Genomic DNA, 573,871 nt, shown 5'->3' on the forward strand with positions numbered 1-573,871 from the left:
TCTCTCCCCTACTCTAAACTGGTACAACTCCACTGCCTGCAGTGGAAACTACTGGTTTCTATAACCGGGGCACTGGCTGTAGAAGTCAGGATAGGTGCTCATCGGAATCCCCACCTTTTATTTTCAAACACTGGGCTAGCGATGACTGATCTTCTCATCTTCTCGTTAGTAGCTTTATGTAAAGTGGATGCTTCCAGGATTTTCTAGCTTTGAAACTTTCCCTTACAGCTAGCAATATATCATCAAGGCTATAAAACCTCTTTGAAGAGTAGCAGTACTCTTGCTCAGGATTTAGAATTCCACCAGGTCAGTCAGACTTTAGTTTAGGAAGCTTAACAGAACAAATATTAGTTATTAATGAATTTTACCCTTGAGAACCCCACTGCAAATCTGATACAAGTGCCTGGATGGATCATTAATCAGGCATCTTCATTTAAACACTGTTTGAAAACTACTGCTAGAGTGGAAACACAGAAAAAGAGATATGCAGAGCATCATTCCTCACTTTCAACAACATTATTTACCAGCCCGTTATGCCACCAAAACACCATCCAGATGTTACTGCAGCTCTTTCAGATCTTTATACATATGTCTCAATGCAGAGAAACTCAAGCTGAATACGTAACAGCAATTACAAGACACATCTGCAGCTCTCCTTATTCCATTTGAAAATTCTTCAGCTATTCTGTCTTGGGTTTTTTTCATGTTCTTTAAGCATGATTTGGCAAAATAATTACAATCAGAGATCAGATCAACGCTCTTTGTCAAAATGCACTGTCTTATTTATTTGAAGGTATATATTGCTCCTGCTTCAGTGGATTTCATTTCCGTCTTAGTGCTTGGGGTATTCATTCAAATCTTGTACTTCACATCTTAGTATTAATCTTTATTTCTTCTGTCCTCAATCAGGAATCCCAGAGGTAGAAGATTCTCTAATCTCACCGGCACAGTCTCCTCGCGCTTGTCATATGTATTAGACTGATATCTGAGAAATACCAAATGCTCCTCCCCAGGAGAAGGCTGATGGTGAAGTTACTTCTCCCTTCTGCTCATCACTAGGGCTTTTCTCAGGAGAGAGGAACTCCTTCGGTACGTATTCAAACATACTTTGTAGATTTGAATCTCATTCCTACTCCTGGAATAAATATCAAAGCAATCCTTTGGGTCGAAGACACACAGCAACACAGGGTCCCCTCCCGCGGAGCCAGGAGGCAGCTGTGATATCCCACTGCTTCCCAGGGGACAGCTGGCAGCACTGAAGTGATGCTCCCCGTGTGCTGGAGTTTCACAGGCGTCCACAACCCAGCGAGAGCAACGGCGTAAACACAGCCCACTCCTCCATCCAACACCAGCCCGGCACAGTCAGCTCTCCGGGGACCTGTGCACACTGTTACTCAATACTGTTTATTGGGATAAAAGCAAGGGATACACAATAGGCTAGACAGAAGGCAGCTGAGTTCAGATGGAGAACTACACTGAATCTGGCTTCAGACATCAAGTAGAGGAGGTAACACTCTGGTGATGAAGTTAATGAAAAGACACAAATTCCTCTTCTTTCAATAGGATACTGCACAGTCTATTTGCTATACTCCAAAATGGGCTGCAAACTTTTTGACACACCAAGGGCTTAATTGATAACATAAAATACTCCTGAACAAGGTAAACGGAGACTTGTCTGCCTTAGATGGATGCTGGGGAGAATCTAATTGCAGAAGAGAATCATAACACAGTCAGTGAGAAGAGGTAGGCTACTGCACCAAATTTTAATCTGAGTTCAGATTTCCGAGCCCTCAGGTAGCACTGAGAAGGGGCCTTAGCAGAATTTAACTTAAAATGAACCCTAACACCCTTGCCTTAAGAGAGGCAAGTTAGGATGCCTTCTCGTCCTTTCACTGGAATCACAAATCTGTAGGGCATCCCTTAATGTTGATGGAGGGATCATTGAACATATGGCTGTATGAGAAGATGCTAATGTACGCAGAAATCAAAGAACAGAGCCCTCAACTAGAATGAGTCCTAAAATAGTCTCTAAAAAAAGACCCTTATAGTCTACATTTTGAGGATAGCGATACCCTTCCCTTCTCCAGTCTCTTCATTACCCTTTACCTGTGACTTGGTACCCTGGTCGCAGGTACACAGATACGTCAGGTTGGGTTTGTCCTCCCCCGCATTCTTCCATTTGGAACTGTGACATTTGACATTTTAGAGGACTAGAAACAGAATTAAAAACAACAACAACTTGGTCTAAATGCAACAGTGGAAACGACACAGAGCAAACAATCATGACTGCTGTAGCCAGCCTAAGCGAATTCCTGTCTTTCCAGCAGCCCTCCAACCTACATGCCGGTGATTAGGTTTCATCTGCTTCCTAGTAGCACCCTCTGCTCCAGCAGTTTCTTAGATGCTCGTTGTTCCCTTTTCCCCCCACCTAAACTCTTCCATTTGCAGTTGTGAACTCAACAACAAACCACAGCTTAGTCAGAGCTCACCCTTGCAGAGGAACAAACCCCTTTTACTGCAGAACAGGGGATTTGCTGATTGTGTCTTCAGCATAACGTGCGAACAGCACGGCTGTCGTTCTGAAAAGAGCCTGGTAACAAATCAACAGGCAGAGCATGCAGTGTTACAGGCAGCTCCACAAACTTGATTAAGTCTCTAAAAGCTTATAGTCTAACACAAACACCTACCTGATACATCGTTCTTGATGTCCGGTTTTCAAAACATCATCTTTGGGAAAGTCAGTGGAGAATAATAAGAAGTGAAAAGAAGCCATTACCCATCCAAACCTTTCCAAAAGCAGGCAGTTTGTCAGTATTGAAAGCATCTGCAGGTATTTTCAGGTGCTCTTGGGTGTGTTTGTGGTGCTAGGGCTCATGTGCTGTAAATCACAAAATAAGATTAGCTAATTAGAATGAGATTAGCTAACATATATTTTCTTTACAAGCACAGGGCTATGGAAGTACTCAGTGCCTCTGTGGCCCAAAGTCCTGCAAAAAATCATAGCCTGTAGGGACTTACTTTTCAGTAAGCATGTAGAATAATTGCTTTGTACACAGAATCTCTGATTTGAAAATGAGTTTTTCTTCTCATTTCATCATTCCTTTTATTAAGACACACACTAATCCTTGTCCCGGCAGGCAAAATCATGCATTCACCAGAGGTGACCTTCTGAGAGTGACCACATTTACTTAATCTGTCTGACGTACAGGATATAAGAACTGGGGAGCCTGCCCTGCTGTTTTACAGAAAATAGCATTCGTCATTCAAAAGAGAGTCTTACTGCACTTATATTAGACTATGTTGATAGCACCTAAACGGGGGGAACTGAGATAGCAGATAATGTCCTCAGCTGAAAGCTGGGGAGCTGAACCTGACTGCAACCTGATCACTCGTAGGGTGAAACTTTACCATTGAAACACACAACTTGAGTGACTTGGCTCTCAGGACAAGCAGCAACATATCTTTATGCTGTCTAGTCGTTTTGACCATAATGACAAGTGAATGACATTATCTGGTGATGATCACACTTTCTTCTAGACAAATCTGAGCACTCGGATGAACATTAAGCTAATTTGATACACATTGATTGAGAAGCAGGCCAGAGACAGTCATCTAGCTTCTCTGCGCTTCAGCTTCCCATTTGTAAAATGGATATAATATTACTTCAGGGGTGATGCAAGGACAAGTGAGTTCAATTTTGCAAAGGTCTTCATAACTGTTACTGATGGGGAACAGGAACAACTCTGATACAGCTGTGATCTTGATCGGGACAGCACACACCACATGCAGTGTGCTTTCAAGTGCTCTGTGCCAATGGGGTAGGCTACAACCCCTTAAGCTCCACCAAAGAATATATATCTAAGAGTTCTTTATATATTATTCTCATTTTTTCTTAATGCTGTATATACAACTATACCTGAGAGCTACAGATGTAGGTAACTCCAAAAAACACAGCCACGTTTGTTGTATAGCACAAAGTGATCTTGAATTTAATCTCCTGCGCTACCTTAATCCAGCAAATCATCACAGCTCACATCATTGCACGTTGGGGTTCTCCATCTAGATAGGTTTTCAGATTAAAAATAGACACCATTCCTAGCTAGGAATCTCTGTTATTAGGTCAGTGCTAACCTACCGACTGCAGAGTATTTTCATGGTACATGAAGACCCTTAACTTACACTTAGATCTGCACAGAGTGAATCAAGAATTAATTCCTACAAGTAATACAGGAACTATTTGGGTGATGTTAGTAGAGCCATCGTGAGCTGCACCAGCTGATGCATCAATGCACTGCAGTTACGGCTGTAAAACTGCTGAATAAAAGGCTCCAGAGAAAAACGTCCCAGAGCATTACTCAATTATTTCAAAAGTTCCAGTATAAACCAGCACGGCTATTTACACTGGATTTTTGACTGACCAGGTTCTTATCTTTTTGTTAGTTCATTAATGCCAGGGAACAGCTTGGGTGTGACTACCCTGTGTACGCACTACGCTGTTTGGAAAAGCATCTTATGTGCTGCAGATAATGTTGCTCTGTAGCTAGGCTTACTAATAACCAGTTTTGCTTTGTAAAGATATATGAGAACTATAAACAATGATAATACCTGCAGGTTCATATTTTGTTATTTTTCTTACATAGCAAAGCAAACTCAAGCATACGAGTGTATACAAGAGCCAACAAAAAAATGAGGAGCAGAATACAGGAGGCTGCTATGAATCAAATTAATAAATTCATGTAAATCTACACCTACACTGTTGTGCTGATGTATGCAGATTTCTTTTGTTCATTTATGATGCCACCAGGTTACTTGTTGGTATCCACACTAGGGTATCACCCCCAGCAGCATTATCGATTTGATCGCATAGGTGTCGCAATCTAAACACAGGCCGTGGCAGCCATGCTCTGGTTGCACAGACTCCCTTTTGAACTCCTGTCCCAACAATGTCTCCTCATCACAGCACTCTCCCCTTGGATGTTATGACCAGTGCCACCTCCAAGCGTGCCAGCAGCAGAGGCAAGATTCAGCTCTGCCTTGGTGGCAGGAAGGGAATGGCGGGGGGTGTGTGGGGTGAGGTGTCTTGCTGGGAGACCCACAATTTTCAAAGAGTCCGGTCGGAGAGAAGTCGGGATGTGACAGTGGGGATGAGCAAGGGAAGCAAGTGTCGGTGGCGAGGCTGGGAAGGGAGATGCCAGTGGGGATAGGAAGCTGTTGAGAAAGAAGGGCTGGGGGGGGTGAGTGTGATTTTTGAGGGGGGTTGTTGAAGAGTTTGGAAACGAGCAAGGCATAGCCCTTCCCTGTTTCCAGATCCTCTCTTCCTTCCCTACTGTCCTTCCCCCGGCCAGGCAGCGTCTGCCGGCACCTTCTGCGTTGAGGCTGGGTGAAAGGACACAGCCAGGAGGGGACAAAAACCAGAGACTTCTGTTCCTGCTGCCAGGGAGGATGGGGAAAAGGATGAAGCCAGTGCTGCCGGTGCTGGTGCTCCCTGCTCCCCTGGCAGAGGACTGTGGGATCTGGGAGCAGGGCTGAGCTCTTCCCACCCCTCCCTACAGCCCATTCCCCTTAGCCCAAGACGAGGAGAGGTGTCCCCTGCAGCCTGCCAGGCCCGGCTCCTGTTCCTTTGCCCGAGCTTTGGACCAGCTCTGTTCTCAGTTCAATCTCGAAATATTATATTCAGAATTACATAACTGAATTCATGTCTAATTTAGCCTAACCTCATCAATGATTAAACAATTAAACTTATTATTGCTCTTCTATGCAATCCAGGAGGCATCGTAATGAAATAGCGCGTCTGGAAAAAATGGAAACAATTGAGCAGTTGCAGACAGAGGTCCAGGGGAAGGATGAAAACCCAACAAGGGCATTTAATGAGTGTCTGGGTAACCACTTCAAAGAGCTTCACTCTTTCAGGCTTCTCGGCTCCCTTGGCATCTTGCAGACAAGATCATTATTATCACTTACCAAACGCTGGTTGTAAGCGTGAAGTACAAATCAGTGCAAATCTATCAGAGAAGCTGAGGTACTGGATCCTTCCCGTCTGCAGGTAACGGCCACCCCAAAGCTCTGAACTGATGGTGATTTGGGACCTGGGTAGCAGAGAGATGGCCTTTCCTCCAGAGCAGCTCAGCTGTGACCCAACGAAGTCAGTGGAAGGATTCAGCTCTGGGGAGCCACCAGAGCACACCTACATCGCGGCCATCGAGATCTGTACGGGAGCTGAGAATATTCAGTCATAAGGAATTACCAGTGAAAACTTCACCTATGGAGAATGCTTTCCTCCTTTTTCTGCCAGGTTTTCTTGGCGTGCTGTAACTCCCGTCGTTTCTCTCAGGCATTTTGGAGAGTTGGTCATTTAAGGACAAGGAGGAAAAAGCAGTAATGTGCTACTTTGGCAAGGCTCTGAAGCTCACCTTCACTTAAAACCTGCCGATAGTCCAACCAAATACAAGAAAGTTTTCATGAAAATATTGCCAAAATACAAATTGTTGTTTTAAAAGAGCATATCCATGTTAAAAAAAAAAAAGAAAAGATTCAGAATTGCCAATGAAATGTCTACATGAAAGGTAAAACTAACATGTCTTTATCAAATATTGTAGAAATCTGGAGGATGTTGAATTAAAATTCCTGGACCAAAATCCCTCTCTAAATCTGTTAGTCTGGGTAGCATTCAAACCGCAGGCTCTTATCACCAGCTATGATTAGATGCAGCCCAGGCAACAAATATTATTTGCATAGTTGGCATCAACAAAACCTGAACCTTTTCCTCTAGCTCATAGTTAATGCCATCTAAAGCTACTGCAGAGCATAAGGCTACTTCCTCTACACATCTGGTTTGTTTTGGTTAAGTTTCATCCTATTATTTCCCACAGTCACATAGTATAATTATCTGATCTATAATTTACGCTATTATTCGGAGCAGTATAAATAGTTTATTGCTGCAGGAGCACAGTATGTCCAGATAATAGCAATATTTTATTTATCTCTGTTTACGTATGTATTTGGTTATCTAGGTGCTTATTTAGTGTGGAATTATTATAATAGCTGAGAATAAATAGCAACTGAAAAGAAGCAAAAATAAGACTGAAACAAACCACATCCACAATGGTGTCTGCTTTTTCTCTCCCTCTCCTGCCTGCCAAGTACCTTAAAAAGAGAACGTTTTCAGGGCATTTCCAAGCAGCCGTACCCACCTCCACCCTATGAGAGAGCAGACGCGTTGTTCTCATTAGTGGTGTCTCTCACACTTCCAGAAACTGTAACGACTTTGTCTTAACTGGCAGGTCTGAATTGAACCACTTGTATTTTCAGGGTTCTTAAAAGCAAATGAGATCCTTAAGGGTGTCGTTTTTAATCACCAATTTAAATTTCATCATCTTGACAGTGATAAAAAGTGACACCCGAAATTCGAGCAAGAGAGATGGCTTGACAGGTTCCCTTGAGTTAAAAGGAGTTTCATGCAAATAGACGTGTTTACAAGAAGTGAAACAACTTCCTAATTTATTAAAAAGTAACGCGGGTAATTAAACAAAAATTGGAAAATTCTGTTTTGGCTCAGTTTTATCTTAACACAGCAAGAGCATTAACAACCCAGTCTTCTGACACATTATATAGTGGTGGCAGCTTATAAAGCATTTAGCTTTTAATGCAGATTCCAAGTTAAGTGGACTAAATATATGCAGAAAGTAGCAGAAAATTTCAGAAAATTTATGAGACTGATCCTGCATTGCTTGTGCATCATGAGCTTGAGCAGATTCAATTCTGTGTGCAAACATATTATATGAATTGTTCAATCATATTTACTTCGGACTGTATAGAAGGAAAAAGAAAGATTATTCTCTGATAGATGGGAGAAGGAAGACTTAATCAGCACTGATAACTTGCTGTTCGGTTTTCTCATCAACACAAAAAATTAAAATATGTGAATATAAAAATATCTTATTAAAATATTACTGAAAATATTAAAATATGCAGAATATAAACATAATCATAAACACACGATTATGTTACAATCATATAATTTTGCTCAAAAATCACATAACTTTTTCCTTTTACATACGGAAATACTTTCTGAAACCTAATGATACTCATATAGTATATAATGATATTTATAGTAGATAGTAGATATACACACTCATATATATACAGTGTACATATATACTCATGTAATATATAAAGATACTCATATAGCGATGGGTGATTTCAACAAAACTCTTACCCTGCAGCTGCTCAAATTTTGTCAAGTTTTAAGAGAGAGTCTACAGGGTTTTTTTACTTTTACAGTAAAGGAGGAAAAGATCCAACATTTAATGGCAAAGTGTACTGAACATTTTGGAGTTGCTTGCTTAGCCATGGAGTTGGCTGAAATTTTGAGAGATCAACTTATTTTGAAAAAAATCTAAATAGCCAGTAAAGAAATAAAAAAAAAAAAATCATCTCTTTTAAAATCATTTTTCGCTGGGTCTTTTCCCTTCCACATCATTTTCACAAGCTTCCCAAAAAACAATTCACTTGTCTAGCTCTCCAGGTGCTGTAATACATTGTCACAGCTGTAACGGTACCTCATCTTTCATGCCACTATACAACCACCATAAAGATAGCATCCCTTAGTGGGACTGCTGTCATGATGTGATATAAATGATTATAAGGGTTGTTCAGAAAGGAAATTTCAACTCTCACCTTCTCTTCAAGAAAGAAGATAGTTCTGAAAAATGGACTAATATGATTTATGTGCAATTTTATGCATTTGAGTTTCTTTTTTGCATTTCCCTCTGATTTTTCTAATATTAAATTGTGGTGTTACTATAGCCTATGTAATATAAGGTACTTAAAGAACAAATGAGTACCAAAGGGAGCAGTTTTCTGGGACATATATATAGACTTGTGCGGGTAGCCCATCATTACTACAGTTAGCATTACACCGTTCCCATCCCACTAGAATATTCAAGTACAAAGTACTGTAGGCAGCAAAATAGCCGCCCTGCCAGCAGGCCATTAGTTAGCTCATGCCAGACACTACATACATTATTTGTGGCAGGCTTCTACTTTAAGAATGATGATAAAAAAGCTCGTAATGAGAATAAGCCCCAAATGGTCCATCACTAGGAACTGCATGGCTTTTGCAAATACTTTGGTCAGCCAGACTGACGTGCTGGATTAAACCTGACATCAGCTGGACAAAATACTGAGGTCTCGGGCAAAATAACATGATTTATTTAAAGAAAAATAATGTTCAACTTCTCTAATGTCAGAAAGCTTCCGAGCAGAGGACCTCTTTGAACCCAAGGTTGAGAGACTTCACCCCTACGAGCTGCACCTTGGTCTGTGAGTGGATAATTCAAATTGTTCTTACCTGTAGCCTGGGCATACCCAGGAGCCCCAGCCATGAGCAAATCCTTTGTGCAGTAGGTTCTACAGAAATACACAGAGGGCAGAGGGACCCGAGTCAGTTCTGCCTGGATTCACCCAAAAAACCAGAAATGTTGGTGCAAAACCATCACAGTAAAAATGAATTATTTAGCTTGGGAAGTTGTCTGATTGCATCCATAAAGTCACACACACATATGCACTGTGCACAAAAATGCACAAGCACACATGTTGAAACCCAAAATCTAAAATTGTCAATATAGAAGATGGGGCAGGGAAGTGAATTATAGGCTCTTAAAATGGTTACGGGGACATGTTCTATTATAGAAAACTGAGCATGTGTAGAAAAGCAAAACCTGAGCTTCACACTTAAAAGATTTTTTCAGTTGCTTGAGCTGAGCTCAGCCCCTGCACAGAACAATGGTGTTCAGACTGCAGCAACAACTGCCACACAATTGATGGGCTCAAGAATAACAAGCTGACGAGCGGATTTGGCATCCCCACAGCTGGAGCCCGAAGATTTATTGCGCTGGAGTGGTGCACGTCAGTTGTCTTTATCACTGGAGTCCCACAGCAGATTTATACATGATGACGTTAATTGAAAAGGAATAAAGCCGCACATTCTCCTAACGACTGGGGCTCACTCAGCATCTCACTGGCCGGCTGACTGGCAGCCCAGCAGCCACCCCTCTCTCATCGGGGGCAAGCACCTGGCAATAAGAATAGCCCTACAGAGAAAGGGGGTCACAGCTGGGCTCTTTGGTGAAGGATGCTCTAACCCAAATAGCCAGCTATTTCCAAGGAATCTATTAATCTTCCAGAGCTCTAACGCAGAGTCATTAAACGCATCCCTGTCCTTGCTTCTTGTGACCCAAATGGTTAATAATGTCTTCTTTATACGCCTAAGAGAAGATGGGCTTCTTCCTTGTAATTCAGACTAATGTTTACTCTTTAGAGAAATAGGAGAGCCCTTCCCCTGCTTTACAGCAGTCCTTTTTTCTGTAACATAACCTGGCTCTGGTCCGGTTGTTTGAGCCTTCCCACTGCCATTTCCATCACTATCAGTGAGCCACTCCATGCGTTTTATTTTCTGGCTCGTTTGCTAAGTTTGTGGTAGGCACTGACTGCTAGAAAGAAAACCCTAAACCCAAGCAGAGTAGAGTAAATAACCAGCAAACTTTTCTTTGTCCTGCATGTTCAAGAATAAGCGGGAACTGTGCTTGATGATCTTTCACAAAGGCCAGGGCTTCAGCAGGATCACATAAAATCAGCATAAAATACAATTTCAGCCTTGGAAATGGGCGAAAACTTTGGTCTGTGCTCTGTCATTGAGTTAATCCTGTCCTTAACTAGGGACTCCAGCAAGGCGACATTAGGAAGCATCTCTGCAGAGGTGGCCCCAAAGGAGGGCTCTGGGTTCCTGTTCCCCCCACACCACCACTGCCTGGCCAGGGAAGCAGGTCCCCGGGGTGGGACACGCCGGCCTCACTCTGTTCCCTTCGAAGCTGCAGAGATTCGTCTGGCAGCAGAGTCAAGGCAGCTCCGTCACTGCTGAAAATCCCACCGGAAAGCCCCGGTTCGGGACCTGTCTGGCTCAGGGGTGGGCTCACAGGCTCTCCTGGAAGAAGCTGCTTTCCTGAACTCCTCTGCAAATTCATGACTTCAAGGGTAAGCAGCTGCTCACAGCTTCTGAGAGGTTTTTCAGGGTTATTGTGTCCTGATGGACACCTGCAAGTCCTGCCACTGACTCAGCCTTCCTCCCCCGGCGCTGGGACGGGCTCCCCGCAGAGAGGAACAGCAAACGCCATCCCAGGCAAAGGTAGTTTTATTAAAGAGAGAAACCTTATTTCTTCTCCAGATCTTACTGGCTTTTTGTTGTTTCCATTAACTTTTATGAGTTTAATAAACATGCCCGATTTTAAAAAATAAAGTATTTTCCCGGCCTTGGAAATTGGATTTTCCATCTAGTCCAAATGCAGCAGCCGTTTTTAAACTGCTCACCAAGAGAATTCACTGAAACAACACTTTGGAGTATTTTGTATTATTTCACTGTAACACATAGATAACCTGGAATATAGCCATTAAGTTAATTGTGTTCATTGTTGTATAAACCCGGTGAAAGAGCGAAAATAGCAGAGTAAAAACATCTTTCCCTGTGTGATGACTTTACTTAAAGTCTTTTCTGCCCAGATGCTCATTGGCCAAATCTTAAACATAGTGACTCCATTTGTTAATGCATTAAATCTCTTTTGTGATGGTAAAAGTCAGACTTAAAAATTGCAAGACTAATGCAGTGACTTGATGAGTCTTTACATAAAATCAGCTGGAAGCGTTAATGGCGCCCCTGTCTCAGAAACATGGAAATGATGGCAAAGAAAAGATTTCATGCCCAGATATAATCTAGTTTCCCTTCCAGTTTTCCTTCAGAGCTCACCAATCTCACAATTACTGGAGCACAGTAGTAGTTCAAAGTCACCTTTGTTAAACCAGCCAAGCTTCAATATACGCATGTCCCTGCAGCCCCAGTTCTGCACCAACGTCTGGCCGAATTAAAATAGGCGTGAACCCTTCCGAAAACTTGAAAGGTCTTTGCAAGGACTAAAAGTGTTACTGGATTACGAGTAAGATGGCAGTTGAGAAAAATATCAAGCTAATTTAAGGATTGCAGGACCTGAAAGGCAGTCCACTTGTCCAGAGGGCTCTAGAAAATGAGGTCAGATACAGCACATTGAATAATTACTCACGCTGGGGTAAATGAAGACATGAATATTGGGTCACTATTAAAAGGCAACTTCACTGACTTTTAATAGGTCCAGAAGTGAAATAGGAAGTTACTAAAAACCTGCATTCCCTTTTGCAAATGCAGTACATATTTAAATACCTTTCCAGTAATCCCAGAATTATCATTTAGGAATACCTGGATTTTTATTTAGCCTCTGTGAAATCCTACTTTATCCAGCCTATTCCAAAACAAACCTATTCATTTTACAGCTACTGCAAGCCCCAAGAAAAATAACACCGAGTCTTTGATAGAAATTGAGCTGCCTTTGCCAACGATTCCCATACTGCTGCACTGGGGTAAGTTGTAATGAGACATGGGCAGTGAGATGAAGGCCTTCCCCTCACCTCAGCTCATGTTCAAATTATTATTATTATAAAATCATTTTCCAGCAAAACCATATTTATTTGGCCCAGGCCCTAGGGCAAAAATTCTCTATCTGATGTTTAAATAATGACAACCAATTTGCAGGATACTGGTAATCTTAGATCAATTGCCCACAAGCTGTTTAAAAAAATATTAAAAACCCTTCCCTGCACACTACTCAGCAGAATGTGAGCGGGCTGCAAAGCAGCGGGAAAACTGCAGAGCAGGGAGAAAATGGAGAATCAGACCAACAGGCTTTATGACATTGTGCTGCAATCCAGAAGAAAAAGCTATTTTAAAGTCTACTTCCAATGAAAACATTTGTCTTTACACCTGTAAGCTGTACACAGTAACTAGCTTTCTCCCGCTATATTCTTCCTTTGTTTTTTTTTTCTCTTCTGGATGAAATGTTCGGGTTTCAGCTCAGCAGGAACACATCTCCCTTCAATCCAATTCTTCAGTAAAACAGGGCACGGAGTGGGAAAAGTGGCTCTGAAGAGGACTCCCTTTGAGGCAACGGGATCAGCAACAGCCATACCTCCAGTGATCAGGCCAAGGCAGCACCGGTAGGTCTGTGAGGTGGGACACGATTGACTGCATAGGAGACGATCCTGCACAAGACAAAAAAAAAAACCCCAGGAGGTCAAGAGATGCTGCTCCGAGTCCCGGCTGCACCCACCCAGAGTGGCCAACCTCCACCTGCCCCGCAGGTGCTGCCTCCCACAGGGAGGGAGGACCTCAGCTCTGCCCTGCGCACGCCCAACAGCGGGCAGCACCAGCAGCACCTGAAGCTCTTGAAGAAATAACAGTAATCTTTTCCCAGAACTGTAAAACTGTCCGTCAGAGTTCTACCGCAGAGACAAAATTCCCCATAAAAATCTATACGGCACCCAAGTCATCTCTACAGAGCCCTCTTCTCTTCAAGCTCATTCCGGTTTACAGGCTGTGTACTTACAGATGAAAAAAAAAAAAGAGCACAGTAATTTGGTTTTGCCTCATAAGCAAGAGTTAGTTACAGAAATACTTGGTATTTTTAGTACAATTTGGGATATTGTAACTGGGCTCCACAAAATATCACATTTTCTAACTTCTGTTTCTCAGTGTTAAGATTAACTCTGTCCTTCACACTTGCTGTACGTTTCTGTGGCCTTTCTGAATCCTTTGGAAACTGGAAACTTTGGGGTATTTCTTTCTTATCACGCCCAATCAACTTAAGGTTCTGAATTTCAAAATATTCTGGTAACAAACACATCACACCTTATTCTCAATAGGTGAAGACAAGCGGCATTATACAACTGCTCTTGCTGTCACCTGCCTACACACCGGGCTCACAAGAGCCTTCTATCATAAACCCACCTTTAAAGGACTTGATCAGACCTCAGCTGCAAGGAAGAAAATTCGAAACAAAGCCGCTGACTTCAGTGATATTTCAGTGACTGAGCGTGAGCAAGATGCGAGTGTGGAGCCGCCTCCTTTTGATGGCCCACAGCTTCCTTCCATCACTAGCAAGTACGACATGGGCAAGGTGGCCTCTGCAAAGCTTTTTTTCTTCCCGCTGCACATCCCAGCCGAAGTCGGACGTTTTACTTGGGGAATATGAAAGCCCCAAGCACAGAACTGCAGGGTCCCTTCCAGCAATAATTCAGCCTCGCTGGAGACAGCCAACTTAATGCAATCTTAATGTGATAAACTGCCAACTTGATTGGATTCAATGAGATGTAAATTATTAGATTCAATAAGTACACAGAGACCATTTCACCTTACATTCTGCTCAGGAGGATTCTGCCTCCAGTCTCTTCATCATTCCTGTTAATTACATGCAATGCATCACAGAGATGGGAACGGTTTGGGACTTAAGTTGTCCTCTGACTCCTCACAAGGCACCACAGCGTTCCCTTCTGCACTGACATGTCTTTTATTGACAAAGAACTTTCTTCAGAATAGCTGCAGTCACTAATGGACACAGGTTGGTCTTCAGCATGGTCAAATTTGAACTAAAAAAGCTATTCATCCAGATTTCTGCAAAATTCCCATATGCTTAAGCCAGAGAATGTCTTCTCATATGGATTCATTTTTAGTAACTAAAAACTTTGCGGCAACAAGTAGGCCTTTATAGCTTCTCATTCACTGAAAGCTCCTTTAAAATCTGTTATGCTGAACACAGAAATCAGTGCTACCATCCCAAAAAAATGGGGAAAAAATATGGGACGCTATGAAAATATGTACAAAGATATTCACAAAAATATGAGTCCAAACCAGTGTCTCTGAGCTTGTAAAACTCAAGTGGGATTTGCATTCCCCTGTGGTTTGTAAACATTTCAAAAAGATCTTTTCTTATAACCTTTTTCAGATTCTGACTCAGACAAGTGATGTTTCTTAATTTTATTTAGCTGCTGTATTTCTAATCAGAAAAAAGCACTGGTCTACACTTTGTGCACTCTGCGACGCTCACCTTCTCTTCACCTTAAATTTCCCCTGTCTGACAGTTGGCAGGTTTTTTACCACCCAACCTCCTCACACAGTATTTTCAGACGTTTCCAATTTAACATGACGTAATTCATAACTACCACCCTCTTTGACAATTAATCTTTGCTGTGATGAAGACACACTTCCACTTTACAGATGTTGCTTTTTTTCATGGAATAAGTTCCACAGGCTTTCTTCTGTGATATATAGTCCTTCATTTTAAAAGCCTTTGAGAAAATAACTTGAAATATGTAACGCATAATCTCTTAGTCCTATCATGAACATCATACTGTACTGCTTAGCAGAGGCTGGAGGTATTCTTCCACTTCAGGCATCTCTGGAAGGAATTCTTTAAGCAAAACACTCCTACTTGAATTTGCTCAACAGTCTTATACTGAATAGTGCTCTGTCAAAATCAAAATTCGGATTGTTTTCAAAGGATTTGTTTAAGAGTTCAAAACCAAATCAGAACAGTTAATTTCAGACTCCCCATCTCATGTTGAATTTTTCATTTTGCCTTAGAGGAGTGTTTCAGTTCCTTACAGGATCCAATCCTAAGCGATGTTAAGAAACGTTCCCTTAAATTCCCCAAACAGAGCCACTCACTATGACATTCTTTATGTCCTCTATGATGTTATTACATTTCTACGACAAATGGTAACCAAAGAATTACCTAGGCGGAACACATCTCCTGGGAGAACATCTAGTGAACAGAGCAAGGGATTTCCAGTTCACCTATAACTCCAGAGCTCTCAGAGAAGCAGCGCAAAGCCGAAGCAAGCCCTGCTGCTAGCCTGCAGCCACCAGCCCCCTTGCGCCGATATTAGAGCTCCTCATTTTCCTAGGTTAATTTTCTCCTGGCTCGGCGAGGATCAGAGCTGGTCAGGGGCTGCCATCACTGAAGCCAGTTTGTCAGAGCCCAGCTGACACCACACCAGGGACTACAACAGCATCACAGCTGCCATGGACTAGCCCTGCAAACGTTTCCCAGCCTGCTGAGAAGGTGGATTTGTCTCTTCCATCTGCTAAGAATCCAGTTTAGGTGCGAGAGGTGGCTGCTGGGTTGATCATCTGGCCCTAGATGACTGGAGTATCACATATGGGCCTTCTCATGGGGTCTTCAAATTTAAGGCACTGATGCCTCACACTTTGAAGTTACCATCTCTTTTTCTCCTCTTTCAACTTAACACTGAGTTTTTGGACATTTTAATGTGCAGTTGCTAAGCAGTGGCATGGCTAAGAAGTCAGTAATATCAACGGTACCTTTAAAATGACACTTCTGAGCACGTAAGAGCTTCTCACGCTGCTCTTTCTGCTCAGGTAGAACTGAGTTTCACACTCCCTGAAATTCTCAAAAAAGGCAACCTGCTGGCTGGCTGGCTTCGTCGGCATTCGTCATCTCATTTATTTTCTTGTACTCACACAGACAGGTGAGTTATTTTGAGCTTATTACCAATAAATAATGAGCTATTGCATCCCAGATTAGAAAATCCCTTTGGGATCCAAAGCCACAAATGCTGCGGTATGGACATACAGATAATTAGGGACTTGCTCAATGCAAAATCCACTGAAATCAACAGACGAGAGAGGAGGAGGTATAATGAGTAATTGCTGCCCAAGAATACAGGTGCAACTTCTGCAGGGAACTCGTTGAAGTGCCTCTAAAATATTTGTGGTATTGGATTTGGGAAAAGAAGGCACAAAACCAAGGAAGAGATTGGGAAATGTCTTCAGCTCTCAACCAGGACCTCTACAGTCATCATCTCATCCGATGGTGAAAGAGAATGTGAACCTCTTGAGGACAACCTGGTTTGGGGAAGGGGTAGGGAGCATTTTGGGGTGTGAGGTAGCTTCAGAGAGAAGTAAAGCCTGAGTGGGCCTTTAGCAGGCAGTATCTTTACAGGTTTTGCTTCCAGAAAATTAAATTCTTCTCCCGCGCTGTGTATTTCCTTCCTGACTCCATGCTGCCATGTGCTATTCCAAAAGGTCAGGTAGAAGCATTAGAGCATCGTTTTCGCACAAATTGTCAATAGTCGGTCTTAGAAACCCAAAAGGAAGGCATAAAGCTCATTCTGCTACATTAATACGAATAGGGACTTTTATTTCCCATTGACTTATGTGTACTTAGCCGTATTATCACCCGGTGTCAATGCGTAGCCCAAAGGATAAGATTTGAGCCCGGCTTTAATTAGTTTACTATAATGAGGTAAACCACATTTCACCTTTCCGAGGAAGTCATTATTTGCACTCTTCCTGCTTTTCAGTACTTGCATCACCTTCTTCATTTGCAGTGGGGGTGAAGCTACTGCCTAGTTTATTCAGAAACACAGCAGAACCAGCATATACAGAAAGGATGAGGAAACGCTCCTGAAAACGACACGACGGACCACAGGTAAGCAAAGGTTCAAATCCAGTGACAAGACAAACTGCTTTTAAGACATGTCACCTCATTAGTGTCCAGCTTTAGCAGTGAAGAGGCCAGTCAGCTGTTCTCTGATCCTTCAGCCGTGGCCTCCTGTGTCCCTGATGCACTCTGCATATTGAACTCGACATAACCGCTTCCAGCCCAGGCGACACAAGCCCCGGCACAGCGAGCTCTGCGCCACACGGAGAGGCTGGTGGGGATGCTCCTGGGGCAGAGCTCATCCAGCTCCGCGCTGCAAGGATGCAGCACCCCGGGGACGGGGCTCAGGTGGACGGGACCAGATTAACACCGGAGCTCTACTGGCCTGGGAGGAACGCAGCCGGGCTGGAAGGAAGAGTGAAACGGGTCTACGGTAGAGCTGGTGAAAACTAAATTAACAAAAATATTGCCTTTGAAGTTGTTTCCACTTCACAGCGGAATGAGACAGGGCAGTTTCCCATACCCAGGAATTCTTCACCAAGCTGTTTTTTACAGTAGGATCCAGAGTACAGGAATATGTTCCCTCTTGTGAATGCAATAACATGAAGAATCCTCAGGCTGGGGCTCCTCCCCATCTCTTTCCCTTAACTCAGCTTACAGAATTTAAAACCAAAATAAAATAATAAACTCATACCTTCAAAAAATATTTGTATATCAATTAATATAGGACATTCAAGGGAGCTAGGGATGAAGTCTGCTAAGGAGAAGTTTGCAGTTTCACAGAAGAACAGGCAAATAAAATATTTATTTTTAAAAAGGAAGCATCTCTTTTTCAAAGTGGTTTAGACCTTGCTTTCACGCAATGCTAGTCCCTGCAGGTGCTAAAACGGAGCAGCTCCTGCTCTCAGGGGAGCAAAGAGACCGTGGCTGCTTTATTAATTGGGATTTTTGTCTCCATATGAAATAAGGGTCCATTTTCAGAAAGTATTCATGGGGGACTATTGCCTAAGTGATTCTGAAAATCCCAGTTGTCAGTCTCCTCTATGGACACCTAAATATCTTTGAAAATTTTCCTCTAAGCAAAAGTTGAGTAAGATCCCCTCTGGCTCAGTATACTCTAAATAAGCTGTTCGTGGAGATTTGCATATTATTTTTTTTTTAGAAAATGTATTGCTGCTGCAAAAATTTATCTCAGGTATTAAAACCACCTCAGCTATAAAAAAGGATAATATTAAACAAGAAAGAGTCATGAAATAAGAATGATCAAATACTTCCAAGCCTTATCATCAATAAAACTGTAAAGTTAGCCACACCAGTTCACTTCAGGGCATCCGCTCACATTTAATTGAATGATTGTTTTAATTTTTCATTGTTTAAAACCACTCAACCACTTATCAAAAGCCAGTGCTGCTCTTAGAGCCGAACATAAAATCTTCTCGCTCAGCTCCACTGAAAAGTCCGCATTTTTTTAGGAATCCTGGACCCTGTGAGAGCTGCAGGAATACAACGGTCAGCCCAGACCCTGAGGTCTCCCAGGCAGAATTCCCTAAGGGGGATCAGGTCCTCAGACACCTCCTTGGGACCACTGCTTGCTTTTATCAGAGGAGAGCAGGGTGCTAGTTCCTCACCCAAACTTTCAAGAGGCTGTTTTCCTCTCAGGCCTTTTCCTCCTTTAAGGAATCTCAGAGGTTCAACTTTTCATGAAATAATGTAGACAAAGGATAGGTGTCCTTCTCCAAACAGCTTTGCTACATGGATCATTTTCTCTGGGGTCAGATGTTTCTGGAAAGCCTGGGATAACAGTTAAAGCAACATGTGCCACTATTGGTACTGGAAACATACCCACTATCTCGTTAATACAAATGATGCCACCACTCGACACCTATGAGGTCTGAAGTCCTCGGCTCATACTGGGCACTCTACAAAGAGAAAACTGACCATCCCTGGCCCAAAGACCTTCCACTCCATAAAATCGTAGCAAAAAGGAAAAGAAAAGCTTTTCCTACACACAACTAATACCACAGATGTCCCCTCTTCTACTAGCTGGCCAGATTAGGCAAGGTAGATGCCATCACAGAGGAGCTGTCAGAGCCACACAGCGCCGTGGTCTCTCCCCTGCCACAAAGCGAGGAGCTCCGGCTGGGCTGCAGGAAGGGGGCACAGTCCTGCTCCCCGCCCCTGTCCCCCAACTCTCAATATAACCCTGGCTAAAGCCTGCAGGGGCTGACAGCCCACGGGACACCACAGGAGGAGCAGCAAGAAACAGCAGTTGGAAGAGGAGTCGGATACTCAAATCAGCATCGCTGGGCTTAACAAAGTGATTCAATGTAACCTCAAAACTTTGTTTGAACCAAGGCTTAGAGGTGTATTTTAATGCCCTGCTGATCATGCCCAGGACGGTGAGGCGTGCAGGTGAGCTCAGTTTGTGGCAAGACAAGAAAGCCAAAGGAAAGGAAGTCCATAACATTTGTACACGTGCCAAAAAAAGCTTCTGCTGTCTTTAAAAAAGAGGCGGCGAGATTCTGAGGAGCACTGGATTTTTCTCCATTGGTACTAGGGCACAAACCAGTGTAGCATGTTTAGGGTCCAGCCTCAATTTATTTTTCCAGGGCAGCTTTGCCTGCAGCATTCATCCCCAACAGACCAAAAGCTTGCCAGCCAGATCTCCAAATTAAGAGTTGTGCATATAATGGGTGGATAATTTGTCAAATCAAAATGTCTGCACCTTCCAATTTTTTTTAATCACCCCCTATTGATTCGTTTATCTTCTCTGTTTAATTTACTTTTTTTAATAACAGCTCAATTCTGGAATGTAAACACCATGTCAAAGCAAAAGCTAGAATGCTTGAGAAAAATAATTCAGCTTCTCCAAAGCAAACGTCTCCAGTTTCCCTCCTGAAGTATTTGCTGAATATCATCTGAATTCACAGGAAGCTTCAGATCTGCTGAAACGGCCATTGCTGGGTTTGGGTCTTTTTTTAAATAATAAAACTTAGCATTCACTGAAAGCAACTTCCCATTATGAGATTGGCTCTGTTGTGAGATGGATTCTAAAATAATGAGATGTTAAACAACAGACGTTGGACTCTCTAGTTGGCTGGACTGTGAGCCTTTCCTAGTCCCTCAGCTCATCTGTGCAAGCTAATCTTTGCAGCTCTGCAGTACAGAAACTTATTTTTCCTTTTAAATGAAACTGAGAATCTTACGTAATTGAATGACTCCAGCATCAAATATTGTGATACAATCTCAATTTGGAAGACTTGCAATTGCAGATGTCTTAGGGCTAAAACCCGTCATTTCCCTGAGTCTGGGCTGAATGTGTAGAATTACTGTGGGCTTTCCTCGGTACAGCAGATGGTGCAGGCTCCAGAGAATCAGTTCCAGGCCCCTGATTCTCCTTCCTATCCATGCCCTGTACTACATTTAATAGTCCGCTATTTCGCCACTGGCAAGGAAACTACCAAGGATATATAGAGAGGAAATGGATTCTCTCATGCCACGTTCCCATGCATGAAACTCACCTTATACTCAGCAAAGACATGAGCAGAAATGCAAGGGCCACATTCTGATGGAGATACTCCCCGCAGCCGTCCTTCTATCACAGAAACGTGCTAGGGTCAAAAAATTAGACGCTTGCCCTTCCCCATCCCTGTATGGCACAGACATATTGGAATCGCGGGCGACAGCCCACCTGAGATGACAGCAGGGGCGGAGAGGCCCCCAAATTACACCAGACGGATGGCAAAATTGAGGCGAGCTGCAAATTCATAAAATTATGAAATCCCTAGGGCCCAGTGCAAGGCTAATTGTCTACATTAAGTCTTCGAGTGCAATTACCAGCACTAATGGTTGCAGGGACAGATTCCAAAAAAATGCTATTTAAAACTTTCAGAACTAGAGGGTTTGGGATAATGCTAAAGCCAAGTAGATATTCTCTAGAAAAGAAGAAAACAAAATTGTGATTACGACTGGCCATGCTCACTTGGTATTTTAAATTAAGTGAATGTTATACCAGGACACGCAACCTTGAGAAGGAACAATCTGGATTTTTTTTGCAAATGCTGTTGGTGGTTGATATCCAGACATTGGTCATTAGATCTAGTTTTATTGCAGCCATAAAAGAAGTGAGTCAACAGCTTAGTCACATCAGGCAGGATATGCTTCAAGCACAGCCTGAATGAAAGAATAAAGTTAAACACTGAGAAATACAAGGTAATTAAAAAAAAGAACCCTAACATCTTCCCCCCTAAAACAGCAAGAGGTAATATACAGGATAGTATTCGAGTAAGTCTGCACAGCACACTGGGAGGGAGCGGGGCATGGATTTAAAGGAAATAAACTGGACATATCAGCATGTATATCAGGATGGCAGTTTGTAAGCTATCGCTACCAACAGGACTTCTGGCTTTCCAGAGTATCGGGTATCTTCACCTTGTAAAAGAAGTGCAAAGAAAGATATGGAATCTGGTTCTTGTCCTACATCAGCATAAGATCGGCTGCCTGTTGACTCCATTTGTGCACGTTATTAATTACTCAAGGCAGACACTGACGGTGTGAAGGCTGTAGGATGAATAAAAGAAACAGGTCAGCAGGCTCTGCTAACTTCAACATACCACGTGAGTATGGAGTGACCTTTCAAGAGGGATCCAGAAGAGAGTCTGATGGATGCCTCAGAGCATTACTTATTTATTTTAAATTGAACAAGTAGCTGCTAAACACTGTGCCCGCAGAAAGAGAAAAGAAAGATACGGTGGGTGGGATGGGGAGAGAGCAAGGAAGGAAATCTTTGCAGGTAAGTCAAAAAGATTGTGTCACTGCAGGACTAGAAGTAAGTCTCTCACAGACAGCACGGCAGATTTATGCCCCTCTAGGCTTGGCTCCAGGAGGCTGGAAAGTTGGAGTGAGCTTTTTAGAAGGTCATTTTATTTCAATGTGGGTACATGGCTAAGACTCAACACTGAAGGAGCTTAATGGCACTATATTCTTGAGGGAAACATTAAATATATAGACACAGTCACATATGCCCTCCTATCTGATGGCAAGAACTAGCATTTTCTATTCCAATAGAAAATGTGAATGGGATTAGTGTTTTGTGAGTAATACATTGAGGAGCACCTCCCACGGTAGGTAGGGAGGGAGCCAGGAGACACTGGGTCTACTCTTGAACCCCTGAGGGCCACCGAAGGTATGGACATTGCCGACGTTACTGTAGGCAACTAACAAGATCTCTGCACATCTGGTTTGTGCCGCATGCAAATAATGACATTAATTTATCCTTTGGGATCCACAGATGAAAGGGATGATATATTTGTACGTGAGAAGGATTAATATGAGGAAAAGTGAATATGACACCAGAGGGCAGTGAATGAAATGGGCTGGGTTTTGTTTGTAAGAAACAAGTTACAAGGACACAACAACTAAACCAGCTACACACGTGTGCTTACAGACACATCCCATGGCCTGACTCACTGATGGTTTATATCAGTTTGGTGCTGGAATGGCTTGGTGAGAGTGAGCAGAGCTGAGCTGATATAAAATTGCTTTAAGGAAGTGCCTAGTCGGGGCTGTTGTGTTGGGAACTGAAGACACGTGAGACCTAGGGGAGAAGCCTTCACCTAAACACACACAAAGCCAAAAGCTTCCAGCAGAGGGAAAGCCTCCTCAGATACCCACTACACGATACCTCAGTCATCTAGCCAGGGACCCATGTGAAACAGTCTTAATTCTCACAGATCCTTGGCCAAACTCAGAGGACAACCATCTCCCCCCAGGGCCAGAGGCATTCCCTTGGCCTGCCCTGCTGGGACAGACCATCACCAAGCTTGTCCCTCTGCAAGGGAGGAGCAGGCAGGGCTGTGGGACACACCGTCATCAACCCCAATGGCTGTTCTGCATCTGGATTCTGTTTGTGTCTGTGGGGCACAATGACTACAATCACTGCTCCACCTCTCCAGTCCTCCCCTGCTGTCAAAGCATCCTCCATCCAAGGGAATATCCTTCCTATGGACTGGGAGAAGGTGGGGGCTGCTGCTGCAGCTCTGCTGCATTACTCTGCTTTGTCCTCAGAGTGCAACTACCCGAAACATAGAGTCATAAGACACAATTTACAATCCCTGCAGCTTTTCGGCATCCCAGTGTATTGGCTTACAGATAGAATTCGTAGTAGGATGCCGCAGACAGGCAGAGCACTCTAATTACAGATTTACATTAAGAGGAAGGTTTAAAAGCTAATAGGACATCATTAGAATAATGATCCCTAGATGTTCTTCCAGCTGAACATCTGCCATTACTAATTAAAAACAAGTTAAATTCAACCTGTTTAAAAAGAAATCAATATTTACAGAAACTAGATACTACCCTAATGTTAGACGTAGGGCCGACCTACAAGAATCTTCCCACGTGCCATACCAAATCAAGGACTTCAAAAAGCACATTGGTTATAAATTGGTGCCTGCACAAAAACCGCCTTTGTAAAACCTAGTGAGAAATTTGACTCATGTACAGTTTCTTTGTCTCTTTCATTAGTCAGCTGCCCAGCAGTTTTAAATGACTGCCACATAAAACAATAAGTTGCCCACTTTCTGAGACCGGGGTGTCATTTTTTCCAAAAGCAGGTTAGAAATTACATTTCGAGTGGCAGATGAAAACAATCTTCTTGCAGCCTCTGTCTCCTCTGTCTGCATCCCTGATTGCTATTGAACAGAGTGTCATTTTGTGGAAGTGCACAGAATCTGCATCAATCTAACTACATGGGAATGTAAGAGTAAATCCTGGAAGTGAAGGCATACAGTTACAGAGAGAAAACAATTAGGCAAAAAATCACAATAGCAAATAGCTTTGAAATCCATTAGCTACCTCAAACTGAAAAACAACTGCTTATTTCATCAGTCATTGTACAACCATCACAAAACAGAACAAACCCCTGACAATGAGGAAACGCTTGGCTGTCTGATCCAAGGCATCTTTTAAGATCTACCACCAGTATCGTGCAAGAGAAGTAAAGTTCAGAAATGCGCAGATTCATTCAAAGACTAAAAGGAGAGTACGCAAGCCACGGCTGTAGGCAACTCGTTGCTAGCATGGTACTCCATCAATGCTTGCATGTATCCACAGGAATTTAACAAAATTAACAGGGGAGTCACCTGCATCATCTGGCCCAGGAGCAGTGGCTGGTACAAAGAGAGGAAAAGGAAAGGGATGAAGTCCTCCTGATGGCTTGCCTTTCCCCTCTCACCCAAATCTACCGAAAAAATTTAAAGCCAAGTCTGACTCTAGAATTTAATTCTGCCATTGATCCGACAAAGCCCTTACGTATCAACCATCAGGAGCAAGCATGCGACTATTAACTTCAGGCTTCTAATTGGAAATGTTGACCACTAACAGCTTCCCCCGCTTCCAGGTGAAGATCAGTGGCCCCTTTGGAAAATACCCTTCTGTTTGTGACGTATCTGGAAGAAAAGCTCTGTAGCCTAGTACGTGCTCTAGCGTTCCCAGGCCAACAGCAGTGGAAGAGAAGAGTCAATGGCAGAGGAGTCTCTGCCTTTATAGCAGTGCCCAAGTTGGACTTCAGGGGCCAATAGCAAGCACTGTGTGACCTTGCGTTTGTGATTTCCATAGGCTGTATTATTAGAGACTTCAGTTTGGTGTATGTTTTTGCAGTGTGGGAGCAATAAAGAGCAAAGGCAAGAAATAAAGAGCCTCCGGGTGCTGACATAAAATTAAATCCTGACTTCTCTTTCAAGTTCAAGGTAGGAAAATCACAGCCGTATGTCTTTGTCAAAAGTGTGCCCAAGTACTAATATCATCAAGGACAGCCACTTTTGCCATGTAATCTTACCACAGTCTCTATATCATCCAGAGCCTTTGTGGATCTGGGTGTAAAATAAACTACTAGCCCTCTTTAAAACACGCTGGCAAGCAGGATTTGGCCCCATGTAAGTAACTTTAGATTACCGCTGCCTGATCTACGGGGAGACCAAAGCTCCCTTCAGGGCAACATCTGATTAGAGGAGAAACAGTTGTCGGCCTCTAGGAAACTGCAAATCATTTTTTGTTCAAACCCACAGGGATTTTTGCAAGGCCTGCTGAGCCAATTTAAACAGGGAAAAAACCCCAAGAACCCTGCAATAATATTCTCTGCAGTTTTCTAAAAGCCAAATCCTGCTCATCCTGCTCAGTGAAGCAATCCTACTGAAGTTAATGAAACCGGTCCCCACCTAGAAGACAGGCTTACCGCAGCTCTGACGCTGCACAGAGAATTGCTCCATTGTCTCTGTTGAGTTGAACCGCATCAGAGAGTTTGCGGTTACATCCCTCTCCCCGCTAATACTGACAACTTCAATTTTCAGCTTGTTTTCTTTCTATTTTTCTTTTATTTTTTTTTCTTTCTTCAGCGATGTGTTCCAACATCTTTTCCTCCTGCCATAGACAGAGCTAGGTGAGCTGCGGAATAAACATAAGGATATCAGAGCGCTGCACCTGCCTGTAAAATGACATGAATTTAATCAAAACCATTCCTAGTCTCGGGGCTCAGACACACGACTGGTCTTGTTGCTCTTCCCCTAGGCAACTGCTTGTTGTGCCTCTAGCGTAGGCTTGGACATATGTTTGATATCACCAGCAAGCGACTAAGCGGAGATGTAGGGAGACTGCATTATTTGATTTCTGATTATGTAGAGCTTCCTTCTTTTTGTGCTCTCATTGGCCTTATGGATTACAGTAAAGCTGTGGCTAACCTGAGCCGGATCCTGCTTATGCCTCACTTATGCCAAGGTAAATCAAGAGAAATGGTGGCGCAGTCAGTGGAACTACATGAGCGTAAGACTGGGTACAGAGCTCATTAACATTTTTAATGGCACTACTTTTTGAATAAGCGCTACCTCTTTTTATCTAGAACAATAACAAGAACAACAAAGACAAGCTCGAAGCAGGAAAATACATGTCCACTGACAGACAAATTACTCTTGCTGAAAATTCAAAGTAAAAATATTTACATCAAGGAAATAAAGCCAGAGGGACAGTGGGTTTTATGGCACTTACAACATCCACCTGCAGCAAGGTATTTTTGCTGTGTCTGCTAAGTACGGTACCTAAAAATACTCACAATACCTAGAAAGTGAGAAAAAATAGTCTTTTGCTTCTGATACGTTTCATAATGGTTACATCTAATTCAAAGCATATCAGACAAGAAAAGAGAAGTTCAAGGAAGCCAGAACCTTTAATCTAGTTAATTAATAGGGGGGGTAGCATGTGAAAGCCTAATGTTAAATGAGAAAGTAATCTTATTCTGCTCAGGCTGGCTGCTCATTTGGTAGACGGGCAGAAGTTAACAAGGGGCCTTGAAATCTATTTAATTGGCCACAAGATCAGAGCCTGCATCCGCCTTTCGTCCATGGAGCCACACTCCTTCATGCCTCCTGTCCCTCCCCACGGAAAAGGAAGGTGATGCTGCAAGACCCCAGCTCTACCCAGCTGTCAGAAACAAGCCGCGTACAAGTCGGTGGAAAAGCTGCCTCCAGCGCTTGGGCTCCCGCAGCTGCAGGGGTGGCCGCTGTGCTTGCCCGTGACAAGCACGCCAATGGCAGAGCCACCATCTCTGACAAGACGCTCTCTGTGGGCACCTCGTCACCAGCCAGTGACGACCGCTCCGTACCCAGCTCTCATGAAGAGGCGCATTGATTTTGCTGGCACTCGTTACGTTCCAGTAATGCAAAGGCATCAACAAGTAAATATGGGGAAGGATTATGCATTTTCTTAAAGTGAAGAAAAGCTCCAAATCTAAATGAAAATCATGTAGCTTTATCTTGAGATACACAGGGAGGATTTAGCCAAACCAGCTAAACACGGCACTTGCATGGGAAACCCTAAACTACAGAACAAAGTACAGAACAAAGTACACAACTTTGTGACTTGATCCTGGAATGAGGGTTAGCATGACGAATATGAATGCATTGTTATGTTGTAATGATAATATTTTTGGCAATAATTGGTACAATGATTTTAAAATAAGATATAATCTAACCTGTTTCCACCCTTTTTCTTGGCATTCATAGGCTGGACTTGATTTCTGCTCAGAGTAAAGAAGTTTCACCTCCATTTGTCAGCATTCCACTGTGAGGCCTGGGCACACCCTACCTTTTCTACAGTTAAACCACGTGGAATTTCCAGCCCAAGTGAAAACTTAAATATTTAAGTACCTTATTATTCAACTTTAAAAAATCCCAGTAGAGGAAATGCAGAAAATCAGTGTGACATGAATCTCATGTGCTTTCTTTTTGCCTTGGGGAGAGGATAAATTAGCCTCCGTCTTTAGAAGTATTTGTCAAGTAGTTACATTTTAATCCTAATTTATTTATGCCTGAATCCTGCAAAGCACTTAAGCATATGCTTATGCTAAACATATGAATTAGCCCATTAACTCTACAGTTAAGCATCATACAAGCACATCATACAAGCTCTGATGGAATCTCTTCACTTCCTTATCCTGCAGCAAGAGTTTAATTTCTACTGTGAGCAGTGGATTAATTTTATCTGAAATACCTTCTATATGCTGACTCTTGCAAAAATAGTACAAAATTGTCATAACCACTGCAAACTGGACAGGTCAAATGAGTTTATCTCAACGCACGTTTCTGCCACGTGTTTTCAATGCAACCTGAAAAGAGTACCATGGAAAATCAGGTGTATCACCTACCAGTTAAAGGCAAACAAAACACGGTTTACCCTCCTTTGTTTTGAAAAGCTTCTTTAAAACAACAGATGCTAGGTTAAATCTCATGTTCAGGCATTTATCACACCTGTTTTCTGTTCCCTTGGAAAATATACTCACAATAGCGCTCAAATGAATTACAATGAGATTTGTTGGTTGAAAACTAAAAGAGAGTTCAGGGAATAAACATTTAATTTTAGGAGGAAGAAAACCAGGTGTTTAAAAGCTTTAAACGTGTTTTCAGATGGTTCAATTAGGCAAAGCTCCATTACAGCCACCGGTTGAGACCCATCATAACCCTGATGAGGTCTCCAAGTAGATACGAGGCCAAAGGAAGAAGAGATGAAGAGAAGTCTATGGGGGTGCGGAGCCTGAGGGTGCAGGCCACGAACCTGCAGCAGAAGCTGGAGGAGCCACGACCCATGGGCATTCTGGCCCCGCAGCCTTCTCCAGCAATCACCACCAGCACAAGAAAAACTTCTCACCTTAAAAATGAATAAATCTTCGCTGTTCTCTTGCAAAACTGGAGGCTGCCTATTCAGAGGTACTGAGGAGGCTCCAGTAAAGAACTTTCATAATCACATTTTTTTCCTAACAGCTTTTATAAGAATGCAGAATGATTTCCTTCCCCTTGCAAGCCTGGAGAGACCTACAGAATGGTATTGACAAAGACAGTCTTTTAACTCAGAAGGAGTAGGATTTGACTCAATTATTCTGCAGGCTAACAGTAAGGAAAGATAAAAATATTGCTTTGAAGAGAAAGGTTTCATTGCAGCAAAATTATATACAAGAATCTAATAAAGTATAATCTAAGACTTATCATTCTTACAGGTGTCATTTTCTGTGCAGCAGCTCTGAGATGAATACCTCTGGCTCTGCTACACAGGTAAGAGTAAGACAACCTTGATCAGACTAGAAACCAGTTCTCTTGCCGATGTCCCTTGCCTCTTCCAACTATTAACCCCCTTTTCTTGGCCAAACCATATTTCTTCCTTTGAGAGGCTTCTCCACCTTTCACGCTGCCTCTCCTAATCCCTCACACACGCTCCACGCACTTAGTCTTCCAGTTTCTTTGCTGTCTTCCAGGCGCGTTACTCATGCCAGTGTCGTGCAACAACACAACATTGAGTTCTTCCAGACTCCTTGAGCCAATGCCGCTTTTCTCTTGAAGTCACCATTGTTTTGCTCCACAGCCCGAGCGGATGGGGCTGTATGTGACTAACATGTCTCTCGATCTTCTTTCCCCGAAGATCACTGCCTAGCAGTTTATAGGAAGGCTCAGTTCCTGTGAAAAACAGCTAACCAAGTTCAAGTGGCTCTGGAATTTTAAAAGCAAAGTACACCCACCTCTTATGTAGCATATCATACAAAGAATAAACTGCTCTTCGGAAAAGAATAAATGTCATTCACTGTCTGAGCGTGCGGCTGTTTATGAGATGAGATTCAGAAACCATCCTCCTCAAGGCTCCAGAGGCATTCTGCCTTCTTCAGGACAAGACCAGTGCTCTTCTCACTGCGGGCCTGACGTTATGCGTCATCTCTTTAGAAAGGAGATAGAAAATAACAAGAAGTTTAAAAATATATAGCTTTAAGCAGAGGCAAGCATTGTGGTTAGTTTTGAATTGGCTTTATTGAAATTTCTTTATGCCTAAAGTTCTGCACAATTCAGAGAGCGGAATAACCAAATTCATTTCATTTAGGCCAAAATCTCGTTTGAAGGACAAAACCCCCTCAAAACATGTTTTACACACGGAACGCAAGAGCCATCTTCACATTTACCTTGAGCCTTTAATGTTGCTATGTTAACAAGTATTTCATTAATTTGACTTCAGTGAAGCAAAAGCAAATCACACCTGAAAACCTGGTCTCCTGGCATGCCAAATAATGTGTCTGTTTCTGCGTAGAGTTGCATGTGGTGAGGCAGAAAAGTTCCTCTACAAGCTTTTAACAAGCCAGCCGGGAGCAGATTCATTTTCTCTCCATTTGCAGGGCAGGCCAGAGGAAGTGTTAGTGAACGTGACCGAATTTTCCAGTTTTTCCCCTCGTCCGACAGGAACACATCAGAGGCAGCAGAACCTCTTGCAGCGGCGAGGCTCCAGTGAGAGCTCCAGGTGGGAAGATGGGAAAAGGTTCTTTCTCTTACGACCGACAGCTCTTCTCAGCACAGGAGCAGCTACCTGAACTGTGCCCTGGAGACAACTCCAACTCCGAGGAAACGAATGCTGCTATTATAGAAACCTCTCCAGGGAAGTCCTATTGCTCAGGATGTTTAAAACTAGGCCAGACAGAACAGTGGCAGCAGCACAACAGAAAATGGATGGCGGAGGCACTTCCGTAGCCTCCAGCTTCTGCAGAATTTCACTGCTGTTAATCGGGAAGTTGAGAGACCCGTGGTGCTGCAAACTGGATGTGAGGCTTTTTAACCATTGCTTGCCAAGCCACTGCTCCGCTGCCGTCTCTTTCTTTTGCGCGTTGCTTTGCTGATAAACTTCACTTAGCTTCGAAACAGCGAGTCATGCCTTCAGCCCTGCTGATGCATTTACTCCGCTCAAGGCAAGGTTCCAGGAATTACCACTTCTCTTTTGGAAGGCAATAAAAGACCTCTTTCCTCATCAGCTCTGTTACAGGAACACAAGAAGAAATTACACTTTTTAAAATAACAAGAAGAAAACCCTGTAGGTTAAAAAACAGGCAGGGTTGAATTCACAGGGCTTTGTACTGTATAATCGCACACACCCCACTGCTTTATCCAATTCTCTTGGTTATTTGAATGAACGGTTTCAAAAGATTTCGCTTTAAAAGGAACACGTTCACTTAAAGTTTGTACTAGCAGACTCTAACCATCTTTATGGCTACATTCACAAAGACATCAGTTGAAAAAGCACAGGAAAAATGCATATTTTTTCCAGCATGTTTAACCTGGGAAGCTTGACAGCAGTTTCAGTACAGTTCAAACAGACCTCTTCTATTAAACGTTTAAGCATGTGAATAATTTCACTGAGTCTCCCAGCAAAGGAACCTACTCAAGCCCTTGCAGGGCCAGAGCCTCACTCGCTCCTTCTTGTGTTCCCAAACAGAAGCTAAGCTATTTTTCAAACCAGATCACGAAAACCCAAAGATATGGATGTCCTTGCTTAGTAACCTGATGGTCTGTTACAGCACTTGCCCTAAGGGTGCCTTCCTACCCGTAACACGCTTTTTATGCTGTGTTATTACCATGCTAAACGGTCGGGTGTTTTTGGAGAGCAAGGACCACATCTTTGCTTAGTTTTGTAACCCACCCCTTGTATTCTCGTGCGTATCCCAACAGACTTGTCTCATTGATCAACCTCATGTGTTTCGCACACGTACGTCCTCCTTGGCCTGCTCTGGCAGTCCCAGAATTCCAGGGGATTCTTCCCACACACAGTGCCGGGCTTTGGGCTCAACCCTACACGCTTCTGGTGAAATAAAGTCCTCTTTTCTGCTCAGTGGAAGGGTACTGTAACCAAACATCTATTTTATCACTAAACTGCGGCCCTCCTGAACATATCAATAGTCTGTTGTCTGTCCAGCTCACTGATCAGTAGCACATGGCTCCACCACCTTAATGTAGCAAGCCTAATTCTAAATCATGTAGTAGTTACACCTGAGACTATGCACTGAAACACACAAACGTTAAGGAATAGGTAGAGAAGGTTGTTGAAACCCCAATTTCCCTTTCCATCACGGGGATTACAGGCACGCCTGTCTGTCGTGGATGGGGAGCACTGCGTACGTCACCACTGGCCACCCGCTTGCTCGCCCCGCAGTGTTGTGGGGAGGAGAGTGATGACAGTGTAACTAACCCCCTTAATGGTGTTTCAATTTTTTTGTGTTTCAGTTCTGCAGATATAAACTCTCATACATACGCTTACTACTTTCTCCCCAGCCCGTTTCAAGGGCTAACCCAGGGCTGACAAGCAGGCACACCGCTAACACACCCTGCCTCTGCGTCTTTGTTATCTTGCGGACTCGGGTGCCAACTTGGAGAAAAATTCCCTCTTCCTGCCCTTGGCTGCGGGAAGAGCCGGCCGGGAAGGCGGCGGTTCACCCGTGGAGCTGCTTCACCCGTGGACTTTCGCTCCCGCCGGCTCCACGGCCTGGGGGGGGCGCAGCGGGGGGTCGAGCCGGGCACTCCGGTGCCGCGCCGAGCTGAGGGCAGGCGAGAGGGTCCTGGGGGGCGCCGGGTGTCCTCTGTCCCTTCCCCGCCGGGCGTCCCCTCCGGGCACCGGGGGGTCCCAGGGCAGCCGCCATCACGGGAGGGGCGGCGGGTGCCGGCACCCCGGCTCGGGCTGAGGCTCGGGCTGAGGCGGGGGCCGCTCCGCCCCGCCGGGGGGAGCCGTGCTGGTCCCGCCCCGCCGCGCCGGGGGCCGCGCCATGTGCCGCCGCCCGCCGCGGGGGCCGCGCCGCGCTCGCCGCCGCCGCTGCTGAGCGTGCGAGGGGCGGCGCGGCCGGTGCGGCGGAGCCGGCAGCGGGGAGAGCGGGTCCATGGAGCACAACCACCTCCACCTCCACAACGGCTCCCTCCTGGCGCACCACCGCTATGGCTGCGGCTTGGGATACGCACCCGTCGTCTACTACAGCCTGCTGCTCTGCCTGGGGCTGCCCGGTGAGTGCCGCGCCCGGGGAGCCGGCGGGGACGGGGCGCCGTGCCCGGGTCGCCCCGGGGAGCCGCCGCGGCGGGGAGGGGGGAATGGGGGTCCCGCAGAGCCGCCGGGGCGTCTCCTGCCCTGCGGTGTCCCCGGGCTGCCAAAGGCACCGGGGACGCGTCCTTTGGCGTAGTCGGTGGGGATTATCGCGGGCGGTTCTTAGACAGCATCCTCGCCGCCTGGCACGCTGCCGGCCCTGCCGCTTCTCTGTCGCCGGGGTCTGTCCCTGCCTGCTCTCGCACCGCTGCGGGCGCTTTTCCCCACCCGGGCTCGGGCGCTCTGACTTTGAACTCGGTTTACAAAGTCTCAGCCCGTCGGGAAGTTTCTGCCCTCATCAGTTTGGCCAACTGAAGACAAAGCGGTACCGAGGACAGCCGGGTCTGTCCCCTGTCAATCGCCTGGCGGGCCGGCAGCAGTCAAAAGTGTAGCTGTCGAGTTTTTCTGGTGCAAATCCTGGGGCAGGGTCGGCTTTAGGAGCAACGTGCCACCAGTAAGGAACTGGGCTGGGGAAGGAGCACGCTATCAGAAGTTGTCTTATTCAGGAGCCTGTCCCCGTGGCTGATGGAGAAGGACAGTATCTAGAAAGTCCAGTCTTGGGCTCAGTGCCCTGCAAAGGCAATGGCAATGCTGACACTGAGATCCCTGAGTGCAGGTACAGGGTTCGGAAGAAAGTCCCAGCTCACAGGCACCAGCCTCCAGACTGTATAACCCTCAGCAAAATTTCCTACTTAAAAAGGGGACAAAGACAATATAGAGACACTGGGGATGCGAAAAGCAAGGGAGACCCCAAATGGGGAAGGAAAGGATGTTTCAGACTCGGGTGTGATCACCTGTGAGGCACCATTTCCAGCACACAGGTATCCACAGCTCAAAACACGCAGGTGGTACATGAGCATCACATCAGTATTACTGTCTCAGACGAGACAGAGGAAGGAGCAGGTTTTTCCTCCCGGAGTGGGCTGTCTGAGGCTGTCAGCGAGACACCTTGGCACGCAGGACCGCAGGGAGCTGCTTGTGCAGCACCACTTCTGCAGTTAGAGACTGGGCTTCGGCAGGCAGAGCTGCCATCCCAGCACAGCCTGGGTGGGCAAACATCACGGCTTGCTCTCTGGCTCAACACCTTCAGCCTCAGAGTAGCTTACAGCGATCCCAAGGACAGGCGGAATGAGTCGGGGAAAAGTTAGATGCACCAAGGTGAATCAGTATTTTAAGGGTGCAATACAAGAGAGTTTGGTTGTGTCTGTGTACAGTGCCATGTAAAATGGCAAACAGCAATAATAGTTAATAGTCTACAATTTCTAGATGTTTTGTTCACCTTAATTCCTTCTTCAAGCAATGAATTCATAGAAATTTTTTTTAATCAGACATGAAGAGAAGCCTGCCTCTGAACAGCACACATGCAATTACCACTCTGCATATAAATTGATGTTGTGTTGTTAGTTTGTTGTTTTTTTTTTTTTTCCCCTCCCTGGCTTGTAATTAAAATTTGAAGATTGGCTAATAGTTCAGAGAACTGGAAAGTTAAGCCCTGTATTTACCCACAGAGGATGCAGGGCATAGGCAAGTGTCTCTGTTCCACAGCACTGATGAGTCTCAGCCCTGAACTGAAGAGACCCAGCCGGCAGGGATGAGGAGGTAGTTTCCTCTTCATTAATTCCTTAGGGGCTGCTTAGATCTCCACAGTAATGACAAGTTCTGATTTCAACACCTGTCCCCTAGGAACTGACCAAGACCCTCTCAAGATTATCAGGTGAAGAAGTTTTTATGAAGCAGTCTGTGGCTAAGCTTGTATTTGTATGTCTCTGAAATGAGGGAAAAGTCTTACGTGCACAGACAAGAAAAATCACTGAGTAAGTGCTCTGCACATACTTGCACCAGCTGCCTAAGGATACTACATTGTAATTACAGACCTGTCGCTGTCATTCTAAGAAAATGGTTAAAAATTGGTGCACGATCCAAATTAGCAACGGCAACACACATTTCTCAAGAGATCTGCCATCGGTTGATTAGAGCAGTGGCATCAGTGACAGTGCTTAACAGAACGAGCCAAAGCGTTTGGTGGTGCAGCACTGCTGGGTCCGGTGGGCTTGCATCGGATACGAATGTGTCAGCCTGAGGACAACATTGGCACTAACACCTGAAAACACTGCACAGGTACAGCGTGCTGAGTGAATGCACAGTGTGCTGAGGGCAGGAGAAACTTATGATTCTCGCCCTGAGACTGCACAGAGATGAGAACAAGGATAAGTTTAGGGAAAGACCCACATGGCCAAGCTTCATTGAGGATGTGGTCTGGGGCAACAGCAGCACTAAAAAGAGCTTTCCATGTTTTAATTTGAAGCTGCTCTTCAGTTTTCTAACATCAGAAAACTGTAAATGTACTACACTTTATGTAAAGTGTGCTACACTTATTACTTGTCAGAAGAAGGATCCTGCAGCCTGTGGGATCTGAGTAATTAGCTTTGCATGGTGCCAAGAATTTAAGAGAAACGCTGACTAGGATCTGTCCTTAAATACAGCACTAGTGCCTTGTGTTGCTGAAATGGAAACGGTTAACTCCTTGCCACAAATCCTGGAGAAGGACTGATGAGAGGAGAAACCAGTTAACTGCTTCTGCCTTTCCTGCTCTAGTGTCTGAAGGAATTTTCACTAACTCAACAACTCCACTTCGAGGCCAAGCGATGCCAGGCCTGATTGTGCGTGCGGAGAAAGCATCCTTTCCCCTCCCCTCTATCACCCAGCCATCTCAGCAGCTCCCGTTCCCAGCAGCAGCTCTTTCTCCCTCCCTGTTCAACCAGGCACCAGAAAGTCTGAAAAAGGCAGAGGTGAGAGAGAGAGCAAAGTGAACTCCCTTCACCCCTGCTCTGGCAGCAGCACAGAGGGGCAAGTGCCCTGCAAAAAGGGGCAACCAGAGAGGCCCCATCGCGCGCAGAGATGGCTACAGCTCTGCCAGAGGTGACTGCGCCTTCCATCAGCTGAGACGGGAGGTTTCTTCTTTTGCCTCTAAGCAGAGGTTGGCAAGACAGAGACTTGCTGGGGAGCAACAAGTTTTCCGAAACTTGTTTTGAGTGCAGATGTGCAAGGCGTCCCACCAGCGTGCAGTCCCGCTGGCAGGAGCAGGGGTGCCCCAGGAGAGGCTGCGTGGGACAGGGAGAGACTGCTGCTGCAAGGGTGGGGAGCAGAGCGGGGCAGCAGCACTGGGAACAGGGTCATGCTCCCATTTAGAGGGGGTGAAGTATAATTTACAGAGACGTTCCGCAGCCCCTGCTCTGTCATCCCTGCGCTCCCCTTGTCTCTCAGTTGGAGAGGATCTCTGAAGCACCTCCAGCTCGCGGGGAGGCAAGAGAGGGGCTGCAGGGTGGCTTAATGGAAGTGTTTCTTGCCTTAGTGAGAGAAAATGCCAGAGAAGAGGTGTTGTTGGATGTGGGGGTGGGAAGAAATTGCTCTGATTCAATCCAGGGAGGGGCTGGTAGGGTGAGGAAGCAGAGAGCTACAGGTACCAACTCTCCGCCTGTCCCTTTGGCAGGGAGAGCTGCACAAAGCAGCTACACCAAAGAGCTCCTGCTATGGCAGTGCCACCAAACACGACCAGGAGAGTCAGGCACAGAGGCAGCTATGCTGGCTGTAGATACCTGGCTTTGACCTGATTCCTGCTCCATCAGAAGGTACAGCAGCAACTGAGTTGCCTTCCCTACCAGTCACCTTCCCCCGTTGGGATATAGTGTGCTGCTGCTGAAAGGACAAAGTGGCAGCACTTCCTAGACTGGGGCCTGGCCTGATCCACGCTTCCAGGGGTCTCCTCCCCTGACAGTGCAGAGGGGCAGAGTAAAACTGGCTTCTTATTGCATGATTGCGCTGGTTCCGCTTTGCTCCCTGGCCAGTCACGTACCTGGGGAGCAACTCAGCTTCAGGGATCATCACATGCCAGTGACACCAAGTACAGGCACGTACCCGGCACCCTTACAGCATCCCCAGGAAGTACCAGACCCACACCGATGCCCCAGGGAAACGCCACTCCAGACTTCTGAGAGCCTGGTCTAGAAACGTTTGTTTTATTCATGCTTTAGGCTTCTGCTTAAAACCCATCACATCGATGTAAACACAGATTCAGGACTTTGCAAGCTTGGGAAAGCAGCCTGGACACACTTGGGAGCTCCCAGCTGGAGGGTGTGAACAGGTAGCTTTCGTGTCAGACCTGCTGCTGAACAAGGTGTCATGGAGATGGGGACAACCCAGGTCATTCAAAGCCCAGCTATGGACAGAGTGCACTCGGCAGGCTCCACGCAGAGGGAGAGAAGCTGCAGTCCTGACCTAGAGGAACGTGTAAGCTCAGCAGGGATGCCTAACCTTTCTAACACACTCTCAAGAGAGTGCTACGTGTTATGGACCTTCCCCTGACAGATGACAGACCGGCTGTCTTCGCACAGCACGCCAGATGCTTCCTAGGGTGCTGGATTGACACACAGGTGCGTAACGTTTGCACTGCGCCCGTGCAAACTGCAGTACAGTCACAGGCAAACTAAGGCCATGGAGAACTGCTCCTTCTGGAGCCTTCTCCCCTCCTGCAGCTTGGCATGAGGAGGCTAATTTGGGAGGCATGCAGGCCAGGGTCATCGTCCTGGCAAAGCAGGTACTGCCAGTGGGCTGTGGGCTGAGCATCCCTGATCTAAGAGACCACCACCACGCAACAGCCCAGCTGTGCTCCCTCCGCTCCCCGGCAGCGTAGGGGGAGCGAGACCTTAAGAGCATTGCCACCTCTGCTTACAGCCGCCACCTGGTTAGTAGCATGAGTAGGAAGGGGGACAGGTAGCAATGTTTGTTGATGACTCACATGGCACGTAATACCCAGTAAATACCAAAGCAGGCAGAAGGTAGGTGTACGTACAGCACACAGCAGTACAGAAGTGTGTCTGACCCGTTTTGGATTCCTGCCATCTCTTGCCTAGTATATTCTTCTGCAATCTCAGTACAGCCTTCTGATTAAAGAGAGCATTTCCAACACCTGAATAAATAGCCTTTCTCATAACAGCATACCTGAACAATAGAAGCGCTAAAGGAAGGCCTGAAAATATGAGTGGGAGAATTGTTACATGCAGAGTTATGACCTTGAAAAAACAGCACTCTTCAGCTGTCGCTCATTAGATAGAGTTCACACAATGAATAAGAACTGAACCCTCCTGAGGCCTGATTCAACCCCCCTTTTATTCAAAGACCATGCTTTCTCTGACTTAAAATCTGAATTGGACGCAAAGACAGTACATTGCATCCTGCTTAAAGGAGGACAAATAAATTGGCAGAACTTTAGCTCAGCTATTGAAGCAACTGAAGGGCACTGCAGCACATTACAGTAGCACGACTGGACAGAGGGGAACAAAACTGCTGCTAACATGCTTGAAATGAGTCACTTTCTGTTGTAAAATGAGTGCTTTTTCTTTAAGGAAAGACAAATCATTATGAAAAAGAATAGCTTCATCACAGTGTCCCTGCAGAGAGCTGGTGACAGCAAGGTGTGCAGATGGGAGCGATTTAGTTTGGTCAGTAAGTCTGGAGGTTGTGGCCACTAAAGCCTTGCAGCTTGAAAGGCAGCACGTGTCTGAATCCACACTAATGCAGAAGAGGACTTGTTTGCACATCTCCAAACGCCACCACGGAGTACAACTGCTAACTGTGGTTTTCTTCTGCCACATCAGTAGGAAACAACGCTGTCGGGGCTGTAAGGATAACGAGGTGCAATATTTGGGAGGCTCAGTAGACTATGAAGTGCACAACCTTGCATGGTAGGCTGCTAAAATGGATTGGGAAGGAAAAACTCCAAAGGAGATTTTTTCTTGAAATGACAACGACACAAAAGAGAGAGCACAGCCAGTTTTCACGGTAGGTGGGTAATGTAGAGCCCCCAGTTGTTAAGAAGTCAAGCCATTCAGAAGCACTAGGCAGTCTAATATCCCGCTGTTCTTCATCCACCCTCATACTTAGTTCTCTCCTCCTCCTCTTTCTGCTCCCCTCCGTAAAATGGGTGTGAATCAGCAGAAACGAGCCAGCAGGAGAAGGCCTTCATCCGCATACGTCAAAACAAATTGCTGTAGGCAAACAAACAACACCGAGATGTCCTGACGTGGCACGAGCTCGGCTTTCACACGCCAAGTGCAAAGCAATCCCTGGCCACAAAAGCTTTCACCTTCTGTTTCAGGTGGTCTTTTTGAGCCTTTAATCTCTCTTTCCATTAACCTTGAGAAACCAGAAGAGGAAACAGCCAAAATTAACCCCTTGAGCACAGGAGACCTCGCACACAATTCTGTTTTCATTATGCAGAATAAAGATACGTATGTAAGGATCCTAAACCCCAATATCTGGAGCACTTTTGGTGCCGTTCTGGGGGTGACCCGAAGGGAGAAGATGGTGTTGGATTGCCTCCCAGGACACCAGTATGGTTGTGCAGAGGGAATGAAGTAGAGGCAACCAAGACAGACCAGAATTAGCGGTACTGAAGATGACCAAAAGGAATTTTATCCCTTTATCCATGGAAGAGGAGAGAAGCCTGCCTATTAGAACACATTTTTTCACTGAAGTTGTTCTTTTCTACCACCTGAAACAGAGAGTCCAGGGAACATACAGTCATTTAACTTCTCCATCTTTTCAATCATATGGTGCATTGCCCGCGTGGATAGGTGCACCAAAGGTTGCTTTTGGTTTCCAGACAAATTACCTGTCAGTCAGTTACATCAGACTCTGATATTTCACAGACATTTGTTTAGTCCAAGTGTGTTTTCTTCACTGCCCAGACTAGCACACCGAAGAGTGATACATCTAGTGTGGATGCAGTATATTCTCCATAGGGGAAATAAAGCCAAACTGTGATGGTTTTACATAGTCTGTAATTTCCTGCATATTGTGTAAAATTGGCATAGTGTCTGAGAAAGCTTGGCCATGGGGTTTGCAAGCATGAGCTCCTATTGCATTAGCTAATGCTTTAGGAAGACATAAAGACTTTGTTTTTTTTTAGCAAAACCACAATCAAAGGTAAAATCCTCTTAATTATTCATATTCAGTAAAGAATTCATGCCAGTGCCCTTATGAAATTACGTCCTCCCTCCATCCTAGTCATCCCATGAAATACTTTTGGCACCCACCTCAGTGCTTTGGCGTTCAGTATCAAAAGGGTAGAATGGTTTTGTCATCCTCGAGCTGAAGTTACTCAGCTTGAGACCTCTTAAACTTCATTGACAGCCCACATTTAGAAGCCACAGACACCTGCCAAATGAGACACCCAAATTGCCCTGAAAATCTCCGTCTCTCCAGATACGTTGCATGAATAACCAAATTTCTCTTATGATTTCTGCATTATTTTGCAGATTGCTTTTTCTCCTCCCTGCACCGATTTCCATTAGAAAGCTTTACTGCTCTGGTAACAAGATACAAGGGTAGATTTTGAGATGTGAGTTTTAGACGTTTTTATCCTCGTGTGGGCGCCTCTAAGAAAGGCTTTGGGGGGAGAAATGTCCAAGAGTCATTCTTCACTGTAGGTCCAGCTCAGGAAAGATGGATGAGGAGGGTGAAGACAGCAAGAAGAGAACCAGATCCCTGTCACCAGTGAGCACATACCAGGCCTTCTCGCATCTTAGCCTAGTGTTACTTCTGGGCTGTTCTCATATTGCAGAAACAGCCCTATTTTACAAAGATTAGGGGAAAAAAAAGCCTACTCCAAGGGTCTAGGAAAGCCAAAAGCGATGCAATGTAGTTGTACCTGTCTGCCAGACAAGTTACTGCTCTTAAGCCTGAGCAGTTGGCAAGGCTCCAAGTGAATAGTGGCCATTGGCATCTCCACACCATTACCACATCTGTGCCCTCCAACAGCGAGGAAGTGCTTTTGGCTGGATTAAAGTCCTTCTCTGGCCTCCATGAGCCACTGACGGCTGGTGCCAGCCGTAGAGTACCCCATTCACTGCATCCTTGCCCAGAGCTGCCTCAGCTAATAAATGATGTCCGTCAGAAAAATGGCCCTCTAACGCTAATTCTTTAATTCACTCGTGACTTGTAAGTGCAAGGCCATGCCATGTTTTCTCTGACAGTCACTAACCAGTCTCCTGCCATATGGAAGGGAGTCTGGGTTGTCCTGGGCTGGAGCTTGATCATCCTCTACCACCAGGTTCACTTTCTGGTTCGATTCCCTCAGACCTGGCGTGGTCTCTCCCCCCACGTGGGATTTCTAAGCACAAACCACACGAGAGCCTTCCTACAAGGTGTGAAACCTCCTCCCCTGGCAGTCCAGCATCCGTGCCTTCCATAGCTTTTGTGATGCTCATTTTTTTGGCTTAGATCCCTCTCCATCCCCTGGGAGATGGTACAGGCAGCAGCAGAGGGGACTGACGGCTCTTTCCCCTCCGAGGCTGAGTGGGTGCATGCTGTTCCGTGGCACTCAGACAACTGAACAACAAATAAATCAATTTATTTTAAAAATTAATCCTCACAGGAACTCTCAGGGAAGGAAAAACTTTCATTACACTAATTATATTCTATAAAGTATCTCTTTACACTTCACAGCGGTTTAAGGAGGGATCTCAGGATACGATAATAAAAGAGAAGAAAATATTATGTTAGCCATGAGCAGGCACCATTCACAGAGGTTGTCCCCACCCACTGTAGTGTTGAGTTCGACCCATACCGTCTGGAAGAGGAAAACATGAAACTGTTCTATCTTTTTTTAAGAGGCAAACAGCATCCAGGGGTCATTTTAAAAGACCACATAACCAGCTATAGCCAACATCAGTAATAAACATGTGTTTACATTGCCACAGCATTTTTTAAAAAATAATTCCTGTTATGTGGCCCCCATCAGAAATCAACCATTGTCATCATCTTCTCCAGAGAGCTCCCACACGAATTAAGGGCTGAATGCCATCCTCGTCTCTAATCTGGTAACTATTGGCAAATGACTGTTAGTAAGCACGGTCAGATCTGGCTGCTGGACTCGGTACCTGTTTACATTTTAATATTGCCTCCTAGCTTAGCGGAGGCATCAAGCCAAAACATCACTTTTTTTCACCATATATATATTTGTAGCATATTGTATTTACAGTCTCCGAATTTCTAAATCTAAGGAGGTGTTACTAACGTATTTTCTAAAGCAATTTAGAATTTGCTGTTCGTCAACCGCCTCTCTCTGTGCCAGTCAGGTGACTAATGCAAGGCCTGCAGAGTAGTTTCATACATTGCACAATAATTTGTAGGGATCCTAGCAACAACTGTATTCGGTAAAAGGTGTCCATTATATTCAGTGACCTAATGTTTATCACGCTCGGTAAGCGTCACTCATGGCTACTTCATTCAGGTAGTTTATGATGCTGAACTGCTGAACCACACAGCAGGCCCTATTCCCAACACAGCGGCGCTGCCACTTGTGTTGTAAAGGCTATTTCACTGCACAGGCTGCTGTGTACATGCAAAATGCTCTCAGTAAGAGAAAAAACCAAAGCCCAGAAACACACCTGTTTCTTCTTTAGATAGATACAATTGCTCCTGCTTAAGCTCACACGCAGTGATAATAGTCAATAGAAGGACCTCTGCGAATCCCCCACAAAGGCCATGGTTAGATGCTATTTGAGCTCTAACTGTAATCCATGAAACAAGAACTGTACCTTTAGGTCACTCTGAGGAGGCACAGAAGACTGCACGGGCTCTGCAGGTGAGGCAGCATGGCTTTGGGACAGGAAGCAAACCCAAACCCACATGAGAACCAAGGTTACTTCTAAAGGATGGTCCCTCTCAGACATGTAGGGCCTCCAATGGCATGAATTTCAGTGCTACAATTTGTACTTGGAAGCTGATAAAGCCAGAGGAGAGATGTGAGTGGCCCATGACGAAGCCTGGCTGAGTTAGAAGGTTGCTGTATTTTGATCAGCGTGGATGGATGGTGTTTGCACACCAGAGACCTTCAGATGCTGTGTCTCAAAGGCATCCTCGTGACTGAAGGGATAGAATTGAGACTGCCGTTTCTTACAGTTGCTTCTCAGCATCTGCTAGTGGCATCTCAAAGCTTCAGCCAGCTAGTCCCTAATCAAGCCCTGGTTCTCAACCAGATATTTATAAATTCAGAATACTGCACTGCAGCAAGCGACACTGGCATAAATTCCCATCTGTCATCCTCTAATCAACTCCCAGCACAGTGATCAATCTCTTTCAAATTCAGATGATCTTAACTACTTAGTATGTAGAAAAAACACTGCAAGAAATGGGCAGTATACCATCCAGGACAATTTAGGGACACTGACCTATCCATCAGCTTTAGCTCCACATACATTACAAAAATCTCTGCCTCTACTGTATCTCCATCATCTCCTCTACCATAGTCCTCATCACTGACTACAATATTAGTGCTGGAATTAGGGTAAACAAGGTTAAAAATATGGTTGCAAATACTCTTCTGTCACCTTTCACCTGCAATAGGTAATTTTTGCCCACAGGAGCACTTGTGGGGCACTGAGTAGGCACCCAAGAGTCACCGAGATGCTGGCACAAGGACACAGTTGGTCACACAGAGCGGTGTTCTCACCTGTTTCCTATTTTACTGAGCTTTAGATAGTGTTTGAGGACACACCAAGGACCAGCTTAACACTGGGTAGGAAATGAGTAAAGGACGGAGATTATCCATAGCTCATCTTTGCTCTCCCTATACCGTATGCAGCAGGAAAAATACTCCTAGACCCTGTGCTAAGACACTGTCACACTGGCAACTTTCTGCTGCACCCCCGTATATATCTGTTTTCGCAAAGTAAATGATAGTACTTTATTTCATATCATTCAGACAGAAAAACCCTAATGTGATCCCAGGGAAAGCATTTCCAATACAAGATACCATAACCTTTGCAGAAAAACTGCATAGAGCTTGCACGTACTTTATCAGATCAATTTTCTAATATCTGTCTCACCAAGCAAAGCTCGCTGGCGTTAAAATGAATAACTTGCATTTCAGTACATGCTGTTACTGCCGTTGCTGGGAACCCTGAGAAAGGCAGGGGAGAGGGTACAGGGGAAAGGACTGCTCATAAATCTGCTCCTGTAGGAAAATGGGAGCGGGGTTAGAACCAACAGCAGGACCCCCGCAATGGGCAGGAGGGGTGGGGAGCAGGGCTGCTGTGCCTGGACACGGCCTGGCTTTAGCATCCCTGCAGGACCTCCTCTGGCAGTCCGGCCAGAGCTACCAGCAGGAACCAACATCCTCAAGCGTCCCCCTTGCTGCACGCTGGCTCCAGCTGCTGCTGCTGGAGTGAGTCAAATCCAGAGGATTTAAAGAGAAGATGAACCCCATGGGTCACATCCAGTATCTGTGCAGCCGAGCTGCTCAGCCTGTCTGGCCAAAACCAACAGGGGCTGCAGAATCATGATAAAACACTCGTAACTTGAGGATTTCCTTGACAGTGCATCACTCACTGTACTCTAGGGCTCATCAGCAGGCACAACAGTGGCATTTTGTAAGCAAGTAAATGAAAAATGACACAGCAATTCTGACTATATCGTCCCCCATCTCCCACGTCTGCTCTGAGCTGAAATCAATGCAGTTGCATTCATGTTAAAGGAGGGCAGACTTGGGAAAATTCCCCTGAAGGTGATTTGAGACAATAGTGTTGGACAGATCATGCAGGTGTTTTTATTTAGGGAAGGAGTCGGTTGATTGTCATGTTTGGTTTAGTTTTGTTCCAAGATACAGAATTAATATATTAATACAAAAATAGGTGACACTTATGAGGGCTGTTACTCAAGATCATTCACTCTGCTGCAGTTCATTTCCCCAGTGGCAGAAGTCTGCTCCCAGATAGCAGGCTTAGAAGCATTTACAGAGGAGGAAGTTTTCTCCAGTACCAAGTAAAACTATTAAAAAAAAAAAAAAAAGAAAACGAGAATTTTCAGTTGTAGGATATATGTCCTAGGTCATCATTACCTTAATGTCAGCAACTTCCTTTCTCTGTGATTTAAAGGAATCCTTACAATTATTGTTGATTTGGGAAATCCATCAAAGCTGGCAGAAACGTTTGAAGCACTGAATGCACAAAAGTGATGATTTACAGAACACTTATGAAAATGTCAAATACAAACATTTGGCAGTCTCTCATACAGTAAACCAGATCTCTGATTTTTAAGCACTGCTTCAGGTATTCTAGCCAAGTGATATAAACTTCTGACGGGAGCAATCTCACCTGTCTCAGTCCAGCCATACAGCTAGTAAGAATAATAGGATATTCCCCCCCCCCGCTCCCCGATTCAAGACTACACAGTAAGTTCTAGCAAACATGAGCAAGCAGTTAAAGTTTGGCTACACCTCAGTGCTCCAGGAAAGCTCTCAGGGGCTGTTTGTATCGATGGTGGGGAGCTCTGCCTGGCCAGGGGCTGTAGCACTGAGCCCTTATAGCCCTTATAGCACTGGCTCAGGCAGTCACTAAAGCCTATCTTTAAGTTGAATCTCACCTTTAGAAGGCTGAAGCAAACCAGACAGGGAAACAGCAGAGACAAGACACTTGAGCGCTTCACCACGATATTTAAGTGTCATGCAATACGTCTAGGTGTGGTTTAGGTGACGGGTCTGCTTTGTGGTCAAAGAGTTGCAAGCAGATGTTTTTTCAGGAAAACTCAGGGACGTTTACACTTGGGCTGAATCGGAACATCCATCACCTCTGATGTGGCCATCAGGATTTCCTCCAAGGCTCAACTGTATCACTCCAGAGGAAAAATGCCTTGCAATTGGAGAAGGACTTCTAAAGAGCAGCAAGGAGGTCTTTCTGGAGCAGATTGTTTCAGTGGTGGGAAGGGAGACGTTTCCCCAGAGCCCAGCTGTAGGAGTGCGGGTCAGATAGACAGGACTGAATTACAGGAGACTCATCCTGAGCAGAGCTGGAAACTTCAAGTGCTGCAAAGCACCTCCAGCTCTCAGGTGGAGCTGAGGACATGTGTTTCCCTGAAGTCCTCTCAATTGGGACCCCACTTAGTCAAGAGAAAATCACCTAATCCAGGTGGCTTTGATTTCAGCTCTTTTTAGATTGAGTTCAGAACTAAAACAGGCAGGCACCACAAGCTGGGAATGAGGAACAAAATGAGGTCTCCCTCCAAAGCCCACACCACCCTTCTTATTTGTCACTTGTAAAAAAAGGAAAGGAGCAAGGGGGGAAATAAGAGTGTGTGTGAGATACTTTTTATTCTCCTGCTGCTCCATCCTGCTACCCCTGCCTCCTTGCACATAGGCAACAGGCTGTGCAACAGAGCCAGGACCATAACTCTACATCTACTCCAAGGAGGTAGCAAAGGGCTGCTAGATACCACCTAACCCTATGTCTGGAGTGAAGGTCCCGACTATCTCTGTCCCTCATATCCTGGTCTGCTGTGACACCGAGTGTCAGTGTATCCCACAGCTGGGAGCAGGGACACGTGCTCCTCTCATTGCAACAGCTTCTCTGAGGGACCCAACTGTAGCATTTCCCTTTTAGTTTCTTGAACTTTAGTAAAGGCGGTCGTGTTGCCAAGTGCTTGAAAAGAGCTACTGCTCCAAGCAAGTGCTCAGAAAAGCTAATGTTACATCTTAGTAGCCTAACTCTATGTTTCTGTCTCCACAGCAAACATCTTGACAGTCATCATCCTTTCCCAGCTCGTGGCTCGCAGGCAGAAGTCCTCCTATAACTATCTTCTAGCTCTAGCTGCTGCTGACATCCTGGTTCTCTTCTTCATCGTCTTTGTGGACTTCCTCATGGAAGACTTCATCTTAAACAAACAGATGCCTCAGGTACTGGACAAAATAATTGAGGTCTTGGAATTTTCTTCCATCCACACCTCCATATGGATTACGGTTCCACTAACCATCGATAGGTATATAGCTGTGTGCCATCCTCTGAAGTATCACACAGTCTCCTACCCTGCTCGTACTCGAAAAGTCATTGTAAGTGTCTATATCACCTGCTTTTTGACCAGCATCCCCTACTACTGGTGGCCCAACATTTGGATCGAAGACTACATAAGCACATCAATGCATCATGTCCTCATCTGGATCCACTGCTTTACTGTTTACTTAGTGCCCTGCTCCATCTTCTTCATACTGAATTCCATCATCGTGTACAAGCTGCGGCGAAAGAGCAATTTCCGACTGCGAGGGTACTCCACGGGGAAAACAACAGCCATTTTGTTTACTATAACTTCTATATTTGCTATACTTTGGGCACCAAGAATAATCATGATTTTGTATCACCTCTACGTATCGCCTATAAACAACAGCTGGGTGGTACATATTGTGTCGGACATCGCCAATATGCTAGCACTGCTGAACACTGCAATTAATTTCTTCCTCTACTGTTTTATTAGCAAAAGATTTCGCACAATGGCAGCTGCCACACTGAAAGCCTTCTTTAAGTGTCAGAAGCAACCTGTGCAATTCTATACAAACCATAACTTTTCCATAACAAGCAGCCCTTGGATTTCCCCAGCCAACTCTCACTGCATCAAAATGCTTGTTTACCAGTATGATAAGAATGGAAAGCCTATAAAAATATCACCGTGAAAAGGGCAACAGTTGGAGTTTCTGGGTGCAAGTTCTTTTCAAGCGGTTACATCTTCAGGATGTAATTTGCTGAAATGGCTGTTTTGAAGAGTGGTCATTTGATTTCATTTCCCTGGGAGACCGAGGGCAGATCAGACTGTTAGGAGGGAACAGGAGCACTTGATTTTAGGAGCAGAAGTGAGAAGGCAAACGCCTCTGTCTCTTACATAGCATTTTGAATATGCGTCAGAGTTCAAGTCCTAGTGTTCAGTCGCACTCAAACGATTTGCATCCCTGGACCAGTGCAGTCCAAAGTCATTGGAGGGGAGAAGCCACAACAGTGTTTAATTACAACCTTTTAAAAAACAACAACAAAACCTTACTTGACCACGCAGTTCACTATCGACGGATGCTTTCATGTACTGTGGAAGGTGCCATTTCTGGTGTGTGCACTTGCCAAAAATGATGTGTTGTTTCTGACGTGAAATGCCACCACAGTCTTGCTGTCAAGACCTTGTTGCAGGAGGCAGCCTCTGAGACACGAACTGTGACAAGCCCATTTTGGCTCATTTGAGCAAGGCTCAAGGACCAGCATAGTACCTATTGCAGGTACTACAGGAAGCAATCCTGCAAGCTGCCGATATTCGTATGTTTAAAGTTGTTATTTTAAAGAATGTGACCAAGACAGGGGAGCTGGAGGGAGGGAGGGAGGGAGGTTTCTAGAGCCAAGAACAAAAGCAGCATCTTTTCCCAGCTATTTCAGTTATGGTGTCTAAAGGCTTTGAAGTGTGAGGCCAAGTCCTGCCTGATGCAGGGCTCCCACCAAAGCTGCTCCTGTGAGATTTGGAGTGATCACAGCCTTCAGGTTCCTTCTTAATCAATAAAAATTCTCAGTTATCCCCCGCATTCGGTTATTTAGGGATTAACATATAAAAACCTTCAGCCTGAGATTTCCTCCTGACAGATTATGCCATCCTATTGCAAATTTGCCATTTAATTAAAAAAAAAACTATTTGTGAAAGAAATCCATTAAATACCCAATAGCAGTAAAAACATAGTTCAGCTTGGACTAAGGCTTTTAAATATTTACCTAATTTAAAGTAGCTTAACTGCTCTTCCTTCACACTCAAAAACCAGCATCCCATCAATGCTGAGTGTAGAAAATGAGAAGAGATTTACAGGAAGGCAGAAAATGCAGTTCTTTTAATTTCTCTCCTTTTCAGACCTTGGCATGTGGTCTCTCAGAGCCACATACCGCAACCTTTTTACTTCTGTGTTGGACACTTAATGCAGCCTTACTGATCGTGAGAGCAGACTTCCTTGCATGGTGAACACAAGCACAATGTGGTCACAGCAGCTTCTCAGTAACTGCAAACAAGCAGCAGCCTGGTGCTAGCATTGCGTTTGTGCCTGTGCCCGTCTCCATCGCCAGTGGGGAGCTCGTGGTGACCTAACACAGTGAGGTCACCTGAGAAGGGATCCAGTCAATCCCACTTTGGTGGGATCTGAGGGCTGAAATCGTCTCTCTAAAACCCACGGATGGCTCAGCTTTGGTGCATTTCCCCTAAGAACCACCAAGACTTCCAAAGTCCTGCTGAGGACAACAACCTGGTCCCCTTCTGCCACAAAGGTTGCATTACTGACTCATACTGCCCATACTGGTGTCCTGCAAGAGCAAAACCCATGCCAAACCTGAGCATGCCTTCCTCAGGAGGGAATGGCAGCAGAAGGGACAAGCCATGAAGACCAGGACCCCAGGCAAAGGCTGGCTCATGCGTGGGGGGCTTTCTCAGGAGAGATTGAGGCTACTCAGGTCAGTCAGGAGCACAGAGACAGGATGCCCAGCGCCTCGGGGACCATGCGCCACCCCATCCCCTTCCCACAGGCAGATCAGCTAGGAGAGCTGCAAGGTGCTGGAGTCCCCCAGGGACCGTGCTGGTTAGAGCAAGGAGAGGGGCATGCCTGGGGAAAGGGGGAGCTGAGAGCAAAAGCTGACCCTCCCCACCCAAGGGATGCTACGCACCTAAATCTCCCCAGATTCAAAGGGAAGCGAAGAGCCCCCTCATCCTGTAGGCCCTTTGTCCCTGTGATCTCAACAAAACTTCACACTTACTTGCAATAATAAAGCATGAGGGATGCTCGGCCTTGCTGTGTTTGTCACAGCAAGGTTAACATTATTGCTCCCTTTACCAGTGTTTCACAGAAATTCAATTTTGTGGCCATGCCTTCTACCCTCCTCTTAGAAACCTCTCTCTGGTCTTTGTCAGTTGATAGTAACCAAAGTTACCTTATGAAAAAGGTACTGTATGTTTCATTTTGGGAAAACACTGTATTTATAACTTATTTTTATTCTAGATTTGTTATGAGGAATGCTTGTCTGAGTTACATGTGAATGAGTCTGAAGTGCAATATCTCTGTAGATAAGTGGTTCATTTTTGAGAATGTATCTATTGAAAAAAATTATTTATACAAGAAATTCACTATTTACTTAATATAATAGTAACCTTACAGAAAATAGTGAATATTTAGGGCTTTTATTTATTAAAAAAATTTCAATTAAGTGCATGGCATACGCTGCCATTCACATGGTGTGATTTATCAGTTTTTGTAACATAATGTTTATCCTGCAAACTAGCAGTGTCATCTGATTTTTCCTGTCCTGATGATGTATTTTTGTAAGTTACCATATTTAAAAACAAAATCTTTCTGCGTGAATATTTCATTTCCCACTAAAAATAACCCATTAAGTTGTTGTAACTTCGTTGGAAAAGAACTCACAACCCTTTGCCATATCCTTTTAGAAATGACAAGGTGCAATTTTCATGTACAGTGAATGGGTCATTTCATTTCTGATAATTTAGGGCTTGAAGAGCTTACTTCCAAAGCCCCTTGAAGTCAAAGGGAAGGTTGGTTGTGGTTTTTGTGGTTGGTTTTTCCAATCCGCATCAATTTAGGAGGGCTTTGGATCAAGCAGTATCTTGTTAACAGACATTTGAAGCCTTCTTAGAGTCCAGTTTGGATAATAAAGCCTTGACTTTTTAGTCTGCCATATGGGAGCTGCTGTTGATAATACTTGCCTTATTTTTGGTTGTGTGAAGCATTCTGCAATGACTGTTGCTAACTAGCCAATGTCTTGCTGTATTATTCGTACCTCCTCATTTTCCAGTAGTAAAAACTTAACCAAGCACATATAGTGTCACTATTTAGGGGAAAAGTATCCTGGAGACAAAACCATCTTTGTTGTGAAGATGGTCTTTTGTACTCTATTTAATTTATATCTCAGATATCTACAATTAGAAACAATAAGCTGTGAATGGACAGTTTTACAATTACTTATAGGTATATGTCCTTGAAGACCACAGCTAGGAACAAAATACTTTTTAGATGAGTTGCTGGTATGTAAAAGTATGGGACCTATCACCTATTTAAATTGTGAATATTGATATTTTCATAAGTAGACAATATATTGTGTTTGACAAACTTGTTTGTACTATAATAAATTATGAGATGGTGCATAACTTAGTACTGCATTTGGAGCTATTGTTTGATTTTAGATTCTTATGATATACTTTTGATTTATAGGTACTTATGACATACTACAAATAAGACCAGACCTTGGCAACCGTTACTCAGTAAAATGCAGCCTTGGATTATGGGTGTTCATTCATTTGTTGGAAAAAAATATCTGATATAAGATGTATAAATTATTACTGGCCCAATTCATTTTGAAGCAAAGTCTCAACTGTTTTAAGTTAAGTTTAGCTGTTAAAGTCAACAAATCCCTATCCCTAATACCAGTGGAAAGTCGAACCTGAGACCATTTAAACCTGTCCAAAGCAGGTGTGATGCCAGGAAATCAAGCTGATGCCCCCGGCCATCACAAGTGATGACTTACCCAGAGAGTCAGGCCCAGGAGAGCAAAACACACAACCCTAATTCCCATCATCAATCAATGACAGAATTAATGGCCTAAGCTTCCCCACAAATAGGCTCTACTCAGTCACAGGAGCCGGGGCAAATGGCAGTTTGGTTCAAACTTAAGAAAACGGGGCATTAAACAAGAAATCTTCCCAATCCTCTCTCCCTGTGCATGCACAGAGTCTACGTGTTTTACAGGCTGGTCCCCTCTGTCTTTGCAAGTCCTCTCATTTTGCAGAGACAGAAAGGGGCCAGAATTCCGACAGAATGCTTGTCTGGAGATGAGCATCCAGAGCTCCTGCTCCATCAGCTGGTCGCAAACATTTTGTATTTCGTATGCTACTGTAGGGTATTCCGGTCATGGAATCTTCATGGTTGGAAAGGACCTTTGAGATCGAGTCCAACCATACACACACAAAAAAACCCAACACCACAACCTACAATCTCTGCCACTAGACCATGGCCTGCAGTGCCAAATCTAGACGTTTCTTAAATACCTCTAGGGATGGTGACTCAAACACCTCCCTGGGCAGGCTGTTCCAGGGCCTGACGACTCTTTCAGTAAAGTAATTCTTCCTAATATCTAATCTAAACCTCCCCTGCCACAGCTTCAGACCATTTCCTCTGGTCCTGTCATTATTCACCTGGGAGAAGAGGCCAACACCCACCTCTCTACAACATCCTTTCAGGTAGTTGTAGAGGGCAATGAGGTCTCCCCTCAGCCTCCTCTTCTCCAAGCTAAACATGCCCAGCTCCCTCAGCCTCTCCTCATATGACCTGGTCTCCAGACCCCTCACCAGCCTGGTAGCTCTCCTCTGGACACGCTCCCTCTTGTGCAGAGGGGCCCAGAACTGTTGCAGAGATAAGGATCCCTCATGAAACAGCGCACTTAGAGATCTATATATTGTTAAAATATCTGAACATGATAAATATATTATACCTGTTGCCAGAAATAGAAAGTGCAAAACCCATGCCCTATGTTGAGAAAATACAAAATACTAGAGACAGAGTGTGGATTCAGGACCTCAGGGGACTGCATGTGGAAGAAGCCCAACATTTCTTCAAATGAAAAACACTAACACTATGCAGAATTCATACCCCGGTTGAATGTAAAACTTCGCAGTATCAAGCTCGCAGCTTCTCTGGAGAAGTAATGGGACATTAAAAGAATATTTTTAAAATGCTAAAAGTAAGCAGAGTGTGGAATAGAGAAGGAACTGAACAGAAAAGTCCACTGTCTTAGCGATCAAGAAATGTAGGGTTAAATGCACAAGAGGAGAGGGCAATCCAGGTAATGCCAGACCTGCTCATCGGATCTCCCTGCTGCGAAAGGCTTGGGAACAGATTTTTAAAGGACAGTATCAGAGAGACATAAACAAGAGGAAAAGGGGACTGCTGAAAGGGGCAGTGTCAGATTTGATGGAGCTTATCAGAGCTGTTCCTTATGGAGGGAGCCTGGGATCTGCCCGTCTCTCTACTTTCATTAACGGCCGCAGCATGAGAAGTACTGATGAAATGTACAGATTATTAAAAAAGGCACTGTACTGCTGGTGGAGGACTGAAGGAAAGGTATTTCATGTAAGAACCAGATGACCTTGAAGATTCCAGTGATAAAAACGGGATGAATTCAATAGTAATAAACACAAGTCTCTCCACTGATCTGCCTGTAACAATACAGTTGCTATAAAACCTCAGTAGTCAGAAACAACCAAGAACCCAGTTGTGCCAGCTGGGCTTGAATGATGATGAGTCACCAACAGAAAGCAGCTGAGAAAAATCCCAGAATTTAATCACAGTTCTAAAGATACAGCATAGTATTAATTACATTTTGGAAGACTTCATGTGCCATATGCATATACATCTCAAGGGATAAATAGCAATAGGTAGAGAAGAACTTGATAAAGAAACAGAGCTGGAACAAGAATAAATGGTTATGAACTTTCCTCAGGTAAATGTACCCTTATAAGACAGTCTCTACCAAAGCACGGAGGCTCAGCAAAAGCCTTTCCAACAGCCCAGATCTCCCCCAGCAGTTTTAAACTTAGCTCAGGACGTTGACAACCAGGATTATGAGATAAGGCAGGCAGCAGGATGGACTGGGACCATGCATCCTCGGAGCTGGCAGGCCCATGACTCTAACCTGCTCCGGACCCCCGCACCTCCTAGGCGGCTCAGCAGGTCCCCAGCTCAGCTCAAAGGGCAGCAGAGGTGTCCCCCAAGCCCATTCATCCCACCAGGGCTGCTTCGAGGGAGATGGCCAGCACAAGAGCCATGAGAGGCCCTGGCTGTTCAAAGCGATTCCCGCACACAGCCACGATGAACTTGGCAGCACTCGCGGAGGACGCTGCAGACAGGGGACCACTGCTAATGCATTCCCCATTGAACTCACACTGACTTCTGCTCCAGCTGTTCAGTTCTTTGAAAACCTCTTTAAAGCCACCAAGCAGAGTAGAATAAAAAGCAGCCTCACACAGTCTTGAACTGTTAAATAATAATCCCACTATTAGCAGGCTGGGGCAGATTTGTGAGATCTGCCTTTCCGACAGCATGCAATTAATCCCCAGGAGTTGCCAGACACAACAAGGGGGTTGAAAGGCTCCAGCCTTTTGTAATAAATAGGCATCACAAATGAATTTACTATTAGCTTGCTACAGTGGACCGAAGACACATAAATATTTATTACAATTACAAAATTGTGTCCAAAAAAACATTAAAGGCTTATGTTTTCCTGCCTTACCAACAGGCTAGAAACCCTGCTCCGCCTATTCCTCACTCAGCACCTTCTTTTAGCGGACTAAAACAGACAAGATGAACCACAGGCAGAAGTATGATATTGAATATTATAGTCAGAAGATTAATTTGCTGTAACACAGCAGTACCAAAGACCTTCAGCTGAGTGTGTCACCCCACACTGGCTGGTGTGTACAGCAGCATAATGAAGCAGCACCTGGCCTGAGGATGTCACAGGGACATGCAGCGTTCAGGCAAACAGCCCGCTGCTCCAGGAGGTCCATGGAAACTTTCAGCCTTGGAAACTGATCATGGGAAAGGCAACAAAATGACCTGGAACAAACAGAAAGAGGCATCCTATGATGCTGTCCTTGTCATGGTGAGGAGAGAGACCCCACGATGAGTCCTGCTGCTAAAGCCCAACTCCTGATGAGGCTGTGACCCCCAGGTACGGGCACAGCGCTGCAGATGAACAATGGCCTTCACACGTCCCCAGACAAAAAGCATCAAAGGGTTAGTGCCACAGGATGGATCAGCTTCTGAACATCAGTGGCTCCCACCCTCGCAGTGTCACAGCACAGCAAGGCAGGCCAGCCACAGGAGACATGCCAGGTCCTCTCGCCATCCCCGCAGATCTGCCTTACAGGTGGGGCTCACCTCGCAAGATGGAGATGCTTGTCATGTAGACAGGTCCCCATCAGCCACTCATCCTGACCAGCAGGGAGATATTCATCTCAGCTGCTGGAAGTGCCCAAAGCGCAGCAGAGAAGTGACACATGGCCACACGCCATGGTCCTGAGTCACTGCCTTCATTGTACAAGTGAGGGCAAAGCCCTGTGTCCCTCAGCCACGCTGCCCACTTGGAAGAGGGCTTAGAAAAATGGCACAGAATTTAAATGAGTCAAGACTTTTCCCTGCTGGATTTTATAAAGGAGTTTGCAGCCCAGCCTCAGGACTGCCAGGCTTTCCAACAACAGGATGAAAAACATTCTCAACCTTGTGAATCAAATATCGCTATAAACCTGGTGACGGGCAGTGGTTTCCAGCAGTACATTCCTAGTCATTTGTCACAGTCATCTCTGTAAATGTAACTGATTCTGCTGGACTGAGCTCCCTCAGGTTCTGTCCTGCAGGTACAGACCTTCAGTGTTGCTGTGTTTCTGGGATTAAAAAAAAAAAGTAAAATAAAAGTCCAAATCTAAGATGTGTTTGTGAGGAAACCCACCAGAGCATTTGACTACCACACATCTCAGGTGTTGGAGTACTCGGGACCACACAGGACACACTTAAATTGCACGGGGATGCAGCCAAACCAGATTGTGCATTTTAGCAAACATTGCTTAAAGTGGCCTTTAGCAGAGATCGCTTTCCCTGATTTTCCTATATGCTTTTAAGGGGGCCCCTCTCCCCCAAATCCTCTAATGAAGGAAAAGAGCATGCACTGTGGAGTTTTTTTTCCTCCTTTTTTTTTTTTTCTTTTATCTACCTAGGAGTTCCACAAAAAGCTACCTAATTGAACCGCAGTTTCAAGGCAGGGATAATTATGCCCAATAACAGAGGAGCGGTAGCAGAGGGACCACTCGCATTACCTCATCTTTTAGCTCTGTCACTGGGGGGGGCTTAAACAGAAACAACCCAACCCCCCATGTCATCCTGTGAATCCCAAACAGGTCTTAGTGAACGTGGGTCAAACAATATTAGATAACGCTTTGTTTGTGCTTAAGACGAGGCCACATTGTTGGTGGTAAACCATAACATGCGAAATGCCCCGTCTCCCCCAGCAGCTCCTGCTCTCTCTGAGCTACCAGCCCTGCCCCTGCCCTGGGCTGGCCCTTGGGCTCGTCCACGGCCACCTGCTCTCCAGTCTCCTTCCCTGCACAGCCCCAGCGCCCCCCGCTTGCACCCCCTTCCCACCCCGTCCTCCTGCTGGGAGCCAGGTAGGGCTGCTCCATCGGTGCACAGCACGTCCCCCCCGTCCCGCCACCGCCTGGCAGGGACACTGCATGAGTTTGCTCATGGCATGTTTTCATGTCAGGGAAATTGGGAAGTTTAGGGAGGCGCTGCTATGAGCAACCCCTTGTCACTAAACTGGACACTATACAGAGCCCCAGGGTGCAGAAACCAAGACCAGGAGATGCTACTATTCTTATTTTGAACTGTGGATGTCAAATGAATCACGGTGTCTATATCTTTCCAATCTGATCAAATAGTCTGTTTAAAAGAGCAGCTGTTGTTATTTATCACGAGTATTAATAGAGGTTATGTGGGGAAAAGTTAGCTGAAAGCTGCTTTAGAGATTACAGCCGACTCAGGTTAGAAGAGTACAGACTAAGAGAACCAAGGTACTCATAGTTTCTGCTCCTTATATATCCCAGTAGATAAAAGCGTCTGAAATGAGAGTCGCCCTCAGTGCCCAGCGCAGCCCATGCACATCAAGGGAACCAGAGCTGGTTCCTCCCCTTCTGATGCTCCGCACACCAGCGGCGTGAACAGCAGGCAGCCCTGCACGCTGGCGAGAAGCACTGTGCCCGATCGTGATTAAAAAATACCTCGAGTCCAACTGAAACGACAAACAGGCTCAACTACAAGTCACCCAAAACATCTTTTAAAGCTGCATGCATCCCAGAGGATCTCTGGTAGACATCTGGGCACAGCTGGCTGCTAAAATCAGCTGCCTGCAGGAAGAGCCAAATGCATAATAAACCAATTTTCATTTAAGCCAGTATTGCACTGGTGTGACCTTTTCCAGGAGCACATATGTGTAAACTCCAGCAATCAACAGTGCTAAAGCTCAGCAGCTGCATGCAGGAAGGCTCATGCCTGACAATTTACCACTCACAGCCGAGCCCGGCGTACACCGAAGAGGAGAACGGCACTTTGTGTCTGTGAGCACCGAGAGGGTAGCAGCGCTGGCGGGGTGAAGATGAGGATACACATCTGCAGACTAGCTGAAGAAGAGACCTGCTTAACATGCAAGAACCACCACGCTCTGTGTGAGCAACTGCACCAGTGATTCAGAGAGGAGAATGAATAGGAAAGGGATGAAATTTGCAGTGTAATTAGACTACTAGGAATTATCAAAGCGGGGAAAATGGAGAAAAAGCACAGGAGAATCCACAGGCAGAAGGTAGTGGCCATTTTGCTAGGCTGTCACCTAATACAGGAGTACATTAGTATAAATGAAAAATCTAAATGTCAAAAGCATCAGTAGGTCTCTAGAAGGAGAAATCCAGAAAGCACAAAGGTAAGAATCAGGTCACCATAGAATCATTTAGGTTGGAAAAGACCCTTAATATCATTAACTCCAGCCACAGTGACAGAATCACAGAATGGCAGGGGTTGGAAGGGACCTCTGGAGATCATCTAGTCCAACCCCTGCCAGAGCAGGGTCACCCAGAGCAGGTTGCACAGGAACGCGTCCAGGCGGGTTTTGAATGTCTCCAGACACAGAGACTCCACCACCTCCCTGGGCAGCCTGTGCCAGGGCTCTGCCACCCTCAGGGTAAAGAAGTTCCTCCTCATGTTTATACTTCCTATGCTCAAGTTTGTGCCTGTTGCCTCTTGTCCTGTCCCCTGGCACCACTGAAAAGAGCCTGGCCCCATCCCCCTGACACCCACCCTTTAAGTATTTATAAGCATTGATAAGGTCCCCCCTCAGCCGTCTTTTTTCCAGACTGAAGAGACCCAAATCCTTCAGCCTTTCTTCATAAAAGAGGTGTTCCAATCCCCTCATCATCTTGGTAGCCCTTTGCTGTACCCTCTCCAGCAGTCCAGAGCAGAAGGGCCAGCGTTCCTCCAGATCCACAACTCTCAGGCGTTCTACCAGATCCCCACAGAGACCAAGGGCAATGCAGACCACACAGAAGGAGGTCTTCTTCAGGGGCTGCCCCATAACCTGCCTCAGCCAGAGAGGGACTTGGACAGTCTTAATCAGGGCCAGAGCAGGTAGGAGAAAAGCACAACAAAGGAAAGTGCTGCTTCCATGTGCATCCGCACAACACCTGAAGGCACCTCAGCAGCTTCCATCCCTCCCCAAGCTGGGCCCTGTGAGCCACCGGGAAGCGACAGTGCTCAGCAGGGCCCTGCCTCTGCACTGAGGCAGTTACCTGCACTACTGCAGGTTGGTAGCTATAGCAATGAATGAGTTGAAGAATCAATAGGTGTAATTATAATGAATAAAACTGCTGGAGTTAACCAGACAGTCCTGAGATTGGAGTCTGGTATTTGCTGCTGTTGTTCCTTTTGCTGCTTGTCAAAGCAGGTGTCCTTTTCATTTGTTTATTTATTCCATCTTTATTCTGACTTCAGCATCCTTTACTTTCCTTCTGTCTGAACCCAGGCTCCCCAGACTCCAGGTATACATGGGCATGGCCAGTCTCTGGTTTGGACAACACTGGGAATAAGTCACATCATCAGTTATCAAGTAAATATCCTTGCACTAGTCAAGTTTTTAAGCTCTCATTTTACAGGCCTCCCAGGGCTACCATGGGATTCCTGCGCCGTGTTCACCACTATGCACCTTCCACATTGCCCCTTCCAATCCGCCAGCTCTGACCCCGCAAAGGGCCACCAACACTTGGTCACCTCACTGCAGCCCACCTGGGCCAAAGTCCTCTGGTCCATCCTGGGCTGGCAGAGCGTCAGCCCATTAAGTGCCCAAGACCCAAAGGCCCAACACAAATGCATCAGAAAACCTGAAGAACAGGTAAAGCACCTCACTGGGAGCTCTGGAAAGTGAGCTATGGTCAGCACTCACAACCCATGGTCTTTCACTACCTGATCAGCCCCTTTCTCAGCATCCTCTGCATAGGAGTCTTGTCTGGACTGAATTTTTGGCAGCTTTCCCTTGGGAACAGCCCTACAACCAGCAACAGCACGGCAGCTTCTAGCAACGGCCACAAAACCTGTCCTGCCCAGGAAAGGCTGGCTGTTCAACAGGCCTCGGACCAGGCCATCAGTCAGGTATGCGTTTGGGTGCAGTATCTGCTGGAATAAACACTGAGTGAACCGCCCCAGCATCCGGCCAAAAAGGGGGAAATCAATGTAAAACTCTCCTCAGCTCTGCTGTCCTGGCCTGGGACCTCCACAGCAATGCTGGGTGCTGCAGCCGCTCAGGCAGCTGGAGCTCAGGGAAGCCACTGAGATACATATCTGCTATTGCTGTCCAGCAAAACCCGCCCTGTTGCAGGGTAACCTGCAGCCAACGGCTCAAAGGAGCCCTTTCTTCCCTCATATTTTCAGTGTTTCACTATTCTGTTTTATTAACCATAAAAAAGAGAAATAACCTGAACTGAAACAAGTGCCAAAAAGAAAATGTTGGGGCCAAATACCCATAATTCTCCCTGAAGCGACAACCAGCGGGAGATGTGCCAGAAGAGGCTTTACTCATCTCCAGGCCCAAAGAAACCTGAGGAAGGGACAGCAGTTCTGGAGACCAACATAACAAAGTGATGCACGTGAGCATGCCTTGATGCCTGAGGGTCTCCATGCCCACAAAACCAGCACTGAACAAAAGCAGCCCAAGCCTGCGCACACATCAGCACCGCTACCTCCGTCTGTGGGGAGCGAGAGGAGGAACGGGCACATCTCCTCCCTCTGCGCCCACCAAAGCCCACAGCCACCCACCAGTATAGCCTCCCATGGTCACGGCCATCCTCCGGGCTCCTCTCCCAATACGGAGGGAGCTGCTCACGCAGCACACCACCTCCCGTGAGAAAAGCGCACTGTCACATTAACATTAGGGCTCTGTGTATAATCAGACCTTAACTGCATCACTTAATAAGGAGAGAGAAACTAGCACTCACTCAGTGTCCACCCCACGTCTGCCAAATGGTACAATTACTGCGTCGCACCAAGCTGACACGCTGCAAGGTACCCCCCGCGCACGGATTCGTCCACAATCTAGCAGGTAAAGGCAATGGCAGAGATGACAACTAATCAGTGCTGCTAATGTACATTAAACAAAAACAAGCCATTCACCACTCCGGCCTCTCTGCGCTAGTTATCCACTTGGACTCCATAAAGCATCAAAGGAGAAACATCAGATAGACTCCTCCCCCCACCTTTTCTTTTTTTCTTTTACAGCTAAGTTTGTCATCATCTTTACCTGTCTGTTAAAGTCTTGGGGACAAATAAGTTTGAGGACAACTTATTTTTCTCTGCAGCGAGTCATCCCTAGTCACATCCACCTAGAGTTCTTTGATTTCTATCAGGGAGAGAAAGCCCCAGGTGGTGGAGGATGCTGCCCACCAGCACCCCCACTGTGCCCCACATCAGCAACACAGGACCTGCCTGCAGGGACCCAGGATCAGGTTTCTGAATACCAGGAAATCCCTGGGCTCTGCTCCCATCAGAGCCCATGGGTAAACTCCAGCAGAGCCACAGCTGTAGCAGAGGTTCCACCAGGCAAAGTGGTGCACTTAACACTCACCACAAAGGCAAGCCCAGAACAAGATATGTTTGCTCTCCACTTCAAGCGCAAATTGAAAAATCTTGGCATCTTCCTCCAAGCAAGTCTTACTTAGGAACATCAGTAGAAGGTTTGATCTGCACCATGTGTTCAGGGCTTGTCAAGGAAAACCCCCAAACTGGGTGACATTCCCACCTCTCAGGTTCACAGAATGGTAGGGGTTGGAAGGGACCTCTGGAGATCATCTAGTCCAACCCCCTGCCAGAGCAGGGTCACAGGAACATGTCCAGGCGGGTTTTGAATGTCTCCAGAGACGGAGACTCCACCACCTCTCTGGGCAGCCTGTGCCAGGGCTCTGCCACCCTCAAAGGAAAGAAGTTCCCCCTCATGTTTAGGTGGAACTTCCTCTGTTCAAGTTTGTGCCCATTGCCTCTTGTCCTTTCACTAGGCACCACTGAAAAGAGCCTGGCCCCATCCTCCCGACACCCACCTTTTAAGTATTTATAAGCATTGATAAGGTCCCCCCTCAGTCATCTTTTTTCCAGACTGAAGAGACCCAAATCCTTCAGCCTTTCTTCATAAAAGAGGTGTTCCAATCCCCTCATCATCTTGGTAGCCCTTTGCTGCACCCTCTCCAGCAGTTCCCTGTCCTTCTTGAACCAGGGAGCCCAGAACTGGACACAGTAATCCAGGTGCGGCCTCACCAGGGCAGAGCAGAGGGGGAGGATGACCTCCCTCGACCTGCTGGCCACACTCTTCTTGATGCACCCCAGGATGCCCTTGGCCTTCTCGGCCACGAGGGCACATTGCTGGCTCATGGGCATCCTGTTGTCCACCAGGACTGCCAGGTCTCTTTCAGCTGAGCTGCTCTCCAGCAGGTCAGCCCCCAACCTGTACTGGTGCCTGGGGGTTATTCCTCCCCAGGTGCAGCACCCTACACTTGCCCTTGTTGAATTTCATAAGACATCAATACAAGACCTTGCAGGAAAAAAATTTAGACAAACCATCCTTCACTTTCCCTGTGAAAGGGCTCAGTGTTTACACCAATTATTATTTTAATGTCTGCTAACACCTGGGATTCTATGCTTACAAGGGAGCCAGGGCTGTATTGAATTATCACTAAGAAAAGATCTTTCTCCTTTTCTATGTTGAATGCATCCAGGTGAATAACTCCTTTCCAAAGATGAATTGCAAGTTGGGCTTGAAAATAAAGCAGTTTTCCGTCTTCTGTCCTAGCATTTCCAATGTCTGATACCAGGTTTTAAAGCTTTAAACGTTCCAGGAGATGAAAGAATTAACTACTAAATGGATTCAATAAAACTCATCTTCACATGCTCACAAGAGACTGAGCATTTAAAATTCACATTACACACATTCTCTAGTAATTTTCTGTAAAACAAACTAATAGATTCTGAGTTAAAGGACTTTGCCTTTGTCTAACAGGCAAAGCTCAGTGTGCAGCTAGTTTCTACCATATATTCCTCCCGTGTCTGTGGCTATCGTTCCTCCTCCCCAGGCCATTGCACTTCCCTTCTCAGTTCATGAGCCACACACCTACCCACAGCCAGGCTGGGACCACAGCATGTTCCCTCCACGTCCATTTCTCCAATGCAGCAGTGGTTCACAAAGAGGAGCACAAACCCCTTTCTTGTTAATCAGTCACTTATGGCAGTAGGGATTAGATATGGAAAATCCAGCTTTTCCATTCTTACAGAAGATATTCTGACCTTGTCCTTAAGAGCCGATTTGCACATCCAGCGCTCCCACAAGCAGCTACCACCCTTAGCAGGAGCCACACCAGCCTTTTGGAGGAAATTGTTCAACTGACTCAACAGGAATCTCACAGGCCATGAGAATTTGGCAGCTGCAAACCCAGCTCTCGCATTATGGCAAAAGCAAGTGGAGAAATGAATGCTGCTGTGGGTTCTCAAGCCGGCGTACTGGCCTCTTGCCGGTTACAAGCGCCACCACCCCGACCTCGCCTCCTGGCAAAGCCGTTTCCTGCACCTGCAAAGCCCCATCTCCTCAGTCAGCACTAGCACATTCCCACCGGCCATGCGACGCACGATGATGAAGTTTGTGACGCAGCTCCATCACACAGGGGTTTGGAAATGCGAGCTGGTTATGTCCAGTGAGCTCCCAGCTAAGCAATAGATGATTGGAATATCTACCCATCAAAATGCTATTTCAGAAGCAGCTCATCTGGATGAGACTTTTGAATCACATCGTCCTCGCCAAGACATCTCAATTTTACAATTCCTAAACCCAACCTTTCCTTCCCATAAACCAACAAGCAGGAGCTGAAGGCTGCATTAGTACAGACCCAGACAAAGGGCACGCCAATGTCTGCAGGCACGCTAACGCTTTGTGAATAGTTTATTATGAACTGTGCACACTATTAGGGTGTCACTGGCCAGGCTGACCTCTCAGCAGGTATGGAGATCTGCTTCCAGACCTGGGGACAGGAGAGACAGCTGCTTTCCAGGACTGTCTGGATACTCCCCAGGAGCACTGCCTTGATTTTATTTTTTTTTTTTTTGTAAATACTTCTCTTTGGGAACTGCACTGATGTAGAAAATCTGCTGCAAGGATTGCTGTAAATAGATGATCCAACATTTAACATCCACTTCAAAGCCAATGCACGATTTCCAGAAAAACCCCTGCCCTCCATCAGGACACCACATCAGGGACAGCCATGCTAAAGCCAGCGTCATCTGACAAAGCTGTACCAAGCCGAACGTGGCTCCGTCAATACCAAATGCAGCTAGCACCGTGTCTGGTCACTCAGGACAAGTTTCTGTGGCAAACGCACTTGACTTTCATAGCTTAACTATAGAGGAAAAGCTGGTTTTTTTGGTTAGGTCTTTTTTTTTAATGGTTTAAAGATTCAGGAACAAGAAATCTGCATATTTACAGGGAATGCCTACCGACATCCAGGTCAGCAATTTAGGTCGCACTGGCCTTCTTACGTTGCTGTCTTCTGCTCTGAAACCAGCAGCCAGCTCCAGAGGACAGGGCCTTCATATGCATCAAACCAGGTCACTAACAGGGAGAGGCCAAGAACTTCATACTACACCAACTGCACTGAGAACGCACGTGAAAGATGAATATGAAACACTGAAAGAAGTTACAAATGGACAGAAGGCTACTGTGAAAATGGAGCCAGGGCTGTAAAATCCAGGAGTCCAGGACACAGCGTACTTTTCCAAGATGGCTATTAACACATTCTAGCAGTTTCTACCATCTTGAAATCACTGGGGATATGGTGGGGGAGAACAACCTTGCAAGTCCTGAGCAAACATAACATTCAAGCACAACAATAAGGTCTACAATCACTCGCCATCTTAAAACATCATTATGCTTATAAGGAAAACCAAGGAAACCAACTACAGTTTCAAATGTCAATAGGGTAATTATAAGTTGTCACACATTAAAGAGGAGTGCATGAGCTTTGTCTCATATCAAATAAGAGCTGTAGTCCCCCTCTGCTGCTGCACCCCGACAGAGGTGACTGGTAAAAATGGAAGACCAGTTGCCCTCAGGGGACCATCTACCATCAAAAAACAGGTGACTGAGTATTCAATTCCCACTTTATTTTGGAAAAAAACAACAACCACCCAACCTCTGTTTCTGGGCACAACATAAGTTGGTTCAATTCCAAGAACCAGTGCTTCACCCTAGTGTAATTACACCGTGTGAACAACTCACGTTGAGAAAAGCTGCTTTTTGCATCGAGTTTTGCAGGTGTCAGTAACTGGAGCAAATTCCTCGTAGCCTTGCTACACGTAAAATGATGAAGGAATACCAGCTTAAAGGTGCCAATGAGGATTTCAGTCTCTAGTCACAGTTCCCAGCTCTGCCACTGACTTCTCAGATAACCCTGAACATTTCCCTTGAGCTCTTTCCCTCCACAGAAGCTTTTCAGGACACTACAGTTTTCTTCACACACAAGTCTTTCACTTCTGAGAGGCAAGTGCCCTAGACATGAAAAAGAGGCAGGAAATTATGATGAATTAAGTCTCTCAATCATCAGTGACTTTGCTTTCTGTCTTCTGAGGACCTTTAAAGGCAATCCAGTGCTGTTACTTACCACTGACATTCCTGGCTGTGTTTTCTCAGCAGATTTCCCCATAAGTTATACTATTTTGATGACCTACCTATGGAGCAGTGTGCTTCCCAACACGGGAACTCATTGACTGACTGCTGATTAGATACACACAGATATCCAAAAATTGCTTCTACAAGTGTTTCAGCAAACACATGCTGGAAATTCTTCTCCTGGGCAAATACAGTCTTAATTTTCATTACACGCTTCTCTGAAACCACTGCCAGGCTATTATTTGGAAATACTTTAATGCCTGCTGAAATGAACCTGATCATTCCCAAAAAATAAGTGGCCTAAAACCAGAGGGATGGACTTGCAGTTTAAGTACTCAGGAGTTACAGCAACAGGAGAAGCAGAAACAGGAGAGGTCAGACCAGCCCAGAAACAGAGGACAGCATGGTGGTTCCCACCATCATCTGGGACCAAACACTCCTGGATTAGCACTGGATGCCTCTTGTTTAAGGCATCAGTTGGGATTTCTAAGCCTCCACTAAGACTTCTGCATGTCCCTTCACCACATTTGACGTATATTTTATCAAAAATGAGTTTTCAGTCCCAAGAAGAGACTGTGCCAGTATGTCTTGCAGCCAGCACAAGGTGGAAAATCCACAAGCAAGCATGGGACATCTCAGACACCCAGCAGCAGAGCTGTGACACCGATGGCAGCTTTCAGCCTGGACCATGTCCCAGACTTGGCACCTCACCCAGCTCTTGGGACACAGGCAGTCAGATAATCCAGTAATCACACACAACCAGAAGTTAGGATAACTCTGCTGTCCTGGGAGTAGCCACAGCTAGAGCAGATATTCCCCCACATCTGCATTTGTTAGCTACCTGCCTGCAGTATGTTGCACATGCAGAAGTTCCCACTATGCTTTATGTATGTATATGTGCATATATACACGTATGTGCTTGTGTGTGTACATATACATTTGGAAAAGTTGTGTTGCCAAGTGCACTGTCAGTGACTGATACAGTAATGAAGTCAAATATGAGACAGTCACATTGCGGATCTGATCCTCCACAGGGCCGTTGGAGCCGAGCGCTCCGGAGAGCCTCCAGATGGTACTTCTGGCACTGCTTTATTTTATTTGCCAAGGCCACCCCAGAAAACAGTATGCAGGCATCAAGTTAATAAAACTAGCTGCTAGGCATGAAGGGTTAACAGTTCATCTAGAAAGATTAATTTATGCTCAAAACCCATTCTGTTGTCACTTACCGAGAGAAAAGAAGTTAAGCACTGTAAAATGGGCAGCAATAATTGCATTTCCTTAAGGACGTGTCTGGCAAGAGTTCCAAGTTCCATGAAGTACGTGACCATGATACTGTCATTTTGACAGCATCAATGTATGTAGCCATTAATCTTACAAGTTAAAAACCCATAAATCTCTGTTAAACCCACTGTCATTGATTGGGAATTACATTACCACAATACACAGAAGCCTTTTAATTTTGTTTTTCCTCCAAAATGAATAAACAGGTCTGTTCAGTTTATCTTCTCCTATGCTGGAGTGATAAAGGGCAAAGCCATTTCATGGCTATGCATCATTGTTTTGGAACAAAATCATACCTAAGAAGCTTGGGAGAGGGGGGAGTGAAGAAGAAAAATAGGTTTCCAGGGATGTAATTTAGCCCAACTACTTGCTATCACTTTTCAAGAGTATTAACACTGAGGCAGAATTTGTCAAGCCTTGAATCTTGCAAATTTGGTTGATATAAACCCAGTGAATAATCCAGCAGGTCTCCTTATGAGAAAGACAAGCACATTTCTGTTGCATCTTTATCTGCTTGCCTATTTTTTTTTAATGCTCCTAGCTATTGGAAATATTCCAGATTGATCAGTTATCCAGTGAATCAACCTTCCAAGGCAACATAGATAATTACTCCTCATTACAGTAATGACTCAATAATTCACACAAATGACTAGGAAATCCACTGCTTTCTACTGAATTTTGACATCTGGGTGTTGCTCTAAAGTGTAAAAGCAGATGTGAGCTTCAGCATACAGATAATTCCATTAGGCTCAGGGATCGACGTGCTGATAGTTCAACACACAAATGCTCTACTAGACCAGCCTGACTCAAATCTTCACTACAAAACCCTTCTAGTTTTGGTGTGATCAGGTCACCACTTCGTCTTCAAGTATTGGATGAGTGTGGGTAAAGGGAGGGAAGCAAAGCAAGGTCTTTTTGATAGTTAACTATAAAATTGGGAAATACTGTTCAGAATTAACCATATGTCAATTTTATTCTTGGGAGGGTACGTATAAAAGAAAGCTTCTGAGAAGAAGGACTCATTGACAAGAGGTTTCTGGATTATGTTTTTGTGAACAGCCAGTGGGTACAAGAATGGGAGAGCGAGCACCCATGTGTACACTCCCAAAGCAAAACCAACATCCCAGCTGCATTCTAGTAGTTCCAGCAGAAAATAAAAAGGGCTAAAGGACCAAAACTTGTTCAACTCTTCTACCTTCTTCACTCATCTCTTTTCACACTGCCCTTCTCCTTTAACTACCCATTACTTCAAACAAGGGGAAAAGAAACTCAACCAGCTTGTCAGAGTTTGGATACAAGCACCTCAATGGAGGGTAATTAAATATAGCATATGTTCTCTTTTAGTAGTTGTTTACAGCTGGAAGATCAAATGGTTTTCTCAGACTTTGATCTTGATGCTTCTCCTTGAAAAAAACCACACAGACAAGTTCAATGGACCCTAGTTGCAACTTCTTAGGGATGATGTTGATTGGATGCAGTTCCCCTTAAGAGCTGCACATCTTCAGGATGGGGAAACAAAGTCGGTTTTTCAAGTCTGAAAGGGAAACACACTACCAGTTAAATTAAAAGGGAGTGAAAGTTCAGGGTGCAAACCCCAAAAAGGCAGCTTAGGAGCAGAAGTTAAAGCAACAGCCATTCAGTGTCTCATCCAAACCTCAGGGCTCTTCTCACTGGTGTGCTGAGAACTGCTTCCTCCTGGTTCCTGCTCTGAAGCGCTGGCTGACCTGAGAAAGGATCAACCACACCATCGTGACTACATCGTGACTAAGTGCAGGAGCACTTTCTTTTTTTCAATAAGAGAGGACAGATGTTTTGTGTAGGAAATCTTCAATTGGCACAAATGAGCCTTATGTAAGAATTTTGCAATGGTTTTATATAGTTACCATCAGGAAGTTTTTCCTGATTTTCTGGCTAAGCTCTAGCTCTAAGGACACAAGGCAGGTTGTGTAACTTAAGTAGTCCCCAGGACCCAGCCCAGCCAAAGAAAGCTATGGGGGACTGACAATAGTCAACAATTTAATGTGCCTGAGGGCTAGAAAGTCAGAGAGTACTACAAGACCTCTGAACACCAAGTGGCCTTAATAAATAGCCCCCTTCAGAATCATTACAGCTGAATCTTGCTTTTCACTGTATTACACAGACACCAGGAGTCACTTAGGAGCTTGCCAGCTCTCAAATTGGCCAGCAAACCAAAGTCAATCCAATTGGAATTGGAATAGAAACATTTGCCAGAGTGAAGTGGACCACACAAGATCAATACTATAGATCCTGGGACAAGGGAAAATTACTGCCTGAAGAAGGAAACAAATGAGAAAAAAGTCCCAAATCAATTATTGTCAGGATCTGGGGAAAAATTAAGTAGAACGTGGAATAGCAAAACAGTAGCTATGTGTGAAATGAGTAGACAAGGGGAAAAATATATATTTACTATTTACATGCAGAAGACTAACTCCTGCTCGGCGTTCGCATAGCTCCTTCCATGGCTGTACCTGTGTGTACAGAGAACACATGCATTGGATTCAAAGGGAATACAGTAAAAACCATGCTAAAAGATGGGAAGGTGCACCTTTCCACAGAGCACAGAATGAGTAGCCTGAGAAATCACCATTGGGCTTTGAATAGAAACTACCTCCATTTGCTGAGTCTGCTTCCAATGCTAAGTACAGGATTTGACAACCCATTCCTTGCAAAAAGATACAGACAACAGGTAACAAAAGCAACAGCTACAGACTCTTAACCACCTACTAGCCAGTGGCAAAAACAGGTTGCCAAAAGTGTATTTCTGGTATGGTTCAATACAGTAATCAATATAAAAATGGGATATGAATAAAAATTGCAACTCCATCATGAGGCCAAGTATTCAGGGATATACACACACATTTAAGACAAACCCTTAATCATCCAGCTATGATTTATAGCGCTTAAGGTCGTAGTTACTGTCATGGATTCAAGTCTACAGCACCAAATTTCAATAGTTTGCCTTTCAAATCACCTAATGAGGACACGTCTCAGATGCCAGAGGAGAACAGGGGAGGGAAATACCATTTTTAACACTGTTCAGTTTAGACCACAAAAGAACTATGCATTTTATGGCTTATTGCAATGGGTTCAGAAATTTTTCTGTAGGTATCATCTGAGAGAGACCAGCCCTTCCAGTTACAGCAACAAGCAAAAAGGCTTCATTCGCTCTCTCCATGTGCTTGAATTAAACTTACTGAAGCGATGGGGTATCTTATCAAAGATTGCAATATGGTTTGGAAGGGACCCTGGCAAACTAATGTTTTGCCAATGACTAAAGCCAGAGTTTCTTTCTGTTTGTGGATTAGTCAGCTGCTAAAGATAATTCCTCTACAAAGTTTAGCTTGCCAAGGACCCCATCATTTGTAAGGCACCAGACTAATCTTGCTATTTTTCCATAGCCAGATCTCTAATGATTGCGATTTCGAGAAATCCTGTGAACAATCTCTTTCTATTCAGACAATTCCCAGATCACCTGTGTGCCAAATTCAAGTCTTCTCAGTTTTGCTGACATTGGAGTACAGATTACAAGCCAACAGCTATCCGCTGGCACAGCCTGCACTGCATACGGTGCACTCCTCCTATTTTCCTGTACATGTTCACTGAGGTAACAGGATTAATGGAGGCTTTCCCCACACCAAATATGATTTCCATGCACAAGGCGCATGTTTAGCAAGCATTCTGGTAATGCCTATTCATCATTGGTACTGTCAGTGCAGAGACAAGCGTCCTCCTTCAAACACACTCACGGGAACCAGGCCGACATCAGCAAGACTGCATGGGTTTGTCCCTAGCCATGTGTTGAGTTCCGAACTTCATTTACATAAAGTTCAAAAATTTGGTAGTGTGGATTTAATTTAAAACAAAACCATCCTGTGCATCTCAACACCCCATCCTCCCAAATACTGAGCCTGAAAGCCCTCAGCCCCTCTCCCCCTCAGGGCTCCTTCCTCGCCCTGCAGACCCACACCACCTTGGGAGTCTCTCAGCCAGCACAGTCTGCAGCACACATTTTACCATGACATGCTTCTGCTCTAGTCCTGACTTATGCTAATGTTGTTCCAGGATTGATTATTAGGACAAACTGCTTGTTGGTGTCCCTCCAAATCAATATTTCACTGCCTTCAAACCACCCAGTTGTCCTTCCCCAGAGCAAAAGCCCACGTGAAGTGCCTGGTAACTTCAGCAGGATTTTGGTGAAGCCCAGCAGTGCACATCCTCTGACAGTCAGTTAATAAGTCTTTATGGATTTCAGTGGAGTTGCACTGATTTGCGCTAGCTGAAGATTTGGACCAGCATGTTTCCCCAGTAGGAGCCTAAGGAAGCTTTTATATTATTTTCAAGTCACCTATAAAGTGACATCTGCACCAAACAGATCTGCAGTGGTTCATTCCAAGTAGTTAACAGCCCAGACAGTAGAAAATCACCACTAACATCTGGTTCTCACACCACACAGGGCTGTAAAATGCACCTCTTGAGAGTTGCATTCAGAAATGCTGCAGTTGGGACTTGAGCCATGTCCATAGAGGTCAACTCAATATTGCCTCCAAATCCTCCTTCGCCTCCCCTTCGAGATTCTCCTTTGGAGCAGAAGTCGGTGTCCCTTCTTAGCTCGGGGGCTGCAGTGGTGGCGGTAGCCACACAGGCAGGACAGGAGAGTATTTCCCACCTCCATGTGTGGAGTGGAAAGCCAGTGGCTTTATAGGTATTTCCACGCCTGGGATGAGCAGGAGATACTGAGCAGTTCTGGGTCTCCTGCATCCCTGTGCCATCACACAGATCAGAAAAAAACCCCATAACTCTGCCTTTACCGCTCACTCTTTAAAACATGTGTAGAGGAGAATCTCTTGTCTGCTCAAAACAGATATTTGTGGGGTTGAATAAAAAGGTTAAACAATGACCTAAAGGTAATTTTGATAGAAAAAATAGAAAAGGCAGAAGGACATTATATTTCTTTTGCTCTGGCAAGTCTTGTCTTCTAGTGGTTACCCTGGCAGACAGCACATAAGACCTCTGTCATGGCCAGATGATTTCCAGCAAATTGGACCTTGGCTCTTTGAACTTTAAGCTCAGAATACGTGTATCATTTCTCCACTGCAGCTCTCCGTGGATTTTATAGCTCTGTGGAGACTGGTTGAGAAAGTGTGAGCTTCTGCTAGCAGCTCTGATGCATTTAATTCTTTTTTTCAATCTCTCAAGCCAAGTTGAGTGAGCATTTTGGGAAACGGGCACAGTTATTCCTTCCTATCCAAAAGAAAACAGCTATGGGAAAGCCAAGCACCCTTGTCAGAGCTAGCAATGGGCAATCAAGAGCCAGCCTGCACAAGTCCTGCAGTCACTGCTGTCACCCACTCTGTGCACCACCCACTTCCACCTGTGACTACATCACACAGTCAGACCATGGGACACCTTCCCTGCACACCATGTCACCTCACTACTGATCTCCAGCAGCTCTGACAGGTCTGTCTTCAAAGGAGACCATCCATCCCATTGCCCACACAGCGGTTTAAAGACAGCCTAAGCACCCCACAGAAGAGGAAAACTGAAATTTAGAGAGACTTTACACCATTAAAGAGCCATTATACCCTTCTGCATCACCTTAAGCTTTTTCCAGCTACTCCAACACTCCGCAAAAGGGCTGTTTGTCCCCAAGACACAAACATTTCACAGGCTTTTTCATAGACAAAGCAATAGCGCATCTACAGGTGGTCCCTCCTGGCCAACAACTCCACCCAAAGGTGGAGCGGGGACAGCCAGCCCTGCTAGGCCAGTTTAATGTATAGGAGTAATATTCAGTCACTGTAAGTCAAAACTTCTGTCCTTCATCACAGTCCTGTCTGGCTGAAGCATTATTCTACAGTCTGAGCATTCGTCATGGCTAAAAAAAACGAACCTCTCCCCAACAGAAGTGCAGAAGGAGCTGTATTCTCTGGTGGAAGTTTGCAACCAGGCAGATTTTTAATTAAGTGGAAAGGGCAGAATCCACAAAATGATTAAACATCTGCCAGGTGCTCCCCCACTTGCCTGCAATTCCCTGCAGATGGCCAGCTTTTAACCACAGCTCGCTCTGAAGGCAGGGATCAGCTTTGTCTCTTCAGCTGACACTTAAAAGACATTACTGAGACACACTCGAGCTTGTTTCCTCTCCCACTATGCATCATTAGATATCCTTATGAGCATTCATACTTTAAGAAGTTAATTGCAAAACGGACGTCTACACTGGAAGACGACAGCGGTACCCAGCTGCAGCACCAGCCGCGCCTGGCTTTGCTGTGGGTGCCCATGGGTGCAGGTCCCAGCTCAAACCCTCAGATCTAGACTGTCACCTGGCTGTGCCCAAATAACAAATTTGTCCCTCACCTCATTAAAAAAACCAGCACATTTTAGGACAAACTAACCTGTGCACATGCTGAACACCAATGCATTGCAGGTCAGAGCCAGGGCCCCATTTTAACTTGCTCGCAGCCATGGAGGAAGCAGCAGGAGCTCCCTGACATGGCAGTTCTGGCCGCTGTGCAGCCAGAAACAACACATTGCTGCACCCAGGATAAGTCTTTCACCCTGACGTAGGTACCAGCAGAGCAAATCAAAGGTTCAGGCTGCATCCCCTTCACACTTACCCAGCACCCCAGCCAAATCCACACAGCACTGGGCAGCAGGGCTGGATTCAAGTTCAGGGACCTCCGAGGATTGCACAATGCTTTTGAGCATAATAAATACTGGGAACATCCCCACTTCAGGGCAGCACACCAATAGGTTTATTCTTCTCTATTTGTCCAAGTCACTTATCTGCCCTGTCTCCAAAATACCAGGAGGTATTGCAGACCCTCCGCAGGTCTGTTTGCTCCGAAGCACAGACTGTACCAGAGCACTCCTTGTACCGCGTTAACGCTCATCACAATATTTGCCTTTAGCACCCTAGCCTGTCTTAAACCACCCTGGCTGTGCCTCTGTCTGCCAAGCTGTCTCGTTACACATTATTCTGTTTACACACAAGCTGTTAGTTCTTCGTGCTGCTCAGTGCTGTCTTTGCAGAGCCTCTTCCCTGGGGATTGAGGCATACCGTATGAACTGCTTTTGGTTTATATCGCCTCTCCTTTTTGCATTCAGTATCATGCGCTGCGCTATCATCTGCCAAGAAGGGACTTATTCAGGCCAGGATGCTCTTATCTCACCAGCTGTACACCAACACAGCAGCATTTACCACTCTTGGTTTGCACCAGACCCAAGGTTTTAACTTCAGGCAAAACCACCACAACAGGAACTCGGAAAGAGGGTCCAAAAGGATGATCCTGAAGTGACCCTACTGCATCGACAGATGAGGGGTGACTGCTGGAGGCAGGGAGACAGCCTGGCTCTCCTGTCTTTGCCAAGGCTGGCACAAGCTTCACAGCTGGCTCTTTAGATGACTGCCACACCTCCCCCCAGAAATGGGAATCGCCAGTGGAGACCTGGTTCTACACTGAAACCTTGTTTCCTCCCAATACTACATTCCTCATATCAGAGCTTTTCAAGGTGATGAGAATTTAGCACCAAATACCCATTTAAACATGAAGCCTTTTAAACATCCAAGGGCTCCTCTGCATTTCAGTTTTTAATCCCAATTTCTCATTCTGCAGCTGACAAAAGCAATGTGATTTGCTGCCCAAGCACACTGCACATCACCACTTACCCGAAGGGTTGGGACAAAGGGTGGTGAAGGAGGAAAGCAGCATTTCTGGGTTTAGCTGTGGTTAGTACGTTCCCCTCCCTCTGCTCCCAAGACACAAAAAAAGCCCTAACTTATGTGTCCCTGCAGGGTGGCCAGCCTTGACAAAGGATGGCAACTTCTCCCTAGTTTTTGTGCTCTGAGTCTGAACACTTACTGTCCCTAAATGGGATTGATTCATTCATTCTCCCCCTTCACCAAGCAAAGGGATAAGAGCACTGGTCAGTGTCAAGTGCTCCTAAATAACAAACACGGCTGGCATTGGGATTGCTAAGGCTAGTAAAGAAGAATTTGTTCACTCGGAAAATATATTCTCAATCAGCACAGGTCAAGCACTGGAAAACACATTTCCAAAAGGGAATGCTTTTACTGTTGAAGCCTTATTATTTCTTCACACAGAGATAGCCAGAGGATCCCATCAAGAGGCTTCAAACACATAGAAGAGGCTCTTAAGCAGCGTTCTTTGCTATTTGCTTTAGAAGGGAAAGCAATAATTGAAGTTTCTCCCAGAGATGCTCTAAGCCTCAGAAGGTGAGCTGTAAGAAATGTGCTGTCAGAGACCATGGGTCTGCTGAGCACCCCGTCCCCCCCTGGCAGGGCCGCGCAGCAGGACCTCACCCTCCAAACCGCTGCTCGGCTCACACGGGGGACAGAGAGCCAGCACATCTGTGCCACAGCTAAGACCTGGGTGCTCTCTCATCAGTGTCAGCCTGTCCCCAAGGTTTGGAAGAGATGGGAAGCAAGAAAGCATTGAGAAAGAGCCAAGCGCTATGCAGCACCAGGGATCCCTTTGCCAGGCTCTGCTACCTCAAGCCCATACACACAGCTAGAGCCTTTGAAGGAAGTCTGTTGGGCAACTGAACAGCTCTGGAAACAGTCAGCACATTTTACACGTCGCTCTCAGCCAGGAAAATATTCCAGTGAAAACAAATGTTGTTGTGAGCCCCATGGAATTTATACATATCCCTTGAAAGCCCATGGTTGTTTTGGATTTCCCCAGTCAGCGTAAGACATGGCCCTCTCCTTTCTGAGGGACTTTGGTTGGAAGCTGCACCCTAAAACTGTTACTGAAGAGAGAGGATAGAGCCTGTGTATTGCAGAGAAGGACTCTGCTGCTTGTTTTATTGGCTTTAATTCGGTAAAGTCAGCTCTATTCAGTAAAGCACATAGACATGCACCTAAATACTTTTCCAGTTCAGGCCATTATAAAGAATGCGAAGGTCTCTTCCAACCAAAACGATTCTACAATTCACAGACCTAAACATGAGTGAGTTGTGTTCAAGGCTCTGTCCTGCCCAACGTACGCAGAAGGTGCTTAGGTGCAGGTCCTACGGCAAGCTTACTTCTCCCACACACGATGTGGCTGGTCCTGAAACCAACGACTTTAGTGCATATATCACACTAACGCTTAGGTCAGAAGCAGTCGAGTTAAACAAATTCAAGCTCCATTTGAATTTTTAGTCTTTATTGTGGTTGTATATTTGCCTTAAAAGAAGTCTGGTTCTCAGAAAGTCCCAGGCACCAACTCAATAAATTGGGGCACTGAGTCTCAAGCTGAGCGCTCAAAAAAGTGAGAAGGAAGCCATGAGCACTGCTGCTGATCCAAGGTCTGGTAAAACAAATGCTTCCCAGCTCCCAAACTGCAGAGAATTTGGGTAGAGTTCCTTATTTTGCAAAAGTTAATTTGTTTTAATTAAAAATCATTTGGCATGATTTCAGCTATACACAGTGTTCATGTTATATGCCCCGCTTAAATTATTTAGACCAAACTAGTAAATCTGATAATTCAGGACTGGATATAACCAATTATATTTACTGTATGATAACACCATAATCTGATCAAGCAGTCTCAAAGGATTTGACTTGTTAGCATTTCAAAAGCATAGGAGGTTTTTGAATAATGTATTACGTTTCTTTCAAGCTCATATTTGTTAATTCATTATGTAAAGATAAAGCAGATGTTTTACAGAGACTTGTGGCATATCTATTTTACCTTGTATTAGCCTGTTTCCAAAGACCCACCCTTTGACAAACAGCTCAGCTGAAAAGTAACAGGTGCTGAAAAAGCTTTAGGAGGAGCTGAGGGTTGTGGCTTCCAAACTTCAGTCCAGAGATACAAGGATTTCCCTCCCACCCTCCGCTTTGAGAAATAAGTTCTTCTCATTTACTTCTCCCTGGTTTCCTGTCTCTGGCCTCCCTACCAAGTTTAGGTTGAACACATCCACTCATGCTTCTGCTAGAAAATACAGCAACATTTCTTGCATCAGAATCTCTGGCAATCGATGAGCTTGGTTAAACAAATCTACCCAACCACAGTTCCACCTGATGCAGCCATTTCTTACGCTGCCCACTAAGGTGACTTGCAAGCTGGCATTTGCTCGCCCTGTTAAATACCAGACAGTGCGACCTCCTTTGCTACAAGGGCAATTGTTCCCCAGGAGGTGGCTTGCTCCCTCTCCCGCATCCCGGGAGGACACCTCCTTCCCCAGGTTATTTTTGCTTTGTTCTCCTTCTGCCCAGGAATGAGTTATTCACCAGAGGGTTGAATCCCCATGAACAAACTCTGAGTTCATTTGGAAAAGGGCACACATTCATTAGTTGATCTCTTCTCCGGAGCTCAAGGCAGAAGAGTAACCCCCAAGGGTTGCAAAACCACATCTTCCAGCACACATCCCTCTTCATTGTGAGCTGAGCAACGGCACCGGAGTGGCCCCGTGCCCAAAGGTACAGGGATGCAAAATTGAAGCATAACCTTCTCTTCCTTCACTAACTTTCACAACCCACATAAATCCGACCACTCACTGTAAAAAATTTGTACCTAGATTTCTTTTGCAGCTTAAGCCAGATACAAAGGGCATTTTTGTCTCACTAAACTGTTATTAAGCATTCTTACCCGAAATGTAACTGCATTTTTGGTAAATAGATTATTTCTTTTTCTAACGACCTTTCTCCAGGAGAATGTGCCCATAGTATCACCTCCACGTACATCTGCACTATAACTCCCTACATATTGTTCTTCTATATGCTGCTATTCTGAGTTTACTCCAAAGAACCTCCTGCCTTGGGTAGTACAGCAGGTGCTGCACACACTGAGACTGGCCATAAAGTACGTCTCGGCACAGAAAAGGAGGTCATCACCAGGAACCAACCCAATGCAGCTCACAGCGTGCTCCTCGGCGGGAGGCACTGTGCCCCACACAGCCAACCGACATTACTCGGTACATGAAAGGAGGACGAAGAGTCAAATATACTTGTATCAGGAAATAGATACGAGCATCCTTCTGAAACACCTGTTCTACCTGAAGAAAAGCTTCCAATAGCAAATTCAGAAACATTTCTCATGCTAGGAGCCCACTTCAGTCTTAGGGATTTCCTGATGAGCTAAGCTGACAATCCCCAAAGTAAACGTGCAGAGTCACTCTGAAAATGCAGAGCTCCAATTGTCAAGACAGACTCTAACAAGCAGCCTGCTTTCAAGGACGTCTGAAGAGTCCTATCTATCTAGAGTGCTTCTGCATGTTTCCTTACTGCCAGTGCTAGAAGAGACATGATATTCCTCAGCTGCACCAAGAGAGGATTTGTCTCCCAGTAACAAGCACTTCATGACAAAAACACCCAAATCTCCTAACAGCAGGTTTCCTCACCTTTGTTGGCTGACACAGAGTAACAGAGAACAGGTAACACAGGGTTTCTGTTCCCATCCCTCTACCCCCACAAAGAAAGGCATCATTATGTTCTGACATAAACTCAAAGCTCCCCACTGTAACATATTAACCAAAATAGAGCCAAGTTATTTAATATTTATGTTTAGATACCAACTGGTTGGAGTCACGTATAAGTAGCAAATAGTTATCACAGTCCAAGCAAGCAGCTGCAGTTCAGATACTTCCCTTGGGATAGGATGGAGCTGGAGCTGTTTCTCTCTACACTCCTTCTATAGCCAGGAGACAGCTATCCTAAACTGATCAGATGTCTAAACTTAGGGTGACATGAAACCCACTGTTCTTCAGTTAGAACAGTGACTAAATGCTACACATTTACACTGCAAATAACCCTATGATGTATGCAAAGCAAGATTACAGTCTTGCCCGTGGGGACAAAAAGGGAAAGAAGAAATTACTTGGAGATTTCCTTGAAGAGAGAAAAGATGTCCAAGTATGCCATGTCAAGAGATTTAGACACAACTTGAAGAGAAGTTTGCTGGAACTGAAGGCTACTTGAAAGCAAAATTGTATTAGCAAAAGCTACAGACATGTAAGTGAGAACACTGTGACCCAGCAAGGATACTTCATGAATAAGCATTACTTCTTGAAGTGAGGGTTGGGTCCATCTGAGGAAGTTCCTGATGTTTCCTGTTCAATACTGTGCTACCCAACAATCTCCCACAGGAAAACAGCTATTTAAGCATCCTTCAAACCAAGGCTGATAGCATTTCCTACCACAGGTCGTGCCAAAAGTCTTTGGTAGTTTTTGAGGGTCAGCAGTTAAAGATCGGCAAGACTACATGGTGAGCATCAGCACCAGGCAGAAAAATTTTGTACTCAGGCACATAAGATGGAATCATAGCACATAGCAGTGGCAGGGCTCATGCGCAATATTGATCTGAAAAGAAACCCAATGGTAAAGCTGGAATAATCCCAACATTTAATACTATTCCTTTAGTAATCTAGAGTATTTTTTTGGAAACAATAATGAGCTTTGAATTAACTCATTAACTAGATAGCAAATTCTGATCCAGGAAGTTGTATTTTATCTTGATTCCATTTTCAAAACCATCTGGACATAAATCACACAGATAAACCAGTGTCAAAAATACGTGGCTATTACTAATTATGGTATGCTGTGCCGTTCCTCCCACCACCTGCTAATGATGACACAACATTACTCAAGAATAAAGCCTGATAAGCTCGATGAATATTTTTTAGACTATTTTCTTCAGCTTGCAAATGATCTCTGAGCAGATTTTCCTCCTCCCCTATCTAACTTGTTATTTAAAATTAGTCACAATGGTTTTGGTGACTAATTTCTGATCTGTAACTTGTTTATGAGCACTGTGTTACAAGTGTTTGAGATTTGAAATTCAAATCTTTGGTGCACAGTTTAGAGTTGACATGTAACTCAATAGCAGTTTACTCCCTGACTAGATAACACCACAATCACCATCTCAGGATCAATATTTGCATTTTTAGACTCAAAACTCAGTTTCTACCAACTTGTAACGGTTGCTTACGGTTTGCTGCACCTTCACAGACCATTCAAAGAACGCAGAAACGTTGCAAACACTAAGGAATTTTGCAGTCACAGGTGGGAGGAAAGGGTGGAAGAGGTAAGGAATTGCCTGAGATTACAGGAGTATTTTCAAAACTGGCAGTAAAGCCAAAACCAGTGTCAGCTACTCCAAGCAGTCCTTCCAAACAATATGTTCACCACTGGATCGACACAATATGAGCCTTCATGAGCACCAGCAGACAAAGGCAGGTTGTTCTGAAAACAACCCTTCTCAGCACTGTTCATCTCTGCCATCTTTCTGCACAGGTAAGAATGGCCTTGTCAAGAGCACTGATCCCGTAGGTAGTCACACCGATGCACTGCGCACTGGATGGGGGCTTCAGCTTCCTCACATCTGCCATCTTTTAACCTCCATGACACGCACCAGTTTCATTTTGAAGATGGACGTATTTGAAAGCATGACATATATATGCAAGGCACATTCCACGGGAGACAGCCCAAAGTGAAGCAAGCTGTATTCAGACCCACACTTTTGGGTCAGACATTTTGGGAGATGGGTTATTGCACTGTAGGTCGAAAGAGACAACACGTCCCCCCTCCTCTGTAAGCCCCTTCCGGTACAGCATGAGATGTCTCCCAGTTTCCACCCCCCTCTCTGTTCCATCCAGCCCTGTGCAACCAGAACTACAGCCCTCACCTCCTGAGTTTCTAGACATCCTAAGATTGATCTTTTTTCTTTTGGTTTATCTTTTCTTAAAAAGACATTTGCTTCCTCCCAGTCAGGCTCCCATGGAAGACCTTCAAGTCAGCACAGTCAGGAGAGCAGAGACCACTACAACTTCTGCAGTTTCAGAATCATGCCTTGGCTAGCTGACCAAATCCCTAACCCATGTTTTTGGGATAGCATGCTCTGTGCCAAGGAGCAGCCAGCACAGGGCTGCTCCCTAAGGGAAGGATGAGCTGGGAGCCGCAGGTGACCTCTTGGCAGCAGTGCCCTCACCCACCATCATGGAGTCGCCACCGGCTTCAAACACAGCAGCAGAACCAGGTGCTGGTATCAGCATCCATCAGCAGTCCCAGGCAGAGGGCAGCCATCAAATACATCTCACTGTCACTGGTATCAGTCAGCCCAACTATGCATCATCAGACCTTTGGAGCAGAGGCCTTAGAAATAGAAGTTACCATCTTCTAAATGATTTTCCCTTCCAGGCCACCAGCTTTGCCCACGGGCTTCCCATCCATCCTCAGCCTGCACTGCAGAACTTGGGTCATTGTAACATCAAGTGCTACAGGTCTGCTTGTAACTTCTGGGCACCCATCAGCTTTGGGTACACCTTCACACGCTCCTCTTGTTCCCCAGTTCCATTCTGGAGGAAGTTTAAACACACGACAGGCACTCCCAGGAGAATTACTTTCAACCTATCCACGTGGAACAGAAAGCTGGGAGAAATAAGTGCTCTGCCTGGGATCAGGGAGCTGAGCATTGAGAAGAAGCACAGCCACTGCAAACCACACGGGATCACACCTGCTGCCACTCAGCCTCCACAGGCAGTGACACTATCTTGCAATCAAATATTTGTGGAAACTAGCCTGTAGCTCAAGGTGGGTAAAAAAAAATAATTACCAGACAGCCTATATTCTGCAGTGCTCTAAAGGGACAATAAATTAAACTTATTAGAAATAGCATGCACTTTTAATACAAACCAGATTGGCTGAACCATAGAAGAAATAGCTCGTGAAGCAGCTGTAGCACCAGACTGCTGACTACACCTTGTGTAACACCGCGCTGCACCTGAACGCTCCATGCCATGTTACTCCTCAGTCCACTGCTTATAGGACAGGTTATTTACACAGGAGGGCACAAGCTGATCCTAACAGTCCCTCCGGCCTAAAGTTTGTGAATGTGTCATCATAGAAGTTTCTAGAACTGCTGTTATCCTGACTGCCCTGCCACAGGTACTTCGGAGCATGCAAGGATGTGCCATAACCAATATTAAACTTAATTATTAATTAAAACTCCAGAGAAGAGTTAAAGTTCAGTTTTAATTTTGTCCTATTAATTATGACTAAAGTATTCTCACAACTTGCTAGTAGCATTTTCTTCATTAATGCAGTAATTTCACTCATTAGTTTTCATCTGCAAGTCAGCCTCGCTTACACACCAGCACTTGGGCTTGCCTTGTGAAAATAGATGAGTACAAAAGAGCAACCAAAGCCATCCTTTCAATGAAGAGTTATCTTGTGATTCTACTCAGGAGGTTAAGTCAGCCATATGGTCCCAATTTGCAGTTCTGTTCTAGGGAGACAAAATGCATGGTCAAATTTCTTACAAGTTTAATTCAATAAGATAGGACCACATTGGTGGAAGATTTGACTGAAAGAGGGGGAAACCCCTAAAAGACAGCTTACTACAGTGGTTGCTTCAAATTTACTCACATGTTCTGCCTGTTCCCCAACTATGGAAAATAGCCGTGCACTTGCAAGTTGCTTGGGAAAAAAATGCAGAAAATCTTTTGTCCTAGTGTTCCTGGGGTGAAGTTCTCAGGTTTCCACCTTCATGGTGATGTTTCCCAGCAGTGCAGTAGCTCTTTAGCTGTCAGGGGACTCCCATTTAGACTTCTGGAGCCCACCTCTCCCAAACCAGGGAAGCTTTCAGGATGGCAGGTTCAAGGCAAAATTATCCATCCCATCTGTTGACCGGCTCAAAAGACCTGGCAGAGACAGCTGAGCACAGTACAGAGAATACAGCTAAGAGTCCTCCAGGCTCATCTCATTAAACCCAAAGTTTAGAGTGGGGGAAATACTCCAGATCAACAAAAACTAGCTCAAGAGAAGATGTTGATCTGATGTTCAGGCAAGAGAACAAGGGAACAGAGGACTTACTGAGACTGACTGCTAATCCCATAATGGCCCAGCAGGAATAGAGAGCACTGGGCTAGCTTCTGTTGGATGTTACTCACCAGCAAACTCAAAACTTCTGCCTTCCTTTGTACAACATCTTCATCCCCAGATCATAATTTATTGTCCTCCTTACCAGGGAAAAAGTGCGTTTAATGGAGAATAAACCAAACTAGGTTTCAAAATAAGTTTGGAAATAAATTGCTACATGTGGCACTGACAGCATGCATTTTACTGGCAGTAGCAAGTGGCTAAAGCAAGGATAACAAATGGGAAGGGATAAAACCCAAAAGGTGGAGGAAGGACCTTGAGACTAGGTCCACAGGCTGTGAATGTGTTTCCTGTTGCTGTGTTTAACCCCAAGAGAAAGGTGAAATTGAAGAATTGGGGCTTGGGTGACTCTGTGTACTGGGAATAGGACACAAACTTTGCCTTCCGACACCAGGGCAGCAGTCACAGGTTTTACTCCACGCAGTGCTGGGGGAATAGAAGTCGTGGGGCATTTCTGGTCCCAGCTCAGTTTCTTGCTTACAGACCTGTCACTAACACCGATGCTGTAAGGGGTTACTGAGACCTGCTCTGCACCTTCCCAAACAGTCCTCGACACCTACTGCCTGTCCGCAGGGGAATGAGGACCCAGGCATCAGCACCATTAACTGCTGTAAATAAACACTGCATTAGTTTAAACCATTAGGGAAAGGCTGGGTTTCAATTGCTTTTTGATTTCCTTTCCTACTTGTCCCTGACACCCCATTTAGATGTTTGGTTTTTTCCCTTCCATTTTGCTCTCATGCTGGTATGAAACATGTTTTATCATCTCATTTGCTAGTTTCCATTTCTCTGGGAAAACTGAATGTTGTGCTGGAATATCTCCCCGTTCTCATGGTCTGTTTCATACAGTAAAAGCAGCCAGATGACGAAGCGCATGGGGTACCATACATCTTGGGCAAAGACATCCTCATGAGACACAAGGTGAAAGGCTCTGGTCTTCACTATAAATTGAAAACTACTGTAAAAGGGCCTGAGGGGGCGGGAAGGAAAGAGAAGGAGAAACTCATCTAATATGTTAGACCTCTGCCACAGCTGCCTAACTGTTATTGCATCAGGAAATTACTGTCAACACACCCAGCTCTCCAGCCAAACTCATTCACTGATGTTACTCCTACTCAGTGTTTCTCAGAGCTCAGGAAGAAAATCTGTGCTCAGACCACTGTGCCACATACCTGCCACCAACATCTGGCCTGCAAGAAAGACTGGTTACCTTCAGCAAGCTAAAGGCAGAGCAGAGTATCATTGACTATCAGCACAAAAAAGTTACCAAGTGACTGGCTTAAAGAGAAATCCTCTGCCATCCAGAGCTCAACAGTAATAAGAGCCTGAAGGAGATGCTGCAGTTCCAGCACAGTCTAGGCAAGAGCAGCACAGGGCACATTAGTGCAGGAGGTCAGACTAGGTGCCCCTTCTGTTCTCAGCAGAGCAAGGATCCACCAAGAGACAGAACAGGACCCAATCTTTGTGCGACACCATCTTCAGCTCCATAAATTCCTCCTTTCTTGTTGGCCATTAAAGTGCACAAGCCCCCTGCAGCTTATCCTCTGCCCACAGACCCTACCACCGGTTAGTCTTAACCTGCAGAGCCACTGAAATGGATGGGAAGACAGTCCCATGCAAGGGGGCAAGCCCGGGACAAAAAAATTAAAAATCAGTTCTTAAAGTACTTTGTCTCAAATTGCCAGAGCAACAAAAGCCCACTTCTTCACAAAGTAGCTTTGGGAATTGAGTTGAAAGCCAGGAGAGAAGGGAAAGTAAAAAGCTGCAGATAACTGCAATTCAGTTTGGAAAAGTCAGATGAGAATTCGGGTCTTTGACAAAGGAGGTCTCAGCTTATCCCTGCATGAGCCAGTTCCTGCTGATGGCCTAAAAAACACGTCTATTGGAGAGAGGAGGGAATGGGAGGAGTAGGAGGCAACAGGTCACACAACAGAAAGCCTTACTGGGTCCAGAAGCCTTGTTGATGCCCCCAGCTTCAAGGGCAACTAACACACAGGACAGGAAATATTACAGAGATACCTGCAGACCTGCCCACCGACATTCACTCTCTGCTTCTCCCCTCCCATTACCTGTCTCTCTCCAAGCTGAAAATGGCCACTTTAACGAGCTGACACACACCAACACGCTAGATTGAGTATCTACAATGTTTTCCATGTGATGGTGAACTAGGAGTCACATACAAGATGCATGCTCTTATGTTGTGCACGGAACAGATACAATACACCACAAAAAGTTACCTGTCTGTTTTACCTGCGCATCACATACCTTAAACTGTATGAAAATTGTCCTGAACCAGAGACACCAACTGATCACTTGCATGTCAAGGGTACAGAAACAGGGTCTTTCCCTCAAAAGCACATGCTCACAAACAACCTAAAGCGTCTCATTTGCAAAGCAGTTGGGTCCCCACACACACCTTTAAATATGAAGCTGGACTTCTCCAGGGCTTTACACACAGAGGGCTTCTGAAGTGCCAGAAAGTCATCAGAACAATTTGTTCTTGGGGAGGACAGTCCTCACACCATAGGAGCACCCAGATTTCATTAGTGCTCTTAACTGAATGGGAGCTGTGCCACTGACCACCAATCTATAAACCACACACCCGTGTTCTAAAGACAGTAACAAAGCTCGTAGCGCTTACAAGCCACAAACATTAACTTATATGTTATTGTTTATTTAAAAGCATCACAAGGTTCTCATTTGTGCGATTAACTACCTGCTCAGTGCTATAATCAAATGAAAAGCCTGGATCTCTGCTGACCCCAAAACACTTAAAACAATCAGTAACAGCTAAGTAAGAACTGTGCTCCATTTCACTTTCCGTTTTACTTTCCCATATAGCTTTCGCCCCTACACAGCCCCCAGCGCCCCAGCAAGATGACATAAGTCTTTCCAGGTCCTTAAAACCATTTTCACAGACCTATTTTTAAGTCTACTGAAGTCACCTTGTTAATTGTGTCTTCTTGGCTTCCTCAGATGACCGCTGCCGAGGATGACTTCACTTCAGGCAGGATTTGACTGTTTATGTGGATATCCACACAGCACAGAAAAGATTAGCAGAACAAACATCTCACAGTCGACTCCTGATGGTTTATTACACACGGTGTTAACACCAGCAAGGATGTGTTTTGGGGTTTAGGAATCAGTGAGCACCCGTGTTGATAAGGAAGGCTAAATAAACTGCACATGCTCAAGGTGACATTGCAAACATGGCATTTTAACCTCCGTACCATCTTCCCTAGCAGCCAGGGAAATGCTATGCACAACTCAGGTGTAAGAGTCAAGCACTGTACCTGAGTTAATCTTAAAATACCTTGAGCTGGAATTAATACAAACCAGCCCGAGCAGCAGGGAGCCCGGCTGGCAAAGCCCACCTGGGGAGCAGGGTCCGGACCTGACAAGTTCCCTTATGCTGGTCCCTGCTGCAGGCAATAAATCAGTTGTCCCAGACAGAGCCTGCTCAGGGAGGACAGCACAAGCCGCACTCGCTCCCCCGCAGGTCCCGCGATGGCTCTGTTTCTTAGCCACCCTCAGACCCACCGTCCTGATTCATCCTGTCAGCTCTCCATTCATCATGGCAGCAGGACAGAACAACATATTAGCTCTGTTTGCACGCTCTCATCTCTACCTACTCCTCTGGGAAAGTTTCAAGCCTCCTAACTCTTGCTGTCAGCTGTCAAGATAATTAGAGTTATTGTTTATTGCAGCAAAGCACTTTGATTGACATCCTTGTAAGCGTGCAGAGCTACTGTCCTGTAGCAGAACTGGAGAAAAGCATGTTAGTGCCATTAGTTTCGAGGAAGGTAGAGAAGAGCAAGGATGTTATTCCTCCTTCAGCTTCCTCTTTACAGTTTTTATTTAACAGATGACAATGCATGTTCTTGGGTTTAGCTTTACCTTAAGTGGGTCAGACAGTTGGTGATCTCTTTCTTGATGTGATGTTACATCCAGAGAGGGAAGAACAAAGCCAAGCAGAGCTTGGTAGGAAGATGCATTTAGCACATCCTTACAAAGGGCCCCAGCAGCAGTTTTGGGAAGTGTCACCAGAACTTTTCTGACTCCAGCCACAGGAGTTTTGCTAGGTCATTGCTTCTCAGTCATACGTATTACAAAGCAAGAACAGATATGAATGGCTTAAAAATACCTTCCCATGGGTCACTATTGCTCCTTCTTCCAGGTTACATCAGAGCTTTCCTGTTCTTTATCTGTACAATCTACTCCCCAGCTAATGTTTTGCTGTGGCACAAAACCCTCAAGAATAAAATAAGAACATGTCTGCAATAATGAGGACAGACCTCCTTACATAAGAAAATGCAAGAGAACAAAACTTTCTTTTTCAGCTAAGAAAATAACATTCTTGAATACCATGTTTGGAACCAAAGCTGCAGTACCTGCTCTAGTTTCAAGAATGCTTAAGGTGATGTGATATACCATCAGGTGGTTGTGTTCATCCAGGACAGGCATGATTTTACTTTAATCTCAGTTTTTTCTCCTCCATGCAGAAAATTATTACCTTTCCCAAAGTGCAATGGTGACATGGAAAGTTTCACCTGAAATGGCTCAGCTTTTATAAAGTTACAATGAACCCAAACCCTACCCAATAAAACAGTGAGTGTTTGGTAACCCCATAGAGTTCCGTTTTTCCACAGATGTCACGGCACACAACATCTGACCCCGGAGGCCAGGATCAGGCTCTGACAAAGACACCCATATCCTGAAAAAGTCACAACCCTGCTGTCCACTATATTTCCAATATGCATTAACAGGAAAACAATGCACAGCATCTGACCTCTCCAGATAAATTGTTCTAATTTGAATGCACCATAAATCTCCAGCCTGGATGCATTTAGCCTAAAGGCCCGTCTTAAACAGCTGCTCTTTGCCATCTTTTCTCCGACCCACTTAGTACAAGGCTGATGGAGGCAAAAACGGATCTCGTTTTAAGAAGCATCCTCATCAGCAACAAAAATATCTACGTTCAATGGATATTTACTGTTTATAAAAAAAAATAATTGGCTGGTCTGTGTTGTGCAGATTACAGATTTTTTTCAAAGGTTTAAAACTGAAGCTGGCACAAGCCCAAAGGCACTGTAGTTATTAAAATTCTTCCTACTTCTTGCCTTTTAACTAACAAAGGCACACTGGTCTATTCCCAATTAACAACATGATGGGGTTCACACTACTGCAGGGTGTGTGAATAGTGTGAACACAATATTAGTAGTAAATAAGTATTTATATTTCGTGTTTACGCTGAGGGTCAGCATAGAAAAGCATACCCAGAAAACACAAAGGGAACACCAGAGTTCACTGATGGTCCGGCAATTTTTGCACTCCCCATTTTCTCCTATTCATCTGCAAGGTAACCCAGACCTCTGATGTGGCACCATCAGCCGTAAGCTCTGCACCTCCCCAGGGTTTCAGGAGGACCGGCAGCACAGAGCTGAACTTCTGCCTGGCAGCTCTGCAAGTGGCCTACTTCCAATCACAGCCCCAGAAGCATCCGAGCCCTCTCTACGTTCACACCCAACTCTTTCTATAATAAAAAAAATTAAAATGAGACATCACAGCTGGCGACAGCCAAAGCTCCTCCAGCACTTTTCGCTAAGCAAGGACAAGGGGGATGCAGAAATCTGTGAAATAGTGAATAGCTGCTGAATAGTGAAAGCTGCTTAATTGCATCTCCGTGCTGTAGTGACCTGCCATGCCCTGCCCGTGTTGAAGGCAGTGGGGTGGCTTGATCCCTTAAAAGATATCATCTCTCAGTGCAAGATGAGCATCTGCAATTAGCAGCACATATCAGTTTCATCTGTCTCCAGTGCCCAGGGGAGCCAACTGTCAGAATAGCTCCAGCTGTTTTAATAAAGCTCAAACCTGCTCTCTAAAGGTTAGTCCCCTTCTAAACACTTCAGGTGGCCTGGCTTTGTGGGCCACTTGCACAAAGGACTCAGCTTCTCTTGTCCCTTTGTGATTTGGTGGCACAAAATGAACAGAGAAAGAGGCAGAGCTGGTGGGGGCAGTCCTGCAGCCCACCAAGGGGGGTGGCTCAGCAGCAAGGAGCACCACCACCCAAAAGCCCTCCAGCAGCCTGGAAACACGCATGGTAAGTGCTCAGAGCCAGGGTACAGAGCAGGATTGGTAACACACTGAAGGGCAGATTACAGGCTGCAGAGGGAGGTGGAGACATGAAGGAGGTGACCTGCACGCAATAGTGAAAGCTGCTGAACACCTCCACACACCTCCTGTGGAGTGGAGAGTGTCTGTACAGGCCACCTTCCCTCTGCCTTCCTCCCGAGCAGCTCCCATGTCCCTCTCAGTCCTCCAGCTCCATGGTACAACATCCATGGACCATGGGGCAATGACTTGCAGCAGGGCCAGCAGTTTTATTGCCATGAGTCTGTCCCACCTACTCAGGACCAACTGCCCATTTGGCTCTTCCATTCGTGACTAAGCAGAGAAGCAAAAAAGGAGAGTTACGGGTCTGTGTAGGTAAGCTAGACCTGGCCTGGAGAGCTCAGAGCAAGGGACTGAGACTCCATTCCTAGAGCTAAGTCACCTACTGTCTTTGGTGTGTCTGTCTGCAGGAGGTCAGGTCAGGGCAGCGCAGGCAGTAGTCATCCTTCCCTTTACATAAGGCAGCAGTTTCTTGTTCTATCAAGAAACTTCATTAGCAGTACATTGTGCCGCTTCATTAATGTATGCTTTAATGCCATTAAAAATCACCCTGCCCTCCTGCACACAGTCTCCTCAACAGAATCCTTTGCCGTCCTCCCTCTAGATATTTCCTTACCACTCTTCTAGTTATTGTCATCTTTAAGTTTATAATTTGTTACTAGCCCTGAATAAAACACCCACCTGAATGAAGCCTGAAGAAGACACCCATGCTAGGTATGTAAAGGAAGGCCCATCAGGCTGCAACAGCCATGATTCATCCTCTGGAAGCATTTCACAGCAGCGCAGGGTAACCCTTGGAGCACCACACTCAGCCCTGGATTTGTAGAAGCATGGCAGGTGAGCACAGCTGCGGGGAAGGCTGAGCTGGGAAGGCCATTTGCACTTGCTAATTATTGACCCAGTATCACAGCAGGAAGAGAGTACAGACACCTGAGGCTGCCACTCTCTGTACTGGGACCAAGCCCAGCAGGATCGAAAACTGCTCTCATCCAGGATATTTCTTGCATATATACATTGGCTTGGGGCAGCAAAGCTTCCACTGACTTCTGAGTACAGGGTCAGGGCTGAATTTTAAGAAGCACAATCAAATCACTTGCACTGTAGCATCCTACAAAGAGTATCTCAGTGGATAAAAAAATGAGAAAACAATACTGCAGTTAATACTAATCTAATGATGGACTGTACAACACAGAACAACACTTAGCAAATTGGTGTGCACTGTCACAATGGAAAGTTTAACTGAGTTAGATTAGAAGGGAAGGGGGGTGCCAATTGTAAGACAATAACTGAATTAGGTGCAGCCTCTCAATGAAGCACCGTGTCCCAAAAATGGGCCACCTGTCTCACATGTCAAGCACGGAGCATTCGTCCTAGTTCAGACCAGACTGACAGGTCCTTAGTGCAGCATTTATACTTCTCAAGGTCTTTTCACCCATTTCCCATCTTTCTCATCTGAAAACAGGCGCTATTCAAAAGAAAAGGACGTAAAAATGGGACAGCATCTTAATACAGAGAATGGGGAACATTTGCATAAAATGAGATTGGAGAGGCTTTCAGCAGCACAGGCTGTTTCTGGGTAGATCAGGGTGGCTGCTTGATTTCAGTGCATCAGAGCCTAAATGGAGCAAGACTGGATGTTTTTGAGACAGTGGCCTTGACAAGATCATTATTTCTTTTTTCTTTATCCTGAGACACAGGGACATACGTGCTGTGCAACATCCTGCTGAGGCTAATGCAGCTGCCAGACACCAACATCAGCACTCCATGGGGAAGCTGAGCCATTTGTGCTCTCCGTGGAGCCTCCATTGCCACACTGGGATAAGCACCTAGTGTTTTCCATGGTTTTGGTAAAGTACCACCCCCGTCAAACCTGCCACCCTTAAGCAAGTCCCCAGAGCCTTCAGGATCAGCTTGTTTAACTCGAGCCGCTTCTGTACAGAGCGCTGCAGTGCACCTCTCCAGTAACTAACCAGTGTCCACCACCGTATGCTGGCTTCTTAAGAGTGACATTCAAGAACAGTACCTTCTACATACTCCACGCCTCACCACACTAAAAGATCACCTTCCACTCTGTGATGAAGGCTGAGGTGAGGCGATACATTTCCTCAGTCTACAGACCATCCTTTGGCTCACCCTGCTTCTCCGAAAACACAGCAACAAGGAAGTATTCCCGAGTGACAGACTTTCCTCGGGGTCTCATTTGGGCACCGCCTGCCCTGAAGCTAAGGTTCATGCCTAGCAATGCATTTGTAAAGAAAGGAACTGCACAGCAGACAGGCGAGCTCGGACAGGGAGGCAACACCCAGCAAGATGAAATTCCCATGGAAAGAAAGCAGCATGAGGATCACAGACTGCGCAGCCAGCTTCGCTGACACCAGGCAGTGCTAAACACTGCCATCAACATGCACAGAGTCCTGATTTCAGTGCCTCTTCTGTGCTTTTTAGATGAAATAACCTCTTGGTACAAAGATGGGTCAGTCTAATCAATTAGGGGTTGGGCAAAGAGCAAAACAGGAGGAAAGGATGAACAAATACTGCCAATTATTTTTTCAGCTCGTTTCAGATTCTCTCCATCTCCCCCCCAGTCTCTAGCTCTACCCCTTGCAGCTCCTAGCTTTTTTCCCCGCCATCATGCATCACTTCTATCAGTCCCAACATTTGGCTTCTCAAGTCCTCCTCGTCTGATCAGTGAAAACTTTACCCATGTCTCCCCAAAATGAAGCCCCAGTGAACTATTTCAGAAGAGACGCCAAGAGCATATCTTTCTGCTGACAGGCGAAGTCTGAGAAACTGCCAAATCACGGTCCTGATACCCTCTACGACAGTCTATTCAATGCATTAACTGATACTTTATGGCATTAAAGAGATAACATAAGTTTTTAAAAAAGCTCCTGATGCCAGATCTCAGGCGACATCTTTAACTCCAACTGCCAGAACTTGTGCTTACTCATCCATTGTTATTCCCTGTCACATGTTTTCTGAATGGGAAGTCAAAATGCTGAACACATTTTAACCTAAATAATCATGCGCCGACAGCAGCAGCAGCAACTGCTCTAAATCACTGACATGCTTTATATTTTAGGGGAAAATAAGATTTTTTTTTTCCCCACTGTATCTCAGCTGTTGCGCTTCCCGGGGAGAGGAAGCAGGATGGGAGTCAGGCAAGGCTGGGGTTGGTGCTGGGCAGGCAGGAGCAGGCAGACCAGGAGGGAAGAGCTCGGAGTGATTTTCCATAGAGGAACAAGCTTGAATCAGAGTTAGAAAAACCTACCTAAGTGTATAATGACATATTATCAGTATATACTTACAGTGTTATAATGGATAATGTATTTATATAATAAATATAATAACCACCTAAGCTTTGAGTAATATATTAGCAGTAACTATAGGGTTTTCCACCACATTCTCTGAGTCAGCCCAAGGTCCTCCCCAGGCAGCTCTGGGGCTAGTCCAGCTCGGGCTGCACCCAGCAGCATAGATGGGGAAGATGCACAGGGTCTCCCTTCAGGCCACCTTGGGTTTCCCAGCTTGATGACCACTCAGCACTGCTGCAAAGTATCTACGGGGGCAGCTAGGCACAAACACAGACTACTAGATCCATCAGGGAAATACCTAATCCTGCCATCGCCACACTCCTGTCTGCCACATGGCCTCAGCGGGTCCCTTTTGCCAGAGCCTCTCCCATCACCAGGACACCAGGAGCAGCTAGCACACTCCCCAAGGTTTAGAAACTGGATGCCAGCACTTCATATTGGACACCATGCTCTTCTAGGTGGAGCACACCATACAGATCACCAGCAATCCTTGTTGAAACACAGCCGCGTGAGGGAAGATTTGATTCTCATCCAAACCAGAATATCAACTTGGACAAACCCAGACAGTGGGAAAAGCGCAGCCTTGAACCTTGCAGCTCATTTCCACCTGGGCTGTCAATGTAGAGCTCCTCTGCACTCCAGGGGCACTCACGTGCTCACTAGCTGAGAGGCCACCACTTACCTTTGCGTCAGCCCACGAGCACTCCCAAGCTTGAATGCAAACAGCAGCAGAGCAGGACAGACTCACTGGCTGTTAGCCCCCGCGCAAGCTGCCTGCTTTCCCACCCTTCTGAGGCTGGGATTATATATCCAGGCCTAGAAAGCTGTTCTTAGTTTCCACCAGTACAAATCAGAGGATGCTGAGCTCCCACCACTTGACAGGACCCTCAGCCAGCACTGAAGAGCAGCATTTTTTAAGATGCGTACAGCAACAAAAGCTGCAGCTGGCTCCCAAATAAGGATGCTCATCAATGTGCAGAGCTGCAAGGCCGCCCCCAGCACTCACTGCAGGCTGCGTGTATTTCCTGAAGGAGCCACAACTGATCCTACCCCCTGGAGCAGCATCCTCCAGGAACAGGAGCCCTGTTCCCCTCCGGCAGCAGGCCAGCACAGCCCTGCTCTGCTGGGTTTGCTCCCGATCACTGCAGTGCTAGCACGGAGGAACAAGTGGGCAACAATAGAATGCTTTACGTACGTTTGTTCTCACAACATAATAGCAAATTTTAATCGCTATTCAGGTATAGCAACTTATTTTAATTGGTTTTGATAATTAGTCTCAAATTTTCTGTACATAGTCTATTATCCCTTCCTACTCCCAGCACTATTTTTCCATTACTTTATACATGGGTTCTACAGCAGAAGTGTGACATTAAATATTTACAACCAAAATACCCCCAGAAAGTATTGGTTTCCAATTTCAAAAACTAGATGTTGCAGTGAATGCTTTAATTAAGATTATATTTTAATAAAAATCTTGTATGAAGAAAAAAGTCTTTTTGGACTGGCTCTTCATGCAGTTATTACTTGTGTCACTGTCAGTATGCCCAAAGTAAGTTCTTTGGGTACGAGTTGGCTTTGAGCAGAGCAGTAGTTTATAGCAAAGACCCTGTAATGCTGGATGAGAACGAGATAAAAGGGCAAAAATGGAAATATGATAATGGAAAGATGATAAAGTAAAACAGGAGAAAAGAAAAACCTCTCCTTCCCACCACCACAAATTGCCAGCAGAAAGGCTAATTACACAGCAAGACCGCAGTGCTGGTGGGGGATGAAGAGGCAGCAGTGATATTCAGCAGTTGTGTTTTATTCCCTCTCAGAGGAACCCACAGCTCCTCCAGCTATGCTGGGACCTGCCCCCACATTGCTCAGCGGGGAAGAGGAGAAGCTTCAAGGGATAACAGCACGGGGAGGCCAGGCTGAAAGGCAGCTCTGGTGTCCTATTGTTCTGAGCGTGAGGGGTGCACGTAGCCTCAGTGCTAGGAAAAGACACACGGACTAAAGCTGTGGCAGAAAATACCCCTGAGCAGCTCTCCCTCTCCCTGGGTCCCTTGGGAGACAATTGCTGGCTCCTGAGTCCTGCATGTCCCAATCTCCTCGCTCCTAATTCAATGGTGCCACCTAGTGCCACCAGCTCTGGGACAGCCCAGGTCTTGCTGCAAAGTGATGCTTCACTCGCATCCTCTTGGGCAAACTGGCTTCTCCCTGTGGTCCAGCCCAGGCGAGTTAGCATGGTTCTTCTGCAGACAGCCTGTGGTGGGATGGGGTTTATCACCCACTGTCACACTGGTGAAGGCGGTGCTCAAGTAAAGGAGCCATCAGGAGCAAAAATACTGAGCTTTGAGGTCCAGGGTCTCGGGGACATGCTCTGGAGAGTGCAGCTGTGGAGGTGCTCCTGCTCCCTGGAAAGGGACTGGAACCTGACTTCCTATCACCTGCCTTCACCATGCTTTTCCCAGGGGAGGAGAAAGGGATCATGTCCCATCACCACAACTCAGCCAAGCTTCCTCCCCGCAGACCCCAGCGCTCCCAGGAGGGTCAGCCACCACTCTCAGCCCTCCAGGAGGGCTGAAACTCAGGGGTAGCCAGAAATCAGATCAGACACAAGCAGCAGGCTAAAAATCCTACCGTACAGGCCTGAAAACCTGCAGAATGTAGTTTAGCTACCAGACCTCTGTGAATCAGAGGTTTAACGACTCTAACAGGGGCTGCAGGGCTGGAATGACAGGGCCAGTGCACACATGTTGGGTCAAAAGGAGGCAAGTTCATGGTGACACCAGCAGAGATAAGAATCTCAAGGGGCCCATGCGTGGGAGGTCCGTGTGTGACAGTCAGTCATCCACTCAGATGACTGCAGCAGCAGAGCCACATGAATAATGACGCAGTTGCTCCGGGATTGCAAACAACTTCGATCCCAGATGCATTAGCCAAGATCCCCACCACCGAAGCCTGCACAGAGCACCAGGTGAGCGAGCAAGCCCCAAAGCTTTAGTGCTTTATGTGAGCGAGACCCCGCGCAGAGACCCGCCAGATTTCAGTGTTTCCCTGCGCAGGCTGGGGACAAATCCCAAAAACCCAGAGGCAGAGAGAAACCCCAGCCCCACCAAGACCAGAGCCATGGCCCACTGATGCTGCTGTAAGGGCAGGAGGCAAGAAACAAGGTGAGGCAGCCTGCTTGTCCTGAAAGCTGTGGTATGTGCCGAAGGCTGGCTTAGGCATAAGTTACTGCTCTATACCCCACCGAGCAGGTATTTTCCTCTGGTCTCATTGTGCTATGAGCTGGAGCTCAAAGGCCAAAGGCAGATGAACAGAAGAAAGGAGCCTGGCTGCCTTGCTGAGCTTTTCACCTGCCACACAGAGGTACGATAAAACCATCACCGCTACCAGGGCTCTCCCTCCAGGATGGTACTTCAGCCCAAGAAATTAAGGGTAATTTTAACAGACATTTGTTTAAAGGGATACAGCATTCAAAAGTCTTTTTTTTTTTTCCTGAATGTAATGAGACTGTATTCACTGGGAAAATATTCATGTGAGAATACAGCCAAAATGTTCTTACTATTCCAAAGTGTGACCACACATACATCCAGGTAATTTCAACTGAATTAGGGTGAATTGATCTCTGCATCATTTCCTCTACATGGAGGTGGGGATCAAATTTTACTGTCAGCATTAATTAGGGGAACCGGTCACTTGATTGTGCGTTTATTCAAGGGGTCCTTTGGCTTTCTGGAAAATCAGCTGAGTCTCTGCTTTTCAGGGGTGCACATGACCTGAAAATAAATCAGTTTCATAGCCTTAAGACACAAAAGGGCAATTTCAGGTTTCAGCAAGAGAATGAAGTTGGATCTGAAAGATGGGGTGTTCATTTAGATCAAAGCCCTGGCCAAACAGCACAGTGTTGTCAGCTCACAGATCGATGCCCAGGATGCTTTTTGGATCTCTTGATAATTGGATTTGATCGATGCTTTGCGAGGCTGTTCATGGCTCCAGCACACCTCATCTCAGCAACGTTTCCTGGTGACAGGAGCCACACAGGCTTTGCAAAGGGCTGCGTAGTGACAGGATGAACTACTGTAAAGTGAACTTGAATATTCAGTTCTTTATTTAGATGCATTTTCATATTTTTCCTATTGTTTTCTTTAAGCACTGTTACAATTCAGCAACAGCACACTCATCTTGCAGCGCAGGCAGACTGCAAGGACACACCGCCCAGATAAATGGGCACGCCGTGAGCACGGGGAAGCCATGTGAGCAGGCTGGAGTGTTTGTGCAGGTCCTCACTCAGGCAAACAGCAACCTGAGCAAGGCAGAAAACAGCCCTCTGCTGCTGCTCCCAGCGCCACCCCCTTAACACCCCTGCCACATCTGCTGTCTCTGTGTTACCACCTCTCCAGGATTAATGTCACCGTAACTCAGCATCACACCACACCAAGACACTCACGACATGTGTTTGGGGCTAGAGGGGGGGGAACAGACCTGTCAATCCCACCCATGGAAGGACCATGAATATTTCTAGGGACACGTGGATGTCACAGCACAGCGTGCCACAGCAGACCCCTGGCCAGCAGCTCCTGACCTGGCTGGACACAGGCTTTGCCCAAATCACACCCAGCCTGTCTGCAGTGTGCTCCCTGGGCAGACACCTTCCTCTCCGCCTCCCTGAGGCATCGTCAGGCTGCGGATGCTCCTGAGCAAGGCTGTACCAAAAGCAGGCGTGATTTCAGTGTGCAGGGAGAAAGGTGTCCCCTTCTCTCCCAGCCCAGGCTGAAGGGCGCAGGGACAGGAAGGTCCAGGCACCCCTTCCTAGACCAAAGCCAGCTTCACCTGGCCATGCCACAGTTTAAGTGTTAAACAGAACGTGACTGTATATTCCCCAGGATGTAGCCATTTACTCGCACTCGAAGACACGCTGTCCCCTCCGCCACCGAGGCCAAGTGCCACCAGGTGGCACCCACCGCCCTCTCCAGCCTGCCGTCCTCGCCCTGCACCCACAGCAGCTTCTTGCTGCAGACTTCACGGCAAAGCCACCCTTATCGCTTAAAGTTCACCGACTTCTTCTGTTATTTAAGTGTCTCTTCCTCTTTAGAGACCGAGCCCTCTGGAGCTGCTAACCCTGCTCCCGTGCAGGATCGCTTTCCCCGCACCCTTCCGCAGCCAAGGCATGACATCGGGGCTGGTGGGATACGGAGCGTTTATAACTTTTCACACAACTACACGTCTCTTAAGTGCAAGTGCACAGGCTCTGTGCAAGACTGGGGGATTAAGGGGTACCTACTTGCTTACACTAGAGCCAGCAGCAACTCTCAGTGCAGCCACAAAGCTCCTGCTAGGAAAAGCCGTAGAGATATTACACAGCAGTGTTAAAGCACTGCTGGCTCTACCTGTGCACACGCTGAGACCAAGAAGCAGAGTCTCCAGCCCTTATCAAAAAAGCTCAGTTTCTGTTCAGTTTCCCAGGGCCATTCTTTGGCAGCCCCTATAGATTACTTGATTTGTTTGTGAAGTGCTCTGAAAGTACCAAATCTTTCAGAGGTAGGGGAATGAAAGAAGGATATCAGTTTTGAATGAAGATAAGAAGTAAATTTACATATGTTGACCCCAACAGTCTTTCAAAAATCAGGAACAGCTGATGTTACACCAAAGCTTTCATGTGGGGCCCAGCAACCGCCTGGTGCAACACTGAGTGCTCAGGCAAGAGCACATCCCTGAAGCCATTCCCCCACTGCCAAGGGGTAAGCTCTCCACCTCTCACAAGTTCTCCCTGAGCTTTGCTCCCTGGCAAAAATTTGTCAGATCATATCAGAGGGAAACTAAGTTTCTAAAGTTAGGAGTTTTTAAAGCTCCTAAACAGGAGCAGGTTCAGAGAGGGGCAGCAGATGAGCACCCTGCACCTCCATTGAGGCCAACAGCAAGGAGACACAAAGCCGCTCAAGCACAGCTCCCATGAGTAACAATGGCAGGGAGCGGGCAGGGAAGCACTAACAGCACACACATGGATGTGCTTTTCTTCCCTTCTCCAAGCACCGATGAAACCAAACCACCTCCTGCCCACACAAATAGTTTTTTCCCGTGCCTGAAGCATTTGCAGCATCTCTTGGGTTCAGAAATAGAGCACAAGCAGTGTCAAGGCACAGTGAGGGCCAGCTGCACCCTCAGGACCAAGCACAATAAGAGCCACCAGGGCAGAGGGACCACCCAGCGGTACCTGAGCGTGGTGAGCAGGGCAGGCGCAGAGACCATGGCTGGGTTCCGGCAAGAGTCACGATCACCAGGCGAGTTCACAACAATGAAGCAGCTCCTTAGCCAGGTAAGGCATAGCTGTGGCTGAGCTGGAGACCACCACCCTTACAACATAGCTCAGGAAGGGGCTAAGTCCCCTGGGCTGAGCTTAAATAGAGCTCCTAGCCCACAGCTGGAGGAAGGGGAGGTCCCAGGTGAGGCTGGTCAGGGCCAATTAAGACCTATTAGTGTGTTCAGGCCCTGACAAGCAGCTGGCAGGGGAGGTAGCCTTCCCTCAGGCTGCAGGTGGTGTGTGACTTTTATTTTTTCCCCAGTGGCTGCAGAACTAGAGAAATGTTTCGTGGGGAAGGTCCACACAACAGGATCTTACAAATCCTCCAGTATGAGCAGATGGGCAGATTTAGAGGAGTCAGGAGAGAAAAGCTAGGATGCAAGAAACACCTCTCCATGAGCCAAACCATCTAGGCAAGGATGGCTCCCTTGCCAACATAACTAACTCCTCGTCGCAGCTTGATATGAAGACCCCACTGCTGTCAACCCTAAAACCCATGAGTCTTCAAAGCCCTGGGACGTTAAAAGCCCTGCCGCTATCTCAAGAAAGAAAAGACTCAACGACATAAATAACATTTAGACAGAAGGAGGGGTGGCAATGCCAAGACACAGCCATGCAATGTGGCAAGGGGCTGGCTGAAGCCTCCATGCTGACGGCACGTGGCATAGCTGGATGTGGACTGCAGCAGTGACGTCCACGTCAAGCTCGATGTAAGTCTATGGTGGGTCACACCTTGTCTGTGAAAGGGGGTGGATGAAATGGAGTGACCAGAAAGGTGGGAGAGCTGCAGACTGGCTCCTGCTAGGCAGTGTCCTGTTGGGCTGTTAGGGATAAACAAGGAAAGTCTGTGCAGATTGTTGTGGGGAAAGCAAAAACACTGCAACTCAACTGGGAGACCATAGGGGAAAGCATGGGGAGCAGGGAACCGTCTCTAAAACCTGTCCTTCATGCATGCATTTAGCTTTCAGTGGCATCGCAGCACCATCTGTTGGAAATGCGTTAAAATTGGCCAGGTTGCACTTCACGTTCTCAGCTGATGCTGAGACAGACACAGACCGTGTCATGCTTACGTGCAGGAGCAGGCAGTTAGGGGACAGAAGCCCCGATGCCCCAGTTCACCCCAGTGGTTACCAACCACAAGCTGGTAAACGTGTGTTTCACCAGGGAAGGCAACCTCCTGAAGCCTCACCAAATCTGACGTCCACCCCACAACTGGGTGCTCCTTCCTGCTGCTGAACCTGGTGACTGCATCAACATGGAGACATAAACGTGGTCCTCAGCAGTGAACTGCGAAACTAAGGAGTCTCATGAAGAAGAGCTGTGTCACAGACAGGTCACTACGCCCCGAAGCCCATGCTGCAAGCTGCAGAGACAGCATGGCTCATTGGAAACTGCACTGCAGACAATGATATATTCGCTCTAGGGACAAAATTCATCCGTTTCTGACCCTTTGGTTGGTCATGGTGCTGGAATTTACACCTGGAAATGTTGACATCGGTTAAAACACACAAAGTATATATGTATTATGGCTTTCTCATGGGAGATCTCTGATTTCTTGCCTGCGATACAGTAGGACGGGCCAAGTGGCACAAACATCCACCCTCTCTCCCTTCCCGCCAGCAGGCACAGTGCCATTACACCAGTGAGGCAGCGGTGGTGCCAGAGCAAGTGTCACCTACAGAGAAAAGTGAGCATGCTCTAGTGGTGAAGCCCTCCTTGCATGCTGAGTAAAGTCCACGTTTGGATTTGGGCTGATCGCCTACTGCCTGCCCAGGCAAGTCTGAACTTCATTTTCACTGAGAAAAACCTTTCTCAATCCCACGTGCCAGCTTCAGGGATTTCAGAGCTGTGGATCCTACCCTGGGGGCTGAGCTCCTGCAGACGGAGCATATGCTTCACTGGGCATTCCTGCGTGTCCTCTCTGGGCTGAGCACACGCTGCATCATTGAACCAGCACTCGTACTTCTCCCCCCTCCGACCGCTGCAGTGGCAGAACTGGCCGTGCCGTGTGTCCTGCAGCTCAGTGAAGACCTTTCTGTTAAAAATGTAACGAAAGAAACAGCTTTCCAAAGATTGCATCTTATTAACTGGGATGCTTCGTGGCCTCATTCCTCCCCAGTGCTTGCAGAGGCATTACCATATGGTTGCCGATGGCCACCCGACGCAGGGGCTGCAGCAGGAGGGTCCCCGCTTCGCTTGCTTGGAGTCACAGCACCTGGGGATTACTGGACAGGCAGAACCACCATGAACCTGGTGACCCTCCTTCGGCTTCATTCCCATCACCTGCGGTGATGCAGGCTCTATTGCCACAAATGTGTTCCTTCCCTGCATTCATTTACTGCCTTCCTTTCCACTATTACCATTTTATGTAATTGGCCATGTCAAAAGAGCCCTTATATAACCACAGCCCCCCCCAGGCACATGTCCCCACACACACGCGCCTCCCCTCCCTGTCAATGGCGATCTTTTGCACATGGATGGATTCAGCCCTTCTCCAGGAACTACTAAAAATAAAGAAAACACACTTGCAAGCGTCAGGGGCTCACTGAGCTTAGCATAACAGTTTTTCATGTCTCTCTCAGACAGTATCTGTATACTGCAACATAAACAGACCTGAGACAACATATGCCGGTGGGAAAATAATAACTTGCTTTACTCACAGTCACCTTTCCTGCATTCAAGCAGAGCAACCTCTCCTAATGAAAAAGTTTTTTTTTTAATCTTTGCAAGCGCACAGATCTGTGCACCAGCCATCCATACAGGCCAGGGACCTGTGCAGAGGCTAGAAATGCTTTGGACAAAGTAATTTTAATCATCTAAGTGATTCCATTGATTTTCCTGGACTACTTGCAGATCTACATGAATCTGAACATTTGCATGACTTCTGTTCAAAAGTTTACTGGCTAAAAGCGTTGGCACAGTGAGTTCCCGTGAGATGGGCTGTATCACTGGCACGGGGAACCACACCGACCTGCTTGCCACCCTGCTCACACGGACCGTTTGCAAGGGCCGGAGTATCACTCACGGACTAAAGAGGCTGGAGACTGTTGTGCAACGGTGAAGTCAAGGAACACTTTGGCACTGACTTCAGGAAAAGCAAGATCAGGGCACAGGTAAGTAAGGTCATGATTTGTTTGCAAAGCAAAGAGACATTTATTCCACCTGATGAGTCATTGCAACCTTACTTCACTCTGACAGCAAGACTTTGTAGTTTATTTTTCTCTTCATCTCCTTACTGCGCTGCCACTTCCCATGCGTCCTAGGCAGGCGTCCCTTCTCACCCCTGCCATCAGCAACTGCAAAGCTACTAACTCCAGGTACATGCTAAAAGGAACCAGGATCTGATCACATCTGTTAAGCTGATTTGGCTTCATACATGTTCCTGAACGCTGAAGGCAACCATTTTCCTGGTTTTTATAGTCAGCATTTTGTTTTACAAGGCTCTTTACGATAGCTCTTCCATGCCCACACAGACTACTAAAGTGATGTCTGGCCTGAAAATCTTCCTAATTTATGAGATGATGTCAAAGCCTTGGAGTTGCGAGGCTGGGCTGACATCAGTCCAGATAATGATGGTCTTTTTGGAAGGAAATTGTTTTACTTTTCTCTTGGGCTATGATCACAAATTGTGTTAGGGTTATTGATGGTGACCATGGAGTCACAAGATAGAGGCCAATCGTTCACTGATCATTTACTTACGGGAATGACTTTTCCAGCCCAGCAACTCAGCTGGCAGAGAAATGACAGTGGCTTTCTCCTGCCCGGATCTGGGTAGAGCTGGGCTTTGGCCAGGCTTGGACATCAGCTCGGTGTCAGCCCCTGAGGCACGAGTCCCGCTCGGCCAGCAGCAAGACTGCAGTGCCCAGCAGGTCACACCACCCGGGCCAGTGGAGACACCCGGCACTCACACCAGCAGAAGGGCCAGGAGAGCGAGGAATTTGGAGACAGGAGATGCATTGTTCTGTGCAAAGGTATTTTGTTTCACTATTTTTACCTTTTAAACAAAAGAATGTGATTTGAGTAGGAATAAGTCAAAACATTTAATTTAGATTGTCCACGCTAGAAAAGTCACCACATTTGTGCAAAACTGTTGTGTTCCTGGTGGAAGAATTCAGCCAACCATGGCTGAATTCAGTTCAACATCCTACCTCAAACACACAGATACCTGGGTCGGCACCTGTGGCTGATCCCTGGCTCCCGACCATGCAGACACGACAAGAATCCACTTCTTTGGGGTAATAAATGGCTAAGAGGAGGAATGCCTAACTCCAGCCCTGGCTCTGAGAGAAGCCACACCAGTCAGTATTTCGCCAGAAAGTTTTCAGCCAGCTCTAATGGAAAATCAGAAATCCCCACGAGCCGCACTTGGCTGTCATTTCCCCACCCCCTCACAGCTTTTTTTCTCAGGAGAGCTCACTGTCTTACAACCATTACTTAATTAAGCTTCTCACACACATCCAGTGCTTGCTGTGAGGTAAGTAAGAGATTTCTGGATCACTTCACTCACGGCGGAAGCGCAGTCACCCGTCCGGAGAGGAGTGCGGTGGCCGCTCACCAGCTGCAGAACTGCTCCTGGCAGGAGGTGGCCATCAGGGACCGTCTGCTCCTGCTGCAGCAGCCTGAAACACCTTGCTGAAGCCATGGCAGTCACACCAGCAGGAATGATGGGAAAATGTGGGTCTGCACCCAAGGAATTTGGAGACAGGGGATGCAGCCGTGAGGGTGTGCATAAGTCCAATACCGTCCTCCCATTCAGAAAAGTGGAGATCACTGCAACATGTCGGTGGTCTAAGATGAGAACTTTGCTGGAAACTTTAGAAGCTTATTGCTCAGGCCCAGCAGTAAGTTTGTCTGATGGTATAATTCTGACAAAGTTATTTCACTTAAAAAGTTAAACTCTCTGTAGAGAGTTGCTCATTCTGAAGGACTAGCAGGCTAAGCACTGATCTAAGCATTTTCTTCTACTGTTAACATTGAGAGAAAATTTTCTTTTACATTTTTCAAAAGACATAATTGGCTCACACTAGGTCTTGGTTAAAGCAAAGCAAACACTGGGCAGGGCTCAGGAAATGCAACAGAGTGCACACAAAGCAAATCTCGACACAAACTAAATCCTGCTTCTTTCAGAAAGTCTCCTGACTTCCCGCAAGTCCTCCACATCTCTGCTCCCAATTGCACAGCACTGCCACAGGAATAAACGCATGAAGACTGAACGTGCTGAAATGCAGTGGTAGGTAGGACCATGCAAGCAGAGCCAATGCCTTGCTGTATTTACGTTTTCTATTTTGCATAGAATTGCTCATGCGAGAGAAAGCTGGGCTCGTTTAGTTTCAAATAGCAGGTGAGTGAGTTGATCTCCCACTCCATCCTGAGGCACAAGGACCTTGCCTCCCAGGCACGAGCTGCAAGTGCTGGTCTCAAACCCGAGTCCCTCTTCAGAGAGGAGCTGTCTGCACAGGGCAGCTCCACCAGCACACATCCCTGGAGACAGCCACCCAGCTCTAAATCCTCCCCGGGGACATCTGGTGACATATAAGCACAGTAAAGCACCGAAACTCTTTTTCTACCAGAGAGGGGACTCCTTGCAGAGGGGATGCTCTTTAAGAGATTTATTCATTTCTGACCCCATCACAAAAGGAGTTCCTAGCCAACTGAATAATTCTTACAACGTAATCTGGCTCATGTAGAACCTTTTCTACTGAAGTTTATAAAAAACAGATTAAGGCTCACAAACAGCTCTGGTGGGGAACAGCATTAATCTCATTTCACAAAGGACAGGCAAGGAGCAGAGGTGCAAAGTGCCTTGTGCTTGTGTGTTTCAGTATGAAAAAGTCTCTTCGGGTTGAACAAAAAGCCCCAACAAACTAACCATCTTTTGTGGACAGGCACCAGCTTCCCCATTTACCCTACAAACCCCACCTGGTTACTCAACCCTGCTCTTAAATGTTGCTGTGGGATCTTTAAGTCTGCAGTTGGGCATGTTATTTTTATATCTTTATTTCCCACCTTCCTTTCCTTTCTCATGTAATCGATATCATTAGATCAAAGCATTGTGATGCTTTGTGGAGCTGCACTTTTGTGAAATCAAAAGCCAGCTGACTTGAAGTCTTCCTCAGCAAGCTTTGTCACCTTCCCCAATTCTGGGAAAGAAAAGCTGGGTCAAGCCAACAGCACAGCTTGTTACAGCACAAAGCATCCATCTCCGAGGATAAACAAGTTATTTGCATGCCTTTTCACTCTTACAGCATCATGCTCTCCAGCCAAAAGTAACACTGTAAATAGTAAAACAAAGCAACGCTTCATCCCGCTGGCTAAAGACCTTTATCTTCTGAGATTACAATGACAAACAACAGGGGACTGAAAATACCCTCCCAAACCCAAACAAAATAATGGTTAAACCCAGATGTTGTTTTTTTCTATGTGGGTATACAAATCCACCTGCCAGATTAGAAAAGTATAAATATTATGCCTGTACATAGCTGCCTGCAGCACCTGGAGCTGTATTTGCAGCACAGGTCCAGCTGGAGGCCCCTTGCTCAACATCAGGAGTGGGACTCTTCAGTTTACCAGGATGTAAAGTCAGATTCTGAAGATACTTGAAGTGCCATGACACCTAAGGGACTTGCTAACTAAACACCATGCTAGTTCTATAAATATTTGCAAAATCAAGATATCTTAAACATACTTAAAGATTCTGACCTAGTGGTTTGTGGCGGCCCAGGTCCTGCCCTGCTGCAGAGCTCCCGGTCCTGCCCAGAGCTGAAAGCAGTCTGAGTTTGGGGTAAACGGGCCAACGAATGCCCCCTTCCAGGGATGCTACAGAGACAGCCTGTGTGCACACACCCGATTCAAACCAGAGACTTACTACATGTGCAACACCTATTTGGTTATCATTCTTTAAGACCAAGGAGTTCATGAAACTCTACTAAGTTTATAATTTTCTTCCTGCTCAGTTCCTTCGTCTTACATCCTAAAGATGGAAAGGGCTTTTTATTCTTCCCTACTGCAACATAAAACCCAAAGCAGGTGAGAAACCAGAAGGAACCTGCAGGAATGCGGCCCTCTATGGCCAGGACTCTTAGAAACATCAGATGTCCTCCAAAGCCCCTTTGCGTGTTAGCCAGATTTGCAGCCTGAACCTGAACCTTAAGAAAATATAATTCCTCTGTACCACATACAAGGAACACCAAGGAACACCAAAGGGAGCGGGAGGAAAAGAAAAAGGCCTCATTTTCACAGCTGTATTTGACAGGTAGCCTTGCTAATAATAATTTAATAAATAGCCTCACCGGATTGGCCATGTCTGGTGGTACAAAGTGACCCTTCAGAAGCTGCTGTCTTCTGGAAGGTCTCAGACTCTTCACTTTTCCGACTGGCTGCAGCAGAGGACAACCTGCCCTACCACAACTCCAGGGAAGGCAGAGGAAGGACCACAAAGTCCTGCCCAGGAGGCAGGAGGGAGCACTCTTGGGCCGCCTCTTGTCAGTGGGGCTGGGGCTCCTATAAAGACATCCTGCCAAATTAATGTCCCTGGCCTTTCACTGCCTCCCAGAGTGTGACAGCAGTGGCATCCTGCACCAAAAAAAAGGGGGCAGAAGGTCCAGGGCTTTGAATTAGGTACGCCTGAACCTCTCCCTCGTGGTGTGCTCCCTGAAGAAGATCAAAAAGCTTCTGACCTCGAACAGCCAGGCTTTACCTGAAAAAAATAATAATCAAGAAACTTAACTTTCTAAAGAAATTCAAAGTCAAACTATCAGTGACTGAACACGCAGCTCTCTGCCTACCCTATTTCAAGGCTTGGCTGCAAGTCAGTAGCCTTTTGGGCTGCAGCCAGCTGTGCCTGTCCAAGTGGATCCCTGGGGAGCCCTGAGCCCGGCTGCCTTCTGCCCACTGCTCTGCAGTGTCTAGATCTCTGTGCCCAAGCTGTTCCTGCTCCTGGGCTGTGTTCCCTGCCTTCAGTCCCCTGCCCAGGTCTCACATCTTCCCCCTGAACGTGCTCGGTAGGGAGCACCCCAGGGAAAGGGCAGCCTACCTCTGCTTCCAGAGACACCACCTGATCCAGTCCCTGCATTAAGGAACAAAATGTAACTGCAAGAAAAAAAAACCAGAAAAAAAAAGATAACTGTTTGTGATAAAAGGCATGAAAGATCCTCCTCTGAATCTCGTGACTTGTGCACTAAACTGCAGCCTGGTGCCACTCATCATGTGAGATGGAGGTGACTTCTAACGATGGGCTGGATGCCTTGCTGCACATTCCTAGGCATGGCTGATTCTGCCCAGCAGACAGCACCTTCTTCCAGGCTGCACAGCTCTGCTTGTGTGGTTCCCCCTCTCCTCCCCAGCCCAAGGAAACACTTCTAAGGACATCTGCGAAGGGACCACCCTGCAGAGGTGCTGCCATAACACAAGAGCTTCTCCCTCCTTCTTCAGCAACCTCAGTCAAAAATGCTTTGCCTTGACCAAGTCCCAACAAGAACTGTGTCAGCCCCAAGCCGTGGGCAAATGTTCATCATCCCCACAACGCTGAAATGCGAGACCCATGCAGGAGTCCTGTTAACTCCAGGACTGCTTTTTGAGGGGAGGGACAAAAGCAGGATCTGCTTTTCTCACTGTGGTGGACCTGTCACCAGAAATACCACTGAGCCCGGACGAGCTTCATGTGATGAAAACTCTAACACAGCACAAGGAATTTCTTTTTGACCTTCAATTCTCCCTTTTGCTGAGATACATCTTTGCGTTTTCACAGCTTGAGCGGTCTCTCTCTTTGCTGGATCCATTTGAGACACATAATGTTTTTGCCCAAACTCCATTTCCTTCCTTCCAAAGCAGTAAGATCTGCTTATGACTCAGCCTTCAATAAAACACACAGCAAGGACCATTAAAATAAATGCGCAGTGCAGGGATAAAATTCATACGCTACATTTTTTAGGCTAGAATCTTCATTGCCCTTTGTTTACCCTCAAAAACAATATTAACTCGTGTTGTGTCTTGGTGCAAAGTAAATCTACCAGCAAAAGAGCAGTTTTAAAGTGAATCTTTCTCCAGTGGGGAGAAAATATTTCCATGTGATAAATAGAGCGATAGATGGGACTGAAGAGGCTGCGTGATGGCTCCCAGAGAGCCCACGCTCCCAAGCCTCCACGGTACTTACAGAGACAACACTCCCCAACCATCTTCTGCCTGAATGAAGATCCCACCAGCTCCAAGGAAATGACTTACTGAGAAGCGTGGGCAGACAGCAGAGAGGGAAGCCAGGGGGGATTTTTTCTAGTTTTGCATTCACAAATTTGAGGAGAGAGCATTTCAGGCAAAGGCTGGTATTCTCAATGAGATTGGCGAGGCTGTGGTCTTTCCCCATAGATGTTTGCGAGAGGTGGCCCCAGGGTCTGCCTGGCTGAGAGCCAGAGGTTTCCAAGCCCTCTTAACACCAAATGCCTCTGAAATGTTTCACTCTTCTCCAACAGTGCACAAGAAGTGAGTAGCGAGGTTACCTATACGGGAGGTAAATAGCATTATCTTCTTCTACAGCAGGGGGGACTGAGACTCTGCACCCCATATTAGTCCACCACTCCAAAGCCTCTCATGAAATGCATTTGAAATCTGATTTTAAATTCTTTGACATGACCCTTTTCACTGAATTTAGTGGAAATTCACGCAGACACTAATCTCACTGGTTTTCTTGTTAACCAGCCATTTGCCCTCAAAAGAGAGACATCCAGGTACCCAGAGTTCTCAGGCAACAATTAAAGCTTGTAAGTGTCCAAGCACAGGAATGAAGTGAAGGGAAATAAAGAGAAATAATGCGCACGTTTCACAGAAAAATCTAGTAAGAAATAAAAATATGGCCACTTTGCACAAATTCAGTGCTAGGGATTTACTCCAGACATGGTGAAAAAGTATTTCTAAAGTACATGAGATCTATTTTGTACAGATATGAACTAAGAGGCATATGAAAAACATCCAGAAAAAAAATATCTCCTCTTTAAAGTTTCAGTACAACATAGGGCAGAGAGCTTGAGGGTTACTTCAGATGTGCTTTCAGGCAGCAATACCCTTGTGTAACACCAAGTGAGCTGAGGATACTTGTCATGAAACAGCCTTTCTGGTACCAGCCTTCCTTTCCTATCAGCAGTCCTGCAGAATGCCAGTAATACTGCTCAATTACATATAAGAAAAAATACAGATTTTAGGAGAGCTATACAGAGTGACGCTGCATCAGAATAACTGGTAAAGATGCAGTTTTGCAGTTCGGCACCTGTTGTCCATCTTAGCAACTCATTTCTGTGTCTTAAACAGAAAAAATCCCAGCTGAACAGTGCATTTCAGGCAGCACATTATCCTGCGCTCAGGTCTGGGGAGGAACAAGGGAGGCCACTCCTTGAAATGGGGAGAATAAACCACCCCACAGCTCCATATTCTAGCTATGAATTCAGACTCTCTTGTTTACACCAGTTGAGGTTCTGGCCCAAAAAGTGGCAGAAAATGAGCTAGCAGTGACAACAGATGCAAGCAGGACAAGGACAGGGCTAAAAGAGCTTTTTAGAGCAATCCTTCTCCTTTCCTGTAAAAGCTGTAGTGTAGATCTTCAGTAAAGGTCCTTTGATTCCTGTCGAGCTCTGCCGGTCAATACTAAGATGTGGCTCTTTAAGGTTGTCTTGTATCCACGGTCTAATACGATGCAAGTCCACCAGAGACAGAATAGATGGTCCTTTTTTTCTTTTGCCTTTCCCTTGAGCATTGGTTACGGATTAATTTGCTCCCATTACTTTTACTGGAACTGGCATTTTACCCCATATCCACTGTGATGAGATCCTGGTTTCCTTTGCATTAAAACTCCATGAATCCAGGCATTTTGTAAATGAAGAAGCTTTCTAGATTCTCTGTCGAGACAGTTAGATAAAACAGGAACATCTCGGTGGTTTAATTTCTAAAGGCAAAGCTGCATATTTAATTCATCACTTTGTTCCCGAGATCCCGGTGAGCTGCTCCGTGGCCAGTAGGTGACAGTCTCAGCAACAGAAAAACCTGGGCAATTCACAAAAAGGGGGTTTGTTCAATATTCTGCCAGGATGTAAACGTTACTTATTTGTTGTTAGACACATAGACGGTCCACAACAGGGGGCAATATTTTTTACCAAACATGTTAATAAAGAGGAAGCCCAGCAAATTTCCTGAGTGTGGTGTCCTACCTCCCCGGAGGAGATATTACAGATGAGCACATTAATGACGCTCAAGAGGTACCAGCAGGGTTCTTAGCAGCATTCAGAAATAAAACCTTTACATCTCAGTGTAGGTGTGAAACTGGCAGATACAAATAAAAGCACTTATAAATCAAGCCCATCTGAAACATAAGTGCATTCAAGCGTGACACGGTTACCCTGGCTGATACCTTTAACATTTCGAGGCGGGAACAGGATGCAGAAAATCTCTATGTGCATTTTAGGTGATTGCAATGTTTTCCCTGCAGCCGCCCTAGCCAGGGCTGTGGGCACAGCCTGGAGCACAGTCGCCTCCTGTGTGCTTCCAGCACCACTGCTCGGGATGGCCACGGTGACCTTTGTAGCAAAAGCTAAGAAAACATTTCCTTTGTTCATCCAGATGCACACGTTACTTACTGGAATGGCTGCATCTTGTTTAAAATCTAAAGGAATACAAGAAATGCTCGAGTGGATCAATCGGAACCGGGATGTGTGATTTAAGGGAAAAATGAGAACCCATAGAGGGCAGAGGGAGGTTTTCTACTCCATGACCATTACGTGTTATTCCCTGCTGTAGAGCTGTCCCTGAGAAACCTCACTGCACCCACCGTCATCCACAGCTACTCACTAGAAAGAAGCTCTGGGTTCTCAAGCAGAAGTTACCAGTTTTGGCCAGGGTCTCCAGCCAGTTGTAAGGAAACATTCTCATGCCAGGAACAGAAAGCCACAAATCATTTGCCCCAGCTGAGACTTTGCCTGAGCAAAGGTCAAGTATAAACTTTTTAAATTGAAGTGGTTTGGCCAGTTTGAGAGGTATCTAGCTAGCTAGAGCCTCAGAGAGAGTATAACAGTAATTCAATAAACCAAAGATATGCTGATTTAAATATCTGTCTCTGGCAGTTTTCCTTGTGAAATGAGGATTTGAAGGTGTGAAAATTCCCAGTCATAAGAATTTTAATCACATATGGCTGGTGTCATAGACCATCTTGATCCAAATTGCATTTAAATTGAATTCTACCAGATGCACTAGATCTGAAAACTTGTCCATGTGTCTCTACTGTTTAAAGTAAGCATTTCTGCGTTACTGGTGTGATACAGAAATGTGTTGAGATGACTGCATTGTGAATCTTCCCCGCGCTGCTACTCCCAACACCAAGTCCTGGTGTTGAGCACAGTGACTGACGAGTGGAGAGGACTCGCTGCGTTTCCACACGGCGTGTGTCAAGACAAGCGATGGGGTGAACCGCAGGACAGGTTGTACTTATTACCAAACAGTCAAAGAGTGATTAGTAGGTGCAATGCTACAAAAGGTGTGTTCTTACCCTGGTTTGTCTAATCCAAGTTGAAAAACAGGTATAATTTGGATCTGCACATGGATATGACATCCGACACTATGGCCTTTTACCCATGCTATCCATCCTGAGAGCACCTTTCTTTTGTGCCATGGATATTGGTAGTTCTTCTGGATTACATTTCTCCTAAATGTTTCAATAATTCTTTCGTTCTCTCTCCTCCATGTATCCATCTCCTTTTTGCCATCCATCTTTTGCTTTATATTGATTTCCAGACTCTTTCCTTCTTCCATTTCCCCTTCTCCCTTTCTCCTCGCTAACCACATTTGGCCACTCAGACCCATTTAACAGAGAATTGTGGAGAGTGGACTCTGCCTTTGGCAGTGCAAGGAGCAACGTGTGACACCCTCTGCAGCTCCAGAGAAATCATCTTGCAGTGGTCACACAAATCTCGCTGCCTCCTTGATGCTGCCAACCAATGGGAGCACCAGGATTTGTATCCTGCCCTGAGAAAAAGCAGGGCAAGTATTAGGCAAACTAATCACGCCGCAGGGATTTGTGTAATGAAAAGCACCTCTGCTTGTGGGTCAGAAACAGTGTAAATCAACCGCACACCATTGGTTGGGGCAAATCCATCCAGCAGCTCTTTATTCTCTTCTGTCGCGTTCGTCATCAGGACACCTGAATACGTAAGGAAGAGATACCACAGCCCGGTCACACTCTGACTAAGGGTCTCGGGGTATTCTGTCAGAGAGCCTGGAAAGCAAACTGGTTTACAGAGCACACTGCACGCAGGAGGGCTGGCTTCATCTCGCACGGTGCAGTCCCGTCTCTGCCCGGGGCCTCTACGTGCTCCCTAATGCAAACAATAGTAATGCAGACTTAATGATCGCCGTCATTTCCATGTGCCTACCGCTGATCTCTTAATGAAATATTCTATTTAAGTTGCGCTGGCACAAGCACAGTTCCATGCTGGCAGGAACCGCAAAATCAGTCTACCAAGTGAAAAGGTTCTGCAGGACCTGCCGTACAATGGGAAAGCTGTTGGTGAAATACTGTCTGACAGCTTTTCTGCCTGCTCCTGCAGCAAGCATGACACCTTCCTGGCATCCTGAAGGGAAAGAAGAGAACAGAGGATGGAAATCGCCTTTGTCTCGGCTTGAGATACAGAAGAAATTCTGAAATGAGGATGACAGTCTGTGGCAATATGGATTTGGCGCTCGTTGATGGGTGAGTGCTAGCCGCTCAGCGCTGCTCTAACACGCTCGCTCTCTGCTGTCAAATCCTGCTAGGAGCGCCGCTGCAGAAGAGAAAAAACTGGGGACATGCAGCCTCACAAAGACTCTTTGTTTACCTGTTGTCATAAGCAGGAAGGCAAATATTGAAAATAAAAGCTAAAAGTCTTTTAAATGACCAAATGTGTGTTGTAGGAAATAGGAGGAATAAAATTGCTGAGAAGTGGTGGGTTTTTAAATTTGACCATACTATATACTCAGTCTAAAATAAAGACAAATAGATAACATATGTATTCTTCACTATTTCAGAGATGAACAAAAGCACTGAGCTTACATCTTTTTAAGTCATCAGCTGTGGGAAGTATTGCACGGCATAAGCAGAGTTCTCTAAATTTCACCTTTTTGGCCTTGCACACCTCGCTCCTTCCCCAGTCTCCCCCGAGCAGCGCTCAGGTGCAGGCGGTTGCTGGATCGCAGGAGGTGGTGTAGGACTTGGGAGCACCACGTAAAATCACCCGGTCCGCCTGGGTCATAGCGCCTACTCCATCCTCCTACCAGCTCTCTTGAGGCGAGGAAATGCTGAAGTCGCTGTGAGTTACTGGTTGGTTGGCTGATGGAAATGCTTTTCCCCATAATAAAAGCATATTTTCATAACATATTTTCAAAGTTAACTACTAAGAAAAGCAATACAACGGAAGCTGTAATTTAGTCCAGTTACTCTACAAAGTCCTCCTGTAATTTCCTTGATGATTCTGTGTTCTGTCTTATATATCTTCATGGTAGCTAACACTAAAAACCGCTTCAGGAGGACAGAAATCAGCCTTATTCGCTAATGATCCACTAGTAATGGTTGAGAGGGGCATTATCTTCCCTGCTCTATCAGTAAAAGGCAAATGGGGAAGGCCATTTCCTTTACTGGTACCACGGGTTGTGTTAGAGACGCACAGAGAGAAGGGAACAATGACCAAGATTTGCATTTGCTGAAGGGCTCAGTACATTGCTCCCTTGTGAGCGGGCCAAGACCTTCAGCACATGAATTCTTGTGATTCATCCTTTCCCCTGGTCCACCTCTCTGTATCCAGCACGGTACAGAGAACTCTATGTGTTTATTTATACACAAAAAGGTCTTTGCTTGTTACTGTAGTATTTGGGTGCTTGGCGCAGGCTCCCAAGCCGGCGGGGGGGTACAGACTGATCTGGTGAATCAGTATTTTTCACTCTGCTGCCAGGCTGCAGAGTGACCTTGGGCAGTTTACAGCTGCTTCACCTCTCACCACCTCAGTTTCTGTAAAATTATCCTGTTTTACTTTGAATAGCACGTAGATATCGACTGATGCAAGGGCAGGGTATTATTGCTTACGTGTGACTCAAATAAAGCCAATGCCTAAAATCCAGAATCAGCAAGGCAGAGAAATTGAGAGAGAAAAGAGCAGAAATGTGGAATTATTCCTTTGCTTCAGCTGTTCTCCCCCCAGCGCCCTGCCTAATCACAGGCAATTACAGCCCAACTGCACCATCCGATTTACTCCATGTCAGCCACGCTGAGAAGTTCAGGTAACCTCCCAAGGCATAATAAGTGACATCTAAATAAACCCACGCAGGTTAGGAAGAATCGGTTTAAAGGTTACAGTTCTTCTGTGCCGAGGAATGCATGTTTCAGAGCAGACGTTTCCCTTTGGAATGCTCTGGATACGGAAACCTGGCAAGAAGGGTGGCGCATGGCCCGCCTTCGGGAAGGGCAGGAGTCAGTCGCTCCCCGGCAATAATGCCATGTCAACCGTAACTCCCCAGTTTCTTGTTAACGGTTTAAATGAAAGCATAAAACCACGGATGCACGATACAGCATGGCTGCCGGTCACAGAGGCGTCACACAAACATACTCTAACCAGCTGAAAAGGCAAGTTTTTGCTGTTGATGAACATCATAGGCTGAAGCTGCTGCAAATAACTCCTCCTGAAGTTTGTTGGAAGCCCTGTCCTGTGCATAAAGGTTACAACTGTCTCAGAACTGAACTGTGGGGAAGCTGGAAAGTGGGAGAATAGCTAGCTGCATGTTGGGAGGTGGGACACAGATACCGAACGGTTCCCAGCATCATTGCCCTTGCAGGGCCTCATGCGCTCACAGGGCCAGCTCCCGACTGTTGCTGCACAAGCAGACCGTAACATGTCACTCACACAATAAAGAGGCACTTAACATTTTTCCCTTCCAAACGTTTAGCTGCTGTCTAAGGTAGCCGCAGGTTGGACGCGTGCCTTCGGGGCAGATTTGGTGAGCAGTACCCAGCCCATTGCAAAATCCCCACCGCCACAGCACTGCAGAACGCCCCACCTCTGAAATCCCCAAACTGGCCATAGGTGCGCAGACGTGGCTAACGTGCCAGGGAGGTGTTTTCCTCGCCCCCGCTGCCCGCGTTTCTCTCGCACTCATTCGTGCTGGAACCCCCGCGTCCGTGTGTGCGGGCTCACGCCTCTCCCTGTCTCCTGCCTTCCCCCCGCGCCTTGTCGGAGCACGTAGAGCTGCGACCATCCGTGTGTCCCACTCTGCAGCTCGACGCTCCCACAGGCGCATACGTGCCGGGCTGCACAGGCGGCGCTGGGCGCGCACCCCCAAGCCGGGCGGATGCCCCTCTCCCCGGGGGTGCGGTGCCGGGACGCCCCGGTGCCGCGGGGGGTGCGCTGCCCCCGGGGTTAACCGTGCGGTGCCGAGCCCGGCTCCGCCGAGCCGAGGCGGGGCGGGGCGGTGGGAGGGGGCTGGCGGCGCGGCCGGAGCGCGGCGGGCGCAGAGCGCGGCGGGCAGCGCACCGCACCGCACCGCACCGGGGACCGGCGCTCCATGAGCCGCCGCGGTGGGGCTCGGCGCTGCGCTCGCTCCCCGCCGGTGCCGGGATGTGACTTGCGGCGAGCTGGCGGACAGAGCTGCCCCGGGTGAGTGAGCGAGTGAACGGCCGGGCTGGGGTGGGGTGGGGTGGGGTGGGGGGGGACCGGGGCCCCTCCGCGGGACTGCCCCGGAGCCGCGGGGTTCCCGGGGGGCGAGGGGGCACGGGGGCACACAATGGAGGCGGTCGTCCGGCTCTGCCCGCAGAATTAGCCCGGTGGCCGGCAGCAGACAACAGGCTGGCTGCAGGAGTCCGGGAGGGGGATTAGACGGGATATAGGGCAGGACGGGGGGGGCTGGAGCAGGGGAGAAGGCTGGCCGAGAGGGTAGAGGAGTTCGGAGACAGGATGGGGAAGGAGCGGGGACAGGCGGGGGAGGGAGAGACTGGAAAAAGAAACCGGAGAGAGAAATGAGCGAAGGGACAAAAGAGAGGAGGCTGGAGCGGGATAGACATCGTACGGGAGGAGGAGGAGGAGGAGGCGGCTGCAGGCGGATTAAGCGGAGAGGAGGCAGCTGCAAGGAGGAGGGCTGCCGGGCTCCGCAACCCGCGCTCCTCCGCGGGGTAGTTGCAGCAAAGCCGGGCCCCGCTGCGCTGTTCCCCGGCTCACCCGGGTGCGGGAGCTCAAGGGCAGCGGTAACGGGATCTGGGCGAGGGGGCAGAGCCGGTTGTTGGCCCCTCGCCGGGGCCGGCGGGAGCCCAGCCGGGGCTGCGGGCGCGGAGCTGCCCCGCGGAAGGGCCGCGCAGCGTCAGCGGTTTTCTCCGTAGTTAATAAAAAGCCCCGTCTCTATATTACCTCTCCCCAAAGCCAAGCAGCGATGGGATTTAGCACTTAGGTGAACCCTTTGTTTACACCTGACCTAATGTTTATCCCGAGGCTAACAGGATTTCCTGCCCGCTGAACCCAAACACCGGGGATGGTTATCACCGCCACGGCACCGGGTACCTATTTGTCAGCGATACGCTTGGTACTTACTGGCAGCGAGCGTGGGTGCCGAGGTGTTCTCTCGCTGCATCAGGAGAAAGCAGGTGAAGGGAAACCCATCTGTCATCGGGCTGTGACATGAATCGAACCGGTCTGAGAATTAGCAAAGAAAAGAAAATCATTGTTTGCTCTCAGTAGTATAATGAACATCAGGCGTTATAGTCGGAAGTACCTTGGCACAGGCGATATACAGAACCCGGCCGAAGGGAATTGTGAGCACCTAGAACATTAGAACGATCATTTCATATTATATTCAGCATTGCAAAGGATTTCTAAATGAAAACAGTACTTTTTCTATGTGTCCCTTTTGGAGTGGGGTCTTGCTTTCTGTAACTGGGAGGCTGTGTATTGTACAGCATGGTGTGTGTTATTCTAATGCAGAGGATGTCTAAATCACTGCTGTATTTTTGCATACAAAGCACAATTGCACTATTAATCATTATTCTGGAAATACGTCTCCTCAGTAGTCAGATCTCGGCTTGGCTGTTGCTGCTCTGTTATCAGTCCTGAAGCTTATTCTTCAGATCTGATCGAAAGGAGCTGGCAGAGATCCCGTGCTGTGATTAATTCCTCACTCACTAGCATCTCTCCACAACACTTCGCGGTGGGGGCGGCTTTCTCTCGGAAATTGTACAGTGAACCAGTCTTCTGCCTATGTGTGGCAGAGCAGGTTACTATTTGTGCTACTATTGCTTTTATTTACTGGATTGTTTTTCTTTGCCGTGATTGGATGCATCTTCCTGTATCAGTTGATTAACATTAGGAGTCTAAAAGGGGGAACAGATAATACACCTAACCATGAATAGCCTAGCCCTAGATCTTTGCATGGTCACATTTATTTATTCTTTATATGTATTTATTCTCTAGCAGCATACAGCAGTATCTTTTTGACCAGATATTTGCAGTCTTTGGTCAGAAGACTTTAGTTATTGAAAGCCTCATTGATTTTTAACTGTGACAACTTTTTGATGACAGCTGTGAGATTTTCTGTTTCTGCTTAGTTGCTTGTAATTGTACTTCGTACCCGCTGGGGCAGCTTTGTGTCTGCCATTCTGTGGTGATTCTACACCAGATAATGTAGGGGACTTCACTCTGAAAACAGCGGAGTTAGTACTTTTGTCATTGACAGCAGATTTTGGACCAAAAATTGAAGACTGGATTTGCAAGCTGTCCTGTTATTTTTTTTGCTGCTTTTGCCTGAAATATGTAAGGCTTCTTTTTTTTTTTTTTTTTTTTTTAAGTGCTCGTGATTGCTCTGGGTTCAGGTTATGTTGGCTTAACAGTTTTAATGAAATATAATTTTGGAGGGGGGATCTGGGGAAAAAAAAAATATCTCAAGTTGATTTCCTTCTGTATGAAGGGTTCCATTCAGCTGTGCGGGGGATACTATATCTGTGCTGGAGTGTTTCTGTGCCGTTTCTATATTACTATTGCTGTAGCTCTCTGGTAATAGAAGTGAAGTGCCAGTCAAAGGGTGTTATTGTTACTACTGTGAGGTTGCATAACTTTGCTGAGAGCTAAGCTAGACATAGAGAGGTAAAAATACTATTCCTCTGCAGTAACTGATTTAGGTAATTACTGGAGATAACGTGCAGACAGAAAATTTTACTACAAAATCTCGAGAGACACAGGACTCTGCCATTCTACCCACAGCACAGGCTTGAGGAAGACGCTATTTTGATGAAAAAACCCATATTGATATACTTCTCCTTTCCAAAACAACTTTTCTGGCAAAAAGACTGTCTAGTTTTCCCTTAAATTTATTGAATACATGGTTTCAGCTAAAGTTGTGGTGTTCCCTTGCCAAACTTGTTATGTTCTAATGCAGTATTTTCCCTTGTCTGTACAGCTGAGCTCAGTGCTGAGTACCAGTGCTAGAAAGAGGATTTTGGCTGGGAGCGTCACAGGGGTTGATTATTAACGTTGCCAGTTATTACCTAGTGAGGCAGAAATACATAGCAAACAGGCTGTAAACACAGCTATATTGATAGCAGCAGTGGCGAAAAGATTCCTCGTTTGGAGATTTCAAGCCGTGCTTGCAAGCTTAGGTGTGGACGGGATCCACTGTTTAGTGAGGCTTACCGGCATTTGGTCGGAATATGATTTCACGCCAAGAATACCTGTCAGCAGTCCTAGAGACTTCTGGGTCAATACTATAGCTGTCTAGCAGCTTTCTAAGAGAACCACTGTTTATCTCCATCAGCTCTCCCAAAAGTAATTTCACAAATGGAAGTAACTTGGGAAAACTCCTCTGGAGTTGAACATCTCTGCATTTCCGAATATACATTTTGCCTGAATTCTCAATATATTTTGTCACAGATTAATTCCCCCTTTCCAAAAGAAACTACTTATTCGTGGAGGGGGAAATACTCAAAATTTATTAACCCTCCCCTCCCCCCTCCTAAACACTTCCAAATAGGAAGAGGAAACAAATGATGGGCTGACAATATGACTGCTTACCCATGCAGCACCATCTCCATGGAAACAGACTGTCCTAGAATAGCTCAATCACATGAGGGTTACATGACATGAATAAAGTAACCAGAAAACTGGAAAAAAAATCTTAGAACTGGAGATACTTGCACTTAATTCATTACCCCCCAGGTCTTTGGAGAGTAGCTAATAAACAAAGCTAGTATTGAAACCAATTTAGTACATGCATATCGTAATTTGTAAGGGATAGGGGAGTGGAAAATCAACATGATCCTCACTTAAGGGCTGTTTATTGTTTCCAGTTTGGGAGACGTAAAATGAATTTGGAATAATTTTCCATGTGACCTCCTGCTTCTTGAAATTGGTACCAGTGGTTTGCTGCCTTGCCTTGGTAGATCCTAGTGGATTTCCTCCCTTTGTATCAGCAGGCACCAACCGTTTCACACTTTTTAGGATGTTCTGGGTATTCTAAAGAGTAAATGCACTAGTTGAAGTAGGAACCGCCTGTGCATAGAAGGAGTTGCAAAATTACCTTCAGAATGTTTCCTTCTAGTTAATTATGTACTCATAGGGCAAGGAGCTTTATTGAGCGTAACCATATTCAATACAAAAATGAATATATTTCACTGATGATTAGTTTTCTGACTGTAAAGTCAGTGTTCTTAACGTGAACGTTGTGACAGAGTCATTGAGAAACCTGTTATACAAATCCGATATAAACAAGTAAATATTCTACCAATTCACCGTAAATTACAGCTAGGTAGGAAAAAACCCATTAGTCATTAGCTGCAGGTCATTGCATTGTTAGAACATTGTAGCCCTTTCAACAGTGCAAGGATACTCTAATTTCCATGGGCAGGCAAAGATCATCAATTACCCTTTTCCTGTTTGTCCAGTCCCAAATCACATTATTTGTCACAGCTGCCACTTCTGCGATGAAGTTTTGTAATAAGCTTTTGTGTCTCTTGTATGAATGAAGACCATAAAATCATTACCCATTTAGACTAGCACACTTGCTGTCTTGATGCCTCTAATAGGAAATAGCAGAATTCCCATCATCTGTCTCCTGGCAGAGGCTGAAAATGGGCATTGGTCATTACTCAGTGAAAGGGGAATGAACATTAGTTTGAAGATTGAGGTCCTCAAGATTTAACTTTGATCATTACACGACCGTAATGCACAAGAAGAAAACCATCGTTCTCAGCTGTAAGAGACTCTACTGTTTTGGACAGTCTATGTAAATAGTTTTTGTATTGGTTATGACTGATCATGTTCACGACAACAACATTGCATTGTTCCAACCCTCGCTAAACTCTTTGATGTTTTCATTAAATGCATTTCTGGTTTATGAAATATCTTTAGATGGGTAATCATTTAGGGCTGTTTGTCTAACTTACAAGAGCTACTGATGCTTTCTCTGCTTCTCACTTTCTATCTTAAACACGTTACGTGAGGTATATGACTAACATTATTGCCTGCTTATATGGTGCTTTTCTTCCGTATGGTCATGCCATACAAATGGAAGTCTTACTCTGAACGTTTTCATGCAAGTGAAGGTTAACAGCATCGGGTTTCATAGCTGGTACGTGCAGTGTTTACTTCAGTCTGCCCTTACAGGGCAGCTATCGCTGGGGCAGACTGTTCATTTAAAGGTTACTTTTTTAACAACCTCCTCAGCCCTGCTTTGCTTAATAAAAGCAAATGCCGTAACATACATCTCTGTAAAGCACCTAACCTGTGTTCTTCCTAAAACTTAAGTTGGGATTTGTCCAGGGTTTTGGTCTTGACGGTGGCGTGGGATGTGTTGTGTTCCTAGAGTCTGCCATTGTTCACTGTCTGGATAGGGGAAAGTGATGCTCTGGTTTTGGTTGTTTGTTTCCTTTGAATGGCTTTCGACTTGCTAAGGAGCACAATGAGTCATTCATTTTTGATTAGTTGATTGATGACACTGCGTGTGTGCACCATTGTCACAGAATATGGGATTTCTCTAGCCAACTGCTCCCATTTGGAAGTGCAATGTAATACCTGGGCTTTGGAAGAGGATCAAAGGAGTGAATATTGTAACTGCCTATTGACAGAGATGAAAGCAAAATTTTCCTTAAAAAAAAAAAAAGGCAAAAAAAAGCACAATGTTTATCTTCCTGGGATTGCTCTAACCTTTAAAAAAGAAAGGGGGGTGGTGGTGGAAAAGACGACTCTGCCTTTATTCCAGTAAGAGGAGCAAGGCAGTGAAACAGTCTAACTCTGATACACTTGCATCAGCCCCAGTGCAATTTACACATTCGTTGGGCACCTGAATTTGAACAATAAAGTACTGTAGATAATGTATTCCTTTGTAACAGGATACACAATTTTTTCTGGTTGTGTTTTAGGATATTTGCAGGGTCAGTGTTTGGAAATGTTGTTTCCAATCCGTGCAAAGGCAGGAATGAGTCAGTTTGCATTCTGAGTACAACAGGCTAAAGCAGCTTTCTGGGAGGGCAGCAAAGGGGACCGGGGGTGGGCTGTGCCAGCTGCAAATCCACTGCAAAAAAACCCAACAGTAAACATGGGCCATTGAAACAAGCTGTACTTCCAATTGCTGCGAAATCCTCCAAAGCGAACTGTAGCTAAACAAACAAATATTTTGTTGTCTCAGACAGAAAAATGAAAACCTACCCAGCCATTGGTTTCTTCCTCCTCTTCGTGATCAGCTATGGCTCTTCCGAAAACTCAAGTACGTCTAGAGGGTGCGGACTGGATCTTCTCCCCCAGTACGTTTACCTGTGCGACCTGGATGCCATTTGGGGAATAGTTGTGGAGGCAGTTGCAGGGGCAGGGGTGCTCACCACGCTGTTGCTGATGCTGATTTTGCTGGTGAGGCTGCCCTTCATCAAGGACAAGGAGAAGAAAAGCCCCCTGGGAATGCACTTCCTCTTTCTTTTTGGGACTCTCGGACTGTTTGGGCTGACGTTTGCTTTCATCATACAAGAAGACGAAACGGTGTGCTCTGCCCGAAGGTTCCTATGGGGAGTTATCTTTGCTTTGTGCTTCTCGTGCTTGCTAGCTCAAGCCTGGAGACTTCGTAGACTAGTTCGACATGGGAAGAGTCCATCTGGCTGGCATCTAGCTGGTGTGGCAATCTGCCTGATGCTCGTTCAGGTCATTATTGCAACCGAGTGGTTAGTACTGACAATTGTCAGAGATAACAAGTTGGCCTGCAGCTACGAACCCATGGATTTTGCTATGGCTTTGATTTACGTTATGTTCCTGATGGTATTTACCATGGGATTTTCTCTTTTCACTCTCTGTGGGAAGTTTAAGAAATGGAAGAAAAATGGAGTATGCCTCATTATAACACTTTTTTTTTCCATTCTGATTTGGGTAGCCTGGATGACTATGTACCTCTTTGGTAACGCTGAGCTAAAGAGAAGAGACAAATGGAGTGATCCCACTCTGGCTATTGCACTGGTGTCCAGTGGTTGGGTGTTTGTTATTTTTCATGCCATCCCAGAGGTCCACTGTACCATCCTTCCATCGCAGCAGGAAAACACTCCCAATTATTTTGATACTTCACAGCCAAGGATGCGTGAAACTGCTTTTGAGGAAGATATACAGCTTCCTCGGAGCTACATGGAAAATAAAGCCTTTTCAATGGACGAGCATAATGCAGGTAAGAATTTACTATAGAGGAGTACATTTTTCTGTAGTAGCCAAGAAAATAATCTGTTTGAGACATTTTTCAGGTGTTCAAAACAAGGGTCATCACAAATGCCATATTCTTCACACTACACATTGTTCCCTTTTACAGTTTTCTTTAAGGTATCAGTGGGGGGGGGGGAATGAAAAAATGCAATACAGAAAATACGTCTTTGGTTAAAATTATTCTTCTGCATGTTGTTCTTTCATTGAAAAAGCAAAAAAAAATTCACTGTGGAAAAAATACCCTCTATTTTAAAATAGTTTAAATGATTTTTGTTGTCATTATCAGTTGACAACATTTAATATAAATATTTTCCAAAAACACAATAAAAAAAAAAATCAAATAAGTGCTCTATTTTACAAAATGTTCAGCCTCTTCAGCAACAAAATAATTATTATTAATTATGTTTCCATTATAATGGAATTTAGTGCCACTTTGTGACAGTGTGGGGGAAAAAATGCAAAGTGGCACATAGACACATTCAAAGACAGCCTTTGTTCTGACAGCTTTAACATCTGAACAGAGTATGCAGAGACAGAGGTTTCAAGGTAAGGGTTGCTTTCCTTGTCATAGCTGTTTGGTGACATAGAAGAACGTATGATGATATATCATTAAAATCTGCAATGAAAATGTTTTTGAGCAATTACTGACAGGGCCGGCAACAACTGTCAGCTTCAGAGACCCAAATCATTGCTAACATTTAACCCACATCAGAAAATACACAGGGATGCTTATCTGGCCGGCGATGGGAAGCAGGAGCCCGACGGTGTTCTGTAGTGCAGGTGGTGGTCTGGTGCTGTCCCACAGTTGGATAAAGGATTTCAGTACTGCTCAAACTGCTTTTTATTCACTGTAGTTGAGAAGAGGACTTTGCTATCCCAGCCAATAGTTGCCACGTTGCTTTGGCAGCCCCCAAAAGGCAGCTGGGGGCATGTTGTCCAGGCACTTCACCTTCCTATTCATCTCTCTGTATCTTTGAGCTCCTTTGGATGTAGACGGCACTTGGAGGAAGCCAGCACTCTTGTTTGGCACAGCGTTGGGTCAGGAAGGCATTTTCCCTCTAAGTGTTTTAGCAGAAAATGTAAAGGTCTCCTACTATGAAAGCTTTGAACAGAAAGGACTGAAGATCCTCTGAGTGTCTACCAAGTACGGTGGTAAAACAAACAAAAAAGTCGCATAGATAAAAGAATGGTTGTTTATTACTAATGTTCAGAGCAGCAGAGGCAACTTCACAATGGACTGTAAAAGCACTTTTTTTTTTTTACTGTCCTCCATCCCCCGTTAAATTAATTTTGAAGTAAGGTAACTGCGGTGGCTTCAGTGGAGCTATTTCTGACTGAGGCAGATCTAAGAACAAAATTGGATCTTTCACTCTGTGTTATTTCCATTCATGCATATGTTTTATAAAAAGAACTGGAAGTTCCTTTTTGATCTAATCAAACAGTGATTAAGTTTTTAGTGAAATGGATAGACATATGATAGCTATAAAATCATTACAGTATCTATTATAATGCAATTTGTGTTCTGTTTTAATCTATCTGAATCTTACGCAGTACAATACAAAATAGATTTCCTTATCTGATGCCCTTATTAATATTCATCATAATAAATGCACGTCATTCCTATTCCTATGGCATGTGGGAGAAAGATACATGCATTTTTAATAAATCAAAACAGATTCATTTTTCCTTTGCAGTGGTTCTTTAGGTACAGACTTATCACACCAGAGTTTGGAGACAAAACTTACAGGTACGGTAGAGACTTAAAGTGAATACAGGGAATAATAATGAGCCCACGTATGGCTGCTGAAGTGTTAATGTACATCAGATCACTGTGCTGGTGCTTGGCTGTGGCTGAGCACCTGGAATCTATTAGCAATTGGCTCTCTGCAGGTATGTAGAGTATGTTCTCTTCTTTTATTCATTTAATTAACCTCAGTTCAAGAATTCATCATGAAGAGTTTAGAAATTAAAGGAAGGGTACTTTCTTCAATTATACTTAAGAATAATGTTTAAGAATATAAGATCTACTACTTGTAAAATTTTGGAAGACATGATAACCAGAAAACACCTCTTAGGTCCTCGACTGTAATACTTGTTTCAGTAAGTTACTAAAGTAAGTAGTTACCGTTAAATAGAAAACATGCTTGGATAAACATATTTCCATTAATTCTTGTTATTTCCATTAGTACTACTTGTATAAAGTAATTTAGTAATTTTGCTCTTTTTTCTTTTTTTAGAAGATTTTAAGAAGCATTTTCAGAATCTGTACAACCTTTCAAGTACGGGTTCAAACAAACATGTTCTCCTGGTTTCTCTCTTTCCTAGCAAAATGTAGCTCCAAGTTATACGTAACAACAAGGGCTGTTCTATTCCAGGAATACCATTACACATTAATAAAGCAAAAATATTTTCAAGTCAGTTACTTAAACATCATTTAAACAACATACTAATCTGGGATTTTAATATTCACATGATAGATAAGTTGAAATATCTACTTAACAGATAACAGAGTTATTTCATACCCGTGTCTTGTAAAAATGTTAGTGAAATACTTAGAAACCCTGGAAAAAGGCAACTTGAGTGAGTTCTCGGTGCTCTCTGGAAATGCAGTGCACACGAGTAGGGCAACTTCTGTAAGGCAAAGAGAATTTGCCTTATATGTGAAAAATCTGGATGTGGAACATAGAGAAGCTCAAGCCTAAGCAGGTCTGGTACTGCCGGTACCACTGAATACTCTGGTACTCGCTGAATTTCATTTAATAACTTTTAGTACTACAAGTCACCCTTGGAGCCAATGCCTAAACCCAAAGTTAACAAAATGTAAAATATGTGTTAAAAAGAGAGTTTGATGTGACATTTGCTCAGATCTTCTTGGCAATATTTTTTTTTTTTCTTTTACCTATACATCCTCTACGCAAGTAGACGTATTTAACAGTAATGGGAAAAACACAAGGAAAAATGGTAAAACTGGTATGAGGGGAAAAAAAAAATCCCAAATGAGTATTTTGTCCATAAGCTTTGTCTCTGATTCTCATGTTAAAAGAATTTTAGACTTATTGCAATAATAGGGAAGGAACATTTAGCAATATGCAATTGAATTCACTGTCTCTTTAAGATAACTTTGAAATGACCATGGAAATTTTGTGTAAGTATTTTGTGTAAACGTGTAAATATTTTAAGGATAATATGCATTATAAAGAGATTTTTTCTTTATGTGCACTAGCAAATTCCAGTGCAATCATTTGCGTTTAACACACAACAAGAAGCCAAACTGCAAAGAAAGAATACTACTGACCCTGAGATGGTTAAACGTAAAATAAAAATCACGTAATTCTAGTTTAGGCATTTGCATCTTTTGTTCTGCCAGTGTTTGCAAAAATACCCGATTTTAAAATGTAGAGCAAGTGAGGGTCTGTGTGTACCTGAAGTCAACAACTGAGCATTTGCAGGACTGCATTTCTCAATTTCTGGGCTAAATCAATATTGTTCTTCATCTGTGTGCCCCACTCCCAAAGAGAGGAGTAGCACTGGAGAGAGGACAGCACATGGCAGTAGGATCCATTTAAATCTTGTTCCACACAATGCATCTCTATTAAATCCTGGCCTCATTAAAGTCTGTGCTGTAATTCTTGTAAACTTCAGCTCGTTCACTATTTCAGCCAGCGAGCGTAGAATTGTAACTTGAATTAAATCTAAGAGAAATTCTTGCCCCAGGTGCCTGAACTAGGCGGGTTTCTATTTACCAGCTCACATGAGAGTATTGCCCGTTGTAACCACGCAAGTCGCACGGATAAACGAGCTCTGTTCCCTCGCTACATCTGAATGCAGTGGAGCCGCTATTTACCCCTGAAGTAAAAAGAGAGTTTGCATGTGCCAATGCCCACGCTGGTTTAGAGAGAAAGCAGCATATCCCTAACTGTGGATATGTCTCATTCAGAATACACATCTTGAATCCAAACTTGTGCTAAAATTAATGGTGAGGCTAATGTACTTCTGGTATAAACATTCAGAGGGACAATCAGTATCTTCTCTTTTGCTTCAGTCCTTTGCCATGTTTAAGCTATTTGAAAGCAATATGTATTTCATATTTCTAGTTTCTCAGAGTAATTATAATCTGAAACATCTGGAAAATCCTTATACGCTAGTCATGCTGAAGTAATGCTCAGGGGGGTTGTGAGCTTGCTTACTGGCTCGAGCAATGTTTTGGATCCCTGTCCTCTGAATTTGATAGAAAGCAAAATGTAATATCAGTTTACTTAACCCCACAGTATCCAGACCGATACAGTAAGCACTTTGCAAAATATGTTGTGCAAGACACATGAAAGCCTTGGTGATTGAAGACATTTAGCTCTTACTGAAATGGGACTAAGCAAACTTCCAAAATTTGGTTCCAATAATTGTTTTCCCATTCTACAGCAAACAGCTAATTTTATGTAAAACTGATTCTTCTGAGATCCATCCCCAACTATATAAGAAAAACTGCTGTTCAAAAGCAATATGAAAACTGGTATGGCAGCATGAAAGTTAAAATCAATGGCAAAGTTCCCAATAACTAAACTGGAAGCAAGATACTTTTATGATTTCAGAGGACACGCACAGCATTAACTGTGTTCCTAAGAACGATCTCTCTTTTCCAAACACAGCGCTAAGAACGGCAGGATTCCGAAATGGCAGTTTGGGAAGCCGACCTAGTGCTCCTTTTAGAAGCAATGTGTATCAGCCAACTGAGATGGCAGTTGTGCTAAATGGTGGGACTGTAAGTATCAAAATGTGATGATTTAAGAAAGCTTTGATATGCACTGATACAGACAACCACTACTAATTGAAAAACCTGCTTTTAGCTTATTCGCAGCAGGGGGAAAAGCTATAAATGAGAATTTGAGCAGCAAGTATGCATGTAATGCTTCCCTTCCCTCTAGAAAAGATGTAATTACAAAGTATTTTGCATTTCTTCGCCTGGCCGTTCACATTTTGCAGTGTAGCTTGAGTGAACCAAGTTCTTTGGTGACACTACATATTCAGTGGCCCTTTCAAATTAAATTTATGTTAAGGTATTTAGCATAACTATTAAGTGACACAATTTCTAACCTGATTATTTTTCAAGATGATGTGAGTCGCACAAATGTTTACAGGCCAGTACATTACTTTAAATAAGAATCACTGTTGCAGACCAGACAGTGGTGGTTTCTCGCATATCTTCCAATTTCTTTTAAAATGTACGTAATTCTTTGTAAGTTACAGATGCGTACATCTCTGGGAAAGGGATGCATAAAAGAGGACTACAGAATATTTTAATGTTAATAGCACTGATTTTTCTTTCTTAGGCACTAGTTTGGCGTGCCATTCTTTGAAAGACCTGTTTTTCTGCAGCCTGGCTGTTGTATGAGTGGCTTAGTGATCTGATGCCAAACAGACTTTCTAAATGTTTTTCACATGATGTGTAATTTGCACTTGAAGACATTTAATATAGCAGGCATATTGCTGAAAAAGAAGAATTTTCATCCCCATATTTTTCATGCATACCTACATGCTTCTTAAAAAGCTACCCATGAGCCAGTTTATACTCATGTGAGTTGGGTTTTCTTTATTTTGAATCATGAGCTGGTTCCATAACTCAACCTCTACATTTAAAACCAAGCAACGTGAACTGATTGCAGGTGTCTTTTTTTTTTTCTGTTTTTTTTTTTTTTTTTTTTGAATAAGTAAGGTTTTGGTTCATTTTTAGTGAACAAGAGGGACTAGATACAAGGATTCTCCTGTGTGGGTAAGACAGTGGGAAATGTATCAACGTGAATGAAATGAAAAGGCTTGTGCTGTGCTGTCAGTAACGAATAGCATCTTCCTGATGCTTGGATCCATCTGTGCCTATGTTTTCTGATACAAGAATATGCAGCTCAGGAAAAGGCAATTTAAGGATGAGGAGCTAGAGAATTTGGTTTGGGTTTTGGTTTGTTTTGTTTGTTTTGCTTTGTTTTGAGGCAGATACAAAGCTTAATGGAGAACATCAGATAGTAAAATGAGAGATTAATGTGTATGTATAGTCATGGTTTATTACAGAGAGGTAAATGGGTGGAAGATGAGTTTCTTTGTACCGTTTTGCTCTGGAACTACTGTCTGGAAGGCTGTTATGTACATGTAGCATGATAATGCTAATTTTTGAACAGACTAGATCTCTCAGTCATGAGTTTATTATCCTTATTTCCAGATACCAACTGCTCCGCCAAGTTACACTGGACGACACCTCTGGTGAAAGGCTGTAGGCTGTAGAGAATAAGAATCCTTGTTGCAGATGTTGTTCCCTGGCAGTGTGTCTTTGAGGGAGGAATCCGTAACAGTACCAGAACAAAGCAACAAAACATCCAGGAGCTTTCGAAATCCTACAGAGGATTTTGTCTAAATGTGAACACCGTGGAACTGATAACTGCAAAAACAAAATTGTAAAACTGAAGTTGAATCTAATTTAAAACAGAAGTAGGCACACCTTAAATTGGAAGAGGGGGAATATTGTATTCTGAAATGTAAGATATTCTCTTGTCTGTAACTAGTGTGCGAGGCAAGCCTGTTTTTGTTGGTTGCCAGTTGCTTGCAAAATACCCTCCTCTCACCTAAACTTAATTCACGTTGCCACAAGAGGTTGCCACTACAGTGTGAAAACATGCAGGATTTCTTTCCGTTTTGCTCTTTTTCCCTTCATTTCAAACATCATGAAAAGTACTGTTTGCTTCATTACTGAGCTGTACTGTAGAGTCACGTAGCATCATGTGTAGTCCGGCATCATCGCGCCGTGGCAACTAAATTTCCATTACACTGTAGGCTGATACTCTTCTCTTCAAAAGCTGGTGTAGGAAATGCAGTTGTGGAGGGATGAAGGGTCTATGTATGTTTCATGTGAGTTATGGAGCTTCTCGAGGCAGAGCCAAAGCTCAGGTCCAGCAGAGAGGCAGCTCTCCTCGGCCGCCTGGCATCGATTCCCCGTTATTCCAGCCTCCCCCAGGCGCGAGCAAAGAGCCGCGTGCTCTCCTGTCTCCTACAGGCAAAGCCATTCAGTGAAACTCTGGAGGGATGTAATTTTGCGAAGACTTATCTGGGGAGAGAGCGTGCCTCGAGTTTGCCAGGAGTTTGTTGTGATAGTGGATGAATGGCAACGCGCTGTACTGCCCGCGCCAGCCCGGCTGGTGGGCTGACCTGGCCAAGCAGGAAAGCGGTGGGAGGTGGGAAGTGCTGACCACCCTTCAGGAGAAACGCGGCAGCAGACAGGGTCAAGACCTCCCTTTCCAGTCCCTGTTCATACGAGTAGTCCCCTTGACTGCAGTTGTTTGTGCATTTAAATGTGGTTGTGCATTTTAGTGCCTAGCTAGTAGAATCTCCGTGCTGGAGGTGGTTTGTTGTTGTTTTTGTTTTTTAAAGGTGGTTTCTTCCCTACTCCTCCTCCCCTCCACTTTTTTGAGTTGATATAAGGCAGACTTTCTCAAAGCTTTTTATCTTTGTTTTCTCCAGGTTATTTAAAAGGTTCCCATTGCCCATTGTTTGTGCCATGGTTTTTCATTATGTTTAAGCAATCATTCCTTTATTTAACATTTAATACATATCGGACATTGAAAACATCATTGTATCCTCACTGTTTGGCCAATGTTAATCTTAGCTTTCCTCGATACTAAAAGCTAATTGTTTTTACTTGAGGGCATAGGAAACTTATAACAATTAAACTTTGCATATGCTGTAATAAAAATATATATTTTCAAACTAAAAAAAATATAATGTACAAATAACTGAATAGCTTAGTAGCTTCACAGAAGGAAGTTACTTGCTGTATACTGCAAAAGAAAGACAAGCTTTTTATTTTTCAAGAGTCTTCCTGATTCTTCATGTACCTCCATTTCTACTGAATTAGGAACGTAGTCCTGCAGACCTGTACTCCCACGAGTAGCCCCATCAACACCAGTAGGTCTACATACAGGTACAGAGGCTGCAAGACCGGTCCTTAAGTGTTGCACACAGATATATATGCATATATATATATATATATGGAAAAAATAGATATTGCCATTCTTGCCATGATCATCTTATAGGATTTTATTTCAAAGCCCTTCCCTTACAGAAGCAATGTTTTTCTGTCATGCATGAGTGAAGGAGCATGTTAGCTCCCCCCTGCCCTTTCCTCCTCGAGGCAAAGGAAGCATGTGCTTGTTTTAGGGATTGCTTATTTTATTTTGTAAGTAACTAGATGGCCTTAGCAACCAAGTAGGGTAGGGGTGGATATTGCATGCTGTCCAGTGACTTAGAAATACATTTTGCTTGTTTTAAGCAAAGCTTTGATCAAATTAGATAGTATTTAAGGTAATGATAGTTACCCAGAAGATGCCTCATTTGGAACAATAAAAAAAACCTATTATCATCACTTGCCTGCAGAATTTTGCTTTTAAAAACCAATTTAAAAAATACTTCATGAAACTCTACTGTAAAAACATATAAGATGACCATGGCATAAATGGTAGGACAGCTTTCTTTTGAAAAGTTTATCATGCTACAACCGAGATTTATGAATTATAATACACATTTTACAGACCTTGGACAAAATCTGTACAAGATATGGTTCTCTTAAGAAACGTTTTTTTTCTTTTTCTAGATGTGACTGAATTGATAAATAGAGTTCCCAATCCTGCTCTTGATGAAGTTGTTTGGAATTTGAGTCCTTATGCAAAGATACGGCCAGATCCTCCAAACTGCTACTCACATGACTGGTCTCATTGGGTTAGTCATGTGGGCTATTCACAAACCTAAAAATTAGCAGGATTGGGTTTAATTTGTGGTGGTGAAGGTGTGGCAATAGATTAGGAGGGTCTTTATTTTCCAACTTTATACAATTACTAATAAGCAACTCTTTTTTGTAAGTCACTAGTCTGTGATGTAAAACGCCCCAGATAAAACTGTAATTGAAGAAAGGCGCCTTTATGTTAACTTCTTTTTTGTTACAGTAAACAAATTGTTTACTTTTGCCTTTTATGACAATTATCTAGAATGTAGAGCATCTGTGAACAACGTAATAAGTAAGCACAAGCCTTTCACAGTTCAGTTAATTATAATTAGCTTTTATACTATAAAAGCTACTGTGTTGTCCCTTGCTGGTTATGTGCGCATGGCGTTCCCATGCAGAAAAATGAGATCGTAAAGCATCTGAAAAAACTATTACCAAAACGAGATTTATAAAAACTGACTTTTGATCAATGGCTGGAAAAAAGTTGAAAGCCATACTTTACAGATCCTGTCCTGCTTTCAGATGTGTTGAGGGTGTTTTGACACTTGCCAGAAAATATGTAGCTTCTTCAGAAGAACACTCTCAATACATACAGTTGTTTTGATAAACAAGGTACATGAAGTACTATAGAAGTAGATGTTTCTGGTTTTAGTTTAAATCTAAACACAGGCATCTTGGTTGGCTTTGTTTGAACTTGATGCCTTGGGTCTAACCAAAGGCCATGCAAAAGGGAGCATTGTAGCTTTTATAATAAAACAATTGGACTATTCTACCAACTTACAGGAATACAAAGCAGGTGCTTTTTATTAATTGATGAGAGCTAAAGCTCATTTTTGATAGATAATATATATTTATTAAATGTATTAATGTGTGTTTTATAATGTACCCTTTTTTCCGCTGATTGTTGCGTACTGGTATCTTATTAAGTACATCTTTAAAGGATTTTCAAGACAATCAATGTGTACCATGATGACTGTACATAAGTATACAAAACTACAAAGGTTGTAAAGCATGGGCAAATGTTTTATTTTCAAAATGCTGTTCTTAACAAGAATAAAGGCTTTACTATTTACTTACAATGTTTGCGTTAACTTGATGTTAAAATCCACTTAAAATTTTTCCATTACAGTAAGCTAATGGTGCTACAGACAGCATTGTCCTGTGGTGATACCGTGGGTGCAACTCTGCAATAGGAGTTGAATTAAAGGAAACCGGCTCCTAGAGTTCAGGGCCACATTCCCGCATTTACTCTTAGCTCTGGCACCTATCAAACACAGGGTGAGCCAGTCTAGGAGCTGAGCAGCCAAACTCTTAACACAAGTGATACTTTTTTTTCTTTTTCCAGCTGGCTCAGCAGTTCCCTGTACTGGCTCAAGTGCTAGTGCTTGTGAAAAGGAGGGGAATGACATCACACAGCTGGGGTTGAAGAATGCAGGTTGAGAGCTTTCTCTTCAAATGTTTTGGTTTTCCTGATCTGGTGCAACAGCCAGTATCACCAAGGAGAAAATAAAAGAGGGGTGGGTACTGGTATAAGAGCGAAGACAAAGTCTGTGTGAGTGATGGAAGAAATCCATGTTGAACCACAGCGACAGCTAGAGAGTATCTGCGTTTTATCGTGCTTTCATTCAAAATGACTAGACCTTGGTTTGACTTGTATGGAATTAGTAGTAGAACTGCAAATATATTCTCTAATTGTGAAATTATAAAGGCCTAAATAGGACTATGCTCGACAAGACTGAACTAAAAAGTATAATGAGGGCTCCCTAGCAGGGGGCCCAATCTGATTTTTATTCTGCTTGCACCTCACGTAAGTAAGTACACATACAGAAGATCACTGAAAATGCTATCACTGTGATCTTAATTTTACATTTTCTCAGCACATGTGCTAAGTGGTAACAAAAGGGCCTTTGACTTTTTTCCCCTGCAGAAATGCAGAGCAACCCTATCTCTCATCGCCTTCAGTTGGAATTGCAGAGGCACAGCATTTCTGAAAATTAGCCCATTATGAACAGAGCTTGGATTTGTGTAAATTGTCACAGTTCTGCAAAAGTCAGTGAAGCTACTCCAGTTTATACTAAACGAAGATTTTTACCTTAGTTCTAACATTTGCCTACATGTGGGTGTAACCCCATTTATTTCATCCAGAGTTTTGTCCTTATCAGAAAAGCTTGCAAGTGAGCATTCAAAAACACAAGATAAACACAGACTCAAAATTTTTGGCTAAATGTGCACAATTCCATCTGTTTTAACAGAATTGTGCTCACTTACAGTAGGACTGAATTTTGTCTTGGCATGCTGGGTCCTTACATAATCTCCCTTTGATTTACAACACCTCACATGTAACTCTAAAACTGTAATGCTAAGAGTGTTTCTAAATCGGCACCACAAAGTTTAGTCCATGAGTTCTGTGTTTTTTGATATTGGTGAGAAAACTAAAATTGAGATGTTGAATGACTTTGAATATGTTCTTCTGAGTCTTCCAATTTGCTTCCCACTGCAACCATACAAAATAAAACATTAAATACTTATCTTTTCAAAAAATCCACAGAAACAAAAAAGCAAACATCCATACTTCCACAGCAAATATTCTGCCGTTCAAGAAATAAATAGAAATCCCCCACCCAACCCAAAAGACATATTTCTTCTATGCATGGCATTTTTTTGTTTTGACACAGCTTGAGCACTCAGATAGCTGTACGCAGTTCCCAGTGCCATCTGTGGGAGTTGTGCATGTCTAGCTGAGGGCAGAGTTGTTCGCTAGTGAGAAGTTACTGGGTTGTTAAAAAAAAAAATGAAAGCAGTTCTTTGAGGTTTGTGCTTTGAAGAATTTTCAATTAAAAGTCAGTGATGAAGTCATACAGTTCACCTAGTACACAAATATATTTTTGTCATTTAAGACAACAAGCAAGGTCAATAAAGAATAGTTTTGCTATGTCTCAGTGGAAAGAAGAATGTTATCCATGTGATAGCAAAGGGTCTGCCAAATGGAAAAAATCAGTCAAACAAAGAGCACAGGGTTGCTTGCTGGAGTAAACAATTCTAAATGAACAAAAGCTCTACATAAAAGTAAAATGTCCCACCCCCTAGTGAAAGCTGTTTTCAAAGCTCTGTATTCTTTCAGAGTGCTGTAATGCAGATTAACCTAATGTTTTTCTTCTGCTGATACAACAGTCTGGTTCCTCAGTCTACTTCTGTGATTTCAGCTGTCATATTCTGTTCTCAATATTTTCATATTTTACAAACTGTCTTTTAATTTATAAAAATAAAAATCTCTTTTTCTACTCTCTACACTTCAGAAGATTCATCTGTACTGTACACTTTTCACATCAAGCAAGGCTGTTGGGAGATTTATATATAAAAGTTGTGCTGGAGGCAAAAAAGGCCAAATAAGCCCAAAAGATCCCCTTCTGTACATACAGTTTCATGAGAGCTGAAACTGAGCCTTCCAAGGCACGCAACTGAAAACCACCAAACAAAATTCTTTCGGTACATACCCAGAATACCCATGGGCTGCAACAGGCCCATGTGCTAATTTAAGGTGTTACCAAGCTGGAAGATCTCGGCTCATAGAAAACATACAGGAAAAGGGATGTATCATGGTGAGGAACACAGACAATACCTTAGAAACCCAAAATATGGCTGCAGTGGCAGGACATGCCCTATGTTCTACAATGGCCAAGGCAATCTGTACCCAGTGCCTTGCTGGCAGGAGACCCTTTTGGATTTTAGGGGTTTTGTTTGTACAGCGGCTAACGAGCAAAAATCAGAGTGGATTAAATGTCCCACGTGACTATGAATGTCCCATATACAAAGTACTATTGCATTGAATTTTATCTAGTATTCCTTGATGTGATGAGGCTGGCCTTTGCAAATACTTCATAAAAATTGCAACAATTTCAAAAACCCCAGGGCTCACACGCACTGCTTCACATTAAAATGAGCAGGTGTTTTAGGTAGCTGCTAGCAGTGCTTTTAGTCAGGAGCATCCATGTCTTATCATAACCTGTGTTACTTAAGCAGAACAATTTCAAATCACATCACACTAACCAGGAAGCACAGGTTGTCAGCATGAATCTGGATTTCAGGCAGTTATTTAAATAGTTTTCGACACATACTTGCTTCCTATGCAGATAGGAAAGTAAGATGTCCTCAGGATTCACATAAACTGGAAAGATGGGGAAAGAAGCTGCCTGGCTAAGTCTTTTACTAGAAATTTCCATTGGAAAAATTTACTTTTCAGGCTGTGACACCTCAAACTGAACTAACTTACTAAAATATTGTGGAACGCCTAAGGAAAATGTTTAGTTCATATATTAGCATAGCTCACGTGAAGTTTAGGACAACTTATACTAGCTGACAGTTCAGCCCATTTCTTTCAGACAACATATATCTAAAAGCAATGAACAGTGTAAATATCAGTATGAACAACTACCTTACAAACATTCGTATGATGAATTTTAACCACTTCAGTCTTGGGATTCCTATAATTCGTTCAACAGAGCAAGAGAAAGACCCATTTCTATTTTCAGTTGCATTTAAAAAAAACCAAAAACAAGTTGAACTTTAACAGCACAGTTCCTATTTTATCCCTCTGGCAGATTCCTGCCGTTGCAGAACTGTGGTTCTAATGCAATAGAGACCATCTCTTTTCTTTACAGAGATTTCCTGCGTGCTGGGGAAAGGCGTATGGACATAACCGGGCAGAACAAACTGCCTGAGGATGCCAGTTATGCAGTGGCAATTGCAACTGTGCACTACTGCCAGCCTCAGGGCAGTGGCAAGAAAACCATTCTCACAGGAGGCTGGATTCAGCTCCCATGAAAATTACAAACACTTTATAACTCCCGAGATGTTTGTGTGACAGAATATGTGAAAATTATCTCCAGAGAATGCATAATCACTAATTTAAGGAGGTGCAACATAAGATCTAAATAAAAGTAAAACATCATGATCGTTGGTAGCATGATGACAGCTCCTGTTTTAAGTCCTAAGACATAGAGCAACTGAGACCTTTAAGTGCTACGACAGTGTTCAGTTAAAAAAAAAACACCTCACATCTCACTTATTTCCAGTATTATGATTTCTATCTGTATGGGTCATATGGTTTCTGCCGTCAGGAAAGATGAATTTGTTAGCACTATGCTTTAGTCTCATTACTCTTTAATACAGAGCAAGCCTCATTAAACTACGTTTTATTCACGTGCATGTTCTAAGTCATAGGACACTAAACGCATAGGACCTGTTGGAGCAAGTCCAGAGGGCCATGGAGATGATCCGAGGAGCAGCTCTGCTGTGAGGACAGGCTGAGAGAGTTAGGGGTGTTCAGCCTGGAGAAGAGAAGGCTCCGGGGAGACCTTAGAGCCCCTTCCAGTACCTAAAGGGGCTACAGGAGAGATGGGGAGGGACTCGTTATCAGGGACTGGAGCGATAGGACAAGGGGGAACAGTTTTAAACTGAAAGAGGGGACATTTAGATTAGATATTAGGAAAAAAAATTTCACTGTGAGGGTGGTGAGACACTGGCCCAGGTTGCCCAGGGAGGTGTGGCTGCCCCATCCCTGGAGGTGTTCAAGGCCAGGGTGGATGGAGCTTTGAGCAACCTGGTCGAGCGGGAGGCGTCCCTGCCCAGTGCAGCGGGGTGGGACTGGATGATCTTTGAGGTCCCTTCCAACCCAAACCATTCTATGATAACCATCACTGCAATAATAAGCACTAGTGGAGATGGTGATTAGTTTCCTTGGAAGTGAGGTGGGGGTTGCTCTGAAGAGGTTAGCACAACTGTTAACTGTTATTTTTGACTTGCTACTCCTACTATAATAAATTTATCTATTCATTTGTCTGCCACATTCCTTGGAAATGCAGCTCATTTGACACAGTTAATCATGTATGTGTTGCAATGTTGCGGCACAGATGATGGCTCAAGGAAGCGCTGGCTTTGAATGTATTTGGATTTACTGTTTTGGTCAGCTCCTGGGAGTGGAATACTCAAAAATCTGCAAAACTCCTATTACACATCTGAGGATTGGCCGTTGTCCTATTTATATATGCATTAAGTTCAAACATCTTTACCATCTATTTTGGGTAACAGAGGCAATTTTCCCTCATCTTAATGCACCAATACAGAATCGGGGCTGCCGTTCTGGTTTGAGACTTGGTTGTTTCAGCATAACAGCGAACAAACTATGACCTACTTTATACACCACTGTATAATACAGTTTGTGACAGCAGGTTATGAAAGGTTTATACACCCACACTCTTTATTTTGTTTAAATCAAAAGAACTATGAGAATTACATTTAGTAATTTAAACAGTTGAAAACAGTAATGAAAAATACCATAGACTCAGACTATAAGAAGATGAAAATCCATTAAAGAAAATCTATTGGAATAACTTATTAGCAGGGGCTTAGAGTAAAATATATATATAGAAAGGAGTTTCACCCTAGCCTCCCAATGAAATGCCAAAGAAGCCTGAACATGAAATTGGAGCCACCAGCAATCTGTCTGAAATAAGACCTGACTTTTAAAGAGACAATTCTTTATAAAGTGTGTATAATTTTAGCCTCTTATTATTGGAAGTCAACATGTATGCAATTATTAGTGAAACCTTTAACTTCAGGAAATCCTCAGTCACTAGCAACAGGAAAATGATGTATGGAAAAAAGATATGTTAAATAAACAAACAAAAAGTAAACTAGAAATTATGCGCATAGACGTGCCTGCTATCCATGAATCTGAAATGGAACTGTCAGAGGATCACTCATCAGAAGGGGCTTCTGCAAAATGGATATATAAGAGTGACAGGACAAACCTAATTCTCCAAATCAGCAGTGGCGTTTGTGAAATGCTTAGTCTTGCCTCCATGAATTTACACAACAAACAATTTCAGGGCATATTTTAGATTCACTTAGGACTAGATTAGGGAAGCAAGAGCTGACATAAAGGAGACACCCAAACAGCAACATCCAGTCATGGAGATGGGAAAACAGGGCTGAAAGGTCTCTAGAATTTGTTTGTGCAAGGCACCATGCTTTCCTAGTATTTCGACGGAAAGATTAAGAATTCATTTGGCTATATCTGGGTGGCATTTCTACAATTCAAGGTGTACAAAGAGAAAAGAAATATTGGAAGAGACGAGCATTAGCCTAGATGAACAACTGACATGATCATCTGCGTTTAGGAGAGAACAAACTACCCAGAATTAGATATACTGGAGACTGTACTGCTACTAATTATCCAAGTGTCCTCCAAATCATTCAGTCACCAGAGGTTCATGAAGGGACTGCCACAGAAACACAACAGTTTAGAGAAGATGACACTGGACTGAAAGAAAAATCCAGAATGAAGGCAACCAGCGCATCTTCAATGCGTCTGATTAATGCAGTTTTTTCCATGTAAATAGTCAAGATAGAAAAAGTAGTTAGTGAAAATAGAAAGAACGGCCCAGAAATGGAGAGAAATAATTTTGGAGTGTCAGGTCCCCAGCAAAAAGCATTTGGGGATTTACAGGCAGAAAACCTGAATGCCAGATTTGCCAGGCAGCTTCATGAAAACTGCACTTACGCCCATTAGCACCTCTTATTTTGGAAATGTTTCCTCCTTGCAAAATATGAAATTGCCAAATTTAAACTCTTACACAGACTAAAACAAATGATCAGGTAAAAAAAAAAAAAGTTACATCGAAAAAGACATGCAAAGTGACTAAGAGCGCAGCCTGGGTTTAAAGGGAAGTCTGGGGCAATTAGCTCCTACATTCTGCAGTCTGTCACCCACTCCTTTGCTAATCACTGAATCATGTTTTAAGACTCCATTGACAGTTCGTGGTCTTTCTTTCTCTGCCTTCCCCCTCCCCGCCCCCCCCCCGTGTTTTTTTTTAACCAAAAGAGTCTCAAGTCTAGTTTTGCTGCAGGACTATTTTGAGGTTTTACTTTTTAACTGGTGGCAGCCTTATTCTCCAGGCTTTTAATGCATCTCATAGTTATGAACAGAAATTTTCATTTCGCATATCTAAATGACTAACAAAACACAGCAACCGAAATGTCAATAAAAATGCTCCCAATTTTTTCACTGTTATCTTGCAAAACCCATGAAGAATTTCTCCTCTCCTTTGAAACAGAAAAACAAACAAAAAAAAATTTACGTTTATATAACCGCGGAAAACCCCACCAAATTGCAATTGTCTTTTTCCATTACAAATCATTATTAACAACTGCAGAGTGATGGGTAAAAATACAGCTTTGGTGCTGGAGGATTAGTTCAGACTTGTGCAAGCAGATAGACTGCTGTGCCTGTCTACGCACAGTTCAGAAGATCACGTATTTTGTAGCTTATCTAAATTATCATCTTTCCTTCCCCCCCCCCAAACATTCCCAACGTAGTTTCAGAAATTAAATGTTACTGTAATCTTTGTAACTTTTCAAAGATGTCTGAGTCTGGGGCGTGGACCAATAAAGCGGAATCTGCATCATGAGTCTTATGACTTTTATCACTACATTCTCAGCTGTTAGTGCCAAGATTAAACTTTCAGAAACATCTCAAGCATCTTGAATTAGGCTTGATGAAAACCACCACATACTCAGCTATCGGCACTGCTTTGTTCTTGGATTTTCTTTTTTTTTTTTTAGAAAAAAAAGTAAATTTTAAGGTCTTTTGTGTAAATGAAACCTTATACATGTGCTTTTAAATCAAAAGCATTCACATATATGAATCCATTTTAAACCATTTCTTCTGCAGCACTTTTGTTTTCAGAAAGAAACAACCAACTACCTGTAAATACAGTATCGTTTAAAAAAAATAAAAGCAGAGTCAAACTATTTTAATTGCAGCGTTCTACTGACAGCAAGTAGCCTTCCACTTCAAACCTGTTTATACATCTCAGTTTGAAACAAAATAATTTGAGGAAATACCTTCAGCATGTCAGATCTTAACATATATGTGTATATATAGATGTCATATAATATAACATATATTAAAAGTGTAAAACCATGGAATATGGGGAGGTAGCCACTTACAAGAGCTCCATAATGAGATTAGTTAAAGAATTACAGCTACAGTAATAGGAGAGCAGATGAAATTAGAAAGAAATGATTTTGTTTAAAGTCTTCCTAAAACATGACTACATTTCAACCCCCTTCAGTGAAAGTGCGGGGAAAAAAACAGAAAGAAAGAAACTCTCACATAAAACTGATGAATTCCTTACAGTTTACTGAGCTGAATTTTCCTAAGTAAACCACAGAGGTGTAGTCTTTAAGAAATCCATGAGCTATTCAGACCATGTCTTTCCTAATCCAGCATTATTACCTACATTTTAAATATTTTTTTAAGCCTAGTGTAAGACGTTCCATTTATATATATCCCATTTTCAGTATTTTGCTTGGGAAACTACTCAGTCCTGCAAACATGCATGTGATTGTAACTTCATTTATGGCCCCATTAATAAGGATCCATTAGAGCACATGACTATACTCATATGTTACTTGTTTATGGAATGAATTCCAAGAAGTTTCACAGTGTAGCCATTTTTTTCCTGGTACTGAATTTAACATTTTTCTCTTCCTCAATTCATTCTGCTTTGATGCGATATGATTATTTACTTTGATATGATTACATACAGCCATCCATCCAAAGCATGCAGACTGGACTCCCCTTGTTCAACTGAACTTGGTCAGCATATTTAGCTTTCAAATCCTTCCTCATAATTCAGGTAAAGACACATCACAGCTGTGTAAGGAGTGACTGACTGCATTTCCTCGCTTCTTGACAGTACGCGTCTGTTCCTGCTCTAGCGCTCCGAAAATATGCAGCCTGTTCTCCCCTTTATCTGCAATCTCATTCATATTTTCAAGGATTTTCCACTGACAGAACGCCTACATTCTGAGTTCTTCAGCATGTTGCTGGTTGCATCTTCCCAAGGGAAAAGATTCTTTCTATGAAGGAAGTATTTTTAAGATCTCTCAGTATAGGTGAGTAATAACTTCTACTGCCAAAGAAGAAATACAGCTTGAAAATTGAACGGAATGCAAAGGAATATTCCTGCCTGTATCTGGAAATCAACCCCCTCACCTGCTGTGAAGATTACTTTCTGTCTCAGGTCAGTTTAACTAGATTTTCCACACACTCTGTACATTCAGTGTTACAGAAGTACTTTCCAAAGCCAAGGCTATGGTTGATCTGTAAGAACTGCTAGCTAATAGGGTCACAATCGTTTCGGTCATAAAACCAGGAATATTTTTTTCTTTTACTGTTTTCCCTAAGAACAATGCTTTGTAAACATAAAATTTTACAAATTTTATGCAGGTAAGAAGAAGAAAAGAAAGCCCTTAGGAAATAAAATAGCTGAAAGTACTAGACAGTGTGTACAGAACCAATTGTCTTTCCAACAGCACACCAGCAGAGCAATAACCATTGTAACCGACAGTCTCAGTGGAGTGCTTTGTTCACATAAGTGATGAATGAAGATGTAAGTATTTTCATTAAAAAGGTCAAATATTGTCAAATCCCTTTCATTGTAGGACAGGTACATTTTCATTTCCAGTGATGTCTCATCAGTACTGCATCTGCATAACGCACTGCTCAGATGGGGTTTGTCCCCTGCATGGAGGCACAAATCAAATTAACAAGGTTGTTAACCAAAAAGCAAAGGCGTATTTCTTCTTGGAAACATTAGAGCAAAAACACGACTGGAGCTACGTGGGATAGCTAGAAAACAAGAAGATGCAGCGTATTACGTCCAGTTTCAAATGGCTACAGATACTGAAGAAATTGATGGTAATTGCACGCTGGGAACGGGAGTTCTCCTAAACAATCATCAGCCTCATGAAAGCAAAAGCAGGCCTTGCTATGTGTGTGTGTGCCACTGTGTCACATCCTGCTAAACGTGACCTTAAATAACATGCAGATAATTAAATCACCTATTTAAATGCATTTACATTAAAGTCATTTCAGCAAATTGGAATAATAAAATCAGAAAGGACATCATCTTCACAAGAAAAACCCCAAACCTCTAGCTCATCTGGTATTTATTCACATCCTCTGGAGGTTGCATTTTTATTAGCCATATTTTCTGTAGAAGGTAATATTTTTTTAAAAAGTTCTCTAAAATATTCTGGAACAAATTTATCCCATCAGCTGTGCTATACTGGGGAGAATTATCTTTCTCCCTGCAAGTCTAAAGCTGTGAGCCACTAAACTGAGTCTTAAGCACTATGCTTCTCTCTACATTTTCAGTCTGAAAGTAGAAACTATTAAGAGTAAGGACTATCACACCTTAAATATAGATCATTTTGTGAAATGTAATGTGGAGCAGTACAGCAAACAAAATGTCAGCTAAGAATGCTGCAGCTTTATGATCCTAGGTAAAGGTGGAAAGAAACACACCTTTTTCTTTACACTCAAAAAGAAAATTTAGAAGCCATATGCATTAAAGAAGTCAACAGTTCTCCAGGATGCTATTAAACTGTAAAGTAATTTTCATGCAAAGTTTTCACACTGTCTATCCCAGAACACTTTTCAAAACTAGTAATAAATAGTATAAAAGACATAGTGAAAGAAGAATAAAGAATTATAAACAAAGGGGAAAAAAAGAGACGCTGTAAATGTGCTGTGAAGCAGGGGGAGAACGCCTGGTTTACATGAGGCTACATTACACCCTGCCCTACCAAACCCCGCAGACCTCCCACCCAGGGGGTGGTTTCACGTGACACAGCAGGCACAGGACAGATGAGCTGATCTAAAAGCAAGCAGCCATCACAAATGGGCAGTTTTCCTTCCCTCTATTACTGTTGCACCATTTCCCTTATATTGGATGTAAGGACTGTGTCATTACCAGGCAAGGCAGTTTATCGGGCTGATCCAGCCGAAAACTAACCCGAGGGGCAGTGGAAGAGAGCTGAAGGGCAGTTCTTTGTCAGCCCTGGCAGCTGAACCAACTCACCATGAGGCCGAAGCCGTGATTGCTCGAGCCAAGGAAAGGAAAGGATGGCAGAAACCTTGGCTGAGGAAAGGCAGCACTGCCTTTTTAATGGGGAAGTTGTTGGATCACCTCAGCTGCCCCACAGAAATCATACTTTTGGTCCCTACTTGGAAAAAAAAAAACAAACACCTCGAAGTGTTTTGTTCTGGTTACGTTCTAATGAAATCAAAACTTCACTACTTGTTTCAATAATAACAAACATGTTTTAACACACTTTCTGAAACTAGAAAAATAAATTAAGAATGCCTTTGGATTTTTTCATTACAATTGGTTTACATTTCTAACTTCCTCTTAGTATCCTTTTTTAAATATTGCAGTGGTCAAGATTATACAAACATACTTTCATGAAATTATACATCTTTGCCTGAAACATACCCATGAAATAAGGTATACATAGCGTTGTGCTGAAAGCCGCAACAAAGCAGAATCTGACTGTTAGCTCACATTATCTGAGTCTTTGGCTGATATTTTCATGGAAGGTATGTTGATCTTTCTAGTAGTGTCAGTAGAATCACATTACTGCTCGAGTCAGCATTTTCTAAAAGCTATTTGGCAGCTCACCATTCATCCCCTACAGTTAGATTCAACACTCTTTACAGCATCTAATAAACAGGGTTAGTCATACACAAATTTAAGAGATACTTCATTGTTATTCTTAATGTAGTTAACTTTGTAATAAATGGCTGTATCTATTTAAAAATGTTTTTCTTCTTTTTCTTTTGATCAAGAATCTTAATGCTTTATTTGTGACAGCAGAGTTTTTAGTAACAATAAATGCTTTGTCCTGCTTGATGCGAAGCGCTCAGTGGTTTAATTAAAGGGGATTAATTGAATTAACTGAATGAATTAACTCAGTTAAACCAAACCACAGAAAGACCAGGTTAAGCAGTAGTTGCATTATGCTATTCATTATTACGTGAGTGCTTACAATCCACTTCAGCACAACGTCAGCTGGGTTAGATTGAAACACTGGTAAAAGCAGTTTAAGCTAACCTTCCTGACTTTGCAGTGAAATCGAGTTTAACGACATTAATAAACAGCAGAATAATAACAGCAGAAATAAGAGCAGCTGGAGCACTAACAAAATTAATTATGGCATCACAGCTGAGATTGATAATGAAAACCCCTGGACAGTAACTCCTCAAACTAGTACAGCTGTTTCCAAATAGCCATCTGTCTGGGGCCCAAGGCTATTTTATGTATGGATACTCTTAAATTAACTTAGCAGGGCTCAGTTAAGGAATTACAGAAACAACGCGATAATATTGAAAGCTAATGTGATATAAGCAATACGAACTTGCACTGGTTTAAGAAAAAAAATTGAAAAGGGGGAATTTTACAGTTTTCTTTGAAGTGGTGAAACAGCTGTCTGTCCTAGAGTCCTAAAATAATTGATTTGATGACAGGAAAGCTCTATGAGAGTGATTAAAAGGAAATTTGTTTTTCCTTTTGAAACAATTGGCAAAGGCGGCAAAGGAAATCTTATCATTACATTACTCTCCAAAACAAGGTAAATATAGTTTATAGAAAGATTGAATTTCTTCAGACACAGGCATTTTTTTAATCAATTCAACTGCCAAATGACACAGTCCACTCCACCCTTAGCCCCTACTTGTCTTAGTTGCAACATTTTGAAACTGGTTTCATCTTGTCTTCTGAAAATGCACTTGTAATTTTCACCGTTAAGATTTTACGTGCATGAAGACTGTAAACTATGATTGTATAATCATCTAATATCATATACATCCTTTTTCACAGTGGTATGTTGTAAACATATAGGTTTACTTAGAAATAAGTGGAAATGTATCCATTTGTAACTCTTACTGGTATTGTAGGCAATGGAACGTGTGAAAAAACATGCCTTGATGAGATGATGTAAATACTAACAAATTGAAAACAGAGTCCAAAACACAAACGTTAAACTGCAATTGTTTAAAATGAATTAGCAAGCCTGCTAGGTCAAATTCTGTCATCACCTACAGGAATGCTATTTTTCAACAATTAACACTGACAGAATTAAACATCCAAAGAGGAGAATTTGTCTTTTATTTTTTAAATTTACAATGAGATGAATTTTATCATAGTAAATTTGAAGCCACTGGATTCAGATCTTTAATACCAGATCTATTTATGTCTTCTTTAAAAAAAAAAATGCCCATTTTTTCCCCAAAGTAAACTCTTAATAAACCATAGTAAATAGGCTATGAAACCTTGGCTGCTCAGCTAAAGTTTTCTTTACATTTCAGTCAGGTCGTCTGGAAGACAACCTATTTCGCATGGACTTTATTTCTCATAATTTTTGTATACTGTTACTAGTTACTGTTTTGTTTAATCTTTTAGCTCTAAGCTGCTAAAGCCAAGAATTATACTTCACTTATGCATACAAACACCCCCTATATATACACACATATAAATGCAGTTTGTCCCTGTTGTGATGTATGATTTTGCTCCTCAGAATGAATTCTTTCCAGCTATAAAATATCCCTTAAGGGATTGCATGGGTTGGTAAATAAAACCTGACCTTTTGTGAATTGCAGCACAAATATGAATAAATGTTTAGAAAATCTATGGAGCCCTTGTAACAAACCGCTATCACGAAAAAAAATCGTGAGCGTCTTCTGGTTTCAGTATTTGTACTAAAACGTATACTGCACTGAAGAAAATTCTTCTTGTTATGAACATTTCTTAATGAAGTGAAGCAGCGATCAAAAGGTCCTGCACGTGTAACAGTGCAGACAGAGAAACGTGTGTCAGCTCATAACACCTTGCAATATAGAATACCGTAACAGCAAGGCAACTGAAGCGGCTATGATACATAAAGGAAGGTTTTGAAAAAAATGCCTTTTGAAAAATTACTCTTTCATGACAGCTTTGATATCAGCTGATACTTAACTGTCTTTATGATTTAAAAAATTCTACCCTGAGACTTCTGCAGACTGAATTCACACTTAAGGCTTCACAGCTGAAATACAACCTGCAGGGGCAGCTTTCATTGCGGTCCTGCTGTTGGTGTAGGCAGGCAGAACCGCTTTTGAGGTTGCCATTCACTACTGTCTTTGCTAATTATAAGCCTGCCTCTCAATGTATCTAAATATCTACTCAGCGAAGTCTATTGCTATCTGTATTGATATCAGTACCGGTATCAATGCAGACTCCTCCTTATGATAAGGACTCTTAACACTGGGAAGAAACACTGCAAGAACATGAAGCATTTTGAAGTGCACGCAAAACACCAACTAATTCTACAATTGGAATTGGAAAAGTAGATTTCTCCAGTGGATATTTTCTAATGAACTCAGGGTGTAACACATATAGTATAAATCCTACAATATTAAAATACAAGCAGATATTGCTGGACACATTTTATTAAATAGCATGATACAACTGAAGGTACCCTGCAGGAGCTTCAATCCAGCTCACACATTTTCAGCCTGATCTACTTGTAACTAATGATAGATAGAATGGATGCACAATAAAAAGTGAAAAAATAATTGCAGTGCATCAGGTTAATGACCTGACTGCTGTTAATTCCTTTGGCATTTACAGAGCATGGACTATTTTATAATTAAAATACTTCATAGGGAAGTTTCAGTTGTATAACCTATTAAAAATCAGGACAGTATTGAAATTAACAATAGCCGCAAAAGATTTGATGACTAGGAGTTACTGAAGAATTGCAAGCTCTACTCACAACAAGCTCCGATTGCTACAGCAGCGATGTTACTAATTACCATTTATGTACGGACGGTCTTACTGTAGTTTCTAAAATAAAGCGTACTGTGAGGATGTCACACACTTGATTCCAGAATACTCTATTTCATATGAGTACAATAATTCCATTTAATTAAAAAGAACAGTCAAGCTGCATAGAGAATAAGGAAAAAAAAAACATTTGAGTGAAGACCCAGCAGGACATATTCAATGTCTCAGCTTAGACTTCAAATACATAGAAATTGGGCACCTGAAGGTGATCCAATGAAACAATGGCATGGTCTATAGAGGCAGCAACGACAAAGAGCTCCAAATGGTGAGCCACAGACGTTCAATGCTGAGTGAAAAGCTGCCCTGGTCATTAGGCAACGCAGAGAACAGAGGCCTCCCATTATAATGAAGCTGCCGAATTCCAGATTGCACATCAGCAATTTTCTGTCACTTGAAATCCAGAGTTGTAGATTTTTTCTGGATAGCAGGTATCTAACTGACCAGGACTCAGCGTTTTAAAACCTTTCACAGAAACCTGATTCTAAACTCCCTCACCCTGCGGGGATTCCTTTTACAGTGAAGTCCCACGAAAACCAGGCTCAGAATAAGGGCATTGACAGATGTGCTTTTGTGTACTGAGCTGAACAGGTCTAAGCCATGACTTGCCCCTGGGTTTTAACTCCTGCCACACATCACCTGGAGACTGGCACTTCCTTAGCCACGAACAGTAACCAGGTATGAGAATATCATCTCATATTCCGCCTAATTTAACCAGCTTGTGGGCTGCTGAAAGTCATTATCCCCCTGTCTCCCCAGTTCACTTTCTGATTTCTGTTAGATACAGCAATTGCGTGGCAACAGTGTTGTGGAAGACCAACCTGCCCCATATCAAAACCCCTCACCGATCCCAACCCATGGTGCAGTTACACAATCACGAAAATTGATGCAAGAGCTGCAGAGCAAGACCAACCCTCTTGGCAGCTCCCAGTTTGAATTTTCCCTCTCCAACACACGAAAAACATAGCTGAACAACCTCTTCTCGCTACACTGGCGTGCAGTTCACATCCCTGTGTATCACATTTAAGTCCAGCCCCTGGAGACTGACAAAATGTTGACTGGTTGAGGAGCTCGCGAATCCTCCTGCATTAGTAGACAAAGAGGCTGGGCGCATCATCATAATCACACCACTGTGCCAGAGTGCGTGAATGGTAACTTTGGCTCTGTCAGTAAAGCCTTGTCCACAATCAGGGCAAAAAGTAAACATATTACAGTGTCGGTTCTTAAAGCAATCCGGCCTCATTTCCCTTGGCAATTATGTTGGGTTGTTTGGGTTTGTTTTCTTTTTTTAGAACTGTACAGGCCAACTTCTGCTATAAATAACTACAGGAAAATGCCAGTAGAACATTTACCAGATAGAAATCCCACAGTTCAGAAAAACTGTACAACAACCCGGCTGGTAAAAATCAGTATTTACATGTTGCGTAGCTGGTAGAGGTCTGATCCTGCGCTAAGAAATATTGTGCCAGCACATTGTCATTGTCATTTTTAATTGCCACTTTCAGCTCTACAGACTTAGAGCAAGTAGTGACTGTAAAGAAACAGCCAGGCATTTCCAACAGGCATTGCCTTCTCTTCTCACTCGTGATTCATGTCTTACTGTGTGCCCTATTTCTTAATACAAGTTGAAATACAAAAATTAAACACTTACTGTAAAAAGAAAAATCATTAAAATATACAATTTAATTCACCCACCTTTGGCTTCCTGCTTATTCCAGAATTCTTCCACTCTTTTAAAAATGTTTTTGTCCTCTCTCAACTGCTTTTGCCACTGACGTAGCTCTTGTATTTCACTATCGCAGCGGACCTGGGAAAGGGAAAACAGAAAATGCAAGTAAGATTATATTCGTCCATGTTACCCAAGACGACGAGACCATTTTTTTTCACAGGGCTGTGGCTGCGCAAATACGTGACATCCATCCTTTTTGCAGGGCCTGATATAAAAGCACAATCCCAGAGGCTTACAGTTTTCAACTTATACAGAAATAAACCCCACATAATCGACAAACCCCATTGAAAACATAAATATGCCAATTAGGGGATCATTTTGATTACCAAGGACTCCTGAGGATGTGACTGCAGTGAGACGCTTATTCTTCGAGTTAATTAAAATTTAAAGCAGTACGCTGAAGGGTATTAGTGCCTTTAGAAAACCACAACACTATAAAGCCAGGCCATTGACCAACATAATAGAGCAGAAGAGGAGCATGAAGGGTCATACAGCAGGAAATTTATTCCAGCAAACTGATTCACACCTGCTACCAGCTGCAAATAGGCTTACTGACAATCCCAGCCACACAATTTTCACAAACAGGAGAGCCATTAATCTGTTATTTAAAGTAATTCGAATGCATTACATGATATCTATTCTTTGTCAGTCAATCACCCCTATGAAAGGCGTAATTCTGCTTCCTCATAAAATGACAATAGTCACAGGCCTTGACTCCATTTAATATTTAAGTTGAATTATTCTGTTATTGCTTTTGCACTGGTGTGGATCCTACTAATATAAGAAAGAGCTAGATTTGCATCAACAGCTTTTACCATTCTGCTACTTAAACTTGTTCTAAGCAGGATTTGATTAATTAGCAGTGTGTTGCCAGTTGTCTACCTTGGCATTCACACAATTACTACCAGTGCTAGAGCAAAAATCCAAAATAGATACTGTTATGACAATAGTGGGAAGGGGACATACTAGTATTCGTTTAGACATTGGTAAGTGATTATTCTCTTAGTGTCATTTTCAAACGATAATAGAATTATTAAAAATGCACTTTCTGTTTTTTTCTAAATATTACATATATAAAATGTCATTATGCTTTAGGACTTAATGTCCTAGTAATTCAGGCTGAAGTTGAATAACATGGTAGAAACAAGCAGCAATAAGCTTGGTTTCTACTGTCACATTTTTTCTTTCAGGAAGCCGACTACTTAGTCTTCTAGAAAATTTCTTATATTTATTTCATTCTTACATGATATGGTAATGAGTTTGCTCTGTGATTTGAACTCTATTACTCTAATCCATTACACTCTGGTTTTCTCCCACTTCCCTGAGACACATACAGAGCAAAAGAGCCGGACTTAGTTTTCCACTGGTTAAAAAAAAAACCAAGCAACTTACTTAAAGAAAACAATATAAATTATTTATCAAAAGCATTCTTTCCACACAGAATTTCTCCTTTGGGGTTCAGCTAAGAATGCAATAGACAGGAGTTGAACTCCCACAGCACTTCTCAATCCACTCAGGAGAAGGTAACTTGCTATATTTCAGACAGTGCACTTGCAGAGCGGAAATACAATGCAAGGTTACATGATCAATAAAGACAGGCAAGACTTTTACTCAGTGACTTGACATCAGATACTTCTCAGACGTCTAATAATATGCCATTATACTAATATAGTTCTGTAATATCTCCTATAAAATTTATATGAAGTTCTTACAAGGTTGATATGAAATTTTTAAAATGAAAAACAAAAAGTTACTGTTACAAGTAATCTTTTCAGATATACAAAAAAAATTAAAATAATCAAAACCATTTCCTATTAATCAAATACTATTTCAAAAAATATAGTATAATCCCAAACATGGGATAGTTTCTTTAGACTTGCAAGAGACGTTTTTTCTTTTATACTGTCAAGCATGCTTTTATAGAATCCATAATTCTCTATAACATGAAGTCAGTTTATCTGCACAAGAAAGGGTTAAGGGAATGTTTATGGGACCCATAAATGACAGAAGCAGAAAAGAGGCAGGAAGATAGAGAAATTACTACCTCTATTTCTAACTATAAAATTTTTGAAAATGATGAAGTGTCCATTTATAACTGCAGCAAGGTAAGACCTGTATTTTGGCCCATGACAGGGACACAGTGATCTCTGTATACTGAAAACGAAGACAATAACTCTTAACAGTTAAAAGATAAAAGGCAAGTGTAGTAGATTCTGTATACTCTCCCTAGGTAAACATAACAGTGAAATACATAGCAAAATTCAGGGCTCTGAGATAAAGGCATGGTCAGACACACTCAAATACTCCAAAGTCCAACATTAAATCCAAGCAGTGAACATGAGCTCCCAGAACAAAGTGTTTTTTTAGAAAAGTGAAAGAAAAGAGAAAGGAACACAGATACATCACCTGCAGTAACAGGAACTTCAGAAAATACTATCAACATATTCCAAATATGGTAAATAGATGATAATTTAGCATAGTTGTGATAACTTCTTACAAAGTAGTCTGTATTTTGTAATCGGAATGCAATTCCACCATGATTAAAAAGCCATGACTCATCAGCAATATCTCCAGGCAAATAATCAAAGGGTCAAAGTCTTGTCCAAATAACTGCTGTGGATCTCCTGCAGACTAGCAATGCACGAAGCACGGAAGGAGTCTTAACTTTGAGGTGGGAGCTGACTCCTACCCAAGTCACTTGGATTGATTGAATCTGCACTCACTGCAAAGAACAGTGAATATTTGTGTGACCTTCTGGGTTTGAGCCTTTGCTACTAGCCACAACTTGCTGAAAAGGAATATAAACTGTGATAGCAAACACAGAACAACACTTTGTAAGAGATAAAGGTAAGCCTGCTTCAATTCTGATTTAACTTCTGCTCAAACAATATTTATGTATAAAATAGCACTGAATATTTACATAATGCTGTCCAATTTAACTCCATGATATTACAAGATTTAGTCAAAATAAACTGCTTTCAAAGCTAGGTGAGAACATGTTGCACAACAGCGGAAGGATAATATTAAGCTTTGACCAGAGACATCAGAGGACATTGTATCAATGAAAAATCCCTTCAGACTACAATAGTTATGTAAATTGTAAAGATTAAAAAGACCCCAGACAACAAATGGCACTAAGCACAGATTCTGCAGTATAGGGGTGAAGAAATATATATTATTTTATTGGAAAAGTGCCTGGAAAATTTGATACCTACCAATCAAGGGCTTTCATCGGATACTGAATACTGCCTTGGCCCATGACAGATGAATGAAACCTCAATAGAAGAGGATGGTGAGAAGTGAAGAGAAAGAATTCTGATGACAGAGCTGTCTCAAGCCTTATTTGGGTGCTCCTCTTGCCCTCAGAGAGACCCCTCAAGATGACATCTTCCTTTCTGATCTCCTTAGAGTACTCAGCAGTTGTAGCTTCCACTGCTGTTTGCTCTGGAATTTAATTCTCAATTAAACTTGAAATAATTTTCAGGGTACTCATCAATTTCTTTGTATGAAAGACTCTAGCAAAGACTTTGAGAGTTTGTTGATGACAGCCATTAATTATTACTACCAAAACAAGTATTTTCCTGAAATTTGCTTCAGATAAGGATGAATGTACTGCTTTGATCATGCTCTATTATCAAAAAGTTCTCGATATTCTGTACCTTTGCTTTTTTTTTTCCCCCCCTTTACATAGAAAAATCTTTACTGCTTGATTGATTTTTTTGCTGATTGCCCATTTGATACTGGCACACTGGGACAGGTAGGAAAGAAACAAGTGACATACGGTGAGAAGAAAGGATGCTCAGTCAGTTATATACCAGGTAAACTCCACTGCCTGCATCAATACGGGTAACAAAATATCACAAAATGGTCTGAGGCCATAGAAGATGTGTCTGAGAAAAATGCTGTGGTTTCTTACACTTTATCTGACATTGTCTGAGAATAAAAAACTTACAAGGTTCACATTTTGGATAGCGTTGTTAAAGACAAAACTATTCTGCCCACATTTCCGAGCCTTTTACTTTTCCTGAAGTCCAACAAGTGTGTCCAGAATCCTTCTCCATCCATCTTTCAAACAAGTACCCCTGGCATGTGATTTTATGTCCTTTAAAGTGTATCTTGAGAAGACCAATGATGAGGTACACTGTTCCTTTACCACAGTGCCATGTAAAATATGTTTGTGTCCTTGTGTTTGATTATTCAATGTTATCACTATGTCTAAATTTTTATTTCAATAGTAGTGTTTAAAATTTCCAAATTCTGTGAATTGTAAAGCAAGTTTTAATGAAAAATATCAGAAAAGAGTTTAAAATATTGACACAATAATATCCTTAGAATGCAAAAGGGCATTATTTGTAAGCGTTCAGTTATTATCACAATAAATAAGTGTTAGCTAATGGATCTATTTATTTTAAAAGCAAATAATCTGAACACTGGTAAATTTTCATAATATACTTTATCATTAATGTGATGAAATCCCATTTATGCTTAGTGTTCTCTTAATATACAAGCCCGAGGATAACACACTGCCCTACAGGGTAACTTGTAACTAATGATTTTTATTTTATATTCTGATTTTAATTTTAATTTTTTAAACCCCAAGTTCTTTCAACTCCAATAAGGTAAAACAAGTAACAGCTAATTTTATAGCCTGAATTATTTTTGATGTCTCCTACTTTTTATAGCTACAGTTTCTCTCTCATTTCTGGGAACTGGTCTAGAATGCTAAATACTACTAGGAAAATTTTAAAAGTTAATACACATGGCAAGGAAGGATAGTGCCCTTCAGAAGTTTTGGTAGAAGCACAAGGTATCTGAGCAATCTTGCACTGTTCAGCAAACTGTTATTCGATAACAGTTGCCTTTGCAATACTCCACTGTAAGGATGCCTGCAGTGATATTGTCAGCGCTAATTAATGTTAGTGTCAATGCCATCTCTGTTTAAAAAAAGAAAAGTGAAAACGAACAAGCAGAAAGCATCACAAAAATCTACAAGCCAAGAAGATCATTTCAAGGCATTTCATAATCTTCGGCTGCATGGCACATTATAGCAGGCACACATATATTCATGTTTGTTAAAGTGGTAAAGAAGAGAGGATTTTATACTGATTGTTATTTAAACACTACCTGATGTACAGACAGAGATGTCTCACTGTCCATCACAATGAAATTACTGTTATATCTGGAGGCTATTTATAAGCTTAAATTTTGATAAAGCCAGTCAAAGACATTTCTTTCTCACCAAAGTCACCTGAATTTCAAGTCCCTTTTTTTCCAAGGCATGAAGGTGTTAGAGCCTTTCAAACAAATCCTGGACAGAATCTGTTCAGGATTTTCGAAATAATTTATTTCATACCATAGGCTTAGCATGGCTGTTACCCTCCAAAATAACAGTATCAGACAATTTTTTTTGTATTTATTTTATGCCCCTTGCTTTTCCCCCTTAAATTAGAGATTGAGTTAGTGCTGTATTACTAGTATGGCTTGCAACATCTGCTTGCCATTTTGCTTTCCCGTTCCTTGAATAACGGCCTTCGTGCCTCTCCTCCATCTCCTGTCTCAACCTCGGTCTCAATTTTTTCTTTGTTTCTGTATGCTTTTATTTTGTAATAGACCTCATCGATGCTCCTTGTGCCTCTCCACACTCACTCACATATCCCTGCATGAAGCAAAATAATACTTCAACCTTTAGCAACTAGGCAAAGATCAACTAAAAAAAATTAAAATTCTTCAGTGTTAACTGTACTTTTGAAAATTGCATTTCTGCAGATTTTCTGTTATTGAGGAAAACAGTTGAGATTACATCAGTGTAAATGCCTGTGAAATAATTGTAGTCACTAGGCATAAGGCAGAGCAACATCCAAAGCCAATGAACCATGGGGGTCTCAGCAGCTATTTATAGTATCTCCTACTTAAAATTTATGTAAGGATTTTCCCTGGGGCCTTCACAGTCCTACGGCTTTCAACATCAAGCAAAATAATTATAGATTACTCTTACCCGATAACCTCTCCAGAAGGACTGAATTATTATGCTTGCTTCTTCTTCTGATAGAAGGAGAGATAGAGGAATTGGTGGCCTAGGACTTAAGAAAATAAATGTTTTGTAATCAGACAGCCTATAAATGTAAAATACTTTCTTCCCTAACATACTTTATATATTTTATAAAAAAGAGAAAGGTTGTTCAGGAGCTTGAAAAAACCACTTTTCTTATTGCTCCAAACATAAAATGTGCAAAGAATATGTCCTTTAAAAATACATTCTGTGCTATGTATACTACAATCAGTTGTTCTTTAAAACAATAATATACAAATGGCACATCAAGCGCAGTTATGTTTCTTATTTTTCGACACAGATTTCAGATTCCTCCTATTATAATAAGGTTTGAGATGGTGGTGAGAGAGGGGCAAGAGAAGTAGGCCTGCCATTTGTAAAGCAGAGGAGGTTTTAGTGTGCATGCAGCAATGAACAGACTTATAAACGTTTATAACAATTATTAAATACATTTTTTTGGTATGTTACATTTCTAAATCTGAAATTATTTACAGAACATAAAAATATTTTAGTACATTAATTTACATTATGATTTCACTTAAAATTAAGACGTACTGAAAAAGTTAATGATTATCATATCTGCATAAGCACGGATCCACATTCAGAAATGTCTATACAAGTTCTTAAAATGCCGAAATTTTACTTTTGATAGCATATACATGTTGTTTGGTGATAAACAAAAATAACAAATATGTGAAGTCAACAATTTTCAGCCAAAACGTACAGTAATTTGAAAGCATGTTTGGTGATTCTGTTGCTAACAATTTTAATGGGAAACACTCTGAACTATAATTACAATTCAGCCATCGTTAACAAAAACTCAAAACCACTATATCAAATCTTGCTTCCCAAAAGCCACTTCCCAAGACCATATTTCTCACACATAATGATCAGAAAGCATCCATTGGAAAGAGAAAGGACAAGACAAAATTCATTTATATAGTTTCTTTTATAATAAATGTAAGTTAAAGCTAATGAACGATTCTATGATAGGACAGTAATGCTGCAACTGATGAAAATACCAGTTATAAAGAGCAGACGTGGCGCAGTGTTAGAATGGCTGCTAAGAGCCGCTCTCCTGGGTGGGACACAGACTGAACACAGCTTTGACGTGGAAGACGACAACATTACGAACTTGGATGCAACAATCATTGACAGACACGTGCAGCCCATGCAGGAGCACTGTTCAGAGTATTTATACTATTAAGACACATATACTGCAAAGACCATCACTTAACAAGCTATTTATGCAGTCTTACATTTTCTGGCTAAAACATTATTTCTGCCATTTCTTTTGCAAATTTATTTTACAGTATATTACAGCTCAAGCTAGGAGGCTTGACAGCTTACGTTTTCCTTTCACTTAATTTCACTCACATTAGTCTCTGCCCCAGTAAGCTTCCTGTGCTGACATCTTTCTCTTAGGGCTTGTCTGAAGGAGCATCTCAACTTGGAGCACAATCCGAACTATTACCTAACGCTACACTGACTACACCGTTTGAGACTGTGTGCTCAGCTAAATCAGTCTCCTCATCATCTCAGCTGGGTTTTGGCCTACATTTATTTTAATGTCAAAGAAAACCTTGGTCTTTTTGGAAGAGTAGAAATAAGACAAAAAGAAATAAGACAAAAAGTAATCTAACCCTTAAGCTAAAGGGTTTTAGCTCTGTGAACATTAATTAGCATTTGTACTGCTCAAGGGACATGGCAAGTGCTGGACAAGCAAGGCTTCCTGAGCTAACTCCTTCTTATCATCAGATTTAAAAATATGAAGTTGGGCTGTGCTGGTTTGGCTGATAGGCTTTCATCTGCTGTTCTATTTTTGATCTTTTTGAAACCCAAAACTTAGAGTGGGAAAATCACAGAAAGACCTACATATTTTACAGTGGTTATATCAAAGACATTGAACTTTCTCTAAGAATGAGTACATCTCTGAAGAACAAACTGAGATTTCTCCTAAACTGCAAGGCTGGCTCTCGCATTAATTTGCTTTCATTTTCAAATTGTAAAAATGTCTAGTTTGCAATCCAACACTCAATTTGAGAAACCAATATAAAATGAAGCAAGAAAGAGGACTTAATTTTCAGTATGACAGTCACTGGCAAATATCAATCATTACAGCAGGGCAGCTATAAAGAACAGAAGTCATGCCAGGTCCAGTTTTGTCTAAGTGAATGTACGCAATTGGCTTCGGGTCAAATAAAAATAGAATCTGAGCAGAGGCAATCACCCCTTAGCAGTGAGCTAGGAAAAGAGGAAATGTGTCATTTGTGGCAGAAGACAGCTGTATGCCTCGAAGAAGATTAAAACTGACAGTAAAATGCACACTAACTATATTCTGCTTATTTAGTCTTTGTTTATGCACAATCTTAAAAGCCCACACATTAAACATATTGATATCTATTTTGATATATAGATTAAATATATTAACATAAGTCGCACTTGTAAAAGAGCATCAGTAAAATGATTTTTTTAAGTACTTTATTTTACCAAATCTGAATAAAGCAGACACTGACCAGAGGAAAGTTAAATTCCAGAAACAAGTTTCTTGTGTTTTGAGCAAACTCGTACAGATCCTGATTATGTCAGATACTTACTAATTATATTACATTATGCAGGTGGAATTTGGCACTCATAAGATAAAAAGTAGACTTGCATTAAATAAATGTAGGAGGTATTGAAAAAGGTTCTTACTGAAGACATGTATCTCATTTCCTCGCGGAGAGACGCTAGGTTTCTCAATGAACCCCCAAGAATGGGGGAAAAAAGGTCCTCCATTACCTTGTCACCAAAATAGATAAGGTAACCTATAGGGGTTCATAGTTACTCTGACGGACACTGTATACAGTCAGTATTTTTAGACAGTAATGTCCAGAAACCCCAATTGTCATTAAGTTCCCAATCTGTCCTACAAATAGAAGGTCTGATTCCTTCCTTGAAAAGGAAATATAAGAAAAAATTTAATCAAGCAAAATTTTCACTATGTATAATTCAGGATCTTGGAATTGCTCTTTTTATTCAAATCTGTTCCCTAAGAGTAACGGACGACCACCCAATTTAACCATCAGCCTCGCAGCCAGCTGCCTGCCGGACCACTGAGCTAGCGCCGGAGCACACCAGTGCCGAGGGCAGATGGTGTGCAGGTGGCAGTGGAATATCCAGGTGCAGTCAAGGAATGATCAGGGTTTCTCTCTGGTTTTTGAAAGCTCCTCTCTAGAAATATTGAAGCAACCCTAACAACAAGAGTCAGGCCTTCTGGAGGCCCGTAAGTTTCAATACGACGGCCACTGCCATATTCAACAGCCACAACCACTTCGCCTTTAATTTAACTGTGATGGTTATTGTTCTTGAATATTTATATTATGTATGAACACAGGCAATGACAGAGTCACTGCAAAATTCATAATCTAAAAGACAAAAGAACAGACCAAAGAATAGGGATAAATACAAGACATGCAAGTAAATGACCATGGTGATCTGTGTAACTCTTTAAAAAAAGGATTCTGTGAAAGTCTTTGGTTTGAAAAGTACTCCAAAAATTCAGATGCTGGTCTGAACAACCAAAAAAATTGTTCTGGAAATTTATCACAGTAGTTTTCTTTTATACTTGCAGAATTTCTTATTCCTACTCAGAGAATCTAGAAATACTACAGTGGCACCTGCCTTCATTAAGTCCTCTTTCTTACAGGCTTATCCAGAGTTGCAAAAGTGTGCAACAATGAAAAAGTATTGTTTTGATTCAAAATAACCATCTCAAAAATCTCCACTTATAGATACGATTAAGATCCTTTACACAAAAACCAGGAAAAAAACCCATTGTTTATAAACAATCAGACACTCAAGTACTGATTTACCTGACCTAGTATTTAAAACTAATTAGATATATTAATGCCACATTACACTATCACTGTATGAGCCTCACAGGTTTACAGGGAAATATTCACACACACACTTCACAAAAATACCCTGGAGCTTTTTCACAGGTCAAACCGAGCGTGAACTGAGACCTTTCTTTGTAATGCTGTAAGTATTAATACAACTATTGAAGAGTCAGAAAGAAATTACTGGCTACCGGTTTTCTTTTGCACTAATCTAAATGCATTACAATAAGAGAAAAGTATTTGGAGAAAAAAAAAATCCTTACAATAAGAAAACATTTCTGTGCATTATATGGAGGGTACATTTTTCAAGGACTGTGAAAGTGGGAATAACCAAATTTAATCTTCTGAAGAAAGGAAGTGCAAACGAGCAGACATTTTGAAGTGTGACTCCTGCTAGCTGCCTGAACTCTTCTTATCACCTTCTCCAAATAAAAGCTCCTTGATACTCTCAATAGTTAAATGAAGAATAAAAAAAATTGTACTTTGACCCCTTTTGCCCCCCTCCCTTCTCTGCATCTTCCACTGCTTTGCTGGTCTTTTGAATACACTTTTGTATTTTGAATATCCTCAAATATAAAGGCTATAGGTTGTGAACAAACAAAAAAATTTCAATTTAAAGTTTCCTGTTTCATTTCTGTCTCAGCCACAATTCTAACAAAATACACCCCCACACACACACAAAAAAGATGCAAAATATCACCATGTAATAAAACTATAAAACTACACTCAGAAGTTTTATCAAAGTGGTCATAGCCATGATACGCACACAACTGTTAACATATACAAACTATTTATGTACTTATTTACCTATTTATAATGAAGAAAAAACATGGTGAAAGAAAAGATAGTCTGGAACTACCGTGAGAAAGTCCATAAGTGGGGAGGCAGAGTCATGTAACGGGCAGCAGAAAGAGGCCGAACAGGTGAATGGTAACAAGAACACGAGAGGAACTAGAGGAAGCACAGCAAGAAGCCTTAGTAGTGAGAACATGCCAAACAATAAAAGACCAGCTATCTTTTGTCTTCAGTTCTGTCTGAAAATCATAGTGGCAACCTTCCCCCCTAGTATGCTCTCTACCTGGGGAGGACCTAACCGTTTTATTGATAAAACTCAGTCCTCCTTCTGTGCTTGCATACTTGCTACGTATTTTGCAAGTCACAGTGTGTTGCCTCAGTTTTCTCTTTTGTAGGACCAATATTTATGTAGTCTGTAAGACTGTTTATGGTCCTGGAGTGAAGGAAACCAAACACGGACCTATGCCAAGGTCCACTCGTGTCAAAGGGGAAATTTCCATCTATGTTTGTGTACTTTAGATCAGACCCCGTATCCTGTAAACATGAAAAATGAACAGCAGCAAAAATAATCTCCAGTTAGGGCTCTAACAGCAACATTAGGAAGATGTCACAAACCACTAATACATTTTCAATTTTCTCATTGCTGTTTTGACAACCTTTATATAAATTAAGGCAAGTTTCAACACTTGCATCAGGACTTGTAGCCATAAAACCTCAACCTCATAAAACACCATCACACAATATAAATATTTTGTAGAGAAACTTTGTAGTGAAAATTTTCCAACACACAGTTGTAGTTTTTTAAGCCAAAATTTTCTCCTTTGTTAACTTGAATTCTGCCACATTACTGGAATGGCAATTCTTTACTTGGATCCACACAGAATAACATCCATATAGACATATTTGTTGGACTTTTCTGTTATTATAATTGTGCTGCTCATCATATCCCCTCAAAAAAATTTAAAGCTCAAATTACTAAAGAACATTAAAGAAAAAACATAATAGAAATCAAATATACGCTAAACATGGCTGGTTTTGAGACAAACGAGTGAAATATAGCAGTGTGCAGAAAGCAAAGCCTGTAGAACTGGGCACATTACAGAAAAAAAGAAATCAGCCACCCATGCAAAATTAGCCCTGTTGGCCATCTGAGAACTGACAATGAAGTCAACTGTAAAGGCAGCTGAGACCAGCAGACTTCACCTAATTAAAATATTGGGGGGGAGGGAGAAAAAAATAAAATCGATGTATATATATGCATATACAGACATTTGGCAGAAAGCTACCACTTCAGATTTAGTAATCATGTATAGACATATATATCTATCTATCTTAGCTATCCACTTCATTAAAGCCATGATAAATTTATTTTCTCTGTATGTGCACATTTGTTTTGGTACACACAGACAGATTAAACCAGGAAATGTGTCCTTCTGAGCTGAGGATCAAATAAATAGCTCTATATAGAAAATAAGAAAATGCAGATAAATAAATTATTGTGAATGAATGCTTATTTATAAAATACACCTTCAGTTCCTGTAACCCCTGTAAAATATGCATACAAAGACTAATCCTCAACAGCCAGGAAAATACTTATGCTTATTCCTAACCTAGATCCATATACCATTCTCTTTCATTGAGCATAAGGATTGAAGGTGAACTTGAGCAATACTGTCATATTATTAAATTCAAGTGACAGTAGACTTTTACAATATCAGTATTTTTCAGAGCCGTGGAACTTTTTTTTATTGTTTTCTTCATAGTTCTTTCATTAACGTGCTAAAGAAGGTTGGGTAATGATACTCCCATGATACTCAGAGTAAAGACTCAGCCCGTTCTATGCCAGAAAAGTAAAATTTAAGGGGGATCAGGGCAAAACCACAGATCACTCTCTTCCCCTGTCCCTGATTCAGTACGTAGAGCTTGGTTACTTGTGATCGAGCTTCACTGCTATTCAACCAGAAACACCACTGGAAAATGCTGACAAAAGGCAACGGTGTTGCTCATTAGCATATTTATAGGAGTACAAAACATTCAAGGCTCTATTTCTATTTATTTTACTTGGCTATTTCAGCAGTGTTGAATGTAGAAATGGGGACATCAGTATGTATCTCAGCAAGTTTCCAAAAACTTTTGTTAGTTTCTTGATAAAACTCTAGTTCCCTGTCCTCTGAAAGGTACAGCTGTCCTTTAAGACAACAGAAATGTTTTGTGTTCTCCTGGACGTGAAATGTAGATTACCAGTCGGAGTTGAGACTGCTCCTTCTCTTGCTTTGAAATCTGCTCCGGGAATCAAGGATTCCCAAGGGATATAATATTTTGACAGTGCCACTGGTAGTATACAGAACCCAGTGGAAGACAAGGTAACTATACTGAGGCTTTTATTTACTGATGTCGTAGCAATTACTAGAAATACTAAAGCTGGAAACAAATTCAAATTTTACAAGCTCCTTCACTTACAGTAACCAGCTTTTGAAGGTACAATGTTTGCATTTAAAATTCTGGAAACCAATGCAGCGTTTGTGTCTCCTTACAAAGGAAAAGTAGGCTGCAAGATCTCATTTAGAAACAGATCATAGAGAGAGTGAGGATCATAAGACTGTGGCCTTGACTATTCTGAAAAAAAAATTGAGCTTCAAAGAAAAAACTGGAGGCGCTGGAGGAGAGCCAAAGAAGTCATACTCAGGTATGGAATATATTAAAAAAAGCTGGATCTCTGATGGAACAAAAAAATTATCCCTCTGGGTTTTTTGGTTTTGGCTTTTTTTTTTTTTTTTTTTTTTTTAGCATGAGGACTGCTTTGCATTGATAAACCCCATTTTAACACACTATAGAAATGTATTTCTATTTAACAGACCTTTCGGAATGCTTCCCATATTTAGACAACTGAAAAAGCAACACAGGAGTTTACTCCTTAAATTTGCAGCAACTTCTTTTTCTTTATTATACCACCTAAACAGTTGGGATAAGGATGTTTCCCATCAAAATCTGACCAGCACTTTTTAGCATATTATCTCTTATATATTCATAAATCCTGTTAAAAAAAGAAAACTCCTTTACAAATAAAAACGGAAATTGCAATAAAAAGCATAGAATCAATTACATTTTAAATGTGATATCTGGAAGGATATAATAATAAACTATTTATGACATATCCAGAAGGACACAATAATAAATTCTCTCATTTTCATTCTTATTTAATATTCCAATCTTTCACTTTGCTCTAATAATGCTTACTTCATAAGCAATATTTGTTAAGAAATCTTTAATTTCAAGGTAAGTTCACAAAAAGCTGGGTTTTAATAATAATTTGAATAATAATTATTTTTTAAAGGCCTACTTGTTTAGAGGATTTAAGATCAAGCGTGTATCAATTTAAGTAGGACTTTGACACTTCAGTGTCCTTGTGGAGCTGTCACTACGTTATTTAGGAGCACAAGTACTAGCAGAAGCTATGAGTCATTCAGGCTGTGATTCCACAGTGTATTTCTCTTGTTGGCAAAGCTGACTTAAGCAGTTCCTGCCACCACCTCTATATCTTACCAGCTCATTTGTTTTCTTCACCTTGCCCTGAGCCCTTCATTTTAATCCCTCGTCCACAAGTAGGTTGGGATGAAGAACAGGAGAGAGCAGGGAGCCATTTATGTTGGCTTTACTTCCAAGAGAAACGTTTGTAAAACGGTGATCTTAGATATTTATCTTGGGTACAAATATCCATCCTCACAATTCAGTGGTATCAAAATTGCCTTACTAAACGATGCCTCTTCGGTATGCTCGAGTATGACAACCTCACTGCAGTTCATAATCAGTTTCCAAACTACAAAATTCACTGCCTTAAATGGGAATCTTGCTGGCAAGACCTAGCGATCTACAGAAGGAAACTGTGGGAAGTGTCCTACCAGTGGTAGGTTTGAACAACAACGGCTGGACAGTATGATGCAGTAGCAGGTAACTGAAGGTATCGAAGTTGAGATGAAATGGGTCACTCTCCAAAGGTGTCCATCTCTTACTGCAGAAACATCCCACACAACTTTGACCTCATGACTACTTCTAAGACAGTCAAAGTTAACTGTTCATGCCACAATCACCAGCTTATCTCCAAAGCACCTGTCAAGGAGCTTTCCTCTTGCTGGATCAATGACTCAAGGTTCCAAGTTCCACAAGACAAGAGTTCAAGAAAGCTCAATTTTCACTTACATAATGTGATGAAGTAAACATATCCACAAAGATATTAATCTCTAAGTTTTCACTGACCACCAACCCACCCTCCAATTAAGTTTTCAAGTTGAAAATTTTCTTTAAAATCTGACCTCTGTAATTTTCTTATTCTCTCAATGTGGACTATTACTTCACTTTTTTTCTTATCTCATACAACAGCCACATTTTAAAACAAAATGCATTCTCAAGGACAGCAGCATTTCTTTCAAAACTACTGTGTAGCTTGGTTCTACAGGAATGAGGAATATATGATTGAGGCTGCAAAAACAAGTGTTCATTTCTCAGATGCAAAGTCATAAATGTCTGCAGAAATGCATCCTGATGCCAAGAATCATTACAGGTATTTTTAAAACAGCTGCTTACAGTTAGAGGAAGAATTTCTAGACTGTATATATATCCTCAAAGATTTCCATAGTAGGAAGCAGCATTGAAAACACTGCTTTGCTCCTTAGGACAAAGATATTCATAATACTGTCAGACTATTCGAATGCACTGCACTCTACAATTAAAATGCTTAAGAATTCTAAACTAATTTCTCTGTGAATAATTCTGCTACAAAATACCTTGTAACTAATACACTACCAAGTTAGAAAGCATCACATAGTTCTTTGTTGCACGCAGTAAAGGCCATTTAGAGGGCACAATTGTAACGCATTGAAGCTCTATTACTTTTTTGGAATAGCAGGGGAAAAAGAATAAAAGGAAAAAAGGTTACTCTGAGTACTGCAATAACTTACTGGTCCTTTAGCCAGTCGTTAACAAAAGGAATGGAAAAGAATTCTGTGAATGATTCATCTTTCCTCTTTGGGTTCTTGCTGATAACAAAAAAACAAACAAACAAACAAAAAAAAGAAAATAACTCCTATTAATTTAAATTGTAGTTATTCAAATGCCTTGATTCAGGCAAATGCCAAGGATTCAAATGCCTTTGAATCATTGAGCATAATTAATAGTAAAAGTCACAATTAACTAATTAACTTACTTGTATAACCACTCAGTTAGGAAGTCACAGGCAATAAATTTGGTCCTTTTTTTCTAAAGATAGAAGATAGGTTCAAATTATTTATTAGCTTTGGATTGGTCACATGTTTTTACTACTGCAGAGGAACAGAAGCTAAATTGAATGCTTTTATTAAATAAAATATACAGTACATTACTCTGTCTACTTTAATATTGCTACTGCCAACAGCCAGTGGCTCGAGCCAAAATTTTAGAAATTTTGTGGAATGCTTTCAAGTCAAGTAAAAAATGAGTGAGAAAATTCTACATATACTATCTTGATATTTGCTGCAGCATGGCTACAACAAGTACCTCTGAATGGTGTTCTTTCTACATGGCAATCTCATTGCAAAGAAATTAACAGAACTCATTTATGAAAGTATGGTGTAAATTACTCGCCATTTTGTTCAAAGTTCTATTATCATACTTAAAATATTTCATTGCTTCCAAGGCACAGAAGGAACTGTGTTCCACACAGTTGAATATTCCACAATATTCACTGGTGGAATATTGTTTCCTCCTGCATGGAACCAGCTTGAAGGCGCTGTGAATACTTAAGACCCACAGACAGCGGAGTATTGCATGGCTGCTCAGACAAAATCATCTGTTGGGGAGTCCAGAAAGGAAGGCAGAAACAAGGCACATGTGTATCCACAAAACAGATACCATGGACATTACAGAGAATCAGTTAAAAAGTTCAAAGCCTGGAGCTTTGGCACAAAACGTTTGTGCTCTTTGCTCCTGGTTCTAAGACTACTTCACCACCAAAGAGAATTCTGCAAAATGCTTTGCCACTGGTTATCCTTAGTGACTCATGCTGCCAGTACCTGTTTACCTGGACAGCACTGCATGCTGTAAAATACTTCTTGAGCTCAAAATTCAAAGCATGAATTTCAGTCAATACAGAATTGATTAGGGCCTTCCTTTTCTTAGAGATTTCCTTTCCACGTTCCATCTTTACAGATTTAATGTATAAATGAGTACAGGTGCTTATTCTGCTTATCACAAACCAGCGTAACCATGGTGTGGAGAATATAACGTAGACTTCTGGTCGGAATAACAGAAGAGCTTGACTAGTATCTGAACCTCTCACATGAGGTGTGCTATGGATGTACACAGCCAGAGAGCAAACACTAAAAGCCATTAAGCCCCTGCAGAACAGAAACACTGAGTGCTTTATCAAAATAGCAGCCATTTAGCTGGAAACGTAATGCATGACAAATTACTTTATTCTATGCATTATCCTCATGATCTGTGTTTCTCCCTGTGCTACAAGAATATGATGCAAAAAGGACTGGGGGATGTGAACAGAGAGGCAGAAAAAATGTGCTCCACGTGGTGTAATTTGAAAGAATTTGGGATATTAGCACATGGCATAATTTGGGGGTCAGTGTATTACTTCAGCCTCAGGTGAAGCGGAACATTATGTGAGGTGCTGACTGCACAGCGAAGAATCCTGGGTAGTCATGTAGGTAGGGGATGACAAACGTGAAGTTTGGAGCTAGACTGCACAGCACTCCTAGATGATACCCAGGAAAGCTTTTGCTTTTCTAAGTGAATCTTATCCTTGGCAGACATACTGTCTGACTCCCACAGAAAAGAGAGTGAACTTCTTTTCAAAAAAAGCAGAACAGAAAAAGAGAATAACACAAAGCAATTATCAGTGCTGAACCTCATGTGCCTTTATGGTCGGTTTCATGACAACAAAAGCATTGGGGTTCACATTAGAGTGCTGGGCTGCCAAGAAACACATCTCTTTAAGGAATTTTCACACTTGTCATGCTAATACCAGACACTGTTTCAAGAAGCCAAACACCTAAGCTTTAAGAGACCAACACCTTCACTGGAGAGCTTTCTACAGGTCATTTCAAATGTTAAATGGACAAATTTTGACTTGAACAGAATCTGAAAACAAATAGCAGAGTCTGATTGTCTTTGTACAGCTATTCTCAATCACAGTATGAAATTGGGTTCTATTACTTAGTGAATTGTTTCAGAGAATAAATTCTATACTTTGACAACAAAATTCAATTTAATCTAGCAGTTGTAATTTAATCTGTTTTAAGTAAATTGCTTTTCCTTTGCAACAGGAAAAAACAATCAGAACAGTGTTGTCAAAACAGTCATGACCAAAGGAATCAAATTCATCTTGCTTTATCCTTGTTAGATCCAGTGAAGTTACCAGGGAGGAATTCGGTCAAACTGAATATTTTTTTAACTTCGTTATTTTTTTGCCAGGAAACAGTTCACTTTGCTGGTGAATTAAATCATTAGTTGCACAGCAGTCAACATTTATAGAAAGGAAAAAATGACATAAATTGACCTGCCTTTGACACATTCCTCCTATGCTACATGAATCAGGATAATCACAGGAAATATCTGCACAATGTGCATTGTTAACCTGCAGATGTGTTTATAAACTACTCAGAATTCATTTTCCATTTTTCAGTTTAAATATGATGCGCTTGGTAATAATAATACAAAAATACTGATGAGCAAGAGATGGCAAAGTCATTCGGAAACCTTCTTCCATTCACTTTCCCTGATCTATCATACTTGTAAATACAATATATTCCATTACAGAATCTGATACAGAATCCTCTTTCTGTGATTGCTAACTAGAAAGAAAAGTCAAAGTTATGTTAATAAAAACATTTAAACATTGTTCAGTTTTAATGCTGAAAAATGAATGCATTAGTCAGTACTCATGAGAGAAAAGATTTAAGAAAATAGTCTTTCCCCTGGAGACATCTGACAGCAGATAGGACAAAGCACAGGAGAACTTATGGTAGGGGAAAAAAAATCAGCAAGGGAATACACTGGGCAACCTAATAGGTTTTTTTCATCTCTAATTTAAAAATGAAGCTTCTGCAGACTGTTCTCATACGAGTTTGAAGTTTGCAAATATATCTAGCAGCTGGTGCTTTTTCTACGTTTTTGCTTTTCAGACTTTTCATGTGGACTACATAACGCAAGAGAGACTATCTTAAATGAAATGTTTAAATTGTATGTTTCTGTATCACCTTCCAAATAAGATCTTGCAGATTTCTTTCCTACACAAATGTCCACTTTCAGCATAACTGTCTCCCTTTCCTGATTTTCCCATCTGATTCTACAATTCTTCCTTTCCAGACATGGATGTATCTCTTCTAATCTGTTCCTTGAATTCCTCTGTTTGTCCCATGATCTGCTCTCCCTTACCACAATTTCAATTGCTAAACAACTCTCCTACTTAATTTTTCATTCTCTTCTCATTCATCTTCATTCCCCTTCAAAACATGAAAACCTTTAGTCTCTCTCATCAAAAAACCACTCTTCATTCTCCCTCACAGTTCCCTCTCTCTTCTCCCGGGCTCACTCGATGTTGACTGCAGTCAGTTTGATTATTCCTCCCTTTCTTCCAGTGCTTAATCTTTTTATCTTCCACTGGTCTTTTCTATACAGCTGCCCTTTACAGGCTTTAATGACTCATGTCTAGCCAAAATTCAAACCCAATATTCTGTTCTCATCCTTCATGATTTCAGTTAGCTTAATCACAATTAATCATGTTCCTCTCCTGTTCTCCCATGAATTCCATGAATGTTTCTACTCTTTGTTCTCCTCTTAGTTTTTGAAGATATCTTCTGGTGTGTTTATCGCAAAATCCTTTCTCCCTGTCCCTAATTTCCTCTGAGTTTCTAAGGGCTCTGGTTTTGATCCTAAAAATCAGTTCCAGTTATTGCACTAACCATTTTAATATAAATTATAGCACGTTTTTTTTCCTCCAAATCCATATGGAACAACACATTTCTTATGAAAAAAAAGTATAATTAGAAATTACGTATTTAAGTCAGATAAGGAAACAGAATGTCCAAGTACAAGCACCTGGACAGAATGGAAAAGAACACAAATATTCAGTTATATGGCAAGCATAAAGAGCTATTGTTTTACTACTTGTTGTTCAAAAGGAGGAAGAAGTGATGTCACAGTGGAAAATGATCATCTGATATAAGCTTGCTTTCCTACACTTGGTTCCCCAATAGCAGGACATCTCTTCATTTAACAACAAAAAATCACTTACTGTCTTTTTCATAAGATGTGCTTATTTTTGTGAAGCTTCTGTACATGAGAATATACTTGTTTTTATTAGTTTACTGTAAAGCAACACACAAACCCATACAAAATCCACTTTCAGAACAGATACTTTCTAATCTAGATACTATTGAAGCTCTGAAAAATGTCTCAGATTAACAATAGACAAAGTAACTTTAGATTCGTCCTGAGTTTGAAACTTAAATATTTCTAAGAATTCTCATATTTTTGTATTAAGTGCTGTTTTATTGCCTTCAGAAATATGTAACATCTATCAAGGTCTGTATTTTAAGCTGGCTGTAAGACATGCCTTTTTCCTGTTAAAGGAAAGGCTTCCTTTAAAAAAAAAAAACACGAATCAATACAGATTTCATTAAAAGTGTGATGAATAATATATATGTTCAATCTGATCTTGGCTAGGTAATGTAAATGTGATGGCAGGAATGATGTACAGAGATGTCATGCCATAACGACATGTAAATGAACCATTTTCCTACTCCACCTCTATTAATCATAGATTATAAACACATATACACACATCTATAAATCAATCCGTTTATAGACACATACAAATCTGACGAAGACAGCAAAAACTGAAATAAGTTACTGTTATTAAATGTACAGATTTGGATTTGAAATGCAAGTTTGGGGTGTCCGCCGAAGCATGGTAAGCTTTATGTATTTTTAGCTGTGCCAGGCATGCACAGGCCAGTGGCAAACAGCACACATGCAATTTTTACAAAGCGTTCCACAATGGCTGTCATCATACATACACGTCTGTAAGAGGAACTCAATGTCAGTAGCTAGACAGGAGGTAGCTCAAGATCTAAGATGATTCATAACCCACCAGTAACACAAAGCACAGACTGTATTCCACAGATGTGTATGATGTAGACAAAGGGAGATATTTTAATTGTCATTTATATTAATTGCTCTTTATATTATGAAGCCGCATGTAAGAGGAGGGTCAGCTACAGGCACAAAAATACAGAGAAGTTTTACATTGGAAAGTGTGGATGACAGGCAGAAAGCTGGAAAGAAATAGAAAAATAATTACTTCCATGGTTGAAAAAAATAGCAGAAATGATGGAAGACCCCACAACTCCCAGTACCTAATCTATTGCTGGGGGGTCTGTGAGTTAGGCTACGGTGATACAATGAGCTTTATTTTGCACCACTTTCTAACACTTTTTTAAGAATTCCCTATATACAATGAAGAATGTCTCTCTAGTGTATGTGTGTCTACGCACACATACACTGAAAACAAATCTATAAAAATATATGTAGCAAACAATGATTTTTAAAATACACAATTTTGATAAGCTCATTAATGCTGAATACCCTGCTTTCCAATTAAATACAATTCACGTAGAATGTTAAAAAGCTAAAATACAAAATGTCTATTAGGATGCCAGACCAGCAAAAATAATTGAGTAATGATGTAAAATTCAAGTTCTTTATGTCAAATGAGTGATCACCCTCAAATGAGTGATGCACATTAATCTGAAAGGAAGGCCGTTTCTCTAAAATACACTATTTAGGCTAGATAAAAGTGGATATTTAAAGAGGATTTATTGTGAATTAGAGATTGTCATAATTATCGAGTATGGTCTGAATTACTGGAGAAAATAATACCCAAGATCCAAGATCAGATCCAAAACAACTCATGATATGTTATTTCGTATTATTGTGGTTGGTTTTCTTGCAAAAGACCAAATAAAGAAATCCTGCCTGTGAAATAAAAGGCTGTAACTTCCTGCCATTTATTTGAACTGAAAACTGAAAACTAACCTCAAAACACTTTTCCTTCTTTGCTCGATGCAGAAGTTCAGCCATTCCAGGTAAAAGTACTGGAAATATGTAACACTCTAAGTATTCTCGAGGAGAACCTGTGCAAAACAATACAACTTTCACCTACAGGTAAGCACTTAGATTTCACAAAAAGACGAACATTAGATATCATAAACTAAGTATCAGTTATTTTATCAATACCATCACAGCTTGAACTAAACAGATTCATTCAGTTCAGATACAGCCATGGATCTGTCTTTGCTTCTCTTCTGCCAAGACAACATAAACTTGAGTAAATTTCAAACTAAAGGTGCATCAACACCGCAAACTACAGTGTGCCTCAGAGATGTCACTTAGTTTTAAATGACTAAACTCAGACACCAGAAGCGGTTTAGCCATGGAAATGAAAAGCAATGTGAACGAATTTACCCTGACAGAAAGAAAAGTAAATTAGCCTGCACTGAACTCAGTGCTGTTACAGCTAGACCGCTTTTGGTATCTATCCTCATGCCCTTTACAATCTGCAGTAACAGAGCTAGCAAAAAACCTGATTTTCTGGACAGAGGAAAAAACAAAGGTTACATTTCAGTGGTGCTGTGATTTCTTTCTCATAATTACTTCCTACTTGCCACATCCTTCAGAAATTTGAACATGACTCCATATACCCAATTTTTCACCTTAAGAGGGCTGTGTAGATTGGCATCTCTCTCTTGCGTTTGACTGCACTGCCTTTACATGAGGTCTACTTATCATAGTGCCCATGTGCTCACACACGTTGGCATTGCTGAGTTCCATGCAGAAGAAAGCGGCTGCACTCAGCGATGCCAGAACCCAGCAGTGCTATTGCCCATGCTGTAGGTATAGCCTAACGGCTACATGCTTGCTCAAGTGAGAGACTCAAGCTCTGTCTCCTTCTCAGCTTTTCCCCACATCTCTGTCTTCCCCTAATGGGACCTTTCACCATCAACATATAAAGTGGGTTAAGTGGAGGAGCCTTCTACCCCTTCCGATGAAGGCACTGCACATGGAGGAACTCAAGTTCACTGGGCCAGGGGGAACAGGGAGCACAACCCTGTATGAAGCCGTAAGAGCACTTCCATCAGAAAGGCGAGCAAAACAAAACCTGTTAGGATCCTAGACAAGCAGGGGTGGCTTATCGGCTGCAGTGCTGTCCTTGATTTAAAGCCAGACTGCCTGCTATTCAGCAAATATTCAGGTTTTGGTGTGGTCAGTAAAGATTAACTCACAGAAGCGTTCTCTTCTGGCACAGCTGAAACACTGAATTTATTCTCTGCTTTATACCTTTAATTGGTTCATATCCTGCCAGAAAATGTTCCTGATTGGAAGGACATTATATATATAAAAGCCAAGGGTAACACTGCTTCTGACTAGCAACAGGAATTCCTAATGAGCAAAAATTAATGGAAGAGAAGACAAGACACCAGCGAGGTCTAAACTGCATAATAAAAATACATTGCTACTTAGTAAATTTTATAAAGTATTAAAATTGATAAAAATGGAAGAACAAAACTTTAGAGCTGTTTCCATTCTGATTTGTAATCAGACAGGCAAAGATAGTACTTTGAAAGCAGTTTTCAAACTCAATTGCCTATTTAGTCTATTGATCCTCATTTTGCATTATTAAATTAGAGGAAGAATGGCTTGCCTTTTGCTGATTTAAGTGGCTAAATAAAAAGTCACTTATTCCGAAGAGAACAGAACTACCTTAACAGCTAGACTAGACAATGCTACTGATTTGTAGTGCACCATTTGAGCTTTCTTCCATTGACCAAGCGGCCAAGCTGGCTCCCTGTTTACAGACCAGGAGACTAATCATGCAAATTCTACTTTAGAAAAGGCGGTGTAGCTGTTAACACTTTAAATTCAACAATGACAAACCCTTGTCAAATGCAAGAAACATAATCACAGCACAGCAGGGTTCAAGATAATATACTCCTACTTACATGTTTTCGGATCAGGTGGTTCTGGAAAGGGGGCTGTCTCAGCCATGGGAAGCAACGGTTGGACAACAGTATCAGCTGCAGGGGCTGAATAGAATTGTTCCATACGTAATGCCTCCAAAGACACCTGGTCAAGATAAATGTAACCTATGTAAATACCCCAATCAGGCTGTAAAAAAATATAGAAGCCAATTCAACAGGAAAAATTATAAGGTCAGTTTAAAAAAATATGGAATTATAATTTCTAATTTAAATATTATTTCAGGATTCTCTGAATAATTTAAGAGAAAGAATTACACTTTAAAAAAATTCTGCAGTTTCCAGCACAATAAAAACATCCAAACCTAACAGAAGGTATATGACTGCTTTTAAGAGAATATGATGAGATAACACAATTTACAGGTTTTGATCAGGTTCAATTCCACTAATTTCAATGGTCACATCTAAGTGACATATCTCATATGTGAAATTGAGGCATAACTCCCTCGCTGCGCTTGCTCCCCCCTCCTGCAGTACTTCAGTATATTTCAGTACTCGGTCTGTTTGCAACTCCACCAAAAGGAGATCCTTGCACGCTTCAGAGTCCTGCCTTCGGAGGAGACAGTCGCAGCAAAAAGACAGCAAGACGCACAAACTAAACACAGCTGGCAATCTAATTTTAGCGTAGCACTACCCAAGCTGCTTTAAATAAAAGTAATGATTTGGAACATTACATTTGTTGATTCATAAAAGTTGTTTGCAAAATGTAGTTTTGTTTTCACTTTATGAATTAGGCTATTCTGCTGGTACCTAATTTTCCCATTTAGTTATTTAAAAATCTTTTAAAACCAGCCCTATGCAGATTTTTTTACTTGAACTATACTCACAGATCCACATTCTGATTCAGGAACATCTGGAAATTGAGGCTGTTCTGCTTCGTACTCTGAAAGTAAAAAGAAGTACATTTATCCAGAAGACTTTAAAAACATATTTATTTTTCTCCTAAACAAACATTACTTTCTAAAGGTACTTACGCTGGTTTGAAACAATAAAAATTAGTATACAAAAAATATTTGTTTAACATGAAATCAAATGTTTTAAAACAAGCGAGAACTTTAGAGCCTATTGTCTTGGCTTTAAGTCAAGTTCAAGGTTCTCAGTAATAAAAGAACCCTTTATTGGGAAAATTTTTTTAACCAAGATAATAATTTAATTTACGCGCAGATGCTTGCACAGAATTAACCATTATTTTTATTAGTATATAATAGTGCTTTTCAACTTGAATTCCCCCATAAGCAACTAAATGGCCAGGACATGACATTAAAAAAAAAAAAAAAAAAAAAAAAAAAAAGACAAAAGCAGTATATGACCTACACAGATTACTGGGTGAATCAGGATAAGAAAAATAAAGGAGGAGGACAATGACCCTGGTATGAAAAAAACTTACAGATTACACAATACAGAAAATTCTTACAGCCAAACTCAGCAGGTTTACCATTCTACCATTAGAATTAAGAGATTTACTGGCATCGCTCCTTCCATGTCTAGTACAGATGCCTCAGCTGAGTTTTATTAGAATAATGAAATTTATTCCTACATTTATAATAGCCGTTTCAACACAAAATACCTACTTCAAGGCATTCTAAAGCACTAACTGAAGAGAACCCCATTTGGAAACCGCAGAACTACAGCGTGGGTCTTTCAGCTTCCTGATCAACCTCAATGCTCTCACGTTAGGAAAAGACCAAGACTTTTGCCATTATCATCAGACTCTGATAACAAAAGTTTTGTATTAATTGACCTTGCGCAAGCGATAACATTGTCACCTCTCTGCTTCCCTAAAGATAATCCAAGTCCGTTACCAGGATCCAAAGTGAATCCAGATTACTGCATAGTAAACCAGAGGCCGTGGCACCATTGCAATAAGCTGGACAATAAACTGGACCTTTCTGACCCCACTGGCAGCAGAAACAAAGGTATGTTTCTGTCAGGAAATGACAGCAGTGAGAAGTAACGCAGCGCTCGGCAGCTGAGACGCTTTGGGGCTCGCTCCCAGCGGTGAGCAGGGCGGTGTTTAGCACTCTTCTCCCGGCCGGTACAGCCAAGGCCGCCGCAGGGCCGGCTGCGCTCCCGCCTCCACAGCACTGACTGGGGAACGGCAAGAGCCCGGCGCCGGCCTCGGCCCGGCCGGCAGCGAGGAGCGGCCGTGAAAAGCCCCGGGTGACCGAGCGGCAGCTCCGGCGGCCCGCCCGGGGGGTCTGTCCCCGCGGGGGTGCAGGGCCGGGCCCGGCCCGGCGGGAGAGGCGCTCCCACCTGCGCACACCCGCTGCCAGAGCCCGCCCGCCGCCATTGCCATTGCCGCCGCGCCGCGTTGTCACGGCAACGGCTCCGCCAGTCCCCGGCGCGGGGCGGGCGCGGCCGCGTTCCCCTTCCGGGTCGGCGCGGGGCGGCGGGCGCTGCACGTGGGCGGCGGCAGGTAAGCGGCGGGCGGCGGGGCCGGGCCGCGCCGCCTCAGGCCGCGGGGCGGGGACGGGGCGCTCCCACCTAACGGGGGAAGAAGCGGAGCGGGATGGGGGATGCTCGGCCCCCCCTTCTCCGCCCCCGCGCCGGGTGGGTGCACCGAAATCGGGTTCGGTCGGCGGGGGGGGCGGCCCCTCCGCAAGCCTGGGCGGCCCTGGGCCGGGCTCCCCCCGGCACAGGCCGGCAGCGAGGGCAGGGGGGGCGGGCGGCCCTCACACGCATCTGCTGGCGGTATTTGAACCCCACCGTGCCTGCAGATACAAGTATAGTATGGCATACTTGGACTTTTTTAAAGAATTTTAAGAGGGTGTCTTATAAGAGGCACTTAGAGAAATCCTGTGGATTAGTTATTAAGAGATGGGAAACCAAGTAGGAATAAATAGATCTCTCAGCAAAGGCAGGGAGCGTCACCAGGTGGGTCCCAAAGGCCTCTCTGCTGTAACCTGCTCATAGGCATAAATATCCCGGGAAAGGATGCGGATATAGCCAGGACGAGAAACCCCAACAGAAGCAAATTCAAGGTAATGACTGAGGTGCCTTAAATGGATCTTGTAATGCAAAGTGGGCAATAAAGTAAAGTTCAGTGTTAAACAAGTGAAAAGTCAGACATACATGGAAAACCACCTTAACTATACTTACCAATTTATATATGTGTGTATGTCTTGTCATTTAGGAAAGAGAGGGTAGATATTTCTCTCAAAATATCATGCTGGCAGCTGTCAAAAAGACAAATAGGAAGTTACAAACCAACTAGGACAGCAATAAAGAACAAGACAAAAACATCACCTCTTCACCGCTCCAGCAGACTGTATTGTCAGTGCTGCCATGCAGTTCTGGTTCCCTCCCATCACAGAAAGCAGACTGGGAAATGGGAAGAGTGCCAGGGACAGTGCAAGGTATGGGGTGGTTTCAGAATAAGACCAAATAGACTAGGACTTGCGTCATCGTGTTGAAGCGGTGCGCTAACAACTTAATTTCATTTTTTAGAATGATAATAAAGAAAAAGAGAAAAGAAGTTCACGTGGAACCTGTACAGAAAAAGAAAAATGTGAAAAGTGGCAGGAGCCATATTATCATCAAAAATGGGGAAGATGTTCAAACTGTCATTAAAACTGAGGATGATGACCAGCTTGAGACAAAAACAAAGGTAAGGAAAAAGGAAAACTTAAAAGAAGATGACTGTTTACACCAACTGGAACTGAAGAAGAAGAAGAAGAAAAACAAGAAAAAGAAAGTTGACTCTGAGTTACTGGAAGAAGCACATTCAGAAAGCTTTGTGAATGTAGGAGGCCATCCGGATTCCAAACCTCAAGAAGAATCAGAGGAAGAAATTAAAATTCTCAAAAAGAAGAAAAAAAAAGTTCAATGTCATTCCTCCTTATCATTGGAGAATAATGAGACTAGTGATGCGGAGCTTTCAAATCATCATACAGATGGTATTAAGGAAAACGAATTTGCTTTTAAAAAAAGCAGAAAAAATACTGCTTTGAATTTGGAATTGGATGATGAAGTACCTAAGAAAAAAAAGGAAGTAACTAAGAAAAAAAAGAAGAAAGACGATTTTTCATTAGAGGACATCCAGGACAGCGAACATAAACAGTCTGAAAAAGTTCGTAAAAAACCACACAAATACATTTCAGAAGAAAAAGCTTTTACTGGCGAAAACCATGGAACAGATATTATCCAGAATGATGGGGAGAATTACGTGAGAAGAAAGAAGAGGAAGAAAAAGAAAGATAAGTCCATCTCCTTTTTATCACCAGCAGATACTCGGGACAACATCTATGGAGTTCCCGACAGCCCCATTGCATTAAGAGACTTCAGAAAAAGGCAAAGAAAGAACTTCCATGAAACTGCATTCACAAATAGAGAGGAAAAGGATGCTACTGAGAACTCTGGAAGTATCAGAGAGACCAAGAGGAAGAAGAAGAGAAGCAAAGATGTTTCTTCCTTAACGTGCGAAGATGACCAAGGCTACAGTCACAGAGTTCCTGATAAGCATCTCCCCGCACAGCAAGAAGTTGAGTCTGAAGAAAAAGAGCTTTCTGGAAAAAAATGCAGGAAGACTATCAAGGGTAATAATGAATTAATTGAGAAGAAAAAGAAAAAGAAGATTCAGAAAGAGGAGGAGGAAACAACATATTCAAAAGTTTCTTTAAGTAATGACAGTGTATCTAAAAGCCAAAAAATAACGCTACTAGAAAGCAATAAAAAGAACAAAGAGAGTGAGATGAAGCGAGCTGAATGTGTCGCAGGGGATGTTGTAGATAGGGTATTATGCATGAGTAATCACACACTCTGTGACAAAAAAAGGAAAAAAAGAAAAAAAGAAGTACCACAGGACTCTGCTGAAGAACAAGGTTCAAAAGCAAATCCAAAAAAGAAAAAGATCAAAAGTGAAGACATGGGAAATAAGGCACTGGTAAGTTGTAAAGAAGAGCGTATCTTTGCGCCCTCCTGCTACAGAATTGAAAGCTTTTTAGGTAGGCAGTTCCCTATTTTGCAGGCTGTTCTGCCTGTTCAGACCCTTAGGTTACATCTTAGTTTTTGAGAAGTGGCATCAGCTGATCTGTTGATTTCAGCACAGAATAGTTGTGAAACACAGGAGAGTATTTTTTAATGCCTACTGCTGCAGTCATCTAGTGTTTCAATTGTGAAAATGTAAAATGTGTAAATCACATATTAGAACTAATAGCAAGTATTGGCACAAAAAGAAAACTAGTACGTACAGTCATAAATGCTCTTCTGTCCCTCTTTAATTTGCTCTTAGCAAAGTGACAACACTCCTATAAAACAGGATTTTAATACATGTCATTTAACCTGTGCAGGTTGGTCACACTGGCAGCACGAGTGTATCTCATTGTGTTTATTAGACTTTTCCTCAAGCTTTTGCTGCTGTTGCTGCTGAAATTGCGTAGTGTTAGAAGCAAGGGGGGAAATTTAGCCAAAAGCTGTTGTCTAACTTGGACAAAACTTCAGAGAAAACCCTAAGAATCCTAAGTGTAGACTAGGGCTTGAGCAGAGATGTATACATTCTGATAGAAAAATACTAGAGAACAACCTAAACACAAATTCTTCATTTAAAAAATAAATCTATGCAAGAAAATAAATAGATATAAGAGCTGTGTAAATTATAACTGAAGGTAACTGGAATTGTATCCAGAGTGACTGTTAAAGGAAATCTCATCCCAGAGCCTTGCAGTATTGCCATTTCTGAGGTGAAGCAAACATGGAGTGGAACTGATACAGAGGTTTCTTCTTTGATTTTTTTCCCCCCAAAATTAAAGTATTAAGATCTGGTTTATTGCTTTAATTTTTTTTTAACTTTCTTCTTTTTTTATCTGATTAGGGTCATATTTTAAAGCTCTTCAGTTGCCTAAAGTTAGTACCTACATGCCTAACCTCTGTTGTTGTCATTGGGAATTAAGCTGCGAGACGCTCAGAAATTCAATAGGTATCTATCTGTATTTTTAGGTGCTTAAGCAACTTTGAAAACAGCTCATTGCAAGTCATCAGGAGCGTGTTGGGTTTTTTTCACAGGTAATGGGAAACTGCACTCCAATTGCTTTTTATCAAGAACTTTGAATGCTTGGCTTGCTTAAAAGTCAAGCTCTAGTTAATGAAGCATCATTAAAGATTTTTGTAAACCAGGGCCAGAGCGCTAGCTGCCTCTCTAGCTGCCTCTCAAGCACACTTCTTTGTGTGCTTTGCTTAGTTATGCACTCACATGTGCAGTTTCTTCATGTTCTGTGGAAATCTTGCAGCTTTCCAGGGTCTAGCACTAATAAATATAGATTTATTTAAGCAGGTTCTTCAGCCTTCATGGAGACACAGGTAGAGGCTTTTTCCACAAAGGTCTGTGTTGGAGTGTGTATGCTTATCAATCATTAGGTGAGCAGATGCTTGGGGCTTTTTACTGAGGTTTCTCCTTTTGACCTTTCAAAGGACAAGGTGGTTTTGTTGCTGGGATGTATTTTCTAATTAAATTGACATTGTCTTCTTGAGACTGTTAGCCATTATTTGGATTCTTGCAGCTGCTCCCATTCTGTGGAGACAAGCCTAACAACGAGTAAACTTGCATGACAGTGGTGACCAATTACAATGGAAAACACAGCAAATACCTTGCAAACAACTGAGGAGAAGGGTGATGCATGTTTTATTTCTCTTCCCTGTATTCAGCTCGGTCCTTTAATAATAAAAACTACTTCAGAGAAATTCTCCCGAAGACTGAGAAGTCTGGGTCAATCAGTTATAGAGAAATATAGTTCCTGCCAGGCCAAAAGACACTGCTGTAATAAATGGCTGATAATGTTGGACTTGCATTTTACTGTGACATTTTCTAGTCTATAATGTGTCACACGCGGACATGCATGCCTTGAAAAATCCTCTGTTGGGCTTATGCAGCAAGCAAAAGAGTAAGTTTTTAAAGACAATGTGGAGTGACACCCACTTAATATCAACGATTGATGTTTTTCCCATTGGATGCCATTAGAGTCAGCTTGGTCAGAGTGAGGAGGAGTGAGGACTTGGTTTACTTCTTTGAAGTAGTTTGCTTGCAGATAGCATAATCCTACCATGTGGGAATGCGCTGCCCCTTCCACGACGCTGGGGGAAGACTGGCAGACCTCCAGAGAGGGGTAATTTTTGCCAGGCAGTAGCCTTCAGCAGGTCAGCGAGGTGCTGTGGACCAGCAGGGATGGGGGTGCGCCCTTCCTCCTTCCTTGTCTGCTGCTTGACCTTCCAGCTAAAAAAAAAAATAAATACATTGCAGCTGTTTGCAGAATCGTGTCACGGCAGTTTTCCTGCTTGTTTTAAGACATCTGAAAAGACAGTACCAGGCCATCTAGAAGTAAGTTGGGTTTTGTTTTTACTTTTTGTTTTTACTTTTTGTTTTTTTTTCTTATCATGCAAGAGAATGAGCTCTCCTTTTTGCAGACGGTGTTCTCACACTTTTAATGGTGCGTGTACTTGTGTGTGTGTGAAATCAATGTATAAAAGGTAGCTTTGGAAAACGAGGTAATTTTTATTCACGTCTTTAAATAAACCTGCAAACCTTCAAAAAAGTAACAGCAGCTTCTGCTGACAGAAGTATGTTACAAATCTTCCTTGTCTTAGTGTTCCCTGGCTATTTCATGCTTGGATTATTACGTTAGCTGTATCAATAGATCTTCACTTTGGCCACCTTTTCCAGGCTGGTCTAAAGCTTATGGCTGTAATTTACCACTATCCTGGACTTATTACTTATCCTGTTACACTGGATGCCCAAAAATCTTATCCTTATTACAAATATGGAAAAGAAAGGCTGAGGGCAGTGATCTAGAAATGCCAGTCAACGGGAGCAAAAGCTGCTGAAGGGCTGTGCTTTGTGGCAGAGTTATCAGTGCCTGGCTGCGTCTTGTGGACTCTGCCACTGATGTACCTCCTGCCCATCCATTGCTGCCAAAGCTGCTCTGGCTCCTCACATCAGCTCCCCGTTCCTCGCTCTCCAATGCGGAACTAACGTGCTGTTTGCTGCCATTGTAGGAGACACTTTATGTATGTGTCACACCTGCCCCTGTGCTCTTTCCAGACTGGAAGCTCCTTGGGAACCATCATCTACTCTGCATTTGTACACTATGGAGCACAATGCACCTGCCTCTCGATTGGTTGTTTTGGGTTTTTGTTTTGTTTTGTTTTTAAGTGGCTAGTGGAATCAACATGCCTCAAGCTTTTTCTTTGCCTTCAGAGGGGCCGTTGTCTTACCACCAATTTTTAATTTATTTTTTTAACTTTCACTCTTTCTGTCCCTTTTTTTTTTAAAGTATAAATTTAAACTTCTATAAAACTGTTTAATTGGAAGTGACCCTGTCTGCAAATGTTACTGTATGTGCAAGTGATGTTGGCATGTCTATTTTAATGTGTGAATTTAAAAACATTCTCTTATCCTCTTTGTTAAAAAAGGCTGTCTCCCTTGGGGAGAAAGTCTCTCCATAGAAATACACAGGTTTAATTGGTATTTCTAGCTTAGATCTGACTATTTCTTCTTGCTCCAGAACAGTACTACTGTATTGCTTAGTCTTTTTACTACTTTCATGGTCAGAGCTGTGTAAATTCTAATTAACGAGAATGGATGAAAATATTCATACAAGCCTTTTCCTGTTTTACAGGAACACATGGATGATGTAACTATTGTGCAGGAAAAAAAAGGAAACTGTGATGAAATTAACATAGACAAGGTATGCTTTGTGTTAATTGTGTAAGATTTAAAGCAAGTCAGCTTTTAATGTATGCGTAGAATTTGTAACAAAAAACCTGCTTTGTTGCTTGCCTATGCCAAGATTTCCCTAAATAGAGCTGTGCTTAAAATGTGCTTTACCTTCCATGGGTTAAGTCCAAAATGCACAACTCCAGTCTATCAGAAGCTTCTAAGTAGCTTATTAGGTTAATCACGGTTTCTTTGCCTCTCACCAATGTTGGCAGTTTCAGTGTAGCTGTTACCTGCAGTTAGAAGATTAAACACATCTGATACAGCAAAATGTTCATTTAAAATACCACTAGAAAAATCATAGTCCTCATGTTGAGTGCGTAAAAGGATCACACACAACTTTAATTATCCTTGCAAAATTCTGGAGATAAGTAATGATTTTATTCTTCCCTTATCTTTTCATTATGAATTAAATTAACTGTCATTTAAGACACAGAAGATAGCGTCTTGTGCTGTTTTTTCTGTGTGCTAGGTGAGGCGGCAGGCTCTGCAAGAAGAAATTGATAGAGAATCTGGCAAAACTAAGGTTTTCAGTCCCAAAGTGGAACGGGTATGTATGAACTTAGACCTTGATCTGATGGAAATATCATGTCCCAGAGCAAGTGCCTGAAAAAAGCACTGCACTCTTTTTTTGTATGTGGCTCAGGTACATGGCTTGGCACAACAGTCTTCCTTCTGACTGTAAATTTAAGGTCACGCTATGGAACAATTCAGTACAATCCCAAAAGAGTCTGGGAGCTGACCACTGAACTTCAACAGCAGTTGGCATTTTACACAGCTCTAATTCCCATCATCAGTCCTCAAAACCAACATTTTCTCTGGTTCCTCCAGACAATGAGCCACGACAGATTGCTACAGAAGCAATTTCTGCTTACTGTGAAATATAAATAATTCTAGGCTATGGATATAGCAGGCACTGAATTTTATCTGAATTGTTATCTGGAAGACTGCAGATATTCAGAAACAGGGGTGCACACGGAAAGGTAAAAGGCGATGACAACTGATAATGCATGTGATATTTATAGTCAGTCCTTTCCTAACTTCATCTTTCTTCCACCTATTCGAAACATCATTCTTTATGCTTTGCTTTTGCATTCTCCTCAGCCTGCCTCCTGACATGGTTACAGTAAGGTAGTGGAAACTGCTGCAGTAGTGTTTAGCAGGGCTAATCAGATGAAGGAGGGGAGTAAGCCTTACTAGTAAGTCAGGATTCTTAGTTGTTTCACAAGACTGCCAGATGCCTAGAAAGTTGGAATATACCTCAAACAAATGCCAGAAACAACTCCTGTAGGTTTTTACATAGTGGGAGGCAGACTGCAATAGCTCTGGAAATGCAACTATCTTGTAGTCTCTGAAGTCATTTAGAAAAATGACATCCTTGGCAGGGGATCTCTGTTCTTTGGTGCTGATCTGTCTCTGTTTAATAGTATGCAGAATAATAGAAGCTATGAAAACTAATTCATCAGCTTCACAAAGAATGAGCTGGAATCGCTGCAGCAAAAGCTACGTGTAGTGCCTGCCAGCAATTCCATTTAAAAAAATTATAGGGTTGGACAAGCCATAATTATTTTTGCATCTGTGCAGATGTCTCCCATTCCAAAGGGAGGACATATATATGCGTGTATGTGTGCACATATCTGTCGCAGACCTGGGCTTATACAGCAACTTGTCTTTGAGCAAGGTAAAAATACTAAGGTATTATGGATAGCTTTCTTTTAATGGCAGGTATTCTGGCCTGTGATAGTGAATGGTACTCCAGCCTTACATTTTTTTAACTTAAAAAAACCTGCTCCAGCTTGCCTGCAATATTGCGCAGCATGCTGTGTGTCATGTTGGCTGTCTAGTGGAGAATGACTGTTTCACGCAAGCTACAACTGTTCAGTTGGAAGGATTTCAGGCTTACATAAACACCACTAAGCTCACGTTTTTTCCTTTGATGTAGCCAGCTCAGTCTGTTTAATTAATGATTAAACATTCTTCCATTTAATATGACCCCCCATTTTAAAGAAAAAATGGGGAGTAGCAGTCCTGCCAAAAATAGTTATAAATGACTGCATAGCTCCTAGCTATAGCTCAGGAGCCAAATAAGATCCATAGATAATGAAGCCTATTCTTAGGTAAGCCAAAATTTCATAAACTTTGTAAATCATACAACGTATCTTGGGTTATCCAGAAACGGCTAAATTCTGATTTTACTTGGACATTACCTATATTATCAGAAAGGAGCCAGTAACTGCAGACAAAAATCCCGGAGTGAACTAGTTCAAAGAATCCAGTGAAAGGCAGAGTTAAGGAATGGCAAACTGCGAGGGAGGGGAGGCTTTAAGAGTACTATATTTAGAGCTGTTGTATAAGGGTACGCTCTCAGTTTTTGCATCCTTACAATATTAGTGGTAATTAGTGGGATGAGAATGCAAGTATTAATTAAAGCATAGGAGCCAGACTGAATACTGTCTCCAAAACTAACATAGCAAAACACTGCTGAAAACAAGAGTTACTTAACTAGGCAGTAGGAAAATTAAACGGTAACGGTGCGAAGTGACAGAGTGAGAGAGGATTAAGTCTGACAGTTGTCTTAGAATAAGAGAAACGATTGGGCAATGTCTGGCTCTTTGAGCTAGGTAAATATCCAGAGAGCACAAAAGTCAAGATTCCTAAAGACAGAAGGAAAGGAGATTATGAAAGTGCATTAAACTCTGTCTCCAGGTTAAATTAACTGAAATGCTAATGAAGATGTACTCATCCACTTTTATCATGTCCTTTGAGAGGTACTGCCCATGGAATGACTGCTTCCCTGCTTTGTCAGCCCTGTCATGTTTCTGTAGCTGGTTCTGTTGTCACAGTACACAACCAGCAATTGTCTTCCTTGGACTTGGCATTGTTTAATTTTAGTGATAACCTTGTTTTGCTTCACAGGGTACAAAGTTTGGCCAGTGGAGTACAGCTGCTTTTCAAAGTTCTGAGGAAGAAACGAAGTTTTTTAGACTGATGGGTGGCTTTAAAAAGGGCTCCATGCCTACCCAAAATCTCTCAGCTACTACAAACAAACCGAACATGGCTCTGAACAGGGAAGGGGAGGAGAAGTTACAGCAGGCTCTGAAGATGGAATTTGATAAAGCAATGGACTTGAAGCAACACAGAGGAATCGGTCTTGGATTTCAACCTGCTGCCAACAAAAAAGTATACATAGACAAATATACAACTAGATCTATAAAATTTGAAGATTAAAATTCTGAAGTAATAACAAGAATGAAAATTCAACAGGCAGATTTATTTTCACTTTCAACATCTTTTTACTTGAAATAAAATATGAAATGTTTAAGAAATTTGATTTATGAGGCACTTTTAGTACAAGTTTTCAACTGCATACGCCAGATTATGTGGAGCTGGGCCCTCACTTCAGCTAAACAGTAAGTTTTTGAAACATTTACAATGTTTTCTACAAGGCAAGGGACAGCCTCCTTCAAAGACTGAAGATATGTGGGCAATGCCTGCAACAAGTTGAAACTTACTAATTTTTTTTTTTAAATACTGATTTCATAAACTTATTTTTAGCTACATCTTAGTGATTCAAAATGATTTTAGTGTTCTGTAAAATCTTCACATTTTTACACTCAGCGAGTGGTATAAAGTGGTGGCGTTTTACTTTGAAGAAAACACTGCTGGTATGCTTACAAATGTGATGAGGGGAGACTTAACTCAGGAAGTAGTTTCTTAAATATTAGCATCTTCATTATAATAATGAATAGTGTTGAACATCCTCTATATTTTAACTATGCTCTGGCAGTTGGATTTTCAAGCAGCAGCTGTTATCTGTAAAAAGGTAAGTGCTTTCTGGATATCAGCACCAAATATATGGATCTACACTTCCTAAATTATAGAAAGCAAGGTAATTTTAATAATGTGCTTATTGGGTGTGTTATACATCCATCTGAATGAAATTCCTAACCTCTGGATTTTCAGACAACCTGCACTTTCACTGGCTTTTTAATAAGAGTACAAAACATGAGACTGCGTTTGTGTGTTGTGTTCAAAATTCAAGGGTCCAAAACAGTCTTTGATTGTCTTGCTTGAAGTTACAAAAAGATAGAGAAAAAACTGTCATGTACTTTATTACTGGCTGTGCCATTGGTTGTGGGAGACAGTGCTGTCAAGTTTTAGTGTAGCTCTGGTTCTTAAACAGAATAAGGTGACTCTCTCTTACGTCCGTGCCTGCTGTAGTATAATAGTGGACAACTTGCAGGGGAACCTCGCCCCCCACCCTGAACTAGGTTAGTATCTCTGCTTACCCAGCTCATTGTTCTTCTGCCAAGTTACCTAGCCTTTTTCATAAGCTCATACCAACTGATCTACTACATCTTTTAAGGTAACCTCAGTTTCCACAGTAGTCTTTTCCAGTGGACTGCTCTACCTGAAAGCAGCTGCCTCCAGCAGAAAATGCACTGAACAAAACACCGGTTGGTTCCAAGGCACTTTGGGCAACTCCTGAAGGGAAGTGAAAATTATGCAGAAGCTCCAGCTTAAGGGGTTGCCATGAATCCATTCCCATCACTTGCATCACTTCCTGCAGGGTCTGAACTTGTCTTTGAAGAAACCATCTCCTTTAAAGTGTCATTTAAAACCACCACTACCTCAGGGTGAGTCTGGTTTTGCACCAGTGCTCTCAAAGCTCAGCAACTGGCTTCAGCTGGCCCTTCAAGGCTTCAGTTGTTGCTTTACTTAAATTCAGGTAGTGGAGGTTCTGCTTTCTCATTTAAGGCAAATGCTGAATTCAGGCCCTCAGCTACCTGCCTGGCAAAAAAAAAAAAAAAAAGTTAAAGGAACAGGTAGGAAAATGTCAACTAGTGACTTCATTTAGGAGGAGGGGGACAGCACGTACAGCTTTCTGCTGCAGAGCCAGTCTTGGATGGGTAGTGACTGGTCTTGCACTGCCACTGATGAAGATGCTGAAGGTGATACTGGTCCTAGCCTTGCCTTTGGATAAGGACTCATTTTCCCATCTGTATACTGGTGTGTTGATTGACTTTGTGGGTGGCCTGGCACCTTGCTCGTGGTAACATTGTGCATATGAAAATGTCATAGTTTGAAAAACAAGACATACCTGGGGGAAAAACTGTCAGCTTTTTTCAAGCAGTCAAACTCGGTCTGGGCTGTATAGTTGCTATATACAGAAGAAAGAGGAGGTCTATAATAAGTAGAGTGCTTTAACTAAAATTACTTTTGCTCTAACATGGAAGTAAGCCAAAAGTTTGTTAGAGTTTATTATGTTAGCTTCTAAGTTAGATGCTTAGAGTTTGCTCCTGATAACTACGCAGAGTTTTCTGCCTGTCGTTGAGCTATTTTTGCACTAATAAAAACAGTAGTAAAACATTTGAAAGCATTTCTCATGGCAGTCTTGTATCAATAAAGAAACCAAAGTTATACGCTGCTCTAAAGACAACAGGCAAAAATTGGTGCCTGCATGGGGCAGAGGAGTTGTTGGGACCGTTGTAAGCCTGCTGTAAGAGTTTCCATTTCATAGATTCTGGAACAATTCCACGCTGGGTTTAGAGCAGTACATTTGCCCCTGGAGGGCAATTTCTGCCATACTACAGCTGCTTAGTGTGACCCACTTGGCGGTTTAGAGAGCTCAGAGTTTAATCCCACTTACCCAGTTCGTGGTTTTTGTTTCCAAGCCCAACAGGAAGAATCATCAAAGTGCTGTTGAGAGTTGTTTTGTGCAGCTGCAGCAAGAAGGAAAGCTACACTGGAGTAGGACGTGACAGCATGTGCAATACTGTCATTTCATTATCTGTGCACACTTTATACAGAATTATTAAGGAAAGTCAGTATAATCAAAATGCCTATGTAGTAAAGGTTGGAAAGGTTCTGTATCAAGTTGATATCACTTCATAATTATCTTCTATTCCTGCAATTTTACTCTGCTTCCATGTAGTCTGTACCAGGACCAAAGGGTCTTAGTTCAGTTCTTTACAACCTTAATACAAAATACATATTTTAGATGTACCCTGTTTCAATAACCACTGAGGAGATGAAAAACATGAAACAAGAAGGGTTTAATAATTTGGGTAGTATTTATCATCATCTTGCTAACTCCTTAAATATATGATACTTGTTTAGCCTTAACAAAATAAAATGTTTTCATGCAAAAATATATCTTACTATCCATATAAGGATTTAGCTCATTAAAATACTTACCGTTAAGCAAAGTGGCAATAGATGTAAAGTCTCAAGATGGTTCCTCACGATGGGACGGAAGTGGTAAGAGTGAAATTTATTAGGTGTAATAGCAGAACATGTAACTAAATTCCACAAGGGTAAGGTGATAAATTTGTATATGCAAAGAAACTCCCCCAGAACAAACAGATGAACTGCAAATTGTTTTATTCAGTGATACAGTGTACTTTGTGAATATGGAGTACTTCGCATACATTTCCATTTTCCTTTGCAGGCAGCACTTAAAGATTCCTTCCATTTTACAAAACACTGTTGAGCTAAAATGAAAGCATAAACACGGCTGTGAAAACGTATTGTAGAAATTAGAACAGTAACACCCCGGCCATTTTTCTCTTTTACTGGAACGGACCAAACAAATGCTGGCAGCATCCCAAAGCAGAGAGATGACTTAGTAGCATTATTATATTGAAATGCTGCTTTCTACACAGGAGAAATACTATTCTGCAAGTGGGATAAAGTTTGGAGGCTGTGAACCGATACATGCAGATTATCTTCTTCCTTTGTTGCTGAAAACACAACAGATTAGATTTGGAAAGGCTTTTGCAACCACAGAGGTTCAAAATACCCTTTATGGAATCTCAATCAACATGTAAAATAAGAATATAGTGGTAAAACTGGAAACAGAAATTCAGGTTGAAATTATTGCACAGAACAGTTTTACCTGCGTCCAAGTAAATCTGTCACTTTAAGTAAAATAAAAATACACTGAACTCCTCCAGTCTAAATCTAGATTGGTGATTTTTGGCCTCAGCTACATGCTCTCTTGTGCAGATGACTCCATGGAAAAGGGGCATCCATCAGGTCCTGGACTGCAGAGGAAGCCGAAGGGCCAAGTCTGTGAAGTGACTCATTTCAGGTTGTTTGCTTCGCCTCTTGATGTATTCTAGTGTTTTTACCTGGGTATGAAAAGAAAGATATTTTGAAATTTTTAGTGTCTTTATCATTTCTCATTTCACAGGCCATCATATAATCTATATGAAGGTGTTTCAATAGACACTCTCGTGATTTTCCCTAAATATCACTGGCTACATGAGCACTTGGATATCTTACTCCAGAGCTCATTATCAGGTATATCTTTCTTAAAAGCTCTGGAATGCCCACTTTCAAAGCTTACACCATGCAGTTCCTCAACTAAAAAATGCTGCATTTCTCTTAAAGATAGTTTTCTGTACTGACAAGAAGTTACAGGATACAACATTTACAGGTTCTTTAACATGTGAAATACACTTAAAAGTGCTAGAAAGAAACAGACCACTTGAAATAGGAGAAGCTGCTTATTCATTAAGAAGCATTTAAAAAATAAGTTGGTTTTTTTAAGCTTATTTAATTTTTTTTAAGAGAGCAACTTGTAAAGAGATTTGCTTTACTCAGATCAAGAAAATCTTACCTTTTCCAAAATGAAGAGTTGAAAAAGATCTTAAGAACTAAAATTTGTCTGCATTATCTGTTTTCCTTACCATAGTCTTGGTGTCAGCAAAGCCATGTTTCTGAGCAAGATTCCAGAGATTGACTGAAAGCTGGTTTAGTTTGTTGTTTCGTAGATCTCCATGAGCTAAAATAGTGTTAAAGAAATAGAGTGCCAACTGGCTCTGCCGCTTTAGGGTCTATAATGAAAAAAAATTCCTGTATTACCATATAGGCATCCCAAAACATCCAGCATAGCCTCTCCAGGTTCTCTGAACTCTTAGAATTGCAAGGGGCAGGTACTCATTCTGTAATACATAGCAATAATTACAGACACAAGAATACGGGGATAGTTTCCATGTTCCATTCAAAATGCAACAAGTAGTGACAATCATGAATCAACCTCAGCTGCTGTAAATAAAGTAATTACACAAGCCTCCTACATCTTGTACCACTTTGGCACAGCACAGCATGTAGCTCTGACACATATTTAACTCAAGACTCCCTACAACTGCATAGAAATCACCCTCCCACCAACCAACCTTGCACTTACATCACCATGGCTATATACTTTATAGAGGCCACAATCATCAATCTAGATTAATGCAACTTCAGGCTTTTTCCCGCAGTCTAGTCTACTTACATTTATTTAACAAAAGCCATTTTTTCCCTGCTATTCTTTCACTGAAACTTTGGTGATACCAACGTATTTGCACCATATTTGCAGCTATGTTCCCTAAAATGGCTGAGGAGGAACTTGACGAAGGCCCTGCTTCATGGTAACTGGCCCTGGAGGAGCACTGTGCCCTTTGGCCTCTGCGGAGGAGTTCTGGGGCACAGACAAACCTGCACTAAGCTTACGGGGTGCTACCACCCTCATTTGGGGTGAGTGGAAAACAGAAGTAATTAAAATATTATTGCAGATTCTGCCTATTCCTACAAAGTAAGTTTTAAAAGGCTAAAAGGACAAATTATTATTGGATGCCTCTGAGACTTAGTATTTGTTTATACTGCTTTGCTGCAGCTGTCCTTTGTTTTTTGCTCAGGACAGACCACTGATAAAAACATAGCTCCATTTCACACAGAAACCACAGCAGCAGAGTAATAGCTAAAACAAAACTGTCAGCTGAACACCTCAATTAATTAACTTAATACTTCATCCCTCTCAGTTCAATCCATGTTCAGGTAGGTAATATAGAGCATTCAGATACGCAGTTACACGAACAATGAGGCAGAGGCTGGGGTATGGGGAGTGCAGTGATCTCTGTTGCTTGTGCTCTCCTGACATGATACCAATGCAGCCGTGCAGCCCTGCCCTTTCCCTAAGGGACTGAAAGTAAATTAATTTCCCTTCTCACTGCCAGCAGAAGAGAGGTCAGATGCTATTAATCAAAGAAGTGGCACACACTGAGCTATCAGTCCTACAGATAAATATGGAAAAGGAGAAAGCCATGCCATTAAAGAACTGGCTAACTAGAAAAGAGGACACAGCATGCCCTAAACTAGAAGCATCAGACTGCTACTGTACGTATGTGACGCACGCAGCAGATTTGTACATGCACAACAAATCTGACTCATCAGAAACCATGCGCATACACACACACACGCATGTATATGCAATGCCAGAGCTGCTCAAGGCCCCACGGGAACTTCCCTAAGCACTAAATTAATTACATGAAACTACCATGAAGACACAGCTCTTCCTGTAAGTTACCTACATTAGCAATTTGCATCCCAATAGCTCCAAAACCTGCTTATAGGCTAACACTACAACCATCACTTGGGAGCGTTGAACTGTACTCCCTACCAGATAGGGAAATAAAACTGATCACTCTAGTCCAGTAGTAGTAACACAAAGAGCAGACATACAACTCAAAAGGACAAAAAAAGGGAAAGTAGTTATGCTTAAATATTACTGTAGCATTTCTCTTGGACTAACATCCTTCAGGGAAAAACAGATATAGGATACAGCCAGCTAGTCCACGTTTTGCCACACTGTTCACAAGGCATACAGCCTTCCACCTGCCACATCACCATGTATCCTGCATTAGCAAAATAAGGCATTACCTATAATTTTTTTCCCATTGACCATCTGACACCTGCGTGTCTTCTGCTGAATACAAACTTCAAAGATGTCCCTGGGAATTACTTCGATGTTTCCTCAGAAGTGGGACAGTTAAATTATTGGGCAGAATGCAAAAGCAGCAGTACTCCAGTCTGAATATTAACTAGCGAGATTTTCCAGGCAGCATCAATGCAAATACAAAATCCATTCTTTAAAATAAGGATGACATTTTGACTAATTTGAAACACATGTACTTCAAAAAGAATCATACTTCAAAAAGGATCTAGAAACACATTAAAAAGCTGGACGAATGAGATGCACACCAACTCTCATTGTATTGGGGTGAGTATAACAGACAGGATTTTGGCATCTTCTCAGCAGTTACACAATGCAAAGTGAAGAGAGAGGCAGGCTCAGGTATGCAGTAAATCCCACCACATCTTAAAACGAGCAAGAAGAGTCAGACAAGGCTTCACGCGATGATGAACAGGAAAGTTTGTGTAACATGGCACCGACCTCCAACTCGAGGGAGACATCTATGCCAGCATGCTGCCAAGCCTGCTGACATAACTGAGATTGAATTGCGGGTGGCACTCCAACTCGCAGGATGTATTCACAGGCAGCAAGGAGAAATCAACACCTCAGCTATCTGGCAACCACGTATATCATGGGACTAGCAATTCCCACACCAAAAGGAATTGCCAGCCTTCTAGGCAGCACATTTTCCATAATCTTTGGAATAATGCTAATGACAATGAAACAAATAACAAATTACATCATCCCAGAGCACGATCCCCTTGTGTCCTAGCCCCTCCAAAGTGCAGAGCAATGTCCAAATTTCATATACTGTAACAGAAAAAAACCCAGGATCTTTCATACAATGGACCATGCAACTTTGTATTTCACAAAATTCTGGCAGGCAATTCAAATATTTATTCTTGTCTTTCAGTGATTTTTGCTAGCCATCTATGTCGTAAGAATACTTTGAGCCTTCTGTTAGAAAAGCATTTGTGCGTTTACATATGTTGCTCCTATGAAGGTGCGTCTAGCCTGCTGCTGCTCCCATCTACAGCTTTAAAATAACTGGCTCTGACACTTGTGGCAGCACAGAGCTCAGCATGGGCTGTACGGCTCCTCCAAGGTACTAAATATATCAGTTTAGGCCAAGTCTCCCTGCTGATATAGCATCTGTTTGCTAGTATTACCTGAACTATCTAGCCCAAAATTAATTCCAGCACAACTGTGATGCTGGTGGTTACATCCTTGCAATCCAAATCTAGATTTTCCTAAAGAAAGTCATGACAGGCAGCCTTGCGTTTCCTTAAAAGCTCTCATGTAAAGCTCTTTGGGAACCTTTTAACATCTGTTAGTTCACTGGAAAAAAATCACTAACTTCATGGGGCAGACCAGGTTCTCAACTATCTCATTACACAATTGTCCTAACATGGGATAAATGAAGAACCTAGCACCAGTGGCAGCTGATACAAGTTCATTCATAATAAAAAGAAATAATGATTTGGGAAAACACCAAGAACTCATATACCACACAAGGGGTTGCATATCCCCTATTTCACCACTCCTCTAGCACAATGAGATGGTCAGAAGAGAAAGTGCTTTCTTTGGGATATAATCCTTGAAAGCGCAGTCCAGAACCTCCCTCTACAATACTCAGTCTCAGTGACAGCTTCTGCTGGCCCAGGGTGCAGTAACATACCTCTTTGTTAAGAGAGGCTGAAACATTTTACTTCCAGCTCTATACTGGCACCATCTCTGGGTTCATCTCTATTTCAAAGTCCTTAACCTAATTTTTAAAGCTTTCAATATTCATAGTGCTGCTCACATCAGTTTCATTTCCCTGTAAAACTAACCCAACAAAGACACGCTCCATGTGGAACTTGTTCATGGAGGACCAGACTCTACAAAACCATACTCAGTAATCCTGCTGTAGGCCAATAGCAGAATACCAATTTATTTATTTTGGTTTCTACCATTTACCAAGTACCTTACAAACATGCAGAAACAATGCTCCAAATCAAACTATTTCTAGTCTTTAAACTCCACCAGGACGCCAGAGACAATGGTGTAATAAAAGGATTAATATGGGAGTTAGGACTCTCCAACTGTGAGACAAAGAAGTGGAGTCGATATGCACTCCACCAGCCACAGTTCCTCACTGCAATGCACCCATCCTCTTACTGAGCCATGAGCCAGCAGGCTGCAAACTTGTCTTCTGGAAACTGCAGCAGGTAAATTCTCTTGCCTCCCTCCTCCCAAAGAGAAATAAAATGTTTAGAAAAATCTTGGCTAAGGACACAAAATTCTTCAGGATGAGCGACCTCTTCTCAATTCAAAACATACCCCCACACAAGCAGAGAACTATCTCCAGCTTTGCTTCTAGTTCAAACACATGTGAAATCAACTGAAGTTTTTTATAAAACTTGTAGTTTATATAAAATTAAAAGTCAGTTGTGTTGAAAGGAGAAGCCTCAAGAGCATACGCAGGAATTGCTTTCTACTGCTCCATTTTTGATGCTTACTATAAAAAGTTCAGTATCTAATGGTACACAGGAAGACTGTCATCCTAACATGGCACTGCCAAGGACACAACAACATGATCCTAACGTTTTGGATCAAAAGTCATGTTTGAATAAAACATACTCCATCTGGACATTTATCACTGAGTAGCAAGAGGCAAGGTTTCTACATTTCTAAGAAACCTAAGAGCGTAACATTAGTCTTCCACCCACACAAAGGCAGAGAGGATTCACTGACACATGCTCTGATGACCAGAAACAGCTTGAACTTTACAGAACTGGCCACAATGGAAAATTTCCATTCAAACACTGTAACATAAATGAAGCATTCTATAATATTGCAAAAAGACCACGCTGTATTAACATAAGATGCATTGTTCTCTTCCAAATTGCCATTCTGGTGAAAGCATTGTATTGTGAGAAAAAATTATTTTCCGTTACAGCTTTTAAAGGAAATGAACCAATAAAAACACAGAGTCATCAAAGGCTTGTTCATTTAAATGAGCAGCCAAGCAGATGAATATTAAAAGGTCACCAACACTGAAGCAATCCAAATATCACAGCAATTTTATGATCAGTTCTACTTTAGCACAAACGGAGGTCTCTGACAATATTCTTATTGCCTCTATTTCCTTAGCAACGCAGCTTCCTTAAAAAACTATACAGTCTTACAAAACAATTTTTATCTAAATCTCTCAAGGGCTTTTACTCAAAGTAAAATAAAATGTTCTCCCTTTGTAAATAAGGATGAACAGAGGAGTAAATCCAAGGCCACAGTGGCAAAGGCAGGGCAAGAACCTATATCCACGCTGCTTAGCTTTAAATCCAGTTTTCTATGCAACAACTGCCTCAGTGAAGTAACACAGGATCTCATTACTCAAAGCATTAAGCTTGAAAGCAGAAAAAAAACCCAAAGCCTTTCAGAAACCACAGATTTCAAGCCTTACAAACATTCCCACCCACATACTCCATATAGAAGTCAGATGCAAAAAATCCTGATATACAACCCACAGTCCTGAAAACTTTGTTAAAAATCTCCTTCCAATACCTGCTTGGACATTCATAACTGTGCAAGAATAGTTGTTTTCTGTTGTTATTGTTCTGAAATGAACTGCTATTCACTGTGGTGATGGGTACAATGATGTAGATGCATTTGAGCAAAGGATTTATTCATCTTGCATGTCTACAATTGCTTAAGGAAGAATAAACAGGATAGCAAAAGCAGAGAAAAGGCTAAACTTTGCATAGTGTCCTCCAAATATGTAGCACGTAATACATTCTGGCAAACAGTAATACGTTGGCAAACACTACAGGCTGCTGTGCAAACGGGCAATCTAAAAAATTCCGTCAAATTAATCAATGCTTGCCCTCCCATTTCAGTCTGCAAGCCACAAGATTTCTATCATTATGCAGCAGTTTAATAAGGGGTGATTAGGAAGTTGTGGAGGGGTTCAATCTCAGAAACAGGTACATTAGCAGAACAGTAAGTTCTCATTATTTCAGTAATACTGAAAACATTAGTCACCTGCCTTTCACATACAATCCATTAAGCTATATTTGATCTCTCAGAGCCTCTGAACTCCAATCAAGAAATTCAATAAGATACCTAAAGCTTTCTTTATTTTATATTAAACAAATCTAACCCTGTACTAAAAAAAAGGTAAAGCCAAAACACCTTTCCCCCTCCTCTCCACCTCTCTCCTTATGTCATCCTAGCAAAACTTTTTGGGATCCAAAACTTTTACAAATTAAAGGTGGTTTCCACTGTATTTTACCCAATAACAGACTAACTGCGAATTCTCACTTTGCCCACTACACAATTGGACATTTCAGGCTACTGTTAACTTCCCTGGCAAGAAAATACGGTTTATTTACAGTGAGAGAAAGGTGACAGCCAGGAGGAAACAACAGGAAGGATGGATATGGAGCAGATTTTAGGCATAACTATAATGCAACCAAAGGAGTGACTGCAGCACTGTTTCCAATTCCCTAGTTTAGGCCAGTAATTGCAATACTAGCATCATGGAGCTCATTATAGTCAGAGAGACTCTCCTAAGAAAAAAAGTTATTCCACACTGAGCATCAAATTTCCATAACCAAACTACACCAGGACTCAACCTGGTTAATTTAAAGCTAACTCTAACCTCATTATTCTGCACTGCAGCAGAACGACATCCTTTGGTGCACCGCCACAATTGATACCACAGAGCACACCAGAGTAACTTCTACTGCTTGTTGGTTCTATCAGACTATCCATGTACACAGCATACAGCTGAGCAGGTAACTTTAGCCTGCATCTTAAAAATGTATTATAAATGGTACATGATCTCTTTCACGTCATTAGGTCTTTCCACCACAAACCTGCCTACCTGACTGACTCAATTTTTAAACAACTAAAATTACCTAATTTCCTCTTGTTGTAAGGTTCCTGGAGCTTTCTAAAAGACCAATGCCTGGTCAAGAAGGCAGTCCGTTTATTCAGCTCCAAAGTAATTCTGGGTTTGTATTGAATCAAGCTGAGTGAGAACATACCTCTTCTTTTCCAAGGGTTTTCAGATGATCCAGGATCTGTGCTATCACTGTTTCACACAGTTTATTAACTTCAGCCAGGAACTTGGAGTCTCCACCGTACAGGTTATCATTGGAATCAACTGCAGAGATAAAATCAAGCTTAGGTCTGGCTAAAGAACTATACATTTGTTTGCTACTGAAAATACCAGCTATTTATAGAAGACGAGACTTGCAAGTTATAAAATGACCCTCCCTCCATCAAACACAAACTTAACAATCTTGTTTAAGTGCCTACCACTTGGTTGCCTACTACGTCCTCTTGATTTTAGGAGCAAAACACTGAAAACAATCTTCTAGCTTAAAGCCAGGCCTGTATTCCTGGATGCAGCCAGGTTCAAAAATACCTGGTAGACTTAAATGCAAAGCAACACACAGTGTAAATTTTCACTTCTTCCACAGAGATAGACTCCCTGCTCCCATCAGTTTAGAACAGTATGGCCATCATCATGGCAGCAGAACTGGGCCAAACAGTTTGTTTTACTCAGGAAAACAAGATTTTCAAAGGAAACTGCATTTAGATTTTTTTTTTTCCTGAAATAAAACCTTGATTACCTCAAAGTCATGGAGAGGAATTCAGAAAGTGTATTTTCAATTTCAAAGCCCTTGAAGGATTTTTCTGAGGGAAAGAACTCTTGAAGTTTTTAGAGCTTATATAATTGTGATTTTAAACATGTGTTTTGACCTCATTTACTTATAATGTTTTACTAAGGAGTAAGTTATAAGAAATTTGTAAGTTTAAGTGTGTTCTGGGTAAATCAGAAAACACATAAGATAAAAGGTGGTCGCTTGTTCCCAAGTAAACTTCATTTTAAGAAGCTATGGTACACGGTCCACCTAGAAAAAAAAACAACGACCGTCCAACTACAGGGGCAAAAATTACTGGTTTATATTTCAATGCTTCTCTCCACTGAAATCTAATGAACTTAAATTTCTCATCTTGGGATTACGCAATTATTTTGGTCATATATATATATATAAAAAAATGGAATGAAAGAAAAAAGCAGCTAAACCACGTTTCTTTACAGAATTTGAACAGTAGATTTGCTATAGAGTAGTTGTTCAACTGACAACTATTTTCTGTGCTGCTAACTGCAAGAGATATTTTGTCATGGTTGGTAACTCTGACAGACTATTCACCAGAACTGCAGAATATATTCCAGTCTGCCTCTTTGTGAAAGCCCTGTGCAATTAAGGAAAAAGACAAACTAGCTTGGCCTCTCAGACTAACTAATCTTGCCAGTATGCTTTAGAAGACTTGATTAATACCTTACTCTAATTTAGTAACCTCTCTATGATCAGAAGGCCAACACTCAAGTTTCAGAGCAGTCAAAAATTTATTACAAAAAGACTACAGCCACTTTAGAAAATGCAAAATCTTTAGAATTTTTTTCTAGCTATTATGAAGATTTTTGTAAGTTACCACCACAGTTTCCACAACTGAAAGCCTGCCTTCAAAGCTGCAAATACATCATCTAAATAATGAAGACTAGGCATTACATGCTGAAAACTGGAGTTAATAAATGTGAATGAAACACCAATGATAAGTGTAAATCAAGTTGATACTTTAGACTAAAAGAAAACCCTCCATATGTATGAAGTTCTGTATTTTATATTTACTTGAAAAGTTCACAGTTCCAAGTATTTGCATCAACGCCACCAGGAACAAACTAAGTAAACCACTCTGCACAGATTCACTTTAAAGAACAGACTGTACTTCTGTTTGGCAGCCACCTCCTGTGATTATTTTAAGTTACGATATGTGGACCTGCATAAGAAAACAATCCATTCTGAAAGACTGACTAGCATTGATCTTCATTAACTAGGTACGGTGATAACACAATACTGCAAATTGCATGGTGGAACGCAAGGATCCAGAGCCACCCTTATGTATTACCTTTATCTACATGGTAGATATATGCTTCTTGAGTCATTGCAGACAGCAGATGCAAAACATTAGTATAAATCCTGACTTTGTCATCACTGTTATCCTCCCAAGTATAATCCTGGATCACATTTAGTAATCCTCGCACAAGAAACAACACTCCCTGTTCGGGATGGTCCTACAGAAAAGAAAAGAGGTAAGTCAAAAACAACAATGCAAAAACCCCAAAACAAAAAAAAAGCATTATTTGTGGTCATTCAGGGGTTTACAGTCACAATATTAGCTCTATAAAAGCAAAAACTACAAAAAATAGAATTAAAGGTGACATCTACTTTTCTGAAGTGTGCTTCCTTCAAATCCTTTTAAGAATATGCTCCAGTTTCCTTCTAAAATGGTCGTTTGACCCACAATCGTAAACTTGATCTAGGCAGCCTCCACAAACTTTGAAATGCTTTGTTTTCTAGTCACGGGGGAGTAGTACAAAATTAATTGTTAGCTTCTTAACAGCTAAGCCTCTATAATTAAACACACTGGGTAGAATTTTTTTTTTATTAAAAGAATGTCAGTAAGCTATAGAAACAAGTATATTACTCATATAATTATGAGTTTCAGAAGAACACCCACTCTGGGAAGTCAAAGTTACAGACAATCAACAATCTTTTCATATGAAAAGAATATAATTATAAAGACATCTGCTTTACATAAGCTACGAGTTTTTGCAAGCAGTTTTAATACTGCACGCAGCTTATGTGAAGCTGACAGTTGGTGCGATGATACCAACACACGTAGGACAAACCACAGTCCACTGGGGACACCTCCTTCTGATCAAGTATCCTGCAAAGTAAATAGGAGACAAAATAATGGAACCTAATTTCTGAATCCTGGTTATTTCATTTCAAGTTTTTCTTCATTACTGAATCTGAAAGGCTGGATCTCCCTCCTTCAATCATCTGTTAATGATCTGAGGCATTTCTCCGAGGAGCATCTAGTTCTGACGTAACCTTCCTCCAAAGTCTTACTTTTGCAGTCAGTGGACAGCGATGACACATCACAGTGGCATTAGCTCTTCCCTCCTGACAACACAGCACCTCCACTGTGCTGAGACGCCTTCCATTGGAAAAAGGAGAACACGCTGCTCTGATATGAGCATTTGGACAGCACTACACTGTGTGCTGCTTCATCAAACGTAGTCAAAGAAAAAAGGGAGGAGGAAACTATAAGGAATGTTTCGGTGAAGAGGAACAACCTACTTTCTCCAAGAACAAATGAATAAACCTCAAACTTTTTTTTTTTTTTAAACATGCCATTACACTAAGCCAACTGTTGCTGGGAAAGAAGAATCTTCTCGGAGAGGGACAGAACTGTTAACAGAGGAGGTAAAATCTTCAAGCTTTAGGTTTCTAGTGCAGTGAAATCTTGAGAGTCAGAGGTCTGTCTTTCTTCTCCAGGACAAGAGGCAATGGACAAAAGCTAGAACACAGGAAATTCCGCCTCAACGTGATGAAAAACGTCTTTACTTTGAGGGTGACAGAGCACTGGAACAGGCTGCCCAGAGAGGCTGTGGAGTCTCCTTCTCTGGAGATATCTAAAACCCACCTGGATGCATTCCTGTGCAACCTGATCTAGGTGAACCTGCTTTGACAGAGGGGTTGGACTAGCTGATCTCTGAAGGTCCCTTCCAACCCCTACAATTCTGTGATTCTCTAAGGTCAACAAAATACCTTGGCTATGTAAGTTTTATCTCAGGTCTTCCAGATCAGTTTACCATTTTTTCTCATCTTTTAGCTATAGCTGAAAATATAGGAAGGAAAATTACATATATATCTCTCTCTAAACTTGACAACTGGTTAAAAATTGGAAGGGTGTAGAATGGTAGTATTTTGTTAAATATTAATCAGAAGAGGAAGGTTATACCAAAACACATCTTCTAATTATTATTTTCAGACAAAAGATTAGGCAAGCTATAACAAAGAAACTAATGGAAACTAATAGAAAGTAGAGCTCTACATTTTTGCTGTCCTCAGGTATTAGATTTGATGAGTGTTCAGCTACAATACCAATTCTCTGCAAGGATCTGCTAAAACAGTAAATGATGTTTACACAGTTAAATGATGGCGAGATTTCATTCTGCCCCAAATCCAGTTAAGTGCAAGGTGCTACTGAGAGAGGCAATGCGGTACCTCCACCTCTGAACAACTGTCCTCCCCCTACCCCCATTTTGCATTGGGGTGAATGATTTTGCAGCCAACGAGCAAATCAGTTCAGCTTGCTCGTGGAAAGCTAACCACTGCCTCTCCCAGTCCCCAAAGCCCAGTCTACTCTAAATTTTTTAAACAGGAAAGTCAAAATAGTCTACTAGCCTATCTGCTATTCATACATGCACAACTTACCGGAACAACCAATAATGTGGAAAAAAAATTACAAAGGAACTCCAGGAGGAAGGCATCAGAAGGTCGCATCTTTCCATCTACACTGATCGTTTTTGGCACTTCAGGAACAAGGCTCACTGCAGCTTTGAAAAAAGCATCAGCTACAAAATAAAAATATAGTTGCTGTATTATCGCTCCAGCTACAATGGCAGTCACGCCTGTGATCCAACGATTGCTTTGAGTTCATTTCAAATAGACTACAGAAAATGAACGTATGTTTAACTGCAAAGAAACTCAAGACTCAGAGTCAAAATCTGTGGAAATTCAAGTGATGCTGTTTTTTCAAAAAAGTTCCCACATCATTCAAGACTTCTGAAATTGCAGTTCTTCTCCTTTGCTTAACAAGAGGACACCACTGTTTCAAATATATTGCACATATAATAAAAAAAAATTTGCATATAATTCAAAATTGACTTATCTAAAGAAATGCCCAGGAGAACGGGGAATCCAAAGGGGGAGAAAAGCCTATTAGATCATGCTAACTTGTTCATGAATTCATTCACAAAAGGCTGCTAAAGTTATAAGGAAGTATGGACAACTTCATTTCCCTAAGTATTTACAATCATTAAAAGTAAAATACTAATATAGTAGCAGAACCTGAAGTACTGCTGGTTACCTAGGTAACATTATTCTTTCCAAGAATCACAATACAGGAATTACAGAAACTATCCACCATTATGGCCTTGGCAAAATAGCTATTAAGAGGGTTTTCATAACTCTTTGATATGTCTGTAATCCTGCAAAAAAACCCAAAACAAACCCAAACAACACTTGAACATCTATTCCTCAATTTACTAAGGTAATATTCACAAATTATAACAACAGTATTTTCCCTCTTACCCTAGAAGACCTCCTATATATGCTAAGAGTTCGCAAAAAAATTCTGACAGCAACATTCTTTTGCACTTTCTTGGCTACATTTCAAAATATCCAAGTATCCAAATCCCATTCAAGCTGTTTAGCCATATACTTCAAAGCATCCTTCAGAATTAATACTGTATCTTTATTTCACAGCAACAGAGACTGAAGGTTGGAAATCGAGTTTTAGCATAGAGGAAAAGAGAATTCTTGGTGAAAGCCAGGAGGTGTTACACTCCGGGACAGAGATACCACTGACAGGCAGACATGGGCACTTCCAGGAGTGGAGCTTGCTCTGGAAAAATTAATTTGAGCACATGAGACTCCAAGCAAATTTGCTAAATATAGTACCAACTGATATCTAATTTAAGCTCAGAGGAATACCAGGGAAACATGTGCTTTGGAAAAACTGTAATTCTTCTGACTCTTATTTCTTTTCAGCGCACAAGTGCTCGAGCCCTTCTGAACTTTCCAGTGCTTAGAAAGCAGACCCCTTCAGTCAAACATCATGCTTCCTTTTATTCTGCACGTTCATTTTGAGGTGAAAGAATGTTTTAAATTTATTTTAAACAACATATAAGTTTCCACAGCCAGCCCAAAGGAAGGTAAGTAATCTTTCTCTGAGCTTTATTAGAGGAAAGAAAGCAGCAGCAGATGTTCATTCTAGCACAAGTAAATGAATTGCTGTCACTTCCACAGTTGTCTCAGCAGAAAAAAAAAGCACATGCCCCACATCACCATATAATCAAAACATATGACCAGACAAATGAAAAAAATGTGTCTCAGAAAATAGTCTGCATACCAAAGTACACAAAGTCTGTGCAGAGAATGCTCCTGCCTTCTGAAGCTATTTCATAATGGGAAAGAACGATCTGTGCAGCAATTGGGCTCTGCAATGAAAGAAGAGCTGCAAAGCACCTCACCTTCCTTTACTGCCTGCTCTCCCAGCAATCAGTCCTCGACATTGTCCTCTAAACTTCTGCCTTAGCACACACCCGAAATCTCTTATCTTCGCTATGAATAACTGCAATTTGTTTCCATTTACTCTTCTTGACCTCCTGCCAGTGCAGCAAACGAGAGCTGCCTTCTCACCTGGTTGAGCACCTTCAGAGACCTGAGCTCCCTCCTTACGCCCCCAGTAGGAGCAGCACGCCCAGTTCCTCCGCAGGGGACTGCCGCTGGCAGCGAGGAGACACCCGTCCGCACCGCAGAGCTCACCAAGCCCTGCCTTTGCTGCCACAAGCTACTCTGCTTCCATCTTTTCCTTCCCTAAGCACGTCAGTCCCACGGCTGCTGCCTCCCTGCCCATGGGGCTGCTCTCCTCCAGCCACTGCCGTGGGGCTGTTTGCGGGTCACCCACCGAGCCCCCCACACTGCCACTGGCTCAGCACGGCTGGGACACTGCCGGGCTGCTGCCACCGTGCTTTGAATTCTTCTTCCTTGCCTCGCTCCCCCTACCCTTCACACAGCACAGCAAGGGAAGCCACAAAAGCAATAGAGCATAAAAGCAGGTAGTCACCTTTTCTATTAGAGAGAGGTATTTTACTTCGGTACATCCAGAAGTACTGGCACAAGAGAATATATTCATTTTGCTAGGAGTTCAGCCAATCTGTGCTAACCACAAGTTTGTTCTTCATTGGAACACTAAAAGCACATTCATCCAAGTTATATGTGCTTTGCAAGAAGCAAAAATAAAAATTCACATTAATGCAAAGGTTTTATTAAAGAGCTTGAAGAAAAGTAACTGTCCTCCAAACTCTACCACCCTACTCACTTGTAGAGAGGTGTCAGAGTGTGCATCACACGCTCTGAGTTTGAAGGGAAAGTTCACTAAATAGGTTGTCACAGAAGTGCTATTTTCTTAAGAAGTATGAAATAACCATCAGTATTTAATTCTGAATTACACTAATTATGAGGTTATGCAACAGTGCTTTCTCTATATCTTTTAAAAAGTCAATTTATAAAGCTATTACTGTAGAGATGTTTTAAGAGAAACCCATACACTCACTTTTCCTGGCTTCCAAAAGGTATAAGGAACCACTTAAAAAGCACCAAAAACCACAACGTTATGTTCTTGATTAAAATAAATAAATAAATAAAGGCTTCTTCCAGTGAAGGCTGCTGTTTTCTTATCTGCCTAAAGTACGATACTGCTTCTGAAGTTAACTGCTACTGTTAACTTAGATAAGGGGAGAGCAGCCTGCACATTACAACAAATCATCATGATAAAGTCTTCCCAGACCGCTGTTAATATTGGGTGCAGTGCTCCGAACATGACATACTTCATGCTTCGCTAAATTTATCCTTTCACAGCAGGTCCTTCATTTTGGTTGACCATAATCCTATAAATCTTTCCCCCGAGCACACATGCTGACCTTCAGGCTACAAAAACTATCAGTCTTGGATATCCAAGTCAACACTTTCAGTAATACTCTCCTACAGAAAAAGCTAGTGAAATTGGTGTTGAATGTTTTGCTGCTGTCAATATTCATGATGATATGTACACACACACATTTAATTACACATACACACAAATATATGTACCTCCATATTTTTCTATATATCAATCTGTCTACACATAAAAATTTAGCTTGCATTGTATTCGCTGCATCTGTGACAGTCAATTAAACTGTACTAATTTAAGATTTCAGGCAGGCAAAAAACCAAGGAGGAACAAAGCCATTAGAAATGGGAAAACAATTAAGCTCCTTAAGTCCACCTTCAAAGAGCAAAAGGGAATGAGTTTGACATACCTATACAAACTATTTTTAGTCACGGATACAATTACACAAGGCTAAGTCCACCCAAAGGACAAAACCAGGGACCATATGCCATCTTCTGCATTCCACTTCACCTTCGTGTCCTACAGCGCTGTCAAGCGTATTTTAATACTCTGAAGATTTTGCTTCCACATCAGAGATGTTGGAAATTTAATGAAGCCTTCTACTCCAGTGCAAAAAATTAACGGGAAGCAAGCATGGGGTATTTTGTTGCCCTTTTTTTTTTTTACTCTGTTAAGTAACACATTGCAATGCTTCATTGTCGAAGCAGTAAACATTTGTAACTCCTTCTCCTCACATTGATGAGGTCACTGTAAGAGTTTTGCCACATCGTTGAAATGTGTTTTTCCCTTGAGCTATTGAACATTCTCCGTCTTAAAACCCTCTACACATCACTTCCAATCCAGAAACTACACAGAGTTATCTGAAGTAACAAAGATGAAATAAGAAAATAAATGCGCTGGTGCTTGGTGAACTGGAATGTAATATGTTATTTCATACTATTTTGTATAATTCATACTATGAATTAGCTGCAGAGAGAAAGGTAATTATGTGGATGAAGCGTGCTAGTTTTTGGGATAGCTTGATTATAGATTGTTTGCAAGGCCTTAGTAGTACTTCCGGACAAAGGCACACAGAGGCATAAGTGGAAAGGAAAGAGTCGTACAGGGAGATCACACAGTATGAGCAACAACACTGGATACAAGACATTTGATTCTTAAAATGTAATCAGTAAATACAACATATGCCACACTCCCCCCCAAAAAGACCCAAAAAAGAAAACAACCAAACCTAAAAAAACCCCCACACCACAAATTTCAGCCTGCCTCTCTAAATTCCATGTAATCCCTACAGACTGTGAGGTAAAGTATCATTAGCAGTCTCTACAGAGAGCTCCATTAGTAATACTGGAAACTTTGCAATAATAAATGCTATAATTAAATACTGTAGTTTCTCCTCATTATATGTGGTAGAAAAAAAAAAATAATCAAAGGAGGCGGATACATGGAAAAACATGATACAAAACTGAAGAGTCAATATGGTTTTTGCAGAAAGAAATCATTCCTCAGAAGTCTCTCAAGTTTTCCAAAAAACCATCAGGTTTGTGTTTAAAAGTGACCCAGCCAATAAATACTTAAATTTTAAAAAAACATTTCACAATGTCCCTCATAGAAAAGGTTCTTAAAACAACTAAGTTGACAAAAGATAAGGAGGAAAGTCCTCCTGAGGATTCATAACTTAATAAAGGATGGGATGGAGGGGGAAGGGAGCAGGAATGACAAGTTTTCACAGTGGAGTGAAATGACTTCTGCGTTCCTTAAAGTTTTGCAGAGAGACAGGTCCTTACGATGAGCTGGGAGGTGACAATGTTTGCAGGCTAGTCTGGAACCTGACTGCAAAGCATCGCAGTTGGAGCTCATGATTCTGAGCAATAAAGTAGCAGATGAAATCTAATATTAGTAAGGCACGCGGGGAAAGAAACAGCCCTTACTGTAACTATAGAAAGATAAGCTCTAAATAGGCTGTTTACACTCATGAAAGATTTGGGAGTCATTATAGATGGTTTCCTGAAAACGACATCCTAAACAGCTGTTGAAAAGGCAAGGCAATTGCAAGAATCACTAGGACAGTAATGGAAAACTGAAGCGTCATTGTATCATTTACATAGGTGTTGGGCATTTATACCTGGAATACAGTCCTGACCTTCCCATTTCCAAAAGGATAAAAAGAAGATTAAAAACGTGCTAAGGCATGGAACCGTTCCCTCATTAGAAAAAAATCATACTGACACAAATTCTTCAGGAACTTTCAACTCCATCACCTCATAGGTAGCAGGAAGAAAATGAAGCAAGACTGACAGAATATTTCACAGTATTATCACTAGTAGCTGAGCTGCACGCCCTGAAACACCCAGCTAACATTTAAAAGCCATACAGAAATAAATCCCCAAGTAGCACATTTACAAGTTGCATGTAACTGTGGAACTCACTGTCACATGAAGTAACAAAGGCCAAAAAGTAAAAATTGATTAAAAAATTAAATTCGTAAGTATTGGTCCATCTATTTTATGAAATACCGTGGTCCATATGCAACCTTTGTTGAAGGATGTATTTAGACCGCCTGCAGCTGAGAGCTAGGAAGCATCATTCTACATTATTGTTTCCTGTATGTTCCCTTATGAGATGCTACCAGACACTTTTGAAAACAGGTCATGGGCCAGACAGACTTGAAGGACTGACAACCTGATCAGAAATGCCAGTCTGAAAAGCTAACAGAGACAGAGACGTCATCTCTCTCAAACCATATGGAAAAGCTATTGTCTGGGATAAAGGGAGGAACAAGAAAAAGCTCAGTGAATGGGAGAAGTTTGCAGGCGTGGAAATCCCAGGTAACAGCACGAGTCATTATTTTGTTCAAATAAAGCAACATTTAGTATTACTAGTAAGGAAAACAGTGCCGCATCAGTTTCTCCCAAAGCTACTTTGCTGCCTTCAAGGAAAACGGTATTAAAAAACGTAAGAGAGACAGTGAATACTGATCTCACCAGAAAAGTATGAGCCAAGAAATCCCAAAATCTGTAATTGCGAAAACCTTTTCAGGTCCTTATTTCTCTAAATTCTTTACCTCAAATTCGCTATATATTTATATTCCTCAGATCTACAAAGATTTTAGGAGATTAGGAAGGACTACTAAAAATCGTTATCGAATGCTACTGAGAAAATACACTAAAAAATTATTAGACCATGATTAAAAATTACTTATTAGATATTCCATACCATACTTTCTCTGAAGTGTGGCTGAAGCCTCTCATATTTAGAGAACATTCATGGAAAAGTAACACTTTCTGAAGTAGAAAGAGAAATTCCTTTTGCAGTCTACTACTGAAACCGTGTTGCAGCTATGTTTGAAGAACAGAACGAATATAAAGAAATACATTAAGAATGTATGCTTCAGAATTAAAATCTGCATTTGCTAAACAAAATAAGGATCTGTGTCAGTTGATTTGGGGGACAAAGAATCTCCATTTTTATAAAGTTCTACATTCAACAATATCCCAGTGAAATTAGTCACACAGAATCAGCTGAATTACTTTATTCGCTCAGTGTGTTACTTCTGAAGCCAGGCAAGGATTTCACAGTCTTTAAAATAAAAATGCTGCTCAACACACATTACCAGAAAGTTGCGTCATCTTTACCCACCTGCTGAATGCTGTGACCAATTGTTGTCACCAATTAAAAAATCATGCTGTCTGTTCTTTGACAGGCAAAAGGAGCGTTTCCACGGGGAGGAAATACATGCAATTAAAATAACACCTATATCTCAAAAATCCAGAAAAGTGAAACAACAGAGCGCGCATTTAATCTCAATTCAGTCCAAGCACTCCCTATGACAGAAAGCACGACTGATGGGAATTTATTATTCTACATTGGCAGCACGCAGCATTCTGTGGCTCAGTTAAAAAAAAAAAAAGGAAAGCACATTTTTGTAAAATCTAGCATCTTCTGTTCTAAGTTGGGCTTTTAGTGGGCTCTCCAGAGGTACAAGCTATGCATCCAGGACAAAATCACCTAAAACATTCCAAACGTAATTAGAGATTCATTCAATTTAAAGCACCTCTTAGCAGCCGGGGATGAGACACAATAATTATGTTTAATACATGTTGAATAGCATACCTGGACAGACATCTGCCAGTACATTAACACTGGACTTTTCATGAGCCTATAAATTCATGTTTCTGACCCATTTCATTATATTAAAGAAAATCTATTCCAAGAAAAATTACAATTACAGTTTTCTAATACTGAAGTATTTGGGTAAGGTCAAACAAGCACCACACAACTGCTTTGATTAACAGTGTGGCAAATCCCAGCAGGCAAGGCTGGGATTTGGTGGAGGAAATTGGAACAGTGAGACACTAGGACTGATGGTCTACTAGTGCTGCCCTGGAGCCTGCAATGAGGCAAAACCAAACTCCTCCCGTTACAAGCAGATTAGCTGTGCCTCTCCAGCTGTTGGTAGTTTACCAGTGCAATCCTCAGATTAGCAAACTTTATTTACTGTTATGACGTGCACATCCTCTTTATTAAAAAGCCATCTTTTAAATTCCCCTTAACTACCCCAATAGGTAATTATTCTCCTTTTTCAAGTTAGATATATTGGCAATTAGAGAAATTTTCCTATTGCCAACAGAAGTCTGTTCTGTGAAATTCAATTTTCTTACATGTTTAAGTGAAAATTCAACTCACTGAAATAGCAGACTCCCTGTAGGAACTTAAAACAAATACAAGAGTTTAACTTGCTAAAAACAGCAGCTGAAATGTTTAAAGAGAAACTGCATGCACATGCACACATGCCTGCCCCACTACTGAGCTATCAGATCAGGTACATTACCTTGCAGTTTTATTTCTCTTTCCAATATTAAACTGATTAAGCTAATGCCAATCAGCATGAAATAAAGGTTAAACACAAGACACAATTTCAGTTCCTAGCCTAATGCTATCATTAATTGCACACTCTTAAAACTTCACTTCATGCTGCATTGGTTTTAGTAGATCAGTGCCTAATTGGCATCAGTTGACTCAGTTAACTGACTGGATTTAAATTTGCTGTTATGAATTAATCAGTACTTCTTATACACATGAAATGCATTCAGTTGAGATACAGACTAAACTGTGTTAAAAGTAACTTTCAAGGACATGTTATCTGATTATGATACATCAGAATATGCAAAGACAGATCACAAAAAATGTCCCAAGACTGGTGTCACTGTTGCCTAACTGGTTAACACATGTTAAATTACTCATGCAAGTGACATGTCTCTGAACACAAATTATGCCCAAAATAGCTTTTCTAAGGAAGGAAAAAAGTGTATAAGAATAAAACCTTGGTAATCAAAGTGAGTTACTGAACATCACAGTTTTGTATGTGCTTCATTTCAACAGAAGCTGAAATGGACCAAATACTGCTCTCTCTAGCTCCTGAGTCTAAAAGTCAGGACAGAGTGGTTAATAAATAAGCATTTTAGAGATTGAGTTCATAATAGATTGCATATACCTGCTACCTTAAAAGACTTCAGAATGGGGATCCTATTAATCATTCGGCGAGCATATGTCAAACAGCAGCTGTGCACATTTATAAACTTCCACACTGAAAAATCTGGACAATTGTTGGGGCCCAGGAGTCTCACTCAGAGAAGACTTGGATCACAAAAATATTGGAAAAGCAGTTTATAAATGGAAAGATTATTAAACCACAGAGTTGGTCCTAACATGGCAGGACACGTGTTCAAGGCTTTGAGCAGCCTGGTCTAGTGGGAGGTGTTCCTGCCCATGGCAGGGGAGTTGGAACTAGATGATCTTTAAGGTCCCTTCCAATGCAAACCATTCTGTGATTCTATGTCATAATCCTCAAAGACCAAATATTACAGAAAAATTGCTTTGGATTGGCTTCCAACAAGAGATGCACTGCAACACAGCAACAATAACAAAAATTGGTACAAAGGATAAGTTAAGCTGGTCAATTAAACAAAACACCATAGGAAGAAAACGCTAGTCAATTTTTGGTAAACTCTATTATCTACAAAGAAACTGCACAATATTAATTGCACAACAACAGACTTTGCAGATCTTTTATTTGCAAAACATGCTTGGACACAACAGCCAGCTTTACTCTAAATCCCTCTGCTTTGCTATATGGGCAGCATCAGATTCAAAACAAAGGAACATAACAGTCACCCTGTACTAAAAAGTCGTAATCAGCATCCGAAGTCAGCTTGTTTGTGCAGCTGGAACTCACTGGTAAATGCAGAGCTTGGAAAACAAGCTCTCGTGAAGAAGCACAGAGCTAAAACAAAGAATTAATAGCCACAACAAAAGATGCTGCAAAGTAATCCAATTTACCACTCTCACAGCTCCACTAAAAACATGTCAAGGAAAAGGATTTACCACTGGAAAGCAGACATTCAAAGACAGTATTAAAACTACAAAACAAAGTAGAATCACATCACTTTAAAAAGGAAAAGAAAGATACTGTGAACAGTTAAAAAGTATGAGAAGACTTTCAGAATAGGTATTCTACTTGTGACGGGAACAAGATCATATTAAGTAGTGATGTAGACTTAATGCTCGTTCTAGTCCCAGAGTAGCTCCAATTTTTTTCCCCCAAATCACTTTTTGTCAGAATTTCCAATTACTTAAGACTGAGCTAACAGGATAGCTAAAAACTGGCCCTGATTCAATCAATAATTCAGATCAAAAAAAAGAAAACATATTTTTTGTTCTTCATAATATCTGGTGTTACTCCATTGTTCCATCTGATATAGTGGCATATTTCTTAGTTAAGCATTTATCACACACATGCTTCGATAGCAAGTTTCTGGTGTCATTACTTAAGTTGTAATTCTTTTTCAGCTCATTGCAGGATTTTGTCAGCCTGTGAACTACTACACAGATGAACTAGTTTCTTTTTGCATGGTAATAATAAAGCACATCATTTGTGATTAGAGCTCTTGCATAATTATGCAGGAGAAAAACATTCCATGCTTTCCATAATTTCTAAGTCATTTAGGACAACCTACCTCACAGCAACGACCGTGTCAACTACAGTCAGCTGTCTGGGTTATTTAGATCACAGGATTAGTGTCAGAAATTAAGAGCCGCTTTAATATGACAATCACTGTAACACTGCTTGAAACAGGGCTGTATTTTAATTACCTCAAATATATGACTTAGGATTTCAACAAAGTTATTATCCACAGCTAGAAATATTCCTGAAATAAGAGAACCTTTACATAGACAAATTCATGCCTTACCTTGTGAAAGGCACTGATTTGCCAGAGCAACCTGTCCCGAGTGTAGATACAGATTAAGACGTGTGAAAATACTGCTCAGAGATGGAATTGTAATGAAGCAGAAGGCAACACAAGCCTAAAGCAAATAAAAAAAATTAAACTGAAGAAAATTCCTAACTCAGAGTTACAGCAATCATTACTGATTTCATACATGATTACGTGTGTGGAACTTGTCAGAGCAGGGGCATAGTGTGTACTTGGGAGGCGGCAGATGTAGTGCAGCCTGCTGCAGCTTTAGACCTACTGCAGCAGCCCAGAAGGCGTGCATACAGAATATGGCCAGTGCCACCTTAGCTAGCCTTTGTCCAGGGCACCATACACAGGTGCCGTAAACAAAAATCCATTAATTAGTGGTAGCATATGCAAACACCTTCAAAACACATGAAGACGAAGACATCTTAGTTGCTAAGCTTCAGGTGAGAAGAGGGGAACGCAAGCAACCTGCATAGCCCATGCATAGTTCAAAGCTCATTTGACCATATCTATATAAACTTGGAGGCACAAAAGCTGAAAGGAGCACTTTATTTGAAATTCAGACACTGATTTCAGCATATCAACACTGATATTATGAGACAGAAGTTTAAATATATTCTTTTCGCCCTATCTCCCATTTTCTCTGTGATTGAGTTAAATAGAAAATAAGTATTTTATTTCAAATACAATTTGAAAAGCTGAGCTTTCTAGAATTCACAGAACTACCTCTCCAATGAACCTTCCTTTGGAGAGGGAGTCAATCTTGCTGCTCTTTTTTAACACAGAGCTGCTATTAGGTGCTTTGGGTCTTTTTTTCTTAAATGGCAGCATTTAGCTTTAGAGAGTAAAGATCAATGGTAACAAGAGAAAGTGAGACTACAAACAGTGTTAAAAAATACCAACATACTGTTTTTACAAAAATTATAAACTTAGGTGGCAGCAGATAGTATTATCTGCTAAGAAGGGAGGCTCAAAGTTTATTAGAGTTAAGACCTACCCTGACAAACGCAGCAGTCTTTCTGGAATGATTTCCTTTCATCACCTTTCTTGTTTCCATTGCTAGTTGGTTCACAGACTACGCGTAAAAAAGAAAAGCAAGTAATTAAGAAAAATGCACAGATTTATTAGGTCAGTGGCAAATAACAAACTGCATGTTTTACTGCATGCATTTAGAGAACAGAAACTGTCAAAAGGGATCCTGATATGGTGTGCCTTTACTGTACTATTACATTTTTACTTGGAGAATTTTAATGACTGTTCCTTAAAGCAAATATGATTCTGAAGGTTTGTGAATGTAGACTTGTTGATTTATTCAAGGCTTTAGATCCTCCCTTGCTTCGCAGCTAGAGTGCTGTCATCACCTCCTTCCTGGCATAAAAAAAATCATGATTTCTAGCTAACACACTTATTAAAAAACAAACAAACAAACAAAATAATAGAAAGATTTAAGAAAAGATACAATGTTGCAAAGGAATCAGCTGCAGCTAATGCTCACCTGACATGTGACTCAATACAGAACAGAGATTAACCTTCGCAATCACAGCAGGGCTCTGCCTATATCTGCAGCAAGATACAGTCTAATCTCTCCTAGATAGAGGATTATAGAAGAACGAACCCAAATTCTGAATGCACAAAAGTGACGTTTATTTTATTAGACATGAAATCTCTTGCAAGATAGCCAGTTTTCTTTCTTGCAATGATACCACGCATGCCTGTCAAGCAAGAACTTCAGAGAGTTTGGAGTGATAAAATGAGAGACAAGATCAAAGTCTACTTTAAAAACACCTGATAAAAAGACTTCAGACTTATTTTGACAGACCAATAATCTGGGCAGGGAATGGGACAACTGCAAATATATCCCCACTTATTATGATAATGTAGATAAACTGTAGCTTACATGAATCAACTGCACAAGAACAGGCTCCAGATTGCAAAACATTGACCTGGCTTCAACATAGAAACTCAGCTGTTGTTCGAAGTCACGGCCAAATGAAACCTATAAAAGACAAAACCCCCCCTAGATTTTACCATTGTAGGCCATTAACTTTAAGAAATATAAAACTGCACGCAGATAAACCACAGACATTCAAAAAGCTCACCACTAACAACAAAATAGTCCGTTTAACTGTCTGCTTTCCTATACTTAACCTTCAGGGAAACTTCAAAGTTTTGCTGGGTTTTTTTGTCCATACTCCACATAATCTTCTACTTCACAGATCAAGTAGTTATCAGGAATACAAAATTTAAATCTAGATTTGTGAAGTGTTTTCAAAACTAGCAGAACTCTTGACTCTTTACGGAACAGGGGCAAAGTCTTGGTATAGTTCATACTTAAAAAGGTAAAACAAAAACAAACCCAGAAAACCAGAAATAGATCAGTGAATCTGTATTCAGATTCCTGTAATTTCTAGTTGCTACAGCGCCTCCATGAGAAATTAGCATCGTCCTAACTAGATATACCAGTAAGAGAAGCAGGTTTTCCTTGAGTTTGGTTAATAAATATACGCTTATACAGTATGGCAAAAGCCTGCAACCTTGCAGGCTGGCAGGAAAGAAGAGAAATCAAAAACAACCTTGTGTGAGAGCACTCTACTTCCAACCCTCCAGATTTTAAAAAACTAAGTGCTGTCAGCTGGAGTGTCTCAGCTGTCAATTAAAAGCCCAGCAAGAGAAACAGTCTCCAGGCAGTCTACATTTGTGTATTCAAATGGATTTTTTTTTTCTAATAGAAGTAAAGGCTGCATTATTTATTATTTCTCAAGCCACATGGGAATGAAGTTTTTACAGAATTAAAATAAAAATTACATTTAATCTATACAGTGAAAGATCAGAGGAACTACACCAGAAAAACAAAGGATTGCTTCTTATATTGCAGACAACTGTCTTTGCCATTGCTCCATTTGTGCAACTGCTGATTCTTGAGTCCTCATCTCAAGAAAGCTTCTCTAAAAACATAACATTTTCCACAAAAAAGCCTGACTGTAAGGATGACTGTTACAACTGCTTTTCCCTCCACATCTTAATGTGTGCTGTTTTAAAATTTATAACTAGTCATTTTGCTGCTACGGGCTTTTTCCCCCCCCTAAACCAAGACTATAAAGCCACATCAAATATAATTCAATGTGGGAAATCCTCCTAAAGGAAATTATGCAATATTATACTGCATATAAAGCTTAATAACAAAAAATTATATTAAAAACATATTAAATAGCAAATTACTATAGCTGAAGAGAAAGCAACCATCTAGACATAAATTCATAAAATTGCAACAAAGAACGAAGAGGACAAGCAGAGATGAAGCCTGTCAGCTCTGACTTTGTGAAAGAAAAGCCAAGCACTGAGAGTACCTGGTTAGAGAATAAAAAAAACCTTGAGAACATCTACGTAAAACAACTTGAAATCTCAAACAAACAGACAAGAACAAAAAAATTTACTGGCATAAGAGAGAGGGAGGGGTTGAAAATTAATTTCAAGACATAACTACTGGTGGGTTTTGGGACTACTAATTTGGTGATACAAATTATCTCACTTGTAAGTGAAGATAAACAAAACCAAGAATAACATGCAAGTTATATTTACTTTGTGTTTTTTAAAGCTGGTATTGGTTCCACTTAGAGCTGGGTAGTGGAACTTCATTCACATAAGTCAGTGACCTCTCTGATGCTATAATTTGCAAGACTTTAATCGCTCTTTAACTTTTAAATACTTACCATGTTTTACATGAGATTTGAAAAACTAGCAGAAAATATGATTAAATAAACAACGTGTGCACTTTCAACTCTCATATTGCAGCACGTCAGCTTCTGTCTTAAGCAGGTCAGACACAGTCTCCGATTCAGCTCCATAGGCACCTGTTTCTCCTGGGGACCTCATGAAAATCCGAGCTCTAAGGTACATCGCAACAGTTGCATGCAATTGTCACTCACCATTTTTATGAATCCATTTATCAAAGCTGCTAACATTCTTTTCTCATCCTCAAGTGTTAGTGCACTATAAGAGAAAATTTATGCAGTACATTTTAGAATATTGCTTATCTTATTTATCTGTAAAGGTTCAAATGATATATACTACTTTAAATAATGTTATGTCCATATAAAATATTCATTGCACACTAAGACACTAAGCTCACAATTTGAGTTATAAAGCAATAAAACTAATTTTAATATGAATATCACCAAGTCAACCATGCAGCAAACTAAATTCCAAATTTAAAGAAAAAGTAAAAGTTGCTAGAGTGTCTTTAGATTTTACAGAAACTCGGATTTTGGCACGAAGAGAACAAAGCTAAGCTAATATTCTTTCTGCAGCAAGCAAATGGCTTCAGTCTTATGTTAGAACAGGAGAACTTGAGTAGGAACTGATTATAAAAACCCAAAGAAATTAGTAAATCTATTTTTAGAAGAAAGTTATCCTATTTAAGGGGAAAAGGCTTTAAAATACACTTTAAATAGTTTATGTAATAGTTCATCTATTTATTTTAGAAACGACACTAGTTTATTGGTTTGGGGGGGTTGTTTTTGTTTTGCTTTTTACTAACCCTGCTGCGTAATTTAAAAAATAATTAACATCACCCCATTACAGTGTTGCCTTTTTGATGTTTTAGTAAGAACTGAACTAAACTGATACATAAAAAGAGTTTCTTTTCAAGATTATCACAGATACCTATTCTATAGCAAGAGTCCAAATCTGATTTGAAATAAATTTACATCACATGAAAATCCAATAAGTCAAACCTGTTTCACTGAAAATGGATGAACAAAAAGTCAAATTACAACTAACTAATACAATTTAATCCTTTTACTGTCACATACTTGGCTCCAGCTTTGACCTTTAGTATATCAGTTACCAATTTCCTAGCTCAGACACCAGATGGGAAGAGAACAATAGTTTTATTATACAAATTCAGTAAAGGAGGAAAGAAAATCTCAGCTTGATTAGCTCATTAGTGCACTGCCAATCAAAAGAGTCAACTGATGGGCTCTGAAAGGCTCAGAAGACTTGTAATGAGATCTCCGGGTCAGTTATAGGTTTCCAGTTCAATTCTGAATCAGACCCCTACCAGTCTAAAGGCAACAGCCTTTATCCTCCAACAGCTGTTACGGGGGTCAGCAAGCCCTACACAATGGGCTGGGAGCTTCCTGAACCAGGATGTAAAAATAGATGCAGGAGTTACTTTAAGATAGTTAGAATTTATGATGGTTTGCCAATAAGAAATGACACAACAGAACCAGGCAAACAATGTACACCATCTTAACTCAGCTAAAAGAACCGCTGGTTTAAGGGATTTTAAGGACCTTGGCAAACTATCAAAATTGTTTTGGCAAAACGGCAGAGGAAGTACCAAACATGGATTAACATAAACGGCTTAGTTTTTTTAATTAGCTGTTTTAGCTTCAATATATTGTTCTATTTAAAGGCTGAAGTGCTTTTAGTGCAACATACAGCCAAATAAGGTGCTCTAACCCAAATAAAGCACTCTAGATGGTATAAATTGGAATTACATGCCAAATCTGATTTCTTTACTGGCAGTAAATCTTGCATTCATGGCATATCAAGGCTGAGAAAGTTACAAGTTCTCTTAAAGCTTCTGCCATACTGAGAGGCTGAAGAAGAAACTGCGCCCTTACAATTCTACTCAACCCAAAACTAGAAGGAAAAAAAGGAGATTTTTGCTCTTAAGGTCTAAAATTTGCAGCATTGTGATTCTGTCTCTATTTTCAATCAGAGATTTCTGTGTGATTTTTGAGAGTTACCTACAACCTACCATAACTCTTTCACATTGCAGAAGCTTGATTTACAAGTATCTGCCAGTACTGCAAGACCCTCTACTTCGAAGTACTACAAAAATGTAAAGAAAATTATCATAGTCAAGTTTGGCACACAAACACCTTTTTTTCCTACTTATAAATCTGTTTGAAATAAATATTAACAGAAATTACAGGTAGACTGTCAAGTCATAATTGCTGAGGACTTGGCATATCAGAAGACATTTGGCACAGAGAAGAAACAATATCCTGACCTATACACAACTGGTATTCAAACAGTGAGGGTGCAACAGGGCACCCAGGATCCCTAACAACCTCAGCCCTCAAAGTCAACGGGAAAAGAGAAAAGGAGGATTTAGGGAAAGACATGGATGGTTCAAGAGCTTCTCCTCTGTTCTTGCTTCCCCTACTCAAGTTCCTAGAAGTCTTCCAGGTGTCCTTCTAAAGATTTCACACCACTTTGTAATGACTGAAAAAAGTGGCTCAAAAAAAGGGTATAACTGAGTAGGGCAATCTGTGCTTTAACAGCTACATATTAATTTAAATCTCAAAAGTAGTTCATTATCCACTATAACTCAAAGATTACATTAGTTTCACTCTCAAAAATATTTTTAAAAGATTGGACTGTTTCATGTCTCTGCTTCACTAGACAACTCTAAAAAAATAAATTGCTACTTTCCTTTTAAAATTCTGCTTCAGTATTCAAAATAAAGCAGTAATTAAAGAGCAAATGGTATGTGCTGCCACTTCACTGCACAGCTCTTCCCTCACTGCTAATTGGATTCATGTCTTAATCCAACATGAAACAAACAGCCTCAGAAGTGGGGAACTGTACAACAAGCATGCAAACTTCGCATAAACGATAGTTATTAGCATGAGTAAAGTTAATCTTACTTCACAGAATCGTGCATCGTCTTGCAGATATGCAGAAGAGCATTGAGTATAACAGGATCCTTTGTAGATTCCTGCTGATGCCTATAAAATGTTTTAGAAAAAGTGATGAAAAATCCTGCTCTGCCAAAATGAAAAAAAAAGAATAAAGTAACACCGATTTAATGCGTAATTCCGATCATCAGCATTGTACGACCCTACAGAAGTTTTATATTCATTTTTTAACAAACAGAACTCCAAAGATCACATGGTTAATAGACATAAAATTCCAACAAATGCCAGTCAAGAAATATTATCTTAACGCACGGAGCTTTTCTGCCAAGCCATAGAATCTGACTCCTTAAGGGACACAACAAGCTAGATGTGACACACTGAGGAAATCTAAGAACGTCAAAAGAAAGCAATCCTCGATCTACCAAGAAGCAATATAGTTTCTCATTTACTGATGGACGGTCAGGAAGGGCAAGTGTCACATTTAGGTGCAGAGGCACACGTGCAGTGGAGCACCTCTAAGATGATTAAGGGGCTGCAGTATCTCTCATATGAGCAAAGGCCAAGAGAGCTAGGACTATTTAGCCCAGAGAAGAGAAGGCTTGGGCAGGCTTAGCGGTGTATATAAATAACCTGAAGGGAAGATGAAAAAGAAAAAAAGTGTTTCAAGGAACCTGATAATTATTGGGGGGGGAGGGGGAAGGACTGTTTGACTTTTACAATATTTGAAGATGAAGCCTCATGTTCTAAGTTCATTTTCAGCTGGGGAAATATCCATTTTTCTACATAATGGAGCTTGTAACAAGAGACTGTCTCTCTTCCTCCATTGTACCAAGGTAAAACGTTCTGTCCTGTCACATCAGCTGGAATATGAAATAAATTTCATATACCAACTAAGGCAACATAAATTTAAAAAAGCTCAAAGAACGACTATTCTGACAATTCACAGCAAGTCAGCATCAATGTGATTACTTCAACTTAAGCTTTCTTTGTGAACAGTTAATCAGTCAATCAATAGATTAACAAAATTAACACGTTTTCTCACACACACACACACACACCCCCCGCCCAGCCTGGAACACCTTCACAAGCTAAGTGGCCTATATACTGACTCATCTTCCCCGGCAATCTTTCAATACATTCTCCAGATCCTCCAGAGTGCATTTGATCTGAATACTCTCCACTTACTTAATAAAAGATTCCATGATGCACTTGCAAACCTCCACTCTCACATTTTCCTTCTGGAACATATCCAGAAACGGCAAGAATTTCTCCTGAAAGAACAAATACATAAAAAAGTAAAATTAGGTATTTTACAAACAACACAGTAAAACAATAAATATTTTTGATAAGTTTTATAATCATAGCTGGTTTAGTTAAAATTATTTTAATCTTTTTTGAAGACAGTAATTCATCTTGAAGGATGAAAGTGTGGAACGAATGGAAAAGTGCTGATGGCTGAAAGGTGTATCAATTTACTGATTGCAGTGATCCAGGATAAAACACAAACCACAGAACTGTTTGAATCAAATGTTGCAAAATCTTTAAAAGCAATAATATGCTTGACACAGCTTAAGATCATGATAAATTCAGACATCTATGGGAAAAAAAGGCAGGATATTAAAACCAATGAAAACAGGCCACACACCAGCAACCATTTTGCACATATTCAGGGCAACTTATGAATGTCCAAGACATTCAAATTGTCTTCAAAGAAAAGGGTTTAGGTTGTTAAGATATCAAAATACTCAGTTTCTGTACCATCTTAAGGTAAGGGTAAGTTTTTCAGAATTATCTGAGCAATCTACGAACAAGACTTGACTCCATATCCACAGGATTTGAATTTTATTCTTCAATTGTTTTCAGTACTTCGACATACACTGTCTTTGTTTCTCTTTATCTACCTCATATGCAGCCTCTGACCTCTCCAAGTTTCACTTTGCTTCAATGCTAAACTTAAGCCTTATGATAAAGCATGGCAAATATCTATAAGACAAAACAGCTATCAGCAACTACATGAACACACACACATACACATAAATAAATGGTATTTTATCTTCCATTGATTGTCACTTATGCCATAGTAACAAACAAACTTAGAGAATCTAACAGCCTAAAAAAGTATAGAAAATTGGAGTTGGAATAACAAATATTTAAGTAGCAAGCAGTGGAGAGCTTTCAAAACGTTTCTGCGCTTATCTTCTTAAAAAATGCAAACAATCCAAATATCCAAGTCAGGTAAGTTCTCTTGCAGAAACAGTGCAAAGTAGTTCTTCCTAAAAATTTATTAAACAGAGCATCACTTACCACTGAAAAAAGCAGAGAGAAGTCATGGATATACGTAATAACTTTGTGAATAATTGACTGCAGCTAAAGGAAAAAAAAATAGAAAGGGAGGGAAAATGATTGTAATACAAGTTAAATTAAGGCTATCCACACCAGAGATTATTCTTCTCTAGTTATTCATAGAAAACTGGGCTGGAAGACACTTCAAGCATTCATCAATGTAATTTCTTTCCCCAAAGCAGGATCAACTACAGCTATGCTGTTCTTAACAGATGTTTTTCCAACATGCTCTTCAGAACTCATATGAACAGAGGCTGACCAGCCTGCCCAGGCTTTATTTGTTCTTTATTTTTTATAGTTAGCAGATTTTTCTGATTTATAATCTGCATGTCCTCCAGCTCTCTAGACTAAAACAAACAAACAAACAAAAAAAACCCCAAACCAGTTTGTTAAATCGTCTTTTGTCGGCACTTTATCTAACCACACAAACCTTCCTCTAGAACCACTTCAACTAATCCATATCTCACATGGCATGCAGTCTCAAGAACTGGACATGATAATTCACTGAAGCCTTAAGAATGTCAAGTACAGATGGGTTATTTTATGGTTTAATTCTGTTTAAACAGCCTGCCATGATTGATAATTTTCTTCAGCAGAATATTACTGTTGATGTAGGAGTTAGCGATTGCTAACTCTAAATACATAAATCATTCTGGTTTAGCATTTCTCTGGACTGAAAGATTGTGCAGGGAAAATAGGAGGAACAAGTCACAGCATTACACTGTTCCAAAAGGTTTCCCAAATTATAGCCAGTGTTTAAAATAATTATTTTGCGGTATGAGACATCAGCAATGTTTTAGAATTAATTTCATCTAAGAAAATGCACATCAGATTTTTACAGAATTCACAAAGTAAGTTCTTTACCTGTGGGTAAGCATCTTCAAATGCTCGATCAGGAGTCATGTGTTTGATAACATCAGCCAAAACTGTATTGACCTCTCGCTTCTGTGTAGCAAGAAATCAGGTTACAAAATACAGTAATGAAATCACCACATAAATCAAGTCACTGAAAACCAGTAGGATAATTTACTTCCATTTGCCAAAGCATCAGCTTTCTACAGAGCTCTAGTTAAGCCAGGAACTTCAGCCATAGCTCCAGAAAATCCTTAACTAAACTGGTCCACCTGCCATTAAAATAAAAGGATAAGAAGTGTGCAGTGCTGGGAAGTGCTGCATCTTCAAGCTGCACTTCAAAGCTGCATCTTTTGTCCCTATTCATCTGTCATGAAAGGAAGAACATTTTTTCATTCACTACTGAAGTCCTACACACTTATATTGAATAATCATAGCTTTTCCATTTTTAATAAAACTGCTAATGTAGCCACTTCAGCTGCATCACAAAGCCATCAAAGGAAACAAAGTAATTTTCGCCTACCTTAAAATGTCTGCATGTATACTCCACCCACACTTCAGCACAGTTGATATAATCCTAGAAATACACGTGTTTTACGATTACCAATATTTAGAGGAAGTTATGAGAAACAGACTTACAAAAATACACTTAAAAGAGTAACTCTTAAGGTATGATTCATGCAGACCTAAAGATCTAGCACTAATGACAAACCTCAAAAGTGCTTACGTATGTAAGTAGAGCTGAGAAAAGCAGGGATTGTATAAAGATATTATCATATATCATATTTTTTGGCAACTTTTTTATCTAGAAAAGGTAAGCCATGTCATGCTAAGCATATGCTTACTGAACAATGGCTACAATTTTGCCCTAAACACAGAATTGGTAGGGAAACAGAATGGACAATAACTCACTTGTGGGTTCTTCAGCTTCGTTATAACCTTCCAGGCTTCATTTAATATTTGAAGGCGATCATTTTCAGGAGGATCAGCCAACGCCAAGTTTAATCCCAAGGAGCGAAAGAGGAGATGCTGAAAGTTAATGAGAAATTTTGAATTAAAAGCAGAAGATATGTGTCTGTCCAACACTGCCCTAGCAGATACACTGTGCAGAAAGATTTTTTTGGATTGAACCACCTTTTATTTAAATTGTGTGCAAGTTTCGTAGGCAACTAAGAGTATAAAGAACTCTATCAGACAACCAACAGGAGTTGTTACAAATCACATACAAAGAGTTACCTTTGGGAATCCAGATTCATCACACTCTTTAATCATGCCAATGAAGTCCATAGATCTTGCAGCAATAAACTCTGCTCTGAATGCTGACATTACTGAATTCAACAGCAAAGCACTGCAATCAACACAAATAACACAAATCAATACAGCTCAACATCAACTAAAACTCTGTTGTCCCTTCATTTACATTAATCTGAACTTCTTAGACTAACAACTGACCAGCATCTATTCTAAATTTAAAGAAGGGGAGAAGGAAGAAAAAACCCTCACAAACTGCGACTGCACTGGTGAGGAGTAATAGTGCATAAGCAAAGCAAGAAAACATTAAGCCATCAGACAAGGAAAAGGTAACCCAGCCTGTAGAATAATTGTTCCACACAGGTTTTTTGAAGCCATCATTTTGCCAGAAGTTTGCTAGAAAGATAAAGTAAACCAGCAGTAGCTGACATGCTTCAAAACTTACTCTCTCTTTTTTAAGTACGGTTCAGAAGTATACTTTGGCAGGGCAAATCTTGGTTGTGAATTAAAATATTTATATGCATTATAAAAGTCAGACCTCTAGCAGCTGCATTGTTAGGATTAAAATAATTCCAAACAGTCATTATCATACAATAACTGGCAGTAACATATCTAGACATTTAGGATTAATCATTTAGACCCATATTTGAATTACTATCCAGCCAAAGTTGCCGATGGAAGAGTGATGTCATTGCGTTAATGTAAAACCCAGTTTACTGATACTATTATGCAAACGTTAGAAACAAACCCTAGTATCACTCAAAAGGCAATGCCTTTGGGCAAACGCAGTCATGAGTTAGCAGAGAAGTGGCCTCATGTGCCACTGTGTCCTTCACTTATCTGAAACAGACAGTCTGAATATGGGGCAGTTTACCTTGAGGGAAATTCCATGGAATGCTTAAAATAGCCCAGCATCCTCTCTGACTGAACATTAGTGGTCCCATTGCAATTTGACTGGAATTTGCATTTTATCATTAGACAAGTACTTCCAGTTCACTAGACACATGCTTTGCTATACAGAGAAGCAGGCTGTCACTTCTCACTTTTCCAACATAGTTAATGGAAAATACTGAGATTATTTAAAGATTTATATACTGATGCCTCTTGCTTTGTAGTATTTTGACAGTTCTGAGAATACATAAAACCACAGAACTCCACTTTAAAAGAAACTACTGTGCTTTATAGATAATCTAAACCGGATTATTCAGATTCCCAATAAAACATTCCCAAAAACATTTCTTTAAACCCCCCTCCCCTTATTATACTCATCATTTTGTCTTTCCTTCAAAGAGCAGACAGGCACAAAGAGAAGGCACCTAGCCCATTTTTTTAGAAATCCTAAAAGGTGATTTAGAAATAAGTTCCACAAAACAAATCAACACCTATACAAAATAATGAATACAGCAGAGTACGAGGATTATTTTTACCCATATTATACACTCTGATACAATAGTATCTTCGCATCATATTTTTTAAATCACACTTTCTCCACACTCCTTAGCTCAGTCACAGAATGCTAATGCTGGCATTCCTCATTTAAGTGATTAACATTATTTTAGTTGCTCAGCCAATGAAGAATTGGACTGTGCAAGGCGCATCAGAAAAAAAATAGGTAGCTGAACACTTTCACAGAACTCAGCCTACCTACCCAAGAAAATGAACTGAGATGAGCTCATCAGCGGCCAAATTGCATTCACACAACTCAGAAAGTACATCCAAAACTTCCAGACCATCTTCCTGAACTACTCACTGAAGGTGATTAGCTGCACACAGACTTCTGGGATACTAATTTTAATGTTGAAATTTAATATTGAAAAAAAACACGGTTGCCTAAATATTACCGTCTTCCAAAGGTGTCAGCTGCTTTACAACTTCCCTTGCAAAATGCACGTATGGGCTGACTGCAGCCAGTGGAGGCTAGGGGAAAGGAAGGGGAGGAAAACAGGGGAAAATGAAGCACAACCAGGGATGAGAGACACAACTGATGGAGAACACATTACATGTCCTAAACGTTGGCTTAGGAGCCAAAATACAGCAACCAATTTAATTAATTTAATTTTTGCTCTACAAGTAATCTACCATATTTTAGGATTCATCTCTGGAAAACAGATGTCCATAATCATGATTTAATAAGCTACTGAGAGAACAAAAGCTATACTATGCATCCAAAAAGTGTTTTCAAAAGGGAGCAAGAGAATTTTATTACAGAAACTCATGGGTACTCATTATGGACTCATGTCTTCTACGTTGTGCAATACTTACTTATTCCCCAGTTTTTTGCATCTCTCCATCATCTCAGTAAGCAGAACCTGGAAGAATTACTTATAAAAATTAGTGAGTAAAGACTCTGCAAATAAATTCAGCTTTAATTACTGCAGTGAAGTCTACTAAAAGCTGTTTTAATTACCTACCCTATACATTCCAATAATCTTGTCTTATCCTGTATTTATAACACAAGAAAACAATGGTGCAGTACAACATAAAAGACACCTACTGTACATTTTAATCAAAAACACTGTTTCAGGAAAGTCAAATTTGCAATCCTTCAGCCATTTCTCAAAATAATTACTATTTGCCACCAAGGTCAATTACCTCTGGCAGGAGAGGTGAAGATTACCAACTCTTTGCCATAGAATGCAACACAGACTGACAGAGATTAAAATAGCCTGTTGACTATGTTAAGTCATTACAAAGCTACAGTTTACTCAAATCATGTTTATATCTGTACGACAGAAGAAACTAATGAATTCAGGAAATAAAGATTAAACAAACAGGAATACTGCCTATGAATTTAAAGTGGTCTAATTTGAGCTTTGTGGAAACAAACATTCTTCCTGTATAGGAGAGAAACAAGCAGTCGAATCTCAGCTCTTTATACTCGCTTTCACACTCATGTAAGTACCGACTCAGGGTTTTTTTTTTAATAGGCAAAATTAACTCTTCACCCCAACACTTCCTTTAGTATCAAGCATTACCATGCTTCCTTACCTCAGGAGCACGGTATGCAATACACTGTAAAATCCAGTCTATAGCAGGAGAATACAGAGTCAAATACAAAGGAATTTCCACACATTGTACTACCAGCTGATTCTGAACTGTATCACCGTGAATCTGTTGAAATAAAAGACAAAAACATGTTGCTGTGAAAAAGTATTTAATAGCAGCTTTGATAAACTGGACAAAATTTGTGTATGAACAGAAAAGACAACACGCAAGATCACAAAGATACACAGATATTCTGAAGCATTCCTTGCATGCTGGGGAAAAACTATCAAGCTCATAGCATGTATTATTAGACACATGCTGAATAGAGCAGTTTCAACGTACCAGAATGTATGTAAAATTTCCCGTACTATATCTGGGTACAGGAACATACCTAAACCTACATTTAAAAACTTCAAAGATTTTTTTAAAGTATGCAGTAGTTTTGTTAATGAGTGTATTTATGTGATTTTGTGAATAAAAACCCTATTTGCTTACTTGTTTAAATGTTAGAAGAAAGTCAAAGAAATTTTTGTTAAGGCTTTCTTTAAGTTGTGGTGCCACTTCCATCCCAACCTGTATTAGAAGAAAGAGAAAGATTTTATCTGCATCTGTCACCTACAATTCTCCTTCAACTGGAAGACAAAAATGCATTTTCCAGAGGACACCTCGTCACACGCATCAAATCAATAAACGGCATTGCATCACGTGCTTTTGACTGATTATTTCCTTGTTACATAGTTACAGCCACTAACAACTACCCTGAGGTAGTTACAGCTGCGTTTAAGCATGGTTCTCCTAACATCAGCTCCAAGTATCCGTAAGCAATGAGGAAATCAATGTCTACCCCAGTGCTTGCACTGCAACAGCCTATGTTCATTGTATGCAGCCTACAGTGAAGAACATTTTAGAAGTCAAAGTTCAGAAATTGCTTATAATCATGTGTATTTATTCCGTGGGCAAAATGAAGCAAGGATCGCAAAGGAAAATATGAATATATAGATAGATATAGATAAAATATTGATAAATAATACAAGATGATGCACAAACACAAGGCCTATGTAGTAAAGCTGGAACTGCAAAGGAAACTAATCCATACAGGCCTGTTTTCAATAACGTGGATTAATAATATCAGAAAATAAAAATGTGGCATATTACTAAAGAAAAGAGAAAGAAGCAGCATATAAAGTTATTTTTACTTTTTATAAAACACTAAAAGGAAGATTCTCCATTATTAAAACAAAAGAGAAATTTTATTTTTTGGTTTGTTAGGAGGAAGAGACAGGGTGTTGACTACTTCAGATAAAAACAGTAGTTAAAAGAAATTTTAATTTAGTGGCAGAGCTAGCTGCAGTAAATCTTTGATACAGATCTGAAGTGTTAAATGATAGCCTACCCTGCAAAGGTATGCTCTTGCATAGACTGCAACCAGCGGATCTCCAATTCCTCTAATCATAGATGTTAACCGTGGGAGACATTCTGAAATCCCCCTGTTAAGATTTTTCAGAAATGAAAATGAGATTTAACAATCAATATCAGAATTATATCACCTACAGATAACTTCAGTAGTTGCCTTGTAGATTAACAACCGAGTGGGAGTTATAGAAACATCTACCAAAGAGGAAGCATATTAGCACAAAATTTTATTTCCGAAGTAAAACTTATGTGTATAGTAACATATACCCTGTATTCGAATTGCAGCATTTGCCATTAGGAGTACTGAAGACAGCCAGGTTGGCTGCTTGGCTTGTAAAAGACAAGCACAACTAAAAAAACTCCTCCTGAAGTTTGGAGGAAGAGCAGAGCTGTAGAAGGGCTGTAATTCAATGTGAAGAAAGCATCCGCTTGAAGTGGAACTGGCAGAACTCCCTGTATGTCTCATTTTCCCACCGGTCCTTTTTGACAGAGTTGTACTAGTGCCTGGAGATGAGGCCCATCAATTCCAGTAAAAGACTGCTTTTTAGGGATAATGAAGTTGTCACTATAGTAGCAATTTGGCTTACAACACTCATTTCAAAATATAACTGAAAAAGGACGATTACACGTGAAGGAACACTTTCAACTCAGCAACTGACACTGTTTGGAAACATATGAAGCTTATACCAAGATCTGCAAAAGATAATGGTTCATTGTTCCTAGATTGTTTCTGCAACTCTGTCTCTAGCAATACAACACATCAATGTTTTCCTTTGAGTTTTCTATCCTGTCTTTTTGCCATAGCCCTAATCTCAACAGTCTTGCTTCCCCCTCCACCATCTGAAGCCACTGAAACCACGTCACAATTATACGTATATTCCAAAACTGCAAACACTATTGCATTCCAAACTGTACAGTTCACCTTGAATTTATTCCATGGCATTCTCACCAAAAACTCCAAAACTCTTCAGTGCTGCTTTTCCTCAGACCTATTAAGACCCTATCCACCACTAATCATGGAACTTGCATGCTTAACTCCTTAAATTAGTTTATAAGCCTACCCACTCACTTCTATCCCACACTTAGCATTTAACTCTTACGTTTTGGATAGGAACTTATTGCACTTCAGTATTGCTGCTTCCACGTAACTAAAATGAAGCCAAGTTAAGGAACAAAACTAAGATGCACGGCATTTAAAACCACATAAACAAACTTACACACCAAAACCACATAAACAAACTTACACACCAAATACATATTGAATAAACTTTTTCAAGGCCTCCTGTAATTGATCTCACTACACTTTGTTGATTTTTACTATTCCTCTACAAGATTTTCGTTTCCCAAGTTTTCACATATCAGCTCTACTTTATCACTCCCATGCTGCTCGTAGCCAGTAATTCAGCATTCAGTTTACTATGAAACATGACTCAAAATTAAAATTTAAAACATAGAGCCTGAAACAAACAAAACAAAGTTAGTATAAACATCAAGTTGTTGTGGGTTTTATTGAAACAAACACGTCCATTTTTTGAAAAGTCTGTGAAAAACCTGCAGACATGCTCCAAGAATCTCAGTTGACAAGGATACAATCTGGGAATGAGTTCTCTGATTGAAGCAATCTTGAAAAACCAGTTTAAGCAAGTTTCTTTAGCAGTATCGTTTACACAGTCTGGAGAAAAATTATCTGGGGAAAGAAAACAACACAGAAATAGTTACATTCTTTCTGGAAACAAGTCACTTTTCATTCTGGGTTTAAAATTGTATTCTCTTTCCTTTCAACAAGAAGTTAGGCACACCATATAAACAGGTATTATGTTTGATTCAGTAAGGGCTGAGTACATAGAGAGCGAGAAAAGGTAACTAGATCTTCCGCCTTGCATTAAGTAACATTCCAGAAGGTGGACATTCCAGAATCTAATGTCCGACTCCCCCCAAAAGCAGAAATTGTAAAAAAACCACATAATATAAGGAATCCATAACAAATACATGTCTATAAATCTATAACAATGCATACATATAAAAGAGATTTAAGCACTCAAATTCTTTACTTTAAAAGGCTAATACAATTTTTAAAGAACATTATTTAAAACGATATTGCAAGAAGTAGAAAATATTAAACACTGACAGAACATTTGTTTTTGAGTGCTAAACATCTAACACTGCAGCACAGTTCTCCCCTCATGAGCTCTGGGACTATTTGTGTCAGCTGCCAGCAGGAAAAAGCTGCCACCCTGGGGTGGAAAAGATGGGTTACAGTGACAGTGCTCCGGTCAGGCGGGCATGCAGTTGCACGGCTAACTGCCTCCTCTTTCTCGAGACTCCCTGGAACAGAATGCCAAAACAGGCTTCTCAGGATCTACCCAGGTCTGAGGCAAGGTGGTTCAGAAGGATAGGTCCCTCTTCTCTCGGTCATAAAACTACACAAGCAGCTTCTGCTGTGAAGGTCTGTTTATAAACTCCTTGTGAAACAGTTTTAAAATAGCAGTGCTCTCCGATCGCTGCCCCCAAAAGGCGAGAAGCTCCTGTTCCACAGGAAAGTTTCCCACTTCCAAGACTAGAGAAGCCACACACTTGATGCTGACTGAGTACAGGAAGCTGTTCTTTCTCACCCAGGACCACGGGAGCTCTTGTCCAACTTTGTTTCACTTGGTTCCCACGGGACGAGCACGGAGGCTGGGTTCACACTGCCATGCACAGCAAGCACAGCACAGATTTTCCTCCTCCCTCCCACTTTTACAGCTGACTGGGGAGTTCCCACCAGGAATGACCCCAGCAGCTCCAGACCTGCAGCATGAGCTCAGCTCTCCAGAACAGTGGTAATTGTGCCTAGTAATCACGACATGCTACGGGAACTGTCTGCCTTCATTGACATTTACAAGAACAATTTACAGAGCTGCAACAACCAAATTTATTTTAAGTATTTTCTGTGAGTTTATTTAAAATTTAAATACTTGCTAGCTTCAAGCTTCTGGCTCAAATCCTATGGATTTAACTGTAACTTAATGGTACTGTTGCATTGCCAACAACAGAGTAAGAATGTTTCACATTTCAAGGACATGCACTTAATTCACTCCAAATTGCAAAGAAAAGCCCATATTTCAATGGAATGTTTCACTGCCTTCCTAAAGAAGTACTTCCATATACATTTCTACTGTAAATGTCAAATTAAACCTTTACATTGTGTTTGAATTTCAACTGAAAAAATGAAAAGGGCCCAAGTTAGAAAGATCATACTGACAGCCTGCTCCTTCTTCCAAAATTCTTCCCTAATTAAAGCAAAACAATCAACAGTTTCCTATGTAGCAACAAAAACATCTATTTACCAAACATCGAGACTCTCAGCTTTGTTTGTATATTCTTCACAGTTAAAATGTAAACTTGCAAAAATACTGTGAATGATGAAAACTAAAAGCAATGGATTTTACTCTGTTAAAAACTAAAAATTACTAGGTTCAAATCGGAGCTTTTTTCACAGGAAACAAAGTAGCATGGGTGCTATTTAATCTTTCTCAAATTAGTTCAGAAATGATTTTTCTAGGAGCACAGTAGAAACAAACATAAAGTTACCTGGCAAAGAGACACGATTGTCCATGCACATTGACAGAATTCTTTCATACACTAGTTTCCCTGTTTAAAAAAAAAATTAAAAAAAATCAAAACCCATTCATAATGAACTGTAAACCACAAAATGTTGCTACACAGGTTCCCTCTCCAGTATAAAATGTTGATACAAAGGTTTCCTCTCCAACATACATGGAAATCAGCTGGAAAAACCTCCTAGAACGCTAACATTGTGCTGCCCTCTACTGAGGCTGAAACTAGCATTTCGCACACTGCAAAAAACGCATCTGGCTCCTTCAGTGCAGAGGTAGCACACAGGTCAGATTTCTCCCAGGCCAGGAAAGGACAGCTGGTGTCCTGTCTTTGCTGGGTTTGGGTATTACATTATCTTCAGCAACTTGCAGTAAGTAGGAAAGAGCACAAAGAGGAAGCAAGATCTGAAAAAACAATTGGACCTGTGTCATAGCACATCCTGCCAAACATCAAAATACCCTTCAACTTTGAATACTGTTGTAAATCTTTTCCATAACATGGCAGAAAACCAAGAGAATCACATGCAGTGGATGACAATTTAATTCAAAGGATCATTTAACAATGATAAAAATAGATTAAAAAATTCAGTAACTACATTTTGATCACTTCATAGTCCCTATTCAGCTAAAGAAAACTTTCCGACTTCTATCCTTCAATATAAATAGAATGAAATATTGAGTCAAGAAGCTGCCAAAACCAAAATTTTTCATAAATTAAATTTCAAAATGCAGAGATCATGATTTTTTCCCAAGGTTTTTTTCCTAGATATTGACTAATACATAAAGCACAGAACTACAAAATTAAGTATTTTTATTTTAAAGACTTCACTCATAAGAGTTATTTAAAAATCATATACCACATTTATACCACTCATGTCCAGATGTTTACGTTGGAAATATTCCATGTTAAAACTGAGAGTCATTTCAGTACTTTTTGGATAACTTTGATGTGTTCTAACATTACAAAAAACAATTTCATTTCATTAACAATTGTGTTGTAAGTCTGGCACATTAGATACTTACCAAAAGTATCAAGGATATCTGTAATCAAAACAAATTTACTTGGATAAAACTGGATTACTGTTGTGTCTGAAAGAAGCTTAGAACACTAGAAGGGAAAAAAAACAACAACAAAGAAACATTTTTAGAGGACAATGCAAGTTTGTGTTTTTGCTCCAGACAGGCTGGAACAGATGAATATCTACAGATGCAAAGAACCAACATGAACTTCCCAGCAAAAAGCAGAAGAACCTGTAACATAACACATCACGGGACTCTCTATTTTTCAGGTTATTCTTCATTTCCAGCACAGCTAGTCACAGCTCTGTTTTTCCTTTATACAAGGTAATCTACAATGCAGAATTTCAGCTGACCATGCAGATCTGTGCATTTGTTCAGACAAAACAAATTCTCTCCCAGAAGCAGCATAAAAAGGCACTTCTTTTCTAATAACAACTTTTTTAAGGGCATTTTTCAGTTTCTCACCATGTCTCTAAGCATCCATATCAAACACAAAACTTGACATAGACTAAATTAAGAAAAAATTTTAAAAGTTTAGCTAATGAGCTTTTCAACACATCTTTGCGGCTCACATAACTAGTTCAAACATTTTGGAAACAGGCCAGCTGATCCACAGTCAGCTCCAGGCAGGAATCTGCAATCAATCACCACCCACAGGCACCCAACATGATCGCAGCTTTTGCACTATAATGATGTCCGGTACAAAGTCACATTTGAAAACTTATTAGCCAACTTAGTTCTAGTATTGTTGAATGTAAAGTCCAGGTAGGAACATGTCCATTTATGGTATTAATTCAAAATACATTTAGGAATTAAAATATTTTTTAAATATTCAATTAAGCTATACTTTGTTTTCTGAGACTGTCCAAAAACTGCAGACTAAACTGCAGTTAAAAACTTTGACAGAAGTCTATTCACAAAAAAATCAACTTCCACCTGAAGAAAACAGGCAAATGACTGACTGCAGAGAGAAATCCACCTCCTCCCTACTTGAGCCAAATGTGGCCTTTGACCATGAGTCTTCTCTGGTCTCTAAGACTGACAAGTACAGTATTCTCTGTGATCTCTGTCCCTTCTCTCTCCCTCATCAGGAGACAGTTCTTCAACCTCAATGGAATAAATGAAGTTCAAGTTTTCATTACACTCCAAAAGTCCAGAAAGCAATCCAATACCCCACAACACCGCTTTGTTTAAACAAGAAAATCATAACATTTGAACGTGCTTAACCAGGGGGCACACTTTTTGCTTTATTCATCAGGGAGAAACTTAAGAGTGCACCAGAAAGACGGGCGCGAGCATTCACATCTCACAACCAAAGCAGAATCTTCCCTGCTGCGTGGTAAGTCAGTCACCTTCAAAGAAAGGTAATTCAGTAGCTGTTCAGGACCTAACACATACCAAGAACACTTAAATTACCACTTTTCTTAGAGCTCACATACATAATCAACTTACTTCAGCTTACTCTAAGTAGCTTAGCTTATTCCATCTTGACAAGTAAAGTATCTTGTAAAACGGCACTTGAGGAACTCACATGCTATAAATTCAGACCCTGCCTTAACAACCAGAACTCTTCCTGCACTTCAAGCTCTGTAAAACTCCTGCACAGAGAACGGCAGCTTCGTCCCCAATGTCCAAATGAAAGGTCTTGCGTAATTTCATCATTAGTTCTTACATCAAGATAATTCTAGCATTGAAATGAAAATTGCTTTTGCCAGCCCAGTATAAATTTCTGAAAATAACAACCAAAAAAAAAAAAAAAAGCCCAGGCTTATTCTTCCTATTGCATACTAATCGGTATGTGATGATAATAATGATAGACTATACATATAATCACAGGCTGATGTTAAAAAAAACTGCTTAGTTTCTTCAGGGGATATAACACTTAAAATTATGTTAGTTACTAGGAACACAACAAGGAAAGTTCAGTCAGGTTTCTACCCTACCCTGCCTTATAAGTATAAAATTATTATTTGTTACTTATAGTCTCCTTTATGAAAATTTTTTAATTCATGTTAATTACCCAAATACCTATTTTATTCTTACACAGTCTTTCAATTAATGACAAGCATTGCAGCACAAACTTCAAGTGCAAAGTGAACAACACACAGACAACACTTCGAGAGATAAACATATGCAATTTTAATACCACTTTCCTAAAAGGAAGCACTGAATCCCATCTTAAAAACTACCTTATTTCAAAATTGTTTTTGAAACCATTTGTAAAAGAACATATGAAAGTATCAATGCGTAGATTATCACTGCATGTCAGACACTGTATATATATATATACACACACATATTAATGCACTGCAAATACAGTACACCCATGTCCCTTTTCTTCTCATCCAAAGACTTATAATATTGTATTCTCTTTCACTAAAATATTCACACTTCACAATGCTATATATGGAATTTTTTTTAAAAAGAATAATAGTGCTGATTTCATAGCATTACAATAGAACATTTGTCACCTCAGGTCACATATGATTTTTTTATCTCAGTTCATTTATGTTTCATTTCCTTTATTGTCTTTACCACAATTTAAGCTGAAATTACTGCAAACAGTTTTCACAAGAGTATCCAGCACGACCAAAAAAAAAACCAAACCTGACTTTATATAACCCCACTTGATGACTATTAGCATTACATCAGTTTTACAGCTTTTAAGGATGTCATTATCTCCTCTGTCCTCTGATGCACTCTGCCTCTGGCCTTTTTTAAAGGCCAAGACAAACAAAACAGCATTTAATTGTCCTATTTTCCCCTGCTCCCCTCAGAGACCATCACCCCAAATGAACAGAGAAAGACAAGTTTAAAAAAAAAAAAACCAAACAAAAAACCCTCCACGCAACAAAAAACAAGAGAACATACGCACACTTAAAAAATCTGAAGTTGTTTCCTGTAGCTTGCTATGATCCTAAATCAGATTATTTAATTGCCTTACTAAGTTTGGGTGGGGAAAACAATGATGTTCAAAAAGTCACCCTGATATTATTGGGGGTGGGGAGCAAGGGTCTAGAAGGGGAAAAGGAGAGCAAAGGAAATTACATACCTTAGAAAGAGTTGATATCGCTACACATTATTTATTCTAATCGTCCTTAAACAGGTAAAATTTTCACATCTGTCATTTGGCCACTCTCTTTAATAAGAATTCCATCCTACATACCCTAGTCAAAATCTATAAATAACAATGAAGATGAAAATCCAACTGTTGTCAGAAGTCACAAAACTCTCAAAGAAATGGGTTTCAGTGAAGAACAGAAGAAAGTAATAGAAAAATAACAGAAACCCTTCTTTCCCAAAGAAAGAAACCTGACAAGCCACACCACCAAACTCACTGATTCTGTACAGACAAAAACGTAAAACTGACCTGGATGACTATTTTCAGAGCTTTTACTTTCTGATCAGAGGACCAAGCGTCCTTTAAAGACTGGTTCAGTTCTTCAATTCGGTTCATGTAATCCTGCTGAGTCAAATTCAACAGCTCTTTCTGTGACCCCTGCCAAGAAAACACAAGCCTACTTAATAAGAGAGGAAATGAAAGAACACTACCTAAAACAACTCTACAAGTACCCAGCAGATTCAGGCTTTACGAAAGTAAGATATGGAACATCTCATCTTTGCAGAGTAAAATACTGCTGTTTGAGAAATAACTTGAGTACTCGGTATTTCTATCAAGCACGTAAATGTAACTTCAAGTTCAGGTAGACAGTATGCAGCTTCTTGCCCTTGCGACAGGGGCAAACAAAATTATCAGATGTTAAGGCTATTTGTCTCCAGAAAGTTTTCTAGCAGCTGCAGACTGTACACAGTACCAAAGTAAATCAGGTGAATTTTTGAATCACAATTTTGCCTGAATTCTATAACAATAAGGATTGAAATTATTAGAGAAATCCCATGGAAAGTATATATTTATCTAAACACTGCATAAGCATATGCAGGATTAGGACCTCTTTAAAAGGTTTTATAAAAGATTTTTATTTCACAAATTTATTTCACTTTTAAAACAGTGATGTAATTGGATCAGAAAACTTTCTCACCTCTTCCAGATCATCCAGTTCTTCTAACCTTGTCCTCACTTTTTCAGAAACTGCTGAGCCAGTAGTTGTAGCTTTTCCTGTAAAGAATTTTGTGTTTTAGTTTCCTTAACATTTAAACACTTGGACTTCTAAAGGGAAACAAACCTGAAGAAGCTTGACAGACTCAGACAACTAGTCAGCTTCCATGACAGAAGGCAAGCGGTTTGATTCATTTGGTGGCTATTCCTGAAGACACACATTTAAATGTACCTACAATTCATTCACAGAGAATGACAAATAAGCAAAACTGACTATAAATGGACTTTCTTGCAAGTTTTGCTGGTAAGGAAAGAACCACTGGGTAGAACCATAGGATAACTTAGGTTAGAAAAACTCTACGGAGGTCTGTGTCCAACACTCCTCCTCAAAGCAGGTCCAATTTTGATAAATTGCACAGGGTTATATCCAGTCAATTTAATGATATCTAAGGATGGAGATTATACACTCTCCCTGGACATCCTGTTTCAGCGTTTCACCATTCTCATTCCAAAACAGTATTTCATTTTTTTGAAGAAGCTGAAATGCTGCATGTTTACTCATATATAAAAATTCTGATTTACTATGCAATCAGCTATGAGTACTTAGCCCAGATTTGCTTCGCTAGAAAACATAATAAAATATTTAGCATTTGGTTCTTTTTTTGAACACTCAGCATACAGTTGAAATAATTTCACTTTCATGTAAAGAGAATAACTGAACGGGTTCCCAAGGGACTTGTTTGCTTTCCCTTCCAGCAAGCAGAAGAGTTGATGAACATGATCCTCTCAAGACATCATTGCTCACTTTAAATGGAAGAAAGTTTTAAGCTACAGTGGAAGGCAGTGAATTCCATTTCCTTCCACAACACATAATCACAAATTCATTAGCCCACAGGAATACAAGACACGGTGGTGGAGTGGTTTGTTTTCAATAATTATTTTAAGTGAAAAATCCAGCAGAAGTCTTATTCACAAAAAAAAACCCCACACATCCAACCATATGCCAGAATGGCGGAGGACAGGAAAACACATTTCACCTACTCTTGATCACAAACCTGACACTGCACCCTATAACTCAAGCAAAATCTGTTACTGTTAAAGTAACTGCTTACCTTTTTCAGATCCCATGTACAGATTCTATGAAGAAACAGAAAAAGCAGACTTTTAGAAAACACATGCTCGCTAGCATTACAAGAATGCACAAGATAATTTCACTGCTAATTAAGCCACCAACCATTTAGAAGTAGACCTAAGATCCGAACTAAGAAGCTGAAACTTAGAAACAACTATGAAGTTGTTTGTATTGTTACAAAAAGACAAAGTGATGGCTTCTAAGTATCAACAGACTTTTGGACTCATCTCTAAAACAATCATTGTAAGTGAGAGCTTGCAGTACAGCTTTCTATAATATTGAAACTGAAATTTAGAGGACCAGTATTTACTCATGAAATAATTACAAAACAGCAACATCCAAAATCCAAAGGTCTAGTACAAATAAACAAAACCAGAGAAGTGGCTACTTACAATAGAGAGCTTCTCTGTTGTTGTGTATCTAGCAAGGATTTCACCACGTTTGCTTGACCATGGTTCAAAGTCACTTCCTACTGCTGAGCTGTCATCTTTATCCCGTTTCTTTCGTGTACTATCCTATGAGGAGGGTACAAGTGCAAATGTTAAATACACGTCTGGAAAAAGAAGAGAAGGCTGGTAAAGGTCAACTTAATTGTTCAAGTGATAACTGATCCTTCCAAAAGTTACACCATTAACAAAAAAAATCCATACTTAAATAAATGTCAACATAAGCCAGATAAATATAGTTAAAAAAAAAGAATATACCATTCTACTAACACAGTATGTTTCCTAATTCCATTAACCTCCTAGCTGGTGAGACAAATACATTTTATCCAAGGTTGGCTTTGTAGTTTTGTTTTGGTCAGTTTTTTTTTGATTTTACTTAGTTAAGGTAACCCCCTCCAGTGTTACCATGGTAGCAGTAGTAGTCACAGGATCTGCAGCTGCTGCAAATAATGATAAGGGATCGGTACCATCCAATACACTGCTCAATGGATCCATCATAGAACTAGAAGAGGAGGAGGAGGTAGAAGAAGTACTTCCTTTCCGGTTCATTTTCTTGGTCTTGGATTCAGTAACCTAAAAGAAAAGTTCAAAACTATTACACAAAAAGGCCTTCTCTTCCCCTATTTTCTTTAATAAATCATCAAAATGTCTACAGAACTACAAGAACAACCAATCTAAACTTCTTTCTAGTACCTCTCCTCTACTTTATTGTTTTTCTCCCTCTTCTCCAACCTCTTCCTTGCTATTTGATTTCCTCTGCCAGTCTCATCTTTACTTTTCTTGTACGACACTCAAGCCTGGAACATTAAATCCATTCTTAAGGCCTCCATCTTATCTTCCTACTGACCTTCCTGAGTAGAAGCTGCTGTCCATTTATCATTCATTACCGTATGACTATCATCTCTTTGAAGCTGGATTTTTTTGTACATCCACATTTTTAAAAGCCTCTCATACATTAAAGAGATGATAAATGTTTTAAAGCATACAGCTGACTGGAAGTTAACCCAAAAACAAATCTTACATCAAGCAATTATGAAGGTTATTTGTAATGCAACAATTTGATTTTAAACTTATCCATTATTCAGCATTTAATGCTACCAAGAAAACCCACAAGTTGGAATGCTATATTTGTCAGAAGGAGACTGGTTTTGACACATTATAGCACCAGCAAATTTCTGTAGAGGACAAACAGAATAAACCTTGATGCCTCTAAAACAACAGGCTGCTAACATAGAAAGCAACTTCACTAGTACCACCACTGACTTTAAAAGCCTTTTAATTTTAAAGGAACGGAAGTAAAAAGAGGAACACAATCAGTTTAAATTCACTTTCGTTTTCCGAAAGCACAAAAAGAAACTCACTGTAATGGGTTTTAGTGGGTGGTAATCGCCAAAATCCAAGGGTACAGACTCCAGTTTGCACACTTCAGATTCTGTAACATAGTTTCTTGATCTTGCATGCCTTAAAAAGCAACAGGAAAGGGCAAGTGTATATGCGTATAAATAATCACATACTTAGGACCAGAGATACATATCCTACGTCTATATAGATGTAAGCATATTTACAAAAAGAAATGCATGTTGAAAAACAAGTCAATGTAGAGACCAAAATTTCTCTCTCTACTGAGACACATAAAACTAAAACTGAAGAAATTTTACTTTCAGCCATTCAACTGTATTCTGCCTCTACAGCTGGATTCTCTTCCATTCCATTGTACACCAAAAGGGCAATTTAACCAAGGATTTGTACGTGTGACAGGGTGATGATCTCTTTTAAGATGAATACTCAGAGTGAAGGAAAAAGTTAAGTCTGAAAACACAAGGGAAGAAATCAAAGTGATCATGCACACATATAATGTGGGACTACACAGATTAACTTGTGTAGCTGCAAAGCTCTTCCCTGAGAAATCTATTTCTATCTGTTCACTGCATTCATAACAAAAGTTGTAGAAGTCAAATTATAAAAAAGAAACTATCAGTACTCATATGCTTGCATTGTGGGTAAATCCTTGTATAAAAGCCTTGCCTCGTGTAAGAAAATTAATTATGTCATTAAGTGAAATAAATCACAAAAATATATGTATTTTAGGCTTTATTTTGAATCTGATGTTGAGAGAGAACTGTGGAAACTATGGCCTCCATCTCTACTTAGAAAAAGATTTCATTCCAGAAAATAACATAAATAAAGATATTTGAATAAGATAAAACTGCCACTAGGACCTAACAGTAACACACACTAATTTATCAATCACAGTCTAAGGATACTGCTCTTTTATAAAATAAACCATTCATCCTGGGTTTAATTGCTCAAATATAATTTTATATGTTAAAAAGGCTTTTAAAGCACATTTGACAGTGTAGGAAGGCAAAAAAGGGGGATTAAAACTTCCCTTGCTAGCACTTGATGACAATTTCAAAAGATACTTAAGAGTTATAAATCCCTTCTAACAAGCTTTCTAACAAGTTGTTATCTCTGACAACACACAATTTCACATATGAAATTAATTCCTTTTAATTTTATGGAGTAGTAGTAATGTTTAAAACAGGAAATGAAAATATGAACTCACAAGAATACTTAGGACAGCTGCTTCCTAAAGCAACTGCCATCGTGGCTACCACATGGTACTTTCCTTTAGCAGCAGCAACAGTTAAGTACTATAGTACAATAGTTAAGGCAGAAAGAGATCCAAGTAAAATCTAGAAAAACATATTTGAAAAGGTTTTCTCTCCATTTTACTCTCCATAACTTCTTGTTTTCTTTTTTAGTCTTTGAAACACGCAGAGCAGCTAATGGTTCTTTCCCGTTTCACCCGGGATCCTGAGAATATTTATAGCACACACCAAGGCCTTAGCTGAATGAGTAAAACCAGTGGATACACAAAGGTTTTATTTAGTCAGACTCACAAAGAAAACAAACAGCATTCCCCCCATATAATACATATCTATCCCACAAAAACCAATCCAAACTTTCAAGAATTCCATTGCTGCTCAGAGACCTAACTCAGTAAGAATTTCAGCAGTGCCAAGTAGCCAGCTCTTCTATAGATATTATGTGCCCCCGAAAGAACAGATTCATTAAAAACAAAAAATTAAGAATGAGTTTAATTTATGATTGTGCTACTCCAAGGAGAAGCTTTGACATCTAATGAGATACAACACAGCAAGAGACAGAGACCAGCGAAATCCACATGGTTATTCCTTTTGTTTTCTTGACCTCCAGCTCCTTTTCTTTATACTTGAATGGCCTCTTTAATTTACTATTGTCCCATGATTCAACGATTCTCCGTGCTCACTTGCTTCATGGGTTAATTAGCATCTGGGTGAAAAATCTTTCTACCTCTTTCTGGGTACATAATTATAACATTTCTATTACTCTGCTACAGTTCTGTCAGTATTTCCATACCTCTGCTTTACAGTTATTTCCAACCTAGATGTAAAGAAAAACGTCACCAACAGCTCACACTTGACCCACCACTCCCAGGCCAAAATCAGTTGTACTCTAATTATAATGTAAGGCCATCACTGGGCCTTACGTGTCTAATACACACGTGGGAATGAAGAAGAGCTGTTCACTCTGCAAATAAGTATTTAAAAAGTACATTTACAGTGTGGCTATTCAAGTGATAAGACAGCCTGTAACATAGCTAATATGGGGGACAAGTGCAAGCTTCCTCTGACATCACGTTCCAGTTAGTCTCCAGGGAAAGGAGATTAAGCATTCCTATCTCGGCCACAGCAGCACAGCCGACTTCTGAGAGTAAACAAAAATAAGACTCAGACCAAGCCAGGGTTTCACCCCCAGTGCATGCTGCAAGATAAACCCCGGCTTGCAGGTGCTGTTTTAACAATGGGTTTTAACCTTTTCACGCACCCAAGCACCACTGCAATCGTCACCACTCTATGCCTTCCACGCTTGCTGGACTGATGACCTTTTTCTCTCCTCCCAATAAACAATCTTTTTTCCTGGGACTGCTGGGACTGCTGTACTTCCTCCTTACTCCCACGTTACGGAAGCTCTTCCAACACCCAGCCCACCCTACGGTCCCAGGCGTCTCCCTCGCGCTCCAGGTTCTGCGCAGCAGAACCAGCCATATTACAGAAAACCATGCATTAAAAAATTTTACTCTGGTTCATTATTTCTCCACGGCCACGTCTGCACCAGTAGTACCAGACCTACCGATTAGCTTGCTCATTTGCTGCGTTACGTGAAAATCAATTTGGCAGCATCCCTACCCCTCTGCTCTGTGGCTGCCGTCCTTAGTTTTCATTATATATTGGTACCGCTAGAAATTCCAAAGTTGCAGTCACATTTTTTCCTTTCTGTTTCTGCAAGGTCACTGACCACACAGAGGTTCCACCACAACTACCGACTGCACTGAAAGTATCAACAGTTCCAACAGCCAACTAACGAGTTCGAGCCGTTCTACACACTCAATTTCCTTAGCTACAGAAATTCAAGTTTTAAAGTATTTCATACCCCAGTGAATTTATTTTAAAAAGCATAGCTCTGATGTTTTCATAAAACTTCAACTAGTTTCAGTAACAATGAAACTTCTAAATCCACATTTTTTTCCCACTTTTTTTACACATAAAAGTTTGCTCACACATTAATAACATGGAAGGGAAGTGAGGCAGATGACTTTCAGTGTGACAATATAGATATGGGGGGAACTTTTTGGCAACCTAATGCTCTAATTAGTTCTAACTGCTGCAAGTTACTTTTCTTGACTCATTAGGTTTGATTTCTAGTTTGCTCAGGACTATAACCCATCAGCCACATCAAAACACAGAAGTTTCATATACTCAGTGTGTTATAAGAACATTAGCCTCGGGAGAGTAAGCCTTCCAGAAACAGAAAATAGGCTCATTTGTAAACAAGGACAAGTCTGGAGAAAAATGAACTCTGAACGTATCTTCCTTTACTTGGCCAGAGAAAGAGCGCCTGTTTTACCCTTCCCTTCCATAACAAATACAACTGTAAGTTATTCCACGTCCTGCGCAGTGCGGCTCCCTCAGCTCAACACCCAGTTCCGTGGAAATAGTGTCGCTGGAAGTCGACCTGCCTCTTCAGTTTGCGGCCCTTAAACACCACATCTACTTCTAAAGAGCCTGTGAAGGACAACTAACAGGAGCCAAACTCTGCCGGTAAACTTAAACCCGCTGTACCAAACCTTCCTTCAGCGCGCAGTGACACCGCCCGGCGGGGGAGCGCCATTCCCTCACAGAACGCAAGGGACCCGGCATCCACACCACATCGTGGCCAAGCCACGCCAAAGGCCGGCTGCCCCGCAGGAACCTCCTTGCTGCTAAGGGGAATAACCCACGGCGGGGCGCGGGGCCCCGCGGCCGTCGCGTTTCTCCACAGCCGCCCAGAGCCCAGCGCCCCGGCTCCCCCCGAGGTTCCTTCCCCTCAGGCGAGCGGCCCCGAGCCCCGCAGGGAGCAGCCCCAGCGGCGAGGCTGCCCCGGCCCCGCCTGGGCTGGGGAGCTTCCCTCGCGGGCAGGCCCGGGCGCCCCCCGAGCCGCCGCCGCCTCAGTGCGGCGGCCCCCGGCTGTGAGGGGAGCCGGGGATGATGGCCGCCCTCACGGAGCCGCGGGAACCTGCAGCCCCCTTGGAGCCCGTTACCCGGCCTAGCCCACTCCCAGCACCGCCTGAGGGGCCGGCGGGAGCGCGGTCCCCTCCCGGCACGGGGCCAGGCAGCTCCCAGCCACCCCGCCCGCAGCCTCACCAGGGAAAGGCAGCCATCTTGCCGCCCCGTCACATGACACCGCGGCCAGGCAGCGCCTTCCGCCGCCATTTCCCGCCCCGCCCCGCGGCGGGAAGCGCCGCGCCTCAGGCGGGCGGCGGGGAACGGGGCGGTACGGACCCGCCAGGACGGGCTGCGGGGGCGCCTCTGCGGGCCTGGCGCAGGGGTCTCGTGTGAAATACACAGAACTGGGCCTGGACAGGGCAAAAGACCCTTCCTGCGAGTATCAGTGAGCTGTGAGGTGTCGCACCACAGGGTTTGCCTGTTCCTGATTTTACATCAAGTGATCTTTCAGCCCAGAAAAAGAGAAATGCAGTTCTTTTTAAAGATTTAAAGTTTATTGTGCAGTATGTCTTAAGTAAAAAGCAAGACCAATGAAAATGAAATAAAGTACAAAAATAAATACACTTTTATAATGATATTACAGTTCCACACAAAATAAAAAGACAAAATTAAATATGTATAAATACAAAACACCAAGTACAAAAACAAATTGGCACTTACCAAGAAAAAGGCCTCGTGAAAGTTTAAAAAAAAAAAAAGCCTCGTGCTATGATGTTTTATTACACGTATTGGAAGCATGCTTAAAGAGGTTTAGATGTGAAACCCGAAAAGAAGGTGAGCATTCATTTATACCAACACTTCAGCTAAACCTATTTTTACATCAATATTGCCTATGCTAATAATCACAGCACATAAAACATCTTTTAAAACCCATCAATCTTTAGCACTGTTGTATCAACGGCACATTTTGTCACCTGTGACAGCGGTTACTCCTGTCACTGGAACTTTTCGCCCGCTTGAGAGGTTTTCCACTCTGAAGGAAAGCTGGGAACCGGAACAGCCTCGACGCCTGCTGGGCGAGTGGGAAGCTCACCTGGGGCATTGTCTGTATTATGTCTGAAATTTTAAAGCACCATCCTATTTGTATGCAGGAGGCAGGTCCCCCACTGGTGTAAACTCCTAAATTTACACCATTAAGTGAGCCATCCCCCAAGCTTTCAAATAAACGCCACAGTAAAGAGCGTAATTCTTAAAAGTGTTTAGGCAGCATTTTTGCCATTTGCCAAGTATGCAATTTGGGTAACTTACTGTTACCCAGTAACAGTAAAAATAAAAACATCTGTTTTTAACGATGTCACTAGCTGCAGAGGGCAGACGGGGTGGTAGATAAAAGCCACAACTAGTGCCACAAGCAATGCCACTGCCCGCAGAGATACTCTCTTCATCCCACCATTAATGTTCCTCTTTCATGTTGACTATTTAACACAACAAAATTTTTGGTCAGTCTTTTTTTGTTTTTTTTCCTTATATCCATGTCAACATGTTACAAGCTTTCCAAAGTGAGGGTGTTGTACTGTACCGATACTGGAAACGTCACAAAATATAACCTATTTCACATTCCGGTAGTCAGTTCTCTGCTACTACTGATGCAGAGCAAAAGAGTAAGGACTGCAAAGACTTACACAGCCTGCCTTTTCTCTATCGGACTCTGAACGTAACATCATGTGTCGAGTTCTTTAAAAGACGTTACAAAATTCTGCTCCCCTCAAGTTGAAGGATAATACCCATCAGATGTAGGAAGAGCAAGGTAAATTATGATCTTTTAATGTTAGATTTTTATGAATATGAGAGTGTGTTTGTTGGGATTTGGTAGGGTTCCCCCTCCAAAAATCATGATTTCAGTACAAAGGCGCCTCCTAGATCATGGTAGAAGAGAAACTGCTCAGAAAAATTGCAATTGTCATCAACAAAACATAAAATATCTGAATTACTATTATGGACAATCGTTTTTAAGTCTGAAATGGTAAAACAATTAAAATCTTGCTGTCCGAAATTTTTGTAGAGCATGCACTTCTCTTTATCTTGTCCAAAAGTAGTTTCCATAAGAAAATACAGTAGACAGCAAGGAAAAAAATAATCCTAGGACTCTTTCAGCACAGTGATTTCATCTACCATGTGTATAAATGTGCAGTTTCAGTACAGTCATTGAAAATACGTCTGTCTGCCCACCAGTTAATCCAGATCCGTGTCTGTCCAACTCAGCAGAAATGCAAAACATTTAAGTCATTAGTATTTAAATTGAGGTAAATCTCATTCATATAGAAAGTACATTCAAAAAGGCTGCTGACAAATTCAGGTGTAAGAATTCAGTTTTGTTTGAATTAAGTTTTTGTTTTTTCTTATTTAACTGCTTTAACTTTATATCATGAAAATGAAAATATATACACACAACTAATTTACGGTGGCAATCATACACAGAAATTGCAATTTTAAGTAACGCAAAAAGCGTATGTCAGACACAAGAATTAGTAAGTCACAAAATAACTTAATGTTGCCCTCTGGTGGTCTTTAAATAAACAAGATTATGAATCTTATGTGTACACAGTAGTATGAATATATAATAAGCTTTAACATGCAATTTTTCCACAACTATTAGAGCTTCCCAGGCCAGATTGTATTAATGTGTCATTGTCTGGAAATGACAAAGTATGTTTATAATTTCTAAATATACATAAAGAAGATGAAATATTTGAATCAGTGCTGAGAATGCCATCATTAAAAAATAGTCATTTTATCCCAGTGAATGCTGTCGTCTTAAATTGTCACAACATTTGGCTTCTTTCTTTGGGTTCTTCCTGCATATGCTCCTAAAAATGAAGTAGAAACATTGCCATTTTACAATTAGTAGTACTGTTTTTTTTGTAAAAGGGTTATCCAACAGAAATAGCTGAAAAAGTTTAGGACAATTTTTTTTAAAGCAGCATTATATATTCAGTGGCTACTTTTAAAACAACAGTTTTCATAATATTACACCCAAAATGCCTTACTACCTATAGGTTTGAAAGTAATGACATTTTATAGCGTTTCCTTCCTCAGTAACTATTCCGTCTTCTCTTCTGCTACGCTACATCTACAACTGCAATTCACAAGTTTTTAAAAGATAAGTCATATCACCAAGACAGAGATTAAATGACTGATAAATTTAACTATGCCATGTACTACTTTTAAACAATCAATTAAAAAAATATTATACAAGTCTAATATTTAAAATAACTTTTTCCTTTACCCCAGCTGCCACATTAATAAACCCAGAGACAGCCATAGGTTTCCATGTGTCTATATACATAGCCAGAATTAAACGTGGGGTATGAATATGGTCATCAGGCTGAGCCCTTATGAATGGAAAGCTGCCAAAGTATAAAAATAATAATAAATAAATAAATCTCTCCACATGGAACAAATATATACACACACATATATATATTTAGAAAGCCATATTGTACTATGCATAGCACAAGTATCTTCCAGTAACACGAATTTAGCACTGCAGGCTGCTAAAAAGTAGCACAACTCGGCATTTGTTAGGTTCAGGCAGGTATGGAGAGTGTCCAGCAACGTGAGCAAACATGTACACAAAGCAGTGAAAAGCATACCACGTGGTGCGGAGCAGTGGAAATGGAGGACAGCCACGGAAGAGAAATAATTACCAGGCAATTAAATGAACGTGACAAAGTAAGTGCCAGTCCTTTTCAGGATCTTCAGTCACTCTTTGTCAGAGTTGCAGTGGTTACTTACAGGTGCCCGAGCGCCACATTCAGCACAGTGCAAAGCAGCTTTGGAAATGCCCCCAGAGGCCTTACCGCGGCAGGATCCCTCCCCTCTGCACACCGCTTCCCACTACACAAAAAGGCATTCTCGCTGGCACAACACTCTCCAATGCTGTGCTCTTCGGCTCACCTGCCATCTCATAGGACAAACAACCAGGCTGACAGGCATGAGGCTTTATTAGTGATTTAACACCACCTCTCAACCCTCCTCCAGTCCACTCCAAGTTATATAGAAGTCCCACATACAGAATAGACCATATAGGGAGGTGGAAAATACCCCAGTAATCTAGACTAAGGAATTGAAGAAGCCAAGCTTAATTGAAAAGAGTTACAGTCCTTCCAAATACAATTATCACCCAACCATTTCCAGTGGCCATGGGAGCAATTACATGAGGCCTCTCTCCTGTGACACAGGACTGACCTGCTACTCACACACAGCAGGTCTGACCCTCCCTGAAGCGCTGGCTGGACGCCAACACACAGCACACGCCATCTCACATGGGAAATCTGCTCCTGCTCAGCCTGGACTGAGCAGGAAACGGGACGTGGGAAAGACCAGGCCTGGCCAAGTGCTGCTGCCACCCAGATACTCTGTGTGCCTCATGCCACATATTTCTTTTCCACAACACTTACTCAGACTGGGCAGAAACAAAGGAAATTAACAGGTCTAGTTGCAGCATTAGCCTGATCTCAACCACCTTCTTTCTGATGCAATCAGACCGCATTAAACGCCCTGCCTGGCATGGCTTGCAGGCTATTGACTGAGCATCTCTGTCCTATTTAAAATAATAAACCAAGAATCAACAAATAAGACTCTTTACAGATTTATTAGTTTACACTTTTCCCTTTAACACAGAACTCTGGATTGAAGGAGTACAAACCAACAAAAACTAAATTTAGGATCACCAGTTGATTCCTAAAACAAATGCCCTCTTGACGGAAAAAGGCAACAATCAATCAGAGTGCTATTAAAGCTACAAAGCACTTTGCAGTTTAAAACAACAATCAGAAGAATTTAAAAAAAAGAAAGTAGTAAGCAGTTGGATGAGTATGTTATTATTTTCTTCTGAGGATATGTCTCATGTCTATTTTGAATGCCTGAGTGACATTATATATAAATAGTTGCATTCTACTAACCCTCCTTCCCTTTTGCCCCTCTAATAAGCACAATTTAATTGGGAGTCAGGGATGAATCAAGACAAGAAATTAAATAGAAATATTATGGGTTAGAAGTACAGCAGACTGACATAGTTGCAGATATAAATAAAACTCTGTATTGCCTAGGCTAAACCACTGCTACAAGTCTTTATTTTCTGAAATGCAAACTTCTACTAAAATAAAAGAAGCACGTGCATTTGTTTGGCTTTTTACATTTTCTTTTCAAATTGACTTGAGATTATAGTTTCTATGTCTATGGTCTTTCACAGACAGAATTTGTTGCCTCAATACAGATGATTTTCAACGATCTCTCTTGAAAAGACACTTTATTACTTCAAAAAACAGGTTTAAAAAGAAACTAACAAAAAACCCGCCAACATTCAACATACTGCCAAACCTTTCACTATTCATATTTTACCTATATATAAACAAAACCCTGTTCTATTTAAATGTGTTCAACTTAATGTATTTTCATTATCGAAAAATTATGCAGATTATTTCTTTCATGCCAAATGTTCCCCATCTAATAATTTCAGAATGCACTTCTATTCATTTAGTATTAATAGTCTAAGCTATTTATCAAGGATCATACGGAAGTACTGGTATTATGCCATGGGAACACATGTGATGTCCAAACACTAAGTGAGGTTCTGTGCAACCGGAACTGGGCAGCACACAATTGGTTAGACATATCTCATCTGCTTTAAGTTCCAAGAAGGCCACTGTCAAAGGCATTAAATGGCTTTCCAGATATTCAATAAGTAGCAATAAAGAAAGGCAAAGAGAAATTTAGAGAATATCCCAAAGGATTCTTTTCATTGCCAAGTATCAACTGTCATGACTTAGATTAATTACGACTAAGATAAACTCAGGGACTTACTTAGAGCAGCACACACTGCCAACACAGAAGTGCAAGAGAGAATGCTTTAATTGGATGTCTGATGCCAGACACAAAGGTAAAACACACTGTAGACCATTACAAGCTGAGCATAAATTACATGCGATTGGGGATGGCATCCAAATCTCAACTCATTGCTAAAGACACTGACACCACCCTTATGCTACTACTTTCTTCTACAGCCTCTGTAATACTGTAACTGGTAGAGGTCCTTCCTGTCTTTTCAATAGGCTTCGTATTGATGACAAGTTACACGTGTGTACAGAACTAAGAATCAAATGACATTAAGATTCTAATCCAAGTCTATTTTGACTTCTCAAACAGTTACAGTGAATGTATCTGGCAAACTTTTTTTATGACTGGGCATCTGGCGAGTGAAAGCAAGTGAGCTGTGCAGTACATTCTATACACTACGTTTATAGAATTTGGAAGTGGATGGTTGAGTTACGAGAGCACGTTTGTTTAAAGAGATAGGTTAGATTTAAGACATAGCAAAGCAGGTGCACGAGAAAAGGAAAACAATATATCCCCCATTTACTTTTTCTAGATACTAGTAACTTATTTACTATAAGATCCAAGCACCAATTTTCTACACACCTGAAACAGCCTTGTTAGACACTCTGCTCTCTGGGGCCTTCTTTCTATTTTGCTGAACCCCCTTCATTGAGGTCTTAGGGGTTCTAATTAAATATAAAAGAGTTAATAAGTCACTTGCATCAAAGTTGAAAGGCTGTATCCAAAAATATAAAGACGCTATCAAACTGCATTTGGCATGAAAACATTTTTTACAGTGTCCCACAGAGACTCCTCCTGAGTACATGTACAATTTCTATTGGCATTATTATGGCTTAAGTAGATACATTAAATAGGAGAACATCTCCCCGTGAACAGATTTTTAAAACTCTATTTAAGAAATTTATTCAGTTCAGATACTGTGGCATTACAGTCAACATTTAAAAATATACATATTTCATTAAGTGGAAGCAAAGCTTCATGGAATGAATGTTACAAATAGAAATGTTGGAACAAAGTGAAAATGGAGACAATACGCAAGAGGATGAGAACACTAAATATTTTCTTGCAGTATAAGGTAAAACAAACCTTCATCACTCTCTCAAAATACTGTGAGAAGTAATTATTTTTACTTTGAACAACACTTGCAGTAGTATGTGTAAATATTATTCAGAAATTGCTGTGCTCTTGCACTTCACGTATACTTTCATCTTTAGGCTATAAACATGCTGTGCCCTTACCCTTGTCTGCAGAGCAGTCTATGAAGTGGGGCATTCTGTCCTTGATTTGGTTGAAGTACGCTGTTAGAATACAAACTTTTATTAGCGTTTTTTCCCTCCTCTAAAAAAACAAAAAAAAACCCAAAACAAACCATTCACAAGGAATACCAAATTCTGCATTATGTTTCACATAACAAATTTCAGGAATGCTAACAGGTTCTGCAATGCAGATGCTGCATAGGCAAAAGTGAAAAAGTGACAGGAATTAAAATTCCAGAATAGGATTACTAGTTCTGCTATTTAAAACAAAGAAACCAAAAAGCACACAGATAAAACTCTCTCAACAGTGCTTTGCGTTCCTAGTCATTAATAAGGACATACTGAAAAAAAGGACTGAATCGCTTAAGTCATTGAAGATTGAGGTGTATTAGTAGACAGCACGTCTTCAAAGCTTCTGGGTAAGCATGGGATAAAAATTGTTTAGGGATGCCAAGTATCTGACTTTTTATACTAGAAAGAGGTGCAGACCTCATAAGAGGAGGACTGCTGTCTTCCTGAACAGCAAGTATTGAACACAGAAATTTCGGTGATCTAAGCAAACAATCACACAATCCAGAAGCAAGAACTGTTCCTCACAACAGAAAGCCACTTGTTTTCTGACAGCTTTCTAAAGATAAGATTATCAATAATTACATTGCAAAGTAAAGGGTATTAAGAAAAGTAGTCATGTTAAACTGAAGCTTAAGAGATACTAATGCTGTATCTCAGAGAAAGAACTTGAACCTGAACAGAGATTTAAAGCCATAAATAAATAATTTCCGAAGATAAAATTTCAGAATTGACTCTGAAGAAAATAAACCTTTTCTAACTTCTAATGAGCTAATAATCCCCTTTCACAGACGATGTTAAATCAGATTTCATTACTGTCTGTCATAATAGCACCAGGAATTGAGCTGACTGATGGCAAACCAGCAACACAGATCAAAGAATCTATCATTATAAGACAGTTCTTTAAAAGCATCCTAATACAAGTAATCTTTACTCACCGGCTTTCAGGAGTTTTTTGTTTTATGATTATTTTTTTACTTGGCATTCCCATTTCTGAGGCCCTAGAAAAACAAAAGTATTGAAACATATTTAAATTACAAAATCATCATCTAGGTCTTAAAGAGAAACAGTAAAAGAAATCCTACAACAGGATCCACATCTACATGCAATACTGCCAGAGCAGTGCTACATACAGATTATCACCTTTCACTCATAAGCAAGTGTAACACAACCATTCAGTTTGCTGCGTTGCAGGATAATGCCTGCTATCATCCCCCCAAAAAACTTTGCCAGAGATACTCTACCAAGAACATCTCTTGCTAGGCACTTTAGAAAGACTGATAAAAGAATTTGGAGCACTTTTTACAATTTACAAAATCAGCCATAAACAAAGTGCACGAGGATCATTTTCCTCACCACTGAAATACAGCATAAATGTACAACTTACAAGCAAGAAGTATTTTAAAAGTAAGAGTAGACTACTATTAGTAAATCACCACACACCTGAAGACTTTTTAAATTAATTCTTCCTAGGGGAGATACTAGTTTGCAAAGAAGCTGTTACTCCAAAAACCTCTTTTCACTATTTCCAGTGCCTCCTACCCATCCTCTTGCACTCCGACCCCCCCCACCACCACCACCACAAAGGGAGAACAGCACATACTTCATGTACTTTTTCCTGTCCAGAGATTTCTGTGTAGCTGTTGAAAGCGTCACTCTCTCTCTTGGGCTCTTTACTTTATCCTAAAAAAGGCAAAAGAACCAACAGTAACACTAGTTATTGCTCTTATTGAGCTTAATCCCACTGGACTGCCCCTACTTAAAAAACAAACCAACCCAACAAACAAAACCAACGGTGTTTTCAGTACTGAGTTCACATTCAGGATAAATTCAAATGTTTTTTTATTTTTTTTTTAAATTTAAGGATCTTCCGCATATTATCATATTTTAAATATTTGTGTGCCATAATAAATTCTTATTTAAAGTATGAACTTTTTGTTATTACTTTCACCATGTTTTTCATTCTATTTTTTATACATCTACACATTAAAAGTTTCAACATATTAATGTACTGCAGAGACCTCTTTTTTTATTTGAAGAAAGTTACCTTCAGAAGCATAATTAAATGACAATTTAGATTTAAAAAAACTTTTTACCAGGTGAGGGAGAATCTCTTAAAAGTAAAATGATTCAGTACTTAAGTCTTCAAACAGTTTACATTCTCTTGACTATAACACACCATTTGCCTGAGCATCTTCTCTTTACGAACTTCACGATCATGACGCAGAATATTCATTCTTTCTGATGCTTCTATCGTAAAAAAGATGTCATGGATGTCATATAGAGCAGCTCGCAGCTGGAAAGAATAATTAAAATTTTAATAAAATACTCAGTCAAGTTAACATTCCCATGGTTTTGATCATCAAGCTCTTGCTTTCAATCTAAACATAACACTTGAAAAGATAATTTTGAAATTTCAATGCATCAGCACAAAAACGCAATCTTCTCTTCACAGTCATAATTTAAACCTTTTCCTTTAAACAAAGTCACTGTGAAGGTTTTATGTATTTATATTACAAAGCAGAATAGCTAGGAGCCAAGAAAAAAAAAAAGGTTTAAATTGTGTCACCTGAGCCATTACTCTTTCATGAAGGGACGCATCTTGTGCTGAAACATTTCCTCTTTTTAATGGTGCTTCAGACTGAAAATTTTTTATGAACTCCACAGTATCCTGCGGAAGACAGGAAAATAAGATTAAGCACCAGGCATAATCCTTCACAACAAAGGAATCATTACAAACTGTACACGTAGGATGTACAGTCTTTGTTTGACCTGGACCTTAAGATACTAAGCAATGCAACACTCAAACGTGTTCATGTGACAGACATTCCCAAATTAGTCTGAAAGCAGAAAATGCACTATTTCACCTATCAGTTGAAGATATGAGCAAAAAAAACACAGGAGAAGCTGCACAGTAAAATAACACTGATCTTACTTTTACAGTTTGCTTAAGATGTTTCAGTTTTTCTGTCTGCAGGAGTCTACGAGTGAGAAACCCCTTTGCCACAGCAGTGATCTTATCAAACTTCATTTGTATCTCTGGACTGAAAACCTTAAAAAGAAAAGAACAGTCTTTTAAACATTCAATTAAAAAAAGCAAGAATTATGAATTAATTCTTAAATAACATCAATCACGTGACAAAAGCTTTCAAGTAAGACAAACGCTGTTGATAAAGTTTTGTCTAGGACAGAAGTACCCACCATAATAATAACTTAGCAGAAGCAATATATTGTTATGATTATTTTGTATATATGAACAACAAGAAAAACATCCTATACAGTTCTCTTGTGTAATCAAAGTTGATATAGGAAGGGATACTAAACTTTTCTGTGAGATTTATTACTGCACAGCTATTGTAAAACTACAAGTGTCTTGCAAAAACTAGAGGGCTTTTAAAGTTATAAATAAACCTTTTTTTTCCCTTACCTGAGTCCACCTAGTTTTGATCCTGTTACTCGGCCTAGATACTGAGGTTTTTATAACTCCACTACCTGACGGTCCCCAGAGAAAGAATGAAGTTTCACTTGTTGAAGCAAAGGTATTAGGTGTTGTAGTATGAGCAAAACCTGCATGTAAATCAGAATGTACAGTTCAACACGCGGACTTTGTCCATAAAGTAACGACTATATGTGTGTATGTACATATATACAGAGATACATACACAAACACACAAATGCAGATAAAAATCAAGCACATATATAAACTTGAACTCTGGTTGCAGCCAGGAAGGCTTTTTGGGCTTAAGAACAAAGCAGCTCCCAGTGCTGTTCTTATTCACAAAGCACCTCAAAGAAAATGTTTTTAAAGTGTTTAATGTTGCTATCATGGATCCTAAAGATGAATAAGGAATAATTCAGCAATTTTACTCTCAAATTAAAAGTTCCTTTGCTGTTTGACTACTAGAATACCCAGTTTCCATCTGTGGTAAGTGGACGTTAATACAATCAAGAAACAGAACTCATCTCAGAGGTAGTAGCTTTGTTTACAAGGTCAATTATAGGCAAGAAGAAATCTGAGTATTTCCAATTAATTTCTTAGCAAAATTTGCTAAACAGAAGACAAAACAAAACATTTCATAATGTTCTGGAACAGGTGAGAGGCAGTCCATCAGCTACAGCTGTACTTCCTTGCAATCAGGACCCCTTGGCAGAGCCCTCCTAATCCTCCTACACAAACTGTGCAGCTACCTGGCATGAGGATGAACCTTCTGTGACACGATGCAAATCCACCTCCTCGTCCTTGATCAAATGACTTTACTCAGCTTGTTTTCCTCAAACATGCTCTATAACAATTATACACAAATGTAATATATGCAACAGTAAAAGGATGGCTGAAACTGCGCTAAATGTCAGCTAGACAAAGATGCAACACACAATGTTTTACACATGCTGTCAACAGCTGAAGGCAGCAGCTGCCCACATCTCCTGACCAACAAGCACCCTACAATAGGAACCCTGCATTTATCAATGCGGTGGGGCAGCTGGTCCAGTCAAGCACTGTAGAACAAAATATATCGCAACATTTAATCTATATTCTACCCTCTCATTTTTACCAATGCTGGTAGAGTTTGCATTATGGACTGTCTCCAGCTGAGACTGCACACTTTCCAGGAAGCCGCTTTCACTTTTTTTCCTCCACTCCAACTCCATCCTGCTGTTAATATTCACTTTGGAAATTTCTATTTCTGTTGTAGCGACCTTCTTTCCTTTCAACTTTCTCTCATGCTCTTCCAGTTCCTACAAAAGAAAGAATCATCTATAAGACTATTTTTCTAACCCTGCAAAGCAGTAGTATATACACTTTAAAACCAACTGCTTCCTGACAAACTGCCATACAACACACACATCCTTAGCTTAGAATTTTTCCTCTTTTTACCTTACCTTCTGCAATTTCTCCTGTTCTCTCTCTTGTTCAGCTATCAGAATCGACAGTTGTTGTGCATGCTGTTCTTCAAGTCTCTTCCTCATTTCTTCAAAGGCCAACATTTTAGTTTTTAAAATATCTTCTGAGAAGATACATTACAAAGAATCAAGTATTAAATAATTTCTATGTGATCTTTGCCACAGACATACATGCTTTTAACAGCAGTAATTTGCATCGTGAGTAAGAAAGTACAACGTATCTTTGATATCGGGTTTCCATTATGTATTGCAAAGAACCTTGATATCAAGTTTCCATTAAGTACTGCTAAGAACCTCATCAGTTACTACAGTCTTTCAAAATATTTGCATGTTGATATCTGTGGGATAAGCACATGAATAGGACAGCAGTAACACCAACCGAGCCTGTATTAAAATAAGGACACAAAAATCTAGTTCCAAGAATAACATACCTACACTTGCTTGAGCGAATTAAAATCATTTATGCCACTTCAGCTTGATTTGGTAGAGACACATAGAGATGTAACAGTCTTCAATTCGAAGAAAATACCTATATAGTGATTTGCAACCTATTAAAAGGTATTTTCTTTACTTTTACACAGGCTATCTTTTCTTTTAGTAGTCTTATTTAGACCTCATGGAATAAGGCATATTTTTCTGAGTAAAACTAAATTCCAATTTCTACTTTCAAATGGGAAATTAATATTTGTGCTGTCAAATAATACCCTTGAGAATAAATACAGAATTCACAAAACTGATAGACAATGTTTTTGATGATGTTTCCTCATAATTTTTTTAATCAAGTATTTGTTACAAATAACTGTTTTAAGACCTTTGACTCCAAGGGACTCCTAAGACAGCAATTACACCATTCTGTAACAGTTAAAAAACTTCTGAACTAGCAAGCTGAATTTCAGAATTTGTCATTAATTAAAAATTAGAGAAATAATGAGGTTACTGAAAAAAAGATAATTTACACTCAATAAAATGTTAGCCTTTTGATATATACACATACTTAGAAACACCAATGACTAACGATCATTGGGGTTTTTTTTCCTGAAAGATTTATAAACTGAGAAGTTTAAGAAAAAACATCAACTACAGGAAATCTTTTACCTTTTGCAATACTATCAGGGGCTGTATTCTTGGTAATGTAAACTGATCCCACAGGATGTTTCTGTTCTTGTAACCACTGCTTCTCTTGTTCTTCCATTCCAACTGTTAGAACACAGGGAGTGTTTTCTTTTTGGCAGTTCTCAGTGTCCAGATCAAGTCTACGTTTTACCTTTTCAAAATTATTTTCTAGAAACTGCTCATTTGCTGGGGAAATACTTGGAGTGTCCATCTGCTTTTGCATGCTCTTGCTCTGCATTAGTAGGGGGGATGGGTTTTCTACATCGTAAGATTTATTGAGTTCTATTGGAGAATTACATTTAGTATTTTCTAGCAAACTAGATGGTTTGGTTTCATTCACAGTGAGGACCTTCTGCGTTACTGTAGACTGACTGATGGCAAATGGCTCATTCAATTTTGGAGCTACAATATTAGTGCTAGTCTCTACTTTATATGGCCCTCTGCTGTCCGTCACTACCTGTCTTTCCACTGTAGCCGACAATGTTCCTTTGCTTTCGAAGAGCCCAAAGGAATGGCGATTTGGTTTGCCAACCCTCAGCCCATCACAGGGGCCTGAAGAATTCCTGTTGATTCCAGGAGCTCTGCTAGGGCAAACCATAGTGAAGTCCACCATGAACTTTGGTGCTGATTCAGACACATTATTTTTATCAGCAATATCTTGCATGATTAAATCCATCGCTCTACCCTTGCCTTTAGGACTTAACTCATAAGCATTCACAGGGTTATTTATAACAATGTGTCCCATTGATAAAGGTCTCGGGCGCCTTCGGTGCATTTTAGGGCTCATGCTTGGCTCTGGGCTCGGCAATTTGGCATAAGAGCCTGTGAGGCTCCTGACAATGCTACTGTCACGATCAAACATAGAAGTCTTTTTAAATTCTTCGTCCGAATCTGAATCCACGAATGGGGGTGTTCCAACTCTCATTGGTATGTCCACTTTAGAAAAACTGGATAAAGTTGACATACTTGTGTTACTTGTATGAGTAGAGGCACCTTGGAGAAGGGTATTTGATTTATTAAGACTGGGTTTATCAAGCGTCAGAGTGGTGCAACTTCTGCCTATGAGCTTTACTCTTTCTTTCACAGAGTCCGTTGTTTTAACGCCGTCATTTTCTTTATCTGAATGACTTTCACTCATACTTCTCTTTGAAGTATTTTTTGAGCTACGCTTTGTCTGCTCTTTCTCTATACATTCCCTAGATTTCTTCATCAGGTTCTGAAGACTCATGACATATGGATCTTGGACTTCCTCATCTGATGGTGGGACTCCTAGTCCCTCTTGCTTTTGCAAAGCATGTGACGCAAGCTTGTCATTCATGTTGTCAGGAGATTCAGCCCTTGGACAAGGTATGTCTTTTGAGAAGTGACTCTCAGTTTGCTTTGAAAAGACATTTTCTTCTGCTGCTTTAACTACTTCTGCCACATTTGGTGTCACCTGCCCTGCAGTGTCTGCTGGCATAAGTTCTGGTGTCTTTTTAAGCTCCGTGGAACCATGCCTTTCAGGAGAACATGCCACATTGACATCTGACAGAGCTGTGAATTCAGTTGAAGCTTTTGAATCTGAATCAGGGAAAGTATTTTCAGCCTCCTGTGCATTCACATCACTCATGCTAGGTTCTTTCCTGATCTGCAAATAAAAATTGAAAAAAAAATCATACATTTTCAATTAAATCTCCTCAGATTCTCAAATTTCTGCAAGCTTCACCTGAATTTAAGAAGAAGAATGCTACCACCTTAAAACCAATAAAAATTTTCAGTTCAACTGTTACTGATTTCCTACAAATTACTTACGATACGATACAGAGCTCTTCACAATAAGAGGTTATTGGAATTAAAATATACATTTGAATAATGGTCCACTCAGCATTTTTACTGATACCAAGTATATGAATGCAAAGATGCTCTTTTCTTCATAAGGCAATCTGGATATATTCAAATAATTTTATGGCTTCAAATTATCTTGCAAGATTCCTCTTAAAATATGAAAACATGTTTATATCAAATAGGAAATGTAATTGAAAAATTTCAGAATGAAATATAGACTAACCTCTAGACAACTAAGAGCAAATCAACAAAATGCCTAATAAAAAAGTGGAACTATAAAATAATTTGTTCATTTCTTTACTAATCCAGAGACAATTAAATATAAGTTTTCAGTTGTCAAGTAACTGGAAAACCAACTTCATTTAAGCGAGAATTAAATGCTACTTCTAGCCAGCATTTGTTTAAAAGGATTTTCACACTAAAATTATCCTACAGGTTATCATATGTGTTGCAACTCAATTATCAAGGGAACACCTTTGGGGGAAAAAAAAAAAAAAAGCTACCTTATTTTTGTATTGAATATATATGTTCCTGGTCTACTCTTCAAATCCCAAGCCAGATGACTGTTGCCATGTACACTCCAGTAAACAATGCAAACAAGTAGGTTTTGTTTGCCACCTTAGTAACTCAACAAATTCAGCATTAATGGTACTTGTTTAAGCAACAGGTTAATGTAAAGACTGTATTACAACTGTTTCAAAGACAAATAGTCCTGCTTGATTAGATGTATTTAATATTCTTTTCAATTTAAACCTCTACTAAATTCATCATTGAAGCTGCAAAGAAAACAAAATAGTTGCAGTAAAATTATAAAGCACACAACAGAATTACGAATTGTTGCAAAGGTAATTTTAATTCTGTAATTGTAAGGTTGAAAATAGATTATTTTCTGATTAAACTACAAGCCTGCAAATAAAGCAAACTCTAACACTGCTGGTTTTGTTCCATTTGCTTTTTACAATCTAGCTGTTTCAAACACAGTTACAAAAGCAACAGTCAGTCATCTGGTGTGGTCCGTTTTTCACATATACCAAAACAAGCAGTGAAAAGCAAGTCCCGTGCATTACAATGAACGTAGATATTATCACTAAATAGTCAATTATCAGGTAATGTAGCATGAAATACTAGCAAATGCTGGTTCTGCAGAGTTAACTGCTATTAATTTCATGTTTATACTGGTGAATACTTAAACCCCAGCACTTTCTCAAGAAGTCTATAAGCAGAGGTTTTCTGTAAAGCTGTAAGAAGGCTTTGGACTAACACTACCTGAACATTTTCCAGAATCTCCTGGACACGATTCAATAAAGCTCTTTTTCGGGAGTTCTGTCTCCAGGCCTCTAGATCCAGTGCTTTCTGTTTATACTGCTGTATTTCCTTTTTCTTTTCAAGGCTAAGCTGCAAAACAGAGTGTAAGAAACATGGTTTATATCACTAAATGCAAATTTCAATACAGAATTCCAGAAATAAATTTGAAACAAAAAACGAAAACAAAATAATAGATGAACAACAATCACCTGAGACTTTTGTGCACATTTTAAATGCCAGTTTCTTTTTAACCAATTATACTTTTTTTTTAATGGAAGACGCACAAAATGCCTTCTTGGCACACATGCAAATGAACGTGAATTTAGAAGATCATTTATAAAAAATCTGCATGAACATTACATGCTACAGTACCAACTTCAAATGACACAGCACTCAGACCGCAGGACAGGTCTTTCCCTGTCCTCTATGGAGATGGGAGGTTTGGGCATCCTGTAGAGCTCTCTGTGACCTATCTTCCTACCCATACTCAAACTATTAAGCTTTCTTGAACCAGAGGTGAATTTCACAACATGACAGAAATGCATGCAAGCAGCCTTCTGGATCCTTTCAGAAATCAGAGTCTGAAAATCTTCCAAGTTAGTACTTTAGAATATGTAGTTTGGATAAAAGTCAAAACTAGATCTACAAAACTACTTCTACAAGAAATGGTTTCACGAAGTTCTACAAAATTAAGTAGTCTCAAGTCAAATTATGCATTTCTTCTATGAAACCTTAAAATATCAGCCCACTTGGAAATGAAAAATATTACAGTATATCATTTAGTCTCCAACGTATCATGATTTTTGGAGATCGTGGTTAAGAGTCTCTCCATTCAAACCTCCCACCACTGAAACAAGGAAGTCAGCTGCACTGTTGCACAAACTACCCACAGTCTTCTGCTTGGCTCTGTTTGCATTAAGCATAGAATGACTTAACATAATTGATGAGCCTGTGAAATACATTAGAGGAATCTGTAAACACATGCAAAAAAGAGAATTACTTAAAAGCTTTTTAACTACCTCAGTATATCCTATTTGCACTTTTTTTTTTTTTGGACATTTTTAAACAAACTCACTTCAATATTTGGAATGTCAATATGATTTTACATGATGTTAAGCCCAGCAATAACATTAATCTATTTAATATCACAAACATTTTTACTCCCCTTGTAAGAAGGGTAAGAAGATAACAGGTTTCAAGAAATGGAAGCAAATGTAGTCAATGTCAAAAAAAGTGTACTTTACCCCTTTACTTAGTAAAATTAAGGCTAGGAATAATTAGAATACACAAAGCAGTAGGCCAGATGATACCTCAAACTGTACCTTCAGTAGAATCATTACGTGTGGACATCAAAGCTAGTGCCAATAGCACAGTTAGCACACCAGGGAGGAAACGAAAAAAAAAAGAAAAAGAAAAAAAAAAAAGCCTTACCAGAGGGGAAAGCACAGGAACTCCATGGAATTGAATGAGGGAGGTATTTTTGTGCTGAACAGTGAAAGAGGTTTCTTTTTTTATTGCCTCTTCTTGGATTCTGGAAAGATGCTTCCTACAGAATATTTCATAGTCCTCCATCTTCATGTTAACTAAGCTGCAAAGAGTAATAACATTACTCTTCTATGTAGTTCCAAGACCACGAAGGGAAAACAGCACAACTAATTCTGTATCACTATATTCTGGGAAGCAAATTATACATCAGAAAACTCAATTAAGTTTCTCTTCTTCCTATCATTAACAAAAGCTGCAAAGCTGTTATTTTTTTCCCATGTAAAAACAGAATTTGCATAAGCAAAAAAAGATGATCACAGGTACACTGAGATGAAAGCAAGCATTGAGATAATAAAGATTTACAAAACAAGACACGCTACAGATAATCTTGACAACTTCCATCAAACATTAAGCCTTTAAGGTCTCCAACAACTATCAGATAGATCCTATCAACTCTAAAAAAACCCCAATAAATATAATTGCAGCCAAATTAAAAAAAATTAAAAGAATTAAGATGGTATTAAAAGAAGACCAGCCTTTATATTTAGGGCAATGAGAGGAATTTATGTCTCACTCCCATGAGCCTCCTCCTCCATACAACCCTGTATGAATAGCCGCCAACGCTTCCACCAAAAAAACAAATTGCAGCCTCGTTTCCTTAAAAGAGCCTCCATATTTCACGCTGCCCGTGCCTACCGGAGTAAAAACAGAGCAAAGCACCACCTGCCAAGGCCTGACAACGCTTTTGTTCCCCTCGCACACCCCCTTCGGCCGATTACTGCCTTCTTCCCGCCCGCTACGAGCGCACCGAGCCCCCTTGACCGCCCCGGCAGGAGCCCAGCTGCCGGGCCCGGGGGACAGCCACGCCTCGCCCCTCCTCTCCCTTCGGCTACCCAGCCCCACACTTGCTCCACACCGGCTCCCGGGAGGCGGCACCGGCGGGCCGGGCCCCGCGGCCCTCCCCGCACCACGGCCGCTGCCCCCCGCGGGACTCGGCCCGGCACAGGGCCCTCCCCCGCGAGGCCCCGCCGCTCCCGGCGAACCGCTCGGTACCTGCGCGGAGCCCGGAGCCCCAGCCCGGCCGCTCCCGGCCACCCTGCACGGCGCTGCCCCACCGCCTCCAGGCAACGGCCCGGCGCCGCCGCCCGCAACACTACCGGCCCCGGCGCCCACCGCGGTTCCGCTCCGCTCCGCCTTCCGCGGGGCGGGCCGCCGGCCGGGCACCGCCTTCTCTTGGGCCGAGAATTTGGGGACAAAACCCTCTTGATTTTGTTTCGAAAGGATGTGAGCTAGATCTACAAACCCCTTCACATAACCCAGCCCCGCTGGACACGTCTGTGATCTTTGGGGGAGCTCGCAGACAAAGGCAGCTCCAATTTCCAGAGGTTCGAGGTGGGGTTGATGGCCATCCTGCTACTCTAGGACTCCAAGACAGGTTCCCCTGTGGGCACGGGTGAAGCCTATTCTGCTTTATCACATTACGTACCATGTGGCTGTGCAGCCCTTGGATAGTCAGGGCCAGAAATGCGCTGGCAGCAGGTATCGGTTTCGCTGGATGCGCTGTGATGAGAAAGATAAACGTGAGAACTTGCTAAGGCGGTCTGCGAGGATAATACAGCCGTGGCACCCCAGACATCCCATCCCTCCGCAGGGAGGCAGCTGATACCCACCCACGGGGCAGGGCAGGCAGAAAATACACACTTGTTTGCCAGCACTCGGCCCAGGGAAAATGAATTTAAATTTATGGAAACATCTAGTTCCCAGGGAGCATTTGGAGATGTTAAAGCTGTCGCTCTTGTTTCAAAAAACAACTCCTTCATCTGTTACGTCTTCAACTTGTTAAACATTATTGAGGGTTTATTTAAATCTTCATCTTAAGTCTTAACAAATGCTGCTGTGTATCAAAAAAATTTTAAATACACAAGACATTTAATTACACATTCCATTATTCGTTATGTGTCTGCATATATATGTTTGATTTTTCTTCAGGTACACATAACAGAAGCACTAAACCATAGATAGAAAAAAATATATAAGATGCTCAGAACCAGCTAGGACGATATGTGACATATATTTATCTCAGCTATTTAAAAAAAAAATTAAATCCAGTTTAGAAGATTTCCTGTTACACCTCTGGCTGGCAAGAGTTCCTCACTGCAGAGTCAGTTCCTTCCCATTGAGAACACAAAAAAAACCCCCAAAAAAGTCAAAAAACTCATTTATGTTAAGACAAACCATTTCCTCTGCTTCGCTGTTCTTTTTCTAGACTAAACAAGCCCAGTTTCTTCAGCCTTCACTGGTTTCCCTGTCTTGTTGCTCTTTCCTCTGGATTCTTTCCAGTTGCTTATGCTTTTTCTCACACACAGTGGTAACAGCGGATGGCCCTCCCCACCAGAACCTTCTCATAGAATTGTTTTGCTTGGAGAAGGCCTTAAGATCATCAGGTCCAACCTTTAACCCAGCATTGCCAAGTCCACCACTAAACCGTGTCCCTCAGCACCACAGCTACAGGTCTTTTGAATACCTCCAGGGACGGCAACTCCACCGCTTCCCTGCGCAGCCTGTTCCGACGCTTGACAACCCTTTCGGTGAAGAAATTTTTCCTTATATCCAATATGAACCTCCCCTGGTGCAACTTGAGGCCGTGGGAGGGAGCTGTGGGCCCTGGCACAGCTCAGCTCTCCTCACAGGATCAGGCCTCGGCTTTAGTTCATGAGCAGGCATAAATGGATAGCTAGCTATATAATATACACAATATATAACATTGTATACAGAAATAAAATAATTAACTGGTAAATAACTAATATTAATATTATATTTTAAATTAGTTAGCTGGCATAGTTGGGAACCCCCCCAACACACTTTCCAGACAAGAAAGTCTTCAGTGACTCTGCGCAGCGGTACCTTCGCTTCAACTAACTCCATTTATTTTTTACCTGCACCGTTTATTTACCTGCGATAATCCATGTTTTCTGGCAGCGCCCCTCCCACCTTCACCTGAGGGGCTTTCCCCGCCCCGGGACGTGCCGGCCCCGCCCCTCGGCGCGCGCCGGAGGGCGGTGCCGAGCGGGGATTGGCTGGCTGTGACGGCGGCCACGCGCCGGTTAGCTGAAGGCGGGCAAACGGCAGACGCCGATTGGTTGCTGGCGGCCGGCGGCGGAGCGCTGGTTGGCTGGTGCTGGGCGCGGCCCCGTCGCCCTTGCCCCGAGGAGCGGCGTTGGACGGCTCCGGCTGCGGCCCGGGGGGCGCCGCTGCCGCCATGTTGTGCCACGGTGAGGGCCCGCTGAGCTCCCTCACGGTGCTGCTGGTGGCCGTGCTGGCGCTCAGCCGCAGCCCGGCGCTGGCCTGCCTGCTGACGGCCGGCCTCTACCTGGTGCTGCACCTCTTCAGCCTGGAGCCCGCCCCGCCTCAGAGCGCCCAGCGCGTCCTCCGGCCCCGCGGCGCCGCCGCCCGCATCGCCCACCGCGGCGGCGCGCACGACGCGCCCGAGAACACGTTGGCGGCCATCCGACAGGTCAGCCCGGCGGGGACTCACCGTGACCATGCCCGCCGTCCCTCCCCGAGCCCCTCCGAGCCCGGCCGGGCTCGGAGCCGTGGCCGTGACCCGGGGGACGCTGGGGGCGCGTTTAACACGCCCAGCCGCTAAGGGACCTGCGAGGCCCGCGGCGAGGTTAGAGGCGTGAGGCAAAGCTGGCAAATGTAGAGACAGAGAGGGCGCCTCGGGGAGCCCGTCTCCCCTGGGCCCGGTGAGTGGGGGGCTGAAATCGGCGGGCAGTAATGGAAACCTGCGGGTTATGTTTGGAAATCTGCCTTTATAGCAGGCATCAAGCCCCTGTTACCCCGAGTAACTCCAGCTTCTTCCGACTTGCCGCAGGAAGCTGTATTGCTTGTCAGTCCTTCATCCCTAAGCAGATTCAGAACAGTTTGATCAGATCTGAGACCTTCTGAGGGAACTGTATTATGTCGCTGGTGCTGATGGATATTTTAGCAGTGTAGCAATAATGAAATACTGTATTCTGCTGATGTTGCAACAGAATATGGAGAGCGGGCAGCAGGTTAGTAACAGGCCGTTTGCTTTTTAAGCCTTGAAGATCTGTAATGAGAATCCACAGTTATGGGAAAATTTGATATTGCAGGAACTTCACTGTGTACAGCCCTGCTATGAAACTTACTGCTGCCTCATCTGGGAGGCATCACGGTGCAGCCAGGATTCAAAATCTGTTTCTGCGAATCATTTGAAATTGTGATCAGCAGTCTCTCAGATGCAGTGTATCTGTGATGATGAGATGTTGCTGCTCTGATGATTTCTTACCTTTGGGCAAGGCAGAGCTCTTTGTGTTGTTAAATTCTGAAGCTGCACAATAGAGATCCTCACTTGGCAGATTACCTCTAGTGCATTCCTGGCATTTGCCTTTCTAGTGCATTGGCCCTTTTCTCTGGAGGGCATTTGGCCTTCAGAACAATTCACCTTGCTTGCAGTTCACTCAGGTGCTTTTCTGAGGCATTCCTGGGAAAGAGCCAGGGCAGGAGCAAGATGTATGAAGTGTTCTAAGGCAGCCCAGCAGCTTATTGCTCTCTGATATGAGGATTCCTCAGATAGGAGTCAGGATTTGCCTACATACATCTGCTGTTTAAGTACAAGCATGGTAAGTGGTGCCTCTGGGAAGTTTTGTATTTACTGTGTATGGTGGATCAACCGTACTGCACATGAATGGCGAATCTAACTCTTAAAGGAAATACTGCACCTGTGTTCCTATAAAAAAAGGGATGATAGCTTTTCCTTGTGCAAGAAAAGACTTTATGCTCTGATGGCCTGCTCTGATTCCAAGTGCTAATCTATAAGTTATCTAAACTGTAGGCGTTTTCTTCCCTTCCATTTTAGAAAGTAACATAATTTAAGGACTCGGGAGTTATTAGACCAGAAGGAGAGAGCAGGATTCTTTTCTGCATTTTATCCTGAAACAATCCCAATCACAAGACGGAGACATTATTGCTATGGTGTTATCTGTAAAATAGATTGTATACTTCCAGTTGATCTACAAAGGCTTCTTACAATAACTTGGATGAAACCTACTTTGTTCTTCAGATCAAACTTATTGAAAAGAAAATTAATAGTTTGGTTTTTTTACCAGAATACAAACTAATTATAGCCATACCTATACTAAGCCTATAAAGCTGTATGTTATGTATGTGATTTTTTTTTTTATATTTTTTTTTTCAAGGCAGCTGAAAATGGAGCAATGGGTGTCGAGCTGGATCTTGAATTTACTGCAGATGGTGTTCCCATTCTGATGCATGATGAAACAGTAGAAAGGACAACGGATGGGTCTGGAAGATTGTGTGACTTGACTTTTGATGAAATTAGGAGGCTTAATCCATCTGCAAAACATTGGCTAGGGTAAATGAGCTATTGCTATTCTGAAACTACTGTTTCAATAATGAAAATAAAACATTCGTGATAAACAAAATCATTGATTTGATCTGTCACTGAGGAAAATTTTTGTAAATTTAAAACTTAGTCCCATATGTTACTTCTCATTTGATTTTTGAAGCGTTGAGACTCTCCTTACCCATCCTTGCAATAGGAACAGTGAAGCAGAGTCAAGATAACTGTCTTTCAAGGACAAAATCCACAGGCACCTAATGTCAAACAGGTTAATCTCTACATAAGCTTCCCCTAAACAGACTGCAGAACACTAAAGATACTGGGAGTTTTACAATGTGTCAAAATTGGCTTGAGTAGTTACTAAGAAAATTCACTTTATTCACATATATTTCTTGACTGATTGTGTCTTGGGGATTTTGTGATTTTTACAATTCCTAAACATCAGGATTATACTGTTGAAAAGGAGCTAGGCACGTTTCCTGGGCAGTCTCAGGTAGGAGCTGTGACCCCAGTGGCTGATTAGGTCCTTTCCAGTGGTGTGTAGGGGAAAGCATTTTTATACATTACTAGCATTTTTATAACAATGCAACTTCTACAGTATCATAATTGAATCTGTTACAGAGGAAGAACTTTCAGTGTGTGTTCCTTGTATTTCTGAGATGCTGCATTAGGGATTTCCAGACTTTTGTAAATGCACCACCTGTGAGTCTATGGTACAATTAGCATCTTCCCTGTCTGTTACTGGAAAGGTGATCACCACCTGAGCCACTCGGCGAGAGCTTCCACATCTGCAGATACTGCTGGTCAGCTGTTGTTCACTGTCGCCTTATCAGGAATAATTTATTGATGTGTGAAGCTGCTTCTCCTACATCCTCGGCTCGTCTTGCTTATCCTGCCAGGATCTGCATTTCTGGCTCAGGGCTAGGGAGTGCAGCCAGAGCAGGGTGAAGTGGGTGGGCAGGTGGTCAGCAGTTGGGTCTGAATGCTTATTTGTGGTCATTGAGGAAGGAGATGAAGAACTGAGGTTAGTGTTTCAGTGTGGGACATAGGGTCAGTGAGCATCGGATTAGACCTTGAATTTGCAAGGCTATTAATTGTCTGGTGGGTGCTGGGGGAGGAGGAGCTGTGCATGTATCCCTCCACCTGTGCAGCCTTTTGCTGCGTGAGAGACCCACCGCTGCCATTGCTCGTGGTGCTTAATCCCACCTCTAATACTAGTGTATCAGCAAACTATGTTCAGGAATCCCTAGGAAACAGCTCTGTGTAGTTGAGGATGTGTATGCTTGTGTGTGCACGTGTGCGTATCTTGACTGCATTCCAGTGAGGAGTTCTCTGTTTCCACAGGAACAAATTCCAGGGTGAAAAGGTACCAACTCTGAGAGAAGCGGTTGTGGAGTCTATGCATCACAATCTTATAATCTACTTCGATGTCAAAGGCCATGCAAATCAGGTACAGCTTCCTGTACTGAGGCACCTTCCTTCACCCCTTCTTTGAGTTTCTAACCTGCTGCTCTTGTTCTCGAACTGTAAGTGTGGTACAGTCCCTTCTCTAACATGAATGAGACTGGGTCTGCTATTTGTGTCACATCCAAAGTTGGGCTGTCAAAGCAAAGACAACATGTTTCTTCATCCCATTCCATCGTGCTGGGAGGCTGCAACTTAAAATTAGCGTGAGAGTCATGTGAGTGTAGAGCTCGGCTCACAGCACCTCCATGAAACAAAACAAAGTGAATTCCCTGTCTGTGCTGAGGGGAGCTCGTATCTCATCTTCAGCCTCCAACTAGGGATCCTGCTTGTCTATAATTTGCATTAAAGTGTATTTCAAATACCGAGAATGCTACTCATTGCTGTAAACAGAATGAGGAAAAGGACTTTTGCTGCAAGAAACAAAATGTCATTTCTGTGTTAATGGTATAAACAAGATGCTGTTTTCGTTCTCCCCCCTTTCCATTTCAATCTTCTTACACAAAACAGGAAAGTATTTTTAAAGGGGATTAGTCTAAAATGACTTTGCAGTGTGAAGTAAATATGAGTGTATGTATAAATATAACATCTGTGTGTATCTCTAATCGGCAGGCAGTTGACGCCCTAAAACAACTCTACCTGGAATTTCCACGTTTGTATAACAGCAGCGTAGTCTGTTCTTTCATGCCAGATGTTGTTTATAAGGTGATGTTTCCTAAAAGTTTATTTTGGATTTTTTTTAGTTCTGTCTGGGAATTTCAGTAAGATATACAACTCCCAGTTCCGGATTACTTTTGGGTTGTTAAAATTGCCAAGACTTTTTTTAAAAAATGAAGCATAAATCATAAGTCTCCTGCATAATCTTATTAGATCACTCTGTGCTCATTAGATGCAGGTGTGAGTCTACAGCAGTTCCCTCCATTCTGAAACCCATGTAGAAAAAAGTGCGTTGCTCTTGCAGTTGGCATGTGGCCAGGTATCTGCATGCAAGGTCCCTGTTAAATAAACCTCATATTTTGATGTAAATGTAGACTATTCTTAAAGCTCTTTCCTAACTCTCATTGCCAAGTCCATTTACTATGTACTTTATTCCATTGCCTGACTGTTAGGCAAATTTTTTTTTAACATAAGAGCAGTTGCTTATTTGATATGTTTTAAACAAAAAACAGTAAAACATCATAAGCAGCTTTCTAAAAGAAAGAATCTGGGGTTGGGAGAGGGAGAAGGATTCTGGTAGAGCTGCAAGTGCAAGCTAGCACTCTGTATCTAGTGCTCTAGCAGTTTATATCGCTTTTGTACGAATTACAGTCTTTTCTCCTTGATCTTCCAGATGAGACAAGCTGACAGAAATGTTGTAACAGCACTAACACACAGGCCTTGGCATCTGAGTCACCTGGGAGATGGGACACCCCGGTTCAGTTCCTCCTGGAAACATTATTTGTATATGACGATGGACGTCATTCTAGACTGGAGCCTGCACAGTTTCTTGTGGCGGTTGTGTGGAGTTTCAGGTTTCCTCATACAGAAAAATTTTGTTTCTCAGTAAGTGTTAAAGCTTGCTAATGTATCAGGAGGCAATATCCTTCCATTAGTATATCAGGGTGGAGTTAATATAGTATATATTAATCAATATGTTCCATTTAGTGTTGTGTAAGTTTGTTTAGATAGTTTCTTTACTGCATGCTATTTTATTATTTTAAGCTTTTATCTTTTCAATCTGTTTTTATCTTATGTTAGATCCTAAGCTTAGTCGCAAAGGGGAAGTGCTGTTCTTGCCTGTTTACAGTAACAAAACACACAAAGATGATGTTGCAAAAGATGACACTATACTGATGTAAGACTAAAACTCAGTTGTAGCCTCAGCACAGTCTGCCTTAAATATGGTAGTGCTGGCCTTCCTCTGACGGTGCCTGTTCCTTGCAGAGAGTACGTGAGGCACTGGTCTTCAAATGGAATTCAAGTGGTTGCCTGGACAGTGAACACATTTGCCGAAAAAAGCTACTACGAAACTGTCCTTGAATCCAGCTACATCACTGACAGCTTGGTGGAAGACTGTGATCCGCATTACTAGACCTGTGCGCTGTAGACACTCACCAACCCAAATAAACAATCTTACTCGGGCAGGTCTGAATCATCATCGAGGGGGTATCCACTGGCGCAGCGGGCACCGCTAACAACAGTTCTGCGAGAAGGAAGAGCAGTAGTTTTCTTCTGCTGTATGTCACATCTCTAATGCAGAAAACCCCTCTGGGCAGCACTGGACAAAGCTGAGGTACAGCCGCTCGCAGGCTGAGGAGATGGCACTGCGATGTAAGGGGATCAGTTCTGATGAGCTAACTGGGCCATGCCCTCTGTCTGCAGGTTGCTTTATAATTCTCAGACTATTCTTTTATTTCATTTAAGTCTTGGTTATAAAGTTATTATCAGCAATTTTGGGTGGCAAAATTTAAAATGGTACCTTGATTTTAGTGATTTAAACAGCCTGTTCTCCAACAGTGTAATAATTCGAGGTTGATTTATGGCATCTTAAAAACATCTACATTACTGTTCTCAAAACAGAACCTGAAAATAATGGTGCCAAAATAGAGGGTGAGTATATTTCCCTTCTACTGCATGGAAAGGTGGCGGTGCTGCGTCTTGACAAGGAAAAGAAAGCTAACTTTCCATGTTCAATGTGAAGACTAGGAGAATTAATGAATAAAACTTGAGTATCTTCTTACCTTCCAAACTTTTTAAGAGAACCAAGGGAGGATGGAAGATTATGTCTTCTAATGATACAGCACATGAATGTATTTATTTTTAAAAGAAAGCTATATATTGAGTGCTGTTAGTGGTAGAACAAATAGAGCTGAAATGTCTTCTTACTTTGCTTGTTTGCATGATTGAAGGGCACTCACAAGGGTATGTGAGAAACTGGAATCCAGATTTCACTTGAAATCAAAAGAGCGTGCAGTTACAATAAACACACATCTGATAGCTCATGGCTATGGCATTCTTTATCAGCTGTGCACCAGCAGATTGGTGTAAGATGTCAAAATTACTGCAGATTGCTGCTACTTTTTCTAGCAAGTAAACCCTGAGATGTTCTCACAGGTACCATCAAGGTGCTAGGAACAATTTTGGTTCTGCTCTGGCAGGAGCTGGTGGTTAGAGAAAAATGTCAATGATCAGCAAGATCAGAAAACTCCTGCGTAGCCAGCCCTAACATAAACTACACTCCTTTTTTCCCTGTATCTTAAGCTATGTCTAAGCACAAAGAGCAGTTAGGAGGGGGTTTTTCCTGTCACGATGATGGCAGCCTCTTCTGGTCGTGTCACTCATCCACCCTGCACTGCAGAACCAACAGTCTTGGTCGTCTCGTGCACATCCTGTGTCAAGCGTACATTACACACTCACCCCCCTTCTGTCCAGCCATCTCATGAATGCTGTCACCTCTGCCTTTCTGGCTGTGTTCTACAGGTGCTCCCCGGGCGGCCAGCAGAAGACCAAGTGGCCCATCGTGGCAAATGGCCCTTGCTCCAAAGGTCCGTTTTTTGTTACTGCTTGAGTTGCTGGCACTGAGTCTCCCCCTCAGTGCGAACACCAGGGACATATTCAATACTCACAGCCAGACATGCAGAAAAACATCATAAAATTGAATCTCTGGTCTCACATTGTGTGTAAAGTTCATCCTTTTTCTGTACCTTTGGTGTCTGGTTTTAGGTTGTCCTTAAATTATGAGCGTGAGGAAAAGATGTGCCTCTTTCCTAAGGCATTTTTATGTCCTAAGCAACAAGGGAGGAATAAATGAGGCAGCAATAGAAAATTGTCTAAAGAAAAAAAAATATCATCATGGCAAAGTTGTGGCTCTGAATAAAAAGAAGCTGCATCAAGTGCCTCAAAGTCATATATGATTAAAAAAAATCCCTCAATTTTGTGACTTCCAATCTATCCTTTACTGGAAGAGATGTGTAAATTTTCTGTTTACAAGCACCAGTTTACACAGATGAGAATTTTGATAAGTAGTCACTCGTAAAAAAGAGTTCTGATAACTTTTAGCATCAAAGCTAATAAACTGAAAAAGTGGCTCAGAAGCTTAGCCTGGCTCACACGAGCTACTTTGCAGCCATTAAAATGTCTGCCATTAAAACCAACAGCACTTCAATTTCCTTCTATTTTTATTTCACCAATGCGACACTTTTTATTTAGATAAAAGCAGTTTGAATAATACATCTTATATAAAAATATTTTTAGACTAAAATTTTTATTTACAATTACGCACAAGTTTTCTTATGACCAGCTGTGGAGGAGCCCCTCACTGTATCGAGGTAAGGGCCAGTCCTGGGGCAAGGCCGACTGACACCAAGGTATCACTGTTTCAGACACAACCCAAATACGCAGGGTATTTCCTTTCATAATAACAAGTTGCAGTTGGGATGCATTTTGCGATCTGTTCTATTTATTTTTTTTCCATTTAGGGGTAAAAAAAAAAAATAATGTTTGAATTGTTCTTTCAGTCATTAGTGCAAATGAGCGTTGCGTTCTGCAGAACATCAGTCAACAACTTACATTCATTATTGATTTTGCCTGCTCACGGTCGAAAATACTTGTCATCATCTTCTTCTTCCCACAGAGCTGCTTCTCTAGCACGCAGCGCCAGCACCACCGCTGCAGACATGCCTGGGCTGCTGCTGGGCTGGGGCGGCTCCGCGCCTGGTTTTCACAGAGGAAATAACGGTAACTGTGCTGGTCGGTGTAGGGACCACCCCCGTTAAAAAGCCCCACGCTATTTAAGTGTCTCATCTGTCCAGTACTTGGAATGAAGTTACATGTTTGTGTAAACCAGCAATAGTTCAAGCTACCACGCAAGTTTCCAGAGATTTTTTTATTCCAGACACACAATGTCCTAGAGACTCTACATCATTAATAACCTCTTCTGAGATTCACACCAAGATGTGAAATATATCTCTAATGTGATGTAATACTCTTGCCTGTGGCTGCTCCCATAAGACAAAGCGGCCCATTTACCCACAGAAACCCAACTCTGCTATACAGAAGCTTGTGATCAGTCTTCAGAAGTCACTGTCACCATCGCAACAAGCTACCAATAAGCATGTCCTATAGAAAGTGTTTACCCCAGAAACCTGGTCTTTTTGTTTTCTCTTTATACAAGATGCTAAAATTCTGTGTCTCTTACATCAACCTGTTACATGCTGTGTCTGGACTCCAGCAAACATTTTTACTGAGATGAGCTAAGAGCCACCTTCCGTGTTTAGCATTTGGTGCTTACCTGGTGGGAGGCCAGTCCCCCTCAGGATCCCGGCGGAATATGGATACTGAAAACAAAATTCACAAGTAGATTTAGGTCAATGTTTCCCTCGTGTGCCTGTTGTCTTGTATTCAAAAATTTACCAGTTACCTGTAAAAAACCCTGCTCTCCAGATCCTAACCAGGTCTGTGAGTATGACAGTTCCAACAGCTATTCTGATTACATTTGGTACCTGTTCAAGTCAATCTTTAAAATTATTTCTATAGATCCAGGATGACCTCTTTGTTCAACATACACCCATTGTCTATATCCTGCCCCACGTTCTATATAGGGAAATCTAGCAGAGACTTCTTTTTTTTGACCATCTCACCTCATCGTAGGATGCATTTTGATTTTGGTCAAATGCCCTTCCTGGGTAGTCTGGTGCTTGCTGTGCAGGTTGCCTGGACGGGTGGTATGAAGAAGAGCTTCTCTGAAAGACAGAATATTTGGCATCAGCAGGACTATATTCTGGCTTCCAGTCATGACCTTTCTGGTCAGTGCTACTCACAACCAAGGCTATTGGCCTTGTTTTAGGGAGACGGCTCTTCTACTAGATCCACAATGAGATTCTTCTGGCATCTCCTTTTGAAATCTGACCTTAACAACTACGAGAATATCCACATTTTGCAGGCTATCAAACCCTCCCAGTTGTGACCCTGAACTCAGCCACAGAGTTGTCTAGTGTCTGAAAATTCCCAGCACACGGAAAATGCCCATTCACTTTAATCTCCCCTCTTACAGTCAACATTTATTTATATTTATTTATATTATCACCAGTATATAGGTCAAAGAGTTTTCACTCAACCCAAATGAAAACACTGCACAGCAAAATATGTGCACATTTTAACACTGATTTGATGTCTCAGCAGGCAGGAGTGACTTGAAAAATAAATTCAAGTTTAAGATGTTAGATGTCTATTTTGATGTTGTATGGGATTTAAAATGAGGTTAGGTCAAAGCACTCAGTTTTACCTCAGCTGAAAAGATTGGGTGGGGAGGCAGAAAGCATAAACCCCTAGGGAAATCCAGAGTCAGGGGCAGAAGGCAGCCGCCTCCTTAGTCCAGGCAAAGTTCAAATGCGGCCGAACCCTTTAGTGACCATCACTGCCCTCCTAGATTAGGAATGTTTTCTTGCAGTTTCATAATCATAAATAATATCTAATGAGGCTAAAGGACTTTTCTATAAGCTTCCCAGGTTAAATTCCAGTCTGGAGCAAATAGTTCGGGAATTTCCACGGTATACTTTTGCTGTCTGGAGTTAACTAGTAATCAACCAACTTAGGTGAAGTTTTAAATACAGACAGATCCCCAGTCGGCAGCCTATTTGCAAGGCCAGAGGAACCCCAGGAAACCCCCGAGCAAGCCATTAAAACAGCAATATCTGAACTATCAAACTGACCTGCTGGTCTTGTCCTCTTGGTGCAGATGGGGTTTGGTTTTCCCTTTGCTTTGTCCGAAGTATTTCAAGTAAAAGCATTTTATCTTTTCCTTCCTATGGGCAAGACACATTTGATCATTAGCTGGAATGGACTAATCATTCTTGAGAGGCTCAAGGCCTAGGAATAACCATTGACCAGAATAATCATTGTAATTGCTTTTATTCTGAAATAATCTGTCTACAGACAGCACAGCTTGAAAGTAAAATTATTTTGCAACAACACTATTTGCGAGTTAAGTTTCCATGCAATTCACATGGGGAAGGGCTCCCACCCTCCCTTGAACTGTCATAGGAAAAGCAGATTACAGCTCCACAATAGCAGGATGAGACAATCAAAAAGGAAGCCAAATTTTTAAAAAGATAAAGCTGAAAGCCAAACTTACATTAAGAATTTGCTTATGTAAGAGTTTGGTCACGGTTTTTCTTCCTTTTATTATTTGCCAGTAAAGATAAGTAATAATTCTAAAAAAAAATAAAAAAATACCAACATATGAGCACTCATACCCATGAGTATTTCCTCCTAGTCATTGCCTAAGCAGAAAGTTATTTTTATTTTATCCATTAAAAGAGACATCTACACATTATCTATACATGCATATATACACATATATACACAGATACATGTATGTATATAATTATACAAGGAACGTCAAACTCATGAAATGGCTTAAGACATTCTCTTGGAAGATTTATGGACTTGTATTCAGATGAGAGGTGCAAGTCAGTCAACAACACAAGGTGCCTTTTAGATAACAAATAGGAACCTAATGCTCTTATCCAACTTTGTGTCATTTGCTTAGACACATGCCTGGACTGTAAATCCCAGCACTGAACGCTCATTGCTCCCAGGCCACTCCTGGTCCCACTAGAATGAGCGGGAACTTCTTTTGTGAGAACGGGTTTGGGCTCTGAGGTGTGCATTGCCCATGCTAGAAATATCAAGCAGTACAGCTACATCATCAACCCCTACTAGTGGGCACATAGTTTAACATGCATAGTTTTGCCAAAATAATTTCCTTCTGCTGAGGGCACAGCGTGTGAATTTACCCGAGATTAGCTGGAAGCAGGCTGCGACCCATTTACTAGCATTTCCCCACACAGTGTGCTCACTTCACCGTGCTGCTTGTGCACTACCATGCCCGTCCACCACAGGTAGTTCAGCTATTCCTGACATGGTATCATCTCCTCTAATGACTCCACTGATGAGAAATGGTCAGAAAAGACTAAGCAACCAGCTCCCAAACTTTTTTATGTCACTCAGGGTCCCAGTATAGATCTGGCCTGTACTCCCTGTGCTTGTGAGAGCTTGCTCTTTCCCTATGGATTTATTCCGTATGGAGGACAAATGGGGGGGACACACCCTAAAAGCAGCAATTTGTCCTGACAAATCTACGTGGCATGTTCCCTTTGCTCATGTTCCTAAAGCTAAGTGTGCCAGCGGTAACAACATCTGGAGCCGAGGCAGCAGTAAACTAGAAATAGTCAGTCAAAAGCAGCGTATCCTAGATTAGCACAAAGCTGGTTTGTGAAGAGCTTTGGCATCCTAACATAAAAAGTATAGGCTTTATAACCTCTTTATGTACTTCAAATACATGAATTTCCAATATATTAACTATTTCTGATGTTTTAAAATGCACTTTGCATTTTTTTTTTAGAATGAAAAATGGCTATGTCATAGCCGTTTTTTTTCCACTTCAGGTCCTTTTCCAGTGCTTTTCATTATCAGGTACTTACAGGGCAACAGTGGAGAGGATGAAGTAGAAAAGTACACTCGTAATTAAGTTATGGTAGATCCACACTACCCATTTTGAGGCAGTGTAATTTTCCAGTATTTTTATCCACTTGGAGACTGCAGCGTACATAGAAGGCAAACCTCTGAAAGGACCACATTCTTCTGAAGGTTTTAACCTGAAAGTGTGAGAAAACAGTTACTTAAAGCTTTGTATATTAACCAGTGATTTAGTTAATATTGTGATTTTGTACATCAAGGTGCTCGTTAGTTTGCTATAGCCCTCTGCTCTCTTCGGACCCTCAGGGAACTTCCACGAGCTCTGTTTCATTTTTAACTTGGGCCACTCTCCAGCCATTAAATGCCCACCCCAGACTATGCAGTGGGAGACAAGAGACGGGGCTGCAATGGATCAGTACCAAGCCCTGTAAATGTAACAAATCAATCACTATAGCACAAGCTACAGCAAATTGTAAGTCTGGATTGTCACAGTTTCACCACAGGTGCTTAAGGGAACCATCATTTCACCTCGCCTTTGAGGACAGGAGTCACTTACAGATTCTCAGAACCAACACGGTGCAGTGAAATAAGACAGCCTGCAGCAAGAATGAATGTTTTTAGGTGGATTGAAATAGGAGAGTGTTGTTCGCTTCGAAATGGAACCACTCCCAACAGTCTGAAATTCCCACTTACCATCTGGAAATGTTTGCTCTGAAATATTTCATCCCACCTGGTTTCATGTGTAGCAACCCATCTTACTAAATATTGAAATCCTGTGGCTCAGAATTGCCAAGAAAAAGAAAAGGGGTATCCATGCTGCCATCCTTACTGTGACCAGAATAACATGCGCATAAACAAAGTAGCTTTAAAATACTCGTAACAATCAAGATGCGTTATTGCAGAGGTCAGCATACCCTGTAAAAAGAGCCTTTGAAGTTCGTAAATAATTCAGAAGTTGACCTCAGTTGAGTTTCCCCACTGCAGACCCATTATGGCCTATAACATAACTCCAGGAACTAGGACTAGGTTGCAGAAACTTTTAAGGAGGAGGAAAAGCCAAAGCTCCTGTGCCATTTAAATAGGAACCCAAAACATCAAAGTAACTTTGTTTCTCCTCCTTCTTATGGGACAAGTTACTGCATTAACCACATTCTTGCAAATTCACTAAGCATGTCTTGTTTTCAGAACACAGAACATCTCATGAACATCTGAAACCTTCCATTAGCAGTTAATATAGCTTTGTCTACAGAAAAACACAGATTCCTCTGCCTGGTATCATGTCACACAGCACAACGTAGTAGGCTTGAATGCCAGTGCTCTTCCATACCTCCAGACAGTGACTCCAATGACAGACAGGACTCCAACAAAGGAAGGGAAAAACAGCAGGAATGTGAAGGATGTTGTCATTTGAGCAGTTCTCCAGACTTTGCGAGGGGGTTGGCAATTCATCATCAGACTGACCTTTCAAGAGATAAAGGTAAACTGACTCTTTACCTGCCACTTCAACTCCGTTTAAGTCAATCCCACTGAAACTGCTGGCAGCAATTGCTGGAATAGCATCTACCAAAAGTTTCAAAAAACTTATTTTATATGAATTTAATAGATAAACTGTAGTTTTCTAAAACTTCAAGAATATAGTCTTTAAATTGTAAGAGATAAAACGAGGTTCTGATGGGTTCTTCAGGACTCTGTTGGGTAGAGTTTCCTTTTGTAGCATACGCAAACCCACTGTTGAGGGAAGTTTGAATCAATCTTTCTAGCTATAGCTTTGTTTTTCTACATTCAACACTATAAACTGTTCAATGACCCAACAAACAATCTCTCATCTAGTCATACTATCAAGACAAAGAATTATGAAAAGAGGAAATTTCCATCATGATCTTTAGCTGAGTCACCCCGATTACACTGGGAAACTTTGGGGGGAACCGCTGATGAGTAAGCAGGAAGCCAAAGTCACAGCCCCAGGCTGAGTGTCTATATGACACATACACTTGTACACCATTAATTCCCAGCCTTTAATTTTGCTACTTGATTCTCTCCCCTCTCTAACTACGCTCTTAACCCCTCCTATAACCCTTCCACACTTTTCACCCTCTCAAGTTTTACAGGTTTGGAACTCAAGGGCGTGCATCTAAATTGTGCTCCTTTAAAGCACACACCCCACCCCCCAGTCAACCAAACTGCTCCCCTAAATGCAAAACCACAGGCAAAAGCCTCCAGACAAAACCAGCATTTTAACACTATAAATTCTGCCCAGATTTCAAATAGTGTAAGTTTATGATGAATACATGTAAAGCCTGTTACCTTTTTCACATAAAATACTATAGAAAATGATATCATCTGGATACCAGGCAGCAGAGGTGAGAAGAGGATACCAATCCTACAAGAAAGAATTTATAAAAGAAAAGTCTTCACTACTGACCACACAGCTCTCAGTGCACTGAAAGTAGAAAATATCATATTAACTTCATACAAAGCTAGTGCTTGTCTATTTGGAAATGTAATTATATCAACATTGATCCTGTAACAGTAAGCCAACCTTTAAAAATACGCAACTTCAAACATATGTATCTATATACGTATCTGCAAAACTCTCTTATAATTGGAGGAACATACTCGTTCTTAGAAATAAGGCATGTTTTCCAGGGTTTAATACTGAGACTATTTCAACAGGAACATCATTCCAGTGGGGAAGTAAACAAAACTCTAGGATGTTCCTTTTATGGGTTTTCCCAGACCAGGTAGCCACAGCGTAACACTACTGACTGAAGTTATTGTTATTACCTGCATAATTACAAAGAGAACTGGCAAGTCACAACCCTTACAAAGGTACTTCATGTGTCATCTCTCAGGCATTTTTCCTGTTCTTTCCCCCACGATGGGAAGCACCCAGAAATGTCTGTATAAGGACATTCCGTGCTATTGCTAACTGCAAATGAAGTTTTGGCCATAAACGTAACACTTACCAGGTCAAAGTCTGTGCATAGATCAAATCTAAAACATTTCGTCCAATATCAAATTCTGGCAGCCCCAGGCTCACACAGACTGTAGTTCCAATAATTCTGGTAGGAAAAAAACAAACCCCAGCACAGTAGCACTTGCTAAGTGATAAATACCTTTGTAGAAATCTCTACAAATGACCTCCTGAATACAAGCATCAATATCAAATTATTCAGGGGCTGCATTAGCCACACATCACACAAAGCAGCCACAGCTCATTGATTAGACAGCACATAAAAAATGAAACAGAATTTGGCAAAAGCAGATTCCCGTAACACACAGCAGAACTGAAATAAGACCTTGGATATTTTTCATGCAACTCAAAAGAAAAAAAAAAAAAGAAAAAAAAAGAGGAAAAAAAAAAAAGATTTGTAACTATCAGAAAAGTATGCTCATGCTTAAACAGCTGAAATGGCAAGTTGTCTCAGAACAAAACTGTAACAGCTTTTCAGTGCCCGAGTCCTGAGAATTTTCAGCCTCAATCAAAAAAGTGAATCTTGTAGACTGATACTCTTAATATATCTTAAAGTATATCCTACTTCAAACCAACTGAGGTTGTAAGTAGCTGACACACAGGTAAGAAAGTACTTGGAGGATTCCTACTGAGGATTAACAATCCCTTTTTATCACCTCATTTTTCCTGAGTTGGGGAGATTCAGTTTCTGCTTGTTGTAGCAAGAACAATAAAGATTTTGGTAACTATCCCATCTTGCCTTAAATACAGGTCTTGGTACCACCTTATCAGCTGCATCATCGACAATGTTTCAGGGCGTTACTCTGAACACATACAAATAAATACAAGCAATTGTACTTTTAATCTTTCACAGCTGTAAACGGGGTGCTCTTGCGCAGTTTAGTGGAGGACATTCATCACAGCTGACACTGCACTTTGGTACTGGACCTTTTGCTGGGAGGTGGTTTCCTATCTGAACAGGATGAGAACAGGAGGATTAAAGTACACTGGCAAGAGTTATGGAGGGAAAGTCTTCAAAGGCTTCTTAATGTTTTTTTGTGTTAATTTAACTTAAAGTTAACAAAGTCCTACCTTGTAAACCAGTCTTGTTCACATCATGTGCAAAGGGCAAACAATAGATCTCCTACACAAGTATGGCAAGCACTTAAATACTCTACTACCTTAAGTCATAAATAACGTTTGGCAATAGGAAGGTACACACAGCAGATGTCAGAAGTAAATTACTTATTGCTTACTTGCTCATGTTCAGTTACTCAATACTTTCTCACCATGCTGCAGAACTCCATGCTCGAGAGTCATATTACATCCTTAACAAGACTGATTAAAATCAGATTTTAAACTTCTGTGCACTCTGTAGAGTGAAAAAAACTAAGAGGAAAAAAATTACAGGGGGACATAGCAAAGAAAGCCAGCAGCGTGCCTGTCCATACGCAGAAAAGCAAGGTTTTCTACTTGAGATGCTTGGTCCTTTGTCACCCCATTCAGGAGATCCATGGGAGTACAGTGTGCCTTCCTCCCTGCCTGCGTCTCCATCTCCAAAGGGAAAAAGGACACATTGGGAGGGCGGAACGGTACACACTTTGACTTCCTCCTAAGAAGGAGCTGCAATGTACACAAGGCATGTACCCAGAGACTAATCCTGCTAGAGACAACTAAAGCAGCATGCCACAGCCATGCTTCTGTTGGACTTTTCCTTTTCTCACATTGGAAAAAAAGACCACGTCTTTGGTTAGTGAATAAAAATAATATTAGAAAAGTAGTACTCACCTTCGTAAAAACTCTCCAAAGAAAGAGCCAAGCAAACAAAATATGAAGTCAACTAAAACAAGACGATAGATATCTTGGCCAACCAATGTTTCCCAGCACTTTAAAAAGTAGAAAGAAAAAAAGAAAGCGTATCCAGAAGTCAAAAATCATGTGATTCTAACATTGTTCCCAAATGCTTGGGCATCTGAAACTTGAGCTACAGATCAAAGATTTGCTAACAGCCTAACTAATCATAGTCAACTTCTCATTGAACAATGCTGCAAACCAGCTGAGACCTGAGCTGGGCGATTCATTTTTTTCCCACAGTTCATTTCTCTAATGATGGTAGTAAAAAAATGTTGGGGGAGGCGGGGGGGAAATTCAGTTTTCCAAGACACTACGTGTACTTCTCTTTGCTGGAGCAAGCCTCTTATCAAAGTGGTTCCTAACCTGGCATTGTAAGTCAAAGATTTGTATAATTTTGGAACTTTACCTGTGACTCTGATGCAGACACAATGTTAGTCCAGTAGTAGCACAGGATTCCAACAATTGATATTTTCAGGACAATATTTCTATAAAGAAAAAGTAACAGTAACTGCACTGGAGCTGGTCCATAAGCTCGCTGGAGGGAATGATGGCAGGATGACCGCTGGTTACACTTTATTACCTCCTCTTACAACAACAATAGCACTGCAGGGTGCCAGGACCAACAGGAGCTCTCCTCTGAGCTCTGGTGCAGCATTATTCTATTGTCCTGGCAGAGGGGAGCTGGGCATGACAACCTTGGCACGCACCTCTGCTACACAGGCTGGTGGTTGGGTGTCTGAGCTCCACAGGGGAGGAAGGTCTGAAGGGCACCAGGGGTTACACGGTGTTAATTCCAGGCATCTGTATTTAAGTAAGACCTCCTCTTTCCCCTTCCTTTCTCTAGGGGCCAACAGCCCAGGGGCCACCTAGGGCAGCTACAAACAAAACTAAGCCCAATGTCACAGTGTGCCTAATTGAGAGGGAAAAACCATACCCCATCCTCATGCAGAGATGTAACGCTCCAGAAGGTTCACAGAAGATAAACAAAACATGGAGGGAAGAGTGTACCTTTGGAGAATACGATTTCTCCTCCATAGCTCCCTACTGTCCACCACACCACCTAGACACAGCCTGCTGTCAAAAAGATGAGTCAGACAACTTCAGGCAAAAAGCACTAAGAGGTGGTAGCAACAAATACCTGGTAATAGTGATGTATATGTGGTGTCCAGGAGTCCGAAATTTCTCAAGGTGTCCAAGCCACGAGTAGAAGAATGGGATGAATGCGTTGAGGAGAGATGCAACAACAGGTAGCACCAACATGGCAGCTTGGCTCTCTAGGTCATTTTTATGCCCTTTCACAAACAGCTTAGAGAGGAAAAACAAAAAAATCAAACAAACAAACTAAAAAAAAAACTAGAGCGCCTTAATCAAAATGCTGCTGCAAGTTGTTTCCAGAGGAAAGACACCTGGCACACCTCCCTGTACGTTCTCAGGTTAGAGACTATCATGTTTTACAGGCCATGCCCAGCAGCACAGTAACCCTCTCCCCTTCCCCTGCATTAAAGGGGAGCAAGGGTGGGAGCCCCAGCTTAAATGCAGCCCCTAGGCAAAGGAGAGGCAGGCCTTGCTGAGGCTGCTTCTTGCCGTTTCTGTCAAGGTCAGCAGCCGCACTATCCCTAAGCTAGCCATGAGCCCAGCAAGCAGCTGCTGGGGTGAGAGGGGAGATTTGCTCAGACCCCTCAGGTTCTGCATTCTTGTCATGGTTCCCATGGTGCAAGTCGTTGCAAACCAGCTTTTTAGGTACAGCAGCATTTGTGTTTGCCTTGGCAGAAACAACAGCTATGCTTCCCTATGGTCCTAGTGGTGAACAGACCACTGCTTGCATTCAGTGTGAGATACCCATGTGGAAAAACGCACCTCCAAAACCAGACTGCAAAATCTGTCTTTACCTTTAGGTTATTAATGGAGAGGAAGTAAACACCAGCACAAGCAGCTACTGCTGTTCCCAGGGAAGCAATCCAAGAAACAAGATGAATTACAATACGAACAACTCTCTCTGTTGCAGAAAAATTTAGAACTTCTCTGTTTACTTCAGTGAGGTCTTCCTGGAAGGAAACAATTCTTAATGAAGAATTCCTTAGTCAACAGCATCAAGCAAAACTTGTTTCAAGTAGCTACTTGAGAGACTGAATGAAAGATTTTTTCTCTAGAAGACAGGCAGAGTAATATTCTGAGAACATTTACTGGACAATTTTGTGTTCCTACCCTAAAAGTCTTTTCTTGATGGTTACACTGTATTTTGCAGATAATATATTACAAGCCTGCCTTTTTGTTTACAAAATGGTTAAATAGCAGGAAGGAAAGCCAGAATAAATATTCTGTTTGGCAAATATTTAATAGTCACAGGGACTCATTCAGTAGAACAGAAGCATACAAATATTTATATGTAGCTTAAAGTGAGAAGAAAAGCAAGTAGCTAAGCCAACTCCAGGAGTTCAAACCTGATGAAACTTAGCAGTCGGGAAGACTTAAGTCTCTTAGAAACAGGACTAGCATGCTTCAGTCATTCTGCCAGAGACTTATGTGCATACACAAATTCGTACGCATAAATAAGCCTCTGGCACATTGACTCATGCTTGCTAGTTTTGTACCTTTCTACCTTTTTGTATATCCTGTGTTTTGTACCTTTATTTGTGTGCTGAGATTCTTTTGTTTCAGCTTCACAGCTTTTTCGTTAGTTATATTGAAGTCCCAAGTGCAGAGAAGTTTACTAGCTTTTCCAGAGTATGTCTGAGGGTTAACGAAGTTCCTGCAGAAGGATTTTGCCATGCTGTAATGAAAATAAAATTCATGAGATGCATAATGGCGAAATATATCAAGTCTGTATAGCAGGGCAAGAAGCGAAATTTGTTAGTTTTTCTATCCTGTCCCAGGGCTACAGGACCTATGTCAGAGCATGTCACATAAGACAACATGGTAAATAAACTTTAATGTAAGAAACAACTCTCACATTTCCTTCTCCTAGTTGTTGCTGACAACCTTTACTTCTGGAAGGCCACATCAATACCAGAAGATATTAGGAGCAAGAGCTACAAAAGGGGCATCATGATATTCACTGGTTTGAACTGGGATTCTCTGCATTTTCCTTAATATTTTGTGATTATTCTTCATTTGTCTAATAAAGGTTTGATTTCTGGAGACTGTCTTTTGAGCAGAAACTTCTACTTAAACTCTACACCTGGAAATAAGGACTTACAGAAAAAGACTCAGGTAATTGCTACTGCCAACCATTGACAGGGTGGGTTTTTTGTTGTTGGCTTCTTGGTTGTTTTTTTTTTTTTTCTTTTTCCCCTTAATATAAGTGAAATAAGAATATATAGTTAGCTTACCTGAACAACAAGATAAGAAAACAGATGACAAAATATATTCCAACGGTGAAAATATAGGCCAGCTGCATGTTGTAAGATGGACCATTCTCTATTTTACTGATTGTTGCATTGGTGTAAAAGCCATAGTAGAGTACTGTTTGTTGAAAATAACCCTGAAAAGATACAGGCATCATTCAGAATGTTTGCTATCACCTGCATATGGTGGGAAGTATCATCACCTGAAGTGCAATTAATTGAAGTGGGAGCTGTCCTATTCCCTACTGTGAAATCACAGGCGTGATTACCGTTCTAAGTATCAGGCCCGTTGTTTTCCTTTTATCAGCTAATATCTTCCATAGTTTAGAGAGCTTCTAGAGATATAACAATGACTTGTATCCTGCTTAAGATTCACGTGGGATGGTCATGAGCATTCAATACCTTTGCAGAATTTGTTTTTTTCTGAAAATTCATGAAGAGGGAAAGCTTAATTGCTTCTTTCTTAGGAGCAAGGTTCTGTACTGACAAATTGCATCAACTATGAAGGGAACCAGGAAGGAAGCACATGACATTCAACACTCGAGTTACTACATTATAGCTGAACTCCTGCAATGGGGACTGTACTTTGCAAGATTAAACAGCATTACTACAAAACACAGCAATTTAAAAGCAATTTTAGAAGGAAAAGGCTGACTGACACCTTTCCACTTTAAAAATACCTCCTCAACTAAGCATCAGTAAAGAGCAGAGTCTCAGAGTCTTGTTTATTAACTAGAGAAATCCTTTAACAACAATAAAATTGACATTTTTTTTTACACCAAAGACAGAAGAAGAAAAAAAAAAAAAGAGTAAGTAGTCTTCTCAGATCACTTAGTTGATGAATACTAGTAGAGTTAAAGCAGTGCAAAAATCGTCCTTTAGAAACAGCCTGGGACTTTATTCCCTGAATGTAAAGATCTGTACACAATGAAAAGATCCGCCTGTTTACAGGCCCCACTGAGTTCAGCGGGTTGCCACAGGAAGATCTGTGTGCTCCCTGGAAGAATAAAACTTTAGAAATAAGCAAAATTCACAGGATCACATATGGAAGTCTGCACTGTAGTTTCAGAGGAAAATTAGCGTGCGAAAAATGTTGTGTTGAAGACTATTGTAGCTATCTCTAGAAGGTCTGGCTTCCTTTCTGTCTCTTCCACTGCTTTCTGAAAGAGCGATGAAAGTCTTGAAATATTGCTGAACACAGCAACCATTTGCAGTGAAACAAATACATGAGAACAAGTTCCATTCATCTCTCTCTGAGTCAATGTTTGTTGCAGCTTCTTTTTCAAATATTGTTTCTAGTCACATAAATTTCTAAATCCACCTCTTAATAAGAAACACTAACTTTTTTGCTCTGTTCTGAATTTTTAAAGTAGATCTGTTTCAAACAGTACCAACACAAATCTGTCGTTACATACTTACAGCTCCAGTGAACAGCTCCAGACCCGTGAATGAAAGGTTATTTGGTTCTGCTGCAACAAACTGAGGGACTGTGATGAAACTGAAGTTTATGAGGAATGAGAAGATGTTGAAAGTTAGCAGCCACTTCAAGAAAATAAAATAGGAAAGGACACTTGTTCCAAACTCAGCACCAATGATCTTCAGAGTCTTGTGCCAAAACCGCAGTAGGTGAAAATATTCGGACAAGGTATTTCCAAATCGCTGAAATGACTGAAGTGCAAAAGAGAATAAACAGATGAACCATCTTAAATAGGACTGAAATTCACATAAAAAGGCCTCACATTTTTTACAGTTCTATTTTGATGATAAGAACAGATTTCCCCTGCTACATGCACCATAGGATGCCTAACTGGTATTCCTAAGTGCTACCACACTGCAAGTTGTTATTAACGAACACTGAAGCAATTAATTGGCTCTTTGGTAAGTAACATAAAGGAAGATAGCAGATACCTCTGGAGACAGTGATAATATTGCAGCTAAAGTGTTTTACTCTATTGTGACTGACAGAAGTTTGACACTTACCACTGCTGCTCCCTGCAGACACTGTGTACAGCCGGAAAACTGAGTACTGTGGTGCCTTGACTTTTTTGTTACCTCTTTAAGAACTTTATTCCTGTGGAAGAGCAGGGCAAGGGGTGACAAGCATTATAGTAATAAAAACAAGAAGCCAAAGAAGCTGCTCCAAGTACAGTTTCACATGTGCACATAAACAGAGTTAATAAAACATGGAGATGTTCTGCTGGTTCTTTCTCTATTAGCTGACACCAAGGTTCTTGTCCATCCTATGGCAGCATGTTCTAACCCCTCCACTAACTCATTCTGGGAATAAAATTTAAATATATTCTGTGAGGAGACGAAAGGATAGTCTCTTCTCCGTTTTCAATGGCCAAGGTTCCTTTGAAAAGAAGTCTCAAGTCATCATTCATCATCAAGTCTCAAGGCCTTGATATTCTGTTTTATATTACCATGAGAGATTCTTCTCACCCAGAGAAAGTACAACAAACCACCTTTAAATTATTTCCCTTTGCAGGGTGCTGACTTTTAAAAAGTGCATTAAAAAGTACTTTCAGTTCTTTCAAAGTGACAACCCAAAGCTGAGCAGATGGCAAACACACATATTTGATAGCTAGATGCAGAAAGCATAGTGTTTGTAAAGCTAAACAGATAAACTTTCATTTTTACCTGATCTCTCTCTTTTTTTTCATGGTCTCTGGCATCTTCTGGATTGCTTTAATCCTTTCACTGGTGGACATAGTTGCAAGATTTCCAACTAAAACTTCCTCTGCATAAAACCCATGAAAAATCCAAATTTTGGGATAATAATACAGTAATTTTTATATGAAATCTGAAATTGATATAATAACATTCCCCATTCACACTGCTACCAAGGTGTCGCAAGCTCTGAGACTTAATAATACTCCCCAGAATATCCTTGGCACCATCAGTACTCTAATACAGATCTAAGTAAGTAGTACAATACTGAATGTTAAAAAATAAACATCATTTGTCTGATACTTGCTTAATGTTAACACAAAGAGCCCCAATATTAAGGAAAACAAAATACTGACAAACTCCAAGTTTCTGGTCTATTGCTTGATCACTGTTTGACAGTTATATTTCTATGATGCTACGTATTGACCTGAAAGCTAATTTTTCTTTTATTTATTCTATAATTACAGTTGATACTAGTGCTCAAACTTAGCACTACCTATGAAATAGACAGAACTGTATTAGTTGAAAATCAGGCTGGTTTTGCAAAATTGTAATTTGATGCTAATTCCAGACACAGTGGCTGAAAACAATCCATTATCTGGTCAAACAAATTCTAATAAAGAGTTTGTCTTTTCTTTCTACAATTTAACACATACTCACACTGCACTGTGCTTCATTTATCATGGGATTTTAGTGCGCTAGTAAAGTATAAAAGATTAATCACTAGTGTTAACACAAAATGAAGCTGTTCCCATAACCACAGAAAGACTGTACATGAAATTCTAGTGATAAACCAAGAATAGTACCAACCACACCATCCTTGTGCAATATGCTATTTAATATCAAACCACTTATCTAAACTCCTACCTTCTTTGCGCACTGGATCTGTTTCAAACAGGGTGGAAGAAGTCATGAAGATCTCATCAGGTGGTCTTCTGTGGCGTCTCCGAATAAAGCCATCTAAATAACACGCACTACTTAGTAAGCCCAGACACTCCTGAGAAACTGACTTAAGAAATTCAAATTCTACTTTCAGAGAAACAAAAGTATACCCTTCAATGTCACTACCTACGTGCAAACATATATTCCCTCAGTCACTTCTTTCCTTGTTACGCTTGACAACCGTGTGCAATTTTTCAGATACATGCTAGAAAACAGATACTGAGCCCAGTCTTCAGCTGTCATGGAAAACCTTGTCATTTAACCCATTCAGAAATGTGCACATTGACTGTTCAAGACTTTCAGCCTAGAAGACAGGTCCTTTCTTTAAAAATCCTTCCACTGACTTCAGAGGGATTGCTTTAGAATCACACTTAATCTTGCTGAATAAGTTATATGTACCAGACTCCCATTTTCCTGGGGTCAAAATGCAACTGTTCTCTCAACCTTCTTTCATCCAATTATTCAACCGTGGGTGACTATATTCCTTAAATGCATCTGCCTTCCAGCTATGGAGCAGATGAGTTTAGCCACAGCTTTCCTTGCCTCGCCTTCCCTGTAAGCTAACGGCCAGTCTGTGCAATGTCCCCCTTTTCACCTCAACCGTCTGTGTGGAAGGCCCCAACTGACACATGCACTTGTCAGTTAATGCACATGGTGCAGACTCCTTCACCATATTTACTATTTAGATCTAACGGTCACCTGATGTTAGTGTCATTTTCACTTTAAGCCAACTTTCTTTGTAACAATTAAAGAAAAACAGAAAAAGAAAAGCACACGTGCCTCCTTGCGGAGGTACTTCCTGAACCTTCAGCACCCAGACATTTATCCTCTAGTTGATTGTGTTGGAAATGCACTCTCTCCTTCCTATCAGGAATTAAAAGCCATGTATGACAGTTAATGTTTGGAAATGTCCTATTTCTCTGGTGACTCATGGACCGAGGCATTTTCAGGTACCAATAAAATCATTGCTTTTTAATACAAACAGAGGATTTTGCCAAATCAGATCTTAATTTACAGAGCATGTTCTTAGAGATGAAAAAGAGAAAAAAAACCTAAGAATCCCTCACTTTGGGGGCACAAGAGAGATGGTTTTTTCAATGCATCTAGGTAACAAATCCAGAAGAGAACTCTTAATTACATTCCAGAAGCAGCAGACGGGAACTTGAACTGATTGCAACAGAAAAATTACATGATATGGGAAAAACAGTTCCTACCCAGAACATGAGCAATAAACTACTATGCTAGCCTAAAAGAGAACCCAGATTATACTATTCCAGACCCCCTGTATTTTAATGAATGTAAATCTCTAATTAGTATTATAGTCTAGAATTTACATGGAGACAACGTAGTGAAAAATTCACTAAAGATAGTCTGAAAAATACATCCTGTCCTCCCCTTATTTCCTCTTACAATTATTCTCTTTAGATAACTGTGTAAGTTTGTTTTACGCTGGTGCACTTATAGGCAGTTTGGGTTAAAAGGGGTAGGCATTATATCTTTCATTGCTCAAGAAATAAAGATAATTACCTGCAGAAAGATACTGAAAAATTCAGCTACAACTATGTAGGACAGTAAAAGATTCATGATTCCTTTTATTACATGAAGATCTTAATACCTGAACCAGAAGGCTTTTAAATATTTACTGTTTTATGGAGGGTGAGACTGACATGCAATATTCTGAAGCACCACAATCATTATGTCTTACCTTCCGATACATCGGAAATTCTGTGGGTATAGAGGCGATCCATCCGATGGAAGGTAGAAGGTGGGGTGTATGCCAGTTCTGGCTCTGGCTCAAAGGAAAGATTATCTGTTGAAGGGAATCAGAATTATACAGTACGTGGTATTCTGCTATGGATTATTTATACACACAGAATATCAGCCCTATTGACCAAATACAGCTCTATTGCAAACACAGCAATATATCCCATTAACAAAACTCCTGTATCTCACTCCAATGTACATCCTAGTACTTAATGACTTATGGACTCCATACAAGTCAGTATTTACAGTTCATGGATCTGTTAATATGTAACACCTGAACTACTTCTAGGAAAAAAAAACCAAAAACCCCAAAAAACCCACTGCCACCACGTATATATAGAAGTGAGTTTTCCAGAGCTGCAGGACTCCCTCAGGACAGAGTAAGCCATTATTTGTTGCAGCGTTTCTGCAAGTTGTTCACATGAGAAATTACATACATGTGGCATTTCCATCTGGACTTCTGCTTAGGGCATTAACTCTTGGTAAATCTTCGCTGTATTCAGAGCTATGTCTCATGGAGGCCATTGGTATCGCCACAGGGTAATTCTGTCCTCTTCCCCTCTGTTCTCCATAGGAACCATGCAGTGAAGAATCATAAGGGTTTTGGTGAGAGAACAGATTCTTTTGAGAACTCCTCCTGCGTGAGCCACAAAAAGGAAAACCCTGAGTGCCACAAAAATTCTCAATAGATATCCTTAACAAATTGTTACCTCTTATCATTAAATTAGAGCACATTATAAAACAAACTCTTATATTGAGAGGTATTTAGAACTCCAACGTCAGAATTCTGATTTGTTTATCAACTGAATTAGAAAGATTAAAACTCTTCCCCACCTGAAGTTAGCTTGGACTCTACCTAAAGAGGAATAATTGCTTGGAAAACGAGGACATCCAAGGTTATAGCACACTGTGAAAATTACTGGAACTAAAAAACATCCATGACATTATGCCATAAATCCTAAAATACATTTAACTGATAAATTAATCTAACATGTAAAAAGCAAACATGTTATTTCTCTTGAATGCCACCTTCCTGATAACAGCTTTAAAAATTTGTGTCCGAGAACACAAGGATAAAGGAGGGATTAAAAGAATTCCACAAATTAAAACTCTGGAGAAAAAGTTTCTCCTTCATATAAACAGAGAATTTAATTTCTTATGGCACAGTCACAACAGGAAAATTAAATAAACTCACCTTCTGTCAATTTCCAGTGTCTCTGAGAAATGGTAGCCTGAATTTTCAAAGGCTTCATTGTAATGATAAGACATGACAAGCCCTTGGTTTGAGAGACGAAATCTTCCTTATTTTTCTCTCTAATGATTCATTAATATGTTCGTGGGAAGACTGATCACAGACCTAATTACAAAACAGATGCATGCACACATAAAATTAAAAAGAAAGGAACTTCATTTTTGCATCTTAGAAGATTTTGCCACCCTGCTAACAAATAACATGAAACAATATAAATTGGAAATGGCTCTAACTTAGTGCTATTTACCATCAGGAAATTATGGCCCACCAGAATTTGCAGGTAAAATGGGAACTATTATTTCTTTATAGTAAGCTCTAAAAAAATAAGGAACTGGAGTGCCATGTGAGGTCTTCCCCAACACTGACAATGAAGCCAGGTTTTAGAAGTATGTCAAAACATTAAGATGATAATAACTTCTCTCTTTCCTCCTCATACAGGAAATGCCAAATACACAAATTTTCCTCCAAGTACTTTGTTTCCAAAACCAAAGAGGTCTGCCCACTTCTAGCATTGGCATCTCTAAGCCTTAGCTGTGAACGAGGGACCCACTGGACCACTCCTGTGTACAGAACTGACATATTATCCACTCTTAATGAAGGTTCTTCTAATGACTTAGTGTCTTGATCCTGTAAATAGGTTTGGTTTTAGCTTTATTTTTTCACAGAGTGCTCCATTTTACTCTAAGCAAACCAGACTTGGTCAGAGTTTATCAAACGGAAGTTCAGGTAAGTCAGTGAAAAGGGAACCTTACGTTAGAAAAACAGAATCCAAATTAAACAGGCAGTTCTGGCAATTAATCAAAGTCATACTCAAAATTAAAAAGGAAGCATTTTTTAGCATTTGTTCTTAAAGGCACCACGCCAAGTTTGATCAGCTGATCAGCTGGCAAGCTATTCAAGAACAGGGAAGGAAAAAAAATAAACATCTGACAAAACCCATCAGACCCTGCTTTTATCTCAGCTCTACTCCTAGAAAAGCAAAGCTGAATCTCATTTAATGGTACAGTCTCAAAAAACTTTTCTGTCTGCAGTGTTTTTTATTTACTATTTCTACTGCAATAAAGGAAGTATCACGTGAAGAAAAGTACCATCAAAATGGATAATTGTACAGTGCCTGGTTTCTGAAGGCTTGTCAAAATCTTCTCTTTTTTTGCCAAAAGAAGCTTTTAAATTACGATTGTGTCATTTACACACCTAAAGATCTTGGAAGACAGTCTGAATTTTTGCAGTGTGACATACAGTTGTAAAACACTGCCCAGGTTTTGCACACCAACTCGCAAAGAGATTTGCATATGAACATGAGTGGCTGATTGAATTAAAAGTCCTACAATTTAAGCAGAACATTGTCTACACTTTCATTGTAGCATGATGAAGCATGCTATGAGGCCCACATTCAGCAAACATTCAGTAAAAAAGCATATCAGGCAATTTGAATATATGGTACGTCACCCATCCCTTCTGTGAAGAGTGGAATGTGATTACTGCCAACAAGAAATTATAAACATAGTCTCTCCTAGACGAAACTCGCGTTTTTTCAGGCAACAATTTCACACCTACAGAGACAGAGCAAGATTCTCATGTAGTCAGAAAAGTAATTAGCAGAGCCTCCTCCCCTTATCTCCGAAGAAAACCAATAAACACCCCAGGAATCTAAGGCTCTTACATAAAAGCCATGGGAAGTTTAAATCTCCTAAGAGGTAGGTTTTCTTTGACAGGAACCACTTAGCTCTTGATGATCTTTTAAGAACTAGCTTAGAATATATCTGAAGTTTTATACAAACTCTTCAGGAATTAGTACATTCTGTCCTTATACTCCATTAAAAAGCATGGAAAGGGTTATTGAATAAGATAACCACGGTCTCCTGCGAAAAGTTGCTTGGAAAACTATATTTCCCCCTACAAGTGTTTTACATTTCAAACTGTAATGAAAAGCTAAAGAGGAAAAGATAACTTTCTCAGGGGAAGAAAATTCTCAGACAATTCCCTTTGAAGAGTGTGCAAAATTACATTTTTCCATTTTTTAACTGGTTTCCCAGGAACCCAACACTCAGGCTCAGCCATCCAGAAAGCTGGGAAGCCTGCCAGCAAGGCAGCTGGAAAGCTGACCACTGATCTAAACTTGCCTGGTCTTCATTCAAACTGTAGAGAGAACAGATATTTTGATGGAAACGTATGGGTTGTGTAGAATCAGCATTATCCAGAAGCAAGCTCCTAGGAAGCATCAACCAGCTCTATCAACCAACTTGCTAAAGGGCAACCAACTGGAAGACACCAATCAGCCTGACTAAAAAATACATCCATTGCTTCTTTTACCCATTTTAAAGACTTCTAGGCATACCCATAAAGGCTTGCAAAGACACTCAAATAAGCCCAAGATAGACTGTACATTGGTTCCATCATTATCCACTTTACTTCCTTTGAGTCTTATGTTTTATGCCAGGATTTCCATGAAAATCCACAGGGACGTTTACAGTCTAACGTTGATCCCAGCTGTGAAGCCACTCTGTTCTTCTCTCCACTCCCAAAGTTTTAAGGATTTTAATAAACTCCCCATGTACCCTGAGGCAAATTCAAACCTTTGCATTTCGTTCCTGAAAAAAAAATAGAGATTTCCCCCTGCTACTTGAGAGCATTAGATCCCAAACCCTGAGGCATTTGGAGCGAGCAAGAATGTGAACATGGATAACCCGTATGTTTCCTGGTTGGGGCTGCAGTCCCTCAAAGATTACTCTGCTACTTGGTACACACATACAGTGTATGCTGTAGGGTGGGAGGGAAGTGTGTCTGAGCATACACGCTCAGGGTGTACGGGTGGCACACCAATGGTGTGCAGGCAGCATGCCAAGGGCGTACAGGCAGCATGCCAATCCACCCGCTTCCTCCATCCCAAGCCCAAAGATCGTGAGAAACGCTTTCAATCTAATCAGATGCCAACATTATAGGTTTGCTTTGGGCTTCAGTAGACTGGCAGTTTATAAATTTCTGACCAGCCATAGTTCATTGGAAAGAATCCAAAGCAGTTAATGCTCAAGCTGAACTGTCTTTTTCTTCTTTTTGACTGATGATGGCATGCAGTAAACCATAGCTTCAGGAGAAGCTATGATATTTAGACTTAGCTTTCCCTTTAAAAATTTATATTCCACAAGGGAAAAAAAATAGCTGGAGAACAGGTCATTTGTGAAAGAAAGATAAAAAGCAGGAGTTTGACAAGTCTTCCCTTTGCAGAGTGGTGTCCGTTTGTTGGACAACATTTTGGATTTCAGCAAGCAACTAGACAAATCTTGTGTTCCTCCTCTGGAGAACAGAAGGGTTTAAGATCAGTGGATTTAATAATCATCGCTATGTAAATAAGTTACAGGATAGGTGGAGAGTGAGTGTTTTCCGCTTAAATCATTCAACACACACTGTAACGATATACAACAGGAAACTCCAAGCGGTGCAGACTCATGCTTTTGGATCATTTCCCAGAAAAATAATTGCCTTCACGTCACAGACCAACAGCCTTGACAAAATATTCCAGGTTAGTTTCATCCATTCCTGTACAGGTAATTCCCTGCTATAGACACTAATCCTCATTTAGAATACAAATCAAACAAACATGAATATCTTGCTAAAACAGCACTTCATCCTGGTATCAAGTTTCAGGAAAGCCACTTAGACCTTCAAGTCCTTTACCAGTAATCCCTCAGTAAAAAGGATTACATCAAGTAAATTCTACTTACACAAATCTTGAAGAGGAATGGAAACAGTAAGTTCCAGAACTATATCATAGTCAACTTAATAATGCTGAATGAAGGGAACAGAACTCATGGAAGAACTGATTCAGAAGGTTCAATGTGCTCTGTTTCCATAAAGATCTTTTAGTTCTATAAGGTATGACTGGACAGAGCTTCACTATTACCCAAGTTATTTTTATTCATGAATTCCTGTCCTGTTTAACATGTCCCACACAATTTCATACTGAAAAATCAGATTGATTTCTGGAAGCGAAAAGTGATATTGAGAGACAGATCAGAGTTAAAACTAGATTAACATGCTGCATCAGCAACTACGTTCCAGTACTGACCGCTACTCTTCCACTATCTCAATCCCAACAGTTTCAGCACTGCTGCAACAAAGCAGGACAGCCTCTCAATCAAAATTCACAATCTAAAGAGCTTGTGAATTGATGCTAATCAAACGCTACACTCAAGAAAACCTGATCTTTGTTTGACATATTAGCAATGAAAAAAAGGATGAATCGTACACGGAAGTGAAAGTCACTTATCTTTTATACATATTGCCAAAGTACCCAGTCTACACTGACAAATGCCACCTCTTAATGGCCTTCCACTGTGTTTTTATGGAAGTGAGCAGGATCAATTACAGGAGCCAACGTCAACTTTGTTATTTTAGACCTTCAACCAATTTCAGCGATATAAATTGTGCCTCTGCTACAAAGGTCTTCCTAGTGAAAGATGACACGGTAGCACTAAAGAGTCATCTGCTTACTACAAAGACAAAGGACAGACCACCAAATTGGGAAGGGAAAAGAGAGTGACGGCATCCCCGTTACAGTCGCAATGCTGCTGTCTCTCCCAACAGCTTGTTGGAACTCAGGCTCACAAAGGAAGATATTTCCTAGTCCTACAGTGCAATGCTACCTACCAGACTTCAGATCCCACCCGCCCTGTCCCCCCAGCCCTTCTTAGTGACAGCAAGGTTCGGGATAGCCAGGCAGGCTGGCAGAAGCAGGCAGAAGAGTGTTTGTCTGACACGGGGCCGACTGTCTCTGCCCTCAGCTGGCTTCTCTTATTGCCTCCAGCTATTGCTTCAGCATCATGAGCTCTGCTCCTTATCTGCTCTTTATCTTTTTTTTTTTTTTGCACCTACTTCCTTGTCTGCCTTGTCCTTTCCACTTGACATTCCTCTAGTAATTTCCTCCTCCCCCCTCCCAAATATAGTAAGACTACAATATTTTCATCCTGTTCACCTGTTTGCAAGTTAAATCCCTTCTATCACCTGTGGCTGCTTAGACAGGGCTTTTGGAGAAGGTCTACCAACTACTTTGTTTGCAGTGTCTCAAGCAAGATTCCACTTCTTCGCCTGAGTTTAAACACCTTTATTATAAACATACTTCTGAAACTTTCCAAAAAATCGTTACAACGTATAGTTAAATTTTAGTGTCCAGTAAAGTGTTGTAAAGATGTGGCACACGCTTCTGAGTTTTTGCTTAATGGCAGTGGGTGAGCGTTCAGATACTTCATTAATTCTGTGAAATTCATTGTACTCTCCCTAATCTAACACACAAACCCTTGCTTCTCCACCCAAAAGGCCCCATGGGATCACAATTCTTATGGACTGAAGTACGTATCACAGTGATTTTGCATTATCTAATCCTTTCCTCAGAGACCCCTTTGAGAGCAAGTTTCTTCATTTGCTGCTTTGTTGCTTTTACTTCCTTAACTCTGACCACAAGTTGCAAAATTAATCCATTGGGAAAACTATGGACATTGGGTAAAGAGGAACGATCAGTGATATGTAACTACTAAAATTAGAAATAAGGAACTGAAGCGTATACCTAGCAGAGAGAGGAAAGATTAACACGAATAAGAAACTGTGAACAGAACTCTGCATTATTCCTCTAACACTTGACAGACATTACCTAGCACATAGTCTGATCACTATGGGGAAAAAAGGACAAGGCAAGAATCACTTCATATCAGTGCAAGTCAGTCTTGTGACAATTTCCAAACTGCAGACAATCATGTTCTTTGCATATAGCAGGACTAAATGTTGCTTTGCAAAACAAGCTTAAGTCTGTCCATTAACCACCATTACCAGCTACTTGTATTTGAAGGAACTATCTGGTTACACAAAAAAGGAAGCCGTTTTTGAGTACCTGTTTGGAATTTGTTTTCTGCTTTCAGTGAACCGACAGTCTACCACACCAGGTCTATTAGAGGCATGAGATACTGCTTACTAGAACGTTCTACTGTTTTGTCTTAAAAGACAGCTTTGTTTATTCTGTACTTGCAACAGATACCTATCAAGTTTAACTGCAACCTTCAAATTATACTTTAATGAGCAGTATCAGTTACAGGAGTCTCATTCACAAGTTCAAATAGAAAAGCTTATGAAAACTACACATATTGTCATTTTAGATAATAAACAGGGTTGTAAATATACACAATGTTGCTGAACTAAAAAAAAAGGGCATTGTTCTGTGTGTAATTTCTAGTTTAACTTCCTGTTAGGAGATTGTCATCTTACTACTATTTGCACAACCAGGATTTAAGATGATCCTGAGAGAAAACAAAAGTGATTCCCAATATTCTAGGAAATCAGCTAAGAAGCTAGAAAATGGCTGGGGAGAACCAGTCAGAAGAAAAGAGAACCAGTTTTGTCACAGATTTCTCCTTCAAAATTCTTAGATGCCATTTTCAAATTGTTGGACAAATAATTTAACATAAACTAAATACTTTTGTTCAGACAAAATACAGCTACATTAAAATGCAATGTAATACGTTACTATGTTAGGGTTATATTCTACAATGAACATAGAGAAGCTAAGGACTATACAAGTCACAATTAGAGGCTTTTTCACAAAAATGTGAAACAGGACACTGCCATAGAGTGCTAGTTCCTGTTACTCCACCACATAGAGCCATACCTTACCTCCTCACCACTTTACCACTTTCATGGCAAAAATAAAAGTCCTCCTAAACAAGCTTACTCTGGGGAAAAATAATAATTATAAAATGAAATAAAAGAAACAGAAACTGAAATCAATTGGTCTGGGTGGAGTACTGACATATCAGCCTGGAACAGGGGCCATTTCAACTGCATTGCTTAGCACAGCATCCTGGTTTGGACTGGGATAGAGTTAATTTTCTTTCTAGTGACTGGTATATTGCTGTTTTTTGGATTTAGGATGAGAATAATGTTGATAACACGCTGACATTTTAGTTGTTGCTGAGCAGTGCTTACACTAAGTCTAGGACCTTGCAGCTTCTTATGCTGCCCTGCCAGCGAGGAGGGCTGGGGGTGCACAAGAAGCTGGGAGGGGACACAGACAGTGACACTGACACAGCACTCACACTTGGACGTGGTTTTAGAGCTACCGACAGGCTGCTGCTGCTATATGGAGCAGGATCAGGCTGCTGCCGGTCCCAGGACTGGCAGAGGAGACCAAAGTGACGCTAGGTCAGTGGAAGCCCAAGATAGCACAGCTCCCATGCAGTACCACGGGCTGCTTGCAGGTTTGCTTTAACTAACAGAGCATTACTAAGGGACAAAGACTTAGCAATTAAATCTTGGATGTAAAGATTTGGCTTTTAGATGTATACTTAATCTTCTGCATAGAAACATTTCAACCTTTGTAGGCTAGGGCATAAAGGAAGAGACTGGAGAAAAAGAGAATATTTAAATAGTGTGCCTGTGTGTTTTGAGGGAGTGACAAAATGACTGACGACAAACTACACGGATACTTAAACCTGAGATTTTCCGTACCTATTTAATACAGAAGTACTTCTGGCTTCCCGTTACCTACCATAACATATAAAACTCCCAACCTGCTATTTGGAAGATGCAATGCCACATTCATTCACGAGCTAGCAGACTCCAACACGCAACCCATACTAAAGCTGCAATCTGGTGATCCCAGCAAGGCTGGTGCAACACCTGACAGACTGAGTGTGGCACACTGTCTAAATACAGTGTGGCTGTTAATCCCCCATGGGACCAACACTTCCAGATGAAGACAGCAGAAGCTTGTATATGACTAACAGGGTGATAAAGACACGAGGTGCCACGCAGCAGGGCTTATAATCAAGATCAGCCTTGCTATCAGACCTACTCAGAGCAGTGCACTCCAAGCAGCTATTTTACCACCCAGATAGAAGGCAAATACATCCCCGAGCACACATGCAGCCCAGCCCTACAAGTTCTATCACTCTAAATTAACAGCCAGCATTATTTAACCGCAGTCGCCCATCAGGCAGTTCAGGTGACTCCTCCAGGCCAGGTGCATAGACAAATCACCTTCCAGCCTCGCCGTCGGATGAGCCGGTCCAGACCTTGTTCGGATCCCAGCAAGCTCCCGCCCCGCGGCGACTGCACCGCGCCTCGCCGCCGGCGACCCCGGCCCTACCGAGCGCTGCTGAGATGGCGGAGCCGCAGCCCCGAGCCCCGGAGACGCGCAGCACCGGCCCCTTACCTGCCCGCCTGCCGGGAGAGGGCTGCCCGGCCCCGGCTCACCCGCCGCAGGTGCCTCAGCGTCCAGGCGGGAGCCCGGGGAACCGGCACCGCTCTCCGCCCCGCCGGCGGCTCCTCCCGGCGCCCGGTCCCGCCTCCTACCCGATGCCGGGGGGGCACCGCCGTGGCCGCCGCTTCTCTTCCCCGCGAAGGGGCTGTGCAAGGAACTGTACCCCCCGGAAAGGGAGAGCTGAAGTCCTGCTCTTAACAGCTCAAAGGGCGAAAGGAAAACGACAACAAACACAAGTCCATTTCGCGTTATCTGCCGTAGAACACGTTGCTTTATTTCTGTTGGCTCTCCAAGATACTCAGTCTCCTTCCTTCCAAGCATTAAAACATGGTTTGCTTTTGGCCTGGATCACAATAACACCATAATAAGAGGACAGAGAGAAACGTTTTTCAGACACATGATGTGCTACCTTTATCCCTAGATTAATCATTTATAGGTTAGAGATAAAGAACGATCTTGACCTCACATATTTTTATTTGTATTAAAGAAAGGCTGATCTAGGGGTGAAAAAAATAGTTCACACTAATACAGTCAGTAATTAGCAGCTCCTGGATGGGGAATTTAATACCAGCCCTGTCTTCCTGTACTCTGTAGGGACCAGAAGGAACTACTTCTTTAGTGTGACAGAGATACTAATTTTTCTTGTCTTCCTCCTCTCCCTATGTGTCTTCCTTTCAAGCAGACATGGGCAAAACTATGGACTGGGCAAAGCTACAGCTGAACACCAGGCAGGGTGAAATACAGGGAAGACTGAAGTGCTGGGCTCATGCCTCTTGCAGGAATTTCTGTCCCAAAGCAGCTCAGTGGGGATCCCTCCATTGCTTTGATTACTCTGTGGCAGCTGGATGCTGCCAGCTGGACTCGGGGTTACCCCAGCACACCCACCACACACCAGTCACTGCCAGGCTGGTGCCCAGTGCCCTTCCCGAAGGCTAATGCTGTCCTCTGAACAGAGAGGCATCCTCAAACCAAACGCGAGGCCAAAAGCTGCCACCGGGACAGGCACAGGTGAAAAGGGAACAGGGCAAGGGCAAGGCTGGCTCTGCTGTCCCAGACCTGTGCTCTGCCCAGTACTTTCTTCCTTTTTGCTAATACTGTACAGAATTATAGAACTCCAGCCACTTTTGTGTTAATATAGCTTGTTATGCCATTTTGGCATATTTTATCTTCCCAGAAAAACACACACCTTAAAACTTCCAGCAGCTATTCCTAAGTAACTTCTCTGGTCAGCAAGATTAAAAAACAAACAAACAAATGAAAAATACTCCTCTGGACCTTTGGATAAAAGGCACCCTTTAATCCAATTTGTTACCAGTGGGCAACTGGTAACAAATCAATTTGCTACACATTCAGAGGCTGTGCTGTTGTAATGGCTGAGAACCCCTTTCACCAAATGGCTAGTGCTCTTCCAGCTCCTAAACTAGGTAAAACATGTCTATCCTGTACCAGACACATTCAACATAGACTTAACTGCAGTTTTCTAATACTACTTTAAGATTACGTTTTGCCCAAAGCAACATTCCTGGCATGACCGCAGAGGACTTGTGTGCAGATCTCTCATACTGATCCAGGAGCTGCCCGCAGGCTGCACAGGCCAAAGCACAGGGGTAGCTGAACACAAGAACCCCCCCAAAATTAAAACAATCCCTCAGAACTTCCCTGAATGTTTAAGAGCATTCTGGGCTGTGGCGTTATGAAGAGGAACCATATGAAACAAAAAGCGTCCTGGAAACACATGGTGTTACTAAATCTGACAGATGGATCTCCAGCATCATGGGAAACAGTATATGGCACTGGCTTCCACGCTTAGCGCAGACTGAAAACTCTGCTTTTGTGAATAAGGTAAATGGGACAAATAGTGCACGAGAGGAACCTACCGCACTCCCTGCATGTGACTGTCAGGCTCTCTCCATTCTCTCCTCCTCAGCATTCCTGTCTTCCTATTTTCCCAACTGGGATTGCTGTGATACATAAAATTCATCGAAACATTTCCCAAGTGTCTAAAAAAGCTTTTTCAACTGTAAGAAAAAAAAAAAAACAAAAAACAGGAGAGAACAGAGAGTATTCTCACAAAATTCCTGGGGAAGTCAATCTTGTTTCAATTCCTCCAATCTTTATTGAAATTTGTTCTCACGGGGTCATTAACCCAGTAATTTTCTAGCACATGTAGTTTTGGAAAGAGTCTAATTAATCAGCAAGTGTATTACCTTTCTTCTTTGTATTCTTAGTTGTAAGAAAAAGAACATAACAAAAAGCAAAACTGACAACCCAGGTGACACCCCTAGCGAAGTGTTACACCTTAAGTATTCCTATTTAAGGCAGAACTGGCCCTGCTCAATGTTTGCAGCCAAACACGAAGACAGCCCACGCTTGGTTGGCTTCAAGGGACCAATAAAAGTGGGTACTAAGGCTCTGGTGGCACAATACACACTCGTATCTGGCGTATGAATCGCACACTTAGCATGAATGCTGAACAACACTAAATGGGTTTTCAGGAATGCTACCGAGGGTTTTCAATTTCCATCTCCTGAATTTTCAGGAATGAACAACTGGAAGTTGTTCAAAGCATCATGAAATATGACGCTCAACAGAGGAACAAAAACCACCTGTGTAACGGGCTTCACTGAGGTACCCAGCTCTGTTACAAACAGGCTGGTCCTGTGTGCTCTCAAGCTGAAGCACAGCCCAGCCTCTCAGGAGGGCAGCAGCCAGTCACGCAGCACCAGCCTTCGCTATACAAAATTCCCACGTGGGGAAAATCATCCTGGAGATCTGTGAAAAGGAGAAGGGGAAAAAGGGATAGGCTTGAATTCCTGCCCTCTTGTACTAGCCTCCAGAGTGATCTATTGAAGGATGAGGGCAAGTTATAGCTTATTCTCCTGGAAAAATAGCTTAAAAAAAATATTAGTTATATTCTAGACCAATCTACCAGCACAAAGACAAGAACACCTGCAATAAGGAAGTTCCTGTGCTTTAATTCCATGTCTCAGTATTTCAAAGCAATTCCCCTTAAGATATATCTTTCTCCTCTGCCCGTAATGTCAGCTTACTGAAAGTAAACACATATCTAAATCACTTTGATAAATGATGTTTCTATGAATAGTATTTTATGGTTTTATTATGAAAATTGATTATCCACACAGATTCTTATTGCTAATAAAGCAATTTGAGAGTCACATACCTGAGCTGATGACACACAGTTGAGGCAAGTTAAGAAACGTGCTCATTTCTTTCTGACTCTGCGTCCTAAAACCTAATGATGATTTATTTTTCAAAGTACTGCAGAAAGTAGATGTGGAATGTTCAGAAAAATCTGATTATTGATTTAACTACCAGCAGAATACAGTAAGAAATGCTAGAAATGCTTCTCCCCCCACCCACATATAATACTGTTGAAAATACTGGAGGTTTCATTTTCTTTTTCGTCACACATGCTGTTATTTTCACACTAAAGGCAAGAATTATTCCAAGAAAAAAAATCTCTTTGGGATGTTTACTACCACTTAACACTAAACTCACCCACCCTGTGAGATGGAAAAAGAGATCCAAGCATGTATGGACTTTGTTTGCTCCAGTTCATACTCAGTTTTCACGTTGGAGGGTGAAACTGTGTCGTTTCCACAGCAGCCCATGTCACTGGATCCGGTCACTCAGAACAAGCGAGGGAGTTTGGGCCCGCGGTCTAACGGAGTTCACCAAATATCAAAGTTCACAAAGAGTTTTTACAGCACCCAACACCACAATGGCCATTTAATAGTAACAGAAGACATTAAAACAAAGTCTGTTTCTAAGCCAAGCGTCTGTGAGGGTCACACGGCCATCAGAACACCCCACCACCCTGCCCATGGGGTGCTCGGGCCTTGCCTCATCCTAACGGAGAGGGTGGTCTGCTAGTAGCGCTTACATCCTGCTGTGTTTCTTCACAGTATTTATTAAGAAAGCTCACGGCAAGAGGAATAAAAAGACTCTGACCTCCACAAATCGAAACCCTTATTTTAAACCTACAGGGGAGCGGGCCCAGCGGGCCTCGGCCCCTCGCCTCAGCCGCTCCCCTCGCCGCGGGGCGCCACACGAGAAGCGCCCGAGAAGCCCCGCGCCCGCCCGGTGCCGAGCCGGGGAGGGGCCGACCCCCCTGGCAGCTCCCCGCCTGAGGGGTGACCGCCGCCACCCGCCCTACCTCACCCCCTCACCCGGGGCGGCCGGCGCCTCGGTCGCCCCCTGCGGGCGAGGCGCCTCGGGAAGGCGGCCCCAGCGGGGAGCCTAGCCCCCGCCCCGCCGCAGCGGCCCCGGCTCTCCGGCAGCCGCCGCCCCACAGCCCCGCAGGCTCCCTGGCACCCGGAAACGGCAGCATCGACGCGGGGCTAGGGCTTTCCCCCGGGCAGAGATGAGCGGGCTCGGGCCGGCCGCTGAGGCGGCGGGCTGGCGGCTGGACAGCGGTAAGGGCGCGGGGGGAGGCAGGGACCGAGCGGAGCGGCAGCGCCCACCGGAGCGGCTCCGGCAGGTGGCGAGGGGAAGTGCGGAGGGACGGGCGGGAGCGGCGCTGCCCGCGCCTCGCCGCGCCTGCCTCAGCGCTGCGGGGTCCCGCGGCGGGGGCGGCCGGTCGGGTGCCATGTTGTGGCGGGTCGGCAGCCCCTGTGCTTCCTCCCTCTCGCAGAGGTCTTCCTCCCCGAGGAGACGCGCGGCGCCACACCTGTGGATTTCCTGCAGCAGCTGCCCAGCTACCAGTCGGCGCTGAGGCGCCGCGCCACCGCCGGCACCCAGGACCGGCGGGCGGCCTCCCAGGACCCCGCGGGGCTCCGCGCTGCTGAGGGCCATGGGCTGCAGCAAGAGGGAGACGAGGTGGCCGCTCGCCCCGCCAGAGAGCACCCCTTGACCATCGCGGAGAAGAGGAGATTAAGGTTAACCTTTACACGGTTTTTTTTCTTCTTTTTTTTTTTTTTTAGTTATCTTTTTGTAAACACAACGCAGGAGTAATGGAAGGCTGAGGCAGAATTGGGTTCCTCTATATGTGTTTCACCCCGTGGCGTGTGGTTTGTTGCCCAGGTAGTCATGCTAGAATGTGCCAGGCTCCCTGTGGCACCTGCCACCACAGGAGTGTGGCCAGGGGCCCCGGGTGGCGTGAGGGAGTAGCTGGGGGGAGGAATAGGTTGAATTGGAAGAAATGAGTCAAAACTGAGAATTACCTGCAGCAGGTAATCTCACTGGCTTCCTTTTTTTTTTTTTTGGCCACAGGGTTTTGTGCTTTTAGGGGTCACTGTGGGTTTTCTGCCGTCAACATTCTGCTCCACCACCGCTGCTGTTCTTGAGGCTTCTCAGCAGTTCTTCCAAAACACGTAGTGCTATCTCTGGTGTGGCTCAGTACAGGTGGAAAGACGCTTTCCATGACCATTTCTTCTCTTTTTTTTTCCCACATCCCTTTTTACGTTGCTCTCTGCCGTGAGCTGTAAGCCGCTCCTGCCCCCCTGGTGGTAACCCCCATCAGGGAGGGCGTTGCAAAGGGCATGTTTGGCCCCGCCTGTATTTCTCTGCTTGTTATCTCATGTCTTACTGCTGGGCTGAAAGCTCCTTTGAGGGGAGAGGATGCAGGATGTGTTTTTACATTGTCAGGGAACGGCGCGTTAAAATTGGGTACTTTTTAAGTTGTGATTATGAAACAGGAGAGAGGTGAAAGTACAATTTCTAATGCTCCACAGAGAGCAAGAGTAACTCTCAAGAGCAATGGGAAGCGGGTTACAGCCTGACTCTTGAGTTAAGTTTAACCCTACAGCCTGTACGCAAGGAACAGCAGAAGATCTAGGTCACGGTAAAGGAAAGTGCTCAGTACATTGAGTTTTTATTTGAAGTTGAGTATTTAAAGTGCAGTTCTTCAAGAAAAAGGAACTGTGGTCCTGTAGCCGTGGTACATGATAGGAAAGGAGTTGGAATGTCCCAGCCTTGTTTACATGTTTTAGCACTGAGAGATCCTGGTGGGGCTTCTTGGCGCTTCTGTGGATCAGCAATCTGTGTGTATTGTGCAGCGGCTGCTAACACGAAATGCTTGATATAAATGTCCTGAAAGCTGAACACTCAACTTCTGTAACGCAGATGAATATGCAGCCCACGCCTCTGTTTAAAATGCAGACCAAAGACGGGCCAGATAGTTCTCCAAAGTGTTTGTTTAAAACACTACATGCTGCAGCCTGTAGTTACCACAAACTGAAATCTTTTGAGAGTAGCTGTATTTGCAGTTAAAGATGAGGTCATCTGCTGCCTTTTTGATTGTTGCACATAGGGTTTAATTTGGGTTCCTGCCAAAATGCTAATTGTACTTTCAGCTGAGAAGGATATGGAAGCTCCGTCAGCATACAGCACACATGGCAGTGGCACGGCGTCGCACTTATGCACTTAAGTAGGGTTGTGTATAAACTCTTTTAAAATTGAAACCTTTGTCTTCTACTCTAGCGTGATGTCTTCATGGGTACTTAACTGCTGCCCTTCTTCGGTGGCATCAGAGGCTGGAACAGCATTTGCTGCATACAAGTCAATTTTCAAGCTATGTGTCTGGGAAGTTTTGTCTGGTTTTAAGGTTTCTTAAAAGAAAAAACGAAATGCAAACTCTGAGCCTCTCAGAATTGTCCTTAATGCTGTCACTGACCATGCAGCAATTTTAAAAATGCAAATATATGTATATAGTATGAAAATTTGTAAGTGAGAAGTTACTTGAAATTACAGTTTGTGGTATATCCTTGGGGTTTGTTTGCGGCTTATTATTAGAACTGTACACCCCCACACATGTTGGCAAAGGAATACTTTCTCAAATTCATTGAGTTGGCATTTTCCAGTGAATTTTTCAAAATGCTATAAATGCTGAATAATTAAAAATGAATAATCTTAATAATATTTGTTTTCTATTATATACTGGAATGTGATATAAAAGTTAAAATTATAAAATCCAAATGAAGTATTTAAGCCTCTTCATAGCTTTATTTTTTTAACCTTTTTTCCCACAACATATTTTGACATTTCATTCTGATTTTGAGATCTGTACATTTTCTACAAAAATAGAATAACTTTCTCTCTTGAGCAGCTGCATTTATAACATTAAAAGAGGAAAGCTAAATATTTTGGCGAAATTTTTAAGAGCTTCTTGATGAAGATAGTCTGGTCAGAAGTTTTGAGTTTTCCAGCCATTTGTAAATATCAAACCATTAATGGCAACTTCCCTAAGATCCCACCAGGAAGTTCAGCTACATGTTTTTTCTGTGTTGTGCTATTGCCAATTGGCTATTTTTTTTTTTTTTTTCCAAGAGAGGCAAGTGTTTTTTGTGAGAGGACTTGCTATATCTGAATTAACTCGATGTTGCAGTTACCAGGAGGAACAGATGGGGACAGCCAGCGTGCGTTACTCCAACTTTTAGCACCGTGCTATCCTTCTGAAGGCTGCAAGCAGGCTCCATTGTGCTAGGCCTTGTTACATGGAGTGAAAAAGTATTTCTTGTGCTCAGTAACTGTATTTCTTGGTTCTTAGGTACTGTCAGCAGGCTGATATAAAATATTTATCTGGATGGAAACAGTGGAAAAGAACTAGCAGTAAGTCATTGAAAAAAGTCCTCAGTGAAGTCAAGGAATTGTCATCTTACCTGGAGCTTTGGCGACATGATATTCATAGCATAGAAGGTATTTACTGTCTTATGTCAGTTTGTCCTCTTTCAAGGTGCTTCTGTTATTGGTAGTTTTACACGTGTGAGCATAGTTTCAGATATAACTATGCGTTTAAGAAGTTACCTGCTTCCTTTATTATAGCTGATGTAAAATTCATGATGGGCTAGAAGGAAATATATTGCAGAAAATGATAAAAAAAAAATGCAGAAAATGATCACATTTCCATTTCAGTTATATTGCTAAAATCCTGCAGTACTTAAAATTAGCTTTACTAATATTTCTTCAGTTAATTCAATGTAACTGAAATGGTAATCTGCTCTTTCTGTATTTGCAGTGATTTTATCCTCCTAATTATTGGCACGTGTTTCTTTTATTCGCAGGGAAATTTGGTACTGGCATCCAGTCCTACTTCTCCTTCCTGCGTTTTCTGGTCCTGCTCAATTTTATAATTTTTATCCTGATGTTCGGTCTTGTTACCCTTCCCAGCATCATTTCTAAGTATGGAATGTTCAACAGTAGCTTTGCTAAAATTCCTCCAAAGAACGTAGGTAAACATCTTCTCTATGTAGTGACGTTTTTTTTAAGATTCCCCCTTTCCATCAGCTTTTCCTCCACCTCCCAGGAGAAATAAATGCTTTTTTTATAAGAACTTGCCACATTTGAATTAACTTAATCTTGCCGTTTAGCGGACATTGCCATTTGGATGACTTTTCCTGCCTTTCTTTTGACAGAGCCTCACTGCACAGTTTATGAACCTAGTGGTAATAAGGGACTTGTTTACTTCTATACTTACCTCAAAGATTTGCTCAGTGGCACTGTAAGTAATTAGATTTTTTTTTTTTTTTTTAAATTAAGTTTCTGTGTCTCGCATGTAGAGTGTGAAAACATTGGGGAATGAAGCTTTGATAATTTTGAAAAATGGTAAGGCATATGCATCACTGGTGTAAAATTAGCCTTTATCCTTTAACTGTGAGAAGGGGAGTTTTCAAACTGACTTTTAGGGAGCGTCCACAAGGCCTGGTTGGCCACGTGCTGCAGCCTGTGCCTCTCCTCCCCAGCTGCTAAACATTACATACTCTGGAGCACACTGCCTATTGTGCTGTCTGTGTAGGGTCTCAGTGTCCTTGTCACAGAGCTCATTGATTGGAGAGGAGAGGGATTTTAAGCACGTACTGTCTGCATTACAGTTTGGTAGAAGCAGTGGCAGTATTTAGGAGCTACAGACCATTGTAGCTTGCTGGGCCTCCCAATAGTAATTTTAAATTTACAAAATGATTGCTTAATACCAGGTTGGATTTAACTGCGCAGTTGCTGCTACTGTTACAAATTCTATTTAAACTTCATGTTTTCACAGGGATTCCTTGAAGTGACAGTTTTGTTTTATGGCTATTACACAATAGATGCCGAATGGATCAGTATCCAGAAGTACAACTTGCCACTAGCATATCTGCTGGCTACATTTGGCTACCTCGCGTTAAGTCTTGTCTGGATAATAAAAAGGTAAAGATGTTGGTACAGTTTACTGCTACCTATCGTGCAGCTTACATTGCATTCTTGCTTATAGGGAACATGCTGTATTCTAGAACTGTTTTATATGGAGTCACAGAATCACACAGAATCATAGGGTTGGAAGGGACCTCTGGAGATCATCTAGTCCAACCCCCTGCCAGAGCAGGGTCACCCAGAGCAGGTCGCACAGGAACACGTCCAGGCGGGTTTGGAATGTCTCCAGAGTTGGAGACTCCACCACCTCTCTGGGCAGCCTGTGCCAGGGCTCTGCCACCCTCAAAGTAAAGAAGTTCCTCCTCATGTCTAGGTGGAACTTCCTCTGTTCAGGTTTCTGCCTGTTGCCTCTTGTCCTGTTGCTGGGCACGACTGAAAAGAGCCTGGCCCCATCCTCCTGACACCCACCCTTTAAGTATTTATAAGTGTTTATAAGGTCCCCCCTCAGTCATCTTTTTTCCAGACTGAAGAGACCCAAATCCCTCAGCCTTTCTTCATAAAAGAGGTGTTCCAATCCCCTCATCATCTTGGTAGCCATTTGCTGCACCCTCTCCAGCAGTTCCCTGTCCTTCTTGAACCAGGGAGCCCAGAACTGGACACAGTGCTCCAGGTGCGGCCTCACCAGGGCAGAGCAGAGGGGGAGGATGACCTCCCTCGACCTGCTGGCCACACTCTTCTTGATGCACCCCAGGATGCCATTGGCCTTCTCGGCCACGAGGGCACATTGCTGGCTCATGGTCATCCTGTTGTCCACCAGGACTGCCAGGTCTCTTTCCACAGGGAAATGGAGAATCTTTTGCTTTTGCTTGAGGATGCAGTGCCACAGTAGCCTTTGTCCGTGTTTGGGAAACTAAGCTAGCAAAATAAATAAATCTCAAGTACTAGTTTTTCATACGTATGCATGCATATAAATAAAAGACCCTCAACTATAAAGTAGTTGTTGGAGAATTTTTATTTTTTTTTGTGGGGGCTGCCATCTCAGTTTCCTGAGACAGCTCTTTGAAGTGTCAGAGAAGCAGTGGATGAGGTATGACTGTGGCTAATTGCAGAGGGAAGTAACCTGTGTCAGTCATGGCTTCAGCTGACTTTGCTGCAGAACCTCACACTGAAAGTATCCCAGAGGCTTGCTGATATAAAGCAAATGTATCTGTTCACTTATAGGGGTGGGTGTCATTTAGTCTTTGATGAGCCAGGTTGCTTGAGGTGTGGTTTTTTGTTTTGTTTTCTGTGGATAAAATACGTCTTTTCATGAATGAAGTAAAGGTGCATTTTTCTCTAGGTCTGTGGGAGGATTTAAGCAGAACTTGGTGCATAATAAAGATCCATTTCAGAGTTATTGTAACAAAGTCTTTGCAGGCTGGGACTTCTGCATTACAGATCCAAATGCAGCACGGCTAAAACATCGCAGCTTGCAATATGAGCTCCAAGTGAGTAACTTTCATTTTTTTTATGATTACTGTTTCATATAGCTTAGATGGCTGAAAAAGAGAAGTATGTAATTCTGCAGGTAATGGAATAAAGATAAGAAGCATTGCAATAGTTTGTAACGGAGACAGGGCAGCCCACATCCTCTTGCATGCTTTCTAGGTAGCTAGAATTGTGGTGCAACATGAGAAGGATCAGCGCTGAGATCGACGGCCCTTCCCCCATCCACTGGGGCCTGCAGCCAGGCTCTGAGCTGCTTGTCTTATCTGCCTCTTCCTCACATCCCTGTCCTGCTTCCTGTGTTAGTTTCTACACAATCCAACAGGAAAAGCTATCCTAGTGGTGGGCATAACCTTTGTACTGTTGGGAATCAGTTTGAGTATGCTGTGTTATAAGTCTGCAATGTGGTAGACAGTAGTTTAGTTTAGACAGTAGTTTAGGGAGCAATAAAATTCAGATCATACTCTTCGTACAAGTTGAGAGCATTGTTGCAGTAAGAAGATACTGAAAGTTTTCACTAGGTGTCTTTGATGCACATGCACGTTAGCTGATGCAGCTAGTAGATTTCCCAAATCGTAAAGCTCTCTGAAAAGAGAATCTGAAAGGCTTTTCTGGTGAAACCAGTACCACCCTTTTGCTCTCTGTACGCTGGAAGCAGAGGTTTGTGTAGTGGAACAATTACCTTTTGAAAAGACACTTCCACTTCAAACCACAAACCAGTAATTACAGATTTCATAAATTACAGTGAGTTGCTTTCTACTCTAGTAAAGTTCACAGTCATCTTTTTTCATCACATAACCAGAGCCTCCTTCACTTACCACACTTGTGTCTCTAGAACTCACACCTTAGAAAAACTTGCCCCTTAATGTTACTGTTTGATGGAAATAAGTCCTCAGAAAATACCTGGGTAATGTGTGGGTTTGCACAGGTTAAATTGTCTTCACAAGTGATACTGTATTTTCAAATCACCTAAGGTGAAACATATCAAGTTTACATGACAAGCTGCTCAAGACAGCACCTCTTTCTCTCTATGCTATCCCCCAATTTTCCTTCACAAAGAGTAGGAGAAGGAAGTTGCAGCCATAGCGGTGAGGGTGGTTACTTACCTGCAGAAGTAAGGAGATGAGTGGGCTGATTTACCCACTTCAGAGTTTAATACTGAGCTATCTGAGATCAGTCTCTCACGATAAACAGACAAGTTGTCTTTCTGTCCTCCATGAGATTTATTACTGATATATTAGAGATAAGAGGATTACGAGACACTTGTCTTTGGCTTCAGGGCCCTCTGCCTGAGGAGACTGAGCACACAGGGGCTTCCACTCCTGCACGGACCTGTTTGAGTTGATGAAAAGGTACTCTGTCCAGTGTGCTTGGGCAGGCAGTGGAGTGACCCTCCTAGAACAGGCTGTAGATTTATACATCCCAGAGGTAAAAGACGTGGTGTCGAGTGTTGTACGCTGCCCCAGAAAACTACACATACTTTTTCTTTTGTTTGTAGACAGACTTGGAGGAAGAAAGACTGAAGCGAAAAATAGCTGACAGGACAACGAAAGAAAAGCTACGCATCTACTCTCTGAGAATATTTATAAATATAATTGTCATTGCAGTTTTATCAGGATGTTTTTACTCTATTTATAGAGCAACTGTCTTCTCTCAAGAAAACTCTAATGTAAGTATCAGACATGATGTTAGGAGAGATTCAATCAGGGCTGGTGATTACAGCAAGAGGAACTATTGTGAAAGAGTTGAGTATCTTAATATAGCACCTCTCATGCAAGGGATCTGAAAATGCTTTGTACAAACTTAGAATTTTTTTCAGTAGGAGAGAGTGAGAAAGATCGAGAACCATGTGCAAAAAAACTTGCAGTGATGTCTCCCTTTGATACAAAGGCTCCAGTGTCATCTCTCTGCCTTGGAGCTAATACAGCTGACAAGAAAAGCAGCCCTCACTTGCCTTCCCCAGTAATTGTTCTCACCTCGCTGTGATCTGCTAGTATGAGCGCTTTCGTATCTGGGCAGTGAATTGGCTCAGGGAACTGATCTGGTTGACACAAACTTCAATGTGATCGGTTTCTTGATCTGGTTTGCTGCTGAACTGCAAAAATGAACAGCAAGGGAAGGGGAAAGTAAAGATTATGATCTGTATTGTGAGTTACAGCGGTGTGAGGAAACAGGAAGGCTTTGAACACGGAGCCCTTTGCAGAAGAAAAGGTTCTTGCATCAGCAGTGCAAAGAATCAGGTTGGATGGGATTGTTCACCCCTGTCAGATCAGGCAGGAGGGAAGAGCGGTTCAGAAGCAGAACAAGAGCAGATAACAGTTTCAACAATTTTGCAACAGTAATTGACTTCTCTTTAGGACCCCAGGGTTGAGTTAGCCAGATAGGAACAGGGACTGCACTTTTTCTCTCCCCTCTGTTCATTGGTGATATGACGGGCACTAGCTGGTTATGGGGAAAGTTGTGCTTGTGGTAGACCTAACTCTTAACTTCTGTAAACTGCCAGGATTGCAGAAAGAAGCAGGAAATGGGGACCAAAAAAGTGTTTGTGTCAGAGGTATTGTTTGAGGGCAGAGAAGGAGGATAGCACAACACTGAACAACTTGAAAAACAGCTTCACTTGCTGTTGGCTTTATGTGTAAGGGTTGATACCTTGACCTTGCCTCAACGAGTAGGTAGAGGAGCTTGTTAAGATGGCAGGAAAGTCAGGGGAGCTGCTTGGCACCAGTGAGAATGACTTGAAAAGTGTCTGCACTTCAGCATAGGCATGGAAACTGGTAGCCTTAGTGCTGGGTTAGACAACATAGTCAGACACAAGCCTTGGTGAGATGAGTCTCTTCAAACAGAAGCTTTTGGGAAGTGCTAAAATATTAATTCCTGAAGGTGAGGGGAGTTGCTGATGAAGGGGGCAGGAGAAAGCAAGAATGTGTAGTAGCAAACTGCAGAGATAAATAGCAGTGGTCAGGCTTGTAATTCCAAATGTAGGTGGAGGATGAAGACAGAGTAAAAGGTGCTACCTAAATCCTGGACAAGAGAGGCTGGTGGGTAGCTGGAGAAACCACAATGTCAGGAAGCTGTGTTTCTCTGAGTACTGTATTTCTCTCGTCTCTTCTTGTACAGGACGTCAGCAACATGAACTTCCAGGCTAATCTCTTAGTGCAGTATTTGCCTTCCATGGTAATCACATTGGCCAACTTCATTGCTCCTCAGATCTTCTCATTTCTGATCAGATTTGAAGATTATTCACCAGCCTTTGAGATCAGGCTGACGTTGATGAGGTAAAGAAATTTTTATTGTAGCCTTGAATGTTTCAATATCTTGTTCCTAGTAGAAGTATTGCAAGCATTCAAATATGAAAAAGCAGGGAGGTTGGACTCTGCACTGGAGGGCCTGAGCATTGGAAGCCAAGGAGGCATTGTTTGACTTACGTTTAGTTGGAAACTAATTTTAAATCTGGAAACAATCTCCTATTTTGATGACAGTACAGTGCTGTCCAAGTTTCCCTCTCAAGTCTCATTTAGCTGTGTGATCTGGACATCTTCAACAACCTGAATAAATAGTCAGTAGAGAAGTTGTGGCTGCAGAGCCGTGCATTCACACTGCTTTGCATGCAGCAGTTCCTTGAATGAGCAAATGTGTGTGTACAGCAGTGACTGAAGCAAGGCGCTGCTCAAGGCAGCAATTAAAAGTTTTGGGATAAAGGATACTTCAGTGTGAGAGCATGAAGAGCTAGCGTTTGGCAGCTTAAGGCAGTAAGATCTGGGTTGAAGCATCTGAACCTCTGTCAAGCCCTGTGCTTTCTATTTCTGATTTGGCTGTATCTCTGAAGGCCTGAAGCCACATGAGAGGGAAATGCTGCACACAGAGTTGTCACCCGGCCTCTCAAACTGTACTTGAGAGAATTGCAGCCCGTTGTGGGGTCAAGATCTGCAACTGAAGTGACTGACCTAGGAACAATACTACGAAAAGAAGCAGGGGGCTGTAGCCTAAAGCAGGGAAGGTGAAAAGCAATTTAACATAATACCAATAAAATACATGTGTTTATTATGTAGCTGGTTGTTCCATTAAGGCTCTGTACAGCCCTTTTGTGTTTTGAGCCTTCCTTGGACTCCTGTGCAAATTGAGCCAGGTGTTAGAATGGCACTTTTTTTGGCAGGTTTGGAATTGGGTTTTGCCTTTCTTCCAGGTGTGTCTTTGTGCGGTTGGCCAATATCGGTGTTCTCTTGTTCTCGCTGTGGAGTCAGATCTCCTACTGTGCCACCGACAAGTGTAACGCCTGTGGATACAATTACGAACTCTATCCTGTAAGCAGATTTATCTTGGTCTTTAATCGTCTGAACTTATGAATAGAGATTCGTTTTGCATGAGACATGCTTGTCTAGAGGTATTCAGAATCAGACCTGGGCTTGCCATTCATGTTATACCTGGTGCTGATTCTTACGGCTCAGTGCAGACCAGTACAGTTCTTGCACAGATCTTTTGTTTTCTCTAAAACTCTCATTACAGTTAGTCCAGTGGCAGATTATTGTTTAGCGTAGACTTTCTGACTACCATGAGGATTGTTTGAGGAAGCTCTATTTTGGAGACAATTGTGTCACTGCCTATTGCTCCAAAAAGACAAAGGGTCTTTCCTCAAAAAAAAACCCCAAACAACAAACAAAACCCAACAAAACAAAACAAACAGCTTGACATGGAAGCTCTGAAACACTTATTATATTACAAATGAGAGTTGATACAATTTGAATTTTATGATGTTAACCGAGACATTTGTTGCTTTAGTGATTGACAGATTTATTTTTCACTTGTTATTTAGACTCCTAATCTTGGTTTTCCTGACTTGTTTTTATAGTGCTGGGAATCTGAAGTTGGGCAAGAAATGTATAAGCTGATGATATTTGATTTTATTATAATTCTTGCTGTGATCCTGTTTGTGGACTTTCCTAGAATGTAAGTATCTCTGCCTTTTGAGCATGCTTTTGCAAATGACGTATGAAACACATTTTCTTTTTTCTAACCAGATTACCAGTTTTAAAATAAAACACAAACATATTTCTGGTGGCTTGAGCACTTTTTTTGCTATTCCGATGGCTGCTTAATTTTTGATATTTGAGTCTTTTTTTTTCTTCAGACATTTTTCTGTTCTGTTGTCTAATGCTTAAATGCTAAATGTCTACGTGTTCCAAATGTGTTGGAGTTCAGCTAAGGTCTATAACTTCAATTTAGAACTAATGATATTTTTTGATTTTAGGTTATTAGTTACTCATTGCTCTTGCAAGCCAGTTCAGTGGTGTGGATTGCAGGAATTTGGAATTTCTGACAATGTCCTGGAAATCATTTATGGGCAGACTATCTGCTGGATTGGAACCTTCTTTTCACCACTTCTTCCTGCAATAGCGACTATAAAATACTTCATCATCTTTTATATTAAAAAGGTAATGAAGGTGTGTCATAAACAAACAAAATTGAGCACGTCTCTGGTTTTTGTAATATAGATATTTTGTAATAAAACAAACGAAAAACCCTAAAAACAACCAAGGATGCAGTGTAGTGAAAATGACTTAATGGTATTCCATTTTCTGTAGGTTTTTTGCCTTTAAGAGAAGGTGGAATTTTGCTTGAAATCAAGCAAACCAACATTTTAATAACTACCTCCTCAGTTACTTGTGTGGGGTTTTTTTTAATAAAATATTTTTATGTAATAAAGCTGTTTTATAGCACTTTTCTGCAATAATCTATTTACTTGCATCACAGCTTAGAACTTGGACAAAATTTTGCCAAGCTGATAAAAATTTGGAAGCAAAATGGAAAATCCAAGCTGGATTGGATGTTCAAGATGCGATTCCTGCATATCAGACCAGACAGCTCCTTCTCTGCATCAGATTCTTACTGATATTTTAGCTCTTGGGGGAGGGGATGTATCCAGTGAAGGTGTAGCAGAACAAAGCTGAAGGCTGTGCCATGGATCATACACCAAATGACTGACAGTTGACTCTGTGCAAGTGAATGAGGCCCTCTGGATCAAATTCTTACTCAGAATAGGAGACATTGACTTACAGCTGGATGTAAAGCGTTCTTGTCTTAGCCCTTTTCAGTCCATGTACATCAGAGGAGGGATGGTTATGTGGTAGCTGGTAGCATATTTGAGGATGAAAAATTCCATTGGTGGGGAAAGTATACTTGGATGTATGTATATAGATGTGCTGGTAACAGTCTTGCTCACTTTCCGTCTTCAGATCAGTTTGATACACACACGTAAACCTGCAGCTCGGCCTATCAGAGCATCAAGTTCCAATTTTTTCTTCTTGGTGGTGCTGTTGATTGGGCTCCTCTTGGCTTTTATTCCTTTGGGAATTAGCATAGCACAGTAAGTGACAATTTAACTTCTATGAAGTTGACATTTGTTCTGAGGTTTTCAATTCCCTGAAAGCAGTCACACAACTTTGGAATGGTAAATTCGAATACAATATATAGTATATAATAAATCAAATTACAACTTAGTTCATATAAATAAAAAATAAAAATTACAGTTTTAAATACAAAGGACACTTTTACCTCATCAGCAAAATGTGCTGGGCTTGTGTTGGATTGTTTTATCTTTACATTTTGGTGTAGCGTATCCTTTTTGTTCTGCTTCTTTGACAGTATCCCCTCCTCCAAGGCATGTGGGCCATTCAGGAATTTTAACACTTCATGGGCAGTTGTTCCACATACCATAGATGGGTTTCCAACAGGTCTGCGGCAGGTGCTTTATGGCATAGCATCAGAAGCCTTTGCAGTGCCTTTTTTTATGGTCATTTGGTGAGTACTGTGGAGACCTGATTCAGCCATGCAGCTGCATGGTTCATTTCTTTCCTTAGTGAACTGATACCAAACAACTATTAGACCAGATTTTCCAACTGCAGTCAAAAGCATCAAAGCCCATATGAATCCTCAGCTCTTGTCTTTGCCCATGTGTTGAAACTCATGAAACTCATTCCATTTCCTCTTGCACGTCTCATGTCCCACACTTGTCTTTCTCTAGCGTTAACTGTGAATCATTCTGCAAATTGTTATTGTAAGCTCTGTGATCACAAATCCTATCCACAAACCTTGGTTTAAAAAAAAAAAAACCAAAACACCCCAACAACAAACAAAACTGTAATTCTGTAAGATAAAATTCAGTATAGAATCCTAGAATTCTTAAGGTTGGAGGTCACCAGTGGAGGTCAGCTAATCCAGCCCTCTTATGTAAAACAGGGTCAAGTAGAGCAGATGTTCAGGAACCATGTCCAGTTAGGTTTTGAATATCTCCAAAGATGGGGGACTCCACAACCTCTCTGGGAAACCTGTTCCAGTGTTCGGTCACTCTTGCAGTAAAAAGGCTTTTTTTAATCTTACTTTTAAACGGAATTTTTTGCATTTCAGTTTAACCTGATTGTTTTGAGATCTTTGAGCCTGAATACCTGGTATTTTCTACAACTTCTACACTTGAGAAACCGTGCAGTTTGTTTCATACTCGACCCAGCCCTTTCTTCGTGACACATGTTTATGTGTTCTCCTGAACTGAACCTGTTATTGCGTTTACAGGAACTATCAAGTCCTCTTTTTCAGTTTGGCTTTTTTTTTTTCTTTTTTTACTTTATCATAAAGCCTATGTAAGAGGTGGAGGATGACTTGCACTGCTGCCCTACTAATTATTACTTGGAAAAGAAAATACATGATTTATATAGACATTTGTGCCATTCTAGTTCTTGCTACTGCTCTTCATCATGTAATGCAGTATGGATAATGTGGGTCACAGATTACATCTGGAATATGTGCTATAAGGAGTGGCTGCCATGCTGGTCTGTGGCTGCTTATCGCAGTTATAAACCCCAATGGGAGCAAAGAGTTACTCCAGTGAAACCTCATTAAACTTAATTTCTGAGGAGCGAAGCCCCCATACATACACTTAGAGCAGGGCAGGAACTGACAGTCTAGAGAGAGCTGTCAGAGCACAATCTGTAACATCTGAAAGTGGCCGTGCCTCTACGTCCCCTAGCACTCTGTCCCTGCCTGCAGGCGGCACAAATACATCAGCAGATGCTTTTTGAGCAACCTACCCCAGCTGTATATGGATTTTTAAAGTCTTTTTTTTTTTCTTCCCCAGCAGCTTCTCATCTGAAGCAAATGCACAAACCGGCAATTTCTCTAGCCCTTAACAGTCTTTTTCTGACTAATTCTGTTTTGCATGATGCTAACATATAATGTTGGTTTGTTGTTTGCAGCCTCATTATGTTCTATTTTATTGCCTTGGCTGGAGCACACAAACGAGTGGTTGAGCAGCTGAGGGAGCAACTGGTTATGGTAAGATTTGACCCACTTTTCTGTTCCCCTAAAGTTTTCTTTGTGTCAGTCCTCAGTTATGTAGGGTAACTACAGTTTTCATAGTCTTCTGGCTTCTTGGTCTTTGCATAGGCAGTGGAGAATGTTTTACAAATTACACAGGAAGAATAACCAAAGCGCAGTAGTATTTCTGTGTCTAGCTGGCTTTCTTGGGTATCGGCTGCATCTGCAGCAAGGTGTGGTTATATTGGGCAACACACATGCTTGAGATATGCTTCTGAGAAGTCATGTCCCATCTGTTGTCTTGATTAAATACAACCATCTGCGTGGGTTTTTTTCTGCCAAACAAGAACCTGAACCGTGTGCTTTCTTTCCCCTCCACCATCTGACACAACCCCCACCACTGTTTTCTTCTCCGGTCTCGCAAACAGGCACCCATCTCCCTGCCCTTCCCTCCAGGCCTGTGTTTTTACTGCATCGTGTTTGGACCTGTTCCTGTAAGCAGGTCCCGGCTCCGCTCGCAGCAGGTGCTCAAGGTGGAGTGAGTCGCCACTAACTAGTCCTTTGGGGAGCGGTGCCAGTGCAGACAGGCTTCTTTGTGGCCACCAAAAGCTGTTGGCGTGTTTGACGGTGTTTGTATACTGTGGTCTGTCAAGCTCTGCTTTAGCAGAACCTGGCCTCACTAGTAAGGCTTCTCACTTTCTTAGGAAATAGCCCATTTCTTGGTATGTGCTTCTTTTAGATATGGCATTTAACAGCCCGTCCTTAGAAGAACACTGTGCTGGGGTCAGATTCTTGAAGACTAAGGAATTTAGGAGCAAAAGCTTTATCGTTTTTTCAGGGGTTCCCAAATCAGTGAGGAACTCTGAAAATCCTGGTGCACTTTTTATTTTTGTCCACCGTTGTTAGGCTTCTTGGAAGTGCGGTTTTAAGTTTTTAGGTGTGTGAGATGTTTTTACTAGGCTCAACGCAGAACTGTTAATATGTGACCTAATAGGAAATAAGTGAAGTCAAGGCTATTGTAAACTTAAAATTGTTCAGGCAGTTGAGAGTGTAACTCACTAATTAGAGTACAATGTGGTAAGTGCAGCTGTTTATTTCTAATAAAGAAATGAGCTGTTCATAGATAACTTGTACTGCTTTTGTTCACCAAGAGCGTACTTTTTATTCTGCCTTTCCAGGAGAGTCGTGACAAGCTGTTCCTCATCAGAAAGATAACAGAGGCTCAGAGGCATCCTTGAAAACCACAAAAAGCCAGAAGAATTTGACTTCCTGAAACTCCCAGAACCACTAGATAAGAGTAAAACCATCTGCAGCACCTAAAAACTGTGCAGCTGACTGGCACCCTGGCACTGCCCTCTGTGTAATGGACGCTTATGGTCTTTTTCTCGATTATGCTTGTGAGCCTCACAGTTTCCAAGACCAGAGATGGAGCTCATTTATATTGTTAGACCTGTGCAAAAAAAATTGTGCAGTAGGACACTTTATTGCTGCTACAATTTAAGGGCTGTTGGGGTTTAAGTCCCTATTTTTTCAGGGGGGTTGGGTAAGATGTGATCAGAACTGAAATTTGTTTTCAGTTAAACTTCTGTTTAAGAACTTTCATGCTCTTTTTACAAATTAACGCTTTAAGAATCGTGAGGGAGGGGGAAAGTGTGGTTTCCCATGTTCCCAATTCCTTTCTCTTAAAACCAAAGCAAGAGGGAGACGTATGTCAGTATTTTGAAATGGTGCATAGGAGAAGGAAATGTCGCGTGGGTTTGAGGTCCGTTTGCTAAGTATTTTTGGAGAAGAGACTGATATTTATTTTGCCCTGAGCCAGCGAGCGCAGGTGAGCAGCGGGTGGCTCCGCGGAAAGGCTCAGTGGAAGGACGGTGACACAGGAGCTGTGGGTGAGCTCTGGGCAGCACCTGGGGCCTGCCTTTTGTTTTAAGTGGGTTAAGGCATTATTACTTGTGTTTTGTTCTCGTACAAACGTCTTGACTACTGTTCTCTTTGTTCTAAAATGTGAATATTTGAGAGTTAAGTTATAGTTTGGAAATGGAACGTTCAGAAACTTGCGTGTCCGTAACCTTTAAATTCCTGTTTCTTGTTGCTTAAATGAGCTGCTGGAGCTGTGTGGCTCGGAGGGGGCGGTGTTTCTGAGTAGATCACGGACCGTTTCCTTCATTCAGAGGTTGTGCATTGGGGTTTTCTGTACAGAACTGTGTTTATTACTTGAAATTTGCCAGTGGCACACTGACAGTATGTGATAGTGTGTGATAGATAGTATGCTCTTTTTGTGTAATATTTCGGGATGTCTCCTGACGTCATTTTAAAGAAATTAACATTCAATAAATGATTATTTTTTAAATACAAACCCAGACGTTTAACGGTTCGTTTGCCGTGACTCGCAGCGGGCGGATCCCGGCGCCTCTCGGCTCGCCCCGCCCCCCGTTCCCATGGCAACCAGGGGACGCCGGCTTTGACTGACAGCTCGGCTCTCCAATCTCTTCCGACCGGGGAGCCAATCGGAATCGTGACAGGGCGGGATGGGGGCGGTGCGGAGGCGGCCCGCGGTGATGACGTTCCGGCGGCGCGACGCACCGGAGGAGGCGTCGGGGTCAGCGGGATGGAGGTGGCCGCCGCGGCCGTGCGGCGTTCGCTGGGGCAAGGCCGGCCCCTCCGCTGTGGGCCGGGTAGGGGCCGGGGCCGGGGCCCGCGCCCGCCCCCCACCCCTCGCCTGTCGGGGCGCCGCCCGGAGCGGTGGAGGCGGGCCTTGCCTCGCCTGGGGCCGCATCAGGCCGCCCGCCTCACCTTTGTCTCTCCGGCAGGTCTCCGGGGGAGGTGGCCTGTGCCCGCCGAGAGGGTGTCCCTCAGGTGCTGCAGCACGCGGGTGAGCCTGGAGGACGTCAACAGGCCCGTCATCGACCGCATCATCCGGGTGGACCACGCCGGGGAGTACGGGGCCAACCGCATCTATGCGGGGCAAATGGCCGTCCTGGGGAGGTCGAGCGTGGGCCCCGTTATCCAGGTGAGCGGGCCTGAAAGCGGTCCCCGTGCCTCTGGTTCATTTGCATTTGATTAACAACGGTGGAATGAAGTTGGTGGCTGTGCATCTTTTTCTAAACACGTTGGGGGCTTTGTGAAGAGTGGTGGGATGACTTGGTAAGGGAGTTACCAATACTGCAACTGCTGCAGCATTGTCACAAAGACTCTTATTTTGCAAATGTGTTTATGTTTCCTGTTTATAACTATCCTCGTCTGCCCTTCTTTAACATTTCCTCTTTGAGATGTAAATAGTGTAACCTCTGCAGTCAAAGTGTGAGTGGCCTGAGCTGGCTTTGTGTTTGTTAAGTTTTTTTGGAAACGTTTAATTTTTCTGATTTCATACTTTACTGTGATCGGGTTCCTTTGCAGCAAATGTGGAATCAAGAAAAAGACCACCTGAAAAAGTTCAATGAACTAATGGTTGCGTACAGAGTTCGACCTACTGTTTTATTACCTTTTTGGAATGTAGCAGGTTTTGTTTTAGGTGAGTTTGAATTATTACTACTCTTGTTGTTTTCGTGAAGTCTTCAAATGTGCAAGTTGTTTGTATTGCTTCAGGTTTCACTGTTTGTATATGTGTGGTACCACAATCGTAGGGGCTGGAAGTGCTTTACTTGGAAAGAAAGGTGCAATGGCCTGCACAGTGGCAGTGGAAGAGAGTATATCTGATCACTACAATAGCCAGATCCGAACTCTTATGGAAGAGGATCCAGAAAAGTACAAAGAACTGTTGCAGGTATTTAACTGTGACTTAAAAAGACTTTAACATACTCATTGAATGACCTAATGTGACTTTAGTCTTTTAAAACTGTATGTTCTTAGAATTTACAGTAGATCTTTTGTTCTATTGCTTAGAACGCTGAAATCAACATAAACTTGAAGTTAAAAGGATGTTTTTTTCCTTCACAGCACTAAATTGATCAAGCACCAAAATTAAAATGTATGTTGGATTATCTTCAGCCTGTTTTCAGTAATTCAGCATTTCCCTTTTGACTGGGAGAACTATGCTTTAATTTTGATTAGTTTTAATTCAAAGGAAGGGTTTAGAGGGGAAACAAAAGGAGGAAATATGATTGTGTAGTGACATTTTTCTTATACTGGATATGATTATATAGTTCTAGTCTTGAGTACTGTTCAGAGCACGTAAGGAGCTAATGTTTGTTAGCTCTGCAAGAAAATAATTTCCCAAGTATTTTGGGCATCAAATCGGGACACGTTCCTTCAGGGTGCTTATCAGAGACTGCCCTGTTTCCATGTGCAGCACGAGCTCGTTTGTGCTCTCTTTGGTGGGAGCTTGCTTTAGGGTCTGTGTGTTCATTTCCATTTTTGCTATCAGGTTGTTCAGTTGTGCTTAGTTTAACATATAGCCAAGTCTGGTTTACTCCCAATGTGTCGTCTTGTTACAGAAATAATATCTGAAGTAACCCAGACTTTGCTGACGTGCACAAGGGAAATACTACCCCCGAAAATAACGACTATAAACTGAGAGGGCATAAAATAAAGAGAAAAAGATAAGCAGCAAGGTTATTCACAGTGTCAATATGAGGAGGACTAGTGATGAAGCCAAATTATGTAAACCTGTTGGGTAGGGACAGTGCTTGGGTGTCTGTAAGCTCTGGGCACTTTAAGCAATCCTAGTTACCTGCAGGCATCTCAAGAGAAAATTCTTAAAACTTTTTTGTCCCAGTTTAAAGAACACTATTTTGTCTTATAATTTTTTGAGTTTTCTAGAATGGACAAAAGCCTGTTGTTTTACAGGGAAAGACCCTTACTGATTATCTGGCAAGGCAGGGACCTTAATTTCCTTATTTAAATTGTGAGAATAATTTGTATTTGGGGAACTAATTAGTGTTATGAGTTACTATGACTATAGGTTATAGGTTTTCTTCAAACAGTGAAAAAGTGATATATTAAACAGCAGCTTAGTTTTTTTAAAGACTTTTTTTTGAGAATATTAAAAGAATTTTAAATTTGGGAAATGCTGTAAATAATTCCCTTTTTGCTGAATTGGAGGTTCAGGTCGCTGAGAAATTTTTGAGACCTCGGCCTCAGATGCCTTGTCCTGGTGCATGCAATGGTCAATAGCATAGAGTTTTGTATACAGCTGCCTTGATTTCTCTGCCAAGTAGACTTGCTAATTAACTGCTACTTTTAAAGGTAATAAAGCAATTTCGGGATGATGAGCGGGAGCACCATGACATCGGGCTTGAGCATGATGCAGAAGCAGTAAGTACAACGTTAACTAATTGGCACATCTGTGAGGATGTAGATGTGATGTTCTTATCTTCCTTATCCAGTGACTGTGATGTAGTTCTTTGTTTGAGAAACAGAAAATAAGGCACTTGGTATTCTTTCCCAAAGATAAATATAAGAATACACTGCATATTATAGGTGTCATTTTTCTGTAACAGAATTGAATCTGTTGGAACTCATGTCAAGCGTTAAAGTGATTGTGTTTTCCTGAGAGGTGTCTTCTGCAGTTTTTAACTTTATTTTAAGTTTAGATTAAATATTTTTGAAGAGAAGGCTAGTAAGTGCTATCCATACATCTGGGAACGTCAGGCATCATCTTGGTAGACGAACACAACCATGTTAAGAAATGTGGAATACTGAGGGCTGTGTGACTTCTCCCCTTTCTCTCTTGGCTTACATTTGTTGAGAAATGGAAACATTCTGTGAAATTGATTGGTTTTTAATTTGGTTTTCTGTAGGGTAGATAAGACTACAAATACAGGCCTTTTTGGTGGTGTTTTTTGTTTGCTTGTGGTTTTGCTGTGTTTATGTTTTTTTAGATAATGCTTACTATTTCTTACCACAGTCTGTTTCAAACAAAACACTTCATTAGATGCATTTAATCTTTTATTCTTTGTTTTACAGGCACCAGCTTATTCAGTTTTGAAGACAGCTATACAACTTGGATGCAAAGCTGCAATATTTTTATCAGAAAGAATTTAGTGATATTTTCCATAATGTTTGTGGCAATAACCTGTGACACAAAACTGTATGGAAACTGCGGAAGACTAATAGTTATTTTAAAATTTTCTTCACTAAGCACCTGATTCAGCCATCCTTTGTCATATTGAGTTCAAAAACCATCTATATTAAAGTCAGCTGAGCTAAACATGAATAAAGATGGCAGAATTGGGTCTGTATGAACTAAACCTCCTTATTCAGAGACTGTTCACAAGGTGGCAGCAAAATATGTATGTATGTACATGATTTATGTATATAATGTGTGTGTATGTATATACACACACGGTAAATACATTCTCTGTTGCCTTCACATTTATATGTACTTGAAATAAGCTGGAGCTCATCAGCTCATTTTAAAATGATTAATACTGATTTAGTAGGATATTTTTGAGTTCTGTTTTCAGGGTAAGTAAGTGAAGTACTACTAAGTATTTCTTTTCAGTCTGTCTTGAATAAAGATTGGTATTATGAGACTTTCATTTGAAGACTCGTTTGTACTTTTGTTGGTGTGGTTTTTTTCCACGCTCAATCCTGAATTCTTTATTTAAGTAGAAATTTTCTTCCGTTGGGTTTTGTTGTTGTGGGGATTTTTTTGTTGGTGGTTTGGTTTTTTGTCTTGAATGTGTGTGTAAAGAATTGATCCCTGGTATAAAGCAGGTGGAGAGAGCAACTTGAAGCACCTGTGGAATTCCACTTCGTATTCTGTTAGAGCTTTCCAATTTATCTTACTTTGCTTCTAGTCGTCAGTGGCTCTTGGATAGAGACGCTCTTGCTTTCTCCATGTTCAGACAAATTCCCCACACTTCCTGCTGGCATCCTGGCATGGAGCAATAGAAACAAAAAAAGACACGTGCGTGTCTGTTCTGTTAAATGCTAATTGGAGATGATAAAAGTACAGCAATGGAATTAGTGTGTCTTAAACTGGTGAAAGGTGGACGAGAGGGACTTTGTGCAAGATTGCATCTCTTAGTGCATCTCTTGGTCTGTCTTTATGTCTTAGAACTTCCTGACCATTGTTTTCCCATTGCATCATTGATGAAATTGGATAACTTCTCAAATGCCTATGGATAATATAGAAGATGCTGATATTTTGATGCAAACATTTAAAGTCCCTGTGAGAGACTTCTATTTGTATAGCTGAGAAGCATCATCTTTTGACTATATGTGGTCAGGGAGGGAAATGCTATGAATGAAACTGTGGGTCACATAGAAAGCACATCTCCGTGCTTTTCCCCTTATATCCACACTTCTAAAACTTTGGGGAGATGCAGCTTGTTGAACTGCCGTAAGCTAATGTGGTTTTTTTTTTCCCAGTTTTACAGGTTTTCCAGTTTCTACAGCTTTGTGAGTTTGGTTTTGTTTGGTTGTTTGGTTTTTTTTTTTAATAAAAATAGCTGAGCTTGGCAGATTAGGGAGCAGAATTTCTTGCATCTTGTTTTCTGGTTAAAAGCTAGGACATATTAGAAGTCAGTATTTCTTAGCCCAAGCAATGGGGTATAACTTATTGAACAGGTCAGCTGTGGTTGTGGGATGTAATGAGTATAAACCTAGTTGAAAAGGAAAGAATTGGAAACCAAGAAATAAAACAGTAGCAAGTGTTGCCTGTTACTGTCGTGAGGAATGGGGCCGGCATTGCCAGTCTTGACTCTTACCTTATGTGGCAAAACTACGCAGTTACATTCAGGCCGGTTAAGTAATTTGACGAAGTTTTGCTGTGGGCTGGTTCCAGTTCTGTTGTGCTGGCCAAATGCTGTGTACTGACTTTGTAGCTGCTTTGAGAGCCGAGGAGGATAAGAAGTGCGGAGTTGCTGCTGGGAATCCAAGACTCATGGATTTCTTAAATCCATGCGTCTCAAATCCAAGCATCTGGGACCTTGGTGAGGCTTCAGACAGCTTTTAATCCAGGCACAGCCGAGTCTACCTTTTTTGAGTAGCTCTGTTGGTGTTTGTAGGTACTGATAGGTGTGTAATTTGACACGAAAGACCTCTTAAAGAGGATTGTTTTCCTTTATTTTGTGAAGGAGCTTAGACTGAAAGCTACATCTTAACATAGAAACTCCTGTATGATTTATTGTGACTGACACTTTGTACATTCTTTAGGAATAATTTCTATCAATTACACCATTGCAAGTATGGTTGTACTCAAGCTACTGATGTTATTTACATTGTCCAAACGAAGCAGGGTTTGGTTCTTTATCTATGACTGGCTTGCACACCTACTGGAACAACTTGACTCGAGGAACTCAAAGTGAAATCACAGATTTCTCAGGGACTGTGTAATAAGAAGGTACCTCTAAGGGATTCTCACTTTCCTTGCCTCAGCCCCAGCCAGTTGTGAGCAGCGTACCTGTAAACTTGAGTTTGCTAAAGGTATGTCATATTAGGCTAACACAATATGTTCCCTAGCTTGATCAATTCTCTGAACAAAAGTTACATCTAGCAGATTTCTTGCTTTAATTTCTCTAAAGCATTCGATATGCTGGCATGTGGAGAATTCCTAGGTAATTTGGAGAAGAGAGGTATCAGCACAAAAGAATGGTTAATTAAAGTGGCTAAAAGGGTAACAAGCAGTGTTGAAAGAACATGCAGTGTAGTCGTGTGAGTCACAGACGCTAATAATTGAGTAAAAAGAGGAAAAAAGATTGCTGGATGAATAGTCCATTGTAAAATCTTTAAGAACGGGGCAGCGTGGGACGGCATCTTTTGTGAGTCCGTTATTGGAACCGGGGAGGGAGGGGCCCAGTGTGCTTTGACTCAGAGCTGGAAGTTGCACGCCCGTGCATACAATGGTCCTGTGACACAAACTGGAAACCAAGCCAGACAGTTTCCTGGTCTCTATGCCATTACGTCAGGGTTGAACACTGGACAAGGCATCCGTGGGGCTTTCCTAGACAGATGGTGCTCAGCTGGAGCCTGGTACTCTCCGAGGCAGTGGTTACAGAGGGAGTCTCTGAAGATGTCTGCGGTGGTGGTCAATAGCTGTGGGATTTGCTGCTGACATAGACAAGCGTTCGTGTGATCCTTTGTCCAAGATGTGGGTGGCCTCCGAGACCATCACACACTGCTCACTTGGGGCAGGAACATTTGAGAGACAAATCTCACTTTCAATGCGTTTAGTTCAGCCAAAGGCTGAGAACATCAAATACCAGGCAATCATCGCGTGAGGTCAGTGTGTTTGGCCATATCTGTGGTAACTGTGAAAGCGCTCGCAGCAAGTTCTTTGTCCTCAGCAGCTGAAAACATCCTGCGCGTTTGAGTGGGCCGTCAGACAGTCACACTGTCACTAGCTGCAGCATAAAAGGTCAATCGGGAGAACAACTCCGCTCTATGCTCCTGATCAGGATTTGGTTCTTCTTGTCACTGCAGCAGCATATTTGCACCCCTCCACTGAAGTGTGGGTGAGTTGTTTTTGTGGCACTTCCAATGGCTATGCGTTTCCCTGCTCGCTGGCAGTTGCTCTTTATTTTTGTTGTTTTACATAGAAAATGGAATTGCTTTTCATTTTCCTCATGCAAAACAGACGGGTTTTTTGTTTAAAAACCTGTTTCAGATATTGAAAGGTTACAAAAGGGCTAGAGATGCTCAAGTGCTGTATGGCACTTCTGTTGTCCAGCTGCTGCAAGGCTGTAGTTTCTTTTTATGTGTAATTTTCAGGCAGAACTAAAGCTGACTAATGTCCGCCACCCCAGCAGGGGTTAATGGCAGGCAGAGGCCAAAGTAGATAGCTTATACAAGTCTGTTATCGTAGCGATTCTGGATGAACTCTGGTCGTGTTGACAGAGGAAAAGGAACTGGGATCAGACAGGGAGGCTGTGAAATGCTGTATTTTCAGAACAGGGAGCGGGGAAGATGTAGGGTCTTCGCTGTGCCGTGGCGTTTTGGGGCTCTCTTCTGAACCTGAAGATAAGCAGGATCTTGTAATGTGCAGTGGGATGAAATCCTTCCCCTCAAAGTAATGATGGTTTGTCTAGCTCCTGTGATAACCCAAGGGCTTGATCCTGATTCTTCTCCTCCAGAAGGAGAGAGAGTGTCATTTTTTTGGTGAGGAGAAGTAGAGGGTATCCATCCTGTGCGTCTAGAGGGCGTAGGGCTGTTCCCTGCTCCTTGATCCGTGTCTCGCTGTTTTCTCCTGTGGTCAGTGCTGGGGAGGATCTGGCCCCTGTTCTCTGAAGCTGCTCTGGTAATGATGGTGCTTGAAGGCCAGGTGACGTGGCCAGATGGTGCGGTCTGTGTGCTGAGATTTCAGGGTATTTTCTGATGCTCTGACAGCTCTGAAGCAGGATCTCTGCGCTTGCGGGCACCGCTGCTGGCTCAGGAGGAGGAAAACCCAGCGAAGGAAAGCAAACGGGCAATGGCAGCTCTGTCTCACGAAGCGAGAAGGATGGTTCTGAAAATTCAAAGCAGTCTCTGAAGACCTGTGGCCCATCAGTAACAACTCTGGAAAGCTACCAGGGTGGCAAGGCGCACGTGATGCCGCAGCAGCGTAGCTCTGGCTGTGCCAGTACGTGTTTCAGCCTCTTGCTGCCACAGCTAGACCAGGCAAAAATCAAATCCCCATGGCTGTGATTAATGTGGTGATGCTGACATCAGCAGAATGGACTTATGCCACAAATTATGTAAAACAGAACTCATAAGATTGTTTGGCAGAGAGCTAAATCATGGTCTGAGATGATAAATATTACAGATAGGAGAAATTCCGGATCTAATGGGCTTGATCTTTGTCTGGAGTAAATCCATGTGGCTCACTTGAGCATAATAAAGCTAGGCTTGCTACAGATTGACTGAGGATACGCTATACAGTTCCTATGCTGGGGATGATGTTGATTGCACCTCCATGTTTTCTCTTAGCATTTAAGGGGTTACTTAATCTGTACAGTCCCTCGTGTCTGTCCGGCTGCTTGACCTTAGGGAAGATATCACTTCAAATGGGTCCCATCATTTTTTGTCACTAGCTTCAAAGTTGTGGCGTGTCACTTGCATTGAATTCCACACGTATTTTCAGCTTGGGGAGCTTAAAAGGATAAGTAAAAAAAATATTGGCCAGTTTAAAGGATTAATGTGTGCGGTAAGGGAGGCAATTGTGTAAAGGTACCGCTTTTCTATTTGCTGATTCAGTTTACCCAGAGTGGCTGAGATGACAAATCTGAATGACAGCAGCCTTGCAGAAGTACTCCCAGTTAGAGTAGCAGAACTTAACTTGCGTTGAAGAAACCTTGTTGATATTTATATTTAGAGTTGGGGGCTGACCTAGTGCCGAGTAAGTGAATTAACAGTTAATTGGAACAGGTTCAGTGGGTAACAGTTCTCTGAAGCAACTTGGCTGCGCTAGAAGGGAAATTCAGTTCATTTTAGTTAGGTGCTTTCAATAAATGCGGCCTCCTGTTGACTTGAGGGTGTTTTCGAGAAGTACCACCTTACGTTAGCGTGTTACAGAGCAGAACCCAAACCTAAGCAGGCCAGGGAATGGTACCTCTTTGTGTGCAGTAATACAGCTTATGGCAGCAGCATCATGTCATCCCGTTAAGATGCAGATTAATATGCCTATGCTAATATTAAAAAAGGTTATTTTTTGGGTGCTAAATATCTTTGTTTCAAAATTTAAGGACATGGCCCTGCCTTTACCTGTGCTGCTTTTTAACTGGAAGTAGATGATGTTCTGATGGAAGCCCGGGAATCACGCAGTGTTTGGAAGGGAGCTGTGGAGGTCATCTCCTCCAGCCTCCCGCCGGGGCAGGACTGCGGCCAGCACTAAAGCAGGTCAGCCGTGATTTTGCCTAGCCAGGTGATGAAAACCTCCAAGGACAGAAATTCCACAGTCTCCATGGGTGGCCTGTTCCGGCGCTGCATTACCCTACCAGTGATGCCTTTTTTTTTTTTTTTTTTTCCTTCTCCCCCCCCAATGTCCATTCTAAACCTTGCGAGAACGTGACTGCTGCTGCTCGTTATGTCATGTGGTGCCATGGAGAAGCGTTTGGCTCCGCTGTGTTGGTAAATATTCTTTGAGTAGTTCTAGGCAACTAAGACCACCCTGTTCCTATCTCCCCAGTGTACGTGTCCTTCACTGAGCCCCACGCTGGGAGGCGCCTGGGAGGCGGTGGGAAACAGGGTGCGGATTGGGGTGCACATGTCTCCTCCTTCCTGCTGCGTTTCCACTGCAAAAGGTACCTGCGGGTGGGAGTGTGTCCCCAGGGAGGAGGGTGCCGAGCTGTAGCTCTCCTTGCAACACCTGGTTCCTGAACTGGCACGGGGGAAAGCAAGAGATGCATCTAGCGACCACCTTGACAGTCTCATTACTTGTTTCAGGCTCCAGCCTTTATGTGAATGCCTGAAGCTGTCTTCTGTCCCTGCAGGTATTTTCTACCCAACTGTTTGCATGTCAGTGATTTGTTTTTTAATGTTACCCGTGCCCAGGACAGATTGATTTCATGGTACAGATGGACAGGTGTAGACTAAGGTATTAATGAAAGCAAGTCATACACACACGGTGGGTGTTTTTCCTATTTAAAATATATTTTCTGGAGTGCAGAATCAAAAGATTATTTCTGGCACTAAGAAGTGCTTTTCTGTTTCCTTTGCGGCCGCTGGCCAGCCACCTGCCAGGGACTGCTCGGGTCAGAGCAGAGGCAGCAGCGGGTGGGGGGGATTTGAATTTTTTTTTTTTTGTGGTACATTTTGAAGGCAAGCTCTGCCAGCCGCATTTTAGCAAGCTGTCATGAATTTCTCCCAAGTCTGTGGTTTGAGGGCAGCTGTATAGTCAGAGGCTAACTGTGTATGCAAATGGCTAAAACATTTAGTGGAGTGAAAAGCATTTGCTTCTAGAAGACAGCCATGCGGTGCCAAGGCAGATGACTTGATCCTGTTGATCTTTGTTGCTGTCTCTGGATTAAAGTAAATTTCCTCTTCAAACAGCAGCCTATGTCTAATTTAAAGCCGTCTCTCGTCTTGTTGATAGATCGTTTCCTCCCTCCTTGGGGGCAGAGATGTACTCCAGAGCTGGCACCCAGCCTCCCAGGCGGGAAAACACCCAGGAGCGGCTTTCCCAGGACCAGTGCCCCAGTGCCAAGGCACAGCGGGGCCTCTGCTCTCCGGGTGTATCATCCCAAGTCTCTCCCAGTGCCGACAGCTGTAGATCCCAAGCAGGCGCAGCAGAGTCCCACTCTCCTCTCGGGAGTGACCCTGCTGTGTTTAACAAATGTCTCCTCTCTGCCAGCCCGCAGCATTCCCATTGCTTTAGGGCTGGATTAAGAGGAGGCCAGCGGGTGCAAATCTGCTAGAGATGGAAGTTTGTGCTTAGCTCTAAGCCCAAGAGCAACGGGAATAATTGGATGCTCCAGGCTAAACGTGTTCTGAGACTTTAGCAACTTGCCTGTGGCCACCTAGCAAGTCTGTGGCAGAAATACACAAAATAAATATAATTTGAGAGGAGCTGAATCTCCCAGGTGTCTGTACTAACTGTACAGCACTCCTGGTATCTGGTGAAAATGTGCAGACTTCACTGCTTTTAAGTGGTTTTATCCGGCAAAAGAACAGCAGCAGGACTTAAAATCACTGGTGAGATTGTTCTGCAATAGCTTAGTGGCTCAGTTCCAGCTCTGACCTGGAAAGCTGGCTGCTGGTGACGGATGAGGAATTGTCTTCCACATCTCATCTTGTCAGCCCTCGGTGTTCTGACTTTGGCAGGAAAAAATGCAGTTCAGTTGAAGACTTCGAAGGTGGCTGAAATGTTGTGACTTTTAAAAAAAAAATATAGCAACCGTCCGCTTTGCAATACCTCCCACCCAAATATTGCAGCAATACTTGCTAATGAGAAATAATTATATCTCAATTTTAAGTGGCACGAGTGCTATTGTTTACACAAAATGTGAGAATCTAGTAAGACATCAGGCATATGTTTGGAAGGATAATGCATGAGGAATCGGTTCTCTCTTCTCGGGGAGCTGTGCCTTGCAAAGGAAGATGACAGATACATGTGTTTATAGACAGACTCCAGAGCTGGTTGTATTTGCTTATCATTTGTCATAAATGCGGAGACTTGTGGCACAAAGTACGAGTAGAGCATAAGCTGGAACGTGTGCCGCTCTGCGACAGATGCGGCACCACTCCTAATGCTCGCTGCGTGTTTGGGGTTGGTGACCAGCAAGAGGCTTTATCCTGGTAAGTAGGTCTGACTAACCTTGAGGCTTCCCATGGGTTGTCGCCTAATCCATGGGAAAAATCCCAAATGGAGCAGGCCACGTACGGCCTGGTTTTCCGCTGCAATTCATAACTGCTGAAACAGCCATCTGGGCCCGCCTGGTACGTTGCTTGACGTGATGCAAAAGCCTTGGGATAAAAACGCTTACTTGGAGCTATTGCTTTAAAGTGACCTGATAGTTCAATACTCCTTTTCAATTCTCACCGTTCTCCATAGACCTGGCATTCAAACAGAAATAACTCTCGCCACTCACAGTGGTGAAAGCCCTCTGTCTTGTTTTCAGTGATTTTCCTATTAAGAAAACCCATGGTTATATGTTTCGCCTCTTTTTATCTTCCCTGCACTTACCAAAATACATGTCATACTGATACAGCCTTTGTTTTTCGAAGGTGTGTTATAATACACCCTCCGTGTGTCGTCTCGTACTGAGCACTTACTCCAGGCTGAAGTGTAGCGAGTTAAGAATAATCAGCAAAACTCTAATACGCTTGTCTTTCTCACTTACTGAAAAAAAAAAAAACAACCCACCCCAATGACCCCAAACTTTTCACTTATGAACTCTTGTTGTCACAGCCACAAGAAACTAATAGAACAAATTATGTACGTGTGCTGTGTGTGTTAGGGATGAAAACGTAGCGTAAAGCCTGGAGGAGAAGTTTATAGAGGAGATTTCCTAGAGAATATTCATCTATGTTGTAAAACCAATGATAAATTTTGCTGCATCTGGCAATTATTTTGCCACGCTCTGCTCTTACTCAGTGTTCACCCTGTTCCTCTTAGGCAACACTTACTCATTTCTGAGTTCTCCCACATACCAAGATATTAATCGGCTTCTCCTGTAAACAGTCAGCAACCTGAAATTGCTACAACACGCCGTCAAGGGCTTGATTCAGTAGCCGGTTTTGTTTGCTTTCTTTTGTTTGTTGATAAGGATAAAGAATCCAAAGTGGATCAAAGTCTGTTCAGTGTCTGGAGCTGGACTTGTGGCCCTGCTTCTCACCCCTTTGTTTAGACCTACATGCTATGAAGTTTCAGGAGTCGTAGCTGCCACACATCCGTATTTGCCTTAAATCAAGTAACTTCTTAAATGGATTTTAGGCATTTCATTTTTCTTTGTTTTGCTGGGCATAAGCAGAGTCTGATTTTTTTTCTGTGGGCTTTGCTTTCCTTGGCTTCTAAAATCGTTTTATAAGGTGTTGCCCATTGGGATCATTAGGCCGTGGGGCGAGTCCAGCTGCGCCCCTGGGCCAGCAGCGGGGCTCCAGGGGGTTACGGAAAGAAGCAACCTCTTGTGCTGGAGGTAACAAATTACAAGCGCGAGTATTAGGGTGAAAATTGCTGCTGATTCCTGGTGAGTGATAGTATCTATGCTCATGCACATCAGTGCGTGCCTCTATTAATACTGTACATGTCTGAGGGGAGGAATGGGCAAAGCGCCTGTTGTTCAGAGAGAGCGTTCACAGCGGTAAGAGCTGTCTCGGCCCCGCTTGCCACCGCCAGCCATGAGCTGCGTGCGCTCAGGCATGGACTCAACTGCGCCTGGGCAGGGGACAAGTGGACAGGCGGTGGCTGGAACGTGGCTGTAGGTGGAGCCATTTACATTTAGGAGAGCTGGCAGGACCATTTTGCGTCTTCAGGTCTGCTGGGTGCTCTCTCCTGGCTCTCCTGGAATGCCGAGAGCGCGCGGGCATATTTATGCCTTTCCTAGACTGGAAGCCTTCCAGCCCTTCTTGGAAAGCTGGTGACAAACGGTGTTTCCACAGCGCTGAGCAGGAGCTGGGTTTCCCTGAAGCAGAGGAGCGGAGGTTTGATGCTGTTATGATGATGTGGCTGGAGGCCAGGAGAAGACAATGTGGCTGCCATTGAGCTTCTACATACTGGGCCACTGTGCGCTGTTCAGGTATATTTTGACCTGGATGGCTTGCCTTTTGCTGACGGATGAAGGTGGCCACTAAAACTAAGTTATGTTTGTTTCTACCTTTCTCTTTTTTCCCTCTTTTTTAATTTCTCCCCCTTCTTTGATCAACTGACAGGGTGTAAATGGACTTGTTGGCTGGCTGTTTGGGGGATGCCTACTCTTTGTACAAATACCTGCCTTCAATTAATCTTATCTTATTATTTACTCAGTTGTCTAATCAGTGAGCTGAATCAGTGCGGTAGCACATATGCAGCTGTACGCACAGCACAACCTAAAAATGACAGAAGATATTGGAGGCAAATGGTATCCAAGAAACCTGCTGGTTCAAAATTGCTCATTCAAAGTATTTGGTGAAGAACTTCAAGTAAGATAAATGTCCAAAAGTCCATGAATCATTCATTAAAACAAGGGAAATAAATCCAATGAAGCATTCAATCATCATGAATAATTCATTGTACTCTAATATGGTTAGGAATGATATTTAAAATATATTTCCTAGGCTTATAATTCATAAACCTGACAAAAAAAACTGGTCTAGAAAGAGGGCACGTTATTTATTCCAGAGCCCAAGGCTGGTGCTGAAATTGTGTGAACTGAAATCTCTTAGTGAGTTCAGATGTGACCCTCGGTATTTCATACTTTTTAAACGACTAAAAATCTTCCCCCAGAGAGGAGTTGTTAAAGCTCCCGTCAGATCAGATCCCAGAAAAACTGTAACCACAGCAGAGCAAAAGGTATAGAAATTTCAAGTGTGTAACTTTCAATATCAAAGTGCTCTCAGAGAGAGCTTGAAATTTGTTCAGCCTGAGGCATCTCTCCCGGAGCCTCAGTCATCTGTCACGCCGTGGCAGCAGAGAGAAGGGAGGGGGCTAACACGCTCACACGGGGACGATGTCGTGCCATTTAAGAGCTGCGATCTGAGCAGGAGTCTTGTTTATGGGCGGGTAACCATTCCTATTTAATTTTCAATTCAGGTTCTTCATTCTTTGTCCACCGTGGAGGTCCCCTTTTTCCTGCTACCGTGAGGATCAGCAAATTGTTGCGAGGGTGGCTGGTGACGTCTCTGCTCTGCAGTGCCACGTCCGCGGTCGCTAACGTGTGATGCTGCAAAGGTGTCTGAGTCTGTTTCACTTTAACATTTTCTATGCTGTCTTTCACTGCTCTATGCTTCTCCAACATTTATGTCCTCCTTTAATTATGAGCATGTTCTTTTCCATTCAGAGAGGACCCAGACATAAAGATAGCAGAGGCACTGGTGACCCTGCTGCTCGGGAAGGGGTGGGTTTGGGCTCTGCACCATGAGCCCGATGCTGGTGAGAAGCCATCTGCAGGGAGCCAAAGGGGCCTCATGTCACTGGAGATCAGGTACCGGTGGCCGCTGAAGAGGACATCTCAGCATCCTCCATGCCTCTCGGGAAGGCGCCCTGCTGTCCCACCTGCAGAACCTCCTGCTAGTGTCTCTGAACACTGTAATAAGAGCCCCCAGAGGGGGATCCACTCCCTTGCAAGAGCAGGACCTCAGCCAGGTCATGGATGTGTCGAGGTAAGGGAAAAACAACCTCTTGCATTCACTGTTCTCCTTCCCCATTTGCAGGTGCTGCCTCAGAGATGGCAAGTGGAGCAGGAGGCAGAACATGTTCCTGGAGGTAAAGTAAGAAATGAAATGCAGCCCTGAACCAGCTTGTTGTAAAGGCAGCTTGGGCTTGGTTCCAGCCCCCCTTAGGTGAGCCTGTGCGGTTCCTCTGGTTTCAGTGGGGTTGTGTTGCATTTGCACCCATGTGAGATGAGAAGGTCAACTCGTATTTTACAGTTCCAGGGAGCGAACGTGATGCCTTCTGTATGGTAAATCAAAAAAATAGATTTAAATTGAATTAGGTAGAACATGACAGATGATCATACCTCTGTTCAAGGGGTCGGCACTGTAATAATAAGGAAACCTATGACACCAGATGTAAAAATCGCTGTCATTTAATGAGCTTATCTGGCCTTAAACAGAGACAGGTATATTCCGCACTTGCCGTCTTGCTAATGAAGTAATTGTGTGGCTTTGCATCAATCTGTGGAATCTTTAATCTTAGTTAAAGGAGCACAGCCTGACAAGTTGGCGCGGAGGGGTGCTGGGAGGAGACGGGGTTTAGCCTTCCTGGCGGGATTTCAGGCTCCAGCGCTGTAACGCTGGTCCCCCACAGGGCAGCTGAGCAGGAAAAGAATTCCCCTTGGAGCAGGAAGATTGCGTGAGTGAGGCTGGGGTTTTAGGCATGATTTAAACAACTGCATGTGCAGACATCTATACCAGGCACTGTGCTGCAAGGTTTTCATTTCAGCTGATGATGAGCAGTGCCTGCAGCATCCCCACAGCATCTTTCCACCCCAATCAGGTGGGCCAGGAGCAGTGCAGAGGATACAGCCTTGTGTGGGCTGGTGTCACCGGGGTGGCACGTCCCGATGGAGATGCTGCCAGGCACAGGTGGGGTGGACACCTTCCTGAGCCCAGGACCTCTGCTACAGTCCCTCTGAGAACACAGAGGTGAGAAAGTGCTACCTCAGGCCCTTTTATCAGTTTTGGGTTGCTTTTGCTTCTGTACAAGCCACTTTCCTTTTAAGCCATTAGCTTTTTCCCTCTCCATCCTTGACAGGATGAGGTAAGGGCCTAGGATAAGGCTTCCGAGAGCTACCTCTGCCCTCCAGCCCTGCAGAACAGGTGCTGTGAGACACAGCACCACCTTTTCCCACCTTAATTGCCGAGCGCTGATAAGCTGGTTTCCCTGGGCTGATCCTCCCTCACTCAGGTTTTCTCCCATGCTGTTTTTTCCTTCCTTTTCCCTGGGTGGGTGATCCAGCCCAGGCTCATCAGGAGGAGTGTCAGTTGAGCCAGGATCATCTCATTATTTGAGGCTGTAAGCTGGTAACAGCTTGTTCCCTGTTGTGCGCTCGCCTTTGATTTTCCGGGCTGTATTTCATCGCACTGTGCCGAAGCTTCGTCTTTGCAGCTGGGTGCTGCAGGTTATTTGTCAGGCACAAAGCCCTTTCTCCAGTCTCGTGGCAAGCTTAGGGGTACAAAAGCCGAAAGCAGAAAGACACAGAGGCCGGGGAGGTGGCTGCTGCTCTTTAAAAGCCATCAGTGACACAGACACAGCGCTGCTGAAACCAGCAGAAAGCTGTGGGATGGGCCCGAAGTCTCTTCTCTAACTCCCTTGCGCTAGTTTATGAAAAACAGAAGCTTTTTTTTATTTTGGTGTTGTGGTTAAGGCAATATATATCGTCAAGGAGCTGTTTTCACGGTGTGACTTGAGATTCTCTGCCAGGATAAATTTACAAATTCTGATAGATGGAATTTATACGTGTGGTGGTGGAAGTGAGGGAAGTTTTACCCTACTTTACGAAAACTTATATTAAAAAATAAGGTAAAAAAGAACAGGTGATTCTCTGAGCAGCCAATGAGGTTTGGGCTTTATTGCTCGCAAGTGGAGTGAAATGGGGCGGCAGGGCTGACATCCTGCTGCAGCCTGAGGACCTCAACAGGACCTTTCTCACATAAATTTGCATACATTAATGCTTCGGACTTCTGCTCTCTTTCCCAACAGCCAATTTCAACCAAATTGATTGATTGCAAAGTTCTTTTGAGAGGGACAGCTGGACAAGCAGCAAAGTTTCCTTGGGAAGGAACGTGAAAAGTGTGTTCCACCAATGTGAGCAATGACAAGCAAGTTGAAACCTGTGTTAAATTCTCTTTCCTAAGTCCTCTCTTTGCAAACAGGCATTAAAGATCCAGACCTATTTAAAATGGTCCAATCTTGCTAAACTGATTTTAAAATCAATCAAATAACACAATAAGCCCTAACTGGCATAACGAAACTGTTACAATCCTCATTTAAATTACTCTGCTCGAATCGGCAAATTAGGGCTCAGCTATGCGATCAGTTTTTATTAGTTTAGCAAGTTATGGTGCAAATACATGTTTAAGTGACTTACCATTAATTAAGCTAAGCCATTTCAGTCGCTGATTAAATTTACATTTGAACACACACACACGCACATCCAGGTTTAATTAGATTGGTATTAAACCGTTTTTTGTTAAACTAGTTTAACACAAGCACACGATGCAAGATTTGGCTCTACCTGAGCCAAACCTGGGGGCTACCTGGCTCCATATGGGTGGTCCTTGGACCCATGAGCTCTGCTGAGCCCTGGGGGTGGTGGGGAAAGGGGAGGGGGCTGCACAGGCTCCTGCACCCCACAGCCTGCCCTGCACAGGGAGGGGGACACGTTGGGGCCTCATCTGGCCACCCAAGGTCTCGGGTAAGAGCCTGAAATGCAGTAGGGCAGGTCAATGGGGTTGATTTTTGGCAGCACGCTCCAGCAGGGAGCTGGGAGGACCAGCAGAGCGTGTTAACCTCCTCTGCTGCCCTAGGAGAGCTAGCGGGGCTTGTTGGCTCCAGCACTGGGAGCTATACACCAGTGTGACTGCTGTCGCTCGTACGCGCAGCACTTCAAACGCTGAACTTAAAGAGCAAGTGCAAGACTTACGATCTTGAGCTGGAGAGTTTTCATGTTTCCATTTTCAATGTAAGAAACATCTCTGATGGAAATACCTAAGGGTATTTCCACTCACAGTTACTGCTGGTTCCCTTTCCATATGGCAGTTTTATGCTTGCGCTCCCTGTGCTGAAAGATGTTTCCTTTCCATGATGCTGTAGTTGGCTTTCTTCACAATACCGGCAGCTTCAGCCCTCTGGAGGACAGGTGACAGTGGTCTCCCATGCTCACACGCGTCAGGCAGAGCTCAGCATGCCAACTGACACCAATGCAGACAGGCTGGGGGGGTTTGTGCCTGTTTCAATAGCTGGAAACATACAGGTATGGCTTCCTGAATGGCAGCGTAATGGGTAAGTATAAACGTCCTGCTCGCGCAAGTTTCTATGCAAAATAAGTCCTTGAGGGTTTTCAAACAATACGGGACAAGCTGGAGATGAGGCAGCTGATGCTGGTACTGTTCACAGTGTAGAGCTAGGGTATTTCTGGCTGTAGTAAGGACAGGATCGGGCAAGAAATTGCTGTATGATTTACTCAGGAAGCTGTCCTTCTACAGCAAGGAAATCCTGTATTGGGCTATATGTCATTTGTAGCAGCCAGGTCTGCTTGCAGGCTTTCTGATTAAGAAGTGCTACACCCTGCTGATAGCCAGGGAGCAAACAGAGTGGCAAAGGTGGCAAGAACATCCCACTTATTAAATAGAAAATATTTTAAGAGAGAATGTGTAGTCACACCCTTACCCCCAAACTCCTCCGTGTCCACACAGGAGCTCTGGGAGTTTGGCTCTGCTCAGTCCTGGGTTGCTGAGGCTCCTCAGCTGTCTGTGGTAGCAAGACACCCTCTCCAGTTTTCCCACCCCTGAACGGGGACTCGGCTACCCTGCTGCTGTGGCTGGCCAAGATTCATTAGTCCACAACACAAAATGGATTCATGTCTGCCTGATCGTGTTGGTTTTGCTGTAACAAATAGCACCCCATAAAACCTGGTAGTCAGAGGAATGGCAGGTGAAGGATGTTTATTTTGATGATGGCATCTCCTTCGCAGGACCACCCAGTGGGTTGGGGGAGGAGATGTGCTAGCAGCTTTGTTTCAGAGGAAATACTTAAAAGAGTAACGATTGGGGCATGAAGTCAAGTCTTTCAAACTTTGGGTTTTTTTGCAATTGATTATTGTACTTTTCTGCTGTAGACAGTTTAACAGTGCGTGTTACGGTGTTGGAGGTGTGACCCGCTGGCTGTGGAAGAGCAGCTGTACATCACTGGTGCAGGAAGGGATCCCCGTATAATTCCTCCTGCACCTGCAATGGGCTACATGCGGCTCTGGTTCCCTGGAGCAGGTACTGACCTGGTGGGAAGTCTAAGGCTTGTGCCTCAGGTATGTCGTGAAAGCACGAGACAAACGTTGTCACCTTGTCTGTGCCTTCTGTCTTTCTGCCACTTTCTTCTACCTGCTCAGGTGGTGAGCTCACTGGTGCAGAGCGCGCCTCCTGCGTCTCAGGCTGTGTCTGGCATATGGTCGCATTGACCGGTCAGTTACGCAGAGGTATGAAACACTGCGAACTGTGGGGAAACTTTAATTTGGGTCCTGCACTTGGGTCGCAACAACCCCATGCAGCGTTACAAGTCTGGGGAGGAGTGGCTGGCAGAAAAGGACCTGGGGGTGTTGGTCGACGGCCGATTGAATGTGAGCCAGCAGCGTGCCCAGGTGGCCAAGGAGGCCAACAGCATCCTGGCCTGTATCAGGAACAGTGTGGTGAGTAGGACTAGGGAAACGATTGTCCCCCTGTACTCGGCACTGGTGAGGCCCCACCTTGAGTGCTGTGTCCACTTTTGGTCCCCTTACCATAAGAAAAGACATTGAGGTTCTGGAGCGGGTCCAGAGAAGGGCAACGGAGCTGGTGAGGGGTCTGGAGCACAAGTCTTGTGAGGAGCGGCTGAGGGAGCTGGGGGTGTTCAGCCTGGAGAAAAGGAGGCTGAGGGGAGACCTTCTCGCTCTCTACAACTCCCTGAAAGGAGGGGGTAGAGAGGTGGGGGTCAGTTCTTCTCCCAAGTAACAGGCAATGGGACAAGAGGAAATGACCTCAAGTTGTGCCAGGGGAGGTTTAAACTGGATATTAGGAAAAAATTTTATACTGAAAGGGTTATTAAGCACTGGAACAGGCTGCCCAGGGAAGTGGTTGAGGCACCATCCCTGGAGGTATTTAAAAGACCGGGTAGACATAGTGCTCAGAGAGATGGTTTAGTGATGGCTTTTGTCAGAGTTAGGGTGATGGTTGGACTCGATGATCTGAAAGGTCCCTTCCAACCTAGGCGATTCTATGGATGCTATATACCCAACACTTCCTTCGGCCTCTGCGAATCTCCTCATGCAGATTGTATACACTGGGATATCTATTTTTAGCTCAGACTTGCATGTGAATAAGTATAATGTTATTCCTTATTTAGTGAACAGGATATCCTGGACATGGGGCATTCCGAAGCAAATGTTTAGATAACATCTATTTAAACAATGGATGATTTAAACAATGGTAGTAAAATCGGTGTTGTCAATTCTCTCTGGTCCTGATTTTGAGGTCATGGTCATTAGTGTACAACGTATTATTTTTCTGGAGTACGCAATTGCTATTAAAAACCTCATAAACTTTTTTTTTTTAGTTTTATACAGAAACAAGACGACTACTGCTTAAAACGAGGAGCCATCAGCATTACAACTTGCCAGCAGTGGATTTTATAGATATTTTAATCCAAACACGTAAACTGCTACTTCTTTGGGAGACAAAGAAAGATGAAAACAAATCTGATAGCCACCACAGAAGTAAATGTATTGCATGTGGTCCGGTTCCCTGGAACGTGGTGTAAGACCATGCAGGAGAGGTGAGTCACATATCACTGCCATTTGTTCTCAAGTTCAACGCGTTCTTGTTACTAGAAGTGACAAGAGGAGCAAAGTACTCCAGATGTGATAAAATGGTTTATGTCTCTTCCTCTGTGATGGGTTGTAAAATGCAAACTATAAATAAGCCGCGATAATGGGGAGGAACTGCACCCATTGCAAAGTAAATACAGCCCCTGCAGAATAATTTCAGCAGGACAGGAGCGAGGGGTAACGAGGAATGGTGCTTGTTGCTATTTGCTAAAAAGCAGTTTTGTGTTTATGACCACTTCAATTCTGGTACAGCAGCCACCAAATGCCCTTAGGTCCTGCGAGCAGACGGATGGAGTCGCTCTTAAATTGGCTCTTTCCAAGTAAGGTCTGGATGGTAAAGCTGCGCAATCGCTCACCTCTGCGCAGTCTCCCACCTCTGATGTATTCAGGATTTTGCCCAGAGACCCAGCCTGTGCTCAGGGAGTCGTGAAGCAGCCAAGGGCCCAAGAAACAGGTTGTTTGCCATCTTTTATCAGCCGTAGGCTCTACAGCTCTTGCCTTGCCGCTGGCTGAGGAGATGAGAAAGGACTAGCTGCTCATTTAACCAGCAGAAGTAAAAATCAATGTTGTGGATTTGCTCTGGTCCTGGATTTTGAGGTCATGGTTATTAGCATACAACCTGTTATTCTGCAGCTTGAGCGAGGCTGCACCGGCACCGTCTGGTGCCTGTACGAGCACATGCTGGGCCGGTGTTTGCACTGGTGGGTCTGGTGTGGCTTGTCCAACGCTTTCTGCCAGCTGGCCCCTGGGCTTGTCCCGCTGGCCGGGCTGACATCTGGATTTTCTCCAGCTCGCGGGGCCCACAGCTGGTGGGGAAGCGGTCACCGTCCCCCTGTTCTAAGGTCCCACAGTGACAGTGGCCATGCTGCTGAGCTGTAGGTCACCCCATGGGCAGCAGCTGCCTGACAGGCACAAAGGGCCATGCCAGCTCCTGCAGATGTAGCTGTCTGTCTCCAGAGCGTGGATGTGCAGCTAATCCAATCAACCTTGCGTGAAAAGACAGCGCAGGCTGTCTTGAAAAATCAGTATGCCTGTAGCAAGACCCGAAAGCATGTGAAACATGCCGGGCTTGAGGGCGTAAAAAAGCACAGGCTAGTAAATACCGAACGCATGGACCAATGGGTTCATAGAGTTCAAAGGTATTTTTCAATAAAACATCTTGAAGGATCAGTTTTGTACCAGCACAGCTGTGCTTTTTAAACATTTTTGGGTTTTGGGGGTGCAGAACAAAATGTTTGAAGTGATGTGTCACAGCCAGTAAGCAGCATGATGAATGTTTTTGTCCTCTTAGCTGGCTTTGTGAAGAAATACAGGAAAACATGACACAGGGAGTGGGGAAGAAAGATGCTTTTTGCTTCCTGGCCGTTTTCAAAGATACGGCTGCTGTGGAATGACATTTCTGAGTAGCAAGGTTGTGGCTTCAGCTGTCAGAAAACATGGGGCATGGAATATTGCGCTGGTTGAGAAGTTACAAAATTGCCTATGATTTCTTACTTTATATCTGCTTTATTTTTAATAATAAAAAAAAAACCAGAAAACAAAAAACAAAATCCGCAACCCTCCTGATTTTAACTCCAAGGGTGAGTGTTGGAGTGGTTAGGCCTTCTCTCTGGAGCTCTCAAGTGTACTCTTGACCCTCACTCTAGTTTGGTTGCCTGTGAATTAATTCCGGCTGACTGACCTTGATTACCTAGTTTGCCTTTGAGTGCACCATCTTGGCTATAAAACATGAGATTCTTTCTGCAAAGTATGATTTTTATGTACTTGAAGTCATGTTTTGTTTCATATAAAGACAAATAACATAAACATTTTTACAGCCTTTCTCTTGCACTTGGTTCTCTGATCTGCTCCTTGTTACAGCATTTTCAGCTTGCTGGGTTCCGTCTCCTGAATCCAAGCACTGCTCCCTCGCCTTCATGGGGCCACCCATGACACTGTGCAGAGGCACCAAGGTGCAGTAATAACTTGATCACCTGAAATAAAAAATAAAACAATAGAATGCTTACAGAGATGATCCTTAAACTTCAGCAAACAGCTTCAAAACTCAGTAAACATTTATTAAACAAATAGAAGCCAAGGATGATGATCCTGTCCCCATCAACACCTGAGACAGGGCTAACATGCTCCCAGGATCTCGAGTATCTGTGCAGAAAGCAGAGGGGATGAATTCTAGAAAGAAAACAAGAGCTATACATAGTCCAGCCCTATGGTCAAGAACTACAGTGATGGATAAATGCTACATAAAGAAGTCTTGTCCCAAGCAGGAAAAATCTCAGACCACCTTGATGACTGGATCTATGTGGTACTATGTGGCACAGTTTTCCTCTTCTCTAAATTTGAAATGCTGCCTTTACAACTTCAGGTAATGGGAACCTCCAAAGACTTGCAGCAGCAGGAGCTCGATATGCTTATTTCTCAGGTTTAATCATCATCACCGTGGTAGAGGACTCTTCAAGCTAAAGCTATTGGGACACAAAGACACATCCAGAAATACAGATCATCTGCAGTGCGGATGGTGCAACCCATGAGGGACACATCATATGAGACATGAGGAAATGCAGGTCCTAAAGATCTCTTCAGATCTGCACTACCCTGAAGAAGTAGTTTGGGTCAAGAAGTCTTAGTGACAGACAACTCCCAGTGGTTTCTATGGGGTTTAACATGTCTGCTCAGCTCTCCAGCAGTGCCTGGAGGCTTGGCATGTGTAGTGACGTTTTTGTGCCTGTTGTCTGACCTGAATGCTTGGCTCTGCTGTTTGTGGGCTCGGGATGAGGTAGCCCTGTGTGTGTATTTCTGACGGATCTACAGTTCTTCCATTTGGTTCATGCAGAGGGTGATGCTGTGGGCAGACGTGTCACAGCAGTTGCAGTTAACAGCAGTGGGCCTGGTATCATAGCGGCTGCCATACAACACACTAGACCTAAAGTCCCTGTGCAACAAATTAGAAACTTGGCCCAGGATTATTTCTTCCCTTTTAGTTTTTTCATGTCTGAATAATTTGGGCATAAGGTAAAAAAAAACCTCAGGCTTTTGAGTGATTTGACGGCAAGCAGCTGTTAGTACTATACACAGCCTGGTGAGTTAATGGTGATGCTTTGCTGTCCCTTTGGCACTGAGACAGCTTTGGCAGAGCTGCTGAGAGCCCCGGCAGCAGGACAGACCTTTAACACCTTTATTTGAGGAAAAACGTGCAACATGGAGCTTATGACACGGCACCACTGCCCTGTAGCAGCGCTCCCCCATGACACGGCCCTCACCCTGATGTGGGCATACACAAACACCCTGTTTTACACTAAAAACAGCCCTGCTGCGCCCTGTCGCAGTGAGGGGGACACAGAAACGTGTGTTTGGTGCCCGCAGAGCGGCTCGGGCTCGGCTGCCGGGGCCAGCGCAGGCCCCTGTGGGAGCCGAGCGGTGAGGGGCTCTGCCCCGGGGCACGGAGCCGCCAGGGACGGGGGGGGCCGGGTCTCCCCCGCGGCGGGGCCCGGGGCTTCGCGGCTCGGGCCCGCGGCTCCCTCAGGGCGGCGACGGCGGCGGGAAGGAGCGGGCGGCGTCGCTCCCCGCCCCACGGGCGGCCCCGGGCCGTCGGTCCGGCCCCCGGGGGCGGACAACGCCCCCGGCCCTCACGCCGCGGCCGGGCCCGCCGCCCGTGGCATTTCCTCTGAGCTCACTCCGCCGGCTGACGCGGCGCCGCTTCCCTCGGAAGAGGAAGGCTCGCAGCGGAGCGGCGGCGGCGGCGGCAAGAGGCAGGGGGGGCGTGCGGCGACGGGGCGGGGGGTAGCGGCGCGGCCCGCGCTGGGGGCGGCCGGGGCGGAGGAGGGGGGCGGCGGCGGCGGGGGCGGGCGCTCCTCGCCCGCGGGGCCGGGCGGCGGCCACCCCCGTGGGCCGACCCCCCGCCGCGCCCTGCCCGTCTACACCCTCAACTTACGGCTCGTGTGGCCGCTGGTGACCGGCGTCTGCACCGCGCTCCTCTGCCTCTACCAGGCCCTGCGGGGCGGCGCGGCCGGGGAGGGCGCGGCGGAGGCGGGCTCCGTCCCGCTCCTCAAGGGCTCGGCGCTGCTGCTGCTGGGCTGCCTGCTGGCCCGCTGCTGCGGCGGCGGCGGCCCCAGGCCCGGCGGGGTCCGGGCGGCGGCGGCGGCGGGGTCGCGGCGCAGCGCCCTGGAGAGCTTCTACGGGCGGCAGCTGCGGCTCTCGCCCCATGTGCTGGGCCACAGCAAGGCGCACGTCGGGCGCGTCGTGGCCGAGCTGGTGCGCGCCGCCAAGGCGCAGGGGCTGCAGCCCGGCCCGCTGGCCCTCAGCCTGCGCGGGGACTTCGTCCGCATCGGCAGCGCCTACGAGCAGCACAAGGTGCGCAGCCCCGACTGCTTCGACATCCTGGTGCCCCTGCGGCTGCCGCCACACCTGGAGCCCCAGCCGCGCTCCGCCGAGGGGCTGGGGACACGCGGCGCCTTCGTCTGCGGCCTGCGGGCGAGGGCCAGCTGGCCGCGCCGCTACCGGCCCTTCGCCGAGGGCTTCTGCGTGGAGCTGCAGGGCCGCAGCCACCTCTCCTCGGGGCTGGTGCTGCGCTGGTTCCAGGGCCACCTGCAGCGGTGCCTGGGCGCTGTGCGGTACCGCCTGCAGGAGCGCTGCCGCATCAGCCTCTCGGCCTGCCCCGGGCACCCGCCTACGCTGCACATCCTGCCCTGCTCCGACTATGTCTGCTGCCACATCTCCATGGCCGTGCGCCTCATCCCCGCCATCCCTCTCGGCGACGCGCTCTACCTCACGGCCCTGCCGCCCGAGGGTCTGCAGGGCCCCCTGGCCCCCGAGGCCCTCTGGGGCCTCAACGCCTCGCGTCAGGAGCAGCGGCTGCTGAGCTGGCTGAAGGAGCAGGCCCCGGCCTCCTCCTGCCACCTCAAGTGCCTGCAGATCCTCAAGGGCCTGCGGGATCTCCGCGGACAGGGCCTGGAGGAGCCCTTCAGCTCCCAATGGGGCCGGGTGCTCTCCTCTTACGTGCTGAAGACGGCCCTCTTCTCCCTGCTGCTGCAGGGGCCCCTGGAGGCCTGGGATGAGCGGTTCCTGGTGGAGCGGCTGGAGGACCTGGTGCTGTACCTCAGGGACTGCCTGCGCAAGCAGGTGCTGATGCATTTCTTCCTGGGCAACGCCAGCCTCCCCGAAGCCGTGGCACTGCCCCGATTCCTCAAGGAAGCCACCCCCGTGAACTTGCTGGCAGCCTTCGACGGGGCCACGCTGGACCTGGCCGCCTTCCAGCTGATCAACACCTGGTTCCAGGCCCCGCACATCATCAGGATGTACAGCAGCCCCCGGTACCTGCGACCAGCGCCCACCCCGTGCCGACATGTTGCTGAGGCCAGGCAGGAGCCACTGGGAGAGTGAGTCATTGGCCGGGCGAGCTGGTGTCACCCACGGACACTGCCAGGGCAGCGGGTGCTCCCAGCCTGCCCGTCTGTTGAGAGCCCACGTCTGCCTGGGGAGGGTGGGACTGTTTAAATGTGGTTCTGTGGTTTTGTCCCTGACCTGAGAAAACTAGGAAACCAGAGGCCAAGACTTAAAGAAATTGTGATTCTTGTTTTTTAATCTCGTTGGTCATTCATGGGAAAATTGTGAAATTTCTGGGGAAATGGCTTAGACAAGAAGCCTTACATACGGTTGACTGTTTGCAAACATAACTTTAACAGCCTCAGACTGACATTTCTGGAAATCCATGTTAACTTGTTGTCTTAGTGGCAAAATTGACCTTTTTCTGAGATTTGCTTTTTATGATACAAAATCCATTTGGGATTTAAAAGTCCTATAAGTGCAAACACCCCCCCACACCCCACAATGTACCAAGGCGCTCTTAAAATGCGATGAGCACTAGAGCATGGGTGTTGATCACAGTTTGAAATGCTCGATGACATGCTTTAAATTTCCTGTGTAATTGAATACATCGTGCTCAATAGAAATACATTGCGCATGTTAACGTAAGATTGAGGGAAGATGCAAAACCTCTCCGATAAGAGCATGAAGAACCTAGTTGCGCGTTTCTGTGTTCAAGTGAAGGTTATACTGAAGGATTGAAATATAGATAAAAGGAAACAAATAGCACTTTATTTTCACAAAGGCCTTCTTTTTAGGATAATTGGCTGCACTAAATACTTGCTATGGAGGAGGCATTAGTATTTTGTTAAAGGGATGATTTTGAATCATCCTGAGGAAAACCTTTTAAGGAAATACTGAGGTTCATTTGTTTGTGGGTTCTTGTTGAGACTTTTTTTTTTCCTAGCTTTGAGTATTATTTTGTTAGAATTTGCTTTACCTCAAGGACCAACAACAAAACAAAGAAATTCTGGGGTTTGTTTTGTTTTGTTTTTTTCTTTGGAACAAACTTAAACCAGTCCAAATCTCAGTGCCGTAAGCTGACTGCTGCGCCCTCCGGCTCTCTGGTCGGAGTTTGGTGGGATGTTTGGATGACTGCCTGACCAGTTGTCTGATTGTGGCAGTGTTCTGACCAAATAACCTGATGGGATTTTCTCGTGCTGTGCTATAGCAAATTGTTGCCTTATTGTGGGGAGGATGAAGTGAAATATTTCAGGGTACTCCAAAATTATTTAGCTCTAATTCATGGTACAGTGGCAGTCTTAGGCTATGGATTCTGATGTTCTCTAAATATTCCACTTCTTGCATGGTGATATCCCAGTTACTGGAATAACTTGTCAAGTCGTAACACAGCCAGCTCTGCAAGTGACCATAGCTCCTGGTGCTGGTACCTGGGGTACAGGAACCTGATGTGTCCCAGGGTGTCAGCAAATTCAGAATTTCAAATTCTTGCTTTATTGGGTCACCTGCTCAAGTATTTTATATATTAAGACCCAAAATGTGTTACTGAGTTGCTGGCACTCAGGAAACTGAGCGTGTGCCTTGTTACCCACTGTACCGTGTCCTAGGTGAGTGGTCTGAAATGAATTACAAATGACTGCGTGTAACTTCTGGGAAGCTTTAGGATAACTTGAAGTTACTAATATACTTCTCTCCCTGATGTATGTAAAGATACCGGTGTGTTTTATTCACAGTTCTATGCACCAGAGCACAAAACAAACTTTTACAAAATCTATAGAGATCTATTTTTCTAAATAGAAACACTCCCTAGGCAGATGTTTGCCTACTTCTGTGTATTTTTTTAACTGCTCTTGCAGTCTTATTTTCAGGTAATTGTAGCCTAGGTCACACCCGCAAGTTGGGTTATTTTTATAAATGAAGCACTGTGCTTCTTTCTACAAATACAGATAGTGTATTTATAGGTAGTATTGATCAAATGTTCTTTGCACATGGTATTTAAGGCTAAGTGAGCTACCTTGGTGTTTTGATTTTTTTTCATGGTGGTAGACCATGACACATACTATTTTTGCAGACTTGCGTTTCTTGGTGTTTGAAATAAAATGGAATTCTGCAATCGATGCCATTGAATCTTTTGCCCAAAGAAGGACTAGATGACCGGCCCAGGGTATTGTGGCTGCCTGAACTCTTGACATAAAAACCCTTTAGCTGTTAATTCTGTCATCATAACCACTTCAGTCAGCTGTCGGTTTGTTTACATCACTGTGCATCCCTGTCTCTGAAAAGTGATCTTTTATCTGAAGAAGAGATGCATGTTTGGTGTGTATTTGGTATTGCTGCAATACATGGAAATCTAGTAGATTTGGTAAGGACTTTCTCACTAAAATGTAGTAATACCAGGAAAAGACCGTTGCATCAGGAAATGCATGACAAGGAGAGATGGTGGAGAATATAAATAGCTTAGAAGATGAAAGTTGGGCTGAGGGGTGAGTGAGAATGATGGTAAAATCTCAGTGAAGATGTGCTGCAAACAAGCCAAAGGACGTGGGGATAAAATTGGATGAGAATTATTGAAAGCAAGGCACGTTTGGAGTGTGGGGAGGAGAGATTTACGTGGGTTTTGCTTTTGCAGTATTTCCAAATATTTTCCAAAGTGGTTGAATCCATCAGGGCTGAACAGTGAGGCAAACCCTCAGTTTATTAGCCATGTAGGCAGATCTTCAGTGTGAGTTTTTGCTCAGCAAGGCAGTTTTGAGTTTGTGGTGGCCGGTGATGGGAGACAATGTATGTGTTTGCTTTAACATTAGGCTTGGGCAAGCCTTCTTGAGGAGGGGGCTTCCTGCCAGTAAGGCAGGGTGCGCGCAAGTGGTGGGAGGTCTGAGAAGATCTCTTAGACTAACTTGTGGCTTGCTTGCACAACTGAGATATTAAGTATATTTTCTTTATCTGCTATAAAGCATGCATTCATGAATACGATTGACAAAAGGAGCTGATAAAGTTGGGTTCTGTTATGGTATTCCTCTTACTCCACAACAAACGTGACAGCACCGGTACCCGCAGCGTCCCAGAGCTGTTATAGGGCCTTATCTACAAGGAGGTGTACAGACAGCTTGACCTGCATGAGTAATCCCGTGGGCCTTTTGCCTTCTCCCTCTTCTCCCAGCCCATGGATACTGTACACAGAACAAGGTTATGAATACCTATTTGTTTAACAGCATAACTGTTATAGTGTATCGTAGGTTCAGCATGGTTGCCTGTGTGCGTGTAAACTGAAACACAAACACAGAAGAAAGCGCGTGTTATTTAGCACTAATGTGGGTTCTCGGTTCTCTTTATCTGCAAGCTCATTTTCCAAAGACTCTGTGCAAATGAAGTTGTTTTTATTGAACATTGATTTGGAAGAGGAGTCAGACCTGCAAGAGAATAAGTTTATTTACAGTACCAAAATGCATATATGTGACTTCATTTTGTATTGAAAAATGTTATGTATTTCTCAAAGACATCATTATTTCTTATCTGACTAAATATCTCGAAAACATTCCTCTTGATTTTGAATCTCTGCTGAGTAATGTAAATTTTAAGTGTCTTTTTGCAATGGACATTCTTGGTACAACTATTTTTTGCTGGTTAATAATCAGACCAAAGATTAAACTAAAGTGTGCAGCTGCTATTGTTGTTTTTTTTTCTTTAAAAAAAAAATTAGAGGCTCAAAGTGTCAGCCCATTTTAATTAAACATTTATAAATTCATTTCCTATTTAATATCAAAATACATTTGCACTTTTACTGTTTCTATTAGAAGTTGGTGGTTTTGCTTTAATTTTTCACTGTAGTAATAAACAGCTGTTTTAAAGCATCTGTGCCTCAAGATTTAAATTCTTTGGTTTGTTTTTTTTTTCAGTAAAAGCTGCCTGCAGCCACAAAACTGTGATGGACAGGTTTATGTGCTCTGTAGGAGGAGAATACTAAAGTGGCAAAACCCTGGGAAAGCAGGAAGTCGACGCCTTGGGAGTTGTGCAGAGGGATACGGGAGGAGAGCCAGGAGAGAGGCTAGAGCGCGGCTGGCACCGTCTGTGGTGTTGCTGCCTTTTGAAATGGAGCACGTTGGGGTTTGTGGCTGTCTTGCTCAGGGGTTAACAAGGATTCAGTTCTGGTTTCCCTGGCTCCAGTTTCAGGTCGTTGCATAAAATCTGCTTTTTCTGGTGCTTGATGAAGAGCTAGGACTTCACCTTCGTTTCACAGTATCTGCGTGAGCTTTTCAGCATGGCATGTACAGATATGTCTCCGCTCCAAACCACGTCGGTCACAGCTTTATTAAATATGGAAAAAGTCCTGCTGGAGCCAGCGGGAGTTCTATGGTAGATGGGCCAGCAAGTTACCTGTCCTTTTATTAGTCTTTGGTAAGATGCCAGAACTGTACGCTCGTGGCTTGTGCCGATGTTCCCTATTAAAGAAAGAAATAAGAGCAAGACCCCTAGCATTTTAATCAAAGCTAGGCTGAAAATAACTATCTCCAGATCTTCGTGTGCCTGCCTCTTGCCTTGCAGACAGTAGCTTCTGTGAGCGGGGCAGCAGTCGTCGGTACAGCGCTGAGGCAGCCCAGCTGGCTAACGGTGAAAGACTGGAAAGAATGGCTGGCAAAGGCTGGAAGAATGTCATTCCTTTGGTGTCGGCATTCAGTCACTCAAGTCAACGCAGCGGAAGTGTATTTAGATCTTTACGTCTTTAATAACATTATCTTGTATTAATGGCTTCCTTTAAAAGCAATAACTATCCTCTGGTCTCCATTCATTCCTTGCTCTGAAATATTTCTCGCTTGGAAGCTGGAGTTTCTATTCAGCAGAAAATCATTAAAGAAACATAGGAGTTTCCTTTCGTGATAAATCTGTTAACAAAAAATTAACTGGCCTAAGGGCTTGCATGCTTGGTGTTTAAAGAAAAGCCTGTTTGCATCCAAGTCATTGGATAAATTGTTTAAAGTCTTTCCATCCCTGTGCAAATACCTCTCTTGTAATGCAGCCAAGGTCAGTAGTGAATTTGCTGATTAAGTACTGCTAATGCAAGTTAAAGCTGTCTGGAGGGGAAGGGACTCTTATTTGTGCATCTAATTTTCATAAGGCTCCAAAAGAGTTCAGACATGAGAAACTTGCATTTCTAGGCTGGTTTATTTCCTGTGTCACCTCTTCAAATGTCTGCCTGGTGAGTCTTCCCTGAGGTAAGTGACATTCTGACTGATGATAACTAATTTGAGCAGCTGGCAGAAAAGCAGCCAGCCCCACTTTTGTTGGGCCGATAGCACTGGGAAGCCGGCGGTCGACGTAGGGCATGGACCTGCACCCCTTTAAGCATGTGGATTCACCTTCAGTGCTTGCTGATGCTTCAGAGCACAGCGCTCTGCTTACTCGAGGGGTCTGAGTAGATCCCAACTCCGAAATAAGCAGGATATGGAGGGCTGACCATACATAGATCTGCCTGTACGTTATGTTACCGTCGTGGGTTTCTCAAACATATGGTATGCCTAATTAAGAAGCTACCTGTGCTCTGGTGTACGTGCCTGCACTGTCCTGTTTTAAATATGTAACCAAGAACTGGCATGTTTGCAACTCCTTTATGAGAGATTCAAAGCACCATAATAGAGCTATAGATAACGTATGTTCTGTATCTGTGCGACAGTCTGGTAGGATTCAAATAACAATTTACACCCAAAAATTTTAAAGGTTGTTACAAACACTTATGCATCAAATGCCATCATGTACCAGTCTTCTGTGTTAAGGAAGCCTTATTTTTTTTCCCCTTAAAGGATAGCAGTGCTGATTCAGAGACTCAGAAAATTTCCGTGTGCTCAAGTTACAGGCGTGCGTTTCTTGAAACCCCTGGGAAATTTTTTCCGCCTAAAACCAGGACCAAAGCCGCATATGGAATAATCAGTTCTTGGGGCTGGACTGGCTGTAATAAGGGTTTGCTAGTGTTTTCATGATACTTGTGAGCCTCTATAGGCTTCTGTTCCTGCCACAAAGAGTTCATGAATAATCTGGATGGGAAAATGGAAAAAGGGAGGTAAGGAATCAAGAAGACAGGAGTGATGGGGATTATGCTGTGAAGGTTACTAGCTATCAAATTAAGGATGAAAAATTAAGCTTGTGATGGATTTCTAGTGGAGAAAGTGGAAAAGTTACTTTGAAGAGTCTTGCTGTTCTGATAGAAACCTGCTGGCTGTAGGAACAGCGGAAGAACAGTAGCAAAATCCAACAAGAAAACCCACTTCTCCACTGCTGTTTCAGTCCCGTCCTTTCCAGTTTCAAGTAGGGGAGAAGAGAAACTTAGAGCTGAATTTACTGGCAAATTATCGTGCTTACTAGCCATGCTTCAGGGGAGGGCAAGGAGGAGAGCACCTCCCTGCTCACTCTTCCAATGTTTTATTCTGTGCAAAATTGAAAGGCTGAAATACAATACTCCCATCAAGGGAGGGAGTGCTTGGGAACCATTTGCGCATCTGTCTCCTCTGCTATGCCAGATGACAATCTGGGATCACTGGTTTTAAAGACAAGTCCTGGTCAAAATTCAGCTAGGTTTACGTATGCTGGAAACCGCTCCTGATTTTCCTAATTCCTGCTGGCATGGCGCAGGGAGCCGCTCCGCTGCCTGTGCAAGCGAAGCGCCGGAGCAGCAGCTACAGAGGAAATGACTCATTCCTCTATTTCTGTTGCAAAAGACTTCTCTGGTCTGTACGATGCATTTAGGAATATATTCATATGGCTCCTTGGAAATTCGCCTCCTAGGACCACGTTTAGGCATCAACAGGCACGTTATAGACTTTTACTTGATTTTAAATAGGTTGTGCAGGCTTGGTGTCTATGGGGAGGTGTTGCTCGGGGTCTTCCTCGAGCTGGTATTTCACGCCGCGCTTGGCTCTGGGTCTGCCCACTGGTGGAGGGGCTGCTGCCAAAGACATGGTTGTGTGAGGGTATTGGTGTATCTTCCGAGCATCTTCTTTTGTCATACACGCTTGGAGGCCTGTTTAAGTCTGTTTCAAAAAGAAGAAACTCACTAGTCATAAGGACTGTGAATCACGGGCACTTCTCCAAAAAGTATTTCTGTACGGAGACTGTAAGTGTTTTCCCAGAAGCTATTTGAGCAACGCAACTGTCCTGAGGCATTTACCCCTCGCATTTTACAGGTGCTCCTTAAAATGTTCCCACTTTCAGTATAAAGACATGGTGGGTGCCAGGGGGAGGGAGCCTGTCAGCAAAACATGCTGAATTGTGTGCTTTTCTCCTTGGAAATGCTAGTAGTGCTCAAAGAAACCATGCAAATCCAGAGCTTGTGTGAGCAGTGGTGTTTTAAATTTGCCTCTTGAAATCATTCTCATTACCCAAAACGTTTTTAGGGGCACATAATGAGCTTTCAACGCTCACATAATTCCTCAAGGAAGAATCGTTATGGTCTTGCAAAATGATCCCTGTGTTAAGTGGCAATTAAGAGCTAATTATAATGAGATGCTGCGGGATGAAATTAGTATCCAACTTAGAGTGACAACAGAAACGTCCGTGTAGATAAGCTAGCGGGGAGATGGTGGGAGAAAGGGGAAAGTAGGGAAGGAGGGGCAGGTGCACCCCCTTGGGGCAGATGGAGACTAACTGAACGGTCGTCAGAAGAGTCAGCCCTTAGTGGGCAAGGTGACAGCTTTCCTGAGGGCTAACTCCGGGATTTGCATGAACTTCTTTGGCCAAAGCTTTCAGGGCTTGTAGCTTTTCTGGAAGAAGACGTGGTTTGAGCACGGCTTTCTCCCTTCCGAAATGTCAGCTGGTGAAAGCGCTGCTCACCCATCTCCGGCAGCTGGAGGGGTACGACGTCTGCTACCTCAAAAAAGGCCTTTTTGGTGGTGAAATTCATCTCTATGGCTGATAAAGACCTTTATAATGAGACTTTCATATCAAAGGGCTCTGGGAGCACAAGAGTTGGAGTATCTGTTTGCCTGACTGCCATTGGAGTAGCTGCATGTGAAGTGCACAGGTATTTTATTTGAATAAAAATTCTTGCCCTTGGTGATTAGCAAACACAGCTGCTCCGGAAACCTGCGAGTTGCAGAGCAGAAGTTAATTTTGGGTGGATAATGTGCCATTCTGATTGAATACAGAAGCCTGCACATACCAGGGTACGCTGTCCTGGCTGCTCTGGCATGTCTTTGCCCCTCGAGAGCAGTTAGGGTTTGTTTTCAGTGGATTTTTCCCCTCCGTGACGGGTCTGGGCCTGCAGAGGAGGCAGGTCCTTGCAGCAAAGGGAGCGGACGGATAACTCCCTTCTCCCTCCTGCCCAGTATTTTCATAACCTTTTAATGGCATCCCAGTGGAATGGGGACAGGATGGCGACTGCGCACTGCCTGCAGACGCTCTGTTTCTTCCAGTGGGGGAGGAGGCCAGGATGAGATCAGATTTACTTTTTTTCCCTTTTCTGCTTGGAAACCTTTTTACGTTGCTAACGAGGTCCCCAGTTCAACGCCGTAAAAGGGATGCTGCAGGGAGGTGGACAAGTGACCTTCCTCCCTTGGGAAAGGGCTAACGCAGTCCTTGACTCGTATAAACTGCTTTTCTGAGGTCAGTGGGCATGCGGTTCACCACCCGTGATGGCAGGTGATGCTGGCTGAGCTACTGGCACAGTGCGATGGGGCAGCAGATGGGGCTGGACCCGCACCAGGACATTGCTCAGGAGCAGACACATCTTCCATGGCAGCACCACCTGATCAGCTGCAAGTTGGTGGGCGCAATATGGGAGGAGGAACGTAATGTGCTGCTCCCCATGTAATATTGGGAGCAAACCCGAGAGCAAACGTGTTACTGTCTCATCCATACGAACAGGTTTGTTCAGTTGGACACCCACGGGAACGCCCAGCAGCAAGGAGGGATTTTATCACCTGGATTTCTAGTGGCAGAGATTGTAGGTTGTTTGGTTGGACTCGATGATCTCAAAGGTCCTTTCCAACCATGAAGATTCTATGATTCTGTGATTCAGCAGACTTTTGCATACGAGGTTGGCTTGGTCTGTGATGGAGACGGGTTTACCTTGCAAGTACGGCTCTGAATTTGAAGGGCGGAAAGCACAGTGTGTTGCTCTGTGTAGTGATTTTTGGTTTCCGTTAGCGTCCAGAGAAGAGATTCCTTGTGAGAAGGAAATTTTAATTTGGAAAGGACTTGGCTCATTTGTATTGGTTGTATTTAGCTGGATTTACAGGCTCCGTCTTCAGCAGAGCTGCATCCCAGTAAAAAACACTGCAGGGTAAATGCATAGGAATGGGGAACAGGGAAAAAGAATCGAACAACAGAAACAGACGGGCAAAACCGAGGTCCCTCCGAGGCAGAAATACTCAGTAATTCCATATATTTCTCAGCTGAAGCATTGCAGTGCTTTTAGAATGCAAATTACCCCTTTAACCCACCCAGTTTAGCTCTGCTGCGTAATACAGTATTTTGCACATCTGCTTAATGAGATGAGAAAACCAGATGTAACGGTCTCTGCTGCTGTGAGGGAACGATTGGAAATGGAGCCTTTTGTAATAAAAATAGTCCTGCCCTTTTGAACCTGTTGAATGGTGAAGTCGACGTGGGCATGTTTGAGCAAACACTGATTTGGTATTTGCAGCTGAACGATCCTAAACTCATCCCCGTAGCTGTTCCTTCGCCGCTCAGAAGCGGTTTTATTGCTGTTGATGCTGTTTTTTCCAAAAGCTTTAAGCAATCTCTATTTTTCTGTTTTGGTCATTTGTTTTATAATTTAAAAGCTTTTCTCTTACCAGCCATATTTAAATAGTTTTGGATAACTTTTGCTATGTTTTACAGCTGCGCAGCCCCGGGGCTCAGTTAGCAAGCCTTGCTGATGCAGTTGAAGAAAGTCTGCTTGACCACATCTGTTCCTGTGTTAACTTACAACTTTAAGCCACTTCTGGAAAGGAGAAAACTGTAAATACCAATTCCTCCCCCTCCTCCTTCTAGGTCTGATATAGGTTTTAATGTTCATAAGAATAGGAAAGGAGTATTTAAAAATGTGACTTATTAAATCAGTGTGAATCAAATGGGAAGAGTTTTTCAAACAGCTTCCATGAGACTGTTCTTCTAACGAAAGTCATCTGTGAGTTTGCAATGCAACCAGAAGCCTCAGCATTTATCTTACAATTTTATCCCCGAGTCTCAGGGGGATGACCTTGAGCGAGCGTGAGACTGAGTTTGCCTTATTCTATAAGATCCCACACTCTGACCTTTTTAGAAGATACCTTCTTACCTTTTAAGATGGGCACTGGAAGTATCTTGAGTATCTTTATCTCTAAAGTTGTGTCACTCTGGAGACCTGGGCTCTGTGCCCCATTTGCTCAGTCCCCCTCGCTGGGGTCCTGCTGCATCCCCTGGGGCTTGGGAAGCTGTGTCCGATTCCCATCCATCTCCCAGTAGGAACCACTCTCCTGCTGGATTTTTCTTCTCGAGAAAGGGAGATGCTACATCTTGGCTTCAGAAAGGCTGATGTTGCTTGTTTCTCAGACTTTAGATTAGAACAAATACTAAGTTGAAATTTTCTATAAAAATAGAGCTCACTTCCTTAGGAATTTGCTTCAGTGGGGACTGGGAGATATTCTCTCTGTAATGATTTATATTACAAAAATAGCTCTGTCCTATGTCTGCAAACAGTTAGAAATGTGAGCCTGGAAAAGAAATCTAGCAGCTAACTCCTCAGCCCTACGGCTTGAATAAACCAGTCGAAAACAAAATGAATTACAAAAGCAACTGAAAAGCTGAACTTCCCTATAAATACAACATTCTCTCCTCGGAAGTCTGAAAATACTCCGGCTTTTTAGCATCACCCAAAGTGTACCGTATCCAAGTTTTTTTGGCCTAAAAGCAGGGAGCGAGTTCCAAAGCAGAAGAGCCCTGGCAGTGCCCTGTGGGACTCTCCCGCTGCTGGAATTGCACTGAGTCAGGGGGGACACTGCAAGTGAGTCCCAGGCCACGGAGGTCCCCTCTTTACTTCAAGATTAGGTCGTCAAAAGAACACGACCTCAAATTTGTATTTACACATGACCTAGCAGTCACCCTTTGCCTTCAACACTGCTGGTAACGCTTGGCTCGCACTAGTGACGCCGCGTAAAGCCACCGAGGGCTGTGCTGCGATGACCCTGCTGCTGAGACACTGGTGCGTTGGAACCCAGCACGACTTCGCCGGGCGGCGACGGCTCCCTCCGGGGACAGGTTTCCTTTGAGCAGGAACTTGGATTCAAGCGCTTGATACAATAATACGCGGTGCCTGCTTCCTCCGAGGCTGCGTGCCCTTTGGCTGTGGTTTTTATCTCTGTTTACTATAGAAATAGCTTTAACAGATTATGCTGCGTCACTCAGTTCCCTGCCAGAACGTATGTTAAAGACAAAATAGAAAGCGTGTGAGTGCAAGAGAGTAGCTGTAATTTTTATGGCATAAGCAAGGCCATTATAAATTATATGAGGCAATGAGGATCTGAGGATTTTAGATCAAATTTGGCCACTTTATCTGGAGACTTAAGAAAAGAGAAAGATGTGCTTTTACTGATATTGCCAATTAGGGAGCTGCCAGGTGGCCAGTTAATAATCCAGATGCGCCGCAGAAGATGCAGCATCAGCAGAGGCTGTTTCTGAAGAGAAGCAGAAGAGCGCTTTCCAGGGCACAGCGACAAGCCAGGGGAGCACCCACGCTTTCCTCCTGCCTCGGCCGGGAGTCGGGTACGGGAGATATGGCAAGAGGGAGATCCTGGGGTAGGTAATGCCAAACCAGAAAGGGATAAGAGCTGAGGAAAATTGCAGAGAAGGAGGATGTAATACAATACAGCAATGTAAGATAAAGAACAGTTGGCTACAGAAAACACAGAAGCCTGGGAAATAGTAACTTGGCTTTAAATCAGGGAGATTCACAGGTGTCTGTGGAGTTGACGGGCTAATTTAGAGATGGTGGGGACCAAAGGCTGGATGAGTCATGGAAATGGGTTGTAGCACCTTCCCCTTTTGTCACTAGCTGGAATCTGTGTCTGCCACACTGATGTCAGCCCGGTTCCTGCTGGAAACTGCATCATGGCTGGCACGAGCCCTGCTGCTCTGACCCTCGCCTGCCTCAAGGGGCCAGAGCCTGGGATGGGGGCACTGGGGGCCCAGGCTTCCTGCCGACCCCTGGAGCGTACCGGGAATGAGCTGGGAGAGGGGATAGCCTTTCCCTACTCCAAACAAAGCTGTCTGGGCACACTCCTGTGTGGGAATTGGGAGAAGGGAGTGAAGGGATCAGCACATGGGCCCGGGCGGGCAGCCGGAGGGCTTTAGCTTGTGCCTTTGCCATCAGAGGAAGCAGACCTCGGCTCAGGTCATTTCAGGCGTTTTCTGCACGTGTAACAAAGGACAACACAGAGCCTAAAACCAAGTCAGTCCTAGAGCGGGAATACATACAGGATCCTACAGCAGAGTCAAAGCTAATCCTTGCTGCCGGAAGACTGTGAGGTGTGGGGCCTGTGAGGCAGAGCTGTCCTGCCCGGAGCAAACCGTCCCTCTCGCCCGCGCGGCGTGTCAGGTCTCTGCTGGGACACAGCTGGGGGCAAAGGCAGGTGAGTAGAGTTTGCTGCTCTCTGCTTCGACAGCTGGGGTAGATCTGCTTCTCAGAGCTTGGCTGAGCTCCCAAATAGAGGTATTTACCCAGTTTTCTTTGTGTGCCGTTCCACTGCTCAGGGTCTCTGCATCAGTGCCCACTAGCTCTTCATCTCTCCCAGGTGCAGGCGACAGTCCTGCACCCAGTTGCCCAGAACTTCCTGAATAAAACCTCCTGGACTTGCCTCTTCACCGCACAAACTCAAGGCAGAACAAGGCCTGAAAAACCATAGTGGGAAACTGCATTTCCATGAAACCCACAAGGAGACAAACATGTTGCTAGAGATAGCTCTGGAAGAGTGAATCGAAGATGCCTTTGTTGTTGGGATGATGCTGTGGGGAAACGAAGCTAGTCCTTTAATGACAGAGTGGAGCCAGACCTTTATGGGCTGACAACAGCAGTGGGGAAGCACCGGGTACAATGGCTTGCCATTTATAAAAACATCTGGAGATAAGAAGCTTATTTTTAGGCAGAGTGGTAGCCGGCTATTCCAGCAGGCTCAAGTGATGATGATAAGGATTTGGCATATGAAGAGCAGAGTAAGACATCTCATCTTATCTTGCACTGCCACTGTTCTCCTCGCTTTTCCCCTTGCAGCAGAAAGCGCTGCCAATCGCTTTAGCAGGATTCAAATGAAAATCCTTTGAAATAGCCATCAGATTTTCTTTTTTCTTTCCTTTCTGTCTCTACTTTTCAGAGTGATGCCCTTCTCCCTTAACTTTATGGCAAGAGGCAGCTGAAAGCCTTTGACTAGGGTTTGGGACAGGGCATTTTGAATACTGGCCACACTGGTTCTGGTTTGTCTGAGAAGCTGCTGAACTGATTTGCTGTGCTGGAGCTAGAGTTCGCTCCCTGCTGGACTGGTTGCAATGATTCAAGCGCGTGCTCTGGATGTGGCTGATATTATTCCCAACGTGTACTAATATCAGTAAGAATCGAAATCTATCATAAAATCCTGTTCTGCAGAAGCAGTGTTAATTACCTTGTTTTCTGTGCAGAAATTCTGCATTTGCAAGCCTCGCCATCTGCATTGCAGCCATTACATGTGGGAAGCATGGAATGTGTCTTATCAGACACAGAGCGTGCACAGCAAAGGACATCCAAAGGTTATGTTGTCATCATGTCAAATGGGTCTGTTTATTCTGAGTGCTGTAGAAGCAGAGCTTAATCAGAGCATCAGCCATATGCAGATTTGAAATTAGATTTTACAATAACCACCTGTCTGCTGTTTCGAATCCATCATATTCTTCGGGTTAGAGCTGTGTTTGCTTAGCGAATATATTTGCTGAGAGACTGTAATCTAAAAGCCTTCAAGCAACAGTGTAAAAGGCACTTAAATGCATGTATATGTATGAGCGTGCAAGGGAAGCACATCTATCTTGCTACTAAAGCATGTGGGCGGAAAAAAGGGCATTTTTCCACGTAAAAAGCAATAGTATTAGTGAACCCCCCTATAAACTTCTTTAGCTCTTCTTTTTGGGTTCAATAATACTTATATGTGTCAGCCAAAAAAAAAAAGTGGGTGACAATTGATGCAGCATTGGATCTTCCTTTCTCTGTCCAAAACATTTTTGAAGGAGGAAGTACAAACGTGCACATAGCGTTTACATAGCGAGGCATGCCATAGCTTTTGTGACTCACAGCATTCTGCCTTTAAAGAGTCAAAAAAATCTGTCTGAAAAGTTTAAGCTGTTCTCTACTACGTTGTAACATGGAAAAAAAATATCCATGTGTTCACTTATGGCAAGCTGCATCAAGGCGGTGGTGAGTCAAGATGAAAAGAGCAACGATATTCAAAGTAAAGGCTGACATTTTAAACACTGGCACTTGGAAAGAAGTGGAATTAAAAAGAATTGCAGAGCAAAAATTGACAAACAACTTGTACCACAGTTTAATCATATGCTCGAAACTGCCTGAAACAACTAAGTACTACAGGTTTTCTTCTTGCTTATCTCCAGTGGGGTAATTATTTTTCTAAAGCAGTAGCTGCTCTCCCTGGGGAAAAAGAGAATTTATTTTTTTAACTCGGAGTATGGCCCTTCCCACGGAAGTCAACGGGAGTTTTTCATTGAATTCAATGAGAACTTAAACGGGCTGTTAAATGAGATCAGTAATGCCAGAGCTTCCCAAAGCCATCCAGCCCCAGAGGCTCCCTCCTCACTACAAGGAGCTACTACCCATGGTTTTAGTTTGGCCAACACCTGCAGCTGTACGTACCCCCTTCTCCAGAGCAGGAGATGTTTTTGCCATGCCCCAGAATAAACTCAAATGTAACGGGTTGGTGTGAGCCAGAGAAGTGCCATGTAGCACACAACTGCTGACCCCCTGGCTGGGCTGAGCTGTAAAACGCGGCCTCTCTGCCTCCATCCAGGGTTTTGTGTAAATCCACATGCCGGGAAGGTGCCAGAAGTACAGCCGGAGAGTTTCCTACAAAGCCAAGGGCAGGAGCCTTCATTTATAGCAGCATATAGGGAAGCCTGTAATTTGTGTGGTACTGAGGTGGTGCTCAAGAGGAACAGCCCCAAACCTCCACCTTTCCTGTGCTTTCCCTTTCCAAGACTTTGACCTCAAAAGAGACCACTTTCCTACCAGAGTTCCCCAGGTCCAACCACCAACCCAGGTGGGATTTGCCCGAGAGGGTCCCATCACTGGGCCACATCTCCTCCGGCTAGGACCTGAGAGGTCAGCACAAGGACATGAATTCACGTGCAAGCATGAAGCGAGGTGATGCTCGGTCCAGTCTGTGGATTAAAAGCTCTCTTCTTACTTCAGCTCCTCATCTTTGCTTGGGAAGACGCGAGTGTATATGTTTCAACTTTGTTCATGAGCCCATAAACCAGCCGCATCGCTGTTGAAACTCTGCTGTGCTTGTAGCATCTTCTCTCACAGTGAGCTCTTTGCAGGAAAACCCCGCTATAAAAACTGCTTTATCAGACCAGGCCACCGCTCCCGGACCCGCCGCCCCGCACGGACGAGCCGCTGCTCCCCCCGACACCTTCCGCGCTGCCGGCGGCTCCCCGCGGGTCGTGCCGTGCCGTGCCGTGCCGTGCCGCCCCCAGCCGTGTCCCCGAGGGGGGGTTCCGAGCCCTGAATTTCCGCGCCGGGCCCTCTGGAGGTCAGTGTTTGCCCGCGCTGCAGCGGACCTGTTGCACCCGCGGCTCACGCCGCGCCGCGCAGCCCCGCGGAAGCTCCGCGGGCAGGGCAGGGCCGTGCCGTGCCGGGCAGCAGCCAGCCAGCCCGCCCGCAGCCTCCGCCGGTCTCCCCCGGCTCCGCGAACCCCACGCGTGTTTTACCCACCCGAGCCGCCGGGGCGGGGGGCGGCGGGGCGCGGCGGGTCCCCCCGCCCTGACGGCGCCCCCGGCCCCCGCGGTGCCTGCGCGGCCGCGGAGCCGCTCCTCGCTCGCGGGGCGCCGCAGCCGCGTCCCCCCCCATCCCCACTCCCCCCGCCCGGGGCGGTGCCGCACCGCGGGGCGTACCGCGGCGCGGGTGGAGCGGAGCGGAGCGGAGCAGCGCGGCGGGAGGCGCCCTGCGCGCCCCGCGGAAGATGGCGTACATCCAGGTGGGTGCGGAGCGGCGGGATGATCCGCGTCCGCGGGGTGCGGGGGGTGGCGTCGTCTGGGGCGGGTGCGGGGGGACCTCCCGCTCCGTCTGCGGGACGGTGCCGGTGCCGCCGCGGGGCCCCCCCGCGCTCCGTGCCCGGCGCGGGTGCGCAACTTCGGGTTAACTTCTGGGGAGGAGTTGCCGGCGGCGGCAGCGGCCCCCGGCGGGGGGGGGGGGGGGCAGGCGGGGCCGGGGCAGGAGCGGGGCTTGCAGCCCGCTGTCCCCGGGAGGCGCCGGGGTGGGCGCGGATCCCCGCGCGGGGCGGCGGGCGGCCCTCAGCCCTCTCTGCGCGGGGGAGCGGGGCGGCCCCCGGTGCGAGCGAGCCCCCACAAGGACTCCGTGGGGGGGAGGAGGACGCTGAACCCCGCGGGCAGACCGAGGTGCGCCGGGGGCTTCATGGGCCCCTCCAGCCCGGACACAGCCCGGCGGGGTGGGGGGGGCACAGGCGAGCCCCAGGCGATGGATGGCCCCCCCCCCCCCCAGCAGTGCGGGGCTGAATTACATTTTGGGGCTGGTTTAAACCCTGAGCGATTGTTCCCCCCCGGCCCTGCGGTTCCCAGCTGCGTGTTTTCCATCTGTCACTCCAGAGGCTGCCGCCCAGTTTGAAGATCAACCCAGCGGGGCGCTGGGGCGTTGATGGGGACGCCCGCTGTCGACGCCACCCATGACCCCTCTATCCCGCGGGGCCGCCTCCACCTCCAGCCACCCCGCTGTGCCCCCACGGCGCCCTCCCACCCGGGGCAGAGCCTCCGGGGCACCCGGGGGTGAGCCCCATACGGCCGGGTGGCTGCGGGGCTAGCGGGGTCCCTGGCTCAGTGGGGACCCCAAGTGGGACTGGACGGGCCCTCCGGCAGTGCCACCATCAGGGCCCCCGTGTGTGAGGTGCGGACACCATGGTGGGGACAAGGGCAGTGGGGACACACAGTTGTCCCCACACTGTGGTGTTGGTCATGCTAGGGGTGGTGGGAGGCCACCCATGGGTGTGTGGCTGGGGGGACACTGCCGTCCCTAGGCTGTGGTGTCTGCTGTGGTGCGGCTCATGAGCCTTCCCTGGGGGTGTAACTGCGGGGGCACAATGTGGTCTGTCACCAGTGGGGACCTCACCCTGCTGCAGCATCCCTGGGGACGTGGCCATGGTGAGATGTTGTAGCTGGTCCCTTGACCTGTTCGTGACCGATGGCTGTGTGGTTTTGGAGCAGGCAACCCTCCCCATGGGCCTGGGCAGGCCAGGGGAACCAGGCCCCCACCCCAGCAACCTGTGAAATGGAGATGCAGCCCTGCCTTGCACCCAACTCTGGGCGAGGGGATGCACCCAGGACAGCCGTGATCGGCCCGTGACGAGGGTTCACTTGTGGCTGGAGGCTCCCAGCTGTGTTGTCTTCTGCTCAGTCGGGTTGGGATGACACGGCAGGGCTTGACAGTGTCCCCCCAGCCCCAGGGGCTGAGCCCTTCTGGGCATGCTGAGCGCTTTGCAGCAGCTCTGCTCCCCGGGATCCCCCCGTGCCTGCTCCATCCTTCCCTAAACCTCTGCCCTCCCCCAGTCCCGGCCCTCCTGCCCGGTGTGAGCCGGGTGGATGCACACAGCTGGCCGTGTTTGCCTTCCTTTCATCCTTTTAAGCCCTGTATGGCCTTGGTTACTTGTTACCTCTTCTGCACTGTAATAGTTCCGATTTCTGTCCTCCTGTTTCCTGGCGGAGATTTGTGGGTGGTCACAGAGGCGCTTCGTTACGGTGCCTGTGGGACCGCTGCCTGTGCGCTTGGGGCTGGTGGCACACCGGGGTGGTTCCTTGTCACCGGTGGCCGATCGTAACCAGCCGGGCTCTTCGGAAATGTCACTTCCTTTGCCCAGCACGTGCTGTGGCGTTCGATCGCGTGGCACGGAGCCAGCCGCTTCATTTTAGAGCAATTTAAATATTCTCGTTGCAGCTTTGCTAAACCACTGTAGCTTTGGCTGCCGTGCTTTGGCTGCAACTTTGCATTAATAAGGAATGTTAAAGCCCTTTAAGCCATCTAGGATTTTCTTAAACAGTTGGTCCATGGGTATCTGGTAATCACTGTCTTGTCACATTGCGCTGCAGCATTTCCAGTCTCTTAAATCGCATTTCTAACAAGTGGTGGCCTTTTCACCAAGCCCTGGTTTCCGAGAAGTTTGAAAGGGAGGCTTGCTCTGGAACGTGGTCCATGGGAGCGTTCTTGGAACTAAAGGCAACTTCTGCATCCCAGCTTCTTTATAAAAGGCTGCTCTTGTCCCTGTCATGAGCATAAAGCTAAAACCAATTTCTACATGTGGAAGAGTAGAGAAGAGTGGGGGTTTTTGTGTGGTTTGTTTTGTTTGTTTGGTGTTTTTTTTTAGGGATTCCCTCTACAAATAGATGTCCGGGACAATTAGCAAACTCCTAGGCATTAGACAGACAGTGGTAGGAGAGACATTTCAGCGGGCAACTGAAATGCTACTGGATCTCCAGTTATCAACGAACTGGATCAAGTAGAATATTCCAGGAGTGGCTTTGTGAATAAAACGCTGGCTTGCGATGATTTCTTCCTTTCCTTTAGATTTTCTCTGTGACCTGGGGGAAGTGGCTGCAGTACAGTTTTTCTAGTTGGAGTGCATGACTCAAGTTTTCAGCACTTAATTTCTAATTTTTGTGTTCTTCAAGTCGCATCTGAGGATGATACTGAAGATGCCCAGCTACCTCAAGCGACGTGTACATAGCGGAGAGTATTCTGAGCCTGTGCCCCTTCCTACAAACGTTGCTTTTAATGAGTTGGCACTGAAGCTGTATTTCTATGGGCTGAATCTGGAGGAAAGCCTTTTGTTCCTCTCTGGTATCTAACTGGAAAATTTGGATATGGTTTGCTGTCAGCAGCGAGTAGTTGCTGCAATTAGAGGCAGGTTATTAAAGAAAAGACAGTAAGTGGTTGCATGCGATACCCCATATGCAAGGGGCAATGAGCAGTGGGTTTTCATGCTCCAAGAAGGGTTTGGGAATTTTCACTCCTGGGGAAGGAGGAGCAGCGGGAGCTTGGTGGGGAAGGACTGGGAACAGCAGAAGCTGATGCCAGGTCAGGAGACCTCTCCTTCCTCTAACATCTACAAGTTACTCTCTTGCCAGAAATCCAAGCTCATCCCAGGCCGGGGCATGTCATGGCAGAAAATTTAAAGTTATTTGAGCATTGGTAACCTGTTTTTGTCTTTTTCATTTTGTTCCCCTTTGCTTCATCCTGGATGTCTAAAAGGACAGTTGGAACCAATAAATGAGGTGAGTTAATCTGATGATTCACTCTCCGCTCTGTCTCCTCGCTCCATCCTGAGGGGATTGTCTCGTATTTTCTGACTTGTTACTGATGTCCTAGATATAAGTAATGCACCGCGTTTTGGGCTGGTAATTTTTTTTTTTTTTTTGCAATGTTCAGATTTTGTTTACGGAAAAAACTGTATGTTTTACTGGCGCAGAAAGGAATGTTCCTGTGGAGTCTTCTCTGCAGGTCTGCGTTCCTCGGAGCAGACCCCTTTGTGTGGTGTGATAGTGCCCTGTATCTGCCCACCTGTGAATACTGCAAACGTCCCAAGTATTTTGGGGGGGATATCTCCGGAGAAAATCTCACACGCTTTATTTCTTCAGCTTCTTAGGAACATTTCAAGGTCACATACAACCGTAAAGCGATTCGACCCTGGATGTGCACGTGCTGTGCTCTTGCAGTTGCGTGTCTCCCCGATCCCCCGTGACTACGCAGCGATGCCCTTTATTAGCAGCGCCCTTGTGCTGCTTAATGAGCCTTTGTACAAACCGCAGAAGTTGGAGCTGACGTGGGTGGGAAATGGGCTAAGGTTTGGCTTTCTGCTCCTCTGGAAGCAAGCAGAGCTTTGAAGCGGGGGGGAGGCGGTGGGGATGGCGTGGAAACGGGGCAGCCGCCTGTTGTCCCTCCGGTGGGGTGCCCGCACCCTGTGGCTGTGACAGCAGAGGAGCACCGTCACTGGTGATGCTGCCAGTGCCACCATGGAGACCTAAGAAATTAAATACTTTTCTGGGTCAAGAAACTTCTTTTTTAACAAAAAAAGTCATTGAAGGTTCTTCATTAAATTAATCGTCATAGCGGAGGGGAGGCGTGTGGATAGTGCTTTTGCTAATCCATTTTAGCGGCAGGTTTGTTGGGCTGTAATGCCGTATGTGTATGGGTCCTACGAGTACTACATACCGATATATCTACAGGGACAAAATGTGTTCACATTGCTGTGTTAATTAAGCAGACCCTTGCCGGATTAAATCAGAGCTTTCACTTACCTTCTGTTTTTAATTCCTTTTGTTGTACATTTGCCGATCTATTAGTTTGTTGATGTGCGTGAAAGAATAAGCGTGTTCCCACGCCAGCATATTGCTACGCCATAGTGTTTTGCAAATCACCCTCTTGCCAACCTACATAATAATACATCGCTACTAGAGGGAAAATACCTGCGGTGAATGCTTATTTTCCTGCCTTGTTATGGCATCAGCGAAGTTGGGCTGGTGACTGCATAGCACTTGTCTGTTGATATAGATGGAAATATAAATATAGTTCTTAATGTTCTGTTGCAGAAACACAAACATAAATACAGCTGAATGTTATTTCTCAACAGCTATTGATGGGTTGTAATCTTGTACTTTGGTTTCCAATGGCTTCAGGGTCTGCTCGCTAGGATCTCGGATCTCTTGCTGTGCCGGTGGACTTGTAGGAATTGTTGTCAGAAGTGTTTCGACTGTAGCTGTTGTCAAACAAATGAAGATGAAGTTGAAATCCTGGGACCTTTTCCTGCTCAAACTCCAGCCTGGCTGTAAGTTTAGATGCACAATTTCCTAGCTTTAACTGAGGAGCAGGGCTGCTCAGCCGTGGTGAGGGTATTGGTACAAAATGGGGACAGGACATTCAGAGGATGCCACGAAGAAAGGAGGAACCTCTTGCTGAGGGTGGGAACGTAGGCTGCTCGACGGCCAGGTGAAAAAGGGGCAGCCTCGTTAGCTCAAGTAGTGAGGTTAGTCTTTGCAAAACACTTTTCTGATGGGTCAGACAGAAGTTATTTTGTAAGCTAGCATGGCAAGCTGATAGCTGGTTTAGCTGTGCACCCTTTTCTAAAGACGCTTTTCATCTTCAGTCCTATTTCCTCTTCAGACGGACCAGCCCTTTGGAGCACTTCAACTTAGCTGAAACGCTGATGAGGTTGTTTTGAAATGTTTTCTTATCCTAGCGTGAAGGTGGTTACCATATAGGCAGATGAAAGGCATAACCTCCTATGTGCTCTAAAGGGGAAATTCATTTAAAGTTTCATTTAGCAAGGCTTGATCTCCTGCGTCATCTTAGTACTCTTCAAGATTCCCTCATTAAAGAACAACAGCGGCAGCGCCAGGTTTTATCTGGGGCTTTGATTAGTGTATTTGAAAATCTATTATAAAGTCGGTGAAGTCTTTCCTGTTTTACTCCCTCTCGTTTGGCAATCTGCGGCACAGAGGTGACCCAGTGGAGGCATTAGTGAAACCAAGACGGGAGCAGAGGTCTCCTGTCTTTTACTGTCTGCTCTGGTGGCTGGGCTGTCTTCTGTGAGAGCAGATCGTGTGATGGACATGGATTCAGCGTGTCCAGAAGCTGTGGCACAGGAGATGCTAATTTAGTGCATCATAGGCTGCTCAGAATTTGGTACCTAGGCACTGAGACGCTCTGTTAATTTTATCTACTCCTGTGCGTACGTGCTGTTGTTCTGTGCCAGGTCTGGAAGGTCCATCTCTTGGTGCTGCGTGAAATAAATTCTCATGTTTAAATTGCAGTCTTGTCTATGTACTCTTTTGAATCCAGGTAGAATAGGATGGTAATTAATACAGAAGCAATAAAAATAGAGATGTTCAAGATGTGTTAGAGTGGTTTTTAATGTGGAGCAGCATATTTAAGAGTCTGATATATGCCCAGAAATGGATTCACCTGCAATTAATGGGAAATGGAAACAAAATCAATGCTAAATAGGAAAGCATTGCACGCAGGAGAACACGGTGATGCGGTTGCAGTATTGGACGAAGAAAGATTGCAGCAGGAGCAATTGCATACCTGGGAACAAGTAGCTAGGCTTGTTGTGAGAGGGTGCTTCAGAGTTTCTCTGGTGTGCTGGGGAGCAGAAGGGATGTCACGTGTGTTTGGGGCTGTGGGGTGATGCTCCCAGGGTGCCGTTTTTGACTGTTGGATCTTGTCTGACTGAAGTAGCATTGTAGGCATTGCAGCTCTTTTCTTCTTTTGATCTCAAAACTCGGATGTATGGTGAATTTGCAGATGAGCTGGACTTTGCCACAGGCAGAGAACATGGAGACCTTTGGACTCATCAAATGCTGTCTCCAGCCTGTGTTGTTTTCCCCCAGTCCTGCTCCATCTGAAAGCCTCTACAATTAACTTACTGGAATGGCCATAAGCAAAAGACAATGCACTCTGAAAAAAAAAAAGACCAGTTCTTCAAGTATGTTGTGCTTTATGCTGCACCTGCTCATGCTGTCAGCCCTGGGTGGGGTCCCTGGGACCCCAGCCTAGGTCACGTATCCATCTTTCCTTCCAGCTTCAGGTGATCTGGTGCAGTTGAGGTCTCCCCGTTCTGCTCTGGTGCTGAGAGAGGGCGAGTTCCCAGAGGTGATGCCTGAGAGGGGCAGCAGGAACCAGAGAAGAGGACACGGGAGAGAAGTAGCTTTGCTTTGTGAGGAGGCATGGATGCTGCCATGCCTTAGGATCACTGAACGCCATCTCCTCTTGCTCCTCTGCAAATCTTGTGACCTATAAGGACACCATCGATGTGGAAGCTGGGGATCAGGCTCTGCTTGCTTGCAAAGGCCGTTGGTTCCTCCTCTTGAGCTGAGATGGACCCAGGGTGATGCCAGGCAAGGTGGTGATGCTTTAAGCTTCCAGGGTGACTTTGTTGGAAAATGGTGAGGGAACCCAGAAATGAGTGAAGTGAGGAGGGCAAAGACAGCAGAGGAAATACGGAGCGGGAAAGGAGCCGAGGGGATGTGATTGAGAGGAAAGGGGGAGAAAAATGAGCTTGTAGAGCAACAAGAGCGTGGAAGACGAAGAGGAAAGGAGAGTAAAAGGCAGGAGACAGAAATGATGTATTTTGTCTGCTCATCAGTGGGAGGGTCACACTTATTGTGTGTGCGGGTTTAAAATGGAAAGGATCCCATGCGGCATCTGCTGGCTCAGAATTCAGAAGCCGAAGAAGATTTCCACTCTGAAATCTCTGTATGCGTTTTTGGAGGTAGGAAACAACGTCTGGAGTTAGATGTGTGAGCAGAGTAAGAGTTTGGAATCGATCTCAGAATAAGGTGTTTAATGGTATGTTTTTAAGTTGTCAGAGAATTGTGTATGCTGATTGGCCCCTTGTCCTTTTTTTTTTTTCTTTTATTTTTGAAAAGGGGGCTTGTGGATTCAGTGGAAACCCTTAAAATGGAAGATGGGTTTGATGCCACCATATTCTGCATTTAGATGCATGCATTGAATTTGGGAACAAATCAATTTATTGTATTCCCTGCTCACAGCCTGAAAGTGTTTTAAAAATAGATCTAGGTTTTCAGCTGAGATCTTTCCATCTTGCCGCTTCTTCATGGGCCCAGGACACTGCTGTCATGCAGGGTGCAATCTGCCCCTTCCTTACCTCCCCACCCAGTCCCCAGGGGAAAACTGCTTTTATCATCTTCATTGCCCGTGCTTAATAATCTATCCTTTACTTTTTGCCTGTATGTTTTCCATTTGGCAGCTCTGAGACACCTCCTTGTCCTGGAAATTCAGGAGGGGCCGTTAGAGCTGCAAGTTTAAGCCCTTCCTCTTGGGAGACTGTTGATTTTTTTTTTTTTTTTTTTTCTCACTTTCTGAATTTTTTACAGTGGTAACTTAGGAAAAAAAATTCTGACTGAAGTGAGTGTAATTGTATTGACCTGAATGCATGGTGGCTTCCTGTTATTTCATGAGGAGCGCTTGCATCCCCGTCTTTGCAGAAGTGGGCTGGGAGCGAGGGCGTGTGTCGGCGCTGCCTGTTACTGAATATTCTACATAAACCCCAAAGATAAACGGTGCTCGGCCTGTGAGGCTGAATTGAAATCAGGACGCGACTCCTCTTCCCAAAGGTTTGGATTAAGCAGAAACAGAGCTGCTTTAACCAGAGCCAAGGTTTATTTGAGGAAAAAATATTGTGGCTCAGTAGCAATTTCCTTACTAAAGGTCATCTGTATGTTATTAACTCACTATTACGTTTACCCGTTGTAGAACATCCTTAATGCCTCTCTTCCTGATTCCCTTTTCACCCTGCCTTCTCCTCGTTCTGTGCGTTTGCTTCTCAAACACAAGTATATCCAAACGCTACCTTTGATTGTGTAGACCCGCATTTAGGCATGAAAAAGCCATTTGTGTTCCAAGTACTGATTATACGTCAAACCGCATGATCTGGACTACCTTTAATGGGCTGCGGAGTTGTGCAAATATTGCATGCCCCTTTTAGCATAGGGTTTGGTTTTCATTGTTAACAGTCTTTTTTTTTTATTTTAATGTGGATGAGTTGTGTGGCTCTGCATTGGTGAGATTTGCATGGATCCTGCTGTGAACCTTGTGGGTTTGGATTAAGAATTTCCAGTTTAAATCTGTTTTATATTTGGGGGGCCTTTTCTGTGAGCTTACTGCTTCTTGCAGAATATATTTATTGCTCTACTCCAGTCATTGGTTACTAAAGCAAGTGATTCAACATATTTCGTTTATACCCAACCGAGCCATGCACGTAGAAAGGGTGAATCAGGAGCAAAACTCACACAGTATTCCCCTTTCCTTTGCTCATTTCACGCTGACGCTTTTCCTTGTGCTCTGCTGCTGGTTTTGGGAGTACTCCGTCTCATGGATTAACCAAAAAGCTTATTTTACGCGATGCGCTACACGTCACGTGCCGTTGTGTGATTCCATTTCCATTGGCAGCCGCTCCCCTCCGAACGTGCAGTTGGAGACTTTATCTCCTGTAGTTGTTACTGTCTGCTCTTGCTCTTCTTTTGGTCAAGGCTGGGAGCTCCCGACTGCTTTCGTGACCCACTGCGGCTGGGACACATTGACTTTTCGAAACAGAATGTTGTTTTATATGAAAACAACATATACAGATATAGACATAAAACAATCTGAAACGGTAATTACATGTGGACTTCTTTATGATGCCAGTCTTCTATTGAGTCTTCTCAAAGATGCTACAGCTCTCATCGAAACTTCCGTTGTTATTTAGATCCTGCGACTCCCCTGCTCCCACCGAGACCCTGGGCAGTAAAATTACTATCTTGTGAGAATCACCTCTGGTTTGCAGAAGTGGATAAAAAGCAGCCAGTTATGAATTGTATTTTCTAAGACTGAGTTTTGAAACCTTAGTGGCGTACCTGCAAAGCAATATTTTACTGAGAGGGGTGTGTGGTAGGTTTGAGATGTCGGAGCGTGGTGGTTTCTCGTGCTGGTTTGTTGCTAGTGAAGGCCATGCTTCCGAAGTGCAGCTGTGAATTTACAGCAATAAGATACTGTTTGGGGGTTGTGGGTTTTTTGCTATTTCTTTTTTTTTTTTTTTTCTTAAAGATAAACATAATACTTCTGATCAAGATCTGAGTCACACGTGCCCGTGTGGCCTGTGTCGTGCTCTAATACTGATAGAACTCTGTTCAAAAGACAGGCAGAAAGATAAAGAATTGGGTTTTTACATAGGTCTGAAGTCAGTTGCTCAGCTTTTTGCTTGCCAAATAGATCAGGAGATACCCTGCAGCGTCCAGGGGTGTGCACCCAAGATTAGACCCAGAATATCAGAAGGCATTTTCATTTTGTATATACTCCTTTTACTGGGTTCAATCACCCAAAGGTCTCTCATTGTAACAGGATAAGCAGCCAAAATGAGGACAAAGATGGAGACTCTGATAATACAATCAGTGAGCTGCCTCCCACTCTTCAGGATGTTTCCCCTGACAGAAGGCGATCGTCCTCAGATGCATCACGGTCCACTTACAGCCTCACCAGGCGGATTTCAAGTAAGGTCGTCCTTCCAACATTAATGTAATTCTTGTGGGGAAGAAAATCAAACTGTAGTTCTTGCTCTTTCATCTTTTAGACAGGGAATCAAGTCAAGCTGAAGGTACATTGATTAAAATCTCATCCTGTTCTGCAGGAACACAGTGGAAGGGGCCAGCCCTGTTTTTCTTGCTGAAGCATGTGCATGGTAATCGCATGTGAAAAGGGACAGGGGGGGAAAAGTGTAGCTGAGCTTGCGCTTCAGCGTAACTAAGGGTGCTATTAATTATTGGCAATGTAATGGTGAAAAGTCCCACTGGGGAGCCTGCTGTGCTGGGCATTGCACAGGCACGGAATAGCTGTGCCCAAAGAAGCACAAGTTGATTTGCACCTGCACTGGCTTCGGTTGAGTTTCTAACGATCGTGTTTGTGCATTTCTCTCGTTTAGGTTTAGAATCGAGGAGGCCAAGTTCTCCACTAATTGACATTAAACCTATCGAGTTTGGAATAATAGGAGCTAAGAAAGAAATAGTTCAGCCAACTATCCTGCGGAAAACCTACACCCCAGATGACTATTTTAGGAAATTTGAACCGAGACTGTACTCTCTTGACTCGAATAGCGATGATATGGACTCCTTGACAGATGAGGAGATCTTATCGAAGTATCAGCTGGGCATGCTGCATTTTAGCACGCAGTACGATCTGTTGCATAATTATCTAATAGTGCGAGTCATTGAGGCTAAAGATCTGCCACCTCCAATTTCTTATGACGGTTCGAGGCAAGACATGGCTCACTCCAACCCCTACGTGAAGATCTGCCTTCTTCCCGATCAGAAGAACTCCAAGCAGACCGGAGTGAAACGCAAAACGCAGAACCCGGTGTTTGAAGAGAGGTACACATTTGAAATCCCCTTTTTAGAAGCCCAGAGAAGAACTCTGCTTTTAACCGTAGTGGATTTTGACAAATTCTCACGCCATTGTGTTATTGGCAAAGTGTCAATGCCCTTGAGCGATGTAGACCTTGTGAAAGGCGGACACTGGTGGAAAGCCCTTGTGCCTAGTTCGCAGGTAACAGAATTTATCAGATTATTGACACATTTTTCCTCTCTGTTTTTGTGTGGTTCCTTTGCTTGTTGGCACGTTATGTGGTTTCTAATTAGTCATTGTCATCTTGTTAATATAGCATCTGCTGTGTTGAAAGAATGTGGGCCTAGAACTGGTCTTATAACTAATACTGTGAGGTAGAGGAGCTGTCTTTCCTCTTCAAAGGAGGTGGCATGACGAAAGATCCTATGTCAGCTTTAATGAGAACAACTCCAGACTGCCTTGGAAGCCTTTTGGAAGATCTTTCTTGTCACTGCCGTGACCTGCATCCCTTCCCAGACATTGCAGTGACACTGTCCTTTCTGGGTCACTCCGGTGGTTGTTAACGTGACTGTGCTTTGGGGACATGAGGGGAGCCACAGGTGCCAATTCAGTAATGATTTGATTCAATGAAGTGCACAGAAGACAAAATCTCTACAGACCTCTACAGGCATAATGCATGAGGAAAAAATACCAAGGTAGCGATAGATTTATTTTCATAGTGTCCCTGATGGAAATAAACTTGCCAGGGGTTTTCTCCGATGTGGGTGGCACGTTGCATGCAAGCAAGTTTGAGCATGCGTCTTGGACTAGATTCAACTGTCCCAAGTGATGGGAGGAGAAGATGCAGAGGGTCTGTGTGGTTCCATGTCTGCTCTCCCGGTCATGCCACCTCCTTGCCAGCCAGGGAAAGAGCTGATCAATGGGAAGGTCTGAGCCTTGGAACCAGGAATGGCAGTTGGCTGCCAGATTTGCTACTGGCAGTATCACCCACATAGCTAGAGGCACAGGACCCTGTAAAAAGCCAAGCTAAGAGCGGAGCATGAACAGCATCTCAAACATTTGTGTAAGAACAGGAGTAACACTCAAGGTTGGTGTAACAGGGTTGCTTCTCCCAGTTCCTTCCCAGCACTGGGACTGCAAATTCTAAGTTTTAGCTGAATAAAGCTGTGTGAAGTTGGATGGTTCACATTTTCTTTGATTTTTATGTGTTCACAAAAGGGTGGTATAGCCAGAGGCTATTAGATGAGATGAACAGTAAATCATTGACCTCACTGCTGATTTGCGATGTGGGTCCGAGAGTCTGATTGGGAATGGAAACTTGTGATCAGACACGTGTGGAAGTAAAATCATAGAATCATAAAACCATAGGGTTGGAAGGGACCTCTGGAGATCATGTAGTCCAACCCCCTGCCAGAGCAGGGTCACCCAGAGCAGGTGGCACAGGAACGCGTCCAGGCGGGTTTGGAATGTCTCCAGAGACGGAGACTCCACCACCTCCCTGGGCAGCCTGTGCCAGGGCTCTGCCACCCTCACAGGAAAGAAGTTCCTCCTCGTGTTTAGGTGGAACTTCCTATGCTCAAGTTTGTGCCCATTACCCCTTGTCCTGTCCCCGGGCACGACTGAAAAGAGCCTGGTCCCATCAAATCCACCCAGCAGCGTTTTATGTGAGGTCAGCTGGGTCTCTGACTCTGCTCTGCCCCACCTCTGTGTGCAGAGGGGCTGAGAGCGCTTTTACCTCTTGCTCAGACCTTCTGTGGTGCATGAGGGAGAAGATCAAGGCCCCTGGTAACTGCCAGAGAGCTTACTAGATTTGCTGTAATACAAGTAGGGGTGTTGTTCATGCGAGAAGGAAGGTATTGAAAGTTGGGCACAAGTCAAAATCCTGGGGTCCCTGAGCGTGTCTTTCTGTAGGACGTGTCTTCATGTAGGACGTGTCCATGTCAGTGGGACCTGCTCTGCTCGGCAGAGTGGCGGTGGGGGGTGAGGGGACAACTGTGTTATGAAGCGTTTCACAAGGAAAATGAAAAAGGACAGATATTCCTGGGCTGCCTTTGCTGCTTGGGCCTGTTCCCCAAATGTTTTACAAATGCCTGCAACAATTTATTTTTTTTCTTTTTGGCATTGGTGGTTCATTGCGGGCTCTGGGTTGTCTGTCTGAGGACACAGCTCTCCTCTTTGCATCCCGTTGTCCTTCCATGCTTCACACCATGCAGCCTTGCTTCTTCCCCGCCGCCCCCCCCCCCCGGCTTTTGCATGATAAATCCTTCTCTGTATTATGTATCTCTTTATTAGTAACACGGATTCGTTCCACAGCTAATACAGACCTTGATTAGACAAGATCATCTCTGCCTCCATGTGCCAAGCTCGGAGCCAGCCCTTCCTCCCTCCCTCCCCAAAGTTCCATTGAAAGCTGCTGCTGTTCTCGGCAGCGTGTCTGCTCCACCAGGATTCAAGATAAATTATTTATGCAGAAATTGGCATTTCTGATATTTATAAAAGGAAGGCGGGGGCGGCGGGAAGAGAAAACTCCCTTTGAATGGGCACGCCTAACCTTGCCAGCCTTGCTATCGTATGGAAAAACTTCGTTTAAGCAAAATGTCCTTCGCATGTCGATTACTTAAGTGCCTTGTTTTGGTCTTTTCATACTTCCATGTTCTTCTTGGCTGGGTCTTAGCTGTCAGGGTGCACCTGCAAAGAGAACAACGGTACCTGTACTAGGATATCCAGGAAGGATGTTTGGTATCACCTTCCCACGTTTTCACAGTGATAAGATTTTCAAAGTTCATTGAATAAGGTGTATTTTTTTCTTAGTAGTGATTAAAGTTGATCAAAGGGTTGAAATAAATCCCGGAAGAGGTAAAACAATAAAGCTTACTACTTTGAAAAAATGTCTTAATGTCTTTCAGTAACAGTGCTGCTTGTGCTGGAAATTTCTGCGTTTTTTTTTTTTTTGATTGCTAGTTGGAAGAGTCTGTCTGTGGAACGATAGATTTGACATATTGACAATGTTTTTTTTATACCTCTCGCATTTTTGCTTGATTTAGTTGAGGGACAGACAGCTTTTATGAGTTTCTTGTCGGATTGAACCTGAGTCAGTTCTGATCATGAGTCGATGAGAATTTTCCGGGCTGGGTCGGCTGCCCCGGGGCTCCGGCAGCAGCTGGCAGCACCCCTCCGGTGATAAAGATCGTGGTGGAGAAAATGCTGAAGCAGGTGCTCGGAAAACCCATAACAGGCAGGAGAGAAAAACAGACAGGCATAGACGTGGTATGTAAAGATGAAAGACACAAAATATGTGATTTTTAATTTTATTTTTTTTTTAAACTGGCATTTATAGACAGAAACACGATGAGCTGGAGAGGTGGAGGAAAGTGAATCCAGATGGCAGGAGCTGTGGAGAAGGTTTTTCTCTTCATAGCAGTGGAAGTGGGATGGGGCAAGGTTTGTGGAAGAGCAGAGAAAGTGGCCTACGTGGTATTGGCTGAGATGAACATCTGTTCTGCACTTTCTGTACCCACCTGGAAGCAACTGCCGTGGAGTGTGCTGATAAAGACAGGTGCTGAGTCCTTGTCCCGCCATCGCGCTGCGCCCCATCGAGCCCAGAGCTGGGACACTGCCTCAGTACAGGACTGTGCCGGCACGAGTGAGCCCTGCTAAAAAAGATGGGGCACGCCAGCAATCTTCTGGTCTGTGTGGTGTTCGCAGGGACGGGTGGGTTTCTCCCAGGCTGAGGAGTGGTCCAGCTTCTGCAGCCAATGACGCCGTTGACTCCACTACGAGCTGGACCAGGATAAGCTCCTTAGGCCTGTGGATGGGACATACAGCTCCTCGGTGGGTGAAAGACCATTGTCCTTAATAGCAGAATATCTTCATTACTACCTCATGGAGTTGCTTCTTAACTAACAGCCTGAGAACTTACCGTGGGTGTAAGGAGGTGGGCTGTGCAACATTGCCGTGCTCGTTATGTCGGGAATGGGTCATCAGAGGACCCAGATATGGGTGGGCAGCATGCTGTCCTCTCAGCCTTGAGGAATTGGAGCGATAAACCACTTGATGCTGAGCTTCGGGCAAAACACCGTACCTGTGCATAAGTGCTTTTTTGGATCATGCATTGAGCACTAAGGGAGGCTGAGTCCAAAGCGGAGGCACAGGCGAGCTGCCGTCCAACGTGTCATCAGAGCCAGCAACTAAGCAGAAGGACTTATTCCTTGTAGAAAATGTCAGTGCAGGTATTGCCAAATTCTTTAATCCTGGTAGCTCTGGGAGGCTTTTTCTTGCAGGGTAGTTAATGTGTTTCTGAAGTGCAGTAGCTGCTCGTGGAATAGCTCTTGAGTCCAGTCCCCATAGGAACACTCTGCGCTCCTTAAATATCCCCTTAAATGTGTGTGGCTTTGCTTAATTACCATGAATGAAGTTGGCAGGCCTCGCTGGAGCTGGGCTCACATTCGCACATTTCGCCGTTAAGATTAATTCTGAAACACATGTTCAGGACCCCAAGTTTTATTGACATATGATTCATTTCTCTTTTGGCAGATTTGAGTGGGCAGGAATAAATGTTTTAGACCAGCAGTAATGAGAGCTTGGAGATCATTCCACAAGAGAAAAAAAATTGTCTGGTCGTGGTGAGAAAATAGCATAAAAATTCCTTCTCCCCTCAAATTAAGCCATTTTTATAGTAGAGGGAGCATGTATTGGGCTTGCTTTTTTAACTTTGCAGGGTGAGTGCAGTGGAATGACAGTCATTTAAGGAGCTGTCATCTTTTTAAGTTGAAAATGGTGTGCGCTCCACAAGTGGAGAGGCTTTGCCATGGCGGCTCTCTGCGATTTTTGATTCCTGTTTCGGCCGTAAGCCTACAGTAGGTAGTGCACCGCTGCTCTTACCGTGCCCTGGCTGGGAAGGAAAAGGGAGAAGGGAATTTGAAGTTCAGGTAATGACTCATTTTGGAGCATTCCTCTTGGGCGCTGCCTTGCGTCCCGCCGTGCAGCCAGCGGGTTGTGGCGTGCGGTTTGGGGGCAGAATCACTGATGATAAGCGCGGATTGGTTACGTGGGGCTATGCTCGCTCATTAACAGGATGTTAAAATCAATCCGGCAGTTTTCCCATGTCCGGCGGGAGAGATGGCCTGGCTGGAGGCGGGATGCCACCACCTGCAGGTCACTGGAGTTGAGGGAACTGGGACAGGATGCCGCCATGGATGTTTGTCTATCACGATGACAACATTTTTGTCTCTTAGCCTGTGGTTTGTTGTCATATTTTGGCTTATGACATTCTGTCATCTTTCTTTCACTTTGTATCTTTATTTTTTCCCCAGATGGGTTTCGGTGTTTTTTTTCCTCCTTCCCTTTTCCAGCCTTAAAAGCTCCAGCACTGAGAAATTTTTCTTCTTGATGATTTTTCTCTCATCCTTATCTGTCTCTTCTGCTTCCAGCTGTCGCCTTCGTCACCTCATCCCTTCCCCTCTGTGCTGCTCGCTCCCTGCCCTTTCTGCGCAGGACCAGGGTGCTGTGGGGTGCATTTGGCTGAGGAGAGCCCAGAGGAGGGGGTGGTGGGGGTCGTGGGCAGGACCTCTCCATAGGACGTCTTCTTCCCAAAGGTCTTTGCACAGGAGAGGCTTTCTCATGGCCATCCAAACTGATGCAAAGCCAGTTAGACTTTAGAAGGGATTTTGTGACCTTTTTTCATCATGCATCTACTTGGCGTCTGTTACGTAGGTAACACTGTTCTTATCCATTGGTTAGTATATTTATTTTTTTTCAGGTTCTGGTCCTTAGTAGCTCAGCCTTCCCAAAAGGATTGCTGTGTGTCACAGGATGCTGTAGAAAGCCTGTTAGAGCAAACTGTTCTAAACCATCAGTTTTCTAATGTGCCTGGAGGTACCATCACAGATAACCTTGAGGAGGAAAATCAATCTGAAACTTCATTAGGAGCGTTGCATAGATGTCTGTGCTGATGTAATGTGCTCTGGTTCCCGTCGGGAACCGGGGAGGGTTTCAGCTGCAGAACCGTGCTGGTGGTGTAGCAATGCACAGCCAGCGGTCTGGGGGGGCTGGGAGGAAAGAATTGCCCTGATGCAAACAAGATGTGCAAATGGCATTAATTAAGAACTCCTCCTCCCTTAAGGTAGCCTCTTTGTGTTTCAGAAAAGGAAAAAAAACACACCAAACTTCTTATATGTGTCTGGTTCAACCCAAACAGCGACTGCAGAAGGTTCTGGATGACAGGCGAGCCCAAGGCTGCAAATCCAAAGGGCTGGCTGTGTAATACGGCTGCGGAGGGGAACCGCCAGGAGCGAAATGTTAATCGGAGCTTCAGGAGAGTCTCAGACATCCCAGACTTGGTGTCACTCCGGCACCTCATCAAACAGGAAATTGCTTTTCCAGGGTCATCTGGGATCTCGGCACAAATCAGCGCGTCATCAGCATAATAATGGCAACTAAAATGATGCCTTTGCACAGCGGTGCTGGGGGGGGGCACCTCTGCACACTGCGGTCCATGAACAAAATATTCAAGGCGAAACCAACAGCGTTTGACTTTCCTGATGAAAAGACCTAGGAAAAGTAAAATTGAGGCACTTCCTTTCGCTACCGGGAACGATGTGGCGATGACACCTCTTGTGCCTAAGAGTCTGAGGTTTGGGGAGGCTCCGGTGTGAGACAAAAGCCGTGCTTCTGTGCCTGCAGTCCCCCAGCGAGACCTGCCTTAATGCCGTTGCTGATAAAGATGCCTATAAAGAAGGCGATGGGCATGGCGGCCAATGGTTATGGCAGCACAGTGTTTCCAAGGTGTGGGTGAGCTCAGTGGGTCCGTGGGCTGGAGGAGGAGCCTGGGCAGCTCCTGTGGCCCCGCGAGCCACCTCAGACCTCTGTGGCCACGCAACCCTCCCTGAGCTGAGTCTCCTGCCTGACCCCTAAAATGAAGGGTCCGGTGTCTCCATCTTGCACTGGACCCCGCTGTGCTCCCCGGTTATCTCCGTTTTGCCGGCCGAGACAGCGAATCCGTTAAGCCGCAGCTCTGTCTGCTTCCTCATCTTCATCTCTGGCACAAACTGTGCCACCAGCCTGTCTTATTAGCAAGACTGTCACATCAGCAAAGGTGGTGTAAGCTTGCTGGGGAAAGCACGGGGAGCTAAAAACCTGAGGAGATTTGCCTTGCACCTCGGACTTCTTGGAGCAATTCCTTGCTTGTTTGCTAATGATGACAGGTGACCAAAGAACAGGAGAAAGCTAGTGAGCGTGGTGCAGTGTGGCATGGTGGAGGCAGTGCCAGTCTGATGTGCCGGGCAGGAACGCGTGGTGGCTGCTGGCCACTTTTTCTTGAGTTCTTGGCACCCCCGCAGGCACCGTGGCAGGATTTGAAGCGTGTTTCCTAGATCCTCGCGGCTAAGCTAGAAATAACGCATTTATAAGATCAGAGGCAGTTCACTGCTCGAGTTAAGTGCTTTGAAAAGGCTGAGTCACTTGTACGGGGAGGTGAGCTATCCGGGGACCTGGGTTTCCTTCTGAAAACACCTTTTGTTGTCTCTGCAAACGCTGCTGGTGCTCGGCCCACAACGGAGGTGCTGCTTTTTTGATGGCTTGGAGCACCCCCGTTCTGCCACGGCCTCTGTGGGTTGGATTGTATGTTCCTTCCCTTCAAATAATTAACAGAAATCTGGGCACGCTTGAAAAGCATTAAGGGGCAGAAGGTGCTCTTGAGGTTTGGGAAATTAGCCCTGATCTGAGGCTCATTAAAGCTTCTGGTAGTCTGTCTTCTGACTTCAGTGGGTCACACTTAGAGAGGATAGCATTTTATATCTCACCTTACTCAAATTTCAGCCCATATAGTCAAAGATATTTTTCTAGAGGTGCCAATATCCCTGTTAGGTTAGGTACTATGGAAGATCAGGGATTTGGCATTGCCTATACCTATGGAAGGCTCATGGGTTAGGCAGCAGTGTGGTGGTTACCTTGTAGTGGCTCCTTTGGTAACCTCTGCAGGGGTTGCGGGACACGGTGCTGGGCAGGGTTCAGGCCAGGGTAGGTGCCCGGTTCTTCTGCCTGTGCCTCGGTGGGTGTTTCATACCCGTCTGATTTGTCAGCGCACAATGCGGGGGCAATTCTTGTAAAAAGGAGCATAAACGTAAATGTGTCGGAAGCGTGGAGATCTACCTTCCCACGCTGAGCTTTGTCGCTCATCCCTGACCCAGGGAAGCCCCTTTGTTCATGCAGGTCTTGGATAAGGTCAACAGGTTCCACCGATGGACAAATCCAGAAGTAATTACCCCAAATCTTAAGCTTGAGGTGACTTGAAAGGCCCTACGTCCCTGCCCAGGGCCAGCCCGCCTCCTGGTTGTGTCAGAACTTTGGTATTTGCAGACAGAGCTGTTTGATTGTCTCTTCTCAGCAGGTAATAACATCACTAATTGGTTTCCTAATTTGTGCTGTCCAAATGTACCTGAGTTTCTAGGAATTAAAGCCTGCATGGAACCCGATGCGGCAGTGAATGCGAGTGGAAGTAGGACTGGATATGTTAAAAATGTTGTTGATGTGTTATAAAAAATGAGCTGGGGTCGAGGGGTACCTCAGGGGGATCCCGTTGTGAGTGGCATTGTGGGTGCTGCGATGCTTCGTTACTGTCCTGGTAATAGATTCAGAAATTACCGACTATTCTTGATGATAAATGTGTCTTCAAGCTGTTCCAGCCACAGACTCAGGAGGAGTGGTTTTGGGGAAAATCAAACCAGAGATGAATGTTTAAATTGGGTAGACGATGTTTAAATCACCTTGGATGCGAGACTCTCTTAAATCCTTACGTTGCGCAACCATTGGACACACCGGTGTATGTAGGTATGGCTCCACCTCTCAAAAGTTGTGAGTGTCGTGGCATATCGGGTCAGATTTGTCTTGGGGAATGGCTTTCTGATGGAAGGAACTTAAAATATCATATATTGAACAGAACTGCGGTATGGGAGTTGGCAAAGGTTGACAGAAGAGGGGTGCCTTCTCAGTGATGCAAAAATACTGTGGCAACGGAAGAAAATGGGCGTGATGTCTGTGAGTGTGTGTGCTGAGTAGTCACACGCTGCCACATAATGTGGCCTGAGAGACGCTGTGACAAAAGGAGTCTGGGGTAAGAAATTGGATGCTTTTTCTCGTGGGGGAGAGGGGCTGTGGGGAAGATCAGGCAGAAGATGGGCCAGCTCGGGATGGATGCCGTCAGCTTGGCTCTGGAGCTGGCTGCTGGGGCAGCGGAGTGTGTGAGGAGGGCACGTGGGTTTGCTTTAGGAGCTGTGATGTGGATCCACGCTTTTTGCCCAGGGGCTGAGTCGGGGTGCTGCTGCGCTGGAGCCTTCGCCCCGCTCGGCGCTTCCCTTGTCCTTCGCTCGTTAAACGTGCGGGGTTAAACACAGAGGGGCTGCTCTGCCGGCTCCTGAAACACAGAGACCTTTGATGTGAAATCAGTAGCCTGTTTTCCACGGAAAAAAAAACAAACAAATTTTCCGTGGAAAGCCAAAAAAAGTGTATTGAATTAAATGGAATTGTATTTTTTCCGTGGAAAGCCAAAAAAAGGGTATTGAATTAAATGGAATTGTATTATGTAGTGTGGGAGGTGCAGGACTTCCTCAGCCCGCCACCTGCTCCTGCATGCCACGCACGTCCCGCTGCCTTCCAACAGGAACAGGAAAGGAGAGAAAGTGCCTCGGGGAAAACTTTTAATGCCATTACCTGACGTCAGCTTTAGCGCTTGGCTCGTTGGGTGAGGAGCCGCGTGGCCGGCCCTTAGCGGGAGCCGTTCTGTGCTGCCAGGCAGAAGGTGATGTGCTGCTCCTGGCGGAGGGACGGGGCTTTTCCCCCACTGCCTCCTTGGGTTCGGTCCGACCCCTCCGGTTCATCTGCACTCAGTGGAAATTGTGCTTTTCCATTTGCAGCTGAATAGCCGTGAACTGGTTGGGTTTCCCTGAGCCTCAGTTTCCCCAGAGCCGTTGGTAGCTTTGCCAGGGGTGGGTACCTCAGGTGCTGGCCCGTCTGCTGATGAACCTGGTTCTTTGGGTCAGTTCAGGCTGTGACTGTGTCTCCGAGCTTTTTTATTGCCTACCCAGTCCTTTAGTCTCTGATTTCTGTAATCTAATATTTGGGGCATCAGTGAAGATATTTAAGCCTTTTGTTATGATTGCAATACTGCTGCAGCTCCTTTTCCTTTTGGGAATGGGCTGTGACCATCCGATCTAGGCTTGGCTTTGAGCTGTTTGGTTATTTGGGATGAAGAACTGTCTCTGCACTCCTGCATGGACCCGAGACGAGCCAGATGGATCGATGCCCTGCCCGGGCTGGCTGGCGTGTTTTCAGTCTCCGGAGTTGTTTCATTGCATGTGTTTTGCATCTGGGAATAACAGCATCTCGGAGCCAGGTTGTGCTCAGGGGGAGAGGTTGTTTTAAGCTGTCACGTCTGAGGAGCAGTGATGTCAGCTTTTTTTTGCATTACTAGTTTTAAGCATCATTAAGTTAAAGGAGAAGAAATAATGGCTGGAGAGCTATGTGGATGTGAAGCTATGGCCGTGGTACAGCCTGATGAACAGCAAGGGCAGAGCTGAGCTGTGCCGTGGTCTCTGGGTAGAATGGGCTGGATGCCAAGGGGTTGTCCCCTGAATTGCCTTCCTGTGACCCAGGGATGCATTAACTATCTCCTGCCTGAACTTCCCAAGTGGCTGGTGTGGCCCCTGGGGGCTGGGAAGGAAAGAGGATGTCTTCTCCAATGGGTCTGTGTTTTGTGCGTTAATGAGGACGTGAGGTTGGTGAGCTCAGAACCCCCTGGAACTGTTCAAAATGGAGCAGGTAGAAACTACTGAGCTTGTCTTCATTTCTCCTTGTAGGTCCTCTTTGCATGGCTGCTGAAAAGCTGGTGAAGGATCGGCAATTAAAGAACGATCTTCACCTGGAGATAGTATTCTTTCTTGTTTCTGCTCAGCATGAGGTACCACCAGATGGTTCTTGGTTGCTGTTTAGAGCGTGACTAAAATTTATTTTCCAGGCACTTAGACAAATGGGATTTATTTAATTTCTCTTCCTGCTCTTCCCTTCCCCTCCAAGCTCAGTTCTGAATTTCCACGTTCCCTTTTCCCTGCAGAATGAAGTGGAGCTGGGAGAGCTGCTGTTGTCACTGAACTACCTACCCAGCGCGGGAAGACTGAACGTGGACATCATTAGAGCAAAACAGCTTCTTCAGACAGACATGAGCCAAGGTTCAGGTAAAGGGCAGTGCATTTCTCACATTACTCATGCACAGATTATATGTGCTTTTAAAGCGGATCAGTGGCGAGGCTGCAATTTGTGGCAGACCCAGGGGGATTTGGATGCTCAGTTCCTATTAATACAAGGCTCTGGGTATTCATTTAATAAATATATATCCAGCAATAACAAAAGTATTTGCAACACTTATCCTGAGATAAAATGGAGGGTGTGACTACCTTTGCTGTATTTAAAGTAAAAATCTCTGAAGCAGCGTGAGGTGAGGAACCGGGAGCTCCGAGTCCCCCCGCGTTGTGTTGTGTAGGGCAGCCCGTTCGGGGCTGCGCCGTGTTTTGCCGCTGCTGCGTGCTGCCGGAGTGCTAACGTTGCAGTGCTTTCCCTTAGGATATCTGGCTGCTCTCTCGATGGTGTGAGGATTTTCCAGTGTCCGTGCGTTGCTCCCTGCTGTTTCTGAGCCTGCTGGTAATTGCTTCATGCATCTGTCCTCAGGTGTTTTTCCCATGTTCCCTGCCTCAGCCACTGCTGCTGCCAGAATATTGGCATTTTCCAAAAAGAACAGGATGCTTGGCCTCCATCAGGGCTGTCATTAATTGTGGTTTTGGCAGGGAGTGTTTTTAATCCAGCTGCCTGACTTTTGTCTCCACTGCAAATCCCTGGGAGCGGCGTGGTGGAACAAGTCATAGTCATTTCTGAATGCCGTTTTCCAGCACGGTCCATCCCTGCAGTGCCCAACCTTCACGAACCAGGGTACCGACTCCCGACGTCCGTAACGCAGAGCCTGTGTTTTGTGCTTTTTGTCAGATCCCTTTGTGAAAATTCAGCTTGTTCATGGATTAAAATTAACAAAAACCAAGAAGACCTCCTGCATGCGGGGGACAATAGATCCCTTCTACAATGAGTCCTTCAGCTTCAAGGTTCCCCAGGAAGAACTGGAGAACGCCAGCCTAGTGTTCACAGGTAAATGTGGTGGCGTTACTGACTTGGCGTGGTTGCGGTTGCCTCCGAGGTGAGGAAAGAAGCAGTTGTGGGTGTGCAGATGAGCCTGTGCAGGACGGTGGCTGTCCCAGTAGCCACTCTGCAAGGGGTGACCATCGCCAGGATCTCCAGGGAAGATTAATTAGCACTCTGTCCTCTGCCGAAGCTGTTCCCAGCATTGCCACCTGATGGCTGGAGCCGGCTGGGAGCGCACCTCGTCTGTCCTGTGCTTAATTGGTGCCATTGGGAATGCTTTTGTGCAGAGGGGGAGGAGGCATGAATTACACTTCTCAGCGGCAACCAACTTGGGCATGAAGTCAAAAATCAGAAGAACGAGAGGGAAGTATTGAAGGATCCCAGAGACCAAACGCTGGCAAAGATAACTTGTGGTACTTGACGTGATTTGCCGGTGAGATGATGCAGCTAGAGGTGTTTGACGCTGACATTGCCTGTTCTGTAAGCACATTCGTTCATGCCTTTATTTTTAAGGGCTGGGACCCAGTGGCAAGCCCTGTGTGGCACGGCTGAGGTGGACCAGGCAGGCTGTGGGCCAGGAGGACTCCCAGCACTAACCTCACTCGAGGGCCATGTCAGCGCTGGAGGTGTTTGGCTGGGATGGATAGGAATTCTTCTCTTCAAACAGTTCCTGAATCTCCTATTTTTGTTGTCTGGGCATGAAAACAGTCAGTAGAAATTGGCAATTGGACGTGCTGCTCGGGGCGGGAGCAGCAGAGCACAGGGATGAGATCCCCCTCAGCTGCGCTCTCGCCCGCGGGCTGGGCAGCAGCCGTGGGGCTGAACTGAGGCCATGGACCCGTCGTGGCTGGTGGCCTTTTCTGCCGTTCCGCAGCATGGAGGTCTTGGGCAGGGCTGCAGGGACCCCTAGGAAGCCGTGGGTTTTCCTCCTGTGCCATGACTTCGCCCAGCCAGGGTGTACCATGGGGCTCGGGCACCGTCAGGAGCAGGGTCAGACCTCCTTGTCCTGTGGAGGGGCTGGCTGGTGGGACCCACACTTTTCTGCCACACTGGGCTCCCATGATTCACAAACACGATTTTTGGCAACTTTCCACCCATTACTCACCATCTTTTGATGAAGAGAAAGGGATCCGCATCTGAAAGAATGTATTTTGAAGTATTTTTAAATTTTATTTCTTACATGGCAGATACAGGTGTCAAAGCTGGTGCAAGGAGCCTAATTCCAACCCATTAGTTTGTTTCCAAACATGTTACCACAAAAGTGATGCTGATCAGCAATTTAAATTTTGCCCTTCATGCTCAGAAATTTCCTCAGCAAAAAGTCTATAATTAATCACTGCTTTGCATGCACGTCACCCTGACTGTACCTTGCATGTGCAATGATGAATTTGTTCTTGGAAGCTTCCATGAGGTGATCTTGTGACAGGCGTGAAATACTCTTTTCTTTGTTTTCCCCTTTCCCTAATCGAAGAAGCAAAGGCAAACAGAGCAGCAGCTCTGTGCAGCCAGAAGGGTGAGGGGAATGCGCTGCTCCTCGCCACGGCTGATGAAGTTAGCATTAATGAGTGGATGTCTGATTATTTTTTCTGTGCAAATGGATGTGTTCTCAAACAAGTCAATGGGAAGTTAGCTGATTTATAATCGTATGTAATGCACTCGCATTTCAGTGGCGTGCCTTTTAAGTGGTGCTTCGCTTTCCAAGTGACGTGTTGCTTGCTTTGAACATTGCAATAAATAATCCCAGGCCAGAAATGTCACCGGCAGCTCCCAAGCTGGGAAGGAGCGTGCAGAGCGTTTCGGAGGAGCAGAGGGGCCAGGTTCTCGTGGCCGCTCAGGGACTGAAGGGTGACACGTGGCCTGGGCACGGCTCTGCTGCCAGCATCGTTGGGCTTGCTGCTTCTGCTGTGGTGGGGACGCTGTTGTTTGAGAGATGTGGTTTGTGAACCCAATATATAGGGGGAGCCAGAGGTGTTGGCCACGTTGTTGTGTGTACAGTCTTCTGCTGGTTCGGTGCTTGCTCTGCCTCCCCTTCTTAGAGGAGCCAAGACCGTTAGAGGAGCCAAGAGCCCGTCTTGCTGCGAGGACCTTTCAATCAGGCCTCCTGCGCAGGCAGCTGCGGTGTCACGGGGGCGAGGTGCTTCAGGGGACGTAGAGGTGGTGAAGACGCTGAGCCACGTTCGGTGTTCACCTACGTGATGGAGATGCTCCGGATGTTGGTGAAAGCGTGTCCCCAACAGGGAGTGCAGCACCCGTTTCTTTTTGTGTCCGTTTACGAAGTTTTAATAAGATGAGTATCCGCGGGCGGCTTGGCCGAAGTTCTGGGGTGAGGATGGTGGTATTCCCGCTATAGCTGCCTTCTCGGCATGTTAGGGTACTGTGCAGCCTAAAAGCTTGTAAAGGGCTTTGGGGTCTTCTGTTAAAAGACAATAAAGAGCAAATGGTTGCCAGGATGGAGAAACCGTGCCTTGCGATGTGAAGGTCTTGTTTGTATTTTGCAAAGCATAAGCCACAATTTTTTTCTCTAGTTTTTTTGTTTTTACTTGGGGTTGGTTTTGGCTGCAGTGGTAGGTCTTTCTGTTGTGTGTTTTATCGGAGTTGTTTTTTATTTATTTATTATTTTTTTTTTCAATCCACAGCTCTAGTCCATTAGGTCAGTTAATTAAATTTGCTGTTGAGTCAAAGTCCAATTGAAAAGGAAAATAACCCTGCTTGAAGGGTGGGTGACGATGCTTTGAATGGAGAGAGCGCTGTAAAAGCAGCCATGGGAGCCAGAAGTGAGTATATCTTCAATAATTTAAAGGAACCTTTTTGAAGCTTCATATTTTGGACCTGGTCTGCAGCTGTCTTTACGTTGGCTTGGCTTCACTGGGAAGCAGTGGAGCCGTGCCAGTCCCTATCAGCTGGGGCTCCTGGCTCCCTCTGTGCGGCTGGTACCACACTGCAAAGCGAGGCACTATCTAGACAAAGTAAGATTAATTTTTATTTTTTTTTTTCCCCCCTGTGTGTTTTTCTCCTGTGCATCTTGAATCAAACTGTCTGGGTTTAGCGCACTGTAGGAAGAATTTATGCCCTGTTTTGCTGCGTCATTAGCGAGGACTGTGCGCGCAAACGCTGCGGATGGATGGTTTTCTGTAAAGCACTGTTCTGCTCCCTGCTTCCCCGGGGGTGCTCTGCAGATACGGACGTTGGATTTAACGCAGGGTTGAAGTGCAGCTGGATGAGGAGACGAGGAGTGGGTGCCTGCAAGTTGGGGTGCACAGGGGTGCCCTGTGTTAGCCAAGATTTGGGGGAGTTTGGGCTGGTTCTTAGATCTTTCCTCCTCCTTAGGCATACTAGGATTCAACACTCTAAATTATTGGCATTTACAGACCAAAATGCTTCTCCTTCCGCATTGGTGAAGGACACTTGGTACAAGCTGTCTTTCTGCCTTCCCCTCTGTTCTTACTTCAGATGCTTACTGGAGCTGTCACTAACCCGCACGTCCCAGTTTAGTGCCTAAAATGAGGTGGGAAGAGCCCAAGTGGAGATGTCTTCTCCAGGAGGAGGCATCCAGGGTCAGGATCGCTGCTGCAAGTATCATCTGTTCACAGCTTCTCACCAAAAGAGGCTAAAACCAGGAAAACGACTGATACTCATAACAAGTCTAATGTCCTGACAGGAAAAAAGATGAGTGAAGCAACAGCTAGTGGAGATGATGTTTGATTTTCATTTACTCCATCAAACATGCCGTCTAGGTAGTGAGCATCCTTATACACACTGTAGCAAAAATGCACTTTTTTTTTTGGTGGTTCTTTTTCCCACTTTTTGTTTTTTGGCAACTTGATGCACATCCCCCGTGTGCCGTCTTCCGCTTGAGTGCGAGCAAGTCGTGGGCTCACCTCTTGCAGAGAAACGGGGCAGGCTTTAAAAGAGAGTAAGTTCTCCTAACCAGGTATACCTGTGAACAAAGGCGTTAATTACTCTTTGTCCCATGGTAAGGGGAAGGTGGAGTTTGGCCCCTGGCAGCAGGGCTGTCAGCTGCTGCCCGAGGTCATTTCCAAGCAGAAAAAAGGGTATTTGAGGTGTGACTGCAGCCTCTGCGCGCAGGAGGGCTGGATGCTGGGCGCCGAGAGACACGGTCCTCTCCCCACGGGTGGATTTCGGGCAGGCTGTCCTCCAAATCCCAGCCTGGGCTGCGCAGCAGGAGGTGAGACAGCACCTGAAATCTGAGCACTGTGGTATTTTGTTAATGATTATAATGTTGTTAGTAACAATCATCGGTAATGCTGTTTGCGTTGCAGTAAAGCCCAGATGGCCCAATAAAAAACACCAGCGCTCCAGGGCAAACCACATCTTGGTGACTTGTTAACATCTTTTGATCGCTTACCATAAAAAATACAACCTGCAGCGCTCACGGTTAGGGGATATATATCCCCCCGAGGTCCTGTGCTGACTGTGCCTGTCTTTCTCCACCTAAATAAGCTCTTGTACATGTTTACATGACAGGAACTTTAAGGCTTGTGAAGCAAATCAGTTCCCCAAAGAGGGAAAAAAATCATTTTCATGCTCTGGGTACCGTCTGTGCAAACGCAGAGGAGAAGCCTGCTTTGCCGTCTGACCCGGCCGAGAGCGTAGCGGGAGCTGGGACAAGCGTTGGGGCTGGTGGTGTCTGATGGAGAGCGGTGGTGGGGCTCGTCCCGCTGCACCCTCCCCGTCTGAAAGGTGGCCGTGGCTGCAGCAGGACAGGATGCTCGGCCCAGAGGAGGGAAGAGGGTTGGGGCAGGGTTTGCTTGTTGATGGAGGGATCGGCCTCGATACGCGTGTGATGGCTGGTGAGATCTTCATCGTAGGTACTGCCTGAGGAGGCAGCTCACGGGGACTCTCTCTTTTAAACCATTTGTAGGATTTTTTTATATGATTCTCTTCACTCTTCAGTATGTTTTTAAAATGGACCATATCTATATTTTCTATAATGATTTTGGACTTTTTTTTTTTAAAACTTATTTTTATAAATATTTGCGTTCCCGAGGGGGCGTTGTTGAACAGTGAGACCTTGCACACCTACAGCCGTGGTTTCGGTGGCTGCTGCAGGGGGACTGGCAATACCATCAAGTGTCTCCGTGCACCACGGGCTGTAACAATGCGTGTCTTCTCACCCCCACATCACTTTGATGCTTTATCCCAAGGCTCTAATCAACTTCCAGTTAATAGGCAGTACTTGATTAAAATAATAGATTGCTGTTTAATCCAACATACCTGGTTCCTCTGTTGGCTCCTTTTCCCTTTCCCTTGGCCTTTGAGAACATTTAAGGACCATTTAATGAAGTTTGAAATTTTAGAGGGGAAAAAAATCATTGTTGGTGTGTATTGCCAATGGTGCAGTTCTGGATAGTTTAGTTTGCTTTGCTTTCACTGAAATATTTTCTTTTTGAAGAAATACTGCCTGTTTGAGTCTATCCATTCCTTATGTGGCATTACAGCTTGAGATGAGAGGAACTGGGTCTTCCTTGAAATCCTGACTTCTCATCAGAGGTGGATGTTTTGGGATGTTTCTGTATCTGGAATAAATGGTCACTAATGGCACAGGTGGCCCCTGCTGCGCACAGCACAGCTCTGGCCTGCTGTCACCCTTTGCTCCCAGGGATGTTGGAGATGTTCTTGGTACAGACCAGTTTGGTTTTGTATGTTGTCTAACGAGCATTTTTTGGATGTTCGAGAAAATGTTTTGGGATGCTCTTGATCCCCGTGACAGGGTTTCTGGGGCAGTCGGTGGTGGTGGAGACTAGGGGGAGAAGAGCAGCCGTGACCTGGCAGAAAAGGCTCTATGGAGATGGGCCAAAGCTGAAGGTGGTCATCAGCTCCAGACTTCACCGTCCAGGTGAGACCAGGTTAGGCGGAGTGTCAAACTGCTGTGCCAAAGGCTTACAGCTCAAGCACCCACACTTGCTCATCGTAGCTGGAAATAAGACTAACTAGGATTCATTCTGTGTGCGTCCTAAAGGCAGCTTGACTCCTGGTTGAGGAGAAGACAGCTGAAGCTCCCCAGACCTTAAAACGATTTGGTTTTTCCCCGTCACCTCTGTTGGTCAGACTTGTATAGGTGTTGGAGACAAGGTGATGCTTTTGGTGTTTGCCTGCCCTGCACGAGATTTATAAAAGTCCCATGAATGGGATGCAGATATAGCAAGGCTTTTCAACAGTATTTTTTTAATTAACAGGCTGATTTCCAAATGCCCCAATTAGCTGAGCAGGTTGAAGGCTGTTAACGGTTTTGTCCTCCGGCTTCTCCAGAAATACACTCAAATTTTGATTTGTCTGGCTGTGTGTGTCGTGGTTTTGGCCAAATTGGCTAATGGCCGGCAACAGATGCTCCCCCCCAGACTCTCGTGTACGGAGAGGAGGAGGAGAGATAAAGAGATTTACGAGTTTAGAAGAAACTAAACTACTTTAATGAAATATTAACAATAAAATGAAAAGGAAAATAATGAAATAGATCCAGTAGGTACAAAACCATATTAAGCTCCCAGAGTGACGTCACCGGCAGGTACTGGGGAAGTCCCAGGCTGGACTCAGCAACGGGTAGGAACCGGGTTCCAGAGCTGGAGTCAGGAGCCCATGGATCGGGATCAAAGGCAGATGAACAGGCAGGGTCCTCTTCAGACGTCAGACATTGAAGGAAGAGAGTTGACCCTTTGACCCCTCAGCTTTTATACTGAGCATGGGGCAGATGGGATGGAATACCCTGTTGGTCAATTTTGGGTCCCCTGTCCTGTCCGCTCCTCCCCGCAGGTGGGACCCCTCTACGCTTTTCCATTTCTGACCCTCCAATGGGGCAAATAACAAAAATTAGCTGACCTTGGTTGTTATAGCAATAAGTACAATCAAGAGCCTCTCTGTGTACCATCCCTTGGCACAAACTCTCTTATCACTGAGAACGAGCTGTTTCAGACACAATATGCTGTTAATTTCAGAGGGTTAGAAGAGGCCTAACTAAGAAATAAAATTACTAAACAAAGTTGGTTCTGTTTTACCTCAAACCGGGACAGTGTGAAAGCGTGACCTTCAGATGCCAGCGTCCTCTTTAGGTGCTTGTTTGCAGGGATGGAAACCGCAATGTGTTTGGCGTCATTACACATCTACATTTTGACTTGCTGCTTTGGATCTTCATCTCTCCTTTCTCCTATCGCTTTTTCTTCCCCACAAAAAAATATTAAGGCACTTTGTCTTTTGCACACATATATGTGGAAAAAAAATAATCACTAATGTATGAGGCAACCGAAAGTGCTTTTTTCCCATGCTGGAACGCAGAAGGAAGAAGAGGTTTCTGTTTTGAAATGCTATCGTGTTGGGCACCATAACAGCTCTTAGATGGATAGATAATTGGGCAAGTTGCTACTAGAAAATTGTTTCTTGTTGTCTATTAGACACGTGTTTCTGAAGTATTGGACAGTCTGTATAGTCCATATACCTGGAGCTCAGAAGTAGAATCTAATCTGTGGTTAAACCTGTGTAATCCTATCTAGCCAAAGGGAAAAAAAGAAAAAAACATTGATGTCAGCACTGGATTTTCTAGGGATTTATACCTGTTTAATTTGGATCAGAATTTGGCCTTTTGTGTCTGGTGTTATAAAATACTTCATGTGTTTATGCACCGGACACCATATGGTCCGTGCTGGGGTCTGGGGAGAGCGGAGCGCTCCCGGCCGGCGCCTCTCACGGTCCTGGCTGCTTTGCCCCGGGTCTTGTGGCCACACGAGGTGACCCAGCAGGTCTTGTGTGGACACCTCCTGCTCTTGGGGCGGTGGGAGAGGGGCACAGGGACACGCGCTGGCAGTGGGAGACCTTGGCCTCCTGGAGACCACCCTGCCCAGCTGAGCCTCTCCGCAGCAGCGCTTCAAAAGCCCTTCTGGGAGGAGGAAGGTCCCCATTGCTCGCCGTCCTCCAGACCCCCATCAGTGGCTTCCCGGTCTCCGCAATCGGCGCTGTTTGTCGGCCTGGAGCAGGGGACAGCGAGGGTCGGTCGGAGATGCTGAGTGGGGTCCTGCAGCCCCGGTCCTGGGTTGGGGTCACTCAGGGAGGATGCTGCAGGGATGGATTTGGCTTTCTGCAGCAGACTCGCTGCTTTAACGAGGAGGAGTGAAACACTATTAATCCTGGTGAGAGCAAGAAGATGCTGATGCTTCCTGAGCCAATCTGTTGCTTGCTTAGAAGGCAAAATTAGATTCTTCAAGTGGACTGATGTAGTTAATAATGGTACCTCATTGCAGACATAGCAGAAACCGCTTGTCCTGGAGCTCTCTAGAATTTTTCAGGAATCTTTTTCTCCTAAAGAAACAAGCAAACCCTCCTCTCTGCAGGCTGATGATGAGCGCTTGCTCATTGTGCCAAGCCCATTAATTTAAGCAGCGTCGTACCTCTCTCGACCTCGGCGTTTTCATCTTGTTTGGCTTATGCCGTGGCAAAACAAATTGTTCCAACGTCTCACAGGGCCATAATCTTTCTGTGTATCAAATGAGGAAAAATCTCGATGGCAGTAGCTGTTCTGGGCGCTAGAGCGGTGGCTGGAGATGAAATGCCTGTGCCTGTGGCCGTCGGAGGAGGGACATGAAGGTGCTGGCAGAGGCTGCCTCCCCCGCGCGGCCATCCGTGCCTTCCTGTACACGTGCTGTGCAGCGTTGGTGTTGGAGCCCGTTCGTGTGAGGTGTATAAATATGCAGGAAGGCATTCATGGGCTTTGTTGGATCTGGGGCTCGTAGTGCAGAGAATTAAGATGCAATTTAAAAAAAAAAGAGGAATTGGAGGTGGAAAAAGCCATCTGTAGATGCTCCTTTTCGATACCTTTTAGCTGTTGCACTAGATGCATCCAGTCCCTTATTGCAGTTTCTCCTGATGAGATAGTTTCGTGAGGTGTCACCCCTGTGTGTCCTTGAGATCTCTGCGAGACACGCCTGTGCGTTGGCCTTTCCCCTGCTCCTTGGGTCTCCGCTTTCTGCTACGGGACTTTCCTCTCCCTCTCTGAGGCCAGACCCCGATTAGCCAAATGCCCGGCTCGGGGTGCAGCGCTGGGCGCATCCCCAGGGTCCCCTTCTCAGGGTCCTCTTCCCAGGCTGCCCCAGCCAGAGCGCAGGGGCTGCCCTCGCAGCAGGGCGAGGAGGGAAATGGTTTTCCAGAGAGAGTTTCCTTGGCGCGGTGGTGTTCTCCCACGTGGAGCAGCAGCTGGATGCTGGAGCCTCGGTGGCTCTGTGGGTGGCTGGGATCCGGCCGCACGCTCAAGCGGTTCCAGTTCCCTCTGGAGCTGGGCAGGCGCAGACGCGTCAGGGAGCAGCCTCACGGAGGAGATGCTGGGAAGCGAGTTTTACGTGCGCATTGGAGCCTGATGGAGATTAAATTGATAAATGTGAAACCACTGCGTTTTCTCCTGTGCTTTTCTCTCTTCTCTGCTAAATATTACAGGCCACGTTCAAGGAGCAAGGGGCAGAATTTGGTCCATACCCGTGACCTTAGCGGTGTGCATTATTAGCCCTGCTGCTGCTCGCTCCTAGCAGCACCCTCTTTGTGCTAAACAGCTTTTTAATATTGATGTCAAGCAGTTCAGAAGTAGTTTTCAGACCTGCTTAACCTGGCAGCTCAGACCCACTTGCTGGTGGCAGAGCATAGAAAATGCTGGGCACTGGATTCTGCCTGCAGAGGACGGGGGACGAACCGTGGAAGCATGTGAAATAGGGCACTTTGTGAGACCCTGCCGAGCCCTGAGGCTGAAATGGGGAAGTGCAGGGAGTGTTGATGGGTCAGTGCCAACGGGATTGTGGTTCCTGCCAGAGAGACCCCATGGTCTCGTGAGACCTGTGTCCTCAGGGAGACTCTGCCGCTCAGTTGCCTGTGTGCAGCCTCGGGCTTATTTTCCCCTTTTCCCCTGGTTTGGCTGTAATCCGAGGATGCATCCGGGCACATTGTGCTGTGTGGTTGAAGGTTTCTGCGTGGGGGTTTTGGAGCTCGCAGCACGCCCCGGCGGGGTTGGGAGTGCCCCTGCTGCAAAGCCCCTGCCTGGAGAATACTTACCGCGTAGGTGTTTATTCAGTGTCTAGCCTGGTGGGCCAAGGGGATCGGGGGAAACCTTTACAGGCTGTGGCAACTGCAATTGCAGGTATATAATAGCGGGTAGGATTTTTTTTTTAACAACTTTCACGCCTGATGATTGACCCAGGCACCCGTTATTCTCCTCTAGACCAGCTATAAAAATTTTTTTTGCTCTCTAGTATTGAGATTGAATACCTTTACGCTGTAGTGGAAAGGAAAAGGGCAGGGCCCTATAATTCCTTGAAGGTCTCTTCCCCTGAGAGCTGGTCCCTGTGGCTGTGTCCAGCGGCGGGCTGGCATGTTGTCCTGCGACGTGGTGTATTGGAGGGGTGCACACGCCTTGCGCCAAGGGGCGCTCAATTGTTTATGGCATTTTAAACTCCGCAGGATGCAACCGAATTACAGAATCACGGAATGGTTTGGGTTGGAAGGGACCTTAAAGACCGTCCAGTCCCATCCCCCTGCCCTGGGCAGGGACACCTCACGCTAGACCAGGTTGCTCAAAGCCTCATCCAGCCTGGCCTTGAACACCTCCAGGGATGGGGCATTGATAACTTCCCATGTTCTGCTTGATGTCTAGCCTGAGTAAGAAGGCAGATGTAAAACAGAGGCACATTACTGCTGGTTATTTTTCTTCTCTCCAAGTGAAATGATGAGTGGTGTTCCCCAGGGGTCAGTACTGGGTCCAGTCCTCTTCAATATATTCATCAATGACCTGGACGAGGGGACAGAGTGCACCCTCAGCAAGTTTGCCAATGATACAAAGCTGGGGGGGGTGGCTGACACACCAGAAGGCTGTGCCGCCATCCAGAGAGACCTGGACAGGCTGGAGAGTTGGGCAAAGAGGAACCTTATGAAATTCAACAAGGGCAAGTGTAGGGTGCTGCACCTGGGGAGGAATAACCCCATGCACCAGTACAGGTTGGGGGCTGACCTGCTGGAGAGCAGCTCAGCTGAAAGAGACCTGGCAGTCCTGGTGGACAACAGGATGCCCATGAGCCAGCAATGTGCCCTCGTGGCCAAGAAGGCCAATGGCATCCTGGGGTACATCAAGAAGAGTGTGGCCAGCAGGTCGAGGGAGGTCATCCTCCTCCTCTGCTCTGCCCTGGTGAAGCCACATCTAGAGTACTGTGTCCAGTTCTGGGCTCCCCGGTTCAAGAAGGACAGGGAACTGCTGGAGAGGGTGCAGCAAAGGGCTACCAAGACGACCAGGGGACTCGAACACATCTCTTATGAAGAAAGGCTGAGGGATTTGGGTCTCTTCAGTCTGGAAAAAAGACGGCTGAGGGGGGACCTTATCAATGCTTATAAATACTTAAAAGGTGGGTGTCAGGAGGATGGGGCCAGGCTCTTTTCAGTGGTGCTCAGTGACAGGACAAGAGGCAACAGGCACAAACTTGAACAGAGGAAGTTCCATCTCGACATGAGGAGGAACTTCTTTACCCTGAGGGTGGCAGAGCCCTGGCACAGGCTGCCCAGGGAGGCAGTGGAGTCTCCGTGTCTGGAGACATTCCAAACCCGCCTGGACGCGTTCCTGTGCAACCTGCTCTGGGTGACCCTGCTCTGGCAGGGGTTGGACTAGATGATCTCCAGAGGTCCCTTCCAACCCTATGGTTCTATGATTCTATAAAAAAAATGGTTTTAATTGCATTGCAGGTAACTGATGTAGGTGACTGAAGAAGAGTTAAATTATTTGTGCCAGAGCTCCCACACACTCCAGCATGCTGAGGTTTCTCTGCCGGTTACTCTGGGAGAGGAGAGGCTGCCGGAGGCGCTCCGGTGTCAGCAGAGGCACTGTGCGGCAGGACTCTGCGTTGCAGCGTGGCTGTAACTGCTGGACACGTCTGGCAGAGTGCTCACAGGAGATGCAGGTGGTTTGTGGCCCCAGCTGAGCAAGGTGGTTCTGCGTGCAGCTGGTCCTCCATCACCTAAGCAGGACTGATAGCCTTGCAGTTAGTTTAAGGAAATGTTCTGAATTAGCGCTCCCTCCTGGTCATTTCAAGGCTGCCATTACGTTCAATCAAAGGATGAATTAATATTTGAAATGCCAGCTTAAATTCTACTACTGCGCATAAGTCATAAATCACGATTGTTTTGCAGGTGTGCTCTTCACAAGTACCTGGTTTGCAAATCTCAGTGCAGACACAAAGGGGAAGGTAAAGGGCATTTTGGCTGGATCTGCTGCCTGAGCTGCTGGTCAGAGGCGAGTGCCTGATTATGTAGCAACAAGCAAAACTGTCAACCGGTGAAAAGCAATTCTACGTGACCAAGGTTGTTAGGAGATAAGGGAAAGCTAGGGCTGGAGTTGCACCTGGAGCCAAGCGTTGGAGCTCCAAGCCCCATGGCATCTCCTGGCTGTCCCTGCCGCCGCTGGGATGCAGCTCTGGGCTGTGCAGTGCCGGGTACCCGCCGTGCTGCGCTGCTCAGCCCTGCGGGGAGCACGGCAGCCGGGCCGGAGGTGCGACCCAGCCTCCCCTCCCGCACCAGAGCCCCGCGGGGGACGTCGGCCCCAACCCCAAAGAAAAGTTTCATGTGGCACCCAGGCCCCTGTCAGTTTGGTATGGATCATTAGGGAGCGCTGCATCAATAAGTTTATAACATAAAAATGTTTTATTTACATGGCATTGTTTGTCCTCCAGAATTCAACCCTTTAAATAGACCTAAGCGAACCCAATTTTCTTTTATATTTCCGCATTTCTATTGTAAGGAGATTTTTTTGAAGAAGCCTTTCTGTTTCCAAATGCATTCCTCCGTAAAGAGCAGCTGCAGAAGGAATTGGTTTGACCTCTGCTTCCTTAATTGCTTTTTGCTCGGTGGTGGCCTGGAAATGGATGTTGTGATTGTGTAAATTACTGCGATGGTGGAAAAAGAGCTCATGAGATCAGGTGTGTAGTTTCTGTCAGGAAAATAGGTTTCTTAAATGGAAAGCGGTCTCTACCTGTCCATAGCCAGAGCCTGGGTCAGTCTGAAAACTGCAAATGATAATTACCTCATTTTCTGCTTCTGAGCAGCTCCACAGAGTTACTGTTTCTTGTGGCCAAGAGTAGATTTAATCTGAAATTTACTCCAAGCTCCTTTCAGACTCTGGAAGGGGTTGCTCAGGGAATCAGGGGATGCTCAGGGAATCAGGACATCAGGGAATATAGTTTGGTCTGCTTGTGCTGTAACCTGGGCTCAGAGCACGGCGCAGCGCCCAACTGCTGTCCCGTGGGCTGGACCACAAGGTCTTCTCACCTCTACCTGTTGTGGAACAAGCTGGAAAGAAAGAGCCAGAGCTTTTCTCCTCCTGAGGCTAATGGCACGAGCTTGTGTGGAGTTGGCCTTGCTGCAGGTGGGACTATAGCCGTGGTGCGCAGGTTGATGGCACACGCGTGTGTGCATTAAAGCAGAGGGGCTCTGGCAGAGCCTGCCCCAGGCTGGTGGCCCTTCCGCAGCTCTGCAGGGGTTTGCTGCTCAGTGGGGCTCGTGGGGCTACCTGTGGATGTCTCCTGCATCGGCAGGTCCCCTTCCAGCCAGGGCAGGGTCAGCTCCAGGACGGTGCGGAGCTCAGCCTCTGTCTTGAAAAGTTGTCATTTTGGGATAGTGCCTGAGCCAGCTGGGAGTCCTGGTTGGCACATGAGCGGTACGTGTGGGGTCTGTATCGAGAGTGGGATGTTCACCACTTCTGCTGGGCTTTGGAGCAGACTGAAGGGTCAGACGTGAGTGTAGATTGTGTAAAATGTGTAATGGCTATTGTGTGCTTGTTGGCGTTCAAGGAAATGTTTCCTCGTCTGTTTGAGAAGAGAAGTGATTGCTGCAGCAGGGGAAGGAAGCGGGGGAGCTGCCCCCCGTCCCTGCCCCAGGACGGGAGCCCGCGGTGCAGAACGGCTCCAGGCTGGTGCAGCAGCTCACCCCCCTGGGCTTACGGGCTCCTACAGCTGTCCTTTCCAAGCTGCTCTTGGAAGAACTGGTGACAGCAGCAGGGAAAACCGTGCTCCTGAATGTGAGCACAGAAGAGGGCTTATTTTCACAACACTACCTCTAGCACTCGCCATCTAAACTAGTGAACGATAGAAGCAACAATGCTTGCATAATTAGCCCGTTAATACCCTAAAGGAATCAACATGCTGATTACCTGACGCGATGAGATTAGCAAGATGCTTTATAAGAATTCAAAGTACTCGGATCACCAGTAAAATAACAGGTCCCCTTAGTTAGCACACCTACCCATTTTACAATCCTGACGGATTATTTTTGAAGAATTGGTATGCCTGGGGTACTTCCCCACTGTTAATTTATCCTGTGATTAATCGATGGCCTTTAAGACTTCTTGGTTTAAATTTCTTGGTATTGTCTCCCAGGATTAGGCTTCATTTTCTTTCATTCTTGGAAAAAAGAAGGGAAATAAACCACCTATATAAAAAAAATTAGGGAGGCACTTGGTTTGGTGTTATTTTTATGTGATTTTATCACAATATTTGTTTTCTCTAGGAGAAGAAATCATAGCAGGACATGTAGCATAGCCACGCTATCTACACTCGTGATCCATTGCCTCGTAGGAGAACTCGTTAATAACTCTGTCAGGCTGTGTACTAGTTGGAGATGGATGGCTTAAAATTCTTCACCGCCTGCTCAAAATGTGCCTTTTTCCAACTAACACCAACCTGGCCTTTCGACAGGGGCACTTCCTCGGCGGCACGTCGCAGAGAGCTGATGGCCTCACCCCCAGATAACTGGTGGCGACGGGCAGGAGGGATGCGGTCTTCCTAAGGGGAAGATGTACCCCCATTTCATTTTTAACCGTAGTTTGAGGGTAGACGTACAATGCTCTGAGTTGCCGTGTAATTTGTTTTTAGTGCAATTATTTGGAGAAATGATTGGGATGCTTGAAGGTTTGCTGTAACCAGAAATATCCCCCGGTAATTTGATGTGGAGAAGCATCCCTGCCCATAACCTGTGTGTCAGAGCTGTCGGAAGGTGTAAAGCGAGATGTAACCTTCTGCAGCTTTATTTTGGGACTGCGCTGGCAGGTGGCACCTGAGTCACCCAGAGCAAGATCCCATACTGGTGCAGTAGCTAGGAACCAGCCTTGCAGAGGAAGGAGACGGTAGAGACACTGAGTTCCACGTTAAAATGATACTATATATGGGATATATTACAATAGGGAATGCACAGCCTTGACAAAGATGCGTGGCTAAAAGCGAGGTGGAGTGCTCGGTGTCTTCCCTGCCTGCAAGGGTGCGTGCTGCGTCGAGTGATGCTGCCAGGGATGCCAAGGATGGCTTTGCTGCCGGCGCTGGTTTCCAGCAGCCCTGGAGAGCTGGTGCTGCTGGCAGGGCAGCAGCGGCAGCACTCGGCTCCTCGCCAGGCTCTCGGCTCCGTGCCAGCCTGCGCTCCCCCTTTGAACTTGCCTGGGTGGATTTGGAGCCCCTGCAGACATTTGTTCTTAAAAATCCCTCTCTTTCCTGAGGAGACTTTTTAATCCTTAATATTCCAACCGGTGGCCGTGGATGTGCAGGCTTCGGTTTGCACAGACTTTTTGTTCGACTTTGTAATGAGCCGAGGCAGGGCTTCAGAACACAAAGTGCTTCTGCTGCTGTCCGGCAGCAGCGCCCAGCCTTTCCCGGGATCAGCCCGTCAGTAGAGTTTGCTGCTGTCTGCGGTCTTTTGTTCCAGGAGACTGCGCTAATCCAAAGGACAGGGTGTTGGGTTGATGTCTCTCCCTTGGTCAGTTTCCTGGACTTTAACAAGGAGCTGCAGCCATAATTATGGCAAATTGTTTCTGTATAAGCATCCCGCTGACAGCCTGTACATGTGTGATTCCTGTCCCCGGCTCAGGAAGGCTATTGATTAGCACTGGAATGGTGCATGAACATTTGCGTTTGGAGGAGGACAGTTTGAGATGCTGCCCATTCATTTACCCAGGTGCGGGCTGCTTGGCTGCTGTCATCATTTCATGATGCCCAGACGGAGCTTTTGCTATTTCTTTACACAATGTAATTCTGCTTCAAGGTCAGGTTGGACGGGGCTTGGAACAACCTGGGCTAGCGGGAGGTGTCCCTGCCCAGGGCAGGGGGGCTGGAACAAGATGATCTTTAAGGTCCCTTCCAACCCAAACCATCCTATGATTCTACTTTGCCTATTGCTAGATACCGTGATAACAGTGGATTTGTGTCCTGTTTATTTGCAATGTATTTCCATCAATTTTTGAGGTGCTGAATTAGATGCCAAAAACGCTGGCGTCTGCTGTGCTGCGTGATGGGGCTCCAAGGGCAGGGCTCCGGGTGGACAAGGGATGCCTTTGCCTTGACCGGTCTCTGTTTGTGCTCTTCCCAGTGTACGGGCACAACGTGAAGAGCAGCAACGACTTCATCGGGAGGATCGTGATCGGGCAGTACTCGACGGGTGCCCCTGAGTCCAACCACTGGCGCCGGATGCTCAACGCGCACAGGACGGCTGTGGAGCAATGGCACAGCCTGCGGTCCCGGGAGGAGTGCGACCGCGTCTCTCCGGCGTCCCTGGAGGTGACATGAGGTGGGGGACTAACAGCAGCCAGACCAAGCAGGCGGACGAGGAAAAAACCAGAAAAATAAACCACCGACCAAAACACCCCCCCTCACACCCTACATGCACCCTACCAGCCGTGCTGGCCTCTGTGAACTGTGTCCCCCCCAGGTCCTGGCCGTTCCCCTGGGGCCACCAGTGGCCCGGCCGGCCAGACCTCTCGCTGCTCGCACCCGGCACCGCTCAGCCGTTTGCATCCCGCGCCGGGGAGCGTGTGGCCGGGCGGCGTGGGCTGTGTGTGGAGGTGCCACGGGAAGCGCTGAGCGGGCGGAAGAGTTGGGAGTTGCCTCCGCTGTCCTTCCAGTCCAAATCCATGGCTCATCCTCCTGGAGATATAAGTACCTGTGTGCTCTCGTTGGTGAACGTGGTAATTAGGCTAGAATATTTTTTTAAACGGTAGAACCTGTGGTGAAATCGATTCTGACTCCAGTTTTGTCCTTGTACTAGTTTTAACAGAGTTAAGCTCCTGTTAGTACGTACGCGTGCATTTGTGTGCCGGGGCACGTGTGGCTGTGCAGCCCCGCGTCAAACGGATCCAACGTCACGTCAGCGGTGAGACCTGCCACTCTCGATAGCAGTCTGTGTGCGTCAAGTAGATACAGTGATGATATAGCAAAGTAAACATTTCCAGTAGCATTCGTACCAGGAAAGTCAGCTCATGTCTCTTCAAACCTGCGTTGTGCAAAAGAAACCTGCTGCGGGGGACTTTTGCAGTTCAGAAGACCCAAAATACAGAATTTTAATTCTCTCACAGACTGCAGTGGCTCTTTCTGTGTTGTGTGTGTTAACCCAGGTAGTTTTCCAGGTCACCAAGTGAACTTAGCTACGGTCAAGCTGTCCTGTTGGTTGCTTCTGTACATTTTATTTTTTCACAGCATATTGTCTGGTATGATGCAGATTGTATATTTATTGAAAATAAAATTCTATTTAATTGTGTCACGTAGGCTGGGGTGATACTTGTTAGCAGAGTTCAGCTTTGTGTTGAGTTCCATCAGTTATGTTTATGGCACAAGGAACGCCAAAGTGTTGGCGTTTACCCCCTTGATGCTCACTGCAGATGAACCAGGAGTCATTTTAGAGAAACTGGGGACCTGCTGATGGAGATCGGTCGGGAGAGTGAGCCAAGTGCATGGCTCTGGCCCTGCGTGCGTCCCATCCAGAAGATGCCCAATGCACTGCGGGTCAGACAAAGTCTCTGCACCGGGCTCTGGGTCTTGGTTCTTTGTGGGAGTGGGCTCCAAATTATTGCTCTATTTTTCATAGAAATCTGTGTCTTGTTTACAGCCCGTTGAAGAAGTCAGAGAAGGACATCACCCTGAAGAGAGCCGGGCCTGGCTCATGACTTGTCTCTCCATGTCTTCGTTCTGGAGAAGGAAGGATCGGTTCTGTCTCCAGCAGTGGTTATCTGTGTTGGGCTGGAAAACCTCGGGGTGTTACGGATGGGTCGGCTCTGCCACATCAGTGCTGCTGTGACCAAGCAGAGGAGGTGGAGCGGGGCCCCGGGCTCTGGCCATATCCTGCTCCCTCGGGCAGCTGTGAAATGGCTGGGCAGTGGCCCGTGGCCCCTGCAGTGTCCTGTGCCCATGGCCCACTCCCCCTCCACGCACCCCACGGTGCGGAGCCTTCCCACAGCCGTGCTGGTCCCCAGGGACCCCATCGGCTGCTTGGGAGAGGAGCAAACCAGTGTGCTCGCTGTCTGCCTCCGCTCAGAGCAAAGTCCTCTTTCACTGGAAGCGGGAGAGTTGCCTTGAGCAGAGCAGAGGTGTTTGGGGTGGGGACTGGGGGCTGGTGCTGCGGGAAGCTTTGCCTTCGCTTGTGGCCGCTCTGAAACTGGAGGCCAGAGCGATGCCCGTCCAGAGCATCCTGCGGTGGGGCAGGTGGCGGTCATCTCCCTCCCCTTTGTTCATCCAGCGCTGCCCAGAATGAGCTCCCGTTACCTCCTGTGCTTCTAATATTTTGATTTTTAAAAGAAAACAATACATTTATATGCCTATTTCACCTCTTTGTTGTTTGGCTACTACAGTTATGGACAGGTGAGTCAAAAAGCAAAAAAAAAAAAAAAAAACAAAAAAAAAAAACGCTGAGTGCTTGTTTGGGCAGATGTTGGTGTGGGTCAATAGTCCTTGCTGCAGTAGAGGGTGTTTGCACTCCAGCGTGAAGGTCTGTGTTGTAACTCTGATACCAGCGTCCCTGCAGCACACCTTCGCTCTGGGACCTGCTCTGGTTTACGTTGAGTTGTGGGTGTTTCGTTCCCTTCTGCGCTCGGAGCATCCCTGTGTGACAGCGTCTCCATGCGACAGGCAGTCTGATACGGTGACCCTGCCATCCAGGAGGAGGGAATGCAAAGCATACAAGGAGGCTACAGAGATGTCGCCTCCTCTCTTGATCCAGAAGCCATCTCAGAGCAGACACCCTGCTGACGGGCCAAGCTTTGCGTGGCCTTGGATAGAGGATGGCAGAAAAGGCCTCGAGGACCTTGTTGCCAAACTGTCGCCCAGTTGTTGTGGCTGGGGGTGAACACAGGTAGGACTTTACCCCTGGTGTGGCGGTGCACACTGTGCCCTGGTGAACACCCTTGCTTTTTACTGACCGCTGCAGGTAGGTCCCTGCTGCTCCCCAGCACAGTGGCGTATGCTAGCAGCGCAAAGCGATGGGGACAGTGGTTGCTGCAGGGCTGGCCGTGGGCATCCTCTTTCAGAGCATGTTGTGGATGGGGGGGGCTTTCAATTCTAACCCGCCTCTCTGCAAGGTGAAATTCCTCCTCTGTCCCACAGCGAGGTCGATAGCAAAGCTCTGTTCTCTGGCTTCCTCCTGGTTTGTCTTATCAATAAATCACGGTGGAGAGGGAGCCCGCAGGGTGTCCTGGGCAAACATGCACTGTAGGAGGCCGATCTCTTCCCGTAACTTGAAAAGGCTCAGACAAGGGGCTGTGGTCTCAGCAGTTGATGCCGTTAACATTAATATTCTTCCACATGGGGTCCATGGGCAGCAGCACGAGCTGTGGGCATCCACTGAAGCTGACCTGAGACCTGCCATGTGCTTTGCTCCAGCACTAGGGATGAATTGTTAACACAAGGCGCTCTTGCCCATGAGTTTGTCCTCAGCCATGTGGTCTCTCTTTCCCAGGGAGGGGGGTGTTGTGTACATACACTGCCAAAAATTGGTGAGGGAACCCTGAGGAAAGGTCAATAAAAGCAGGATTGAAGCGCGCTGAGGAGCTCCTGACCTGGAGGGTCATCAGAAACCAGCCTGGGGAGGGAGGGGAGCAGAAGGGCTGAATAAAGGAGACGTGGCTGTGCTCCTGGGGCTGCGTCCCACAGGTAAAGCAGAGAATCATAGCATGGTTTGGGTTGGAAGAGACCTTAAAGATCATCTTGTTCCAACCCCCTGCCCTGGGCAGGGACACTTCCCACTAGAGCAGGCTGCCCAAAGCCCCATCCAGCCTGGCTTTGGACACCTCCAGGGACTGGAAGCACATCTCGTGCTTTGTGAAAGGGGAAGGTGACCCGAAGTGCAGCTGCAGCTCCAGGCGGCTCGTGCAGGACGTGCGTGTACTGTCCCGGTGGTGGGAGCAAAGCTGGTGCCCAGCTGCCGGGCCGGGCACGGAGCCGCCGGCTCGGGGGGCAGCACGGGGGGCTCGGTGCTCCTGCCTGCGCTGGTGGGGATGCTGCTGCGGCGGGTCTGTCGTTAGAAACAGGATTGAAGTTATCCTGGATCTCTGCTCCCTCTTTAAGCACAAACGTCAGTGCTTTGGGGATAGATTAATATGCTCAAAGAGTTTTGTTCCGTAGTTTGCTGGTAATTGCTTGTAGCCCTGGCTTTGTCTGGGGCTGGTGCACAGTTAAGAAGGGAGAAGGCGTGCCTTGGCTTCTAATACTCTTGAATTCCTTCATTTTTAGTGGGCTAATATAGCAATAGACTTTTCCTTGGGCCATACAGTTTCAGACCAACGTATGGAACTGCAAATGAAAGGGGGAAGGGAGTTTTCTAAAAAGGTTTTATTTAATGCAAAGAAAATAATATATGAAAATTCATTGAATTGAGTTACTGTCTCTGGAGGAAGTCTGGATACTTTGCTATACTGAAAGCTTTCTATCACCCCAAATTGTTTCTACCTGGATCTTGCCTGTAAAAACAGGGGTCGTACCAACTGAAGTCCCAGAAAACACTGAAAATTTTAATCTGTAGCTAAAAATAAAAAAGGAATAGCATTGGCTTTATTCCCAAGTGGTTTGTTCAATGCTGATTTAAGGCATAAATTTGAAATGGAGCAGGACCACAAAAATGTCATAGCATTTGTGCCTATACTGTTTCCCTATCAGTGCAACAGCTAGGAAAGGACTTTATACAGTATTTTTAAAAATACAAAATTTATTTCCAAAAATGTTTTGACTACGGAAAGGAGATGTGCTAGATAATATTGACTGTTAATAATATTGTCTGCTGCCTGATGCTGAAGGCTTTCTGCTGTTACAGGGCTGCATGGACCCAGCAGATGGGCATCGCGTGAGCTCCTGAAACAGCCTCGGACCCCCTGGCACAGCTGGTGGTTTCCCCTTCCAGGCTGTTTTTGTGTGTCAAAGCATTGCCTTTGTTTGGTGGGGCAGAATGGGGTAGTAATGGGTTAAACCCCACAGTTACAGGCTGCACAGAGCCTGCACAAGGCCGTGCTCCCCTGCAGCCCTGGGGACCCCCTCCACCTGTTTCCCCAGCTGCAGCCGGCCTTTGCCGGGGTGCCTTTGCCGGGGTGCCTTTGCCGGGGTGCCCACACCGCGGTCCAGTTGCTTCCTGAGACATTATTTTGTGTCCCCAGTTTAGCACTGCCCAGCTGCCCTGCGTTTGAAGGGCTGCACAGCAGGCAAAAGGGGCACATTTTTCAGGCACCCCAAGGTCAAGGTCTGCCCCGAGCTCCCCTCCGTGCCTGGCCGCTGATGCCCGCCAGCATCCCTGGGGGGCCAGGCAGCCAGCACGGGGCAGCTGGGCAGCGCTAAACTGGGGACACAAAATAATGTCTCAGGAAGCAACTGGAGGGGGTAGATAAGGGATTTCCCCGCTTGCCTGCAGCCTCCGTCCTGTGACAAAGGCTGTCCAGGAGGAGATGTGCACCCCATGAGTTATGCCCTGGGCAAAGGTCTGGGCGCAGGTCCCTTGGTGTGGGATGCAATGAGCACGCCTGGGCTCAGCCGGCGGGTGGGGAGGCGTGTGTCGCTGGGATGGGAGAGCTGCTGCTTTTGGGGGAGGGAGCAGCACAGCGCCTATATCCTCCTCCGCGCCGGCAGCCTCCCTGGCACAGCTGGGAGGTCCCGGACGAGCAGTGACCCCAGCCACCGGCTGCCCGCGGAGCTGGGGGAGCGCCCCGTCCTCCCTCCCTGGCGATGGGCACCGGCTGGGATGTGTGTGTGCTCCTCTCCACGGTGGTGTTCGCTGCCCAGGCTTTCCCCCAGACAAACATAAAGATCAGCCAAGGTGAGTGCAAAGTGTTGATTGTGACTTGGGATAAAGGTAACCTTAAACTGCGGCGGCTTTAGCAGGGAGAGGAGAGCGCGGACCTCCTGCAGGGTCACCAGCTGGCTTTTCCCTTTCTCCAGCTGCTCCAGAAATTTCTGATTTTCCTCAAAATCAACTTTCTTCATTTGGGGGTGTGTGCCAAGAGCAGCCCCGGTCTCTCTCTCATCCCCCGGGATGTTGAAGCTGTCCCTGCTCTGGCTTTGTTTCTGTGTGTAAGGCTGCGCCTTCGCCTTCAGCAAGGCACGCTCGGGTGGCACCGTGCCGTGGACCTTCAGCCGTCCTTCCCGTGGGTCCCACATGGACGGCAGGGGCAGCGGGCAGAAATAGCTGCCCACACGCGTGAGCGGCGCAGGACTGCAGCCACACAGCCCAGCAGGACAGGCTGGGGGGGCACCGTGGCTCCCCATTCATTTATTGACGCTTACTGCGTGTGAAAAGCGGCCACAAATAAGTGATTCCCACTTATTTCCAACCCCCCCCCCCCTTTTTTTTTTTCCTGAGCTGTTGGCGATGGCGGCTGCTTCGTGTCATTTTAAGTTCTTGCAAACTTTTTCACGGGGCTGGTGTGAGCGAGTCCCTGCTCCGAGTTTCTTTGCGCCCTGTTAGATTTGTACGGGAATGTGAGCAGAAAGGGACTCCTTAAGTGGTGTTCAGTGGGTTCATGAGAAAAAGGATACAAGCCCAGCTTTCCTGCCAGACACCTACTCCGTGGGAGCTTCGCCAGAGCTAATTAAGGAGGAAAAAGCCCCTGCAAGATAACTCCTATCTGTTAGTGCCAGGAGGAGGGCTGCTGCCGGCAAGATGCTGTAGCCTCACGACTCCAAATGAACATGGCAGAATATTTGAAGCTGTAAAACCAGCTTGGTTTTGTCACAGGGTTTAGAAAAACGAAGCCCTCTGTGCGAAGGTGTGTCACTTCCAATGTGCTTCAACTCGTATTTAAAATTTTACTTGGAAATTTCTAATGTGTGCTTTAAAAACCACATCAGAATGTGTAAAATACTGCCCAGTTATTAAATGAGCTTTATGTCCAGTGGATACCATCCCTCCGGCTCCGTACATCCCCAAAACACAGGCTGAAAACCCTCCCGTGATCTGCTTTTTTTGAAGGTGGGCGCTAAGCATGAGAGTTTTTCATCTGTTAATGAAAGATAAATATTGCAAATCACATGAATGTGAGATTGTTTGTCCATAATGACTGTGATGTCAGGGCTTAAGGACGTGCTCTTAAAGCCATGGGTGACCTGAGGCAACTCAGCATCACACAGTAGCACTGTCTTAGCTCTTGCCCACCAAACCTCCTTTTTAGTGCTTATTTTTGGATTTTATTCGATAAAGAGGACATGGGCTGGTGGATGTGGCAAGGCTGTGGTGGGATGGATGTCTGGCTCAGCTGGCACTTTGAATCCCCCGGTCTCGCTGCAGGCTGCTCCTGCTGAAGCCATCCTGGAGGGTCCTGGGGCTCCCCTGTCCCAGCCCTGTTGTCTCGCCCATCCCCTATAACCTCCTGCTGCTCCAGCAGTGCCAACACAGGGTAAAGCCATGCTGCTCTCATCTTCCCATTGGCCCCGAGCTGGTAAGAAGTGACTCGGTGTTGGTGAACACCAGGATGCTCATCCTGAGCCCCAGTTCTGACCGCCATCTGGGGAACGCTCCCCATCCCTCACCCTTGGCTTTGCAGCCCTCGGGTACCAGCAGAGTGTCTCTGCTGGCAGCTCTGCCCTGGGAAGGACCCAGCCTTGCACGTGACAGGGATCTCCTCAGCTCTGCTTCGTTGGCATCGACTTCAGACAAACCTCTTGAGTGTTGACAGACACCCTCCAAACCCTGCTGCTTGCCAAGAGCTGAAGAGGTTCACTTGCTTTCTCAGGTCAGATGGCAGCATTAGTGTATGGATGTGCCAAGGGGGACGTTTCAAGACCGTGTCTTTCAGTGAGGTGTCTCCTAACATCTCCAAGCTTTTTGCTATGTCATCAGCTGTTGGTTAAACGGAGCCCTTCAATGCTCTGCAGCAGGAAGAGCATCTGCTGCCAGCACTGACCTGATCTGATCTGCCGTCCAAAATGCTTTGATGGAGCTGCAGTCCTCCCGGGAGTCTTCCTTGCCTGGGCATCTCTTGCCAACCTTGTTGTAGCCCCAAACTTTATATCTCAAATCTGTGGATCGCTGGAGTGAGGCAGCATTGCACCTTGGGATGAAGCTGGTCAGGAAGAAACCTGCTCTTCACTGCCCGAGTCTGTGGGAGTCACGCAGATGGTATTTCACCTTTCTCAGCAGCATCCTGGAATAAAGAAAAACTCGTGGAACTGGCTGGGGTTTTCTCAGTTAATTATTTCCAGTTGGAAAGTGGCCACCTGGGGAAGTGAAACTTTCTGGCAGAGCAGTGCCAGCTTCTGCAAGATTTTGACAAGTGCTTTTCCCAGTGGTTCTGCTGTGGGTCTCAGCTAGTAAATAAATAAAAAGATAACAGTTTTGTTGGCGCAGAAACAAATCCAGAGAATGCAAAACTCTCTTTCCAACCCCAGATTGTTGTTTCCCAGCTTGCCTGACATCTGCCTGATATGAATCTTATCATCAACCAAATCTGGACATTTATTTTGTTGTTCCTGCGTTAAAACATGGCCCTAAGCTTAAAACCCCTGCACTGCAAGTAAGCAAAGAGAGGAAGGATTCTTGCCATCATTGTTGACCAGGTATTTGGGGACAAACAGACGAAATGACTTGGGGTCGGCAGGAGCCCCCGTCCCACAGGCAGTGGCTGTGCTGCCCCTGCCCTGTGCAGAGGAGCTGATGCTGCTGGGGGTGATGTTTTTCTAGGGTGCTTAAGCGTGAGGATCTGGTCTAAATAGCCCCAAATGCTTTCCCTGTCCCCTTTTAGATCAAAATATCATCAGCAGCTGCGGGCTTGGGTTATGAGGTTCTCCTACAGAGCCATGAGTGGGCTCATATACTCAAAACCATATATCCACTTTCTTATGGCCTTTCTGCTAAAAATAGCCCCCAAAACCCCTAGATAAAAGCAGAAACCCCAGTTGTTCCTGCCTGTAAAACTGGGAGCAATAGTTCTCCTCCAAAGAGACTGCCACAGCCTCTGATCCTGACCTAACAGAAAAGATGCTAATTAAACGCTGACCTCCCCTATTTTCCTTTTCGGTATGTTTAACCTTAAATTCCTTCAGGCACCTCTGGTTCACTGAAGCTCATCAAATTAATGCTACCTAATGGGAAGCAGTATGGAATAACAAAGAAGGGCTGTCTCCATCTCTGACTCAATTTTGGCTGCTCTGAACAAAACCAGGGTGATTTTCCTGGGCAATCGGGGCGCTGGCGGACTCAGCTTGGAGCCAGGGCACCGGGATGCTCGCTGCAATTAGCACTGGGGAACGGAGGGCCCCATTTGCCGGGGGTGCTGCTGGGTTAAGCCCTGTGAATTTTGCCACCAAGTTGCTAGAGGTGAAGAGTTCGTCGAGGCGCTTCACAGCCTCTATAATAAAATCCCAGTTGCTGGGGTTGCTGGTGGTGCCCATCTGCTGCATACCCCCGGGGTGCCCTCGGCAGGAGGGAGCAGCAACCTGGAGTCAGTGTGACCTGGAACCAGATCCCAGCCTTGTCCTGAATCGGGGGGGACATGCCAGATCCATGGGTTGGACCCTCTGCCCATGCTCTGCTTCGCTTTTGGTGGGGACAGGGACCCCTGGCCAGTGCCATGCGGGGAGGAGGGCTTGGCTCCCAGGAAATCACATCAGCTCTTGGTATTCCTGGTCCTTCTGCTCTACCGCTATAATAGCAACAATTTGCATTTTTTAAGGCTATTCTAAAGTTTCCCCCAATGCAAGGACAGCTGGGTGTCAATCAGAGAGCTGAACCCTGCATTGCCACCAAGCTGGCTGCAGCTTGGTCACCTTCCCTTAAAGCTGTTCCTCTTGCTCCCAGCCTGGCGTGCTTTATCTTTTTGCCCCCGAGTCCCTTGGTACCGGAGGCCCTGTAGCACCACCCTGACCTCTCCGGCCTTGAGCCTCTTACCTGCTTGGATAGCTTCATGGCATCCGATGTCTGCCATAACCCCCTGCCCTGCCCGCCTCCCCGCTCGCTCGGGCAGGACCTCACAGGGACGTGGGAACTGGTGCTGGGGGAGCTGGCAGAGCTCCCCGAGGCTCAAAAACCAGTGGTTTAGAGAGTTACTTGTATGTGCCGCAAGATTTGCGGGTTGTGCGTGCGTTCATTTTGGGTGGTGCGTGGTGAATATGTGCTGCATCCTCCCCATGCGCGACGGGGGGGGACTGTGACATGGAGGAGGTTGGAGTGAAAGGTTAATGTCACCACAGTATTTACACAGCAGCAATTGCAAAGGCTCCAGAAAAGTGTCCTGCCCCCAAAATGGCCTTTTTTGGGGTAACTTTCCTGCTGTGCTGAAAGGTGGCGAGGGAGGAGGAGCAGCGCCACGGGCCCCAGCTCTTATCTGGCGTCGGGAGGCAGATAGGCTGGCACCACCGCCGGCAGCACAGGCCTCACCCCGCCATTTATGGGGCTGAAATCCAACGCGTGCCTACGTGCATGGCCGCATCCAGGCTGGGGGACACAGGGGGACGGTGAGGGGCCTTGCTCGGAGGGAGGTGGTGGGAGCAGAGGGCCAAGTGCGGCCCTGACCCCCGGCCATCAGCTCCTTCCCAGCACCGCGGCGCCCATGCTGCCTTATCTCGGCTCCCCCGCTATCGCAAAAGTCAGCACCTTTATTTTAAGCACCTAAATCGATGTCAAACTGGCTTGAAATGTCCCTCCTGATGTAGGCGGATGCTAAAACCAAGAAACTCCCGGCTTTTGCAACATTTGTTTTGGCTTTTGCAAACTTTTGCAGGGCTTCTGCAACAGCTGGTTTGTCCACGCAAGTGTTTGGTGGTTATTCGCCGGGGTGAGGGGGGGAGCAGGGCTGGGCACGGCCACGTCGCTTCGCCCTCGGTGCTGGATGTCCTCTGCTCTGCCCCCAGCCATGCCTGAGCCTGTCCATGCCTACTCCTGCCCGCTCTTCTGGACTGAGTACGAAGGCCACTGCTACCGGTACTTCCCCATCAACAAAACCTGGGCTGAAGCCGACCTCTATTGCGCCGAGTTCTCCATCGGCATCAGATCAGCCAAGCTGGCCTCCATCCACAGGTGAGGAGCGCAGACACTTGTCTTCCCACTCTGGCACAGCCCGGGGAAGAAGGACAATGGAGGTGAAGAGCCGGTCCCGCCGCACAACCTCTGTGCCAGCTGCCAGCTCCTGTCCCAGCCTAAGCATCCCTCTGCCGCGGTGACATGGGCAGGTCTGGTGCAGTGGGCACACAAAGGCGATGTAAAAAATGTCTTTTCCTGGGCAGGCAGGAAAACTGACATAGCATTCCCTAAATTCCCCCAAACTGCATTTTTTACTCTTGAAAAGGGGGTAGAAACATAATGTTTCACATAATGATTACACGGGCTTTTTCCCCTGCTCCCTCTCCCCCAGCTCTACATTACACACCTCTTGCACAGACACAGGAAAGTAATCAATGGCAATTAGAAGAGGGGGACCCATTTGGCCAAGCCGTAGGGCGAGTGCTGAGGGGCACGCCTGGCCATTTGCCCCTGCCATCCCCCCCCCCCCAGCACTGCCCTATTGCTCTGTTTTTTTCCAGCTGGGAAGAAAACGTCTTCGTGTACGACCTGGTGAACAGCCGGGTGCCGGGCATCCCCACCGACATCTGGACGGGGCTCAACGACCTGCGGCAGGTGAGAGCTCCCCGAAATCATGTGGGAAATTGCTTTTAAAAACTCAGTTCCCTGCGTTTTCCCCCTGGAAAGTAACTTGATTTTCTTCTTCACTTTATAGCCCCATGAATTGGGTGGTGGCGTAGGGTCTTGTGCAGCTCACGAGGGAAAGTTATAATTTAATTTCCTCCAATCTGCTTTCAAAAGTGTTACTAGAATTAATAAATTAATAATTATCAATTTTCCACATCATATTTTATTAACGGATTAATAGAAAGAGTGTTGTACTGCTGGTCCGATAAGAGCAAATGAACTGAAAACGTCTCCAATGTAAAAAGTCACCAAGTTTCATTGCTTTCCTGTGATACTCGGCAACTTTTCAAAGCTGACCTGTTGGAAATCTATAGTCTAATATGTAACAAAGAAAAATCGAGACCATCAGGAGAACAGTCCCATGCCAGCAAATTTTTTTGTGGATAGGAATGGAAAAGAAAAAGGAACATGGAATGGGGTGGGTGTGTTCAAAAATATATGAGTTTAATTTCTGGGCTTCCCCTGGTGCAAATACTGCAAATGCTGGGGCTTTCCAGGGAAAGTTTTCAGCTGTACAACCCAAACGTGCTGTTTGGCCTTTGCTGAGCGGTGGCAGTCTTGCCCTGTGTCCCCGGGCTGTGTGGCACTGGGGATGGGGTCGGGGATGGGGTCTGCACGGGAGCGGGACCCCCCCGGCAAACGCAGCTCTGCAATCGTGGCCGTTCTCCACTCACCCCACGCCAGGAGGGTCACTTCGAGTGGACGGACGGCTCCTCCTATGACTACCACTACTGGGACGGCAGTCAGCCCGACGACGGGATCCACTCCATCCCGGAGGAGGAGGACTGCGTGCAGATCTGGTACCGGCACAGCAGCGGTGAGTGCCACCCCGGGTGTCCAGGGCACCTTAACTCTTATTTGCATGTCAATAAATTCAATCCACTACAGCTGCGCTTTTCTGAAGAGCTTGCTGGCAGGCTGAGGATTTGCATTTTAATTTTTTTTATTGTTATTTTCTTTTTTCTTTGCAGAGAAGGGATGTGTTTTCTCTTTCACCACGTACATACACACACACTCTCACTCTCCCCTCGCTCACATAGCAGTGGCAGGAGGGGAGCATCACCCACTTCGAAGAATTACTGAATTTAGCCAAAGGTCAAAGTTTCTGACTTCCCCTCGCACACGCAGCCCATGAAACACCCCTGGGTTTGCCAGCTTTCCCCTCCCTCACTCCGGCCGGGGGCATCTCGCTGAAGCGGGGAAGACCCTGCTTGTGCAAAAACCTCACCTCACACCCCCATTGCCAGTGAGACCAGTCAGGTGTATCCAGACCTCGTGGACATACCTGAACACCCCACCCACGTGCACACTGGGGATACTGTCTGTGGTATGGGGCTGCGTTTGCAGCTGCCTCCCTGCTCCCATGTTCCAACTGGGGCCAGGAGTCCCCGCCAGCGTCCCCAGGATGGGGAGGGGGATGCTGGGCGGGGGCACGGCTGGGAGGAGCCCAAATGGGAGCACATCCAGGGAAAACCTCCTGCAACAGCGGGAGGCCCCAGTCCTGAGGGCGGTGCATGGTTACCTCCTCATGCCTTTTTTTTGGCTAACGCCTTGTTTTTTTGGGAGGTAGCGCTGCGCTCCTGGAACGACAATGCCTGTGGCAGAGCCTTCCCCTTCGTCTGCAAGATCCCCTCGCTGGCCCTGGACTGATGCTGCCGGCGCTGCCCACGCACCCCTCATTTTGGGTCACCTCTCTAGCCATGCCGGGGAAGAGCGGCCAGGACGTAGCATGGGTGGCAAGAGCCGCGGAGCTGCTTGGCATCCCCAGCCAGACTCCAGCTGCGAAAATCCCTCCGTGGACTGCTGCAGGAACCCAGCACTCACCCTCCCCACGGGCAAATGGCTATGGGAGCTGCGTTAAACAGCAAAGGACACACACCCCCCAAGCCTGAGCTTTGGGTTTCAGATCAACTGTCGCAGCGTATTAGAGGAAACCCGTGATTTTATCAGTACGCCAAACTGTTAGCACAAAAAAAATAGCCGTGTGTAGGAAATTATTTTGCCCATTGATCCATGAAGAGTGGAGGAGAAGTGTTATTTTCTGTTAAGTTATGCAAAATGCCTCTTGTGCACGTTATTTTTCTCTCTGCTACAATAAACGGCAAATAGTAGGTGGAGGCTCCTCCGTCTTTCTAGCGCTCGAGTAGCAGCGACTCCTCGGGGCCGTGGGGTCTCGTGCGAAAGGGGCTGGCTTTACCCCAGCCTGCTCTGTATTGTAAAGGTGTGCGGGGGGCAAGCGGGTGTCTAGGAAAGTTTATTTTATTGATGCTGGTTGTTTGTTGGGGTCCCTGGGGCAGCCTGTGTGCACAGCCTGCCCTTCGCCGGGCCCCCGTCAGCCACGTGCATCACACGTGGGGTGTGTGGGGCCACTCAGTGCCCCACGGCTACGCAGCATCCACAGGTGAGCAGGGTTTGGCCGTGGCTGCTTTGGGCTGAGCGAGTTAGAAGGAAGGTGAGTGAAGGGCTGATGCACACCAGCTGGGGGTCAGCCCACCCTCATGAACCTCTCCTGGGTGAGGAGAGCTCCCAGCTCTCGGTCCAGCCCTGTTTCCCAGCAGGATGATGCTCTTTCCTGCAGCGCTTGCTGATGAACTCCTGTTCTGCGCTGGCAACATAGAGGTACTTTTATCTACCAGGTAAATACTTGTTTGGGGAGGTGTGTGTTGTTGTGCAGCCCCAGTGTGCCTTGTTGGGGGTGGTCGGTGGGAGATGGGACCCCCCCCTCCTTGCACGTGGGGGAATTTGCGGTACCTGGGTGCGAGTGTGGCTGTGGTGGTGCCAGCGCCCAAGGGCAGGGCAGTGCCATCGAGGCAAAAACGTGCTTCTCCTTCAGGGGACACAGCTGTAAGGGCACTGCTGGGCCCAGCCAAATGCAATAAATCCAGTGCTCCCTGCAGGGTGACCCCCGCCCCCCAGCCCCTTGCCCGCTCCCATACAGCCTGTGGTATCCAGGTGGCTTTGCAAGAAGCCCCGTGCAGAGGGGGCTGCCTCCCCCTCCGGCCCCTTGCCCTCTCTCGGGAGCCATGTGTCCTTTTTGTCCCTGCTCCAGCAAAGCCCTGGGGTCTCATGGCACCCAAGCAGCCAGGACAGCCCTGGGCTGCTCTGTCTTGGCCACCGCCTGCAAAGATGAGTAAAAGCATCATAAAATTGTTTGGTCTCCATTGATGCCGCTGTTTTAGGGACATACAATTTCAGAATAAAGACCTTCCAGAGCAATTACACTGGATACAATGAGGTAAGTAACGGAGGCTCCGCCGGGAGCCTCTAACCGCTCCCTCGGGTGTCAGCGCGGCTTTCAGCTAAACTGCATTTCCACTTGGAGAGAAACTGCAAAACTTGGGGGAGGGTACTGGTGGTGGTGTAAGTGGAACATGTGTGTTGGAGCAGGCTTCTAAAATAAGAAAATCCCTGTTTATGTATTTATATAAATTTTTTTAATGTGATAGATATAAATGAATAATACATATAAATAAGAATATATTATTTTTAATGGTTTATATATATATATACTATCCATATATTTATATGGAAATTAACCAAGTTGCACAATTTTCAGTCCTGGGTAGGAGACAGTGTTGAATGTGGTTTCTCGAGGCTTTTGCTTTATCCGAAAACAATAAATAACATATAGATGATAACTGTATGAAAGGAAACCAGCTGTAAAAAAACCCAAAAAAATTCTTGAATCCAGCAAGCTAACAAAATGTTGATGTGTAGGATCTGATCTGTGGCAGAAAAAGGGCTTGAGGAACCATTTTGATCGCTGCCCCAGAAGCCATCCGTGGATGGGTTCTGTGCTTGCTGCTGGCACGAGGACAGCAGGGTAGGGCCACCCGCACCGCCGGGGACAGGAGCCAGCACAGGGAGTGTCAGGGGCCAGAGGGGCGGCCATCCTGCTGGGCGATGCAGCCGCTCGGTGCCAAGCTCTGCTCCGGGCTCCAGGCTGCCTCCCCCCAATTTCTTTTCCCTGCTCCTCCTGTGTCCCCCGTTCAGAGGAGCCAGGATTTCCTCATGGCCGGGGCTCGGTACGCCTCGAGCCAAAAACCTCTCTTTTTTTCCCTGCAAGTGGCATGAGATGTTTCAAAAGAAAGGTTAAAACCTTCCCTTGGGAAAGCGTTTGAAGACTTGGGCCCTACTGTGGCTAAAAATATTGCTAATGGGGAAACCTATGAAAGCTGTCAGCTCTAATTAACATCTTCATTTCCAGGTAAAAAGAACTACCATGCGTGACCTGAAAGTCAGGACCAAAGTTAACAGGGGCTTTGTTTTGAAACTCCCCCCCCGGCTTTCTCCCCAGGCTCCAGGATCCTTACTTAAAAAACAACCCTCTTTCCTTGCTAGCGTCTTCTGGTTCACAGTAATCAAATAAAATTCAGAAAACAACAGGAGTTTTCACCTCCCTAATGAACTTTTAGTGGATCTGGCGAGGTGAGTGCTTAGTGGAAGATTGGACGTGCCCTTTCCCTTGGCATGGACGGTCCTGGGCTTTGTGTGGCCGGGAGGAGCTACAGCTCTTCAGGGTGAACTTTCTTATTTTATCTTTCTGTAGTCCTTGTCCCACAGCCCTTAACTCCCCCGATATCTCGAAATTCTCCATCCTGCCTTGCCGTACTGTGCAGGCAGTGGGAAACCTGTCAGCAGTAGGACTCTCCCGCAGCTCTCCTGCACATCGCTTGCGAGCGACTGGTGCTGGAGGATCCTTTTATGTCTCGGGGTTCTTTAGGAGCTGAATATCTTCCTTTGTAACGCTTGGAAGTCAGGTAAGCGTGAACAATGTGTGTTATGTAGCCTGGGAGTGACCAAAAATAATTGTCTCTTGGTGACAAATGTCTTTACCCTCTGATACCCCATTTCTTGGTCTGTCGAGAAAACGTTGCCCCCAGCCCTGGGCAGAGTGGCCCTGGCACGGCAGGCGGGAGAGACGGGCCTGCCTGCACCGTTTGCCTTTTGGTTCCTTTATTTTCCTACTATTATTATTATTCTTTATTTCCTGAAATACACTGCTGGATGCCCGGGGAAGGGAGCTGGGAAGACAAGCGCTGTGCTGTCAGCAGCTTGCCGGGTTGCGCTGCTGCTGCCAGCCGGTGCCGGCAGCCAGGCGGTGATTTTCCTCCTCGGTTTCTAACACGGACTGCTGAGCCGGCTGGCTGGGCTGGGATAAGGCCTGCACAGCTGAATCGTAGAGCTTTTTCTTGTGCGTCTCCTTTTCCCCCTCGCCCCGGTTTCCCTGCGTTTTTATTGCCTGCCCAGCAGAGCAGCTCCTGCCCCGGGGCCAGGATGTTGCAGAGCTGTTCCCTTTGACAAGGAACAAAAATACCTCGGGGCCAAAAAAAAACCTTCCAGCAGCTTAGTGAATAAATTATAGATGTTTACTGGCTGTGGCAGTGAGGTCCATCCCCAAACACCACCCCCAAACCACAAAAACATATGATAAAGGGTATTACTTACCCATGCGATGATATTAGCATTAAACCCCCCGACTTTGGTGCATCCCAGATGTGCTGCAGGGGGAAGGTGGGCAGGATTTGACCTGGTGGGAAATGCATCTCTTCCAGGCACGGCTGAGCCCAGCCACCTCTCCTGATGTTGAAAGAACAAAATTAAAAGTTTTTATCAAGAAATTTCAGCTGGGACACGGTTGAGGCATCAAGGAACATACCCGACCTTGAATAGGATGTGAAACAAAACAACGTGTTTTATGTGTCCTTTGGCAGCTGCTGACTTAGGCACAAGATAGCAAAAATAGGACTTCTGGACCAAATTCAAGCCAAGAGTGTATCCTAAACTACCCTTGGGTAATTATAATGCTAAAATACACACTCCTTTGTGAATAATTAGCATGCTAATCAGTTAACCTTCCTGAATGTTTTAAACATGAGCTCAGATGCGTATGTCTAGTTAAGGGTGGAGGATGAATCATTATTGACCAATCCGCTGTGGTTTATCATGATAAATACCGGGCGGTTTGAAACCTGAGGTGTGCTGGCTGTTGTTAGATGCCGGGCGCCTGTTTCTGCAGAATTGAGATAAAGACAGATATCTCGCCTCAGTGCGGGGACTGGCTCGCTTGGCGGGTGGCGAGCCCTCGTTTAGGGACAGCACTGGGGCGGGCAGGGGACTGGCTGGGACGGCCATTGAGCGGCCAGGGGTGTGAGCGAAGGCGGATTTATGAACCATGCCTCTGGTGTGTGATGGCACCTTAATTAATTGCAAAAGCTGAGTGAAAGGCTGAGGGATTTGGGTCTTTTTAGTCTGGAAAAAAGACGGCTGAGGGGGGACCTTATCAATGTGTATAAATACTTAAAGGGTGGGTGTCAGGAGGATGGGGCCAGGCTCTTTTCAGTCGTGCCCGGGGACAGGACAAGAGGTAACGGGCACAAACTTGAGCGTAGGAAGTTCCACCTAAACGTGAGGAGGAACTTCTTTCCTTTGAGGGTGGCAGAGCCCTGGCACAGGCTGCCCAGGGAGGTGGTGGAGTCTCCGTCTCTGGAGACGTTCCAAACCCGCCTGGACGCGTTCCTGTGCAACCTGCTCTGGGTGACCCTGCTCTGGCAGGGGGTTGGACTAGATGATCTCCAGAGGTCCCTTCCAACCCCGGCCATTCTGTGATTCTGTGAAGCTTCAAGCAGTGCTGGTTTTCCTCCGGGAGAGGCTCGTTGTTGCCGGGAGGACGCGGGGACAGGGCTGGCTCAGCACAGGGGCTGCCTCACACCAGCACCAAGGCCTGTTTTGCTGTTGATTGCTCCTTATCGGTACCCCAAAAAGCCTCCCTGTCTTTTGTGGCCAAGGATTTCCAGTCTTCCTGTGAAAGCTGCCTTGATGGGGAGCGGTGGTCCGTGGGTCAGCAGCCCTGTCCCCCTTTGGTGCAGGGCTCTGGGGCACAGCCACCTCAAAGGGATGGCTGGGATTTTTACTAACTGCTTTTGCTCTGCAGGGGCCTGGTAACTTGGCTGGAAACTTTCATTCCTGGGTGCAAATTGCCAGAGACACTGCTGATCAGCCGTAAAGCGCAGATCTTAACGAGAGAGCAATTCCTGCTGTGGTTTCTACCCGTAAAACCGGTCAGCCTCGAAGGCCACCGAGCTGAAGCGCAGGTGACGTGAGAGAGAAACGAACCGCAGCTGGCACCGTGAGTGTGAATCCCCCACTGTTAGGGAGCCAGGGCGGAGGGTTTTTGGGGCAGATTGCCGCAGGAGCCGGTAGTCCTCAGCAGCACCCGGTTGCCGTCCCGGGTGCCCCGCTCCTGCTGCGTGGGCAAAATGTAGCTGTGTTGAGTAATCTGCAAAAAAGTCTAGTCCAGCTCTTGGGGTTACCATGGCAACTAGATATTTGCTCATTTGTATTTCTTGAAAATTATGCTGGGCTGCTGATTGCATCGTTTGTGAAGCTCGTTCTCAGGGGGCTGATAGAGCATTTTTTGCCAGGGCTGTACGGGAGTGACTGGCGCTGTTAGTAAGCAGATTTCCGAATGGGAACTTTGCTGGAGCGCAGTGTGTGTTCTGACTGCATCCCTCCCACAGAAACCCAGTAACACAACCCCTGGCCTGGGAAGTGTGTGCTTGCTCTGCTCATCCTTCTGACATCCATCGGTACTTGTGCGGTTGCTTGGGATAACACAGAATCCGAGTGACGCGCCGTGGGGTCCTTGCTGAGGACGGGACTGGGGAAGACTTGCAGGAGAAGCTTTCTTCTTGCACCTCCTCAGTGTGGAGGGCACTCGGATAAAATACCCTCCTTTGGCCACGCTTGGAAATCTGCGTGGAGGCTTTGAAGTTTGGGAAAAACCCATCTTAGATTAAATGCTTTCTTATTTTTGGTATTGCAAAGCTGGCACTCGCTGCGGAGCACCGGGGAAGGATGGTGCTGCAGGGCTGGCTTGAATCTTAAGAGGTGGCTGGGAGCATAGGGAAGGGGTTTTTTTGTTTTTGGTTTTTTTTGTATACTGAAGACAACATTTATTTGATTTGGATGCTGTTTAGACTCAATGGCTATGGGTTCCCAAAAGTCAATGGACCCGTAATCCAGCAGTGGTTTAAGAGCTCAGTGTTCATTGTCAAGTATTTGTTTAATGGCAAAAATCCACTTGCCACTAATTCCTCTTTTACCCTGTTGAGATAATTAAATTAGGAGGCAGGACATTGTGGCAGGTCTGCAGATAGAAGTTGTTTTGCGCAGCTTGTCCACATGAGGATGTAACACCTTTGTGGGTTCCCAGTCTGCTCATTGGTGCTGCTACTGGTGCCCATGTGGAGCACGGGGGCTTCTGGACCTCATCTCCTCCATCGTGGCCAACCTCCTCCATCCTCCCACCACCGGCTACGGGCTGCACCCAGCAGACACCGAATGTGAATGTCACAGGCAGAGGGAGGGGAAGGAAACGGCAGAAGTGAGAGTTAAAGTAATTAAATGTGGTATTTCATCAGTGGGGAGGGCAAGCTCTTGTAGGAATGGGCCATGGCCTTTATTAATTTCCAAAGCATCACACGAAGTCACGGTCCAAAGTAAAAGCTGAGTGCAAATGAGTAATGTATTCATCTAATATGGATAGTTACCCTGGATTTAGCTGGGTTGTGAAAGCGATTATAATTTGGTAATAGCAATAAGATTAACAGCTCTAATGAAATCTTAAATGCCAGCTTTGTAACCTGCCCTTTTGTCTTCATTGACTCTACCGAGTGACCTGCTGTAGCTGTCTGGAGGGGCTGCGTGTTGCTTTCCACGTGATCCCCCTGCTCCCCCGTGCACACGTGGCCTAACTGGGATTTCAGACTGATTTATTACCCTGCGCCCCATAACCACACATGTAACACAGAGCGGCTCCCGCTCTGGCAGTAACGCAGGCAGGGCACTGAAAATCCTTGCTTGGATTTGACATTTTGGGGTGTATTCTGCGTGGACAGTAAATTCATCCTTCATTGCTCATTATCCTGGCCCCCGGGTGCTCCCTGCGTCTGCAGGGATGGTCCTTGTGGGGGGCAACAGCCGTCGGGCTCCCGAAGCATCCTGGTGGGTTTGGTCCCTTCAGCCCTGGGTACCGCCGGGACCTGACTTTTGGGGAAGGATGGGTGAGTTTGTGGCTTTGGGTGGAGCAGGGTGAGGCGGTGGTGCAGGATGCTCGCAGTTTCTTCCGCTCTTGGTTTTCGCACACAACCATCCAAGGCACAAAACGCCTGTCAGGGTGGGGTTTTTAACTTTATAATGCCAGCGCTGACTCTCACTGCTCCTATTATCTGGCAGCTACAGCCACCACATCCTCTCTTGCATTGCTGTCTCCATTTTTCTGGTTTAAACTGAGCAAACCCAAAAAAAGCTGCTGTTTTGTTCAGACGGCTCAGCGCAGTGAATGACCCATTTTTCTTCTCGGATGAGTCATGGATCCTCCCCTGAAAGATCTCATTATTAACATGCCATTTGGGGGATATGTCTGAATTTTCCAGCAGTGGCAATGGCCTTGTCTGCGCTCGCTAAGGGAACCTACACAACTAACGGCATATGCCAAATGGCTGCACCCTAATGTAACAGATTTGGTATCTATGTATTTTTAAAGGATATATTGCTTTTTTGTGGGCATTTTTAGATACAACACGTTTAACACTTTTTCTTTATTAGAAATTTGAAATTCTTCTCATAAGCAGGGGAAGGGGATCCCTCCCCAGATGGCATGTCTTGCAAAAGAGAAGCAGAAGAGTATGGGGGGTGTTGTTTTTCGTGTGCAGGATGGCCACGGAGTGGGGTTGCAGCTCAGGGAGAGAGTGACCATCATCCCTGCCTTTGGGCTGCCAGGACAGCGCATCCCTGCTGCGCTGCTCTTTGTCTTTCACGACAGAGATGCCCTGCTCTTTGTCTTTCACGCATACCTCGTTAAGCTGTTGGTGAAAACGAACCCTTGTGAGAGATACTCCCTATGAGGGGAAACACAGAGCCCTAAGGGAGGAGAACAGAGTCGAGTTTATTTTTGGAAGAGGCCAAATGCACTGTCTGGGCTGTCTGAACCCCACCTGGGATGGCGGCAGTGTGCTCGTTTGGTACCTTTATTTACAAGTTCCCTTACATTTGCGGAGCTCCTGCCTCCAAAAAACCACCTGAAGTGTGACTTTAATCACCAGCTTCCTAGTCTAGCAAATATGTTGATTCAGGGGTACCAAATGCAAGTTACAGGAGAATTATGTTCCTTCTATTTCCCATTTGTTAGTTACCCCTGGGCCGTGTTTTCAAAACTTGACTTCTCTGGAGCGTCTTGCAAATGCCCTGTCTCCAGGTAGTGAAAACATTTAAACATATATACATAAACATACCTATGTATTCATTATATATACATGTTTAACCATATATAAATGCATACATGTGTTTACATATTGCATTACTTTTATACCCTAGCTATTTTAAGTACAAACACACACACGCGTGCATCCACACCTCGCTCTCCCTGTCTCCCACCCCAAGCAGAGTAACCAGCACTAAGGCCTCACCCATGGACACTTCTTCTGCAGAAGAGCCCGATGACACCATTTTGAAGTTTCAAGCGACATATTTGGTAAGATTTACACTAAAACCTAATTTCAGGCCGATTATGTGCCATAGGAAGTTGCGGTGCGTATCGCCCCGTTAGCCTGATTAGCCGGCTGAGCTGAAGGACGAGCGCTCCGCGCTCTGCTGAGGACGGCTTATAGAAAAAAAGCCCAAGAGTCAACAAGGTTTTTGGCGGCACCGCATATATTTACAGGTTTGGGGGTAATTCTGTTTATGAGGATTTGGGGATCAGCCAGGTGCTGGGCTCGGCCCCTTGGATAAGCCGCTATTTGTGTGGCTCAGCTCTGCCGGGAGACCGAGACATCCCCTGATTAGATTAGTTTTGCACATTGAGCTCAGCCTTTTTTTTTTTTTTTTTTTCTTTTCTTCATTTCCCCCCCCGATCCCATGCCTGTTATTGCGGATCTGCTGAAACCTGCTGAAAATAACAGGTCTTTGCTGATCTTGGAGTTGGGCTTGTGCCGGGGCAGAGCCTGGCCACATCTCAGCCCTCCGTCTTGCAGCTGAGCGCTTGGGTGCAGAGCTCGGATGCATCGGGGGGTTGTGCATGGGAGCCGGAGCCACGTAATTTAAATTATTTTAACCTGTAGTTTAGCCACTCGCTTTAGGGGCTTTTTCGTTGCCTGTCTGCCCTGAGGCTCTCAGTGTGTGCTTAAAGCCCCACTGATGTAGTGGACAAACACTGACTTAGTGGATTTAGCGGTGGTGCTTGCTCAGGCTCCCTGAAATGTCACCGAGAGGCTTGAGCGTGCTGGGAACTCTGACCTGTTTTCTGATCCGGGGGAGCTGTGGGATGGCAGCGTTACCCATGAGATGTGCCAGAGGTTTCTAAAGTAGGTGACAAGGGAAACAGACGTGGAGCCCTGGGGGCCGGGGCAGCCGGCACCTGCCTGGGAGCATGTTGGGATCTGCTGAGGATCCATCCCAGCCACCTCCTGGCTCAGCCCTTCATTGCTTCTGGGAAGTCAAGGTCCAGCTTTCTGGGGGCAGCTCATGTTGGTCACTGGTCTCTTGTGTCCCCTCCAACATGGTGAAGGTCTGTTTGCGCTTGTCCATCCTAGGAAGCTAAGTAGAGGTGATCTCACATGGAGCTTCATCAGAAAGAAACCGATGCTGGATTTGATTAAAAGGTGGGAAAGAGACTGAGAAATAAATGAGTTTAATTCTCATCACCCTGGGAAAGCCAGTGCTGGGAGTCGGCGCCTCTGGTTCCTCCTGGAGCCCCAGGCAGAGCTGCAGAACTGGGTAACAGGTTTTACATCGCGTGCTTCAGGGACTGAATCTTGGCCCGAATAATCAGAAACCCAACGTGCCTGATCTCCGGCAGTTTCTCCGGGCCCTGCTTCGGGCAAGAGCTGTGCGCGGTCGGGGGCGGCCGCTCATCCTGCCTGGGGCTCTGCTGTCGCGAGGCTCAGTCTCCTTCTTGGAAAGGCTGTGGCTGTTGTAGGCTATTGTATGGCAAGTTATCATCATGCAGATAGCGCAGCACGTCTCTGCTGCATCCCTGGCAATCTCTGGCAGCAGTATGATTTCCTCTGGACACTTTGCATTCGATTTTGAGCGATCAGCGTGTGACTCTGCATAAGAATGCTAATTAAGTGCCACTTCCACAACAGCCAGGTTTAGTTTCAGCCATCACCAATGACTTATTGAACCTCTGTGCTCCTGGATACATTTTTTTTGTGATTTTCTTTAAATTATTTAGTCCTGAGTCCAATGTGGTTCCATTTAAATGGGATTTGCCCCAGCCTGATGGGCTTGTGTTGACGTTGCGTTTGAGCTCGCCTGGGTGCCGCGGTGGTAGTGGTGACACAGAGCAATATGTGTTGCAAACATGGTCCCCAGAAGAAGTTGCTAAGATGTCTAACAAGTGTAAGTTGCTCTTGAATTGCTTCAAAAAAAGAGGAAAAGGAGGATGCAATGATATATTGATAATTCATCTGTCCCTACCTGTGTCCTGGGCCAGGTTCTCATTTCTGGTGTGCTGGAATGAACCCAGAGCAATGCCATTAATGGCAGTGGAATTGCTTCTACATTTACATTTGTGTGGTTGAAACTATAGTCTGCCTGTAGTTTGGGCTGTTGCCATCTCGGGAGAAGTGAGACCATCCAGGACAGGAGAAGGAGCTACCCAAATACTTCTTGCAAGGTAGAATCTCCTCTCTTTGAATTTGCCAAAAGATCCACAGTTTGCTGTTGGTATCTTCTGGCTTGGATTCACCATTACAAAACCAAGCAGACTGAGCATCGGTAGCGCAGCTCAGACGGGTGAGGTGGCAGGAGGGTGGGATGCCAGGATGGAGAGCAGCCGTGGTGGCTTTCCTGGGGTCCACGTGTCTCTTCCAGGCACAGAGGGACGCAGGAACCGATCTGCAGCCACATGCCGACTTTGTACCAGATGGGCATCTTGCTGCGTTCCCTGGTTTGGCACGTGCTGTCTGTCCCTCTCTCCATCCCGAATTTCTAAAAAAGCTTTGCCATATGTTCTACGAGCTATAGGCCGTAGGGGATGAGTCACAGCTCCCACCGATCAAACGAGGCTGTCTCCAGCTTGGTTCTTGTCATCATCAATAATATATGACCGTTTAGGGCAATGAAGTGGCAATCGGACTGGAGCTGTGGGGTTGGGGTCAGGCTGTGAAGGTAACCCCAAAAGAGCAGGGTTGGACTTGGAGCATCCCTGGTCCTGCACAAAGTCTGGTCCAAGGAGAATCGAAATCCTTTGGGCTTTTTGGGGTTTGAGCCAGACCACGGGGCTGGCGGTGTCCCTCAGCTGGGTGGGAATCCAGCTACTGCCCCTATTTCATGGGTTTTCATAGTTTGGGAGAGAAAATGCCACTTGGTCAGCAAGTTTGCCTCTACATAACCCTCAGCTTTCAAAACTTTGTCAAGCCTTTTGATGCAAAACTGACTCTGAAATGTCCTACTTCAGGGCTATGTGGCTTATGGCAGCTTTGATGAAATCTGCTTCCCTTCCCTGGGTTTGAGAAACCAAGTGTGGAAGATGGTGCTAAACCTGACCATGAATTTCACGCCAAACTTTATGTGTTTCTTTCTGTTTGTTTGACTAGTTGTGGGGTTTTGTGTGGTGTGGTTTGGTTTGTTCTTTTTTTAAAGTAAAGGGTGGGTTGGTTGTTTTTTTCCTATTATTGCCTCCAACCAGTCCTGCAGGGTCAGGAAAAAAGATAGGGCTGATTTACTTTTCAATTCCTTTGCCACCATCCAAATTGTTATGTGATCTAAATTTGGCCCAGTGAATCTTTTTACTAAGGGAGTGAGCCAAGCTGAGATAAAATAAGATGCTACAGCTGGACACTAGGAAGAGGAGATGTACCTGCCCTGCACTTGCCAGTCTGTGCAGCGAGGTGCAGAAAGCTGATTTCAGCAAGGACTTCCCCAGTGGTGGGAATAGTAATGGGTCACCATCCGTTAGCATTTTCTTCCTTTCATACAAGGATTAGTTGCTGGTGAGGGACTAGTTTTCTATCTGGAGTAAAACAAATAGGAGTGCTTTGGATAAGATGGCCCAAGTGAGAAATTACAGACAAAAATTACAACAAAACCAGGAGCTGCGGCAAAACAGGGATGGGGAAAACAAACCTAAAAATAATACCTGACCAGGATCTTCCCAGAAGAGAGAGGTAATTATATGCAAAATGAAAATAATTGGTCATTCTGCATGGGGAAATGCCCAAAGTGAAAAACTCCTGTGAGACAGGGAGTACCAGTGAGCAAGGCCAGAAGGATGCAGTGCCATTGTCAGTGTGGAATTGGTGATTGAAGAACAAAAGCAGTTTCCTCCCTAGTTCTCGGAATTGCCCTTGCAGTGATTTATTTTAGTTAAATGGTTTGTCCCTGCTAGCTGATCTGGGGAACTGGGCTCTCTGCTGATGACAGATTTTTCATGGAGTCAAATTCTGCATTGATTTGCTTCGTGCCCCTTCACTGACTTCCCTGGTGATGCTCAAGGTATGAAACAGCACAGCTCCTGTATGCTATGCTGAGAAAGATCCCTATTTTCATCATAAAATGCCTTCCGCGATACTAAATAAGCAGTTTAAAAATAAAGCCTTAAATCACTGTTATTAAGCCATGACTGCCGCTGGCCTCTGCCTTTTCTTGAAGGTTATTGATTGCCACCGTGGATAACAATTCTTCCTCCTTGGACTTTCATTCTCCCCTGGCAGCTGAGCTCCCGTGGAGTCTGTAGTTATCGGTGGTGTCCTCATGCCCAGGGGAACGGGGTGAAGTGTGGGGCGTCCCAGGGAGGACGTGGTGGCTCCTGTGATGGCCGGTTTGCACGGTGCCACTTGCCTCCCCATGGAAAGCTGCTCTGCAATGCCTGGAACGCTGCTGGATGCCTGGGGTTGCAGCAGTGCAGCTCTGTGATCCGAGGGATGCAGTTTCCATCGCTTACAAACATCCTGTGGAGATGAGGTCTGTTGGTCCTTTTTCCCAGGAAAGCAGCTCAGCTCTCTGCTTTGTTTGAACGCTCCAGCACAAGCTGGGGATCGGAGGAGCCCGTAGGACGAGTTACGGACGGGTACTGCAATAATGCTTGCTCTGCCCCTTGCAGCACGTCTGCAGATACACAAACAATATTGCCCTCTTGTTTTTCTATTATGCTCCTTTTGAACACGTAATTTCCAAAGAGCTCGGGGTGTTTGGATTTTCCGTTAACCCAGACGAGGCATCCTCGAGTACCACCAGAGGCCAAATGAAATGTCTGCCAACGTAAGCAAATCTGGGAGACGTAATGCCCTGTGCCTTGTGAGAGAGACGATGAAGATCCAATTTCCATGGCAGGTTGCTGTAATGTTTGTTGCCGCTCGTCCCCTAGCAATGCTGCTGAGCTCACGCCGGGGCTGCGGGCCAAATTCAGCCTGGGTGGAAGCACCAGGCTCTCCTTGGCTTCACAGAGGATAGAGGCGGTGCCTGCCACATCCTCCTTACTCCTGCCAGTGCTGGACCAGTGCAGGGACTCTTGAGGAAGCCCCAGATGAGCGGGGCTGAGATGTTTCACGCGCTGCCAAAAGCAGCTTCCAGGTGTCTTAGAGGCTGCCCCGCTGCTGGAGATGTCTTTCTTCCCAGGCTGGTGGGTACTCCACTTTGCACCAGGGTTGCCCTGAGGTCACCCCATGGCGAGGTGTGCCCGGTTGGCACAGGGGTGACCTGCCTGCGCATCCCTGCGGGCTCTGGCTGGGCAACCTTCAGGGGAGCATGGGCCCTGCTCGCCCCAAGGGACCGCAGCGCCCTCAGGGATGGTGCACAGATGCTGGCCCCTGGGCCATGTCCAACCCTGGGAGCTGCTTGGACAGCATGGAAAATACCAAGAAAAAGGAGGGGAAAGGATGTGACTGCATGGGAGCTGCAGACTGGGCGTCTGCCCCCACGGCCTGAGGAGCACTGTAATGGAAACTCGCTGCGTCTGCGGGAAATCAAGGGGAAAACACTAAACCAAGCATGCTCAGTATGTTTTCTGTCAGTTTTTATTTACAGTTGGTCCAAATATCAGATTCCTCGCTTTGTAAAGATGGGATCTGGGCTTTTAGCGTGCCTTGCTCTGGGTACTTGTGCCAGAGAGTGGCAGCTGGAGCAGTAATGCCCTCATGGAGCAGAGGACAGAAAGTAGTCGGGCTTAGTGAGCAGCTGGCACACGGCAAGTTTTCCACGCTAAGAAAAATGTTTGATGCATTTTCTTAAGCAAAGAGCCCCAAGAAAACATCTTGCATCGAAGCTGGCTCCTGCAGGCTGCTGGAGGAGGCGGGTGCCCTGCAGGAAGGTGCTGCCAGCTCGGGGCTCCCCTCCTGTGACAGCCGAGGAGGCTGTGGCACGGCGGGCAGCGTTTGAGGGCAAGGCCACCTTTCTGCTTCTAATGAATGCTATTAGTAATTAATTCTGTCCCTCATTCTCTGCCCAAATTTCCCATATTAGTGGCAGTGGGATGTCTGCTGTGGAAACTTGAGCCTGAGGTTCCCTGGGGTGGTGGAGAGGAGCTGCAGGTCTTCCTGAAACCCAGCGTGAAGGAGCATCTCTGGCTGATGCTACCACCAGAGCGGACATGGCCGCAGCGTTTCCCCCTGCCTTCCACCTGCCCTGGATGTGGCATGGCATCTTGGGCTGATTACACCTAGGGAAATGGTTTTTTTTCTCCTTAATTCGGCACAAGCCAACTCACAGAGCCGGGGTATCTTCCCTGCTGCGGGCTGTCCGGATCCGCCGGACGGACCCCTGGGGGCTAGAAATGCTCAGCCCTGACTTTGACCTTAATGCACCGAAGATGTGATTATCCTAACGCAGCACGGCTCCTGCTGCGCTATTACGCCCCATTGCCGATGGCCTTCTTGATAGAAAACGGCTTCCTCTGGGTGCAGACACCCATGTCACCCACCGTGGGGAGGGACTGTCACCTCCAGCTTTTCCCCATGTGCAAATGCCATCATCTGCTCTGCAAATCTGAGTTTCCCTGCAGCTCCCCATCCCTCTTACTTCCTTCTGTTTTCACAGGGATTATAAAGCAAATCTTTGCGTCAGATTTATTGAAAGCAAACCTCAGGTCCTTCTGTTTGCAAAGCGCCAGGAGCGAAGGAGGGATGGCTGCGATCCCAGGCAGCGGCAACAGCCTGGCAGGATCCCATGGGAACGGAGCCTTCGCAGGGATCAGGGCACAGCAGGCTGCTGGGGGGAGCACGCAAATGAGCTCAGCAAAGTCAGGCAAGAAATCGGTGCAGCATAGGAAAAAAACCCAAGCAAGTGGATAGAATCACATGGTGGATTTATTGTCTCGTGAAAAGCAAAAATCAAGACTGAATGTTGTCTCTGAGTTTCTCTGCTCGAGCACTGCCAGCGCTTGAACTCGAAGAGGGTGCGCACTGGCGGTAGCTGGGAGCTGCACCAGGCGGGGCGGCAGGGGAAGGAAGAATCATTCCGGATGCAAAATTTGGCAAAGGATGCTATTACCCTTTTTCCGCCCCCCTCCCTCCCCCAAACAACACTCAGAAGAGCAAGTCCTCTCACTGACACCTAGCAAGCGCCTGGATGGACAGCCCGCCATCCGCGCAGAGCTGATGGGGATGACCAGGCGTGCGTGAAATGATTCCTGCCATTTCTCCGGTCGGTGGCAATGCTTGGCGGGGGCAAGGCCAGTGCCATTTGCCGGCAGCAGCATCGTCCCTGCCCTGCAGGCTCACAGCCTGCCTGGCCACCGCCGCAGCCCCACGGCTGGTAGCCTGGCTGCTTGCTACAGCAGGCGAGATGGGAAAATGTCCCTCCGATGTGGATTAGTTGTACAGGTTTGTACACATTTGTAGGGAGAGAGGGAGCTTTTGCAGCGGCACATACGTGAGAGAGTGCTGCCATCTTTTGGCTATGCAAATCAGGAGTATAGAGGAGCTATAGAGGGGTCCTATGGCAACTTGCGTTGGATGGGAAAATGTTGCTTGTGCACTACTTTATTTAGTTCTGTGTATTTTTACTATTATTCCCACTACCATGTATTATTCCTGTTAGTGTGTGGAGTGTCCCTGAGTGCAAGGGGAGAGCCCCAACCTGTGCTCAGCGCTGGCCGAGGGAACATCGTGGTGGCTCCTGACAGCCCAAGCTGAGCATCCAAGCAGCAAGTGACCTATGTTGCAGGACACCAGCATCCCTCTCTTCCAACCAAAATGCTCGATCAAGTACCTATTTTTAGTATTTCAACCCAACATAGATAAAGATTTTCTGTAAATTTGAGAATGAATTATTGAATGACGGAAAGTCTCAGGCTTACCTATTTGCTTCAGCCGCACGCTGCAATATCTGAAGCCATGTAATTGGCACTTCCCTGGGTTTAAAAGTGGAGTTTACAATCAGCAAACAAGTGAGCACTCTATTTTCTACACAGTGTTTACTCTGTGTGTGTTGCCCAGGATTGAATGGTGAATGCTACCACTAAGCACAGCAGGTTTCAGAAATGAACTTTAGAAAATAGGATATCTGGTCCCTCTCTGGTGAGCACCATCCAGAGCTGAGCATGATTCACTCCACGCACCCATCCACCCATCCATCCATCCATCCATCCACCCATCCGTCCATCACCACAAAATCCACCAGTGTGATTTCTCTCAAAGAAAACAGGTTATGCTTTAACAGCTCCAGGGCACCATCAGCTGTAGAGGTTATCTGTCAGTGCAGCAGCCTTTCTTTTCCATTTGTGTGGCTCCAAGCAGCTCATCTATGGTCCTGTGCCTTTGAAAAGGAAAAGAAAATGGAAATTATTGGAAAGACAGAAGTGAATACTCATGGCTGCCGCAGCTGGACATAGAAAACGTGACCTGACGGCTTGCTTCCCACGCAAGGCTGCACCCGAGCTGCCACCCGCGCTGCAGTGGCATCTTCTGAACACCAGCGAGGTTCCTTTGTGCTGTGTGGTCCCTTCCCTGGCCATCGGCAGGGAAAGCACCGGCCATCGGCTCTCAGTTCAGCTCCATCGGGGCCGTGGTCCTGGCCGATGGTTTGGCTGCAGCTGCGTAGTGTTGGGCTGAAATACTTCCCCCGGGGGCTCACCCTGATTTAAACATCTCTTGTGGGGTGAGTGTTTTGGGAGAACAGCCCTGTGAAAATAGCCCTGCAAAGCTATGGTGAGAATTTGCTCTATAGGTCACTCATATCCTTCCCGTGGCGATAAAGCCAATATTTGAGCAGCCTTGAAAAAAGACATAAAAATTGCCTGGGGAGATTAGAGGGTCAAACTGTGCTGGGTATTTTGTTGATGCAGATGTGATCCATTTGAATGTGACATCTCTGGCAGTGATATAAGCTGCTTTCCCAAATATAAGGCTGTCAATATATCACTTTTCCAATATAAAAAAATAAATTTCAGTGATGCTGCACGGAAAGAAGGGGAGGGGGGATGGATGATGGGTCCCTGCTCTGAGCTAATAGCCCTCGCTGAGAATACGAATGTTGAACTGGCGCATTTCAGGCTGTTTTTCTTGCCTCTGCCCAAATCAACAGCGGTGAGTCATCACGGCAGACGGTATCAGCTGCCATGGTGTTCGCAGCGGTTCATAGCGCAGGCTGCCCAAACCCGCTGCTTTCCTCTGCCGCTGACAGGAGCGGGACTGATCCCCGCCATCCTCGGCACCAAAATGACGATCGCTCAACTGAAACATGGTTTCAGGAGGTTGAGACCCTACATTTTATTTTCAGCACCCAAAGAAGTGAGACCCCACTCCTGTGCTGGGATGGGAGACTGTGAAAGATTGGGCAATGTCCGTCCCAGCGGGCGCTGGGGATGAGGAGACACGAGACGGGTGGCCCAGGGCTCCTGCTTGGCAAATCCCGCAGACGCAGCCCCCTGAGGACCTGAAGGAGAGAGGCAGAGGAGAGTGTCCTGGTACCATCGTGACAGTGATACAGAAATTCTGCAAAGGGCAGCAAAGCAAAGGTGTGGGTTTAGCCTCCTTCCCCCTCTGCTTGCTCTTTGGCCCCCCCTGTGCCACCACGGCTGCTGCCAGAGCATCCCTGTGGATGCAAGCCCGGTGTTTCCCTACGCCGGCTCAGCGAGGATTTAAGCGAAGGGGAGCCAGGGCCAGCGGGGCTGTGCTGCAGCACCCTTTGGTCCGCACAGCTGCGTGCCTGTCTCATGGAGACCAGGACACTGGGTGGGGAAAGGAGAGTTTGGCACCTTGGTGTCGTGGCCCAGTATGAATTCAAGATACGTCCAGGGCATGTCCCCAGACCCGTCACTGGGGCTCCCCACATGCGCAGAGCCGGTGCGTGGTTGGTGGGGTCCAGCTCCTTCCCCACGTGGAAATGCAGGTGGGGATCAGTGCCTGGGGCTCCCCATGGCCCTGCACTAAGAGGCACCGCTCAGCAGCTCCCCTGCCAAATCCTCCACTGCCCACCCCAAAACCTCCTGGCTGGTGGCTCCAGGAGGGCCAGCGTGGTGCTGGGCAGGGCACAGCAGGCATCCTGGGGCAGCGCCAGGCCGCATGGGCCACACAAACCCCCTCCTCCGGTCCTCCACATGCACACTGATGGGGACTGGGGAGGAAGTGGATTTCTCCAGGAAGGCTGCAGGACATCGATGTCACTGAGAAGCTTTTGCTGAGCAGCCTGATGTGATTTAGAAGGAAAGCCTCAGTACTTGCAGTCATTTTCCAGGATTGACCAGCGTGGCTTAGCAAAAGGTCAGTCGGTGGCTGGAGCCGACCAACAGCCCTTGTGGGTGCAGGTACCCAGCCAAAACAGCAAATGATGAAACATGCTGGCAGGACCTGCAGGATTTAGTTCAGTTTGAGACACAGAGAAGTACTTCAGTAGCTTTTCAAGGTCAATAGAGATGCCCTTTAGCCTCAGAAGTCCTTGTCACCGCAGCCCCTCTCTGCCTCTCGCTTGGGAATGGAAATGTGGCTGAAGTTAAAGGAGCGGAGCTGAAAGCTGCTGCTTCAGCCCAGCCTGGGCTTTGCCCCGTGTAAGCCCTGGCTGCTCTGCTCAGGCTTTGGGAAGAAGACAAGCTTCTCTGCTGCCCGGGCGGCTCCCTGAGCGGAAAGTGATGGGATGGGGAAAGCATGAGCCTGCATAATCATCGCTAGTAGCGCCGTCAGCCCGGGCCGGTCTCCGAAGGCATCCTTCCTTTTACACCAACCACACAGATATTAATCAAGCAGCCAGGCAGATTAGATTAACCGGATTTCTGCATCCAAAGCTGATTTTGATGTCCGCTGATTGGAAACCACTCCAGAGCACAGGCAGTTAAATAGGAAGGTGTTTCCTATTCCTGCACAGGCATTGCTCAAAGGAGATAAGGATGCATGATGAGAGGAGGCAGAGGAGACATGCAGCAAGGCTGAATTAGCAAGGAGTTCGGTATGCTTTTGGTCTGACGGTTACTACAGCCTCAGGAATTTGCTAATTAGCTGTGTGGGACAACTAATTATCTTGTCAGCCAGTAAGTCAAATAGTAATTCAAATAGTAATTCAGTTTCGGCACACTTTTTTTTTCCTTTTTTTTCTTTTTTCTTTTCCCCTATTTGGAAGCATATTTGGCACTTTGGCATCTCCGCGCTGTTGCAGGCTGCACAGGCTGCAGCTCATCGCCCCCCCGGCTCTGCGGGAAGGCGGGCTCCCACCCACCCACCCACCCTCTCTGGGGTGACACTGCGCGCAGCCTCGCCGGCTGCTAAAGCAAAGCAAAGCAGGGTAAAACACTGGGGTTGTGTTGCATCTTTTTGTTTGTTTGGTTTTATTTGTTTGGTTGGTTTGGGGTTTTTTTTGCGTCCCACGGGACCCTGAATGACACATCAAGGATGGGACCAGAAGACAAGCCCAGAGAGAACAGGAGGTTGCAGCTTGCTGCACGGGGGCAGTGGTCCACAAAGGCCAGGGCTAGCTGGAAAGTAAAAGCCTGAATGTTTTTAATAAGCGACATGGGTCTGAGGCAGCAGTACAGAAAGTTTTGTCTTAAGCAGGTGGGCTGGTTACCGCAGACCCTAATTTTCTCAGCCTTGTGCATTTCCCACATGAGTATCCGAAGCTGCCTGCACCGGATGGGGCGGAAATTAATAGCTGGAAAAGGCATTTTTTTTTCCACCTAGCTGTAAGCATTTTAGTCTGTGGGCTTAACTCTGCTTTGAGTGATGTCAGAGCAAATCTGAAGTTCATTTAATTTGTTAGAGTTATCCAGGGGTAACGAACTGCAGAATTCATCCCTGTGTCTGATGAGGGATCCATGTCCTAGAGAAGAAAATCCCAGATCAAGGCTGCATTTTCCTGAGGTCAGTGCAGATGTTATCTGCCCCACCTTCCCTGAGCCAAGGGAAAGGGTGACTTACATTATTCATGAGCTGAGTCCTCATGAGGCTAATCACCAGCTAATTAAAGTCCTCCTATTAGATATCCTGTGATGCTGTGCCCTAACATACAGCATGGGGAGTTCTTAGCTGAAGAAGCTGAAACAATTTCTTTGGAATACATTCCAAAATTAATTTAATATATGATATCTACTGGGACTGGGTGAGTCAGAGCGCTGTGATGGGACTGTGAATGTGCTGCAATTTATTTGTACTGAAGTTTAAATAAGACTGATAGAGCCATAAAAGCATTATTGAAGAGATTGCATGGTGGAGCCTTGGGGGAAGATAAAGCACAGCAAGAGGCTCTTGGTTTTGTAGCATCCTCCCACCTCACTGTGGGGTTGTGATGGTGGTAAGTCTTCTTCATCGGCTGGGTTTGGGTCCACAGAGAACTGCGGATGGTTGTAGGCTGGGGAGGATGTCTGGGACTTGTAAGAGTTGCGAAAGCTCTGCAAGGAGATTTCCCAGGAGATGAGAGATGGTCTATGGAGCTGTATCTAGTAGAAGTTTAAGGTCAACCTGAATTTTCTGGTTTAGATCTGAGGTTTTGTCAGAATTGGCGTTGAGGAAGAAGGCTTGCAAACCTGGTGAGGTCTGAGGCCAGCGTGGTGGGGATAATTTGGTGGGGATGTGGAGGTCCCAGCTGACTTGAGCTGCAGCTCCTGAAGAGCTGAGATCCTCAGACTGGCCCTTTTCAACTACAAATTCATATTCAGTTGCCTCCTAATGCCTTATACTTGCAAACACACAGAGCACTGGTCTCAGGAGTATTCCCTTCTCTTTTACCCACTGAGGACCTGAACATGCCCCAGTGGTTGAAAGGTAAAAACACTCTTGTCCAAAGGCTGCAGGTAAAAGGCTGGATTCAGCCATCTCACTCCTCCCTTGAGTCATTTTTTCAAAACATCCCACAAGTGGAGAGTTCAAATCTCCTCCTGTATTCCTTGAAACAGGGATAGGAGAGCAGAGCAGAAGAAGCCCTTTGGCTGCCTGGGATAAGTCAGGGCTGTGGCAGGGAAAGGTGGCTTGGAACAGAAACCAGAAAATCCAGAACTTCTCAAGGTTTTGCTGAGAGTTACTGGTGCTCAGATGGTTCAGAGATGCTTGGGACACTGTAATAGCCCTTGGAAAAGAGTATTCATGGCTGTGGTGCCTGGGAGAGTCCTAGCAGCAGCAGGTGACCGCAGTCAGGAAGGGAGATGCCTCGAGGGTCTGGGCACCTCTCGCTGAATCCGAGGCTGTCCCTCAGCATCCCTTTGTCTCCAGGGCAGCTGAAGCTGGTTCCCCCCTCCTCACCCCACTCCTCCTCAGCAGTGCCGGTGCCTCTGCCTGCGGGGCCGTGCAACGACCCCCACCAGCAAACCCCGCCAGGCTGGAAACCAGAGACTGCCCATCTGCCACGAACACTTTTGGAAGCAGAGCAAAAGAAATCGGATGGATGGTATAATAAAACTACAAAGGATTATTGGCTTTGGTTTGCTTTTCAAAGATTAAGAAACTCTTTCAAGTGTCTTGGGCTTCATTTATCACCTAGTTATAGGCCAGCACAGGCAAGTACGTTTATGGTGCAAGATATCTCTAAAGGTTTTTCTTTATACTTCACAGCTGTGAGGTATCAAACCCTCAGCTTTTTAATGATAATTCAGTCAAAGCAAGCCATAAAGAGGAGCAGCAAGTGTATGTGGAGCTGTGGCACTCTGCAACCACAGGCTGGGTGTCCATGGGCCCTGGGCAGCTCCGCTTTCCCAGTGCTCGTCAGGCTGTCACATCGCCGGCACACACAGGGATGGCCTGGGAAGGCCAGGGAGACCCTTTGATGCCCTGGGAAGGGTAATGAAAAGCCTGCTGTAAAATGTTTACAGGCATCCTGTTTTGGCTGAACCCTCTCCGTTTGGGTTTGTAGAAAGGTTTAGTGGCAGCTGCTGCCTTGAGGTTTTAAATGCCGCACGTGTGCAGCTGACACGTAGAGTATTCCTCGCTTGGAAACCTCCTTCCAAATGTGCTGACCCCTCAGCTTCAGGGCAAGAGCAGGAAAGACCCAGGATGCACCAGGATTTCCATCCGGAATATTTCTGTCATTGCTGGATAGAAAGTGCCGAAGCAGAATCCTTCTGAGTAATTCAGAGTCTCCCTCTGCAACCAGGCGTGTGAGTCATCAATATGTTGACACATACTCATTTTAGTAAAATCTGGTATTTGTTTCACTAGTAGTGTTGATGTACAAAAGGCATTGAAATTAAGTGCTGCATGTTAAAGATCAATTAGCTTTTACTCCCACTGAAAATGACATTGGTATTTGGAAAACATATGTGCACCCACGTTCCCGCTTACGCTCGCCGGGAAATTTATGGCCCTCTCCCCAGCTGCAGAGAGGCCATTTCCTCTGCAGTGAACTTGAAACTTTGTTTTCTAGCTCCGCTCTTTCTCCATTTGAGTACATTTTTGTGTGCAGGAAGGAAAGTCCTGGAAAGAGCAAGCAGGTTGCTGCTGGCTGGGAGCCGCCTGCCATTCTCCTCTCCCTTCCACTGGGGCTTACTTCGGGGAACCAAAGGGGGCAATTCACATCGTGTGTGTGGGCTGCAGATGGGAACACATCACCTGCTGGGAGAGCTGCACCCCGGGGTTGTTAACAGCAGCGTAAGGGGAGAAGGGGAAGCACCATCACAGGTACCTCCAAGGGAAGAGCTGTGAGACCTGGTGCAGAGGTCTGCAAGGCTGGTACCAAGGGCGTTGTGCTGCGCTACCAGAAGAAGACATGAGGTAGGAGAAAGTATGGTAAAGGTGTTTGCCTGGGTTACCAGAGACACCGAGTTAAGCTTGCCCCAGCCCCAACGGGCATCCCCCTGTGGGTGGTGTGGGGTCCTGCTGATTGCCGGGGTGCTCCTCTGCTGGTTTGAACAGGGGGGCTCTTGCTGCTGATTTCCTACTCAAGCAGCTTTGTTTATCAGTTCCCTCTGATCGTGTGGCCCCCGTCTTAAAAGAAAGTGGTATTTCGAGGAGTAGAAACGTCTCTCAGGCGTGTTATTTAAAGCAACAGTCATCCTTAAATGTGGGGTGGCACCCGCCTGGACTTTCCTGTTCCTGCGGTTGGTGTTGCAAGGAGGAGGAGGAGGAGGAGGCTGTTGCTCAATGCCTGCACCTAACGCACCCCTCCCTGCCCACAGCTCTCAGGGGGAGCGGGCACCCTCGTCGCACCCCAGCCCTGCTGGGACCCGGGGTGGCCTCCAAAAAAAGGTGTAGTGGCCCAGCTTGGGCAGGGCTGTGCCGGAGCAGAGAGGCTCTGCCCTTGAGAGGAGGGCAATGTGCCGGGGACCAAACAGCTAAAACACAAGGCTCCCTCCTGCCACTCCTCCCTCTTCTGGACCCAGAAATTCAGACGCTGCTGCATAGAGGATATGGGCACTTTGTCCTGTGTTTTGGCTTATTTTCTCTTCCATCCCTGTGTGAAGACAGATGCAAATGGACTTTGGTACAGACTCGCTACAAAAGTGATTTCAACTGCCAAAACCAACAGACTGGAAAGACAGAGGGACAGGCGTGCTCTGCCTCTCATTTATACTGAAGCTGAAGATGTTATTTGTCATTTCTAATCGTGTGCATGACTTTATCAGTTCAATAAAATTGCTCCTTTTAACACTAGATTTTCTTAGGTGCCTCTTTCCACTCCTTCCTACGTCAGATGAGGATCCAGCGTGGGCAGGGCAGGGGAAGGCCATCCTGATGCCCTGCAGCCCCGCAAAGGGCCGGTGGCCGGGGATGGATGCACGGGAGCAGCATGTTGGGAACCACCAGTGGTGCTGGTCCCCACCGCGATGCTGGTCCCCACCATGTGATGCTGGTCCCTGGGGAGGCCCGGAGGAACTCACCCGGTCATCAAAGGCGTCTGCAAGCGGCGGCGGGGAGGGCAGCGGTAAGAAACTTGACGTCACCCACTACGGCTGCTCGCTCTGTCTCGCCTGCTGGCGACTATTTTTAGCATTATCTCAAAAGTGCCTCCTCGCCGGGGTTTAGTTGCTTAGCAGCCGCCTCGCGGCTGCCATGATTAGGGTGGGAACAGGCGGTTATTAATGCACGCGTGCGGAGATTACCTTGCGGTTTCCACCCAAAAAACCTGGCAGCTCTCCGGTGTGCAGGGCTGGGATCGGGGCTGTTCTGCCCCTGGGGCTGATCTCCCCTGTGTGCGGGGGTGACAGCCCCCACTGGCCTCGGGGGGCTGCCTGTGTCCCCTGTCCTGGGCTCACCCCTCTGGGTTTGCCCTCTCTGGGAACAGGCATCAAAAAAGGGGCTCGGGCTCAAAATGTGCCTCTGTGGGAGTCCCCCGCCAGCAGCCAAGAAAACGCGGTGCACAAAAGATTGGCAGGATGCTTTGTTTATTCTTTGGTGAGCCATTTTACTTTCAGATGGTCTGTTTTCTCTGACATATAGAGAGTTGCGTGTTTCTAAAAGTGCCTACCCGGATCACTGGTGTCTGCAAGTGGAATTATGTTTGTCATAAAGTCAGTGATACCCTCAGTCATAATAGGGCTCTCAGGAGACAAAAGGAGTTATTTTCTCAAATTGAAAAGTTTGGTACTTAAATTATATCTGCTCAAATTTATTAAATCAGATTGCTGAGCCACAGATAACTCTATAAATACATTAAGCTGAAGATTTTTAAGTCTCCATGCCCTGACAGGCTCCTTTTAAAGCTGGAAAATCCTGAAATGAGTTGCTGTAGGTACAAACACAATACACAACAAGGACTTTTAGGGACTCATCTCCAAAATGGCAGGAGCCTGAGCTGATGCGCGATTGTAAGCATGTCCCAGCCGCTGGCAAAGTGACGTCTGCACGTGGAGACCATTGCAGCCTTCCAAGAGTCAGAGTATCGCAGCTCCTCCTGGGAGTTACTACAAGAGTATTAGTGTGTTATTTAGATGGCAAAGTTGTCCTTCAGCCTCCGTTCAGGGATGGTCTTGTTCAGAGGGGGCGTTGAACACTGCCTCTCTGGCATGGCCACTGTGCAGAGGGACAGCCAGCCTGGCTCAGCCAAGTGCCTGCCCCAGGGAGACCCCATAAAGGGACAGACAGGTCTTGGAGATTAAGTGGCAAAGATGGGGGCTTTCATAGATGGGTGGAAAGGCGCTGCAGTATAGCATCTACCACCTCAATGCCATCCTTGACCGCGGTTTGGCCCTCAGCGCTCTCTCGTTTGAGCTGTTGTAGGACAAGAAGTTCCTCAGCAGGTCCCTCATTAGCACCTTTAATCCTTTTCAAATTCCAGGATAGTGCAAAGAATATTCCTCAAGAGTGATCAAAAGCTTGCACGTGGACACGGAGCAAAACATGAGATTGCACAAAGTGGAAAATTGTGCATAATCTGATAGTCCTGAAAAATCAGGCTGAGGCTGTGTGCTCCTCCTGGGGCACATCCTAGTCCTGTCTGCCCAAGACCCCCAGGGACGTGCTGTAGCTGCTGTCCCTGCACTCGCAGCTCCTCAGCATGTATGGCTGGATACGTCTGGGAGCGCATCCAAGCTGGAGAGCGGTGATGCAGAGCCACGGGTCTCTGAGCACCCGCAAAGGGGGGACTGGGAAGGGGAAGGCAGTGGGTGTGCGGGGAGGGCAATTGGGGTGGGAAGGTGCTTGGTCTGGGCAGCTGAGGGAGGGAACGGAGGTCTGGGATCTCCTCTAACCTGCTGCCCGGTTAGCAGGGAGGGACATGTCATTGCAAGGACAGATGCTATTTCAGGAGCGATGCTGTTTGTGAGACAGAAGGTCTCCGTCAGGCACCAGGGCCTGAACGCTGCTGGCAGAAGGCTTCTGCTGCATGCCAGAAGCTGCCAGGAGTTGTCCTGCAGCATCCAAACCAGGGATCAAATTCCTACCCAAGGGAAGCGAGCTCTGAACATCACTCCCCATTTAAGCCAGGGTAGGTTACTCTACTCTGTGTTTTATGCCCAGGATCTCATCTGGAGCATCTCCACGTACCTCCTATGCTGTGGTCAGAGATAAGAGGTGGGAGCACTGGCTGCCAGCATGGAAGCTCTGTATGCATACCTGTAATCTTCATGATTTAGCATGAAAGGCAGAAATCCAGCATGAATTCAGATGCCTTTGCCAGCTTGGTCCATGGATCACGCATTTTTAGAAAGCTGCCCTACATCCTTCATGTAGCTGAGAGTTATCTGCCACCAGTAACACTGGTCTTGATAAATGACAGCCAAAAATTAAGTAAGTGGGGTGTGGGAATGGGGCAGTTGTGTGTTTCCTGCAGGTAATGGTGACACCAAAAGACTTCCCAGTGGCCAATATTAGCACCCAGCTAGCTGGGATGCTGGAACAGAGCTCAAACAGTTTGAGGAAAAGTAAAATACAGTACTGCACAACCGAGGAGGCATTTCGGTCTGGTTATGGTTGGTACCTGGAGTAATCTTTAATCACTTGAAGATTAAATGCCAATTCCAGAGCTACTGAAAACTCAGCATTTCAGGAAAATTGTTCTCTTGAAGCATGCTTGAGTGATGGAGCTGTTTCCTCTCCTTTTGCCCTCTTTAGCTGATGTACAGTAAAGGACGCAGAGCCAGTTACTAAGGTGGTTTTTTTTCCTGACCAGCCCCTGGAGAGGTGGATCCGCCAGACAACAGCAGCAATGGCCTGGGAGTCCCGCACAAAGCAGCAAAATGCGGGTGTGTGTTTCTGCCGCGGTCCCGAAAAGGTGATGGAGAGTCGGGTACCGCTGTGCCCGTGCTCGGGCTCCTCTGCAGCTACAGCTGGCTCATTTCCACTGTCTGGCACGTGGCCTGGCTGAATCAACCCAGTCGCGCGCCCAACCGTCTGCACAGGCGTGCCCTGAGGTGACGCTGGAAAGGTTATTCCTTGGCTTCTTGCTCCTATTAGTCATGTTAGCGCTTGTGCCTGTATTGATTATTTTCAGACGTTTTGCAATGTTCAAGCATGAAGTTAAAGCCCCTCCGTCCTCGTGAGGCAGCGTGAGAGCAGGTTTCCGTGCTTTTCTTCCAACTAGATAAAACTATTTGCACCATTTGCAAAAACAGCCCCACACTGGGCCTTTTTTTGTTTTTAATGAAACACCTTCTGCATTCAAATTCCAGTTGCCTCCTGCTCTGTGCGACAGCGCCTTCGCTCTGCCACCTGCTGCCAGCTGCTGCGAATATTGGCTTCACTGCAGCAAGGTCTGGGCCCTGGGGTTTTCTTCTGTATTGTAAAATAAATTTGACACAAGAAATAATATCTAGGTGTTTTAGGGCAGAGCTTTCTCCTACTACTTGTTTGCTTAATGGTCTTTACTTTGGCAAGCATGTCAAGAGTGGGGAAGGAAATGAGTGTTAACATTTGTCACACATTTGGTAATATTGCATATAGAAAGGTAAATGCCAAGTGTACATATGCCATTTTATAAATAAATGCTTCTGGCAAGGAAAGGCGTTCTCTGCCCAATTATGTGGGCTTTTTGATGAAATGTTATGAATGTGTGGTAATATTTGGCCATCTGCTGATGATAGTAAGAACTGCACGGGCATGGCAGAACGGAGCCCCCTTCACGCTGGCTCCTGTGCAAGGAGGGATCGTGGGGATCCAGCACCCCACAGAGGTACCCACATCTGCCCCACACAGGGGAATGGGGGTCACAGCCTCATCTGGACTTCCTGGCATCAAAGGAAACCTAAATCCAGGTCTGGGATCACCACCTTGGTCTGTATCTGTGGGTGGCAATGAGCAGCTGACCCTGCTGGCCCATGGCAAGCTTTCCCCAGGCTGTTGACCACTTGCTGCTCTCAATGGCTGGAGTTGTTTCTAGAAATGCATTTTCTTAATGTCTGTAACCTATAGGGTCATGGACCGCACCCGGGAACAAATCCAGGGCACAATAATGGGTGAGAGTGGAAAAGGAGAGGTGCAAGAAGAAAGAAGGGGAGATGAGGAAAAAAACCACAAGGTGGAAAAGGTCTAAATAAAAAGAAGGTGGGAAAGACGGTTTGTGTGGAGGAGGAGATGGAGGCTGAGAGAATAAGGAAAAGCTGATGAAGGAAGATGTGGAGAGAAGGAGAAAGGCGAGGAGTGGTGGAAGTGATGAGCCCCTCTCAGAAAAGAGAAGGTAGGATCTGCTGTCCAGGTCATGATATATAGAAACTCATCCCCTGAAAGCCCCTGTGCTCCCCCTCTGCCTGTACAGGCTGTGGGCTGGGGGGGAGAGAAGGGGGTCCAGGACTTCCCTGCTCCTGTCCAAGCGCTGCCAGTACCAGTACTGGTATTTCACAACTTCTCAGCCCAGTGTGCCTGATGGGCAGAGGGATGCACTGTGCCTTCATGAGCAGAGTGGGAAGTTTCAGTGCCCTTCCAGCCTGCCGGCTTTCCCCACGGATTGGGGAAAGCCGTGGGTTCAGGTCTTCCACCCACGAGCTCGGAGTCAGTCCAGATGGAGGAGCTGGGGCAAACACGCTGTGCGCTGGGGTGACTGCAGGGGCCTCAGCTCCTTTTCAGAACCGAAAGAATTTGGTTAAAGGTTTCATCCTTGGTTTTGTTTTCCTTTTTGTCTCTGAGACCGGCCGCCCCATTTCGTGTGCCAGCACAGACCTGCATCGGCCCTGGTCAGGGTGGACACAGGGACGTGGGCGCCCTGATTGTGTCACCTTGGGGAAAGATGGCGCTAAAACCTTCACAGTCTTTGCCTGCTCTTCCCTCAATGCATGCACATATTGCGGGATATCGGTATTGTGCTTTACAAAACAGGGTTACGTACAGGGATGTGATTTTCCCATCTGCCCAGCGGAAGGCGGGTGAGCTCTGACAGTATCTCATTATTTTATCGTCCTCCCATCAGAGGGAGACTCCAGACATTCTCATCCCTGCCACCCCCCAAAAGGTACTGAGGAGGTGTTTGAGGAGGTGAAAAAGGAGGACTCGGCTTTGAAACCCACAGAAACGTAGCGAGTCAGGAAATGCTCCTAGCAGAGACAGGTAAAATAATAGCACAGCCATTTTCTTTCAGTCTTTCATAACCATATTCTTTAAATCTCTTTACACTGAATTATTCCTGAATTTTCTCAGCACAGCCAGAGTTTTGCCCTGCAAGCCCACCCCCAACAGAGACGGGGCATCTGGTATCGTTATAACACCAGTCCCACCTGTATCCTTCAGGACCTGAGTCTCAGCTGTGGGTGATGAGCTGGGGGGAGCTAGAGTCCAATGAGGGAAGGTGACAAATGCATGGCAGAGGCACTGAATCAGGGGAGTTCAATAGGAGTAGGATCCTCAGGCTGGCCAGCACTGAGAGCCTTTGGCATGGGGAGTGCTCCTTGGGGTGTGCATCGCTGCTGGCCCAGCTTTCCTGGGGGATGAGGAGGAGAAATTCTCATCATCTGTCAAAAGTCATCACCTGAAACCCCACAGACTCTAGTTTAACCCTGGGGTGATTCCACTGCTGCAACAAATTTGTGCCAGGTAGGAATTCTGTTGATTGCATCTGTATTTTTTTACTTTCAGCTATCATCTGTTTGAAAACCACTTCTATATTTGACAGGCAGTGTATTGACTCGCTTCTGCTCATTTGCTTTCCAGCTCGGTTTTTCATTTCACGTTTCTCAACGTCTTACCAGAAGCTATTCAAGTTTGTGGTCTTTCTGTGACAGGGCACATCCCCAAACCTGAAACTGCACATTTTGGACAGACTTGTCTGCTCCAAGGCTTGCAGCTTGGCTTTTCATAAAGATCCAAACAATTTGCAAAATTTGGATCCAGCCACTCTTTCAAATGAAGGCAGCCAAGGCTGTGTGGTGTTCTCAGCCCCCTCTAGTATTAGGGAGCTCAAGCACAGCATTGTAGCTCTTTTGCTGCAGCACTTCAAGGTTCTTTTTTGGCCTAGAGTAAAAATAAACCTGTCACATATTGAAGGAATTGGTGGAGATGTCATACAGAAGAGCGAGGGACTGGTGTCAGAGCTGCAGGGACATACCTGTGCTATTGAACAGAGCTGTGGGGATAAACTCCCTGTTAGGGGAGAGCCTGGCTTCCAGGGGTGGGATGTTCCCTTGGCCGAAAGTCCTGTGTCCTGTGCGGTTCCTTCCCACCACTAAGTGAAACGCTTTGCTCTCTCCTTCTTACCACAGTCCTTAATCGTAAGTGAGTCTTCCCACGCGTGGCTGAGATCTGTCTGTGGCCCAACAGCATTCACAGCAATTGTATTCCAATTTTCTCTCTTGTTTGATGGTTTAATAATAGCCTGAATAGCATTTAGTGCCACTGCAATACTTACCGCATCTGGTACAGAATGAATATCGATCCCTTACAGAGCTGGAGGTTGGGATATTCATGAAAACTTCCTTTTATGTGGAGTTCATTGTTGATTTGTTTAGTGTTCCCCTTTCATATCTTTTGTTTCAATTAAAGAAAAAAAAAACCACTCTGAAAAAGAAAGGTAGGAGAAAAGACAGTTTCTGTGGGCTCACATTAATATTCCTGACCTGCATCCCCTTGGTCCTGCTTGCCTGTAGCTCAACCGAAGTTAAGTGGACATACAACCCCCATCGCTGGGCTGTATCACTCTTTGTGTACAGATTCCTCTAACTTCAAGGAGAATATTTGACCTCTGGAGAGCCTGAGCAAACCCCTGTAGCCTGGAGTGGGAATGGTGTCCTCTGTGCATTTGCTGCAGGAACCGCAGAGCCGTGTTTCGGGCTATTGTTCCCGGCTCCGGAGGCGGCCGCGTCGCAGCAGCAGGGAGAGAAACCCCGGGCTGGGGAGCCGCGAGGTTAAACTGAGGCAGACAGGGAGTCGTTTCTTGCCACAAGACAAATGGTATTACTGACACAACGTGAACAAGATCTATCCCAGGGCTTATGAAGACTGTCAGCTTTGCACACGTGGATAAAAGGCATTAAGGAAATCTCCCTTATTTTTCAGATGTGTTGTCCTTTCCGGGTCTTGCCCGCTCGGTGGGTTTGTGCTCTCATGCTGAACGCATTTCGAGGCTCTCTTCGAGTGCTGTGCATTTAATCGGCTTTGCAGGCAGGCACCTCGCGCGATGCAGTCTGTCTTGTTGGCAGCCCGTGAAGTATTTTGCCATTGTCCTTTTCCATTTGGCACACAAGTGCCCGCACACAGTGTCCAGAAAAGCCAGGTCCAAGTCACTGATGACATCATGGGCTCTGGAAGAAAAACTTCCTCAGGGAGCAGGGACAGTATGGGCAGCTTTGGGCTAACTACAAAACAAGTCCACTTTTTTTTGTGCAGAAAATGAAAAATATGCTCCGAAAGATAAAAGGGAATAATAACACTGACCCCTAGCAGGGGACGAGTTGGATGACCCCAAAGTCAGAGTCATTGTACTTCACACTGTACCCACAATTACGTCTGTAGGATGAGCCCCAGCTCTCCGAATTCATCCTCGTGCCTTGGTGGCCCTTTCCCTCTCACAGGGGCAAACCGTGGTCCAGAATGACCTGCCAGGATTCAGCAGCAGCTGGCCTGAAGGAAGGCAGGGCTCCTCAGCTGCCTTGGGGATGCATCACTTCCAGACTAGAGCCTGCTGGGCTCCAGGTTTTGACCGTGCTTTTTCTTTAATTTTTTAAAGTTGGCTGCTGGTAGCAAACGGCAAAAGCCATCTTTGCTGACACCACTGCAGAAAGATTCATAGATTCCTCCCGGTTTCCAGGAAATATTGCAAACTCCAAGGCAGGGAAGAGTCAGCTGGGAGGGAGGGAGGAAGAACACGGCAGGAGCTGTTCAGCCGTCCTGGGAGACTTGCATCCTTCAGCTAACAACCGAAGTAGGGTATAACAATGGAATTAATTTTAAATCGCCTAAGCAATCAAAGAGCAATTACTTCCTTCAGTTACAAGCAAGATGCGGGAAACAATAGGATTTAATTTCAATAAAATCTCAAACAACTCGGCTATGATTTTATTTATTTATTACAAAAGTGGCAGAACTTCTGCTTTGCAATCCTGACGTTGCTTAATACTCAGCACCTGACTGAAGAATAAACCAGGGCCCCCCGCTTTGTTTTTAAATTATAATCCCAAGTCCGTACAGCAGTACCTGCCCTCAGTGCCAAAGTTCACTGGGAGAACCCAGCACCGAGTTGAATGATGCCCTGTTTTTTTGGTATTACTTATTAGTTATATTTTTTAGACACACACACCCCGACACACCCCCGTAACGCAGCTCCTTTACAGAGCCCACAGCTGACTCGACCTCTGCCTGGAGGGGCTGAGGGCTGAGCGAGGGGGGTGGGAGGGGGCCTTTGGGTATTCTCCACTAGAAAACCTTCCCAAAATCGGGCTAAACAGAAAGAGAAATGAGAGCAAAAGTAACATCTGGATTAGTTGGCTGCTGGAGCGCTGCAGGTGAGCTGGTGAGCGGCACAGCTGTAGAACAGTTTTGGCTTGCTCCTGCCTGCTTTTGTGCCTTTGCAGTTGCAGGTTTGTGGGTGTGTTGTTTTTTTTTTTACTAGTATTTTTAGCATTATTTCAGTTTGGTAGCATTTAGCCTTGCTGCTATAATAACTGCTGCAGAAAATTGTCATGAGGGAATTTATTCTGTCTTTGTGAATACGTTTGTACAGCATGAAATAAAGAAGGCCTGAGGCAAGCTATTGAACAACATGGGAAAGACAAAATATTGACTCACCAATTCAGTAAGCATCATCTGCCTAGTGTGCTGAACAAGGCAGGGGTCCTACAGAAAAATCTCCCTTGATCATGTTATTAGGGAATATCTCATAAGGCAAAAAACTGGAGGACTGGAGACAGCTGCATGGCCTATAGTAAGCCTGAATACTTGACTTTGCAGCATGTGAATATATAAAACTCATACATAATTCACGTAGGTAGGCAAAGGAACTGATATACCCAGACATATATTTCCAATTCATGTAAATCAGTGGTAGCTTTATTCCTGGTGTTAGTGGTTCCAGTTATTCTCATTTTGGTGCTCGTTGCTTTTATTTAGAGTAGCCCCTTCTGACGTCCTGAGTCTCTTCAGAAGAGGAGGACGTGAGGATCCAGCTTTAGCTTCTCCAGGCAGCTCTCAGCCCTGTGCCTCGGTTGTTGTCAAGGAGACATATCTCTGGCATATATCTTCTCTGTGGTTTCTCTTCTTAGTATGCTTTTCCATTGCTATGGAGACTATCAGAAACTCATTTAGCAACTCCCAGTGCCCCACAAGGAATGTGTATTTCATAACTCACTGCTCAGAATGAGGAGAGCTGTTTAATTTTTGGCCTCTCACCTGCACTGTCGAGCCTGGCTACGCCAGGGACAGTCTGTGCTGAGACTTCTGAACTGACCCAGCACAGCTCTGAGGGCAGGGTTATAAAAAGGTGGCTTCACTGCAGACACTTTTGAAGCCAAGGCAAACTTTGCATGTGGGAGGTAGCCAAAGGCTTGCCCTCGCTTTTTGGCATGGCCCTCCAAATCCAAAATCCTCTTATTCTTCATGTCTTCAGCTTGCATTCTGCGTAGTTCTCATGCCATTGCTATCTCCAGTAAAGAGACCATTTCAGATCAAGGAGTAAGTGTTTGCATGGTGTAGGTGAACTGCAGCTCTGGAGACCTTAAGGATTTCCTAATCATTAATTTTGGGGAGACATAATTACAGAAAAGGCTGTTAAGAGACAAGTCTACAAATAGCAAGAGGCACTGACTTGCTGGGGTAAGATAAGCCCACAAACTCAAGGATCGGGGCAGAGAATGCAAGTATGGTGGTCCTTCATGGATACTACATGAAGCAAAACAGATGAAACCAAGGAAAATGCATAACTATAATGGTGTGAATGAGAGGGAAACAGAACCATTCTGTTGGCCACCAGTGCAGGGCAGGAGAGAGCGAAGCACACAGCAAGGCCAGCGGTGTGGAGGTGTGCAGTGAGAGGGAGCGTCTGTGCCTGGGTTTGACCAGCTCCCAGGACTGCGTGTCCTGACGCTGCAGACAAAGGCTGCGCCCCACTCGGGGCAGGACCCGAGTTTGTGCCAGTCGAGCGGTGCCACTTTGACTCCCAGCAAGTGGCAGAGTGGTTGCGCTAGAAGCAGCAGCATCCCAGTGACAGAAGTGGCACTAGCAGGCTGGAGGAACCTAACCGTGTGCTGGCACCGTGGGCTCAAACCACTTTGGCCAGTACAGAAGTTTTCTTTTACTAAGAAAACCAAAACATAAGGGAAATTATCATTGGGGGTTTACAGCAGCTGGTACACAGGAAAGCGGTTGCTGCTGGGCTGAAGGGCCAGCAAGCAGTGGGTTTGAGCATACCAGAGTGTCTTCCTTCTGAGACAGGAGGGAAAATAACCCTTGGAACCCAGCCCAATGGGGAGTCAGTACCGTGGGAAGACCCCTTTCAAAGTGGATGCAAGCGAGCAGGCAAAAATTAGAAATAAATAGGGCAGCTTATAAAATAATAAAGCTCCACGTTCGAGGTGGGAGTTACAGCCCCTCTCACGAGCTCCGCGGTTCATGCTGAGATGGCAGCTGAGGCTGCAGTTCCCAGCTCCCTGCCCTATTTCCCCACTCCAGTGCACAGGCTGACATATTAGCATAGCCCTCACTTCCAGTTTGCGTTAATATGTCGGTCTATGCCCTGCCGTGACTCAGGAAGAGACAGATATACTGTCATTCAGCTACTGGGCCAGAAGGCCATAGCAGAGCTTGGAGATGGGGCCCTCCCTGTGTAAATCAGAGCCCACCCATAGCCAGGAATCTGCGAGTAGTGAGGTAGTCTCCACCACCTTAGTGCAACACCGAGCTATAAATATTCAGCAGGTACTATGAGCAGCTGAGCCCTGCTAAAAGAATTTAAATATATAAATAAAATGAAGTAATTAATCAATTCAGGCATTTTGCAAAAATGTACATCAAATTTACATATTTTACCAAGGCATGTGATTTGTAATGAAGTAGGGTTTGGGGAACCAAAAGGAAGCATGTATAACCTGTCACTTATGCAAATCACTCTCTATTCACCGATTTAACAAACCAGTTAGTTACATGTGAAGCTGCTTTCAGATGCTGATGTGCATCTCCCTGATGTGTGTGGGGCAGCGTTTATGCAGTGTGGACTGTAGCGGCATGGTTCAGCGCACAGAGCTGTGCCGGTGTAGGAGCCATACCCTGAAAGAACCCTCGGCGTTCAGGAGCCAGCGCGCTGCAGCCAACGCACTCACAGGCAGCAGAGAATGGCAAGACGAGGGAAATGCATTAAAAAACTACCTCGAACAATTGATTTCAGTATGTCTTAGAAGTGATGGGTTGCTTTGTAATTTGCTTCAGTGTCATTTTTAATCTTGCAAAGTTTAAAAATTAAAGGATATAGTTCATTCAAACTTAGATGTTCCTTTTTTCAACTTGGATTCCAGATTTAAAGGAAATCAATTAAGTTGATCCAGATAGTGTGTATGGAAACATAGGTGTATGTATGTACACACCATACCCACAAATGCAGTTCAAAAAACAGCAATTACCTGTGCAGCTCTGGTTCGTGCTGCTACATTTCTCAGTGTCACTTTTTTGTCTCATTGTGGATTTTCTTCTCAGTGTTTAAACGCTTAGCCTGTTCTTTAGCTGTGTGCTGGCGAAAGCGTACAGCCAGGATTTATGGATTTGTGAACACGTCATTATGGGGTTGGTGGACCGGCTCTGCACACTTGGAGCTGAATTCCATTTATCTGGAGAGTAGGTGTTTAACTAATGGGCGCATCAGACATGGAATAAAAGCAGGGCAGCTTCTAGTGTCAGTGTTTTACAAAAACATCTGAATAAATGAGGTGAGAGAGCAAAACATTGCCTGTTTTTATATTCAGTGAACAGAAATAACAAGAAAAAGCACCATGATGAAGCACTATCCTTGTGCATTACTGATTATTTCAAGGTTAATTTCATTCATTCTTGATGATCGCTGTATCTGCAAGACTGACGAGCAATGAGTTCAAGGAACTGAGAGAAATTAATTCATAGGCTGAAAACAATCTAATTGGTATCTCAAATAAGAATTTGAAGGAACTTATGTGAAAGATGACAATAAATTCATGTCACTTATCGATCACTTTCTAGCTGAATGAAAGGCTTATCGTATTTGTTAAAAGGTGTTTGGGTGAAAGGGCTGTAACGCTGCTGTGTGCATCGGCTCCACAAGCTGTGGCCCGAAGGGGACGGCTGTGCTACGAGGAACTGGGCAAAAGCATGGTGTAAACTATGGTCTTGAAAAATAATGAAAGAGAGAGAGATGCGCTCTTGCTTGTTCTGCTTCAAATGATGAAGCTCCCACCGACTTCAGGATCTTGAACTCTTCTATAGCAGAATTCTTGTGCGCCAAGATTCCAACTAGATCAAGGTCTTACTGTGCTAAACATAAGGAAAGATGTAACTTCTGCCTGGAAAGCTTTACAATATACAGAGTTTTATAGAATAACATGTTTTTTACAGGAGGAACCACAAGTATCGGGGACTAAGAAGTGTCAATTATGTGTAAATCACAAAAAAAAAAAAAAGGTTAAAAGAACATGTCAGTACTGCATGATAAGATCTGCTGTCTTTCTTCTGTTTATTTCTGATTAAAGCCTAAGATTTAACATACTAAGATCTCATAAAGAGAACTTAATGAAGGTTGCAAAAGAAAAACTTGCAAATTGGGAAAAAGTTAGAATTCAGGTTGTGTAGGAATAATGTGTGCCTTTTATGCACAAGAACACATACTATTTTTTCATTCTGGCCTGAGGATGAGTCAAAGCTGCGTACTGAAGGAAGCTGTGGTTTGTAAGGCTGTTGTTACAGAAGCTGGAAATTGCAGTGATTTCGATAGGGCACTACAGGAAGATGATTTGGTGGTTACAATGCATGTATGTTATTTGGGAAATCAGATTCTCTTTTACATAATGCTAGACAGCTCTCCCACACCAAGCTTTTCACACCTGCAAATTAATACCAAGCTTTTGCACTGAAGGTATCGGGCAGTAGAAGGCAATTTATTCTCATTTGATTTAGCTTGAATTGTGTCAGCATTTAGACACAGCCTTTCTCACAAAAATAACATGCAATAACAATTGTGCAGGTGAGATTTCCAGCAAGTAGTGCCTGGGGCCTCAGCTTCCCCTGTGGAGACTTTGAACCCTCCTGGGTTTGCTCTAGATCGTGCCAGGTGACTGCGGCCGCAGCAATGCCCGTCCTCCGCAGCGCCAAGCAGAAGAGACACAGTTGAGCCGGAGCAGAGCAACTTCTGCTGCTGCTGCCCCTGAATTTACCCCAACTTTATCCACATGCCACAAGGGAAGGTGTCCAACTCCATTCACTTTCTGCTGATGAGTGATTTTCCACCCTGGTAGCGTGTTACCATGCAAACATCCAGTGGCGTGAAAGATGCTGTGTTTTTAGCTGGTTTCTTATGGAAGCAGAGGTTACGTGGTCCCTGGGCCAGCAGGTGGGCTGTGGGTCCTCTGGTAATAACTTTTGGTCCCATTGGCAGCTCTGTGGCCAAACACCTCAACTTGTGAGTTTCCACAAAAACACCCTTCAGAAGGACTGTGAGAAAACCCGAGCGGGACTTGAGAAACGTGTGCAGAACTGACAGATATTCTGGTTGTACTCCACATATAAAATCAGTCCCACAGAAGACCGCCTGGGTCAGAGCAGGGAACTCTGGTGGATAAGGACCTGCTGCTTAAATCTCTCTCTGAGTCTGGCCCCATGGCTCTGTGCTTCCGTGCTCTGCTACTCTGTTTTTTCTGATAAAGGCTGGTTATCGAGCTGTCACTCGAAGTATGCCCCAAGTGACATCTCTAGTGGTATCATCAAAGTCTTTTCCAGAGGCTTCAAGGAAAAGACAGGAGAGATAAGGAGTTGGTAATGTTGAGACTGGGAACACATTAAAAAACAGGTAGGAAAATGAGCCTAGAAAAAGCAGTTAAAATTAGAGAAAATTAAATGATAAATACCTTGGGGGAGTTTACTGTATGTTTCACTTCTAATTGTACTGCACCTCTTAGACTGATTTTTCTTTTAATTTTCATAGCACTCCACTATCAGCAATAGGCACCAAACGGAGCTAAATTACCAAGTTGGATTCATTACACCATACAAACAAATTTCCCTGGGCTAACTATGCCTTAAGGGCTTGATACTTTCCTGGCAGCCTCTTTCAAATTACTCCTTCAACAAACATGACATAAACTTGGGTCTGTAGAGCATGAAAATTTATGTGATGGAGCAGTTATTTTAGCAGATGGAAATGCTCAGGTTCACCAGAAAGGTGAAACATCAAGTACACTATTAATTTTTGAAAAGGACTTTGCCATATAATAGTCTTGTACTATTGGCATCCAAGGTAAAAGATAACTGCTTCTTGCTCCACCTTTGTCTTTTTCTGCAGTGCAGCACAGCGAACGCCAGCTCCGTTCCAGCCTTGTGCAGCATTTCATAATACGCAATTGCTCGTAAGTCCTGATTCAGCTTTTCACTCTTGCAGGATGCAGTGTTTCTCATTAAGCTTCTGCCCGGGCTCTCCAGAAATAATGCAAGCGGCACAAACCTCCCAACGGCTGCCAGTCAAAACAGCCAACTCTTGCAGCAACATGAACTAATCTCCAGCCACGCTCTTTGGCTTGCAGATAACAGAACATCTTGGGCAGGACCTTGGGTACGGCATGGTCTGATTGAACAGAAGAGAGGGAACCGCTGCTTGTGGCACACATTTTATTCGGCATGAGTAAAAGCATACTTGATTCTCAGCCAGTGCTGCCTACCAATCAGACATGAGATTGTTCCATGAAGAGTTTGATTTTCAGAGCTGTTGAGAAATTTTTTTAACCGAGTTGCTATGATGCTGTCAATTTAGCTACCTAACACACTGCATGCAGACTATGACTTTCCTCTAAGGCATTCCATGTGACTTCCAGCACTCATAAAAGGATTGCTGCAGCTTCTGCCCTCCTGAAGACCAGCACAGAAACTACTACTTTGGGCTAGTTCACCATTTTTACCCTGCCTGAAATTTAACAGATGTAGTATGGCTGATTGTATGGACAAAAAAATTTACTTTTCTAACATTTTTCCTTGGGCATTTCAAGACCTAAATATTCCAAGACGTACAACTGTTTTAGGCTACGTATTTGTCAGGTCAAAGCAATTCCAACGACTACTTCTTTAGGAACCAGTCACTTAAATGGAAGTGCTCCATTTATATATGACTGTTGCTGGCAATATGTAAATGATGTCTAGGACACTTAAGGAAGCATATGGTTAATAAACAGAAAAGCATACTGTTAATAACCAGAAAATGAAGAAACAGCTTCATTCATACACACAGACAAGGACTTCTATAATGAACATCTGTGACAGGAACTCAAATATTTACTCATATATTGTACGTAATGCTACCTTAATTAGGAGATTTAACATGCCTTGAAGATATAATAGCCTTAGAGAAATTCAGTAGAGCAAAAACGCAAGTTCTAAGAAAGTGAATGTATTGTATTTGTTGCACTGCTGGAGAGGAATACTGTTCAGTAAAAGTTATCCTCCAAAAGACCTTGAGGAAATGGAGCAGATCGTTCCATGTGCTATCCCACTTAAAGTCAGAGCGGTTTTATAAATACTCAGAAATAGTAAAATAATATTTTCCTTAGTATTTTATGTAAAGAAAAGAAGATAAAAGATGTTTTTTGTAAGTTTTCAAATCACAGTGCATTTGTTATGAAATTCTAAAATGCAAGATTGACTTTTTTTGCATTAAAAAGGTTTTAAACACAAAACCCTAGAATGGTTCAATATGCCTTGCTATTAGGACTATTTACTTGTACATTGGATTTCTGTACTAATACACCCCATAGGAAAGGAAAAATTCCATTTGGGGATGAAACAAAGTAGGCGGCAATACAGACCGCACCATTTGTTCACGGTAGCCAGTATCTTTGCCCGGCAGTACGATCTCCATAGATCATTATATACCTGCCGACATTTTTAATGAAGAAAACAGTAGGAATCCTGAGGGAGCCACTGTGCATGCGCTGACGTGCTGTGCCTGCGCCACAAGTACAATATGTTCTGGACACCCCGGGCTCTCGATGCCTGCACAGATTGGCCACACATCACATGTGCTTTGAGTCTGCTGCGTCCAGAAAACAGCGTTTGGGGCCATTTAACTGAAAATCTGGTAGGTGACTGATAAAAACAGGATTCTCCCATCAAAGCGGTAGAATTGGCAGGTATAGGGAATAACTATTCTAGGAATCCTTTCTAATTTTTAAGAGGCATCCATCTGCAATATACAAGCTACAGGATCTTGGCGTCTGGTACTTCTCTGCTCTAGTTAAATACTGTTTTGCTCCTTGGCTTCTGTCCTATTTCCAGAAGAGGAAACAGCATCTCTTTCCCTCTCGTGGTTGTTGGTTTTTCTCTCAATCTGCAGCTTTGTCACAGATCAGGGGGAGCCAAGGGCCAAAAGTGACTTGTAACTCTCAGCACATGCTGGTTTTTCTAGACATATTGCTTAGTAAGGAAGTAAACTAGTAAGGGGTGAAAGTTGCAATATGGTGCTTACCGCTTTATTTCAGCCCATTAAATATATACAATCAGCACTTTATTCCAACTAAAAATAACATTCAGATTAATACAGCTCTCTTTCATATATTAAATAGAGAAATCATTAACATGAATTATAAAGCAGGAAAAGTGCGGTTCACAGTGCCTGTCACTCCAGCGGTCCGCATTAGGATGGATGTAGACAGTTTGATGAAGTGGATTGAGCATAAGCCTGGGAGTGAGACGGCAGACGTATCTCCGCGAGTGTCATCGACTCATTCTGAGATTTAAGACAGGTCTTTTAAGTCCACTTATTTCTATTTTGAGGGGGCCCAGATTTAGACACCTTATTTATTTTTTTTAACAAGACTCAAGAATCTATAGCTCCAACTGATGTCAGTGCTGGCCACTAAGTATACAAAACTGTAGTCCCAAACCTAGGGACAGAAAATTAGAAGGCAGTTTTGAAAATCCTGGCCTCAGCTTCCCTGGGCTTCTTCATGCACAAAGTGGTGTCTGAATGGCCTCATCCATCTTTGCAAGGCGGCTGATTGAAATCTGCAACTGAGAAAGTGTTATACAAACAATTATTGCTCTATCTCACAACTGCTGATGAGCATTTTAACTATTATCTATAACACCATTCAAATTTCACAATATAATCATCCTTGTAGAAACAGATCAAGTACGTCTTTTCATTTGACAGCTACATAGCATTTTACAGTTTTAAGATGTGCACAACAGCAGTTTGGAAAGCTAAACCTCGCTGATCCATTTTACAAATGGAGACAACTAGACTCAGAATAGGGAATTAGACCACACAGACTGCAGCAAATTCGCCTCTAGAATACAGGATTTCTGATACAAAATTTACTGTACCAAACAGTAAATCAGTGGTTCTTAAACTCTTGCTATATGCAGCCAGTTGTTGGTCATAGTATGCCGGCTTGCTTTCTTGCCTCCCCTTGCTAAATTAATTTGAAAGGTAGTTAAAAATACACTCCCAGTGTTACCTTGCCCCTCAAGTGATTCCTGTTGCTACCATTGGGATGCCGCTCAGTCCTGAAATACAAAGAAAAATCATCACCTGTTGCATCACCAGGGGCAGAGGATCTCCTAGGCTTTGTCAGGAAGGGTGAGCAAACTTGCAGCAGGTACTGTTGCTATACTTATAAAAACCTAATTTTGCTGCATATTGTATAATTCTGGATGTCCATCTCAATTATAAAGAAGAAGGGAAAAAACATCTATCATGGCTCATGGAATTGATGTTTTTTGCAAAACTGATTCACTTCAGATATACAAGCGTATGTCAGTTGAAATGCAGCCTGATGGGCACTGGGTCATATTGCATCAAAACGGCATTATGTTGCAATGAAGCCTTGTAATATAATTTTTTTTTTTTTTTGTCCCCAAACTGATTTTGAAATCTGTACATGTCTTGCACGCATTGCTTGTGGACCGTAAGCCAACAAGACCGTATCAGCAGGATGATGGCTGCCCAGCAGAATCCAATGGAGGCAGCAGTATGCCATCTGTCTTAGCTAAGTCACCAACAGAACCGTGGTGTATTAGGCACAGGGGAATTTTAAAAGTCTCCTCAGGTCTTTCCCTGGTTTCAAATGTAGGTATATTGTAATTAAAAGACGAGTTTGATCTACCCAGGCCTCTTTGCTGAGCATCTGACTAAACTATTGTAATTTTTCATAACTAAGGAAATATCCTGCGGTCAGGAACTGGGTTTATCAAATCAGCTAACGCAAGTTTACAGGTCTTGCAGGAGAAATAAAAATATGCCTGAGACAGTCTTCGCTTCTTTTTTTGGGAAATGTACTCAAATACCTACCAAATTGAGATTTTTTTTGTCCCCCCAGGTTTGCCTGCCTTCCCATTTACAGACAGGCTCTCCCCACGATGGGCACCAAATGCCCTTCTAGCAAATGTGGTGACTGCTTTACGTAGAAAAGTAATCCAGGCTTAGAAAGACACTATTTCACTAGTTTCCCTTTGAAATGCGTTTTAGCAGCTGGGAGGAAGAGAAACCTTAGGGTTTTAGTTAGTGTTTAGTGCGGGATTAACCATCCTTTTGTTGACCACTGCCAAACATCAGACTTTGCCCTGGCAGTCCTAAACAGGTGACGTGTGCCAACGGGGAGAAACGTGGGGATGAGGATCCGGCCTGTTCAGAGGGTCGCAGCTCCCCGCAGACACTCCAGCAAGGCTTGGGGCAGCACAGACCCTGCAGAGGGAAAGGGGGAGGATGTCCACATCCTCTTAACGAAGGAAGGTGGGAGCAGGGAAGGGGTGTTCCATGCCTGCTCAGGGCCTGAGAGCCCCGGCTCCTCTCAGGTCTCACGGGCCCCAGGGTCCCCTCAGCACGCAGGGGCCCAGGCTCCCCTCATGCCCTGGGGACCTTGCTCCCCTCAGCACCCAGGGGCACAAGCTCCCCTCAGGACCCAGCACCTGGGATCCCCTCACAGCTGGGGACCGGGAGCTGCCACCTCCCCTCACGCCCCGGGGACTCTGGTCCCCTCAGGGTGCAGGGGTGCCAGGCTGCCCTCAGGGCCCTGCATACCCCGGATCCCTTCACGCTAGTCAGGCTGGGATCCCCCGGCCGCCCTCACGCCCAGAGGCCTCTGGCTCGGGAGGGCTGTGGGATCCCCCGCTCCCCTCGCGCCGCGGGGCGTGCTGGCGACCATGGCCGCCCGCTCCCCCACGCCCACTCACGGGGACCCCGCCGCCCGGTGCCCCGCGGGGCAGGCAGCGGCAGGGACCCCCCTCCCCGCAGGCGGGGAAGCCCGTCCCGCAGCGGCCGGAGGCGGAGCGCCTCCGCCCTCCCAGCCTGCCCCGCGGAGGGGGCGGGCGGCTCATGTCCGCCATCCCGGCATGCCGCGCGGCCGGGCAGCAGCCGGAGCAGTCGCGGCGGCCGCGTCCCCTCCCTCCGGTGTGAGACAGCAGCCGCCCGTCGAGCGCCAGTGAGGAGCTGCCGCCCGCGCCTCTCCCCACCGCTTCCTCCTCCTCGTCCTCCTCCTCCTCCTTCTCCTCCGCCGCCCCTGTTCCGCGCCGCTGCCCGGCCGGCCATGCCGTCTCGGGCAAGGTAATGAGCCGCAGAGCCCCGGGGTCTCGGCTGAGCGGCACCGGCAGCAGGCAGCACTACCACCCGCGGGGCTGGAATGACTGGCAACCCAGGTGGGCAGGGCTGGGGCAGGGGGCGCGGCCTGGCCGCCTGCGGGGCGCGGGGGGCCGGGGCAAGCGGACCGCTGCGGCTGGGTTCGGCTCGGCCCGGCCCCGCCGCTGCCGGGCCCTGGGGGAGCGGGGCGGTGCGGGCCGCGGCGGCCCGGAGCGGCGGCGGAGCCACTTCCTGGCTGTTGGGCCTAGGGGCGGGCAGGAGGCGGCCGCCGGGCCTAGCGTGGGGCGGGTGGCGGCGGGCCGGCCGCCGGGCCTAGGTGGCGGGGAGGGGGCCGGCCGCCGCCGTGGCCTGGCGGGTGGGGATTTCTGGATCCGTGTCTGCCGGCGGCTAGAGACGGGACAGGGACAGGTCTGTCACCGCGCAGGGCTCGGTGGGACCCCGGTCTGGGCTCCGAGCTGGCGGGTGAGAGCCTCTCCCTCCTCCCTCCCCCGTTTCTCCCGGTGTCCCCTCGGTCCCTCCCCGGTCGGGGTGGCTGTAACGTGTGTGGCGGATGGCGGTTTGCGTCCGTGGGCGGCGGCTCCCCGCTCCCCACCTTCCCGGTGGCAGACGCTGGAGTGGGGGGCTGAAGCGTTGGGGGGCTGCGGTGGGGCGAGAGCTGGGGCTGGGCTTGATACCGGCATTCGTTTTCAGCCTATTTCTCAGATGGCAGTTAATCAGGGAAGATCAGAGGCTGCAGAAGTACTCCTAGTCTTTTGAGGGTTAATAAAATAGTACGGGATTATTTTCTTTTTTTTTTTTTTAATCTGGAGAAAGTAGTTGAGCTGTAAGCAGGCTGGAGTGAGAGCTTATACAAGGTGTTAGGTTGTAGGGTGTGCTTATACCTGGCACTTCTTAGCCAGTGAAATTCAAAGTCTGTTGACTTCTTTAGTCAAGTGCAGAGAGTGTATTTCAGATCTTGATTCCTTCCGTTATCGCTGGTACTAGTGTATTTGCTGTACTGCTCTGCTTTGCTAGTCAAAATTGTCATGTAGAAATTGTAAAGAAATGTGATGTTTCTTTTATTATTTTAATGTGGAAGATTTGGGGCTTTTTTAGTGTTTTAGAAACTTCAACACAGTATGGGATCCTACTTTTAAAATTTCCAGCAAAGAACAGTGTGGCACATGCTTGGGAATGTATTTACAGATGACAGTCTGAGTCGCGTGTGATTTGGGCAAGGAAAATTGGGTGGATGTGAAGGTAGATCTTATGAAGCACAGATGTAACTTCAGTATTTGCTGTGAAGGAAGCTTTCCTTTTGCTCGAGCGGCTAGCAGCGCAGCCTCTAGGGCTAACGCTAGAGGCTATCCAATTCTTAATGAGGTGTGGGGCATGTTTATTTACGTTCTAATTTCTTCTGTTATTGAACTACTTGGTTAAATAACTTACTGTTTTTTCCCTCACTTAAAAACTTGCAAGCCTTGTTGGTGACATATTCTTATAGCATCTAGATTTTTTGGGGGGGGAATTAAGAAGTCTGATATCTCTCTTACTCCTTCACTACTACCTTGCTTCAGATTTCTGGGCTGCAGCCTGGAATTCTGGACCCTAACTCTTGACCTTCCCACCTGGAAGAAAATGGATGATGTATATCTTGTCTTTGCAGTGGGTGGCTTCTATAAATGCTTTCTAGTTGGATATATTAATTTGTCACAAGTTCTATCTTTTATCCTAAAAAATACCTCTTACCGGGCTCTAGGAAGCTGACGTTTTGCAATATGGTATTGTCTGCAATAGGTTCAGTTGTGTTAGGGGTGAAAGTAAGAGTGTAGCTGCAGAAATGCTTTGCCCGGTGATAAGGCTGCTTGAAGAAGTTAGTTCCCTCTGTGTCTGACTCTGTTCCATTCCCCATGCTGTAGTTTGGTGCCTCCTTACTGCTCAAGTACAGCTGCTGTAAACTGGGCTGCTAAAATAGTTATCCCAAAAGCCACAGCAGAAGCAATAATCTGAAAGCAGTAGAGAAAGTGTGGCAGAGTAGGGGAACTTCATAGCACGGATAGGGCCTAGTTCTGTTTCCGCCACACTATATGGTTAGGGCTCCTGCTAAGAAATAGGTAACACCTTTTCACTGATCCTGTCACTTGTAAGAATTTAACTTTATCCTTTCCTTTAAATATGATGATTTTTTTTTTTTAATCTGGTGAGAGCGCCCGGGAATCAGAAATGTTCACACAGTCCCAAACACAGAGGACATTTTTCTCTATATGTTATGCTCAAGTTTTCTTAAATTTCAAAAAGATAGCTTTGGTGATATGGAACCTGTGAGTCTCCAGTAAGAGCTTGAAAGAATGAAGCAGAGATTAAATCAGTCTTTGTTGTTTTGGCGTTAAGTAATTTTTAAAAGTGATTCACATGCATGGTTGAAAGGATATCTGTTATATAAAACTGGCAATGAGCATTTCTTTTTTGTTGATTGTTTTGAGTATGCTCTTAGACAAACCCTGCAACACAAAATATACCCCGATATTTTTTCCTTCCCCTTTCTTTTCTGTTGACTGTTAGTTTCGTTTAGCGAGGGTGATGTTACTGGTAAATGCTTTCTTGCAGGGTGTGGAACAGGGAATGCACGTGGCCGAAGTAATGAAAACTATAGTTGTTTCATGTTCCTAAATGGGGAAAAAAAGAACTGCTAATGCACAGGTGTATTATCGGATGGATTGTGTTTTCAAACACACATTTGTGTGTGTAAAAAATGACAAGACCGACTGTCATTACTAGGTCCGTATTCCTCTGAATTTTTAGTAATGCTAATCAGCACTGGGAGTTGAGGTGAAAACAGTGGGAAACTGAAGGCCAGAGCCCACGTTGTTCTTTAAGGGAGAGTAGTTTTTAATTAGATTTTGACTTCTTCTTTTTTTGTGTGTCTGCATGAATGCAGTCATATCTGTCAGATGCACATGGACTAGTTTTCCTACAATGTGTGTATTGATAGAGCTGTATATTACAGAGGAAGAAGTTGTCCTAACATATGGGGGCATATTAGTGCGTTCACTGAGGTGAACCAGACTCTAAATTAGTAGCAACACAAACACTTTTTAGGTAAATGTTGGATGTATGTGACAGAGAACAGAGAGGATCTTCTTGAGAAGGCTTGATAAGATCTTGTTCACCCTTCTCCTAATCTTTATAGCTTTCTAGGCCTTTACTTCTTTTTTCTTTCCTTTTTGTTTGTCAGATCTCGCTGCATTTTTCCCGATACGACTTCTGGGGGAAAAAATAAAATCATGTCAGTGTGCAGATCTTGCATGTGAGCAGAGTAAATTTGGTAGAGTACTAAAGGCTAATTACATACTGAAACATGCAGTACCTCCCTTTGATAGGAAATGCTCTGGGTGGCGAAGCGAGTTTCACGTGCTTGTGGCGGTACTAAGCAGGAGTGAGAGTGCAGGGTAGCAGGTTAGCAAGTGTAGGGTGCACTGTGGCTTTCTTATTCTTAGGTGAAAGTGGGAAAAGGAAGGTAAGATTTCAATTAACAAGACCTCTCTGTCTCTCTTATCATAAATGTAGGTTAGCAGGGGAGTATATGGAAAAGCGAAAAATAAAATCTTTCACATCTGAGAAAAGTTACAGAAGTGTCTTACTAGGTTCAGTAGTGAAATTTGTTCTTGAAAGTGAAGTGTATTCTTCTCATGCAATATAAGTCAGTGTTATGAATTACTAATTTCTGTTAGCACAGTGCTTGCCAAACTGAGCTACCACCTAGGTCCCCATGGGTCTAGACACGATGGGACAAGACAGTAAAATATGATTCTCCTTCCAGGTAGCTTATAACCTATGCAGGAGAGCAGTATTGGCTAGTGCTTCATCGTTGAGGACAAGTACCCTCTGTTTAATTAAAGACAGAATGGGAGGTATTGGCAGGGAGCAAGGAAACTCATCAGAGTAAATGGGCTAAGAAAGTGATGGTTAGAGCAGTGCTTTTTACGTGGCTGTGAAGGGCAGAGGTGTGTCTTTTGTAAAAGGCAAGCACTAGTTGTGGGTATTGTCTGTTCATACTGCTGGATTAACACGTTGAATGACAAGCAGGATGGGTGCTCTATATAAGGAAAGTTGAGACAGAGACCCTTTCTTCTGCGTTTGCATGTACAACAAGGTACACAGAAAATGTTTGTTAGAAGTAGGCTGGAATCTTAGTTTGGGTGGATGTGTAATGTAGAGACCTGAAAGATGACAACATAGAAATGTTTGAGGACATTGCTGAAATTACCTGAGAAGGGGTGTAGAATCATGAAGGATGAAAGTGGTGAGGCTTCTCCATCTCTTCAGGGATAGTGGGGAGAGAGAGAGGAGAGCGCAAAGGGTGAGAGAGAGAGTTATGTATGATAGGGTGAGAGAGAGAAAAAAATAGCCTGTCATGCTGAAGGCAATTTAGAGAATGAGATGCAAAATCAGTTGTGAGGTGCCATTGTGAAGAGGTCAGTGGAAACCTTGGGAGGAGATTCAGTGGACTGTGTGTGGGAGATGCTGAACTGGCAACAAGTAATTCTTGATCTCCTTTCACATCTGAGTGTGGTGAATATGCTGATAAAGTTGGGAAAGTATGAGATCAAAGGGCTTTTTGTTTTTTGGTAAAATGGGGGAGCCTAAGTTTGTGATGTGAAAGCCTTTGTTTTTAATGTGAAGACAGAGGAGAATGAGATGTGAGAAAGATGAAAGAAGATGAAAGTGTGTCAGTGGGAAGAAAAAGGAACTTGGAGTGCTGATAGTCTTCCATACAAGAATAGCCATGCTAGGTCAGACCAATGGTTTAGCTAGCGTAATATCCTGTATCCAAAACTGGCTATCAGAAGATGCATATGGAAACAGAAGAATGGGGTGCATATACGTGATACATATCCCTGACATTCCCTCCGAATGTTCATTGCAGGACAGAAGGAGATTGGTGAGCTACTGTGCAAGAAGGGAGTGATGCAGAATCATGATTTGAAAAGCTATTGTGACTGCAGGCAGTTGTCCAGCAGTGAAGACAGCAGAATTGCAGTAGGAAAATAATTAGTTGTTATTTCACTAGTAGAAAACACAGCCGCTTACACTCTTGTGCTCTCTCAACACAGGAGCAGGCTTTGGGGTGGGGTCAGCCAGGCTTGGGCTTGGCAAGATGGACCAAGTGATGATAGAAGAGCACAGCAAAAGAAGGTTGGCACAGCTGCGTGCCAGTGGAAGGAAGGTTGGGAACTTGGTGGGAAGCTGTTAATTTGAGTGGATACAGTGATTCAAAGTTTTAAATGTTTTCTTGATAAAGATTTTAAGCAATGGAAAATTTATCTGCATTACAGCAAATAAACTTGGCAAATAGAGCAAGTAAAATTGACTGACTTGAACAGTAATACAACTTATACAGTATAGCTGTCCCAGAATAAATCTTCCATGTAGATCCTGTGCTTGGAAATAAAATCAAATAGAATAATTAAGTGATTTTTGTCTCAAAATAATATCCATATGGCAGGGTCGTTCTGAAAGAGCTACAGATATTGAATAGTATATACCACACTGTTCAAAACAAATTCCTTGGACAAAAATTGTTAAGGCTTCCATATAACTAAAGAAACACGATATATTTTTGATTGACCTATTTCTCTTTTTTTCTAGATGAAAAGGTGTATTTTTTTTTTAAAGCCAGTTGTTCTCAGCCGTGCTTTCTTCAGTCATACAAATTGGCTAGTCAAATTGTGCTGATACTTTTGATGGAATGAGATATAGTTATTTTTGGAAAAGTCTAACTTTCCTTTTATGTGTCCTTGGAAAAAAAAAATAAAGTAGCTTTTTTTTTTAGGGAGAACTAGTGCCCATTTCATCTTATTTAGGTGGGTGGACTGTTTTCTTTTTCTGATGGATAAAGGCCGGTTAAAAATCACCCTGCAGAAAACTGAATGCAATCTCTTCTGTATAAATGATATTGCGAAAACAGTGTACGCAGGCAGTTGGTGCTGTGTTGGTGGTAATCAGGTAGTCTTCCACCCAGAACCAGGCACAGCTGAAAACTGTCATGTGAGCTCTTGAAGTACTTTGCTTGGTCTCCATCAATGAGCTTTTCAGGTGGAAATAAAACAGAGTAGTGTTGCATAAAGTGGCAAATAAGCTTTTGAAGCTACAGTATAAGGTAATAACAGTCATGTTCATCCTTGCAATTTCCCATTCCAGCTTTGTCTAATACCACGTTTGTGTTTGTACTTCTGCTTATCTGTTGCTAACATTGTAATAGACATGAACAAACATTGTATATTAATAAAATCACAAGATACAATGTCAATATATGTAACTGATAAATCTGTTGTTACATAGACTTCTTCTGAAAGATGACGCTAAACCTTATGTCTCTCCCATAACCTCCCATCTGCTTGGCACAACATAATTAAAGTGGAAATACTGCTGTGTGAACAGGAAAAGTGCCCTCCTGCAATGCGGGCATGAGTTGAGGAAGCCGGGGGTACAGTTCTTCCCATCACCTGGTGGAAGGGCTGCAGTGTGCCTTAAAGGGCTGAAGGGAGGGGGAAAAGGTAATTGTGAGACCTTGGCAAGTACCTGTCCATAGAGTGACTGCATTTTGAGTTTTAAGTGGTTCTTTTTCAAAATCATGAATACGTTACCGACATGAAAAATGGTGTTTTTTCTGGTACAGATTTGAAAATTAAATGTCTCTTCCTGTACACACAGGCTGTGCTTCACTGTGAGTTTACACAGCAGTGTCCTGTGTCACCCAGGCTTCTGTGTTCCTTGGTACGGGAGTGCAGGTGACAGGTACCAGGGCCACATCCCCAGGTCTTGATGAGCCCAAGCCACAAACTCCCTGAGTGCTGATGCAGGAGCCTAGAGTGCAATTCTTAAATGCGCTTCCCACCTGAGAAATAGTGTGTGTCACTGGACAGCTAGAAATGCATGGGCCCGTGAGATGGTGGGGTTGGCTTCTGGTGTGACTCTTACGGCAAGCTTCTTCCAGTTCAACATCCTTCAAAGCAATAGGGACCACAGAAGCCAGTTGGGTTACAGAACCTAGTTCTCTGCAAGCAGTATGTTTCTATGAACTGTTTTTTTCCCTGCCTCATAAAGGAAGGGCAGAAACCGCTGGATATCTAAGCTGCACATACGTTGTAGTGGGAACAATGTCTTCAGTGGGAACTCTTGGCTCTTGAATTGAAACAAAGGAGAAAAATATATAAATTTTTAATAAAATTGTGCTCACCTTTAAGTTGGGTGATGAAGTGTGAACAGATTAGCTTGTAGAAAACTGTTCCTAAAGACAGTATGAAGTGAGTGTGTGGTTCTTCCCAGGGAAAACAATAGGCTTATGTATTTTACCACAATGGAAAATTTTACAAAATGTTCAAAGACTGTGCTGTGGGAAGTGAGGTTAGCTGAGAACACGTATAGTCCTTCAGTTGATTGGGATATGCAGAAAAATCTTAAAAATTTTACGTTTAATCAGCTTGCCTTCAGACTTAAGAATTTCAGACTTAATGCTTGGCAATTGGAGATGATACAGTCTACAGCACATCGCCTTAAAAAAAGTGATGCTCTTTGGGGAGGTACACTGTTAGGAACCCATCAGTACTTAAATTCATCAATTGAAAATTTGTCAGTCTGTTTCATTGAAAGGCTTAAATAATTCGAATCCTCTCTAATAAACTCTGCTGTTCCTCAAAGTGAACTGGAAGTCTCCCGGGGTTTCAGAACAGGAAGAAAATCTGGGTGTTCTGTAGCAGACTGGAAAACTTGCAGGTGGTGTAGACACACCAAAAGTTTGTACCATTTGAAGGTAGAGTGCAGAACTTTGTTGTTGTTCAGTGTAATTTACGTGAATGATGAAGGTCCAACTTGTGTAAGTATTTCTAGAATCCTGGCTGACTGTCATGAGGAGACTTTTACTAAGTTTTACTCCTGAGTAGCATAGCCTATTTTATAAAACAGTGCAAGTGTTTGACAAAACAGTAGATGTGATGCCAGAGTGAATACTGAATGAGGAAAATGTCTTATTGTGTCTATCTAAAGATGAATTTGCTTATGGAGCAGAAGGGAATAATACCTGCCAAACAAACCTAGTGTTAGCCTTTCACTGTGAGAACAGGGCAAAAGCACAGTTTTCTTCTTTTGAACCCTGTTCCAAATTCCATGTTGTCTTTTAACATTCTCAAGAGAATAAAATATGTGGGGGAGTTTCTTTCATTCCAGTTGTTTTTTCAAATATCAGCCCTCGTGGTATTACTCTTCCAGTTATACTGAGGGCGAGCTATATTTGAAAATAGCAAGCCTTCAGAGACAGCTTAAGTAACAACTGCTTTTCAAAAATGTTATCTGTGTTTTTCCCTTTTGTCCTTCAGATGTATTTAATTCCTTTTTCCTGAATTTGTCTACTGGTTCTGATCACAGTGTTGTCTTTAAAAGTAAAAATGAGGCTTTTTCCCAAGAACACGTGGTGTTTATCCTTACACAAGTTGTAGTTAATTTACAGGAATGAAAAGGAATGATCTGTCCCGCTTTTTGTTAAATAATCAAATGAACTATCCAAAGCTTAAAATAAAAACAGTAGGTCTTTAGAGTTTGCTTAGGAAAAGCCCTCTGTAAATAATTTGAGTGATTCCAAATATACTTGAGTTGAACAAAATTCTGCTGATTTTTGTTTTGGATGGGTATTGTTTTAATGTAAAACCTCTGCTATTGCTTGGAGGAGTGCCTTTAAAGTGATTGGTTGAATTTAGGTTCTGAAGTCTTGTGTGCACAAGTTAGTATATTGAAGTTACTGTATTTTTAAAAATGAATCACTTAGTATGTCCAGTGAGAAGAGTTAGTTTCATAATTTTCACCTGTTTCCTTTAAAGTTTATTATGGGCTATAAATGAGTTTTCTGATATGAGAGGGCAGATTTTTTTAACTTGCTTCTTGTCTGCAAACACTCTAAAGGGTAACAGCTCTTAATTTACATTCCAGGTTTTTCCACAGTAAAGCCTGTTTCCTTGTTTTGCAATTTTTGTTTTGCAAAACCTTAATGTGGGATTCCTATATTGATTATTAGTTACATGCTAGTACCACCTCCATTTAATAATTGGTTTTACATTGCTCAATAAGGCCCATAGCGTATTATGGAAATGTTCATGTGTGGGTTAGTATTGACTTTCACTAATGATAGACACTGCTAGCTGTGGTATATACCAATACTTAGTCGTATTTTGTTTTTCCACTTCTGGGAAGTAATCTGTCCTTATATCTCATATAGGCATCTAGCTGAAAAGAGACTTGAGAATGTCCTGAGAAAAGGCACTGAAGCACTAGAATGCATTTCCTTTGCATGTTGCTGTAATAATTAGTGAATTCTAATCCCGGTGTGAATTTAAGGTCATGTTTTAAGAAGCAGGTTAGACATACAACTCTTTTGACACAGGAAAATACATTTGGGATTGTCATTTAAATATGCTGCATTTATGAGTGAATGTGAATCCCACTCCTGTTATACCCCTACATAAAAAAAATATTTTTCTCTTTATAGAACTGACAGTGCATCAGCTGACCAGGACAATTTAAAATACTCTTCATCCAGAGATCGGGGCAGTTCTGCCTCCTATGGATTACAACCCTCAAATTCAGCTGTGGTGTCTCGACAAAGACACGATGATATCAGAGTCCACACTGACATACAGAATGAAGAAAAAGGTATACAGATTGCTGTTTCATGTGTAAATTGTGAAGGGACATTCAGAGAAAGGCAGTAAACTTGAAGCGGTGGTGATTTATTTTTTTTTTTTCCAAAAAGTGTCAGTGAACTGATACAACTCATTGCCACAGTATCAGTCTGTTGAGAGATTTATCAGGGATCAAAGGAATGTTTGCGATTGATATGAGTAGTGAGAAAAATATGCAGTTGCATTAGGAGAAGAATGTAAGAGATGATGTACTGCATTAACAGATTACGCACTTTTTCCTGAAGAATAGTGTTCTGGATGTGTTTGTTCTGCAACTTGTAATTTCTTCCTGAATACTATTTAGTGCTTCTGGTATTGAAAAAGGACTGCCTAATTAAATAGACCTACTAATCTGATATTTTATCAGTTGCAGCTTTACTGCAGCAAACTGGAATCTTAGTTTGGGAATCAAATCTATATTTGTCATTGACGGCAATTTCTACTTCTATGTGCCTCAGCCTGACTTCATATAGATTGTGCGATGTATGGCTCATACTGGTTTTTTTTCTGTTTGTTTGGGTGTTTTTTTGAGAATGGAAAGAATTTCTCTAGAAAATAGCTGAAAATTCAAAATCATATCTCTTTACCTTTATGAAAGAGAAATCTGTATTCTGAATTTTTTTTAATCACCAAATACAGATATCAAATAGGAAGATTTTTTTTTTACTTGCAGAGTCACTTTTTAGACTATGTAAATTTTCTTCAGGCAGGCCAGACTCAAAAAAAATCTCACAGTAATATTACTGTGGGAGTTTTTGTTCAGGAGCCTAAAAAGAATTCACACTCCCCCTTCTTCTCTGTCCTGTAGCTATCTGTAAAGAACATCTTAAGGGAAGTTACAGCTGGGTGCGCTGATGCAAATTTATTTTTTTATAAGAAGTAGGTACTGTTAGTAGGAGGCAGGAGGATGAAACAGGTATTTGTTTATCTGCATACCTTGAGAACCTTAAGATTTGGTTAATTTGAACAGAGAAACTGCTTAGAAAGTGAGTATATTTGTCAGTGTGTCTGCTAACATGGGGAGTTTTACTGTGTTTTGCCCAGACTGGCATAGTATGTTACTTTTATACTTGGAAGTGTGCTAGTATTTAAAGACTGTACTGGCAATATAGTGAAATAGTAAGTTTTGGAGAAGTTTAGTAATGTAGTGTGTGAAGGTGCTGGGAAATTGCCATTTAAAAGAAAAATGCACCTATTTCTCCCTGAAGTACTGTATCTTAAAGGGCATGTCTCTGCTAGCTCAGCACTTTAACTATGCTATTTTGGTCAGGTGTGACTTAAAAAGAGGTGATTAGGATATTCTCTACTATAAAACCAAATTCCAGGTATCTCTAGTTCTTCTTTTATTTTTGGAGAAAATTGTAAGTTTACAGATGCAGAATAGTTTCTTTGCTTACTAAGATTCTTCAGTTAATCTGTTGGAATCTGACAGCAAGGAATTGTCATTTTAAAAACTTCTAGCTTTTCTATCCTGGATAACCATATGTCATAAGTACCTAGAAGAGATTCCTTCCCCCCTCCCCCAGTTTCTGGTGTTGATAATAAAAATGACTTCCAACTTAATGATTTCTGGAAGTTGTTGAGATTTGAAAAGCTCCAAGTATGGGAGGTTCTGCAGCCTGTTTAGTGCTTCGCCACTTTCCTGGTAAATGATTGCTTTCTCATATCCAGTTCGAATTTCCCTTGCTGCAACTTATGACTGTTGAGTCTTGTCCTTTTGCTCTGCATCTGTAAGATTAGTCTGACTATCTCTTTTTTTTTTTTTTTTTAATAACCTTTCACATTAACTAGTGGAAGACTGCAATTAGATCTTTCCCCTTTGTTGTCTTTGCTTTATAAAACAAGACAGGGAGTTTGCAGATTTAAGTTTTTAAAACTAAATAAAAGATTCCTGGATTTTTGCTTAGAGATGAGATGTTCATCATTCCTGTACATTTTCCTCCCTTTTGATTTGTAGCTTTATGATGTGCTCAGAGTCCTTATTGCTGAAAAGATACTGCACTAGTATTCGTATGTTGTGCTATCTGCATATTTATGCTAAAATTAATAACAGTGACATAGCTGTATATTCTTATTTGGTTTCAGATTTAACATTTGAAGGGAAGTGAATAGAATTTGTGTATATTAGGATTTTCAAAATCTTTTCAGACCAGGAGATAACTGAAGAGAGTGTGATGTAATATTTATGTCTTTATTGCTGAAAAACATGATTGCCCTGCTGTTTTTTAGTTACGCTAAATGACAGTTTATTTCTTACTGTTGCCAGCAGTGTACATCTATATGTCAAGTAGCAGAATATTGGTTTGTGTTTAATTAATTTAAGACAATGTCAAATATGCTGTAGCAAATACTATGTGCCTTTGCAGACAACCAAAACCAGGATTTTTTGTGTGGTAGAGGTAAAGTATGAAATAACTTTAAGAACTCCAATAGTATATGGTAGTATGTCAGGTTTTAATAGCTGATGTTTGTCGTCTGTATGCATGATTATCTGACATCTTCAGTTAAATTAATTTCTTTGTTGCTTTGAATTTTAGTGATATGACTGAACAGAAGTATAATTGTTGCTGTTAGAAGTAATTTTCTTCGTAGGACAGTGTTGGTTTGTTGTGACAAAATAATGTTAAGGTGGCAGACATGCTAGTTTATGTTTAAAAATTGAGTTTAATGTTGTAAATCCAAATATACACAAAGTATCTTTAATGTAATTGTAATTATCTAATTATAACTGAGACTTTGCACAGGACTTTCTGTAATGGTAGGGTAGTCCTATGTGTATAGAAATACACAATCTTCTACCAGTACTTCACAGATTCTTTTTATCAAAAGCTTTGCTTTCAAGATGACATTCTTTACATCTCCTAAGGTCCAGATTCACCTTTATATTTGAACTTTTTTTTTTTTTTTACCCATCCTGTAGCCTCAGTAGGCTGCCTCTTTTTACAGAGAGCCACCTCTCCTTTTCCCCAGGCTTCCTTTTATAGACTGGTACAGGTGCAGTTGTGGGAATATCTTTTCTGAAATATCTTTGGTGGTTCTGGGTTTAATTTTATTAGTTGATTCCTCCCTGTCTCAGACAGGGGAGGCTCTTTAGAAAGCTGCCTGCCTCAAAAGTGAGCTCTAATAGATCGTGAAGTATTCATCAGGCTCAGGGGAGCAGTTTGACTTCACAGCACGGCGTAGGAAGAACCTGCACCTCAGAGTGGTGTGGCAGACTGGAAAAATCTTTGGTTTCAAAGATTTGGTTTAAGTATGTAAATTCTTGTTGATCTAGGAGTAAAAATAATTTCATTACTCAAGATGACACTTTTATTTCCGTTTTATATTGTTACTAAAGATGTACCATGTGTATCTCAAGTGGGAGAATGTAGGATTGAGTTTAATTAATTTAAGATAACATCAGTAGTAGTGTGTGAAAATAGTGACTGATGTATGTTTTAAGGAAAGTTGTTCAATCTGTACATGATAGTATAAATAATCTGTGGCTTTTTAAAAGCTTCCTCCCTTTTTTTGGCCATTTTACTGAACCCGTGTGGTGGATTTACAGCAAAAACCAAAGTGGAAATTTGATGAACATAATCAAGGAGCAAGTAAGTCAATGCATCTAGCCATGTGTACTAGAAGTTGGACATGAAGGGCCTTGTAAAATACAGAGTCAAAAGTAATAAAAAGAAAACCCCAAATGCAACAAAACCGATGTTAAACTTCATTGCAGTAGAGTTTTTTCATACACTTCAAAAAAAGACTGATCAGATTCTGAATATGTGACCTGGAAACTTACAGGGCTTAACAAAATGTTTTTGCATGTGAAAGTGAAAAAGGAAGCTAAAGAAGGTGGTAGAGGATAGGGCTGCTAATTTGCACGTGAATTTAATAACTCATAATATGTACTTCCCTGCTAAATATATGGTCTGACAGCCTGTTTTAATCTTGTGTTGGTTTTTCCACAGGTGGCTACAGTGTCAATGGAGGATCTGGGGAAAATACTTATGGTCGGAAGTCGTTGGGGCAAGAGCTGAGAGTTAACAATGTGACCAATCCTGATTTTACCAGTGTTCCGCATGGGAATCGTGCTTTAGCCACAAAAGACATGAGGAAATCACAGGGTAAGGATACCACAGGTTTTCAGGAAAAGAGGATCTCTTTTGGCAACCTCTTTTGTGTTCAGAATATGAAAAGTTCATTATGATTAGGCAATCTGTATGGATTTTATTTTTATTTTATGATTAGATGATGTTTATGGAAACTGTCGTCTTGTATTTACTGTTGCCTGCATTGAGACTTCCTCCATAGGTTAGGCACATCTCTCGAGTATATGGTTTATGCTATCAGTCTTTCAATTTCCTATAATTAGCTTTTGAACCCTCATTCAGGTTAGCCAAATTTGGCAAAGAGATCAAGGGCTCTAAGGAGGAGGATTTGCCCATAGATTTGTTGAAAATTGATGGCTGACTAAAAAGTTGTTAATTAGTGAGTCCCTACTGCGGGGAAAACCTGCAACAGTGAGCTCAACCGTTATCTGTTCTCATTCACCTGCAGGTCAACTAGTCATCACATCATACCAGCTGCTTAGTCAGTAGATGTGTACTCCTGAACCAGCCACAATTCATGCTCCCTCTTGCTCAGCTGAGGATTAGAGGCCAGGGAGGAACTGGAGGCATCATAAGAATGTGGGCAAGGTCTTGGGTGATGCAGCGAGAGTAAATCTGGTGTTGCAAGAGGATACAAGAATGCTGGGCATGCATTTTTGAGAAAGAAGGCTTCACTTTTCCCACTATTTGGGTTTAAATCATAGCTTAAAAAAAAAAAGTTGTTCCAATGATTTTTGAATGAAAATAGAAATTTCTTATGACTAAGCACTGTCATTTATTGCATTAGTTAGTGTAAGTGGTAATTGAGCCACTGACAAAAACTGTGACTGCTTTATGCCAGGTACATTATAAACATATGAAGACACAGTGTTTCTCCTCAGGGATTTACATTTCAGAGGAGACAAAAGGTCAAAGGAGAGTGTTCAGTGTGCTTTGCAGCTGAAAGAACTGAGGTGCCAGTGGTGTTAATGACTGTTGCAAAAGCCTGATCTTTGAATGGGTTAAACTCTGACTTTATAATCCTATTCTGGTGTCATGATATAAAAATTACTCAGTCCTTTTAATGTCTTATATTATGTCTATAGAGAGGAAATAGGGAGCTCTGTAAATAATACTTCTGGTAGTGAGGTTGTGTGTGAATTTGCTATTAGTTACTACTAGCAGAAAATTGAGACTATTATCCTAGGTACATGCACACCTCTTTTAATGCTTAAAGTGTTAGGAACTATAATTTTGGATAACTGAAGTTGCTGCCTGGCGTGTATCCTTCTGTACGTATTCTGTCCTCTAGATATCAGATTTCAAGAGTTTCACCTCTTTAGCTGCGCTGTCTTTGTGATTGTTGTAGGTTTCAGCAAGTCATTTTGGTTTTTTCATATCTTCAAAATACAGTGGGATTATGTTGCAACAGGATCTTATTTTTTAATTATTTTATACTTCCTTGTTTGTTACTGTGTGCATTAAGCAATTTTAAAAATGTCTGTCGTCTTTGAGTGAGTTAGCATGTGGCTGAGACCTTGCTGATTTTTCACAAGTGGAAGGTCATACATGTGTGTGTTTACTAGTGCTTTGATTAGAATAGCTTCAGTCATGCTCTGCTTAGTTTATTCTTTTGTATTTTATTTTTAGGTTATGATTATGGCTCAACAGAGAGCTAACACTTACTCTCTTAGGGAGTAAAGCTAATGTTCATCAGATATTAACTGAATAAAAACAAAGCTGCTTTTGGTAGAATTCTGTACAGTACATCTTGTTCTAGCAGCAGTTAAATGTGTGTCTCATACCAGTGACCTTAGTAGTGGTAGTTTTATTTATACAGCTCTGGTTTTAGGATTTTTTTTGTATGTAGAACAGCACAACCATGTTTCAAAATAAATTACAGTTTTCTATAAAGAGATTGCAAACAAAAAGATAAATGCAGAGAAGACAACACTAAAAAGTTGCAAGTTGTGACTTTAATTAAACCAAGGCTTATACTTACTGTTGACTCTTCATCTGACACCGAAGAGTCAATCAACATTTTTGGGGACAGGAGGGGGGACTTTTTTAGGGACCTTGCAAAGATCTAGAATATCTTTATAAAAAGTTATTCAGTAAAAATAATTTTCAGTGTTTTCCAAAACACTGCATCTTGGCTTGCTCTTCAAGAGCAGTAACTAGTGATCTAACCTGGCTGTGCTGGTGTAGCTTCCCACGTGCTCGCTGAGTGGCAGAGATCAGTGTAAACTGGAGGAGGGAAGTGACATATACTGGGTGTTCCTCGTCCAGGTTAGTGTTGGTAGAGTGCAGCTGTAGCAATGCTATGGAATGGACTTTTTTTCTTTCTCATGAGGCATGTCTGTTGTCTTGGAAAGGACTGTATTATGGGGTGGCCAGTGCATTGAATTATTCGAGGACAGATTTAAGTTGCTGTTTTGAGAGGATTCATATAGACAGTCTAGTAGTGAAATAAATGTGTGTGGATTCGGTTCGGCTTGAGCTTTCAAGGTACCAGTCAGTAATATAGAACACAGTACTTTTCTAGTAGAATAGTTTTCACATGGAATTATTTATGACTAGCGGTTGCACTTTTTGGTTTGTGTACTGTAATCTGTGTTAATTTCCATTGTAACCAGGCTTTAAAAGAACTTTCATTCTTGTTTCCAAGCTACTCCCTTTGTACTTTCAAAAATTTTTATTTTTCCCTGATCTGACCTTCTACTACTGCCCAGGTTTTAAAGTTAGACATGGTAAACCCCTGGGCAGGCTGTGTCCTTCTTTCTTCTCCAGGGTTGATCAAATTTTCTGGGGTGGGTAACTGCACTAGGTCCATCTTTCTGAAATATGGCTATGTATTGACCAGTGGCAGGCAAGCCTTGGACTACAGCTGCTGGCTTGATTCTGGGCAGAAATACAAGGAGATCTTCAGGTGCAAGTGGTCATCTAGCAGGGATTGTAGTTATTAGTCTGGCACCATCACTCAGGAAGACCTCAGATATTGCTTCAGAAGGTGTTTTTGCTGATCATGATTCCTTGTATGTTTCTCATCAGACATGGTGACTTTCTGGGGACTACCAAAGATGGTGGTTTCCAGATAAAGCAAGGGGAAAAAAAACCTAATCCTTCCTAAATGGATATGTATGCCTTAGCCTTCTGTAAAATCAGTAACATCTTAAAAGAAGTGCTCTTCATGCCTGTCAGATAACATCTCAACATGTCTTGTGTAGTTGTTCTAGCTAGGAACAAAATGTAGATTTGATCCTTCAGACTCTATTGCTATTTTAATGTTTGCTAAGCCTGCCTAATCCTTCAGAACGTCAGGTGTCTTCAAAATTAATTGCTTAAACTGATGCCTGGCAAGAAACAGATTATCAAAGCCTATTTTATTCTTACTGTCTTCTAAAATTCAAAAAAAATAAAGACATGAAAATAAGGTTGAGAATGTTCTTCATGACTGTAATACAGAAGACATGCTCTCCTGTAGATGATGTCATGACCCATAAGAGTTACTGGTGGGTTCATAGGATTCTGTAATACACAAGGACGCAAAAGTTTTTGTTTCTTAAGTTTCTTTGTTACAAGTAACTATAAATTACCACTAGTAAAGCAAGTATATACTTATGATTAATTACTTAAATGCACACCTCTATGTATTATTCAAAGTGTTACCAGTACAGCACTCACCAGACTTCTCCCAGAACTGTGGCCGATTGATGACAGGCAAAGTCTCACTTCAAAGATGATTTGCATTATGGAGCCTGGAGTCAGTCAGGTGTTCCCAGCGAGGGTCTGGTCTGTCCAGGAGATCTTGTGTGACGAAGTCTTTGCAGGGGGAGCTCTCGGAGAGAAGCTCTGGTTTTGGTAGAAAGCGAGTTATTTTTATATTGTTAGAGACATAAGGGGTTATAGAACACAACCAGCTGGAGCCACCGGTAGCTTTTACTAACTGCTGTTTTTCACCTGGAACAGCCAATAGATGATGCTGTTTTCTATTTTCTCAGACCAATGTTGGCTTTCTCAGTCTGTTTTTCCAGCGGGAGCAGCCAATAGCTGTTGCCCATTCCTGCTTTGTCAGAATGTTTTCCACTGTTGCAGTCTGTTTTTCACCTTTCCAGGCAATAAGTTTGTTGTTGCAGTTTCTTGGTTTTGTGCTTATCTAGGGTATCTCGGGATGTCTCAGATTCTTAGGTGCCCAGCTGCCCTTCAAGGATGCTCCAAGTTCTCAGGCTAGCAGTTCCCAGACATCATCTTGTGTCAGTATTTTTCCATTATAGCTAGGTTGCCTTTATGGCTGCTCCCATCAGATGGCTGATGCGTAATGTAGCAGAGAAAAAAGCTGTCTGTGGTTGTCTTGGGTGTTCTCATAAGAGTCATGGTGACTAAGAAAACGTCATCATGTTCCATGAATCCTCTAATTTTAATCACCACGAAATATCTAATGTTAAACTTTTCAAAAGAAACTTTGTTTCCATTTTGCAAATGAGGGAAATTACTTATTCATATGAACTCATTGTAATCGGTGCCTAAATCAGGTAAACTGAGTTGTGACCTTCACTGGTATAAGTAGTGCTATTGGTCAACTTAAATGTTTTCTTAGGAAGATGCTGTATTATTATTCACTTAAATCTTCTGTATTATTATTCACTTAAATCAATAGCCACTGCACCTCTGCACGGAGTATACTTTTGTTCCTCTGTAGAGGAGGAGTAGATCTATTTTCCTTTTCAAAGCAGAATCCTGCTAGCTATCAGAGGACTACTCATAATCTTTCTTCTTGTGCCAAAATGATGGTTCTTCATAGTTGCTTGAGCTTAAATCTGGTTCTTTGCTTGAAGAAGCAGCTTGTTCTGCTTCTTCAAGGTTTTCTTTAAATGTTATTTGTTGAACTATTTTTGTTTCTATAATTCAGTCAGAAATCTGATTTAACTGTAGCACACTTTTTTTTTTTTTTAGCTCCATTTATGTAGAAGGGAACTAAATCCAGGTTTTTGTGTAGAAGTAAACCAGTCCTACTTAGTTCTGGATGAGTTCTACCCAGGTACTGGGCTGTCCACTGAAAGAAATGAAATATTTTGGTAGCTAAATTAGACTTTACATCTAATTTTCCTCATATTGGCTTTAAAACAAACCAGGCTTTTCTTTTTTTACTCTTTTCTTAAATTACTATTATGACTTACTGAGTTCACAAATATGCATTTCAGACAATACAGATATTACTGATCAAATGCTGTAAAGAAAAGAAATAATTGCCTTTTTTTCAGAGCGATCGTTGTCTTATTCTGACGAGTCTCGACTGTCAAATCTTCTTCGGAGGATTACTCGGGAAGACGACAGAGACCGAAGACTGGCTACTGTAAAGCAATTGAAAGAATTCATTCAGCAACCAGAAAACAAACTGGTTAGTAATTTTTACCTTTCCATAGCACTGGAGAATTTCTCGTTTTGTACAACTGTCTTTTTAAAAATCTGAGTATTGGGTTATGTCTGCAAGGAATATCTTATATATGAGGAATTTCATTCTACAACAAAGGAAGGATTGTCTGTCGTTTTTCCAGCATTCAGGAAACTTTTTTTTATTTCTTGATTACTTATGACATGTTGCCTTAAAGCAAACTACTGAATGCATAAGCTGCAGGAATAAACATGGCATGCATGTGGGGTTTTTTGACTGGTCTTAGCAACATCCTCTGGATCCTTCAGCAAGGAAGTGGAGGAAAAAGGAAGTAAAACATGTTGTCTTATTCAAGAACTGTTTCTGTGTTTTAAATTTAAAATATGCAGATATTTATACAGTCTTGTGAATGGCTCATCTTAGAGTTACTTAGCTTTCTAGTTAAACACCTTTGTATGTGGATTTCGTTTTATGGGAAGAGAACAAGTCTTTGTTTTCATTACATTTTTGGGTTTTTTAATAGATTGTTGAACTCTCTAATATCCTTAAGTGTTTCTTAAGGATTTGGGGGTGGAAGGGGAAGTATCGCATTGTGGGTATATGTTTTTAGTACTGCTTTTTTTTTTTTTTTTTTTGAAGTGAAGCATTGAGAGTATTTTGTTTAATGCATCTCCCCCACTGTTTTGGAGAGCTTAGGAGTTCTCCAGGTATTGAAAAAGCAGGAAGTGGGGGTTTAATACCCTGCCACTCATTTTCGGGCAGTGCAGTGATATTCCAGCTGTGGGTTATGTGTCTATCCATATTTATAAGAAGTTGGTTCTTTCTCTCGTTATATATTAATTAATCAGTGGTAATTGTGCTCTTTTCCAAAAGGCCTGACAAACATTGAGACTTCTCTGTGCACCTAGGTATAAGCAGACCATGTGCAAGCCTAATAGCTTGGCTTTGCTCAGAAACAAAATCCTTGTTAATACAAGGGTTTGGGGAGTAAATGCTTTCCACAGTTATTCCATGGTTGTTTTTTTTAATTACTTCCAGTGTTCTCAATGCATTTTTTTTGCCCCGCCTTTTTTTTTTGTAACAGCATTTTATTTAGTTCATTGATATCTCGGAACATATTGGAATTGCCATTCTAATATCTAACTCAGTGGTGACAAACTTTGTACTTGTTAGTGGTCAGGATGTTAAAAGTTTGTCAGTGACAAACTTTAAACTTCTTCCAGCTTGCTAATGAGTACAAGATCAGATGTCAAGTGATATCCATGATGTCAAGGCTAAACCTTTTAAATGGAGAGTGTTTAACCTAGCAATAGCTCCTGCAGTTCTTGACACTATTAAGTGTAGTTTAACAGAGTTCTTTTCGTTTTCCAGGTTGAAATGTGTGTTCAACAAAGTAAAGTAGTAAAAGTGCTATTGTCATGTGCCATTGTCATGTAATTGCATCATGCTCCAGGTTCTGAATTGTATAGATGCCTTCTCCTGTCTCTTTTGTACCCTTTTTTTTGGATTCCAGGCACGTTTTTAAAATGTCCTTGTGAGTTCTGAGGGGCCAAGGCTGTGGACCTCTTTCTTGGCCCCCAACCCCGCTCCATCCCGCAAAAAGTGGTGTTGCTGAAAACTTCACAAGAAAAACTAGATAACATCCACTGTGTTAAAGATTAATATCTTTCTGAAGAAAAGAGAACAAACCTTTTCATTAACTCTTAAAAAAAAATTCTTGTTAATATCTTATGCAGTTACAGCTAATGTATTGTTTTGCAACTCAGCTCACTAATGTGTTTTTTTTTTTCAGTTTTCAGTTAGGAAAACAAGTATTTCTAGTTATGTTTACTGAGAAGCACTGGTTCATTAATAATGTTTTATGCCTCGAAATACTACTCCGTTTCTTTGAAAGTCAGGATTACCTAGGGAGAAGTTTTAATACTTCAGATTGTATTCTCTGATCAGTTAAATATTCTACTGATACAATTGATTACTGGTATAGGAGGCTACGTCTTCAGTAGACGCTAGTGATGAGCTGTATGGTGAATGTGATGTAATGTTATCAGCAAGAACTAAACTTAGAACAAACCTTGATCGCAGGCTGCCAGTGTATTTTTGTGGCTACTCTAAATAAATACGAAATACAACATGTAGGATAATATTGCAGTATTGCTTAATATAGTTCATGCTAGTCTGCAGTGGCCATGGAAAGCATAATAGCATTCTATTAGTAACCAGAATTGGCAGTGGTGTGTTTAATGTGGGTGTAAACAGGACCTGGTTTGCAGAAGTTACCGTGCCATTATTATGCTTATGCCTTTTATGAATCTTATATTATAGGTACTAGTTAAACAACTGGATAATATCCTGACTGCCATTCATGATGTACTCAATGAAAGGTAAGCTGAAAAAACTAAGCAGTTTGAAGGCTTTAAAGAGGAAAAATAATCACAACGTTATGTTTGGATTTCAGTATAGGCATGGAACTGAGGGGGGAAAGGTTGAAAGAAATTAATTAACTAATTTTGCATGGGTGTGACATTGCAGTAACAGGACGGAACTGGGGGAGAGTTAAGTCTCTCTTAGGTATAACACCACCACTGTTAGTCTGGCTAGAGTACGCTTGAAATGGCGAGAATTTGAATGCACAAGTGTGGCTTTTATGTTGTAGATAATATGAAGTCTGTCTCACCTATGTTTGATCACCTGGGTGTAGTAGTGCACTGCTGTGGTTTTCTAGCTTGCAAATCGAACATAAGTTTTTTTTTTTTTTTTACAACCTCATCTAATTCATTTACATCCAACTAATAGCATATGTAGAGGGAGCTCAGGTGTGTGTGGGCTTTTTGGTGTTTAGTTCAGTGTTATTACACAAAATTAGCTGTATGTTAAGAATTTTTTTCCTTGGATAGTGTGTTGCAAGTAGAATGGCCTATTTATTGCGTACTTCTAATCAAGTTGATTTATTCCATAAAAATAATATTTCATAGAATTTTTCAGATTATTAATTTCAGCTTCATCACTGCTGCCATTAAGTAGGAGAGAAGCAGCTTCATTAATGCATATATTTTTCTGCTTTAGAAAATGTTTTAATTTGTTCGTGATTTCTTCTGTTCTGCTCTCATGTCTGGAGATTCCACATGTCTCTCTCTCTCCCCAAAATACAGTAGCAAATTGCTTCAAGAACTGAGACAGGAAGGAGCTTGCTGTCTTGGCCTTCTTTGTGCTTCTCTGAGCTACGAGGCTGAGAAGATCTTCAAATGGATTTTTAGCAAATTCAGCTCATCCACAAAAGATGAAGTTAAACTTCTTTATTTGTGTGCAACCTACAAAGCACTGGAGACTGTAGGAGAAAAGAAGGCCTTTTCATCTTTAATGCAGGTAGGACTGCAAGTTAAAACAGGGTTATTAATGATTCTTCCAGTGCAATGCTGAATCGACTTTTTAAACTGGACTGAACAATAAATAATGCTATGTTGACATGATAAGTAAATATAATTACAACTGGAAGGAAACTTTCTGACTGAATGGGATTCTTTGATTGTGATTCCATTCAAAAAATATGTCAAGTCTTTGTAGGATGATATATATTTTGATGCGACTTTTTAGTATATATTCTAGATCTAAGAGGAAGAATCTTGTTGAGACCAAAAAGAGAACTCAAGTGGAATGGTACACACAACCCGACCCTGTTGATTGCTTTGTGCTACCTCCTATTTACAATTGCTAACTTGAATTGTAATTAAATCTGAGAGGCTGTAGCACGTGTACAGACAAATCTGGTCCCTCGTTCAAGTTTTAGGGTCTGTTATTTTGGGTGTAGAACAGCTATGTCCAGGTCTCTGCTCAAATTTAATATTGCCTTTACAAAGCCAAAAAGCTTCAGCAAGAGAAAGAGGAACTTAGAACAACTAGTTGTTCTGTGGCTAAAAAATTAAAGAAAACAGTGTCCCCAAGGCTTGAACTGGAGTCTGCCATATTTCAAGCAAATGCTGACTTGAAGTGATTATTTTTGTGCGGTATATGTGATGCTTTTTACTTTTTTCCTTCCTGCAGAATGAGTATTGAGATGTTTCTGTTGTTTGAATCAAAGTAGTTTGCTAAAAAGTGTTCAACACTGAATAAATCTGTGTGTGTCTAATATTTTAACTTTTTCACGTGTTGTTTGAATGAAGTGAAACGTCTAGTGGCTTTGCTTTACTTTTTAGCTTGTAATGACCAGCCTGCAGTCCATTCTAGAAAATGTGGATACACCAGAATTACTGTGCAAATGTGTCAAGTGCATCCTTTTGGTGTCCCGATGCTACCCACACATTTTCAGCACCAATTTTAGGGTAAGCTTACTTTGTCCTCTCTATCTTCTTGCTCACGTAGAAAAGTTGGTGTGGCAAATTGGGTAATTAACCGTTTTTTCAAAATTGCTTTCCAGGACACAGTGGACATACTGGTTGGGTGGCATATAGATCACACTCAGAAACCTTCATTGACGCAACAGGTGTCTGGTAAGTTTGGGCAAAGAGTTGCTAATGTAGTCTGCTCTGGCTTGCAGATGGTGAGGGTTTACTTACACAAGTCTGGTCCTACTGACGTGAAAGGTGACATAAAACCAAAATGAGTTTCTGGCTGCATAACAGGAGACCTTGTTCCTATTTTTTCAGTAAATTTGCATTTGCCGTTTTTTTGCTGTATCTGGAAAAAGGGTATGCAACATTTAAGCATCAATTGCTTCATGTAACTTTTAAACAATTTTAGTAAGTTTATAGATCTTAATATATTCTTTCACAGGTAATATATTTTCTCCTATGTACTTCTAGAAAATCTTTGTGGTAAAGATACCGTACTGGCACTTAAGAAATTGGGAAGCCTCTTCCTATGGCTGTAGCAGTTGTCTTGGAGTTATTCACAGCAAGTCATATGTTTCCTGTGTCGTAGTCCTAGATTCTATCCTTAATGTTTAACAGCTGTGAAACTGAACCTTAAAATTAATTTGTCAAAGGGACAAAAGAGAGAAATACAACTTATAAGTATTTTAAAAACTACTTACATTAAAATTGTCATGCAGATTACCTTCTCTTACTTTAGCAACTTTTACCTCAGCAATATGCAACTAAAATTTAATCTTAGTGTGTTAACTTGTTCCCCTGTTTTAATCGCCCTGGTATTTTTATACAGGATGGCTGCAGAGCTTGGAGCCCTTTTGGGTAGCTGATCTTACTTTTTCTACCACACTCTTGGGTCAGTTCTTAGAAGATATGGAAGCTTATGCTGAGGTAAATGAGACTTTGTGGTATATACCAGAGTTAACTGTTGTGGATTTATTAAGAAATCCGCAGCTCAGATTCATGTGGATGTGTTACGTTTGTAGAAAATAAAATTACATGGTTTTCCTGGGGAAAAGAGGATCAAATTTTGGAGTATACTTAAGGTGTGTACAATAACGACAATTCTACACAAATCCTCATGACCTATTTAAATAGCATCACAGCCAGGCCTTCAGCCATTGTTGATGGAGACGATCTTATTATAATAAAAATAAGAACAATTAACCAAACAGGAATGCCTTCATTTTTAAAAAGCTGCAATGAAGACATTTCATTCCCCTTCCTTGGTGTTTTCTCTAATTGTCCAACTTGAGAATTTTTTTAGAAGTAGTTACTGTTGGGGGGAGAGGGATTCTTAATGCTTCCGTAGATGAATGGGAAGTTGATTATATTGTGCAGGAAACAATGCAGCAGGAACTTATAGAAAACTAAAGTGTGTTCATTTCACATACTTTGTTTTGACTTTAACTTTTTCATAGTTAACAGGGCATAGAGTTTATCTGCTGCTGTCATTAAAGGAAGAGTTTTGGGGGGGGTTGTCTTCTTAAGGTCTAGATGCTTATAACTAGATTATGCTATATTTTATATGTTAACATGCAGATCCTATAGGTGAAATTGTACGGCCAGCATAATCTGTTTTACTCAAAGCAGAATAAATAATTTGATTATATTAGTGTACTTGTATGTACACCAAGGCTTCTGATGGTGCAGCTTTAAGAGGCAGGATTCGCAGACCTCCTTGGCAGTGTCAAGCCCGCAGAAACCTGCGCTGCTCTGACTGTGGGCCCAGGGTTGATAGCGATTAGTCGCTGCAGTAAGTCGCTGCTTATCAGCTTGTCTGCTGAACTGGACAACGTGCGTATTCTTAGTCACGGAAGAGTTTTAAGATAACATGCGTTAACATAAATCACAGAGGAGGTGGTTCCAGCTAGTGTGTTTTTATCTCATGGTGGGGTAGACCAAGGCTATATCTATACTAACGAGATCAGCACTTCTGGGAATGTTCCCAGGCACTGATGCCAGCTGGCACAAAGCAGCCTGCTGGTAAACTCATGGTCTCCAGATCAAGGTAGCTGCATGTAAACAGTGGGATGGGAATGGCCACTCGAACATCCTGACTCCAATTTCTGGGCGGGAATTGTTTGTGAGAGTGGTAGAAGTGTGCAGACAACTGTTCTAACAGTCCAGCAGTATGGATGGTCATGTTCCAGGGGCCAGGAACATCCTAAGCCTCTGTTTTAATTTACAAGATAAAGTCTCAATACTCTGTTTCAGATACTAAACTAATGAGCAGCAGCTCATTACTGCTCTGTGACTTGCTTGTTGTGGTTGTGTGCCTATCCTCAGATATATGTGAAGTTAGAAATATCGGATAAATATGTCTATAATTGGATAGTATCTGTAATATGTCTGGAAAATAGATATAATTATTTTCAGTCTCATATTTTGATCTTTTGTGCATTTATTATAACTGTTAATGATGTGTACTGATATATCAAACTTCTGTGCTGTAGGACCTCAGCCATGTGGCTTCTGGGGAATCGGTAGATGAAGATATTCCTCCTCCTTCAGTGTCACTACCTAAACTGGCTGCACTTCTTCGGGTTTTCAGTACTGTGGTGAGGAGTATTGGGGAACGCTTCAGCCCGATTAGAGGACCACCAATTACGGAAGCATACGTAACTGATGTAAGAGTTGAAGTTCCTGTTTTTATTTTTTGTTGCTGAAATGATTTATCACCATATAGCGAGGCTATTCACTGTTGAGTTTATTTAGGTTTTGTGAATTTTATATGAATATGTATATGCTCAGCTTTGAGAAAATATATTTTCTTGAAGAAACGTGCTATGAGAATTTTATTAAATATTAAGGCATAGATTGTCATAGTGGCACATGGGAGTTATATATAGCAGAAACTGTTTTAGGCGTTTTAATTTCATGCAGCTAGGTTCATGCTTGTGTTACCTGTCTTTGTAACCATGTTACCACTTATTCAGATTGCTATGAAACTGAATTCAGATTATGGGTTGGATTTTATAAAATGCAGGGGTTTTTTTATCCATGCTGAAATTGTATCTATCAAATCTGGTAGCAAGGTGGTCTTGTTCTAAAGTATAGTATAGAACAATGTAAACTGAATAAATATTAGATAATATGCTAAGTAGCTGCCATACTTCTTTAACAGGAACTGTAGAGAGTGTGAATGATTAAAAAAAAAAATTCAAGAAGATAAAAATGCTTACAGTCAAAATCTTGTTGCTGCATTGCCTGCACAACTGGAATTTGTGCTCCGCAGAGTTCTGTGAGGTTCAGAACTTCTTGGATAAATAAATGTATAGATTTCCCAACTAAAGCCAAGACAGTTATGTAACTTGTCTCTTAATCTGCAGCAGATTCTTGTGTCACAAGCTCAAAAAAAGAAAACTAGCCTGTCTTTTACAAGAGGAGTTCTGTTGACATCAGTTGGAACGGAACAGAATTCTGAATAATGAATTTAGGTTTTCTAGGTCTTTGCAGGTCTTTAACTAAGTAGGGAAACCAGGCAATTGAAGGTTCACTTTTTGTTTTGTTTCTGAAGTGTGATGCTGTGATGTGCGTTATTCAGAATATTTTGCTGGGAGAATTTACCAAGCTGCAGAGTAGGCGATGGGTCAGGATATCAAATGGATATGAGTAAAATTAAATAGCATGCAGTCCTTGGCTCTTTTTAATGGAGTTTAATTTAGGTATGTTTTTAATTTTCCAGGTTCTGTACAGAGTAATGAGATGTGTGACTGCAGCAAACCAAGTATTCTTTTCTGAAGCCGTACTTACAGCTGCCAATGAGTGTGTTGGTGTTTTACTTGGCAGCCTGGATCCAAGTATGACCATACACTGTGACATGGTCATCACCTATGGATTAGATCAAATGGAAAACTGTCAGACTTGTGGCACTGATTATATCATTTCAGTCCTGAATCTGTTGACACTGGTTTGTACATATTTTTTATTACTGTGATTTTCCCATTGGGAAATATTATTTTCTAAGCAACCTTGCTTTTTTTGTGTGTGTATTAGATAAATATTTGAAACTCTTCTTTTCCTGGTCACAAGCAAGAAATTCCTCTTCTAAATGCTTGTGTTCTTTTCTGTAAAGCTTATGCTGCTAGCTTGCTTATGCATTTGCCTTGTCGATGAAGTGGTGTTTAGTTTTAGCCTGGGTGTTCCATGTTTTGTTTTTGTCTTTTTTTTTTTTTTTTTTTTTTTACTTTTTCTCCCTGTCTGGCTTGACTGTCAGACAGTGCCATTCTCTGGCCTCTGCAGTTGATAACATCACCTGATGAATTTCAGAATCTTAGTGCTTAATATGCTCTAATTATCTACTTATGCCATGACCTGGGAAAGCAGACTTCTTCAAAACTTAGCTCTTTATGTGTAGGCCACAAACTCTTAAACCCATCAGTCGTGCACCGTTCTCTCTCAGCTGTGCTGTTAAAGCCTGAAAATAACTCATTCTCTGAATGTGAATTTGGGAAATTCACAAATACAAAATAACTTGCATTGCTGGGAAGCTGTTTTTCCTAAATATAGTGTATACAAGCTAGAAAAACAGTATTTTAATTAATCTTTAATAATCTGTTCTAATAAAAATTAATTCAGGTAGTTAAAGGTATTCATCATTTTGGTTTTTATCCTCAGATTGTTGAACAAATAAATACAAAACTACCATCGTCATTTGTAGAGAAATTATTTATACCAGAGTCTAAACTACTTGTTCTTCGTTATCATAAGGAGAAAGAGGTAAGAGCAGATGATTTCTACAGGTGTATTACAACAACCTTCATGCATTTCTTAGAATATATTTATTAAGCTGTAAAGCTTTGTTCACCTTAAATATATTTTTTTATCTAACTATATGAAACTTCTGAAAAGGCAGATGTAGCTAGTTCTTGGTTTTGGCATCTAGGTTTGATAAGGAATTGGTGAGTTGGCCATCATGCCAGATAGAGAAGTCCATAGTTGATGTGACTTTTGTACTCAGCATGTTACGTGGATAATCCAGAAAGTAATTAATACATTCTGTAAGTAAGTAGTACTTACAGAAAACTGAAGATAGGCATGTGCATCAGACTAGGCTGTTCATAGATAAAGAAGCAGAATTTTAAATTCTGTGTTGGTGATTAACATAGCTTATGATCTCATGCTAATCAGTTATTACTGTAATTATTTTATATTCTCAAGGTCATTGCAGCAGCCCTTGCTGTATACCAAGCCGTATTGAGCCTGAAGAACATTCCTGTTTTGGAGACTGCATACAGGTTGATTCTAGGAGAAATGACCTGTGCTCTAAATAGTCTTCTCTATAGTTTACATCTTCCTGAGGCCTGTTCTGAAATCCAGCATGACTCTTTCAAGAAGCGTATATTAAATGTGGATAATGCAAAGTTTGTTGTTATATTTGACCTCACTGCTTTAAGTACTATTGGAAATGCTAAAAACTCATTAATTGGGGTGAGTAAAACTCTACAGATAAAGTTTGTGCAATAGGTGTAAAAGCACTCTTTTACTTAAAATACACCACAATGTATTTCCCCGGTAGTGCACCTTTATAATTAAAACGATAGTATTTTTTCTCAACTTACGTTCTAGAAAAACTTCCAGTATTAAAACTTAAGGAAACAGAATGGGTGGATTGTATGTCTAGTTGCTGCAAAATGAAAAGCAGTTTCTAGGGAAGAGCATCTTATCAGGGTTATTAATTGATTGATTCTAACATTGTCATAATCACTATTTTTGAAAATCAAGACTGATAAAAGCAGGTTTAGTGTGTCCTCTTTTAGTATATCAGCCATGTGAAAACTCTTGTTCCAGATCTTTCCAGTTAAAAACATAAACTGCTTTTAACGGGTTGTTTAAAAAGGGGAAAGAAAATAGTTATAATTAAGGTCAGGAAATTAACAGAGTTAAATTATTTCCCTTGGGAAGAAGCAAAACAATAATTAGTGGTATGCAAACTACACTTAAAAATAGATCCTATGTATTATGTTTCTTTGCTTATCTTGCAATTGTTTATAGATGTGGGCCCTTTCACCGACTGTGTTTGCACTACTGAGTAAAAACCTGATGATTGTTCATGGTGACATAGCGGTTCATTTTCCTGCTGTCCAGTATGCAGTACTCTACACCTTATATTCACACTGTTCCAGGTACGAAGATTACTAATTCAGCAGGATTTTAAGAGCACTAGGATGGACTGATCTGAATAGAATAGTGTTGGAGGGATGAATTTAAATGGGCTGTTACAATTAAGCTTTTGCCCGAACTTCCCTAATCAGTTTTTACTTTCATTAATTGCAGGGAGTCTGTATCTCAGCCAAGAAAGCATATCCTGGCTTAAAATTTAGCATTTTATTCAAAGGCATATTAGAAGTCTTGTGTTTGAATAGAGATAACTGAGGGAGAACTCTACTGAAAGTAAATAAGGAAAGTTTATTTACTATTTAGCTTACTGTGAGATCTAGGAGAGGTAATGAAATGTAAACAACAAATTTAAACACATTATTACTACAAAGTATTGTCAAACTAAGGGAATATACTAGTTTAACTGCTACTTTGTACGTGTCTTGCTTTTTGTGATTTTTTCACTAAGTGTTTGATACTAGCCACAGTTGAAACCAGGTTACTGGGCTGCGTGGACTGATGTAAAATTGTAGTTTTGTTCTTTTAGGACAGGGATCAAAGTACTTGGGATTTGATACAAAGTGGTTACTGTGTGGGTGTACGTTAACTTTTGCTGCTGGGCTTTTCGGTTGGGTTTGGTTTGGGGTTTTTGTTGTTGTTTTTCTCCCCTCCTGTATACTTTAAGGAAGTATCCCTAATCTTGGGGTGGTTTTATATTTTGTTTTTCCTTGCCTTTTCAGGCATGACCATTTCATATCCAGTAGCCTCAGTTCTTCCTCTCCCTCTTTGTTTGACGGAGCGGTTATAAGTACTGTAACCACAGCAACAAAAAAACATTTCTCAATCATACTAAATCTTTTGGGGCTACTGCTTAAGAAGGATAACCTTACTCAAGATACCAGGTAACTAGCATTTTCTTCTTAATCAGGAGGGTAGTTTTTTCCAGTAGAATGGCTTAATTCAGAAACAAGGATAATTTTCATCGGTAAAACTTGGGGTAAATCAGTTGAGTATTTGTTTTTTATGAGAATTAATAATGAAATACCTGTGGAAAAAAGCAGCTCATTTTTATGCATGAAAACTAGAAACATCGAAATAATCATAAAATCTATACAGTAAAAGCAGAGCTATCAAACTTTACTGAAAAAGCAGTTTTTGCTCATGGAACGTACCCTTTTACTATAGGTACACCCTTGTATTACCAAAATGCTGTGAAAGCTAGGGATATTTTTAATGTTAGAAAACCTTTTGTTTCAAAAATACGAGTTAAGGTATGATACTAATTTGTAACATGAAGTAGTTTGTTATATTAAAAGATAATCTTTCTGTAACTGTATAGAGTGACTAATACTTTTGGTTTTTAAGGAAACTACTTACGACATGGGCTTTGGAAGTGGCTATTTTGATGAAAAAATCGGAAACATACGCACCGTTATTTTCACTCCCATCTTTTCATAAGTTTTGTAAAGGACTTTTAGCAAACAGTAAGATACCGCATATTTTTACTTATTAACTCTCTTTAGCATGGCATAATGAACTACATGAGGGACCTTGTCATATACCATTGATAGCTGTAAGTGTACTTGTTGTTTCATTTATTTTTAGGGATGTTTCCATTTTGTATTGTGCAAAAACTTACACTTCCTTCTATAATTTTTCTTAAGCTAGCTATTACTTATGCAAATAATGTTTTTCAAAAATAATATTTGTGATTGTGAAATTGATCTACCAAAAACGTGAGTGATGTGCCAAATCTTGTAAGAATGCGTTTTATTTTATCAAAAGTAGTGGAATAATTCCATAATGTGACGTATTGTTTTGGATTTCAAAATCAGCTGGAAATAGAAATATGGGAACAGATGCTTTCATAGCATAATACTAGCAAGAGCAGTAACTCCCCAAGGCCAGGAACTAGCTAACTAACTTTACCATAGTTCATTCTTATTGAAATATATGGTGTATAATGCCAACGTATAGAGACCATAGAAGGATTAATCCGTCAGCCATCAGAAAAGGCCTGCAAGTAACACGTAATGCAAGTGACTTCCTTACTAAGTGTTTACTTGTTATAGTAAAAACCAGTCAGCTAAATCAGGTATTGCTTAAAGCCTCTGTCTCCTTCTATGAGCTATACTGTTCTGCCACAACCAGAATAATATGTAATTTGTGTAATTCCAGCAAGAATAACTTTTCTTTTTACTCCTTAATTCAGCACTTCTGGAAGATGTGAATATTTGTCTTCAAGCATGTAGTAGCCTCCATGCCCTGTCTTCCTCCCTCCCAGATGACCTTTTACAAAGGTACTTGCACAAAATTCTCTATATTTTGAATTATGGAGTTAGTGGAAATGTTATGACCTTTTTTCCTTTTTGGTCATGCAGGTGCGTTGACGTGTGTCGTGTTCAACTAGTACATAGCGGTGCACGTGTAAGACAAACTTTTGGAAAACTTTTGAAGTCAATTCCTCTAGATGTGGTGTTGAGGTAAGTTGTTCAGATTAGCTGAGAGAGAACTTTAATATAGAGAAAATTCAAGGAAATTTATCTGAAAAAATAATGAATATCTGAAAAATAATGCCATCCAAATGTCACTGTATTTTCTTAATTTAAAATCAAAAAGCATGACAGTGTCTTGCTGTATCTTCTACTGTTACAGGCTTAAGAACAGTGGGTAGTTCACGAAGTAGTTAACAAATTTGATAAACTGTGCAGCATTTCTGGCAGCCAAAATGAATATTTGCAAGGTCCACGTTATCCAGAGCTTCAGCAATATTATGTCCGGCAATTTGTCTCAAACACCTGAACACTTAAAGCACTTTTTCTTAATAGCAAACAGTGTACTTAGTTCCAATCACTGCGCATATATATATATATACACACACACATCTATAACTTTTTTGCACAACATTTTTTGATTTATTCTAGTACATTATAGCATGGGTTGGATTTTTGTTTTGTGTTTTGTTTTTTTTTTTTTTTCCCCTCCCCTCTTCCTGCAGTAACCGTACCCACACAGAAATACAAGAAATTTCTTTGGCTATAAGAAGTCATATGAGCAAAGCTCCAAGTAATACATTCCACCCGCAGGATTTCTCTGATGTCATTAGCTTTATTTTGTATGGAAACTCTCACCGAACTGGGTAAGAACTTCCTTTAAAACTGAAATTCATGGATATTGAATTAATAGTGACCAATTCCATACCGTATCTAGTTTAAAATTTGTAATTATCTTTATAAATTACATCGCTTTACCTTCAGTCTGTCTTTTAACCCTTCTCTGGGGCATTTAATAAATATCTTCAAATACACACCTATTTGCATACGTACAAATCTCCTATAAGAGATTTGTTTGAGAGTAATAGGTAGCTGAAGTGTGTGCAGTATAAACTTGTTATCACATGAACTTATATTAACGTACTGATGTTTTCTTTCAGGAAGGATAATTGGTTAGAAAGATTGTTCTATAGCTGTCAAAGACTAGACAAGAGAGATCAACCAGCCATCCCTCGTAATTTGTTGAAGACTGATGCAGTCCTTTGGCAATGGGCTGTTTGGGAAGCAGCTCAGTTCACTGTTCTTTCGAAGTTGAGAACTCCTCTGGGTAGAGCCCAAGATACATTTCAAACAATTGAAGGTAATGTAAAGAATTTAATTTATTTTAATGAAATTTTTTTTGTAATAAGAGATTGTGCAGCTTCATGTCCAAGGCAAGAAACACAATGGCTTTATTTTTCAGTGATTATAGACTTTTAGTCTGTTTTGGTCTGACACATCAAGAAGCGCAATGGCAGACCACTTGCATAATTAATATTAGTTTCTGAGTGATGTTACTTCAGCATTGCTATCCCTTGACATATTTAAATAAAATATTGTCTGGTAATGTTCTTTTCCTTTGTTTTGGTAAAATGTGTAGGTATTATTAGAAGTCTCGCAGCCCATACATTAAACCCTGACCAAGATGTTAGCCAGTGGACTACTGCAGACAATGACGAAGGACACAGTAGCAACCAGCTTAGGCTTGTTCTCCTTCTACAATATCTGGAGAACTTGGAAAAGTTGATGTACAATGCTTATGAAGGATGTGCCAATGCCCTCACCTCTCCACCCAAGGTTTGTCTGTCGTACAGTGCTGATGTTACCTGAAACAGTCTATTGAATGAACAGTGTTTTCAGGGTTGTTCAGGTCTTAACTGTGGAACTTCAGAAGAACTTCTCAAACAAAGTTTGAGACTCTTAATTTATCTGGCTTTGACTTTGGCTTATTCCTAGAGAACATGTGAAAACAGGATTTATTTCTGGAGTACCAGCTTGTATAGTGCTGCAAATCAAGCAAATCTGTGGTACCTCTAATTTGTAGCAGTCATGTGTTTGTAGATTGTCAGCAGTCCTGTTATAAAGTAACACAATTATTTGGGGCCTTAAACTGCTTTTTGAGGAATATAATAATTATTTATAATCAACGTACCCTTTTGTGTAGTTCTAACTGCAAAACATTCTTCAGTGTTGAAATAAGCTGTTTAATTACTATACTTTGACATGACAATAATATATAATTTAGAGTCAGTTCACTTCAAGATTTTTAGCTTGCCAGTAGCATGCTACGCATGATTTCAGACCGCCTGTTTTAAGAAAATTCAAGATGCAGATTTTTACCTGTTTCTTCATCTCTAAATTGAAAACTCAGCTGGAGAAAATAAACTTGTCCTGACTTTGATTGTTATAAATATTAAGTACTTAATATAACTATTTTGATTCATAGAGAAGAACTGTGTTGTATAACTTATCTTTTCTGTCTTTAAAGGTTATCAGGACATTCTTCTATACTAATCGTCAGACATGCCAAGATTGGCTAACACGGATTAGACTTTCCATCATGAGAGTTGGATTGCTGGCTGGCCAGCCTGCGGTGACAGTCAGGCATGGTTTTGATTTACTCACAGAAATGAAAACTAATAATAGTATCTCTCAGGTACTCTCTTCTCAGACTCTGTAGACTACTGCAAAAATATTCACGTGGTATTCTAAAAGACCTAAGCTAAGGCAGTCAGTGGTCTGTAAAAGACTGTGTTATTTAAAGCTACATTTTAAACTCATAGTTCTGTATTGACAGACTTTTGTGGTTAAGTGATACAATAGGTTAGAGATTAGGATGTACTGTATACATGTGGTCAGATACTATATGTAAATGAATGCTGTAGCGGAAGGTTCTGCATAAACATTATGAAACTTGTCTTGTATTAGTGTGAGACCTCCCCGAGCTTGTGGTAGCGTAGTGTCTTTGCTTACCTGTGAGTACCAGCGGGAGGGGGATGTATCGTGGGGGTATCCTTCCTCTATAAGTAACTAGCAGGTAGGTGCGGGGATGGGATGAATGGATATAAAGTGGTTAAGCCTTTTTAAAAAGGTTGAATAGTTTTTTCAGTACATGACCTGATTTGCTTAAATATTTTACCAAAGGAGGTTTGATAGATATTTATTGCTTCCTGCTTATGAATTCTTATATAGGTGTAGGCCATCACCTTGCAATGGTCAGGCTGTGAATTCACAGCATATGCTCTTCCCTTAGCTGCCCTGCTTTTCCAAAAGCTGTGTTATGAATGGATATGCAGAGCCCTGACTTGTAGATGCATGCGATGAAATACTGCTTTACCCTTTCTAAGTGTTTAACCATGTATATAGCTCTTATTTTGTATGCGATTTGTTAAATAAAGCTCTTGGTTTGGTTTTAGGGAAATGATTTGGAAGTGACAATTATGATGCTGGTAGAAGCACTGTGTGAGCTTCACTGTCCTGAAGCTATTCAGGGTATCGCTGTCTGGTCTTCTGCTGTACTTGGAAAGAGTCTTGCCTGGATCAATTCTGTAGCTCAACAAGCAGAAGGGCGGTAAGCTTTCTTGGGTAGCTGGATGTTACGAACTTGGACATTTTTTTCCTTCGTATGCATAGTTCTGCTTCCGAATTCTTTAAATTGTGGTGTGAATCAAGGCCACTGATCTAATTTCCATGTCAATTGAAGTCATTGTGTCTTTTAGAGATACCTAATGCATGCAACATTTTTAGATATATATTTTGAACCTTTAGTTTTAACTAAATTACCAAGACTTAAATATAATTGGTGCTCCTAAGCTGGTTTTTTTAGTTTTTTGTACACTGCATTACTAATTTCATATTGTATTTAATTTTCCATTGCAAAATATTATTAATTTAAATATTTTCTAATGAAGTTTCTGACCAATGGCATGATCTGATTATCTGCCACAGTTTGCCAAGAAAGGGAATCCGAGAGAGATGCCTTGCAGTTTTAGTTCAGCTTTGAAAAAGTGACTTCTGTGTCTATTGAAGTAAAACTTTGGCTGCAGATACGAATAAGTGGGTCAATGTTCCAGATAGGGTGTGCCTTCATTTTGGTGTTTTCGTCTCCTTAAAGGAATGTATCCTTTATTCTGTATGAAATGAAAAAGGGACACCTTTCAGTATTTACCTGAAGTGTAAAAAAAACCCAAACAAAACAAAAAAAACCATGGGGGTTTATATTTATAACTATCATTTTCCTATTTTCATAAGATTATTTAAAATAATTTGCAGCTTTGTAATACCTGAGACATTTCTCAGGAATGTCAAGTTTAAGGTGTGAATTGTTGCCCTGGAACCAGTTTTACAATCCTCTGTTAAATGATATATATTTAATCACTATTCAGCTTTATTCATTCAGGTAAGAAGTGAGACAGTCTTATATAAAACTCATTCATCTCCTTCAATCTGTATTTGGTTTGAAGTTAGCATTAGAACCTGAATGGAAAAGCTTTTATACTATGCTATAACCTGGAAATTCAGCCAGTAAACTTGTATTCTATGTTAACTCCTTTCTTTTGCTGAAGGTGACACATGAACTCTTTGAGTATTCTGGCAAAGAAATGTTTAAAATATAGTATGTTTACAGAACCAGTTTTTTCTCTTTTGGTAAAATGCTGACTAAGATATTAAACCATTTAAGGTTTGAAAAAGCAACTGCGGAATACCAGGAGCACCTGTGTTCCATGACAGGAGTGGATTGCTGCATAACAGGCTTTGACAAAACTGTTCTGAAGTTGGCCAATTCAAACAGTCTGAATAATGCCAGCCCAAAGCATTCCTTGAATGGTCAGTATTTATTGGTTTCTTTTTAAGAGAAATACAGTTTTGTAACTGTATGTACAAAAAACATTAGAACGCTCAATGCTAGAGCCGTGGTAATGGTAGTGTCTCATTCTTAAATCTGAAAACCTATTTGTCTGCAGTTAAACTGAACCACTTCATGCCATTGAAATCGATATTATGTGTAGATATGAGGGTTTGCGGTACTGAGGTCTAGCTGAACGAGACTAAAAATAATAGGTAAATTATTCTGTAATTTACTAATGTAATTCTAAATTATTTATTAGATCATCATAACTTAGCTTAGTATTTATGACATAATTGTACCATAAATGCACTAGTTACTCTGAGTTTAACTACTGAGACTTTGTTTCAGTATTCTGTTTCATCTTTGAAAAGGGCCCTTCTTTGTTCCTAGTTTAGTTCTTCTGGTTCCTTGGTGTTTCTTTACAGATATGGACTTAACTTTTCCAACACCTCCTTTGAAAAGGTTCTTTTTTAAAAAAAAAAAATAAAAAATTGGAAGAAGAATACTTGTGTAATGTGTAACTACTGGATTTTTTTTTTAATTAAGTGGTTTTGTTGACAAAAGACATAGAAATTACATTTGAGTAATAGAATTTATATGTAAACGCATATCAGCATAAATATATATTTAAGTATATATATTATATTTTCATTTTGCAGGAGAAACTAGAAAAACTGTTCTGACTAAGCCAAGTGACTCTTCACCTGAAGTTATAAACTACTTGGGTAACAAAGCATGTGAATGTTACATTTCCATTGCTGACTGGTCTGCTGTTCAGGAGTGGCAAAATATGGTCCATGACTTGAAGAAAAGCAATAGTAATACCTCAATCAATTTGAAAGCAGACTTTAACTACATAAAGTAAGGATTTAATTAATTTATTCAACAGTACCTTAGAGTTCAGTATCTTAGAACTGAAATATTGAAGTTTTTATGGATTTTAGAAACTGGATGTCATTGAAATAGAGGTGTGATAAGAAGGAAGTTGTGTTCTTGGAAGGGGGAAATCTTGGCCATGATATTTACTAGCCATACAGATAAGTAAAGAGGTAATGTCATTCTAAATAGTTACTCTGGCTTTCTGGCTGCTGAGATTTCTTAGTATTCAAGAAAAACGTCTTTTCACTGAAAGTAAAAGATAGCAAATTTATTCTACTGGCAGAAGGTGCATCCTTTTGTACAACTCAAGTAATAGTAAAGAATAAAACGCCTGTCAGTGGTACAGTTTTTTAAAAAATATTTTAATTCATTGATGTAATGTAAAAAGTATATTAAGGAGGTGGTCTTGGATGCTTAATTTTTTTGTTTGTTTTTTGAAATGGAATTTAGAATTGTAGTTTGTGCATTTATTTCCTAACCCTTGATATTTGTCTGGTTCATGAAAAAAATCTTTGTGACATTGAAATAGTCCTTCAAGGTTTAAGGGTCCTTTCTGTTTCATTTGACTACTTGATGACTTTCCATCCTTGTACTATTGTGGTAAACATTGTAAAAATCCTTTTGGCTGAAATTTCTTGACTTGAAAATAAAGGCATAGAAGGAAGCTTTGAAATAAACCCTTGCAGGTCTGCTAAGGTGACTACCTCTGTCAGAGAAAGGGTCCCTTCTTTTTCTTACTGCATAACTCAGCGTTGTGCAGTTAATCCATTAGGGTAGTGAGGGCTGTCACGGGTATGAAAATGTATCATTGCTCAATGTTCATGTCTTTGTAAACTAAACCCACTGTACTTCTGATAAACATCGTAAGTGCTTGATGTACTACTGCAGAGGTTTGGCCGTTTGGGCTGGTTTGAGTTAGTTTTTCATCCAAGTAATTACTGGAAGTAAGATACTGTATCATCAGAAACATCCTGCAAAAAGCTGCTGAGGATGCACAGCACTTTAACTTGACAGGCTGAGAAGGGACTCTGTGTAGTAATAAGATTGAAATAGTTCAGCAGAAAGGGGAGTTTTCACATTCTGAATATTTTTTTTCTCTTTTCTAATACAGATACTTAGATAATTCCTTCTTCAGTGGATAGTAACAAGAATATTGAACCTTTGAGTCTTCTGTATTTAGCCATCAAGCCTCTTAACCTTTCAGTGTCTTGTTTTGTGTAGTTCTGTGAAAATCTTTAATGTCCAAATTATTTCCTAATGTAGAACAATGGTGGGGAAAAAAGTTAATTACACAGATTTATATTGCATAATGGCCTGAAGCAGCAAATTTGTGATCTGCACAATAGTCCAGTATTTCTGGAATTTTGGTTTCAAGTAAACTGCGGAGTTGAAACCACGGCGTCATGACGTTCTGCCCCAAAACTTACTTTCCTGTGTACAGAGGGGAGAAAAAAGTTTTGGTGTTTTCTTTGTTTCTTTTTAAACTCTTCCAAGGTCAGCCTTTTCCTTCCTGACTATGGTAGAAGAGTATTATATGTAGTGTGATGATAATATGAAAAGCTTCATAGCTGGAGAGGTGTTTTTTCCTTTCACTTTGATATTGTATTTATCCATTTGGTGCAGTACTATTGCCTTTTATTGACCTATGTGGAAATAGGGATTTTTTGCTTAGAATTAATCATAAGTGCTCTGTAACATTTTAAGTTAGACTTGAGTCTTTCTTTTTTACTGTGTAAGATATTTAGCAACTGGAATGCAGTGAGAAATATGGAAAATAAAACTATAAACATTGAATTGCAGATCTTTGAGCAGCTTTGAGTCTGGACAACTTACTGAATGCACTGAACAACTAGAATTATTACCAGGAGAAAATATCAACCTACTTGCAGGGGGATCCAAAGAAAAAATAGGTATAAATGCATAAGTTAACATATTACTTCAAATACAAAAGTAAATACCTCTTCATGTGTCTGCCTCTCTAAATGACAGACTGAAACTTATGAATGCAGTTTGCTGTGTTCAGTGGACTGACCATAACCTTTATGACTCAAGATTCAAAATGATTGGCAGCGGTCATTCTAAATGTTGATACAAGTGTTTTTTCTGGAGTTAATGTGTGTGTTTATAAGTAATCTATCATCAATTTCTGATATGAATACATACACATTTTTATATTTGTATATATTTTTATATATATATAAAAAAGGCTTTTTTCCAAACTTCCTTGCTCTCAAAAATGCATTCTCACATGGTTACACTTGATAAAATTTGGCAGTTCTAGTTGGTTTCAATTGTTTAATCTCCATGTAGACATGAAGAAGCTCCTTCCTAATATGCTAAGTCCTGATCCAAGAGAACTTCAAAAAGCAGTTGAAGTGCAGCTTTTGAGAAGTTCGGTGTGTCTGGCAACAGCTGTAAGCCACATAGACCAGGAGCAAAAATGGCAGTCAATATCTGAGTAAGTTGAAATGTGCTTTGAATGAATGTAATATACTGTGAAAAGCTGTTCTAGTTTGTTAAACATAACTTTGTGAAAAGCATACTCTGCTTTGTACTTTAGCACCTGTGGTAGTTTGCTACCAGTTTCAGCTGTTGTGAGTTATAAGCTTACTGAGAAAAAATAAGATGAAGTTTAATTTGGAGATTATGTAGCTCTTTGAGCTGATAAAGTACTGCTTCTTGTCAGTTTAATAATGAAGTATCATACTGTAACTTGCATGTGATATTGCAAGATTTTCTTATCTCTTTGAAGATGCTGAATTTGCTTTTTCTTCAATAATTTTGATATTACTGTTTACTCTTAAAGTCTAACAAAAATGAGTGATCTGATTCTTTTATTTCAGAAATCTTATTAAATACTTAAAGCAAACATCACGAATAGCTATTGGACCTTTAAGACTTTCCACACTCACTGTGTCTCAGTCTTTACCAGTGTTGAGCACTCTTCAGTTGTATTGTTCTTCTGCTTTGGAAAACACTGTATCCAACAGGCTGACATCAGAGGTATGTCTGTGTTTAAAACCTAAATTGGACTAATGTTTTTCCTCCATGTCATGAAGTATTGACTACGGAACATACATTAATTGTTTTGACTGTTGTTAATTCTACTGTAAAAAGACCTCATTTAGTTTTCTAACATGCCTTGACCCATGTTTTTTTAAATTTACATCTCAGTTGGACTTCTTTCTGTAGTTATAAATATACTATCTCTTTCAACTACTTACAGCATTTTTAAAATTTCATTGGTAGTTGCTTTTTAGAGAAGCATTGATATATGTCTACATTGTAATACTTAGTCCTACAACACCCACGTGTAATGTAGTGCTTTAACTTTAAAATATTTATCAAAACTCAGTCTATTTAACCCCGTTAAAAACTCAATGTCAAACTTCAACCAGCATGATCTAGTTCTAATTTCTAATAACATTATTCAGAAAAGAATTCTGCTTGATTTTGAGCTATTCCTAGTGTTATCTTCTCAAAATCAGCATGTCTTTATGGAGTTGCACAAAATATATTTGTGTTTTATTAGTTAACGATAAAGAGTAGCTGCTGTACAAGTAAGAATATTTACTCTGCACTAAAATGGTCTTTGGTTTTGGTAAAGGAAAATACATTTTAGTGATGATGTCTCTGATGACAACTATGCAACTTCTGTGCCTCTTTCAGGACTGTCTCATACCTCTCTTCAATGATGCTTTGAGGTCATGCAAACAGCATGATGTAAGGCCATGGATGCATGCGCTGAGATACACAGTGTACCAGAATCAATTGATGGAAAAACTTAAAGGTATAATAAGCTTTCATTTTAGTATTACGAAAAGTAAATGCAGAATTTGAATTTAAATCTTCTGCTGAAAGCAGTGGCTGTGTCTTTTTCTTTAATTTAGATGCATTACTTCTTAAAAGCTAAGTTTTGGTTATTTAGGTGTCTTGCTGTTCAACTAGGCGTCTCAGTTATTACTGTAATCTAGACAGTGTCAAAAAGAAAAAAAAATTATTCTGAAATGCAGTTCTATACTCAGTCTTCTAATCACACTTGACTTGCTAATCTCTTCATACTTTTAACTACTTTAGTTCCTGAACACAGCCATTTAAATGTGCGGTATGAGAGTGGGAGAAAAAGTAGTTCTGCTAGGGGATAAGTAGATTCCTTAGTTACGAAGAATGCTTGTAGTGAAAAAATTACTCTTTTGCCCAGCAGATAATCTATGGATATATTTCAGATATATATTTCAGATGGGATGTATAAATATTCTAGGCAGAAATGAAGTCATCTAAATTTCTGAAGGAATTTCTGTTAGGAAATAGGAAAGAGCTGAGCAATTTTTTACTGATGGCCATGTACAGAATACATTGGGTAGAAATTAGCTGCATACCCCAGATGCAATTATTGTTTGTTTAATAATTTTGTTTAGAATGTTCTGCTTTCTTCTTCAGAACCAACAGTCCCAATTAAAAGCCATCTAATGGAGCTGGGCTTAACAGCAGCGAAATTTGCACGGAAGCGAGGAAATATTGCCCTAGCTACACGACTGCTTGCCCAGTGCAGCGAGGTTCAGCTAGGAAAAACTACCACTGCACAAGACTTAGTCCAGCACTTTAAAAAATTGTCTGCACCTGGTCAGATAGATGAAAAATGGGGTCCTGAACTTGATATTGAGAAAACAAAATTGTTATACACAGCAGGTGAGTATTTGCTAATTATGTTGTAGATACTTGGGCGTCTTTTCCTTATAACCAGGCTAATTCCCCTGACCTTAAAGAAATTGTAATAGGACAGTATCATTAGGAATTGATTTCATCCTATTAACTGTTGTCTCAGTCTGAAAGTGTTTTCACAAGTCTTTTCTTCCATGTCATTTTTAACTTCAAAAGATATTTTTCTTTGTAAAAAATATATATTGTTACAAGCTGTATCTGAATATGTTGCATTTCAGAAATGTTTTGAATAAGGTTAACACACTACTGAGGACATGCTTTTCATGATATGCAGGTCAGTCAACGCATGCCATGGAAATGCTGAGTTCTTGTGCCATATCCTTTTGCAAATCTGCCAAGGCTGAATATGCAGTTGCTAAATCTATTCTCACTCTGGCTAAATGGATTCAAGCAGAATGGAAAGAGATTTCAGGACAGTTGAAACAAGTGTATAGAGCTCGACAGCAGCAGAATCACACTGGTCTATCTACCTTGTCTAAAAACATATATAATTTGATTGATCTCCCAGCTGTTAATACACTGGAAGAAGAATATCCTAGGATTGAAAGTGAATCTACAGGTAGAGTTGTGTTTCTTACTCATTTTTTGTTAAATTAGTTACTGATGATCCCACTGAGGGATAGCACCGATTATATTGATAAAGTCTTAAGTGTTCCATCACTCTTGTATTTATTTTACTACTACAAATGTAGACATGTGTGCATTTGTGTGATAGGCTACTCTACACAATTGAAAACCCAAACACCTTAATATGATATTTTGCATTTCTTTCACATTTTTCTCATCTTTTGCTGTTATTTTGTGGGTTGAGGAAATTACAAGTAGGTTTTACATCATAACACGTGCTGCTCTATTTCTCCCATCACAGTAAATATTGGAGTTGGAGAACCTGATTTCATCTTGGGACAGCTGTATCACTTGTCTTCAGTACAGGCACCTGAAGTAGCCAAGTCTTGGGCAGCCCTGGCTAGTTGGGCTTATAGATGGGGCCGGAAAGTAGTTGATAATGCCAGGTAAATTCATCCTAACGTTTCAATTTGTATGGCACAACTAGTTTTTTCTTAAGATAAACCCTAGCTTTGCATTTGTGATTATTCTTCTCTGGGATCAGAAGTTGTGTGTGAGCAGAAAATTGTGAATGTTCTCTCAACTTCTTGCGCTCTCTAAAAAGAAGTGAGTTTAATTCTGAGTTAAAGGGGTGAAGATTTCTTCCTTTGGGAAGTTTTATGTATACAATGTTAATGGGTTCAGTAACTCTACAAATATGAATATATTGGGGATCAATAATTCATTAAATGTTACAGTCAGGGAGAAGGTGTTCGTCTGCTGCCCCGGGAAAAATCTGAGGTTCAGAACTTGCTTCCAGACAACATTGCAGAGGAAGATAAAGAGAAAATCTATGGGATTCTTGGGCAGGCAGTGTGTCGTCCAGCTGGGATTCAAGTAAGTATAAATATGCTTGCTTTAAAAAACGTAGAAGTTCAGCATGAAACTTTTCCTCTACTTCTGATTCATACTAACTCTTGTAAATCTTTTGAAGTTAACTTGGGTAATGCAAGAGTTCTCTAAGCAACCATGTGTTAGCGAAGTGGTGACGTGCCTGTTCTGTGGCCTATAGGAATATGAGCAAGTAATGCAATTTCATGAGTTGCCTAGACAAAAACTGGATTAGGAACCAGTTCTGCTTGTAGAAATAGTTGGAGGACTTAATCTAATCTATTGTCTCTTAATTTGCATTTAGGATGAGGATATGACTCTACAAATCACTGAAAATGAAGACAATGAAGAAGATGATATGGTGGATGTTATATGGCGTCAATTACTAACAAGTTGTCCTTGGCTTTCGGATCTTGATGAAAATGCAACAGAAGGGTTAATTAAAGTCTGGAGGAAAGTTGTGGACAGAATCTTCAGTCTCTATAAACTCTCCTGCAGTGCATATTTTACTTTCCTCAAACTCAATGCTGGTCAGGTTAGTGTTTGTGCTGATGCGGAAATCCAGTTACAAACTTTTCTAAATGATGATATGAACTACATACTTAGCTTAGAGGAGTATTTCTTTCTTTCCAAGGTTCCACTTGATGAAGATGATCCCAGGCTGCACTTAAGAAATACTTCTGAGCAAAGCACTGATGATGTTATTGTGATGGCAACCCTAAGACTGCTACGCTTGCTTGTGAAACATGCTGGAGAACTTAGACAGTATCTAGAGCATGGGCTAGAAACTACACCTACTGCCCCTTGGAGAGGTAAGTACAAGTTATCTAGTTGTTAAAATTAATTTTGACACATTTTTTCTAAATGCAAGCAAAAAGGTATTCATTGCACTTCCATCATGCTTAAATAAAAATTTTATGAAAGGAGAGCCTGTTTTTAACGAATAATTTCATTAAAGGCATTCAAGTCTCCACCATGCATTTTGATCTTAGAATAGAGAAGTAGCACAGATTCTGAGCCCCCCTTCCTCCCCCGCCCAAAGATATTGAAGGGAGATGTAGTTTTTGAAGTACTACGTTGCATTACTACCTTAAAATAATGAGGTGGGATTTTTTCCTAGCTGCAGTTCGAAATACAGTTCAGAGAAAGATGTCTCAGAAGTAGTTGTTCGTCACTACTGGTTCTGGTTGTTTAGGGACTTTCCCACAAAAGGTTATTGAGTGAAAGTGTGGAGGGCAGCAGAAGAGGAGGCCAGCTATTGCAAAACTTCTTTTGAAACATCAAGTTATGCTAACTTCAAGAACTATTAACATGACTCTCCTTATTTTTTACAAATGAAATAACAGAGATACAATGTGCAAAACTCAATTCCTAGTGCTTGACTAAAGGATTTATATATTGCATCAGATGCTATCTGTATGTGAGTAGTAGAAGAAAATAAGCTATTGCCTGTATAGTGAAAGACAGTTATTTAAAACAAGAAGTTTTTATTGGGAAACTAGACATTTATGTTCTCCTAATGCAAAACCAGCCTGCTTTTAAAAATAAAACAAAATTCTGCTTTATTTGAAGTATGTGGAAATGAATTGGCACATTTTCTTTTCCTCTTTATTGAAGGTATTATTCCTCAGCTTTTCTCCCGCCTGAATCACCCAGAAGTGTATGTTCGTCAGAGTATTTGCAACTTACTGTGTCGAGTGGCTCAAGATTCTCCTCATCTCATACTATATCCTGCAATAGTGGGTACCATTTCACTCAGCAGTGAATCCCAGACTTCAGGTATGGAGGGAAAAATAAATGTTCAAATACACTTTAGCTAATATATTTTATATACTGGATAAAAGTTGTTGATTTTCTTATTTTTTTTCAGTAACTCTGATACTGCTTCTTAACAACATTTTTATTATGGGACCTCATTGATACCTTTCATTTGATTTACCAGTTTGGCAAATAAGTTAGTTTTTTCCATTTTATCATCACATACTTGGTCAGTACTTAATGTAATATGGGGACCTGATGCTAAGTGTCGTATTGAGTGATGTATTTTTCAAGGCCAGAACAGTTTAAATAATATTTTAACATCTGCTTTTAATTTAGGGAACAAGCTGCCTTCTGCCATCCCTACTTTGCTAGGTAATATCCAAGGAGAAGAACTGTTGGGTGGTGAATGTGATGGAGGGAGTCCCTCAACTTCTCAAGAAAGTAGTAAAGATGACACAAAAGTTGGATTAAATGAAGATCAAGCAATGATGCAAGATTGTTACAGCAAAATTGTGGAGAAGCTCTCTGCTGCAAATCCAACAATGGTATTGCAGGTAAATAATCCAAATATATGTTACTTGTGCTCTTACTTGAACCACAAAACACATAATTTGTATATCTTGTGGGTAGGCCTAATGAAAGTTTGGTGCACCTTTGCAGTTAGGCTGTCATCTTTTTTTCAAGTTGTTCAAGAATAAGTCTTCATACTAGTACTCTTAAACGTAAGTGAATCTTAATTTATTTTATACAGGTTCAGATGTTAGTGGCTGAGCTGCGCAGAGTTACAGTTCTTTGGGATGAACTTTGGTTGGGAGTTTTACTGCAACAGCACATGTATGTCCTCAGAAGGATTCAACAGCTGGAAGATGAAGTCAAGAGGGTCCAAAACAACAACACTTTACGGAAGTATGTCTTTCCTGAATAATTCAAGTGAGAATTGTAACAAATGTTTGTTCTTGGGGAAGCATACAGTCAAACTGATCAACAGTGTTGTTGCTCCTGAATTTGTACTGTCCTAGCTGCTTGTTTGTAAGCCAGTGACCTTATGTCAAGAACATTGTGACACTACAGCTAATACTCTAAGCAAATGAGAAACAATGACAGTCTGCCTGTGAATCCATGTTGGTGTTTCCTCAGCAGCGATGCGTTAGAACCCAATGCATATGAAGTTGTGGATTATGAGATCATATATTTTTTCATTCCGAGATCTTTCTTACAAGTCAGCTGAAATGAGGACAAGCATGTTGAAGAGTGTAATCTATTTGGAGTTTACTGTAAACACAGAATTTTTTGAGTAAACAGAACGTCTCTATCTGCTCTTGGTTTTCAGTGTTCACAAGCCTTTTTTGCTCTCACCTGGGTTCTGTTATGAATGGATTTGTGGAAGATGAAAGCCATTCACTGGCTAAACTTAACACCTTTTGAATTCTAAAGTCAGGGCTTACATGGAATGGGAGAACGTCGTGATCTAGATAGCACTCTTCCCCTTCTTTATAGTGTGTTGTACCCTTAGGAAGTAGTATTTAGGAACTCTTTTATTAAACAAAACAGTTGCTTAGGCTGATTTGAGCTCTCTGAGCTTCTCCTCAGGGTTTCCAGTGGTGAAGAGCCCAGTTCAAATGTTTCAAATTAAAAAAAAAAAAGTATGATTCGGAGGAACATGCATTCAGTGTGGAATGAAATACTCTTAATGCAGTCATCTTTGAAGACCTCATTTTAGAGATGTAAACATTTTTGTGAATTCTTAGAAACTTTGAATTTGCACTCTTATTTTAATGCTCTGCTTATGAAGTAACTTTGTTTTATGGAGTTAAGAGGAAATTCATTTTTTTTAATAGAGAGGAGAAGATAGCAATCATGCGTGAAAAGCATACAGCTCTAATGAAGCCCATTGTATTTGCTTTGGAACATGTACGGAGCATCACTGCAGCTCCTGCAGAAACTCCTCATGAGAAATGGTTTCAGGATAACTATGGAGATGCAATTGAAAATGCGCTAGAGAAACTTAAGAATCCTTTGAATCCTGCTAAACCTGGAAGCAGCTGGCTCCCATTTAAAGAGGTATTATATGCACAGACTACGAGTACAATGTAGAGACTCTTGCTGCACCATGTGCTTGACCTTATCCGTAGTATTCTCTTGCCGTATCAAAATTGTGGCCTGAAACTTTGTGTTCTCTGCGATCACCACAGGCATGCTAGACACTAAAGCAAAGTAACTGTTGACTCTGTAACAAGTCTTACTGACTGTCTGCATTATTGCATTTCTACCCAATGAAATTATTTTTTTCGAATCTTGTATCTTCTGCTGTCTGAGATCCTGTCAGTTTTGGGGGCTTTAAATTTTTTAAACACTGTCTTTCTGAAACTCTATGCCGTTTGAGTTTAGTGGATTTGAATTCTAACAAGTTGATACTCTGGTTATCTAAGCGTAGTCCTCAGGCTGTGCAGTAGCCTTCAGATGATCAACCATTCCAATATTCACTTGTTTTTCAATTATGTGATCTTGTCTTATTAGTTTTTTATGGGTATAAGGAGAAACAAAATATGTATTCACTTGGCTATCCAGAGCCAACCTGTTAGTTTTTAAAAAAAGTCCTAATAGACAGAACGTAGGTGTTATGCACAAATAGACTTTTTTTTGTAGTTCCCCCTTTGCTTTGCAGAACAAGTAAGCATGCAGATGCATAAACAGGAGGTTGCTGAACGCTGCTGCTTTTGACCACAGCTCAAATATTTATAAATGCAGGAACAAACCTCCTGAGGAGTTTGATTTGTTGTGACTTTGGTGCTTATCACCAGGTGGGGTGTATTTCCTCTATAAAGGGTGCTTTTTAGATTATTTTTTTTATCTTCATCCTAAGCTATAAGTGGATTAGTAGGGTGGCAAGGATGAAAGGTAGTTTAAGAAAAATCTCCATCCTTTGTGGAAGATGACTACCATTAAGTCTGTTTTGGTGTTTGGTGTTGGTTTTTGGTGTTTTTAATGCTAGCTGTTAATGTCAACCTCAACCTAAACCAAAAAATTTCTTTGGAATAGGTTATGCTAAGTTTGCAGCAAAGAGCACAGAAGCGGGCTAGTTACCTTTTACGGCTTGAAGAAATCAGTCCTTGGTTGGCTGCCATGATGAACACTGAAATAGCACTTCCTGGAGAAGTATCTACCAGAGACACAGTCACAATTCATAGTGTGGGCAGCACCATCACAATTCTGCCGACCAAAACCAAACCTAAAAAGCTGCTTTTCCTGGGTTCAGATGGGAAGAACTATCCCTACCTGTTCAAAGGTAAGAAATTGAGGTTTTCTTGAACAAGTTACTGTCTCCTCTTATAAATCAGACTATACGGAAGTTGGGAAGACGCATCATTGCAACTTTTGCTCTCTCTGCCTGTATGATATGGAGAAAGTGCTGTTTGGAACATCTGTTCCCTCTCCTCCCCACCTCACTGTATATTTTTTGAGGATTTTTGCATTGCGAAGCTGTAAGTCAGGGGTATTTCAGATCCCTTCTGTATAAGGGTTGCGTGAGAAACAGTGCTCTGCTTGCATACTGAAAGGATTGTCTGGATGCACTTTTCCAGAAGCTTAAGGTAGCACCCAGAAGAGAACTTTTGAGACTTCATGCCTTCCCTGAGAGGGAAGGACCTATTCATTATGTTAGTGACTGTTGTGTGTACTGCTCACAGACACCTGTCATAAACTGGTGCTTCTAGTAGGTAAATGCTATGTAAACATTTAGGTATAGTCTGAACAGCTCATCCTTAATCTGCATAATCTATAAAGCTATTCATAGTCTGAAATGAAGTAGGATTTCAAAAAATGCTGAGTTTTGGGCTTTAAGAGAATAATTTTTTTTTCATCTAGAAACTAAATTTTAAACAAAATAACTGTATTGCAGGTTTGGAAGACTTGCATCTAGATGAAAGAATCATGCAGTTCTTATCAATTGTGAACACGATGTTTGCTACCATTAACCGTCAAGAGACGCCGCGGTTCCACGCGAGGCACTACTCTGTGACACCTCTGGGAACAAGGTCAGGCTTGATCCAGTGGGTGGATGGAGCTACACCTTTGTTTGGTCTTTACAAGCGGTGGCAACAGCGAGAAGCTGCTTTACAAGCACAAAAGGTAACAACTATGTTTTATGCCAGCTAGCACAATTCAGAAGGGAAACATTTATTTTGATTTGCTTTTCCATTCTAAATAACGTAGGCTTTAAAGGATTGTGTTTTGTTCATAATCATGCAGAATGGTTCTGTGTATTCATATCTCTTGGAATTTCACCAGATGTTAATGAAATTGCGTATATGTATTTATATTTATTACAGTATGTAACATAAATATACTGTTCTGGTATGATAATTAAAGAATTGTTTTTAACAAATAGAGTTAACCTTGCTTAAAATTATTTTAGTTCTGCATCTCCTTCTCATTTCATTTTAAATACAGTTTTGTTTTGTGTTTTTTTTTTTTTTTTAAATCGATGTTGATAAGAGTAAAGTTAGGCTAAAGCAATGTGTTTTCAGTTTCTTCAGGTTTTCGTAATTACTGAGTTTTACAGCTCAGAATTCTTTCAAAAGTCATCCTCAGTAGAGAAGTTGACTTCATATTATTCTCACCAAAACTGAATTTGGGATACTTTTCTGTGGTAACGAGAGCTGCAATATGTAAACAAGCATTTTTACCTTTTCTAGGCTCAGGATTCTTACCAGACTCCTCAGAATCCTGGAATAGTGCCTAGACCCAGTGAACTTTACTATAGTAAAATTGGACCCGCTTTAAAAGCGGTCGGGCTTAGTCTTGATGTGTCACGTCGTGACTGGCCCTTGAATGTCATGAGGGCAGTTCTAGAAGAACTGATGGAAGCAACTCCCCCAAATCTCCTAGCTAAGGAGCTCTGGTCATCATGTACTACACCGGATGAATGGTGGAGAGTTACACAGGTGAGTTACAACAAATATATTTTCCCTTTGAAAGATTGTGTATTTTAATGGGATGAGGGGCAACAAATGCCTGGGGTGTGTTCAAGCAATGCTACTCCTGAGTTAGGTGAGCTAGGACTGCTGAAGTTTCACGTAACAGGAAATGTTAATATTTGGCAGGAAATGATGCGGTTGTACCACCTGGAATAAAAAAAATGGGTATACACCTGATAACTACATTATTAAACTAGAATTATCAGCCTAAAACCTGAAAACTCTTGTAAGATATCATCAGACAACAAATAGAATACAGCTTGGAATAAGATGGTTTTGATTTGTCTTACGCTTAAAAATAATGTTTTAAGATGGTAGTCAGTCCAATGTGTTGGCAGAGGATTCCCACAAATAATTTTTTCCTGAAACTCTCTTTAAAGTCGTATGCAAGATCCACTGCAGTTATGTCCATGGTTGGCTACATCATTGGTCTTGGAGACAGACATCTGGATAATGTTCTTATAGATATGACTACAGGAGAAGTTGTCCACATAGATTATAATGTTTGCTTTGAAAAAGGTAATTTAAAAAATGCTATATGTTATTCAAATAAAAGTTTTCCCTTCTTGACAATTAAAAGAAACAACTTAAATTTTTATCTTAAAGGGAAAAGCCTTAGGGTACCAGAAAAGGTTCCGTTCCGGATGACGCACAATATTGAAACGGCACTTGGAGTGACAGGAGTAGAAGGGGTTTTCAGGCTTTCTTGTGAACAGGTAAGTTAGGAACTTGCAAAAAAACTGAGGGCTATCACTTACCAAATATTCTCTTAGAACTTCTACGCATTCCGCTGTTGATTTATAAAGCCTTCATCTTTTCTGGTGTGATTTTAATTGGACTTATTTTAACTACATCCTATAGCAGATCCTTAAGAAATGTGAAAAAGTCAGATAAATGCATATGCAGGTAGTGGTACAGCTATGATTTGGGGGGGAGGAGGACTTGTAGCTGCAGATGTAAAATGTTACGTTTTCCGTGAAGCGCTTTTTGTGAAGTTTTGCTTATCCTCTTTCTTCGGGACTTGTCCTTTATAAACATGACAGGCGCGTTTTTAAAACAAAAAGTGCTCTGAGCAAAGGAGAGGTTTCTTCCTCAGGTGGCTGCTGTTAGTTTATGGAGTTTGTGTGGAAGGCTAGAATGCACTCTTCTGTTTTAGTGATGTTACTACAGGCTAGCTGCATTTGTACCTACTGTGGTGGTCTTCCTGTGTTTGTGCCGGTTAGGCGTAAGTTACATATGTCTGTACCTACGCAAATACAGTATTTTGCATTTAAAATTCCACTATTCTGCAAGGACAATGCAAGATCAGAATGAGTCTGTTTAAAATACGGTGCAGGTCCTTCATATTATGCGGCGTGGGAGAGAGACTTTGCTTACGTTGCTTGAAGCTTTTGTTTATGATCCTCTGGTGGACTGGACAGCAGGAGGCGAAGCAGGATTTGCTGGTGCTGTCTACGGTGGTGGTGGGCAGCAGGCTGAGAACAAGCAAAGCAAAAGAGAAATGGAAAGAGATATAACGCGTAGTCTCTTTTCTTCAAGAGTGGCTGAGATAAAGGTGAGCTTATTACAATAATTTTCTGTTTTAAAACCATAGTAGGCCCTGTGTTTTCACTTCGCTTATTTGCTTTTTGCTGGTGGTGGAAGAAGTGGTCATTTATTAAAAATAGTTCAAAAATTTTACTGAGCTAAATTGAGTTTGTATTGAGGGAAGTGCTCGTATGGAACTTGCAAGTGTTTAATTTGCACTTTCTGTGTGTTTAGTTCTAAAACGTGTTATAATGTTTTGCCTGAATCTGGGCTAGAGGAATAAAAATAGAGGTGCAGAAAGCAGTCTAAATAAAGACTGTCTGTTAACGCTTTAGCACTTGTAGCCCTGGAGGCAGTCCTAGATGAACATCAATGAAGGGTTAAGTGCTGCCACGTATTACTTTCTCTTACCTGTTTGAATTAAGTCCAGTTCTATAACCTCTGTGTCTTGGTTACAGGTTAACTGGTTTAAGAACAGAGATGAAATGCTTGCTGTGCTGCCAAAATTGGACAGTAGTTTAGAAGAGTATCTGAACCTGCAAGAGCAGTTGACAGATGTAGAAAAATTGCAAGGAAAACTACTGGAGGAGACAGAATTTCTGGAAGGTGCAGAAGGAGTGGATCATCCCTCCCATACGCTTCAGCACAGGTACAGAGGAGCTGAGAATTCTGTCAGGAATCTCACAGATCTATATATATATATATATATATGTACACATTCGGTGGTTTAGTAACATACTTATGAGTTAAATGTTAAAAATGTGTGGTTTAGGGAGATTAATAGCGGGGTAAAAGCTGTTCTTGCAGTAAGCAAGTCGCTCCTTGTACGGAAGAACTGTTGAAACCATTTTCCTACTGAATAATCTTATTTATATCCTACGCTTCATAGTCAATATAACACGAGCTCATCCATGTTCCACTTTTGACCCCCAAGGCAAGAGACAGAATGCACTGAATGTGGCGTCCCATCAAATTAATCTACATAATGCAGCTGTTGATAAATAGCACAAAAATCTCTTCATCTAAGTTTCTAATTCTTAAATGTTTTCAAGTTTATTTGAAATTTATCAAGGATTTCAGAATTGCATGAATATGCATGTGCATTTGTTATTTTGTAGGAAAGCAGAATTAATTATTAACAAAACATTGTTAAGGTTTTATGTAATTTGTGAGAATATATTCATTTTCTGGTCAACAAGGTGGTTGTATTGTTCAGTATAGTTTTGTATTCATTATAGTTAAGTATTGTTTTTCTTGTAGTAGTTACTTGATTCTGTGGTATCAATAATCCAGGTATTCTGAGCACACGCAGCTGCAGTCTCAACAAAGAGCGGTCCAGGAAGCAATCCAGGTGAAGCTGAATGAGTTTGAGCAGTGGATAACACATTACCAAACTGCTTTCAGTAACTTAGAGGCAACGCAACTTGCAAGTCTTCTTCAAGAAATTAGCACACAAATGGATCTAGGTATAAAATAGTATTATTTTTTTTTAATGGGATGAAAATAACTAGAGTTTAATATCAGGAGGCACTGTGAGTATCCTGTAACTTAAAGGCAAATACCTGTATATAATAAATGAAAGGGGGATCTTCAAAGAGTGATTTAGAGCACTTCAAGGTTTCTGTGCCAGGCTGTCTGAAGGAACTTGCCTGTTTTACCCTATCTGGGCACAAGATTATTCTCTTATCTTGTGCTCAAATTCTCGATATGAATTCTCCATGCCTCCTTTATCACAAGTAAAAGAATATATTTGAAAAGATGTTAATGCCTAGTATTTGTATACTCTAAAATATGTGTTCTTAAGAGAGGAGTAAATCTTAATTTTTAACCATCTTTCTTAAAAGGTCCTCCAAGTTATGTACCAGCAACAGCGTTTCTACAAAATGCGGGCCAGGCACATTTAATCAGTCAGTGTGAGCAACTGGAGGGGGAAGTTGGTGCTCTTCTCCAGCAGAGGAGATCTGTTTTACGTGGTTGTCTTGAACAATTGCACAACTATGCAACAGTAGCTCTTCAGTATCCAAAAGCTGTGTTTCAGAAGCACCGAATTGAGCAATGGAAAACCTGGATGGAAGAACTCATCTGTAATATGACGATAGAGCGTTGTCAGGATATCTTTAGGAAGTAAGTTGACAGAATAATGAATTGTTTGCAGAACTTAGTTTTCAAGCTACTTCAGGATTTTAATTTTCTAATGAAAATTAATACTTTTGTGAGGACCAATCTGATTATAAACCAAGACAAATTAAGTCGTAATTCCAGAAGTTTGGAGAAAAATATGAAAAACTGCTTCAAAAATATTGTTCCAGAGTTTAATCTGTGTACTGCAGAAAGAAAACCAAGTAATGTTGCCCTGTAATGAACAAATGAAGACTCATGTTTGTGGCTTTAGGGTAGTGATATTTAGGGGCTTTAGAAACTTCTAGTATTTAAAAATCACTTAAGTCAGCTAAAGATTTTTTTTATTAAAGCAGATTGTCAAGCAATTTTTTAAAATCTCTTTTCCTCCAAAGTTAGCCCATTTCAGCATTATTACTGCTTGGTTTATCTATCTATATTATATACAAGCATTTACACTGCAACCTGTTTCCTTCCTATTTCTGACCTTCTATTCAGTCTTTGCCTCAAGGACTACGATTGTTTTCTGTCCTTGCAAATAGTTAAGAAATATGGTGCATTCTAGGACTTTCTGAAAAGTGTCATTAGGGTAGCCGTCAACTGCTGAGGTGTTTCAGAGTTGATATGCAGTAGGTGACGTGGGAACTGTTCAAATGCAGAGCATTCTTCCTACCCACAGAGCAGAATGCAATTTGCTAGAGCTTGAGAAAGGAGAATTTGTCATTGTACTTTTGCTTTACAGGTATGAAATGCAATATGCTCCTCAACCACCTCCAACGATGTGTCAGTTCATAACCGCTACAGAAATGACTCTACAGCGCTATGCAGCAGATATAAATAACAGACTTATCAGGCAGGTGGAGCGTTTGAAGCAGGAGGCAGTTACTGTACCTGTTTGTGAAGAGCAGCTGAAAGAAATTGAACGTTGCATAAAAGTTTTCCTCCACGAAAATGGAGAGGAGGGCTCACTGAGCTTAGCAAGCGTCATCATCTCTGCTCTTTGTACACTGACGAGGTGAGTTGCCTCTTGTGAAATTTTTTTGGATGCGCTCATGTTTGAGACCACATAAGAGGAGTATTCAAGTGACATAATTACGTGGAGAATGCAATAGCAGGCAGGTTGTCTAACTAAGTGTCATAATTCATCTAGGCGAAATCTCATGATGGAAGGTGCAGCATCTAGTGCTGGAGAGCAGCTGGTTGATTTGACTTCGAGAGATGGAGCTTGGTTCTTGGAGGAGCTTTGCAGCATGAGTGGGAATGTTACGTGCCTTGTGCAGTTGCTGAAGCAGTGCCATCTTGTACCCCAGGATTTAGATATTCCTAACCCAATTGAGGCATCAGAAGCTGTTCACTTAGCTAATGGAGTATACATCTCACTTCAGGTGATACTTACATTTATGTTATGTTTTATTTCCGCATCACCATCCTCCTTGGGCTTTAGCTCAGCCATTCTTAACAGCTTCTTCCTTAAACAGCTAGATGTTTGCTTATGATACTGCTGAGATATTTTTTTTTTTATTGTTGGACTTCGGTCTTGGTTGCTGTATTTGGCTGAGCTGAACAGGAATTTACCTCTGCCATTTACGTTTTTATTGATTGAAAGAAACCACGTTCATCTATACATGACAAATTGTAAAAACTGCTGTCAAGTAACCATGAGAAAGAAGTTAGTATCAGATTATAGACACACCAGCTTCATGCCTTGCCTTCGTTCTTTTATTCTGTTGCTGGCAGTCCAGAACAACTTCCAAACCATTTAATCTGTGCTTTCTGTTCCTGCCAAGCCTTACTTATTTTCACCTGAAAATAAGTAGTTTGAAACTATGAAAACCTGTTTTACAGGCCCTTATCTCCAAGATTGGGAAGGAGAAAAATGCACTTCTAATTTTGTGTTTTAGAAATGTTTTCACTTCAATAAAACAAATAAAAAATCATTAGCGGCAGCTTGAGTAAAATATCTGCTGAAGACATAGGGGTTTATGAACTGTGGCTTGTGTGAGTAGCTTTTTGAGGCTTTTGGTTCACTATATTGCATTCCCAAAATAATTTGCTAGCAACCTGTGTAAGTGCACTGAGATTTTTGTAACTTTGTGTCTCCCCTCTTCAAAGTATTAACGTTTCAGAAACATGCATGCAATTTAATTGCATTGCAGCTGAGATCTTTCACCTACACGTTGTTGTCCTCTCTGTGAGCTCTTAGGTAAAATGTGTAACTCACAGAGGAGCCGAGATAAGTAATCTTTTTGATGTGTCTTGTCTAATTTTGGAGACAGAGTGCATTGGTTGGTTCTTTCTGTAGCTGTATTTGCCCCCTGATGCCATTTGCTGGGGAAAATTGCTTCATGCCACTTAAGGTACTGTTTTTCTTACCTGCACTGATTTCTGTGGCGTGAGTAGGAGACCAACAAAACAATCACTTTCTGGCGCGTTTTTGATTCTTTTCCCTTACCTAGTCCAATCAGTTTAGCAAATCATAAATTCAGTAAATAATTTAACTCGCTCATAGTTACCTAATGGAAAAGAAAAGCTACATAATTTGATGAAATTGATTTGCAAAGTGTGATCTCTGTATCACTAATCCTCTGCTGAGGGTTGCTGTAGGGTATTGCTGCTGACGCTATTGAGGTAGCTGTTGCCACATTGTGCAAAGGTCAAACCTTTGGGTTTGTACAGGGCTTACTGTGTTCCTGATTTCTTTAAAAAAAAAAAGTAGATTTTGACCCTTGGCTGACCACTATGATGTTGTCTTTTAGATAATGTCTATGGCAGGGTGATGTAATACTGAAATGAGAAAGATGTTGTGTATGATACTTTTTGAGAGGGGAAAATTTCTTATGTCTTCATACTTACTTCCCAACAGGAACTGAACTCAAACTTCCGACAGATCATTTTTCCTGAAGCGCTTAGGTGCTTAATGAAAGGAGAGTATACTTTAGAAAGTATGCTCCATGAATTAGATAATCTTATTGAACAAACAACTGATGGAGTCCCTTTGCAAACATTGGTTGAATCTCTTCAGGCCTACTTACGAAATGCTGCTATGGGATTAGAGGAAGAAACACACACTCATTACATTGATGTTGCAAGGTAAATCACTACTTTTTTTTAAGTTCAGGTATGAGACAATGAAGACTGGAGAACATTAGTTTGTCTAAATTTTATTATTTGTTTGATGTACAGGCTTTTCTTGCCCAAGAATAGCCTTAAGCAGACTGCAGTGTCTAAAGTGTGCACACTTCCTCTCTGCGTTTGAGCATTTATCTGCATACATACATAGACATACAGAGCTATGGTAATTTACATTTACATCTGCTTAAAGTTGACTTTTGGTAGTCAACTTTTTCTAAAATATATTGTTGTGATTTTGTTTGAAGTTAAGGAATGCTAAAAATAGGAACTGGTCCATTGGTCTGTGGGAGGAACAGTGAATGGGAGAACTTGTAACCACGGCACTCCTCTCATCAGGAGGTTTGATGAGCAGCTTTTGCAAAATGAATCAGTGACTTGATTAAAAAAACGAAACGCAAACAAACAGAACCACAACCAAAGAAAGACTTGTGCATCTTGTAATGTGAGACAGTACCTTCCTGGGGAAGCACTTGGTAGATGACTGAGCCAATTCAAAGCTTCCTGCTGAGTAGAAGTAGTGATCTTGCTGCTTCCCTTGGGCCAGTTGTGGTGACTCCCATCAGTTGTACAATGAAGGCTGCTGTAGCAGTTGAAGACAACTTACTTTTCTTTTAGGTTAATTTTCTTCCTGCTTTACTCATTGGCAAGCCTGCGTAGCCTGTTCGTTGAGGGTCAGAAGTGAAATAAAGGAGGGGACAGGATAAGACCGCTCTTTCAGGTGCAGCAAGCTGTTAAACCATCTCAGCTGTAACCCGAGACCTCATCCTCTACCTTTTAACCCCATACTCCATTCAGTCAATTATATATGAATATGTTATAAAATCAATACCCGGTTTTCAAGGAAGGAAAATAAACTTACTATTCATAACCCTTTTACTGTGCTTATAGGAATTACAGTCGGTATTCTCTATCTGTATTTTGTAGCTGGTCCTTTAGGATGATCCCATCTTACATGGTATCCTTAGCTGTTTGTATGAGACCAGCATTAGGATTCACATAATAAGCAGGGCAGGGGAGCAGGTAGGAAGAACCTGCAAAAATATCACCTTGTTCAGGTGCAACTTAATGCCAATCTGCTCTGGCTGTGCGATCAATCAATTTAAGAAAATCCTATTTATTTCCTGTAGACTAAGCAAAAACGTGTACTTTTTTTTTTAAGAGTACTTCATGCTCAGTATGGTGAGCTGATTCAGCCGAGAAATGGTTCAGTTGATGAAACTCCCAAAATGTCAGCTGGTCAGATGCTTTTGGTAGCCTTTGATGGAATGTTTGCTCAAGTGGAAACTGCATTTGGTTTATTGATTGAAAAGGTATGGATTTGTTCTTTTCAGAGTACTCTGAGTAAGGAACATGGAAGTTGTATAAAAACAAACCTAATTTATTTCCTTTGTATTGCTCAGCTAAACAAGATGGAAATACCCGTTGCTTGGCGTAAGATTGACATAATTAGGGAAGCGCGCAGCACCCAAGTTAACTTTTTTGATGATGACAACAATCGGCAGGTTCTAGAGGAAATTTTCTTTCTGAAGAGACTGCAAACAATTAAAGAATTTTTCAGGCTCTGTGGTACCTTTTCTAAAACATTGTCAGGTAAATAAATGTTAGCAAATATTCAGTGTCTTTGTCTACTTCTCATCCTGTGTCTTTTTGAGAAGAATGTAAAATGGTCACTTGTACTGTAACTTACCTTTCATATATGGCAAGTATCCAGAAATTAAAAATTAATTCCTGTAATGTTGCTGTGTTTGTAAGTCGATAATATTTTTCTAGATGCATCAAGTGTTTTGTCTATAGCAAAAATACTATTTATTTTCCTTTTAAAGGAATCAGTTCACTTGAAGACCAGAATGCAGTAAATGGACCCGTTCAAATTGTCAATGTGAAAGCCCTGTACAGAAACTCTTGTTTTAGTGAAGACCAAATGGCCAAACCAATCAAGGCTTTTACAGCTGACTTTGTGAGACAGCTTTTAATTGGCCTTCCAAATCAAGCTTTGGGACTTACTTTGTGCAGTTTCATCAGTGCTTTGGGTGTGGATATCATTGCTCAGGTAGAGGCTAAAGACTTTGGAGCAGAAAGCAAAGTTTCTGTGGATGACCTGTGCAAGAAAGCTGTGGAGCACAATATCCAAATTGGCAAGTTCTCGCAGTTGGTCATGAACAGAGCAACAGTATTAGCTAGTTCTTACGACACGGCGTGGAAGAAGCATGATCTAGTGCGCAGACTTGAAACCAGTATTTCATCTTGCAAGACCAGTCTTCAGCGAGTACAGTTGCATATTGCCATGTTCCAGGTAAGACCGAAGACCGCACCGCATGTTAATTCTTTCCAGATTGTGTCTGTGGAAAGTGAACTTTAGTTACTGTTGTTTTTGTTGAATGAGCTTCAGAGTATTTTAATGGACTTGACAAAGTAGTCGATCAAAAACCTTGATTTAGGTTTTAAATTATTCTGAAAATGTATAAGGGAAAAGTATAAATGTACAAGCTTCTGAAGACTAGCTGCCTTGTGAGATGCAACAGTGGCAGCGTGTTCATTCTTTTTTGTAATACACGTAACTTTTTTTCAATAACTATTAAATAATTTATTAGAAAAGAAGTGATTGACTGTTCATTGGCTTTCTTAATAGCAATGTTGTCCCATTCTCCCCCTGTTTTTAAACAGACTATGAATTTAAGGGAGGAGATTGCTTAAAACAGAGTTATGCGTTGCTGAATGTCATCTTGTACCTTTCCTTCCAAGTTTTAATGCACTATCTCTCCTTGCTCAGCTGTTTGCCTCATGGAAAAATATAAATAGCAGCAGTATCAATCCTGAAAATGGTCTTCTGAGGCTTTAGATAAATGCCATTGTGGCCCTTGAACTGTATGCTGGTGTCCAGTTGTATTGTTGTATCATTGATCTTCATTTGGTAGTGATTTGTAGGTTAAGGCTACAGGCTTTCTCCATGTCAGTTATGAAACCATTTCATAGACTGGTAAGCAAAATTGTCTTTGTTTTAATGCATCACAAGTGAATTGTTTCTGAATATTGCTGGGTTTTCCTTTAGATCAAGGAAATGTGTGTAGATCACTTCCAGTAAGTTAATGACTGATTTAATGGTATAAATATTTAAGTCACCAAAACATAGTTTACTTATAGAATTTAACACACTCTAATGATTTAGAACTTGTAGGTGTGCTGGCATCATCCTCTGACACCTAGACCTTTTGAAGTGCTCTTGCTTATAAAGCGTACCAGAGCACTAGAATTGCTGTTTGTGAAGCAAAGTATTTTGTGCTGAGCAATATTGATAATCAAGTGTTCCCCTTACTGTCTTAAAGTGGCAGCATGAAGATCTCCTCATCAGTCGCCCACAAGCTATTTCTGTGACTCCTCCACCTCGTTCTGCAATTTTAGCCAGCATGAAAAAGAAACTTCATACGCTCAGTCAGATTGAAGGTTCAATTGCAACAGTCCAGGTACTACTATTGTTGGGGGGTTTTTTCAGCAGCATGTTGGAATATGACTCTTAACGCACACTTATGTTATCTCTCTTGCTATCGAAGCACAAATTTAGTGGTATTTTCGTTGATCTCAGCCTGTCTGGTGTGTACTGTAACGTTGGTTGATTTTTGCACAAAATATTCCCTCTGGAATATCGGTATATCTGTTTCATGAGCGAAAATACAAATACGTGGAAGTACCTTTCATTCTGAAGGCTGATAATGCTTCTATTCTTTAAGTTTGTCTGACTTAGCTAGTAAAATGACAGATGATCTAAGTGTCAGAAGCTTCCTTTGTAGATCTGGGCAAATCAGTTGTCCTGTATGTTAACGGTTTCTGTGTGCTGCGGCTTGGCTCAGCTTTTTAGAGTTTTGGGTATCAGTAATATAGAATGTTTAATTGTTTAAAATAAATACTGCTTAGCTGCTTGAATTTTAACTTCCTGTTTAGTTGTGAACGTACTATTTGTAATCATTTTTTGAAGATTATTTGTAAAATAATTCAGGACTGCTATGGTTTTGTATCATTTTAGTCTAGAAATGTGATTACTTTTAACCTCCTTTTGTAATTTTTTTTTTTCTGGTGGGTTAATGTCTAGACAGGTGGCTTTATTTCCATAACAATCAAATACAGTTGTGACCTGTGCTGAAAATAAACCTTTAAACAGCATAAGCTAACATTTGTCAATCACGAATACCACATTCTTTTATATATATATGTGCGTATAAGAATGTGTCTGCATGTGTTATATACTTGTAACTTTTTTAAAGTTAGGCTTAAGGTGGTATATATCAGTATGGATTATCTACATCTGTGTACCTTTTTTTCCCCCCCCCCCACAATGCAGGAGAAACTAGCAGCACTTGAAGCAAGTATTGAGCAGCGTTTAAAATGGGCAGGAGGTGCTAATCCTGCGCTGGCACCAGTCTTGCAAGATTTTGATGCCACTATTGCTGAAAGAAGAAACCTTGTACTGAAAGAAAGTCAGAGAGCAAGTCAGGTACTATACATTAAGGATGGTGCTATTGACTTGAGAAGTGTGTTCACTCTTCATTTCCTACTTGAGAGTTATGTTTTTCTCCTCAGCATCTAAAGAGCAAACACAGATAGCCAAATCCTTCCAGGAATCCCACTTTAAAAGCAATATGAATAATCTCTGTGAGAATTGCTGCAGGGTTGGATGACCCTGAAATGATACCGCTACTGTAACAGAGCGGCTTTATTGCTGTATTTAAACTCTCCCTTCTAAGGATATGGAACAAATGTAGCTTGTATAACACACAGTTTAATTGGAATAACTTTTCTCATTCTTGCTTTGATTTTCAGGTCACTTTCCTCTGCAGTAATATCATTCACTTTGAAAGTTTACGTACTAGAACAGCAGAAGCCTTAAATCTTGATGCTGCATTGTTTGAACTTCTCAAACGCTGTCAACAAATGTGCTCATTTGCATCGCAGTTCAACAGTTCAGTCTCCGAACTGGAGCTTCGCCTGCTTCAGAGAGTGGTAAGTAAAGGTCAGAGCAAAATATGTAATGTCACAAAATCGCTGTGATCATGAGTTCCCAATTTTGTCTTTCATTCTAAATTAATGTTATACACACCTTCTAATGGGTTGCGGATCTACAGAGTTTATTCCATCAGCTGCTAAACCCTTGGCAGAAGCGTCTACACAGTAATTGAATTTTATCTCCAGATACTGATACAAAAGTGTTTCTGTTATTTTTAGGGCACTGGTCTTGAACATCCTATTGGCAGCTCTGAATGGCTTCACTCGGCTCACAAGCAGTTGACCCAGGAAATATCTACACAAAGAACAGTACAAACAGAAAGAGAACAGCAAATAGAAACAGTTTGTGAAACAATCCAGAACCTGGTGGATAGTATTAAAACCGTGCTCACGGGTCATAACAGACAACTTGGAGATGTCAAACATCTACTGAAAGCTATGGCAAAGGTATGCCTAAAACTTCGGTAAATTTATTCCTCAAAGCCATGACAGTATAGTTTAAGAAAAATAACACTGTGATTTTTAAAGTATCTAGAAACAGTGAAATGTGTTTATGCATGTGGAATTCAAGACAAAATTCACCTCTGAGAACACATAAAGCTTTATTTCTTTATTTTATTTCTTAAGTTAGGCTAATCAGGCTTTGGTTGAATTAAACATTTGCTCTCATTTTGGCAGTTGAAATGTTTCCTTTGTGTTTACAAATCCTCGTGGTTTTTAATCAGTAAAACATTTGATCTTTTTCAAGTTTATTTTCTTTAAATGTAACTACTGAAAATGATGGTTATTTGTAGTCAAATGACAAATGGAAGGGTTGAAAAGGCTAGGAAATGCTTAACTTTATTCTCTTAGCCAAAATATATTGAGTAGTTAACCTTTTTGCACATCTTTGTTACAGGATGAAGAAGCGGCCTTGGCAGATGGTGAAGACGTTCCCTATGAGAATAGCGTTAGGCAGTTCTTGGGCGAATATAAATCGTGGCAAGATAATATTCAGACAGTTTTGTTTACATTAGTTCAGGTTATGGGTCAAGTCCGCAGTCAGGAACATGTTGAAATGCTGCAGGAAATAACTCCCACCTTGAAAGAACTAAAAACTCAGAGCCAAAGGTAAGAAAGTCACCTTCTCTCGGGTGAAGGCGTTTTGCTTGTCTGCTTGTACATAGCAGAAGCACAGCGTGGCGTACCACCTTTGGTGGTGGTTATCGTAGAATGCAGAAGTCTTTGCAAAATTTGACTTAACTTTCATTTTAGTTTTTAAATAACTCAAGTAGTTGCATGAATATTTATCAACTCCATTATATTTCCTAGTGTCTACAATAATCTGGTGGGTTTTGCGTCACCCTTGGTAACGGATACATCAAATGAATGTTCAAGCCCAACATCAGCTGCTACATATCAGCCAACCTTTGCTGCAGGTAATACTTGAAAAAATATAAACATTAAAACATTGGGAATCGATATTAGAGACGTCATCATAACTGTTATTAAACTTTGGAATACAAACGATCTGTATAAGATTATACATGTCTATAAAATTCAAGTCATTCAGCACGTGTGCTGCATTGTATGCTAAATGACTGCTTGGTCATAGCCTTCGAGATCTGAATTCACTCGACAAAGCCCAGAATACATGGAATGCATTGTCACGTATATCAGCTGAACTGTAATTTCCGTTGAAATTAGTATTAAAATTTATGACGACTTTGGAGTTAATTCTGAAACCCCTAAAATGCATTCATGTTTGCAAAATTTTCATTACTTTACAGTTCAAAACATGAATAAAATTCCTTATGAGTATGGATCTCTTTCAATTTAAAGGATTATTCTACTGTCAATATTTGGACGAAGCACAGGTTCCTGATTTCTCTCAAGAACAAGAATTGTATTTTATAACTGCTGTACAAAATGAGAGAATCAGAGGTTAAGAGAGCCCATAAAAATTAGCTTCATGTAAATAAATGTTTTGCAATGGAACAAAACCTCTTGTTTATGAAGTGAAAGAAATTAGAAAACAGAAAGATTGAAGTGAACAACTGGTGCAGAGTTTGAAATACAAGTTTGAAATGCATTTGTAGTGAAGTAGATAGCTGCATTTGATACACATTTAATTGTGCCTTTTCTTGTGTCTATAATATATTATTTTGACCACTTTGACCGCTTTTAAACCTTCTTTACAGCTGTACGTAGCAATACAGGGCAGAAAACTCAGCCAGAGGTGATGTCGCAGAATGCAAGAAAGCTAATTCAGAAAAATCTCGCCACATCAGCAGATACTCCTCCAAGCACAGTCCCAGGAGCTGGCAAAAGTGTTGCCTGTAGTCCCAAAAAGACAGCCAGGGACCCTAAAACAGGAAAAGGTAAATGCGGGGCTTAAAAAAACAAAAACACAAAACAACCAAAAAACCCACCACTGACAACAGCAACAACAACAAACCAAACCAAACACCTCAGGGGGCTTCTGTGCCAGAATGTGAAATTGAATTCATTTTTTGTACCCTTAGCCGTGCAGGAAAGGAATTCATATGCAGTTAGCGTGTGGAAGCGGGTCAAAGCCAAGTTAGAGGGCCGAGATGTGGATCCCAACAGGAGAATGTCTGTTGCTGAACAGGTGAGTTGAAAATGGTAAAGTACCAGTAAACCGGTCCTTGCTTTGACTTTTGGTGGGAAGCGCGTGTGTAAGCGTGCTGAAGTGTGCCTGAAAGACTGAAATCCTGTTGTGAATGGGGGACCCCTTTTGAGTTCTGTCATTGATATTGCAATGCAAGTCAAGGTATGCTGCTGCCTTGTATTGCTGCATTCATTTTTTTTTTTTTTTTGTCAAATGCTGTTTTCTGTGTCATCGATTTATCTAAGCTCATAAATTGGATAAAATTGCCTTTTGTATACTGGTAAGCTAACATTTGTTACACAGCTGTTGATGTCCAGGGAGAACACGAGATCTGTGCAGCTGTCTAAAGGACAGACCTTGTCTGTGTTTGCTGGCGTAACACAGCCACGCTCCTGCCTCTGGGAAACTGTGGTGTCTGTTCTCAAGAAAGGGGCTATGAATGAGATCATGCTTCAACTTTTTTTTTTTGCCCCTCCAGTACAATTTCCTATTTCTTATGTGGACTACACAACGTGATGTAAGGTTAAGTTTACAGCTACTAAAGAATTTTTTGACTGAATTTTTGCGTTTGCAGGTGACATTCGACAGTAAATTTTAAGATCGCTTAAACACTTTAAAAAATCTAGCTTATTTTTAATTACTTGTTTGACCTTTTTAATAGGTTGACTTTGTGATTAAGGAAGCAACTAATCTAGATAACTTGGCTCAGCTGTATGAAGGTTGGACTGCCTGGGTATGAGTAGGGCGAAAGCAGATCGGTCTGGTTCAGCGAGGTCAGACATCCACTAGAATCAACTCGGCCTCAGGCATCCGTAGCCGCACCACAGTCGGTGGTGATGCATACTGGGGCTTAATCTGAGGAAACCTAGGAAATCTCGGTGCACTGGGAAGTGAATCCTGCAGGATAGCTGCACTCAGGGATACGCTAAACACAATGGTCTGCAACCCCCGCGGTCAAGGGTGAAAGCTCACCGCTTGAGCAACACGGTTTGTCTTTCTGCTACGGAAGAACTGCAAACGTGTCTGGGGGTTAGCCGCAGAAAGAAATCGGGATGCTACAAACCGCAGAGTGATTTGGAACTCAATTCCACCTGACCCTGTGAACAATTCAGGAAACACCGAACACTGTTCAAAGAAAAACAGAAAAAAATGGGGCCATGAAGAAATCACAGCAAGGGAAGATTTGATGCATTCAGATTCTTGTTACTCTTGTTGCGTGGCAACAGCGCTGGTTGAGTCGACCAGTTAGTACGGAAAAAGGCTACAAAATGTAAACTTCAGAAATGGACTGAAAGCAAAGAGCTGTACATCAGATATACGCTGCATTGGAAGAACTTCTGAGATAGAAGAAAAAGCCTTTGTTCTCTTCTCCCTTTCCTCTTTCCTTTCTCTCCTCCCTCCCAGCCTCTCCCTGCATACACCTCTCTTGGCTTATTCTTGTAGGCTAGGCGTACTTCCAATATACTTTTTATTTCAATCCTTCTACTTCACAGTTTAGTCAAATTAACAACTTAAATTTTGTTTGGTAAAAAAATTTTCCAAAAGCACTGAAAATATAGAACATCAATGATTTACTTATGAGTTGGATGGTCAAATGCACAATGTAATTTTGGTTATTTTAAAGTCATTTCTGTGATTCTATTATGTACAGTTTCTCAAAATTGTCACTGTGCATTTAAAAGTAATGAATCCTACAGGCATTTGATTTAATGTGCACTTCCCTCTGCTTGCAGTGTACACTTTTTTGTAATTCAAATTGTCCCTCCAATCTCATTCTACTGTGATTGCTGTAGTTTCTTTCGTACGACGTAGCTAATCCAATGTAATCTTTACCTTTTTAAAAACCAGGATAGAGTATCTAGTAGAGTTTTACATTGTTGATGACAGATAAACAATAAAGTGATGTTCTGGTGGAGGTAGAGTGATACGCTTTTTACTTCACTTTCCTAATACTTTTAGTTTACACTTGTAAATTATAGTGCTTCAGTTCACAGGGGTATACGTATAATCCAAGAAATGAAGGACTGTCCAGTTTTTGTTCAACTAGATCTGTAAAGATTTCTGCAAAGTAACTTTCCTTTGCCATATTACTTCTGTAGATGGTTGTTCAATAATGCATCCATAGTGAATCTTCCAACAAGGTTTTTTGTTTTCCAATCAGTTCTGCACTCAAAGTGTGATTATGGTCAGAAAAGTCTCTTTAAAAATGGCATCTTCTTACTTAGATCGATGTCCTGCTTGTGTCTCGGTTGTCTAAAGGACTTCTTCCTTCCTTTTTAAAGTGGGACACCTTTAGGAAAAGGCAGCTTCCTTTTCTTAGAGCAAATAAACCTGACACGATTCAGTTACAACTACAGGATCTTACAGGTGCTGATAGCTAAAGCAGAAATGTATAAAAAGGTTCTCTTCTATAAACTTGGTGAATTCATTACGCACAGTTGCTGAAAAACAATAAACAGGGGAAGATCCTTCATGCCATTTTAGTCACTTTTCAGAGTCAAAACACACTTTAAATACAGCGTTTTTCCAATCCAAATTTAAGTATTAAAGGATTTGAGCCAAGCTTACTACTGGCGTAAAATTCATTGACTTGAATGGGTTTGCAGCAGTTCATCTGAGTAGAAAGCTTGGCTGGTAATTTTCAGGTAACATAAACTAACACCAGGCGTAAGTAATAGGAGAACGTGTATTATTTTCAGTATTTGCACTATGCTAACTGCTCTGCCTCCTCAGTAGGTCTTAGAATTCACTTTCTCCTCTGTTGCCAATTTTTCGTGAACACGCACTTTGAAGTGTAAGAATTTTCAGCAGACACACGGCCTTTTTTTGCATTCTGATTGCCTGATTAACTCTAGGGAAGTCCCAGGCTCTATATCTAAGGATACCTGTGCAAATGCATTCCACTGCCATTGCTTCCTGACCCCTCTGCCGCGCCGTGCATTGCAAGGAAGAAGGTGTTTGAATGTTGCAGTGAAGAACATTCATACGCAGAACAAGACACTTGACACTGTTGATCCTTTTTTCTTTTTCTCCAGTTAAAAAATAACCTTACGAACAACCTGTTTGGAGCACCATAGGGACAAGAGTGTATTAGACGTGCTGTTTTATTTCTTGGAAGCTGGGGGGAAGGGAGGGGTAACGCACTCACCTGTGGCTCATGTATTATACCTCTGCTATCCAGAAATGAAACACTTGTGTGGAGATGGGTTCTTACTGCATAATTTAATAAAGTTTTAAAAAAACAAAAAAGAACACGTATTCATAATTTCCTTGTATGCAAAACTACTTCTGGTTGTGAAAATTCCAGGGGAGAATAAAGTGCCCAATACAGACCAAGTCCCTAATTAGTGCAGGATTCTACAGAGACTTCAATTTGTGTAACTAATGTGCTTTTGTGTACATTTTTCTCGGTAAATGTTGAAAATACGGCAAATTCGTACAGTCTTGGTTAAACCTATAATGCAGATTAAATAAGACTGCATTAATTACATTATCTTTTAAAAGATAATGTGTTTCTTATAAAGATAGAAGGTTACTTCATTTTTTTCCAGTAAAACTGAGACACTTTCTCTGCAGTGAAACAGACCTAGAATAATGCAAATCAAGAATCGAGTCTTTGTAACTACATAATCAGCTGAAGCTATGAAAGTCAAACTGTTCAGTTGGTGGCAATTTTTTGCGTGATGCTCACCTGCAGTAAGTGTTAACCAAGCGTCATGCTGTAGACTAATTTCTAAAAGTCAAATTGAAACTATGTTCATCAAGTTTAAGTTGATGCGGCCTCCCAGTTCCATGGGCTGGTGGTTGGGATGTTCTTAGCCCTTTGAAGACGCAGTTACTAGCGTGCCCGCCGCCCTCTGTAAAGCCAGGATGTGGGCACTGCTCTACCAGACGGGTCACTGGGATGTGTTAAACTGGAGTCATTAGTGGTGTCTTAGATTATTTCAGCAAAATAATGGCAGTGTCAAATTAATATAACTGAAATGGAAATAACAGACGCACAGTTAAAAAATTATTTTGGTACTTTGTAGGGGCTTCATGATCTGTTCCTTTGCAACAATTAGTTTTGCCTTCAGGGATTAGTCTATTTAAATAGTAGTACTTTTTATCTGTAACTTTTCAAATATCTATAAAGCCTCAAGTCTCTTGTATAAATGAGATATAAATCAGAGGGAGGGAGCTAGTTTTCCAAGGAAAAAAGAATGAGATATCTATAAAAGCATTGGCGACAGTTAACGCTCGTGCTTTGTGACATCTGAATGAAAAGCACCTATACAAGTATTCCTTCAGAAATACTGGAGGGGGTTGGAGAGGTTTAAGCTCCGTTTCTCTAAATGCTGTAGTCCTTAAGGTTAATTTGCCTCAATTATTCATCAGTGTGTTCTGCACCTAGTACATTCGGCCATCCTGTTTGAGCACACTCAAGTACTTCAGAGGTTTCTTTGTGCTTTTTTTTTCCTTTCTTTTTTGCAAGCTTTTCCTAAAATTAACAGAGACACCCCTGAAAAAAGTTTAAGATGACACCTGCCATTCATCTTTTGCTTTCTTAACACAGTACCCAATTATCACATGCAGATTTTTTTTCTTTAGTGGAAAATAGTCATTCATGAGTATACTGTTAACATTTTAGTTGAAGAATTTCATTGTAAACACAGATATTACATAAAACTACTGTTGTATGTACTTAAATGCATAGCTGATTAGAGCAATTTTGCCATCCATCAGACTAATTTTTTATTAATACCATAAGAAAAAAGTTTGAGATGCATTTATTATATTAGGCCTCCACCCACTCATCATACCTAACATGGAAAATTTGTCTCTGAAGTGCACAGAGCAATTAAACTGCTCCTTTTAAAGGAGCTTTGAAGGTAGCTTGGGCATTTAAGTTGCTGTGCATTTGCTAAGAGAGAATCTCAGCCTAGGAAGGATGCAACACGTTGCAGCATGAGCTGCGTCACTGAAACGTACAGAAAACTACCGGCTTCCTATAGCTCAGGTAATGTATGGGGGGTGATGAATAGGTTTTCCGCTCTGAGCTACTGCTGTCACTATTCTCTGCCTTCTACATTAGGACTCTGATTTTAATAACTAAATTTATACATGTATATATACATACACATCTGTGTTTCACTTCACGTTGTGCCTCCGAAGGGCTGGCTGCTCAGGGAGGGGGCCGTTGAGTATCGTGGCAGGGCCCCGTGCTGTCCTGTTCCCTGCAGCGCGATGGCCAGTCTCCTTTTGCGTCTCTGGGCGATGAGGGTGTCCCGTGGGGCTCGCGTCTCCCTCTTTCCCCCCTGAGCTCTGGAGAAACTCACATGAGGAAATGGCACCTCTGTGGGCCCACTAAGATGGGAGAAGAGCTCCAAGGGTAGACTGACTTGGGAGCTGGTATTTGCAAGACTAGCTGGAGGATAATGAATCTGCCGGTAGCTGGAGATGATGGAAATCCTGCTTTTTTTCATTGGTAAGTGCTTGGGGTTTTGCGGTGAGAATCGTACAAATGGATGAAACCAGGAGGAGGCTGATCCTGTCAAATAGCCACAGAGGTGGCCTCTGCAGGACACTGCAAATACTCCTAGGAACAGCAATGCATCATCCTTCTGCCTGTATCTGTACTTCTCAAAAGACTAATCAGAATTATTGCTGGTATTGCTTTTTTGTGAAATTAGTTTTTGTTTGAGCTTTGCTGTGGTGCAATTATGGATTTTGAGGGTGCACTCCATCATTTTTAAGTGAAAAGCAGCACACAGAAATACTCTTAGCTTTTATCAAAGTGTAAATGAACTTCGAAGGTGTTCAGTAAAGTAGCTATTCTTTACATGCAATCTTGAATGAGTCTGAAAAACACCCTGTAAAAGATCAAACAATTCAGTACGGACATGCTTTTGCTTTTACAGTATCATCCTTAGTGCTTCTCTTTTTCCTCCTCATCGAGCTGCTGAGGTGGGTTAGAAAACTATTGCAGTTTTGGTGCCAGAAATGATATTTTCTTTGCCTTCATTTTGGAATTGCATTACATTCTAGGGATTGTGATTAAGCTCTTTAACATACGTGACAAATATTTAGGAAGTTGAGTCAGAAAAAATATTTACATCCCAGTGTTTTTCTCCTGTGTTTACTTCCATGCTGCTACAGCTTCTGAAAAAAATAAAGCAAGTTGTTGGACAGATGGTGATTATCACAGGCAGGTCAGACAGTGGTGGTGTCCAGAGCTGGAGAACCTTCCCGTGACGTTAGGAGTTGTTTCATCAGTATAGAGTCATAGACTTACAGAATGGTTTGGGTTGGAAGGCACCTTAAAGACCATCCAGTTCCACCTCCCCTGCCCTGGGCAGCGACAGCTCATGCTAGACCAGGTTGCTGAAAGCCCCGTCCAGCCTGGCCTTGTTTCCTGTGTGGTGATGGGGGAATCCTGTATTTGCGATTCTGCTGTCCACAGCTGACACACTGTCTGCTTCCCAGCGGTCGCATGCAATAAATAAATACCTGTGCTGGAAAAACAGCAAAACTTTTAAGGCAAAGGAAGTTTGTTAGTGACTGTGTTATTTCAGTGCCATGTTATTTCAGCACTAACGGGCTACTTGGTAGCCTTGAAACATTCTCCATCAGAAGGCTCTGCCTAGAGCATAGGACACGTATGCACGCGGTGTATCTCAAGGTAGCATTTTTTAGACAGCACAGCACGTTCTATTTGTTTGCATCCTAATAATCACACGTTCAGCTTATACGGGTCAGGCTTTTTCAAACAAAAGCCTTATCCTTATAAGTCCTGGTGGGGAAGTGACTGCTACCATCCCTGTGCCGACGCCTGGGTTGCCGGCTCGCCTTCCTCGGTCCGCTGCCGGGCTTCCTCACCGCCCGACAGGCAACAGCCGGCGCCACACCTCCGCCAACGCTCGCCTCGGGCCCGGCTCGGCCCAGCCTGCCAGCCCCTCTCCCACCAGGGCCGCCCGCCGCCGCCCCGGCCCATCCCGCCTCAGCCGCCGCCGCTCCTGCCGCCGCCGCACTGCGACGGAGGAGGGAGGGGCGGCGCGGAGGCCCCACGCTGATTGGTCGGCTGTCGCTGTTCGAATCTCACCAGCCAACCGACTGTCGATGGAGCGCGACGAAAGCTCGGGGATTGGCCCGCGCTGCGTTTCGAGAAGGCCAATCAGGGTGCCGAGAAGGGCCGCGGAGGCTATAAAGGGCGGCGGGCGGCGCGATGCGGGAGGGCGCGGCCGGCGGCGGTGTGAGGGCGGTGCAAGATGGCGGAGGGTGACAACAACAGCGTCTACCAGCTGGTAAGGGCGGGTGGCACGGCACCGGGCGAGTACCCCCTCCTGGGGCTGGCGCTGGGGAGCTGCTCTGCCTCCCAGTGCATGAGGAAGGGCCGGCGGCCGCTCGGCCCTGCGGGCGGCTGAGGGAAGCGGGGGAGCCGGGCCTGCTCGCGGCTGGGGCTGGCGAGGGCCGCCTCGCCCCCCGAGGTTGTGAAACGTGGGGGAACGGCCTCCCTGTGCTCGCTTTTGCTTCTGAAAGGTTCCCGTGTAGGGATCGGCTTATGCCTGAGGGCCCGGCGGGGGCTGGGTCTGAGAAGGCGCCGTCCTGGCAGCGGGCACGGCTGCTACTGGCAGGCCGGAGCTCATAACAGTGTCTGGCTTTACCTGATGTGCAGGGCTCGCGTTTAATATTCATGTCTTTGTGTTTCAACAGCCTTTGGCTGTATTATCGAATGCTTCAACGATGCGAGAAAATGGCAAGAGCTGGGCGATTAGCCTAGCCTAACAGATATGTCAAGGGTGGGCTTGAATACTTAAAAACTTAAATAAATACTAGCATATGTATGTTTATGTCTGTAATGTTAAACGGCTGCTGTAAGAAATGGGAAGATCAGAGTAAAAGCATGTGAAGGGGTTGAAGAAGGGAAGCTTTTGGATGCATTATTGATCGGTGCTGTTTCTTGCAGCAAGAGGCTGTACAGCCTGGGAGACGCAAACTCTCCATAGCGCGGAGGTGCGGATTTCTGCAGAAAAGTGCACAGAACTGTAGTGCTAAAACCAAGTGCAGTGCTCGGGAGGGATGCCCCTTTCGGAGCAGAAGTTCATGTTTATGGAAGCTTATGTTGTTTGATTAATGAAAAAGCACTTTTGATGGATGGGCTCTGGAATTCAGTGGTGTTGACAAAAGCTGACTCAAGCTTTCTCTACCTGGCCCAGGGGGAAAACAACTTACAATAGTTGTCTTCTAGGCTGCCAGAGACAGGCTGCTATTAATAACACTGTTATAGTCCAGTCTCTTTCCCAGTAAATTTTCTCTTGGTTATGATGTTAAATGCAGACAGCCAGAGGTAATAAAGCAAAACAGTTTGCCATAAAATGTATTCTGGACAAACACTGCTTATTTTTGCTCCAGGTGACAGTTTGTGTTTATAACATGAAATAGATATGATAACTGGACGGTGTTCAGCAGCATGTTAGATAGTTTTCCACTCCTTTTTTTTGTCCTGACCTGTAGTTTTCAAATAGTTTCCAATGGTATTGTATGAGAAAATTGTCTTTACTATGGTAGCTTTACTCAGCTGTCCTTGTTATTCTAGTGGTGTCAGGCTTCTGATTTGAAGTAAGCGTAGCACGCAGTTGAGAGTGAAACCTGCTCTGCTATCTCTGCACAGCACATATGCAGGTCTTGATGACTTTTCGCCTCTTACTGCTTGAGTAGTGATCGGTTCTGATCGTGGTTACCTGAGTTCTGTCATTTCTGAGATCCCTTGTCCCACTGAGGGGAAACTATTAAGCCATGTTAAATGTAGAACACCTCAGGTGAACTGCTTAGTGAGTTGATGCCAGAGCAGATAGGGCCACCTTGCAGAAGATGGGTAGGGAGGAATGTAGGAATAATGTAGGGAGAGGAGTTTAAAGGCTGCCAGATCACTGTCTTGGGCAATCTGTGGAAAAACTGTCTTTGCTGTCCAAATGTGATCAGTTGGGTAACTTTCCTCTACTGTGGATTCTGAGTTCTTATCTATCTTCCACGTAATAAAAAACTGGCATTGGACAGCAACTAGAAATCTTCAGTTTAAGATAGTAGAGTTGTCTTTGAAAATACATATATTTTAAATAGTTCTCGTGTTGCAATTTTCCAGATGTTGATGCTGAAAACTTGAGAGGCTTTAAAACTTGACTTTCTACTAATCTGGGGGGAGGAAGTATCATAAATGTGAGATTAGGGGAAAACACCTTGGCAAAATCTAGGAGGAGGTAGCATTTGGTCTAATAACATATGCTGCTACTTTGTTAGGATCTTGACTGTTTTAAAGTATCACTGCTGCAGTTTTATAACTCAGTATAAAACTTAAAATATTATTAGTAATCTAATTACTCAGAAAGGTTTGCGACTGGGGTCTTTAATTATGACACTTTTTTTTTAGCTACTTTGACTGTGGGAATTCATTTGATACTCCGGTTAGTAATTAAAGAGTTTTCTCCTCTTTTTTTCTAGGCTTCAGAAACTGCTAGCTTGGAAGAGCAGTTGCAAGGATGGGGAGAAGTGATTTTGCTGACTGATAAAGTTCTTCGCTGGGAGAGAGCCTGGTTTCCTCTGGCGCTGATGAGTGTTGTTTCCTTTTCTTTTCTGTAAGTAGCTTGTGGAGGGAGCCTAGGACAACACTGCACTTTGATGGCAGGTAGCAAAGCTGTTAAATAAATTAGTAAGACGTCTTTAAAAATCTAATAGGAAGGCTGTTACTCCAGGTTCTGTTTCTGAATGCGTGTGAACTTTCTTGAAAACAAAAACCTTAAGTACAGGAAGTAACACAAGTCACATCCTGCTCAGAGGGGAAGAAGTGCTTTCTGCAAAAGCTATTTGCCAGCAGTGGTTGTTGTGGCTTTTTACTGTGCTCAGCTGTATGTTATTCATTGGTGTGTTCATATTCTGCCCTCATCCTTTGTATCCTGCTTCTTAGTCAAGTCTGGTTATCTCCTTTGGCTTTTTTCCCCAAACCAACAGTAATATTGTTTTGGAAAATGTGTTTCCATAGGGCAAACTTTCCTATTCTGCATCTCTGGTGGGGTGTTTAGGATGAGTTCAATGGGTTTTGCACAACTTGGTTTTTTTACATTCTCTGTGCCATCCTTTGAGAAAGGAGGAGAAGGAAAGACTGCAGGTAACCTTCAGTCAACAGGATGGGAGGATGTTGCCCGTCTCTGGATTGGAGATACAGAACTGGCTTGCTGGAGGCACTTGTACATGCTTTTACCTAACATGGTAGTAGTCAAGATGACCCCAGCCTGCCTTGTACAGATAAGTGTCCACGGCAGCTGTGGAGTTGGGCAGTTGCATGTGTTTTTGGAGTAAGGAGAAGAGGGGAGTTACCAAAATAAGCGTTGAACCAGGTGAGGTAGGGATGATTGGTCTTCTGAATAGTATAAATTTTATGGTCTTCAAGGGAGGTGAGGAGGATGGAAATCAAATGAAACTGAAAAGTAACTTTTAAAAGAAGTAATTGCATGAACTTCACCGTATTCTGTTATAAATTCTGTTATTGCAGCAGGAAAGACCTTGTGTTGAATAGTACTTTGAGGAAGTAGACAGAACTACTTCAGATTCTGAATTGGTACTTCATCAAAAATGAACTTGGACATTCAGCGCAGTAGCACTGTGACAGATGTATAGAAAGACTGGCCCTGCAATGGACTGCCATTTCTTTACTTATTATTTCAATGTTCAGGAAGTTCTGTTAAGTGCAGATAAGTAGCATGGGGCACAGCTGAGCATTAACAGACACTTAAAAGATGAACTAGCTCTTGTCCAGTACCCATACTGCTGCATTTGAGTGATGGCACACTTCGTATGTAAAAGCACAACACTGTCCTAATTGGAGGTTTACGGCTCCTTGTCCAGAACAGGTTTGGTTAGCTCTCACAGGTGAGGCAGAGCAAATGACAACCCATATGGATCTGAATGCTGTGACTTATTTAAGAACCAACAAGATTAGAGCTTTCACCCTACCTGGTTATTTCACATGTTCACTCACTCATCCTCATCTTGCAGTCAGCGTTAAGTTTGGTAGATGTCAACTTCTGAGAGAGCAATAATGAATTTTTCCTTCTGCTGAACTTCATACTATGCTTGCTGTGTTGTAGCATTTTCTTATCTAGTACGTTAAGAAAATTGAATTTTTTTATCTGTATATCTTTGTAATAATTGTTGAAGTACTTAAACCTCTTCTTATTAGTAATAGGAGCAAATACAAAATCTTTTGAGGTTGGGCAAGAGGGTAGGTCTACTGTTTGAAGTCCTGAGCCAATCTGAAGAGGTAACTAAATATGTCTATTATTTTGGAGTCTGAGCATCCAGAAATCATTTCTGTTATCTTCTTTCTGCAGAATGATCTACTACTTGGACCCATCAGTTCTTTCAGGTGTCTCCTGTTTCGTTATGTTCCTCTGTTTGGCTGATTATCTTGTTCCTGCTCTTGCACCTAGAATCTTTGGCTCTAATAAATGGTGAGGAAAGCTTGAATTAAAACAGTTACTTGAGTGTAAATAAATCATGAACTTTATCAAAATGGATATCTGACTTGTAAATTTAAAATGATTACTTTTTAGAGTCACTGTAGTAAGAAATTGGCAATCTATAATATGTGAATTGAGGACACTAGTAAGATGTCCTTCATCGTTCTTTTTTTCTGAAATGTTACTACTACAACATATCTTTATTATTCCTTCTCTTCTAGAAAAATAAAATTTTTGTCAAAGGAGTAGGCACATTCTTTACTCTCCATTAAGGATGCTAGTTATTTCTGCTGAACTAGTTTTTAGTAATTAATGGGTAATAGATACCGAGAACTAAAATTATGAAGGGTATTGGATTATATGTTCGGAAAGAGTGGCAGTAGTAAATACGGTGAAGGAGAAGAGTAATGCGGAGAATAGGAATGTGATTGAAACAGATTTGAAGAAGGGTGAGGCTTATGTAAAAACAGTAAGCTGGAGAAGAACCTTATTTAAACTAAATTTTGAGTTAAAAGTAAATTTTAGTGTAGCTGCTTTAAGACGACTAGTGGATAAATGTTCTCTAATAATGAACCAACATAAAAGCTAAAGTAATACACGTGGGTATTGGGTGTGTATGACTTGCGTGTATCACACTGGTATCAGATTGAAATCAGTGGTCTTCTGGTTTGGATGCGGTTGCTCTTTAGGAATCAATTTAAGAGAGTCAGCGTACAGAAAAATTACATGGGCAATTGCATTACAATGCTCAATAAAGATAAGGTCTAAAACTAAGCGAAGCAATTGCCAGGATAAGTACTGGATAAATTTTTACTGCTGGAAAAATACTGTGGAAGATTTTTTTAAATTTTAGATGAAATCTTGAATTCTTATTTCTGTCTTTTTTTCTTCAATAAAAGGACTACAGAACAGCAGCAAAGATTTCATGAGATTTGCAGCAACTTGGTAAAATCTCGTCGCCGAATTGTTGGCTGGTGGAAACGTCTCTTCACGCTGAAGGAAGAGAAACCTAAAATGGTATTGAGTTCCAGGAATTCATCTCAATCGTCTTAAGATTTTACTTGGTTTGTTTTGTCTTAAGTATTTTAGCAAGGCACATGTCTGAGTAAACTGGCATTCCAAACCAAGAACCATCGGTTCTGGCTGTGACTTAGTGCCAGTCGCACATCTTATTCAAACCTGGAGTGGCAAGATACATGACTTAAAACTCGCAATACCCTTGATATTAAGATAAAGCTAAAGTTGGTTTCTTTGGATAAGTTAATTTTTGGAAACACAGCTTCTTTCCAGTGTACACAAACTGTCTGAAAAGCTAGATCTTAGTAATGTGTCAGGTACAGGAACTACTGAGTTTACTGTCCTGAAAACAGCTTCAGGTACTGTGCGAGGCTGAAGTGTCAATGGGGATGGCGTAGTGCGACTCAAAGGGATATGTGGACAGAAAAGAACTGCCATCCTGTAAAACTGGTGGTCTGAAAATAAATGAGAACATACAATTGTAGACTCTGTAATCTCAATTTTAATAAGCCTATGCGTAGGTATCGCACATGGAAGAGCCAGCAAACTTCAAGTTAGTTTTAAATGTTGAAGTGTTGCTGGATACGGAAGAGAAGGAGGAGAGTTCCCAACAGATCTGTGATAACTGTTCCCTTTTCATTTTTCAGTACTTCATGACCATGCTTTTCTCTCTTGCGGTGGTTGCCTGGATTGGACAGCAAGTTCACAATCTCTTTCTGACCTATCTTATTGGTAAGTATGCAGCATGCAAAAAAGAAGTAATTTTTTTGTTAGCTGCCTGAAACGATGTGAGGGTTTGCAGGGGTTTATTTTTCAGTTTTCAAGCAGTTAATGGGGTTTAAGGGAAGCATGGAATTGCAAGGTAACAGAAGCTTGTTAAAGGAATATTAAGTAATTTCCCCCCCCCCCTTTTTTTTTTTTAATCTCTAGTAAGTTTCTTGCTGCTGTTTCCTGGACTAAACCAGCATGGGATCATTACAAAGTATGTTGGAATGGCGAAAAGGGAGATAAACAAACTTCTCAAGCACAAGGAAAAGAAAAATGAATGAAGACTTAACTGCTGTTCACTCCTGTAAAAGGTTTCCTTGGGAACAGTTTTGAGAATTAACATATAATTAAGATGATAGAAGTTGTATCGCTCACTGGCTTTTTTTTTTTTATTGGCTCCCTGATGAAGTGAAAATGTCACTCTAGCAACTGCTGTGGGTTTGTGTCTCTGGCTGTGCTTGACTAAGGTTCTGCAGCTGATCTTAGAGGGAAGATGCTGATCTTAGAGGGAAGATCCTGACCTTTGGTGTACGGCGCTTATTAAGTGTCTTCACCAAACTAAGAGGCCCTGTAAATAAATACCCCGACTCAAGGAACAGCAGAATTGTAATGCGTGATAGCATTTCTGTAACTGTGGTAGTTTCACTGATCATTAATTTGTAGCTACAGCAAGTATGAAAGGCAGTTCTGAAAGCTTACACTTCTTGGAGGCTTATTACTACTGATCCTTGCGGAAGGAGGACAATTGGCTGAATAAGAATGATCGTGGCTGAGGGTGCATACCCAAAATTGCTGCAGAAGGTGGTCCCATTGTCTCACTGAATCCATTTGCTTTTTTTGGCTGCATATACCAGATTATCTGTTGACTAAGGGTCTGGAATATATAAATTTGTAGTTCAGTTATTTAGCTGTAGCGTAAATTTCAACTCATTGCACTGAGACTGTAGAAAATGAGTTAAGGTATGTGTTACCTTAACAGCCGATTGTTCTGAAAACTGCTGTTGTCGTGGAGCCATGTAGCACGTTTGGTTTTATGAATGTTGTTGTCTGTATACAAAATCACCTTGAATATGCTAGATTTGTCTCTGTAAATAAGCCTGTCTGAATTGTTTGTGCTTTTCTATGACTTCTCCCTTCTTTTTTAAAAACTGAATTTTTTTCTTTAAAAAGCTGAAACCTGTGTTAATGCATTTTAAAAGTTTACTGTTTTAAAATGAACTTTCTTCAGTGTCTATTGTAACTGTCGAATAGGTAAATACAGACTAAAGAGGAACTTCGTGAAGTCTTGCTCTTTGTGGACGCACAGACGGTTGTGTAAATGCGTGTGTCGGTCGAGAGCGGGAGCTAGGGGTGGCGTGTCGCTGGCAGGAAGAAATGCGGGGTGTGAAGAGCCGGCCCCCCCGCCCCTCACCGATACCCGTCCGTGCTGCGGCACCCGCGGCCCCCCCGCCCCTCACCGACGCCCGTCCGTGCTGCGGCACCCGCGGCCGCTCCTCCTTTAAGTCACGATTGGGTATGAACCCGGCCCCTCCGCTCGGTGCGGCCTTGCTCACCTCGCCCCCTCCGCTCCCTCGCGGTGCGGAGTGGCCGCGCTCTTTTCCCGCGTACGTGGCCCCGTTAAAACTCCGGTGAAAAGCAGCGATATTAGGAATTCCTCCGTTGTCCTCCGCTGAACCCCGTTTTCAGGCGCCGCCTCCTTTCTGTCCCTCACGCCGCGCCGTAGGGCCGCGCGCTGCGCAGCGTCTATGTTGCCATAGGAACCCGCGTCGGGCCGTCGCTCCGGAAGTGCGATCTGCGGCTCTCGGCCAATGGGGATGGCCAAGGCTGGGACGCCAAGTCTCGCGAGATCTGTCCGGGCGCCGCGCGCCACCTCGCGCCCATGGCCCTCCCATAATCCCGCGCGGGCGCCCGGCCTCTTCCTTTTCCGCCATCTTGCTGCACCGGTGAGTTGAGGGGTGCGGCGGGTCCCAGCCGCCATCCGCCGCCTCCCGGCCCCATCCGCGCCCCGCCGTCGCCTTCAGCCGCCTCGCCGGGGCCCTGAGGGTGCACCCGACCGGCCTGGCTCGTTTTGAGCCATCGGCGCCTCCCCTAGTGTTCTCCGGAGCCTCCGGAGTGCAGGGTGGGGGAAGCGCCCTCCTACCCGTGGCTCCGGTCTCCACAGAGATGCGAGGAGGGAGCCGGGGGCGCGGACTGGCGCGGCGGCCGGGCCCGGGCTTGGGCCGGTGCGGTGGGAGGCTGGGCCGGGCAGGGCGTGGGGGAGCCGGGTCGCGGTGTCTGTGGACTGCGGGGAGTGAGGATCGTGCGGCGCGGCCCGGGAGGAGGTAGCGGAGGGCTCGGGGAGCGGGTGGTGGGCCGGGCCCTGGGCGAGGGGGCGGCCCTCGGGACGGGGGGGCGCTGTCCGCGTTTCCCCCGCGGGCAGAAATTACCCAGGCCTGCTCGGTTGGGGGTCCCCGGCTTAGTGGTAGCAGCCCTCGTGTGCCGCAGGACGCGTCCAGCTCGGGAGTGGCCCTGTGGCCCGGGTCGGGGGACCTTCCCGTGTGGGTCCGCCAGCACTGGCTCTGTTAGTAAATGGGGCCGCGGTACCGAGCGTTGTCATGCCTTGTGGTACTTGGGGGGCTTGTGTCTTTATCCCTGCAATGCAAGAGCTGATGCCCAGTTTCCTTTCCAGAGTGCTGTGTTGCACTTGCATCCTGCAGGTTTTTGCAGATAAGTAAGCTGGGCAGTATCTGTTACGTTTAATACCATCTATGACCTAGTTCTTGAAGAGTGCTAATATTGCATAATTGGGTTTTAAGGTTCAAAATGATTCACCTGGAAAAGGCATCACACTGATGAAATGTTGTCTAGATGGTGGTGTCTAAATATTTGTGTATGTGTGTTGATAAAGCCAAGTTTAAATCACTGTGTCAGACTTCCTGACTTGTCAGTATAGTTGTGAATCCGTTTGAGCATACCTGAGTATGTGATTGATCTGCTTTTTAGCCTAAGAGTGCTTTTTTTAAGGTTTGATGTAACTTTCAGAGCTTTTAGGTCTAAAATTAGACTTAAACACAGTGCACTGCTCAATATTTCTGTGCTGAAAAGCTGGTGTATGTAACTGCCTCTCCTTTTCCCTGCAGGCACCATGGTGCGCATGAATGTTCTAGCCGATGCTCTCAAAAGCATCAACAATGCAGAGAAACGTGGGAAACGCCAAGTTCTCATTAGGCCGTGCTCCAAAGTAATCGTCCGGTTTTTAACTGTGATGATGAAGCACGGTAAGTCTGGAGCGCACAGCACTGACTTTTTTTCTCATTTATGGTTTCTGTGACTGCTGTTGTGTTAAGGTGTTTTGTGACTAAAAGTAAATCAAGAGGTTTGGACTGATTCGGTACAACATAGTTAATTGAGTTGTATTAATGTAGCTAAGTATTATATATTTGATTTGTCTGTTTGCTAATCTTTTGTAGGTTACATTGGTGAATTTGAGATAATTGACGATCACAGAGCTGGGAAGATTGTTGTCAATCTCACAGGCAGACTCAACAAGGTAGGATTCCTCTTCCTGAATTCAGTTCCTTACAAAGGTATTTAAATGAGACTTTTTTTTTTTAATGTTTACTCCATTTCTGAAATAATTACTAGTAAAGAAGGTGGTATTTATGGGATCCATGTAAATGGGAGTAATGTGGGTGTTATCAGTGGTTATTAAATGTTTGCTAATTTTTCTGGATTGATAATGGTACAGTTGACTAATTAAATTTCTTTTAAACTCTGAATATGTAAGACGCGTTCTCAGGGAAGTCTGCTTGCAAGTGCTGCGTGTTTCTCTCTTTAAAAGCTTTCTGGCTACCTGGTGATTTCTCAGTTTCTTTGATGTTTAAGCTATCTGGAAGACTTGTCTTAAGAGATAGAAACTGAGTTGCTTTCCAGTTGATGTTTAATACCTGTAAATGTTGAGAAGACAAACCTCATGCCGCTAGATGGGCTTTACTTGCGGTTGAGGGAAACCTGAATGTTATGTTAATTGGTGATTTTTAAGTTCCTGGGGCCTAGGAAGTATTCATGTGTGTTTTGGACATTTTTAAAACACTTTTGTCTCAAAATACTGAGCTGTGTAGTTCTGTGATGACTTGTTATGCATCATTGTTTCCAATTAAGCTGTTCAAGTGAGAGGTGACTCTTTAGTAAAGAAATAAAAAAATTACTTGGTCAAAATAGGTTGGGTGGTATCTCCACAATGAAAAAATATTGCAGCTGAAAATTGCTTGAGTGTAGTAGGCAGAGAATTCTGACACCACCCAAATTACTAGTGTTATGTGTCTGTAATAAAAATACTGTATGTCAGGTATGAGTGTAGTGTTCCTTGAGCTCTTCTATGATGATTTTGTCACAGATCTTCCAGGGTGCAGCTCGATATAACGTTTCTCTCAATAGTTGAAATAAGGGAATAGTTGATTGTTTCAGAAAAATGTCTGTCAGTGGCAGCAAGGTATGCTGTTTTGTTCTTGGTACTTATTAAGATGATTGGATCCAGTGAGGTAACTGGGGGTGGTAGTGGTGGTCATGGTCAGTACGTAATAGGGTTAACTTGAAAACTTCAATGACTTGCTGCTTGTTAGTTTTTCCTTGTGTAAAATCTACAGGTATTTTTTGCTAGCTCTGTGTGATGATTAGAAGTAGAATGTCCCTGAGTAATCACAGGATTTTTGATGATAAAGGATGCTTAATAATGTTTATAGTGTGCTTTTGTGCTCTCCCAGGTCTAGCCATTAGTTTGTTTAGGTTCAGCAGCAGTGTCAGTCACTCTGTTTAGGCGAGGAGGAGGAGGCAAGGCTAAGGAAGTAGCAGCTGAATAGCTGTGTGCGCATCTCGGCTTACCTGAGAGGAAGCGCTCTTTCCTATTATGGGTAATGGAGCGTGCTTCTTGGTACTCTAATCTTTTGCTGCCAAAATTATATTAATTGCAGTTGTTAAATTTTCTCATCCAGTACATCGGAATGACAAATGTGCAAATCCTGTTTATAAAGGTCTTCAGTTTGTAATGGAATTCTGTTTTACAGTGTGGTGTGATCAGTCCCAGATTTGATGTTCAGCTGAAGGATTTGGAAAAGTGGCAGAACAACCTACTGCCTTCACGTCAGTTTGGGTAAGTATGGAGAAGAGTAAAATCTGTCTTGTACGTAAAAATGTTGGGTTTTTTACTACGCTTTCATACTGCCTGAGTTAACTTGCCTGATGCCTTTCCTTTCTGATCAGTCTGGAGGTCGAAAAATCCATCTTCCATATAAATGCCCTTTTAACCAGTTTTAAAGGGGCACTGCTAATCAAAGACCTGTTTTTGCTTGGCTTTGGTAAATACTGGTTTCGCCATATCTATCTACAGTTTACTTGTAAAATAGGACTTTTTATCTTACGTGTTTTAATTTTATTAATGTCCATTTACAGATGGGGAGGAGTCATGTAGTTACAAGGTCACTAGAAGTAGGTCGTACTACTTCAATTTAAACGTCCTGATTGTGTATGAGTTGTTTAGATATTAAGCGATGAGAGACTCAGAGCCTCTATTAAACCTGCACACACAGAAAATCTTACTGTGCAGTATGTTTTTCCTTCCCAAAATTCACTGAGTCAAGAGTAATAAATCTCAGTGCAGCAGGATGACAGAGCTGGAAGAGTCTTCAGGGGCTCAGCCAGCCTGTCCCATCAAAGGCAGGGTGAACAGTTCCTTGTCATTTCTGCTCTTAAAGCTCCAGTGATGAGCCGCTTGCTTTAGCTGTACCGATACAACTTACTAGTGTGTGTTGTCGTATCGAGTTTTAAGAGTATTTATAGAGTGGTGGGACAAGAGGTTCTCAGGCACGAAGCTGTGTGGATGAAGTGTGCTGAGAATCCCAGTGTTGGCATTAGCAATGACTAAGGCTGCTTCAGTTGTCGATCCAGATCCTTATCTGCATCTGTGCGCAGTGTTCAAAACACCGAGATGGAGTGCTCCGAGGTGAGGAGCTGTCTGGCACCATGGCAACTCTACCTGCTCTGAAGAAAAATGTCTGCTTAAAATAGGCGCAGACTTTGTGTAGATAGAGTTGCTGCTGCTACAACAGCCAAACTGACTTTACAGTGGGAACATGATGGAGAACTTCTTGCTGAGACTGAGGCACATATTTGGGGAACGGAAGCCTATAAATGTCCTTTGGGTGATGCAGGGCTGTACTCGTGAACGGAGTTTCTTTTTCATCATCTAATAATCTGATCTTAGTTGTGTTAGGCCCATTCTTACAGAAACAGGTGGTACTGTTGTAACACAGAATTGAAGTTAGTGCTGTCAACTCTGCACGAGCATAGGACAAAACGATAAACTGAGTATCTGTTCTTTCTTTACAGGTACATTGTACTGACAACCTCAGCTGGCATCATGGACCATGAGGAGGCTAGGCGAAAACACACAGGAGGCAAAATCCTGGGATTCTTTTTCTAAAACTTGTAAAAAAAGAGGATACTAATAAATTGTTCAAATGGACTCTGGTGTTTCCAGTCGGTATTTTAATGACTTCTAACGCTACCTGTGATAGTGCTTGTAACAGACGGCTCTTCAGTAGTGCTTAAGTTCCATCTTTACTGTAAATAATGTTCGGGTTCCGCACCACCTGTGGTCACAACTTTTATTTCTGTTAATAATATAACATACTTTCAATAATTACCACTTGAATGACAGTTACAGGTCACCCTACGGAATAGCCTTAGCAGGGAAACTCTAATGTTCAACTACGTACTCGGCTGTCACGTGGTGGGATCGCGTCTTGGGTAGATATGCGTGTCTCCAGAGTTACATGTATGCGACTATTTAGCTAAACAACAGCAGATGCCTTGCCAGAAGATATTTCCTGTTTATGGGTTAGAAAGTTAGGAGATGTGGGATTGTGGAAATAACTAAGACGGTTGGAGTTTCGTTGCAGATCACATACTTATTTCACATCTTAAAGTGTTAAGGAGTAACTGAGGTAGAGAGGTGAATATTTTTATTTTTTTTCCCCCATCAAATTTCTAGTTGAAAGTCTTTTGGAACACCAGCTTTGGGTAGGGTAGTTCCTGTGCAGCTGCTTTACATGTTGTCATGAAGATGTAACTGCTTGGGATTTCTTTAAGTTACTTTTTGTAGCAAGGAAATAAGGGTATCTGAACCTACAGGTAGTGAATGTTTAGTATTGAATGAGTTGTTGGCCTTTTTTTCAGGCATCCGACGCACGACAGCATCGTGTACTTGATGATACAGAAAAACCAGCAGATGTCTTTCAAAGCAGTACACGGAGCGGGTGACTACAGCTGAAGAGCTGCTGTGAGGTGGTGGAGAATGGAAGCCAGCCTCTGGGCTGACTGCGTTGTCCTTGAAATGCCTGGCCTTATTTTGCTTTGTTTGGAGCCTTTGTTAGGAAGGAGCCTATTGAAATGTGGCAGACTTCTTTCAACAGGCTTTAAAACTATTGAATTTGTGGTTCTCCTGATGCAAACAGCTGGAAGCAGTTCTACTTCTTGGTGATACATCCTGGTGCTTGCTAGGTAGTTAGAAGTGTTGTACCCTGAAGGTGGTACTTCATCACAAAGCTTTTTGGAGAGCCTTGGGATGGAAGTGACTCTTCAGGCAAGAAGTCTTTAAACTCCATAGTTTATAACTGTTTCATTCAGGCTGTTACTTTTTATGGAGAAAAAGAGACCTTGATACTGCTAAGCAAAGGGTCTTGAGTTTTTGTAGACAGGCAGCAGAGTCTCGCTGAATGTGGTGGCTGTTCCCTGAGGAACAAGAAGCTGGGAACAGATCCATGGAGGAGTGCTTACAGTATGTGGTTGGTGGTGTACGCTGGCATCCTGTAACAGAGGCTTGCAGCTTGACTGAGAAGAGCAGGGGAATAATAAAAAAGGCTGGTTTACCTGTTCTGTCTCAGTCACGCATGGGTTAAGGTCACAAAGTATGGGGCGCAGATGGCATCAAAACATTCAAATGTGATCAGTATGGCTCTCAGTTTGATTTGAAACAAATTTGCTTAGTTGAAGATAAATATCTGTGCACTGAATTACAAGGAGTAGTTACAAAGTCAAAAGTAGTCTGTCTTGACCCCTTTTTTAAAAAATTGTCAAATCAAGCTATTTTGTTACAGGTGGGTTTTTTTCTATCCTTACTGGGCATAATTCTGCGTTACTAAGCACTGATACACACACGAGCTTTTGTATTTCTTGCTCAGAGTAACCCTGATGATACACCAAGATTCCGCTGTTCCTTTTTATAAAATATTGGGTTTTATCGGTCCAGAATAGAACTCGTATTTCTGATGCCTGATGGAAGAAGGTCAGTGATGCTTATGGGTTCCTTTAGATGAATTTACTATGGCTTCAAGTTCCCTGATAGTTTGACATATACAGGACCCACACATACACTTGGGTTTTCTGGACCAGTTTGTATGTCCTGTACTACCCAGAGACTTCTGAAGTAAGAGAATTTCCGATATTCTCCGTTGACGGGCTGATAATTATTTCACAAGCCAGCCTGACAACTTTTTTAGAATTATTAAATGCAAATTAGAGCTCCAACGTAAGAAGAGTGACTTGGAGGGAAGCGTGCAGCAGCAGATGCGCCTTTTCCACGGTGTGTCTAACACATGTAACTACACGCTGGCTTACCGCACGTGGAAGCTGATGTAGCTGATCCGAGTTCAGAAGATGATCTCTGAGCTTGCGCCTCGCTGACGAGAGCTTTGCTCCTGGGCAATGGCTGCTGGCTGGGATCCAAGGAACTCCTGACGTGGGACTCCGGAGCTGACACATGGGCTTGTGACGTGCCCTGCAATGCAACTGCTTTAAACGGGTTTGCAGAAATTCTTATTCTCAGACGTTTAAAATGTGAAAGTGGTATTTGTTTTTTAAGCCTCAGTGGTGTTTTCTGGTATGCCTTGGGAAAGCAGTGTTTGTAGGTAAAAGTTAACTATCATGTAGGGTAATAAAGGGATTAACAGGGAGAGGCAAGCGTGGAAAAAAGGCCAAGTACAAGTTGCAACCGGCAGTCGAGGCCAGGTGTTCGTTTAGAGAAGGTGTTTGGTACCTGTGGAGCAGAGGGGAATGCTAATGACGGAGGAGCCCCCTGTGGGACAGAGGCAGCTGACCTTCGTGTGGGGAAAACTGGGAGAGTGGGTGACACCAGAGGGAAGCGTCTGTGCTGCAAACCCCTGACTTGGCAAGCTTTACCTCTGGTGTCGCCCTGGGTACCTCGCAGTCTAATGCTGAACGAGCCTGGAAGTGGCTGTGTCACCTCCGTACCCACCAGTGTAGAGAGAAGTCCTGGCCTTTTGGCTGGAGATCTGCTTCCACTTGCTGAGTAAAGCTGAACACCTGGTCGGTGTGAGCGTGGCCGCTTGCCCGGCTGCTGTGCTGCAGAGAGGCCGGTACGGATATGTCTGGGGATGGTGTGGACAGTGTCCGGCAGTGCTGCGCTGCCTGTAGTCCCTCCGTACCGGCTCAGCTGATCACAAGAAGGTGGGCATCAGTGGTCCCAGTCACAGGTGGTAAAATGGGGTCAGAACTTAAAATTTGAGTTGTGAAAATTACCAAGTCTGAAGTAGTTGGGAGAGGGTTGGTGGCCCATCTGGGGGTACGGCCTGGTCTCACTTCTGCTGTCAGATACATGATTGGTATTTCCAGGTGCCGATTGCCATTGCGCCTTATGCTGTTGGTTAATAATAGGGTAAAACGTGTTCAAACCGCCTGCCATGCATTAAGAGAAATACGTATTTATTGTTGCAGTGGGAAGGTGTCAACAGATGGCAGCAGCCGACTTTGAATCCCTGGAGGCTGAGCCAACTGTGTGAGAGGGGTCCCAGGAGGGCTTTGGCATTGCCGCTGGTCTCCCTGCTCCTTCTGCAGAGCTAAATATCCTGACTTCTCCTGTACCCTGGTCCTAAAGGATAATTTTTTCTGTCTTTGATGCAATAGAGCCTGATTTAGGATAATAGGGGAGGTGAGAATAAGCGCGGATCTTCAAAATACAGCGACAGGGTAAAAACCCTGGTGCGTGAGTGGCTTCACTGGAGACCTGCTTCCTCCTCCTCGTCCTTTTGTTTGTTTTCTGCCGCAGGTAATTCAATCAGCTCCCTTCCCCTGAGCAGGGCGTGTGTTTTCTGTCTCAAACTCACGTGCCAATTACTTGCACCAGAAACGCATGCTGTAATTAAAGCTTGTTCTCCAATGTCTGAACAGTTATTCTAGTGACTCTTTCACTCCTGCTGGAGTCTAGGCCAAAGCCAGCAACGACAGATGAGGATGTGCGTGATGGTGCAGCAGAAAGCAGGGAAAGAAAATGGGTTGAGATGATGAGCGAGGTTTTAGAAGTCGCCCCGGTGGATTTGGCACCGAGTCGTCGTTTCACAGCAGTGAGAGAAGGAGAAGTCGCCGTGGCTGGCCTGGGCGCCCTGGTGTGGGCGCAGGACCAGGGAGCATGGTGATGCGCACGTCAAGGTGGGCAGGTGAGGCTGGTAGGAGAGGATAGGAGACATCCTTTATTTTTGAAGGATCCGGGACGGCCAAAGCTATTATTTTGGGGTTTTTAATTAAAATTACATGATCTCAAAAGACAAGATTTTTTGTGTTTTGTCTAATGCTGTTTTAGCTAATTAAAGACAAGACTATATTGTTCAGTGTCTTACTGCCAATTAACGCAAATATTGGGCTCTGAGTAAATATCTGGGTGGACTTAACCACAGTTTAGTCCAGAGGACTATTCTAGTAGAGCCAAGGAGTTTCAAGAGCTGGTGGCCTCTGTTCTCACTCACGCCTCTTTCTCTGCTCAAGTGCTGCCGTTTTACTCACGCAGAGAATTATCTGTTTTTCCTCTTCATTCTCCTGCTATTTACCATCTCTTTGCTCTGGTACGTTCTGTTTTGACTACCAGCTCACGGCCTGGCTTTGTTTGCAAATATTTTTACAGAGAGAGAAGTGCTGACATAGCAAATGACAAGAATAACTGGGTAAACTTTATTGCTTGGTATGCAAAGATGCATCTTCTGCTGGGGAAAAAAAATAAATTCCATTGACCTTCTCCTGCTCTTCTTACACAAAGCGAATGAGGATATCTGAAGGCATAAAGCTTTCCACTTAGTTTTAAGTTGATCCAGTCTGGTGTATTTTGAGAGATATGTAGGAATAATCTCTTAAGAACACTAGAAACAGAGGAGAACACGTACAAAGAAATATTGTGGTTCTGGTGTAGGTAATGAGTTTTGACCTTTGCTAGGACCACTCTTAATGTGATCGGGTAGTCCTGCTGTCCACCATTACCTTGTGGTTACCCACGGTTTCGGAATAATATTTGTGTCACCAAGACAATTGTTCCACCTTCTAAAATCTGAGCTGGGAAGTAAGTCCGGAAGAGACACTCGGTTCTCTTCCCTCACCTTGGTATAACAAAGGCCCCAGGCCTCATTCCTGTTGAATTTCATCCCATTTAGTTCTTTCCAGGTGTGAGGGAGCAAACAAGAACAGGAGGGTATGCTAGTGGTGAAGCTGCCTGTACGAACGGGGCAAAGCAAGGATGATGGCTCTCAGCAAGCAGGTTAAAGCTCCTTTTGCAAAACCTCTGATGAGCCGGTGGCAAGCCTCCGTCTACCAAGGTAATGAAATTCATGTCTGCTTCCTGCCATGGACTGAATGTAGCTGACTGCTACAACTGCGTTACGTGTCCTACAGCCCTGTTCCCCATCCTTGTACGCTGGTTGTGACACTCAACTGTTTAAGCAAAACCTCCGAGGATGTGTGTTTTGTTCCTGGTTGGCATCAGGGCAGTAGTCATCGCCCAGCTGTAGTTGATCATATTTTAGTGCTATGCAACAGCATAATGCAGCAGGACACTTGAGATCAGCCAGCTGAAACCACCCAGCAACCACCACTTACACTTTTTATAGTGACATAAAACATTGTTGAAGTGGATGCCAAATGGTCTATAAAAGCAGATGGGTCAGGTGCATATTTTAATGAAATGGGTGGCTTGTTCTACCTGTTCTGGGCTGTAATTTTCCTGATCCTCTCATCAGTCTTGGACTGAGTTGGGAATAGTGATGCTGTTGGTGCACTTGTGCTGGTGGGATGGACGTGGGCCTTTGCTTTGGGATTAAAAGGGCAGGATTCAAGTTCCAGGTTTAGCTTAGTTACATTCTGTTGAGCGTTTCATCAGTTAGTGCTGCACTTAATCATTGCCTATGCATTCCTGTAGTATTGCCTGCCTTTGGATAGGGTGCCCTGGCAGGGTATTTGACCCACCCCAAACTTTCTGTCTGCCAAGGAGCTGCTTTTCTTCACAGTTTGGGGGTAGCAGTGGGTGAGGGCAAGCCATGGAAATGGAGAGAGTTCCTGCTACTCTGTATTCCATTGCTGTTCCCTCATGGGTCTTCATTATTTGTAACCAGGAGTTGATTTGTTTCGTATTTTATTTATTGTTCCCACTCTGCAAACACATCGTGCTACTCATTCTGCAGAAAAACTGTTTTTCCAGAAGCTTGCGATCACCAGTCTGTGATCTCTAGATGTCTCTCTTGCCCCAGTATAAGAAAATATGAAAAAGCCAGGAGCAGCAGAACACTTGGTACGTGATCTTGGATAGGAACATGTATGTGCAACACCCCTCCATCTTCACCAGCTAGATTAGAGTGGGATTTGCCCCTTCTATTGTGGGGAAGAAACGTGGCATAACCATTCTTGTTGTCTTCCACTGATGCAAGTAAATTGTGCTTTCAGCTGGAGCAGGCTGTAAGCAGGAAGGAGCAAGGATTATATCTGGGAGCAGGAGAAGAAAAGCGGGTGACAAGTGGGGTTAAAAGAAAAGCTGCTGCTGAAATCCACCTCTGGGCTACTTTCCCAGCTCTACGGATGGACCCTAATTGGTGTTTGGTCTGCTGTTCTGTGCAGTTTTGAAAAGCAAAGGAACGTCAATGAGAACTTTAGGTTTTTAGTGTCTTTACAAATCAGGCCTTTAACTGTAAGAATGAAAAAAGTCAGGGGGAAAATGAAAGTTTTTTGTTTTGTTTTTTTTTTCCTTTTCTCCCTACACCTCTGCAGTTCACATGGATGCTCGTCTCCTCACTTGCAATAACATGCCCAGCTGTATTCTTGCATAACAGGATCCTTGACATATAATCCACAAGTCTGCGTGGGCTGGTAATTAGCGCTGGCCCTCGTTCAGTCCTTGGGATTCATTCCTTAGGGCAGCAACATTAGCCCCTCACTTAAGTAAGCATCTGTGCTCCTCACGTTTGAAATCATTTTTACCTCACTCGGGAAGGCTGTGGGTCCCGGAGCTGACTGCACACGTTGCTTGTGTTTGTGCGAAGGCCTGTGTTTGCCCGGGTGCGGATGGGCAGGTCACCTGTCCCTCTTGGGCAGAAGTCAAAGCCTTGCTTGTTTTCCACGACCGGTGGAGGGTTTCTGACTCGGTTCTATTTTCAGTTTAATGTGAAAAATAATTATAGTTCAGCCCAGGTAGCGGGAGTTTCTGAGTTTGGTTTGATGCCTTGCTTACCGTGTTTGTGAAGCATTGTCAGGAGAAAGATGAGATGTGCGTGGTGGGACCACTGAATTCATCTGCTACCTGCCAGGCAGACATTTGCTTTAGGAGGTAAGCAAAAATCAGGACACTATTTTTAGCTCTGAAATACTTTTCTTGAATGACATTTAGTCCTCGCCAGTCTTTGATGAGCAGAGAAATAATCCCTCAAGGGAAACCGAGGGTGCCTGGACCTGGACTTGGCTGCCGGCAGGTCCCGGCGTGGCCGTGGGAGCAGTGGGGCAGTTCCAGGTGCAGCGTCCGTCCGCAGACATCACCTAACGGCAGGCACTGGGCGAGAGCCAAATGCATGCGGGGTGGCAGGGAGCTGGAGTGCAGGAATGTGTCAGAGTTTGAATAAAAATGACTCTGAGCCCATTTTCTTGATAGAGACCCGGGCCTATAGTGCGGGGCATGGGGCTGAGAACCACCAGCCATTGTACGTCAGGACTCAGCCCTGTTCCCATGCCCACGTGGGAGAACCCAGCTTGCAAATTGTCGAAATATAAACCCAACGGTGGTAGGTGGCAGCTCCAGAAATAGAAGGATACAGTGATAGCAGATAACACTCCCTGATAGCTGAAATAAAAAGAATTAAACTGTACAAAAGTGTGCTTTAATTGCTAACTCACTCCTGTCTGCTTAAATCACTAGAAATAAAGGTCTCCTCTTTAGTGATGAGCAGTTCCAGGCAGAACAGACGTGATGGGGGAAACATGTTTGGAATAAATACTGATGTGAATGACACTTATTAGCTACAGTGTGGCGTATTTATTTCTCCGTAGTTAGCATAATAGCACAGCTTGAAATGAGAAGGGTTCTTTACTCGTGTCTGTGTGTGCGTGTGTAAAAATAACAATGGATTGTTATGGGTAGAATGCAGATGATTTTCCTGTCTCTGCAATTAGCGCCGACGTTTGGATGGCATCATTTGTTGTGGGAGATGAGCGAGTGGCCTGAGCATGGCTGTGCTTTGAGAAAACCTTCCCTTCCTTGTGTCAAACAGGAGACGTGAGACAACAGCACAAGAGGCCGGTGCTTCTCCCCCGTCTCCGTGCCAGAGAGCTGCCTGCCCGCGGCAGCTCTGCTCTGCTTTTGGGTGCTGCAGAGCTTCTGTGAGGGCGAGATGCTCCTACGAGGGCGAGATGCTCCTACAAGGGCGAGACACCCCTCACCAGCCCCCCTGGGACTCCTGGCAGCCTGGCCGAAGCCAACAATCTTAACTTGAGCTGTGGCTGGAGCAGGAGGGGAGTGGAAACATCCTGATTATCTCACAGGAATTTAATTGCAGACGTGTGGGTGGCCCAGTGAAAGCTTTATTGTCTTCCGAGGAGTTGGGTGCTCCAAGTGGAGATTGGCGATGGAGATAAGGTTGGTTGCTTGAATGTGCAGGTTGCCTGCCTTTCTGCTGATGTGAACCTCCTCATCTTATCCTTGTCTTGCTTTTCTGTGCTTGTGCGCTGGATGGTTTCAGGTGCCCCCATCCCTGGCGCTCGTAGCTGGGAGCGGTGTGGGAGGCTGTGCAAGAAGGTGCTTGTTACTCGCTTGCGTAGAGCCTGCTGCGTCCTGACGGCTTCATCGGGGTCTGGCGGTGACACTGCTGCCCTGCCCCTTCTCATCTCATGGGGGCTGGTGTTTCTCGCCCTTAGAGAGCGAGAGCCTGCAGGAATTTTAAAAGCATTGTCCAGCTCAATGAGGGCTTCCCACTACAGTTGCTGTTTCTTCCCCACGTTTCTGGAGTGAGGGAAGGAAAACTTTGTGATGGGTCTGTGTGTTGGGCAGATGCTGGCTGCCAGGCAGCGTGGGGCGAAGGGCTCCCTTGCAACAGCTGCTGGACAAATCTCTTAGCACTTGTGTGGTTTAGTCGGCATTGCCTTTTAGATGCTACTTTGCAACAGTGGTAGGATTTCTCATCTGTTCTGCATACGTTTTAATGTAAGAACATGTGGAAATGGACAGTCTTGGACCTTTACTGTCCTGTTTAAGATTTGAGTGAAATTGGCTGGTGGGTTGCAGAGCTGCCTAGCGAAGACAAGACAACGGGGTGGACACACAAAGGGACTGTCTGAGCTCTGTTTCTTTAGGAAAAATCATGAGGCATTTCAAATGAGAGGAGCCAAGAGCTTCTCAGGTCAATTGTGAACACTGAGTACTGTCTCAGGAGCTGTCTTTGAAGCCTTTTTGTTGAGGGGAAAAATTATACTGTGGCAAAAGTATTTACTTGCCAGGTATTTGCCTGCCTTATTTGTACTGTGCTCTTCCATTGCTGAAATGTAAGATGTAAAACCTTAAGCCATATGCCTGGGAGTAACAAACTTTCCATTCTTTCTAAGTTTGCTTGATTGAGTGCTTGGTTTAGAAACACCATAAAAGTGCCAGGCCATAGCTTGAAATATCTCATTACCAGGTGTCAGGCCGCTTATAACTTTCACTCAGGGATTGTTGAGTTTTTTGTGTGTTTTTTTTTTTTTTTTTTCCTGTTGGTCTTCTAATGAAATTGCCAAAGGGGGAAAAACTATTACAAAAAATAAAAAATGCTGCTTTGATTGAAAATAAAAATGCTGAGCCAGCAGTGGCTTTCAGTAGTGCTTGCTCTATTGTGTGGCTCTGACTATATATTATTTCCCAAGCTTATGAGATGGTTTATGGTGTGAGGGCATGGACCTGCTGGTTTTCAGCACGCTGGGAGGTATTGCAGAGCTGAGAGATGAGGAGGTAGTTTATGGCAATAGAGGGACCCAACAAGTAGGCAGGGAGGAAAAAACACAGACGCTGAGGTTACAGCACTGACTTGGCTGAAGTCAGACAAGTTTCCACCATAGTGCGCGGGAAGCACAGCCAGCTGGGGGGACAAGAACCTTGATGGATATTTTGTGGCTGCTGGTGGCCTGTGGCAAGGTGGGGACACTGTTCTAATGTTCTTGCCTTCCCTTACAGGGTTGTCTGCTCCTCTAGCTTTGGGCGCCAGCACAGTAAGTGATGTGAGAGTGTTTATGGCATCGCCAGGCCCTGTGTAACAGGTCTGTAGGACCAGTGGGGCTGCTGTGGACCTGTGAAAGATGGCCAAATAAGCAGCTGAGAACTTACGGTCCGAAGTATGAGCAGGCAGCAACAGTGCTGGGAAGGAAATGTGGGGAAGACTAATGCAGAGCACTGCTGGAGAGGCCAGGGAGGGCAGACCTGCTCTCCCTAAAAGGAGGGGGAAAGGTGCTTCTCTGGAGACCTTAGTCATGGTTGGAGATTCATGTGGCATCTTCAGAAGCCTCCTGTCATGGAGAAGACGATGCTCTAGAAAGACAGTCTTGGCCAGCCCCAGCCTGTACCAACTTTGTGTGACATCGGGATCTGTCTTCAGTCCTGGACTTCAGCAGTGCTTCCCTGCTGCCTGAGCATCTCCAAGTGCTGGCAGCAGAACTGATGGTTTGAGGATCTCCATGTCACACTGTAGAATGTGCTGTCAAGGATGGAGGTGTCACAGCTTGCACACCAGCACCCAAATGTGCTGGCTGCTGGGAAGCCTGTGATCCTGCCTCTCAGTGAACCGTGCCCTGGCATAGGAAGGTCTCTGCTGCCAGGGGCATGCAGACAGAGATGCTCGGATCCACCATGGTTCCACCGAAGGAGGTCACGGTGCCCCAAGAGCAGCCTGCATTTGTGGGAGGTTTTTGTGGTCCTCTCCTAGGTTCAACTGATTGCTTCTTTGGGCCTCCCGGAGGCTGCAGTTCCTCCTTACAGCAATGCTGGCACTTACCGCAGCAGGGAAAGGGAAACTTGGAGACGTGGCAACCAATTTGCAAATAATAAAACACTTAAAGCTATACGAAAAGCATCTTGCATGGAAAATTAGACAGGGCAGGAAAAACAGCACTTACCATCAACATAATGCAGCTGAAATCTCTTTCTTGGAGATAATCATCTCTGACTCCAGCCGTTAAAATAAAGGACAAAAGCTGGAAGAAGCCAGAAAGCATAGTCGTGGGAGTGAATCTCGGTGAAATGAAAATTAAAAACACAATGAAAGGCATAGAATTGCCTTAAGTAAAAACAGAGCCGTCTGCCTAGAACAACAGCTAAGATTATATGGGAAGCACATGGGGGTGCAGGGGCTGGGGCTGAGTGTGGGGCTGCAGTGGGGCTGGTGCCATGCCAGCACTCAGCCATGAAGGAAGAGGTGGGAAGAGACCCTGCCTAGACTTGAGAAATATCCAGATTGCAGGTGTTCCTCGCAGTCTAACAGACATTCGGGTCCTTGCTTTTAGCACCTGATCTGAAGGATAAAGTAATTTATGGTCTATCTGGAGGATAATGGCTGATCCTGGCCAGTGCCTGCTCCTGCCTGGTGAAGCTCATCCCTGACCTGCCGACCTTTAATGGACAGTATGTGCTGAACCGGCCTTCCTCAGTGAATCTTGCGGAAGCTCACATTTAAAGGTCTGTGCAAGTCAGTCCTCATCCAAAGCTCGCACAACTGAAGGGAAGATTTCTGCTGGCACAGATCCCAACCCCACTAGGCTGTGATGGCTCAGAGAGGCAGCGCTGCCAGCTGAACCGAATTGGGAGCAGCCCATGGAGTTCATTATTGCCCTGCTGTTAGGGAGCACGGTCTCATGCAAATCAGAGCTACAGAACTGGGCTCTAAATGTTTCCCACTTCAGGGTTTAAACAGTCATTTGGACACCTTCATTTAAAAATAGGTATCAGTTTTTAAGTGCTACAGGAGATGCACAGCCTTTTATCAAAGGATGCCGATGTGTGGTGTGAATACCTATGTTTTGTGACTAATTTCAGGCTGACATGGATGGATTTGTTGCAGTAAGTGTCATAAAAATCAAACTGTTCGATAAACTATCTGCTATTTCCCACAACACCAAGAAGCACCTGGGGCCCTTTTGCTCCTTGTAGACAACGGCACAAAGCGGCTTCTGCAACCCTTTTGCTCTGCTGGTGGCTGCTCTCTTCCAGAACTGGCACAGTATTTTTAGATGCAAAGGAGAATTGTCACCTAACTATATGCTAATCACACTTTCAAAGCTTCAGCTGATACTAAAATGATTCAACCGTTGCCTGAATTCACATACTTTTGTTTGCCTTCAAACCCTTTGTATGCTGTGTGTAGCTTTTCATATGACTGTGCCTATTTTCTACCAAAATCATGGTTTCGGAGCTGCCGTGCAACAAAGGATGTTTTTATTCTTTTTGAAGATCTTTGGAGTTATCTCTGTGCCCAGCTATCTGAAATACAGACTCATGCCCATATATTCTCTCTGCAGGCAAAGAACAGAGGCAGGAATAGACTTTATAGCTGTGGTTCTCAAATTTTATTAGACAAAGGGCTGCCTGACCTTCATGAAAAAAAAAATAATCTAGGAACCATCATATCTGATGCTGCCACCCTGGTGTTCATTTATGGCCAAATAACTTCTTTATAAGATGTATTTTTTATTAGTTTTGCTTGCCCTTTTGTTTACTTGCTTGCCTGGATGGGAACGCGCTCAGTAAATGTCTTTGTCTCTCTCCGTGGGTCGCTGTCTGGTGCCTCACACAGCACCCGGGGGACCACGCTGAGTGCGGGTCTGCAGCCCTCGTGGCCTCTGCCCCGTCGGTCTTACGTGGTGTCTGCTAAGCTGAGGAAAACAGTCGTTCTTCTGCAAATGGTGTGGTGAAATTAGTCCTTTTCTTAGTAAAAAGATGTCATGTACCCGGCCCAGCCCATTGTCTGATAGCGAAGAAGAGTCCAGCACAGAATAAACTCATCATGTACTTATATGAACAAGGAACACAACAAGCGATTGCCGTAGCTTTTCCTGGTTTACCGGGTGCTGGCGAGCACTCTGGCTTGGAGCAGGGTCCTTGCTGGTGGGTTCATTGGGACCGAAGGGGAGGAGATGGGAAGACCCAGCTGGGCTTGGCTGGTGTTTCTAGGCCCGGGGTGCTCACAGAGATGCCAAGCGCTGTCAGCTGGGGTCATCTCTCTGTGGAGGTAGGTGGAGTTTTGGGGACTCCTGTGTAGGACTTGGTGCTTCCAAAGCCAGGGCTTTCAGTGGCAAAGCAGCGCCCAGGTTTACCGTTCCCAAAGGCAAGGGCTGCTGCCCCCCTGGGCCATCTTGGCCTGGTGCAGAGGAACCAGGCTGGGGGGCTCTGGGCCCCCCTCCCGGGCATTTTGGGATCTCTCCCTTTGCCAAGCTGCTCTCCTGGTGCCCTGTCCTGGCTTGTGGTCTCGGAGATAGGCCACTTGAGTGCATGCTTCCCTGATTCCAGGGGAGACTCTGACCGTCCCTCGCTTCCCTTTCAAAAGCCCTTGCCTGTGTTTTTTTGCAACGTGATGCCTGTGGGAAGGGAATGGCCTCCTGTGGGTAACCCCTACAGACGGAGCTGCTCCGGGGAGGGCAGCGCTGTGAGGGAACGCTGCTGGGGGTCCCTCCATTCACCAGAGCCCAGGCAGGCAGGTGGCCGCAGCCCTGCTTCCCCACAGGCCGGGACCATCTGACATGGCCACCAGCCCTGCCCCAGCTGGTGCAGGCCCCCAGCTGTGCTGGGCCTGGCCCAGCCCCTCCGGAGGGGCCGGGGAAAGTGGCATGGAGGGCAGCTGACAGGGTTTTCAGCTGTCCCAAGTTCCTGTTGCTTTGCGGGTATTGAGTCTCCTCTTGATTTTCAGCTGCCCTCTCCAGACCAGTGGCCTCTCGGCCCCTCGTGTGTCCCTTCTGCCCAGCCATGAGGGCTGGTCTGGCCCGAAACCACCGGCTTCGAGTGGGAACAGCCACGCCAGCATCCCTGGAGAGCAGCAAACGGCTCTGATCTGGGCTCCAGCAAGGTCCCTGCATCGAGGTGAGGCAGAGATGAGGTTTTGAAAGAAACTAATCTTGTGTAATTCAAGCACCAGAGGGAGCAATTTGTTCTGTGCCCCCACTCTTCCCTGTGCCGCTTTTCTTCCCCTCCTCCTCCTCTTTAATCCCCATCTTTCTTGGATTCAACTTTTTATCCTGATCTTCAAGGACTAATGCAAAATGCTTCCACAGCAAGGAAGCTGCCCGGATTTGCATTTAACATATTTAAATATTTAACATATTTAGGGATGAATTAAAGCAAAGGGAGACAAAATTGGGAACAGACCGAAGAATAAGTGCGTGTGCATGCGTGTGTGCATGTACGAAGGAATAAAGGCAGTGCTTGCAGATATGCAGGGAAAATAAAACATGGGAAAAAAGACAGAGAGAACCCGGTCCCTTTTTGTTGTCATATAAAGCACACTGTGACTAATGGTGATAATTTTTCCCCCCATCAATACCATAATAGAAGAATAAAACTAATTGTCATCTGCCACCCACTGTTTGTAAAGCAGCTTCTCTTAAATAGTTCGCATATATTGAGTTCAGCTGTCAAAAGGAGCTGCTTTTTTCATGGTTTGCAAAATGCGTTTCAGTATGAACACAGCTCGATGCAAAGGTCACCCCATCAAAAATGTTTTCCCTCAGTAGTGAGTATAATGGCAAAAAAAGGCATTTCGCAGACTATTCTCACTATTTTACTTAATATTTCTTAAATGGTAGACAGCTGGAGATTAAATTCCCTTTGATAGGCAGAATTTGAGGGAGAATGTTTTGTAGTGTATTTTGGGTTTCCCTGTCTCTTCCATGCTGCAGTATGGGCTATTGAATAGCTACTTATGACAGGTAGTATGAGCCATAAAAAGAGCGGGAGACAGAAGAAAATTAGCTATTGTTTTTCAGATTGGCTATTGTTCCTTAGGATATTAGTTTGTGTTCCTGTGTCTGCTAGTGTTTTAATGGTAGTTTGTTTCCTGGATGCTTAAATTACTCTCCCTGTCAGTGTTTCCCTTTACTTGACACATTCCAAATCTGAAAAGACTTTGTGAGCCAGCCTACAGAGCAAGGGAGGCCACGATGGCAGTAAATATCACTACAGACAATAGGCAGAGGTCACACAGCAGCGAGAGGGATGATTCCTGCTAACACTTCCACAGGGGATTGGGGGTAAGGTGGTTTGAAGTTATAATTTCAGGTGTACTTGTGCAGGGGTGTGTGCTCCCAGACCTGCTTGTAATGGAAACTGGCGGTGGCTGTGGGGAAAAAAGGTCGGTCTGTCTTCTGCCAGGCATCTGAAAGCTGGTGTTACATCTTCAGGGATATAGCTTGCATGTTTCACCCATGTTTTTAGAATTTTGCTATGTTTTGGAGTTGTGGAGGGGGAGTTTGGAGAAGGCTTTACTCACCTGGAGAGGAAATGGTTTCCGCTGTTGTGCTGCCTGGATTAACTCATGGCGAGCCCATGTCCGACTGTGTGCAGACAATGGAAACAGTGGCTTTGCATCAACTCCTACCAAATACATGTCAAATGGTCTTCCAGCAATGGCAAAGGGAAGCTCAGGATAGTTAAGAATGTAACCTCAGCTGTTCTTTTTCCCCTAGAAGGAGGAACCTGTCTTTCAGAGAGATATTTCTTGCGATTTCATCTGCAGTTCGATTGTGTGCATTGATTTAGGCTTCACTCTACTTATCTGCACAGCGATCTTAAAGAAAAAAATAAAACAAAAAGCAAGCACCAGTGGTGCTAAGCCTTGAGGCTTAAGACCTGTCATTAAAGGCAGTCCTCAGGAGAAGTTCATGTTGTAACGGTGGCTGGTGATGAAGTTGCCCTGGAAGATTCAGTGGTGGTAGTCGTAGCTCACCCTCAGCAGACAAGAGGTTGTACTGCCTTGAGGACAGATGGGTGGTGTCAATATGCAGGGAGAACCAGGGCTTGCCTCAATGAAAGTAGCGTCACAGTAGTGTCCTTGTATGGTGGCATGGGCAGACCCTGTCCTTGAGTTTGTGTGAAAACAGTCAGGACATAACAATGGTTTGGAGATCTTAAACATCTGGATGCAAATTGAATCTGGAGTGTCTAAATCATTAAGCCTGGGCTGTTACTGTTTCATCTGTTAGTGACTAGCAGTAATGGATGGAAATTTCTCTTGGACCAGCTTCTGAGACAGCAAGGGGTGGCTCGGATAATGTAGACCACACCTTACCTGCAGGGAGGTAGTATCCAGTAAGCCTCGAACAACTTCTCTGGTGGTAGGAGTGTTGTTCTTTCCCAGCCACCCATCAGAACAGAAAACTTCCAAGCCTCTCTAGGCCTTACTCTTCTCTTAAATGTTAGATTTCCCTTTTGTAAAGGGCAACTGTACCACATGTAAAAGATTTTAGTTCCGAGTGTGCTCTGAATGCAGCAGAACCTGTTTTGTTCTGTTGTGCTAGCAAAAACGTGTTGACAGGGACGGGCGTCGAAGCCCCGGGCTGAATTAACTGGCCTGGAATTAGGCAGAGGATGTTTTCCAAGGGTGTTCCAGCTGGGGAAAACCACACGCTCTGGTCTCGCTTCTATGCTGCTGTGCAGTCCAGAGAGCTCCTTTGTTTTAAATTGTGTTGTTTACGGCTAGTAACAGGGGTGAAGGGGTCCTTCCTTAGTCTCTGGGCCCCTCTGTGGGGGACAGTGCCACGAGGTGGCAGTGGCCACCAAATAATGTCTAGCCAGAAGTACAAGGTCCAGGCAGTGAATTTACCCAGCTCTTTGCTCTCCGCTGTAAGGATGCGAGTGCAACCCAGCCCCTAAATGCCAGCCAAAGCACTGCTCTAGCTTACCAGCTAGAGTTGTCCTTTGACTACTTGTCCTTTGACTTTCAGGTAGACCTGAATTCCTATTTCTCCATTCCCATGTTGTTTGAGCACCTCAGTAAAGTCAGGGTGAGAGATGACTGAATTCCTGATGAACTGTGCATTGCTTTATTGTGTGCACACTTCCAGAGACTTACTGTCTCTGGAGGGTTTGCTCTTACTTAGGTTGCACCTTCCCTGCAGGATTATCTATCTATCTCGCGTGTTTTGTGTAATGGCGGTTCTGTCTCTTTTCTTAGACATTCAGTTTTTGTCTGACATTTTGCTCTTCTATGCCTGGGCTATCGGGGATGCAGTGTGAATAAAAGCTAAATCACTTGAGTGATGATGCTTCCACTGCCTTCTCACAGGCCTTTGTGTCTGAAGGGGGAGAGAAGTTTTCCCACAGTTAAGCGGGACAGACTTTTAGAGATGGTTGACTTGGAGGCTTTGTAGTAAATCAAAGGATATATCTGTTAATCTTGGTGCTGCATGCCTAAAGGAATTTGCAAGACCACAAAAAGTCCAGAAGTCCTGGTAGGCCTCTGCCATGTGCCTGAATTGCCTTGCTAATCCTGGGAAATCTGCCTTCCTGGCCTGGAGGAGCTGGCCCGCGCCCAAACCTACCTGCTGTAAAGGAAAGGCCATTTACATTGTGGTAGGCTCTGTAGGCTTGGCCAATTTAAGAACCAAACCATAGACAGATAGACATGTCTTGATCACCAGCTGATGGCTTTTTGCTGTCTTTGGCATAAACAATGTAAAGCAAGAACCATGAATGCGTGGTAGACATGTGAAATGTCTGATAAGTGAGAATAAATGTTCATGGGTGGCTCTAAGGAGAATGGCTAGGAATGACAGGATGGCTTTTGCATTCTGCAATCAAGTTACTGAATAATCTAAGGGCAGGCCAGGAGGATGGAAAGAAGACAGGAATCACCTCTATTCTGCTTTTCTGCTGATTAAATCAAGCACAACAGCACAAAACTTAGTAAAACACTGTGACATTTTAGGTAGAACATTGTACATGGGTGAGATGTGCTGCCTACTCATGATGGAAACTTTCCAACATGGGACTCCGTTGCTGTCATGTCATTGGGGCTGGTCGATAACATGTGCCATAGATTTCTGCAGGCAAAATGTTAAGACCTCTCATTTCTGGTTCTTCTCTGTAAAAAGGATTTTGCTTCACCCAGCAGGGGTGATGCAAGGATATGTTTGTTGATATTCTTGGGGTCCTCATCTATTTTTGGGAGAGCACTGTGAAAGGCTAGAATGGGAAATTCTTTCTGTCAAAGCATACCCATAATTAAACTGGTCTGTTTATTCCTGAGTTCAGGCAGGCTTATTATTGTTTTTTCTAACCTTGATCTAACAAATTGTGCAATGTGGTCTGCCACACATCTGCTGCTCCATGCATGCTGGGGAGGGTGGACACCTGGTGTCAGTAGAGGGAGAGTAGTGGAGTGGAAAAAGTGGCCTCACTGGTAATTTCCTTTGAAGATAAAGCCCTTGCATGGCTATTTGTGAAATGTTTCTTTTGAAGCAGCAGCACAGGTAGCTCCTTCAAGCAGGAGACATTATAAAAGCAAATAACTGCAAGCTGGCCAAGTACTTAACGAGGATCTGTGAGTTGTGACAGGTGAACTCATCTGGCAGCAACACTGGCTGCATTGCTATGTCACACGCTGGTGGTTGGTTTGTACCGTATACCTGGTGCATGTGTTGCTCCTCCTTGGTGTAAGACACAGGCTGTTTCCATCACATTGTCTTGTGGGTCAGATAGGAAAATTACACACATAGTCACGTGCAAGGACCACAACTGTTTCTGCTTTCCTGAAGTTGAGGGGAGAAAGGGGAATGTCCCCTTGTGGACCAAGTTTGGTAGGAAGGGGAAGCAACCTGCTGGAGAGGAGTGGATGCCTGAGCATTGCATCTGCCAGCGTGGACACTTGAGCCTTTCCAATACATAAATCACAGAAAATGTGTGTGCTTTTCTCATTGTGTCGAAGCCAGAAACCCTGACCCAGCTGGAGGAAAATAACAATCTGAACAGAGATCTCATCAAGCAAGATGTTCCAGCTCTTTAGAAAACAACCTACTGTATGCTTGAAAGGCGCCTGCGATGCATAAAAAGAAACGGCTCGTTCTTGCGCTGGAAAAATCTAAAGTAAAATAGGCAGATATGACCTCATCTCTTCACGACGGAAAATTACTGCCACTTACCTTGGTGTTTTTGCCATCTTAAAGTGGTTACTGGGGTGTCTGTGATTTGGGAGCAAGTGTAAATGTGGCTCAGTTGCTTATCAAGTTGGAGCAGTCTCTTGGTTGGAAGTATGTATAATGAATGGAAAAGAATTGAAGAGGCAATATTGTCTGACTTTTTAACTGGCCTCTTCCAGGTGTCTGGAAGGCTTGGGAGGGAAGAAGTCCAAGTGAACTGTGTTGCCTGACCTTGCACTGAAGGCAACTATGGTCTTCCTAGTCACAGTACAGACTGGTGTCCCACCATTTCATTTGGGAAGCGTGATCCCAGTGATAGACACTGCCACAGTGTTTAGAAAAATGAGCCAGTTCCATGACACAGGCACAGTGTGTGATGTGGGATCCATGACACATCACGGTGTGTGATTTGGGGATGATCTAAGTGGGGGAGCGATAGATGGCACAGATGGCTGTATCAATCTGTTCTCTCCTCATGCCAGTTCAGAGTACTGGGCTTTTGCTGTGATGGAAGAGCTGGGGGGAACCCTGTCAGGCAGATTTGGAGGTGAGGTCCGCTCACAGGCTGTGTGCTTCTGGGAGGGAAGATCACCTCTCTGTGGTGGGCTGCCATACTGGACTTCTTTTGACTAGAATATGGGCTTTGGGAGATGATGCTTTTATGAGCAAAAGATAGTTAGGCCCAGCATCTCTGGTACTGCAGCCATTTCCAGAGAGTGCACCTAAAGAGAGAGAAGTTCCTAAGAGAAGGAGAGAGTGGTGGCAGTGGCTGGAGGGATCTGCAGTTTGTGTGACTAATTGTCGTGTGTTTCACTCATGAGTGGTTGAATATACTTTTTCTTCAGCAAATTCTATAGTTCTGAAAAAAATAAACAGGGTCTGTTTCTGAATATAAGAGCTCAGGAACTCTGAGCCTGGTGTGATCTGGAGGTCCCCAGGTTCCCGCAGACCCTGCCAGGGGAGAGAGAGCCAAGCCCTGGCTAGAGAAGGAGCTTCTTGGCTGCAGGCTCTTGTGTCACAGCAGGACATATGTAAACCAAAGGCCCTTAGCCTTGAGGCAGGTTATGTGGGATGGGACCACTGCAATATGTCTATTTGGCACGCTTGGATATACAAGGATAGTTGAAACAGATTAACGTGTATCACCCAGCAGTGATATACTTCCCAGTGGGGAAGTCTGCCACTTCCCCAGGGAAGCTATTCCAAAGGTTTAATTATTCTCAGTGCTGGGAAACAAGCTTTTATTACAAAGCTGAACTTGTTTGACTTCAGTTTCTGCCCATTGGGTCCTATTTTGATGAGCCTTACTCTTGGCTAGCTCTTCCAAATGCAAGTACCTGTGAATATCAATTGAGTTGTCCCTTTGTTTTATTCAGACACATTAAATTCCTTATGTCTGTCTCTGCAGGAATTGTTCTCCAGGCCCTGTTTTTTTTTTTCATCTCTCATTTAAACTCATTTATGTGTCTTCCCATTCTCGGAAAGTTTTCTTTTTGGTCTGGATGCAGTTCTGTGCACTTCTCAGGCCTACCTACAGAGTTAAGGTCACTCTTATGCCGCCTGGCTCTTCAGTCATGCACGAATGGCATCAGCACAGCAGAGATCATTACTTTCTTCTCTGAATAATTATTCTCTGTCTTGTAAACACAGTGTTGCAATTTTGGTTCCCAAATCTACAGCCTTGCATTGTATTCTGCAGCAGTAATCCAACAAAGCCCGTGTTCACCTCTGCAGACAGTGCAGCAGGTCTGGTTGGAGGTATTGGCACAGCCTGCCAGGTTGCTATTTTCTACCAGGTCCATTGTTTGTGTGTTACTAGCACTCATGGAAATGGGAAAGTTCTCTCTATCATCTCCATTTCTCAGTTATTTGCTTTGCAACTTAATTGATGTTTGTCAACATTAGAAAATTTCTTTAGGCTTGTCTACATTTCAGCAGAGTGGGGAACCAGGAACTGCTCTCACTCCTTCTGTTGGGATTTTGCTGTCTATCAAGGGAAAGGTGAGGAAGGGAATGTGGAGAAGAAGCTGCGTCTGATGCCCACCATGAAGGCCTTAGGGCACTACTGAGATGGGTTGGTTTAGGTGTATGAGCTTTTGTAGGCAGTTGCAGAGTGGAGCTACTGAATGTGATTCAAAGCAACCATCTGCGTAGGCAGGCTGTGCTGCTGTCCACAAGGGCCATCTCTGTTTATAATGAATATTTTCCTTCGCATGAGCTCTGTCTTGTTTGGCCACTTACCACAAGAATTGGTTAACCCCTTGAAAACTCTCAGAAAGTGGGTAATGTTGCAGGGAGTTGATGTTTAATTAAAGATTAAATTATTATGTCTGCCCCCCTGTGCAGTGTAACATACATGAGCAAAATCTGGGAGGACAAGAAAACAGCCAGTTATCACCTGTGAGACCCGGTTTGCACATCAGAATAGTAAATGTCTGACCATAATGAAACAGTGCTGGAATGAATAACAGGTCTTGTTCTTCCCACCTGTTCTATGTCTCTATCGTCTGCAGTGTCTGAGTCTCACAAAAGCTGCTGGGATTTCAATGCAGTGCTTGGGCATATGCTTAGTTTCTAAGTTCTCAGATTTAGGAGGGTCTGAAATGTGCGTTAAATACTTTGGTGAATGGCGATCTTTTCTCAGAAAAAAAAGAAAAGTACAGAAATCTGAACCAGAAGGCAGGATATCTTTTCTTTTTTGTTAAAGAGTTTACGTTTTTCTGTTTAAAGGCAAATATTTCTCCTTGACACCCTCCTTGAGGAAAAATAAGGTGATTGCTCATCGTGGCTATGCTGCTTTCCTCATTTGAGTCTGCTGCTATAAAGGCAGTCAGATTAAAAAAAAAAAAATTAAAAAATGGCAGACGGTTGGGCGGAGTTGGGATGTTAAACGTTGCAGAGAGCATGGAAACCCTGTGTCAGCCCAGAGCTTATAAAGGGAAAACTATCACTTGGCAAAGACAGCTTAATAGGCTTGTAAAATCTGGCACCATCAAAACCATGATTTGGGTTTTATCAAAGCATGGCAGGGGAGCCTTGAGAAATGACAGCTGTATTATCTGTCTTCAGATCATTCTGAGAGCAACATCAGGAGCAGGCTGGAAACAGTTCAGAAAATAATTTCATATTGAGGGTTTGCTGGGGGCAGAAATGTATAGGGAAAATTGAAATGAAAGAATTAATAACAGTATCAATAACCTTCCTACAGCAGCTATCAGGCGTGACATGAAAATGACTTGAAAGTTGTCATCTACTGTGTATTTTATTCCCATCAGGAAGGTTTGAGGGATGAGAGGAGAATCCAAACAAGGCAGTTAGAAGACTGGAGCGCATTGGGGAAAGAGGGAATGGCTGGTGTGTAGAACCTTTCAATGCAATTTTCCCTGCCAGACAAGAGCTGGGACAAATTCTGATATAGTGGAGCAAATATTGGAGCGAGCAGATTTGTGGATTGACACCAGTGATTGCAGTGTCAGCTGGTGTGCACAAGGGCAGTCTATGCAAGATGCTGATCGTTGCAGCAAAAGACACAATGCAGCTCTTCCTAGAAGTGTATCCTAGAGGCAGAAGACTAGGGTTTCTCACTCACCACCAAAACCTGTGAGTCTTTGAGTGTGATTCAAATTCACTGAAGTCATCGCCAAGGTTTCCAGTACTTTTTCTGGGCTGTGGACCAATCCTGCTTAGTCCAGTCCAGTTAATGTGGGTGTAGGGGATGGTAAAATGTCCTACTTTTTTTCTATCAGTGTGTGTTGACTCTGAGCCATTTGTACTCCTTTCTTTTTCTCCAAGATGACTTGACTCACAGCCAGGAGTTCACTGTACTTGTCTCAGGCTTTGGGACTCTGGGCCCAAACTGGAACTACCCATAACTACTAGAAAAGAGAGCCCAGCACGTAGGTTAAATCACTTAAAATGATGGCAAGGCTGAGGCAGCCAAGCTCTATTTCTGAAAGTGACTTAGTCACTTAAGAAATAAAACCTCACTGAAAATGTTCCCCTTCCTGAGGTCCAAATGCTTTTCAGACATTACCTAAGCCATCGGGCTGTGATGGGACAGACTACTGTGATTCCATTTGCCAGTTTCAGGTCATTAATGGAACTTGATTTTCAGACTTTCCCAGAGACAGCAAGTTTCTATTGCAGTTTGTGTTCAAACTTAGCCTGCAAATCATTCAGAATTGACACTGTTTTTGGACCTATATTTAGCTATATTTTTGCCACATAGCTGGCCAAACTTGTAGTGTTTCCAAGCTCAAAGGGAAGAAGTGAAGCTTGCAATCTCCATTTTCTGAATTAGCCATTGTATGTCCGAGAGTTTGAGAGTGCTAATCAGAGAAGCTAGTGAAGAAGAGAAACCACTTGCATGAATGCACGCTGAACGCTGAGGCACAAGCTCAGGTGCACAGGGCTGAGAATGCAGCCATGTTTATATACAGAGGAGAAAAATGGTACGAGATGAGCAAGCTGGTCAGATCTGGAAGCTCTTTTGCTCTCAGTCTCACTGAAATTAATCAGTTACTCCTTTGTAAACCTTTGAAAGTTTTATGCTTTTGGATGGAGCACAGGCACTGAGCTGAAAAGCAGGTACTGTCTCTGCTGCAGGAGACAGGCTGGGGTCTGCCAAGCAGTTGGAAGTCACTGGGGAAGCAGGGAAGCAGTTTGACAGCTGGAGTGAGGTTGGCCGCCCGTCTGCAGCTCAGTCCCATGCTGCACTAGTGACAGGACCGTATGCTGCTCAGTCCCAAGCCATGGTCCACACCAGGAAGCCTCTGATGTGCTGGTGCTCAGAGCTGTGATGTACACAGACCATGGTCCCTGAAGTCAAAGAATATTTGTGCTGCTGGGGTCGCTCCTAGGGTGGGAACATGCTGTTCTAAAGCAGAACGGGGCTTTCTCCATGTCTATTCCTGTTCCTGTGATCTTGGTAGAGAAGCAGAAAATGCCTTTACAAGGGAAAGAAATCAGTGTATTCACTGGTCATAGTGTTCACTGGGTTTATTTGCCAAAATAACCTATGTGCACCCAAAGTAAGAAAAGACCTCCACGGCACCAAGTCTGTGATTCTAGGTCCTTTCTCCCTTTGAACATTTGCTTTTCTTCTGCAATATATAGTTGGCTGGGACTTATTCAAAGGTAGTTTCAAAAGATCAAAGACAGATTTAGTCTTTATGTCATTCATGCCCCTACCATTCAGTTTATGCAGATATTAACGAGATGCGTTTTATATAGCCTGACATTCATGTCTTCTGTTTACTCTAACGAGATTGTTCTGCGGTCCCTCTTGTTCTAATAAGTAACAGAGTCTCCAAGATCGTGTTCTGCAAAGATATTTTTCCACTTTAGGATTAGCAGGAGCAAAACTAGGAATGATAATTTTAACAGGCATAAAACATCAGAATCTTGTGTCTGATGCCTTCAAAGCAGAGCATTCTCCTCTGCTTCGCCTACTCTGTATTATCACAGGTTTCAGGCTAACACACATTTCTTACCCTTTTATCTCTCTAATTGTTTTCACAAGTTCATTAATGATTTTGCAAAAGCTGTAGTGAAACTAAATGACATGCTCATAAACCTTTAAAGGAGAATGTACCAGGCCGGTGATGGGGAAAAGTCTCATTAGTCTTTTCAAATCGCTCCCAGCAGGTTTTTCTGCAGATTCAAACTTGTTAGGCACATAAATATGCTTCTCTAATTCAATTGGCTGTGCTGATTATGTGACAGCTAAAGTTTGTTCTGCTTTTACATAGCCACTAAAATCACCTTTCTAAAGCAGATGTTCTGAGAGCCAGAATTGGGCTGAATCCTGAGGTGTTTTTTTTTTTTTCCCTGTCTGGAATTTCTTGGGCTACTGATGTCACCTATGCTTTGTTTCCAAGAAAATCCTGTGGTAGCTCTTTGGAAAATCACTGGGTTTCTCTCTGAGCTGTGAATATTGAGGTGATGATGGTATAGCATCAGGCTTAAGATGCTGTGGGAGTTTTGCTGGGACAAGGACTAGATTCTGTAGGATTAATCACAAAGTGATAAGCAAGCTCTTTTGTGGTCTCTGAAGACAATCTGTTCTGACACATGTGCGGGGCAGAGAGAAGAGCTGGGTACAAATGAAGGCAGCTGCAGCATCTGCAGGAAAATGTGCAGCATGTCCCATGGGAGACGGTCCAAACCTCAGCGAGGCGTGCCAGCATCATGCCTGGCCCCAGCGAGGAGGTTAGAGAAATCGTTCTTTCTCCGTGGTGGTGTTCAGCAGTGCTTTGGGCATGAAGCAGTGGTGGGAGGGAGAGCCTGATACAACTGTGTTTCAGCACAGCAGGACATGGGGGCAAGTGCAGAGGACTGGCCTCAGCGCTGAAGCAGCCGTGGCAGGAGGAGGAGGGCTGGAGGCTGAGTGGGGCGGGTGTCCAGGTGCGGAGGAGCCGAAGGGTACCGAGACCAGAAGGCTCACTGCTTCTGCAAAGTGCAGGGGACATCCTGAACAGCTAGAGCAGCACATTTTCACCCTCCATCTCAAAGATGGTTTTTCTATGCTGAGATAAAGAAAGAAAAGGATTTTCCAAGTCTTGAGAGTGCTTTCCTTTGAGCTTATCTAGATGAGGATATTTCTACCACACAAACCTTAATTGAAGTGTTTGATTTCACTTTTGTATGTGGAGTTAATTTATATGACAATTAAAATACATTTTATTTATACAATAGGAACTTAGAACTGGAGTAGGTGATTAAAACTACTGAACAGCCTCCTCTGAAATTCTAAATTTGCTAAAAGCATAATGATCCTTTGACGTGATATTCTAGTTGAGCATTTTTGAAAGTAAGTTAAATATAAGGATGCATTTTAGATAAATACTTTACTATGCAAGCTCTAACTATGCAAGCTCTAATTTGTGCCTGACACTAGAGATGCTGAAAGAGTTTTAACTGGACTAGGCAGGGGATACTAATATATGTCTTGGGATTTACTGCTCAAAGTTGCCTGAATGAAGTTGAACTGTCCAGTACTGTTACTTCAAAGGGGTGAAAAAATCCCTTCTGGCTGTGTTCATTGTGTGTTATGTTGTCACCTCTCCATGTAAAGCTACTCAGCACCAAACAAACTGGCATTCTCACATTAGAAAGTGAGTAGTTCTTGGTAACACAGAGGAAAACAAACCTCTCTCCCCACGGAAGCAAAATAAGCACATCCAAACTCAAAGCTAGAAACCAAACTGCATTGAGCTGGGTTTGCATCAGCCCCAGTGACCGACAATGCGCTCTGTGGAGTGCTCAGCATATAGCAGAGACCTGAGACATACCTTTTATGTAGCAGTGAGCACAACTGCTATGTACTTGTCTTGTACAGGCCTCTCTTGGAAAGGGGATTCAGCTGTAACTCCATTTTTAAGGCCTTGCTTTGTCTAAGACTTTGCTGAAGTTGTAAATGGCTATTTTTGGTTGTTATAACTGACAGCTGTTGTAACCTGCACTTTTGCACAGCGCTGCGTGGATCACAGGAAAGTGCAACCGTCAGCCCTGGCTAGCCCAGAAAACAAGATGCGCATCTGCTGGCATTTAACCTTGGCTCTACTGCAAAGAGCAAAGCCGTTCTCGGGGTTAATTGCTCAGCTGAAATGTCTTGGGCAGGATGTTGCACATGTAGGACTCTCCTGACTACGGCAAGAGCTTGCTGAACACGGCCGGGGGCTGTAGATGGCCTGCACACCTAACTGCAGTCTTTGCATCTTCTGCAGGGTGGCGGAGACAGAAATCTGTGCAGGCTGTGCTCTGAACAGAGCTGGGCATCCTCCTCCTCCTCAGGCCCCATCTCTGCCGCTTTCACCACCCGTGCTGCACCCCGCTGCTGCCCCGAGAGGGACAGATAGCTGTGGCTGTGCTCAGGCGAGCACATCCCCATGTCAGTTTTACTAGCTGGGTGGTCTCCGATTGCTTTACAGTTTCTCTGGGATCAGAGACTGAAAGCTCAATATTTTGCAGAATGTGAGGTCACAGGGAAGTGCTGGATTCTGTAAGTGTCCCAAACTGGATTTTGTTGGGGACCATCTGAAACCGCAGAAACAAGATTCTAAGTTACCATTTTAAAATATGTTTGGCAAATCTGCTTGACAAAGCATTCAGGATAAAATCCTCAAATTTTGTTGTTGTTGCTGTTTGTTTGTTTGTGAAAATCTTGACCTCTTGACCTGACTTCTTGGGATTAACTGGGGAAGGGCAAATCCATTTTTCCCTTCTTTCTTCTCCCCCTGCCCAGGACAAAAAAAAAAAAAAATGTTTTCCACACAAATCTTTTGAGCCCTCATTATCTGAAAGTCACAAATTTCCAGTCTTTCATCACTTTGGCTATTTTAGTCACTTTTTTGGTGTGTTTCTTTGATTTATTGTTCTCAGTTTCTATAATAGAGCAAATTTCTCCTTTCTACAATGTAGTTGTGCTGCTGCATTACTGTGTGCAAAGCGTTTGCATAGGAGGTACAGTTCAGTGGCAAGTCCTTCTGTTACACATGAGAAAATAATTTGCAATTAATTAAGTTATTGGATGAATTCCTCTTTTGTTCTGTCTGAAAAATGGCCTGTGAGCAGATTGCTAAATTCTCAAACAATTCATTACAACAAATTGTTTGTGAGTTTATTCCCTAAATAATTCCTGGTCTGACCAGAACAAACAGTTCACAATCTGTATGTGGAATTCATAATTTCTTAGTTTCTTGAGTGGCTAATATATCGAGAGAGATTCCCCACTCAATGTGAACAGCAGGTAGCACAAGACATGACTCAAAACTCTCTTTTGATCTGTGCTTTAATACTGAGATGTTGGGCTGTGGCCTGAGCTTTCGTCGTCTTGATAGACTGAGCACAAAGAATAGAGAGTGGGTGGGTTAAACCTTGCTTTTAGGTGGGTATTTGCAAAGGTGGTGTGTGCGTGTCTGTGTGTAAGAAGAAGCCGTGTGCTGGCATTTTAGGAGGGTGGGATTAGCCTGTGTAAATAGATAATTTTAAAACTTCCAGATATGCTGAGTGGGAGGAAAAAAATATGGACAACTCTTTGGTGGAGGAGGGAGAGGGGAGCAAATGAAACCTGCTGTGTGGCTGGAATCTGAGGTATAAGGCAGCCCAAAGACGAGGAGCTGGACACAAGGATGGGAAACCAGGACACACTGGCCACATCGCTTGTGTCTAGTAGTGCTGGCAGAGGTTGTGTGGTGGAGCGCTTGATTGCCGAATCATCACCCAACCTGTCCAGCTAGTAAGTATTACAGGAGCTGAAAAAATGAATGAGAGCATAACAGAAAATGTCACCGACTGTGCCAGCAACTGAAAAGGGCTGGACTCAGCGATGTGACACTGTCAGCCCTTTCCATCAGTGCTGCAGCTGCAACTCCTCCGTGCTCCTTGCCGGCAGCTGTCAGATAGTTCGATGTGCATTCATCTGCTCTTGGTATTTGGAAACAGCACAGGGTGCAGAAAGAGAGAAGTAAATTTTTGCTTTGTTGTTGTTCTGTTGCTTTCTGCGTTGGGGTGTTTTTCTTGCCTGACTTAGTATAAAAACTGGCTGGAGCATTTTCTCTGCTGTTCTCTAAATCCCGTTTTTACACCGTTCTTTCTCTCGTTACAAGGAATTGCATGTGGCCCTGCTAAAGTCTGCCTGTGCTGGCTCACAATTGGCTGTTAACACAGAAGTGAGCACCAGCTAATGAAGACGGAAGTGTTGGCTTTCAGACTATTACTGATTTGCTAGTCTCTGGTATCGATATCTTTGCCCCCCCGTTAAAACCAGCTAGGTAGCATATGCCGCAATGTTCACTTTGTCAAAATGTTGGCTGTCCTTCTAGATTAGTGCAGCTCCCAGATCAACTACACTGGCATCAACAATTAGTTTACCCGCCTCTGTTAATTAAAATAAGCTAAGAGTTTCGCATGTTATCGTGGCTTTTAAAAGCATACACGTATACTTGTGTCTATCAGCCTGTTCCCATGGCTGATCTTTCTTGACTGTTTCATTTTGTGTCTGTGTAATGGTTGCTAAATCTGGAGTGAAACAGGAACAACAATTAGTGAAACCCAGAAGATTTCTTGCTTCTTAGCTGTCTTTGGCTCAGTGGCAGCTTATATCTCTACTATCTCTCTTGTGAAGCGCTAAAATTAAAGATGCATCCCTTGCCGCTTGGGTGGTGGAGTGAAAACTATTGAAGCAGGAGTCAGTAGATGGCACTGTTAGACCCTGCTGGGGAGGTTACCGGGCAGGTGAACAGTGCAGGTACAAATCTGAAAGGTGTTTTGGTGTTTGGACTTGGCTTCTCTCCTGGGTGCATTTGTTGTAAGTGGCAGGTGGACCTTTTGTCCACTTAATCTCTCCCGCCAGGGTCTGGTGATGAGGCTGGGGGAAGTGCTTTGGCAGGGGTTTCTGCTGGAAGGCTCCATCCTCTAAAGGTGTTTTACTATCTCTGCTCAGGGACCAGGTCAGACAGGGCAGTTGGTGTTAGCTCCACAGACATCTTCCTCCATGCAAGATAACCGATGAAAGTGCCCAGCTGGGCTTTGTGAGGATAGGGGCAACGTTTCAGTTTTGATTTCTGTGAAGGTCACTGGGGTATTTCTAAGGGGCAGGGAGAGCCGTGGCCGCTGGGGGAACCAACACAGAGGCAGCATGATGTGGACATCAGCGCCGTGCTGTTCTGGGCCAGCCTGGCTCGTTCTGTGTGGCAGTAACTCTAATACTTCAAAATTGCAATATGGCCTTACAGACAATAGCCAGCTCTGCACTGCTGATGAGATAGCCTCATTTCCTAAGGGACGATTCCTAGAAAACTAACTAGCATTGCTGTAAAATGAGGATTTGTGGTTTAACAGTTATCATGGGAGCAGCTCCAGGAATCCCTCTGCTGCGCAGTCGCCATCCTGCACAGACTTGTGTTCTCCTGCAATGCCTTTCTTCCAGCTTCTGGAGCAGACACCGAGCTTGACATCATGTTCATCTGTCCATGCACCATAATATTGTCAGCGTCGTTCAGTACTTTGGGGATTTTGGACTGCTGACTTTCAATGACATTTGGAGCAATCTCCATGGCCAATGTGAGATACTCCTCTGTGCTAAAGAATATAAAAGAGACTGTTGCATTTAATATATTGCAGTACCTGAGACACAGCAGCAGTTTGGGTGATTTATTGGTAAGACAACAATGCACCATAGCATGTTCTGTAAATATAAGCACAAAAAAATCATGCTACATCCCTCTGTAAATTTCCTTTACTGCTAAAGTGTTTAAATTAATAAATGCAGCAATAATGGATTAATTCAAACAATAGGTTCTATCACAAGCTACTTGGTCATTAAGATGGGAGCACACTTGGTTTCTCTGACAGGGATATAGGACTTCAGATGATGGTGACGTGGGAAAAAAACAACATGTCACTTAAGGTATGGCCTGATGCCCTTGAGTCTGCAGGAGGTGGCTAGTCCTGGGCAGACTGGGGAAAGGGGCTGCCTCAATTTCTGTGCTGTAGACTATGCTCTCTGAACCACTTCTGTATCTTACAAGAAAGAGTAACCTGCATCTATCCCTGGCTACCACCCCCGACCTCCCTTTTTAATGTGTTTCAGGCACCGGACAGGTGTTTCCTACATTGTAGTGTCTGAATCCCTCTCATATTGGATTCTTATTCACTTTTGCTCTCTTTATATCTGGAGGGTGGGAACAGGGAGAATTGCTCTCAATTTCTTTGGGCAGATTCCCCAAAAGAAAGAAACAAGTAAGTAAATACATACATTTTTAAAAACAGCATTAATTTTTACTTGCGTTGAGGCTGACAGAAGAGAGAGGCTGGCTTACAGGAGGCAGTGTGGTGTGTCTGTTATCACATCTCGTACAAAGTTTGATGTAGCCAGCTGGCAAATACCAACGACTCTCCTGAGTTCATAGCTCACCCTGTTTGTGTTGACATTTCTGGCAAGGAAAGGTAAAGAGTTATCCCAACTGCAATAAGCTATGAGGTCTCGCTCTGCGTTCCTCGTAATTTGCCTGAAATTAAAGTCTCACTCAGCAGGAGCGGTTCACATGTCAGCGCTTCCCATCGTTACTACTGGCTGGGGGACCTGCAGTGGGAGGATGCTGTGGGAGATGGCACCCATAGTGTTCCAGTCCCAGCTGCAGAACTGCACACCAGTAGCCTCACAGCTTACACCTTCCTTTCCTCTCTCTAAAAACCTGACTTTGTTTTAACCTGGCTCCCCTAAAAAATGCAGCACAGGGTTGTTGTGGGGTGCTGCAGCCCCCGAATGAGCCCTCCTGTGTTGCTGGAGAGGCAGGTGTGGGGATGCTCAGGAAGCTCCTAAAGAAAAGCCCTCAAACTAGTATGTTGACCATGTGTCCTTGTACGGGGGACTTGCTGTTTTAGCAGGGAGGGCTCTGTCCTCGCGTGGCTAAGTCACCTCTCTCACTGTTCGCAGCATGCCATGT

At 43.4% G+C, this 573,871-nt stretch overlaps 16 protein-coding genes across 40 annotated transcripts; 12 read left to right on the forward strand and 4 right to left on the reverse strand.

Annotated features, from left to right (window-relative positions):
• Positions 1 to 12,978: 12,978 nt before the first annotated feature.
• Positions 12,979 to 173,411, reverse strand: IQCK (IQ motif containing K). 5 transcript variants are annotated; one of them, XM_054212933.1, is made up of 10 exons: positions 173,291 to 173,411; positions 171,865 to 171,920; positions 171,002 to 171,125; positions 169,038 to 169,135; positions 163,159 to 163,211; positions 162,914 to 162,991; positions 153,229 to 153,313; positions 147,200 to 147,311; positions 114,896 to 114,997; positions 12,979 to 13,119 (listed from the first exon to the last, which is right to left on the reverse strand). In XM_054212933.1, exons 1-10 carry the CDS (start codon positions 173,331 to 173,333, stop codon positions 13,031 to 13,033), a joined length of 840 nt encoding a protein of 279 aa, XP_054068908.1. In that variant the 5' UTR covers positions 173,334 to 173,411; the 3' UTR covers positions 12,979 to 13,030. The 5 variants fall into 5 exon arrangements, with proteins under 5 accessions (XP_054068908.1, XP_054068907.1, XP_054068909.1 ...); XM_054212932.1 differs by lacking the exon at positions 12,979 to 13,119 and adding an exon at positions 108,241 to 108,347; XM_054212934.1 differs by lacking the exons at positions 12,979 to 13,119; positions 114,896 to 114,997 and adding an exon at positions 130,999 to 132,270.
• GPR139 (G protein-coupled receptor 139) lies at positions 32,536 to 47,229 on the forward strand. The gene is made up of 2 exons (XM_054212931.1): positions 32,536 to 32,656; positions 46,295 to 47,229. The coding sequence occupies exons 1-2, from the start codon at positions 32,536 to 32,538 to the stop codon at positions 47,227 to 47,229; spliced, it is 1,056 nt and encodes a 351-aa protein (XP_054068906.1).
• Positions 113,810 to 130,855, forward strand: GPRC5B (G protein-coupled receptor class C group 5 member B). 2 transcript variants are annotated; one of them, XM_054212928.1, is made up of 4 exons: positions 113,810 to 113,971; positions 119,980 to 120,989; positions 125,665 to 125,777; positions 127,227 to 130,855. In XM_054212928.1, exons 1-4 carry the CDS (start codon positions 113,880 to 113,882, stop codon positions 127,269 to 127,271), a joined length of 1,260 nt encoding a protein of 419 aa, XP_054068903.1. In that variant the 5' UTR covers positions 113,810 to 113,879; the 3' UTR covers positions 127,272 to 130,855. The 2 variants fall into 2 exon arrangements, with proteins under 2 accessions (XP_054068903.1, XP_054068904.1); XM_054212929.1 differs by having other exon boundaries at positions 113,836 to 113,971; positions 119,976 to 120,989.
• On the forward strand, positions 149,861 to 186,001 carry KNOP1 (lysine rich nucleolar protein 1). Of its 3 annotated transcripts, XM_054212925.1 has the most exons (6): positions 149,861 to 150,080; positions 172,822 to 172,953; positions 174,485 to 175,919; positions 179,644 to 179,712; positions 180,214 to 180,291; positions 182,658 to 186,001. In XM_054212925.1, exons 3-6 carry the CDS (start codon positions 174,486 to 174,488, stop codon positions 182,967 to 182,969), a joined length of 1,893 nt encoding a protein of 630 aa, XP_054068900.1. In that variant the 5' UTR covers positions 149,861 to 150,080; positions 172,822 to 172,953; position 174,485; the 3' UTR covers positions 182,970 to 186,001. The 3 variants fall into 3 exon arrangements, with proteins under 3 accessions (XP_054068900.1, XP_054068902.1, XP_054068901.1); XM_054212927.1 differs by lacking the exon at positions 180,214 to 180,291; XM_054212926.1 differs by lacking the exons at positions 149,861 to 150,080; positions 172,822 to 172,953 and adding an exon at positions 173,397 to 173,453.
• Positions 186,002 to 186,108: 107 nt separating this feature from the next.
• Positions 186,109 to 240,891, reverse strand: VPS35L (VPS35 endosomal protein sorting factor like). Of its 4 annotated transcripts, none has more exons than XM_054212922.1 (31): positions 240,796 to 240,891; positions 236,431 to 236,530; positions 235,475 to 235,642; positions 235,016 to 235,138; positions 234,604 to 234,628; positions 233,475 to 233,551; positions 232,805 to 232,933; positions 229,438 to 229,522; positions 228,389 to 228,448; positions 226,409 to 226,505; positions 225,919 to 225,966; positions 224,799 to 224,892; positions 223,901 to 223,978; positions 223,409 to 223,531; positions 222,683 to 222,729; positions 220,406 to 220,517; positions 220,082 to 220,198; positions 219,693 to 219,746; positions 219,182 to 219,262; positions 218,279 to 218,341; positions 217,160 to 217,245; positions 215,984 to 216,064; positions 213,251 to 213,314; positions 211,222 to 211,320; positions 210,322 to 210,399; positions 209,313 to 209,427; positions 198,825 to 198,964; positions 196,447 to 196,612; positions 194,514 to 194,632; positions 187,436 to 187,582; positions 186,109 to 186,874 (listed from the first exon to the last, which is right to left on the reverse strand). In XM_054212922.1, exons 1-31 carry the CDS (start codon positions 240,810 to 240,812, stop codon positions 186,776 to 186,778), a joined length of 2,892 nt encoding a protein of 963 aa, XP_054068897.1. In that variant the 5' UTR covers positions 240,813 to 240,891; the 3' UTR covers positions 186,109 to 186,775. The 4 variants fall into 4 exon arrangements, with proteins under 4 accessions (XP_054068897.1, XP_054068896.1, XP_054068899.1 ...); XM_054212921.1 differs by lacking the exon at positions 240,796 to 240,891 and adding an exon at positions 240,240 to 240,456; XM_054212923.1 differs by lacking the exons at positions 186,109 to 186,874; positions 187,436 to 187,582; positions 240,796 to 240,891 and adding exons at positions 187,583 to 187,690; positions 240,240 to 240,463.
• A 238-nt stretch (positions 240,892 to 241,129) lies between these two features.
• Positions 241,130 to 261,480, reverse strand: CCP110 (centriolar coiled-coil protein 110). 5 transcript variants are annotated; one of them, XM_054212916.1, is made up of 16 exons: positions 261,403 to 261,480; positions 259,936 to 260,009; positions 258,396 to 258,552; positions 256,926 to 257,054; positions 253,818 to 255,462; positions 252,702 to 252,823; positions 252,374 to 252,557; positions 251,248 to 251,387; positions 250,756 to 250,872; positions 250,390 to 250,491; positions 250,000 to 250,116; positions 249,424 to 249,503; positions 248,759 to 248,821; positions 247,734 to 247,793; positions 247,078 to 247,160; positions 241,130 to 243,464 (listed from the first exon to the last, which is right to left on the reverse strand). In XM_054212916.1, the coding sequence occupies exons 3-16, from the start codon at positions 258,540 to 258,542 to the stop codon at positions 243,412 to 243,414; spliced, it is 3,042 nt and encodes a 1,013-aa protein (XP_054068891.1). In that variant the 5' UTR covers positions 258,543 to 258,552; positions 259,936 to 260,009; positions 261,403 to 261,480; the 3' UTR covers positions 241,130 to 243,411. The 5 variants fall into 5 exon arrangements, with proteins under 5 accessions (XP_054068891.1, XP_054068890.1, XP_054068892.1 ...); XM_054212915.1 differs by having other exon boundaries at positions 252,702 to 252,826; XM_054212917.1 differs by lacking the exon at positions 247,078 to 247,160 and having other exon boundaries at positions 252,702 to 252,826.
• Positions 261,481 to 261,640: 160 nt separating this feature from the next.
• GDE1 (glycerophosphodiester phosphodiesterase 1) lies at positions 261,641 to 269,492 on the forward strand. 3 transcript variants are annotated; one of them, XM_054211581.1, is made up of 6 exons: positions 261,641 to 261,963; positions 263,672 to 263,847; positions 265,180 to 265,285; positions 265,912 to 266,004; positions 266,630 to 266,841; positions 267,223 to 269,492. In XM_054211581.1, exons 1-6 carry the CDS (start codon positions 261,709 to 261,711, stop codon positions 267,368 to 267,370), a joined length of 990 nt encoding a protein of 329 aa, XP_054067556.1. In that variant the 5' UTR covers positions 261,641 to 261,708; the 3' UTR covers positions 267,371 to 269,492. The 3 variants fall into 3 exon arrangements, with proteins under 3 accessions (XP_054067556.1, XP_054067557.1, XP_054067558.1); XM_054211583.1 differs by having other exon boundaries at positions 261,830 to 261,963; positions 263,676 to 263,847; XM_054211582.1 differs by lacking the exon at positions 265,912 to 266,004.
• Positions 269,493 to 269,540: 48 nt separating this feature from the next.
• TMC5 (transmembrane channel like 5) lies at positions 269,541 to 300,888 on the reverse strand. Of its 5 annotated transcripts, none has more exons than XM_054211577.1 (26): positions 300,304 to 300,887; positions 299,387 to 299,552; positions 298,658 to 298,798; positions 296,733 to 297,123; positions 288,479 to 288,640; positions 287,721 to 287,920; positions 287,225 to 287,329; positions 285,445 to 285,537; positions 284,548 to 284,647; positions 283,888 to 283,978; positions 283,327 to 283,575; positions 281,893 to 282,044; positions 281,189 to 281,333; positions 280,453 to 280,608; positions 279,702 to 279,868; positions 278,970 to 279,048; positions 278,498 to 278,595; positions 276,723 to 276,818; positions 276,061 to 276,136; positions 275,084 to 275,217; positions 273,762 to 273,935; positions 272,411 to 272,489; positions 271,989 to 272,081; positions 270,918 to 271,019; positions 270,569 to 270,614; positions 269,542 to 269,991 (listed from the first exon to the last, which is right to left on the reverse strand). In XM_054211577.1, the coding sequence occupies exons 5-26, from the start codon at positions 288,550 to 288,552 to the stop codon at positions 269,870 to 269,872; spliced, it is 2,631 nt and encodes an 876-aa protein (XP_054067552.1). In that variant the 5' UTR covers positions 288,553 to 288,640; positions 296,733 to 297,123; positions 298,658 to 298,798; positions 299,387 to 299,552; positions 300,304 to 300,887; the 3' UTR covers positions 269,542 to 269,869. The 5 variants fall into 5 exon arrangements, with proteins under 5 accessions (XP_054067554.1, XP_054067552.1, XP_054067551.1 ...); XM_054211576.1 differs by having other exon boundaries at positions 299,962 to 300,887; XM_054211578.1 differs by lacking the exon at positions 299,387 to 299,552 and having other exon boundaries at positions 299,962 to 300,887.
• A 155-nt stretch (positions 300,889 to 301,043) lies between these two features.
• Positions 301,044 to 318,003, forward strand: TMC7 (transmembrane channel like 7). The gene is made up of 16 exons (XM_054211580.1): positions 301,044 to 301,216; positions 301,435 to 301,678; positions 304,288 to 304,436; positions 304,802 to 304,969; positions 305,153 to 305,238; positions 305,776 to 305,921; positions 307,204 to 307,351; positions 308,848 to 309,018; positions 310,467 to 310,624; positions 311,533 to 311,650; positions 312,196 to 312,293; positions 312,595 to 312,778; positions 313,580 to 313,710; positions 313,989 to 314,144; positions 315,593 to 315,671; positions 316,832 to 318,003. Exons 1-16 carry the CDS (start codon positions 301,165 to 301,167, stop codon positions 316,889 to 316,891), a joined length of 2,148 nt encoding a protein of 715 aa, XP_054067555.1. The 5' UTR covers positions 301,044 to 301,164; the 3' UTR covers positions 316,892 to 318,003.
• A 204-nt stretch (positions 318,004 to 318,207) lies between these two features.
• Positions 318,208 to 322,132, forward strand: COQ7 (coenzyme Q7, hydroxylase). The gene is made up of 6 exons (XM_054213041.1): positions 318,208 to 318,328; positions 318,464 to 318,663; positions 319,050 to 319,164; positions 319,277 to 319,416; positions 320,838 to 320,906; positions 321,558 to 322,132. Exons 1-6 carry the CDS (start codon positions 318,262 to 318,264, stop codon positions 321,633 to 321,635), a joined length of 669 nt encoding a protein of 222 aa, XP_054069016.1. The 5' UTR covers positions 318,208 to 318,261; the 3' UTR covers positions 321,636 to 322,132.
• Positions 322,133 to 343,026: 20,894 nt separating this feature from the next.
• Positions 343,027 to 348,404, forward strand: ITPRIPL2 (ITPRIP like 2; the record flags this gene model as incomplete). Its single annotated transcript, XM_054211773.1, has 2 exons — position 343,027; positions 343,071 to 348,404. Coding segments are annotated over 2 exons (1,530 nt in total), but the record flags the coding sequence as incomplete, so codon positions are not given.
• A 12,283-nt stretch (positions 348,405 to 360,687) lies between these two features.
• SYT17 (synaptotagmin 17) lies at positions 360,688 to 401,812 on the forward strand. The gene is made up of 9 exons (XM_054212264.1): positions 360,688 to 360,738; positions 364,022 to 364,039; positions 365,441 to 365,589; positions 370,662 to 370,810; positions 371,239 to 371,858; positions 382,762 to 382,882; positions 383,685 to 383,840; positions 400,206 to 401,319; positions 401,718 to 401,812. The coding sequence occupies exons 1-8, from the start codon at positions 360,724 to 360,726 to the stop codon at positions 400,400 to 400,402; spliced, it is 1,425 nt and encodes a 474-aa protein (XP_054068239.1). The 5' UTR covers positions 360,688 to 360,723; the 3' UTR covers positions 400,403 to 401,319; positions 401,718 to 401,812.
• Positions 401,813 to 405,528: 3,716 nt separating this feature from the next.
• CLEC19A (C-type lectin domain containing 19A) lies at positions 405,529 to 413,872 on the forward strand. 2 transcript variants are annotated; one of them, XM_054213151.1, is made up of 5 exons: positions 405,529 to 405,899; positions 410,927 to 411,092; positions 411,596 to 411,689; positions 412,446 to 412,578; positions 412,733 to 413,872. In XM_054213151.1, the coding sequence occupies exons 1-5, from the start codon at positions 405,809 to 405,811 to the stop codon at positions 412,894 to 412,896; spliced, it is 648 nt and encodes a 215-aa protein (XP_054069126.1). In that variant the 5' UTR covers positions 405,529 to 405,808; the 3' UTR covers positions 412,897 to 413,872. The 2 variants fall into 2 exon arrangements, with proteins under 2 accessions (XP_054069126.1, XP_054069127.1); XM_054213152.1 differs by having other exon boundaries at positions 413,332 to 413,872.
• A 43,650-nt stretch (positions 413,873 to 457,522) lies between these two features.
• SMG1 (SMG1 nonsense mediated mRNA decay associated PI3K related kinase) lies at positions 457,523 to 525,988 on the forward strand. Of its 3 annotated transcripts, XM_054213155.1 has the most exons (63): positions 457,523 to 457,819; positions 467,278 to 467,441; positions 471,421 to 471,576; positions 476,802 to 476,938; positions 479,255 to 479,313; positions 480,082 to 480,295; positions 481,123 to 481,248; positions 481,344 to 481,416; positions 482,087 to 482,184; positions 483,750 to 483,923; positions 484,982 to 485,206; positions 485,914 to 486,015; positions 486,457 to 486,726; positions 487,291 to 487,421; positions 488,136 to 488,297; positions 488,761 to 488,879; positions 489,608 to 489,695; positions 489,777 to 489,878; positions 490,394 to 490,534; positions 490,829 to 491,028; positions 491,308 to 491,504; positions 492,196 to 492,363; positions 493,124 to 493,278; positions 494,389 to 494,534; positions 495,216 to 495,417; positions 497,236 to 497,345; positions 497,746 to 497,893; positions 498,279 to 498,438; positions 499,105 to 499,225; positions 499,876 to 500,124; positions 500,432 to 500,716; positions 501,026 to 501,170; positions 501,462 to 501,600; positions 501,899 to 502,129; positions 502,229 to 502,406; positions 503,212 to 503,373; positions 503,692 to 503,909; positions 504,107 to 504,261; positions 505,194 to 505,416; positions 506,395 to 506,641; positions 507,254 to 507,483; positions 508,050 to 508,298; positions 508,712 to 508,850; positions 508,938 to 509,047; positions 509,668 to 509,886; positions 510,317 to 510,507; positions 511,152 to 511,324; positions 511,703 to 511,982; positions 512,719 to 512,991; positions 513,127 to 513,361; positions 514,840 to 515,066; positions 516,268 to 516,418; positions 516,509 to 516,698; positions 516,932 to 517,401; positions 518,432 to 518,569; positions 519,442 to 519,594; positions 519,921 to 520,100; positions 520,323 to 520,550; positions 521,002 to 521,213; positions 521,415 to 521,521; positions 522,284 to 522,463; positions 522,608 to 522,714; positions 523,376 to 525,988. In XM_054213155.1, exons 1-63 carry the CDS (start codon positions 457,731 to 457,733, stop codon positions 523,451 to 523,453), a joined length of 10,989 nt encoding a protein of 3,662 aa, XP_054069130.1. In that variant the 5' UTR covers positions 457,523 to 457,730; the 3' UTR covers positions 523,454 to 525,988. The 3 variants fall into 3 exon arrangements, with proteins under 3 accessions (XP_054069130.1, XP_054069131.1, XP_054069132.1); XM_054213156.1 differs by lacking the exon at positions 467,278 to 467,441 and having other exon boundaries at positions 523,376 to 525,987; XM_054213157.1 differs by lacking the exons at positions 457,523 to 457,819; positions 467,278 to 467,441; positions 471,421 to 471,576; ... (7 more) ...; positions 484,982 to 485,206; positions 485,914 to 486,015 and having other exon boundaries at positions 486,515 to 486,533; positions 523,376 to 525,981.
• Positions 525,989 to 529,884: 3,896 nt separating this feature from the next.
• On the forward strand, positions 529,885 to 537,264 carry ARL6IP1 (ADP ribosylation factor like GTPase 6 interacting protein 1). The gene is made up of 6 exons (XM_054213158.1): positions 529,885 to 529,997; positions 532,192 to 532,325; positions 534,078 to 534,197; positions 535,106 to 535,223; positions 535,871 to 535,955; positions 536,154 to 537,264. The coding sequence occupies exons 1-6, from the start codon at positions 529,962 to 529,964 to the stop codon at positions 536,270 to 536,272; spliced, it is 612 nt and encodes a 203-aa protein (XP_054069133.1). The 5' UTR covers positions 529,885 to 529,961; the 3' UTR covers positions 536,273 to 537,264.
• A 546-nt stretch (positions 537,265 to 537,810) lies between these two features.
• Positions 537,811 to 542,490, forward strand: RPS15A (ribosomal protein S15a). Of its 2 annotated transcripts, none has more exons than XM_054213159.1 (5): positions 537,811 to 537,934; positions 539,111 to 539,248; positions 539,441 to 539,520; positions 541,034 to 541,119; positions 542,355 to 542,490. In XM_054213159.1, exons 2-5 carry the CDS (start codon positions 539,116 to 539,118, stop codon positions 542,446 to 542,448), a joined length of 393 nt encoding a protein of 130 aa, XP_054069134.1. In that variant the 5' UTR covers positions 537,811 to 537,934; positions 539,111 to 539,115; the 3' UTR covers positions 542,449 to 542,490. The 2 variants fall into 2 exon arrangements, with proteins under 2 accessions (XP_054069134.1, XP_054069135.1); XM_054213160.1 differs by lacking the exon at positions 537,811 to 537,934 and adding an exon at positions 538,160 to 538,312.
• Positions 542,491 to 573,871: the final 31,381 nt, after the last annotated feature.

Source organism: Rissa tridactyla, chromosome 8 (genome assembly GCF_028500815.1).
Source record: "Rissa tridactyla isolate bRisTri1 chromosome 8, bRisTri1.patW.cur.20221130, whole genome shotgun sequence".
Lineage (NCBI taxonomy): Eukaryota > Metazoa > Chordata > Aves > Charadriiformes > Laridae > Rissa > Rissa tridactyla.

Bases quoted from the DNA above. Each gene is read 5' to 3' on its own strand.
- TMC5 (XM_054211579.1), bottom strand. From the start codon at position 288,552: ATGTCTTATCATTACAATGAAGCCTTTGAAAATTCAGGCTACCATTTC. The intron at 273,936-275,083 runs GTATGGAAGAGC...TCACACTTTCAG, and splicing joins ATTGGAGTCACTGTCTGGAG to GTTAAAACCTTCAGAAGAAT. The intron at 272,490-273,761 runs GTAAGTACCTGA...ATTTTTTTTTAG, and splicing joins ATCCTCTCCACTGTTGCCCT to AATTATTACTTATCTTTACT.
- RPS15A (XM_054213159.1), top strand. From the start codon at position 539,116: ATGGTGCGCATGAATGTTCTAGCCGATGCTCTCAAAAGCATCAACAAT. The intron at 539,249-539,440 runs GTAAGTCTGGAG...AATCTTTTGTAG, and splicing joins AACTGTGATGATGAAGCACG to GTTACATTGGTGAATTTGAG. The intron at 541,120-542,354 runs GTAAGTATGGAG...CTTTCTTTACAG, and splicing joins CTGCCTTCACGTCAGTTTGG to GTACATTGTACTGACAACCT.
- GDE1 (XM_054211581.1), top strand. From the start codon at position 261,709: ATGTTGTGCCACGGTGAGGGCCCGCTGAGCTCCCTCACGGTGCTGCTG. The intron at 261,964-263,671 runs GTCAGCCCGGCG...TTTTTTTTCAAG, and splicing joins CGTTGGCGGCCATCCGACAG to GCAGCTGAAAATGGAGCAAT. The intron at 265,286-265,911 runs GTACAGCTTCCT...TCTAATCGGCAG, and splicing joins TCAAAGGCCATGCAAATCAG to GCAGTTGACGCCCTAAAACA.
- CLEC19A (XM_054213151.1), top strand. From the start codon at position 405,809: ATGGGCACCGGCTGGGATGTGTGTGTGCTCCTCTCCACGGTGGTGTTC. The intron at 405,900-410,926 runs GTGAGTGCAAAG...CTCTGCCCCCAG, and splicing joins AAACATAAAGATCAGCCAAG to CCATGCCTGAGCCTGTCCAT. The intron at 411,690-412,445 runs GTGAGAGCTCCC...ACCCCACGCCAG, and splicing joins GGCTCAACGACCTGCGGCAG to GAGGGTCACTTCGAGTGGAC.
- GPR139 (XM_054212931.1), top strand. From the start codon at position 32,536: ATGGAGCACAACCACCTCCACCTCCACAACGGCTCCCTCCTGGCGCAC. The intron at 32,657-46,294 runs GTGAGTGCCGCG...CTGTCTCCACAG, and splicing joins GCTCTGCCTGGGGCTGCCCG to CAAACATCTTGACAGTCATC.
- TMC7 (XM_054211580.1), top strand. From the start codon at position 301,165: ATGAGCGGGCTCGGGCCGGCCGCTGAGGCGGCGGGCTGGCGGCTGGAC. The intron at 301,679-304,287 runs GTTAACCTTTAC...CTTGGTTCTTAG, and splicing joins GCGGAGAAGAGGAGATTAAG to GTACTGTCAGCAGGCTGATA. The intron at 304,437-304,801 runs GTATTTACTGTC...TTTTATTCGCAG, and splicing joins TGATATTCATAGCATAGAAG to GGAAATTTGGTACTGGCATC.
- GPRC5B (XM_054212928.1), top strand. From the start codon at position 113,880: ATGAGCCGCCGCGGTGGGGCTCGGCGCTGCGCTCGCTCCCCGCCGGTG. The intron at 113,972-119,979 runs GTGAGTGAGCGA...TGTCTCAGACAG, and splicing joins GGCGGACAGAGCTGCCCCGG to AAAAATGAAAACCTACCCAG. The intron at 125,778-127,226 runs GTAAGTATCAAA...CCTTATTTCCAG, and splicing joins TTGTGCTAAATGGTGGGACT to ATACCAACTGCTCCGCCAAG.
- CCP110 (XM_054212915.1), bottom strand. From the start codon at position 258,542: ATGAAGATGGAGGACTATGAAATATTCTGTAGGAAGCATCTTTCCAGA. The intron at 257,055-258,395 runs GTAAGGCTTTTT...TCTGTTTTGCAG, and splicing joins TTCCTGTGCTTTCCCCTCTG to CTTAGCCTTGAAAAGAAAAA. The intron at 247,161-247,733 runs GTAAGGGCACAG...ATATTTAATTAG, and splicing joins AGACTGCTCTGCAGACAAGG to AACCCCTAAGACCTCAATGA.
- COQ7 (XM_054213041.1), top strand. From the start codon at position 318,262: ATGGAGGTGGCCGCCGCGGCCGTGCGGCGTTCGCTGGGGCAAGGCCGG. The intron at 318,664-319,049 runs GTGAGCGGGCCT...GTTCCTTTGCAG, and splicing joins GCGTGGGCCCCGTTATCCAG to CAAATGTGGAATCAAGAAAA. The intron at 319,417-320,837 runs GTATTTAACTGT...CTACTTTTAAAG, and splicing joins AGTACAAAGAACTGTTGCAG to GTAATAAAGCAATTTCGGGA.
- IQCK (XM_054212932.1), bottom strand. From the start codon at position 173,333: ATGGCAATGGCGGCGGGCGGGCTCTGGCAGCGGGTGTGCGCAG. The intron at 162,992-163,158 runs GTAAGTTAATTA...TTTTGTTATCAG, and splicing joins CTAACTGAGTGGTTATACAA to CAAGAACCCAAAGAGGAAAG. The intron at 153,314-162,913 runs GTAAGTTATTGC...TATTTTCTTAAG, and splicing joins AACGACTGGCTAAAGGACCA to TCCTAGGCCACCAATTCCTC.
- SYT17 (XM_054212264.1), top strand. The intron at 365,590-370,661 runs GTAAGTTTAGAT...TCATTGTAACAG, and splicing joins GCTCAAACTCCAGCCTGGCT to GATAAGCAGCCAAAATGAGG. The intron at 370,811-371,238 runs GTAAGGTCGTCC...TCTCTCGTTTAG, and splicing joins CCTCACCAGGCGGATTTCAA to GTTTAGAATCGAGGAGGCCA.
- KNOP1 (XM_054212925.1), top strand. From the start codon at position 174,486: ATGATAATAAAGAAAAAGAGAAAAGAAGTTCACGTGGAACCTGTACAG. The intron at 179,713-180,213 runs GTATGCTTTGTG...TCTGTGTGCTAG, and splicing joins ATGAAATTAACATAGACAAG to GTGAGGCGGCAGGCTCTGCA. The intron at 180,292-182,657 runs GTATGTATGAAC...TTTGCTTCACAG, and splicing joins TCAGTCCCAAAGTGGAACGG to GGTACAAAGTTTGGCCAGTG.
- SMG1 (XM_054213155.1), top strand. From the start codon at position 457,731: ATGAGCCGCAGAGCCCCGGGGTCTCGGCTGAGCGGCACCGGCAGCAGG. The intron at 505,417-506,394 runs GTATTATATGCA...TCTTTGGAATAG, and splicing joins GCTGGCTCCCATTTAAAGAG to GTTATGCTAAGTTTGCAGCA. The intron at 510,508-511,151 runs GTACAGAGGAGC...TCAATAATCCAG, and splicing joins TCCCATACGCTTCAGCACAG to GTATTCTGAGCACACGCAGC.
- VPS35L (XM_054212921.1), bottom strand. From the start codon at position 240,283: ATGGCGCTCCCCCGCCGGGCGGTGTCACTGCGCGCTGAAGGAAG. The intron at 220,518-222,682 runs GTAAGTATTGCA...TGTTGATTGCAG, and splicing joins TGCAAAAAACTGGGGAATAA to TGCTTTGCTGTTGAATTCAG. The intron at 219,263-219,692 runs GTAGGCGAAAAT...CTTGCTACACAG, and splicing joins ATACATGCAGACATTTTAAG to AAGCGAGAGGTCAATACAGT.
- ARL6IP1 (XM_054213158.1), top strand. From the start codon at position 529,962: ATGGCGGAGGGTGACAACAACAGCGTCTACCAGCTG. The intron at 529,998-532,191 runs GTAAGGGCGGGT...CTTTTTTTCTAG, and splicing joins ACAACAGCGTCTACCAGCTG to GCTTCAGAAACTGCTAGCTT. The intron at 535,956-536,153 runs GTAAGTATGCAG...TTTAATCTCTAG, and splicing joins CTTTCTGACCTATCTTATTG to TAAGTTTCTTGCTGCTGTTT.